At 29.9% G+C, this 539,066-nt stretch overlaps 19 protein-coding genes, 1 non-coding gene and 1 pseudogene across 21 annotated transcripts in view; 14 read left to right on the forward strand and 7 right to left on the reverse strand.

The window, feature by feature from the left end:
* The first annotated feature begins 7,094 nt into the window (after positions 1 to 7,094).
* Positions 7,095 to 8,954, forward strand: LOC135950860 (prestalk protein-like). The gene has a single exon (XM_065500384.1). It carries the CDS (start codon positions 7,095 to 7,097, stop codon positions 8,952 to 8,954), a length of 1,860 nt encoding a protein of 619 aa, XP_065356456.1.
* A 15,163-nt stretch (positions 8,955 to 24,117) lies between these two features.
* NimC3 (Nimrod C3) lies at positions 24,118 to 25,073 on the reverse strand. Its single transcript, XM_065501582.1, has one exon. It carries the CDS (start codon positions 24,990 to 24,992, stop codon positions 24,288 to 24,290), a length of 705 nt encoding a protein of 234 aa, XP_065357654.1. The 5' UTR covers positions 24,993 to 25,073; the 3' UTR covers positions 24,118 to 24,287.
* A 40,730-nt stretch (positions 25,074 to 65,803) lies between these two features.
* On the forward strand, positions 65,804 to 75,499 carry LOC135951189 (cell death abnormality protein 1-like). Its single transcript, XM_065500786.1, has 3 exons — positions 65,804 to 66,022; positions 73,451 to 75,272; positions 75,341 to 75,499. Exons 1-3 carry the CDS (start codon positions 65,822 to 65,824, stop codon positions 75,364 to 75,366), a joined length of 2,049 nt encoding a protein of 682 aa, XP_065356858.1. The 5' UTR covers positions 65,804 to 65,821; the 3' UTR covers positions 75,367 to 75,499.
* A 7,512-nt stretch (positions 75,500 to 83,011) lies between these two features.
* LOC135950861 (tenascin-like) lies at positions 83,012 to 88,770 on the forward strand. Its single transcript, XM_065500385.1, has 4 exons — positions 83,012 to 83,075; positions 86,147 to 86,310; positions 86,635 to 88,465; positions 88,534 to 88,770. Exons 1-4 carry the CDS (start codon positions 83,012 to 83,014, stop codon positions 88,557 to 88,559), a joined length of 2,085 nt encoding a protein of 694 aa, XP_065356457.1. The 3' UTR covers positions 88,560 to 88,770.
* Positions 88,771 to 111,021: 22,251 nt separating this feature from the next.
* LOC135950864 (uncharacterized) lies at positions 111,022 to 126,466 on the forward strand. The gene is made up of 3 exons (XM_065500387.1): positions 111,022 to 111,075; positions 124,100 to 126,371; positions 126,441 to 126,466. Exons 1-3 carry the CDS (start codon positions 111,022 to 111,024, stop codon positions 126,464 to 126,466), a joined length of 2,352 nt encoding a protein of 783 aa, XP_065356459.1.
* Positions 126,467 to 127,505: 1,039 nt separating this feature from the next.
* On the reverse strand, positions 127,506 to 141,907 carry LOC135950865 (uncharacterized). The gene is made up of 5 exons (XM_065500388.1): positions 141,633 to 141,907; positions 141,355 to 141,564; positions 128,380 to 128,847; positions 127,768 to 128,313; positions 127,506 to 127,704 (listed from the first exon to the last, which is right to left on the reverse strand). Exons 1-5 carry the CDS (start codon positions 141,788 to 141,790, stop codon positions 127,608 to 127,610), a joined length of 1,479 nt encoding a protein of 492 aa, XP_065356460.1. The 5' UTR covers positions 141,791 to 141,907; the 3' UTR covers positions 127,506 to 127,607.
* Positions 132,819 to 133,897, forward strand: LOC135951761 (uncharacterized). The gene is made up of 2 exons (XM_065501462.1): positions 132,819 to 133,345; positions 133,393 to 133,897. The coding sequence occupies exons 1-2, from the start codon at positions 132,903 to 132,905 to the stop codon at positions 133,844 to 133,846; spliced, it is 897 nt and encodes a 298-aa protein (XP_065357534.1). The 5' UTR covers positions 132,819 to 132,902; the 3' UTR covers positions 133,847 to 133,897.
* Positions 134,130 to 140,897, forward strand: NimB4 (Nimrod B4). Its single transcript, XM_065501460.1, has 4 exons — positions 134,130 to 134,381; positions 134,447 to 135,013; positions 135,071 to 135,268; positions 140,558 to 140,897. Exons 1-4 carry the CDS (start codon positions 134,182 to 134,184, stop codon positions 140,856 to 140,858), a joined length of 1,266 nt encoding a protein of 421 aa, XP_065357532.1. The 5' UTR covers positions 134,130 to 134,181; the 3' UTR covers positions 140,859 to 140,897.
* Positions 141,908 to 145,283: 3,376 nt separating the features above from the next.
* Positions 145,284 to 148,890, forward strand: LOC135951760 (epidermal growth factor-like protein). Its single transcript, XM_065501461.1, has 3 exons — positions 145,284 to 145,717; positions 147,857 to 148,393; positions 148,456 to 148,890. Exons 1-3 carry the CDS (start codon positions 145,356 to 145,358, stop codon positions 148,763 to 148,765), a joined length of 1,209 nt encoding a protein of 402 aa, XP_065357533.1. The 5' UTR covers positions 145,284 to 145,355; the 3' UTR covers positions 148,766 to 148,890.
* Positions 148,891 to 154,804: 5,914 nt separating this feature from the next.
* NimA (Nimrod A) lies at positions 154,805 to 191,352 on the reverse strand. The gene is made up of 10 exons (XM_065500389.1): positions 190,951 to 191,352; positions 164,089 to 164,263; positions 163,909 to 164,026; positions 162,953 to 163,842; positions 162,412 to 162,863; positions 156,328 to 156,367; positions 156,041 to 156,242; positions 155,410 to 155,973; positions 155,153 to 155,350; positions 154,805 to 155,098 (listed from the first exon to the last, which is right to left on the reverse strand). The coding sequence occupies exons 1-10, from the start codon at positions 191,338 to 191,340 to the stop codon at positions 154,843 to 154,845; spliced, it is 3,285 nt and encodes a 1,094-aa protein (XP_065356461.1). The 5' UTR covers positions 191,341 to 191,352; the 3' UTR covers positions 154,805 to 154,842.
* A 14,620-nt stretch (positions 191,353 to 205,972) lies between these two features.
* Positions 205,973 to 456,408, reverse strand: Ance-3. The gene is made up of 10 exons (XM_065501022.1): positions 456,251 to 456,408; positions 451,118 to 451,489; positions 450,458 to 451,030; positions 447,587 to 447,745; positions 447,284 to 447,524; positions 446,643 to 447,227; positions 446,339 to 446,582; positions 446,095 to 446,193; positions 206,539 to 206,679; positions 205,973 to 206,466 (listed from the first exon to the last, which is right to left on the reverse strand). Exons 2-10 carry the CDS (start codon positions 451,370 to 451,372, stop codon positions 206,148 to 206,150), a joined length of 2,616 nt encoding a protein of 871 aa, XP_065357094.1. The 5' UTR covers positions 451,373 to 451,489; positions 456,251 to 456,408; the 3' UTR covers positions 205,973 to 206,147.
* Positions 260,362 to 272,228, forward strand: Vajk3. 2 transcript variants are annotated; one of them, XM_065501751.1, is made up of 4 exons: positions 260,362 to 260,443; positions 260,593 to 260,664; positions 269,903 to 270,098; positions 270,162 to 272,228. In XM_065501751.1, the coding sequence occupies exons 2-4, from the start codon at positions 260,653 to 260,655 to the stop codon at positions 271,283 to 271,285; spliced, it is 1,332 nt and encodes a 443-aa protein (XP_065357823.1). In that variant the 5' UTR covers positions 260,362 to 260,443; positions 260,593 to 260,652; the 3' UTR covers positions 271,286 to 272,228. The 2 variants fall into 2 exon arrangements, with proteins under 2 accessions (XP_065357823.1, XP_065357822.1); XM_065501750.1 differs by having other exon boundaries at positions 269,903 to 272,228.
* Vajk2 lies at positions 332,753 to 344,076 on the forward strand. The gene is made up of 2 exons (XM_065501722.1): positions 332,753 to 332,890; positions 342,005 to 344,076. The coding sequence occupies exons 1-2, from the start codon at positions 332,879 to 332,881 to the stop codon at positions 343,307 to 343,309; spliced, it is 1,317 nt and encodes a 438-aa protein (XP_065357794.1). The 5' UTR covers positions 332,753 to 332,878; the 3' UTR covers positions 343,310 to 344,076.
* On the forward strand, positions 349,707 to 349,830 carry TRNAL-CAA (transfer RNA leucine (anticodon CAA)). Its single transcript has 2 exons — positions 349,707 to 349,744; positions 349,786 to 349,830. It is a non-coding gene; the product is annotated as a tRNA-Leu (tRNA).
* Positions 390,883 to 413,762, forward strand: LOC135952641 (uncharacterized). The gene is made up of 2 exons (XM_065502655.1): positions 390,883 to 390,999; positions 412,332 to 413,762. Exons 1-2 carry the CDS (start codon positions 390,883 to 390,885, stop codon positions 413,430 to 413,432), a joined length of 1,218 nt encoding a protein of 405 aa, XP_065358727.1. The 3' UTR covers positions 413,433 to 413,762.
* Positions 418,596 to 434,470, forward strand: LOC135952642 (uncharacterized; annotated as a pseudogene).
* A 17,863-nt stretch (positions 456,409 to 474,271) lies between the features above and the next one.
* On the reverse strand, positions 474,272 to 480,298 carry Ance-2. Its single transcript, XM_065500391.1, has 6 exons — positions 479,692 to 480,298; positions 475,550 to 475,931; positions 475,134 to 475,482; positions 474,723 to 475,075; positions 474,483 to 474,655; positions 474,272 to 474,285 (listed from the first exon to the last, which is right to left on the reverse strand). The coding sequence occupies exons 1-6, from the start codon at positions 480,296 to 480,298 to the stop codon at positions 474,272 to 474,274; spliced, it is 1,878 nt and encodes a 625-aa protein (XP_065356463.1).
* A 1,231-nt stretch (positions 480,299 to 481,529) lies between these two features.
* Positions 481,530 to 481,871, forward strand: LOC135950868 (uncharacterized). Its single transcript, XM_065500392.1, has one exon. The coding sequence runs from the start codon at positions 481,530 to 481,532 to the stop codon at positions 481,869 to 481,871; it is 342 nt and encodes a 113-aa protein (XP_065356464.1).
* Positions 481,872 to 490,907: 9,036 nt separating this feature from the next.
* On the reverse strand, positions 490,908 to 502,392 carry Ance (Angiotensin converting enzyme). The gene is made up of 8 exons (XM_065501488.1): positions 502,298 to 502,392; positions 495,014 to 495,067; positions 494,409 to 494,955; positions 492,189 to 492,552; positions 491,773 to 492,124; positions 491,352 to 491,707; positions 491,118 to 491,290; positions 490,908 to 491,049 (listed from the first exon to the last, which is right to left on the reverse strand). Exons 2-8 carry the CDS (start codon positions 495,050 to 495,052, stop codon positions 491,033 to 491,035), a joined length of 1,848 nt encoding a protein of 615 aa, XP_065357560.1. The 5' UTR covers positions 495,053 to 495,067; positions 502,298 to 502,392; the 3' UTR covers positions 490,908 to 491,032.
* A 6,090-nt stretch (positions 502,393 to 508,482) lies between these two features.
* Positions 508,483 to 513,619, reverse strand: Acer (Angiotensin-converting enzyme-related). The gene is made up of 6 exons (XM_065501489.1): positions 513,472 to 513,619; positions 512,837 to 513,401; positions 509,569 to 510,281; positions 509,152 to 509,507; positions 508,913 to 509,085; positions 508,483 to 508,849 (listed from the first exon to the last, which is right to left on the reverse strand). Exons 1-6 carry the CDS (start codon positions 513,526 to 513,528, stop codon positions 508,812 to 508,814), a joined length of 1,902 nt encoding a protein of 633 aa, XP_065357561.1. The 5' UTR covers positions 513,529 to 513,619; the 3' UTR covers positions 508,483 to 508,811.
* A 2,075-nt stretch (positions 513,620 to 515,694) lies between these two features.
* Positions 515,695 to 539,066, forward strand: part of CenG1A (Centaurin-gamma-1A) — a 357,592-nt gene continuing 334,220 nt past the window's right edge. Inside the window, exons 1-2 of the mRNA XM_065501544.1 lie at positions 515,695 to 516,196; positions 519,624 to 520,557. Coding sequence (XP_065357616.1) covers positions 519,975 to 520,557 — 583 coding nt within the window. The 5' untranslated portion in view covers positions 515,695 to 516,196; positions 519,624 to 519,974. The remainder of the gene's footprint in view (positions 516,197 to 519,623; positions 520,558 to 539,066) is intronic.

Consider the following 539,066-nt stretch of genomic DNA (forward strand, 5'->3'; position numbering starts at 1 on the left):
TTAACAGTTATGAATATGCAAAAAAAAACTAGTTAAATATCTTTATCTTCTTCTATATATACAAAAATTAAATGGTCCATGTATGTAATGACATCACGTGAGAACTAGTTTTTAATAAAAATTCTAGTTTTTGACTTTTGCACAACTTTTCGGTCCACCTGTATATTTATTCCAAGGAGATAACATTTTTTTATTGTTGATAATAGCGCTTCCATTTTTTCTATAATTTAGCTTTGACAATAGCCCAATATTTTTCAAAAGGCCGAAGTTGGGGTGGATTCATATGTTTTGGTATTACATCGACTTTGTTGCTTCGATACCAATCCAAGGCAGCTTTGAAATAGTAGCAGTAGGTCAAATCGGGCCAAAAATTTACTGAAGAATGGTGTTGGCTAATAAAGGGTAGCAAACGTTTTTGAAGACATTCTTTGATGTAAATATTCAAAGTCATAGTTGTAGAGGTTACAAATGGAGCACTCTTAAGACAGCAACTGCAAATAGCTTGCCACGACATTACCTTCTTACCAAATTTATCCAATTTTTTATATTTATATTTTTGATTGACATTCCCGCGGCTCTCTGCAACATTAGATTTATGTCCTGGTAGCTATTGAAGGTCCATTTTCACATACGTTTCATTATCCATGATAAGGCAGTTATTTATTTTCGTCTAAACTTGTTGGTAATGTAAACGAGACCATTTTACAGCAGTAATATTTTGCTTTTCTGTACTATTTGAATATTTAATTTTACGATATGACCGTAAACCAGCATCCAAGCGTATTCTTCATGATGCACTACGACTGGTTTTAATTTCGTTGTAAGGTCGGGGTCTCGTCTGCTAACTTTGTTGGTTCATTTTTTCTTACAATCCGTGCTTAACGTCTTATAATATCATTCACAGTACTTTTTGGAAGCTTCAGTTTATATACCCTTCACCTTCGTGAGAAGGGTATATATAAGTTTATCATTCCGTTTGTAATTTCTACATTTTTCATTTCCGACCCTATAAAGTATATATATTATGGATCCTTATAGATAGCGGAGTCGATTGAGCCATGTCCGTCTGTCTGTCTGTCCGTCTGTTAGTTGAAATCAATTTTCTGAAGTCTCCAGATATCTTCGGGATCCAAATCTTTAATAATTCTGTCAGACATCTTTTCGAGAAGTTTGCTATTTAAAATCAGCAAAATCCGTGTATAAATAACGGAGATATGAGCAAAAAACGGGGACAACCTCGATTTTTTACCTATTTTTGATCTATATTTGGATTACTAAGTCATTAATATAGACAATATGGATATCTAATGATAGATATTTCAAAGTCCATTGCAACGATGTAGATAAGGCTATAGTAAGTTGGACCTACAATGGGTCAAAATCGGGAAAAATATTTTTTGACCCGAATTTTTTTTTCATCCAAAAATTTTTTTGTCGTAAATTTTGTTTCAAAAAAAAAAATTTCAATAAAATATTTTTAAAAAAAATTTGAAAAAAACTTTTTTTAAAAAAAATTGGAAAAAAAAAATTTTGAAAAACAATTAAAAAAAATTTAATTTTGTTTACCTAAAAATATTTAAAAAAATTAATTTTAAAGTATAATTTGGTGAAGGGTATATAAGATTCGGCACAGCCGAATATAGCTCTCTTACTTGGTTTTTGGCTATCATTGCACCTGACCGTGTTGGATTTTTTAGAAAATTGTGCACAATTTTTTTTCTAGTTTGATGTTCCATTGCTCACCACGTGTTAAAAAATTAATATACTAATTTGAAATCTTGACAGAATAACGGTTGGTTTCTTTAGGAAGTCATGCCAAAAGAAAACTAAAATGTTGCTACTAGTCTTTTGTAAAAAGCTTCATCAGTGCGATCGGATTTTATGTCAACAATGCTTTATCATTATATAGAAATTATTTATTGACAATAAAATATTTTTTTGAAATTGCAGGGGGCGGGGTGGTCAATTATAGACCGATCATCATAAAAGTTGGTAGAAATATTTAGGTTCATATAAAACTTGTTTATGTACAATTTCATCACGATATTAGTTATTAAAAGACAACTATGAATGTTCAAGTCATTTTCTTAGGGGGTCCTGTGTGGGACTAGACCGATTTCTCCATATTTTTATATATAATTTCAGAGTCTTAAGAACTAATTTGTGCAAAATTTTATCAGGATTATTGCATAATCAAGATATTCATGCCCGCTGAAACAGCATTCCGAGGATACATTTGTATTGCCCATTTTCAATACCAAACAAACCTTATCAGCAGAGAGTAATTTCAGCCAGCTAACTCCTGTCGTTTGGACCATATTGTGTTTTCAACAGACAGACAGACAGACAGACAGACAGACAGACAGACGGACGGACATAGCTAGGTCGCCTTATAATCTGATGAGGACCCAGTTTTGGTTCTACGAGCAATATTTCGATATGTTACAAACGGAATGACAAAATCATTATATCCCCCATCTTTTTTGAGGGTGAGCTACGATTGTAGCTACACCATACACAAAAAATTTAAACATTTTTTTGAGGCCAAAATAATTTACTCTTTTATATATTTAGAAATATTGTTTTTAAAATGCATTTAAAAATATTACTAAGAATTACTTAGTCTTTGCGGTTTTCATAAAAATGAATACAAAGTTAAATATTTAATAAATTTTTATATTTTTTTACTACGATTCCAGTCAATTGAACAGTTTTCTTGGAATTTTGTATGCTATTTCAGAATGTTGTATTATGTTCAATATTGTTTTTATTTTCCAATGTTTTTAAGTGCAACAAATAATTTTTTCATTAAAACTGCGACAATTAGTTCTTAAGAGCAGTATTTGAAAATGAAAAAATATTTAACGGCATTTGTGATTGTGATAAGCAAAATTCTTTAAAACCTCACAAAGGCAGAGGAAACCGCAAATATGTAAGATGTTTGAAAAATACATGAAACATTCAAAACTTAATACCCTACACTTCGTAATACTTGTTTACTATGAATAGTGAATAGGTTTTAATCTTCATTTACAAATATATTTTTAAAAAAAGGGCCCATATTGGAAAAAAATTTCGATTTTGCATAAAAATTTAAAAAATTGTATTTCTTCAGTTACAAAATATTTATTTTAATAGATATCCGACTCTCATCCCACTAAGGGACCAAAATTATCTTAAAGGAATGGACCAAAGCTTTCTTTTGAACCAAAAAAAAAATCGATTTTGCCAAAAAAAGTCAAATATTTTATGTTTTGAGTTACAAAATATTTATTTGATAGATATCCCACTCGCATCCAACTAAGCGACCAAATAGGTCTTCAAGGATAATATTTAAGCTTTATTTTAAGAAAAAAGGGCCCATTTAAAAAAAGTCAAAGAAAAAAAAATATTAAAATTTTTATATATTTTTTTAATACTAGCTGACCCTACAGACGCGAGTGAATTTTGAGAGAAGCGGTTTGAAATGGGTAAAAATAGTTAAAAAGAAAAAAAAACGTATTATTGAATGATAATTTTTATTCATATAGGTGTGGGGTTTGTTTGATGTACAATGAATCTTATGGTCACAGAATAAAATATACATAGAAGCGTTACTGAGAGATAACGTACCTAAGTCAGTTGTCAAAAACCTAAGACTGAAATATGAGTGATCACAGATCGAGCACCTTTTCATGAATAAAAGCTTATTGGCCAAGTTATTAGCAAATTTAGATATTTTGAGTTTTTATATAAAAAATTCGATTTTTGTTCAGAAATATGAGTGATCACAGATCGAGCTGATTTTCTTAATTAAACGCTTATTGGCCATGTTATTAGCGTATTTAGAATGTAGACAACACTGAAATAAATACTTTTAATTAGATTTTTAAAGTTTAGGGAATCCCCATATATATTGTTACGTTTTAACCTTTTCAAAACGTTTGGTTTATTTCCTTTAAATAAACCGGATACTTTTGATTGCAAACAAAACCCGTTTAGTAGTTTAAAAATTGTAACAACTCCTTATTTATTTAAAATGCACAACAACAGAATTAAATAGTCACTCAATGTTTTTTTTTATACACGTTTATAAATTCTCAGAAATACAGACACTTTATAATGCAGTCATGCCCAAGCCCTATACTCTTGGTACTCTTTTGTTATTGTAATTGCTCTTAGCTATAGGCTGTGTGTTTTGTATACTCACTAGAGCACTCAGCATTAGCAATACAAAATACACAAACAACTTTGTCTTATTATTTTTTTTGTCGTTCTTCACTGAATACACGCATGTTGAAAGCAACAACACTTTCGTATGCTTGCTGGTAAGCATTGACGACTGCGATCATCCATGTAGATTTTGTTTTTGTTTATCGTATGATATTTTAAAAATGTGTGTGTTGAAAGTGAGTTTTTTTTTCTTTTTTCTTTGTATGAATTGGTTTTAGCAACAACAAATATTGAATAAAAAGTAGCTTTCATTGGTGTTTACTCTTCCATAAGGAACTTGTGGGCACCCCTGTTATAATGTATACGAATTCACTTGAAAAATACAGCACATTTTAGGGCACTCAGTTGATGTTTATTCTCTGATAAACTGACTAACGACTGCAACCTCTGCCACTATTTTTAACACTGCATTACCATCTAGAAAGTTCTATTTCTACAATGTTCCTTAACTGAATATTCGAATTCAAACAGCGTTGCCAACTTACGATCAATGGTCAACTGAAAGCCTTCACTTAATAATGCCCACAGACGTGTTACAGTTTGCTATTACAGCACTGTTATTTGACAGCATTATGCTACTTTTAAATCAGCTCTTAAAATCGTTATATTTGAATTCAAGTACAATTTCGTAACAATATAAATAATGTGTTTACATCATCTAAATAAATTTTTTTTGTATGACAACGAATGAGTAATTTCTTTAGCTATGTACAGGCGTTCTTAGATTTTAGATATATTGAAAAAAATAGGCGTGGTAAATTTTTCTTACGAATTTCACTACGAACATTTAAAAAAAAAATTAGCCAAATCGGTGCAGCCGTTTTCCGATTTTAGATAAATCGGAATAAATGTTCGTGGTCAATTTATCTTCCCGCAAAAACCTAAGTTGAAGCACGACGAAAATTGTGTCTGAGTTACTATCCAATAGAACTAACCTTGGTGCAAATTTCATTCCGATCGGAAGACATCGATTTCAAAACTTTTTTCACTTGACATAATATGCCCCATATATATTCTGGATCCTTATAGATAGTGGAGTCGATTAAGCCATGTCCTTCTGTTTGTTGAAATTAATTTTCTGAAGACCCCAGATATCTTTGCTATCCAAATCTTCAATAATTCAGACAGTCATGCTTTTGAGAAGTTTCCTATTTAAAATCAGCAAAATCGGTCCACAAATGGCTGAGATATGAGGAAAAAACCAGGACAACCTAGATTTTTGACCTACATCTGGATTACTAAGACATTAATATAGACAATATGGATATATAATGATAGATATTTGAAAGGCATTTGCAAAGACGTATATAAGACCATAGTAAGTTGGACCTACAATGGGAAAAAATATTTTTTAAACCGAATTTTTTTTTCTTCAAAAAAAAAATTAAAAAAAACAAGAGTGCTATATTCGGCTGTGCCGAATCTTAATACCCTTCACTAAATTATGCTTCAAAATTTTAAATATTTTTAGGTAAACAAAATTTAAATTTTTTTCCAGTTGTTTTTTTCATTTTTTGGAATTTTTCGATTGTTATTTTAAATTTTTTTTTTTAAATTTAAAATTTTTTTTTTTTAAATTTTAAATTTTTTTTATTTGTATTTTCAATTTTTATGGTGAAAAAAAAAATTCGGGTTAAAATTTTTTTTTCCGATTTTGATCCATTGTAGTTCCATCTTACTATGGTCTTATATACGTCGTTGCAAATGTCTTTGAAATATCTATCATTATATATCCATATTGTCTATATTAATGTCTTAGTAATCCAGATATAGGTCAAAAATTGAGGTTGTCTTAGTTTTTTCCTCATATCTCAGCCATTTGTGGACCGATTTTGCTGATTTTTAATAGCAAATCGACTCCGCTATCTATAAGGATCCAGAATATATATACTTTATAGGGTCGGAAATGAAAATGTAGAAATTACAAACGGAATGACAAACTTATATATACCCTTCTCACGAAGGTGAAGGGTATAAAAATTTTAAAATTTAAAAAAAAAAAAATTTAATTAAAAAAATTAAAAATAACAAATCGAAAAAATTTTTTTTCCAAAAAATTAAAAAAATAAATTTTTTTTACATAAAAATCTTTGAAATTTTTATTTTGAAGTATAATTTGATGAAGGGTATATACGACTCGTCACAGTCGAATATAGCTATCTTACTTGCTTTTATCTTGTATCAGTTTCGTTAAACGGTTGTTGTTCCAGCTAAGTAATGATCGATCTACTGTAGCTGGTCTAGGATAATGGGGATTCCAGAGACAACGCCCTCTATGTGTTTGGTGTAGTGGTGGGGAACCTTGATAATTCTTGGTTTCCTACCTTTTCTCCCAAGGGGTGGGTGACGTTCTGCCTGACCTCTACCATGATGTTATCCTCTTTTCCAGGGGGAGGATGGTCAGGGTCTTTTTGGATGGATTGTTTAGAGGTAGGTTAATTTAAAAAAAAAACACGAAAATCATGAACTTAATTATTCCAATAATAAAATGTTTGTAAACCACTATGCATGGTGGTCCAGGAGATAACTTAATATAGACGTTATTTCAAATATAAACAAAATGGAAACTGCCTTGTCTGGATTGTATTGCTTCAGTTTGGCCTCGTTCAATGTTAAAGAACTCCAGCAGCAAAAGAAAACATAAGTTTGCAAATATAGAAAATATCAGAGCACTCGATTAGTTAAACTAGCCACTTATATTGTGTAGGGTAACGAAACCACAATTTTTATCCAAAAACTATTCCGTCTGAGAGAAACGCATGTTAGTTTTAGGAATATTTCAAACAGTTCAGTTGCATTTAGAACGTCAAGGAAATAAGTTGTGCTAAAATTTAAAATTCATCATGTTATTTCAAAGATATTACCTATTTTTGGCATTACTAATGCTGGCTTTAAGCTTCAGTGTTACTAGAGCTTCAACTTGTGGTAAATTTGAGTGTCATGAAAATGCTAACTGTGGTGTGAACCACACTACTCTAGAGCAATATTGTGATTGTAAAACGGATTACACGAAAACTGAACTAGAAAATAATGTCTATTGTTGTTCGAAAGTGGAGGAAGATTGTGCTGTAAATCGTAAATGCAGCAGTAATTTGAAGTGCAAAGAAATCGGTGCAGAAGATTTAGAGGAAAGTAAAGAGCTGGATGTGTCTCTTAGTTGTCCAGAATCTGAGAAGTGTCCAGACAAATGCTGTGCTGTAAACGAAATATGCAGTGTGGCGGAAAAGAAGTGTGTTTCTAAAGATAATTCAGATGAGAATAATGAAATCGATTCGACTCCCATCTGTCCTGCAGCCCAAAAGTGTCAAGAGAAATGCTGTGCTGAAGACGAAGAATGTGATAATGAAACAAGTGAATGTGTTCCGAAAGAAAGTCAACATTTACCAGCTAAAGTGAATAATTCTAATGAGGATTCGGTTACTGTCTGCGATAAGTGTCCAGACAAATGCTGTGCTGAAAATGAAATATGCAGTAAGGCTGATAATAAGTGTGTTTCTAAAGATACTTTAGATGATAATGATCTTAGTGATATAGTTTTGACTCCAGTCTGTCCTGCAGCCCGAAAGTGTCTAGAGAAATGCTGTGCTGAAGACGAAGAATGTGATAATGAAGCAAGTGAATGTGTTTCCAAAGACACAACATATTTACAAGCTAAATTGGATACTCCTAATGATGATTCGGATATAGTCTGCGATAAGAACCAACAGTGTGCAGACAAATGCTGTGCTGAAAATGAAATATGCAGTAAGGCTGATAATAAGTGTGTTTCGAAAGTTAATTCAGATGAGAATGATCTTACTGATATCGTTTTGACTTCAGTCTGCCCTGCAGCCCGAAAGTGTCAAGAGAAATGCTGTGCTGAAGACGAAGAATGTGATAAAGAAGCAAATGAATGTGTTTCCAAAGACACAACACATTTACAAGCTAAAGTGGATACTCCTAATGATGATTCGGATATAGTCTGCAATGCGAACCAACAGTGCTCAGACAAATGCTGTGCTGAAAACGAAATATGCAGTGTGGCGGAAAACAAGTGTGTTCCTGCAGATAATTCAGATGAAAATGATTCAACTACCACCATTACTGAGCAAATCACTGAATCCACAATGCAACCTACTACAATTAACAATGTTTATATTACGAAAGAAACCACCACATCATATGTTCTCCCTATTAAAGATACTGAGGACACCACTGTTTCTTCGCTGCAATCTACTATAGCGGACAACAATGTTAAATTTACACAAACTGCATCCACAGATGAATCTACAGCAACTGAAGAAGTTACTACAGCTTCAATGAATTGTCCGCTAAAACAAAAGTGTCTCAACAAGTGTTGTTCCTCTCACGAGTTATGCAACGATCAGCAGAAATGTGTTAATAGCGATCCAGGAGATTTCTGGGATTTATTTGGTTTCTCCAATGAAGAAATTGCTAATGCTAAAACCACCAACAAACAGGCAAATAATGATATCAAACCAAAATTAACATGTCACAGCGATCAGCAACTCTGCCACGATCAATGCTGCAGTGCTCAACAAACATGCAATGACATGCAGCAGTGTATTGCAAAAACTAACGTTTGCAGTCCCGGGCAAATTTGTGCGGAGAATGCAAAAGTTAGCACTGAAAAGGCAGCCATGGCTTATACAATGATCGGATCCGGCATTCTAGTGGCAACATTGGCATTTGGTGCTTTTAAGTTGTATGATTTTAGGCGTTCAAAAAGGAATTTATATTAAGAAATAAAATATATAATATGTAAACTAAGAAGAAGTATTTTTTTTAGTAAGTATGTTTTGAGAAAGCATTAACAATTTTTGTTTGTTTTAAAATTCTTATCAGCATAAAACGCGCTGTGGTTTTAAAGGTTGTTTTCTGCGGTTCAAAGATAACGAAAGTAAAGTGTAAAATATTGAAACAATATACATAAATTAATTTGAAATAAGAAGTTTCTTGGTATTTCCATTGAATATTTCAATTGAGGTATAATGCTAAAAGAAATTTATCCCTCTAACCCGCAAGAGTGGCTCAAGGAGTACTTTACAAAATACTAATTATATATATTTATACCCTACACCACCATAGTGGGGAGGGTATTATGCGTTTGTGCAGATGTTTGTAACGTCCAAAAATATTAGTCTAGCACCCACCTTAAAGTATACCGATCGACTTAGAATCACTTTCTGAGTCGATTAAACGATGTCCGTCCGTCCGTCCGTCCGTCTGGTTGGCTGGCTGGCTGTCCATGTAAACCTTGTGCGCAAAGTACAGGTCGCAATTTTGAATATATTTCGATAAAATTTGGTACATATAATTTTTTCAGCCCAAGGACGAACCCTATTGAAACTGGCTGAAATCGGTCCATTATTTCATATAGCCCCCATACAAATGTCCTCCCGAAATTGGACTTTATCGGTCATAAATTTTTATTTATTAGGGTATTCATTCGACTAATGATCGTTCGATTAATCGAATAATTTCTTACGAATAATTATTCGAACAATTTAAAAATGGCCATTTTCGAATAACGAATAATTCGAACAATTTTATGTAGAATAATCGAATAAAACGAATAAATGTTCATATATATTTAAATTTATTAAATTGGCTAATATTTTTCATAATTTCAAATTTAAATAAGTAATAATAACTCACAAAAATTGTATTGTTTCTGAAATTCGACAATTAACTATAGACAAAGGGACTTTCGATCACTGTAGATGAGTGTTCCGATAGCTCCTTCTATAAATATATAAATATTACTGCAAGAAGTTACAATTCTAAAAACAAATCTTTCAAAATTTTTAACTTAGGACTTGAACCAAAGAAAATAAAAGGTACGGAATAAAATATTTGTTATTTGGCTGGCCAAATATTAATGGAATCGCAATTAGTAATCAAAAATTTTAACTTAGATTAAAGTGGAGTTGAATGTGATGGAGAATGTGATTTTGAAATGGTCGTCGAAAATTATATTGAGGATGACATTTATAATGATTACATTATCTAATCTTAAAATATATGTACAGTGGTGGACACCAATTTAAGACAAATACTTGAATTTTTTTCATCAACTGAATTTTAAGTGCGATAGAGCCAAAATAAAAGGACCTCTAAGGGTATGAAATTTATTATTAATGTTTGTAGTTTCTGAAAAATGTTTGGAAAAATCGGTAAAACATATATGGACAAAGATATGTGGAAATACGTTGACCCACCTCAGCGAACATCCGCTGTTAATAACATGATATGACCGAAACTAATGGAACTAAAAATACGAAATTTGGTCCGAATATTTTATAATAATAAAAATATAATGATATAAATGTGAGAAAATATGTTTATTTAAAAAAAAATTTTTTTGGTCAAGTTGTAGAACAATTTTATGTGTTCGTGGTGAATATGTATGAATTGACACAGTCGAATAAAACACACTTGTGTGTTAAAACAGTCCTCATGCATACATATTTGTGGAAATATTTGAAAAAATAATTGACAATCACGTGGAATTTAGAAAACAATTTTTGTCTTAAATTCGTGGCCACCACTGTATATAAAAAACAAGTAAGAAGGTATGGTCGGTCAAGCCCGACCATATAATACCCTACACTAAGTAAAACAGAAAAAACATTTTTCTTTCAAAATTTCAATAATTTATATTTTTGAGTGATTTTCGAAGGTGGGCCTAACATGGGAGCTATGGCCAATTATGGACCGATCACCATGAAATTAGTACGTGTGATTTATGTCCACATTCATTTTGTGTGTATACTATCATTTTTGAGAGATTTATGCACGTTAAAGTGATTTTCGGAAGCGGGTCTATATGGGAGCTATGACTAATTATGGACCGATCGTAACAAAATTTGGTGACATGAATTTTGTGTATACAAAACTTATTTGGAGCCGAATTTGTGTAGATACATATATAAATTAAACATTTATGACCGATAAAGTCCAATTTCGGAAGGACATTTGTATGGGGGCTAGGTGAAATAATGGTCCGATTTCAGCCAGTTTCAATAGGCTTGGTCCTTGGGCCGAAAAAATAATATGTACCAAATTTCATCGAAATATCTTCAAAATTGCGACCTGTACTCTGCGCACAAGGTTTACATGGACAGCCAGCCAGCCAGCCAGCCAGCCGACCAGACGGACGGACATCGTTTAATCGACTCAGAAAGTGATTCTAAGTCGATCGGTATACTTTAAGGTGGGTGTTAGACTAATATTTTTGGGCGTTACAAACATCTGCACAAACGCATAATACCCTCCCTACTATGGTGGTGTAGGGTATACAAATATACATATAATATATGATACCGCGTACGTAAGTGTTGCAAAATATTTAATAAATCGCATGATAAACACAAATATTGCAAACTAACGTTTTGTTGCAAGAAAAGCAGGAGTTCGTCTTATGTAATTCCCAAGACCAGTTTATTAAGCAAAGATTCGGCAACATTGATAGAGCTCGATGTAGAATACAATTTGTTATAAATAATTTAAAATAGTGAATAATTAATTTACTAAAGAATTAGTTACTCAATTTAAAACCCGAATTAATGAACGACATAAAAAGTTCTTAATACGTTTATATTGTATTTGAATTCAGGATCATGTCCAACTAGCTCAAATTTTTTAAAGCATATATCCAAAACGGAAACTAAACGGTTTGCTGGTCAATTGTTTTGTAGATTGTTCGGGAGTTATTCTGATCAGAATATTTCTCTTGAAAATTTAATGATGGACTTTGTTTTCGAATGTTTTTTTAACATTATCAATACTTGAATTGTTAACTGTAACGTTATTTTTTGTTTTTCTCTAACAATAAAATATTAAACAAGTAAGAAAGTATGGTCGGTCAAGCCCGACCATATAATACCCTACACCAAGTAAATGAGTAAAAATATTTTTCTTTTAAAATATCAATAATTTATATTTTTGAGTGATTTTTGGAAGTGGGCCTTATATGGGAGCTATGACCAATTATGGACCGATCACCACAAAATTAGGTCGTGTGATTTATGTCTATATTATTTCACCTAGCCCCCATACAAATGTCCCCTCGAAATTGGACTTTATCGGTCATAAATGTTTAATTTATCTATGTATCTACACAAATTTTGCTCCAAATAACTTTTATACATACGAAATTCATGTCACCAAATTTTATTACGATCGGTGCATAATTAGTCATAGCTCCCATATAAGACCCGCTTCCGAAAATCACTTTAACGTGCAAAAATCGCTTAAAAATGTTGGTATACACACAAAATTCAACATAGTTAACTTTAATATAGACATAAATCACACGACCTAATTTTATGGTGATCGGTCCATAATTGGTCATAGCTCCCATATAAGGCCCACTTCCAAAAATCACTCAAAAATATAAATTATTGATATTTTAAAAGAAAAATATTTTTACTCATTTACTTGGTGTAGGGTATTATATGGTCGGGCTTGACCGACCATACTTTCTTACTTGTTTTTTAATTTAACGGTGACTTTAGTTGCAGATTTGTTAACATTTCCCTCGAGGGTCGAAATGCATTCTGACTTTTAGTTTTTGTTTTGTGAGTGATGTCATAATTTTAGCACGATATATTTTGTGTGTGATTTCTTTTTTTTTAAATCAAAGTTTTTCTAACTTTTAGTCGCCCGATCGCTATTCGAAATATTTTTGTTTAAAGGTTAGATATTTTTCATTCAGTCTATGCATTTGTAAATGTTAAACAAAATGTGTGTTGAGAACGCAAAAACTAAGGGTTGACTCAGGGCAGTATTGCAGGTTGTGTTATATTTAATAGTTTTTTTATATTTTTTGTTATATTTTCTCTTATATAAAAAAATAAGTGAAGCCCGACCATATAATACCCTACACTAAGTAAAAGCGCAAAATAATTTTTCTTTTAAAATTTCAATAATTTATATTTTTGAGTGATTTTCGAAAGTGTGCCTTATATGGGAGCTATGACCAATTATGGACCGATCACCGTGAAATTAGGTCGTGTGATTTATGTCTATATTAAAGTTAACTATGTTGAATTTTGTGCGTATGCCAACATATTTAAGTGATTTATGCACGTTAAAGTGATTTTCGGAAGCGTACCTATATGGGAGCTATGACTACTTATGGACCGATCGTAACAAAATTTGGTGACATGAATTTTGTGTATATAAAACTTATTTGGAGCGGAATTTGTGGAGATACATGTATAAATTAAACATTTATGACCGATAAACTCCAATGTCGGAAGGACATTTGTATGGGGGCTAGGTGAAATAATGGCTTGGTCCTTGGGCCGAAAAAATAATATGTACCAAATTTGATCGAAATATCTTCAAAATTGCGACCTGTACTCTGCGCACAAGGTTTATATGGAAAGCCAGCCAGCCAGCCGACTAGACTAGACTAATATTTTTGGGCGTTACAAACATCTGCACAAACGCATTATACCCTCCCCACTATGGTGGTGTAGGGTATAAATATAGGAATAGCAGATAAGACCACATATGGATTAAATTATCTGCCTTGACTCATGATCTGTTGGTACTGCACATGAAGATCCACAGCCAAGTATTTCAAAAGTTGGCGAAAGAGCAAAACATCCAGTTAATGACGCACAGTGGTATGAGAATAAAAAAATAAATCTGTAACTTCTAAACCCTTATGCCGATTTGAATGAAATTTCACATGTGCAAGGAGGAAGTGTAGTCGAGTTTAAGTTTTGAATTTGGACCAGGGGTTCCCAAAGTAGGACACCTCGGGTATGTTCAATTTTTAAAATTATCCTACTTCTTCGTTTGTGTTCCTATTTAAAAAAAATTACTCATGCAGAATCTCCTCGTCGATCACTACATAAAACTTCGTCGTAGCTATCAATTATTAGGAGATATTCGCATTTGAAAATTTAATTTTCAACATTTTTACCCACCCTACACCAGTTTTTTGGTGACCGCGTTTCCAAATATTCTACGATTTTATAAATTTTTCTTTTATAGGATTAACAATAGATCTATATATCAAATAAAGAAAGAAGTGCTTAAAAATCATGACTGAGTCCAAAGTTACGTGCATTTGAATATAAAAAAATAAAAAAGCGATTTTTCGCAATTTTTTTAGGAAAAAAGTACTTTTATTCTTTTTAAGTTATCTAAAAATTTTCTAAGACGGTGTATAATGAGTTTGTACTTTTTGAAAAGCTAACTTTACGCCAAATATTTTAAATGAAAAAAACATTTATAATTTTTGATACCGACGGGATCAGGTCCATTCAAAAAATGCCTATTTTTTATGTAAAATTCAATTTTAGGGCAAAAATTCTGAAATCGCATACTCGACATCAAAAAATAGTAACCTATTTTAGATGGCCCAATAAGTTCTTAATTATCTTGTAAAGGGTTCCGATAACCCCGCCCCTATTATGGATATTATAGCCAAAAAACGAAAAAACCCATTTTTGGTATTTTTCAAGATTTTTTTGGGAATTGCGGGATACTTGATAACAAATTTCAAAATTTGTTTTTATTTTTCCATTTTAAATAGGAAAATCTACATAACTGTCAAATGTCATTGAAAAATATTCATAAATAAAAATTTTATTTCAATTTGAAAAATTTGTATCCCGAAAATCTCAAAATTTAAGTCGCAGGTACGGAACAACTGTAGGAGGTATGGACATCTTTTTTCAATACTTTTATTTCCTATTATATTTTCAATAAATCCCTGTGATTATCAACAAATTCTGAAATTTGTTTAAAAAAATTTGAAAATTTTGAAAATGGTGTTTTGAAACTGCCGTTAAAAAATTAAAATTTGTTTGGTCATACCTGCAAATAGTTTAACGTTATCGTACGATGACAAAAAATCATATTCAAGTACATATGTATATATTTTAAGTAAAAAATTGATTTTATCTTAATACTTGTTGACCGCCCGGCTTTGCCCGGTAGCATTTACTAATGTTAGTTCTTCAAGTTTCTCCAACCCACATACACCTGCCTGTTCTTATTTATTTGCAAATAAAATATCTAAATTTTTACTGCATACTTCAGGGAGCTTTTTTATTACAGTTGACTGGACTCAAAAAAAAAGAAAACCGATTTTTACAAACCATCTCCTGAAAATTTCGAATCGAATAAAAACAAGTAAGAGTACTATATTCGGCCGTGCCTAATCTTAAATACCCTCCACCTAAATATGATGGTATAACAACTGAAATAATGTACTTAACAATGGTTAGAAAGACTAGTCTACGCAGAAGATATTTTACTTCAAATGTACAACAAATTTTATCTAATTCAGCAATTTATAATTGAAATTCCTGCTAGAACAATTTATATACTTAATAATAAGTTAATACGTTTGGATTAACATTTTTCCTTTTTAACCTCAAGTGAAGAAACAGAGTATAACAAATGGTATACAAATATATTTAGACAAATTTCAAAATATTGGGTTGTTGGACTTATATGGGAATATTTTAACGTGATTTTTATGTATTTATATGGGAGCTGTGGCCAATTATGGATCGATATTCACAAAATTCAGTAGTATGATTTTTGAATACAAGTTACTGATCTGTGTACTATTTTGGTTATTATGGACCTATCATCGTAACATTTGGTACATCGATTTTTGTATATACTGAACAAATTTGTTTCGAATTTCAACCTGATAACCATATTTGTAAGAAATTTATGAGGATTTTAGTGATTTTCGGGTGTGGACCTTATCTGGGAGCTATGGTTAAATATGGACCGATATTCACAAAATCCAGTAGTATGATATCTGGATAAAAATTACTGATCTGTGCGTAATTTCATTTTAATATCAATTTGTTTTAAATATTTATTAAGATTAATATCTTTTTCGGAAATGGGCCTTATAGGGGAGCTATGACCAATTATCTGCCAATCTGCGTAGAATTTGGTACAGTGATTTCTATGTATATAAGTATTATTTGTGTCGAATTTTAGCATGATAAAGATATTTATAAGAGATTTTTGAGTACTTAACTGATTTTCGGAAGAGGACCTTATATGGAGCTATGATCAAATATGGACCGATATTCACCAAATCCTGTAGTATGATTTCTAAATATAAAATAGATATTTGTGTAAAATTTTGTTTTGATATTAATATTTTTTAGATATTTATGTAGGTTAATGTGTTTTTCGGAAATGGTCCTTATATGGGAGCTATAACCAATTATTGGCCGATCTTCATAGAATTATGTATAGCGATTTTGGTATATATGGGGACTATTTATGACGAATTTCAACTTAATAGTGACATTTATACGACATTTATCTTTATTTAAGTGATTTTCGGAAGCCGACCCACAAACAATTTCGTGTTGTGATTTTGTTAAGCACGAAACTTAGTTTTCCTGAATTTGGTAACGATACTGCAATTAAATAGGCATTTACAGACCATAGTACCATATTCCGGGATGATATTTGTATGGGGGCTAGGAGAAATTATGGACCGATTCTTATAATTTTTACCAGATGTAGTCCTTTCAACATAAAAATAACGTGTGTAAAATTTTATGGTATTATCTGCAATATATCTGCACAAATAACAAAAACTATTTAAAAATTGTCAAGTTTTTTTTTTAGGTTGTCTCACATTTTAGTACATAACTCTGGTTCCACTGAACCGATTTTGCTGATTTTCAATACCAAACCGCTTATGAGTACAATAAACATTTTTCTTGCAAGGTTACCAATTTTGTTTGTCTATTTTGGACGTGAGCGTGTCTGTCTGTCTGTCTGTCTGTCTGTCTGTCTGTCTGTCTGTCTGTCTGTCTGTCTGTCTGTCTGTCTGTCTGTCTGTCTGTCTGTCTGTCTGTCTGTCTGTCTGTCTGTCTGTCTGTCTGTCTGTCTGTCTGTCTGTCTGTCTGTCTGTCTGTCTGTCTGTCTGTCTGTCTGTCTGTCTGTCTGTCTGTCTGTCTGTCTGTCTGTCTGTCTGTCTGTCTGTCTGTCTGTCTGTCTGTCTGTCTGTCTGTCTGTCTGTCTGTCTGTCTGTCTGTCTGTCTGTCTGTCTGTCTGTCTGTCTGTCTGTCTGTCTGTCTGTCTGTCTGTCTGTCTGTCTGTCTGTCTGTCTGTCTGTCTGTCTGTCTGTCTGTCTGTCTGTCTGTCTGTCTGTCTGTCTGTCTGTCTGTCTGTCTGTCTGTCTGTCTGTCTGTCTGTCTGTCTGTCTGTCTGTCTGTCTGTCTGTCTGTCTGTCTGTCTGTCTGTCTGTCTGTCTGTCTGTCTGTCTGTCTGTCTGTCTGTCTGTCTGTCTGTCTGTCTGTCTGTCTGTCTGTCTGTCTGTCTGTCTGTCTGTCTGTCTGTCTGTCTGTCTGTCTGTCTGTCTGTCTGTCTGTCTGTCTGTCTGTCTGTCTGTCTGTCTGTCTGTCTGTCTGTCTGTCTGTCTGTCTGTCTGTCTGTCTGTCTGTCTGTCTGTCTGTCTGTCTGTCTGTCTGTCTGTCTGTCTGTCTGTCTGTCTGTCTGTCTGTCTGTCTGTCTGTCTGTCTGTCTGTCTGTCTGTCTGTCTGTCTGTCTGTCTGTCTGTCTGTCTGTCTGTCTGTCTGTCTGTCTGTCTGTCTGTCTGTCTGTCTGTCTGTCTGTCTGTCTGTCTGTCTGTCTGTCTGTCTGTCTGTCTGTCTGTCTGTCTGTCTGTCTGTCTGTCTGTCTGTCTGTCTGTCTGTCTGTCTGTCTGTCTGTCTGTCTGTCTGTCTGTCTGTCTGTCTGTCTGTCTGTCTGTCTGTCTGTCTGTCTGTCTGTCTGTCTGTCTGTCTGTCTGTCTGTCTGTCTGTCTGTCTGTCTGTCTGTCTGTCTGTCTGTCTGTCTGTCTGTCTGTCTGTCTGTCTGTCTGTCTGTCTGTCTGTCTGTCTGTCTGTCTGTCTGTCTGTCTGTATGTCTGTCTGTCTGACATGATGAATAGGCTGCGTACTTAGGACGAAAAAATTATATGTGCCAAATTTTATCGAAATGTATTCAAAATTGAGACCTGTACTCTGCGCACAAGGTTTACATGGACAACCAGCCAGCCATGATAAACTATGATACAAATTTTTGTTTCTGTCTGTCTGTCTGTCTGTCGAATCAATTTCTGTCTGTCTGTCTGTCTGTCTGTCTGTCTGTCTGTCTGTCTGTCTGTCTGTCTGTCTGTCTGTCTGTCTGTCTGTCTGTCTGTCTGTCTGTCTGTCTGTCTGTCTGTCTGTCTGTCTGTCTGTCTGTCTGTCTGTCTGTCTGTCTGTCTGTCTGTCTGTCTGTCTGTCTGTCTGTCTGTCTGTCTGTCTGTCTGTCTGTCTGTCTGTCTGTCTGTCTGTCTGTCTGTCTGTCTGTCTGTCTGTCTGTCTGTCTGTCTGTCTGTCTGTCTGTATGTCTGATGAATAGGCTGCGTACTTGGGACGAAAAAATTATATGTGCCAAATTTTATCGAAATGTATTCAAAATTGAGACCTGTACTCTGCGCACAAGGTTTACATGGACAACCAGCCAGCCATGATAAACTATGATACAAATTTTTGTTTCGAATAAATTTTTTTCAAATCGAATATTTTGGACTAAATTTTTGTGACCAAACAACCGAAATAGCAAAATAACACTGAATTCGATGAACAATAAACACCCTGTGAGTTTTTTTATTGATTGCCCGAAAGTCTCTTAACTCTTTGCGGTTGGGTGGTCACTTTACTAACCACATTTTCTATAGTCTTTAGAAGAAGAAGAAGAACATTAACTATTCAATTTTATGTACTTACTAGCTGTAACCCGGTGTGCTTCGCTACCCATACTGTAATGATTTACAATATATTTAGTCTATCTAAAATTAGTTTCTAATATAATAAAAAGTATATTATTTCTTTTTTTTAACCATAATATGAATTGTAATAAAATAGAAAAGTTTATATAAAATTTTTTATTAATTATTTGGTGTTTATTTGTTTTCCCACTCCCGAAAATGCAAATGAAAGCTGTCTATGTGAAAAACATGGATTTTCTAGATTTAGTCCACAAACTTGCAAAGACTGACCTTGAGCTTTATCAATTGTCACTGCAAATGCTAAGCAAATAGGAAACTGCAATCCACTAAAATCAAATAGCATTTCTGAAGTTATCATGGCAATACGTGGCAGCAAAACATCAGTCCATTTATACTTCCCAGTTATAATGAACACCTCGATTAGATTGTTCATAAATTTATTTACTGTAAGTCGAGTACCATTACAAATTGTGGTGTCTTAAAGTAATTCTTAGTTTAGCATCATATGAAGTACAAATATGCAAACAATCATACAAACAAATACACATTCACTTTTATATATATATAGAAGATTTTCAAATGTTTAAAAACATTAACATTTACTTAATATTATTGGTAGTCCACGTATTTCTGTCCTAAATATTAATATTGTTTGCTGATATTGCTTCCACTGTATATAATTTGTCACATCTACGGAAGGTGCCACGGCCTCTATTGCTAGTTTTTCCATTTTTGGCCTAAATAAGTAATTCATACAAAATTTTAAGGCTTTACGTATTATAGTATTTAATTTGCATATAGGGTGCACGCCCATTATTGATAGTCCGCCCATTCTTGTCCTACTGATGGTAGAATAACCGTACAAAATGTATGGACTCTATCTCTTATATGGGAAGTGCCACGACCTCTGTGGCTACTACTCTCATATTTTGCCTCAAATATTTATACAAACGGTGGAATTGCTCATGTAAAAAGACATACAGGAACATGTAAACATTTAAAACAGCCGTTTAGCGGTGAAAAAAAAAATAAACATACAAAACCATATTATTTTTTAAATATATAGATTTGTGATTCCATGTCGTCCAATAATGACCCGCCCATTCTTAGACAAATTACATACGTAAAATTATAAAACAAATTTCAGACAAAGTTTGAAGAATCTCGCAAATTTAGTTATCCAGTTATTCAAAATTGACAAAGTTTGAAGATTCTCGAAATTTTAGTTATCCAGTTATTCAAAATTTACCATGTGCTTTGTATAGGAGGGTCCTCACCCACAGTTCCGATTCCGACTACTTTTAGCTAAACTCCATACAAAGATAAGAAATTGGTTCATACAAAGTTTAAATACTTTTACCACTATAGTTCTCAAGAAATTAACTATTTACTTTGTATGGGAGGTGCCACACCCACTAATCCAATCTCGACCATTTTCAGCCAAAATATTTAAAATAATAAGAGTGTTATTCGGACAAAATTTGAATAATATCGAAATTATATTTCTCAAGATATTTAGAAATAACTGTTTACTTTGTATTGGAGGCGGCTCATTGCCTGTTCCGATCCCTCCCATTTTTTGGCTATAATTCATGCAGTGATACAAAATTGATTCATATAAAGTTTGAAGACCTTCAAAATTATAGTTCTCTAGATATTGGAAAATAACTATTTACTTTGTATGATATGCGCCACGCCCTCTAATACAATCCCGCCCATTTTCAGCCAAACTATGTATAGTGATAAGAAATTAATGCGTACAAAGTTTAAATACTTTTGCAATTATAGTTCAGATAATCGAAACAAACCATTTGCATTGTATGGTAGGTGCCACGTCCACTAATTAAATACCGCCCATTTTCAGGCAAACCATGTAAAATGCTAAGTCTGCTATTCGGACAAAGTTTGAAGATTTCTACAATTATAGTTCTCCAGATATTCGAAAATAACTATTTATTTTGTATGGGAGGGTCCACACCCCTGGAGATTTTCGAAAATTACTTTTTACTTGGTATGGGTGGTGCCACGCCCATTTTTAGAATTTCGTCCATTTTCAGCCTAGAAGCGCTCAATGGTACCAAAGAAAATTCCGCGAAGTTTTGCGGCTTTCACAATTATAGTCCACCAAATTTAACAGATTTTCCATAATAACTATTTACTTTTTATGGAAAGTGCCACGCCCACTTGAAATTTCAAAATAAAAAGAATCCAGTTGTTCCTTCCAGATATAGAGGAATATACAGTAAAAATTTCAAGAAGATTGGTCCAGTAGTTTTGCCTCCTATAAGGAACAGAATAACAAACAAATAAATAAACAAATAAATAAACACACATACATTCATTTTTATACCCTCCACCATCATAAGTGGTGAATGAGGGTATATATAAGTTTGTCATTCCGTGTGTAACATTGAGAAATACCAACAAAGTATATATATTATTGATCCTTATGAAATTCTAAGTCGATTGTCCGTCTGTCTGTCTGTGTAAAACACGCTCACGTCCAAAATAGGCAAACAAAATTAGTAGACTTGCAAAAAAAATGTGTATTGTTCTCCTAAGCAGTTTGGTATTGAAAATCAGCAAAATTGGTTCAGTGGAACCAGAGTTATGAACCAAAATGTGAGACAACCTAAAAAAAACTTTAACATAGTTTTCCTTATTTGTGCAAATATATTGCAGATAATACCATAAAATTGCACACATGTTATTTTTATGTTAAAGGGACTAACTCTGGCGAAAATTATAAGAATCGGTCCATGATTTCTCCTAGCCCCCATACAAATTTCTTCCCGAAATATGGTTATTAGGTCTGTAAATGCCTACAAAATTGCAGTATCCACACAAAATTCAGAAGAAATAAGTTTCGTGCTTAAAAAAATTACAACCCCAAATTTTTTGTGGATCGGCCCATATTTGACCGTAGCCCCCATATAAAGTTCATTCCCGAAAATCACTTAAATAAGCATAAATGTCTTACAGATATCGCTATTAAGTTGAAATTCGTCATAAATAGTCCCCATATATACCAAAATCGCTGTACCTAATTCTATGAAGATCGGCCGATAATTGGTTATAGCTCCCATATAAGGACCACTTCCGAAAAACACAATAATCTACATAAATATCTAAAAAATATCAATATCAAAACAAAATTTTACATAGATCCATAATTTATACTTAGAAATCATACTACAGGATTTTGTGAATATCGGTCCATATTTGACCATAGCTCCCATATAAGATCCACTTCCGAAAATCAGTTAAGTACTCATAAATCTCTTATAAATATCTTTATCATGCTAAAATTCGACAAAAATAATACTAATATACATAGAAATCACTGTACTAAATTGTATGCAGATTGGCCGATAAATGGTCATAGCTCCCCTATAAGGCCCATTTCCGAAAAAGATATTAACCTTAAAAAATATTTAAAACATATCGATATCAAAATGAAATAACGCACAGATCAGTAATTTGTATCCAGTAATCACACTTCTGAATTTTTTGAATATCGGTCCATATTTAGCCATAGCTCCCATATAAGGTCCACTCCCGAAAATCACTAAAATCCTCATAAATTTGTTACAAATATAGTTATCAGGTTGAAATTCGAAACAAATTTATTCAATATATACAAAAATCGATGTATCAAATTTTATGATGGTAGGCCCATTATTGCTCATAGCCTCAATATAAGAACTACTTCATGAAAACACATTAACCTGCACAAATATCCAAAAAAATCTGTACTGAACCAAAACTTTACACCGATCAGTAATTTGTATCCAAGAATCGAGCTAAAAGATTTTTTAAATATTGGTCCATAATTCGGCATAGCTCCCATATAAGGTCTACTTTTGTTAATAGCGTTGTTATATGAAATTCTACAAATATAGCCCTAAAATACTTAGGTCATAGCTTCATATATTGAACCAAAATAGTACATAGATCAGTGATTTGTATTCAAAAATCATAATACTGAATTTTGTGAATATCGGTACATAATTGGCCACATCACCCATATAAGTCCATAAAAATCACGTTAAAATATTTTATGACAATCAACTCATAATAGGTCATAGCTCCCATATAAGTCCCACAACCAAATATTTTGAAATTTGTCTAAATATATTTGTATACCCTTTTTTATACTCTGTTTCTTCACTTGATGTTAAAAGGGAAAAATGTTGATCCAAACTTATTAACTGATTATTAAATATATAAATTATTAAATTTCTAATAGGAATTTCAGTTACAAATTGCTGAATTAGATACAATTTTTTGTACATTTGAAATAAAATATCTTCTGCGTAAACTAGTCTTTCTAACAATTGTTATATTATTTCAGTTTTTATACCATCATATTTAGGTGGAGGGTATTTAAGATAGCACTCTTACTTGTTATATATATAGATATCAAACGAAAAACTAAAATTTTGTGAAATTTAGCGAATTCACTTAATTGTGAACAAATTCGTAAAGAAACAATCAATTTTTATTATCGATATCTCATTTGGTTGCTCCGAATCTACTAAGTAGATTAAAACGCAATATATAAACAGATTAAACGTTATGTAAATTGTATAAACTGTCAAAGTTGGTTAGTCCCTATTGGAAGACCATTTGAAAACAGCAACATCAGAGCATTAGAAAATGTCTCAAAATATATAAACAATTGTAGGTATAAGCACTTGTGATAACTGAATAGTTTTTAACATTTTACGGCTTTTGTGAACATTTAGTTAACAGTTATCCTAGTTTGAATTCCCATAGCAACGCCCATAGAGCATTTTAGTAACATAAACTCGAATACTCCTTGTCAATTTTCATACCGATCAGAACAGCCGTTTAGAAATCCAAGATTTATTTCCGAAAAATTTTGATTCTGCCCCACTGTTCACACCGATTGTGAATTGGACAATGTTTTATCTTACTCTTACATATAAGTATTTTTCATTTTTTATATTTAAAACTCAAGAGCCGATGTGTCACGGATTAGTGTTATTCAATCATTTCAATATCTTGCAGAACATATTTTCATAATGCAGGAAATAATTTTAGGATTTAAAACTTATTTTTGAAAGCAAATATTTGAAATAGTTTTAAATAGTGTATATTTTTTAACATTAACATTTTAACTTTTAAAATATATATAAAATTTATTTTTTCTTTGTTTGATTTTAATCATTTTTTTTACATTTATCACACATATATTACACTAACCTCACATATTCTATAATACTAACACTAACTTAATTAATACATACAAATTTTGAAAAAAAAACAACACAAAACTTAAAAATCAGTCTTCTCTAGAGCCCACAAAACGTGATGTCTCATTATCTTCCTCATTCTGATCCACATCCTCATCATAGTCCTGCATGGTGAAACCTTTGGTCAATTTCTGACCCACCTGCTGCATTAATTCCTCCAAATTCATATCGACTTTGATACATTTATGCTGCAGCACATCATACACCTGATCCATGGGACACTGGATGCGTTCACAGCGTAAACTATTAAACCAGCTGCTAGTATCCTTATAGCCGGCACGACAAACACACTTGTTATGGGCCACACACTGGCTATGATGGGGACAACCACCCGCACATATGGGGCGACATCTCAGTTGTCTGGGCTGTTTGCTGGTTATGGAGCGTACATGATGATTGTGTGATTCCTCGTAGCCACGTATACACTGGCATTTTTCCGGTTCACCACAATAACTATTGTTTGGACAGAGTTCCGAGCAGATGGGCTCACATAAACCAAAAATTATGGTACGATAGCCGGGACAACACATGCGCAATGAGTCAATGCGTACACGATCTTCAAATTCCACATAGTATTCGGTTAAGTGCGAGTCCAACTTGAGGCGAGTCTTGGTTATGGGCACTTGATATTTGACCGTAACATTGCGATAACAATGACCGGTGGTTACGGTTAAGGCGTAAAAGCAGCGTATTGATTTTATTATTAGAATAATGCAAATAATATTATAGTTCATATTTTGTTTTAATAGAAATTTTAGTTCTGTTTTCTTTTGTAATTTTAAGTTGGTTTTTTTTTTAGTTTTATGTTTTAACTTTAAGGTTTTATTTCTTTGTTTTTCTAGGGCCAATGTTTTTTATTGTAAATAAATTTTATGAATGAATGCCAGCATTTTTAGAATTTTCCATTTCAGCCTACAAATCAACGCCAGAGGCAGAACAAAAAACAAGCATCTTCCTACTGATAAATGAGCGTTTTATGATCGGTATAAGTGGGATTGGAGGTAACGCTACAGTAACAATTTATATAATTTACAGTTTAACATTAAAACAAGTAAGATAATATATACCCTTCACTAAAGTATGATTGAAGATAAAAAAATTATTTCGTAAAAAAAATTTTGGAAAAAAATTGAGGTAGTCGTGGTTTTTTGCTTATATCTCAGCCATTTGTGGGCCGATTTTCTTGATTTTTAACAGCAAATTTATGTTGGTCTATAGGGGATATACTGATGTATCAAAATATGAAAGTTCTTTGGGGGCTTTGGAAACTTGATTTCAACATACACGCAGATATGACTGTATCAACTCCGCAATCTATAACGATCCTGAATATATATTGTTTATGGGGTTGCAAATTGTCTATCAAATCTGACTAGAAAGACAACCACGAATGCCTATCAAATCTGACTGGAAAGAAAATCACGATTGTCTATCAAATCTGACTAGAGAGAACCACGATTGAGGATGTAATCTGACTAGAGAGAACAACGATTGAGGATGTAATCTGACTAGAGAGACAACCACGATTGTCTATCAAATCTGACTGGAAAGAAAATCACGATTGTCTATCAAATCTGACTAGAGAGAACCACGATTGAGGATGTAATCTGACTAGAGGGAAAACCACGATTGTTTATCAAAGCTGACTAGAGAGAATATCACGCTTGTTTAGCAAATCTGACTAGAGAGAAAATCACAATTGATTAGCAAATCTGACTAGAGAGAGAACAACGATTGTTTATCAAATCTGACTAGAGAGGGAACCACGATTGTTTATCAAATCTAACTAGAATGGATTAATTAGAAAAAATCTCACTAGAGAGAAAATCTCGATTGTTTAGCAAATCTTACTAAAGAGAGAACCACGATTGTTTTATAAAATTTAACTGGACAGAAAACCAAGATTTTTTTTATCAAATCTGACTGGAGAGAAAACAACCACATTTTTATCAAATGACCGAAGATCAAATCTGACTATAGAATGACCTACGATTAAAGCTTAAATTTTACTATACAAAGACCTACGATTGAAACTAAAATCTGACTAAAGAAAAACGATAGCTTGAGGATTAAATCGGCTATAGAAATTAAAACATATATGGAAAATCTGAAGAAAAATTGTGACTATATATATAGAAACCTTCAAAATTATAAGGAAAGTTTAAGGCAATAATCGTGGATTATTTAAGCTCCAGTCGTGGGTCTTTTATAAGGACAGTTCAAGACCAGAATCGTTAATTATTTAAGCTCCAGGCGTGGGTCTTTTATAAGGACAGTTCAAGACCAGAATCGTGGATTATTTAAGCACCAGTCGTGGGTCTTTTATAAGGACAGTTTAAGACAATAATCGTGGATTATTTAAGCTCCAGTCGTGGGTCTTTTATAAGGACAGTTTAATACAATAATCGTGAATTATTTAAGCTCCAGGCGTGGGTCTTTTATAAGGACAGTTCAAGACCAGAATCGTGGATTATTTAAGCACCAGTCGTGGGTTTTTTATAAGGACAGTTTAAGACAATAATCGTGGATTATTTAAGCTCCAGTCGTGGGTCTTTTATAAGGACAGTTTAATACAATAATCGTGAATTATTTAAGATCCAGGCGTGGGTCTTTTATAAGGACAGTTCAAGACCAGAATCGTGGATTATTTAAGCACCAGTCGTGGGTTTTTTATAAGGACAGTTTAAGACAATAATCGTGGATTATTTAAGCTCCAGTCGTGGGTCTTTTATAAGGACGGTTCAAGACCAGAATCGTGGATTATTTAAGCACCAGTCGTGGGTCTTTTATAAGGACAGTTTAAGACAATAAGCGTGGATTATTTAAGCTCCAGTCGTAGTACAGTTTAAGACAATAATCGTGGATTATTATGCTCCAGTCGTAGGACAGTTTAAGACAATAATCGTGGATTATTTAAGCTCCAGTCGTAGGACAGTTTAATACAATAATCGTGGATTATTTAAGCTCCAGTCGTAGGACAGTTTAATACAATAATCGTGGATTATTTAAGCTCCAGTCGTAGGACAGTTTAAGGCAATAATCGTGGATTATTTAAGCTCCAGTCGTAGAACAGTTTAAGACAATAATCGTGGATTATTTAAGCTCCAGTCGTAGGACAGTTTAAGACAATAATCGTGGATTATTTAAGCTCCAGTCGTAGGACAGTTTAAGACAATAATCGTGGATTATTTAAGCTCCAGTCGTAGGACAGTTTAAGACAATAATCGTGGATTATTTAAGCTCCAGTCGTAGGACAGTTTAAGACAATAATCGTGGATTATTTAAGCTCCAGTCGTAGGACAGTTTAAGACAATAATCGTGGATTATTTAAGCTCCAGTCGTAGGACAGTTTAAGACAATAATCGTGGATTATTTAAGCTCCAGTCGTAGGACAGTTTAAGACAATAATTGTGGATTATTTAAGGGTATAATTTTTAAAAAACTTTGATGTAAAAAGGAAAAATGAAGTAAAAAGACCATTTGATTTTGTTCTCTAATATGTTTATTTATAAAAAAAAGTAAGTTGTTTACGGTATTTCAGCTACTGAAACTAAAACTATTCTCTTATTAAATGTAGAGTATGCAGAGCAATAAAAAGAAAATAAATCATGATCCATTTGTTTCAGTTCTTATATCATCATCTCTATAATGTTTACACTTCTCATTTGTTATAAAACAACAAAAGTCTCGCACCACCACCAACAACAACAAACATATAAGGAACAAATGAAAATACATATTAATATTTTAATAATATTTAAATAAATTGAAATATAAATACAATTTTTATACTCGTAATCACACACATTTAATAGTCGCATTATAAGCTGACGACTGACTGATAATAAATCAAAATGCAAAAACTACACTGGTCTACAAAGATTTTACAATCAAATAATGGAGAATTTTTATTTGCTGATACTAGAAATTCCAAAAATTTTGTATAAAAATAAGGGAAATTTCAAAAAAATTAAATATTTTTTTATTCAAACTGAATTAAAATGAAACTGTTTAAAAGTGAAAATTTTTTTAAAAACCGAATAAAATAAGAAAATCTCTCTAAGGGAAATTTTTTTAATCAAGGGAAATTTTTCAAAAATTTTATTAAATTTATAAAAATTAAGCAAATTTAATTAAAAATCTTACAAATAAGTATGTATCCAATAAACAATAATTTTCATATAAGGGAATTTTTTCAAACAAGGAAATTTTTAACATTATTAAAGAATATTAATATTTTTACTAATAATAAATCTAAAAAATAATTTCATTAAAATGTGTTCTAAAAAAATTTTTCCCATAAGGGAAATTTTCTTAACCTAAGGGAATTTCCAACGTTTTACAAAAATTTTAAAGCTTTCAAAAATTTAATTATTCAATTAAATTTGCTAATTCTCAATTAGCTAAATTTTTTTAGTAATGGGAAATTTTTTAAGTTTTTCGAAGATTTCGAAATCTTAATTAAATGTATTTAATTGCTATACACATTTTACAAACACTTCTTAAAACAAAAATGTCCTGTTAAGAGAAATTTGCTTAGTCAATGGAAATTTTGAAAATTCTTGGAAAATTTGAATTTAATGTATTTAATCAAAGCGATCCGACCAATAGTTTAGTTTCTATTGAGATTTAAATGTGTTTAGTACGGGAACGTCTGAAAAGGTACCTTGTACTGAAATTTCAACAATAGTTTTTTAGACTTTTTTCATATAAATCTCAAAAAAAATTAATAATGTTAATGTTAAAACATTCATTATACATGTATAATTAGTAAATAATAATAATAAATCAAAACAAAAAAATGTTTAAAAAATGCGTTTTCATATAAAATTCCCTAATGGTCCCTGTGGACCTTGTACTTCGTATAAGGTACTAAACCGTCGCACAGTGGGGTCAAATGCCCCTTTTTTACGGATTTATTAATATCTCAACAACAATAATAGCTACGCTCGCAAAATTTTACGTGGGTAGCCCTTAGACCAATCCGCATATTGTAACAAAATTTTAGGGATATAGGAGGGGGAACTCAATTACCCACCATATAAAATAATTATTAACTGTGCTATATCTATAGAACTACAATAGTTATGCACACTAAATTTGCTGCGGGTAACTCTAAAACTACACGTTCCGCCAAAATCGGAATGGAATCGGGTTCCCCCCATACAAATGAATTATTAATTCTCCTATATCTATAGAACTATATCAGTGAGATACACTAAATTTATGCATGTTATTGATAAAAAACTACCATATTGTTTTAAGATGATATCATTATATTAACTAGTAATGGGAGGTTGAATAATAGAGATCTTTCCCAACTCCTGCCACTAAAAGACTTGCAAAGTTTAAATGCACTGCTTTGAAATTTATACAACACAATATTTGAAATGAGACAATATAAAAACTACAGAACTGAACGTGAGTGATAACTGGCTCCCGATATAACACTTTAAAATTCCCGCGATCGCGCTCACTAACATGATTTTTTTATTAAGCTAAATTGCTTGCTAACGGATGACTTCGTATTAACCACAAGAAAAAACTTCGAATTAATCACAAAAAAAAATTTAAACAAGCATATACAAGCGTGAGTGCATGAGAGTTAAATTGTTAAAATTCCGCGTGCTATTCATTAACGATTAGAAAATCAGTGGATGGAAAACTAAACTGAATTAAAGAAAAGTAATTGGTAAAAGTTTATTATTGTTTATTTCATTATAATACAAGAATATAGCCACGTCCAGGCCTGACCCACACGGGACTCTCGTATTATTAATCACAACACTTGCACATCTCGTATAAAAAAAAAAAACAATGACAATGACAATAACAACAACAACGACAGCAATAAAACGTTTATCAGAATCGCAAAGTGCTTTTTGATGGTAGACTTAAAGGGTGAAGCTTTTACTATTTTACATATAACTTATGAGGCGCAGCGATGCGCAACCTAATTTTTTTCTGAAACAACGCCTAACTGTCCAGGCTTCTAAATTATATTAAATTCTGTGCCCAGTTGAGCCCAGCTAATAACTTTATGTCCATTTGAACTGACAAAATCCATTTTTTTTTGCACTTCCAATATAAAAACTAATATCAAAGCCACTTCCATAAATAATTCAAATTTAGATTTAACCCAAAACATATCAATAAATACCTGAACTTGATGGTTGCATAATTAGATTTGTTAATTTTTTTAAATTACCTATCACAAATAGTATTTATTTGCGCAATTTTTTTTTATTTTTTAATAAATTTTTTAGGTTTTTTTCTCACAATATGTAATTTCAACACGTGACTATAAAAATACCTTTTAATATTTCACATTAATTTGTTGCCTGCTGATGTAGAATTTTGTGCTCTTTAAGCTGGCACTTTCAGTTTTCACGATACTTGAAATTTGTTTTTTCAATTAATCCGCAAAATTAGTATGTTTGGCCCCTCTGTGCGTCGTTGGAAAGGTATTTTAAATGTTTATTATTAGATATCTATATTGTCTATATTAATGACTTAATAATCCCGATATATATCCAAAAATAGCTCAAAAATCGCAGTCGTGCTTTTTGCTTATAACTCAGCCATTTGTAGGCCGATTTCCCCGAATTTAAATAGCGACCTAAGAGCGACTATTGCGGATATATTTATGTATCAATAATGTAAGTAAGTTATTTTGGGGCTTCGGAAAGTTGATTTCAACATGCATGCGAATAGAAGGGCACGGCTATATTGACATTACAAAAGGAATTACAAATTTATATAAAACTTTACCACTCATGGTAAATGGAAATATTTTTCACAATAATTAAAAAATTAATAAAATCTTCGTCGCCCAGTGTTATACACTGTACTTACTGCTGAACTAAATGCTGTTGTTAAACAAGCACAGACATTTGCGTGTAAGTATATTGGTTTTTATTTAAAATTTTATTTCATATATGTGTGACCCTCTTCGATCAAGTATGAGTGTAATTAAGTTCGAAAAACTTTATCACAGATAAGACCCTCTCAACAATAACAAAACTGGCGTGATGCCTGGCTGCCAGTTGAAAGTAGCACTACTAGATTTCTCCATAACCCAGTGAGCACTAGCAAAGAAAATTGTTGAAAACAGATGTCTAAAAATTTACATTACGTATTAAATAGCTAACAATATTTAAGATTCCCAAAGTACGCCACATCTGTCAGTTCCGATGTCAGTGGTTTTTTAACAAACAATTTATATTTGTTTGAAAACAATGTCCAGCAACTGATAAGTTGTGTGTGGTTTTGATAATTTATATATTGTATATATTCATTAAAATACTCATTGTGGGGGGTATAATTCGTTTGGTATTGTTATCATTGAAAAACCTAAAAATACATACAATTTTGATCAATTTCAGAAGTTCATTGTTTAAATTGTAACCTTAAATTGTGTTTATAAATAGAAGCAGATGTTGTTGGTATAATCAGGAATTTGAGAAACATTTCACAAGTCATACAATAAAGATCAAAACTTATGATACATGTGCCTTAATCTTCGGCAACTTTCTATTGAGTTTCCTAGTTCAGTTATAATCAACAGTATAAAGAGCTAAATTTCCGATATTTATTCCCTTAATCTCTAGTAACTTCCCATTGAATACCATTGAGGTTTGCACAATGGTGCAGAATCAAATTTTTTTGTAAATAAAATTGACATTTCTAAACGGCTATTCCGATCAGGATAAAATTTGACGTGGGCGTAGCCAAGGAGCATTCGAGTTTAAGTTATTAAAATGGGCCATACAAATACTCCAGGGGCGTCGATATGGGGGCTCAAATTAGGGTACCGTCGACATGTTAAATTTTTAAAGACGTGGCATTTTTTTGTTTCCCATCCGATTTTAAAGATTTTAATATTTTTGAAAAGCGCTCGGCCAGGTCTTGTAAAAAAAATATTGCACTTTTTCATACTAAAAAATTTGTATAAATTTTCTCAATATTTTATTCAACACAAGTTCTGGTTCTGACTCAGTCACATTAAGAAAATTTATACAAATTTTTTAGTATGAAAAAGTGCAATATTTTTGATAGACATAATTTTAAAGTGGCATATTTGTGAATCTAAATGAGATATTGACTTGAAATTTTTTTTGTAAGACCAAAAATTAACTTATCTAAACAAAAAACAAATAAGAAAGTATGGTTGGTCAAGCCCGACCATATAATACCCTACAATAAGTAAAAGAGCAAAAACATTTGTCTTTTAAAATTTCAATAATTTATATTTATGGGGGCTATGACTAATTATGGACCGATCACCATGAAATTAGGTCCCGTGATTTATGTCTATATGAAAGTTTACTATGTTGAATTTTGTGAGCATACCAACTATTTTAAGCGATTTATGCACGTTAAAGTGATTTTCGGACGCGGGTTTATTTCGGAGTCATGACTAATTATGGACCGATCGTAACCAAATTTGGTGACATGAATTTTGTATATATAAAACTTATTTGGAGCGCAATTTGTGGAGATACATTTATAAATTAAACATTTATGACCGATAAAGTCTAATTTCGGAAGGACATTTGTATGGGGACTAGGTGAAATAATGGACCAATTTTAGCCAGTTTCAATAGGCTTGGTCCTTGGACCGAAAAAATAATATGTACCAAATTTTATCGAAATATCTTCTGCGCACAAGGTTTACATGGACAGCCAGCCAGACGGACATCGTTTAATCGACTCAGAAAGTGATTTTAAGTGGGTGTTAGACTAATATTTTTGGGCGTTACACATCGACTTAGAATCACTTTCTGAGTCGATTAAAATTTAATTAAGTTTTCCTTAATTAATTTGCCACGTAAAAAACATAAGGTAGACATGTTATATATCAATGCATAGAGGATTTTGTCTACTTTTCAATAATGTACATAACTTTTGACAATTATTGAGTTTTTGCATAGATACAAATTTTTTAAATTATAATAACATTTTTATTTATGAATATTTTTTAATGAAATTTTAAACTTATATAGAGTTTTTTATTGAGAATAGAAAAGTAAAAACAAATTTTGAAGTTTGTAATCAGAATTCCCAAAAAAGTATTGAAAAATTCCAAAAGTGGGATATTTTTGTTTTTTGGCTATAATATCCACACCAGGGGCGGGGTTATCGGAACCCTTTACAAAATAATTAGGAACATATTGGGTCATCTAAAATGGGTTACTATATTTTGATATTGACTATGCGATTTGAGAATTTTTGCCCTAAAATAGAATTTTTCATAAAAAATAGGCGTTTTTTGAATCGACTTGGTCCCCTCCCTGGGTATCAAAAATTATAAATTTTTTGTGATTTAAAATATTAGAATATTAAAATATTAGAAATTTTTTAGATAACTGAAAAAGAATAAAAGTACTTTTTTCTCAAAAAAAAATATCGAAAAATCGCCTTTTTTAATTCAAATGCATGTAACTTTGGACTCAGTCATGGTTTTTAAACAATTCTTCCTTTATTTGATATATACATCTGTTGTTAATTCTATAAAAGAAAAATGGAGAAAATCGGTAAATATTTGGAACTGCGGTCATCAAAAACTGGAGTAGGGTGGGTAAAAATGTTGAAAATTTAATTTTCAAATTCGGATAAAATGGAGAAAATCGGTAAATATTTGGAACCGCGGTCATCAAAAACTGGAGTAGGGTGGGTAAAAATGTTGAAAATTTAATTTTCCAATTCGGATATCTCCTAAGTTATAAGAGATAATTGATAGCTACGACGAGGTTTTATGTAGTGCTCAATGAGAAGATTCCATATTTGCAACTTTTTTGAAATCGGAACACAAACGAAGAAATAGTATCATTTTTAAAATTGGCCATACCCAAGGTGTCCTAATGTGGGGACCCTTGGCCCAGCTCCTGGTGGGCTCATGAGGCCCAGATTTAAAACTTAAACTCGACAGCACTTCCCCTTTGAGCGTGTGAAATTTCATTCAAATCGAAGTAAGGGTTTAGAAGTTACAGATTTATTTCCCTCTTTTTTTCTCGTACCACTGTTCGATGTCCGTCCGTCTGGTTGGCTGGTTGACTGGCTGTCCATGTAAACCTTGTGCGCAGAGTACAGGTCGCACTTTTGAAGATATTTCGATCAAATTTGGTACACATTATTTTTTCGGCCCAAACTGGCTGAAATCGGTCCATTATTTCACCTAACCCCCATACAAATGTCCTTCCGAAATTGGACTTTATCGTTCATAAATGTTTAATTTATATATGTATCTCCACAAATTGCGCTCCAAATAAGTTTTATATACACAAAATTCATGTCACCAAAGTTTGTTACGATCGGTCCATAATTAACGTGCATAAATCGCTTAAAAATGTCGGTATATACACCAAATTCAACATAAAAAACTTTCATACAGACATAAATCACACGACCTAATTTCATTGTGATCGGTCCATAATTGGTCATAGCTCCCATATAAGGCCCATTTCGAAAATCACTCACAAATATAAATTATTGATATTTTAAAAGAAAAATCTTTTTGCTCATTTACTTCGTGTAGGGTATTGTACCGACCATACTTTCTTACTTGTTTAGTAGAAAAAGTGCAATATTTTTGATAGACTAAATTTTAAAGTGGCATATTTTTGAATCTAATTGAGATATTGACTTGAAATTTTTGTGGATCAAATTGTTCCTAATATTTGCAATGCTATTAAAGTTTTGATATAAATTTTAGTTTTAGAAACTCAATGAATATGTATTATGTAATAATATCTTTATTTATTAACGAAACTCAATGAAATTTTTAACGTTTTTTATGTTTGTCATTTACAATGTGTAAAAAACGTGTCAAAAGGTCAAAGGCAACCCCGAAATTCCTAAAAATTGGAGCAAAAATCCCAAAAATGGTATATTTTACAATTTTGCCTATAGGGTCCACATTTCCTACGGGGCTGGGAAAATACTTTGGCGATAAATAGGGAATACATCAAGGTTTCCAAAACTGCTTTTTGTTTTCTAATCCCAGCTTTTGGATTTTAGAACATGTGGCCCAAATTTGAATTTTTGATAAAACAGGTCAAATTCCGAAGGGCGTAGGGGCGACATATTCGAAGAATATGACATATTTTTTATATCAAAATGTTCTCCGTAAATATGTCTTTCAGATAAACATAAAATTGTTATATGTTCTTAAAGAAAGTTTTTTTTTAATAAAAAAAGAGTTAAGTCACCTTTTCGCCCAAAAAAATCATAAATCTACTATTTTTTAATATTTAAATTGAAAATCATTTATTTTTGGATCCATAATTGATATTGCTCTGAAATCTTTTGTATGTTATTCGTAATTTAGTTGTCTAACTAATAAATAAAAATTTGAGTCCCTATATTTTTAAAAAAGCGAACCAAGGTATGGCAAAATTTTTAAATTTCAATTTTGAAATGCCTATAACTCTGAAATTATAAGAGATAAATAGCACATGTAAGCAAGACCAAGCCGAGCATTTTCCCAAAATATAAAAATTTGTGAAATAGGATGGGAAACAAAAAAATGGGACGTGTTTAAAATTTTACATGTCGAATGTACCCTACTTTGAGCCCCCATAGTGCCGCCCCTGGAAAATGTGTAGGGTCCCCGGAAATGCCAGATTTATTTCCAAGAAATTTTGATTCTGCCCCACTTTGCCTCGTTGAAGTGGATGCTTGTGGTTCTAATGATCTTGTTTTCTTCGTAGGTTGTTCGTATTCATGTTCTGAGTCCGCATGATCATCCGAGTTAGACATAATATTCAAGGGCATGTTTTCTTCAGTGTATCCATCAATTTCAGTGTCATTTTCATCTTCGTTGCTTTCATCTTTAAACTGCATAATTTTAGAACTCCACCTTTGCCTTTGATTCGCTTTTCTATTGGCATGGTCAGCAGGTGGAACCTCTCTCCTTGTTCGTCCGATTCCTGAGGTAATTGCTAACCAATAAAAATCTCATTTTCTGTGTAAAAATAGATGTAATTTTAAGCGAAATTTTTATTTTCATGCAAGATAATGTTTATAAAGAAAAAAAACAGCATGCTTGTGGATATCTAATCCAGTTATTGAGCAAAAAAGGTGATAAATGGGGAAAAAATAAAAAAAATGGGAATTTTTTTTATTTTTAAGGCACTGGCTGTACTTTTTTCGGGTAGGTATGTTCCGCTTTTTTTATCCTATTCAATATCTACAACTTTTCTTCAGACACAAAAGAGATATTCCGGGCAATATATTATTCGAGTTACAAATCAGCTTCGTAGTTTGTATAGATCGTTAGTTTGTACGATCGTTTAAAAGCCATGGTAATGTTATCCTGTAATGCTTTGGACGAATATCATCAGCCAGATTCCTTAAACAAATAAATTAATTTTTTAGCTGTTATATAAAACTTCGTTTAATAAAATTATTTTCTAGACCCCAAACAAAAATTAAACACAGTTTTAATACATTTAATATAAAATAAATTTAATCACAATTTGCCACTAAATCATTTACAATTTAACACAACCAAATATAACCGTCATTATGAACAAAAATGCCAAAAACATACAGAGACATGCGAGTAAATTATAAAATTTGTCCACAGCATATTTACCAAAAATACTAGATTTTTTTTCCGCAATTTTTTCCACATAAACCGAAACTGTGGGCTCTATTGTTACAGCCGGTGTAGTTTCTACTTTAAATTGACTTAACGTAGAGCTGGTTCCTTCAATATCCTCTTTTGCTTCGCTGGTTTGGGGTTCATCTGTCATTTCATTTGTAGACATGGAGGTATCTGTCGTTTCTGATTCCTCACTGGTACTTTCGCTCACTACCATAAATAACATATCTTCTTCCTCAAATGTTTGTGGCCGAAAATGACGTTGTTGATTCGGAAATAGTGCTCTTAGTGGCATTTGTGGATAATTGTCATTAGTTTCCCAAAGTTGTTGCAAATCTCTTTGATATCGATAATCTCCCAATAGTTCACCATTATCATCCACTAAATCATTATTGCGATCTTCTTGAGTAGACAAAGAGATCACTGATGATTTTGTTGTTGTTTCCAATTGAGTAGTTTCTGCCTCTGTATCCTGTCTCTCACAATGTGGTAGACCATCTTCTTCTGATATTATGTTCGTATAGCCCTGTTTACATGCACAATGATCCTCTCCCGTACATTCGGCATTTAGAGGACATGAGAACTCACATTTAAAAGCCTGTGCATAAGAAATGTAGCAAATTGCCAAAACTAAGAACAATTTAAACATTTTGATTTTAATATTTTATTTTTCCAAGTTTAATTTTATGCGCAAATTATTAGCTTAAACGTTCCTAAGTTGCTACTAAAATAAAAACTGTTGAAATTTCGCAAAACAAAGTATTTTACTGAATAACAAGAAAGATTACAATGTTGTGGTATTAAAAACGAACATAAATATGTATCACCAGAATATGAAACCAAACATTTGATAAACATTTTAAAATATTTAGTTAATTTGAAAAGCCATAAATAAAGTAAGTTGAAATATTTGACTTTTTTGTAAACCTAATTATATATAAAATGAATCATTTCATATTTTAATAACAAATAATATGAAATATCTATTAAAGAAATTAATAATGTGAAAATTAAACTACATAATATAACATATGCGGAAAAAACTGCAACAAAACAGAAAACCCTAAGACTTGTATTTCTAAAAAATAATCTTTGATGTTTAAAAATTAAATTCCAAATTTGACCGACCCGACCCACAGAGGGATTTTGGTGTCAAAAAGTCAATTTTTCAAACACTCAATTTTAAAAATTAAATGATGCAGTTTTGTAGAGAAATGTTTAAAGATGAAATGTACATTTATAGTTTTAAGACAAATTTTATTTAATTTTTAAAAAATTGAAGTAAAGTCCATGCAAGGTTGTTAGTAAAAATTTACTTATATTTTCACGCAATTCAGTGGTTTCTATATGTATAATTTTCCTAATAATACCATTTACCTTTAACATATTTGAAAAATATAACATTTCTCCATAAATACAAAAAAAAATTATGGGGATATCATAAACCGTTAAGAAGATATGCCCAAATCTATAAGTCTCTAAAAATTATTTTATTTTTGATTTTCCATGGAGAAAAACAAATGTAGAACCACTTTCCCCCAAACTGTTTCTTCAATAAAATGAAAGTTGGGAGTGTCTTGTTTCGATTAAAAGAAAAAATAGTTTTCGGAAGTTTTCGGAACAGGATGAAAACTTAAAATTTTTTGTCGAATAATAAACGATATATCAAAAAAATTCTAATCTATGTATGGGTTTCGTGGGCGGTGGGCATGGCCGATTTTATTGAAACTCGGCATGCGTTCTTCTTTTGTTTCAAAAAATATATGTACCAAATTTCTAGACTTTTACTTGGATAGAAAAAATTTGGATTGCATGAGCAGTGGGCGTTGGGCGTGGTCGATTTTGATAAAAAAAAATTTTTTCTTAATTTAGTCCATATAATTCTCGGTGCCAAATTTCAATGCTCTACAGCCATTGATAATAATTTTTATACAAAAATGTATTGCATTTGGATTGCATGGGCGGTATGCGGTGGGCATGGCCGACTTTATTGAAACTCGGCATACGTTCTTGTTTTGTTTCAGAAAATATATGTACCAAATTTCTGGACTTTTACTTGAATAGGAAAAATTTTATGTGAAAAAATCCATTTGGACTGTATGGGCAGTTTGCGATGGGCGTGGTCGATTTTGATAAAATTTAATTTTTTTCTCAGTTTGGTCCATATAATACTCTGTGCCAAATTTCAGCGCTCTGCGACCACTCCTTATAATTTTTGCCAAAAAATGTGCTACCTCTTGAATTCTTTTATGTGTTGTAGAAACACGATGTGTAGCAGGGGGTGTGGCACCTCCCATAAGATGTTAATATTTATTTTCGAATATCTGGGGAACTATAACACCGTCCGACAAATAGAGAAAAAATTCGTTAGACACGAACCGGATGATATACGTCTGAAACTATAAATTTAATGGACTTCAAATTTCCAGAGGAGTACATTTTTAAAAAACTGTTTTAAAATACTTCTGATCATCCTACTATGTTAAATTTGGTGTAAAATGCTCAAGAAGAGTTGTAAAATATTTCTTACTATTTTTATTTTATCCTGTAAGGATCAGAAGATGCCAAAAATGTCCTGTAAAATGTTTATCCTTCAATATCCTTTAAGATTGCCAATAAATTCCTTTTAAAAACTAGTGCGTTAAAGACCCAAATATTCTATACTAAATGTCAAAATTCCAACCTTTATATATATAAAGGTCAAATTAAAATATAAAAAAAAAATGTATTATTATACAAAAAAGTTTTATTAAGAAAAGTGTTTAAACTACACGACCATAGTGAGGGAGGTATAATGGGTTAGGGCTGTTATTTGCAACATACAAAAATATTGTCCCAACACCCACCTTAAAGTATACCAATCTGCTCAGGATCACTTTCTGAGTCGACTAAGCGATGTCCGTCCGTCCGTCTGTCTGTCCATCCATGTAAACCTTGTAATCAAACTAAAGGTCGCAGGCTTAAAGATAATTCGACAAAATTTGGCACAAACCTTTATATTGCCCCAAGGACAAAGGCTATAGAATTTGGTTGGAATCAGCCCATTATTTATCCTAGCCCCCATACAATTGGCCTATTTGAAAATAGTTAATCTCTCATAAATATCTTAATTATAAACATATTCAAATCAAATTCAGCACAATTAAGTTTTATGTAGGCCGAACTCTCACGACCAAATTTCGTGACGATCGGTCAACAATATTCCATAGCTCCCATATAAGCAACATTCTCGAAAATGTCATTAATATACATAAATCTCTGAAATATGTCAGTATCCAAACAAAATTCAACACAAATATGTTTCATATATTCGCAATTTATCCCACCAAAGTTTGTGACGATTGGTCCATAATTAGTCATAGCTCCCATATAAGGCCCACTACGGAAAATGTCTGTATTCAAATAAGATTCAACACAAATAAGTTTCATATCAAAATAAAACTCTTTATAATCATATACCCGGTGTAAGGTATCATAAGGTCGGGCTTGCCCGACTATATAATTTTACTTGTTTATTAAAAAGTCTTCTTCGTTGCTTTTCACAACGGATTTTGTTATATTTTTTTCGAATGAAATATTAAAATAAAATATTAAAAATCAAATAATTCAAATTTAAAATATTTTTGAACACTTAAGTAGTTACACAGAAAAAAACTATATCTCAATTCAAACATTTATCACATATTGAACTGGTTTCAATTATTTCATAATTGAATCAAGTATTCATGTGCTCAAAAACAAAATTTTCTAATATTTTCTATTGAATTTTGAGTTTTGAATTTGATAACTTTGATATTTGAATATATAATTTTCGTTATTGGTTGAAATTCAAATACAAAAATTATTGAATAGATAATTTTCGTAATTGAAAATACAAAAAATTACAAAAATGTGTTTTCAATTACGAAAATTATCTATTCAATAATTTTTGTATTTAAAGTTCAACCAATAACGAAAATTTTATATTCAATTATCAAAATTATAAAATTCAAAACTCAAAATTCAATAGAAAATATCAGAAAATTTTGATTTTACGCACATAAATCTTGATTCAACCATGAAATAATTGAAACCAGTTCAATATGTGACAAATATTTTAATTGAAACGGTTTAAGAAATAGTTTTTTCTGTGTAAGATAGAAGGATGAAATTTTTTCATGTGGTATTGAATATTTGGATCTTTAACTCACTATTTTTTAAAAAAAAATTATTGTAAATCTAAAAGGATATTCAAGGATAAAAATTTGAAAGGACTTTTTTGACATCTTTTGATCCTTACAGGATAAAATAAAAATAATACGAAATATTTTACAACTCTTCTTGATCATTTGACACCAAATTTGACATAGCAGGATTATCAGAAGTATTTTAAAACATTTTTTTAAAAATGTACTCCTCTGAAAATTTGAAGTTTCTTTTAAAAGGAAACAGGATCACGAAATGAAAAACTGAAAACGCAGTTTTTCTCCATTTAATTTATTGTTTCAGACGTATATCATCCGGTTCGTGTCTAATATTGAGTGTCGTACGGTGTAATATCACCCTTATTATTATATATAGTTTGTATGAAATTGGGCGGTATTGTATTAGTGGGCGTGGCACCTCCCATACATATAGTAATTTCGAATATCTGGATAACTATAGTAGTGAAAGTCTTCACACTTTACACGATTCAATTTCTTATCTCAGCATGAAAATAAGTTATTTCTAAATATCTTGAAAACTATAATTCAAGATTGGCTTCTCCCATACAAAGTAAATTTGTAGTTTATTTCGTATAGCTGCAGGACTATAATTGTAAAGTATTTAAACTTTGTATGAATCAATTTCTTATCATTGTACGTCGTTTAGTTAAAAGTGGTCTGGATCGGAACAGTGGGTGTGGCACCTCCCATACAAAGTATATGGTCAATTTTGAATATATGGGTAACTAAAATTGCTACATTCTTTAAACATTTACGTAATTTGTCTGAAAATGGGCTAGTTACTATTAGTGAACATGGAACCTCATATACAAAATAAATAAATGCTATCAAACATCTTTAACATCTTTAAACTTTGTTGGATGTTATCAGATCATACAAAGTTAATTATTATTTTCGAATATCTAAAGAACTGTTATATCTAGAGACTTCTTTTTGATAAATTACTTTTTATCATTGTAAGAAGTTTGACTAAAAACAAGTTAGAAAATATGGTCGGTCAAGCACGACCATATAATACCCTACACTAAGTAAAAGAGCAAAAACATTTTTCTTTTAAAATTATAATAATTTATATTTTTGAGTGATTTTCGAAGGTGGGCCTTATATGGGAGCTATGACCAATTATGGACCGATCACCATGAAATTAGGTCGTGTGATTTATGTCTATATTAAAGTTAACTATGTTGAATTTTGTGTGTATACCAACATTTTTAAGCGATTTATGCACGTTAAAGTGATTTTCGGAAGCGGGTCTATATGGGAGCTATGACTAATTATTGACCGATCGTAACAAAATTTGGTAACATGAATTTTGTGTATATAAAACTTATTTGGAGCGAAATTTGTGGAGATACATATATAAATTAAACATTTCTGACCGATAAAGTGCAATTTCGGAAGGACATTTGTATGGGGGCTAGGTGAAATAATGGACCGATTTCAGCCAGTTTCAATAGGCTTGATCCTTGGGCCGAAGAACTGATACGTACCAAATTTTATGGAAATATCTTCAAAATTGCGACCTGTACTCTGCGCACAAGGTTTACATGGAAAGCCAGCCAGCCGACCAGACGGACGGACGGACGGACATCGCTTAATCGACTCAGAAAATTATTCTAAGTCGATCGGTATACTTTAAGGTGGGTGTTAGACTAATATTTTTGGGCGTTACAAACATCTGCACAAACGCATTATACCCTCCCCACTATGGTGGTATAGGGTATAATAAGCTCGATCGATTTTAAGCTTGATTTTCTAAAATTGCAGGAATATTTTTGTACCCTTCACCATGAGTGGCAGTAATTGCCGTTAATTCCGTCAGTAATTTCTACAAAATTTATGTATTTTCCTTCGCTAAATATCGATTTTATCTAAAGCGGATATGGACATGAAATGCACATTAATTCTGAGCTTTAAGCCAGTTTTAATTCATTTCGTCTACTTAGTTGCTAATTACAATTTACAATAAATTTCTATTATTTTGCGGATAAAATAATAAAAATAAACAAATAATTAAATAAATAAAATGAATATTTCACTATTTTGTTATTGTTTATTAATTGTTGCACAAGTATTGCACACAAAATGTCAATATTGTGTTAAAGTGCAAAAATTGCGAAAGACTCGACTGCATTATATACCTGGCAGTCGTTTAGTTACCAAATCCAGTTCATATGGTGTGAGATATATGTACGAAATGTATAATATAACTAAAGTACAGGTGGGTAAAAAAGAAGAGTGAAATAAAAAAATAAATTTTTAGAGGAAACTGTTGGTTGTTAGAATAAATTTATTTGACAAAATTATTATATGTCTGCCTCTAGGATGTTCACAATTTGTATTCTTTATGTCAAGGCCTACAACTATGACTCAGAGTGTAAATCCAAATTCCGAACTGTTTGCAAGATATCAGCCTGAGAAAATGATCACTTTTTTGCAAAAATGACACACAGGCCCTAAATCGTTGGGGGCCCATACAAAAATGCATAACTTTGGGCAAAACTAGGAGACACGGGTCTTTATACCCTACACGACCATAGTGGGGTTTGTAACGCCCAAAAATATTAGTCTAACACCCACCTTAAAGTATAACGTCGATTAAACGATGTCCGTCCGTCCGTCTGGTCGGCTGGCTGGCTGTCCATGTAAACCTTGCGCGCAGGGTACAGGTCGCAATTTTGAAGATATTTCGATGAAATTTGGTCCAAGCACCATGCCTATTGAAACTGGCTGAAATCGGTCCATTATTTCACCTAGCCCCATACAAATGTCCTTCCGAAATTATACTTTATCGGTCATAAATGTTTAATTTATAAATGTATCTCCACAAATTGCGCTCCAAACAAGTTTTGTATATACAAAATTCATGTCACCAAATTTTGTTACGATCGGTCCATAATTAGTCATAGCTCCCATATAGAACCGTTTCCGAAAATCACTTTAACGTGCATAAATCGCTTAAAAATGTTGGTATACTCACAAAATTCAACATAAATAACTTCCATATAGACATAAATCACACGACCTAATTTCATGGTGATCGGTCCATAATTGGTCATAGCCCCCATATAAGGTCCACTTCCGAAAATCACTCAAAAATATAAATTACTTAGTGTAGGGTATTATATGGTCGGGCTTGACCGACCATACTTTCTTACTTGTTTCTTTTTGGTCTTTTATAACGTAGTGGTGTCCGAATATATTTATATTTCCATGACTCAAAAACTTAGAACACATCGAATAATTTTTTATTATAAATTTAAAAATGTTATTCATTTGAATAAAAAGTAACTTTTTTCCGCGATTATTCGTATAAAAATTATTCGAATAACAACCTGCTCAAAATTTCGTATTGAATATTTAAAGTTTTTTTGCGATTTTGATCTTGCAGATGAAGTTTTTTGATTTTATATGTTCACAATTTTTGTTCTTTATGACAAGGGCTACAACTTTGCCTCAGAGAGTAAATCAAAATTCAGAACTGTTTGCATGGTATGAGCCTGAGAAAATTTGCCAAAAAGACACCGAGGCCCCAAATCTGTTTGGGAAAACTGCAAGACATGGGTCTTTTTTTTGGTCTTTAATCACGAAGAGGTGGCCATATATGTTTAAATTTCCATGACTGTATTAAAATACTAATAACAGAACAATATGAAATCCAACTTTCCATCGAGAATGTTTCCGTAAAGATTTAAAAGTGATGGAAGATAGATATCAAGATCGCTGGAATGAACATATGAAGGCAGATTCTTGTTGGAGTATCATACGGAATGTCATATGGAACGTAGTCGCATAAATGAGTAAATTTTATTAATCGTTAACTCGAATAATTGACAATCGTTTACAATAACCAGCCTGGTGTCTTGGTCAAAGTCTATACTTATAAAATTCGCTATAGAATTTCTTTAGTTGTATTTTTCTCTTCTTAGTTTAATGATTAATGTTTTACAATGTTTTTACTTCTTGTTTATATATCTCTCTTGTTAAAGAAATACTCAAAATAAGAAAATGATTCACCATATAAAAACAATCGGGGAAAACACCCAACTTTAAAAAAGTAGCAATCGTTTTAAATATGTTAATTATAAGTTATTTTTATAAAAATATACCATATACTGATATGTATATTAGGACAGTGGAGGATCCCTTGAGGGGCGGAATTTAATGGGTCAAAAGGCAATATTTCCAAAAAAAAACAAGTAAGAAAGCATGGTCGGTCAAGCCTGACCATACTTTCTTAATACCTTACACTAAGTAAAACAGCAAAAAAATTTTTCTTTTAAAATTTCAATAATTCATATTTTTGAGTGATTTTCGGAAGTGGACCTTATATGGGGGCTATGACCAATTATGGACCGATCACCATGAAATTAGGTCGAGTGATTTGTGTCTATATGAAAGTTTACTATGTTGAATTTTGTGAGTATACCAACATTTTTAAGAGATTTATGCACGTTAAAGTGATTTTCGGAAGCGGGTCTATATGGGAGCTATGACTAATTATGAACCGATCTTAACAAAATTTGGTAACATGAATTTTGTATATATACAACTTATTTGGAGCGTAATTTGTGGAGATACATATATAAATTAAACATTTATGACCGATAAAGTCCAATTTCGGATGGACATTTGTATTGGGGCTAAGTGAAATAATGGACCGATTTCAGCCAGTTTCAACAGGCTTGGTCCTTGGGCCGAAAAAATAATATCTACCAAATTTCATCGAAATATCTTCAAACCAGCCAGCCAGACGGACGGACATTGTTTAATCGACTCAGAAAGTGATTAGAAGTCGATCGGTATACTTTAAGGTGGGTGTTACATTAATATTTTTGGCGTTACAAACATTTGCACAAACGCATTATACCCTACCCACTATGGTGGTGTAGGGTATAATTAACCGTTCAGTACACCAATATTTTGTAAGTGCTTTAAAGGGTTAAATTCAGAGAAAATTTTATTTTAAAGCTGTCTATTGTTTTTTTTTTCTCCATTATCACTCATGGGAGCATTTGGCTTCCAAAGCATCTCCATCTTATACGATTTGTTTGCAGTTGTTTTTCGCATATTTCCCATGTAAGATTGCACTCCTTGTTATTGGAGTATCGTGAGTCTTCATGTACGATGTTGCCATTAGAACCAGACTGTTGTTATTTTTGTATCAGTTTCGTTAAATGGTTGATGTTCCTGCTAAGTAGGTGATTGTTCTGCTGTAGCGGCTCCAAGGATACATGTTGGATGTTGCCATAAGATCCAGCCTATTGTTTGCCTAGTGTCAGTTTCGTTAATCGGTTGTTGTTGCAACTAAGTAGATGATTGGTGTGCTGTAGCTGGTCTAGGATAATGGTGCTGCCATCAGTCGGTGTCTAGAAACAACACCCTCTGTCTATTTGGTGTAGTGGTGGTGGGGAACCTTTCTAATTTAATTCTTTGATTCCTACCTTTTTCCCAGGTGGTGACGGGATGCCTGACCTTTATCATCATGTTTTCCTTTTTTCCAGGGGGAGGGGTGGTTATGGGTCTTCTTGGATGGATTGTTTAGAGGGGGGTTAATTTTAAAAAACTCGAAAACCATGATGAAAATTGTTCGTCCTCAATCAGGGATCGAACCTGGGGTGCTTGGTTTTGTAGGCAAACACTTTAACCACTACACCATGCCGCCATGGTGTGGTGGTTATATACCCACCATACAAAAATGGGGTTTTATTGATTTTGTTATTCAGTTTATAATACATCAAAATATTCATCGCAGACCTTATGAAATTCTAAGACGAAAAAAACAGAGGGAAATAAACCTGTAATTTCTAGAGGCTTAGAAAAGAAAAAGAGTTGTCGAGTTTAAGTCTTGAGCTTGGACCTCATGGGCCTACCAGATGCGGGGCCAGGAGTCCCCAAAGTAGGACACTTCGGGTATGTTACAATTTTAAAACGATCATATTTCGGTTCCGATTTCATAAAAATAATCTCCTTGTATAGCACTATTATCACTACTATCAATTATCTCTTCTAGTTTAGGAGATATTCGCATTTTCAAAATTAAATATTCAACATTTTTACATACCCTACTCAGTTTTTTCATAACAGCGGGTCCAAATATTTCCCAATTTTCTCCATTTTTATTTTACTGGACTGGGATTATCCCATTTATGGAATTTTTCAACACTTTTTTGGGAATTGCGGGATCCTTGATTACAAATTTAAAAACTTGTTTTTATTTTTCCACTTTCAATAGAAAAATCTATATAACTGTAAAATTTCATTAAAAAATATTCATAAATAAAAATTTAATTTCAATTTGAAAAAATTGTATCTTCGCAAAAACTAAAAAAACATTTTTTGTCATTTTTAAAACAAAAAAAAAATTCCATGAATTTTTTAATTGTCAAAAGTTATACCTATTTTTTAATAATAAACAAAATCCCCTATCCATTGATATATAACATGTCTAGCTTATATTTTTTACGAGGCAAATAAGTTAGGGAATACTTAACAACTCGCAGAGAATTTACCTTTGTATCAACATTCCGATGCCCAACTCAGATTACTATTTAAAATCGGCGGATATATAGCAAAAAATCTTAGCTACCTCAATTATTTCATCATTTTTTTATACCCTTCACCTTCTGGAGACCCCAAATATCTTCGGAATCCAAATCTTCAATAATTCTGTCAGACATGCTTTCGAGAAGTTTGCTATTTAAAATCAGCAAAATCGGTCCATAAATAACGGAGATATGAGCAAGCAACCGGGACAACCTCGATTTTTGACCTATTTTTTATCTATATCTGGATTACTAAGTCATTAATATAGACAATATGGATATCTAATGATAGATATTTCAAAGTCCATTACAACGATGTAGATAAGGCTATAGTAAGTTGGACCTGCAATGGGTCAAAATCGGGAAAAATATTTTTTAACCCGAATTTTTTTTTCATCAAAAAATTTTTTTTGTCATACATTTTTCTTACAAAAAAAAAATTTTAAAAAAAATTTTTTAAAAAAATTTGGATAGAACTTTTTTTAAAAAAAAATTTAAAAACAATTTCAAAAAAAAAACTGAAAAACTATTAAAAAATTTTGATTTTTTTACCGATTTTTTTTGGGCATTTTTTTTCAACAAAAGTTTTTTTTGACCTACATTTTCGTTCACGAAATTTATTTGTTATACTTTTTCAAGCATTTTTAATAATTTAAAATGGGGTTAATAATGTTAATAAATCAACAATTCTTTCTTTGAACTGTGAAATTAATTATAAGAAAATAGGGAACCTATAAACATAAAAACTTGAAGCATAGATAAATATACATTTATTAAATTCGAAAAAAATACAAATATTTTGAAATTTCATTAAAATTTTTTAAATTTTCGTTTCGAATTTCTTTTAATTATATTTTTCTCCACTTAGTTTGATGATTAATATTTAACAATGTATTTACTTCTTGTTTATTTATATGTGCGTCTTGTTATAGATATACTCAAAATAAGAACATGATTCATATTAATTGTGTTAAAACACAATTAGGGAAAATACCCAACTTTAATAAATAAGAGTTTTGTATTTGGCTGTGCCGAATCTTATATAACCACCATGGATTTTTGTGTATTTTGTATAAAATATTCATGTCGTTGATCTCAATCTGTTTAGTTTTATATGTTCAACTAGATGCCAAGTAGTCTAGCAGTCTATGTCCATTATTACAGAAAATACAAAAAAGTACCATTAGAATATACATATAAAAAGGACCAAAAAGCCCCCTCTTGTGGTTTCCCACTCACTCGGCTTCATATAAGCTTAATTTCATGTCTTTAGGTTCATTGGTGAAGAAATTACAAACAGTACCATTCGAATAAAGAAAAAGTACCAAAAAGTCTACCCCTAGAATTCTCAATCACCATATATGCTTAATTTCATGTTTCTATGTTCATTGTTATAGAAAATTCAAAAAAGTACCAAAAAGTCTCCCACTAGAATTCTCCGTCATTTAGGACCATTCGAATAAAGAAAAAGCACCAAAAAGACTCCCCATAGAGTTCTCACTCACTTAGGACCATATATCTATGATTAATTTCATGTTTCTAATACCATTGTTATGGAAAATTCAAAAAAGTACCATTAGAATATAGAAAAAGTAGCAAAAAGCCCACACTAGTGGTTTCCCATTCACTCGGGTCCATATATGCTTAATTTCATGTCTTTGGGTTCATTGGTGAAGAAATTACAAAAAGTACCATTCGAATAAAGAAAAAGAAGCAAAAAGTGTTGCTCTAGAATTCTCAGTCGGTCCATTGTTATAGAAAATTCAAAAATTACCATTAGAAGAATACAAAAGTACCAGTTCTTACATTTTGTTACCCTATTAATAACACTAACTTCACTCAGATACATATCAGCTAACTTTAATGTCGATAAGTGAAATAATTTAATATATTGTTACGTTTTTACCTTTTTAAAACGCTGGTTTATTTCCTTTAAATAAACCGGATACTGTTGATTGCAAATAAAAGCCGTTTAGTAGTTTGAAAATTGTAACAACTCTTTATTTATTTAAAATGTACAACAACAGAATTAAATAGTCACTCAGTGTTTTTTATACACGTTTATAAATTCGCAGAAATAAAGACACACTTTATAATATACACGAATTCAATTGAAAAACACAGCACACTTTAAGGCACTCAGTTGATGTTTATTTCAATAGCGTCTCTGATTAACTCACTCACGACTGCAACCTCTGCCACTATTTATAACACTGCCATCTGCACTCTAGATTGTTCTTTAACTGTCAGAATTCGAATATTCTAGATCTTACTAATACATATGCCATCTGTGGTGTAGAGAGTACAATGTTCTTTAACTGAATATTCGAATTCGAATACAGCGTTGCCAACTTACGATCAAATCAACTGAAAGCTTTTATTTAATAATACCCACAGATATGTTACAGTTCGCCATCACAGCACTACTATTTGAAAGCATTATGCTACTTTTAAATCAGCCCTTAAAATCAAATTATCAAAATTGATTTAATAATTTCAAATAAAATGTATTTTCCCGATTTTATCCACTTTTTTGGTACCTTTTTTTATTTCCATTGCTATGGTAAAATTTTATTCAAATAAATTTCTGTATCGTGGTGGGAGCTCATAATAAAATATTCATATGTCTATGTCAAATTATAGAAAAACATATTTTATGAAAAAGTACCAAAAATAAACACAATTTAAGGGTTCGAATTTCCAAAAAGTACCAAATTATATTTTTTTATTTTTTGATAAGTAAAGAATACGATTTAAAATTTGTTTATATGTTTATTGGTTTAAAAGATACATAGGGTGCCAAAAAAGTACAAAATACAGTTCTCCCCTAAAAGGTTAGAATTTCGAAAAAGTACGAAACACCTGTCAGCTTATATTTTTTATTGAAGTAACATACAATTTTAAGTTTTTTTGTATCTTTATTAGTTTTGAAGTTATAAGGTTACCGAATTTACCCATTTTTACACTTTTTTACCCCCTAAACGTTCGAATTTACATCCCTTCTTATCGGATCGTTTTGGGGAGGGAGAAGCCCACAGTTAAAAATGATTCTAGCTTCAGTCGTTTGGGCTGTGCGATGATGAATCTGTCAGTCAGTCACGTTACTCTTTTATATATACACAGAAAAAACTATTTCTTAAACCGTTTCAATTCAAATATATATCACATATTTAACTGGTTTATTGGTTGAATTTTAAATACAAAAATTATCTATTCAATTGTCAAAATTATCAAATTCAAAACTCAAAATTCAATAGAAAATATCAGAAAATTTTGTTTTTGAGCACATGAATACTTGATTTAATTATGAAATAATTGAAACCAGTTCAATGTGGGATAAATATTTGAATTGAAATATTATTTTTTTTCTGTATATAGAGAACTAGAAAATATTAGTGGTAAATTTCACCTTCACGGCAGATTACTATTGGATTATCACACTTAGTTATTGAACATTATAGTGTAAACAGCAGCTTTTTTCTTTTTTATGCTTCGAAAAAGGAAAATTTTGTGTCAGCAATGCGTCAATTTCGGGAAGTTTTGCTTTACTTCTTTAATTTTAAAACAAGTGCCGCTGAAGCACACCGATTGCTCACCAAAGCTTATGGTGAATGTGATCTATCAGTTTCTACGTGCGAGAGATGGTTTGTTCGGTTCAGAAGTGGTGATTTTGAAGACCAAGAATTGGATTTTTCAAGATCTTGAAAAATCATTGAGACCTACTCAAGCAGCAATTTCAAAACATTTGTGAGCAGAAATATTCATCTAAAAGGAGTTAAATGGAAGCATACAAAATGAAGCTGAGATACCTTGATTGACGATTTTGCATGTTCATCATTTTAAAGCTTGAACGCTTTAAAAGAAAATCATGTTTGAACCGAATCATTACTTGCGATGAAAAATGAATATATTACGATAACCCGAAGCGTAATAGATCGTATTTGAAGACGGGTTAACCAGCCGAATTGACACGAAAGCCAATTATCCATGGAGATACGGTAATTATGTGTGTTTGGTGGGAGCAAAAGTATCCTATATATTATGGCTGCTGGAATCTCACCAGACCATCACAGGCAGCATTTGCCGAAAAACGCCCAGAATATGCGACCAGACATGATACCGTATAATTTCATCAATACAACGCTTGGCCACATGTTAAAATACCTCTTAAAAAGTATTTAGAATGAAGTGGTTGGTTAGTTTTGCATCACTTTTGTTTTTTATCAACAATGATAATTTGATGAAAATTTTAACCTTCTGGAGCATATCGTACCTTCAGCAGACAGGCGGATGGACGGACATAGCTAGATTTGTATAAGAACCCAAAACCTTTTGGTTCTTCCACCAATATTTCAATAAGTTACCAAAGGAATGAGAAACTTAATATACCCACCATGTTTGTGGTGCTTTTTATAAAAAAGTAGCTATCACTTTGAACACGATAAGTATGAGTTATTTTTTTTATAAATATAGACCATATAACTACTAGGGTATTCGAATTATTCGCGTTTTCTCTTGTTCGAATAAAACTAATAATTCGAATAAGAGATTTTAACTTGTTCGAATAATTCGATCACACGTTTAAAATTATTAGAATAATTTAATTTTTTTTAAAAAAGTAAAGAATGAAGTTTTGATGTAGATTTTTTTAATATTTTACCTTAAAGTTTACAATTCAAGTATTGATAATACATATTAAAAAACATTCGAAAACAAAGTCCATCATTAAATTTTCAACAGAAATATTCTGATCAGATTAACTCCCGAACAATCTATAAAACATACCCTTTAGTTTACGTTTTGGGGCTATTCTTTAAAAAAATTGAGCTAGTTGGACATGATCCTGAATTCAAATACAATATAAACGTATGTCGTTCATTAATTCGGGTTTGAAATTGAGTAACTAATTCTTTAGTAAATTAATTATTCACTATTTGTAAATTATTTATAACAAATTGTACATCAAGCTCTATAAACGTTGCCGAATCTTTGCTTAATAAAGTGGTCTTGGGGAATTACACAATAAAGGGAATCTGTCCATAGTTTGATATCATTGTCAGTGAACGTGGCTAATTTGAAGTCAGGCAGTGCATGATTGACGCATTTACAAATACGCAAAAAGTTGATTACCATGTTAGACAAAGATATTCAACAATGTTCAAAACCAAGTATAAGACGAACTCCATGCTTTTCTTGCATCAAAACGTTAGTTTGCAATATTTGTGTTTATCATTAGATTTTTTAAATATTTTGCAACACTTACGTACGCTGTTAATAACATCTCTTAATTACATATATTTTAAGATCATGGCCTTCATCTATTTTAATGTAATCATTATAAATGTCATCCTCAATATCACTTTCGACGACCGTTTCAAAATCACATTCTACATCACATTCAACTCCACTTTAATCTAAGTTAATATTTTGATTATTAATTGCGATTCTTCTAATATTTCGCCAGCTAAATAACAAATATTTTATTCGGAACCTTTTATTTTCATTGGTTCAAGTCCTAAGTTAAAAATTTTGAAAGATTTGTTTTTAAAATTGTAACTTCTTGCGGGAGCTATCGGAACATTCATCTACAGTGACCGAAAGTCCATTTGTCTTTAATTATTTGTCGAATTTCAGAAACAATGCAATTTGTGTGAGTCATTATTACTTATTTAAATTTGAAATTATGAAAAATTTTAAGCAATTTAATAAATTTAAATATATATGACCATTTATTCGTTTTATTCGATTATTCTACATAAAATTGTTCGAATTATTCGTTATTCGAAAATGGCCATTTTTAAATTGTTCGAATAATTATTCGTAAGAAATTATTCGATTAATCGAACGATCATTAGTCGAATGAATACCCTATTATTAATGCATCATCATAAACGTCAATATTTTTATATAATTTTCTGCCTTAACGACAAAAGTATTACAAAATACTAAATAGTTGTGATAAATGCAAAATTCCTTTAGTTGAAATAGATTTTCTCTTTCTTTTTTAGCAGTTTTTTATTTTTATTTGTTTGGCTATGCCGAATCTTATATACACTTCACCTTCGCTTTACCAAATGTTTTTTTATGTACATGGTTTACCAATACCCGTGTGGTACTGCACTTCTATAAATATATGCGACGAATGAAATTTTAAAAAATCGAAAAAACCTTTTAAATAGTTTAAAATGTTTCTATTAAATTCTATAGAACTATAAAAACGAAGTTGTCACCCGGGTGGGTATTGGTAAAGCGAATGTTAAATATATAATTGGCCCATTGCCAATCCAAACTGAGTTATAGTTCTTTGGAAATCCATTTGAAATGACTATCATTTTATTAATATTACATATTTCCTATCTCAGATATTTGTCAAAGATATTTTAAATTTAAAGCTAAATTTAAAGCTCACTTGAAAGTAGATATAGAGTTGAAGAGTCTCTTAGGGGTAAAATTTTCAACACGATAAGAAAAAAATATTTTTTTTTAACGAAAATGTTTAAGTAAAATTATAAATTTTGTTAGAAGTTTCTCCACATAATTTTTGTTATTGTAACAAAATGAAAACACATGTAAAATTTTCACTCAAAGCACACACTTGTAAGAACATAATTTTTTTTTTTTTAAAATGAGCGAATTCACTTAATTGTGAATAAATTCGAAAAAAAATCCATCGATTTTTATGATCGATATCTCATTTTGTTTCCATTACATGTGGCTTTGCGATCCAGTAGTAAAGCTGAAAAAGTTCTACCGTTTTCGATTTTTAATGTTTTTTTTAAAACCAAAAAAAAATTTATTTTCATGTAAAAAATATATTTTTTGCTTCGATTTTTTAATATAATTCCGAAACTACTGAGCCGATTGAAATGCAATATATACATGAAAATTTATACATAGCATGGGGAAAATGTTTTCAAAATTCAATCAATCGAAAAAAGAACACTAATTAAACAAAAAACTAAAATTTTGTGAAATTGAGCGAATTCACTTAATTGTGAATAAATTCGAAAACAATTCATGGATTTTTATGATCGATATCTCATTTTGTTCCCATTATGTGTGGCTTTGCGATCCAGTAGCAAATGTGAAAAATTTCTGCCGGTTTCTATTTTTTATGATTTTTTTAAAACAAAAAAAAAAATTGCAATTTTCATATGAAAAATATATTTTTTTGCTTTAATTTGTTACTATAATTCCAAAACTACTAAGCCGATTGAAATGCAATATATATATATATATGGAAATTTGTATATAGTATAGGGAAAATGTTTTTAAAATTCAATCAATCGAAAGAAGAACATTAACTACTCAATTTTATGTATATCAAACAAAAAATTAAAATTTTGTGAAATTGAGCGAATTCACTTAATTGTGAATAAATTTGAAAACAATACATAGATTTTTATGATCGACATCTCATTTTGTTTTTATTACATGTGGCTTTGCGATCAAGCAATAAACCTGATTAATTTCTGCCGCTTTAAATTTTCCATGATTTTTTTAAAACAAAAAAAAAATTCATGTAAAAAATATATTTTTTTGCTTCAGTTTGTTATTATAACTCCGAAACTACTGAGCCGATTGAAACACAATATATAAACGGATTAAAGGTTATATAAACCTAAAGTTGTTTAAGTTTATTATAGTTATATAGGGCTAACAGTTTTTGAGTTATCATTAATTATGTGGAGAAACGTCTAAAGAAATTCACAATTTTACTTAATTTTTTTTTTATTTAAAAACCTCTCCATAGAATTTAAAATTTGGACCATATTTGTACTACTGGAAGCACAATATGTACATTATAATTGTGTAATGGTATAAAAAGCCTTTAAAATTTTTTCAATTGTTTTGCCCTGCATTATAGGCATTTGCGAGTATCCTGAAGTTATTGTGTTGTATAAAGTTTTGGTGAAGAAATTGAGAAAGTCTTGAGGATTTTTGTTATATATCTCAGCCGATTTCAAAAATTTTTCTTACCAAAATTCTGAGCACTATATTATATAATGATAGCACAAGTGGTTTATCAAGTAATCAGGCGGCTTTGAAAAACCTATTTCAAACAACACACAAACATATGGATATCACTAAATCGGGTGCGCTAACTCCAAAGAACCTTAATATATATACTTTATGTAATTAACATTGTAGAAATTACAAACGGCATGACAAAACCATATATAGCCTTAAAACTTATGGTGAAGGGTGTAAAAACGGAAGCTAATTGCTTGAAAACAACATTTTTTTTATATAAAACTAGACTTCTTACAAACGCCATGGAAATGACTGACTGATGTCATTACTTTTGTTTTTTTTTATGAGCAAAAAAATATTATTATAAAAAAATACTCTTTATAAAATACATAACGATAAGTTAAGTTTTTCTTTCTCCTTTTCATGTGGCTGAAATTGAGCTGAAATATTTTCTTAAATTATTTTTTGTTCAAAAAATTCTATAATTTTTTTTATCACAGTTAGTTTCAGTTCAAATTAAGACTCATCTGGTTGTTGCTAATAAATTTTTAATACATTTAATTATTTAAAAAAATATGAAAATTTCTGTTAAAATATTTCTATTACAATTGTTGTGTAATAGTTTAACTTTAGTAACAGCTCAGTGGTGTTTTACGTATCGATCGGTTTCTAAAACTCGTGTTCAATGGAATAATGGTCAGCGTATGGTGTCGAAGAGAAATTTTTTTGGTGGCATCAAATATAAATATGAACCGTATGTCTATTCAACAGTGCAGGTAAAATATTTCAATGTAAAACTGATGGAAAAAAAACTGTGAAACTGAGAAAACTGTGTTTGATAATGACAAAGAAAAACTTTATTCAATTATAGCGACGACAAATATCTTGCCTATATAAAGGTAGTTATGTACTCTTGGCTGGGGTTCCAAAATTTGCAGATATAGTCAAACAATTTAATTTTTGTGAATTTGTGCACTTCATCAATCCTTTTTTTTTAGTAATTTCTGGATGGATTTTAAATTCTTAATTATAAAATATTATTGGATGTGTGACATAAAAATATGGGATTTACAATAGATGGCTTATCTTTTGAATGGGGGTTTTGTTTTTATATGTAATTTTAAATGTAACTTACTCTTACTCGAAAATGGCGAATGTTATACCAACAAAGCGTCATATGCGGGAAGTTTTGCTTTACTTCTTTAATTTGAAAAAAATAGTGTCGCTTAAGCAAACCCTTTGCTCACACAGATAAAACAGATTCGTGATAGCAACCGAATTTGTTGCCAATCGAATGATTCTTCCTTGGCAACCGAATTTTACAGTTGTGGCTACAAAATTTTAGAAGGGGTAAAAAAAGTTTGGTTGCTTCAACTGAAATTCTTCTTTATCAATTGATTTTCTCTTGATAGAACCGAAAAGTTCTATGTCTGCAATTGAATCATTCGATTGGCAACAAATTCGATTGCTATCACGAATCTGTTTTCTCTGTGCACCAAAGCTTATGGTGAATGTGTTCCATGGGTTTCAAATTTGCCAGAGATGGTTTGTTCGAATCAGAAGTGGTGATTTTGACACGGAAGACAAATATCGCCTAGGCCAGCTAAAAAATGTTGAAGACCCCCAATTTAATAAGAGCTACTCAGGCAGCAATTTAAAAACCTATGCAAGCAGCAGGATTCATTCTAAATTGAGGAGACATTACTCTATGAAGATTGATGTAAAATTTAACAAGAGCTTGCAAAATAATTGGGAGCTACTTAAGTCGCATTTTCAAAATGTTTGGGAGCAGGATTCATCAAAAAGCGTGAAAATGGAAACCATACAAATTGAAGCCGAGAGACTCTTGAGGGATGATAAAATAAAATCATTAAAATCATGCACCGAATCATACGTGAAACCGGGCCAACCAGCCGAATCGACACCAAAGCCAAATATCTATGGAGCTAAGGTAATTATATGTATTTGGTGGGAGCAAAAGGGTCCTATATATTATGAGCTGTTGAAATCTGCCCAGACCATCACATGGATCTTTTAGCGAGGCGAAAATTGGCAGAAAAACGCCCAGAATATCCGGCCAGACATAAAATCGTAATATTTCATCATGACAACACTCGGCTGCAATACCTGCTAAAAAATATTTAGAATGAAATGGTTACGAAGTTTTGCCCCACCCGCTTTATAGTCCAGACCTTGCCCCATCCGTCTGCTATTTGTTTCGATCGATGTAGAACGCTCTCTCTGAGATACGCTTCACTTTGGAACAATCAAGCCTACGATTAAAGCTAAAATTGGGCAACTGCAATACTTATGCACAGTGGGGCAGAATCAGAATGCTCCAGGTGCGCACATTGGTTGAAGTTCATACAACTGTCGGCTAAAAATAGAAGAAGTTGTCCAAGCACAATGAAACTTGGCACATAGGCGTTTTTTGTTTAAATCAAGAACAAATTTAAAAATCAAAATGATCCGCCCACTTTTACGACCACCACCCATACAAAGTGAAAATTAAATTTTGACCTACGGCGCATAGCATTTTTAAACACACAGAATCATTTGTGTGAAATTTAAAAAATATCCGCCCACTTTTACGCCCACTTCCCATACAACTTGTATTGAAAAAGTTTCATAACTCCCTTGATTTTTAATGCATCAACTCAATTTTCTCAAAAAATAAATGTTATAATTGTAGAATGCGCTCTTGAAAATATATACCTGATCCGCCCATTTTTACGCCCATCTCCCATAGAAAAAACATGAATAAGTAATTTAAGCATAGTCTTTTAATAATCGTTTGTTTTTCTTTGTCTCATTCTTTTACTTTCCTAATAACTCATGTTATCACTCAACTCTCACTTACTTCTTAAAATACCGTTAATACTGTATTATTTTATTGATTTATTTTGAAGCTTATGAACTGTCCACTGTTAATTTTGACCAAATTAAAAAGCGTCGTTTTTTTAAATAATAAAAAATAATACTAAAGAGGACAGATTAATACTTTTATAGTCCGATTTGTCTCTTTAAACAAATAAATGAAAAGTATTACCCAGCTTTGACGTTGATCGACTGGCTTGGGTTTACTTAATAATTTAAGTACAAAAAATAATAAAATAACAAAACACCCAGGAAAGGAGATAAATTTCTCCTTCCTACAACTAAAGAATTATGGCAACAACAACATGCATGCACGAAAATTCATGTTTTATTACTTTATCACTATATCACTTTATAGTTTTTACTGTTTTTTTTTTTTGGAAAGCAGCAGGTAGGAACTGCTGATTTCTTTTTAACTTTTAGCTGAGACTTCAAGCTGTAATTTGACATCTTTCGTTAAACAGCGCTCTACAGGGCTAAAAAGATGCAGTCCACTAAAGTTGATGAATATTGAAATTTTGATGTTGTTTATATTTTGTTCTACGAAATTTTTTATATGGCACTTTTTCTAATTTTTTTTAATGCCAATCTCATCTATGGCAATCGTAATTTACGAAAATATACAACAAAGTCAAATGATAAGTTTACTGTGATTGTACCAATAGATTGAATATACAGTAAATTTGCGTGCCATTTTAAACAAGCGAACATATATGAACTTCGATCGTGTCTGTCCAAACAAATAATAAATATATCAGCCTAATATTGCGGAATCATAATATTCTGATATCTGACAACAAATTACCAAAAAATTATACAAATCGGCGAACATGAAAAAAATGAATTTCGGCCACTCTTCAACCATTGTGGGGCGGTGCTATGGTGGCTCAAATTAGGGTACCTTCGACATGTAAAACTTTTAAACATGTGTCATTTTTTAGTATGAAAAAGTGCAATATTTTTAATGGACGGAGATTTAGAGTGACATATTTTTCAATCTAATGAAGATATTGACTTGAAATTTTTTTGTTAGACCAAAAATTAATTTATCTCAGCAAAAATGTGGATCAAATTGTTACTAATATTTTCATTCCTATTCAAATTTTGATACTAATTTTAGTTTTAGAATCTCAATAAATATGTAATAAAATCTTTGTTTAATAACAAAACTCAATGATCTTTTCAACATTTTTTAAATTTGTCATTCCAAATAATAAAGTGTAAAAAAAACTTGTCAAAATATTAAAGAGAATCCCGCAATTCCTAAAAATTTGGAGTGAAAATCCCAAAAATGGTATTTTTTTACAATTTTGCTCATAGGGTCCATATTTCCTTCTGGGCTGTATAACTACTTTGGGGATAAATAGAAAACACATCAGGGTTTCCAAGGATGCTTTTCGTTTTTTGATCACAGCTTTGGGATTTTGGAACATGTGGCCCAAATTTGAAATTTTTATAAATAAAGGTTAAATTCCAAAGGTCGTAGAGACGACATATTCAAAAAATGGTACATGTTTTTTAAACCAAAATATTCTGTGTAAAGATGCCTTACAGAAAGACTTAAAATTATTAAAAGTTCTTAAATAAATTGTTTTTAAATATAAAAAGAGTTAATTCACTTTTTCGTCCAAAAAACAGCAAAAATCTACTATTTTTTTATTTTTAAATTGAAAATAGTTTGTTTTTTGATCCATAATAGAGATTGATCTTTTTTTTTGTATATAATTGCTAATTTAGTTGTCTAACTAAGAAAGAAAACTTGAGTGCATTTGGTTCAAAAGTCCGACCTATAATTTTAAAAAAGCGTAAGGCAAACTTTTAAAATTTAATTTTGAAATGCATATAACTCGTTTATGTTTTTTCAAGACCTAGCCGAGCGCTTTCGAAAAATATAAAAATTACACGTGTTTAAATATTTTACATGTCGAAGGTAGCCTACTTTGAGCCCACATAGTGCCGCCCCTGTATAATTTGTAGGGCCCATTTTAATAACTTAAAATCGAAATGCCAGATTTATTTCCAAAAAATTTTAATTCTGCCCCACTGTGCATCATGACAGCACTCGGCTACTTGTCACAATACCTGCTAAAAATGATTTAGAATGAAGTGGTTGGGAAGTTTTGCCCCACAAGCTTTATAGTCCAGATCTTGCCCCGTCATTCTACTATTTGTTTCGATTGATGCAGAATGCTCTGTATGAGATACACTTCACTTTGGAACATTCAAGCCTATGATTGAAACTAAAATTGGGCAACTTACCTCAGATTTACTATTTCTATTTCAGCTGTCAAACTATTTTTCTTTTGGTAGATATCAGTTTTCAGCTCAAATGGCAAAAAATCTAAAATCTTGCACGAATTTTGGGACACCCTTCCGTATGTTGGATATTTGGATATCCAATATTTCAACCTAAAAATTAAAGTTCGCATGAAAATCTTAAAAAAAGAACTTTATATAGCGGTCATAAAAAACCTGATATGAGGAGTTTTATTTTTCCCGTCAGAAAAAAAACTCATTTGAAGAGTTTTATTTTCTCCGTCATAAAATAAAAGTCATTTGAAGAGTTTTATTTTTTCCGTCATAAATTAAAACACATTTTATGTATAAATTGATACCTAAAGCTTGCCACTGCACAATGGTCGGTGCTGTATGGAGTCGGCGGCCAAAAATACTTCCAGTGTAGGTATCAACTTGTAATTTCGGTCACGGCTTTATAAATATGTCAGAACTTTTTAATGATAAAATGGGAGTGGTTGATGACTCATACCCACCCCCTACCATACCTTAGCATCCAAATTCACCACAACGCTCAGTGCGAGGTTATAACATTCTAGTTAATCAAAATTCCATATCTCGGTAATAAATAATAGTACATTTATAATTTTTGGTACAATATATAATAAGGATATTACACAATTTTTTTTTCAAAAATGGGCGTAATTGTACAACTGCCACACCCACTCCCCATATAAGTGAAACTATAAACTTTTTAAAATTGATAAAAAACTAAAAAATCAATAAGAATTTTCACTAAAAAATTGCAAACTAAATCTGGGTGTGGTCCGCCCACTCATGTGAGTTTAATAAAATCGACTCCTTTTAGGCAAGCCAATCAGAATATGTATTTTGAACTTTTGTTTTTATAAGATTGCATTTTTGCCAAAATTTTGAATTTTTTTTTCAATTATAATTTAAGCGTGTTTCTAAATTACTTTCTTCAAATTTGTAGCCCTCATTTTTAATACAGTTTTCATTCACTTTTCGAGCTTTTTCAGCATTTTAAGCACCAAATATCAAAAATATGTGAGCGCGAAAGTTTGCAACTATAAGATGTGACTATTGCAAAAACAATTTATAATAAGGACCAAATTCATAAAGTAAAAATATTAAAAGTCCGTGGAAAAGAAAAAAACAAACACAATTCTTTACATGCATAACAATAACAAAGCAACGCGAACATAAACTAACAAAACACCTCACAAAAATTCAAAGTTGGACATCGAAAACAACGAAGGCCGCTTTGGTGTATGGAACATAAATCAAAGAGATGCAAAAGGATGCAGCTGAAATTTCCAATTTTAGAATCTTGGAATATTAACTAATAAACCAGAAAAAATCCCATTGGAGACATGAGGGGGAAACACAACTAAAACTCTAGTTGAAATTGAAATATATGGTCGAACGAACACTAAAAATTACACTGGGCAAATATTAATTTTATAAAAAATACACAAGAAGCTAAACACATTGTAATTATCTTAAAATTAAGTTAATACCTTCCAATTCAATATTCATTTTGATTTATTTCAAAAAAACATTTTTTTATATGGTTTTAATTAATTTAAAGTTGCGTTTAATTTTCCACTTTTTCACTCTGCAAAAACCAACTGTCAACATGCTCTCACTTTTGAAGCTATTCCTGAAGAGTACAGTTGGAATAAAACAAAGACAACTATAAATTTTAAAACCTTGTTTTTATAAGAAATAGTGATGACACATTTGGTGACAAACTTTTCACTTTGTTTTTTTATTTTTGGCCTATGGGATCGACCAGTGTGCACTGGTTAGATCATTACAATTCATAAAGCCCCTTGCATTGCAATTGAATAATTTTTCATTAAAATAAAATCATGTGGGATTTTAGTTTGTTATTGTTTGATTCCTATTGCCAAATTGTTGTTGGTTTTGGAAAAATAAAATTCATCAAATAACTTTTATTTTACGACGGAAAAAATAAATGTCCTCAAATGAGTTTTTTTTATGATGGCTATTTAAAACTCCTTTTTAAGTGTTTCATACAAACTTTTATTTTTACCTTGAAAAATAACTGTTAAATGTGGAGTTGGGATCACTTTTTTAATATCACCATTAGGGTGGCCCTTAATAAACGAAAGTTGGATTTTGGCCATTCTCACACTCCAGTTTGGTGAACATTAGTAAAAAAATCATCCTGAAAAAATTTTAGGTAAATCGGTTGGGGATAAGACGTGCCGCAAGCCCTCTGAAGTTTTGAGATGCATTTACAAAGGGAAAAAATGTATTTTTTCAGTTTTTGTAAAAATTTTGCCATTAAAAAATTGCTTTTGTAATTTAATTTAAAATAATCGAAATGTGTACGTAATTGTCGTTCTAATGAGACATAAAAAACAGCAATCGGTCAAAAAATGTTAAAGTTATTAAAAATTCGCCAGACCATTAACTTGTTTCAGGCCACTATAATAAGAAATGTAGGAACAAAATTAACATATTTTGAGAAATATTAAAATAAAAGCTCATTTTTACTTAAAATATGTCCATATTTACTTGTATATGAGTTTTTGTCTTCGTAGGATACCGATAATCTATTATTAGGTATGAACAAAAAAATAAAATTTTTTTAACGGCAGTTTCAAAACTCCATTTTCAAATTTTTAAAAATTTTGTTAAACTAATTTCAAAATTTTTTGATCATCTCATTGGGATTTATTACGAATATAATAGGGAATAAAATTGTGAAAAAATTATGAAAACATCTCTTATAGTTTTTCCGTACCTGCGATTTAAATTTTGAAATTTTCGAGAAAAACCAATTATTTGGCAATTTTTAGGCCAATGAGCTCTATTTCCTTACTCTTATGAATTTTAAGCCAAACTTATTCAGAATGTTATAGTCCAGATAATTATAAATATACTCTGAAACTACTACTAAAATCGGAAGACGCTAACCCTTAAATCGTGAAGGTCAAAGGTCAAATTTTTCAATATTTGGAATTTCTCTTGGAAAGATTTCGAAATGTTCGAAATGTTGTATATTTTTGGGCCGATTTAGATGAAATTTAACAAAAATATATCACAAAGCCTAGTATTTACAAAAACAGCAGAAAAATTAAAATTATCCCTATATAGCACTTGGTGTTAAAATGACCCCAAACATCTAAAACCATAAAAAAATTATGATTTTAAAAGTTGGGGGTAATTTTAACCCCAAGTGCCATTAAACGTTAATTTCCATTCTTGTGCTATTATTATAAACCCTAGAGTTTATGTTATATTTTTGTTAAATTTCATCAAAATCGACCCAAAAATATACATTTCGAACATTTCGGAATCTTTCCAAGAGAAATTCCAAATATTGAAAAATTTGATCTTTGACCTTCACGATTTAAGGGTTAGCATTTTCCGATTTTAGTAGAAGTTTCAGAGTATATTTAGAATTATCTGGACTATAATATTCTGAATAAGTTTGGCTTAAAATTCATAAGAGTAAGGAAATAGAGCTCATTGGCCCAAAAATTGACAAATAATTGGTTTTTCTCGAAAATTTCAAAATTTAAATCGCAGGTACGGAAAAACTATAAGAGATATTTTCATAATTTTTTTACATTTTTATTCCCTATTATATTCTTAATAAATCCCAATGAGATGATCAAAAACTTCTGAAATTTGAATAACAAAATTTTTAAAAATTTGAAAATGGAGTTTTGAAACTGCCGTTAAAAAAATTTTATTTTTTTGTTCATACCTAATAATAGATTATCGGTATCCTACGAAGATAAAAACTCATATACAAGTAAATATGAACATATTTTAAGTAAAAATGAGCTTTTATTTTAATATTTCTCAAAATATGTTAATTTTGTTCCTACATTTCTTGTTCTAGTGGCCTGAGACACGTTAATGGCCTGGCGAATTTTTAATAACTTGCACATTTTTTGACCAATTTCAGTTTTTTATGTCTCATTAGAACGACAATTACGTACACATTTCGATTCTTTTAAATTAAATTACAAAAGTAATTTTTTAATGGCAAAAGTTTTACAAAAACTGAAAAAAATGCATTTTTTCCCCTTGTAAATGCATCTCAAAACTTCAGAGGGCTTGCGGCACGTCTTAACCCCAACCGATTTACCTAAAATTTTTTCAGGATGATTTTTTTACTAATGTTCACCAAACTGGAGGGTGAGAATGGCCAAAATCCAACTTTCGTTTATTAAGGGCCACCCTAATCACCATAGATTCTGAAAGACACGTCAATATGAATCTATTGGTATATAACAGTATATGCCTCCATTGACTTTAATATAGAGATTGTTATACACTACACCATCATAGTGGGGAGGGTATTATGCGTTTATGCCCAAAAATATTAGTCTAACACCCACCTTAAAGTATACCGATCGATTTAGAATCACTTTCTGAGTCCATTAAACCGGTCCAGTTTTGAAGATATTTCGATAAAATTTGCTACATACAATTATTTCGGCCCAAGGACAAAGCCAATTGAAACTGGCTGAAATCCGTCCATTATTTCACCTAGCCCCCACACAAATGTCCCCCCGAAATTGGTCTTTATCCATCATAAATTAATAAAGGTGTCTACACAAATTTCTCCCCAAATTAGTTTTATATATAGGGAAATCATGTCACCTAATTTTATGATGATCGGTCAATAATTAGTCATTGCTCCCATATAAAGCTCATTTCCAAAAATCAATTTAACGAGCATAAATCTATTAAAAATGTTGGTATACACATAAAATTCAACATAAATAATTGCCAGACAAATATTTTATAGTCAGATATGGTGGGTATAAAAGATTCGTCACAGCGGAATATAATACTCTTATTTGTTTCAACTCAAATCCTCTATAAATATGTACATGTGGCTTTGATGATTCATTCAGATTTAATCTAATCTAGTTGAGTATATATTGTGAATAATCTATCAAACAAAAAATCTTCAACAACTATTACAAGTATTAAACATTGACTCGGCATTGCTTGTTTGCCTTTAAAGCTTTTTTAGTTTTATAATAAAATAATACTTACCCTTGATAACATACATCTATTATTTACAATTAAGTATTTAAAAAAATATGAAAATTATTGTAAACATTTTTCTATTACAATTGTTGTGTAATAGTTTAACTTTAATAACAGCTCAGTGGTGTATTATTTATCGACCGGTTAATAAAACTCGTGTTCAATGGAATAATGGTCAGCGTATGGTGTCGAAGAGAAATTTTTTTAGTGCCATCAAATATAAATATGAACCGTATGTGTATTCAACAGTGCAGGTAAAATATTTCAAGACAAATATTTTAATGTAAAACTGGTGTAAAATACTAAAAGTACGAGTAAATATCAATAGAAGAAAGAAAAATGTGTTGGAAAATGATTATAAACAAGTAAGAGAGCTATATTCGGCTGTGCCGAATCTTATATAACCTTCACCAAATTATACTGCAAAATACAAATTTTAAATATTTTTAGGTAAACAAAATTATTTTTTTTTTCCAAAGTTGTTTTTTTGATTTTATGGAAAAAAATTTTTTCGAATTGTTATTTAAATTTTTTTTTTTAGATTAAAAAAAAAAAATGTTTTTTAAAATTTTTTTTTGTGAAAAAAAATTCGGGTTAAAAAATATTTTTTTCCGATTTTGACCCATTGTAGGTCCAACTTACTATGGTCTTATATACGTCGTTGCAAGAACTTTGAAATATCTTTCATTAGATATCCATATTGTCTATATTAATGACTTAGAACCGATTTTGCTGATTTTAAATAGAAAAATTCTCGAAAGCATGTCTGACAGAATTATTGAAGATTTGGATCCCGAAGATATCTGGGGTCTTCAGAAACTTGATTTCAACAGACAGACGGACATGACTTAATCGACTCCGCTATCTATAAGGATCCAGAATATATATACTTTATAGGGTCGGAAAATTATATTGTGGAAATTACAAACGAAATGAAAAATCTATATATACCCTTTTCACGAAGGTGAAGGGTATAAAAATTGTCTTCAATTACGACGAAAAATTTCTTGTCTACACAAAGTAGGTCGTAGGTAGTCTTGGCTGGGTACCCAATTTACATTACAAAATATGGAGTTATAGTCAAAAAGTATAATTTGTGAGACTTCGTGTAATTAATCAATCCCCAAAGTTATTTCTGGATCGATTTTAATTTCGTAAATATAAAATATTATTTAAAAACTGTAAATGGAAAATCCATACAGCTTTTAAATAATATGAAGATATGTATGATTATTTGATAGCTAAATATAAGGACTGAGTTCGAAAAAATCGTTCGTGAGAAGGGTATATATAAGTTTGTCATTCCGTTTGTAATTTCTACATTTTTCATTTCCGACCCTATAAAGTATATATATTCTGGATCCTTATAGATAGCGGAGTCGATTAAGCCATGTCCGTCTGTCTGTCTGTTGAAATCAATTTTCTGAAGACCCCAGACAATTTTTTTTGTCATACATTTTTTTCCAAAAAAAAAAAATTTAAAAACTAAAAAAAAAAAATTTGGAAAAAAAAATTTTTTAAAAAAAATAAAAAACAATTTCCAAAAAAAAAAATTTGAAAAACAATTAAAAAAATTAAATTTTGTTTACCTAAAAAAAATAATTTTAAAGTATAATTTGGTGAAGGGTATATAAGATTCGGCACAGCCGAATATAGCTCTCATACTTGTTTTATATTCAATTGAAATTTTTATAGTTATAATCAATAGTAAAGAATTTATGAACCTTTTCCGGAAAACATTGCATTAATGTTTTTATTGAGCTTTCAGTCCTTTTTGTGCTCTACTATTCTCTTTTAACACGAGCTCAATATCTCTTCACTGGCCCTAGCTCCTGGCAGTTTGCAGGATTTACCTCTCTTGGTACCACTCAAGACCTTGCTTATCATAGTGATAGGATGCCAACTCAGGCTAAAAATACGTGGACACATTAAGAAGTCTTATTAATGGAAGCATCCTCTTTTGTAAACATTCCTCATTCATTATGCAGCAGGTATATTTTTTTTCTCCATTACCCCACTTGGGGGCATTTGGCTTTGACAAAGCATCTCCATCTTATACGAATTGTTGCAGTTGTTTTTTCGCGTATTTCCAATGTAGATTGCACTGTCCTAATTATTGGAGTATTGTGTGTCTCCATGCACGATGTTGCCATTAGATCCTTTGTTATTTTTTTGTATCAATTTAAACGGTTGTTTTCCAGCTAAGTAGATGATTGGTCTGCTGTAGCGGGTCCTCGGATACATGTATGATGTTGCCATAAGGATCCAATCTATTGTTATTATTGCCTTGTGTCAGTTTCGTTAATCGGTTGCTGTTCCAGCTAAGTAGATGATTGGTCTGCTGTAGCTGGTCTAGGATAATGGGGCTGCCATCTGTCGTTGCCTAGATACAACGCCCCCTCTGTGTATTTGGTGTAGCGGTGTGTATTTGGTGTAGCGGGAACCTTGCTGATCTTTGATTCCTACTTTTTTTCTCTCTGGAGGTGGCGGGCTTCCTGGCATTTTCCATGATGTTATTCTCTTTTCCAGGTGGAGGAGTGGTCAGGGGGCTTCTTTGATGGATTGTTTAGAGGGCACTGTGGTTCCAAATCAAAATCTAGGTGGATAAAATTGGTGTCTTCGATTTCAAAAAAAAATGTTTAAAAGATCAACATACAGTTTTTTTAAGTTACAGTAGGGTCTAGATATATAAAAATCATTAATAAAAAATACTAAAAAAATAGGTTTTCATGTGTTTCTGAAACTAAATTTTTAAAAAGATCTGTATTTACTATATATCAAGTTACAGGGTCTAGATATATAAAAATCAATAATAAAAAAAATATTTCTAAAAATTCCATTCTTAAAAATTAAAAAAAAGGATTTCGGCGGTTGCTGGCGTCTAAAAAAAAATATCAGTATATTTGAGACCCAAGTTTAAAGGACTATAACAGGAAAATGGAGCGGCCCATAAATATAAGATATACATCTAATAAAAGCCTATATCAATATTTATCTACGTAAATTTAAAATTTTTTTATGCATATGGGAGTTTATTTATGGTTGAGATATATGTAATTTAGTAAAGCAGTAAAATATTAAAAAATTTTAACGAAAATATGATTCAAAATTGTTTGAACTTATGACGCTTCTGTCGAGAAAACAAAATGTCCAATTGAAAAACCCATTTGTATTGGAGGAGAGCAGATTGTCAGCTTCCGAAGAAACTTTCATAATTTTGCCCACTTAGATTTTGATTTGGAACCACAGTGGAGCGAGATTAATTTTTAAAAACTCGAAAACCATGATTTAAATTTTTGTTCGTCCTCTGCCAGGGATCGAACCTGGGGTGTTTGCTTTTGTAGGCAAGCACTTTAACAGCAGGTAAATTTTTTGTATAAAATTTTACTTCAATTTTCGATGATACCCTAATTTGAGCCCCCATAGCGCCGACCCTGGAGCATTTTTAGGATAAATTTTAATAACTTAAACTTGAATACTCCTTGTCTACGCACAGATCGGTCCAGACGTTTCGAAATGAAATATTTATTTTCCAAAAAGTTTGATTCCACTGAGTGTTTTTAACTATATCCCATATTTCTGGCAAAATATGCATTCCGAAAATATGGATTTCCAAAAGAACTGCTCATCTTTTGAGGCTAATAACGAATCAAGAGAATACCGCAGAGACTGCGTTCTGCATCGATCGAAACAAATAGTAGTCGGACGGGGAAAGATCTCGACTATAAAGCGGCTGAGGCAAAACTTCCAAAATATTTCATTCTAAATACTTTTTAACAGGTATTGTAACATATAGCCGCTCGTTGCCATGATGAAATATTACGGTCTCATGTATGGCCATATATTCTAGTAATTTTTCGGTTAAAAATCGCTTCAAATGAATCAATTGCAATCGGTACAGCCTCCCTGGTTTGATGGTCTGTTCAGATTTTAGCAGCTCATAATATTTAGGACCCCTTTGCTCCCTCCAAATACAGATAATTACCCTAGCGCCATGGATATTTGGATTTGGTGTCAATTCAGCTAGTTGGCCGGGTATTGTAAAGAATCCAAATGATAGCTCTGTTATTTGTTTCTACTCAAATCCTCTATAAATATTTACATGTGGCCTAGATGATTCATTCAGATTTAATCTAATCTAATTGAATACATATTATTATAAAATGCAAAGTATGATGTGAATAAAAGAACAAAAGAAATATTAAACAAGTATTTAATACAAGTATTAAACATTGCTTGTTTGTCGTTGAAGCTTTTGAGTTTTAAAATAAATAAAATACTCTTGATAACATATATTATTTACAATTATTTAAAAAAAATATGAACATTTCTGTAAAAATTTGTCTATTACAATTGTTGTGTAATAGTTTAGCCCTAATAACATGTGAGTGGTGTGCTCACAATCGACCGGTTTCTAAAACTCGTATTCAATGGAATAATGGTGAGCGCGTGGTGTCGAAAGAACCTATTATTGGTGGAGTCAAATATACATATGAGCCGTATGTGTATTCAACAGTGCAGGTAAAATATTTTAAGAAATATATTAGTTTTGCAATCGAAAAAACTAAAAGTACGAGTATATATCAAAAGAAGAGAGAAAAGAAGTTTTCAGTTGCAGCGACAATTTTTTTTGTCTGCACAAAGGTGGTGATGAGTCTTGGCATTGAAAATTTGGAGATGTAGTCAAAAAATTAAATTTTTGTGACTTCTTGCACTTAACCAATCCTACTACAATAATTTCTGGATCAATTTTAAATTCGTAAATATAGAAAATTATTTAAAAACTGTAAAATAATGTGTGACAATAAAATACAGAAGAAGTGATACTCTTTTTCCCGCAGCTGTATCGAGTATAATAATATTAATAGATTTTTAGTTTCTCAGCGGATTTCGAAAGAAGAAACTTTGGCGTTTCAAGTGGTAGATATGCTATTTAAGTAATCTTCACAAATCTGTGTGTATCTCCAGAGATCATTTGTTTTTTAATTTTTTAACCATTTGCGGGATTTGGAGCTATTTTTTTTTTTATTTTAAAAATGCGGGATTTTTTCATGTTTTTATCTTAAATTGAAACATTTGTACAATATAAATTTATTCAATGTATTGGACATTGTTAGCTATGACCTTTTCTCATCATTCTGGCAACCTATGGATTCTCCTCAAACGAATCAGTTGGATTCGCTAGAGGTTCTCCGTGATGGCCGTTTCAGGTTTCAGCAGCTCATAATATTTAAGACCTTTTTATCCTCTCACCAAATGCTGGGAGAAAATGACTTTGGTGTCGATTGGTCTGGTTGGTCGATATCTTACGCTTCGGGTTAATGTAATGGATCCATTTTTCAGCGCAAGTAATGATTGGTTGCAAAAATAATTTCTTTATAGCTTTCAAGAATCATTTCGGACTATAAGCTTCAATTCGTTCCATCCGAATTGAAGACTATTTCCAATTTACCTGCTTTTGGATGAAGACAAGTTCCACTGGTCCTAATATCGCTTTTTCTGTGTTTTTAATTTTCTGTTTAATTGGTAACGCCAATATGTTGAAGATACTGATGGCGAGGTCCTTAACAATACTCAGTACATTTAGAACAGTTGCCTTCGCAACTAAAGCAACAATATTTGAAAATAAAGGCATATGATTGAAGCTACGATTGAACTTGTCATTGAAGCCAAAATTTACCTATATGAAGACCTATAACTGAAGCTAAAATTGGCCCACATAAAGACCTATGATGGAAGCTAAAATTGAACGTCATGAAGACCAATGATTGAAGCTAAAATCGAACTACAAAAGACTTATGATTGAAGCTAAACTCGAACTACCAAAGACTTATGACTGAATCATAAATTGAACTATATAAAGGCCAACAATTGAAGCTAAAATTGAACTACATAAAGACCTACGATTTAACTACATGAAGTGCTACAATTGAACCTAAACTTGAACTGCATAATGACCTATGATTGAAGCTAAAATTGAACATCATAAATACCAACGATTGGAGCTAAAACTGATTTTCATATCGTTTACCACAGTATGATTATTTTTCTAATCAAATCCTATATAAATATTAGCATCTGGCATTGATGAATCATCCAGATTTATTCTGATCTAATTGTGTATATATTTATAAAATGCGAAATATGATGTGAATAAAAGAACCTTCTATATTAAGCAACAAATATTACACAAGTAATACGTGTAATTTACTTGCAGTTCATCATAAACCTCAAAACATTGCCTCGGTATTGCTGGTTTGCTTTAGAAGCCTTTTAGTTTCAAAATGAATTAACACCCATCAGTTACATTTTTTTTATTAAACAATACCGATATGAATTTAAATAAAATGAAATATTTTATTAAATTTCTATTATTACAATTAGTTTTTAATAGTTTGAGTTTTGTAGCAGCTCAGTGGTGTGATCGTTTAGAAGAGGTTAATAAAACACGCTTGGAAATGAGGAAAGGTGAACGTGTGATGACTAGGAAAAATTTTTTTGGTTTAATAAGGAATCAAAATGTACCTTATGTTTACACAACAGTGCAGGTAAAATTGTGTGAAAGTTAGTTTAATATAAATATAAGTGAAGCTAAAGTTGAAGCTAAAATTTAACTACATTAAGACATGCAATTGAAGCTAAAATTTAATGGCTTAAAGACATACGACTGAAGCTAAAATTGAACTACATAAAGACCTATGATTAGATCTAAAACGTAACCACATAAACCCCTTCGACTAAGTGTAAAATTGAACTACATAAAGACGTAAGATTAAAGCTAAAATTGAACTACATCAAGACCTATGACTGAGTGTTAAAGAAAATAGTGTAGAGTAACTTCGGGTATTGTGGACTATGCGTCTAATGTGGACCAGTGTCTTTTTTCAGAAACTATTGAAGGTATGATAAAACTGATTTGTCGTACATTTTACAATTTGTTTGAAACGACAATTGCACATTTGCTTTCATGAGTTATTGATATGTTGACTTTTTATTCTTGTATTGAAATTAATGCGCCTGCTCAACATTTTTTTCGGCTCAAGTAAGAAACAAAATTCGGTACAGTTACTTGGTAGAATTTAATGTTTGGTTGTTTTATATAGTTAAAGTGGACACGTAGTTTTGCATATATTTGGTAAGAATTTAAGCACATTTAGATTATTAGGTAAAACTAACTTTTTACCACTGTAACCCAAGTTCGTGTAATGTGGACCACTTAAATTACTTGATAATGTACTACTGGTCCATATTACCCGACAATAACTATGTACTTTGTAAGCTATCTATCTAAGCCAAGAACGCGACTTTTTAGTTTGTATTAATAAAAATATATTGAAATTAAATTTTTTAATCATTCGTGATTAGCTGGTTCATGAATTTTATGTATTAAATACTAGTCCACATTACCCTCCAATTTTTTTAATGCTGATTTTTGGGTTCCTTACAATATTTTCACATAAATTTTTTATCCTTTAACGGAAAAAATTTTCAACTGCAAAAACCATTAGAGAATACATTAGCTAATTTATTGCTTCACAACTCTTTTAATATCCATATATATTGTAACCAAAATTTAGAAAAAACAAAACGGTAGTCCACATTACCCGAAGTTACTCTAGTATTAAATTATGTAATTTTTTCCAATCAAACCTTATCTATTCATATATTTTTTATCTTTCCAGTACTACAATGACTACGAACGAGTTAGTGTTTGCTGTGATGGTTATAATAAAGTTAGTGATACCAAATGTGAGCCCATCTGCAAACCATCATGTCCCACAAATAGCCACTGCATACGACCGAATATCTGTGAATGTGATGCGAAATATAGAGGCTACACTGCCGGACCTCACATTATACAATGTGAACCGATTTGTCTAGCAGGCTGTTCGAAAAATGCCCAATGTATAGCGCCAAATCAATGTGAATGTATCAGTGGTTACGAAGACACTGACAGCATTGGATGCCAGCCAATATGCAAAGAATGTCCCCTAAATTCAAGCTGTACAAAACCCAACGAATGTACGTGTAATGCCGGCTATTTAGATAATGGTTTGGGTGAATGTAAACCCGTATGCAGCAAACAGTGTCCGGAATTTAGTGAATGTACAAAACCAGAAACCTGTAGCTGTCAGGAAAACTATGAAATGAAAGACGATAAATGTTTGCCCATATGCGAAGAGAAATGTCCTGCAAATTCCCTGTGTATAAAACCCAATGAATGTGATTGTGAAGCAGGTTACGAGAAGACGGAACAAGTAAATAGCACTAGCTTTAAATGTTTGGCGAAATGCGATAACGATTGTCCTGCCCATAGCGAATGTGTCCAGCCTAATGTGTGTGAGTGCCAGCCGGGGTATAGCAGATCCCAAGATCTCCAATGTCAGCCCATATGTGAGAATGCCTGCCCCGAACATTCCAGCTGTAGCGAGCCCAGTAAATGCCTGTGTGAGGCTGGCTATCAGTTAAAGTTATCTTCTGTATATAATCTGTTTTGTGAGCCAGTATGCCAGTCAAACTGTTCCACATTTGGCAAATGTGTGCAGCCCAACAAATGCGAATGTCTGGAGGGCTATGAAATGGATGAGATGGAAGTGTGTCAACCCATTTGTAGCGGGGGCTGTAAGAATGGTTTGTGTTTTCAACCAGAAGTTTGTATCTGTAAGCCGGGCTATTTAATGGGCCCCCAAGAAGAGTGTGAACCTGTCTGTTCAATGACTTGCCAAAATGCATCTTGTATTGAGCCGGAAATATGCCAGTGTCATGAGGGCTATCGTTTTCAAGAAAACTCCATAAACATATGTGAGCCAGTGTGTGAGCCACAGTGTATAAATGGCATTTGTGTGGCAGCCAATGTATGCATTTGCAATGAAAATTTTGTGCCCACAGCAACTGAAGAGGGTCTTAATCACAGTCACTGTCAACTAATACAAACCAGCACCACAGATCCAACTAAGGAAACCACAACTGCTACAGAAGAGACTATAGAAAACGAACCAAAAACTACAACAGATTTAGAGATTACTTCCCTAACTGAAGCGGATATTTCCAGCACTTTACATTCCGATCAATTAAAACAAACTACTTCCAGCTCTTTACAATCAGCCGACATTTGCCATGAGAATTGTCAATGTTGGCAGGAAATTGATGAATATGGTCCCCTAGTTACAAAACAATGTTCACGCATATGTGTGGATGCCAATGACAAACCTTGTCTGGATTTAAAACATTGCCAATGTGATGTTGCCAAAAATCAGTTAGTCTGTCATATCTTCGAGGAATCAATGGAAGCTGATGATGATCCATTTTACTATATGTGTGCTTTACAACGTTCTAAAGCCACCACATTTAAGCCCATGGAGGAGGGCAAGAGCAATGAAATGATAAGTTTACCACCTGCCAAACCTACAGATTTTCCCTTGTGGGGGTCAGCCTCAGTGGGAGTATTGCTGGTAGCAAGTGCAATAGGTGGCCTGTTATATGTGCGTTTTAAGAAAGTAGAAGGTAAGTGGTTGCATAAAATACTATAGGTTTGTTTTTTATTACAGAATACGTTTTTTTCCTTTTTCTAGAACCCATTATGGAGTACGAGCTGTGAAATTAAATTACAATTATTTTAAAGTATACAATTTATGAAATTATATTTATCGAAAAACAATATTTTTTACTAATTTATATATTATAAGCATTGATTGAAATTAAGCATTGTGAAACATTTCATTAGAAAGTGTAACTGTGACCACTGTGCTTTAAGTAATTAAGTAAAGAATTAACTAAATAAAATTGGTGATGTTTACATCTCTATTAAGAATAATTTATAAATACTGCTAAAAAAAAGGGGGAGCCGACATACGACAGTCATACATATATCCATATGAAATTCAATATTAGTTTCAATCATATGTGTTTCTGAAGTTCAATTTTAGCTTCAATTGTAGGTCTTTATGCAGTTAAATTTTAGCTTCAATCGTTGGTCTTTGTGGAGTTCAATTTTAACTTCAACCATAGGTCTTTATAAAGTTCAATTTTAGCTTCAATAATTGGTCTTTATAGAGTTAAATTTTAGCTTCAATCGTAGGTCTGTATAGAGTTAAATTTTAGCTTCAATTATCGGCCTTATGTAGTTGAGTTTAATCTTCAATCGTAGGTCTGTATAGAGTTCAATTTTAGCTTCAGTAATAGGTCTTTATGTAGTTCAATTTTAGCTTCAATCATAGATCTTTATGGAGCTAAATTAAAGTTCCAATCGTAGGTCGTTATGTAGTTCAACTTTAGTTTCACTCGTATGCCTTTTTGTAGTCTATTTAATACCTCAATCGTATCTATTTATGTAGTTTAATTTTACCTTAAATCGTAAGGAGTTCAAATTAAGCTTCAATCATAGGTCTTTTTAGAGTTTAATTTAAGCTTCAATCATTCTTCTTTATAGAGTCTAAATTTAGCTTCAATAGTTGGTCTTTACGTAGTTAAATTTTAGCTTCAATCATAGGTTTTTATAGAGTTCAAGTTTAGCTTCAATCATTCGTCTATAGTCCGTATTTAGCTTCAATAATTGGTCTTTAAAGAGTTCAATATTAGCTTCAACAATTGGTCTTTATGTAGTTAAATTTTAGCTTCAATCTTAGGTCTTTATAGAGTTCAATTTTAGCTTCAATCATTAGTTTTTATGGAGTCCGATTTTAGCTTCAATAATTGGTCTTTATAGAGTTCAATTTTAGCTTCAATCATTCGTTTTTATGGAGTCCGATTTTAACTTCAATAATTGGTCTTTATAGAGTTCAATGTTAGCTTCAATAATTTGCCTTTATGTAGTTAAAATTTAGCTGGAGTCATAGTTCTTTAAAGAGTAAAATTTTAGCTTCAATCATTCGTCTTTATGGAGTCCGATTTTAGGTCTTTATAAAATTCAATTTTAGCTTCAATAATTGGTCTTTATGTAGTTAAATTTTACCTTAAATCGTAAGTCTTTATGGAGTTCAAATTAAGCTTCAATCATAGGACTTTTTAGAGTTCAATTTTAGCTTCAATCATTCTTCTTTATAGAGTCTAAATTTAGCTTCAATAGTTGGTCTTTACGTAGTTATATTTTAGCTTCAATCAGAAGTTTTTATAGAGTTCAATTTTAGCTTCAATCATTCGTCTATATGGAGTCCGATTTCAGCTTCAGTAATTGGTCTTTATGTAGTTAAATTTTATATTCAATCTTAGGTCTTTATAGAGTTCACTTTTAGCTTCAATCATAGGTCTTTATGGAGTCCGATTTTAACTTCAATAATTGGTCTTTATAGAGTTCAAGTTTAGCTTCAATAGTTTGTCTTTATGTAGTTAAATTTTAGCTTGAATCATAGGTCTTTAAAGAGTTCGATTTTAGCTTCAATCATTTGTCTTTATGTAGTTAAATTTTATCTTCCATCGTAGATCTTTATAGAGTTAAATTTTAGCTTCACTATTTGGTCTTTATGTAGTTAAATTTTATCTTCATTCGTAGGTCTTTATAGAGTTAAATTATAGCTTCAATCATTCGTCTTTATGGAGTCTGATTTTAGCTTAAATAATAGGTATTTATATGATTAAATTTTAGCTTCAATCCTATGTCTTATAGAGCTCAATTTTAACTTACGTAATAGGTCTTTATGTAGTTCAATTTAGCTTCAATCATGGGTCTGTATGCAGTTCAAATTTGTCTTTAAGTAGCTCAAATTAGCTTCAGTCGTAGGTCTTTATGTAGTTCAATTTTAGCTTCAATCATAGCTCATTGTTCTTCATTCTAAATAGTTTTCAACAGGTATTGCAATATGTGGCCAAGTGTTGTCATGATGGTCTATTACAGTTTCAAGTCTAGGCGCATATTCTAGGCATCTTTCGGTCAATCTTCGTCAAATCAGTTGTGTTCAGTACAGATTCCCTGTAATAGTCTGGTCATATTTTAGCAGCTCATAATAGATAAGAAGTTAGATGGAAATAATATTAAAAAACATAAAATTATTTTTTTTTATTTGATTGAAATTATTATTAAAACTTACAAAAAATTTAATTTTTATAGTTCTAATCAATAGTGCTGAATTAAGGTTTTTATAGTGCTTTCTGTCTGCCACGCTTTTGGACAATTTTTTTTTTTGGGTTCTGCAATTGTCTTTTAACAAGAGCCCAATATCTCTTCACTGGCCTTAGCTCCAGTTAGTTTGGAGGATAATCATGGTACAAATACCACATCATTGTTCTTGTACCTCGCAAGACCTTGTCAAATCAAGCCCAAAATAAGTGGACACATTAATAAGTCTTATGAATAGAAGCATCCTTTTTTGTAAATTTCCTTTGTAACAAATGTTTGTTTTTTTTTTTCTTGCCGAAACTGCATATTGCTTGCCATACCAAGTACATTTTTGGAAAATTTTTCTGCTTTTTTTCCTCAACTTTTCTACAACATTCAAACGTATATACATTAAAATATTGACCATGATCCTTGTATGTTTTAAATCTACATTGGCTTTAACTATTCGTACCAAATAGTCCGAATACTGATGACTTAACCGGGTTGCTTGCCTATCGGATGTGTTGGGTGCTCTTTTGAAAATTCTTTCTATTTATTGGCTTTAGATCAGTGTCGCTCAATATCACAATTCCCTAGCACGCGTGATAGGGCAAGCAAAGTCTGCTGACGTTACTTTGATACACATACACTATAAGCTTACTTGTGTGTTGTCTTATAATGATCATGTGTTTGTTGCTTTGTTTTCATCTCAGAGAACAAAATCAAATCAGTTGTGGTGTTGTTGTTATTATTCTCCACTGTTTTACCAACACAACCAAAGCTTTGATGGTATGTGTTTGAGCACCACTGCTTTAGATACATCATATTGACCATTCATACTACCTGAACCAGATTTTCTATCAACGGACAAGTTCTCCTGATTCTGTTTAATAACATTTGAAACAGTTTGACGGTTTGGCCAGCTTTTTGTAGAACCAAGTTGGGTTTTCTTGAAAATATTTAATAATTTTAGTACGCACTTTTATCTCGTCGTTCATTTTAATCGTATTGACAACAAATTAACATAATTGACATTAAAGATAATAACTGACATGCTTTACAAAGGTAATTTGATCAAAAATATTTGTATCTTCGCTGTTAGTTTTTATGTTAGTTAAATTTAATATTACTGTTTCTCAATATGAGAAAATGCAGAAGTACATACATATACTTGTTATAATTATTATATATTGATCATACGTACACTGGGTCAATGGTTTTTGTCTGTTTTGAGATGGACTTGCTTTCTTTTGGTATTTGCAAAGTAATGTACAATAACTATCTAAAAATAATATAATAGTATTTATTCTTAAACAAATTGAAATTTGTTCCATTTGTAGAGAGATATCCATACATAAGTATGGATTTGTGTATAATTAAAACATGAATCGTAATTGTGGTAATCAGCAAAAAATTAAAATCTTCATGTGAATCCCCATTATTTAATTTTTTTTTTTAAAAAAAACTACATATTTTGTCGATAATAACACTATGCAACAAATGAAGACTTTTGGAAAAACACAAGATCATGAAAGTATAGGTTCGACTCTACTACCAAAGGGTAGTAAAACCCTGTACTCAGTTTGCCCATTTTGGTGACCAATTTTTTTTTATGGGCCCCCAAAGTTTCTGAAAATCTGTGGGGCCTCAAAAAAAGGTGTCATTAGTTTTTGGTTAACAGCTAATTCAGACTTTGTGATACGGCTTAACTTTATATGACAATAATATAGCTAAGAGTCCGCCAAATAAATTTTGTTAAAATCTGTTTCCAAAAAATAGCTTTTTCGTGCACTTTTGTTGAAAAAATATAGGAAGAAAATTTTTTTTTTTACTTTTTTTAGAATAACTTTCGGAGACTCCTAATTTGTCAATAACAATATTTTGCAAAGTTGTAGCTACGGTAAATCTGAATAACTCTTGTAAACATATCAATGCCATCCGAACGTATCTAGGCATTCTAAATAGCTGTCAAAAATCACTTTTATAGATTAAAAATTTTAGTTTTTTACTATTTTTTGACTCTAAAACAAAAATTTTTTTGTTCAAAATGTATGTTCGAGTGTGCTGGAGCTCTATTGTGCTGGAATAACGAAGAATGGGCAAATCATCATCGGTATGATCCGGGCGCATCACTTTATCCAATCTTGATCACGCAAGACCGATTTGATGCAAGATATGAAAAAACACAAAAAAATTTTGAAAGTGGGCAAGGTTTGTGGAGCTTCTGAAGAGTAAGTATAAGCTTTTTATATAAGTTTTTGATATCGGTGGAAACCTTATGACTTGGAGATTGCCATTTTAGTAAAATGAATTAATTTTGTGTTTTTTCGGACGTATTTTACCTTAAAAACTAACAATATTATAAAATGGTGATTTTCCATTAAGAAAAATAAAAACTTTGAATTAATGTAAAATTTGAACAGTTACATATATCATAATAAAATTTGGAAGTAATATAGATTTAAATGTTTTTAAATCAATGGCATCACTAATGTTTCCATTCTTTGTTTTCAAACATCGAAATTCCTAAAACTGGGAAAATGTATTCCAAAAACTGTGTTTTTTTTAGAAAATAGCCCACTTTGACGTTATTTACATCATGATAGTAAAAACGTTTTGTATGTATATAAACAACATACAGGGCTATACAAATGTGATGAGTTTTTGAGGATCAGTGCTTTGCGTTTTTAGAATTTCTTACGCAAACCTAAAATTTTGTTTCAAAATTGGCCAAGTTTGGATAGGGCTGGGGGGTACAATGTCCGCTTAAGTTAGTCAAATTTTACTTTATACGTTTTTGCATTAAGTTCTCTTTTCAGATCATAAAAAAATGTATATAGCCACGAAGAAAATTAGTTTTTTATAAAAGAAAAAATATTTTTTTGGGAAAAAACTTAAAAAACACACGCATACAATGTTGAAATATATAAAAAGATGCTTCAACTTTGGATGCGTATAACTTTTTATAGGGACGAAATAATTGTTATCAGGTTTGTTTTAATTTCTTTAGAATTTTATCGCAAATATGCGTCATATATTAAAAACAAATTTCGACCTTTTGTAGGCCCATTATCTATATATAAATACAAAAAAAAGATCGACCAAAATTTAAAATAAAAATTAAACCTAAATATCTCTTGAACTAAAAGAGATAACCTACAGATATCATTCGGATCATAAATGGCTTTTTTAATCCGAATTAATTTTTCTCTAAAAAAAAATTGAAAAAATAAAAAAAAAATTAAAAACAAAAAAAATTTTAATTATAAAAGTTAAAATTTAAACTAACAATTCGAACAGTGTTTTTTTTTCAAAAAATTAAAAACATAAATTTTGTTTAATTAAAAATATTTGAAATTTTTATTTTGAAGAATAATTTGGTGAAGGGTATATAAGATTCGGCACAGCCGAATATAGCTCTCTTACTTGTTTTTACCTTGTATCAGTTTCGCTAATCGGTTGTTGTTCCAGCTAAGTAGATGATTGGTATGCTATAGCTGGTCTAGGATAATGGGGCTGCCATCTGTCGTTGCCCAGATACAATGCCCTCTGTGTATTTGGTGTAGTGGTGGGGAACCTTGCTAATCTTTGATTCCTACCTTTTTTCTCCCAGGGGGTGGCGGGCTTTATGACCTTTTCCATGATGTTATCCTCTCTTCCAGGTGGAGGAGTGGTCAGGGGGCTTCTTTGATGGATTGTTTAGAGGGAGGTTAATTTTTAAAAACTCGAAAACAATGATTTAAATTTTTTTCGTTCTATGGCAGGGATCGAACCTCGTGTGCTTGGTTTTGTAGACAAGCAGTTTAACAGCAGATATATTTTTTGTATATAATTTTACTTCAATTTCCTTCCTTGCTCTGTCTTTGGCCTCTAAATTTTTAGCAGAGTTCCTGTCAGTAACTTTTTGAGCCTTTTATGTTTTTAAACCTGCATTGGCTTTAACTTTTCGTACCAAATAGTCCGAGTACTGAGCTAATCGCACTGCTTTCATACCGGATGAGTTGGGAGCTCTTTTGAAAATGCTTTCCATTTTTGTTTGGCTTCAGAAACATCATGTGGACCACTCCTACTACCTAGACTAGGTTTTCTATCAACGAACAAGTTCTCCCGAATGTTTAATAACATTGGAATCAGTTTGAAGGCAGATCACTGATTGTTTGGCCAACTTTTTGTAGGACCAACTTGGGTATTGTTGAAAATATTTAATAATTTTAGTACGAATTTTTTTCATTATTTCATATTTTTGAAATCGAATGGGAAACAAAAAAATTGCACGTGTTTAACCGTTTTACATGTCGATGATACCCTAATTTGAGCCCCCATAGCGCCGTCCCTGCAGCATTTTTAGGATTCATTTTAATAACTTAAACTCGAATACTCATTGTCTACGCCCACGCACCGATCGGACCAGACGTTTGGAAAAAGTTTGATTCTGTCCCACTGAGCGTTGTTAGCTATGACCTTCTCCCATCTTTCTGGCAAAATATGGATTCTGAGCCAAAAGAACTACTCATCTTTTGAGGCTAAGAACGAATCAAGACAACAACCCAGAGAGAGCGTTCTGCATCAATCGAAACAAATAGTAGTCGGACGGGGAAAGGTCTGGACTATAAAGCGGATCAGGTTAAACATCCAAAATATTTCATTCTAAATACTTTTTAACAGGTATTGTAACATATGGCCGATCGTTGCCATAATGAAATATTACGGTTTCATGAATGGCCATATATTCTGGGCATTTTTCGGCTAAAAATCGCTTCAAACGAATCAGTTGCAATCGGTATGGCTTCCCTGGTTTGATGATCTGTTCAGATTTTAGCAGCTCATAATATCTAGGACTCTTTTGCTCCCACCAAATACAGATAATTACCCTAGCGCCATGGATATTTGGATTTGGTGTCAATTCAGCTAGTTGGCCGGGTTCGGGCTATTGTAAAGAATCCAAATGATAGCTCTATTATTTGATTCTACTCAAATCCTCTATAAATATTTACATGTGGCCTAGATGATTCATTCAGATTTAATCTAATCTAATTGAATATATATTATTATAAAATGCAAAGTATGATGTGAATAAAAGAACAAAAGAAATATTAAACAAGTATTTAATACAAGTATTAAACATTGCTTGTTTGTCGTTGAAGCTTATGAGTTTTAAAATAAATAAAATACTCTTGATAACATATATTATTTACAATTATTTACAAAAAATATGAAAATTTCTGTAAAAGTTTGTCTATTACAATTGTTGTGTAATAGTTTAAACCTAATAACAGGTGAGTGGTGTGCTCACAATCGACCGGTTTCTAAAACTCGTATTCAATGGAATAATGGTGAGCGCGTGGTGTCGAAAGAACCTATTATTGGTGGAGTCAAATATACATATGAGCCGTATGTGTATTCAACAGTGCAGGTAAAATATTTCAAGAAAAATATTAGTTTTGCAATCGAAAAAAACTAAAAGTACGAGTATATATCAAAAGAAGAGAGAAAATGTGTTTAAAAAGAAGTTTTCAGTTGCAGCGACAATTTTTTTGTCTGCACAAAGGTGGTGATGAGTCAAAAAATTAAATTTTTGTGAATTCTTGCACTTAACCAATCCTACTACAATAATTTCTGGATCAATTTTAAATTCGTAAATATAGAATATTATTTAAAAACCGTAAAATAATGTGTGACAATAAAATACAGAAGAAGTGATACTCTTTTTCCCGTAGCTGTATCGAGTATAATAATATTAATAGATTTTTAGTTTCTCAGCGGATTTCGAAAGAAGAAACTTTGGCGTTTCGAATGGTAGATATTTAAGTAATCTTCACAAATCTGTGTGTATCTCCAGAAATCATTTGTTTTTTAATTTTTTAACCATTTGCGGGATTTGGAGCTATTTTTTTTTTATTTTAAAAATGCGGGATTTTTTCATATTTTTATCTTAAATTGAAACATTTGTACAATATAAATTTATTCAATGTATTGGACATTGTTAGCTAAGACCATTTCCCATCATTCTGGCAACATATGGATTCTCCTCAAACGAATCAGTTGGATTCGCTTGAGATTCCTCGTAATGGCCGGTTCAGGTTTCAGCAGCTCATAATATTTAAGACCCTTTTTATCCTCTCACCAAATGCTGGGAGAAAATGACTTTGGTGTCGATTGGTCTGGTTGGTCGATATCTTACGCTTCGGGTTAATGTAATGGATCCATTTTTCAGCGCAACTAATGATTGGTTACAAAAACTATTTTCTTTATATCTTTCAAGAATCATTTCGGACTATAAGCTTCAATTCGTTCCATCCGAATTGAAGACTATTTCCAATTTCCCTGCTTTTGGATGAATCCTGCTGCTCTTAAAACTTTTTTGGCTGACTGGGCCATCTTTGTCTTAAGTGTCAAAATCTGAACCGCATAAACCATCTCTCGCACATTGAAACTGAAGGATCACATTCACCATAAGATTTGGTGAGCAATTAATATGCTTCAACAGTAGATTTCATATCGTTCTTCTGTATATAAGAGAAACTACGACGACCTTTTTTATTCCGCTTCTGGATATTTAAGGCAAAAGTTCCACTTGTCCTAATATCGGTTTTTTTGTGTTTTCAATTTTCTGCTTTAAATGCAACCAATTGTTAACGCCAATACGTTGAAGAGATCATTAACAATTCTCTGTACATTTAGAACAGTTGCCTTCGCAACTAAAGCAACAATATTTTAAAATAAAGGCTTATGATTGAAGCTAAAATTGAAATTCATTTTAAAATTAAACTACATGGAGACCTATGATTGTAGCAACGATTGAAGCTATGATTGTACCTAAAATTTATATTCATGAAGACCTATGATTGAAACTAAAATTGACCTAAACGAAGACTTTCGATTGAAGCTAAAACTAAACCTATGACTGAAGCTAAAATTGAACTACATGAAGTCCTACGATTGAACTGCATAAAGACCTATGATTGAAGCTACGATTGGACTTATGATTGAAGCTAAAATTGACTTGCATGAACACCTGCGAGTCAATTGAACCACATAAAGACCTACGATTGAAGCTTAAATGAACCCACACGAAGACCTACGATTGAAGCTTAAATTGAACTATATGAAGTCCATCGATTGAACCGAAAATTGAACTACATAAAGACCTATGATTGAAGCTACGATTGAACCTGTGTTTGAAGCTAAAATTGACCTACATAAAGACCTACGATTAAAGCTAATATTGAACCACACAAAGACCTACGATTGAAGCTAAAATTGAACTACATGAAGACCACGATTGAAGCTTAAATTGAACTACATGAAGTCCATCGATTGAACCTAAAATTGAACTATAAGAAGACCTATGACTGAAGCTACGATTGGACTTATGATTGAAGCTAAAATTGACTTGCATGAAGACCTGCGATTGATACTAAATTTGAACCACATAAAGACCTACTATTGAAGCTAAAATGAAACCACACGAACACCTATGATTGAAGCTAAAATTTAACTACATGAAGACCTATGACTGAAGTTAAAATTGAACTACATGAAGTCCTAAGATTGAACCAAAAATTGAATTATATAAAGACCTATGATTGAATATACGATTGGACTTATGATTGAAGCTAAAATTGACTTGCATGAAGACCTGCGAGTCAATTGAACCACATAAAGACCTACGATTGAAGCTTAAATGAACCCACATGAAGACATACGATTGAAGCTAAAATCGAACTACAAAAGACCTATAATTGAAGTTAAATTCGAACTACCAAACACTTATGATTGATGCTTAAATTGAAGCTTTAAATAAACTATATAAAGACCAACGATTGAAGCTAAAATTGAACATCATAAATACCAACGATTTTAGCTAAAATTGAGTTTCATATAGACCTCTATTTCAGCTGTCAAATTCCTTTTTTTTTTTTGTTGATATCACTTTTCTGCTCAAATGCATCTAAAATCCTGCATGTATTTTGGGACACCATTCATATCGTTTACCACATTATGATTATAGTTCTACTCAAATCCTATAAAAATATTTACATGTGGCCTTGATGAATCATCCAGATTTATTCTGATCTAATTGTGTATATATTTATAAAATGCGAAATATGATGTGAATAAAAGAACCTTCTATATTAAGCAATAAATATTACACAAGTAATACGTGTAATTTACTTGCAGTTCATTATAAACCTCAAAACATTGCCTCGGTATTGCTGGTTTGCTTTAGAAGCCTTTTAGTTTCAAAATGAATTAAGACCCATCAGTTACATTTTTTTATTAAACAATACCGAGATGAATTTAAATAAAATGAAATATTTTATTAAATTTCTATTATTACAATTAGTTTTTAATAGTTTGAGCTTTGTAACAGCTCAGTGGTGTGATCGTTTAGAAGAGGTTAATAAAACTCGCTTAGAAATGAGACAAGGTGAACGTGTGATGACTAGGAAAAATTTTTTTGGTTTAATCAGGAATCAAAATGTACCTTATGTTTACACAACAGTGCAGGTAAAATTGTGTGAAAGTTAGTTTAATATAAATATAAGTGAAGCTAAAGTTGAAGCTAAAATTTAACTACATTAAGACCTACAATTGAAGCTAAAATTGAACTGTTTAAAGACATACGGCTGAAGCTAAAATTGAACTAGATAAAGACCTATGATTAGATCTAAAACGTAACCAAATTGAACCACATAAAGACGTAAGATTAAAGCTAAAATTGAACTACATCAAGACCTATGACTGAGTGTTAAAGAAAATAGTGTAGTATTAAATTATGTAATTTTTTCCAATCAAACCTTGTCTATTCAAATATTTTTTTTATCTTTCCAGTACTACAATGACTACGAACGAGTTAGTGTTTGCTGTGATGGTTATAATAAAGTTAGTGATACCAAATGTGAGCCCATCTGCAAACCATCATGTCCCACAAATAGCCACTGCATACGACCGAATATCTGTGAATGTGATGTGAAATATAGAGGTTACACTGCCGGACCTCACATTATACAATGTGAACCGATTTGTCTACCAGACTGTTCGAAAAATGCCCAATGTATAGCGCCAAATCAATGTGAATGTATCAGTGGTTACGAAGACACTGACAGCATTGGATGCCAGCCAATATGCAAAGAATGTCCCCTAAATTCAAGCTGTACAAAGCCCAACGAATGTACATGTAATGCCGGCTATTTAGATAATGGTTTGGGTGAATGTAAACCCGTATGTAGCAAACAGTGTCCGAAATTTAGTGAATGTAAGAAACCAGAAACATGTAGCTGTCAGGAAAACTATGAAATGAAAGACGATAAATGTTTGCCCATATGCGAAGAGAAATGTCCTGCAAATTCCCTGTGTATAAAACCCAATGAATGTGATTGTGAAGCAGGTTACGAGAAGACGGAGCAAGTAAATAGCACTAGCTTTAAATGTTTGGCGAAATGTGATAACGATTGTCCTGCCCATAGCGAATGTGTCCAGCCTAATGTGTGTGAGTGCCAGTCGGGTTATAGCAGATCCCAAGATCTCCAATGTCAGCCCATATGTGAGAATGCCTGCCCCGAACATTCCAGCTGTATCGAGCCCAATAAATGCCTGTGTGAGGCTGGCTATCAGTTAAAGTTATCTTCTGTATATAATCTGTTTTGTGAGCCGGTATGGCAGTCAAACTGTTCTACATTTGGCAAATGTGTGCAACCCAACAAATGCGAATGTCTGGAGGGCTATGAAATGGATGAGATGGAAGTATGTCAACCCGTATGTAGCGGAGGTTGTAAGAATGGTTTGTGTTTTCAACCAGAAGTTTGTATCTGTAAGCCGGGCTATTTAATGGGCCCCCAAGAAGAGTGTGAACCTGTCTGTTCAATGACTTGCCAAAATGCATCTTGTATTGAGCCGGAAATATGTCAGTGTCATGATGGCTATCGTTTTCAAGAAAACTCCATCAACATATGTGAGCCAGTGTGTGAGCCACAGTGTATAAATGGCATTTGTGTGGCAGCCAATGTATGCATTTGCAATGAAAATTTTGTGCCCACAGCAACTGAAGAGGGTCTTAATCACAGTCACTGTCAACTAATACAAACCAGCACCACAGTCTCAGAAGATCCAACTAAGGAAACCACAACTGCTACAGAAGAGACTATAGAAAACGAATCAAAAACTACAACAGATTTAGAGATTACTTCCCCAACTGAAGCGGATATTTCCAGCACTTTACATTCCGATCAATTAAAACAAACTACTGCCAGCTCTTTACAATCAGCCGACATTTGCCATGAGAATTGTCAATGTTGGCAGGAAATTGATGAATATGGTCCCTTAGTTACAAAACAATGTTCACGCATATGTGTGGATGCCAATGACAAACCTTGTCTTGATTTAAAACACTGCCAATGTGATGTTGCCAAAAATCAGTTAGTCTGTCATATCTTCGAAGAATCAATGGAAGCTGATGATGATCCATTTTACTATATGTGTGCTTTACAACGTTCTAAAGCCACCACATTTAAGCCCCTGGAGGAGGGCAAGAGCAATGAAATGATAAGTTTACCACCTGCCAAACCTACAGATTTTCCCTTGTGGGGGTCAGCCTCAGTGGGAGTATTACTGGTAGCAAGTGCAATAGGTGGCCTGCTATATGTTCGTTTTAAGAAAGTAGAAGGTAAGTGGTTGCATAAAATACTATAGGTTTGTTTTTTATTACAGAATACTTTTTTTTCCTATTTCTAGAACCCATTATGGAGTACGAGCTGTGAAATTAAATTACAATTATTTTAAAGTATACAATTTATGAAATTATATTTATCGAAAAACAATATTTTTTACTAATTAATATATTATAAGCATTTAATTAAGCATTGTGAAACATTTCGTTAGAAAGTGTAACTGTGACCACTGTGCTTTAAATAATTAAGTAAAGAATTAACTAAATAAAATTGGTGATGTTTACATCTCTATTAAGAATAATTTATAAATACTGCTAAAAAAAAGGGGGAGCCGACATACGACAGTCATACATATATCCATATGAAATTCAATATTAGTTTAAATCATATGTGTTTCTGAAGTTCAATTTTAGCTTCAATCGCAGGTCTTTATGGTGTTCAATTTTAGCTTCAGTCATAGGTCTTTATGGAGTTCAATTTTAACTTCAACCATAGGTCTTTATAAAGTTCAATTTTAGCTTCAATAATTGGTCTTTATGTAGTTAAATTTTAGCTTCAATCGTAGGTCTTTATAGAGCTCAATTTTAGCTTCAATCATTGCTTTTTGTTTAGTTAGATTTTAGCTTCAATCATAGGTCTTTATAGAGTTGAATTTAATCTTCAATCGTAGGTCTGTATAGAGTTCAATTTTAGCTTCAATCATTGGCCTTATGTAGTTCAGTTTAAGCTTCAATCGTAGGTCTGTATATAGTTCAATTTTAGCTTCAATTGTCGGTCTTATGTAGTTGAGTTTAATCTTCAATCGTAGGTCTGTATATAGTTTAATTTTAGCTTCAATCATTGGCCTTATGTAGTTCAGTTTAAGCTTCAATCGTAGGTCTGTATATAGTTCAATTTTAGCTTCTATTATTGATATTATGTAGTTCAGTTTAAGCTTCAATCGTAGGTATTTATGCAGTTAAATTTTATCTTCAATCGTTGGTCTTTATGGAGTTCAATTTTAACTTTAACCATAGGTCTTTATAAAGTTCAATTTTAGCTTCAATAATTGGTCTTTATGTAGTTAAATTTTAGCTTCAATCGTAGTCCTTTATAGAGCTCAATTTTAGCTTCAATCATTGCTTTTTATTTAGTTAAATTTTAGCTTAAATCATAGGTCTTTATAGAGTTAAATTTTAGCTTCAATCGTAGGTCTGTATAGAGTTCAATTTTAGCTTTAATTATCGGTCTTATGTAGTTGAGTTTAATCTTCAATCGTAGGTCTGCATAGAGTTCAATTTTAGCTTCAGTAATAGGTCTTTATATAGTTCAATTTTAGCTTCAATCATAGGTCTTTATGGAGCTAAATTAAATTTCCAATCGTAGATCGTTATGTAGTTCATCTTTAGTTTCACTTGTATGCCTTTTTGTAGTCTATTTAATGCCTCAATCGTATCTATTTATGTAGTTTAATTTTACCTTAAATCGTAAGGAGTTCAATAAGCTTCAATCATAGGTCTTTTTAGAGTTCAATTTAAGCTTCAATCATTCTTCTTTATAGAGTCTAAATTTAGCTTCAATAGTTGGTCTTTACGTAGTTAAATTTTAGCTTCAATCATAGGTTTTTATAGATTTCAATTTTAGCTTCAATCATTCGTCTATAGTCCGTATTTAGCTTGAATAATTGGTCTTTATAGAGTTCAATATTAGCTTCAATAATTGGTATTTATGTAGTTAAATTTTAGCTTCAATCGTAGGTTTGTATAGAGTTCAATTTTAGCTTCAATCATTGGCCGTATGTATTTCAGTTTAATCTTCAATCGTAGGCCTGTATAGAGTTCAATTTTAGCTTCAATTATTAGTCTTATGTAGTTGAGTTTAATCTTCAATCGTAGGTCTTTATAGAGTTAAATTTTAGCTTCAATAATTGGTCTTTATGTAGTTAAATTTTATCTTCAATCGTAGGTCTTTATAGAGTTCAATTTTAACTTCAATCATTCGCTTTGTGGAGTCTGATTTAAGCTTAAATAATTGGTCTTTATGGTGTTCAATTTTAGCTTCAATCATAGGTCTTTATGGAGTTCAATTTAGCTTCAATAATTGTTCTTTTTGTAGTTAAATTTTAGCTTCAATCATAGGTAGAGTTCAATTTGATTTGCAGTCGTTGGTCTTTATGTAGCTAAATTTTAACTTCAATCGTAGTAGGTCTTTATAGAGTTCAATTTTATCTTCAATCATAGGTCTTTATAGAGTTCAATTTTAGGTTCAATCATAGGTCTTTATAGAGCTCAATTTTAGCTTCAATCATTCGCATTTATGGAGTCCGGTTTTAGCTTCAATAATTGGTCTTTATGTAGTTAAATTTAAGCTTCAATCGTATGTCTTATAGAGCTCAATTTTAACTTACGTAATAGGTCTTTATGTAGTTCAATTTAGCTCCAATCATGGGTCTGTATGCAGTTCAAATTTGTCTTTAAGTAGCTCAAATTAGCTTTAATCGTAGGTGTTTATGTAGTTCAATTTGAGCTTCAATCGTAGGTGTTTATGTAGTTCAATTTTAGCTTCAATCGTAAGTCTTTGTTTAGTTCAATTTTAGCTTGAGTCGTAGGTTTTATATACATAGTTTAAAATAATCTTCAATCGTATGTCTATGTGTAGGTTATGTATTTCAATTTTAGCTTCAATCATAGCTCGTTGTTCTTCATTCTAAATAGTTTTCAACAGGTATTGCAACATGTGGCCAAGTGTTGTCATGATGGTCTATTACAGTTTCAAGTCTAGGCGCATATTCTAATCAGTTGTGTTCAGTACAGATTCCCTGTAATGGTCTGGTCAGATTTTAGCAGCTCATAATAGATAAGAAGTTAGATGGAAATAATCTTGAAAAACATAAAATTATTTTTTTATTATTTGATTGAAATTATTATTAAAACTTACAAAAAATTTTATTTTGATAGTTCTAATCAATAGTGCTGAATTTATGAACCTTTTCCGGAAACCCTTTTATTAAGGTTTTTATAGTGCTTTCTGTCTGCCACGCTTTTGGACAATTTTTTTTTTGGGCTCTGCAATTGTCTTTTAATAAGAGCCCAATATCTCTTCACTGGCCTTAGATCCAGTCAGTTTGGAGGATAATCATGGTACAAATACCATATCATTGTTCTTGTACCTCGCAGGACCTGGCCAAATCAAGCCAAAAATAAGTGGACACATTAAGAAGTCTTATGAATAGAAGCATCCTTTTTTGTAAATTTCCTTTGTAAATTTCCTTTGTAAATTTCCTTTGCCAAAACTGCATATTGCTTGCCATACCAAATACATTTTTGGAAAATTTGTCTGCTTTTTTTCCTCAACTTTTCTACAACATTCAAACGTATATACATAAAAATATTGACCACGATCCTTGTATGTTTTAAACCTATATTGGCTTTAACTATTCGTACCAAATAGTCCGAATACTGACTTAACCGGGTTGCTTGCCTATCGGATGTGTGGGAGCTTGAAAATTCTTTCTATTTATTGGCTTTAGATCAGTGTCGCTCAATATCACAATTCCCTTGCACGCGTGATAGGGCAAGCAAATTCTGCTGACGTTACTTTGATACACATACACTATAAGCTTACTTGTGTGTTGTCTTATAATGATCATGTGTTTGTTGCTTTGTTTTCATCTCAGAGAACAAAATCAAATCAGTTGTGGTGTTGTTGTTATTATTCTCCACTGTTTTACCAACACAACCAAAGCTTTGATGGTATGTGTTTGAGCACCACTGCTTTAGATACATCATATTGACCATTCATACTACCTGAACCAGATTTTCTATCAACGGACAAGTTCTCCTGATTCTGTTTAATAACATTGGAAACAGTTTGACGGTAGACCTTTGATTGTTTGGCCATCTTTTTGTAGGACCAAGTTGGGTTTTCTTGAAAATATTTAATAATTTTAGTACGCACTTTTATCTCGTCGTTCATTTTAATTGTATTGACAACAAATTAACATAATTTACATACATCCTTTACAAAGGTAATTTGATCAAAAATATTTTTATATGTATTTCAATTTTATCTTCGCTGTTAGTTTTTATGTTAGTTAAATTTAATATTACTGTTTCTCAATATAAGAAAATGCAGAAGTACATAGTATACTTGTTATAATTATTATATATTGATCATACGTACACTGGGTCAATGACTTTTGTCTGTTTTGAGATGGACTTTCTTTCTTTTGGTATTTGTAAAGTAATGTACGATAAATATCTAAAAATAATATAATAGTATTTATTCTTAAGCAAATTGAATTTTTTCCATTTGTAGAGAGATATCCATACATAAGTATGGATTTGTGTATAATTAAAACATGAATCATAATTGTGGTAATCAGCAAAAAATTAAAATCTTCATGTGAATCCCCATTATTTAAATTTTTTTTTAAAAAAAAACTACATATTTTGTCGATAATAACACTATGCAACAAATGAAGACTTTTGGAAAAACACAAGATCATGACAGTATAGGTTCGACTCTACTACCAAAGGGTAGTAAACCCCTATACTCAGTTTGTCCATTTTGGTGACCGATTTTTTTTTTTATGGGCCCCCAAAGTTTCTGATAATCAGTGGGGCCTCTAAAAAGGTGTCATCAGTTTTTGGTTAACAGCTAATTCAGACTTTGTGATACGGCTTAACTTTATATGGCAATAATATAGCTAAGAGTCCGCCAAATAAATTTTGTTAAAATTTGTATCCAAAAAATAGCTTTTTCGTGCACTTTTGTTGAAAAAATATAGGAAGAAAAATTTTTTTTTTACTTTTTTTAGAATAACTTTCGGAGACTCCTAATTTGTCAATAACAATATTTTGCAAAGTTGTAGCTACAAAATGTATGTTCGAGTGTGCTGGAGCTCTATTGTGCTGGAATAACGAAGAATGGGCAAATCATTATCGGTATGATCCGGGCGCATCACTTTATCCAATCTTGATCACGCAAGAGCGGTTTGATGCAAGATATGAAAAAACACAAAAAAATTTTGAAAGTGGGCAAGGTTTTTGGAGCTTCTGAAGAGTAAGTATAAGCTTTTTATATAAGTTTTTGATATCGGTGGAAACCTTATTACTTGGAGATTGCCATATTAGTGAAATGAATTAATTTTGTGGTTTTTCGGACGTATTTTACCTTAAAAACTAACAATATTATAAAATGGTGATTTTCCATCAAGAAAAATAAAAACTTTGAATTAATGTAAAATTTGAACAGTTACAGATATCATAATAAAATTTGGAAGTAATATAGATCTAAATGCTTTTAAATCAATGGCATCACTAGTGTTTCCATTCTTTGTTTTCAAACATCGAAATTCCTAAAACGGGGAAAATGTATTCCAAAAACTGAGTATTTTTTAGAAAATAGCCCACTTTGACGTTATTTACAGCATGATAGTAAAAACGTTTTGTATGTATATAAACAACATACAGGGCTATACAAATGTTATGAGTTTTTGAGGATCGGTGCTTTGCGTTTTTAGAATTTCTTACGCAAACCTAAAATTTTGTTTCAAAATTGGCCAAGTTTGGATAGGGCTGGGGGGTACAATGTCCGCTTAAGTTAGTCAAATTTTACTTTATACGTTTTTGCATTAAGTTCTCTTTCTAGATCATAAAAAAATGTATAAAGTCACGAAGAAAATTAGTTTTTTATAAAAGAAAAAATATGGGGACTTTTTTGGGAAAAAAACTTAAAAAACACACGCATACAAAGTTGAAATATATAAAAAGATGCTTCAACTTTGGATGCGTGTAACTTTTTATAGGGACGAAATAATTAATATCAGGTTTGTTTTATTTTCTTTAGAATTTTATGGCAAATATGCGTCATATATAAAAAACAAATTTCGACCTTTTGTAGGCCCATCATATATAAAATACAAAAAAAAAGATCGAGCAAAATTTAAAATAAAAATTAAACCTAAATATCTCTTGAACAAAAAGAGATAACCTACAGATATCATTCGGATCATAAATGGCTTTTTTAACCAGGTGGAGGAGTGATCAGGTTGCTTCTTTGATGAATTGTTTAGAGGGAGGTTAATTTTTAAAAACTCGAAAACCATGATTTAAATTTTTTCGTTCTATGCCAGGGTCGAACCTCGGATGCTTGGTTTTGTAGGCAAACAGTTTAACAGCAGGTATATTTTATGTATAAAATTTTACTTCAATTTCCTTGCTCAGTCTTTGGCCTATAAATTTTTAGCTGAGTTCCTGTCAGGAACTTTTAGAGACCTGTATGTTTTTAAACTTGCATTGGCCAACCGGACTGCTTTCATACCGGATGATTTGGGAGCTCTTTCGAAAATGTTTTCTATTTATTGGCTTAAGAAACATCATGTCGACCACGCCTACCACCTAAACCAGGTTTTCTATCAACGCACAAGTTCTCCCGATACTGTTTAATAACATTGGAATCAGTTTGAAGGCAGATCAATGATTGTTTGGCCAACTTTTTGTAGGACCACCTTGGGTTTTGTTGAAAATATTTAATAACACTATGCAACAAATGAAGACTTTTGGAAAAACACAAGATCATGACAGTATAGGTTCGACTCTACTACCAAAGGGTAGTAAAGCCCTATACTCAGTTTGTCCATTTTGGTGACCGATTTTTTTTTATGGGCCCCCAAAGTTTCTGAAAATCAGTGGGGCCTCTAAATAAGGTATCATCAGTTTTTGGTTAACAGCTAATTCAGACTTTGTGATACGGCTTAACTTTATATGGCAATAATATAGCTAAGAGACCGCCAAATAAATTTTGTTAAAATTTGTTTACAAAAAATAGCTTTTTCGTGCACTTTTGTTGAAAAAATATAGGAAGAACAATTTTTTTTTTACTTTTTTTAGAATAACTACCTGGGACTCCTAATTTTTCAATAACAATATTTTGCAAAGTTGTAGCTACGGTAAATCTAAATAACTCTTGTGAACATATCAAAGCAATCCGAACATATCTACGTATTCTAAATAGCTGTCAAAATCACTTTGTAGCTTACAAATTTTAGTTTTTTACTATTTTTTGGCTCTAAAACAAACATTTTTTGTTAAAAATGTATGTTCAAATATATACTTCTCTATTGTGCTGGAATAACGAAGAATGGGCAAATCATTATCGGTATGATCCGGGCGCATCACTTTATCCAATCTTGATCACGCAAGACCGGCTTGATGTAAGATATGAAAACACATTAAAATGTTTGAAAGTGGGCAAGGTTTGTGGAGCTTCTGAAGAGTAAACATAAGCTTTTTATATAAGTTTTTGATATCGGTGGAAACCTTATGACTTGGAGATTGAGATTTTAGTAAAATTAATTAATTTTGTGTTTTTTCGGACTATTTTAGCTTAAAAACTAACAATATTATAAAATGGTGATTTTCCATCAAAAAAATTAAAAACTTTGAATTAATGTAAAATTTGAACAGTTACAGACATCACAGTCAATGGCATCACTAATGTTGCCATTCTTTGTTTTCAAACATCGAAATTCCTAAAACGGGGAAAATGTGTTCCAAAAACTGAGTTTTTTTTTAGAAAATAGCTCACTTTGAAGTTATTTACAGTATGATAGTAAAAACGTTTTGTATGTATATAAAAAATATATAGGGCTATACAAATATGATGAGTTTTTGTTGATCGGCGCTTTGTGTTTTTAGAATTTTTTACTCAAACCTAAAATTTTGTTTCAAAATTGGCCAAGTTTGGATAGGGCTGGTGGGTACAATGTCCGCTTAAGTTAGTCAAATTTTACTTTATACTTTTTTGCATTAAGTTCTCTTTCCAGATCATACAAAAATGTATATAGCCACGAAGAAAATTAGTTTTTTATAAAAGAAAAAATATGGGGACTTTTTTGGGAAAAAACTTAAAAAAAAGATGCTTCAACTTTGGATGCGTGTAACTTTTTATAGGGACGAAATAATTTGTTATCAGGTTGGTTTTATTTTCTTTAGAATTTTATCGCAAATATACGTCATATATAAAAAACAAATTACGACCTTTCGTAGGCCCATCATATATAAAATACAAAAAAAAGATCGAGCAAAATTAAAAAAAAAAAATTAAACCTAAATTACTCTTGAACTAAAACATATAACCTACAGATAAAAACATATTTTTGTAGACCTTCTCAAGAACTATCTATATTTTAAATTTCATTCGGATCATAAATGGCTTTTTGGCGATTTTTTTTTAAATGTGTGACATTGAGGGTCCACTCACTGATCCCCATTCCGAACACCTCAGCCGAGTAAATAATACAGCACAACATAGAAGTGTGGAGTTGATCATACTATTTTAACAAAAAATCTTTGTTTTAGCGTCGAAAAATAGTAAAAACGTAAATTGTTAAGGTACAAAGTGATCTTTATGTGCTATTTAAAGTGACTAGATACGTTCAGAATGCATTGATATGTTCTCAAGAGTTGTTCAACTTTTCCGTAGCTACAAATTTGCTAAATATTGTTAGTGAAAAATTAGGAGACCCTGGAAGTTATTCTAAAAAAAGTAAAAAAAAAATTTTTCTTCCTATATTTTTTCAACAAAAGTGCACGAAAAAGCAATTTTTTGGAAAAAAAATGTTAACAAAATTTATTTGGCGCACTCTTAGCTATATTATTGCCATATAAAGTAAAGCCGTATCACAAAGTCTGAATTAGTTGTTAACCAAAAACTGATGACACCTTTTTTAGAGGCCCCACTGATTTTCAGAAACTTTGGGGGCCCATAAAAAAAAATCGGTCACCAAAATGGACAAACTGAGTATAGGGTTTTACTACCCTTAGGTAGTAGAGTCGAACCTATATAGTCATGATCGTGTGTTTTTTTCACTGTTGCACTGTGTAATTTTAGTACGAATTTTTTTCATTATTCATTTTTTTAAAATCGAATGGGAAACAAAAAAATTGCACGTGTTTAACCGTTTTACATGTCGATGATACCCTAATTTGTGCCCCCATAGCGCCGTCCCTGCAGCATTCTTAGGATTCATTTTAATAACTTAAACTCGAATACTCATTGTCTACGCCCACGCACCGTTCGGACCAGACGTTTGGAAAAAGTTTGATTCTGTCTCACTCAGCGTTGTTAGCTATGACCTTCTCCCATCTTTCTGGCAAAATATGGATTCTGAGCCAAAAGAACTACTCATCTTTTGAGGCTAAGAACGAATCAAGACAACAACTCAGAGAGAGCGTTCTGCATCGATCGAAACAAATAGTAGGCGGACGGGGAAAGGTCTGGACTATAAAGCGGGTCAGGTTAAACATCCAAAATATTTCATTCTAAATACTTTTTAACAGGTATTGTAACATATGGCCGATCGTTGCCATGATGAAATATTACGGTTTCATGAATGGCCATATATTCTGGTCATTTTTCGGCTAAAAATCGCTTCAAACGAATCAGTTGCAATCGGTATAGCTTCCCTGGTTTGATGATCTGTTCAGATTTTAGCAGCTCATAATATCTAGGACTCTTTTGCTCCCACCAAATACAGATAATTACCCTAACACCATGGATATTTGGCTTTGGTGTCAATTCAGCTGGTTGGCCGGGTTCGGGCTATTGTAAAGAATCCATTTCACATAGCAAGTAATTCTTCGGTACAATAATGATAGCTCGCATACTTGTTCTTATTCAAATCCTCTATAAATATTTACATGTGACCTAGATCATTCATCCCAATTTAATCTAATCTAATTGAATATATATTATTATAAAATGCAAAGTATGATGTGAATAAAAGAACAAAAGAAATATTAAACAAGCAATGTTTAATACAAGTATTAAACATTGCTTGTTTGTCTTTGAAGCTTATGAGTTTTAAAATAAATAAAATACTCTTGATAACATATATTATTTACAATTATTTACAAAAATATGAAAATTTCTGTAAAAGTTTGTCTATTACAATTGTTGTGTAATAGTTTAACCCTAATAACAGGTGAGTGGTGTGCTCACAATCGATCGGTTTCTAAAACTCGTATTCAATGGAATGATGGTCGGCGCTTGGTGTCGAAAGAAGTTTTGATTGGTGCAGTCAAATATATATATGAGCCGTATGTGTATTCAACAGTGCAGGTAAAATATTTCAAGAAAAATATTAGTTTTGCAATCGAAAAAAACTAAAAGTACGAGTATATATCAAAAGAAGAGACAAAAATGTGTTTGAAAATGATTATGAAAAATTGTTTTCAGTTAAAGCGAAAAATTTCTTGTCTACACAAAGGTGGTAGGTAGTATTGGATGGGTACCCAATTACAACATATGGAGATATAGTCAAAAAATTTAATTTGTGTGACTTCGTGCACTTAATCAATCCTACTACAGTAGTTTCTGGATGGAATTTAAATTCGTAAATATAAAATATTTTAAAATCTGTAAATGGCAAATCTACACAGCTTTTACATAAAATGAAGATTTGTGTGTTTTGTTGGATAACTATAGATAAAACTGTGCGACGATAAAATATGTGCGACGATAAAATATCGATAAGTATAATAAGAATATTTTTTTGCAATTATCCAAATACCTCCATCATTTTAAGTCACGAGCAAAAGCCCGTTATACATTGCTCTTTTAGCAACTTAGCTAAATATTAGTTTCTCAGCGGATTTAGAAAGAATAAAGTATGGCCTTTCGAATGGTAGATATGATATTTAAGAAACATTGATAAATCTGACTATATCTCCTGAAAATACTTGTTTTTTAATATTTTAATCATTTTCCGGATGTGGAGTTTTTATACCCTACAACACCATGTAAACCTTGTGTGCAAAGTACAGGTCGTAATTTTGAAGATATTTCGATATAATTTGGTTAGAATCGGTCCATTATTTCTCCTATCCCCTATAGGAAATAGATAAATGCAAGCCATTTTTAACGTCAACACTTTGAAGAGACTGATGACGAGGTCCTTAACAATGCTTTGTACATTTAGAACAGTTGCCTTCGAAAATAAAGCAACAACATTAAAAAACAAGTAAGAAAGTATGGTCGGTAAAGCCCGACCATATAATACCCTACACTAAGTAAAAGAGCAAAAACATTTGTCTTTTAAAATTTCAATAATTTATATTTTTGAGTGATTTTCGGAAGTGGGCCTTATATGGGAGCTATGACCAATTATGGACCGATCACTATGAAATTAGGTCATGTGATTTATGTCTATATTAGAGTTAACTATGTTAAATTTTGTTTGTATACCAGCATTTTTAAGCGATTTATGCACGTTAAAGTGATTTTCGGAAGTGGCTCTATATGGGAGCTATGACTAATTATGGACCGATGGTAACAAAATTTGGTGACATGAATTTTGTATATATAAAACTTATTTGGAGCGGAATTTGTGGAGATACATATATAAATTAAACATTTATGACCGATAAAGTCCAATTTCCAGGGGACATTTGTATGGGGGATAGCTGAAATAATGAACCGATTTCAGCCAGTTTCAACAGGCTTGGTCCTTGGGCCGAAAAAATAATATGTGCCAAATTTGATCAAAATATCTTCAAAATTGCGCACGATATTTACATGGACAGCCATCCAGCCAGACGGACTGACGAACATCCTTTAATCGACTCAGAAAGTGATTCTGATCGGTATATTTTAAGGCGGGTGTTAGACTAATATTTTTAGGCGTTACAAGCATCTGTACAAACGCAGGGTAGGTAAAAAAAGGCTTACTATTGAAGCTAAAATTGAAATTCATAAATACCTACGATTGAAGCTAAATTGGAGCTACATAATGATCTACGATTGAAGCTAAAATTTAGCTGAATAAAGACATAAAGACCTACGATTGAATCTGAAATTAAACTACATAAAAACCAATGACTGAAGTTAAACTTAAACTTTCTAAAGCTAAAATTAAGCTTTATAAAGTTCCACGATTGAAACTAAAACTGAACCATAAAAAGAAAGATTGAAGCTCAAACTGCATGAAGTCCTACAATTGAGCCTAAAACTGAACTACATAAAGACCTATGACAGAGTTTAAAATTAAACTGCACAAAGAACCACGATTGAAGCTAAAATTAAACTTCATAAAGATCCACGATTAAACGTAAAACTACTACATAAAGACATATGATTGAAGCTCAAATAGAACTACATGAAGTCTTACGATTAAACCTAAAACTGAACTACATAACGAGCTATAATTGAAGCTGAAATTAAACTACATAAAGACCTATGACTGAAGTTAAAACTAATTTTAATAAATATCCAAGATTGAACCTAAGATTGAACTACATAAAGACCTATGACTAAAGCTACGATGGAACATATGATTGAAGATAAAATTTACCTACATGAAGACCTACGATTGAAGCTAAAATTGGACTGCAGGATGACCTACGAGTGAAGCTGAAATTGAACTACACAAAGAACTATGATTGAAGCTACAATTGAAGCTAAAATTGTACTAAATAAAGACTTACGATTGAAGATAAAATTGAACTTAATAAACAGCCGCAATTGAAGCTAGAATTGAATTACATAAAGTCCTACAATGGAACCTAAAATAAAACTACATAAAGACCTATGATTGAAACTAAAATTCAACTACATAACGACCGATAATGGAAACTACGATTGAACCTATGTAGAAGGAAAAATTGACCTACATGAAGACCAATGTTTGAAGCTAAAATTTAACTACCTACGATTGAAGCTAAAATTGAACTACATGAAGACCTATGACTGAAGCAAAAATTTAACTTCATAAAAACCTACGATTGAAGCAAAAATTGAACTACATAAATACATACGATTGAAGCTACATAAAGACCTACGATTGAAGCTAAAACTGAGTTACATAAAGACTTACGATTTAGGCTAAAACTGTATTACATAAAGACCTATTATACTATTTAATACCTACGATTGAACCTAAAACTGAACTACATGAAGACCTATGACTGAACTTAAAATTGACCTCAATGAAGACCTATGACTGAAGCTAAATTTAAACCACATGAAGACCTATGAATGAATCTAAAATTGAACTACGATTGACGTTAAAATTGAACTACTTGAAGACCTATGACTGAAACTACGATTGAACTTATGATTGAATATATAATTTATCTACATGAAGACCTATGACTGAAGCTAAAATTTAACTACATAAAGACCTATAACTGAAGCTAAATTTGGCCTACATAAATACCTACGATTAAAGCTAATATTAAACCACATGAAGACCAACGATTCAAGCTAAAATTGAACTACATGAAAACCTATGACTGAAGCTACGATTGAACTTATGATTGAAGCTAAAACTAAACCACATGAAGACCTATGACTGAAGCTAAAATTGAACTACACGAAGTCCTACGATTGAACCGAAAATTGAACTACATAAAGACCTATGATTGAAGCTACGATTGAACCTGTCATTGAAGCCAAAATTGACCTACATGAAGACCTATAACTGAAGCTAAAATTGGCCTACATAAAGACCAATGATGGAAGCTAAAATTGAACTTCATGAAGACAAATGATTGAAGCTAAAATCGAACTACAAAAGACTTATGATTGAAGCTAAAATCGAACTACCAAAGACTTATGACTGAAGCTTAAATTGAACTATATAAAGGCCAACGATTGAAGCTAAAATTGAACTACATAAAGACCTACGATTTAACTACATAAAGTCCTACCATTGAACCTAAAATCGAACTACAGAAAGTATGATTGAAGCTAAAACTGAACATCATAAATATCAATAACCAAACAATAATTCAACAATCGGAAGTGAAATACCTCGGAATACATCTCGATCGTCGCCTTACATGGAAAAGTCATATAGATGGAAAGTTGATTCAAATGCAATTGAAATTGTGGTATATTTATCAGAGATACCCTAAACGTACGTTCACTGAACGTACCTAGCTATAACTACTGATATGAATTACTTATACATCGTATAAATTACTTATAATATTAGTACCGAGTATTATGTATATCGATTACTTATATAAATTACAATGAAGCAGAATCACTGATTATTGAAATAAAGATTGAATTGAATACATCACAGTGGCGACGAGGAAAAATTTAAAATAAAATGAATGGTTTAATGGTGCCAAAATTTGATTATTTGTTAAATAAGTGGAGTGTGTTTAAATTTCAATTTAAAAACAGTCAGGCCAGTCTAAAATTGAAAGAAGGGACAACGCCAAGATTTTTTAGACCACGTCCGGTGCCACTAACAATTAGAGAAAAAGTGGAAACGGAAATTGATAAACTACTGTCTATGGGAGTACTTGAACCGGTGGATTACAGTGATTGGGGTACACCGATTGTGCCAATTTTAAAAAGGGATGGTGGTATTCGCATTTGCGGCGATTTTAAAGTTACCCTGAATAAATGTATACATGTTGAAAAATATCCTTTGCCTAGAATAGAGGAAATCTTTTCAAAACTTCATGGGGGAGAAGAGGTTACAAAACTTGATCTTAGTATGGCTTATCAACAAATAGAACCAGATCAAGATTCTCGCAAATATACAACTATTTCTACATCGAAAGGACTTTTCCAATATACCAGGTTAATATACGGTTTGGCTTCGGCGCCAGCAATTTTTCAAAAAATAATGGATTCTTTGTTAGCTGGATTGGATGGAGTGGTCGTGTTTATTGACGATATACTTATTAGTGCTCCAAATAGGGAATTGCACGTCGAGCGAGTAGAAAGAGTACTTCGGCTGTTGTCAGAAGTTGGTTTTAAATTGTCTGCTGAAAAGTGCGAATTTTTTTGCAAAAAAATTAAGTATCTAGGTCATATCATAGATAAGGATGGTTTGCATGTAGATCCAGAAAAAGTAAAGGTAATTAATAGAATTCCATACCCTAGTTCAGTAAAAGAACTTCAGGCTTTATTAGGCGTAGTTAATTTTTATAGGCGTTTTTTGCCAGATATATCGACACTACTCCATCCCCTGCATTGCTTGCTTAAAGCTAATACAGCATTTAACTGGTACATTACCTGCGCTAAAGCGGTAGATGAACTAAAGAAAATGTTAGCCTCAGACAGATGTTTGGCACACTTTAATTCCAATTTTAAAACAAAGTTAACAGTAGATGCTAGTCCAGTGGGTGTTGCGGCAGTTTTATCACAGATAAACCAAGAAGGTATTGAACAACCAATTGAGTTTGCTTCAAAAACACTGACCGAAACGGAAAAGAGATATTCTCAACTCGATCGCGAAGCCGTTGCTATTATTTTCGGAGTCAAAAGATTTCACCAATATTTGTACGGTCGGTCTTTTATTTTGGTAACAGACAACAAACCACTTCAACATATATTTGGTCCGAAAAAGGGTATTCCTACTATGGCGTCTAATAGATTGCAGCGTATTGCACTTACTTTGTCAGGATATCAGTTTGAAATTGAATATGTGAAATCTAGTGGCAATGTAGCGGATTATTTTTCTAGAGTTCCTAACGGAACCTGCAAAAATATTAGTAATTTCCCTAGCGATGTTTATATAAATTTTGTACGCCAAATTGCAAACGAAAATAAAATTTTGAATTTTAGTGCAATTCAATTAAAAACTAGAGAAGATAAAGTCTTGGGAGTGGTGATAGATATGGTTAGGAAAATGTACAGATACCAAATTAATGCCATTTTACCGAAGGAAGTTGGAGTTATCTGAAGAATCGGGATGTTTGTTTTGGGGATATAGAATAGTAATTCCTGAGATACTTCAAAGTGAGATGGTTGAATTTTTGCATCAAACACACATGGGAATCGTCAGAATGAAGGCGATGGCTAGGGAAAGCTGCTGGTGGCCAAATCAGAGTAAAGATTTGGAAAGAGTAGTAAAAGAATGTGCACCGTGTTTGGAAACACGCACTAACCCACCACATCAGGAACTAATACCATGGAAAAGGTCTAGTGATGTCTGGTCTAGAATTCATATTGATTTTTTTGGCCCTTTCGCAAATCGCTGGTGTCTAGTAGTAGTGGACAGCACTAGCAAATGGCTTGAATGTATTGACATGGCAAAAAATACAACTAGTCGTGCTGTCATTTCTGTTTTAAAAGAACTTTTTGCTCGTTTTGGCTTACCAAGACACATTGTGTCTGATAATGACAAATCTTTTGTATCCAAAGAGTTTAGAGAATTTGCTAACGACAATGGAATTGAGCTTATCACGACACCTGTGGGAAACCCTGCAACTAATGGGCAAGCAGAAAACGCAGTAAAAACAATAAAAACGGCTTTAAAGCGTAATTTATGTAATGCACCGTTGTCAGAATTTAACAACATTTTAAATAGATTTTTATTTGACTACAGAAACACTGTACACGCCTGCACAGGAGTTTCTCCAGCATTTTTAATATTCAATAAAAGGAAATTATTAACTGATTAGATTTATTAAACCCAAAAAGACAGGAAACTTATAAAAACGTTAAAGAAATTGAACAAACTGTTAAAAAAGTGCAAAATATTCAGAAAAATAATTATAAAGGAACTAAGAAAAGTGTTTTTAATGAAAATGATATTGTAATGGTAAAAGATTATTCTGTAGCTGGCAAAGTATCTTGGTTAAAAGCAAAAATTTTAAAGAAAATCGGCAAACAAACGTATATTGTTCACACAATTGATAACAAAGTTTGGAAGAGACACGCGAATCAAATTATTTTATGTACAAAAACCAGTGAGCAAATTATTCCAAGTATTCCAAGTATTCTTCTCGATCCATTACAAAAATTAAATATTAATAAAGATACTGATGTTATAGAAAGTGAACAGAATAATTCTTTGCCAATTAATTCTCATTGTATTGAATACAACCTAAGACCTAGAAAGAAAAAATAATTTGTTATAAATCACTTTATAAAAATATTTATAAAACACTAATTATGTATACAACACATTTATATATATATATTTTATAATGAATTTTGATTATATTTTTTATAATTGTTAAGAAAATATGAAGGGAGTATTGTGGTATATTTATCAGAGATACCCTAAACGTACGTTCACTGAACGTACCTAGCTATAACTACTGATATGAATTACTTATACATCGTATAAATTACTTATAATATTAGTACCCAGTATTATGTATATCGATTACTTATATAAATTACAATGAAGCAGAATCACTGATTATTGAAATAAAGATTGAGTTGAATACATCACAGAAATCATTTTCAAATTAATTGGCTTATTGGTAGAAACTCTACGCTTAGTTTAGATTGTAAACTTCTACTTTACAACATGATCATAAAACCGATATGGTGTTATGGCATACAGCTATGGGGCACGGCCTCAGCGTCAAATGTAGAAAAGATCAAAAGACGCCAAAACAAGTTTTTAAGAATGATCACAGTTGCCCCTGGTATATCAAAAACGCGAATATACACAAAGATCTAAACGTGCCCCTTGTAAAAACTGAGATCACGAAAAATGTAGAAAAATATTTAAAAAAAACTTGAAATTCACCCAAACCCACTGTCCCCCAACATATTAAATAACCGTGGCCACACTCGGTTAAGAAGGAGGGACACAGCAGACCTAATCCAAAGAATAGAAGGAAGAATGCCAATTTAATAAAAGCTAAATGAATAAACAATTTTTCGTCCGGCACTGGCTGGACTAATTAAATTATAATTATTAGATATAAGATTTGAAGTACTTGTTGTTAGTTCATGAATGAAGTGTACAATAAATAAAAAATAAAATTGAAAAAAAAAAAATAAATACCAACGATTGGAGCTGAATTTCATATAGACCTCAGATTTCTATTTCAACTGTCAAATTAAATTTTTTTTTTGCTGATATCACTTTTCTGCTAAAATGCTAAAAAAAATATAAAATCCTGCATGTATTTTGGGACACCCTTCATATCGTTTACCACATTATGATTCTTTTTCTAATCAAATCCTACAAAAATATTTACATGTGGCCTTGATGAATCATCCAGATTTATTCTGATCTAATTGTGTTTCTATTTATAAAATGCGAAATATGATGTGAATAAAAGAACCTTCTATATTAAGCAACAAATATTACACAAGTAATACGAGTAATTTACTTGCAGTTCATCATAAACCTCAAAACATTGCCTCGGTATTGCTGGTTTGCTTTAGAAGTCTTTTAGTTTCAAAATGAATTAAGACCCATCAGTTACATTTTTTTATTAAACAATACCGATATGAATTTAAATAAAATTAAATATTTTATTAAATTTCTATTATTACAATTAGTTTTTAATAGTTTGAGCTTTGTAACAGCTCAGTGGTGTGATCGTTTGGAAAAGGTTAATAAAACACGCTTAGAAATGAGGAAAGGTGAACGTGTGATGACTAGGAAAAATTTTTTTGGTTTAATCAGGAATCAAAATATACCTTATGTTTACACAACAGTGCAGGTAAAATTATGTGGAAATTAGTTTAATATAAATATAAGTGAAGCTGAAGTTGAAGCTAAAATTTAACAACATTAAGACCTGCAATTGAAGCTAAAATTTAATGGCTTAAAGACATACGACTGAAGCTAAAATTGAACTACATAAAGACCTAGGATTAGATCTAAAACGCAACCACATAAACCCCTTCGACTAAGTGTAAAAGTGAACTACATAAAGACGTAAAATTAAAGCTAAAATTTAACTACATCAAGACCTATGACTGAGTGTTAAAGAAAATAGTGTAGTATTTAATTATGTCGTTTTTTCCAATCAAACCTTGTTTATTTAAATATTTTTTTTATCTTTCCAGTACTACAATGACTACGAACGAGTTAGTGTTTGCTGTGATGGTTATAATAAAGTTAGTGATACCAAATGTGAGCCCATCTGCAAACCATCATGTCCCACAAATAGCCACTGCATACGGCCCAATATCTGTGAATGTGATGTGAAATATAGAGGTTACACTGCCGGACCTCACATTATACAATGTGAACCGATTTGTCTACCAGACTGTTCGAAAAATGCCCAATGTATAGCGCCAAATCAATGTGAATGTATCAGTGGTTACGAAGACACTGACAGCATTGGATGCCAGCCAATATGCAAAGAATGTCCCCTAAATTCAAGATGTACAAAGCCCAACGAATGTACATGTAATGCCGGCTATTTAGATAATGGTTTGGGTGAATGTAAACCCGTATGCAGCAAACAGTGTCCGGAATTTAGTGAATGTACAAAACCAGAAACCTGTAGCTGCCAAGAAAACTATGAAATGAAAGACAATAAATGTTTGCCTATATGCGAGGAGAAATGTTCTCCAAATTCACTGTGTATAAAACCCAATGAATGTGATTGTGAAGCAGGTTACGAGAAGACGGAGCAAGTAAATAGCACTAGCTTTAAATGTTTGGCGAAATGTGATAACGATTGTCCTGCCCATAGCGAATGTGTCCAGCCTAATGTGTGTGAGTGCCAGCCGGGTTATAGCAGATCCCAAGATCTCCAATGTCAGCCCATATGTGAGAATGCCTGCCCCGAACATTCCAGCTGTAGCGAGCCCAATAAATGCCTGTGTGAGGCTGGCTATCAGTTAAAGTTATCTTCTGTATATAATCTATTTTGTGAGCCAGTATGCCAGTCAAACTGTTCCACATTTGGCAAATGTGTACAACCCAACAAATGCGAATGTATGGAGGGCTATGAAATGGATGAGATGGAAGTGTGTCAACCCATATGTAGCGGGGTTTGTAAGAATGGTTTGTGTTTTCAACCCGAAGTTTGTATCTGTAAGCCGGGCTATTTAATGGGCCCCCAAGAAGAGTGTGAACCTGTCTGTTCAATGACTTGCCAAAATGCATCTTGTATTGAGCCGGAAATATGCCAGTGTCATGTGGGCTTTCGTTTTCAAGAAAACTCCATCAACATATGTGAGCCAGTGTGTGAGCCACAGTGTATAAATGGCATTTGTGTGGCAGCCAATGTATGTATTTGCATTGAAAACTTTGTGCCCGCAGCAACTGAAGAGGGTCTTAATCATAGTCACTGTCAACTAATACAAACCAGCACCACAGTCTCAGAAGATCCAACTAAGGAAACCACAACTGCTACAGAAGAGACTATAGAAAACGAACCAAAAACTACAACAGATTTAGAGATTACTTCCCCAACTGAAGCGGATATTTCCAGCACTTTACATCCCGATCAATTAAAACAAACTACTGCCAGCTCTTTACAATCAGCCGACATTTGCCATGAGAATTGTCAATGTTGGCAGGAAATTGATGAATATGGTCCCTTGGTTACAAAACAATGTTCACGCATATGTGTGGATGCCAATGACAAACCTTGTCTGGATTTAAAACACTGCCAATGTGATGTTGCCAAAAATCAGTTAGTCTGTCATATTTTCGAGGAATCAATGGAAGCTGATGATGATCCATTTTACTATATGTGTGCTTTACAACGTTCTAAAGCCACCACATTTAAGCCCCTGGAGGAGGGCAAGAGCAATGAAAAGATAAGTTTACCACCTGCCAAACCTACAGATTTTTCCTTGTGGGGGTCAGCCTCAGTGGGAGTATTGCTGGTAGCAAGTGCAATAGGTGGCCTGTTATATGTGCGTTTCAAGAAAGTAGAAGGTAAGTGCTTGCTTAAAATACTATAGGTTTGTTTTTTATTACAGAATATTTTTTTTTCCTTTTTCTAGAACCCAATATGGAGTACGAGCTGTGAAATTAAATAACAATTACTTTAAAGAAAACAATTTATGAAATTATATTTATCGAAAAAAAAATATTTTTTACTAAAAGAAATTATAATTAATAAAATACATTTAATATAAGCATTTAATTAAGTATTGTAAAGCATGTGCGTTAGTAATTGTAATTCTGACCACTGTGCTTTAAATAATGATGTAATGAATTAACAAAATAAAATTGTTGATTTTTACATCTCTATTAGTGTTTATAAAAAACCGAGTTTTTAAAAAACCGAAAATTTACCTTTTTTGGAAAAAAGATTTTCGGTTAAACGGCCTCGAAAAAAACGTTTAACCGACACTGAAAGGAATTATTACTAGAGTGCTCCAAGATTGTATGAGCGAAAAAAAATCCCCCTTCTAGAATTGTTCTATGTATTGTAGAAACACGTTGTGTAAAATATTAGGATGATAGGATAACGTTAACTGGTGGCGTAATGACGCTGAAGTTTTGAGGTGTATTTACAAGGGAAAAAAAATGCAATTTTTTCAGTTTTTGTAAAAATTTTGCCATTAAATAATGACTTTTACAATTTAATTTAAAAGAATCGAAATGTATACGTAATTGTCGTTATAATAAGATATAAAAGACAAAAAGTGGTTAAAAAATGTTAAAGTTATTAAAAAATCGCCAGGCCATTAACGTGTCTCAGGCCTCTAGAACAAGACATTTATGAACAAAATTAATATATTTTGGGAAATATTAAAATAAAAGCTTATTTTTATATAAAATATATCCATATTTACTGGTAAATGAGTTTTTGTCCTCATAGGATACTGTTAACCTATTCGCAGATATGACCAAAAAAATTAAAATTTTTAACGGCAGTTTCAAAACTCCAATTTCAAATTTTTAAAAATTTTGTTAAACAAATTTTAGAATTTTTTAATCATCACATGGGGCTTTATTGAGAACATAATAAGGAATAAAAATATGAAAAAGGTATGTCAATACCTCCTATAGTTTTTCCGTACCTGCGATTTAAATTTTGCGATTTTCAAGAAAAACTAATTTTTTGGCCATATTTTGGCGAATGAGCCCAATTTCCTTACTGTTATTAATTTTAAGTAAAATCTGTTCAGAATATAATAGTCCAGGTAATTTTAAATATAGTCTGAAAGTTTTCCTAAAATCGGAAAACGTTAACCTTTAAATCGTGAAGGTCAAAGGTCAAATTTTTCAATATTTGGAATTTCTAATGGAAAGATAGCGAAATGTTATGTATTTTTGTGCCGATTTTGATGAAACTTAAGAAAAATATAACATGAAGTCTAGTATTTATATTTTAATTAAAAAACATATTATTATATTATAATAATATGTTTTTTAATTACACTGACCAACAGCATTTTTGGAACAGAATAGCGAGCCATAATTCTGAAAGGTAATGTTTAGTAGATCATTTATAGTCCAGCAGGTCTAAACTTTTTTTTTATAGTTGGTCAAATTTTTAACTTTTTGATCGAAGGTAGCATTATAAAACTGAAAAATATGTTGTAAGTTAATATCTGAGAGAATTATTATTGTCAGAGTCATATTGTGGAATTTTATGGGGATCATTTTTGTGGAAAATCTTAACTCCACTCTTTAGGGTTCAATTTGACCCATTTTTTTTGAGATAATCAAAAAATATCCTTTCAAAAAGGACATTTAAGGATTTAAATATTCTTAGCGACTAAGGTAATGGATGTTTGGTTTTGGTGTCGATTCGGCTGGTTGGTGGGGCTTCACTTGCGGTCTCTTACGCTTCGGGTTATCGTAATGGATTCATTTTTCATCCCAAGTAATAATTCGTTGCAAAAACTATTTTCTTTTATGGCGTTCCGTATCAAAATGACCACTACTGAACCAATCAAATCATTCGCCACAAGCTTTAGTGAGCAATTGGTGTGCTTCAGCGGCACAATTTTTATACCCCTCACAATGAGTGGCAAATATATAAGTTTGTCATCCCTTATTTAATTTCTACATTTTTCATTTCCGACCCTATAAAGTAATATATTCTGGATTCTTATAGATAGCGGAGTCAATTAAGCCATGCCCGTCTGTCTGTCTGTCTGTCTGTCTGTCTGTCTGTCTGTCTGTTGAAATCAATTTTCTGAAGACCCTAATATCTTCGGAATCCAAATTTGCAATAATTCTGTCAGACATGCATGAGATATAAGGAAAAACCAGGACAACATCGATTTTTGACATATTTTTTAATATAGACAATATGGATATCTAATGATAGATATTTCAAAGACCTTTGCAACGACGTATATAAGACCATAGTAAGTTGGACCTACAATGGGTCAAAATCGGAAAAAATATTTTTTAATCCGAATTTTTTTTTTCACCAAAAAAAATTTAAAAAAAAAAAAAAAAAATTTTAAATTTAAAAAAAAAATTTGAATTTAAAATTTAAAAAAAAATTTTGAATTTAAAATTTAAAAAAAAAATTTAATTTAAAATTTAAAAAAAAAATTTTGAATTTTAAAAAAAAAAAAATTAAAAAAGCCACTCGAAAATTTTTTTTTCCAAAAAATTAAAAAAATATTTAAATTTTTTATTTTGTAGTATAATTTGGTGAAGGGTATATACGATTCTCTTACTTGTTTAAATTTAAGAAGTAGAGCAAAACTTTTACATTTTAGAAGCTAAAATCAACTTTGCTATTTACACTATAACACGGTCCGACAAATAGAGAAAAAATTTGTTAGACACGAATCGGATGATTTACGTCTGAAACTATAAATTTAATGGAGGAAAACTGTGTTTTCAGTTTTTCATTTCGTGATCCTGTGTCCTTTTTTAAGGACTTCAAAGTTTCAAAGAAGTATATTTTTCAAAAAATATTTCAAAATACTCCTGCTATTCCAGCAATGACAAATTGTATGTTAAAAGAACTAGAAGAGTTGTAAAATATTTTGTATTATCTTTATTTTATCCTGTAAGGATCAAAAATGTCCTTTAAAATGTTCATCCTTTAATATACTTAAAGATTGCCAATGAATTCCTTTTAAATAGTGCGTTCTATACTAAATGTCAAAATTTCATCCTTTAAATATATAAAGGTCAAATTGAAATATAAAAAACAAATTATTAGTATAAAAAAAGTTTTATTAAGAAAAGTGCATGTTTATAAACTACACCACCATAGTGGGAGAGATATAATGGGTTAGGGCTGCTGTTTGCAACATACAAAAATATAGTCCCAACAGCCACCTTAAAGTATACCAATCTGCTCAGGATCACTTTCTGAGTCGACTAAGCGATGTCCGCCCATCTGTCCGTCCATCCTTGTAAACTTTGTAATCAAACTACAGGTCACAGGTTTAAAGATAATTCGACAAAATTTGGCACAAACCTTTATATTGCCCCAAGGACAAAGGCTATTGAATTTGGTTAGAAGCAGCCCATTATTTATCCTAGCCCCCATACAATTGACCTACTTGAAAATAGTTAAGCTCTCATAAATATCTTAATTATAAACATATTCGAACCAAATTCAGCACAATTAAGTTTTATGTAAGCCAAACTCTCACGACCAAATTTCGTGACGACCGGTGGACAATATTCCATAGCTCCCATATAACCAAAATTCTCGAAAATGTCATTAATATGCATAAATCTCTGAAATATGTCAGTATCCAAACAAAATTCAACACAAATATGTTCAATATATTCGCAATTCATCCCAACCAAATTTTGTGACGATTGGTACATAATTAGTCACAGCTCCCATATAAGGCCCACCACCGAAAATGTGTGTATTCAAATAAGATTCAATACAAATAAGTTTCATATCAAAAGAAAACTCTTTATAATCATATACCCGGTGTAGGGTATCATAAGGTCGGGCTTGCCTGACTATACCTTTTTACTTGTTTATTAAAAAGTCTTCTTCGTTGCTTTTCACAACGGATTTTGTTATATTTTTTTCGAATGAAATATTAAAATAAAATATAAAAAATCAAATAATTCAAATTTAAAATATTTTTTACACTTAAGTAGTTAAGATAGAAGGATGAAATTTTGGCATGTGGTATTCAATATTTGGATCTATAACTCACTATTTTTTCAAACAAAAATTATTGGAAATCTAATTGAATATCCTTTAGGGATAAAAATTTGAAAGGACATTTTTGACATCTTTTGATCCCTACAGGATAAAATCAAAATAATACGAAATATTTTACAACTCTTCTTGATCATTTGACATGAAACTTGTCATAGTAGGATGATCAGAAGTATTTTAAAACATTTTTTTAAAAATGTACTCCTCTGAAAATTTGAAGTCCTTTTAAAATTAAACAGGATCACGAAATGAAAAACTGAAAAAGCAGTTTTTCTCCATTTAATTTATTGTTTCAGACATATATCATCCGGTTCGTGTCTAAAATTGAGTATCGTACGGTGTAATGTTCAATAACTAAGTGAGAATAAATGGCGGATATGTACCCTTCAAAATGACATATAAGTTATTAAAAACTAAAGCCGAGTTCAGCAGATGCGCCATCTAATGTAAATTTGTATCGTAAATATTTTTTATTTCCATGTTATCTTCGATGTTAGTTTTATGTAATTAAATTTAGTATTATGTACTTTTCCCCAATATGAGAAAATGCAGGAGTACATATACTTGTTATAATTATTATATATTGATCATACGTACACTGGGTCAATGTTTTTTGTCGGTTTTGAGATGGATTTTCTTTCTTTTGGTATTTGCAAAGTAATGTACGATAAATATCTAAAAATAATATAATAGTATTTATTCTTAAACAAATTGAAATTTGTTCCATTTGTAGAGAGATATCCATACATAAATATGGATTTGTGTATAATTAAAACATGAATCATAATTGTGGTAATCAGTAAAAATTAAAATCTTCATGTGAATACCCATTATTTAAATGTTTTTTGGAAAAAACAACTACATATTTTGTCGATAATAACTAGTGTATTAAATATAAACCATACTAAACCTCATATTCATAATAAAAAATAAAATTTATACAATGCACTATGTGTCCAAAGGCCAAAATTGCGGCAAAACTTATTTCCAAAGGAGCATCATAAAAGTTTGTGTTGCCAAATAAGCATTTTAAAAAATTGGCCATAACCCGCTCCCCCTCTAAATTGGTGAACTTGCAAGAAAAATGCTGTCCTAAGCAGTATTGTATTGAAAATCAGCAAAATCGGTTCAGTGGAACCAGAGTTATGAACCAAAATGTGAGACAACCTAAAAAAAACGTGATAATTTTAAAACAGTTTTTGTTATTTGTGCAAATATATTGCAGATAACACCGTACGACACTCAATATTAGACACGAACCGGATGATATACGTCTGAAACAATAAATTAAATGAAGAAAAACAGCGTTTTCAGTTTTTCATTTCGTGATCCTGTTTCCTTTTAAAAGAACTTCAAATTTTCAGAGGAGTACATTTTTAAAAAAATGTTTTAAAATACGTCTGATCATCCTACTATGTCAGCTTTGGTGTCAAGTGATCACGAAGAGTTATAAACTATTTCGTATTATTTTTATTTTATCCTGTAAAGATCAAAAGATGTCAAAAATATTCTTTCAAATTTTTATCCTTGAATATCCTTTTAGATTTCCAATAATTTTTTTTAAAAACATAGTGAGTTAAAGATCCAAATATTGAATACCACATGCCAACATTTCATCCTTCTATCTTATCTACTTATGTGTTAGAAAATATTTTAAATATGAATTATTTGATTTTTTATATTTTATTTTAATATTTCATTCGAAAAAAATATAACATAATCCGTTGTGAAAAGCAACGAAGAAGACTTTTTAATAAACAAGTAAAATGGTATAGTCGGGCAAACCCGACCTAATGATACCCTACACCGGGTATATGTTTATAAAGAGTTTTCTTTTGATATGAAACTTATTTGTGTTGAATCTTATTTGAATACACCCATTTTCGGTAGTGGGCCTTATATGGGAGCTATGACTAATTATGGACCAATCGTCACAAAATTTGGTGGGATGAATTGCGAATATATGAAACATATTTGTGTTGAATTTTGTTTGGATACTGACATATTTCAGAGATTTATGTATATTAATGACATTTTCGAGAATGTTGCTTATATGGAAGCTATGAAATATTGTTGACCGATCGTCACGAAATTCGGTCGTGAGAGTTCGACTTACATAAAACTTAATTGTGCTGAATTTGGTTTGAATATGTTTATAATTAAGATATTTATGAGAGCTTAACTATTTTCAAATAGGCCAATTGTATGGGGGCTAAGATAAATAATTGGCTGATTCTAAACAAATTCAATAGCCTTTGTCCTTGGGGCAATGTAAAGGTTTGAGCCAAATTTTTTCCAATTATCTTTAAACCTGCGACCTGTAGTTTGATTACAAGGTTTACATGGATGGACGGACAGACGGACAGACGGACAGACGGACAGACTGACAGACGGACAGACGGACAGACGGACGGACGGACGGACATGGTTTAGTCGACTCAGAAAGTGATCCTGAGCAGATTGGTTTACTTTAAGGTGGGTGTTGGGACAATATTTTTGTATGTTGCAAACAACAGCCCTTACCCATTATTCTCCCCACTATGGTGGTGTAGTTTATAAACATGCAATTTTCTTAATAAAACTTTTTTGTATACTAATACATTTTTTATATATATTTTAATTTGACCTTTATATATATAAAGGCTGAAATTTTGACATTTAGTATAGAATATTTGGATCTTTAACGCACTATTTTTTTAAAAGGAATTTATTGGCAATCTTAAAGGATATTAAAGGAAAAACATTTTAAAGGACATATTTGACATCTTTTGATCCTTACAGGATAAAATAAAAACAATACAAAATATTTTACAACTCTTCTTGTTCTTCTGACATACAATTTGTCATTGTTGTGGTAGCAGGAGTATTTTTAAATATTTTTTGAAAAATGTACTTCTTAGACAATTTGAATTCCTTAAAAAGGGACACAGGATCAGGAAATGAAAAACTGAAAACACAGTTTTTCTCCATTAAATTTATAGTTTCAGACGTATATCATCCGGTTCGTGTCTAACGATTTTTTTCTCTATTTGTCGGACGGTGTAATATGTCGTCCACCTTTTGTTTTTTATGAGGCAAATAATAAATAACAACTTTCAGAGAATTTACATTTGTATCAACTTTGCGATTCCCAACTCAGATTACTATTTAAAATCGGCAGATATATATATAAGCAAAAAACTTCGGCTACCTCAATTATTTCACCAGTTTTTTTTTTTAAATTTTTTATTTGGACAAAATTTTGGTTTTTTCATCAATTTTTTTTGAAAATTTTTTTCAACAAAAGTTTTTTTTTATACACATTTTCGTTCAGCAAATTTATTTGTTATACTTTTTCATAGTAATGGTTCAGAACAATCGAATTTCCAATTTTTAATAATTTAGAGTAGAGGTCTGCCTTGTACCATTTTTAGCCCAGCTAAAATGGGGTTAATAATGTCCTGGAAATTTAAAATTGTAAATCAACAGTTATTTCTTTGAACTGTGAAATTAATGATTAGAAAATGGGGTACCTATAGCCATAAAAACTTGCAGTTTTAATCCTCATTTGGTATTTGTTAAATTTGAAATTTCGTTATAAACTATATTTGAAATTTTTAATATTATCCAATCTTAATAAAATTCGTTTTCGAAATTCATTTAATTATATTTTTATCTACTTAGTTTGATGACTAATGTTTAACAATGTATTTACTTCTTGTTTATATTTGTATTTTGTTATAGATATACTCAAAATAAGAACATGATTCACATTCATTGTGTTAAAACAAAATTAGGGAAAATAATAGCCAACCTTAATAAATAAGAGTTTTGTGTCGAATCTTATATAACCCCTACCAATATAATACAGTCATGTATTGTTGTGAATTTTGTATACAATATTTATCTGAGTTGCTACTCCCTAATTCGATTCCAAGGGAAATCGTTTCAAATTACAATGTATTTATTACAAAATTTCGAACATTGACAAGATATTTTTCGTTTTATAATTTCTTTTACTATAAAATATTAATGGTAAATTTCATCTTGTAAGATCCATGCATTCAAATTTATTGCGATCAAATATATGATCAAAGCGATAAAGTAATAAACCTGAACAATTTCTGCCGTTTTCGATTTTTCATGATTTTTTTAAAACAAAAAAATTGTTATTTTCAAATAAAAAATTTATTTTTTTGCTTTAATTTGTTATTATAATTCCGATACTACTGAGCCGATTGTAACTTAATTTATATATAGCATAGGAGAAATGTTTTCAATATTCATTCGATCGAAAGATGAACACTAACTACTCAATTTTATGTATATTAAACAAAAAACTAAAATTTTGTGAAATTGAGCGAATTCACTTAATTGTGAACAAATTCGAAAACAATACATGGATTTTTATGTTCGATATCTCATTTTGTTCCCATTACATGTGGCTTTGCGATCCGGTAGCAAATCTGAACAATTTCTGCTGCTTTCGATTTTTCATGATTTTTTTAAAACAAAAACATTTTTATTTTCACATAAAAAATATATTTTTTGCTTAATTTTTTTATTATAACTCCGAAACTTCTGAGCCGATTGAAACGCAATATATATATGAAAATTTGTATATAGCATGGAGAAAATGTTTTCAAAATCCAATCAATCGAAAGAAGCACACTAACTACTCAATTCTATGTATATTAAACAAAAAACTAAAATTTTGTGAAATTGAGCGAATTCACTTAATTGTGAATAAATTCGAAAAGAATCCATCGATTTTTATAATCGATATCTTATTTTTCCCCACTGCATGTGGCTTTGCGATCAAGCAAAAAAAACTGATTAATTTCTGCCGCTTTCAATTTTTTATGATTTTTTTAAAACAAAAAAAAATTTCACATAAAAAATATATTTTTTTTCTTGAATTTGTTATTATAACTCCGAAACTACTGAGCCGATTGAAACACAATATATACAAAAATTTTTATATAGCATGAACAAAATGCCTTTAAAATTCAATCAATCAAAAGAAGAGCACTAACTACTCAATTATATGTATATTAAACAAAAATTTAAAATTTTGTGAAATTGAGCGAATTCACTTAATTGTAAATAAATACGAAAATTATCCATCGATTTGTATGGTCAATATCTCATTTTGTTCCCATTATATGTGGCTTTGCAATCAAGTAATAAACCTCATTAATTACTGACGTTTTAAATTTTTCATGATTTTTTTAAAACAAAAAAAAATTATATTTTCACATAAAAAATATATTTTTTTCTTCAAATTATTATTAGAACTCCGAAACTATTGAGCCGATTGAAATACAATATATATATGAAAATTTGTGCATAGTATGGAGAAAATGTTTTCAAAATTCAATCAATCAAAAGAAGAGCACTAACTACTCAATTTTATGTATATTGAACAAAAAACTAAAATTTTGTGAAATTGAGCGAATTCACTTAATTGTGAAAAAATTCGAAAAAAATACATGGATTTTTATGATCGATACCTCATTTTATTCCCATTACATGTGGCTTTGCGATCCGGTAGCAAATCTGAAAAATTTCTGCTGCTTTCGATTTTTCATGATTTTTTTAAAACAAAAATATTTTTATTTTCACATAAAAAATATATTTTTTGCTTAATTTTTTTATTATAACTCCGAAACTTCTGAGCCGATTGAAACGCAATATATATATGAAAATTTGTATATAGCATGGAGAAAATGTTTTCAAAATCCAATCAATCAAAAGAAGAGCACTAACTACTCAATTTTATGTATATTAAACAAAAAACTAAAATTTTGTGAAATTGAGCGAATTCACTTAATTGTGAACAAATTCGAAAACAATACATGGATTTTAATGATCGATATCTCATTTTGTTCCCATTACATGTGGCTTTGCGATCCGGTAGTAAATCTGAACAATTTCTGCTGCTTTCGATTTTTCATGATTTTTTTAAAACAAAAAAAATTTTTATTTTCACATAAAAAATATATTTTTTTCGTAATTTTTTTATTATAACTCCGAAACTTCTGAGCTGATTGAAACGCAATATATATATATATGAAAATTTGTTCATAGTATGGGGAAAATGTTTTCAAAATTCAAGTAATCGAAAGAAGTACACTAACTACTCAAGTGTATATATATTAAACAAAAAACTAAAAATTTTGTGAAATTGAGCGAATTCACTTAATTGTGCACAAATTCGAAAAAAATACATTGATTTTTACGATCAATATCTTATTTTGTTCGCATTACATGTGGCTTTGATCAAGCAAAAAACATGATTAATTTCTGCCGTTTTAAATTTTTCACGATTTTTTTAAAACAAAAAAAAATTTCACATAAAAAATATATTTTTTGCTCAATTTTTCTATTATAACTCCGAAACTTCTGAGCCGATTGAAACGCAATATATATATATGAAAATTTGTATATAGCATGGAGAAAATGTTTTCAAAATTCAATCAATCGAAAGCAGAACACTAACTACTCAATTTTATGTATATCAAACAAAAAACTAAAATTTTGTGAAATTGAGCGAATTTACTTAATTGTGAACAAATTCGAAAATAATCCATCGATTTTTAAAATCGATATCTCATTTTCTCCCCATTGCATGTGGCTTTGATCAAGCAAAAAACCTGATTAATTTCTGCCGTTTTCAATTTTTCATGATTTTTTTAAAACAAAAAAAAAATTTATTTTCACATAAAAAATATATTTTTTGCTTAATTTTTTTATTATAATTCCAAAACTACTGAGCCGATTGAAACGCGATATACATAGGAAAGTTTGCACATAGCATGGAGAAAATGTTTTTAAAATTAATTCCATCGAAAGAAGAGGACTAACTACTCAATTTTATGTATATTAAACAAAAAACTAAAATTTTGTGAAATTGAGCGAATTCACTTAATTGTGAACAAATTCGAAAATAATCCATGGATTTTTATAATCGATATCTCATTTTGTCCCCATTGCATGTAGCTTTGATCAAGCAAAAAATCTGATTAATTTCTGCCGCTTTCAATTTTTCATGATTTTTTTAAAACAAAAAAAAAATTCACATAAAAAATATATTTTTTTTCTTGAATTTGTTATTATAACTCCGAAACTACTGAGCGGATTGAAACACAATATATAAACGGATTAAAGGTTATTTAAATTTAAATTTTTCTAAGTTTACTTTAATTATATAGGACTAACAGTTTTTGAGTTATCTTTAATTATGTGGAGAGACGTCTAAAGAAATTCACAATTTTACTTATTTTTTTTTTAAAAAAAACCTCTCCATAGAATTTAAAATTTGATCCATATTTGTACTACTGGTATCACATTATGTACATCAAAATTGTGCAATGGTTTAAAAAGACTCTAAAATTTTTTTCGTTTTTTTTGCCCTGTATTTTAGGCATATTCTTCATAATATTTTTGAGTATCCTAAAGTTATTATGTTGTATAAAGTTTTGGTGAAGAAATTGAGAAAATCTTGAGGATGTTTGCACTATATAATATAATGATAGCACAAGTGGGTTATCAAGTAATCAGGCGGCTTTTAAAAACCTATTTCAAACAACACACAAACATATGGATATCACTAAATCGGGCCCGCTAACTCCAAAGAACATTAACATTGTAGAAATTACAAACGGCATGACAAAACCATATATAGCCTTAACACTTATGGTGAAGGGTGTAAAAACGGAAGCTAATTGCTTGAAAACTACATTTTTTTTTATATAAAACTAGACTTCTTACAAACGCCATGAAACCTACTGACTAATGTCATTACTTTTTTTTTTTTTCTTATGGGCAAAAAATATTATTATTAAAAAAAAATAATCTTTATGAAATACATAACGATAAGTTAAGTTTTTCTTTCTCCTTTTCATGTGGCTGAAATTGAGCTGAAATATTTTCTTAAATTATTTTTTGTTCAAAAAATTCTATAATTTTTTTAGTTTCAGTTCAAACCAGGATTCATCTGGTTGTTGCTAATAAATTTTAATACATTTAATTATTTAAAAAAAAATATGAAAATTTCTGTTAAAATATTTCTATTACAATTGTTGTGTAATAGTTTAACTTTAATAACAGCTCAGTGGTGTTTTACTTATCGATCGGTTTCTAAAACTCGTGTTCAATGGAATAATGGTCAGCGTATGGTGACGAGGAGAAATTTTTTTGGTTTCATCAAATATAAATATGAACCATATGCCTATTCAACAGTGCAGGTAAAATATTTCAATGTAAAACTGATGAAAAAAAAAAACTAAAAGTACGAGCATATAACAAAAGAAGAGAGAAAAATGTGTTTGATAATGACAAAGACAAATTTTATTCAGTCTAGCCAACACAAAGGCGGTAGCTAGGTAATCTTGGCTGTGGTTCCTTTTTTAGAAATATTGAAAATACATTACAAAATTTGGAGATATTGTCAGAAAATTTAATTTTTGTGACTTTGTGCACTTAATTAATCCTACTACAGTAATTTCTGGATGGATTTTAAATTCCTAATTATATAATATTATTGGGTATGAATTGAATTGCGGGATTTATATTAGATGGCTTATATTTTGAACTGGGGTTTTGTTTTTAATAACAAAACAAAGAATTGAATTGCATTGCTCCATGAATATTGTTGTCCAATTCAATAAGAGCTACTCAGGCAGCAATTTAAAAAGCTTTGCAAGCAGCAGGCTTCATCCAAAAGCAAGAAAATCGAGGAGGCATTACTCTACGAAGATTGTTGCCAAACTCAACAAGAGCTGGCAAAAAATTTTTCGGAGCAACGCAAGCAGCGATTTCAAAAAGTCTGCGACCAGCAGAATTCATCCAAAAGCGTTAAACTGGGAACTATACAAATTGAAGCTGAGAGACCTTTTAGGATGATTTTTCATGTCCAAGATTATGTTTGAACGTTATAAAAGAATATGAGTTTTGCAACGAATCATACGTGAAGCCGGGCCGGACACTAGAGCCAAATATACATGGCACTAAGGTAATTATAAGTTTTTGAAGGGAGCACAAGGGTTCTGAAATCTAGCCTTACCATCACATGGAACCTTTAGCGAGGCAAGCAATTGCTGAAAACCGCCCAGAATGTCCGAACAAACAAAAAATCGTAATAAAATGATTGGGAAGTTTTGCCTCACCCTCTTTATAGTCCAAACCTTGCCCCGTCTGCCTGCTATTTGTTTCGATCGATGCAGAACGCTCTTTCTGAGATACGCTTCACTTTGGAACATTCAAGTCTACGATTGAAGCTAAACTTGGGCAACTTAAATACCTTTGCACAGTGGGGCAGAATCGAAATTTTTTGGAAATAAATCTGTCATTTCTAAACGGCTGGTCCGATCGCAATAATATTTAAATTGGGCGTAGACAAGGAGTATTCTAGTTTAAATTATTAAAATGGGCCCTACTAATGCTCCAGGGGCGGCGCTATGGTGGATCAATGTAGGGTACCTTCGACATGTAAAACTTTTAAACACGTGCTATTTTTTTATAGAAGACAAATCATTTTTCTTTGCACTCCATTTTATGAATAATGCCATGCATTGCTTTACAGAATTAATGTATATTATCAACAAAAGGCAAATTTTTTGTGAATGCATTCAAAAGCACAAAATAGAGCATTCTATCCATTCTCTGGTCTGGACTATAAGGCGAGTGAGGAAAATCTTTACAACCACTTCATTCTAAATGGTTTTTGACAGATATTGCAACATGAGGCTGATCGTTGTCATGATGGAATATCACGGTTTAATTAAACGAATCAGTTGGATTCGGTAGAGCTTCCCCGTGATGGCCGGTTCTGATTTCAGCAGCTCATAATATTTATGACCGTTTTTCTCTCACCAAATGCATATTGGTGGGAGAAAATGACAAATGGCATTGATGTCGATTGGTCTATATTAAGCAACATGTTTTGTTTTCAATATTTCAAAACAATTTTAAGTTTTTTGAAATAAATTTATTTGCAAAAAAAAACTAGATTTTATATCCTTCTTCTGTATAAAAGAGAAACTACGACGACCTTTTTTATTCATCTTCTGAATAATTAAGGCAAACAATCCACTTGTCCTAACATCGCGTTTTTTATGTTTTACATGGCGAGGTCCTTAACAATGCTCTGTACATTTAGGACAGTTGCCTTCGCAAAAAAAGCAACAATATTTCAAAATAAAGGCATATGATTGAAGCTAAAATTGAAATTCGCAAAGACCTACGACTGAAGCTGAACCACATAAAAAACTAGGATTGAAGCTAAAATTTAACTATATATAGACCTACGATTGAAACTAAAATTAAACTACATGAAGTCCTACGATTGAACCTAAAATTGAACTACATAAAGACATATGATTGAAGCTACGATTAAACATATGATTGAAGGTAAAATTTACCCTTTTTTTCTTTAGTTGGTGTCTGTTAGACTACACGTCAGTCACAGAGGGTTAAGACCCATCAGTTACATTTTTTATTAAACAATACCGAGATGAATTTAAATAAAATTGAATATATTATTAAATTTCTATTATTACAATTAGTTTCTAATGGTTTGAGCTTTGTAACAGCTCAGTGATGTGATCGTTTAGAAGAGGTTAATAAAACTCGCTTAGAAATGAATAAAGGTGAACGTGCGATGACTAGGAAACTTTTTTTTGGTTTAATCAAGAATAAAAATGTACCTTATATTTACACAACAGTGCAGGAAGTTAATTTAATATAAATATAATTGAAGCTAAATTGAACTACATCAAGACCTATGACTGAAGCTAAAATTTAACTACTTCAAGACCTACAATTGAATAGCTACATGCTGTTTTATTCCAAAAAATTTTATCTTTCCAGTACTATACTGACTACGAACGAGTTAGTGTTTGCTGTGATGGTTATAATAAAGTTAGTGATACCACATGTGAGCCCATCTGCAATCCATCGTGTTCAAAAAATGCCGAATGTGTAGCGCCAAATCAATGTAATTGTGTCAGTGGTTACGAAGACACCTACAGCAGTGGATACGAGCCAATATGCAAGAGTACAGAAGATACTACAGAAGGGACTACAGAAGAGACTACAGAAGAGACTACAGAAGAATCTACAGAAGAGACTACTGAAGAGACAACAGAAGAGTCTACAGAAGAGTCTACAGAAGATACTACTGATGAGACAACAGAACAGTCTAAAGAAGACACAACAGAAGAGACTACAGAAGAGACTACAGAAGAATCTACAGAAGAGACTACTGAAGAGACAACAGAAGAGTCTACAGAAGAGTCTACAGAAGAGACTACTGAAGAGACAACAGAACAGTCTAAAGAAGACACAACAGAAGAGACTACAGAAGAGACTACTGAAGAGTCTACAGAAGAGACTACTGAAGAGACAACAGAAGAGTCTACAGAACAGTCTACAGAAGAGACAACAGAACAGTCTACAGAAGAGTCTACAGAAGAGACTACTGAAGAGACAACAGAAGAGTCTACAGAACAGTCTACAGAAGAGACTACTGAAGAGACAACAGAAGAGTCTACAGAACAGTCTACAGAACAGTCTACAGAACAGTCTACGGAAGAGTCTACAGAAGAGACTACTGAAGAGACAACAGAAGAGTCTACAGAACAGTCTACAGAAGAGACTACAGAAGAGACTACTGAAGAGACAACAGAAGAGTCTACAGAACAGTCTACAGAAGAGACTACTGAAGAGACAACAGAACAGTCTACAGAAGAGACAACAGAAGAGTCTACAGAACAGTCTACAGAAGAGACAACAGAAGAGACTACAGAAGAGACAACAGAAGAGTCTACAGAACAGTCTACAGAACAGTCTACAGAAGAGTCTACAGAAGAGACTACTGAAGAGACAACAGAAAAGTCTACAGAACAGTCTACAGAAGAGACTACAGATGAGACTACTAAAGAGACAACAGAAGTGACAACAGAAGAGTCTACAGAAGAGTCTACAGAAGAGACTACAGAAGAGTCTACAGAACAGTCTACAGAAGAGACAACAGAAGAGACTACAGAAGAGACAACAGAAGAGTCTACAGAACAGTCTACAGAAGAGTCTACAGAAGAGACTACTGAAGAGACAACAGAAGAGACTACAGAAGAGACAACAGAAGAGTCTACAGAACAGTCTACAGCAGAGTCTACAGAACAGTCTACAGAAGTGACAATAGAAGAGACTACAGAAGAGACAACAGTAGAGTCTACAGAAGAGACTACAGAAGTGTCTACAGAACAGTCTACAGAAGAGACAACAGAAGAGACAACAGAAGAGACTACAGAAGAGACAACAGAAGAGTCTACAGAACAGTCTACAGAAGAGTCTACAGAAGAGACTACTGAAGAGACAACAGAAGAGACTACAGAAGAGACAACAGTAGAGTCTACAGAAGAGACTACAGAAGTGTCTACAGAAGAGTCTACAGAAGAGACAACAGAAGAGTCCACAGAAGGGACTAGAGAAGAGACAACGGAAGAGTCTAAAGAAGAGTCTACAGAAAAGACTACTCTAGAGACTGCAGAAGAGACTACAGAAGAGACTACAGAGGAGTCCACAGAAGAGACTGCAGAAGAGACTACAGAAGAGACTACAGAAGACGCCACAGAAGAGACTACAGAAGAGACTACAGAAATTGAACCAAAAACTACAACAGATTTTGAGATTACTTCCCCAACTGAATTAAAACAAACTACTGCCAGCTCTTTGCAATCAGCCGATATTTGCCATGAAAATTGTCAATGTTGGCAGGAAATTGATGAATATGGTCCCTTAGTTACAAAACAATGTTCACGCATATGTGTGGATGCCAATGACAAACCTTGTCTGGATTTAAAACATTGCCAATGTGATGTTGCCAAAAATCAGTTAGTCTGTCATATCTTCGAGGAATCAATGGAAGCTGATGATGATCCATTTTACTACATGTGTGCTTTGCAACATTCTAAAGCCATCACATTTAAGACCCTGGAGGAGGGCAAGAGCAATGAAATGATAAGTTTACCACCTGCCAAACCTACAGATTTTCCCTTGTGGGGAACAGCCTTAGTGGGAGTATTGGTGGTAGTAAGTGCAATAGGTGGCATGTTATATGTGCGTTTCAAGAAAGTAGAAGGTGAGTAGTTGCATAAAATACTATAGGTTGATTTTTTATTATTGAATACTTATTTTTTTAATTTTCTAGAACCCATTATGGACTACGAGGTGTGAAATTAAATAACAATTACTTTAAAGAAAACAATTTATGAAATTATATTTATCGAAAAAAATATATTTTTTACTAAAAGAAATTATCTATATATGTATATAAAAATGAAATGGTCCATGTATGTAATGGCATCACGTGAGAACGGCTGGAGCGATTTCCTCCCAAACTTGTTTAATTCTTAGTTTCAGCTCTGTCACAGTGCTTTGATTCTAGGCATTATTTGCATAAACTTTACGGTCAATTTTAATATATTTGATACTGATCTGGCAAATCATCATGAAAAGACTGACGCTTGAACAACGCCAACAAATTATTAAACTTTTACTTTGGAAATCAATCATTGATTCGACTATTTATAGACGACTATTTTATCGAAATATTCTGTTCGGCGATGAGGTTAATTTTCATTTTTGGCATATGGAGTGAGACCAATCGACAACATACACTACATACTGCTTTACATACAAAAAAAAAATGCACCGTTTGGTGTGGTTTACACACTGGTGGCACATCGGACCTTATTACTTCAAAAATGATTATAGAGCTCGCTTTAGGTCAATGGAAATCGATATTGCACCATGATAAATGATTTTGTGTTTAGAAATATGGATGAGATTGATGTGGGCCAGATGTTGTTTCAACGGGATGAAGCTACGTGCCATAATGTGACTGCAACCAAAAATTTACTGAAATAAAAATTTGGCAATAACTTGGTTTCGAGTATTGTCATCCAAGGTCATGCGATTTGACACATCTCGATTATTTCCTGTAGGCCAACATAAAGTCACTGGTTTATGCTGATACACCAGCAACAACTGACACCTTGGAGGCCAAAATTGTTCATGTTATTCGTGGAATAAGACCAGCAATGTTCGATAAACTGGCCCAAAATTTGATGCCTAGAATGCGCTTTATGAAGAACAGCCGCGTTGGCCATATGCCCGAATTCATTTTCAAATGTTAATGCCATGTAGTGATTTTTCGAAACTAAAACTGATTTCCAGAGCAGGCAAGGTTTGTGAATCTCTTGAAGGTTAGATATAATTTAATCAATACAACTTTATTTTATTTTGTAAGAAAAAAAAAAAAACTAAATTTATATCACAATTAACTTGTAGTTATAATGTAAAAGAAACACTTCAATTATTTTGGAATACACTGGGTGGAACGTTCGTGATAGGTAAATCCAGGATTACAAATACATCTATTGGGACTATAACAAATACCATTGTCACATTTTCTAAAAAAAAATACAAAATCATCATCATTATCAATAAATTAAGGAAATACCTCACAAACTTACTGATAACAACTCGCCTGACAGACACCATCCTTTATGTCAAAACCCGGAATACAAAAGCAATCATTAGGTCTACGGCAAGTGCCACCACTGCCGCAGTCAGGCTGACACACTGGCTGGCAATCGTTGTCGGTTAGCAAATAACCCTTAATACAGCCGCAGACTTCGGGTTCGGTGCAATTGTGCAAACGATTTGTGCCACAGCCCCTGCTGCAAATGGGACGACAGAACTTACGTGATTCATCCAATTTAAAGCCGGGATCACATTGACAACTGCCATCTAAATAGCAGCGACCATTTAAACAGCCCATGGGGCAAGTGAACACACAGTCTCCATTGTCATTGGCCACATACTCATCATAGCACTCGCACATGCCGGGTGCAATGCAACGGCCATTTTTACAGTTGTCACACACCGGACGACACAAGGTCTTGCCGCGCCAACGCATGGCCTGATAACCCTTGCAGCAGATCTCTATGTACACTGAGCCAGCAATTTTGTTATCCTGCTTTTTCTCAGCATCCGGATATTTATCTAAAGCATCCATGCTACAAAATGAAACCTGGTAATGCAAAATTGATTCCTACCATATTCAAAAATAACTTTATACTTACGGCACCCATATGTGGCACTTGTGCTGCAACGTATGCCCATTATTTTCCATGGTAATGTTAGAATTTTGTTGCTCCTCCACAATGCTGGAGGAAATCCAGCCATTGGGATTATTTCTACCCAAATTACGATTATTTCGATTGTAATAAGTATTATCCATATTTTGTTGGTTTTGACTTTTCTCTCGTTCGCCTCTTCTGCGACCCGAGCCAGCAGCTGCATATTCATTTTGATAATTTTCCCCATAGCCATCTGACTGCTGGTAGTTATTCCCCAAACGTTGGCCATTTCTATTATTTGGTCCATTTCTGGCATCGAAACTATTTTGATACTCATTTTCCCCCATCATTATATCGCCATAAGGTTGATTATAATTTTTGGCACACAATAGCTGTAGTTGGGCCAATATCAAGCCCACAATTATGGCCATAATTGGCACCTTAATTATGTAACTATTTCCTAACATTTCACTTTATAAAATATAATAATAACTTGCTCTCTTTCAACACTTTAAAGTGTAACTAAATTGTTTGAAAAATATTATTTTTCACTAGAATTTAATTAGGGAAATTCTCACTCAATGTCTGATCTTGGCTGCTTATTTACTGATAATATTTGTTTTGTGTTTTGATTTTTTTTTTCAAAAACTTATTTTCAAGAGGAACTGTTTTGTTTCCATAATGAGCTTGAGCTTAACATTGATTTCTATATAGTGAAGGTTTTCGTAGAAACAAATGTACTCACACTCGCTTTAAGTTTACACTAACAACTTAGTTCGTTTATCAATTTGAAACTTATTAACTAAACTATAATAATTTATTTAAATTTAAATTAACAGGGCGATTCGCTGAAAAATAAATTAAACTAATTTAAGCCCAACCAAAGCTGGGCTTGAAATTAAACAACTTTTATTGAAATATATATTTAATAACAACAGAATTGGTACTGAGCTAGCACTGAATTAGAACCAAACTATATCATGAACCTGAACTTCAAATTGAACTAGAACATGAACGTGCGATTCTCAGCGAGTTGTTAAGTTTTCCCTAATTTATTTGACACGTAAAAAACATAAGGTAGACATGTTATATATCAATGGATAGAAGATTTTGTCTACTTTTCAAAAATGTATATAACTTTTGACAATTAAAAAATTCATGGAATACTTTTTTGAAAAATATGACAAAAAATGCTTTTTATTGAATTTTGCATAGATTTTTATTTATGAATATTTTTTAATGAAATTTCACAGTTATGTAGATTTTTCTATATAAAATGGAAAAATAAAAACAAATTTTAAAACTCGTAATCAAGTATCCCGCAATTCCCAAAAAAAATCTTGAAAAATCCCAAAAATGGGATTTTTTCGTTTTTTGGCTATAATATCCATAATAGGGGCGGGGTTATCGGAAACCTTTACAAAATAATTAAGAACTTATTGGGTCATCTAAAATAGGTTTTTATATTTTGATATCGAGTATGCGATTTGAGAATTTTTGCCCTAAAGTTGAATTTTACATGAAAAAATAGGCATTATTTGAATGGACCTGATCCCGTCGGTATCAAAAATTATAAATGTTTTTTTCATTTAAAATATTTGGCGTAAAGTTAGCTTTTCAAAAAGTACAAATTCATTATTTATTCTCTTAGAAAATTTTTAGATAACTTAAAAAGAATAAAAGTACTTTTTTTCCCAAAAAAATTGCGAAAAATCGCCTTTTTTAATTTTTTTATATTCAAATGTATGTAACTTTGGACTCAGTCATTCTTTCTTTATTTGATATATAGATCTATTGTTAATCCTATAAAAGAAAAATGGTTAAAATCGGGGAATATTTGTAACCGTGGTCACCAAAAAACTGGAGTAGGGTGCGTAAAAATGTTGAAAATTAAATTTTCAAATGCGAATATCTCCTAAGCTATGAGAGATAATTGATAGCTACGGTTTTGGTTTTATGTAGTGCTCGACGAGGATATTCTGTATGTGTAATTTTTCTTAAATCGGAACGAAGAAATAGTATCATTTTAAAAATTGAACATAACCGAGGTGTCCTACTTTGGCGTAAGGGTTTCGAAGTTACAGATTTATTTCCCTCTTTTTATACCCTTCACCATGAGTGGCAAGGGTATATATAAGTTTGTCATTCCGTTTGTAATTTCCACATTTTTCATTTGCGACCCCATAAAGTATATATATTCTGGATCGTTATAGATAGCGGAATCGATATAGCCATGTCCGTCTGTACGTCTGTGTGTTGAAATCAACTTTCCGAAGCCCCCAAATATCTTACATACACGATTCATACATCAATATCTCCGAAATTCTTCCGGCTCGGTCGCTATTTAAAATCGAGAAAATCGGTCCACAAATGGCTGAGATATATTTGGTGAAGGATATATAAGATTCGACACAGCCGAATATAGCTCTCTTACTTGTTGACAACTGAGTTAGGTCTTTGATAAGAGAGTTTCCGCTTTATTTGTATATGACATAAAAATGCGGGATTTTTTCCAATTTTTTGCTTTTATTTTGAAACAGAGAGAAAGTTTTGCATCGATCGAAGCAAATAGTATTCGGACGGGGTAACGTCTGGACTGTTTTATCGCAAAATAGTGTTTAGCGATGATTCTAATTTTTGACTTAACGGGTTTGTTAATAAACAAAACTGCCGCATAAGGAGTGAGTCTACCCGTAACATAACCCACAGACACCATTACGTCCAAAAACGTTCCTCGTTTGAAGCGCTTTACGCGCCGAAGGCATCAACGGACCTTATTTCTTTAAAAATGAAGCCTTAGCTCTCATTATGGTCAATGGCGATCGTTACCATGACCAATGATTTGTTTTTGAAAATATGGATACCATTGATCCGGGCGAGATGTGGTTTCAACAGGATGACGCTACGTGCCATACGGCGACCGCAACCATCGATATATTGAAACCAAAATATGACTATATGTGGATTTCGAGGAATGGATGTGTCAATTCGCCTCCAAAGTCTTTCGATTTGATACTGGTTTATGCTGATAAACCAGCAATTATTGACGCTTTGGAGCTCAACATTGTTCATGTCATTCGTGACATACGTTCAGCAATGCTAGAAAAACTGGACGTCCAGAATGCGCTATATAAAGACCTACGATTGAAGCTAAAATTGAACTACATAAAGACCTGCGACTGAAGCTAGAATTTAACTGGAAAAACCCCTACGATTGAAGCTTAAACTGATCTACATATAGCAATAGGCTTGAAATTAAAATTAAATTACAGAAAGACATACGATTGAAGCTAAAATTGAACTATATAAAGACCTACAATTGAAGTTCAAATTAAACTATATAAAGCCCTACTACTGAAGGTAAAATTTAACTGCATAAAGACCTACGATTGAAGCTAGAATTGAACTACATAAAGGCCTACGATTGAAGCTAAAATTAATTTACAGACAGACCTATGATTGAAGCTAAAATTAATCTATATAAAGCTCTACTATTGAAGATAAAAGTGAACTACAAAAAGGCCTAAGATTGAAGCTAAAATTGAGGTACATAAGGACCTACCATTGAGGCTAAAATTGAACTCCGTAAGGACCTACGACTGAACTACATAAGGGCCTACGATTGAAGCTAAAATTGAACTCCATAAGACCTACGATTGAAGCTAAAATTGGACTACATAAAGACCTACGATTGAAGCTAAACCTAATCTACATAAAGACCTACGAGTGAAGCTTAAATTGAACTACATAAATTCCTACTATTGAAGCTAAAATTGAACTAAGTAAAGGCCTACGATTGAACTATATAAGGGCCTACGATTGAAACCAAAATTGAACTACATAAGGACCTACGATTGAAGCTAAAATTTTACTACATAAAGACCTACTGTTGAAGCTAAAATTTAAATAAATAAAGGCCTTCGATTGAAGCCGAAATTGAACTACATAAAGACCTATGTTTGGAGTAAAAATTTAAGTACATAAACACCTACGATTGAACCTAAAATTTAACTTCATGAAGACCTACGACTTAAGCTGAAATTGAACTACATAAAGACCTATGATTAGAGCTAAAATTGAACTACATAAACACCTACGATTGAAGCTAAAATTTAATTTTATGATGACCTATGACTGAGCCTGTAGTATAACCTGAATCAGAACTATACCTGTCTTCCAATTCCTGTTCTGTACACAAAATGTCTTACATGAATTGAGTTTTTACCAGCTGATAAGTGTTATATTTTTGTTTGACTAATTAGTTGGCAATTTCTAATTAAGTGAGCGTTTAATCTGATTATTTAAAAATGTCTAATCAATGAAATACGTTTTAATCTTATTTAAAATAATTCTATTGCAAATCTAACATCACAATATTGACATTCCGAAGGCCAGTTATCAAGTACAAATTGAAAAATTTGCTAAAATATTAAATCATTTGAGCTAGCACAACAAAATTAATTAGTTGGATTGCAGTACTTTTAAAGAGAAGTTAAGCGGTAATTATAAAATTAAATCAAATACAAATGATTTGCAAATTAAATTTCTTGCAATGGACTACGAGCTGTTTAGTCTTACTGTGCTTAGTTAGCAAAGTTCAGCCGGAGCATGATTTCGATGATGATATCTCAGATACTTATATACTACAAAGGCCGCCTTACAAAATGGATCCACCTTATAGAAATCCTTATAAGCCGGTAAGAAAACATATACAAACTAAAAAGAAACCACAACAACACTTTGCCAGCACTACCGAGGCATTGTGTGTTAGAAATTTAAAAAAGAAAAAGGCTGAAGAGGAAAGAGAAAATCCTACCAAAAAAGTTGTGCCCAGTGGTAATCGTTGGCATGGTCCGGTACAATATGGCGAATATATGGGAACAACTAAACGACATAAAGGACGAAGTACTAGAATACGAGTTATTTCTCCGGTGGAAAGAAAATTGCATAAATGCTACAAATGGGTTAAGTAAGTGAGTTTAATTAGGAAACCTTATTTATATTAATTAATTTCAGTTCCCAGGAGCTTAAAAAATATACCTGGCCTGCTATTATCCAAACTATAGAAAGCAAAGACTTGTATCACATTGAAATATGCTGTCCCGATTTTGGACCTATACGTTATATGGGCAATACCTTGTGTCGTCCTTTTTGCTCTAGCTGCCGTAATGGCGACTGTATTGCTCCCGAAAAGTGCCGTTGTTTTGATGGCTTTGTTTTGACTGATAATGATGAGTGCGTCTTTACCTGTCCGATTTCCTGTTTAAATGGCCGTTGCAATTTATTGATGGGCAGTTGTTTGTGCAACAATGGCTACAAGTTGGATGAGACTAAACAATTTTGCCGACCTATCTGTAGTTCGGGCTGTGGCATGAATCCTTTGCACAATTGCACTGCTCCAGAGGTTTGTGGTTGTGTGAAGGGCTACTCGTTGACCGACAATGACTGTCAGCCAATTCCAAGAGGTTGAAAAGCTAGAAACAATAAACTTGTTAATGTTTGTAATAAAATAGATTAAATAAAGTTTGAAATAAAACTAACCTAAAAAATGTTCCAATTGCTTAAGTTTCCCATCATTTATTTCAAAAGAATATAGGTTTGTAACATTCTCTTTAGTGAAGGCCTCGATTCTCTTAATACATTTATTCTTATCTCTTTAAACATAAAGCTGCTTTTGAACAATACTTTGTTTGAGTAAATACAAGACACCGACGATTGATTCAGTTACTCGTTAGACCTTACACAATTAACAACACAAAACACACACAAAATCAGAGGAAATACAATTTCAGAATCTTAAGAATTATGAAAAATTTACGCGATTTTGCAATCAAAACAATCTTATCTCTTGTATTTTTATGCTCATTCATCCATACAATACAAACGGAACATCATACAACAAAATACACAACCACGACAACAACAAAACAACCAATAATACGAACGCCGGGACTGTCTCTGCCGCAAAGACATTCCAATCCTCCAAAGTGTACCAAAGAAGTGCCGTAAGTTAAAATCCAAAAACAGAATGGAAACAGAAATAAAATTATTTTTTTTTTACAATTTTCAGTGCCATTTTCTTTCAGTTTGAAAAAGATATCCAAGTAATAGGCAACAGTTCTCTAAATCCACACTTTAATTTAATTGAAGTCTGTTGCGAGGGCTTCAAACGTTATGACTTTGATTGGACCAAATGTGTACCGGATTGTGGACAAAAATGTCAACGTAATGGTTTCTGTCTAGAAGGAGGTGTATGTCAATGTTTCGATGATTTTGTATTAAATCATCGCAATGATTGTGTACCCACTTGTCCCTTGGGCTGTCCTAATGGCCAGTGTTATCTTAACGGTACCTGTGTTTGCAACAAGGGTTATGATCTGGATCCAACAAAGAAATACTGTGAACCAAACTGCACCCTGGGCTGTGTTCGCAATGAAGTATGTGATGCGCCCGATACATGCGTCTGTGCCGAGGGTTATGCCAAGGCCACACAAACGAATGTGGCCCAAATGGGTTGTCAGCCGGTGTGTATACCCGACTGTGGCTTTGGCCATTGTGTGGGACCTAATCAGTGTGAGTGTTTTCCGGGTTATCAACAGAGAGCCAATAGCTCGGTATGCGAGAGCAATTGTTATTTGTAAGTCAATTTCATAGAAGTTTTAATGTGAATAATATTAAGTATAAATTATTTCAGACGCTGTGAAAATGGTTTTTGTGCTAATCGTACTGGCTGCATTTGCCAGGATGGCTATAAATATGATGTAAATACTACCTCATGTTTGCCGGATTGTGGTGATGATTGTGAGAATGGGGTTTGTACGGCACCAGGCTTTTGCAGATGTTTCAATGGCTATCAGCGTAATGGATCCAAGTGTGAAGCCATATGTGAACAGTAAGTATATGTTCTAGAACAGAACTCTGTTCTAGTTCTGTTCTAGTTCTGTTCTAGTTCTGTTCTAGTTCTGTTCTAGTTCTGTTCTAGTTCTGTTCTAGTTCTGTTCTAGTTCTGTTCTAGTTCTGTTCTAGTTCTGTTCTAGTTCTGTTCTAGTTCTGTTCTAGTTCTGTTCTAGTTCTGTTCTAGTTCTGTTCTAGTTCTGTTCTAGTTCTGTTCTAGTTCTGTTCTAGTTCTGTTCTAGTTCTGTTCTAGTTCTGTTCTAGTTCTGTTCTAGTTCTGTTCTAGTTCTGTTCTAGTTCTGTTCTAGTTCTGTTCTAGTTCTGTTCTAGTTCTGTTCTAGTTCTGTTCTAGTTCTAGTTCTGTTCTAGTTCTGTTCTAGTTCTGTTCTAGTTCTAGTTCTGTTCTAGTTCTGTTCTAGTTCTAGTTCTGTTCTAGTTCTGTTCTAGTTCTGTTCTAGTTCTGTTCTAGTTCTGTTCTAGTTCTGTTCTAGTTCTGTTCTAGTTCTGTTCTAGTTCTGTTCTAGTTCTGTTCTAGTTCTGTTCTAGTTCTGTTCTAGTTCTGTTCTAGTTCTGTTCTAGTTCTGTTCTAGTTCTGTTCTAGTTCTGTTCTAGTTCTGTTCTAGTTCTGTTCTAGTTCTGTTCTAGTTCTGTTCTAGTTCTGTTCTAGTTCTGTTCTAGTTCTGTTCTAGTTCTGTTCTAGTTCTGTTCTAGTTCTGTTCTAGTTCTGTTCTAGTTCTGTTCTAGTTCTGTTCTAGTTCTGTTCTAGTTCTGTTCTAGTTCTGTTCTAGTTCTGTTCTAGTTCTGTTCTAGTTCTGTTCTAGTTCTGTTCTAGTTCTGTTCTAGTTCTGTTCTAGTTCTGTTCTAGTTCTGTTCTAGTTCTGTTCTAGTTCTGTTCTAGTTCTGTTCTAGTTCTGTTCTAGTTCTGTTCTAGTTCTGTTCTAGTTCTGTTCTAGTTCTGTTCTAGTTCTGTTCTAGTTCTGTTCTAGTTCTGTTCTGTTCTAGTTCTGTTCTGTTCTAGTTCTGTTCTAGTTCTGTTCTAGTTCTGTTCTAGTTCTAGTTCTAGTTCTGTTCTAGTTCTGTTCTAGTTCTGTTCTAGTTCTGTTCTAGTTCTGTTCTAGTTCTGTTCTAGTTCTGTTCTAGTTCTGTTCTAGTTCTGTTCTAGTTCTGTTCTAGTTCTGTTCTAGTTCTGTTCTAGTTCTGTTCTAGTTCTGTTCTAGTTCTGTTCTAGTTCTGTTCTAGTTCTGTTCTAGTTCTGTTCTAGTTCTGTTCTAGTTCTGTTCTAGTTCTGTTCTAGTTCTGTTCTAGTTCTGTTCTAGTTCTGTTCTAGTTCTGTTCTAGTTCTGTTCTAGTTCTGTTCTAGTTCTGTTCTAGTTCTGTTCTAGTTCTGTTCTAGTTCTGTTCTAGTTCTGTTCTAGTTCTGTTCTAGTTCTGTTCTAGTTCTGTTCTAGTTCTGTTCTAGTTCTGTTCTAGTTCTGTTCTAGTTCTGTTCTAGTTCTGTTCTAGTTCTGTTCTAGTTCTGTTCTAGTTCTGTTCTAGTTCTGTTCTAGTTCTGTTCTAGTTCTGTTCTAGTTCTGTTCTAGTTCTGTTCTAGTTCTGTTCTAGTTCTGTTCTAGTTCTGTTCTAGTTCTGTTCTAGTTCTGTTCTAGTTCTGTTCTAGTTCTGTTCTAGTTCTGTTCTAGTTCTGTTCTAGTTCTGTTCTAGTTCTGTTCTAGTTCTGTTCTAGTTCTGTTCTAGTTCTGTTCTAGTTCTGTTCTAGTTCTGTTCTAGTTCTGTTCTAGTTCTGTTCTAGTTCTGTTCTAGTTCTGTTCTAGTTCTGTTCTAGTTCTGTTCTAGTTCTGTTCTAGTTCTGTTCTAGTTCTGTTCTAGTTCTGTTCTAGTTCTGTTCTAGTTCTGTTCTAGTTCTGTTCTAGTTCTGTTCTAGTTCTGTTCTAGTTCTGTTCTAGTTCTGTTCTAGTTCTGTTCTAGTTCTGTTCTAGTTCTGTTCTAGTTCTGTTCTAGTTCTGTTCTAGTTCTGTTCTAGTTCTGTTCTAGTTCTGTTCTAGTTCTGTTCTAGTTCTGTTCTAGTTCTGTTCTAGTTCTGTTCTAGTTCTGTTCTAGTTCTGTTCTAGTTCTGTTCTAGTTCTGTTCTAGTTCTGTTCTAGTTCTGTTCTAGTTCTGTTCTAGTTCTGTTCTAGTTCTGTTCTAGTTCTGTTCTAGTTCTGTTCTAGTTCTGTTCTAGTTCTGTTCTAGTTCTGTTCTAGTTCTGTTCTAGTTCTGTTCTAGTTCTGTTCTAGTTCTGTTCTAGTTCTGTTCTAGTTCTGTTCTAGTTCTGTTCTAGTTCTGTTCTAGTTCTGTTCTAGTTCTGTTCTAGTTCTGTTCTAGTTCTGTTCTAGTTCTGTTCTAGTTCTGTTCTAGTTCTGTTCTAGTTCTGTTCTAGTTCTGTTCTAGTTCTGTTCTAGTTCTGTTCTAGTTCTGTTCTAGTTCTGTTCTAGTTCTGTTCTAGTTCTGTTCTAGTTCTGTTCTAGTTCTGTTCTAGTTCTGTTCTAGTTCTGTTCTAGTTCTGTTCTAGTTCTGTTCTAGTTCTGTTCTAGTTCTGTTCTAGTTCTGTTCTAGTTCTGTTCTAGTTCTGTTCTAGTTCTGTTCTAGTTCTGTTCTAGTTCTGTTCTAGTTCTGTTCTAGTTCTGTTCTAGTTCTGTTCTAGTTCTGTTCTAGTTCTGTTCTAGTTCTGTTCTAGTTCTGTTCTAGTTCTGTTCTAGTTCTGTTCTAGTTCTGTTCTAGTTCTGTTCTAGTTCTGTTCTAGTTCTGTTCTAGTTCTGTTCTAGTTCTGTTCTAGTTCTGTTCTAGTTCTGTTCTAGTTCTGTTCTAGTTCTGTTCTAGTTCTGTTCTAGTTCTGTTCTAGTTCTGTTCTAGTTCTGTTCTAGTTCTGTTCTAGTTCTGTTCTAGTTCTGTTCTAGTTCTGTTCTAGTTCTGTTCTAGTTCTGTTCTAGTTCTGTTCTAGTTCTGTTCTAGTTCTGTTCTAGTTCTGTTCTAGTTCTGTTCTAGTTCTGTTCTAGTTCTGTTCTAGTTCTGTTCTAGTTCTGTTCTAGTTCTGTTCTAGTTCTGTTCTAGTTCTGTTCTAGTTCTGTTCTAGTTCTGTTCTAGTTCTGTTCTAGTTCTGTTCTAGTTCTGTTCTAGTTCTGTTCTAGTTCTGTTCTAGTTCTGTTCTAGTTCTGTTCTAGTTCTGTTCTAGTTCTGTTCTAGTTCTGTTCTAGTTCTGTTCTAGTTCTGTTCTAGTTCTGTTCTAGTTCTGTTCTAGTTCTGTTCTAGTTCTGTTCTAGTTCTGTTCTAGTTCTGTTCTAGTTCTGTTCTAGTTCTGTTCTAGTTCTGTTCTAGTTCTGTTCTAGTTCTGTTCTAGTTCTGTTCTAGTTCTGTTCTAGTTCTGTTCTAGTTCTGTTCTAGTTCTGTTCTAGTTCTGTTCTAGTTCTGTTCTAGTTCTGTTCTAGTTCTGTTCTAGTTCTGTTCTAGTTCTGTTCTAGTTCTGTTCTAGTTCTGTTCTAGTTCTGTTCTAGTTCTGTTCTAGTTCTGTTCTAGTTCTGTTCTAGTTCTGTTCTAGTTCTGTTCTAGTTCTGTTCTAGTTCTGTTCTAGTTCTGTTCTAGTTCTGTTCTAGTTCTGTTCTAGTTCTGTTCTAGTTCTGTTCTAGTTCTGTTCTAGTTCTGTTCTAGTTCTGTTCTAGTTCTGTTCTAGTTCTGTTCTAGTTCTGTTCTAGTTCTGTTCTAGTTCTGTTCTAGTTCTGTTCTAGTTCTGTTCTAGTTCTGTTCTAGTTCTGTTCTAGTTCTGTTCTAGTTCTGTTCTAGTTCTGTTCTAGTTCTGTTCTAGTTCTGTTCTAGTTCTGTTCTAGTTCTGTTCTAGTTCTGTTCTAGTTCTGTTCTAGTTCTGTTCTAGTTCTGTTCTAGTTCTGTTCTAGTTCTGTTCTAGTTCTGTTCTAGTTCTGTTCTAGTTCTGTTCTAGTTCTGTTCTAGTTCTGTTCTAGTTCTGTTCTAGTTCTGTTCTAGTTCTGTTCTAGTTCTGTTCTAGTTCTGTTCTAGTTCTGTTCTAGTTCTGTTCTAGTTCTGTTCTAGTTCTGTTCTAGTTCTGTTCTAGTTCTGTTCTAGTTCTGTTCTAGTTCTGTTCTAGTTCTGTTCTAGTTCTGTTCTAGTTCTGTTCTAGTTCTGTTCTAGTTCTGTTCTAGTTCTGTTCTAGTTCTGTTCTAGTTCTGTTCTAGTTCTGTTCTAGTTCTGTTCTAGTTCTGTTCTAGTTCTGTTCTAGTTCTGTTCTAGTTCTGTTCTAGTTCTGTTCTAGTTCTGTTCTAGTTCTGTTCTAGTTCTGTTCTAGTTCTAGTTCTGTTCTAGTTCTGTTCTAGTTCTGTTCTAGTTCTGTTCTAGTTCTGTTCTAGTTCTGTTCTAGTTCTGTTCTAGTTCTAGTTCTAGTTCTAGTTCTAGTTCTGTTCTAGTTCTGTTCTAGTTCTGTTCTAGTTCTGTTCTAGTTCTGTTCTAGTTCTGTTCTAGTTCTGTTCTAGTTCTGTTCTAGTTCTGTTCTACTTCTGTTCTAGTTCTGTTCTAGTTCTGTTCTAGTTCTGTTCTAGTTCTGTTCTAGTTCTGTTCTAGTTCTGTTCTAGTTCTGTTCTAGTTCTGTTCTAGTTCTGTTCTAGTTCTGTTCTAGTTCTGTTCTAGTTCTGTTCTAGTTCTGTTCTAGTTCTGTTCTAGTTCTGTTCTAGTTCTGTTCTAGTTCTGTTCTAGTTCTGTTCTAGTTCTGTTCTAGTTCTGTTCTAGTTCTGTTCTAGTTCTGTTCTAGTTCTGTTCTAGTTCTGTTCTAGTTCTGTTCTAGTTCTGTTCTAGTTCTGTTCTAGTTCTGTTCTAGTTCTGTTCTAGTTCTGTTCTAGTTCTGTTCTAGTTCTGTTCTAGTTCTGTTCTAGTTCTGTTCTAGTTCTGTTCTAGTTCTGTTCTAGTTCTGTTCTAGTTCTGTTCTAGTTCTGTTCTAGTTCTGTTCTAGTTCTGTTCTAGTTCTGTTCTAGTTCTGTTCTAGTTCTGTTCTAGTTCTGTTCTAGTTCTGTTCTAGTTCTGTTCTAGTTCTGTTCTAGTTCTGTTCTAGTTCTGTTCTAGTTCTGTTCTAGTTCTGTTCTAGTTCTGTTCTAGTTCTGTTCTAGTTCTGTTCTAGTTCTGTTCTAGTTCTGTTCTAGTTCTGTTCTAGTTCTGTTCTAGTTCTGTTCTAGTTCTGTTCTAGTTCTGTTCTAGTTCTGTTCTAGTTCTGTTCTAGTTGTGTTCTAGTTCTAATCTTTATTTACATTTGCAGCGGTTGTGGTTTCTATGGAAAATGTATTGCTCCTGGTGTTTGTGGTTGTTCCATTGTCGATGGACCCTTCAAATCCTATCAGAAATGTGAGTTAGGCTATTGCACCTCCAAGGGACGTTGTCGTTGTCAAGTCGGCACAACGAGGTTTATAAATCAATGCTTTGCACCCGACAAAGTGACCACATACGCTTCGATGAAACACCAGAAACTAAATGAGGCCTTAATTGATGAGTTTAATTTGTTAATTGGAAGACATTTTACACTGGGTGAATTTTCACCTTTTGTGGGTCATTTCAAATAGATTCAAAATTTTAAAGGAATAAAAATTAATAAAAAAGCACTTGTATTTTATTATTGTATAAAAAATTTTGAATATTTAAAAATGTTCCAATATTTAAAAAACTGTTGTAAATATATTTGTGGAGATTACTAATAATTCTCTACAAACAAATGGAATAACTTTGCATTTTTTGAAATAAATGGTTGCATATTTTAGGGCTTTCGTAATAATTGTAGTTGATCTATTTTTTTAAATTTAGTTTTCAAAGCCAAGTGTAAGAATTTTTTCAAAGTAATTGTTTTTGTTTCATATTATGATTATCACACATGAACTTTTTCAATGCAATGCAACAAAACTATGTAATTAAATGAAAATTTAAATAGACAAACTAAAGCAATCAAAAACTGTGTCACCTAAATTAAAGTAAACTTAAATGGGGGCATCAAATACACTGTATTTAATAAAGAAACTAAAATTGAACAAATTTATTTATAGAAATTTATTTGTCTATATTATCTACTGATATATACTTTCACACCTTCCACCTTTTCGTTCGTAAGCAGGAAAACATTCACAAACATCTGGAGCCGAGCAAATGCCATTGCTACAATCTTCATTGCAAATGGGATCGCACTTCACCGAATGCGGTGACAAAGGATTGCGTTTATAGCCTTCACAACAAAAGGACACGGTACGTATGCGTAATTCAGGATCACTGGCTTTCGCTCTATTTGGAAAAACAAAGAACAAAATGTTTGTAATTAAATTTAATAATTTGTATCAAATTCAACCTACTGCACTTGTTTATAACAGATACCAGCTGACATGGTACTTTTCACATCCAAAATGAACATGTCTTTTGCACTCATTGTATTCATTTTCCAAAATTGTGGCTTGGATTGTATGCTGACGATGGAAGCAAAAATAAACAGCAATATCACACTTTTAAACATTTTATTTATTTAAATTTTAATTATTTTTAATCACAAGAAAAAACACTTTTCTAGTACTAGATGTCTTGAAAGACTGTGACACGCTTGTAGTTTTCAATAAAATAATCTTGCAGAGCCACTGAGTTTATACAAATTCACTCTTCTTATCAGCTGCGGATGGCGTTGAATGAAAGTAAATATTTAATGTCAAGAATAATTTCCTAGATATTTTATTTCTAAAGATCTTTTCTTTTTGTATATGGAATAAAGAGAATGTCATTGATATGGCATAGGCGATTTTTATATAAACTGAGAACTTTTTAAACTAAGAGAACATTAGAGCAGAACTGGAACAGAACTAGAACAGAACTAGAACAGAACTAGAACAGAACTAGAACAGAACTAGAACAGAACTAGAACAGAACTAGAACAGAACTAGAACAGAACTAGAACAGAACTAGAACAGAACTAGAACAGAACTAGAACAAAACTAGAACAGAACTAGAACAGAACTAGAACAGAACTAGAACAGAACTAGAACTAGAACAGAACTAGAACAGAACTAGAACAGAACTAGAACAGAACTAGAACAGAACTAGAACAGAACTAGAACAGAACTAGAACAGAACTAGAACAGAACTAGAACAGAACTAGAACAGAACTAGAACAGAACTAGAACAGAACTAGAACAGAACTAGAACAGAACTAGAACAGAACTAGAACAGAACTAGAACAGAACTAGAACAGAACTAGAACAGAACTAGAACAGAACTAGAACAGAACTAGAACAGAACTAGAACAGAGCTAGAACAGAACTAGAACAGAACTAGAACAGAACTAGAACAGAACTAGAACAGAACTAGAACAGAACTAGAACAGAACTAGAACAGAACTAGAACAGAACTAGAACAGAACTAGAACAGAACTAGAACAGAACTAGAACAGAACTAGAACAGAACTAGAACAGAACTAGAACAGAACTAGAACAGAACTAGAACAGAACTAGAACAGAACTAGAACAGAACTAGAACAGAACTAGAACAGAACTAGAACAGAACTAGAACAGAACTAGAACAGAACTAGAACAGAACTAGAACAGAACTAGAACAGAACTAGAACAGAACTAGAACAGAACTAGAACAGAACTAGAACAGAACTAGAACTAGAACAGAACTAGAACAGAACTAGAACAGAACTAGAACAGAACTAGAACAGAACTAGAACAGAACTAGAACAGAACTAGAACAGAACTAGAACAGAACTAGAACAGAACTAGAACAGAACTAGAACAGAACTAGAACAGAACTAGAACAGAACTAGAACAGAACTAGAACAGAACTAGAACAGAACTAGAACAGAACTAGAACAGAACTAGAACAGAACTAGAACAGAACTAGAACAGAACTAGAACAGAACTAGAACAGAACTAGAACAGAACTAGAACAGAACTAGAACAGAACTAGAACAGAACTAGAACAGAACTAGAACAGAACTAGAACAGAACTAGAACAGAACTAGAACAGAACTAGAACAGAACTAGAACAGAACTAGAACAGAACTAGAACAGAACTAGAACAGAACTAGAACAGAACTAGAACAGAACTAGAACAGAACTAGAACAGAACTAGAACTAGAACAGAACTAGAACAGAACTAGAACAGAACTAGAACAGAACTAGAACAGAACTAGAACAGAACTAGAACTAGAACAGAACTAGAACAGAACTAGAACAGAACTAGAACAGAACTAGAACAGAACTAGAACAGAACTAGAACAGAACTAGAACAGAACTAGAACAGAACTAGAACAGAACTAGAACAGAACTAGAACAGAACTAGAACAGAACTAGAACAGAACTAGAACAGAACTAGAACAGAACTAGAACAGAACTAGAACAGAACTAGAACAGAACTAGAACAGAACTAGAACAGAACTAGAACAGAACTAGAACAGAACTAGAACAGAACTAGAACAGAACTAGAACAGAACTAGAACAGAACTAGAACAGAACTAGAACAGAACTAGAACAGAACTAGAACAGAACTAGAACAGAACTAGAACAGAACTAGAACAGAACTAGAACAGAACTAGAACAGAACTAGAACAGAACTAGAACAGAACTAGAACAGAACTAGAACAGAACTAGAACAGAACTAGAACAGAACTAGAACAGAACTAGAACAGAACTAGAACAGAACTAGAACAGAACTAGAACAGAACTAGAACAGAACTAGAACGGAACTAGAACAGAACTAGAACAGAACTAGAACAGAACTAGAACAGAACTAGAACAGAACTAGAACAGAACTAGAACAGAACTAGAACAGAACTAGAACAGAACTAGAACAGAACTAGAACAGAACTAGAACAGAACTAGAACAGAACTAGAACAGAACTAGAACAGAACTAGAACAGAACTAGAACAGAACTAGAACAGAACTAGAACAGAACTAGAACAGAACTAGAACAGAACTAGAACAGAACTAGAACAGAACTAGAACAGAACTAGAACAGAACTAGAACAGAACTAGAACAGAACTAGAACAGAACTAGAACAGAACTAGAACAGAACTAGAACAGAACTAGAACAGAACTAGAACAGAACTAGAACGGAACTAGAACAGAACTAGAACAGAACTAGAACAGAACTAGAACAGAACTAGAACAGAACTAGAACAGAACTAGAACAGAACTAGAACAGAACTAGAACAGAACTAGAACAGAACTAGAACAGAACTAGAACAGAACTAGAACAGAACTAGAACAGAACTAGAACAGAACTAGAACAGAACTAGAACAGAACTAGAACAGAACTAGAACAGAACTAGAACAGAACTAGAACAGAACTAGAACAGAACTAGAACAGAACTAGAACAGAACTAGAACAGAACTAGAACAGAACTAGAACAGAACTAGAACAGAACTAGAACAGAAGTAGAACTGGAATTTTTTTCAGGAATTTTTATACAAATCTCGCATATCAGTTATAGAAATTTGTAGACTATATGAAAGAAGTAGGAGTTTTTAAAATTTTAATGTTAAATAAATAAGCATTGCTTTTTCTTAGACATTTCTATAAATTATTAACAACTGATAAATGTTTATAAATTCAAATGTTATTTTTATAGATTAAACTTGTTGTAAATAAACAAAATTTGACATCATAAATGACGTTATCTGGTATTCTGGGAAGCTGTGAGTATTTCTTTTAACAATTATTTTAAAACAATAAAAAAAAAATCTTTTAAAATCAAGCCACACATTAGCTGTCTACTGATCAAATAAATAATAAATAAATGATATGAAATCATTTAAAAATTGTAAACAAAAAGAGTTTTTTTTCACGAAATATATAAATGAGAGCTGTTTTTATAGAAAAGGAGAGTAAGAGAAAGAGAGCTGTTAAACTTAGCTTAAGATTATCTTGAATTCTGCTCACATTAATTCATAGCAAATATTTGAAATGCATTTTTTAATGCTTATAATGAAATAATTTAATTTCAACTCAGTTTTTGTTAGACTTTTAAAGAATTTAGACGTTTTTGTGTTTTAGCACAGAAAGTGAGCTCATTGAAGATATTTAATCATGAAATCATTTCTTGTTTTGGCAACAGCCTTAGTGTTGTTCTGTAGCTGCCAAGGCCAATATAAAAATACCGGCATTAAGACACGCTACCCAGCACCCAGTTCGGGCAATTTGATCTTGGGCAATGCCACCGAACATAATGAAACCAATCATTATGTCTATAGACAACAGCAGTTTGACGTTCCTCAGCCACAACATGACAGCTACGATCGTTATAATGGCAATTTTAAACCAGCTGAATATTATCATGGTGGTGCAGTGCCCACCGCGGTCAGACCCCCGATAATCTTAGATGCCACTGCAGAATTTATTAACAAAACCAGATCGTCCATGGCTTCGGGTATTTGTTTTAAAGAAGTGCCGTAAGTTAAAGTTTTATTTTCAATTGTTAAACCTTCAGTTAGTTGTAGATGGCATGTGTAAACAATGCTACTGAAATGAACTACTAACCTTCACATCCTCAATATTGGTGATAATATTTATTTACTTATTTAGTTGCTTTTCAAATGAAAAAATGTTTTTTTATTAAACTAGAGCAGTGTTTCGTTTTCATGAGAATGTAGATGTTTTGCTTTTTATTTAAAATAATTAAGTGTTCACTGGAAGCTGCAGTACTTAATCAAATTTTATTGAAATTTCTGAGAATTTGATAAAGTATTCGAACATGTAAAGAGGTTTTGTTGAAAAATAATGAAAAAATAATATATGAAAAAAAAATAAATCAAGATTGTTTTGCTTTGAAACTTTTGTCTCCTTATTATAGATTATCTCAGCCATCTATGAAAAAACCTTCTAAATAAGCTTTTAGTTCAGGTTCTAGTTAAGTTCTATTTCAGGTTATACATTAGGTTTTAGTTATTGTTCTAGTTCAGGTTCTAGTTCAGGTTTTAGTTCATTTCTAGTTCAGTTCTAGTTCATGTTCTAGTTCATGTTCTAGTTCAGGTTCTAGTTCAGGTTCTTGTTCATGTTCTAGTTCAGGTTCTAGTTCAAGTTCTTGTTCAGGATCTAGTTCAGGTTCTAGTTCAGGTTCTAGTTCAGGTTCTAGTTCATGTTCTAGTTCAGGTTCTAGTTCAGGTTCTAGTTCAGGTTCTAATTCAGGTTCTAGTTCATGTTCTAGTTCAGGTTCTAGTTCAGGTTCTAGTTCAGGTTCTAGTTCAGGTTCTAGTTCAGATTCTAGTTCAGGTTCTAGTTCAGGTTCTAGTTCAGGTTCTAGTTCAGGTTCTAGTTCAGGTTCTAGTTCAGGTTCTAGTTCAGGTTCTAGTTCAGGTTCTAGTTCAGGTTCTAGTTCAGGTTCTAGTTCAGGTTCTAGTTCAGGTTCTAGTTCAGGTTCTAGTTCAGATTCTAGTTCATGTTCTAGTTCAGGTTCTAGTTCAGGTTCTAGTTCAGGTTCTAGTTCAGGTTCTAGTTCAGGTTCTAGTTCAGGTTCTAGTTGAGGTTCTAGTTCAGGTTCTAGTTCAGGTTCTAGTTCAGGTTCTTGTTCAGGTTCTAGTTCAGGTTCTAGTTCAAGTTCTTGTTCAGGTTCTTGTTCAGGTTCTAGTTCAGGTTCTAGTTCAGGTTCTAGTTCAGGTTCTAGTTCAGGTTCTAGTTCAGGTTCTAGTTCAGGTTCTAGTTCAGGTTCTAGTTCAGGTTCTAGTTCAGGTTCTAGTTCAGGTTCTAGTTCAGGTTCTATTTCAGGTTCTAGTTCAGGTTCTAGTTCAGGTTCTAGTTCAGGTTCTAGTTCAGGTTCTTGTTCAGGTTCTTGTTCAGGTTCTAGTTCAGGTTCTAGTTCAGGTTCTAGTTCAGGTTCTAGTTCAGGTTCTAGTTCAGGTTCTAGTTCAGGTTCTAGTTCAGGTTCTAGTTCAGATTCTAGTTCATGTTCTAGTTCAGGTTCTAGTTCAGGTTCTAGTTCAGGTTCTAGTTCAGGTTCTAGTTCAGGTTCTAGTTCAGGTTCTAGTTGAGGTTCTAGTTCAGGTTCTAGTTCAGGTTCTAGTTCAGGTTCTTGTTCAGGTTCTAGTTCAGGTTCTAGTTCAAGTTCTTGTTCAGGTTCTTGTTCAGGTTCTAGTTCAGGTTCTAGTTCAGGTTCTAGTTCAGGTTCTAGTTCAGGTTCTAGTTCAGGTTCTAGTTCAGGTTCTAGTTCAGGTTCTAGTTCAGGTTCTAGTTCAGGTTCTAGTTCAGGTTCTAGTTCAGGTTCTATTTCAGGTTCTAGTTCAGGTTCTAGTTCAGGTTCTAGTTCAGGTTCTAGTTCAGGTTCTTGTTCAGGTTCTTGTTCAGGTTCTAGTTCAGGTTCTAGTTCAGGTTCTAGTTCAGGTTCAGGTTCTTGTTCAGGTTCTAGTTCAGGTTCTAGTTCAGCTTCTACTTCTGGTTCTACTTCAGGTTCTACTTCAGTTTCTAGTTCAGGTTATAGTTCAGGTTATAGTTTAGTTCTAGTTCTTTCATTCTTTAATAGGAAGTTTTTTTTAACTTGTCTAAGCATTAGTATTAAATACAAACATTGACTTTGAAATTAATTGAAATCTTTTTAGTACCGCCTCCTTAATTCACGGCTCTGGCGTAGTTCCCGTTGGTAATGGCACCAAAGCTGAAATGAGTCAAATACAAGTTTGCTGTGAAGGCTACGAACGCAATCCCCATGTCTTCAAACGTTGTGATCCCATCTGTGCCGACGATTGTCCCAATGGTATTTGCACTGCACCCAATACCTGTGTCTGCATGCCAGGTCATGTGCGCAATGATGAGGGTAAATGCATTACTACTTGCCCCATCGGCTGCGGTAATGGTGTGTGTGGTGATAACAACGAATGCAGATGTAAACCTGGTTATGCCTTGGAACCGGTGCAACAAAAATATTGTGTTCCCCTCTGTGAGCCCGGCTGTCAGTTTGGTAAATGTGTGGCTCCCAATAAGTGTGCCTGTCAAGAGGGTTATCGTCTAACTGCTACCGGAGTATGTGAGCCTCACTGTGATAACTGTGAAAATGGCAAATGTACCTCCCCCGGCTACTGTAGCTGTAATACGGGATATATTAAAGTAGGTGCCGTATGTGAGCCAGTGTGTGCTCGGTAAGTTTTCATAAAAATTAATAATATTTAAGGAATTTTTATTAAAGAATTTACTTTTACAGAGGCTGCGATAAAGGCCAATGCATTGCCCCTGACACTTGCTCATGCGGCCAAGGTTTTGAATTGGATCATTCAGGTACTAGGTGTGTACCCCACTGTGAGGTGCCCTGTTTGAATGGTGTTTGCGGTGGCAACAATCAATGCGTTTGCAATTCTGGTTATATAGCCGATGAACTACAACCCAATATGTGTAAACCTCATTGCCCTCTAGGCTGCCCCAATGGTTATTGTACCTCACCGGGTTTCTGTATTTGTAAACCCGGTTTTAAAAAGGCTGGTGTTAAGGGACGTCAGTCATGCACACCCGTTTAAGTTGTTAATTGTATGAAATTGTATGATTAGTTTGTTTTACTAGATTTTGTAAATTGTTGAAAATTAGTATACAAAATATATGTTTTAATACAGTGCTGTGCTGTTAAACCATTTGTAATCCAAAATTTAAAGTCTTTGACTGAATTTTATATTTATAAAGGAAACTTGTCCTTTAGGGCATATGTAGAAAAATTTTAATTTATGTCCACGAACTCTACTCCCTTTGTATTTCTTCCCATAACCTATTTTCCTGGTATCTACTAGAACAAGTGGGAGTGCTGTATTCGGCTACCTAACATTTAGGTTTCTGTTAAAACCGAACACGAAACTCCAGAAAAAATCTAGTTTTTATCCAATATATAAGTGATCTCAAAAATGTTCCTGAAAAAAATTCGAGTTAAAATGTTTTTTTCCGATTTTGACCCATTGTAGGTCTTATATACGTCATTGCAAAGGTCTTTGAAATATCTATCATTAGATATCCATATTGTCTATATTAATGACTTAGTAATCCAGAAATAGGTAAAAAAAATAGGTGACAAATCGAGCTTGTCCTGGTTTTTTCCTTATATTTCAGCCATTTGTGGACAGATTTTCTCGATTTTAAATAGACAGACAGACAGACAGACAGACAGACAGACAGACAGACAGACAGACAGACAGACAGACAGACAGACAGACAGACAGACAGACATACAGACAGACAGACAGACAGACAGACAGACAGACAGACAGACAGACAGACAGACAGACAGACAGACAGACAGACAGACAGACAGACAGACAGACAGACAGACAGACAGACAGACAGACAGACAGACAGACAGACAGACAGACAGACAGACAGACAGACAGACAGACAGACAGACAGACAGACAGACAGACAGACAGACAGACAGACAGACAGACAGACAGACAGACAGACAGACAGACAGACAGACAGACAGACAGACAGACAGACAGACAGACAGACAGACAGACAGACAGACAGACAGACAGACAGACAGACAGACAGACAGACAGACAGACAGACAGACAGACAGACAGACAGACAGACAGACAGACAGACAGACAGACAGACAGACAGACAGACAGACAGACAGACAGACAAGCAGACAGACAGACAGACAGACATACAGACAGACAGACAGACAGACAGACAGACAGACAGACAGACAGACAGACAGACAGACAGACAGACAGACAGACAGACAGACAGACAGACAGACAGACAGACAGACAGACAGACAGACAGACATACAGACAGACAGACAGACAGACAGACAGACAGACAGACAGACAGACAGACAGACAGACAGACATACAGACAGACAGACAGACAGACAGACAGACATACAGACAGACAGACAGACAGACAGACAGACAGACAGACAGACAGACAGACAGACAGACAGACAGACAGATAGATAGACAGACAGACAGACAGACATACAGACATACAGACAGACAGACAGACAGACAGACAGACAGACAGACAGACAGACAGACAGACAGACAGACAGACAGACAGACAGACAGACAGACAGACAGACAGACAGACAGACAGACAGACAGACAGACAGACAGACAGACAGACAGACAGACAGACAGACAGACAGACAGACAGACAGACAGACAGACAGACAGACAGACAGACAGACAGACAGACAGACAGACAGACAGACAGACAGACAGACAGACAGACAGACAGACAGACAGACAGACAGACAGACAGACAGACAGACAGACAGACAGACAGACAGACAGACAGACAGACAGACAGACAGACAGACAGACAGACAGACAGACAGACAGACAGACAGACAGACAGACAGACAGACAGACAGACAGACAGACAGACAGACAGACAGACAGACAGACAGACAGACAGACAGACAGACAGACAGACAGACAGACAGACAGACAGACAGACAGACAGACAGACAGACAGACAGACAGACAGACAGACAGACAGACAGACAGACAGACAGACAGACAGACAGACAGACAGACAGACAGACAGACAGACAGACAGACAGACATACAGACAGACAGACAGACAGACAGACAGACAGACAGACAGACAGACAGACAGACAGACAGACAGACAGACAGACAGACAGACAGACAGACAGACAGACAGACAGACAGACAGACAGACAGACAGACAGACAGACAGACAGACAGACAGACAGACAGACAGACAGACAGACAGACAGACAGACAGACAGACAGACAGACAGACAGACAGACAGACAGACAGACAGACAGACAGACAGACAGACAGACAGACAGACAGACAGACAGACAGACAGACAGACAGACAGACAGACAGACAGACAGACAGACAGACAGACAGACAGACAGACAGACAGACAGACAGACAGACAGACAGACAGACAGACACGAACTCCACGAACTCTACTCCCTTTGTATTTCTTCCCATAACCTATTTTCCTGGTATCTACTAGAACAAGTGGGAGTGCTGTATTCGGCTACCTAACATTTAGGTTTCTGTTAAAACCGAACACGAAACTCCAGAAAAAATCTAGTTTTTATCCAATATATAAGTGATCTCAAAAATGTTCCTGAAAAAAATTCGAGTTAAAATGTTTTTTTCCGATTTTGACCCATTGTAGGTCTTATATACGTCATTGCAAAGGTCTTTGAAATATCTATCATTAGATATCCATATTGTCTATATTAATGACTTAGTAATCCAGAAATAGGTAAAAAAAATAGGTGACAAATCGAGCTTGTCCTGGTTTTTTCCTTATATTTCAGCCATTTGTGGACAGATTTTCTCGATTTTAAATAGACAGACAGACAGACAGACAGACAGACAGACAGACAGACAGACAGACAGACAGACAGACAGACAGACAGACAGACAGACATACAGACAGACAGACAGACAGACAGACAGACAGACAGACAGACAGACAGACAGACAGACAGACAGACAGACAGACAGACAGACAGACAGACAGACAGACAGACAGACAGACAGACAGACAGACAGACAGACAGACAGACAGACAGACAGACAGACAGACAGACAGACAGACAGACAGACAGACAGACAGACAGACAGACAGACAGACAGACAGACAGACAGACAGACAGACAGACAGACAGACAGACAGACAGACAGACAGACAGACAGACAGACAGACAGACAGACAGACAGACAGACAGACAGACAGACAGACAGACAGACAGACAGACAGACAGACAGACAGACAGACAGACAGACAGACAGACAGACAGACAGACAGACAGACAGACAGACAGACAGACAGACAGACAGACAGACAGACAGACAGACAGACAGACAGACAGACAGACAGACAGACAGACAGACAGACAGACAGACAGACAGACAGACAGACAGACAGACAGACAGACAGACAGACAGACAGACAGACAGACAGACAGACAGACAGACAGACAGACAGACAGACAGACAGACAGACAGACAGACAGACAGACAGACAGACAGACAGACAGACAGACAGACAGACAGACAGACAGACAGACAGACAGACAGACAGACAGACAGACAGACAGACAGACAGACAGACAGACAGACAGACAGACAGACAGACAGACAGACAGACAGACAGACAGACAGACAGACAGACAGACAGACAGACAGACAGACAGACAGACAGACAGACAGACAGACAGACAGACAGACAGACAGACAGACAGACAGACAGACAGACAGACAGACAGACAGACAGACAGACAGACAGACAGACAGACAGACAGACAGACAGACAGACAGACAGACAGACAGACAGACAGACAGACAGACAGACAGACAGACAGACAGACAGACAGACAGACAGACAGACAGACAGACAGACAGACAGACAGACAGACAGACAGACAGACAGACAGACAGACAGACAGACAGACAGACAGACAGACAGACAGACAGACAGACAGACAGACAGACAGACAGACAGACAGACAGACAGACGGGCATGGCTTAATCGACTTCTCTATCTATAAGGATCCAGAATATATATACTTTATAATGTCGGAAAATTATATTATGGATATTACAAACGGAATGACCCTTCTCAAGAAGATTATAAAAATCGATTTTTAAGTTTTTTTTATAATAAAAACCGATTTTTGGTCAGAAACTGAGTGATCACATATTGAACTCCTTTTCTCGATTATGCAGATGTTTGTAACGCCCAAAAATATTAGTCTAACACCCACCTTAATGTATACCGATCGACTTAGAATCACTTTCTGAGTCGATTAATCGATATCCTTCCGTCCGTCTGGTCGGCTGGTTGGCTGTCCATGTAAATCGCTTAAAAATGTTGGTATAGTCACAAAATTCAACATAGTAAACTTTCATATAGACATAAATCAGAAGACCTAATTTCATGGTGATCGGTCTATAATTGGCCATAGCTCCCATATAAGGCCCACTTGCGAAAATCACTCAAACATATAAATTATTGAAATTTTAAAAGAAAAATGTTTTTGCTCTTTAACTTAGTGTAGGGTATTATATGGTCAGGCTTGACCAACCATACTTTCTTTCTTGTTTAATAAGGATTTTAGTTATTTATGTTTATCATATGAAAAATCGATTTTTGTTCAGAAATGTTAGTGATCTCAGATCGATCTCCTTTTCTCGATTAAACGCTTGTTTACAAAGTTTATAAGGATTTTAGATTTTTGAGTTTTTTTTATGAAAAATTGATTTTTTTTTATACGAAATATGAGTGATCACAGATCGAGCACCTATTCTTTATTAAACGCTTGTTTACAAAGTTAACAAGCAGTTTAGATTTGTGTTTTTTCTATGAAAAATCGATTTTGGTTAGAAATATGAGTGATTACAGATCGTGATTCTTTTTCGATTAATAACTTATTACAAAGTTAATAAGGATTTTGGATTTTTTATCGAAATATGAGTGATCATAGATCGAGCTAATTTTTTCGATTAAACGCTTATAAACAAAGTTAGTAAGGATTTTAGATTTTTCAGAATTATGAGAGATCTGAGATCGAGTTCCTTTGGATGAAAATTGTCAGTATAACTTTAGGTTAAATCATAACACAGAAAATTGCACTGGAGAAGAAAAAAACACAGGACAGATTGATCCAAAACTTTCAAGCCTGCAGGAAATCCATAGGTTATAATTGGGAATTGCTACAGATTACGGGGAACTGGATCTACAGATCAGTTGTGAGATCTATCAAATGTTGTGGTTATATTGCATAGTGGGGCAGAATACATTTTTTTTGGAAATAAATCTGGCATTTCTAAATGGCTGGTCCGATCGTATAAAATTAGAGCAAAAATCCCAAAAATTTTATTTTTTACAATTTTGCCTATAGCATCCACATTTCTTTCGGGGCTGGGAAAATACTTTGGGATTAAATAGGGAACACATTAAGGTTTCCAAAACAGCTTTCTGTTTTCTGATGTTGAAATTTTGTTAAAAAAAATAGGTGAAATTCCGGACATGTTTTATATACCAAAATGTTCTCCGTAAAGAGGCCTTACAGAAAAACACAAAATTGTTATATGTTTTTAAAGAAAGTTATTTTTAATAAAAAGAAAGTTAAGTCATCTTATAGTAGGTGCCACTACTTATTTTGCATGGGAGGTGCCACGCCTACTAATTCGATTTCATCCATTTTCACGATGCCTATATTTGTAACAGATGAAGAGGCCAAACAAGTAATTTTCTTTGGTAAAGTATGGCTAGCAATAGATTTTCAAATTAATAACTAAATTCTTTTAAAACGTACTTACTTAATTTTTCCTTAAAATCCCTTCTCAATTTAACCATTTTACTTTTGTATACATAATTCTAAAAATTTTATCAAAGTTTGTTTGGGTTTTTTTTGCGACCCAAACAAAGTTTTTTTTCAAATATATTTACTTACTGATAACATTTCACATGTTTATTGACCTTGGCCTTCATATATTTATTGTTTCAAATAAATTTCTCTCAACAAACATTTTTTTTTTTTCAAAGTGCAAAACACGAGTGTAAGTGCGATAACAAATTTTGCATAAAATGTTTGGTATTTATTTAAAATCTAAATAGTCTGCCAATCAAAGCATTAAATTCATAATTTAATTGTTTATTATAGAATTCACGCTGACTGTAACTGTAGATGGTATTGGTTAACGATGAAGCAAACACACATTGATCGATGAAATGAGTCATGCCTGCAGGACAGACACAGTGCCCAGAGGAATTGCACAAACCAGATAAACAAAGTTGCTGTCCCGGTCCACAGGCACATTTATTGGGTGCTATGCATTTGCCATAAAGCCCGCAGCCCCTAAGAGAACAAAAGATTAGGTTTTTTTTTGTTTTACAATATTTAAAATCTTACTTTTCACATATGGGCGTACAGGTATTGTCTTGAAGGTTATAGCCCTCAAAACATTTACATACCCCAGGAGCTATGCACACACCATGCTGGCATAAACCCTGGCAGTCGGGCACACATGAATAGGTTTGAGTATCATAAACAAATCCTATATGACACTGGCATTTATAGAGGGTTTCACAGAAACCATTATCACAGTTGCTAGAATACAGAAAACCTTTTATATGACTACAAATCAATGTCTTTTAACTCCCACTTACATATAACATTCGGCCTCGCAAATATTTCTCCCCGGCCTCTTAATAAATCCAGCAAAACATTCACATTTATCGGGAGCCACACAACGACCATGACCACAGTGGGGCAAACATATGGGTTGACACCCCAAACCCTCCATCCATTTGTAACCCTTGGCACAAGCACATTGCCCCGGGGCTATACACCTCTGATGCAGGCCACAGGGTATGTGATAGCAGTCGGGTATACAAAATTTCCTGCTCTCAAAATCTAATACAAAACCCGGTTGACATACACAAGTGCCATCCAATAAGCAACGACCATTTTCACAGGAAATCGGGCAAGTTTGTACACAAATACCCTCCAAATTCTTAACGAAACCCTCAAAACATTCACAGTGATGAGGTGAACGACAAAAGCCATGACGACAGTTATCAGGGGATACATTACTGCAGTCTGCTATACATTTGTGCCAGTCTTTTGGAGAACGTCTAAAGCCTTCACAGCACACCTCGAAGCGATGATAGAAGGGGCTGGAGCCATTGCCTGTTATGGGCAAGTACTCCTTGGTTTGAAAGTAAAAAGCTCTATTTTTTTAGGGAAACAAAGAATTCAATTTAATAACATCTTCAGATCCTCATAAATTCCACTTACGGTTTCTCCTCAAAACATTTATTTTCCGTATTATGTATGGTTTCATATAGTGTTAAATCCCAGCTGGTGGGAAATATATCTCCATAAATCTCTGAGTTAGCCAATGCTTTGCAAACACATGTTAAGATACAATAGAGAATAATTAAGCTATTTGAAAACATTATTTTGTGTATTTTGGTTTTTAAATGAAAATATGTAAACACTGTTTTGTTTTCTTAATTTATTTATTAAATTTAGTTTATATTTAGTTCAAGCTTATCTGTTATTGTCATTTCAAAAAAATACACAAGCTTTAAAACGTCTCTGATTTTGAATATTCCCAACAATCTGTGAGAATTTGTTATCAGTAAATGTATAGAGTATTATACATAGAGACGAGACACTTTGCTTTGTCAAACAAAAATAAATTTGGTTGACTCCAATTTATTTATTTTGTTATTTGTAGTTCAGAAAGGTCAATTGGTTACTTTATGCATCCCAAGTAATCGAGCATGAAGACAATTGCCACTGAAGTGTCTCTAAGTAATCTAGAGTGTAGCCACTGATTAATTGTGATTAATTGTGTACTACATCCAGTAACCCAGCACTTTAGCAAGTAGTCAATGTATCGCTTATAGACAGTAATCTTGATAGCTTGGATGACTCAAATTTATATGTTTTGAGTCATTTGACACGAATGTGCACTTTGTAGAGTATTGAGAAGTCAATTGTCACTTTAGAGACTCTAAGTAATCTAGAGTGTAGTTAGTTTAAATGTTTATTTTGTACTGCCCTGTGGAAAGAAGTTATTTTATCTACCAGAACACAGTCGGACAGAGTCAGAACTTTTTTGGAAATACACTAATACCCAGGTTTGCGTCGCTAATTGGGCCTGGATAAACGCGACGAAAACCAAAAAGACGCAGAACGAAGCACCATTTTCCAAACATTTGTATTGATTTTCATTTAATTGGTTCCTAGATTCATAATTTTTGCTGAAAAAACTTAAACAAAAACGATGCAAACAGAAGCACTAACGCCGCAACTTCGAAGCCATGCAACGCAAACTGGAACAAAATCAACGCAACTTCGAAATCACAGAAATTTTAAAAGACGCAACTTCGAAACCGACACAGAACGAAGCGGCGCAAACCGGGGTATTAGTATATATCTTGCATTTCTAAACGGCTGGTCGGATCGGGCTTAAATTTTAAGGCGAAGCCAAGGAGTATTCGAGTGCAATATTTTTGAAGAACGGAGTTTTAAAGTGACATATTTTTTAATCTTAATCGAAATAAATGTGGATCAAAATGTTCCAAATATTTGCAATCCTATTAAAATTTTGATAGAAATATGTAATAAAATATTTATTAACTAAACTCAAAGAAAATTTCAAAGTTTTTTTTAAATTTCTCATTCTAAATAACAAAGTGTAAAAAAAGGAAATTCCGATTGACCGATTTTATTAAAACTCGTCATGCGTTCTTCTTTTGTTTCAAAAATATAAGTACCAAATTTCTAGAATTTTTCTTGGATAGGAAAAATTTTATGAGAACAAATCGATTTGGATTGCATGGGCAGTGGGTGTTGGGCGTGGTCTATTTTTATAAAATTTTAATTTTTTCTTAGCTTGATTCATATAATTCTTGGTGCCAAATTTCAGCACTCTACAACCAATTTTTGCCAAAAAATGTATGAAGCCTCTGTGGGGCGTAGGGGCGACATTATGGTGGCCCTTAATAAACGAAAGTTGAATTTGGCTATTCTCACCCCCCAGTTTGGTGAACATTAGTAAAAAAATCAAGCCCTCTGAAATTTTGAGATGCATTTACAAGGGGAAAAAATGCATTTTTTCAGTTTTTGTAAAAATTTTGCCATTAAATAATTACTTTTGTATTAAAAGAATAGAAATGTGCACGTAATTGTCATTCTAATGAGACATAAAAAAGAGAAATTGGGCAAAAAATGTTAAAGTTATTAAAAATTCGCCAGGACATTACCGTGTCTCAGGCAACTAGAACAAGAAATGTAGGAACAAAAATAACATATTTTGATAAATATTAAAATAAAAGCTAATTTTTACTTAAAATACATCCATATTTACTTGTATATGAGTTTTTGTCTTCATAGGATACCGTTAACCTATTCGCAGGTATGAATAGTTTAACGGCAGTTTCAAAACTCCTTTTTCAAATTTTTAAAAATTTTGTTCAACAAATTTCAGAATTTTTTTATCATCTCATTGGGATTTATTGAGAATATAATAGGTAATAAAAATATGAAAAAATTATGAAAATATCTCTTATAGTTTTTCCGTACCTGCGATTTAAATTTTGAAATTTTCGAGAAAAGCCAATTATTTGGCCATTTTTGGCGAATGAGCTCTATTTCCTTTCTGTTATGAATTTTAAGTAAAACGTATTCAGAATATTATAGTCCGGATAACTCTAAATATACTCTGAAAGTGTCACTAAAATTGAAAAACGTTAAACCTTAATTCGTGAAGATCAAAAGTCAAATTTTTCAATATTTGGAATTTCTCTTCGAAAGATAGCGAAATGTTGTATATTTTTGGGCTGATTTTGATGAAACTTACCAAAAATATAACACAAGGCTTAGCACTACAAACAGTAGACAAATTAAAATTAACCCTATATAGCACTCGGGGTTAAAATTACCCCAAACTTCTAAAACCATAAAAAAATTAAAATTAAACCGTACAAATTATATGTACCAATTTTGATCGAAATATCTTCAAAATTGCGACCTGTACTCTGCGCACAAGGTTTATATGGACAGCCAGCCAGCCAACCAGACGGACGGATGGACATCGTTTAGTCGACTCAGAGAGTAATTCTATGTCGATCGGTATACTTTAAGGTGGGTGTTAGACTTATATTTTTGGTCGTTACAAACATCGTACAAACGCATTATACCCTCCCCAATATGCTGGTGTAGGGTATAATTAAGTGAATTCGCTTATTTTCAGAAAATTGTGTGTGCGTAAAAGCGTGTACTTTGAGTGTAAAATTTTAACATGAGTTTCATGGGTTTTTTAAAACACAAAAATTTGCTAATATATAAACAAATAAAAGTTATGTAAATTTGAACTTTTCTACGTTTACTGCAATAATATCGGACTAACAATTCTTGAGTTATCATAAATTATGTGAAGAAACATCTAAAAAAATTCTCAATTTTAAAAAATAAAATTTAATAAAAAACTTCCACATAGAATTTAAAATTTGTACCATATTTGTACTACTGGAACTACAGTACATCAAAATTGTGTAGTGGTTTAAAAAGCCTCAAAAATTTTATCGATTTTGTTGCCCTGTGTTATTTACATATCGCTGGCTTAACATGCAAAGGCTCTAAGTCCACTTTTTTTAGAAGTTGAGATTTTAATGCAGTAATGTACAATAACTAAAAATACATTGATTACAAAGAAAAAAATTGGAGTTATCTCGCATTTTGTTGGATTTTTGTAGTGATGAGCAAAAGCGCTTAGTCCAATTTATCACAATAAAAAGCTCTAAGTCCCTATATAAAGTACAGTTTAACCATTTCTGTCAAATTGTTCAATGACATGTATTAAAACAAGTAAGAGAGCTATATTCGGATGTGCCGAATCTTATATACCCTTCACCAAATTATACTTTAAAATAAATTTTTTTAAATATTTTTAGGTAAACAAAATTAATTTTTTTTTTTTAATTGCTTTTCAAAATTTTTTTTTTTGAAATTGTTTTTCAAAAAAAGTTTTTTCCAAATTTTTTTAAAAATTTTTTTTTTTAGTTTTTAATTTTTTTTTTGGAAAAAAATGTATGACAAAAAAAATTTTTCATGAAAAAAAATTCGGGTTAAAAAATATTTTTCCCGATTTTGACCCATTGTAGGTCCAACTTACTATAGCCTTATCTACATCGTTGCAATGGACTTTGAAATATCTATCATTAGATATCCATATTGTCTATATTAATGACTTAGTAATCCAGATATAGATCAAAAATAGGTCAAAAATCGAGATTGTCCTGGTTTTTTGCTCATATCTCCGTATGGACCGATTTTGCTGATTTTAAATAGCAAACTTCTCGAAAGCATGTCTGACAGAATTATTGAAGATTTGGATCCTGAAGATATCTGGGGTCTTCAGAAAATTGATTTCAACAGACAGACGGACAGACAGACGGACATGGCTTAATCGACTCCGCTATCTATAAGGATCCAGAATATATATACTTTATAGGGTCGGAAATGAAAAATGTAGAAATTACAAACGGAATGACAAACTTATATGTATATACCCTTCTCACGAAGGCGAAGGGTATAAAAAATGGTCGGTCAAATTATTTTTCTTTTAAAAATTCAATAATTTATTTTCGGAAGAGGGTCTTATTTGGGAGCTATGACTAATTATGGAGCGATCGGCATGAAATTAGGTGACATGATTTCCATAGTATAAAGTATTTTGGTAGTGCATTTGTATGGGAGCTAGAGGAAATAATATACCGATTTCAGCCAGTTTCATTAGGCTTTGGCCTTGGGCCTAAAAAAGTGTATGTACCACATTTTATCGAAATATCTTCAAAATTAATCGACTTATAAGGTCTATTGGTTATTTTTATACCCTTCACCTTCGTGAGAAGGGTATATATAAGTTTGTCATTCCGTTTGTAATTTCTACATTTTTCATTTCCGACCCTATAAAGTATATATATTCTGGATCCTTATAGATAGCGGAGTCGATTAAGCCATGTCCGTCTGTCTGTCTGTCTGTCTGTCTGTCTGTCTGTCTGTCTGTCTGTCTGTCTGTCTGTCTGTCTGTCTGTCTGTCTGTCTGTCTGTCTGTCTGTCTGTCTGTCTGTCTGTCTGTCTGTCTGTCTGTCTGTCTGTCTGTCTGTCTGTCTGTCTGTCTGTCTGTCTGTCTGTCTGTCTGTCTGTCTGTCTGTCTGTCTGTCTGTCTGTCTGTCTGTCTGTCTGTCTGTCTGTCTGTCTGTCTGTCTGTCTGTCTGTCTGTCTGTCTGTCCGTCTGTCTGTCTGTCTGTCTGTCTGTCTGTCTGTCTGTCTGTCTGTCTGTTGAAATCAGTTTTCTGAAGACCCCAGATATCTTCGGGATCCAAATCTTCAATAATTCGGTCAGACATGCTTTCGAGAATTTTGCTATTTAAAATCAGCAAAATCGGTCCACAAATGGCTGAGATATGAGGAAAAAACCAAGACAACCTCTATTTTTGACCTATTTTTTACCTATATCTGGATTACTAAGACATTAATATAGACAATATGGATATCTAATGATAGATATTTCAAAGACATTTGCAAAGACGTTTAATTTTGTGAAGGGTATATAAGATTCGGCACAGCCGAATATAGCACTCTTACTTGTTTTTTAATCAAATTAAAAATTTGTTTTTTTGTTTTTTTAAATTATTAGTGAAAAACAAGTAGGAGAGCTATATTTGGCAGTGCCGAATCTTATACACCATTTTTAAAAAATTTTTTTCCAAATTTTTAAAATTTTTTTTTTAGTTTTTAAAAAATTAAAAAATTAAAAAATTTTATTTTTCCCGATTTTGACCCATTGAAGATCCAACTTACTATAGCCCTTTATGGACTTTGAAATATCTATCATTAGGTACCAGATATAGATCAAAAATAGGCCAAAAATCGAGGTTGTCCTGGTATTTTCCTTGGTATTTTCCGATATATTGATGTATGAATCATGTATGTAAGTTATTTAGGGGCTACGGAAAGTTGATTTCATCATAGACACTAACAGACGGACATGGCTATATCGAAAAAGCTCTAAGTCCAAAAAAAACCTTTTATCTCGGCAAATACTTATTTTATCATTTAGCATTTACGCACATAGAAAACAAAGAAAAATACAAAAAAATTGCGTTTACAGAATTCAAAAATATTTACGCAAAAAAAAGTTTAAATGTTTTTTGTATCTCCTGTAAAATTTTAAAATATGGACTTAGAGCTTTTGCATGTTAATCCAGCGATATGTAATTGATTCAAATACTCTTGTGCTCCAAATGAAGTATGAAGTAAGATTTTTTACTGCAATTGAGAGCATAGGTTTTGAGTCGATTTTTGAACTCGAGGACTCATTATAAAGTCCATAGAACTCTTCAATCTTAAAATTCTTTCTTGTTTAATTTTTATTAAAAAAAAATTTTCAAAATATTTATACAGTAAACATTAAAAAAGATAGTACATACATATTAAATAAAAAAAAAACTCAAATTAAAATTAAAATAATAATGATTAAATGTAAAATAAAATACAATATTTTTGTAGCAGTATAAATATTATTTGTAGCATTTGTAAAATATCTTAGCTTAACTAAATAATAATTATAATAATAATTAAATATGAGCAACCTTATGCGAAGTATGAGAAATTTGTGGCACTTGTAAATATTTGGAATTTTGTGGTGGTATAATTAAGTGAGAGACATGATGGGTGGTATGATTCGAGGGATGTTGCTGTTGCTGCTGGTGATGATGATGTTGCTGCTGCTGTTGGTGGTGATGTTGATGATGGTGGTGATGTGGTGGCTGGTGTTGCTGATGTGATTGGTGTTGTTGGTGATGATGTTGCTGTTGGTGTCCATGATGTTGAAACACGTTATGGCTGTTGATATGTGGTTGCTGATGTAAGGCAGTGGGATAACGTATCTCATCGTATAAATGCGAGTCCATGCTGCCTTTACGAGATTTGGGTGTGACCACTGAATATAAAGATTCTTTGCGTGCATAGGCATAGGGGGTGGGTGTGGGCGTTTGCGAGGTTAACGAGGAGGTATTACTGGGTGAATCATACAAGTCGGGTCCTGTTTAAAACACAGAAAATATGAAAGAATAATGATTAATGAAACGTTTGTATAAATAAATATTTGGGATTAATTAGACACTTACATACCCTCGATTTTATTGCGTACCATTTGTGTAAAGGCTGGCAAATCGGGCAAAGGTTTCAGAAAACTTTTATTTAAAGTACCGGCACCACTTACTAAACCACTTCCACCCATTTCTTTTAAATGCTGCTCATTCGTGTGAGGTGGCAGAGGTGGAGGCGTTATTACTATGGGTGCATTTAATCCAGGAATTAAGCTGACATTGCGAGCTGCCAAAGCTGCCTCCACTTGTGCCTTTTGCAGATGATAACGCCTATAGACATATAGAAATCCTATACCTATGGCCACCATTATAATCAACAATATCACCAAGAGTGTGGTTAATAAACTATTTTCATGATCGGAATTATGATTTTCGGTGGACTTGGAACTTTCTTCCATATTCTTGCTGGTATGTATGCCAAAACCGGCCAAATTTATTTTGTCCTCTTGCGTCAAATTATGCTGAGGCTGTGTGCCGGCTGGCCAATTGGTTATGACGTGTATTACATCGGGAGTTTTGGCACCACTGTGTAGATTCTCCAATAAACCCTGGCCCTGTTGATGCACAATAATCTTGGGTGTATGAGGAGGCTCTTCCTGTTTTATCACTATAACTTCGGGTATCGTTTTGGCCGTGGTCAATTCTAATATTTGAGGTGGCAGAGCGAAATTTATGTTTTCTGTGGTGGTGGCTATGGTAACTATGTTCTTGGCTATACGATCTAAATTGTGCGTAATATTGACAATCGTTGAATTTAGTGTGGCAATCATGACATGTGTTGCATTGGGTGCCAAAGTGGGATCCATGGGATTGTCGCAAGCGCCTGTCTGAGGATGACACAGTTTAGAGTCACATTCACAGGCCTTGCGGCACATGACACCATGCGTGCCCATGGGACAGGGTTGTTCGCAGCTGCAATAAAAGACCCATTAAAAAGTTTGAAAGTTTTGTTTAAAGTTTTTTTCATTTTGTACTTACAATTCCCCCGTCCAGCCTATGGTGCAATGACATATGCCCGATTTATTATCACAAGCAGCACCATTATGACATAGACATTGATTTTTACACTCCAGACCCCAATGATCATGATCGCAGCCTGTAAAGATAAAATCTACACATAAAACTCTATACAATTGAATTTGCTAAACAGAAACTTACGTTGCGTACAATGTTTGCCCATATAACCAGGTTCACAGCTGCACTCATCGGGTTTCAAACAATAGCCACGACCACAACCACCTCGGCAAACCGGTTTACAAACCGTATCATTGATCGATATGTTGCCCTCATAGCCAGCGCAACAGAAACGTATGGTGCGTGTCTTGGTTAAATTCTGCAAAAAGTAACATAATCCAAATGTTAAATATAACAGATCTATTTAAACACTAAGCCTAAAGATAGGCTATAATAATAAATAAAAAAAATAAGCAAACAAAATACAGAGATTCATTCCATGGGAACTTTGATTTTTCTGTATTTATTTAAACAATTAAAACAACATGATGTTTGTTCATGTTTTGTGTTACAGTTCAAGTAGTATTTCATTTATTTAATATTTTTTATATTTTCTCCAGCCTAAAAGGCAGAGAGAGAATGCTGGTAGTCATCATCATCACTTCTTTGTCTGCCCGGCCTTTGTCATTAATGCTAAATCTCTGATAAATTATTATTTTGATCATTTTGATTATTAGTCTGTGCTGTTGATTTTCATTGTGGGTAATTGTTGCATAAATTAATAAGCAGGAAATTTCAATGAAGTTGCAATCATCTGATTTTATTTTCTGTACTAAATAAATTCTTTTGTAAATTACTTTTTTATGTGCTTGCGCTTTTTTTTTCTTTGCATCTTGTAACAAAAGGCAAAAAACAATGGAAAAATTAAATTGATAATACACGCATGTAATGTATTTGTACAATAGGTCAACGGCTCTTCATTTGAAGAGTTACATTCCAACGGAATTATAAGCGAAATTAGTTAGTGATCATTTAATTATTATTTTTGTTTAACAAAATCTTAAAAAATTTATTCAAAGTATTGGCCATTGTTAGTTATGACTAGGGGGCGGATTTATATGCAAATGCATGTTTTTTCTCGAACGTCCAAATACAATGTAGACTAATTATCTATCCGAATCGCACATTTTGCTGCAAAATGGCATCGATTTGTTAGTGCATATTTTTGCATATTTTATTGATAATGCATATTTTGTTATATTTTACTTCAAAATGCATATTTATATGCATATTATGCCAATTTTTAATAAAAATATAATTTTTTGTCGTTAATGGGTAATACATTGTTTCGACAAAATTTTTTTTGTCGAATTTGGTATAGAAATAGCAGTAAATTTTATCGACTAACTTCTTTTGACATCGAGAAACTGGCATTAAGTTCTTCATTTCTCTATCAGTAATTGAAATTTATTATTTCAAAACATTTTTCTTCAAAAAAGTTTAATTTTAGTATCAAAAATTCATTAAATGTGTCGAAAACATTCATACTTGTTTTCATTGCACATTCGATTTATAAGAGATTTCGTTATCGAACGATTTTGTAACTTCACCTACACAGTAATCGCTCCTGACAGTCATAGTCATTAGAGACAAATGCACTACACAATTAACGTTTAAAGTCCCTACACTATAGATTACATAATATGGAATTAAACATGTATTTATACCAAGATATTACAATTAATATAAATATCGATCGTTTTTTAGAAGAAAAGTTATGTTAAAAATAGTTTAGAACTTTTATTGTTTAATTCCTAGTATAATTTAAAGAGTTCTAACTGCTGGCAACAGTGTTGTGTATTTTTAAGACATTTCGAAATCCATATTTAATTATTTTATGTTTCTGCACGAAAATATAAGTGCATATTTTTTTAATTTTTAGGTCATATTTTGATTTTTTTGAAGCATTTTCCAATAATAAATGCATGAAAATCCGCCCCCTAGTTATGACATTTTCCCATCTTTAAGGCCAAGAATGAATCAAACCAATATCGGATACTCTGTTACAAAGTGAAGCATAGCCCAGAGAGAGCGTTCTGCTTCGATCGAAACAAATAGTAGTAGGACGAGGCAAGGTCTGGAATGTAAAGCGGGTGCGGCAAAACAAATCAACCACTTCATTCAGATGGACGAGCGTTGTCATGATGGAATATTACAGTTTCATATCTGTCCGCATATTCTGGGATTTTTTCGGCCAATTTGGTCCTACCAAATACAGAGCATTACCTTAGCGCCATGGATATTTGGTTTGGAGTCGATTCGACTGGTTGGACGAGCTTCACATACGATATCTTACACTTCGGGTTATTGTAATGGATACATTTTTTATCGCAAGTAATGATTCGGTGGAAAAATTAATTTCTTTAATAGCGTTCAAGCAGCATTTTAGATATAGAAAATCGTCTTTCAATGTCTCTCAGCTTCAATTCGTATGGTTTTGCAAACATTTTGAAATTGTTGCTTGAGTATCTCCCAATGATTTTTTAAGCTCTTGTTGAGTTTTACAAAAATCTTCATGGAGTAGTGCCCCAAATTCTTCAAACTTGTTTGACTGGCCTGGCCGATCTTTGTCTTCCGTGTCCAAATCACCACATCTGAGCCGCACAAACCATCTCTCGCACGTTGAAACCTATGGAACACATTCACCATAAGCTTTGGTGAGCTTCAGCGACAATTAAACAAGTAAGACAGCTATATTCGGCTATGCCGAATCTTATATGTATATCCTTCACCAAATTATACTTCAAAATGCAAATTTTAAATATTTTTAGGTAAACAAAATAAATTTTTTCCAAAGTTCTTTTTTTAATTTTTTTGGAAATTTTTTTTTTTGAATTGTTATTTTAAATTTTTTTTTTAAATTTAAAAAAAAAATTTTTGTTTTTTAAATTTTTTTTTTTTGGTGAAAAAAAAATTCGTGTTAAAAAATATTTTTTCCGATTTTTACCCATTGTAGGTCCAACTTACTATGGTCTTATATACGTCGTTGCAAAGGTCTTTGAAATATCTATCACTACACGCAGAGAAAAAACATGGTTGGACATGGTTACGACAACTATACTATGTTTTCTGTAGCAATATATTGTTGTCGTAAACATATAATTATTGTTTTAATTTAATTTCAACAATATTATAGTTACTGTAAACGTTTATATTTTCATCGCAATTATAAATATGAATATGGTTTTCGAACAACTAAATAATGATAATTAGGTAAACATATTATTTTTATGTACAACCATTAAATTTAAGTTTATATACGCGTAGTCATAATATGTTTAAGATGCAAACAAAATATGTTTACTTTTAATAGTCTGTTTTCCCACCATTTGTGAGTGTTTGTGTTTGTCTAAGCTATGTTATTTTTACAAGTAAAGTTTGAGTGCCTGTAATTCCCATTCGCTCTATAGTTTTATTTGTATACTATCTTTAACTTTCCTAGAGCGAATAACAATAAGTTTGATTTTATCAATATTATTTTAATTGTGAATTTCCAAAAATAAATTTTAATAATAATATGATTATTTTGGATCATAATACGATTGTTTTGAAACACAATATGATTGAATTGGGTCATAAATATGATGACTTTGGGTCATATTATGATTGATTTATATCATAATATGATTATTTCAAAACATATTATGATTGATTTTTATCATAATTTGATTATTTCAGAACATATTATGATATTTTATGATACTAATAATGATCATAATATGTTTTGGACTACAAGCAAAAATCTGATCATAATATGTTGCTCTTAGTTTATGGTTACATAAACTAAGTAGATTAGTTTATGTAACCATTAAAGTTACATAAAGTGTAGATATCCATGTTGTCTATATTAATGACTTAGTAATCCAGATATAGGTCAAAAATCGAAGTTGTCCTGGTTTTTTCCTCATATCTCAGCCATTTGTGGACCGATTTTGCTGATTTTAAATAGGAACCTTCTCGAAAGCATGTCTGACAGAATTATTGAAGATTTGGATCCCGAAGATATCTGGGGTCTCCAGAAAATTGATTTCAACAGACAGACGGACAGGCAGACTTACATGGCTTAATCTACTCCGCTATCTATAAGGATCCAGAATATATATATTTTATATAGGGTCGGAAAATTATATTGTTGAAATTACAAATGGAATGACAAACTTATATATACCCTTCTCACGAAGGTGAAGGATATAAAAAATAAAGCAATTCTTTCTGTATATGACGCTTTGTTGGCACAAAATTCGACATTTTCGAAGCACAAAAAACTTTATTGTTTACACAATGTTCAATAACTAAGTGAGAATAAATGATAGATATGTACCCTTCAAAATGACATACAAGTTTTTTAAAACGAAACCCACTCACAGAGGTATAGAAAAAAATAGAGGGAACAAATCTGTAACTTCTAAACGCTTAGTCCAGTTTCAATGAAATTTGACATATGCATAAAGGAAGTTTTTAGATTGGACCTCATGGACTTACAAGGCGAGTGTAGGGGTCCCCAAAGTAAGACACCTCGGGTATGTTACATTTTTAAAAAGATCCTATTTCTTCGTTTGGGTTCCGATTTCAAAAAACTTACATATAAGTCGAGCACTATAAAAAACCTCGTCATAGCTATGAATTATCTGTAATACCTTAGGTGATAGGAATATTTCCCGCTTTTCTCCATTTTTATTTTATTGGACTAACAACAAATGTATATGTTAAACAGAAAAATAATTGTTTAAAAATCATGACCGACTTCAAAGTTATATGAATTTTAAATTAAAAAATGCGATTTTTCGATAGTTTTTTTGGAAAAATAGTACTTTTCTTCTTTTTAAATTATCTAAAAAAAAATCTAAGAAGATGTATAAGGAATTTATATTTTCTGAAAAGCAAACTTTACATAAAATATTTTAAATGAAAACATTTTTGATACCGAAAGGACCAGGTCGATCCAAAAAACGGCTATTTTGTATATGAAATTTAACGCTAAGGGCTAGATATAACAATTTTATGTTTTTCTATAAGGTATCTTTATGGAGAATATTTTGGTATAAAAAACGTGTCCTATTTTAACCTTCGTGAGAAGGGTATATATAAGTTTGTCATTCCGTTTGTAGTTTCTACATTTTTCATTTCCGACCCTATAAAGTATATATATTCTGGATCCTTATAGATAGCGGAGTCGATTAAGCCATGTCCGTCTGTCTGTCTGTTGAAATCAATTTAAATTGCTATTTAAAATCAGCAAAATCGGTCAACAAATGGCTGAGATATGAAGAAAAAACCAAGACAACCTCGATTTTTGACCTATTTTTGACCTATATCTGGATTACTAAGACATTAATATAGACAATATGTATATCTAATGATAGATATTTCAAAGACATTTGCAACGACGTATATAAGACCATAGTAAGTTGGACCTACAATGGGTCAAAATCGGAAAAAAACCGAATTTTTTATATATATATAAAGGTCAAATTAAAATATAAAAAGAAAATTTTATCTTTATACAAAAAAGTTTTATTAAGAAAAGTGCATGTTTATAAACTACCCCACCATTGGGGGAGGTATAATGGGCTAGTGCTGCTGTTTGCAACATACAAAAATATTGTCCCATTTGTATTTGGCACAAACCTTTATATTGCCCCAAGGACAAAGGCTATTGAATTTGGTTAGAATCAGCCCATTATTTATCCTAGTCCACATACAATTGTCCTATTTGAAAATAGTTAAGCTCTCATAAATATCTTAATTATAAACATATTCAAACCAAATTCAGCACAATTAAGTTTTATGTGAGCCGAACTCTCACTACCAAATTTCGTGACGATCGGTCAACATTATTCCATAGCTCCCATATAAGCAACATTCTCGAAAATGTCATTAATATACATAAATCTCTGAAATATGTCAGTATCCAAACAAAATCCAACACAAATATGTTTCATATATTCGCAATTCATCCCACCAAATTTTGTGACGATTGGTTCATAATTAGTCATAGCTCCCATATAAGAAAACGTGTGTATTCAAATAAGATTCAACACAAATAAGTTTCATATCAAAAGAAAACCCTTCATAATCATATACCCGGTGTAGGGTATCATAAGGTCTATACCATTTTACTTGTTTATTAAAAAGTCTTCTTCGTTGCTTTTCACAACGGATTTTGTTATATTTCGAATGAAATATTAAAATAAAATATAAAAAATCAAATAATTAAAATTTATTTAAAATATTTTTTAACACTTAAGTCGTTAAGATAGAAGGATGAAATTTTGGTATGTGGTATTCAATATGTGGATCTTTAACTCACTATATTTTTAAAAAAAAAAATTATTGGAAATCTAAAAGGATATTCAAGTATAAAAATTTGAAAGGACATTTTTGACATCTTTTGATCATCTTTTACATTAAATTTGGCATGGTAGTATGATCAGAAGTATTTTAAAACAGGTTTTCAAAAATTTACTCCTCTGAAAATTTGAAGTCATTTTAAAATGAAACAGGATCACGAAATGAAAAACTGAAAACGCAGTTTTTCTCCATTTAATTTATAGTTGTAGAGGTATATCATCCGGTTCGTGTCTAATATTGAGTGTGGTACGGTGTAATATATATTATATTTTATAAAAACACTTTTAATATTTTATTTATATACACGAATATTTCATATGCATATAGCACTTTTTTACTAACAAAATAAATTTTGTGTTATATACAAATTAGATACAAAGCACAATACAAATTTTATGAAAAAAACCATTGGAAATGTTTTTTTTTATGACAGATGACAAATTAGTCAGAGAATACGTTGCTATAGAAACCACATTTTCGAGAAAATGTCGTATAGCACTATTTGAATATAAAACCACGATATACTTTGTGGGGTAGGAAATGAAAAATGTAGAAATTACAAACGGAATGACAAACTTATGTATAACCTTGTCACTGATGGTGAAGGGTATAATAATTTCACGATACTTAATTTTATAACGATCAGTTCATAATTGATCATAGGTCCCATATAAGAACCACTACCGAAAATTACTACAGAAAAATCATTGAAATTTTCAAATAAAAATTATTTGCTCATATACTCAGTGTAGGGTATTATGTGATCGGGCTTGACCTACAATACTTTCTTACTTGTTTTACTAACACACATGAGAGAAAAATGTTATGTAAAAAGTCTAAATTTGTTTATTGGCACAAAATCTGTGTCCTTGCCCAAGACAGCCAGAGGGCGGTTAGAGTATTGATGAAAAATCGTTTTGTTTCTAATATATTTATATAAGTTTTAAATTACTTAACATAGAGCAACTGCAGCATGTGTTATTTTGCTGGCATTACAATGTTTTCATGACGACCATTCACTTCACTATTTTCAATCTAATACATCTACTATTATATCATTCATTAATTGAACACCTATGGTTTTTCTCCCCCAATATTTTATATGGATTAAATTGTAATTGTAGCATAAGTTTTGTTTTTGTTTGCTCTTATCTACATCACTTAACTAAATATTTTTCACTTTTATGAGTTATTAACATTAACATTACATGATACACTCAGAGCCAATTCCATTCCAATCCAAAGTAATCCAATATATAACTTATATGTGTATTAATACTACGCCACCACTCTCAAATTACAATCAGTCTAAAAATCCAAAACTTACATAAGTCCATTAAAACATTATGTATCTAGTTCGAAATATATTGGCCCAGGTGCTCTAATATGCAAACATTTTTAGTTTTCATAGATTTTTTGTTAAGCATTGTATTACAGAAAAAAATGAATGAAAATGAAAACAACACATCCCCATGCCACAACAAAATTTTAAGCTGACATATAAAAAAAAACAAAACCAACAAACTACAAGAAAATATGAAAAATATTTTTTAATATAAGCTACTAAGTACCAAATACCACCAACTACCTCTTTACTGGTTACTGAATACACGAGTACATATTTGTTTACGCTGTCTGTGCATTCACTTTTTATTCCTCGTGATATACGCAGCCTAAAACAAATCACACAAAACTCTGTTGAATTTTACTCGAATGAATGAATGACTGAATGAATGTACTTTTTATACATCGCATCACATCACATAACTACAACATATGTGATGTGTTTTTAGACATTTCTATGATGGATACAAAATCAAACACACTCCGGCCAACAAACATATTTACTATATTTGTTTTCTATGACTGACACCGTGACATAATTTTTTTATAATTTATTTTTCTTTTTTTTTTGCCGGTTTTTGTTTCAGCAAATAGAAAAAAAGAAGGTTTATTAGAGACGAGTGAAATAAAGAGCAAAACAACATCGTTATTAACGCATTTTTTGTTTGTTGATTACAGCATATGAAAATTTAAATTAACATAGTTTTTTGTTTAAGGAACCAGTTGAATCCTATTTAAGTTTTAAGTAATGGGCGTCAAATGAATTTACAATGTTTTTGATAAATGAAAAATGGGGAAGTATAGCCAAGGGGAATATATAATAAGTAAGAGCTGAGCAGAATCTTGTATACCCAACATCTTTAACAATAAAATATTTTTCTGGTATTGGGGTTATATGGGGGGTTAGGTTCAATTATGAACCGATCCTCACAAATGTATGTAGAAAGATTTAGGTTCATATCAATCATGGTTATGTCCAATTTGATATTGATATTTATTATAAGACAATTATGAATGTTCAAGTAATTTTCTGAGGGGGACCTTGTGTGCGGACTAGGGACAAATGTTGCCCGATTTTCGCCATACTTTACGGTAAAATTTCAAAGTAATTTGTGCAAAATTGTATCAGGATTGCTACATAATCCATATATTTATGACTGCTCAAACAGTTTTCTAAGGAGGGTGCAAATTTTCAATACCAAACAAACCTTATCAACAGAGAGTATTTGTGGTTTGGGCTCTATCGTGATTTCAACATACAGACAGATGGACGGACATAGCCAGATCGTCTTAGAATCTTGTTAGGACCCAGAACATGTGTACTTGTATAGGACTTTATTCCTAAGCTTGAGAATCCTGAATATTACAATGGTCTCAGGTATTTCTGATCTCGATATCCCTGTACAATGTGCCTTATATGTATATTGGAGACACATTACACTGGCTTCAGAACCAGAGAACGTAAAAACGCCTAGAGCACAACCATTGAAATTCAGCTCTTTTGGCAAAGAGATTTATAATAGAAGAGCCCAAAACTGAGGCGATCCGTGTATAGCAGCAGATTCATAAACCGAAAAAGATTTGTCAAAAATGCATTCTTGCACATGAAGATCAGTCATAGTTGTCCTGTTTTGTCATGAAATTGATTACATTACTTCTAGATGGAAGGAAACTGACACAGAACTAGTTACGTGATTAGTTCCTCAGTTTTATTTCTAACACATGATATGAAAGCAACACTTTAACACATTGGCAGGCAAAAAGAGGCATTTAATTTGTGTGCTCTTTTGGATAAAGAATAAAATATCCACAACAACATCAAGAAACTGAATGAAATGTGTGTACTTTTACGCTCTATTACGGTCTTTTGTTCACATTCGGGTTGTTTGACGAAAATCATCGTAACCTGAACAATATGAACGCCTACTATGGCTTTAACATGTCATTAACAACAAAGTTTTTTTTTGTTTCGAAAAATCTTGAATTTTGAACCAAAAAAACATAATATGCGGAAAGTTTTAATTTACTTCTTTAATTTGAAAACATGAAATATAATACCCTACACTAAGTAAAAGAACAAAAACATTTTTCTTTTAAAATTTCAATAATTTATATTGTTGAGTGATTTTCGGAAGTGGGCCTTATATGGGGGCTATGACCAATTATGGACCAATCACCAGGAAATTAGGTCGTGTGATTTATGTCTATATGAAAGTTTACTATGTAGAATTTTGTGAGTATACCAACATTTTTAAGCGATTTTAGCACGTTAAAGTGATTTTCGGAAGCGGGTCTATATGGGAGCTATGACTAATTATGGACCGATCGTAACAAAATTTGGTGACATGAATTTTGTATATATAAAACTTATTTGGAGCGCAATTTGTGGAGATACATTTATAAATTGAACATTTATGACCGATAAAGTCCAATTTCGGAAGGACATTTGTATGGGGGCTAGGAATATCTCGAAATTGATCGAAATATCTTCAAAATATTTTTGGGCGTTATAAACATCTGCACAAACGTATAATACCCTCCCCACTATGGTGGTGTAGGGTATAAAAAGTGCCGCTTAAGAACACCGCATAGTGGTTTAGAAACTTTTTTTTTGGAAATAATTTAGTATCTCGGGAACTATTTGATATATTATTACGAAATTTCACCCTCAATGTTGGTCACCTCTGTTCTCAAATTTCCAAAAAAAAAATCGACAAAAATCCATTTATGAACTGAATGAGCTGAAACTTAATATATAAATAGTCCTTGAGAAGATCTACAAAAGTACGCCTACATGTGTAGTTTATTTCTATTAGTTGAAGAGATATTTAGATTTATAGATTTATTTTTTTTTATTTTCTCGATCTTTTTTTGGTTTTTTAGATATGGCGGCCCTACGGAAGTTGCAAATTTATTTTTAAAATATCAGCTGTACTGGCTATAAAATTCTGAATATAATAAATAAAACTTGCTAACAGTTATCTGGTCTCTATAAAAAGTAATAAGCATCCAAAGTTGTAACTTGTAAAAAGGGCCGTATTTTTTAAGTTTTTTTCCCAAAAAAAGCCCATATATTTTTTGTTTTGTAGAAAAAAATGTTCTTCGGGACTATATAGAATTTGTATATCCGGAAAGATAACTTAATGCAAAAGTGTGTAAAGAAAAATTTTGCTCACTTAAGCGGACATAACACCCTCCAGACCTATCCAAACTTGGCAAATATTTAAAAAAAAATTTCGGTTTGAATAAAAAATTCTAAAAATTCGAAGAACGGATCCACGTAAAACCTCCCTATTTGTATAACCCCATATGTTTGTTAAATACTTACAAAGTACTTTTACTATCACACGGTAAATAACGTCACAGTAGGCAATTTTCTAAAAAAAACTAAGTTTTTGGAACACATTTTCCCCGTTTTAGGAATTTCGGTATTTAGAAATAAAAAATTTCAAAAATTCTAATTCCATTGATTTAAGGACATTTGAGTCTATATTGGTTCTAAATTTTTTTATGATATCTTTAATTGTTAAAATTTTACATTAATTCAAATTATATATTTTTATTCGTGGAAAATCACAATATGAATTTTTTTTTAGTTTTTAAGGTAAATAAAGTCCCAAAATTTTATAAAATTATTTAATTTTACAAGAATATCAATCCTGAAGTCATAGTGTTTTCAACAGTATTAAATACTTATATAAAAAGCCTTTATTTACTTCTCAGAAGTTCCACAAACCTTGCCCCCTTTGACAAAATTTGTACGTTTTTCCATATAATGCGTACAATATGGTACTAACATATCAAATGTAAATTTTGAATTCAAACACATACTGACTTAACAGAAATTTTAGTGTAACAGATTTTTTCAAAGGGGGCCATGAACTAGAAACTAAATATATTTGGGGATATCTTTAATTTTGTTTGGGGATAGCTATAAAAAGTACCTGGCATCCCTGGTTCCATCGGTTTCAACGTGCGAGAGATGGTTTGTGCTGTTCAGAAGTAGTTATTCTGACACGGAAAACAAAGATCGCCCAGGTCAGCCAAACAAATGTGAAGACGAAGAATTGAAAGAATTGTTCCATGAAGATTGTTGTCAAACTCAACAAAAGCTTGCAAAATCATTGGGAGCTATTCAATTTCAAAACGTTTGCGAGCAGCAGGAATCATCTAAAAACAAGGAAATTAGGTACCATACGAATTGAAGCCGAGAGACCTTTAAAGGCGATTTTGATTTTATAAAAGAAAATAATTTTTGAACAGGATCATTACTTGCAATGAAAAATTGTTCTATTATGATAACCCGAAGCGTAAGATATCGTACGTGAAGCCCTGCCAAACAGCCGAATAGACACCAAAGCCAAACATCCAGGGAGATAAGGTAATACTCTGTATATGGTGGGACCAAAATACAGAGTATTATGGGCTGTTGAAATCTGGTCAGACCGTCACAGGGCACCTGTGCCGAACACAACTGAAATTTTAATTTTCCATCATGACAATACTCGGCCACATATTGCAATACCTGTTAACCGTCCGACTACTATTTGCTTGGATCAAAGCAGAACGCTCTCTCTGGGATACTCTTCACTTTAGAACAAAGTATGCGATGAGTATGTAGATGAGCAGTTCTTTTTGATGGGAATCCATATGTTGCCAGAAAGATGGGAAAATGGTGTAGCTAACAATTGCCGATACTCTGAATAAATTTATATTGTACAAACTTTTCAAAATAAAAATTTTAAAAAATCTCGTATTTTTAAAAGTTTTTTGTAACTCAATCAGTTTAAAATATCATAAAGTTATCCAATTGACTTCCTTTGTGGATCTATTTGTCGACATGGCTCGAACACGATTGGTTATTTACGTGTATTTATGAACAATTGCTTGACTATTATTCAATGCTTGAATTGCACTTGCCTTCAACTTGAATTTCAGTAAAAATGCTTATTGGGAATGGTCTCTTAATGCCGATCGCTGCTCCAAATGATTCCAAATATAACATTCTTTACATTGAACTAGTGCACTTTCTTCTGTTTTATAACCTCCAGAATCTTTCTTTGTTCTTTAAATAATTTCTCTAGTAAACCCTGCCTTTCTTGGTGATACTTCCCTTATTACTACTTGTTATTTCACTTACATTTAATTTTTTGTCTGTAAAAACTAACAAATATTTTTTAAATTATATAAAAAAAAAAGTTATGGGATTTTCTTTTGCAAAAAGGTAAACAAATTAAAATGATTTCTCAAACAAGTTTCCAAACAATTATTTATATATTTTCATTTAAACAGAAAGAAGAAAATATTTAAAATTTAATTAAATGAACAACAATTTCGCAATTTTAATTAATTTCATTTCTTCATTAAATAATATACTTTTTGAGCACATAACGATTTGATTACTTATTTTAGTTACTCTTTGTTGTTTCTTTTTTTTTTGTATAATTTGTAACAAAATTACTAAATCTTAAGGCTCTAGTTTCTTAAAACAAAAAAAAAACAAATACTATTTATTTCAATCGAATTGGGTAATAGCTGGTAATTAATATTAGTTTGGTACAATTTCAGTTAGTTGCAGTTTCTTCATTTGCAAAACAATTGCCAACATAAGACGGCAAATAAGCAAAACTATAATATTTACTTAGCAGTTTACTATATGGAAGATTCAGATAATTCAAACTGCGGCAATAAATATGTTTAGTATATAATATTACCAAAAGGCTACCGCAACCGTACTTATTTTGTATTTTACAATCTTTATATTTATGCGTAACTCATATGGTTTGTTGGGGAGTTTTGTAAATTCATGTAATTTAAGATGTTTCCTCATATCTAAGGTTTAGTTAGCTAGCTGCATACAACTACTCACTTACTTAGATACTAAAATTATTAGATAATAGTCTATCTATCTGTCTGTCTAGGTATCTAAAGGTTTGACTATAGGGTAGTTAGTTTTATACATTTTATTTATGCTGGTAATTAACAATTGTAACCATATTATGAATTTTAGCAAATTCTGAGAAATTTAGTTTGCCTCTCTAAAATAAAATAATTCAAATGGTTTAAAAAAACTCAAATATTTGTTAAATTTAAAATAAATATAAGAATTACATACTAGAATTACTAGAATATGTTGGTACATTGAAATAGTTTTTGCAAAAACTTTATACAAAATATCATGATTGCTAATGTGATTGCCAAGACTTGAAATGGTCTTCCGAAGTAGGGCAAAGTTCCCATAGATCTGGTGCACAAATCAGGCTATATTTATGTTGGCTGTGATTTGTGGCCTATTCAAATATACCTGCTAGACTTAAGAAAAACCCCACAATAAAAAGTACAACGGGATCAAATCGTACGATCTCTGTGGCCAGTTTCCATCACCTCAACGTGATATGACCATGCCCTCAAATACCTCTTGCAGAATTTCCAATGTGGCATGAGCTGTGTGTCACGTAACTCCGTCCTATTGAAACCACATGTCTTTAGAGGACATATTATCCAATTTAGGCCGAAAGAAGTTGGTAATCATCGACCTACAGCGGTCGCTGTAATGACCTGGCCTAAATCGTTCTCAAAGAAATATGAACCGATGACACTGACAGCTCAAAATCCACACCAAACAGTGACTTTTACAGCAAGCACGTTCATGGGTCTCATATGAATTGGTATCGTTCTAAATTCGACACTTTTGTATGATATTGTAGAACAGATTGGGACATACAAAACTGGTCTTAATTTTTTGAAAGCAGCTATGCGATTTTAGAATATGTTGTCTAAAGTTGAAATTTACATAAAAAATAGGTCTACTTCTGAAGGCTCTGGACCACGCAATAATACGAATTTTTGTATTATTTTGCTTTTATAATATTTCCCGAAATGTTATCTTTCAGAAAAATATAAACACATTATTTATTACCAAAAATACTCCATTTTTAACGCGTCAAAAGAAAGTTTTAATAATATGTAAAAAGTTTTTTAATATGTAAATAAAATGTTTTAAATGTAAAAACAAGTTGTACACTTTCTTTAGACGCTGACTGTATATCTGGATTACTAAGTCATTAATATAGACAATATGGATATCTAATGATAGATATTTCAAAGTCCATTGCAATGATGTAGATAAGTTGGACCTACAATGGGTCAAAATCGGGAAAAATATTTTTTAACCCGAATTTTTTTTTTTATCAAAAATTTTTTTTTGTCATACATTTTTTTTCCAAAAAAAAAAAAAAATTTTAAAAATTTGGAAAAAACTTTTTTTAAAAAAAATTAAAAAAATAATTTCAAAAAAAAAAATAATTAAAAAATAATTAAATTTTGTTTACCTAAAAATATTTAAAAACAAGTAAGGAAGTATGGTCGGTCAAGCCCGACCATATAATACCCTACACTAAGTAAAAGAGCAAAAACATTTTTCTTTTAAAATTTCAACAATTTATATTTTTGAGTGAGGGGGGCCTTATATGGGGGCTATGACCAATTATAGACTGATCACCATGAAATTAGGTCATGTCATTTATGTCTATATGAAAGTTTACTATGTTAAATTTTGTGAGTATACCGAAATTTTTAAGCGTTTTATGCACGTTAAAGTGATTTTCGGAAGCGGGTCTATATGGGAGCTATGACTAATTATGGACCGATCGTAACAAAATTTTGTCACATGAATTTTGTTCATATAAAACTTATTTGGAGCGCAATATGTGGAGATATATTTATAAATTAAATATTTATGACCGATAAAGTCCAATTTCGGAAGGACATTTGTATGGGGGATAGGTGAAATAATGGACCGATTTCAACCAGTTTCAATAGACTCGGTCCTTGGGCCGAAATTTGATCAAAATATCTTCAAAATTGCGACCTGTACTCTGCGCACAAGGTTTACATGGACAGCCAGCCGACCAGCCAGCCAGACGGACGGATGGCCGGACATCGTTTAATCGACTCAAAGTGATTCTAAGTCGATCGGTATACTTTAAGGTGGGTGTTAGACCAATATTTTTGGGCGTTACACACATCTGCACAAACGCATAATACCCTCCCCACTATGGTGGTGTAGGGTATAAATAGGCCAAAAATCGAGGTTGTCCCGGTATTTTCCTTATATCTCAGCCATTTGTGTGCCGACTTCACTATCTATAGCGATCCAGAATATATATACGTTGTCGCAAATAAAAAATATAGAAATTACAAACGGGATGACAAACTTGGCAATCATGGTGAATTATATACAAAAAAAATATAAAGCTTTTGGTAGTAAAGGCAAATTTTAAATGAAATCCCTTAAACTAATACTTATTACAAAAGAGACAGGAAAATATGTCGCGTTATTAATATCTCATGTTTAATCATAAGAAAGATTTTATAAAAAGGATGCATATAATTGAACATGTCAATATCAGAAAGCCATTGATTACATTACAAACGCAAAAGTGTTCTAATTTTTGTCACGTTCTTCATCTGATGTTTACAGCTAATATACAGAAAACAACACTTAACATAGTACTACTAAAATGATATCGAATAATTTAAAAGAAAATTTTTCACATTTCTTTATTTTTTACTTTTAAGTCTTACGAATGTCACGTTCTTGATTATGAAAACGTAGCCTATTAAAAGTTAATTATAGACAATTGTCTCAATATTAGAAAACCTTGGTTGTGTAAAGTATAGAATTAATTTCTTTTAGTATGGAAAGACCTGTAGTTAAAATGCTATTGGGTAAGTAGTAAAGATTCCGAATAATAGAATTTTAATTCATTACTTAATACTAAAAGTTTTTCTGGCTAATAATTTTTAATTACATTTTTAAGGAAGAAATATTCTAGTATCAAATCTGCTTTTGAACGGGTTGATGGCAAATCGTTTAAGAATGAAATTAAAATCATTGTAAACGAAACATTTTAACTGACAGACTCGCATTCTTATAGTTTGTATAAAAGTAGGAGTAATATCAAAAACGTACCTTTAAATGTTTTTTTTTTTCAAAAAATATTGATAATAAAAATTAAATAAAGTACATAGTTTTTACTTAATTCAAAATATAATATCTTGAAATTTTTCTCATACTCCCTACATTCAGCATTATTAGAACATCATAAATTCAAATAGAAATTCAACTCTCTATTCAACAACTATTTTTGTTTATGAAATATAATCAAAAATATATATTTTCAATGATTTCATAAAATAATATTGGACATCTACTCATAAATATTAACACATGAGCTGATTTTGTGAAAAATAAAATATATTTAGATCATAGATAAATACACATAGATCGGAAACTCTCCTGTCAAAGACCTAACTCAGTTGTCAAAAACCTAAATGATGAGAATGTATTAGTAAAAAAAAACAATGTAAAAACATAACTCGCTCTTTGTCTTTCATATCAAATTATGGAACTTCAAAAGCATTTTTCTGTAAAAAAAAATTTAGCTCTACAAAAATTACTATTCACAACCTATAGTTTTATGAAATAACATTTGATTTTTTTCCTATATAATTCAGCCCGTTTAACAAGACAATTAAATTTAATATACCTGTGTTATAGACAATGCTCCAGTTTATCGAAAATTGCAATATAAATTGACACTGTAACTTGAAATAATAAATAGCTTTTCTTTATATTACCTAAAAAGAAAACATTTCTTTTTATATCATATTTGGCATTGCAACATTTCTTTTTTTTTATATGACAACAAAACGTTAAAATATGCATCATACATTTACAGACATTTCATATTTATTTATCTATTTATTCCTCTTAAATTCAAGTGTAATTAGAGATGCTGAATGGCAAAGTTTTGTAATATATTGTATGAAATTTAATGCAAAACGTGTAAAATGTATTTAATATTTCAATAGTTTTCTGGTGCAAAAAAGCGAAATGGTAACGGAAGTAACAAGTGCATAAAAAAATGCAAGATGATTCAAAAAGGAAGCAAACGCAAATAAGGTGTTTGTTTGTGGCATAATATAAGGTTTCAAAGAGTTGTAATGTAAGTTATTTGAAACAATATTTTAGTTAAGTAAAGTTAAGGTTAAGGTTGGAGAGAGAAAATGAAAATACATTTCAAAGAAAATTGTGGTTGCATTTTCTTTTGGCAGGCCTCTTTCAAAGAGAAATTTCTTGCAAAAACAATTTCATATTTCAAATGAACGAAAAACAAATTTATATTATTTAAAGAGAAATATCTCATTTAATGAGAAATTTTCTATTAAGAAAATATCTCATTTAATGAGAAATTTTCTATTAAGAAAGTATCTCATTTAATGAGAAATTTTCTATTAAGACAATATCTCATTTAATGAGAAATTTTCTATTAAGAAAATATCTCATTTAATGAGAAATTTTCTATTAAGAAAATATCTCATTTAATGAGAAATTTTCTATTAAGAAAATATCTCATTTAATGAGAAAGTTTCTATTAAGGAAATCTCTCATTTAATGAGAAATTTTCTATTAAGGAAATCTCTCATTTAATGAGAAATTTTCTATTAAGGAAATCTCTCATTTAATGAGAAATTTTCTATTAAGGAAATCTCTCATTTAATGAGAAATTTTCTATTAAGAAAATATCTCATTTAATGAGAAATTTTCTATTAAGAAAATATCTCATTTAAATGAGAATGAAAAATATCTCATTAATTAACAAAATATCTAATTTAATAGGAAATTTTATTTGAAGAAAATATGTTAATAGTATGAAAATGAATATAAAATTTAACATGAGTGAAAATGCTACATTTCCATGATCAAGAACGCGATCTTCGTATGCCTTAGAAGTAAAAATTAAGATATCTTAACAATTTTGCTTTTTCATTTTACGATATTAATTAAGTAGTAATAGAACTAAATGTTGTTTGCTGTATATTAGCTATATATGTATACCGGATGAAGAACGTGACCACCAATGGAACACTTTTTCGTTTGTCATGTTGTCATGTTAAAATATTTGCATTCTTTTGTTTAAACCTTTCGTCTGATTAAACATGCTATATTCATAACTCGACATATGTTCCCATATCGTTTGTAATAAGGATTAGTTCAAGTGTGTTCAACCCAAAATTGCTTCTACTACCAGAAGCTTTATATTTATTTTTTATTTGTTACTTCGACACACATAGGTTTTAAAGTTCTTCAATGACTTTAACTCTTCAACTTAGTCCACAACTAATGCATTTTTGCTATCTTTACGGCTTTTCGAAAATATCGTATTTTCTTTGGCTTCACCTTCGTGAGAAGGGTATATTTTAGTTTGTCATTCCGTTTGTAATTTCCACAATATAAATTTCCGACCTTATAAAGTATATATATTCTGGATCCTTATAGATAGCGAAGTCGATTAAGCCATGCCCGTCCGTCTTTCCGTCTGTCTGTTGAAATCAATTTTCTGAAGACCCCAGATATCTTCGGGATCCAAATATTCAATAATTCTGTGAGACTTTCGAAAAGTCGCCTATTTAAATTCAGCAAAATCGGTCCACAAATGGCTGAGATATGAGGAAAAAACCAAGACAACCTCGATTTTTGACCTATATCTGGATTACTAAGTCATTATTATAGACAATATGGATATCTAATGATAGATATTTCAAAGACCTTTGCAACGACGTATATAAGACCATAGTAAGGTTGACCCACAATGGGTCAAAATCGTTTTTAACCCGAATTTATTTTTCACCAAAAAAAAAAAATTAAAAAACAAAAAAAAAATTTTAAATTTAAAAAAAAAATAAAATAACAATTCGAAAAAAAAATTTCCAAAAAATTAAAAAAAAAACAACTTTGGAAAAAAAAAATTTGTTTTTCTAAAAATATTTAAAATTTGTACTTTGAAGTATAATTTGGTGAAGGGTATATAAGATTCGGCACAGCCGTATACGGCTCTCTTACTTGGTTTTATTGTATGACATTTTAATATTTAAATGTTTAAAGTTTATAGGTTTCTAACTTTAAAATTCTTTTTTTTTTAAACAACTTTCATAAATTTAAATAAATTTATTCTTTTGATGCCCGGTTTGCCATCACTCATTACTATTTTTGGCTATTTATCGCTTTTTAAATGTTCAGTATATTGTTTGGTTTATTGTTTGCTTTAATTTAGTTAATTCAAATTTGGAGTGAAGTCATTAAAAACTAAAATAATTTATTTGTTTAATAAAAGTTTTGCTAGTTTTATGGTTTTATGCAAATATATAGTTGTCAGCGTTGTTTGACAAGTCTGGCACCATGCCACTTTGACACTATTTCATCAACAGTCATAAAAACTATATTAACTTATTAAAATAGCTTGATTTATGGCTGAGAGATCGGCGTTGATGGTTCTGCAGCAGTGGTCGGCTTAAGGGGATTTTGGTAATATGATCTATTGATTGTGATTTTTTTTGTTCTTAATTAATAATTTTTATAAACTTCTTTGGTATTCGTGTTGTTTACAAGAAAATTGTCGATGTTTGTTTTCTGTTGTTAATGAGTGCCGATCACTGGTTTTGAGTTTTGAAGGGCTTTAAAGGGCTTATTTTTAAAAAATAAAGCTATACATGAGAGATTTTTATCAATGTTTATATAAAGTTTGTTAAATTTTTGTCTTTCCATTACTTACTTTCAAATCGATTTGATTTTTTCTGCCCTATTCTGTTAGCAAAAGTAGGTCTTTAAAACACTACCCACCCATGGTTACTAAGCCATTTAAACATCTGATTGCTGCTATTAAAAGTTGACTCACATTCCCCATAACATGGCACTAGAGTACGGTTTCACCTACAATTCCACTTACTGAACCAATCTTAAACAAAAAAATAAACGGGTCATTATACTTTGAGTTGAAAAGGAGTTTATGGACATACAAATGCAAAAGCCAGCCAGAAACAAGTTGAAACAACATCATGTAGGACAAAAGACAAGCAAATATCTGTAAAATAATTTTGGTATTTGTTTTCAAAACCTCCATACAATACAATTTTCTGTGTTTTTTTTTCTAGTAATTTTGAAAAATATGTTAGACATCCTGCCTCAGCTAATCATGAAAAACTGGCTATGAAATGTTTTCAACATTTATAAACTTTGAGCCACTTTTAGGAAAAAAAATATAAAAAAAAACATTTAAACTAGTAAAAAGAAAAACAAACTTGCAAAATGTTATAATAAACTATTGACTGTTTAATGTTAGGTTTTTGGCGGTAAACTTGTTTCAAATTGAAAAATTTAACAAAAAAAAAAACAAACTATATTGAAAAGTAGAAACAAAAAACCGCTTAAATACCCGGAAATGCATAAAAGTCTAGTCGCCCAGTTTATTTTATTTGCAACTTTAAAAAAATACATAAAATATTGGAAAAAAAATCGAAATAAAAATGTGTAATTGTAGAGCAAGTTTGTGATGTGTTTTATATATTTTTTTGCCTACTTTTTATTGAAATTGTTTTTAAAAAAAATTATATCAATAAAATTTTAATTAATGTCATTATTTTTGTGTTTTAATTATTTCCATTTTATCTAATTAATGTTGGCTTAGTTGTTAAATTTGTTTAGTGTTTTTTTTTTAAACAATTATTTTGGGTTTAAAATTTTTCTAAATAAAGAAATTCTTTTTCAACACTTGTTTTATAAGTGAAACAAAAAACAAAGACAATCATTAGGAAAATGGTCAAAGACAAACTAGACTTTAAGAAGATACTACAAAACTCCAACAAATTTACAAGAATAAATCAACAGAAATCAAATAAAGTGAAAGAAGTTAGAGCCGTGATCAAGATCGGTTATTTACCTCAAAACAATACGAATGTAAGTGAATAACTTGTTATTATAATCAGAGTTCCAAGATATCTTTAAGCCCACCACTGCTCTACTGAATTAGACAAACTCATAGACCAAGCCCTCTTACTTGATCATCCTACCATCTAAGCACCACCACTACCCTCCGTAGGGTATCTAAACACCAAAAAACAAAACCAAACATCATTATACATTTTAGGATGTATTTGGTGTTGAACCAGTTTATTTCGTCTGAAAAAAGATCTGATTGGGACATTTGGATTTTTATGTTTATTTAAGGCAGGTGGTTTATTATATAATTTTTTTTGTTTACTTAAAATTTGTGGCTGTTTTTCTGCTTAATTTATTAGATCTTTTTGTTAAAGTCTTTATTTCTATTCATTTCATTTAATTTAACATTTTGATACGTTTTTAATGGTTATTTTTAATATATCTATTTTTTTTTTGTTGCTCGCAAAATTTAGTGCTAAATGTTTTAACTGAATATGGTCAATGCAATATTAATTAATGGCTATAAGTGATAAGAAATTAAAAGAATTTAAAATTCCCAAAAAGGTTAAAAATATTTAACAAACAATACAATGTATAATTATTTTATTAGCAAACAATTGAAACAAACAATTGTCTATAAATAATAAAAATATAAAATATTTCTGCAATAAATTCAAGCAACAATTGAAAATTTCTCATTAAAAAGACTAAAAATTAAATTAAAAAAAAGTACAATTTGAGGCTTTGGTTGTCACGTTCTTCATCTGATGTATATAGCTAATATACAGAAAACAACATTTAGTTCTAGTTCTAAATTAATATCGAAAAACTAAAAAGTAAATTTTTAAGATTTCTTAATCATTTACATTGAAGTCGGACGTATGTCCCGTTCTTGATCAGGGAAATGTAACCTTTTCAACTGTGTTAAAGTTTACATAAATTTGTATACTATTAACTCATTTTCTTCAAGGAAAATTTCTCATTTAATAAGATTTAGTAGATGTCACATAAATTGAGATATTTGCTATAAAAGAAATTTTGATATTAAATGTGAAACCAACTCAAAATTTCTCTTTCAAAGAAAAACTTGCTCAATATAAAAATACTATTTAATGAGAAGCATTGTTAATAAAAACTCCTTATTAAACCAGAACTTCAAGGACTCATTTAGTGTCCTTAAAGGTTAATGTATATAATGATCACACTAAAGATTTAATTCAGAAAACGTCTTTTAAGCTAATATTATTATTTTGACATAAATATTTACAAGGGTGTCAAAGTAAGAAGAAAACAACAATGCTGTACTTTTAACAAATTCCTAGCAAATCTGCTAAAGTATAAAGTATATTGCGATAAATCAGCTAAAAAATAGTCCGTGAAGAAACAAATCGAATACTGAGACCGAAAAAGTTTCACGATAGGAATAAAAATTATGCTAAATAAAAAGTGATATTTTAGTCTTAGTTGCAGGCAAAGATAGACTTGCCAACCGTCCCGTTTAAAGAGTCGAATGTCCCGTGTCCCGGCGATACTCTAAACGGGACGCCATTTGTCCAGTTTAAAAAAAAAAAAAAAAAACTTTTTCATTAATTACCACAAAAAATATAAAAAAATCAAAAATTGGAAATTGGAAATACCGATAACAAGGATGCTTTATTTTCTGAAATATAGTATTTTCTAAAAACTGAATATCACTATTTAACAATATACATAGGTACTTAGTGCATTAACTTCTATGAGTTTCAATAAACTCATTAGTAAACATTATTTAACTTTCATGAAAAATAAATGGCACGATACTCGCTCTAGGATGCTTGTACCTTTAGTTAAAGGTGAGTTGTTGGTCCATTGAAATGGACTGAGTTTGTCGAATTTATTACTTCAAATAATAATAAAAAAGCTGATAAAAGCGATTAAAAATATAAATTTTAAATTATGGACTGAAATAGGTAAACTTTATTAAATAACCCGCTGCGCTTCGTTACTCCTACGTAGTAAAATAAAAAAATTTTAAAGATTTTATAAACTATTTTTTTAATGAGGTGAAACAAATTAGGTAAAATTATAAAAAATAAATTTTCAGACAAAGTTTGAAGAATCTCGCAATTTTAATTATCCAGATATTCAAAATTTACTATGTACTTTGAATGGAAAGTTTCACACCCACTGTTCCGATCTAGACCATTTTAGATAAACTCTGTACAGTGATAAGAATTTGATTCATACAAAGTTTAAATACATTACAATTACTCCACATATTTGAAATTAACTATATACTTTGTATGGGAGGTGTCACTCCCACTAAACAATCCCGACCATTTTACAGCCAAACTATGTAAAATGATAGGTGAGCTATCGGACAAGTTTGAGGAATTTCGCAATTATAGTTTTGAAAATATTTATTTTCCTTTGTGTGGTAGGTGACTTAAACCTTGTTCCGATTCTTCCCAATTTGGTTAAACTTCATGTCGTGATATGAAATTGATTCATATAAAGTTTGAAGAATTTCACAATTATAGTACTCCAGATATTTAAAAATAACTATTTACTTTAAAAAATTCAGTCTCGCCCATTTTCAGCCAATCTCCGTATAGTGACAAGAATTTGATTCATACAAAGTTTAAATACTTTACAATTATAGTACTCCAGATATTCGAAAATAACTATTTACTCCTGTATAAAGTTCGAAGACTTTCACAATAATAGTTCTCCAGATTGTACACAATTAAAATTAATGTGTTATTGTTAATTTTAATAAATAAAATAGGATAATAACACTGCTTCAAAATAACACTTTTTGTCAGAACTTGAAAAGCGTCCTAATGGAGGTTGTATGCCTAGGTGAGGACATGCTAAAACCGTTTTCAAAGATTTTGAACACCCTCAAAATTTTTAGTTATTTTGAAACAAGTGTTTTAGGGTAGGTAGTACTTCAATACCTCTAATTCAGACATTTTAAACCCGATTTCAAAATTTTAAAAAATAATCTAAGAAATTGTTTAAGTTATTAAAAAAGTTAAATTTTTTTTTTTATTTTTTTCGTAATTTTTCAAATTCAACAATAGTGATTTTAATTTTTTTCTATGAAAACCAATTTTTTTTGCACAGTGCTTTAAAGACAATTTTATATAGACAAAATAAACCGATACTTATTAAAATCGGTTTATATTTGCAAAAGTTATTAAACTTTTTCGAAAAAAGTTCGAAAATATTTACCCTGTTTTTTTTACATTTATATGCGCTGGGGGAGAAAATACTCAAAAAGGTATTAATGAAAAGTTGAATAACTTTTACAGTTTTCATCCGATTTGAATAATTAAAACCATGTTTTATTAAGAACTTTTCTTTATACATTGATATAAATTTTTATAAGCTTTCATATCAAAATAAACAATGAAAAGCGACTCAAATCAAAAAAGATTGTAACAAAAGCAATACTTATAACTTACAAATGTATCCATAAATGCATGTAATTTTGAAGCGTAATAAGATTTCTTTCCCAACACGTTAAAAAAAATAAAAATTGAACAAAAACTGACTGAGTTACAGATCGATAAGTTGAAAAACATCACCGTAAACGGTTTTTTCAGAATAACTTCTGAATTTGAAGGTGTTTCTGAAATTTTTTGACACAATTTGTAATGTACTCAGAAAGTCCTATAACCCACGCTAGGTCATTTTCCATCGTTCTCTGATCATTTAGTGGTGTCCCGTTTTGGAAATTTCAAAAGGTGGCAATTTCTAGGCAAAGATAGCAAAAATGCTTTACCAGTGGAATAAGTTGAAGAGTTAAAGACATTAAAGAACCTTAAAACCTACGTATGTCGAAGTAACAAATAAAAAATAAATATAAAGCTTCTGGTAGTAGAAGCAATTTTGGGTTGAAAACACTTGTACTAATCCTTATTACCAACGATATGGGAACATATGTCGCGTTATGAATATCGCGTGATTAATCAGACGAAAGGTTTAAACAAAAGATTGCAAATATTTTAACATGACAACATCAGAAAGCCATTTATTACATTACAAACGAAAAAGTGTTTCAGATGTGTCACGTTCTTCAACCGATGTATATATCTAATATACAGAAAACAACATTTAGTTCTAGTACTACTAAATTAATATCAAAAAATAAAAAAGTAAATTTTTAAGATTTCTTAATCTTTTACTTCTAAGCCATATGAATGTCGCGTTATTCTTCAGGGAAATCTAACCATTTCACTCATGACAAAGCTTGTATAAATTTTCATACTGCTAACACTCATTTTCATACTCTTAACATTAAATGAGATATTTTCTTAATAGAAAATTTCTCATTAAATGAGATATTTTCTTAATAGAAAATTTCTCATTAAATGAGATATTTTCTTAATAGAAAATTTCTCATTAAATGAGATATTTTCTTAATAGAAAATTTCTCATTAAATGAGATATTTTCTTAATAGAAAATTTCTCATTAAATGAGATATTTTCTTAATAGAAAATTTCTCATTAAATGAGATATTTTCTTAATAGAAAATTTCTCATTAAATGAGATATTTTCTTAATAGAAAATTTCTCATTAAATGAGATATTTTCTTAATAGAAAATTTCTCATTAAATGAGATATTTTCTTAATAGAAAATTTCTCATTAAATGAGATATTTTCTTAATAGAAAATTTCTCATTAAATGAGATATTTTCTTAATAGAAAATTTCTCATTAAATGAGATATTTTCTTAATAGAAAATTTCTCATTAAATGAGATATTTTCTTAATAGAAAATTTCTCATTAAATGAGATATTTTCTTAATAGAAAATTTCTCATTAAATGAGATATTTTCTTAATAGAAAATTTCTCATTAAATGAGATATTTTCTTAATAGAAAATTTCTCATTAAATGAGATATTTTCTTAATAGAAAATTTCTCATTAAATGAGATATTTTCTTAATAGAAAATTTCTCATTAAATGAGATATTTTCTTAATAGAAAATTTCTCATTAAATGAGATATTTTCTCAATAGAAAATTTCTCATTAAATGTGATATTTTCTTAATAGAAAATTTCTCATTAAATGAGATATTGACAAATTTTCTTAATAGAATATTTCTCATTAAATGACAAATTTTCTTAATAGAAAATTTCTCATTAAATGACAAATTTTCTTAGTAGAAAATTTCTCATTAAATGACAAATTTTCTTAATAGAAAATTTCTCATTAAATGACAAATTTTCTTAATAGAAAATTTCTCATTAAATGACAAATTTTCTTAATAGAAAATTTCTCATTAAATGACAAATTTTATTAATAGAAAATTTCTCGTTAAATGACAAATTTTCTTAATAGAAAATTTCTCATTAAATGACAAATTTTCTTAATAGAAAATTTCTCAATAAATGAGCATTTTTCTTAATAGAAAATTTCTTATTATTATTTAGAGGAAATATTTTTCTTAGAGAAATTTTATCGATAGCTTCTTTTCTTAGGAGAAAATTTATGGAAAACTCAATTTCTTTACTGCTTATTGGAGAAATTGATTTACCCACCTGGACTTTAACCACTTCTCTCATTTCCGTTTTATAATTCGAACATCTTGGTGGAAATTCCAAGCACCATGTGGCCGTTCTTATCTTCACTGGCTGCATAGAAGGCGTACGCATTTCCTCCATATATTCCTCTTCTCTCGTGCAAATATGATTATTCTCCAAAGGAGTATTGGAAAGCACTGCAATACTCTCGGAATTATTTTGTACAGGCGTGTTAAGAGACTCAACAAAATTCTGATTATTATTACTACTGGCCGAATTCAAGGAATCACTTATAATGCCCGCCGTTAGATCGGTATTGATTTTTAAGCCATCATTAGCTTTTGAAAGATTAAGCAGTATTAGATTTAAAAATATTAAAATTTTTAAATATTTTTTAAAAATCGACATTTTGTTAAGAATTTTTTTAAGTTATTTATTTTGAATTTTTTTTAATTCTTTTTTGGAGATTTTTTTAATTAAGTAATTTTATTTTTATATTAAATTCTTTAATAAAATAATCATTTTTTTAAAACACTTTCACTTATTAGTTTAAATTTCTTAGAAGTTTTCTTCCGTTATCAAAAAATTTCACTTTCAATGCGTCTGATACGTTTAAACTTAATCGCTGTATTCTATAAACTGATCTCTAGAACAGTATTTTTACAATTTTACGATGTGAAATAAAATTCATGTCGCAACTACAACAACAAAGTTTATTACATGTTGATTGTTCTAAAAAAAATTAAATAAAATTTACAAAAAAAATATAATAAACTACTTACTCTCTAAAATGTCTCCAAATTGAACAAAAAAAAATACAACTAAAAAGTTGAACAGCGCTGCCGTTTATGCGTTTAATCTGTGCGTCGCACTGTCTACAATACAATAACAAAAGCAAATACAACAACAAAAACAACATTAACAATAAAATCACATTTGATTACATTCAATTAAAAATTGTACACAGATCATCATCATTATCAGCAACAACATGTGGAAGATCATAATGATCATGTTCATCAAACAAGTATTGTTTACGAGAAACACTTTTGTTATATTTGAATGAATGACGTTTTGTATGATAGTGAAAACAACAATAATAACAACATCAGCAGAGATGCAACATAAAATGACAGAACCGAACAACAAATTTTAAATTTCTTCAATGAAAATAAGTTATGGACAAATTTTCTGCAAGCAAAGAGTTCTTGATAAATTTTCTAAAAAATTTTCTCTAGAGAAATCAAATTATCGATAAATTTTCTCTAAAAGAAAAGTTATCGATAAATTTTCTATAGAAAAATAAGTTCTCGATAAATTTTCTAAAAAAAACGACAGTTGACGATAATTTTTCTCTAGAAAATAAAAGTTATCGATAAATTTTCATCAGAAAATTTCTTATTTTTCTTAAAAGAAATTTTTTGAAAACTTTTCTTAATAGAAAATTTCTCATTAAATGAGAATTATTCTTCATAGAAAATTTCCCATGAGAATACATAAGTTATCGGTAAATTTACTCTAAAAAAATAAAGTTATCGATTAATTGTCTCTACAAAAATTAAGTTATCGACACATTTTTCTAAAGAAATGCTGTTATTTTCTCTACAAAAAAAAGTAATTGTTAATTTTCATGTATAGACAAATTGTCGATTACTTCTTTTTTCTAGAGAAAATAACAGAATTTCTTTAGAAAAATGTATCGATAACTTATTTGAATATGAAAAAGTGCAATATTTTTGAAGGACTGAGTTTTAATGTGTCATATTTTTTAATCTAATTTGAGATATTGAATTGAAATTTCTTTTATAAGACCAAAAATTAACTTATCAAAAAAAAAATTTGTTCGGAATAAATTGTTCCTATTATTTGCAATCCTATTAAAATTTTGATACAAATTTATTTTAGAAACTCAGTAAATATGTAATAAAATCTTTATTAATTAACAAAACTCAATGAAATTTTTAACGTTTTTAAAAATTGCAATACTAAATAACAAAATGTAAAAACACTTGTCAAAAATTTAAAGTGCAATTCCTAAAAATTGGAGCAAAAATCCCAAAAATATTATTTTTTATTATTTTGCCCATAGGGTTCACATTTCCTTCGGGGCTGGGAAAATACCAAGGTTTTCAAGGCTGCTTTCCGTTTTCCGATGCCAGCTTCTGGTTAAAAAATAAGTAAAATTCCGTAGGTCAGGGGCAACATATTCCAAAAATATGACATGTTTTTTATACCAAAATGTTTTTCGTAAAGATACCTTACAGAAAAAAATTCGCCCAAAAAATAGCAAAAAAAATTAAAATTTTTTTAATTTTTAAATTGAAAATCCTTTATTTTTGGATCCACAATTGATATTGCTCTGAAATCTTTTGTATATTATTGGTAATTTAGTTTCATAATTTTAAAAAAGCGGACCACGGTATGGCGAAATTTTAAAATTTCAATTTTAAAATGACTATAACTTGGAAATTCTAAGAGATCTTAAGAGTCTTTTCAAGACCTAGCCGAGCGCTTTCCCAAAATGTAAAAGTCTTTGAAATCAGATGGGACACAAACAAGTAAGAAAGTATGGTCGGTCAAGCCCGACCATATAATACCCTACACCAAGTAAATGAGCAAATGATTTTTCTTTTAAAATATCAATAATTTATATTCGTGAGTGATTTTCGAAATGGGCCTTCTATGGGAGCTGTGACCAATTATAGACCGATCACCATGAAATTAGGTCGTAAGATTTATGTCTATATGAAAGTTTACTATGTTGAATTTTGTGAGTATACCAACATTTTTGAGTGATTTATGCACGTTAAAGTGATTTTCGGAAGGGAGCTATGACTAATTATGGACCGATCGTAACAAAATTTGGTGACATGAATTTTGTATATATAAAATCTATTTGGAGGAAAATTTGTGGAGATGCATATATAAATTTAACATTTATGACCGATAAAGTCAAATTTCGAGAGGACATTTGTATGGGGGCTAGGTGAAATAATGGACCGATTTCAGCCAGTTTCAATGGGCTTGGTCCTCGGGCCAAATTTGATCGAAATATCTTAAAAATTGCGACCTGTACTTTGCGCACAAGGTTTACATGGACAACCAGACGGACGGACGCACATCGTTTAATCGACTCAGAAAGTGATTCTAAGTCGATCGGGCATTACAAACATCTGCCCACTATGGTGGTGTAGGGTATAAAAATGGCACATGTTTAAAAATTGTAATGTACTTTGAGCCCCCATAGCGTCGCCCCTGGAAAATTTGTAGGGCCCATTTCAATAACTTAAACTTGAATACTCCCAGGCTATGTTCGTGTCAAATTTTATAACGACCGGACCAGCGGTTTAGAAATGCTAGATTTATTTCCAAAATATTATAATTATGATTCTGGTGCCATTGTCAGATGCATAAACAATGTTTTGTGATAATGGGCGAATTCACTTAAATGTGAATAAATTCGAAAAAAATCAATTGATTATTATCGCCGATATCTCATTTTGTTCCCATTACATATGGCTTTACGACAAAGCTAAAAATCTGGACAATTTCTGCCGTTTTCGATTTTTCATGATTTTTTTAAAACAAAAAAAATAACTATTTTCACGTAAAAAATATATCTTTTGCTTTAATTTGTTATTATAACTCCGAAACTGCCGATTGAAACGCTATAATAAAAGGATTAAAAGTTATATAAACATAGCCATTTCGCTGATTGTTTCATGTAAAGTGCTTAAAATGGTGATTTTTTGAAATTTTTGTATATGGGTGGGTCGGCCCTCCAAAATTAGTGGGAGTCGGTCATACATTTAGATACGATTGGGGCACTTAAAATGGGTCAAAGTAAAATTTTTCAAAATTTTATCTTTGGGTCAAATTAATTTTAGAGGTGTGGTTCCTTGGGCAAAGTTTCTTATTTTGATCCCTAGAAAATGATTTTCCTTGTCACTTGGGCGTTTTTATACCCTACACCACCATAGTGGGGAGGGTATTATGCGTTTGTGCAGATGTTTTTAACGAAAAAAAATATTAGTCTAACACCTTAAAGTATACCGATCGACTTAGAATCACTTTCTGAGTCGATTAAACGCTGTCCGTCCGTCCGTCCGTCCGTCTGGTCGGCTGGCTGTCCATGTAAACTTTGTACGCAGAGTACAGGTCGCAATTTTGAAGATATTTCGATCAAATTTGGTACATATTATTTTTTCGGCCCAAGGACCAAGGGTATTGAAACTGGCTGAAATCGGTCCATTATTTCACCTAGCCCCTCCCGAAATTGGACTTTATCGGTCATAAATGTTTAATTTATATATGTATCTCCACTAATTCCGCTCCAAATAAGTTTTATATACACAAAATTCATGTCACCAAATTTTGTTACGATCGGTCCATAATTAGTCATAGCTCCCATATAGACCCGCTTCCGAAAATCACATTAACGTGCATAAATCGCTTAAAAATGTTGGTATACACACAAAATTCAACATAGTTAACTTTAATATAGACATAAATCACACGACCTAATTTCATGGTGATCGGTCCATAATTGGTCATAGCCCCCATATAAGGCCCACTTCCGAAAATCACTCAAAAATATAAATTATTGAAATTTTAAAAGAAAAATGATTTTGCTCTTTTACTTAGTGTAGGGTATTATATGGTCGGGCTTGCCGACCATACTTCCTTAATTGTTTTTTTTGCGTCCCTACAAATCGACCCGCCCTAATAAACATCGCACAGCTGGCAATAAAAAGTGTCTGACAATGGCAACTTTATGTGTTTACACGATTGTCAGATGTCTGCCAATATTATTGTCTTACAATGTACTGACAAAGCTCTTTCTGACATCCTGACAACATCAAAATAAAATCACAAGGTTATTAGACATTTTCTGACAATATTGTAAGATGTGACAACCGTCTGACAAAAGGCTCTAGTATTTTTGGCTGGGCGATCATTGTTTTCGATGCAATATATTCAGCGTAAGCTTTGGTGAGCAATCGATGTTAAAGAAGTAAAACAAAACTTCCCGAAGCAAAAAAAAATTTTTGTTTACATTATAAAGTCCAAAAGATACGCAAACTATTGTAATATTTTTTATATATTTTAGCTGGTCACATTGCTTACTTATGCAAAATTTTCTTAACTTACTTTTGCTTTCATAATTTTTTTATGATTTTTTTTACATATGTTCCCCATTATCATGTATTTTACTCATGTCAATCTCATTTTACAATTTACTTACTCAATTTAATCATAATGTTTATTTTGTTGTCCATATCATATAAATTAAAAAAGGGTAAAGGGTGGTGACCACATGATTTTCAGAAAACAAAACCTAACTGTCTTGATAATTTGTTTAAAGCTTAAATTACAGAACTAAAGATTCTTGTCACATTTTCCAAAAAAACAAATTGTTGTTGCTGTTAATGCTTTCAACTCACTTAAAACAAATAAATAAAAATAAACATTATTTGAAAAACAAATTTAATTGAATTAAAACTAGCCACAACTTACAAATATAGTAGTCGTAGTCGTAAATGCAAAACATAAATAAACTGATAGTAGAACACAACTATCCCAAGATCACTTAAGAGATTAATGAACCATAATGAGATGGCTGTACTACTACACTTTAAATATAATGTTGGAATAGATACAATACATATGTTGGGGATTTACACCCACATTAACTTAACTACTTACTATATAGTTAGTTAGTTGTACAATTGGAAATAGTCACTAGAGTAAGTGCAAAAATAAATAATATGTTTAAGTTTATTTTCTTCTAAATAGTCATAAGATTAGTTGCAGCTAAAACGTTTTAATACTCATAAATTATTTGCACCATAAATGAAATTAAGGTGGGTGATGTTTTATTTGCGGAACTATAAAATTATTAGCAATTGTTAGAGGATGATGTTATACAATGAAACTTAGATAAGTAGTTTGAATTTAGTTGCTACACCAATTGTTTACTATAAAAGCATTGTAAAATTGTATTTTAAAACAGAAGATTAAGTTTTTTTTCGGAAACTACAGAAACTGGATTATCGTCAAATTTTCTACAAACAAAATTTTAATTCGAAAAATTTTCTTTACTGGAAATGTTTTATCGCAAATTTTCTATATATAGATGGATTCAAATTGTGTAAATTCATGTTGATAAATATTTCAATATCGATTTGAAATCAATGTAATCTGGGTTGCAATATGATGTTTAACTCACCGCAGCTTATGGTGAATGTGTTCCATAGGTTTCAATGAGCGAGTGATGGTTTATGCGGTTCAGAAGTGGCGATTTTGACACGGAACACAAAGATCGCACAGGCCAGCCAAAAAGGTTTGAGTATTGGAGGCATTACTCCATGAAGATTGTTGTCAAACTCAACAAGGGCTTGCAAAATCATTGGGAGCTAATCAAGCAGCTTTGCTGAAAACCATAGAAAGGGTGATTGACGTACACTTGAGAATAACTATTTCCATGGAACTCACCTCTAAATCCCAACATGTATAGACTAAGAGCAGATCTGTGGAAACAGCTCTTCACTCGTTAGTGGGCTCCATTGAAGAATCGTTACCAAGGAGTATTCACTTGTATTAATATCTGGTAAAATTCTAGATACAATATCTAGTTGTATGGAATAGACATTAAGTATACTGGGTGAGTGGAGAGTTTCAAGTGGACTTAGTGTTAACCTCCAAAAGACTGAACTGGTTCTCTTTACTTGGAGTTACAAGATCGATCACCTAAACTGAATGAAATTAGCGTTGAGATCAGGGATAATGCAAAGTACCTTGGCATCATTATAGATACATGATTATGCTGGAATCTGAACATTCAGAACAGGATTAATTTGGACTATGTGGCCTACTACTCTTGCATAAGGGCAATTGGTACTAACAGGGGTATTATGCCGAATAGTATCAACTGAATCTTCAAAGCTGTTGTTAAACCCATCTTGTGTTATGGAGTACTGGTGTGGTATAACGACTTGGAGACTGATACTCACCGGAAGGCCGTTGAGCGAATTCTAAGGACTATCGCGATAGTGATTACAGGCGCTATATAGTCTATCTCTTCTAAGGCACGTTTTACTAATTTTAACTGGTTACCAGTTGATTTGATGGTGATATAAATGGCCATCTAGGTTAGAGATGGATATCTAGGTTAACCGATGAATGCCAGGTATACCTAAAAGAGATACCGAGACATTCTTGGATAACGCTTATATGGATCCTACGACATGATGGAAATCAGGGTAATTGTATAGCAGATACATTGGCCAAAAGGGGTGCGATGTTAAATGAGATGCCCTTGTTAAATGGTTGTACAGCAGAAACTATATGAGACTGCACAAAACATTTAGACCAATGAACAATCCTGAATCTAAGTCGAATTTACTCTTTCATCAGAGAATCTAGTTGGTTCACCTCGGAGACGTATTTTAAATACCCTGCTGTTTTACCTTTGGATATCACAATGGGATCAATTTTGAATGAACTCAAGTGAGCTGCTGGACGAGTGTCTACCCATGGAATCTAACATAACCTACTCAAGCATCAATGTCAAAATGGTTGCGAGCAGCAGGTTTCATCCAAAAGCAGAGAAATTTGGTACCATACGAATTGAAGCCGAGAGACTTTTAGAAACGATTTTGCATGTACGAAATGCAGCTAGAACGCTATAAAAGAAAATAAGTTTTGCACCGAATCATTACTTGCGATGAAAAAGGAATCCATTTCGATAAACCGATGCGCGAGAGATCGTCCCGTCCAACCAGCCGAATCGATATGTAAGCCAGATATCCATGACGCTAAGGTAATTCTATTGCAGGAACCTGTACTGAACACAATTGATTCGTTTGAAGTGAGCATTGGTCGAAAAACGCCTAGAATATGCGGCCAGAAATGAAACTGTAATATTCAAACATGTTGCAATATCTATTAAAAAGTCTTTAGAATGAAGTGGTTGGGAAGTCTTGCCTTACCCGCTTTATAGTCCAGACTGTGCCTAATCCGACTACTATTTGTTTCGAACAATGCAAAACGATCACTCTGGGATACGCTTCACTTTGGAACACATTATCCGGTATTGGCTTGATTCTTTCATGGCCTCAAAAGATGAGCAGTTCTTTTGGCTCAGAATCCATATGTTGGCAGAAAGATGGGAAAAGTTCATAGCTAGTAATGACCAAAACTTTGAATATATTTATTCCGCATTTTTAAGACATACCCAATAATATGATAATTTTATAAAAAAGTACTATGAACTCTTCTAGAAAAAGTACTTTGATACTATTCTAAAATAAGTGCTCTGTACCGCAATTCTGTAACTTTTTAACGACAAAATTTTGTCGTTAAGTAATCAAAATTCGTTAGTTAACAATATTTATCGTTAAGAGATATTCCGAATTAAATTTTACCGATTATTTTCGTTAAAAATAGTCGGTAGATAACGAAATTTGTCGGTACGTTAACGACAAATAAAATGTTCTAGTTAAGCCATAACGATAATTGTTTAGGAGTTAGTTTTGTAACATAAATATTCGAAATAAGTTGTTTTTTGAAAGTACGGTTTGGTCAACGTTTTTAATATAAAAATTAACATGCTTTAATTATCTTTTTAAGATAAATTTGGACATATATTTGGTCAATTCACAAGGTCTCTTATCAGTCATATTGTCATAATGTCCTAACATATCTCGTCTCGGCGGCTCGGCTTAACCGACTCTTAGGCATTCGGCGCAGGTCTCTGCTGGCTGGTTACGATAACACAATAAACATAGCATACATAGTAGTATTATTTTAGGACTTTTTTTAACGTGAAAAACAATAAAAACCACTGTGAAATATTAGTACATTATGAGACCTTGTGAATTGACCAATTATATTTATTTTGAAAAGCAATACAAACCACTGTGAAATTTTAGGACAATATGACATGATAAGATACGTTGTGAATTGACCAATTATATTTATTTTAGAAAATAATATTCGAATTTTATGAGGAACTTTTATTTGGGGCATAATATCCATAATTAACACATTTCTGGAGTGTATAATGTTTATCCCTATATTCATTTTCCATTTTTGGCGATGTGATACGATTATAAACTTATATAAAAGTTATAAAATCGATTTTAAGACAGTATTCTAAGAAGGAAATTCATCTGAATTTGTCGACTGTCCTTATAACAACACATGTTTGGGTGAGCTGATGCTTGATTTTTATATATAAATGCGATTACTTATTCACACGACTACGAATTTATCTGCAAACACGAAAAAATAGTAAATATTTTTATAATTTTTTAATTTTAAAAATATTGACATTTATATTTTTAACTATATTCGTCGTTAAAATTTATTACCGAGAGATATCGTTAACTTCAAATAGTGAATATTAAATTCGTTAAAGCAACCGATAGTTTTCGTTACTTAACGACATCGGTAGGAAAGTATAAAAAGTTACAGAATTGCGGTACTGGTATGTATTTTTAGAAAAAATATTAATGCGTATTTTCTAAAACAAGTCTTTTGCAAATTTGTAAAAAGAACTTTGTCATTTTTTCTAAAAAAAAAGTTATATCCGTACTTAAAAAAAGGAAAGTACTTTTTTATAAGTTCTAAGTGTTTTTATAAAAAACATCAATTTGGAAGGCTTTAGTTTAGATTAACTATTTTTAAGCAACTCTTAAAAATATTTTTGAAAATGATCTTTGTTAAAATTTAGATCGAGATAATTGTCAAAGTTTGTGCAATTTTATTAAATTACACTGTGTGTAATTTTTTTAGTCATGAAAATATAACCATATACGGGCACCACTATGTGATAAAAATCCAAAAAAATACCCTTGTCTCCCAGTTTTTCCCAAAGTCATGCATTTTGTATTGGCCCCCAAAGATTAGGGTCCTCGATGTCATTTTTGCAAAAAATTGATTATTTTCGCAGGCTCATATCTTGCAAAAAGTTCGGAATTTGGATTTTCTCTCTGAGACAAAGTTATGGCCCTTGTCATAAAGAACAAAAATTGTGAATATATAAAATCAACAAAATTAAAAATAAATTTAGAAATTATGTTTTTTAAAGCTACCTAAATGTATGCTTTAGTTTATAATAATTTAATAGTTTATGGCCCAAAACACTTAATTCCTTTAGTTTTTTCTTACTAACTTATATTCACCTACCCTAAGATAAGGTAAGGCTTCCAGGCAGCCGCGAAGTGAAGAAAAGAAGAGCAGCTCACGTGGGTCCAAAGCTGTAGGTCTCTTTGTGTTACCTGAAAATATAAAGTCAGAAAAAGAGGGACAGATTGAAGTGAAACAGTTGAAACAGTTAATAGGAAGATGTCCGAAGAAAGAGGGAGGGGAGATATATTGCGTACCGAAGAGTTTTCGGTTATTAGGTCGCTCTAAAGAAGTCCCTATGTGTGATCTTTTTAACCAATTACTGCATTAATGCCCAATAAAGGCATTAATGCCCTCTAGCCTCATATTCGAGAGCTCTGAAAGACTATTTAGGGAATCCCAGAAACTTTAAGCGTAGATCTCCTAATACCGGACAGTGACAAAGAAGATGAAATATGATCTCATCATCCTCCTCGTTTTGACAACTTCTACAGAAGTCGTTGTAGGGCAAGCCAAGTCTATTCGCATGGTTGCCAAAAGTGCAGTGTCCGGTTATGACCACCACTACACCACTCAATTGTGAGCGTGTCAAGCCAAGAAGATATATTGTTCGTCTACGATTCAGTCGGGGCCATATCATTCTGGTAATAGTGCATGTGGGTTCACAACCCCATCTTGTCTGAGCTAGATCATAGTGGAACTTACTAATTTGTAGCTTACATTTGGATAACAGAATCCCACTTATGAAATCTATGTCTCCGTCAGGTAGCAAAATCATCAGCAACGCAGTTGCCTGTAGTATCTCCGTGTCCCCGTACCCACTTGAGTACGACTGTTGAATGTCTCGTCATCCATTTTTCCTTGAATTTTGAACGGTTTGCTACGTGAATTTTTTATATTGGTTATGGCTATTTTTTCGTGTTGCTCTGTTTTGGAAAAGGTATTTTTGCATTTTTCTAGAAAACACACAAAATTTTGGTTCTATTGTGGAATGAGTACTTTTTTCAAAATATTACTTTTCTTTAGAAAAATAGGACTTTTTTAGAGTATATTGGGTATAAAAAACCTATTTTTGTGAATAAACTGATGAAAAGAAACATTATTTGAAAGTTTTACAGTTGTACAACTCCGAAAAGAGCTTTGTCCTTTAAATTGCTTTTTTACTCGACAATTGGGAGTTGTTATATAATATTCCACCGTCCGACAAATAGAGAAAAAATTTGTTAGACATGAACCGGATGATATACGTCTTAAACCATAAATTTAATGGAGAAAATTTTTGTTTTCAGTTTTTCATTTCGTGATCCTGCGTCCTTTTTTAAGGACTTCAAAGTTTCATAGAAGTACATTTTTCAAAAAATATTTAAAAATACTCCTGCTATTCCAACAATGACAAATTGTATGACAAAAGAACGAGAAGAGTTGTGAAATATTTTGTATTATCTTTACTTTATCCTGTAAAGATCAGGAGATGTCAAAAATGTCCTTTAAAATGTTTATCCTTCAATATACTTTAAGATTGTCAATAAATTCCTTTTAAAAAAATAGTGCGTTAAAGACCCAAATATTCTATACTAAATGTCAAAATTTCATCCTTTATATATATAAAGGTCAAATTAAAATATAAAAAAAAATGTATTAGTATACAAAAAAGTTTTATTAAGAAAAGAGCATGTTTATAATCTACACCACCGTAGTGGGAGAGGTATAATGGGTTAGCGCTGTTGTTTGCAACATACAAAAATATTGTCCCAACAGCCACCTTAAAGTATACCAATCTGCTCAGGATCACTTTCTGAGTTGACTAAGCGATGTCCATCCGTCCGTCTGTCCGTCCATCCATGTAAACCTTGTAATAAAACTACAGGTCGCAGGTATATAGATAATTCGACAAAATTTGGCACAAAACTTTATATTGCCCCAAGGACAGAGGCTGTTGAATTTGGTTAGAATCAGCACATTATTTATCCTAGCCCACATACAATTGGCCTATTTGAAAATAAGTAAGCTCTCATAAATATCTTAATTATAAACATATTCAAACCAAATCCAGCACAATTAAATTTTATGTAAGCCGAACTCTGACGACCAAATTTCGTGACGATCGGTCAACAATATTCCATAGCTCCCATATAAGCAACATTCTCGAAAATGTCATTAATATACATAAATCTCTGAAATATGTCAGTATCCAAACAACATTCAACACAAATATGTTTCATATATTCGCAATTCATTCCACCAAACTTTGTGACGATTGGTCCATAATTAGTCATAGCTCCCATATAAGGCCCACTACCGAAAATGTGTGTATTCAAATAAGATTCAATACAAATCCGGTGTAGGGTATCATAAGGTCGGGCTTGCCCAACTATACCATTTTACTTGTTTATTAAAAAGTCTTCTTCGTTGCTATTCACAACGGATTTTGTTATATTTTTTCAAATGAAATATTAAAATAAAATATAAAAAATCAAATCATTCAAATTTAAAATATTTTTTAACACTTAAGTAGTTAAGATAGAAGGATGAAATTTTGGCATGCGGTATTCAATAATTGGATCTTTAACTCACTATTTTTTTGAAAAAAAATTATTGGAAATCTAAAAGGATATTAAAGGATAACAATTTTAAAGCACATTTTGTTCATCTTTTGATCCTTACATGATAAAATAAAAATAATACGAAATACTTTACAACCCTTCTTGATCATTTGACATCAAATTTGGCATAGTAGGATGATCAGAAGTATTTTAAAACATGTTTTCAAAAATTTACTCCTCTAAAAATTTGAAGATCTTTTAAAAGGAAACAGGATCACGAAATTAAAAACTGAAAACGCAGTTTTTCTCCATTTAGTTTATAGTTTTAGAGGTATATCATCCGGTTCGTGTCTAATATTGAGTGTGGTACGAATATTTCATATGCATATTAGGGTGGCCCTTAATAAACGAAAGTTGGATTTTGGCCATTCTCACCCCCTAGTTTGGTGAACATTGGTAAAAAAATTATCCTGAAAAAGTTTTAGGTAAATCGGTTGGTGCCGCAAGCCCTTTGAAGTTTTGAGATGCGTTTACTGGGGGAAAAAATGCATTTTTTTCAGTTTATGTAAAAATTTTGCCATTAAAAAATTACGTTTGCAATTTAATATAAAATAATTGAAATGTGTACGTAATTGTCGTTCTAATGAGACATAAAAAACACAAATTGGTTAAAAAATGTTAAAGTTATTAAAAATTCGCCAGGCCATTAACGTGTCTCAGGCAACTAGAACAAGAAATGTACGAACAAAATTAACATATTTTGGTAAATATTAAAATAAAAGCTCATTTTTACTTAAAATATATCCAGATTTACTTGTATATGAGTTTTTGTCTTCGTAGGATACCGTTAACATATTCGCAGGTATGACCAAAAAAAAATAAAAATTTTTAATGGCAGTTTCAAAACTCCATTTTCAAATTTTTAAAAATTTTGTTAAACAAATTTCAGAATTTTTTGATCATCTCATTGGGATTTATTGAGAATATAATAGGGAATAAAAATGTGAAAAAATTATGAAAATATCTCTTATAGTTTTTCCGTACCTGCGATTTAAATTTTGAAATTTTCGAGAAAAACCAATTATTTGGGGAATGGGCTCTATTTCCTTAGTCTGAATTTTAAGCAAAACTTATTCAGAATATTATAGTTCAGATAATTTTAAATATACTCTGAAACTTTTAATAAAATCGGAAAATGTTAACCCTTAAATAGTGAAGGTCAAAAGTTACATTTTTCAATATTTGTGCTACAGCACATTAATATTTTTCTTTTGATTGGACAATAACATTCTCAGTTCTCGAATACTCATGTTATTTTACAGAAGTTTTAACATTTTCCTAGACTGTTACCAAATAAATAATTTTTGTTTTGCTCCAAATGTGACAAATGGCGCTTTTAAATTTATTGTATTTAAAATTGTATTTCAACAATTGCCGGATATATTTCTAAAATATTTGAAAAAAGGTGTACAAATAAAAAACAAATAAATAAATGAATGATTATATAGATATAAATCGCATGAAAACCACAAAATGCCAAATCCTCTGTGGTTGGCATTTAAAAAATTTACATACGCACTCAATGTGTAGCTGCACCTTAGGAAAAAAGTGCAGTTTTTTTTTTGCACAATTTTGAAACCAGACAAAAGTCTAGTAAAATTTTTTTTTATAATTTTTTTTTTTTTTGTAAATGTTTTTTATTTTGTAGTAGACACATGGAGAGCTCAGTTACAGCAGCAATGACCTGCCTGACATACAAATTGATATATTTTTTTTAATTTTTTGAGATTTTTCGCAAACATTTGCGTTTTAGTGGAGATTTTTTTCCTGTTTTTTTTTTCAATATTTTTTGTTTCAAGTGTAGAGTTTTATAATGTAGTGTTTGTGTTTTAGGGTGTTGTTTGTGTAAAATGATTATACCTTTTTGTTGTTGCTGAGGCAAGTATTGAAATTATATAGCAAGTGCGTTTTGTTGTTGATATTTTAGTAGCATTGACATTGATTGTTGCATTTAGAACGTAAATTTATGGCAATTTGTCAAATAGTTTTTCAACACACAAACTTAGACAGCAAGCAGCAGCATTAGTTGCTTTAGAAAAACTTCATAAATAAAAACGTTAATTGAAATTTAAAGCAGGTTTGGGCGTTTTATTACAAAACTCATATATTATAGAATTTTTTTTTTGTTTTCTATTTTTTTTATTTTGTATGAAAATAAAAAATTAGCTAGCTAAATTGTTTAAGACAAACAGCTATTAGCTAAAATCTAAAACGGAAGTAAATTTCCTAGACTAGAAGTAAATTTAGCAACAACAAAAAAAAAACTAATAGTTGAACAATAAAAAAAAACACAAACAAACTTAAGTAATTCGATTTTATTTGATTTTTTATTATTAATTTAATTTAATGAAAACAATTTTTATAATGACTTTATTGTATGAAGTGTTTTAGTATTTTTTTGCAACTAAAATGACTGGTTAAGTGTTAGATAAAACTAAAAAAATAAAAAATATGGTGCCTTATAATTTAAACATTAAACAATTATAAATTTAAATAAAATACAATTAAATATGATAACATTATTATGAATAGCAAACTATGATTTATTTGCCTATCCTTAGATGATTGATTGTAATAGCCACCAAACACTTGCAGATTAGCAGTCTCAATGCTGCGTTTACAGTAATCACCATCATAATTCCAGCCAACATATTCATTTGTGCGCAAATTTTCCAAACGTAACCATTCCTCCAGCGGAGCAAAATACTCACGTAAGGCCGAACCATCTAGCCGGCCTTCACCCAAAGTCTCCTGCAATACCTCTTGCCAGGGCTGAGAGGCGCCTTTAGACATAATTTGTCTGGAAACAAACAAAGCATACAAAAATATTAAAAATTAAATTTAAAAAAAATGAAAACTATTTTCCACTCACTTTAATAAATTGCCCGCTTCGGGATGACGATAGACATCACATTTGTGCAAAGGTTTACGTGGATCATTGGGATCATATTGGCCAGCAGCACGACACATGCCACGATAGATTTGAAACTGCAAAACAGTGGACACAAAATATCTAAAATGAGAAAATAACAAAAACAAAAATTGTAAAATAAATTTGAATTATGACCTTTTTTTAGTTTTTGCTCCAAAAGAATTCATGTGTAAACAATTGATTGTTTAACAAATTTTCCCAAAAAAAAAATTATATTTAAAAAACCCTGACCTATTGCCATATCAAGCTTAATGCAAAAAAAAACCAATTTAAGTAATAACTTCCACAAAAATTTGTTTTTTTTTATAAAAAAACCTTAGTATTGATTTGGTTTCTATATTCAAATTTATATTACTTATTGTTTAGTTGGTTAGAGAATCAATAACCATAAAACTTAATAACAATTGCATGTGTAGTAAGAGTTAAAATCAATTTTTCATTTATTTAAATATTGATTTATAAGGTAACTTCTTTAAGGCTTCTCGCTTTTTAAAGAATTCCCAGCAGTAAGCAAATAGTCAATGTCTACCTTATAGACAGTAATTCGTACAAACTTTCAATTAGTTTTTTATGAGTAAATTTGTGTTGATATAATTCTCGTACAGTTTATTTTCTTTTTGCTTAAGTATACAGGCATCCCACTTAACCCAGAGTAAAGGCAATTGTCACTTTAGTGTCTCTTAGTAATCTATAGTGTAGTGTCACTTTAAACCTTTATTTTGTACTGCACTTCAGACAATAGTTATTTTGCCCACCACTGGTAATCTATTGGAGAATTGTCGCAAGACGTTTTGTTTGCTCTTTGTAGTGCATAGAGAAATCAATTGGTTACCTTATACATCCTAGGTAATCTAGCATGAAGTCAATTGTCATTTAAGTGACTCTAGGTAATCTAAAGTGTAATTAATTTAAACGTTTTTTGTATGAGTAATTCGTACAAACTGGTTTTATACAAATTGAGTTTATTTTCTTTTTGCTTAAGTATACTGACATCCCATGTAAGCTAGCGTGAAGTCAATTGTCACTTTATTGTCTCTAAGTAATCTATAGTGTAGTTACTTTAAACGTTTATTTTGTACTGAACTTCAGACAGTAGTTATTTTACCCACCATTGGGAGAGTTGTCGTAGGAAGTTTTGTCTACAAGAAATCGGTTAATGGATTGTCTATGAAATGTTTGTTAACAGACTATTTGAGATCAATTAGCTTTAGCTTGTACATGTTAAAATAACTAGTTATGTAGCTGATCAAGTAACAGTATGTGAATCCACTACGTCGAAACTTTGGACCTGCTATTAGACAATCTCATTATAATCCAAAAGGGTCAATAGACCCCCTGATTAGGAAAAATATAAAATAACTAGTCATGTAGTAGTTCTCACCCTAAATTATGGGTAAAATCACTAGTTTGGGATAGTCTCCTAGAACTGCTGGGTTTTAGTCAACAGCAAATCACTGGGGGTTTAAAAATGAATTGTTTTACAAAGCTAATACAAATTTTTTCAGCTTAAAACACAACAGGTAGTTTTATTACTAAATCAAGTATTATTTTGGTTTGTTTTAAAAAAATACAAAATTTATTTCTTAAATAATTGTTTAGTTTTTGGAAACAATTTGATTTTGAGTGGCAGCTCCCACACCTGGTGAACAGTAAAAATTCTGTTTAAATACCATGTTAGACATAGACAACAGATAAAGTAACAATTTAAAGAATTTTAATAAAAAAAAATGCAAAAACGGTTTTAGGTTTTTCATTTTTAAAAAAAATTAAAAAATTTTAAATTATTACTGAAAAGAAATTTTTTTTGGTAAGAAAAAATCGGGTTAACAAATATTTTTCCCGATTTTGACCCATTGTGAGTCAAACATACTATGACCTTTTAATCGTTGTTACAAAGGACTTTGAAATATCTATCATTAGATATCCATATTGTATGAATTGGTAATTCTGATATAGAACCTAAATATGCCAAAAATCTAGGTTGTTCTGGTTTTTTCCTTATATCTCAGCCATTTGTGGGCCGATTTTCTTGATTTTAAATAGCAACTGAACCGGGTCTATAGCAGTTGTATTGATGTATTTTGGGGATACGGAAAGTTTCAGCTTACAGACGGTCAGACGGACTTGGCTATATCGACTGCGCTTTCTATAACTATCCAGAATATATATTCTAGATTGTAATTCAGACACAATTTTTCAACAAGATCGGTCGAGAACTCTCTGAGTTAAAAATTTTGACATCGTCTCCGTTATCTATAACTATCCAGAATATACATATATTCTGGATTGTAATTCAGACACAATTTTTCAACAAGATCGGTCGAGAAGTATCTGAGTTAGAGGGGTCTAGATTTGACATTTTGGCCAAGAAAGTATTTTTTCTCGTCCATGTAACTTATTAATTATTGTTCTTAGCAAAATGTCTCCCAAATAGTTTAGAAAGATATTTCTTCAATCTTTCGAAAATAAAATTTAAAAAAAAAATCAAAATGGTCCTTTTTTTCTCAAAACAAAGCTTAGATATTTTCCTTGAAGACCTATTTGGTCGTTTTATGGGATGCGAGTTGGATATCCATCAAAATAAATGTTTTGTAACTGATAATATAAAATTTTTGACTTCTTTTGCAGAATCAAAAACTTTGTGGACTTTTTTTGTCAAAATGGAAACTTTTTATAGCCTACACCACCATAGTGGGGATACCAACCTTAAAGTATACCGATCGACTTAGAATCACTTTATGAGTCGATTAAACGATGTCCGTCCGTCTGGCTGTCCATGTAAACCTTGAGCGCATATAACACATTTTTCGGCCCAAGGCCTATTGAAACTGGCTGAAATTGGTCCATTATTTCACCTAGCCCCCATACAAATGTGAAAATGGATTTTATCGGTCACAAATGTTTTATTTATACATGTAACTACACAAATTTCGCTCCAAATAAGTTTCATATATGGGGCATTTCATGTCAAGTGAAGCAACCAACTTTTGAAATCGATGTCTTCCGATCGAGATGAAATTAGCATCAAGGTTAGTTCTATTGGATAGTAACTCAGACACAATTTTTCAACATGATCGGAACTCTCTGAGTTAGAGGGGGTGAAAATTTTACATTTTGGCCAAGCAGGTGTTTTTTCTTATTACCTATTATTCTTAGCAAAATGTGTCCCAAATAGCTTAGAAAGCTATTTCTCCAATATTAAAAAAAAAAATAAAAAAAATTTAATATTTTTTTTCCCGAAATCAAAAACTTTTTTGACTTTTTTTAAATGGGCCTTTTTTCTCTTAAAATATAAATTAGATATTTTCCTTTAAGACCTATTTATTCGCTTAGTGGGATGCGATTGGAATATCTATTAAAATAAATATTTTTTAACTTAAAACATACAATTTTTGACTTTTTTTGCAAAATCAAAAACTTTGTGGACGTTTTTTTCGAATTGGACACTTTTTTTAATGTTTTTTTGCTCAGAAAAAAGCTTAGATATTTTCCTTGAAGACCTATTTGGTCTCGTAGTGGCTTGCGAGTTCGATATCCGTAAAAATAAATGTTTTGTAACTCAAAACATGCAATTTTTGCTTTTTTTTTATAAAACTATTTTTTTTTTCCAAAATCGGCCCTATTTTAAATTTTTTTGCTCAAAAGAAAGCTTGGGTCTATTCCTATAAGACCTATTTGGTCGCTTAGTGGGATACGATTGGGATATATAGCAAAATAAATGTTTTGTAACTCAAGATATACATTTTTGGTTTTTTTTTTGGCAAAATCGAATTTTTTTCCAAAGGGGGCACTTTTTAATTTTTTTTTTGCTCAAAAGAAAGCTTAAGTCTATTCCTTTAAGAGATTTTTGGTCTCTTAGTGGACCCAAGTGGACTTTTGGTTTAAACGTCCGAGAGAAACTGATGAAATGGTGATTTTGACACGAAAGACAAAGATCGTCCAGTCCAACCAAAAAAGTTTGAATACCAAGAATTGGAAACATGCTAAACCATTGGGAGCTCAATAAGCAATTTCAAAACATTTGCAAGCAGCGGGATTCATTCAAAAGGATAACATACGAATTTAAGCTGAGATAATTTGAAAGACGATTTTCTATGTCTGAAATTCGGCTTAAGCGCTACAAAAGAAAATATATTTTGCGCCGTATTACGATAACCCGAAGCGTAAGTGATCGAATGTGAAACCTGACAAAACAGCTGCATCAACACCAAAACCAAATATTCATGGCGCCAAGGTATTTGGTGGGAGCAAACCATCATAGGGAACCTGTATCGAATGCAACTTCTTCATTTGAAACCAGAAAGCCAGAAATGAAACCGTAGTACTCCATCATGACAACGCTAGTCACATGTTGCAAAACCTGTTAGAAACTATTTAGAAAGAAGTGGTTGGGAGGTTTTGCCTCATCCGCCTAATATTTGCTTCGATCAATGCAGAACGCTCTCGCTGAAATACGCTTCACTTTAGAACAGAGTATCCGAAATTGACTTGATGAGCATTGAAAGATGAGCAGTTCTTTTGGCGCTGAATCCATATGTTGCCAGAATGATGGGAAAAGGTGAAAGCTAACAAAGACCAATACTTTGAATAAATTTATATTGTACAAATGTCTCAAAATAAAGGCTAAAAAATCTAAAAAAAACTCGCGTTTTTTTGACACCAATTTATTTAAACTATTATTAGTTTTTAATAATAAAAAATGTTTTTTTACCAAAACAAACAAAATGTTAAACCAAACTTTGTGGAAGGGACTCATAAATTTAAACAATATAGCTCATTTCTATATAGATTTCCGAAGATTGTAAAAATAGGGGTTTTATTTAATCGTAATCTTGATACATGAAAATGTTGTCGCTGAATTGAAAACTTTGGAGATTTTTTAACTTTCGTCTATGTTATAATAATTTGAGAGATCTGTACCGCAATTCTGTAACTTTTTAACGACAAAATTTTGTCGTTAAGTAATCAAAATTCGTTAGTTAACAATATTTATCGTTAAGAGATATTCTTAAAATACTCGGTAGATAACGAAATTTGTCGGTAGGTTAACGACAAATAAAACGTTCTAGTTAAGCCATAACGATGTGTTTAGGAGTTAGTTTTGTAACATAAATATTCGAAATAAGTTGTTTTTTGAAAGTACGGTTGGTCAACTTTTTTGTGTTTGTTAGATACGGACTGATTTTGGGTTTTAATATAAGAATTAACATGCTTTAATTATCTTTTTAAGATAAATTTGGATATATATTTGGTCAATTCACAAGGTCTCTTATCAGTCATATTGTCATAATGTCCTAACATATCTCGTCTCGGCGGATCGGCTTAACCGACTCTTAGGCATTCGGCACAGGGCTCTGCTGGCTGGTTACGATAACACAATAAACATAGCATACATACATAGTAGTATTATTTTAGGACTTTATAGCTTGAAAAGCAATAAAAACCACTGTGAAATATTAGGACATTATGAGACCTTGTGAACTGACCAATAATATTTATTTTGAAAAGCAATAAAAACCACTGTGAAATATTAGGACAATATGACATGATAAGATACGTTGTGAATTGACCAATTATATTAATTTTAGAAAAGAATATTCGAATTTTAAGAGCAACTTTTATTTGGGGCATAATATCCATAATTAACACATTTCTGGAGTGTATAATGTTTATCCCTATATTCAATTTCCATTTTTGGCGATGTGATACGATTATATCGTTATAAAAGTTATAAAATAAAATCGTTTTTAAGACAGTATTCTAAGAAGGAAATTCATCTGAATTTGTCGACTGTCCTTATAACAACACATATCTAAATTCTGAATTAATGATCACTTGTGGTGGCATAGACATATGTATTACACTGGGTTACTTTTATTTTTAGAAAAAAACTCTTGTTCTTTTGTTTTCAGTAAGTTTCGCGAACATATTTGGGTGAGCTAATGCTTGATTTTTATATATAAATGCGATTATTTATTCGCACGACTACGAATTTATCTGCAAACACGAAAAAATAGTAAATATTTTTATGATTTTTTAATTTTAAAAATATTGACATTTATATTTTTAACTATATTCGTCGTTAAAATTTATTACCGAGAGATATCGTTAACTTCAAATAGTGAATATTAAATTCGTTAAAGCAAGCGATAGTTTTCGTTACTTAACAACATCGGTAGGAAAGTATAAAAAGTTACAGAATTGCGGTACTGGTTTCTTAAAGGGCTTAAAAATTAAAGAGTCCTTAGTAAAATTCTGTAGCTATTTTCAGCTATAACTTTTTCATTGGAGTTCATATGATTTAACTGACTCTATTTTAAGCGCTTCTTGAAAAGTTTAAATTTAGAAACCACCTTCGTAATTGACCTACAAAATAAAGGTTAATTTAAAATATGTAAATAATTATTTACACTCAATTTAATTAATAGTTTTACACTACTACATCATGTTGAAAATAAAAACAACTATACATCTGCTTGCAGTTACAGTGGATTAAAGCTAAAGCTTCAGACAAAATACAAACTCTATAGATATTAATAAATACAAATTCCAAACAGCTTAATACATTAACAAAATTAATATCTTATAAAGTGAATTTGTCATTTGAAGACATATTTCACTGTTTACATTAAGTTTATATAATATTTTTTAGCAAATATTTGTTTTATTTATTATAATAATATCTATAAACAAATATACAATGTTGTTTTAATTTCATTTTTAATTTAAGTTTTATTTTTCTAAAAAAAAAAATTCTCCAGCCGGTTTTCTTATGTTTACAAAATTTTGCGCAAACAAAAACTATATATTTATATAAAAAATTAAAAAAAAAAAAACATTGCAAAAAAAAGTGCTAGAAAAACAAGTTAATAATTGCTTTTTAAAAATAACACATACGACAAAACCACTAACAAAAAAAAAACTCACCTAAACTGCTCTATTACATTTAGTTTTATTGAAATATATGCATAAAAAAGGAAGTTGTGCAAATTTATCAATCTGTGATTATATGCTGAACTAAAAATCTAGTTTCTTTATTTATAAAATAGCAAACGAATACAAAAAAAAAAGAGTGTATGTAAATACTAATATAAACTGGTTTAAATTAAACTATGATTCAATATAGAATGTTAAGCAAAAAATATGGAAAAAAAGCTAATCTAATGTATTACAAACGTAAAAACTAGTAAATAAATAAAATAAAAAAAAAAAACAAAAGACTTAAAGATACAAACCCAAATTTGGTAAACGAAGGCAAACTCATGGGAAAATCGATAAAAATTAAATTACTGTGGTTGCATATGCATAACTGAATTTGGAATTAAATGTCAAGAGAATTCAAAACGTAATGATTGGCAAATTAATAGAACTGGATTGGGAAAATATAAAAATGTGTGTGGATAAGTTTGTGGGCTGTCTTTAACACATTTTTGTTTAAAACCATAAGAGAAAAATTAACCACATTTTATTTAAGTCATGAAAATTAATCTAGTTAAACTTTAGTTTCCAGTTTAAGTTCAGCTCATTTCTAGTTCAGTTCTAGTTCAGTTCTAGTTCAGTTCTAGTTCAGTTCTAGTTCAGTTCTAGTTCAGTTCTAGTTCAGTTCTAGTTCAGTTCTAGTTCAGTTCTAGTTCAGTTCTAGTTCAGTTCTAGTTCAGTTCTAGTTCAGTTCTAGTTCAGTTCTAGTTCAGTTCTAGTTCAGTTCTAGTTCAGTTCTAGTTCAGTTCTAGTTCAGTTCTAGTTCAGTTCTAGTTCAGTTCTAGTTCAGTTCTAGTTCAGTTCTAGTTCAGTTCTAGTTCAGTTCTAGTTCAGTTCTAGTTCAGTTCTAGTTCAGTTCTAGTTCAGTTCTAGTTCAGTTCTAGTTCAGTTCTAGTTCAGTTCTAGTTCAGTTCTAGTTCAGTTCTAGTTCAGTTCTAGTTCAGTTCTAGTTCAGTTCTAGTTCAGTTCTAGTTCAGTTCTAGTTCAGTTCTAGTTCAGTTCTAGTTCAGTTCTAGTTCAGTTCTAGTTCAGTTCTAGTTCAGTTCTAGTTCAGTTCTAGTTCAGTTCTAGTTCAGTTCTAGTTCAGTTCTAGTTCAGTTCTAGTTCAGTTCTAGTTCAGTTCTAGTTCAGTTCTAGTTCAGTTCTAGTTCAGTTCTAGTTCAGTTCTAGTTCAGTTCTAGTTCAGTTCTAGTTCAGTTCTAGTTCAGTTCTAGTTCAGTTCTAGTTCAGTTCTAGTTCAGTTCTAGTTCAGTTCTAGTTCAGTTCTAGTTCAGTTCTAGTTCAGTTCTAGTTCAGTTCTAGTTCAGTTCTAGTTCAGTTCTAGTTCAGTTCTAGTTCAGTTCTAGTTCAGTTCTAGTTCAGTTCTAGTTCAGTTCTAGTTCAGTTCTAGTTCAGTTCTAGTTCAGTTCTAGTTCAGTTCTAGTTCAGTTCTAGTTCAGTTCTAGTTCAGTTCTAGTTCAGTTCTAGTTCAGTTCTAGTTCAGTTCTAGTTCAGTTCTAGTTCAGTTCTAGTTCAGTTCTAGTTCAGTTCTAGTTCAGTTCTAGTTCAGTTCTAGTTCAGTTCTAGTTCAGTTCTAGTTCAGTTCTAGTTCAGTTCTAGTTCAGTTCTAGTTCAGTTCTAGTTCAGTTCTAGTTCAGTTCTAGTTCAGTTCTAGTTCAGTTCTAGTTCAGTTCTAGTTCAGTTCTAGTTCAGTTCTAGTTCAGTTCTAGTTCAGTTCTAGTTCAGTTCTAGTTCAGTTCTAGTTCAGTTCTAGTTCAGTTCTAGTTCAGTTCTAGTTCAGTTCTAGTTCAGTTCTAGTTCAGTTCAAGTTCAGTTTTAGTTCAGATTCTAGTTCAGATTCTAGTTCAGATTCTAGATCAGATTCTAGTTCAGATTCTAGTTCAGTTGTAGTAAAACATATTTGTAAAAATTTTTATTTAGTGAAAATGTGTACTTAGAAAATATATCGATAAAATTTATTACAATAATAAATCTGGAAAACTTATTTATTGTTATAACCCCACACTCAATATTTTAATGTTTCTGTTGCATAAGTCTTTCATTTCAATTAATTACTTTAATTGCTTGCAATTACTTACAGAATTTGTGTTTCTTTGAAAGCTCATTCATTAATTAATGTTTTTGCTTAAGTCTTTCGTTGTTGCTCCTGTTTTGTGTCTTAGAGCATGTCACCCAATATTTGATTAATACAACACTCTACTTTGCAATTAAGCTGCATTTATAATTTGCACATTTGGGAATACAAATATTTTGTTAATAACAATTATTTAATAAAAAAAAAATTAAAAGAAAATCAACAACTAAATGACAACTATTAAAATTAATAGGGCGTAAAATATTAAAACATTTCGTTCAAATTTTAAAATTAACTGTTTATTAAATCGCTGGAAAGCAAGCAACAAAAGAAACAAGAATAACTATAACTATAACTCCCAACTTAAGTAAACTTAATAAGTGTGACTAAGTGTTGGAAATATGCCACATAAGTAAACGCCAACGTTATTTACCATAAACGTAATGACGTATGGAAAATGTGACCAGAGGAAAAAAACAACAAGGAGGTTTGTTAAGTTAAGTTAAACAACTTTAGCGACAAGAGAGTTAGAAAAAAGTAAAATGAATATGCAAAGGTAAGCAGCAACAACAATCAAACAAATAAATCTGGCACGAAATGCATGTATAACCTACCAACATAGTGGCCTGCTTTGATGTTGGTTGGTACCATTGCAAGTGACTTTAAGTGGCCGTTTGAAAGACAGCAATGAATTTAGCAAAAAAAAAAACGAAAGGCAAACAACCTTTTTTTTTCTACCAGCAATTGAAAAATTGTTTTACACTGCCTAAGCAACTAGTTATTGGGTCTTACAATATCATACTAGATATTGCTTTACATATTCTTTAAATCCTTTTACATAATCCCCACAAACTCTATATTACACAAACTCATACCTTCACAATCCGCAGACCATAGAGGTCTTATTTAAAGTGGTCTAAAATATATTTAGAAAAAACAAATCGTGATTTACTACCATTCATGGCTGAGATCGTAAACTATTTATAGACATGCAAAACTTTTGTTAGAAAAAAAACACAAACAGCAAAAATCTTTTTAAATAAACCCGGTTATTTTTTATTTAATTTTTTTCATTTGTAACGTTACTGCTAGTAACTCTATTACAACTCATAACTTAGGGGGTCTGTTTTCTGTATTTTACTGTTTTATTTATATGACTGCATTTATATCAGAGTCTAGAAGGCGTAAATGTGAGAAATTTTATGGTGACAATTTTACAACAATGGTTAATTTTTAAGCCACAGTATTGTTCAATTTAATAATAAATCAAAAATTATTATGAAAAGAAGTTAAGCGAGAAAGATAATAAATTGATCTTTGTTTAAAAGATAACAAGGTAATGGGAAAAAATACCTTTTTCTAAGGCGTATTTCTGCTAACTTAAGTAAAACTTTTAATTTGGAGTTGAAATATGACCTTACTAACAATCGGTATAACAAAATTCAAGTCTCTAACCTTAACAAACAATATCGGACAAAATAAAGAAACAAAAAATTTAAATTTAGAGCCACAATTAACCGCTTATTCAATAAGGGATATTTCCTAAGACTTTCATCGATTACAGAATGCACAATCGGCCAATGGTATTAAATATGAACTAGAACCTGAACTAGAACTAGAACTGAACTAAAACTGAACTAAAACTGAACTAGAACTGAACTAGAACTGAACTAGAACTGAACTAGAACTGAACTAGAACTGAACTAGAACTGAACTAGAACTGAACTAGAACTGAACTAGAACTGAACTAGAACTGAACTAGAACTGAACTAGAACTGAACTAGAACTGAACTAGAACTGAACTAGAACTGAACTAGAACTGAACTAGAACTGAACTAGAACTGAACTAGAACTGAACTAGAACTGAACTAGAACTGAACTAGAACTGAACTAGAACTGAACTAGAACTGAACTAGAACTGAACTAGAACTGAACTAGAACTGAACTAGAACTGAACTAGAACTGAACTAGAACTGAACTAGAACTGAACTAGAACTGAACTAGAACTGAACTAGAACTGAACTAGAACTGAACTAGAACTGAACTAGAACTGAACTAGAACTGAACTAGAACTGAACTAGAACTGAACTAGAACTGAACTAGAACTGAACTAGAACTGAACTAGAACTGAACTAGAACTGAACTAGAACTGAACTAGAACTGAACTAGAACTGAACTAGAACTGAACTAGAACTGAACTAGAACTGAACTAGAACTGAACTAGAACTGAACTAGAACTGAACTAGAACTGAACTAGAACTGAACTAGAACTGAACTAGAACTGAACTAGAACTGAACTAGAACTGAACTAGAACTGAACTAGAACTGAACTAGAACTGAACTAGAACTGAACTAGAACTGAACTAGAACTGAACTAGAACTGAACTAGAACTGAACTAGAACTGAACTAGAACTGAACTAGAACTGAACTAGAACTGAACTAGAACTGAACTAGAACTGAACTAGAACTGAACTAGAACTGAACTAGAACTGAACTAGAACTGAACTAGAACTGAACTAGAACTGAACTAGAACTGAACTAGAACTGAACTAGAACTGAACTAGAACTGAACTAGAACTGAACTAGAACTGAACTAGAACTGAACTAGAACTGAACTAGAACTGAACTAGAACTGAACTAGAACTGAACTAGAACTGATCTAGAATCTGAACTAGAACTGAACTAGAATCTCAACTAGAATCTCAACTAGAATCTCAACTAGAATCTGAACTAGAATCTAAACTAGAATCTGAACTAGAATCTGAACTAGAATCTGAACTAGAATCTGAACTAGGATATGAACTGGAATCTGAATTAGAATCTGAACTTGAATCTGAACTTGAATCTGAACTTGAATCTGAACTAGAATCTGAATTAGAATCTGAACTGAAATCTGAACTAGAACCTGAACTACAACCAGAACTAGAACCTGAACTACGACCTGAAGTAGAACCTATACTAGAACCTGAACTTGAACCTGAACTAGAACCAGAACTAGAAGCTGAACTAGAACCTGAATTAGAACTTGAGCCAGATATTGAATAAGAACTTAACTTGGGGGTGCACAATGCTTATTCATTAAAATAAAACCTTTTTAAGAATTTTTTTTTTAATTTTGCATAGCACACTTGTAAATGATTTTAGTATGTTTTTGTTTTACATCAAATGCTTTTGAGAGCACACATAAAATTCCTAACAAATATTGCATAACACCTCTTGTCGTTAATTAATTTATTTCACCAATTTACAAGAACCATTGCCATATACAATAAATTAGTTGAAAAAGAAGCCAAATTGGATTGCACTAATTGCCCAAAATCTCAATAAAGTTTAATTTATTTTACAAGCACTTAATGACCAAAATTCTTTAATTATTTTTCGTACTGGTTTTACGTAAATCAACCAAAATAAAAGCAAAATTGCCATAATTTCAAACGCTTAAATATTGCAAAAAAAAACCAACAATATTTCAGATGTTTTTAATAATACGCCAGCATTCACTTGTAATTCTGTAAGAAAACAGCATATTCTATCCACACACTCCCATGTGGTCTAACAAATTTGCGAATTTTTCATAATAAAAATTAAAAACGAATCATGTTTGTTCATACATACTCGTATAGAAATAGATAAATGCAACAATTTAATGAAAGACCAATATGTTCAAGACATCTGATAGATAATAGCCATCTATATATTTTTTAAAGATTTTTTTCTATATAATTCTTTTTTAAAACTAGAGCAGCAGCACATTTGTTCAGATGCTTTTCTAAAATGTTTATAATCGTTAGTTCAGCATGTTAACAATTTTAGTATTTTTCATAATATGATATAGAGAAAAAACAAAATTAAAGATACTTGTTAGTGGCCTGTGTTGCAAATGCTTGAAAATTCATTCATTCATTGAATAAGTTTGTTTTAGTTTTATTATTATTATTATTGAACTGCCTGCAGTCATAGTTTTCGAGTCTGTCATCTATCAATGTTGGGTTATTAAACAGAAAGATTGAAAATAGAAACAGCAAAAATATAAAAAATCTTAAAATCGCCAACAGTTGCTTAGAAATTTATGCTCGTGCACATGTGTGATTGTGGCTGCTGCTGTTATAACGCGTCATATAAAGCCCGCTCAACTGGCATCCGTCTACAATTGTTATAGATTTTTTGTTTTTAGTTTTTTTTGTATGTTTAGCTAGATTTTTGTTTCGAGTTTAGTTTTCATATGACTTGACCATTCAACATGAAAAATCCGTTTCAAATTGTTTATAATGTTGTAATAATTAAAATGAAAATTTATTGTTTTTTGTCTCCAGCAAATTCTTATGAAATGATTTTGAAAGTAATAGTTGCCTAGACTTCAGAAACTAAAAAAAAGCTGTAAAAATTGCGTAAAATGTTTTGGTTTTAATTGTAAAACTAAAAAAATATAAAAAGTTATATGCAATATATGTATATTTAAGCAATATCCTGGATATTCTTTTAGAATGTTCGATCTAGTACATAGATAAAAATATATTGTTTTAACGCCCAAAAATGTTAGTCTAGCACCCATCATACAGTACACCGATCGACTCAAAATCACTTTCAGAGTGTTGGCTATGACCTCTTTTCATCTTTCTGCCAGGTTATGGATTCCAACCCAAATAACTTCATATCTTTTGAGGCCAATTTGAAGGGAATCAAGCCAATATCGGATACTCTGTTCCAAAGTGAAACGAATACAAGACAGAGCGTTCAACATTGCTCCAGACAAAAAGTTGGCGGCCGGTCACGGTCTGCACTATAAAGAGCGTGAGGCAAAACTTTCCAACAACTTCATTCTAAATACTTTTTAACAGGTATTGCAACATGTGGCCGACAGTTATCATGATGGAATTTTACGGTTTCACATCTGGCCGCATATTCTGGGCGATTTTCGGCCAATGACCGCAAAGGTAGCACTCTCTTGGTCCCACCAAATACAGAGCATTACCTTAGCGCCATGGATATTTGTCTTTGGCTTCATTCAGCTGGTTGCCCAGGCTTCAAATACGATCTCTAACGCTTCGGGTTATCGTAAAGGATCCATTTTTCATCGCAATTAATGATTGGAATAGGAGGCATTATTCAAATAACTAATGAGTCTTATGAAAAAAGTAGATATAATCTTGAAAATACTCAAGTAGCAAAGATTTTGTATAAAAAGTATTACATGACGTATGATTAATATTAATTATGATGTAATTTTAATTAAACTCTAATAACTTTTACATCCTCAAAAATAAAGCCACAAATCAAAAAGCTTTTAGTAGAAAATAAATTTACCTGAACAATATATAAAGTAGCTAACTATATTTTTCAGAAAATTTAAGTCAAAATCGAAAATTGTAGTAGCGAAAGTGTTTTGGTGCTTTGTCTAAGCTTTGATACTTTTACAAGTAAAACTTGATTATATGTAATTCTCATTCGCTCTACACAGAGAAAACAGATTCGTAATAGCAACCAAATTTGTTGCCAATCGAATGATTCGGTTGCACACATCGAATTTTTCGGTACTATTAACAGAAAGTCAGTTGATAAAGAAGAATCTCGGTTGGAGCAATCAAACTTTTACCCCTTCCAAAATTTTGTAGCCACAACTGTAAAATTCGGTCAATAAGGTAGAATCATTCGATTGGCAACGAATTCGGTTGCTATCACGAATCTGTTTTCTCTGTGTATAGTTTTATTTGTTTAATATCTTTAGTTCACCTAGAGCCTTCGGGAAAAGGTTTCCTGATGATATTTTCAAATTGAAGTTTAGAAATGTTCTGAGTTTGCTGAACAAATATTTGACAATTTCAAATAGGATTGCTTTAAATTTCTATATAATAAATTACTATTGTATAAACTAGGATAATCCTGGATAGACAAAAATTAGCTGCCATTAATTCATAATGAATCTTATGAAGTAATCACACTCTTCTTAAGATTATTGTGTGTCTATTATCCTACCTCAGCCATTTATGGACTGATTTTGCTGATTTTCAATTGTAACCTAATCGTGATCATTCGATGTCTTCAACTAGATCGGTCAAGAACTCTCTGAGATAGAAGGGGTCAATATTTCTAAAAAAAAAACTAAAAATCAAAAATAAAAAAAATGTTGACATTTTATTTCCAAAATCAAAAACTTTTTGGACTTTTTTTAAAAAAAAGAAAGCTTATGTCTCTCCCTTGACGCTGAGTGGGACAATTTTGAGTGGGAATTTTTATACCCTACACCACCATAGTGGGGAGGGTATAATGCGTTTGTGCAGATGTTTGTAACGCCCAAAAATATTAGTCTAACACCCACCTTAAAGTATACCGATCGACTTAGAATCACTTTCTGAGTCGATTAAACGATGTCCGTCCGTCCGTCCGTCCGTCTGGTGGTACATGTCGCAATTTTGAAGATATTTCGATCAAATTTGGTACATATTATTTTTTCGGCCTTAGGACGAAGCCTATTGAAACTGGCTGGAATCGGTCCATTATTTCACCTAGCTCCCATATAAATGTCCTTCTGAAATTGGACTTTATCGGTCATAAATGTTTAATATATATATGTATCTCCACAAATTCCGCTCTAAATAAGTTTTATATATACAAAATTCATGTCACCAAATTTTGTTACGATCGGCCCATAATTTGTCACAGCTCCCATATAGACCCGCTTCCGAAAATCACGTTAACGTGCATAAATCGCTTAAAAATTTTGGTATACACACAAAATTCAACATAGTTAACTCTAATATTGACGTAAATCACATGACCTAATTTCATGGTGATCGGTCTTTAATGGGTCATAGCTCCCATATAAGGCCCACTTCCGAAAATCACTCAAAAATATAAATTATTGAAATTTTAAAAGAAAAATGTTTTTGCTCTTTTACTTAGTGTAGGGTATTATATGGTCGGGCTTGACCGATCATACTTTCTTACATGTTATTTTTTTTTGTTTGGCAAAATCAGAACTTTTTTTTGACTGGACTATAATATTCTGTATAAGTTTTGCTTAAAATTCATCAGAGTAAGGAAATAGAGCTCATTCGCCTAAAAATTGCCAAATAATTGGTTTTTCTCGAAAATTTCAAAATTTAAATCGCAGGTACGGAAAAACTATAAGAGATATTTTCATAATTTTTTCACATTTTTATTCCCTATTATATTCTTAATAAATCACAATGAGATGATCAAAAAATTCTGAAATTTGTTTAACAAAATTTTTAAAAATTTGAAAATGGAGTTTTGAAACTGCCGTTAAAATTTTTTTTTTTTTGTTCATACTTAAGAATAGGTTAGCGGTATCCTACGAAGACAAAAACTCATATACAAGTAAATATGAACATATTGGAAAATGGGCTTTAATTTTAATATTTATCAAAATATGTTAATTTTGTTCCTACCTTTCTTATTCTAGTTGCCTGAGACACTTAATAGCCTGGCGAATTTTTAATAACTTTAAAATTTTTTACCAATTTCTGTTTTTTATGTCTCATTAGAACGACAATTACGTACACATTTCAATTCTTTTAAATTAAATTGCAAAAGTAATTTTTTAATGGCAAAATTTTTACAAAAACTGAAAAAAATGCATTTTTCCCCTTGTAAATGCATCTCAAAAATTTTTTCAGGATGATTTTTTACTAATGTTCATCAAACTGGAGGGTGAGAATGGCCAAAATCCAACTTTCGTTTATTAAGGGCCACCCTAATATACATATATACCTTTATCACTATGGGGAAAGAAAGCACTAGGAAATATTTAATAACATTTTTATTATATTAAAAATAATAAATAATTTAACAAGACTTGACTTCTGCTGTCAACTAAAATTTATTATTAATATATTTTATTTTCAAATTTATATTATTACTTTATTTGGCCATGTCAAACTCAAGTATTTTGTTCTAGAAACAAAAATCCCCCCTGCAAATATTCTAATTTTAGAAACTTTTGTTTTATTATTTTATAATTTCAATCTTCTTTTAAAACCAAAATTATTTTTATTTTTTAATATTTTTATAGAATTCAAGGCTATTTGTTTAATGTACATAATTTTGAAGATTTCACAAAATTGTTTGCGATCTAACCAAACAACCCCGCTTCTTGATTTTGATTGTTAAATAAAATTTATTTTGAGACATTATTGTTATTTGTTAATATGAATCTTCTTTTGATTATTGTTATTATTATTAATGTTTATTGGGGGGTTTTGTATAACAAAATATATAATTATAATTCATTCATATATAAAAGTGGTTTGTTTAAATGTTTTGTTAATCTATATATATATAAAAAATTAACGTTACTGAGTGACTGACTGATTTAATATCGCACAGCCCAAAGGTAGAGACACGTAATTTGAACTACAGGATCATAGAAGATATAGATTTGTTCGTCCGTCTGTTGAAAACACGATAGATCCCAATGAAAAGAACTAGCTTGCCTCTAATGTTTTTTAACGATCATCGAAATTTTTCTCAATAAATTGTTAAATATTTTCGAAAATTGTCTCTCAAAATGCTTAATAATATCATCGAAAATGTTCTGTAAAAAATTTAAGGTCATTAAAAATTGTATATAAAAATGATACGATCAGTGATAATACTAAAATGTTACAATCATTGAGACTTTCTATAAGAATGTTATGATCACTGAAAATTTTCTATAAAAATGTTACTAAAGCTGAAAATTTTACGATCATTGAATATTTTCTATAAAGAAAAAGCGATCATGAAACATTTTCTTTGACAATTTAACAACCAATGACAATTTTCTATAAAATATTACGATCATTGATAACACCGTCCGAAAAATAGAAAAAAAATTCGTTAGACACGAACCGGATGACATACGTCTGAAACTATAAATTTAATGGAGAAAAACTGTGTTTTCAGTTTTTCATTTCGTGATCCTGTGTCCTTTTTTAAGGACTTCAAAGTTTCAAAGAAGTAAATTTTTCAAAAAATATTTAAAAATACTCCTTCTATTCCAACAATGACAAATTGTATGTCAAAAGAACAAGAAGAGTTGTAAAATATTTTGTATTATCTTTATTTTATCCTGTAAGGATCAGAAGATGTCAAAAATGTACTTTAAAATGTTTATCCTTTTAATATCCTTTAAGATTGCCAATAAATTCCTTTTAAAAAAATAGTGCGTTAAATACCCAAATATTCTATACTAAATGTCAATATTTCATCATTTATATATATAAAGGTCAAATTAAAATATAAAAAAAAATGTATTAAAAAGTTTTATTAAGAAAAGTGCATGTTTATAAACTACACCACCATAGTGGGGGAGGTATAATGGGTTAGGGCTGTTGTTTGCAACATATAAAAATATTGTCCCAACACCCACCTTAAAGTATACCAATCTGCTCAGGATCACTTTCTGAGTCGACTAAGCGATGTCTGTCCGTCCTTCGATGTAAACCTTGTAATCAAACTACAGGTCGCAGGTTTAAAGATAATTCGACAAAATTTGGCACAAACCTTTATATTGCCTCAAGGACATAGACTATTGAATTTGCTTAGAATCAGCCCATTATTTATCCTAGCACCCATACAATTGGCCTATTTGAAAATAGTTAAGCTCTCATAAATATCTTAATTATAAACATATTCAAACCAAATTCAGCACAATTAAGTTTTATGTAAGCCGAACTCTCGGTCAACAAGATTCCATAGCTCCCATATAAGCAACATTCTCGAAAATGTCATTAATATACATAAATCTCTGAAATATGTCAGTATCCAAACAAAATTCAACACAAATATGTTTCATATATTCGCAATTCTTCTCAGCAAATTTTGTGACGATTGGTCCATAATTTGTCATAGCTCCCATATAAGGCCAACTACCGAAAATGTGTGAATTCAAATAAGATTCAACACAAATAAGTTTCATATCAAAAGAAAACTCTTTATAATCATATACCCGGTGCAGGGTATCATAATGTCGGGCTTGCCCGACTATACCATTTTACTTGTTTATTAAAAAGTCTTCTTCGTTGCTTTTCACAACGGATTTTGTTATATTTTTTTCGAATGAAATATTAAAATAAAATATAAAAAATCAAATAATTGAAATTTAAAATATTTTTTAACACTTAAGTAGTTAAGAAAGAAGCATGAAATTTTGGCATATGGTAGTCAATATCTGGAACTTTAACTCACTATTTTTTAAAAAAAAATTATTGGAAATCTAAAAGAATATTCAAGGATAAAAATTTTAAAGGACATTTTTGACATATTTTGATCCTTACAGGATAAAATAAAAATAATACGAAATATTTTACAACTCTTCTTGATCATTTGACACTAAATTTGACATAGTAGGCTGATCAGAAGTATTTTAAAACATTTTTTTAAAAATGTACTCCTCTGAAAATTTTAAGTCCTTTTAAAAGGAAACAGGATCACGAAATGAAAAACTGAAAACGCAGTTTTTTTTCAATTAATTTATTGTTTCAGACGTATATCATCCGGTTCGTGTCTAATATTGAGTGTCGTACGGTGTAATATTTGATAATTTTCTAAAAACATTGTTATGATCATTGAAATTTGTTTATAAAAATGTTACGATCATTGAAAATTGTCTATACGATTGCTGTAATGTTTACGATTACAAAACTTCTATAAACATTATAGGATCAGTAAAAATTTACTATAAAAATGTAGCTATTTTTGAAAATTTTATTTCTCTGTTGATATGATTTGTTTGGTATTGTAAATAGGTCATGATTTCGCCTAGTACCCATACAAATGTCCCCCCGGCATACTGTTTTAGCAGTCATATATATGTTGATTATGCGGCAATCCTGATAAAATTTAGCATAAACTAGTTGACCGCCCCGGCTCACAAAAATTAATTTTTGGATAATTTTTTGGTAATTTGTTGTCAGATATCAGAATATTATGATTCCGTAATATTAGGCTGATATATTTATTATTTGTTTGGACAGACACGATCGAAGTTCATATATGTTCGCTTGTTTAAAATGGCATGCATATTTACTGTATATTTAATCTTTTGGTACAATCACAGTAAACTTACCATTTGACTTTGTTGTATATTTTCGTAAATGACAATTGCCATAGATGAGATTGGCATTAAAAAAAGTTGGAAAAAGTGCCATATAAAAAAACTCCGTAGAACAAAATATAAACAACATAAAAATTTCAATGTTCATCAACTTCAGTGGACTGCATCTTTTTAGCGCTGTGGAGCACTGTTTAACGAAATATGTCAAATTACAGCTTGAAGTCTCAGCTAAAAGTTAAAAAAAAATTCAGCTGCTCCTATTTGCTCCTTTCCAAAAAAAACAGTAAAAACTATAAAATGATATAGTGATAAATTAACAAAATATAAATTTTCGTTCATGCATGTTGTTGTTGCCATAATTCTTTAGTTGTAGGAATTTATCTTCTTTCCTGGGTGTTTTGTTATTTTATTAGTCGATCAACGTCAAAGCTGGATAATACTTTTTATTTATTTAATTGTTTAAAGGGACAAATCGGACTATAAAAGTCTTAATCAGTCCTCTTTAGTATTATTTTTTATTATTTAAAAAAACGCCGCTTTTTAATTTGTAACCAGTGGACAGTTCATAAGCGAATGAATTTTATTTCCAAAAATATTTATAGCTAAGCTTCAAAATAAATCAATAAAATAATACAGGATTAACGGTATTTTAAGTAGTAAATGAGAATTGAGTGATAACATGAGTTATTACGAAAGTAAAAGAATGAAATAATGAAAATTTAGTTGATGCATTAAAAATCAAGGGAGTTATGAAACTTTTGCAATACATTTTGTATGGGAAGTGGGCGTAAAAGTGGGTGGATTAGGTATATATTTTCAGGAGCCCATTCTACAATTATAATATTTAGTTTTTGAGAAAATTGAGTTGATGCATTAAAAATCAAGGGAGTTATGAAACTTTTTTAATACAAGTTGTATGGGAAGTGGCCGTAAAAGTGGGCGGATATTTTTAAAATTTCTCACAAATGATTCTGAGTGTTTAAAAATGCTATGCGCAAAAAATCAATGCCGTAGGTCAAAATTTAATTTTCACTTTGTATGGGAGGTGGGCGTAAAAGTGGGCGGATCATTTTGATTTTTCAATTTTTTCTTGATTCGAACAAAAAATCCCTATGTGCCCAGTTTCATTGTTCTTGGACAACTTCTTCTATTTTTAGCCGCTCGTTGTATGAACTTCAACCAATGTGCGGCTTCGCCCGGTAGCTATTTACTAATGCGAGTTCTTCAAGTTTCCCCAATCCACAAAATTTGTACTGCATACTTTAGGGGGCTTTTTTATTACAGTTGACTGGACTCAAAAAAAAATCGAGTTTTACCCGGAATTTTTTAATTTTTTTTTACAAACCATCTCCTAAAAATTTCGAATCGAATAAATCGAATAAAAAAATCAGCCAAATCGCTCCAGCCGTTCTCACTTGATGCAATTACATACATGGACCATTTCATTTGTATATATATAGATTAGTTCTAAGTACTCTGAAACTGTAAGGTATGGCGAAAATCGTACAACATTTGATGCTAGTCCCCATACAAGGGGTAGATTTTTTTTTGATCGTAGATTTTATTTTTCCATTTGGACTACTTTTTACCGATATATAGACAGGTTTTATTTGTTAGTTCATTTTCGTATGAAAAAATCGATTTATTGTTGAAAATATAAGTGTTCACAGATGATCGTCCTTTTTCCATTTGGAGCACTTTTTGCGGACTTATAGCCTTATGTATGTTTCAGTTAATTTTAATTTTAATTTTACTACACAGAGAAAACAGATTCGTTGAGGAAACCAAATTTGTTGCCAATGGAATGATTCGGTTGCATATATCAAATTATTCGGTTCTAGCAACAGAAAATCAGTTAATAGGGAAGATTTTCGGTTGTTATCCCTTTTAAAATTTTGTAGATACAACTATAAAATTCGGTCATGAAGGCAACAAATTCGGTTCCTACTACGAATCTGTTTTCTCTGTGTATGAATGGTTGGAGAAGCGCACCGGGTAAACTAGCTCCCTACATTGAAGAATTTGCGGTATTAAAGAGTTAACATTGAGTTGATAAGTGTTTAACAAGAAGTTTTTTTGTATTTGTAAAAACAGAAAAATTAAAAGATTTTTTAAAAAGAATTTGTACAATTGTTCTTCAGTTTTTGAGCAAGAATTTTTTTTTCTATGATAAAATCTTTATTATTATTATTTTCCCCTTGGGACATCTAAATAATGAGATGATCTAATTTTTAAAAAGATGTCATTTAAAACCTTGTCAAATGTCTTGTCTCTTGATAAAAATCCATCAAATTTTAAGACAGTTTAAATATTATATCAAAACTCTATTGAAATTACCAAATTTGGTTGTGGAATTTTGTCATAGCTTAAATCTTTAATTAAAAACTTCACTAAATGTGATATGTTGACCTCATTGAGCAGATCGCCACAGATCTGCCAAAACGATATAAATCATGTTTAACATAAAAAAATATTTCTTATTCGAACATGTAGAGTACTTTCAAAACGTTTCATTACAATTGTAATAAAAAAAAAAAAAACTAAAATTTTGTTTTAATTTAATGTTCCACTTCAGTGCTTTAAAACTACGTAGAGGTAGAGACAACACGACTGACTGGCTAAAAGAAAAACCAAACAAAATTCCCAAGCTCTGTATTTAATATTAAGCAATATTTGCAATATTTAATTGAAATTAAACTCATGTGTAAATTATCACAAAACATGCTATAAAATCTAAAACTCTATTAAAAAAAAAATAACTAAAACTAAAACAAGACATTAACAAAATGTATTTATTTATTTATACAAAAAAAGCTAAAAACCCATAAACAATGCATTTATTGTTTTATGTCCTCCAAGAGGTTTTTTTCTGTTTAAAAAAAAACATATATTTTATATTACATATTAGTTTTTTTTTTAGTTTTTTTGCTCTGTAATTTTTCTGTTAACTATTTAAAGGTCATTTAAATGTATTTGAGTATAAATCATATGGTTAATGCTCTTGTTTTCTTAAAGGTTCTTTTGCTATTTTTATGGGGTATTTCGGTTGTAGTTTTTTTTCTTTTCGATTTTGCTGTCTAAGCGACATTAATTTATACGTAAAGTGTATCACATGTGGAATTTCTGTTAGATTTGTGCAATATCCTCTAGTTGTAGACATTAGTGCAATAAATCACCTTGAGGTGATGTCTTATTCAATGGAGTTTTGTGTTTTTTTTTCGTGTGGATAAATTTCAAAAAAGAAAAACTTTAAAAGAAATATAAACCTTATTAGAAGAAGGTAATTTATGGTCGATTGCAATCGCTAATAGCTGGTTTATTATCTAGGATGTTTGAGAATTAAAACTAATGTGGACAGAGCAGACGGATTTGTCATCTCCGATTTTAACGAAATTAACAACAGACTTTTTGAGTCGAGACTAGAGTTAACAAATATTCGTCATATATAAAAAACCGGTTTTCGAATACTTCGAAAAATCGTAATTTTTAAAAAACGCACAATGGGGCAGAATCAAATTTTTGTGGTAATAAATCTGGTATATCTAAATGGTTGGTACGATCGAGATAAAAATTGACGTGGGCGTAGCCCATTAGAATTTGATTTTAAGTTATTAAAATTGATCCTACAAATTATCCAGGGACGGATAATTAAAATTTAAAATTTATACAAAATTTTTATACCCTACACCACCATAGTGGGGAGGGTATATGCGTTTGTGCAGATGTTTGTAACGCCCAAAAATATTAGTCTAACACCCACCTTAAAGTATACCGAATCACTTATTGAGTCGATTAAACGATGCCCGTCCGTCCGTCTGGCTGGCTGTCCATGTAAACCTTGTACGCAGAGTACAGGTCGCAATTTTGAAGATATTTCGATCAAATTTGGTACATATTATTTCTTCGGCTCAAGGACGAAGCCTATTGAAACTGGCTAAAATTGGTCCATTATTTCACCTAGCCCCCATACAAATGTCCTTCCGAAATTGGACTTTATCAGTCATAAATATTTAATTTATAAATGTATCTCCACAAATTGCGCTCCAAATAAGTTTTATATATATAAAATTCATGTCACCAAATTTTGTTACGATCGGTCCATAATAAGTCATATCTCCCATATAGACCCGCTTCCGAAAATCACTTTAACCCTCTAATGCCCAAGCATACCCAAGGCACTCATCGCAAAAATGTCAATAAATGCAAATATAACTGATTTTGCATTTCAAAAACTCATGTAACAGTTGCTAAAGAATGTACTTAAGTTATTTTATAAAGCTTTAAAAGTTTTTGAAATGGAATATCAGTTATATTTGTATTTATTGGCATTTTGCGATGAGTGCATAAATAGAGTGTATAAATCGCTTAAAAATGTTTGTATACACACAAAATTCAACATAGTTAACTTTAATATAGACATAAATCACACGACCTAATTTCATGGTGATCGGTCCATAATTGGTCATAGCTCCCATATAAGGGAAAATCCCTCAAAAATAAAAATTATTGAAATTTTAAAAGAAAAATATTTTTGGTCTTTTACTTAGTGTAGGGTATTATATGGTCGGGCTTGACCGACCATACTTTCTTACTTGTTTATAATGAAAATGTCCAATATTTTTGAAGGACAAAGTTTTAAGGTGGCATATTTTTTAATCTAATTGAGATATTGTGTTGAAATTTTTTTCTAAGAACAAAAAATAACTAATCTAAACAAAATTAGTTTGAAATAAATGTGGATCATATTCTTCCTAATATTTGCAATCTTATTAAAATTTTGATACAAATTTTAGTTTTAGAGACTGAATAAATATGTAATATGGAATAAAATCTTTGTTTATTAACAAAGCTTAATGGAATTTATAAAGCTTTTTTAAATTTGTCATTCTAAATAACAGACTTTAAAAAAAAACTAAAAATTCCTAAAAATTGCTGCGAAAATCCCAAAAATGTTATGTTTTACAAATTTCCTAATAGGATCCACATTATCTTCGGCGTTAAGAAAATACTTTGAGGATAAATAGGGAACACATTAAGGTTTCCAAAGCTGCTTTCCGTTTTCTGATACCATTTTATAACATGTGGCCCAAATTTAAATTTTGATAAAAAAATAGGTCAAATTCCAAAAGGAATTTTATACCAAAATCTTCTCCTTAAAGATACCTTGCAGAAAGAGATAAAATTGTTATATATTCTTAAAGAAAGTTTTTTTTAATAAACAGCAAACAGCAAAATCTACTATTTTTTTAATTTTTAAATTGAAAATCGTTTATTTTTGAATTCATAATAGATATTGCTCTGATATCTTTTGTATATTATGTGTAATTTAATTGTCTAACTAACAAACAAAATCAAGTCCATTCGGTGCAAAAGTACGACCTATTTATTTAAATAGCGGACCAAGGTATGGCCAAACTTTAAAATGTCAATTCTGAAATGCCTATAAATCGGAATTAATAAAGGATAAATAGCATACAAAAGACAAGGCGAATCACTAGCAAGGCGCATCTCAAAAATATAAAATTCTTTTAAATCGGATGGGAAACAAAAAAATGGCAAATTTTACATGTCGAAGGTACCCTAATTTGGGTGACTATTGCGCCGCCCCTGGAGAATTTGTAGGATCCATTTCAATAACTTAAACTCGAATACTCCTTGTCGATTTTATTAATTTATACCGATCAAACCAGCCGTTCAGAAATGCCAGATTTATTTCCAAAAAATTTGGATTCTGCCCCATTGTGCATTGTCAGTTCACATATTTCTGGCAACATTTAGATTTCGTGCCAAAAGACCTGCTCATCTTTTGAGGCCTAGAACGTATCAAATATCGGATACTCTGTTCCAAAGTGAAGCGTATTGAAGAGAGAGCATTCTGCTTCTATCGAAAATAGTAGTCGGACGGTGTTAGGTCTGGACTATAAAGCGGGTGAGAAAAAACTTCCTAACCACTTCATTCTAAATAGTTTTAAACAGGTATATCAATATGTGGCCGATCGTTGTCTTGATGGCATATTTTCATGTCTGGGAACCTTTTGCTCCCACCAAATAAAGAGTATTTTTTATGTTGGTATATAATTGAATCGTTTATTTCGACAACCAGTCAAGTAACAAAAAATCCAAAATTGAGTTATTGGACGATTACTGTTTTGTAAAGGTAAATGCAAACAAAATAATTATTACCCCCTATTATGGTAATGCCGATAAATCCGTGTTTATTGCAGAAAGAAATCAAGGGACAGCGTTCGATCGGTTTTATATTATGTAATACTAGGTCTCAATGTGAAAAAGAGCTTTATTTTCAACTTTGGTATCTTTATGGCAAATCAAAAAAAGTCCTTTTTTAAAGGACTTTTTTTGATTTTCTCGAAAAAAGGTCAAATTGACCCCTAAAGTGGTTAAGTTCTTCCACAAAAATTATCCAAATAAAATTTTACGATACAACTCTGACAATAAGAATCTCTCAGACATTAACTTACAACTTTTTTTTCAGTTAGTATAATGCACCCTTCGTTCAAAAAATTAAAACTTTCACCCACTGTAAAAAAAAATTCAGAAGAGCTGGACTATAAGTTTATTCTACAAAAATGATCTAATGCCCTTTTAAAATTATAGGGTAGCTATTCTGTTCCAATCAAAAAGTCTCAATTTGTTGGACAGAGAAATTTCTTAAACGTGTATTTTGAAGTCTCTCAGCGGGAGCTAGGTTTTGATTTTAGACCCTTGTGGAAATTTTCTTAGAATCTTTCGTAGATTACGTTTTTGCTATAAGCCTGTTGACCAAAAAAATTGATCCACCCTAATGTATATGGGTAATTTCTATAGGAACAAGTATCAATTTTTAGGTCGATAGGAAGATTTCTTTGATTTACTTAAAATCATTAATTTGTTGCTTGACTGGTTTTTGAAATAAACGATTCAATAATAATAGGTTATCAATGAAAATTTTTATATTTTGTAGTTAAATTTCTGTGGTTAAATTCAATACAAAAACTGTTTTTAAATTTTAAAGATTTTTTAGAAAATATTTTGACCTTTGACCTTAAAATCGAAACTTTAGAAATCAAATGTGCATCACATTTGGTTTTTAAAAGACAGACAACAATTTAAGTTCTTGGGACCAACGAAAATCCAAAAAGTCCAAAATAAAAGCACATTACTTTATTAAATTAGAAAAATAATTTAAAGAGAAAATAACCAGATATTTATCACTTTGCCAAGGACATTTCATTCCAATACTAAATACCTGCCCATGAAATTGAAAGTATGATATTAATCAAATAATTGATTTTTAATTTGTTTAATTTAAAATCTTAATTAAAATCTCCCTTTTTCTTAAAAGAACTAATTAAGAAATTACTAATTGTTTGTTACCTTTTCAATTTGTTGTCTTACAAAAAAAAAATTATTTAATTTTCTAAAATCTATTAATAAACTTTGTTACTATATCACTTTTTTCTTTAACATTGTTGATTGCATTACGTGTATTTGCTACCAAAACATACGTAAGTATAATAAATCTAAATCTATCTTTATTTTATTGTTACAATTTAATCATTATATAAACATTTATTAACTTGGCTTATTAACTTATTTAAAACGATAGTAATTTTAATTTAGATCCGCAATTGATTGTAAATAATATAAGTATTGCTGTAATTATAAATCATTTACAAAAATACTCGAATACAAAATAAAAGATTGCCGCTCAGCAATGAAAAAACACCTCAAACTTCAATAGCTTTGAAATCTGGTTTTATGAAAATAAGTAAATCGAATGATTTTTAAGAAAATATATTGTATCAATTGATTTTTTGGTTTTGTTATTTGAAACATTGTTGATTGAGTTGTTAAGCCAATGTACTTTAGAGTAATTTTAGTAGAGATGTGGTAATTTTGAAATTTCAATGCAATAATTGTGTATGAAAATTAGAGCAGTGGTAATTTTGCATTGAAGCTTGGTGAGGTTAAATATTTGTATACAAAAGTATATACTAAACTTGCTTAACCGGTGTGCTTTGCTACCAAAATCGTAGTAAAATAAAAACGATGATTGAATTTTATCAAAAAAATTATTTTACCATTGAAGTTTAAAAGTTCTCACTTCAAAAGTGCTTGATTTCATATTCATATGTTCATTAACAGGATAATTTTAAAACCATTTGGATTCATACTCTCATTAAAAATCATGCGAATTTAATCATTTTAGACACAGTTTGCTGATTCTTACTTTTTCCATTAAATAAGGAGCCGCAGAACAAAAGGTACTTTTTTGAAAATTAAAAAATTTTGGAAAATTTATTTTTTCTAGAAGATTTCAAATATTATAAAAATACCAAAAAAATCAATTTGAAAAAAAAATTCGAAGAAGTACCTTTTGTTCTGCAGAAATTCATTATTCAAAAAGTACCATTGGAAATAAAGAAAAAGGGCCAAGAAATGAGACTATCGCAAATTGACTACAATTTATGGCGTATCTTTTGAATGCGGTTTCTGTTTTTAATAAAATATATGTCATTTTGAAGGCTACATCTTCAACTTAGTTATTGGACTTTGCACAGTGGGTCTGTGCAACTTTTTTTGGAAATAAATCTGGCATTTTTAAACGGCTAGCCCCATCCGGATAAAAATTGACGTGGGTGTAGCCAAGGAGCAAGTTATTAAAATGGGTCCTACAAATGTTACAGGGGCGGCGCTATGGGGGCTCAAATTAGGGTACCTTCGAAATGTCAAATTTTTAAACACATTTTCACCGATTTCAAAGATTTTTTTATTTTTGGAAAGCGCTCAGCTATGTGTTGAAAAAATATGCTTGCGTGTTCTATTTATCTCTTACAATTTCCGAGTATTTCAAAATTTAAATTTTAAAATTTTTTCATACTTTGGTGAGCTTTTTTAAAAACATAGGGTGTACTTTTGGATCGAATGGACTCTTATTTGTTAGTTAGAGAACTAAATTACACATAATATACAAAAGATTTCAGAGAAATATGGAATATGGATCCCAAAAAAAACGATTTTTAATTTAATAATTCAAATAATTGTAAATTTTTGCTGTTTTTTTTTTTGCCCAAACTGGTCCGCTTTTTTAAAAATATAGGGCGTACATTTGCACCGAATGGACTTTTATATATAAATTACCAATTACATACAAAACATTTTAGATCAATATCGATTATGGATCCAAAAATAAACGATTTTCAATTTAAAAACAAGTAAGAAATTATGGTCGGTCAAGCCCAACCATACTCTACACTTAATAAATGAGCAAAAAACATTTTTCTTTTAAAATATCAATAATTTATCAAAAAGTTATACGGGAATACAAACTTTATATTCCTGAGTGATTTTCGGAAGTGGGCCTTATATGGGAGCTAAGAACAATTATGGACCGACCACCATGAAATTAGGTCGTGTGATTTATGTCTATATGAAAGTTATTTATGTTGCATTTTGTATCGATACCAACATTTTTAAGAGATTTATGCACGTTAAAGTGATTTTCGGAAGCCGGTCTATATGGGAGCTATGGACCGATCGTAACAAATTTTGGTGACATGAATTTCGTATATATAATACTTATTTGGATCGAAATTTGTGTAGATACCTATATAAATTAAACATTTATGACCGATAAAGTCCAATTTCGGGAGGACATTTGTATGGATGCTAGGTGAATATCTAGCATCCATACAAATATGGATATCAGCCAGTTTCAATTATGAAATTATATGTACCAAATTTTATCCAAATATCTTCAAAATTGCGACCTGTACTTTGCGCACAAGGTTTACATGGACAGCCAGCCAGACGGACGGACATCGTCAGAAAGTGATTATAAGTCGATCGGTATACATTAAGGTGGGTGTTAGATTAATATTGGGGCGAAAAGATGACTTGACTCTTTTTTTATTAAAAAAAAACTTTCTTCAAGAACATATAACAATTTTATAGTTTTCTGTAAGATATCTTTACAGAGAGCATTTTGGTATAAAAAAAATGTTCTATTTTTCGAACATATCGCCCCTTCGCCCTTAGGAATTTGACCTATTTTTTATCAAAATTTCAAATTTGGGCCATATGTTTTAAAATCCCAAAGCTGGGATCAAAAAACGGAAAACCGGCTTGGAAACCTTAATGTGTTCCCTATTTGTCGCCAAAGTATTTTCCAAGACCCTAAGGAAATGTGAAAACTATGTGCAAAACTATAAAAAAAATAATTTTTGGGATTTTCACTTCAATTTTTAGGAATTGCGGGATTACTTTTGACCTTTTAACAAGTATTTTTTTATATTTAGCTATTTAGAATAATAAATTTAAAAAACGGTGACAATTTCATTGAGTTTTGTTAATAAATAAAGATTTTATTATACATTACATAGTAATAGAGTTTCTAAAATTAAAATTTGTATCAACATTTTAATAGGATTGCATATATTAAGAACAATTTGATTCACATTTATTCTGAACTAATTTTTTTTTTTGATTAGATAAGTCAATTTTTGGTCTTACAAAAAAAATTTCAAGTCAATATCTCAATTAGATTCAAAAATATGGTACTTCAAATCTCAGTCCTTTAAAAAATATTGCACTTTTTATACCCTTCACCTTCGTTCCCTTTGTAATTTCCACATTTTTCATTTCCGACCCTATAAAGTATATATATTCTGGATCCTTATAGATAGCGGATTCGATTAAGCTCTGTTGAAATCAACTTTCCAAAGCCCCCAAATACACGATTCATACATCAATATATCCGGAATTTATCCGGCTCGGTTGCTATTTAAAATCGAGGAAATAGCTAAGATATAAGGAAAAAACCAGGACAATCTCGATTTCTGACCTATTTTTCTACATGTATCTGGATTACTAAGTCATTAATATAGACAATATGGATATATAATGATAGATATTTCAAAGACCTATGCAATGACGGTTCTAAGACCATAGTTGGACATACAATGCACGGTGGTAAATTCCGGCCAAAAATCCTTTACTTCTTTATTTCTTCATAAAAATGTTTGAAATTTGGTATTTGTATTAAGAATAACATAACGGATCGATCGATAAATATTTCGATGTTCAACTACAGGGTTTGGCCAAACAATCATGGACGTTTTAAAAGTATCGACAAAATTAGGTTATTCATGTAAATGCCTGAAATTTAGTCCAAAAATGAAGAATAGCATAAGTGATTGAAAAAATGGTCGTACAAATTTCGTAATACATATACAGGGTTTGGCCAAACAAACGTGGACATTTTGAAATTATCGAAAAAGTTAGGTTATTCATGTAAATGCCTGAAATTGTATGTACATTTAAGAACAACATACTTGATCCATCGCAAAAAATATTATAAATTGCAAACAGGAGTTGGCCAAATAAATATTGACGTTATAAAAGTATCGAAAAAGTTATGTAATTTTTGTAAATGGCTTCAATTAGGTTTATAATTAAAAATAACATAAATGATCCATTCAAAAAATTTCGACATACAAATACATGGTTTGGCCAAATCAGCATAGACGGAAATAACTCTCAAACTTACATAATTTTTGAAATTGACCAAAAAAAATACCAAAAAAATGTGCAAAATTTGAAGGCACTAAAATCGTTATGGTTATTGCAATTGAAATTTATAGTACTTGCTCTTGATACTTTACAGTATTAAATGTAATTTACACTTAACCTCTAATAGCCCCATTTAATTTGTTCTGGTTTTTCAAACTTTTTTTTTAATTTAGTTTCGATAGATTACTAGTTCCTAATCACTTCACTTTTATATAAAAAGAACACGCAAAAACTCCGTAATAACTACGTGGAATGGTTAACTGCTAACTGTGTTATAAAAACATGTGCTAATTTGTAAAAAAAAAACTTTAAAGAAAAAATCACAGGCTACTTCGATTCAAAAGTAAAAAAATCACATTTTTCTAATATTAAAATGACAAGAAAAAACCTTGGACTTTACATCACTATAAATAACCATATAGTTACTTTATCGCCAAAATAATAATGATACTGTATATTCTGCAGTGTTAAGAAAAATTTACCATCAAAATTTTATAAAAATTAAAAAAAAACAAAAAAAAAAAACATTTTTGGCCGGAATTTACCACCGTGCAATGGGTCAAAATCGGCAAAAATATTTTTTAACCCGATTTTTTTTTCACCAAATGTTTTTTTCGCTAAATATTAAAAAATTTAAAAAACAAAAACAAAAATTATTAAGTAAACAATTTTTTAAAATTTAAAAAATTTAAAAAAACTATTTATGTATTAAAAATTTTTTTTTTTACACAAAATGAAAAACAACTTTGGAAAAAAAATAATATTTAAAATTTTTATTTTGAAGTACAATTTGGTGAAGGTTATATAAGATTATAGCGCTCTAACTTGTTCTTACTAAAAAATTTTTAATATATTTTCTTAATATTTTATTCAACAACAAGTCCATGTTTCTGACTAGTCACATTAAAATATGCAAAAGAGCCTTAATACTCATCCCCTGTAAAGAAATACTTTTGCGGTGGTTCCTCAGGGAATATGGACTAGAGTTTCGAGGTTATTTTTGCATGTTCATGTCCCGCACTCCTAACATCAGGGGGCCAGAGTCTTTCGATAATTTTTTCTTCGTTAAACAAATATAAATAGACAATAGTAGAATTAACCTTAGAATACAATATAAAATTAAACAAATTAATATTAATTTGAAGCATTCTATGCATTTATCTTACTTTGTAGGTCATTTGGAATTCTACTTGTTTTTTGGACAAAACTTGTTTTTAGAACATTTTGTATATTCCCCTAAATAATTAATGTTCTTTTTGTTTAAAACTAGATTTTAAAACTAAAAAGTTTAAACAATTTATTTAAATTTAGTTTCAAACTAGTTTCCGACAAGAAATAATCCAAAAAAAATAAAAAATTCCTCTAAGACTTGGTCTAGTCAAATTGATATATGGGTGATAGATTTGTTGACAAAAGCAAGTTTGTGATGCAAGTGGAAGTTTAGTTTTATTATTTCACAAACAAAACTTAATTATACTGTCATTAAGAAACTAATGATTGCTAAAATCAAGGCATTAATGCACTAATTCTAAACTAATTTAAATAATTTAATAAAAATCTCATTAAAATTGTTTCAAACTTCTTAGCAAATATGAATAATTAATATATGGAAATGTTTTTGAGTTTAGTGCTCTATATGTTTAAAAAACAAACCGATTTAATTTTCAATAATTTTTGTTAATTAGGTTTTTTCCAGACTGATAATTAAAATTTCAAATTTTGACATTTTTTAAATGCAAATTAATGTTTGTTATCCTTAATGTCATTTATATGAAAATCTGTTTTGAACTTTTGTAAATATTTGGACTTATTTATGGCCATATGGAATTTTAATTAAACAAATCTGTTTATTGAATGTAAAAAAGTTAAATTATTGTTGATATTTATTAATATTAAGAAATTTTAGTTGAAATCCTGTTTAGGCAAATTATCGGTAGCTAAATAATAAATTTTAGGCGCAATTAACATGTAATAAATTGAAATTAAAAAAAAAATTCCATAAAGAAGTCGTACGTAAATTTGTTAACAACATTCACATTAACCAAATTGTTTCAAAACATTTAAGAATTTTTTAAACAAATATTTGTTCTGAAAAAACAACCTAGCAATAATTATTCACTGACTACATATTGTTTAGATTACATATAAGTTGTTTAATAATGTCTTATTTAGTAGTTGTTACATCACTTTTCATTTCATGGCATATGGCCAACAATGCTTTTACAATTTAAAGTTCTATGGGGTTAAAAACATACCCTCAGCATAAAATATTCTAAAAGCTTATCTCAAAATCTTCTCTAACATCGTTCCAACTTTGGTTCAGATCAGAAACCCTTCGTTTATTTCTTTGCTGCCGCCATCTAAATTTCCCTTTAGGCATTTTCTCAACCAATTGCCCCCCTTTTGAAAAGCAAATATTCCAAATATTTTGCTTGTCTTGTAACATTTGCAGACAATAAAATCTATAACTGCCAAAAATTATTGAATTTTTATTTGCCAGTATCTGCTGGCTAATTTTTTTATGGTTGATTTGTCTTTGTGTTATGTTATGTTAGTCGTCGACAACGTCCTCATTGTTTTTTTTTTTTTTAAGACTACACATTTGACTGTCTAAAACTCTAACTATCTTCAAATGGTTTAACTTTATAATGCAAGGCATAAGTTAAGATGCCGCTACAAACTATTATAGATGTTGTTATATATTTTTCTTGGTTTTTTTTTGTCGTCTTATTTTTTTTATATATTTGTACATATCGTGTGGCATATCTAAACACATGCTATTGTGTGTTTTTTTGTGTTGTTGTGTATATTTTATTTTATATGTATTATTGCAATTGCATTTTTATTATTGCAACATACAAGCAACAAATGCAGCAGCAACATTTTATATTGTTGAAGTTGTTAGCATGTTACAAGTATTCCCTGATATATAAACAATAGGGTGGCACTTATTTTAAACTTTTTTCAATGCTTCCAAGGTCTAAACTTGTTCTAAGTCATCTAAAATTTGGTTTAAAAAAATCATAACCTAGTGCAACAGTGCACAGTGGGGCAGAATTAAAAGTGTTTGGAAATAAGTCTGGCATATCTAAACGGCTAGTCCGATCGCGACAAAATTTGATGTGAACGTAGCCAAGTTGTACGTTATTAAAATGGGCCCTACAAATGATTCAGGGGCGGCGTTATACGGGCTCAAAGTAGGGTACCTTCGACATGTAAAATTTTGAGAAATTAGTTTATTTCCCATCCGATTTCAAAGATTTTTATATTTTTAGAAAGCGCTTGGCTAGGATATTTATCTCTTATAACACCGTCCTACAAATAGAGAAAAAACTCGTTAGACACGAACCGGATGATAAACGCCTGAAACTATAAATTTAATGGAGAAAAACTGTGTTTTCAGTTTTTCATTTCGTGATCCTGTGTCCTTTTTTAAGGACTTCAAAGTTTCAAAGAAGTAAATTTTTCAAAGAATATTTAAAAATACTCCTGCTACTCCAAAAATGACAAATTGTATGTCAAAAGAACAAGAAGATTTGTAAAATATTTTATATTATCTTTATCATATCCTGTAAGGATCAAAAGATGTCAAAAATGTCCTTTAAAATGTTTATCCTTTAAGGTTGCCAATAAATATTGCCCAAATATTCTATACTAAATGTCAAAATTTCATCCTTTATATATATAAAGGTCAAATTAAAATATAAAAAAAAATTTATTAGTATACAAAAAAGTTTTATTAAGAAAAGTGCATGTTTATAAACTACACCACCATAGTTGGGGAGGTATAATGGGTTAGGGCTGTTGTTTTAACATACAAAAATATTGTCCCAATACCTTAAAGTATACCAATCTGCTCAGGATCACTTTCTGACTCGACTAAGCGATGTCCGTCCATCTGTCCGTCCATCCATGTAAAACTTGTAATCAAACTACAGGTCGCAGGTTTAAAGATAATTCGACAAAATTTGGCACAAACCTTCATATTGCCCCAAGGACAAAGGCTGTTGAATTTGGTTAGAATCAGCCCATTATTTATCCTTGCCCCCATACAATTGGCCTATTTGAAAATAGTTAAGCTCTCATAAATATCTTAATTATAAACATATTCAAACCAAATTCAGCACAATTAAGTTTTATGTAAGCCGAACTCTCACGACCAAATTTCGTGACGATCGGTCAACAATATTCCATAGCTCCCATATAAGCAACATTCTCGAAAATGTCATTAATATACATAAATCTCTGAAATATGTCAGTATCCAAACAAAATTCAACACAAATATGTTTCATATATTAGCAATACATCCCACCAAATTTTGTGATGATTGGTTCATAAGTAGTCATAGATCCCATATAAGGCCCACTACCGAAAATGTGTTTATTCAAATAAGATGCAACACAAATAAGTTTCATATCAAAAGAAAACTCTTTGTAGACCCTTTGATACCCGGTGTAGGGTATCATAATGTCGGGCTTGCCCGACTATACCATTTTACTTGTTTATTAAAAAGTCTTCTTCGTTGCTTTTCACAACGGATTTTGTTATATTTTTTTCGAATGAAATATTAAAATAAAATATAAAAAATCAAATAATTCAAATTTAAAATATTTTTTAACACTTAAGTAGTTAAGATAGAAGGATGAAATTTTGGCATGCGGTATTCAATATCTGGATCTTTAACTCACTATTTTTTAAAAAAAAAATTTTTGGAAATCTAAAAGGATATTCAAGGATAAAAATTTTAAAGGACATTTTTGACATCTTTTGATCCTTACAAGATAAAATAAAAATAATACAAAATATTTTACAACTCTTCTTGATCATTTGACACCAAACTTGACATAGTAGGATGATCAGAAGTATTTTAAAATATTTTTTTAAAAATGTACTCCTCTGAAAATTTGAAGTCCTTTTAAAAGGAATCAGGACCACGAAATGAAAAACAGAAAACGCAGTTTTTCTCCATTTAATTTATTGTTTCAGATGTATATCATCCGTTTCGTGTCTAATATTGATTGTCGTATGGTGTAATTTAAAAATTTAAATTTTAAAATTTTGCCATACCTTGGTCCGCTTTTTTAAAAATGTAGGCCGTACTTATGCCCCGAATGGACTAAATTTTTTTTTAAGTTAGATAACTAAATTATCAATAATATACAAAAGATATCACAGCAATATCAATTATGAATCTAAAAATAAAAGATTTTCAATTTAAAAACTCAAAAAAATAGTAGATTTTTGCTGTTTTTTGGGTGAAAAGATGACGTAATTCTTTTCTTATTAATAAAAAAACTTTCTTTAAGAACACATAACACTTTTATGTTTTTCCAAAAGGTATCTTCACGGAGAACAATTTGGTATAAAAAACATATTTTATTTTTTGAATATGTCGCCCCTACTCCATTTGGAATTTGACCTATTTTTTTATAAAAATTTCAAATTTGGGCCACATGTTCAAAAATTCCAAAGCTGGGATTAGAAAACGGAAAGCAGCTTTGGAAACCTTGGTGTGTTTCCTATATATCCCCAAAGTATTTTTCCCAGTTCAGAAGGAAATGTGTGGGTTCTATAAGCAAATTTGTTAAAAATACCATTTTTGGGATTTTCGCTCCTAGTTTTAGGAATTGCGGGATTCACTTTGGCATTTTAAAAAGTTTTTTTTACAATTTGCTATTTAGAATAAAAAATTTTAAAAACTTTGAAAATTTCATTGAGTTTTGTTAATAAATAAAGATTTTATTGTATATTACATATCTATTGAGTTTCTAAAACTAAAATTTATATCAAAATTTTAATAGGATTGCAAATATTGGGAACAATTTGTTTTACATTTAATCCTTACTATTTTTTTTTTTTTTTGTTTAGATAAGTTAATTTTTGGTCTTACAAACAAAATTTTAAGTCAATATCCCAATTTGATTCAAAAATAAGCCACTTTAAATCTCCGTCCTTAAAAAATTTTACATGTCGAAGGTACCCGACTTAGAGCACCCATAGCACCGCCCCTGTATCAATTGTAGATTCCATTTTAACAAATTAAACTCGAATACTCCTTGTCTACGACCATTTCAAATTTTATTTCAATTGGAACAGCCGTTTAGAAATGCCAGATATATTTACATAAAAAAATTTATTCTGCCCCACTGTGCAATGGTTTAACGATTTCGGAAAATATGTATATTTAAACAGCTATTGGTGAATAAAATACAAAAATTATTTTTTTAAATAAAATGTGCATTAAACGTCATCAGATCTTGTTTAAATTTTCAGCATTTGGTTTTAAGGTTACGGAGATCATTTTGAAATCTTAGGGATCTCCCTACTACCCACACATCTAACATAATAGAAAATATAGTAGACAAGAAAAAAAATGCCAACAACATTTACCAGACTTGTAGTTGACAGAATCGTAACAATTAATATTATTTACAACATCTATTTAAAGAGAGTTGCTAACGGGCCACGGTATGTTGGATTATATTTTAGATTTTATTTTTATTTTTTTTTGTTTGGATGCTAGTTTGTTTATTTTATTGTTTTTTAAAAAAAAAACAAAAAAAAACTAAAGTACAGAAATATTTCTGTTGATTTTTGTTTCTCTTGTGTCCATACCTAATTTGGCAAATTAATATAGAAAAATCTTAAGAAAAATGCACAAATATTGAAAACAGTTTTAAAAAACATTTTCTTATCTGGTTTTGTTTTTTGGCAAATAACTTTTAGAATTGTTTACATTTTGAGACAAATTTTTTTAGCCATAAAAGAAAAATGTGACAAATTTCTGAAATTTTTGTATGTTTTTAAAGTTGGGAAATAATTATCATTTGAAATCACCATTAATTGAGACCTTTTTTGGCTTACAACAAGATTGGTTAACACTTAAATACAGTGAATTTATATTATTTTTAAAATTTGCAAATATTTTGCTAAAATTAAATAATAATTACTATTTTAGCTACAAAAGAATTAGGCCATTTTTAAGAGTTATTTATTTGAAATATTACTGAAAATTTTAAACATTTAATAAGTCTATCAAATATATAAACTGATTCAAATTAAACAAAACCCCAGCTTACACTTTCCAGCAGTTAAGCAAGTAGTCAATGTATCCCTTGAAAAGACAGTAATTGTCACTAATATCTACTTGACTGACTTCAGTTTATACATTTTGGGTCATTTTACCCAGAAAGACATCAATTGGTTACTTTATATATCCCAGGTCTAGCACGAATGCAATTGTCACTTAAATGTCTCTAAGTAAACAGTTGGCTGTATGACATAATAATACGGGATTTAGAATAGATTTTGTAATTTTGAAAGGTATATTTCTGTCATTTGTCAGGGGGTCAATTGACCCCCTGCTTAGGTTATAGACATATTAAAATAACTAGTCATGTAGCTAGTTATATAACTAGTTGTCATAGGTAAAATCACTTGTTCGAGACAGTTTCCTAGAACTGCTGGGGGTACGTCGTCATGATTGGCCTGCCAACACCAAAACAAAAGAGTTAAGCTACAAGCACTTATTTATTTAATTGGCTGCTTATGGTAAAAAAAAACATTCATACAAAGTTTCTTATATTTCTGTTTCTTTCTTATTATCCCGAAAATATCTAAAAAAAATCACCATTTCATTTAAAAATCTTTTACGTTTAATCTAACAATTAGATTAAAATCTGTTTGGCTGAATTTTTTTTTTTACCTCTCTGCTTTGTTTTCTATAACAAAATTTATGCGCATATTAAAACAATAATTTTATGTATGTATCTGGGAGCTGCCGGAAAACTAGAAAATCTATTTGGTGATATATACGTGCTACAAAGTTTTTTCCATACATTTTCCTTCCATTTTTTTTTCTATTATAAAAATATACATAAATTTGGCCTACATTTACCAGCCAGCAGCCAACAGCCACCTATTTCAATAAATGGAGTGAATGGCCACAGTTTTTTTTGCCTCATACGTGAGCAATTGTTATTTTTTTTTTCTTATTCCCCCTCTGTAACAAGTGTTATGATCTTTAAAAGCATACAATTGTGACACTTTAAAAAAGATTTAAAACCTAAAAATCATACCAGCTGGATGTGTGTTGTCATGTGCAGGTATTTATTTATTTATAACCGCAGGTTTGCAGACCCCATATTAAAAAAAAAATCACTTAATAATGGTGGTGTATTTCTTATGGACTTAAATGGAATTAATAATAGGTGATTCTGGAGTTAACAACACTATCATTTCAAACAGAGAATGTCTGTTTTACTTTCAGTCATTTATATGTTTTAAAATAACTAAATAAATCTATCTGATCTTAACTTGTAATGGCAACATAATTTAATAAAGATATTTATTTTGTTAAGCTAATATCCACAAAAAGTAGCATATGTTATTAAGTTAATGATTTATTATAACATAACTAATGATTGTCTAATGGTTAAATTACATAAATATGAAAGTGCAAGTTAGAATAAAATGCGCAATAAATTGTTGGAATTTATCAATACCGCATTTTTTTGTGAAAACTCGGTTTTATACTTTTGGTATAAAAATTAATGTTTATGGATTTCCCCTTATACTTAGTTATGCCTCTTATGAAACAATTTGCCTGCTAATGATTTTTTTTTAGAAAAATCTCAAATGAAGGCCTACTAGGAGTCTGTCCGAAGTTATCAACGTATTAATATTAAAATCCTTCCTGTAATCCGAAATAATAAACAAGTAAGAAAGTATGGTCGGTCAAGCCCGACAATATAATACCCTACACTAAGTAAAAGAGCAAAAACATTTTTCTTTAAAAATTTCAATAATTTATATTTTTGAGCGATTTTCGGAAGTAAGGCCCACTTCCGAAAATCGGGAGCTATGACCAATTATGGACCGATCACCATGAAATTAGGTCGTGTGATTTATGTCTATATGAAAGTTTACTATGTTGAATATTGTGAGTATACCAACATTTTTAAGCGATTTATGCACATTAAAGTGATTTTCGGAAGCGGGTCTATATGGGAGCTATGACTAATTATGGCCCGATCGTAACAAAATTTGGTGACGTAAATTCCGTATATATAAAACTTATTTGGAGCGGAATTTGTAGAGATACAGATATAAATTAAATATTTATGACCGATAAAGTCCAATTTTGGGAGGACATTTGTATGGGGGCTAGTTGAAATAATGGACTGATTTCAGCCAGTTTCAATAGGCTTCGTCCTTGAGCCGTAAAAATAATATGTACCAAATTTGATCGAAATATCTTCAAAATTGCGACCTGTACTCTGCGCACAAGGTTTACATGGACAGCCAGCCAGACGGACGGACGGACATCGTTTAATCGTCCCAGAAAGTGATTCTAAGTCGATCGGTATACTTTAAGGTGTGTGTTAGACTAATATTTTTGGGCGTTACAAACAACTGCACAAACGCATTATACGCTCCCCACTATGGTGGTGTAGGGTATAAAAACGTAAAAAGTGTAAATCAAAAATTTTAATTTTAAAATTCCAATATCTCACAAACTTTAGGTTTTTTTTGTAGATCCCGAAATCTGAAAATTTAAACAGAAACAAATAATGTTTGAACAGTTCTTGAGCCAGAATAAACTAACTCTCTCATATACAATTATAAGTTCAAATGTCACTACTATACAAATAAGCAATATTAAAAAGGGCACATCGTGCAAAAAATCGTTCCTTTCGAAATTGAAATCATAGGCTACTAACCTTTAAAGTTATGTTCATTTAAAAGTTGAAAATTCAAAACTATGCTTTGAAACTTTGCAAGAGTTTTTTTCATTAATTTGATATCTGTTCTCACAGTTTTTAATTTATAAATTCCATTCAACATAAATTAAAGTAACTAAACTTTGGATATTATTGTAGCCTTTAAATAAACGATATTTAACTTTAGGCGGAAAATTATAAACGATCATTATACAAATGAATCCAAAATTTACCAATTTTTAAAATTTGTCCGCTTCGTGGTCGTGGTAATACATATATTGTAAAAATAAATTCCTTTCCCCCAAAAAGATGAGGGAAAAATTGATTTTGTCATTCCGTTTATAACACATCGAAATATTCAATGTAGACCCACAAAACTAAATATATTCTGTTTACGACGAATGAAATTTTCCTCAAAAATTCATTGGTGATCAGAAATGTTTAGTGTTGAAAATGGGCTTGATTTTTCAAGCAGAACCTGTGTTATGGATCAAAGTGTGAGCTAGCCTATAAAAAGTTGATATTTTTTAAATCTATTTTACTATTTTCTTTAAAAATATTGCAGATAATATAAACATTTTTTAACCTCAAAAAAATATTCTTGAATATTTTACATTAAGGGTACTCATTTAAACGCTTAAGTTTTCCATTTGTTCAATTGTGCAAATTTGCGCGACGTGTTTCATGAACCCACCTCTTAAATGTTGTCCAAGTTTATACATTAAATTTATCTCTATTTGATAAAAATGTCAAATAAAAATAAATTCAACAAAAGCTTTAAAAAAAGTTTTTCAAATTGTATAATTTTAAATTCTAGAAATGTTGAATGAAAATTAAATCTTTGGAACAAATGGTGGTATATATAGTTTGGAAGATTTTGTTTATATTCTAGCTGTTAGTTAATATTTTCATACACAATGCCATTTAATACAATCATTCTGTTCCAAAGTTACACAATTTTCACATGCACAAAATTTTTATATTTTATTTGATTTTTATTTCTTATAAATAAAAGTAAACAAAAGCAGCTGATTCATCAAATGCACAATAAATTCAAGTTTGCGAGTCTAAATTGTCGCGCAAACTTATCGGAGTTGTGCAAACGATTTTCCATACATTTTTTGACAGTTCATTTGCGAGAGTGTACAGGTTGCACAGCTTGCGAGGCATTTAAGCGTTTACATGAGGACCCTTATTATATTTCGAATTTAAAAGTACTGAATACTACTGCGTCCTGCATAAATTAACCGAAATATAATTTTTAGAAATTTTTTTTAATTATTATGTTGCGTACTCTCCTTTATTTATTTGTCAAATTTCGACACAAATTTAAATCGTTTGTGCCAAAGAATAATAAGAAGGGAATGCATCACTACAACAAATACAACAATACAAAAAAAACAGGTACTTTGTTTTTGTTAAAAAGTAGGTGAACTGTCAAAGCTGCCTGTTGTTGTTTTTGCTTTTGGGTTTGTTGTATTTTTATTATATAAGTTAAGGCCGTACTTAAAGTACTAGTCTTATTTCTATGAACTTATTTACTCTCCATTAAGCGATCTCTTTTTCGTTATGCAAATAGTATTTAGTTCAGTATTATTTTGTCTACCGTTTAATAAGCAATCCTCATAGAAAAGGAAAGCGACATTTATAATTTAAGATTTGTGAAGAAATGAATTGAAATGTAATAAAATTTAAAATAAGTTTTTTAATTAAAATTTAAAGTGGTTTTATTTAACTAAGAAAAAATAAAATTAATTGGCGCCCAACGTGGGCTGGGGCTAAAGTAAAATATTGAAACTTTAAAAAATAAAATATAATATAATAAAATAGAATCAATTTAATAACACCCAAAATATTTGACTTTATAAAATTAAAAAAATAAATCTATGTATTTAAGTGATGTTCATTAAAAAAAACTAAAGAAAATCATATAATATATCTTATAAATGAAATTACAATAATTCAACTACATTAACGTAAATTAAAATAAAATAATCAAAAAGTTAAAGTTAAAATTTTAATTTAAAATATTGAAAATGACAAAATAAATGAATAAACAATGATACATGAAATCTAAGCGAATGTTAAAAAATTATTAAACGAAGAACAAAAAATATTTAATAGAAAGCAAAAATAAACTTTTAAATGACAAAAATTTAAGTTAATAAAAATAACGGTACTAAAATTCTTTATAAAAATCTGTGACAATAATTCAAAATAACATAAGAATCAAAGCAAAATTAATAATAAATAAATTCAGTAGCAGAGAAATAAGATTAAATAAAAGCAAATAATAAAAAATTGGAGACTTAAAGATATGCTTGTTTAGGAGTACTCATTAAGAAGACGTAATTACTAAGAGTACTGCTGCGAAATAATAAAGAGATCCTAAAAATAACTGCCTATAAACACGAATTAATTAGCATGGACAAATCTACGAGAGGACGTAATTATTAAGAGAACTGCTGTTGACAAAAGTTGCTGATAAATAATATATAAAAAGAGTATCTATGATTAATAAATAATTTAAGTATTAAATTGTATAATTAATTATATATTATTTAAGTCTTCTTGAAAATAAATAAATATTTGCTATAATTAATTAAGAGATTTAGAAATATGAACTATCTACTTAAGAGTAACTTAATATCAATAATTTTATAAAATAATTTATTTTCTCTACAATTACCTAACTAATCGTATATTTACTTAAATTTATTGGTCTATATATTATCTTAAATAATTTTGCTACTAATTTTAATTGGCTATTATAAAATTATTATTAACTTTCCTTATTTAAAATTTGTTTGTCTTTATTGTAAGTATATTTAGATTTATGATTAAAGTTGTTAACGAAGAGATACTTATTAAAATATTTAATAAATAATAACTTCTATCCTTATGAACATCGATGATTTAATATCGGATATAAAAAACATTAAAATTAGCTCAGAAAATACTTCCTTAAATCCTAAAAATATGGACGCCAGTACCGTCCAAGCTTTACTAAATACTGCTTTAGTTCAGGCAACTGAGCAAGCGCGGCAAGGTTTTCAGAACACTATTGATGATCTAACTAAAAGATTATCCATCTTAGAAAATCCAGTTCAAGTTGAAGAATATAAGCCTATAGCTATCAGGGTAGGTGTGAGATGCAGTGAATCTCTAGATATAGTGAAATCTATTCCAGAGTTCAGTGGTGATGCGAGCAAGTATATGTCGTGGCGTCAGGCCGCAATAACTGCCCACAAATTATATGAATCCTATGAGGGCAGCTCAACATATTATCAGGCTGTAGGAATTATTAGAAATAAAGTTGTAGGGGCTGCTGACACAGTACTCAGTTCGTATAATACAGTATTGAATTTCAAAGCAATTTTATCTAGATTAGATTTTTCATTTGGAGATAAAAGATCCATATTTACACTTGAGCAGGAGTTGTCGACATTGAAGCAAGGTCCCCAGGGAATTATTGAGTTTTATGATGCAGTCGAGAAGAAATTGGCACTGATTTTGAACAAAGTAATAATGACCAATGAAGGAAATTCGGCATTAATTGAAGCTCTTAGTCAGAAATACAGGGAAAATGCATTACGTGTATTTATTTCTGGGTTAAGACGTCCAATGTCGGATGTATTGTTTTCGTGTAAACCTCCAGACATGCCTTCTGCTCTCGCTCTAGCCCAGGAACTTGAGACTAACCAGGCGAGGTATAATTTTGCAACAACCTTTTGGAATAATTCGCCACAAGGCATTACTTACAATTCACCACATTATCAACCTGTTCGACAACCTTATTTTCATAATAGACCAACACAACAAGGTTTTATTCCTAGAAATCAATTTAACAATAGATTTCAAACAGCACACAATCAATTCTTAAATATTAACGAAAATAGCAACAACTTCGCCACTCCTTTTTCCCATCCACATCAGAACGCTACATTTAATAGAAATAGTAATAGAATGCAATTTTATGATGGCAATCTTAGACAAAATGCCGAGCCAATGGATGTTGACATTAGTAATCGTTTCACTCAGCATCATCAAAAACGACCAGCTGGCAGTTTAAATCAAAATATGTCAAAAATACAAGGAGTTAATCATTTGAATCAACATTATCCTACAGAAAACTATTTTAATTCCGATTATAATGAGCCACCTGAATCTAGTTTCGAATTTGTTCCACCTGAGCCTCAGCCTACTTATGTCCCACAAGTTCAAAATCCTGAACTCGATATACAAGACGAAATTAATTTTTTAGAACAAGATCCCTCCTGCCGTTCATAGTTAGATCGTTAGGAGGTAGGACGTTAAGAATATTAATTGACACCGGTACATCCAAAAATTATATTAAAAATCTTAGTTCTTTGAAATCAGTTAAACCGCTCGATAAACCCTTTTTTGTAAAATCAGTAAATGGAAATTCAAAAATCTTTTCAAAATGTGTAGCATATTTATTGGGAACAACTGCTAACTTTTTCGTTTTACCGGATTTGACTACTTTTGATGTAATAGTTGGCTTTGACTTTCTGACTCAAATAAAAGCGCAAATTGACTGCAAAGAAGGAATACTAAAATATAATGATGGAGAAGAAAAATTGTCATTTATTTACTGTAATGCTGTTAATAATATGATCAGCCCTGAAGCTTGTGATGTACCTACTTACTTAGTTAAGAAACTCGAAAATATTCTGGAAGCTAACAAAGGAGCCTTTGCTGATCCTATAGAATCCCTTCCTTTTGTCACCAAGGTTGTAGCTACTATTAGAACTGAAGACCAAGAGCCAGTATACTCGAAGTCATATCCGTACCCTTTAGCTTTGAATGATTTTGTTAATAATGAAATAACTAATTTATTGAAAAATGGCATAATAAAACCTTCTCGCTCTCCATATAATAATCCTATATGGATAGTTGATAAGAAAGGTTTCGATGAGTCAGGGAAACCGAAAAAAAGACTTGTTATTGACTTTCGGAAACTAAATTCAAAAACTACAAGCGATCGGTACCCAATACCCGATACATCGACCATTTTATCAAATTTAGGAAAATCTACTTATTTCACTACATTAGATTTAAAATCAGGATTCCATCAAATCAGCCTAGCAGAGAATGACAGGGAAAAAACTGCTTTTAGTGTCAATAATGGGAAATTTGAATTTTGTCGACTTCCGTTTGGATTGAAAAATGCACCCAGTATTTTTCAGCGTGCAATAGATGACGTTTTACGCGAAGAAATTGGAAAAACCTGTCACGTGTATATCGATGATATTATCATCTTCTCATCATCGGCTGAAAAGCATATCTCTGACATTGATAGAATCCTCCAAAAATTGTACAAGGCGAACATGCGAGTTTCAAGTGAGAAGTCAAGATTTTTTAAAAGTTCTGTGGAGTTTTTAGGATTTGTTATTTCAGAAGATGGTATAAAGACCTGTCCTGAAAAAGTCAATGATATTATAAACTATCAGGTCCCTGAAACATTGCGTAGTCTGAGGTCATTTTTAGGGTTGGCGGGGTATTACCGCAGATTTGTCAAAGACTACGCACTCATAACAAAACCACTCACAAAATATCTCCGAGGAGAAAATGGCAACGTGTCTGCAAAGTGCTCTCGAAATGTAAAGGTATGTCTTGATAGGGAAGCACTGGTCGCCTTTCAAAGGATAAAAAATATATTGGCATCAGAAGACGTATTGTTGCTTCATCCAGACTTTAATGAACCCTTTGAACTTACTACCGATGCATCGTCTAGTGCAATAGGTGCTGTATTGACACAACATGGTAGACCTATAACCATGATTTCAAGGACTTTATCTACGACGGAAGAAAATTATTCCACAAATGAGCGTGAACTTCTGGCTATAGTGTGGTCGCTTCAAAAGTTAAGAAATTATCTGTATGGCGCAAAAAATGTAAACATTTACACAGATCACCAGCCGATCTCATTTTCTCTTTCGGAAAAAAATCCCAATACAAAAATAAGGAGGTGGAGGGCATTTATAGAAGAATTTTCACCAAAGTTTCACTACAAACCCGGCAAAGATAATATAGTGGCAGACGCTTTGTCCCGTCAATATATGCACTACGCGGAAATTGACTCAATGAGCATGGATGCCACAATTGGCTCTGAAACTATGTCTGCAACTGAAGGATCTATAGGTTCTGACACTTTAACTGCGTCAGAAACATCGACCATTGCAACAATACATAGTGAAGAATCTTCCACAGAAGTGATCAAGTCAGTTGCAAACCCAATTAACTGCTTTAAAAACCAACTTGTTCTAATTGAGGCATCAAAATCTGCTTTGATTTCAGAAACCGTATTTGTCAATCAAGTAAGACATCTAATAAATTACAATAAGGTGCCGGACATCATGAAGTTCGTGAGGGATGCTGTGAATCCAAGTGTTGTGAACTGCATATATTGTGATCATCACACGTTAGGGCAAATTCAGAATGATCTTATAAAAAATTTTCCGTCGGTAAGATTTGTCATTAGCAAAAAAATGGTAATGGATATTCACAATCCTGATGATCAGCTTGAAATTCTATTAAATGAACACAACAGGGCACATCGTAATATTCGAGAAAATCTTAATCAAATCCTTAGAGAATACTATTTTCCAAGCATTCGAAAGAAACTTCAAGAGATAGTTTCAACTTGCAAAACCTGTAAAGAATCGAAGTACGTCAGGCATCCTAAAAAAACTAGAATAGGCAAAACACCTATCCCTGAAAATCCTGGTGAACTGCTACATATAGACGTTTTTTCAACTGATAACACCCATTTTCTTACCTGTGTCGACAAGTTTAGCAAATTCGCACTCGTTTTCCCAATCGCATCTCGGTCAATTGTAGATATAAAAATTCCATTATTAGCAATATTGAATTTTTTTCCAAAGGCCAAGACTGTAGTGTGCGACAATGAAAAAGCTTTCAATTCTGAAACAATTAAATCTATTCTCGCAAATCAATTTGGTGTGGACATTTTTACAGTTCCACCGGCACATAGCACAAGTAATGGTCAAGTAGAACGTTTTCATAGCACTTTGGCCGAAATCGCAAGGTGTTTGAAAGCAGAAAAAGGGTATGTCGACACAACGGAGTTAGTTCTGATTTCTGTTTCTAAATATAATCAAACGATACATTCTGTTACTGGACTCAAACCCATTGACGTCCTTCACCGTATTTCTGACAAGCTAAGAATATCATTGATGAAGAAACTGGATATAGCTCAGGACAAGGATTTGACTTATCATAACACACATAGGATAGTGAGAAACTTCTCCCAGGGAGACAAGGTATTTTTGAGGGTTAACAGGAGATTAGGGAATAAATTTAGTAAACGCTTTGTAGAAAAAGTAGTTCAAAAGGATATGGGTAGTTATGTGCTGATAGATAATCGACCTGTTCATAAGGATAATATACAATAGAATTTTGAATTTTGTTATTTTTAACCGAATTATAACCAAATTATTTTGAAATAAGACAAAAATTTATTTTTATGGAATTATTGTGTAATACTTAAAAAAATAATAAAATATAGATACGTTAAGAAATAATGCAACAGTCGAGGACGACTGGTTTTAAAGAGGGAGGGTAGTTAAGGCCGTACTTAAAGTACTAGTCTTATTTCTATGAACTTATTTACTCTCCATTAAGCGATCTCTTTTTCGTTATGCAAATAGTATTTAGTTCAGTATTATTTTGTCTACCGTTTAATAAGCAATCCTCATAGAAAAGGAAAGCGACATTTATAATTTAAGATTTGTGAAGAAATGAATTGAAATGTAATAAAATTTAAAATAAGTTTTTTAATTAAAATTTAAAGTGGTTTTATTTAACTAAGAAAAAATAAAATTAATTTATACTTAAAAATACAAATTACAAATATTTTTAGGTAAACAAAATTATTTTTTTTTCCAAAGTTATTTTTTTAATTTTTTGTTAAAAATGTTTTTTTGAATTGTTATTTTAAAATTTTTTTTTTTAAATTTTAAAAAAAAAATTGTATTTTTAAAATTTTTTTTTTTTTTGGTGAAAAAAAAAATCGTGTTAAAAAATATTTTTCCGATTTTGACCCATTGTAGGTCCAACTTACTATTGTCTTATATACGACGTTGCAAAGGTCTTTGAAATATCTATCATTAGATATCCATATTGTGTATATTAATGACTTAGTAATCCAGATATAAGTCAAAAATCGAGGATGTCCTGGTTTTTTTCTCATATCTCAGCCATTTGTGGACCGATTTTGCTGATTTTAAATAGAAAATACAAAGCATGTCTGACAGAATTATTGAAGATTTGGATCCCGAAGATATCTGGGTTTTCAGAAAATTGATTTCAACAGACAGACCGACAGACGGACATGGCTTAATCGACTCCGCTATCTATAAGGATCCGGACTTTATAGTGTCGGAAATGAAAAATGTAGAAATTACAAACGGAATGACAAACTTATATATACCCTTCTCACGAAGGTGAAGGGTATAATTAAAATAAATTTCTTTATTTCTGAAATTATGGAATAAAAAGTAGAAGTTTGAAATTTAATCAAATTTTGCTATAATTTCTAAGGTCGCTTTTTTACAACTATATGTGTTTGAGGAGTGTTGTGAAAGTGGTTTGAACACCAGTTAATATAAAAAAATGTTTCCAATCCACTCTTAGAGTTAGGTTTTTTATGACAGCGTTTCACTTCTTGTTATTAATCTTTGGTTTGTAGAATTTAAATTTGTGTGAAAAAAAATTTTGCTATCAATTCACAATGAAAAACAGAGTACCAATGACAATTTTTAATCAAATTTCCCAGCAATTGCATTGATAATTTTTTTATATGGATTTATTTTGGCATATTTTTTCTTCCGCTTTATGAAGAAAAATGATCATCAACAATATGATTTAAACGATTGTAACTATTTAACCAATATCGATATTACTTCATTTCTTTAGCAGAATAAAAATAAATTAAAGGTAATATAATTTATTTTTAAGAATTTTTGGAAATTTTTAACTTTTAACCAACACATAGTGGCGTCTGTAGAACAAGTCAGGTTGCAAAAATCAAAAATTTGATGTGCCCCTAAAAAATATTTCAAACATGCTACTCTTATTTTTGATTCAAAGTTGACTGATTTTCAGTGTTCAAAAAACAGACCATTTTTAGGTAATTTGGTCCATTTTCAGATACAGTATCTCGAAAACTAGGTAACTGTATCTGAAAGTATACCAAATTACCTAAAAATGGATCATAAGTTTTTTTTTTGATTATGTTGATGGATCTATTTATTAAGAAATAGTTTTATTTATTATTAAATATTTACCAACTATCCATTTGTTCAATATTTCTCAACTTTGATGGAAAATAGAAAAAAAAACATAAATTTATATATTTGCCATATTTTCAAAATAAGTTTGCCCCATTTTTAGCTAGAGGTAAAATTTTGCATGTATTTTTTGGCAATTAATGAGATATAACTAGGGTTTTTATTCCCGGAATTCCCGGTTTTTTCACTACCCGATTCCCGGGATTTTTAGTCGGGAATCCCGGGAATTAAAAACTGACAAAAATACATAGAAAACAAGTTAGAACTCTATTTTTCACCAAAAAACAGTGAAAAGTATTTTACAGTTTTTTGCTTATATCTCGGTAATAATAGACCGCTTATTATTTTTTATTTGGGGTTTTTCGTATGAAAATTTAAAAAGAGAATTCATTATTTATAGAATTTATTTCTTATTGAATCATTCTAATTTCTTTAAATTTCTTCTTCAAATCCATAACAAAATAGCATACAAATTTATTAAATGATTAAATTCTTCTTAAATTCAAATCTAGTACAAAAAAGCTTAGACAATTTTTTCATTTAATTTTGTAAATGATTTGATTTAACAAAATTTTAATCATTAAAAGTTTGAATAAATTCTATTATTAACTTTAAAATTAATTCAGTTTAAACAAAGGCTTTGGAATGTATCTAAAAAATTCAATATTAGGAATGGATTTATGGACTGAAAGGCTGACATTCTTTAATTACGGATTAAGATTTTAGTGAATTAAGCACAAATTTTATTAATTAATTCGAATCTCTGATATTTAATAATTATAAAACTAAGTTTTTATATGAAATTTGGTTATAATATTCCTAATTTACAGTATCATTATATATTTCGGGAATAGACGGGTACCCGGGAATGTATAAAAAAAATTCCCGGGAATCAAAAAAGGTCGGGAAATTAAAAACCCTAGATATAACCGTGAAAACCCATCATTGTATATTTTGCAAAAAAATTAAAAATAAATTTTAAAAAAAATTTGTTTAAATCCTTTCTGGAATAACTTATAGCTTTTATGAGCCTTTAAAAAGGAACATAAAAAATCAAAAATTTTAAAAAAATAATCTATTTTACTTTCCATAAAATTGATTTTTCCACAAATTTCAAGTTTACACAGACATCCAGTCAGACGGACTGACAATGTTTAATCGACTCAGAAATAGATTCTAAGTATACTTTAAGGTGTGTGTTAAACTAATATTTTTTGGCGTTACAAACATCAGCACAAACACACAGTACCCTCCCCACTATGGTGCTGCAGGGTTTAAATATACTATTGTTTAGAAATTGGAGTGATTACATAATGGAGACCTTTGTCGATTTAGTTTATTATTTGGCGATTTTAGATTTGTATTCAAAATTAAAAGGATTTTTGACAGAAATAAAAACAGAGTAGATAGGGCATACTTTTCTCATTTTAAGAGGTTTCAGACTATTGGTTCATACTTTAATGAAAGAAGCAATAATTTTTTGCAGAATATATTTAGAAATTTAAGACTCAAATATAAATTTAGAACTAATATAATTCGAATAATTCAAAACAAAATCTATAACACTTTTAATGACTATAAACAAAATACTTAAAATACCAACCTTGTTTGACATAATGTAGAGCATTTATTATTTAATTTATTTACAAATTCCCTTGAGATTCAAATCAAATTCAAACACCTCTGAAACTTTAATTTAAATCAAATGGTTTCTTATATTTGCTTCTTTGAAGCATATGTTTCACAAAACACCTTGTTGACTTGCTTTAGATTATTTTTGTTAGCTTGGAATTTATTTTTTAACCATAAATAAAAAACATTTTATTACATTTTATTTAAAATAAGGCAATTTTATCACTTTAATTTTGTATTTTTTTTAAAGATATATATTTTTTTTTTAATTTGTTTGGTTATTTTCAAAGTAATTTAGTATTTTTCTGTTAGAAAATTATATGTTCACATGTACAAACGTATGTCGTCACTGTGTTAACCTACTTTTAAGAGGCTGTCGCTACTGTGCAAGAAAACAAAATACTAAGATTTTTCCATTTTTTTTACAAAATGTAAAAATTTTTTCTTTGAAATGAGTGGTTGTATGGTTTTTTGTAATTTTTTTATGGTGGAAAATTAATTTAAGGAAAAATCATGATATTTTAATGGTAACACTACTAACACAATAACCAAATTGTTGTTTAACTAAAGCAAACATTTAAATTTTCAAAAAGGAATGAAATACTAATACTAGTTTAAAAATTTATTTGAAAACTTATCAAAGTATGGGTAAAAACAAACAAATTTCAAAGTATTGGTAGAGGGAAATGAGAGTGTGTGGGTTTGGAAGACAAAAATGAAGAATTTTAATATTGAAATTCCAATACTACGATATTTTGCTATGAAAATGTATGGGTGGTAGTTAGTTTTGAAACTGCTTTAATGTGGGTAAGGAAAACTGAAAAAAATCAATTTTAGTTTACTTTAAATTTAATTATTTGTTAAAAAATGTTAAACCTAGTTGTTTGGTTTAGTATTAGTGATAAAGCTCTCTCATTTTTGATTTCAAACCCCTTGTGTTTAAAAAAAAAGCTTTTAATTTTGAGTTTGTTTTTGCATGCTTTGTTTTGTTTACCTTTTCAGCTTTACTCTCACTTTCAATTGAAAACATCTTCAATGGCTCTTTGCTAAACCAAAACCACTCTTTGTACAAATTTTAATGCATTTCAAAGCTTTGTTTTTATATAGATTTAATTTAACATTTATGGTTTAATAAAACACAATTTCAATTTCAAACAAAACAAAGCAAAAAAGTAATAATAAATATACTATAAACATTCAACTTAAACAAATTTTGAGCTCTCGCTCTTTGTTTTTATTGAGTTTGGTTTTGAATCAAAATTAAAATTGTTATATGGCAGAGGGGCAAAATCAAAATAAAATTCAAACTCAAAACGTTTTAGTGTGTTTTAATCGTAATAAATGTGTGGAGTATATAAGCCACTAACTGACCAAAGACAGCATCCAGTTAAAGGTTTGGAATCGTAGCGGGTTCTACAATCCTTTATTTGTAGTGTTACATAAAGAAATAATTTACTGTTTTTTTTAAGAAAAAGGTGCAGTTTTATTTTATTTTTATAAAAAAAAATGTTTAAAAATTTATATTTTTTTGTAAAGTGATTAATTTTTAAAATCAAAGCATTAAACTACCGTTAAATTAATTTTTTTTAAATAAATTTCAATTTTTTTTTATTTATAATTTTAGTGAACTGCTGCTGACTGTATTTGCTAAAAGTGGGTGTGTTTATTCTATAATAAAATCATCATGAAATTATTTGTAAGTATAAACAACATGTTTTAGTTTGAAATATTAAAAAAAGTGTTAAAGTGAAAAGTGCCTAATTGAAACAAGAAATTCTTAGAAATTTATAAAATTTTTGGTTGTTAAGAAAAAGTTCTAAATTTTCCAATAATATTTTCCAAATTGTTAAGTAATTTCAATAATTAAAGAAACGTCTTAAGTTTTTTTTCTACAAACTTCAAATTAGAACTTATTAAATAAAATAAATCAAATAAAAATTTGAAATTTTTCAATTTTTTTTTCAAAACTTTTTTCTCAATATTCCAATGCTCCTTTTATATTTGAAATCAATTGCATATACTGGATATTTAATAATTTTCTATAAATCCTATAAACTTTAAAATGAACTCATACATGTAGTTTCTGCCAAACATTTCATTTAATGTATTAATTCATAGAATTTTGAGAGAAATTAAAATATGAAGTATTCTTTTTATAATTTTCGATCCTCTTAATCTGAAATTTCAAAACTTTTTTGAGCTACCCCAAAAAATATTTAAAAATTATAAGAAATTGAAAAATTTAACAAATTAGTTTGAAAATTTTGAAAAAATTTTTAAACATTATTTTTATAAAATACTTCAAAATTAAAACACCAATAAAAATAAACTTTTTCTACATGAATGTTGTATTAGCTTTACTTTGAAATAAATTAAATACTTCTACGAAAAACTTAAATACAGCAGTTGTTTACAATTTAAATTGAAAACTATTCAATTCTTATTTTTCAATGATTCAATATCTACACTTTCTAATAGACTTTTTCAAATATATTAGCTAGAAAATAATTGAAACCTTTTTCATAAAAATTTCTTTTAGTTTGTGAAACTTTTCAATTCTTTTGATTTAAGCTAATATACAAATCAGAATTGTTTGATTTGTAATATCAAATAATTTTTAAATTTCTCTCCAAAAAATATCAAATCTAAGAAACAATAAATACAATATTTCAAAATTAAACATTTGGAACAAAAAGATATGATAAATAAGTTTGTGTATTAATTAATCTTTTAATATTTCAATTAGTTCATCTTCCTGATATTCCCTAGTTTTATAACAAATTCAATATTAAATTGCTAAATTTAAATATTCATTTAAAATAAATTCAATAACTTCTAAAATACTAAGTAAAATTTGTTTAAAGCAATTTCACGTTTAACAAATAATTTAAATTCTAAAAATTCTAAGCGAATTTTCTAAATTCCAAATATTTTATTTCAAAATTTTTTTAAATTTTTGTTTTTCAAAATTTGTTTAAAGTTTTGTTTTTCAAAATTTTCAATATTAAGAAATTACTCATAATGAAATAATGTACAGCATTTTAATAGCAAAATAATTAATAATTTAAGTAGTTTTTCCAAATATTTCATTTCAAAATTTTTTTAAATTTTTGTTTGTCAAAATTTTCAATATTAAGAAATTATTCATACTGAAATAATGTACAGCATTTTAATAGCAAAATAATTAATTTTTTTAAGTAGTTTTTCACAAAATTTTGAAAAATATTTTCAATATTTAGTTTCCTTACGGAATCTGACACTTTAAATCATTTATTCCATTAAAAGTTTTCTACAGAGCAAACAGACTTATAGTGGAAATCAAATTTGTTGTCAATCGAATGATCCATATTATATTTCAGTTTTGGCAATAGAAAATCAATTAAAAAGGAACAATTTCGGTTGAAGAAACCAAACTTTGTTTACCCCTTCTAATATATTGTAGCCACAACTTAAAATTCGGTCACCATGACAGAATCATTCGATTGACAACCAATTCGGTTGCTACTACGAATCTGTTATCTCTGTGTATGACTAAAAATAAGTAGTTCTTTGAAATTTTGAACAAGTATTTAAAAAAGAAGGTACTTTTATTAAAAAGGCACCATTGTTGAAAAAGTACATTTGTCGAAAAGTGTATTTTGGTTGAAAATAGAATTTTTGTAGTAAAAGGTACTTTTCTTGAAAAGGCTTTTGTGTTGCAAAAAATTAAATTTTTTGACAAAAACATTAATATATTTTAAAATATTATTTTCGAAATTTTAAATTTTCTTCTCTTAAAAGTCTTTTAACAACTAATTGCGATTGTATATTTCTGATTTAAAATTATAAATTTTTTTAAAAAAGTTATTAAGAAAAAGATATGTATGGTTTTAAGTACTATTTGGAAAAAGTACAATTTTTAAAATTATTCTTTTCTAAAAAATATTTCAAAAATATTAAAAATTAATTAAAAGTACTATTCTGAATGAAGATACTTTTTAAAAAAAGTACTTTTCTGTTAAAATTATATTGTTTTTATCAAAAAGTACCAACTACATATTTTTAAAAACCAAAATTTTTTTTAAAAAAAGTACTATTTTGAAAAAGGTACTTTTTTATAATCGTACTATTTTTAAAATTATTCTTTTCTAAAAAATATTTCAAACACAATAAAAATTAATTTAAAGTACTATTCTGAATAAAGATACTTTTTAAAAAAAGTACTTTTCTGAAAAAATTATTTTGTTTTATCAAAAAGTACCCACTACATATTTTGAAAAATCAAATTTTTTTTTAAAAAAGTACTATTTTGAAACAGCTACTATTTTTATAAAAAAAGTACTATTTTAAAATAAGTACTTTAAAAAAATTGAAAGCGAAATGTTTCATTTTGAAAACCGAAATTGTTGCTAATAGACTTATTTTTTTATAATGATTAAATTCTTAATTTGTTGCTGGCAAATCTCATGATTATTTAAAAGTATTTTTCTTAATTGCTATTGTAGATTCCTGATTTAAAATTTTAAGTTTATTGATGAGAATCTTATTTAAAGACAGTTCTTTAGAAAAAGGTATGGTTTTAATTTGATAATATTTGAAAAAATACACTATTTGGAAAAAGTACTATTTTGAAAATTGTACTTTCCAAAAATAAAATTCAAAAACTTTAAAAATTGTTAAAATACTGTGCCGAAAAAGATACATTTTGAAAAAAAGTACTATTCTTTACCAAAAAGTATTGTTTTGAAATAGCAAAATTGTTTTATCAAAAAGTAATATTTCGAAAGATAAAAATAGTTTAAAGTACTATTCTGAAAAAGATACTTTTTGAAAAAAGTACTATTCTATAAAAAATATACTGTTTTATCAAAAAATACTATTTTGAAAGAGCAACATTTTTTTTAAAGGAAAGAACTATTTGGAAAGAAGTACTATTTTGAAAAAGGTACTTTTTATAAAAAAGTACTATTTTCAAAAAAGTAGTTTTTATAAAAAATTACTATTTTGAAAAAGGTACATCTTTTTAAAAAAAAGTACTATTTGAAAAGGGTATTTATTTTTTGAACTAGTAGCTAAATTTTTCAAAAATAATTTTATTTTGAAAATCCCTTGATATTAATGAAAAACAAATCAAATTTATTTTGCTTTAAAAACGATCGAAAGCATTCATTTGGCATAAAGCAACAGCCTGTTAGGCGCTGAAGTGAATGATCAATGGTATTATATTCAAGATTCTCTCAAAACCATTGCCTTAAAGGTTTAACTTTAATATTAAAGTCTTTTGATTCACAACTAATTGCCAGTTTTATGACAACATATTACTGTAAAACCTTGTAATTCAATGGTATTGTTAGATCTTCTGCAAAACTGATCTTCATGGCTCATGATTTCATGTTGGTGAATTATTGCTACAAATTCCAAAGTAAGCTTTTAATAAAGTGATCTACAATGGCATGTTTAAGTTATTTGGTTCAAAGTATTCTTTTAAATATGTAGCTAAAAGCAATTAGTCTAAAGTCTGCTGTATTTAGCAAGATTAATGTTAAAGAACAATTTGTGGTAAACTACTAATTAAAACAAACAATTTAAAAATAAATAATTTTAGATTTCAATGGAAAAATTCTAAAAATTCTCAGCATTTTCCAGAGCTTTAAGCTCTTAAAATTAGAAAAATAGAAAATTTAAATTTTTATTAAAATGAAAGCTAATCATATGACAATATTATGGTTAGCAAATTCAAATTATGGAAAATTTTCTCCCGGCAAAACTGAATTTTTAAATTTATTCGTCATTTATTTCCCTATTTTCATTCAATGTTCTCAAAACATAAATTATAATAAATTCAATTGTTTTTGTCACCATTTTTGCCTTCAATACATTGGTCTTTTTCATACCATTGACAACCTTGCCCATATTAATTGACACCTGTAATTATTACAGCATTTAATTACTTTTTTTTGTTTAATCAATTATCTAATCATATTGCCTTCTATAAAAATAGCAACAACTAATAAATTTAGCTATTAAGTAATCGCTAAAGCGAAAGCATACAAATACAAAACCAAAACGCATTCATATGTCGCAAAATATAGTAAAATAAACGCAACAATAAGTAACAGGCAGTCAGAGGCACATGGCTAAAATAAAATCAAAAATACCTAAAACAAAAACTAAAGAGTCACCAAACACAAACAAATGAAAAAAAAATTCAAACAAATTTAAAACAAGTGAAATTTTAAATAATGTAACCAAGCCATACTAAGAAAACATGACTGGCATGACAAAAAGACAGTTATAAGAAACTAAAAGAAATAATAAAATAATAAATAAATAATATAGAAGAAAATATAAAAATATTTCAATAATTATGAGTTGCTAAAGTCACAAACACTTATTCTAGAATGATTTCAACATTTCAAGAATTTGAATCAAATTCTTCCCTACAATCTTACAAAACAAAAGACTTCAGACACAAACTTGTGTTAACTTTTATTTAAAAACAAAAACATTTGCTGGGCTTTTTTACCACAATTCAAACAAAATTCACTTGCCACAATTGTTAATGAATTACTATTAATTTTATTTTCATATCAATAATATTTTCATTGTTTTTTCTTCTTTCTTTCTTCATAAGTGAGTAATTTGTTTAACGTTATCAAATAATTGCTTAAAAAAAAAACTTAAATTATTAGCCTGCTCTATGCATTTTAATATGCTCACGCTCTGCTCATGCATAAATACAAACAAAAATTTACCAATAATTTGTAATATTTTGGTTTTTTGTTTTTGTAATATCATATTACCATGTTATATTTCCGTCAACAAATCCAGCCCAACATGCTGGCTAACACACCCCACTAACAAACCAGAAAGTAAACACAAGAAATTATAAAGTTTTGTTTGTTTTTGTTTAGTTTCAAAGCCGGTCGGTTGGTTGGTCTATGATGAGTAAGAAATAGACTTTGAAATGTGAGTAAGATCAAGTACAAGCTACAATGAAGACGACCAGCGTAAAAGCGAAATATGTATATACAATATAAAATTTTGAAAATTATATACATAACCGTTAACTCCCCTAAACATTTTAAGAGATTGAATTTTTTAATAAATTTTAGCTTAAAAGTGGAAATACAGAGCAAAATTAAAAACAAAATCTAAAATATTAAACGAATAATCGTAAAACCGGTTCACGAATAATCGATTATTCGGTGGCATTAATTTAAACTTTTAAAATTAAATGTTTTTGACTTAATTATTTCTAAAACAAGCCGAAATATTAATCGATTAATCGAATAACTGGCAAATGTTTAATCGATTATTCGGTGACATTTTTATAAATTTAAACTTTTCAAACAAAATGTTTTTGAATTAATTGTTTCTAAAAACCCATCAAAAAGAAAAAAAATCTAAAATATTAATCGAATAATCGAAAAACTGGTAAACGATTAATCGAATATTCGGCGACTTTTTCATAAATTTAAACTTAATTTAACAATAAAACAAATATAAAATTAAAGTTTTCCAAATAAGTTGTTTTTGACTTAATTGTTTATAAAACCCCATCAAAAAGAAAAAAAATCTAAAAAATTAAACGAATAATCGAAAATCTTGCAAACGATTAATCGATTATTCGGTGACTATTTTATACATTTAAACTTAATTTAACAATAACGCAAATATTGAATAAAAATTTTCCAAATATAATGTTTTTGCCTTAATTGTTTCTAAAACTCGATTATTCGATTATTTGCTAACCAATATCTCCCCTAGTCATATTGAAAAACTAGAATTTTTAATAAATCTTTGCTTAAAATTGGAAGTATATACCAAAATGACAAAAGAATCTAAAATATTAAACAAATAATCGTAAAACTGTTTAAAAGATTAATCGAATATTCGGTGACTTTTTCATAAATTTAAACTTTTCAAAGTAATTGTTTTTCAATTAATTGTTTCTAAAAACCGATCAAACCCAAAAAAAACCTAAAATATTAATCGAATAATCGAAAAACTGGTAAACGATTAATCGAATATTCGGTGACTTTTTCATAAATTTAAACTTAATTTAACAATAAAGCAAATATTGAATAAAAATTTTCCAAATAAAATGTTTTTGACTTAATTGTTTCTAAAAACTCGATTATTCGATATTTCAATATCTCCCCCAGTCATATTGAAACTAGAATTTTTAATAAATTTTTGCTTAAAAGTGGAAGTACATACCAAAATGAATAAAAGAATCTAAAATATTAAGCGAATAATCGAAAAACTGTTTAAACGATTAATCGAATATTTTGGGACTTTTTCATTAATTTAAACTTAATTTAACAATAAAACAAACATCAAATTGTAATTTTCCAAATAAAATTATATTGACAAAATTTTTTCGAAAAACCGATTATTCGATTATTTGCCAACCGAATAAATTTTAAAAAAAAAACATTTTTATCAAATTTTTAAATAAAATACAATATAAAAACATAACTATTACTTGAAATTATGAAATAAATTGATTATTCGATTAAAGAATTAACCGGTTATTCGCTTAAACGATAACTCGATTATTTGTTAACCGAATAAATTTTCCAAAAAACATTTGTATCAAATATTTAAATAAAATACATTATAAAAACATAATTTTTATTAAGAATTATGGAAAAAATCGTTTATTCGATTAAATAATTGACCGATTATTCGCTTACATAATTATTCCGTAACACATTTTGAGCTAAAATTTTGTTATAATGTTAAACATTTTTAAATACAAAACATTTTACTTAATTATTTTCCATAACCGATTAATCGATTATTTGAGAACCGAATACAGTTTTCTAAAAACCATTGGAATTATATTTTTTAGTTAACTCCATTAAAAATAATAATTTTTCTTTGGAAATTATGAAATAAATCAATTATTCGATTAAATAATTAACCGGTTATTCGGTCAAACTTTTTTTATTAAAGCTTAATTTTAGCAGCAATATAAATATTTCTTTATAATTTTTAAACAAAATTGTTCTTAATTAATATTGCTTTATAACCGATTATTCGGTTATTCATTTATTTGGGAATCGAATTGGTTTCTTCGAAAACCATTTGAATCAAATTTTCAAACTAACTGCCATAAATCAAATATAATTTATAAAATTGATAAATTATTCGATTAAATAATTGCCGATTATTCGTTTACACGATTATTCGGTTACACATTTTAAAATTAAAGCAAATTTTTTTTCTAAAATTTTAACATTATACTAAAAATTCCTAAATATAATCGTTTTTATTTAATTATTTTCCAAAAACGATTAATCGATTATTTGGGAACCGAATAAATTTTTGTAAAAACTAATGGATTCACATTTGGAAGTCACTTGCATTAAAAATAAATAATTTTTTCTTAAATTTGTAAAATTAATCGATTATTCGATTAAACATTTAAACCTTTATTCGATAGAAAAATTATTCGATTACTCTTTTTCAAATTAATGTTCCATTCAACACAAATTTATATACTTTTTTATAATTTTCCAATAAATTTTGAATTTAATCGATTAATTTATTAATAATTACCCGGTTATTCGCTTATACGATTATTCGGTTTCAATATATTTTCTACTCTTTTTCAATTTAAATTTTGTTTTAAAATGAATGTGAAAACTTCCTTAAAGCCTTTTGAAAGGTTTACTCGATTATTTGTTAATCGATTATTCGTTAATACAATTTTATAAATAGGCCAATTTATTTAGATTTTGAGATGAAATTCCATTTAAATGTAAATAAAAATAATTATTTTCAAATTCAATAATTAACCATTCAATCGATTAATTTTTTATTTGGTTATTCGCTTTTATTTATTTTTTTAAATTTCTTTAATTTAACAAATTTTATAGCAAGTTATTCGGTTACTTGCTTATTCGGTTACACGATTATTTGGTTACTTTTTTAACTATGGTTTTATTAAGTCAAATTCTTACAGTTAATATAACTAACTGCTCTATAGATCAGTTAGCTAGCTGTTTATTCGTTTCCACAACTATTCGGTTACCCGATTATTGTCTTATTTTTTATTTAGTTACACCCTTTTAAGTGTAAATAAATGTAATTTATGCTTTTAATTCATTATTCGATTAATTGCTAGACAACTTAATCGGTTTCAAATGCCGCTTAACGCCTCAATTCCATTATAACTACCAACCAGTAGCTGCTTTTTATTTCTATATAAAACATTGTTATTTTTTCTTTCTATTTTTATTTCCAACTTATTTCAAGTGAATAAACTTTTATCTCTACTTCAAGCTGGTTTATTTTATGGAAATTTTATTAAGGTTTTTTTTCATGTTTTCATTCATGTTTCTGATCGTACCCCTCTCTGGTACAATCTTCAGCTCTGATTATTTCATATGAAATTTAAATTTTTGATAGCAGACACATAAATATTTAGTTTGCTTAAGAAAAAAACAAGTCAAATTTGCATAATATTTGCACGGTTTGCTTTATAGGTCTTTAGAGTATTGTTATTTTTATATATTTTTTGGCAAGGTTGTTGTTTTGATCATAACGATCATCGTCAGCTGTCTATCGAAATATTAAGGCGGGTGCTAGTTTGGCTTAAAGACAAATGGTTTATAAATTGTTAGAAACAAAGGCATTAAAAGTATTAAAAGCTAATTAATGATATTATGCATAAAGAAACAAAAGATTTTACATTTTAAAATAACTGAAATTATTTAAGAAAAACAAAGAAACCAATTTGAAAATAATTAAAACAGAAGACTGTTTTATTTGCTTCCAAAGCATTTGGCACTCAATTAAAACGTAATTTAATTTAAGCAACAAACAAAAAATTTGGAATTAAAAATATCGTTTAGCTTAAAATTAAAAACTAATTTAATCTTAATGATTGATTCAAACTAATTTTAAAACTTCCTTTCTTCCCCTTTCCCCTTTTCTTACAGATCTGTCTCGCCACACTATTGGTGGCTTCTGCTTGCGCCGAAACAGCCAAAAAGTCAGAAGAAAAGGTTCCTTTAGAGAAGAAACTCGACAAACGTGGTCTTCTCGATTTGGGTTACGGTTATGGTCACTCCGGTTTGGATGTCGGTTATTTGGGACACGGTTCCATTTCGCATGGTCATGGTTACGGACATAGTGGTAATGCCATTATTGCTCATTCTGCACCCGCAGTAGCTTATTATGGTCATTCTGGTTTTGCAGGTCATGGTGGTGGTCACGGCGGCGGTGGTTATGGCGGTTATGGTGGTGGTGTTGTCATCAGCGGTGGACATAGCGCACCTCAGGAATTCTTAATCAGCAAAATGGCCGATGTACACAAGACTATTACCATCACCAAGGGTATTCCCGTGCCACATGTAGTCGATCGTCCCTACCCCGTGGAACACATTAAACACGTGCCCGTCCATGTTAAGGTACCCGTGCCACAGCCCTATGAAGTGATCAGAAAGGTTGCTGTGCCCGTCAAGGAATACGTTAAAGTGCCCGTGCATGTACCCCAACCCTACGAAGTTATCAAGAAGGTGCAAGTGCCCGTTCAAGTGCCCGTCGATCGTCCCTATCCCGTTAAGGTGCCCGTGCCCCAACCCTACGAAGTGATCAAGCACGTGCAAGTGCCCGTTAAAGTACCCGTACCCCAACCCTACGAAGTCATCAAGCATGTGCAAGTGCCCGTTAAAGTACCAGTGCCAGTACCCCAGCCCTACGAAGTCATCAAGCATGTTCAAGTGCCCGTCCATGTGCCCGTCGATCGTCCAGTGCAAGTTAATGTACCCAAGCCCTACCAAGTCACCGTAGAGAAACCCTACCCCGTTGTTGTGGAAAGAAAGGTACCCGTACAAGTGCCCGTTCGTGTAGATCGTCCCTATCCCGTGCCCGTAGATCGTCCCTATGAAGTCAAAGTACCCGTAGAAGTACCTCAACCCTACACCGTTGAAAAGCGTGTACCCTATGCCGTCGATCGTCCCGTACCCTACCCCGTTAAGGTGCCCGTCGATCGTCCCGTTCCTGTTGCAGTTACCAGACATGTACCCGTAACAGTTGAAAGACCAGTGCCCGTACCCGTAGGTGTACCCGTTGTAGCCGGCCACTCAGTAGTACAACATGGTGGCGGTATTGCCCTCGGTCATGGCGGTGGCGGCATTGCCTATGGTGGTGGCGGTATTGCCTATGGTCATGGTGGTGGCGGTATTGCCATTGGCCATGGTGGCGGTCATGGTTTCTCCTCTGGCGGCCATGGTTTCTCATCAAGTGGTTATGGTTTCTCGTCCAGTGGTCATGGTGGCTCCGTTATTTCCGACGGTCACGGTTACCACAAAAAGAAATAAGTCTTCTGTCCGCTCTAGACTTCATTTCATCTAAAAATCCCAAAAAAACAAAGTGTAAATGATTTCTTTTTGTTGTTCAACAAAAAAAACAACAATATAACATAACAAAAAACTAGTTATAATTATTCTAACCTCCCCCCTCCCCACATGCCTCAACTCCTGTCCCTCTTTTTATTTTCTATTGTGAAAATTCTTTATTCAAAAAGAAACTTTGCCACTAGGTATGCTGATCTTTTTCTGCTGGCCTCATGAAATTAGTTCTGCCGTAAAGCAAAAGTTAAATGTTTGGGAAAGAACAAACACCAACACTGCCACTTAGAATTTAAGAAAAATCCAATCATCAAAATATCTTAATTTCTAAAACGGAATTTCAAGACTTTAAAAATATTATTTCCCCACCCCCCAACTCTTTACAAAACTATGTTTTTATAATAAACCAATTATTATAAAATTGTTTAGTTCCAGTAATTCTTAATTAATTGCATGAATTTCTTCCTAAAATGTTAAACAAAAATTGTGATAAATTCGTTAAATTTGTTTCATTTTGAAAGGAAGACCAGCTTGTAATAAATAACATACGTTAAACACGTACATAACATGGTTATAATATTTTCTATTTAAAAAAATCTTTGTTTTTTAATAATTTTTTTCAAAAATTATTTTTTTCTATTTATTTTTTATTAAGTTTTTATTTCCCTTAAATTTTTCTTGGCTTATTGTGGTGATTAAATTTGTTTGTTACCAGCAGAAATATCTTTAATTGTTTGTATATTTTTTTTGTGTATAAATTAATTTTTTTTCTTATGTTATTATTATGAAATATATAATTTTTTTTTATTATAAAAATTGTAAATAAGTTTATTAAGGAGAAACAATGTTTTTAAAAATGATGACAAAAAAATTTAAATAAATGTATAAAATAAAATATTTAAAAAATATAAAATTTTGTGTGTAATTCTTTTTCTTTTTATTTAAATTGAAGTGGGAGAACATTTAAAAAAAACAATGTTTAAAATACTTAGAACATGATAAATTCAAATATAGATTTAAAATATTATTAGCTTTTAAAATAAGAAAAGAATTCAGTGGATAGAGCACACTAACGTTGTTATTCCGTTTCAAAATTCTTATAAACAAATACTCAAAATTTTCGTGATTAACTAGTGAGCATCTTTCTATAACTTAAAAGGATATTATATTTCAATTCCGAGGCCCTATGTGCCTTATAGGAACTAATGGAATTAATAATAATATTTCAATTCCAACCTATTATATGAGGGCGTGACAATATGAATGAAAAACAGGTATTTGGATAAAAAATAATTTTATTATTCAACGTAGTCTTTTTTGAGCTCTATACAACGTTTCTCCAACTTTTTATCACTTCCAAAAAATAAGTTTTGCCGAGGTCATCAAAATAGATAATGGTTTGTGAGATAATTTCATAATTGGAGTCAAATCTCGTTCCGCCGAGCAATTTCTTTAGGTTTTGAAACAAAAAGTAGTCCGGAGAATACGATGGATGAGGGAACAATTCGTAGCCTAATTCTTGAATTTATGTTATGGAAATTGCACATTTGCATTGTCTTGGTGAAAAATAAATTTGTTCATGGCCTCATACATTGTACATATCGCTTTAGTATACAGAAGTTCATGCTGGAGCGATCATTGGCTAGAGCTTTGACTTGGATCCACGACTTAATGCAGCCTTCGACTTTTCTTCTAACTATCCTCACCCAAGAGTTTCGTGGGCGGCCAGACTGGCGGTGACTTTGCGGATTCCAATCGAGAGCATCTCTGCTGATTTCATTACATTTCCTACATAGAATATGACCAATCCAAGACCACGGTTCACATTTGGCCATGTACAAAAGATGTTCATTAGTCACCCAATGTGGAAAGAAATTCCGCATATATTTGCAACTTTCTGAATATGGTTTGCGTTGTGCTCCATGCAGTGCAGCTGTAGAGTAGGACGGATTTTACACTGTAGTTAAATATTTTAATTTTTGTAGATATAGAGATATTGTTCGCTCGTCACACTTTATTTATCAAGTGAAATGCGACTCAGGCTTTGTTATGTTAGGTCAGTTATATCAATAACAGAACCGTCATCCTTCGAAATAGCATAAGAGTCAACGTTCCCAATTATGGATCCATGTAGTGAAAGAGGTGTTGAGTTGGTGGTACTAATCCACAAATGTTTGCGGTCAGTTATATCCTTCCAAATGCGACTACCGAAATAGCAAACAAAAAAGACAACGTCTTCAATTATGGTTCCATATAGTGAAAGAGGAGTTGAGTTGATGGTGCCAATCCGCATCTGCTTGGTTTTATTTACGTTTATCTAACTTCCCTTCTTTTCTTATCAAGGCAAATAAGCTTTTGTCGTATATCATGGAATCGGTGGGCAAACAAACGCTTAAATTCCAGCGTATTCCATGTGGAGTATCGATGTTTGCTTGTTCCATTACCCCATATAGGAGGATAAGGAATACTGTGAGAATAATTGTATTCGAATGAGATGCCTATGGCTTCCACAATCTCTCACAATTTGAATCTCTGATCGGCCAACACCCAAAAGGGTGTTGAGATCTCAACTGGGCATCCAGAACGTTCTGCACCTTCCGAGCTTGTAGATTCCATATAAGGTTAACTTCCGAAAATCACAAAAATACCTCTGTGTTATCCTAGAGCAAGTGGTACAGTGACACAGGTTACATCTAAATCATCCTCTTTCTCCAAGAACATTATTATAGTGACATCGGGTTAATCCATCTCTCTTTAATAAAGAAAAATTAACAATTGCTCTATTTTTACTACAATAATATAGTTTGCATATCAGAGAACTAACTATCTGCATTATTCGCATACATGATAACTATACATTGGTAGATGGGTTCATTGTCCTATCTTTTTCTGAGAAACGCAATATAGCTCACGCTAAATCGTCAGTTTATATTGTATGATTAAAATATCTATCAAGAGGTCGAACATCCGTAATCTTACTATTAAATCCGCTTACCACATTTGCAACAGAGTTATCCAAATCAAGTTCATCATTAAATATCACGTTAAAGCTGCTTGGTGCCCTTCTAAATCCCTGAAGGGAACATTGAACTCTTACCTCTCCACATAGAAATCTCACCAACCCTACTCATCATCTTCGAGCTAGCGATGTATAACGTTATAAATATATATATATACCTCGGGCGACATATACGTAGTCTCTTCTAGTTGAATGCCACTTGCCTAAGAATAATTTTACCTGTCTGTCAAATTTATAATTGAATCGCAACTCACATGAAAATCCAAAGATCTACGATACACCTTTCTCTTCATATCGTCCCCTATTCTAACAATGTAGAGCAGTATGGGTGTAATAACAATTTCGCAGATTCAACGAAGATCAGAGTAGCGATCAAGCTTCAGTTTCGAAAAATGACCGCTAAATCACACCGATTTCTCACCAATGCTGAATGTGTTCCATCGGTTTCAATGCGCTAGAGAGGTTTTGTGCGGTTCTGAACTGGTGATTTTGAAACGGAAGACAAAGATCGTCCAGGCCAGCCAAATTAGTTTTAAGACCAAGAATTATAAAAATTACTTCATGAAGATTGGATCTTGCAAAATCATTGGGAGCTACTCAAGCAGCAATTTCGAAACATTTGCGAGCAGCAAGATTCATCCAAAATCAGGGTAATTGAGTACTATACGAATTGAAACCGAGATACCTTGAAAGTCAATATTGTATGACCGAAATGATGCTTGAACATTTTAAAGGAAAATTATTTTTGCAGCGAACCATTACTTGCCATGAAAAATGGATCCATTACGATATCCCGAAATGTAAGAGATCGTATGTGAAGCCAGGCCAAACTGCCAAATATCCATGGCGCTAAGTTAATTATCTGTATTTGTTGGGAGCAAAACGGTTCTATCTACTATGAGCTGCTGTAATCTAACCAGATCATTACAGAAAACCTGCATCGAACGAAACATCGAACATTGGCCAAAAAAAAGCCCAGAATATGAGGCCAGACATGAAGCCGTAATATTCTATCATGACAACGATCGGCCACATCTTGTAATACCTGTTAAAAAGTATTTAGAATGAAGTGGATGGGAAGTTTTGCCTTACCCGCTTTATAGTCCAGAACTTCCGACTACTATTTATGTCGATCGACGACTGATAACACAAAAACCCTTGAAACTTTTTTTCAAGATGATTTGAATAGAAGAAAATAATAAAATGTTACAATGTGAAAGTATTTAGGTCATATTACAACATTTTAAAGACAAAAGTAATAGTTAAAACTGATTATATTTAATTTTTAATGTTTTAGGTATGTTTTAGGCTAAAATTTCGGCGAAAACTATGCTCCCAATTAGCTTGTAATATGAAATGAATTTGACTCTGATTGTTTTTTTGCTATTGTCAAATTGTTTATTGTAACCAAATGTATATTTTCTATTCACTTTTTTAGTTTTTGTATATATATATTAACAGAATACATATTGTTTTATTATAAGAGAACAATCTGTCACGTAAGGTATGTCACGTACGATATTAAATTTTATTTATTATAAAATCATCCAAAGATAGTTTTTATTTAAATATGACGGATTGTAAAGGAAAAATATTTCGTTAAGTGTAAGAAATTAAAAGGAAACATAACATTTTCGCATATTTCTACATGTAGCTCAAAATGAGTTCCGTTTTATGTCACGTACGTATACCCTTATTTCGCTCAATATTTTGCACAAAAATATTTCGACAGAACTTTTTATTATTTTAAAATATAGTGCCCTCTGAATGGAACATAAAGACCAAATTATTTTTCAGATACTCTTATTTTTGTAAAATCTATTCCACTCTATAGGCGTACAAATGTCACGTACGATGATATGGAATTGCCCATATGTATCTGTAAGTAAAATTACCTTTTCTATAAAAGCTGCAACAATTTTTGTAAAAGTATTAAAGATATTTGAAGCCAAATAAAAAGAAAAGCCTTAAGAAATAAACTTAATTTGTTTCACCGTTTAACATCAATTTATTTCTTTAACAGGAAATTTACACTTATTTTCTTGTAACAATTCATTAAAATACTTTCCAACATAACAAAAAGCCTTAAACTTCATATTTTTATCTATTGTAGCATTAAAATGCAAAATATGTTTTCATTATTTTATTTAATTAAACAATATTTAAGCCATGAACTTGCGGTAAAATTAACTTTGCAACAGGAAAACTAACAGCATTTTTTTCTCTCTGGAATATTTTGTTGTTAATAATAGCCAGTTCATTAGTAAAATACTTAAGACCTAAACTACTAACTTACTCCTAGTATTATTTTTATAAATTTTAAAAATTTGTCTTTAATTTAAAACAAAATATTTGTGTCATGAAATGTTTTTTTTTTTAATTAAATATTTACCCATGTCTACATGTAATTTACCACCCATATTAGGAATACAGCTGGTGATTTTGTTTTGGCTGAGTGGGAAGTACAAGCGGAATATTTAATTTGTAATTAAATGTAGTTTAGTTGGTCATAAACATGATAAATCGGGTTTGGTCTTTATATAGACAGTAGCAGTAGTTACTAGTTTTTTTGCATAATTTTTAGATTAAAACTTAAAAAGGCCGTGGTAGAGAGATTGAGAGATAGTGTCAATGAGAGAGAGATGTAATTAATAAGATATCATTAATATGCATGGGATGAGTTGTTGCCGCAACCTTGAAATACTGCCCTTAAAAAGAGAATCTAACTAATGGGAAGGCATCAGCCAAGATTAAATGATTTGGAAAATATTTTTAGTGTAAAAAATGTGTATAAAGATTCAAAACTTACTGTGTTAAAAAAGACAACAATTTCAAAAACACTTACCTGAAAAGAATGAACAAAAAAAATAAATTAGCAAAAGAATTTTATTAATAATTTTAAGTTAATTTCTATGCTTAAAAATAATTACAGGCAAAAATTATACTGATAATGATAATAATTTAAAATTAAAGACAGACAAGAAAAAACTTGCCCATTTGTCTGTCCCTCAAGTTTTCTGAAAACAATTTTATGACCTCTCGCTACTAATAACCTAATAACCTCTAGTGACTCTGCCATTAAACGCAGTTAACAATTCATTAAACCATACAATTTTTGTTTATTTTATTTTAATTTATTTTTTTTTTACAATTGTAATAAAAACTATGACCATAAAATTGTTGAGATGTTTTGTAAATAAATGTTGGCTAGAGATGAACTTGACCCCAAGTAATAAAATCAAATAATTAACCAAAACCAAAACATACAAAAATTTTAAAAATAAACTCAAACAAGCAACGCCCCAACATATCTTTTTATAGTTTTTGGGGGAAAAAACATTTTTTTTTAAATTTGTTACAAACACAAACATTTATTTTTAATACGGTCAGTGGCTAAAGAGTTGAATGACCTTCGAAAATATGTCAAATGAAATTAAAAGGGAAAGAAAATTATTGAAATTTTGAAAGGCAGTTAAAAGAAAAGGAACTATTTTTAGTTATGTTGGCAGCAGTTGCCAAAAAAATTGATTTAAAGTGGATCCATTTATAGGCCTATTTTGTCGATTTTGTATCAAAAATTTCGTCCGATTTTTCTCCATTAAATAAATTTATATTATCTTGTCTTTAGTCTGAAATATTCTTAAGCTTTTAACAAAAAATTCAAGAATCTGTTTATGACATCAATACATGCCAGTCATTTAAGCAAATATTTTGTTAAACAAGTCAAACTTATGCAAAAACACAGGGCAACAAAATCGAAAAAATCTTAGAGGCTTTTTATTGTGGTTACAGTAGTACAAATAGGATCCAAATTTTAAATTCTATATATAACCTATAATCCGCTTATATATTGCATTTCAATCGGCTCAGTAGTTTTGGAGTTATAATAATAAATTGCAGAAAAAATAAATTTTTTAAGCGAAAATAAAAAATTTGTTTGTTTTAAAAAATTCATGAAAAATCGAAAACATCAGAAATTGTTCAGATTTATTACTTTAATACAAAGCCACGTATAATGGCAACAAAACGACATATCGATCATAAAAACTGGTTGATTCTTTTGGAACTTATTCACAATTAAGTGAATTCGCTCATTTTCATAAAATTTTAGTTTTTTGTTTGATATACATAAAATTAAGCAGTTAGTATTCTTCTTTCGATTGATTGAATTTTGAAAACATTTTCCCCATGCTATGTATAAATTTTCATATATATAGTGCGTTTTAATCGGCTCAGTAGATTCGGAGTTTTATTAACAAACTGCAGCAAAAAATAAATTTATTAAGTGAAAATTAATTTTTTTTTTTTTAAAAAAATCATGAAAAATCTAAATCATAAGAAATTGTTCAGATTTATTACTTTAGTACAAAGCCACGTATAGTGGCATCAAAATGACATATCGGTCATAAAAATCCGTTGATTCTATTCGAATTTATTAACAATTAAGTGAATTCGCTCATTTTCACAAATTTTAGTTTTTTGTTTGATATACATAAAATTAAATAGTTAGTGTCAAGCAAAAAAATATATATTTTTAAGTGAAAATAACTAATTTTTTTGTTTTAAAAAATTCATGAAAAATCAAAATCGGCAGAAATTGTTTAGATTTATTACTTTATAGCAAAGCCAAATGTAATAGCAACAAAACGAGATATCGATCATAAAAATCGATGGATTCTTTTCGATTTTATTCACAATTAAGTGAATTCGCTCATTTTCACAAAATTTTAGTATTTTGTTTGATATACATATAATTGAGTAGTTAGTGTTCATCTTTCGATTGATTGAATTTTGAAAACATTTTCTCCATGCTATATACAAATTTTCATATATATATTGCTTTTCAATCGGCTCAGTAGTTTCGGAGTTATAATAACAAATTTAAGCAAAAAAATATATTTTTTATGTGAAATTAGAAATTTTTTTTGTTTTAAAAAATTCATGAAAAATCGAAAGCGGCAGAATTCATTCAAATTTATTACTTTACCGTAAAGCCACATGTAATAGCAACAAAACGAGATATCGATCATAAAAATGGATGGATTCTTTTCGAATTTATTCACAATTAAGTGAATTCGCTTATTTTCACAATGTACTTTGAGTGAAAATTTTACATGTGACAAATCTTGTTCAGTCAAGCATTTTTTTGCTGTTAACCTGTGTAATTTATCACTAATATCACATTTGTTTAAATATAAAATAAACACATTAAATAACATAAAATAAATTTTAAAAAAATCCCATAAACTTTCTTTTATTTACCTTGCTCAAGGTCATGGTATTATTGTTTTGATCTTAGAATAAACAAATAAAAAATTCTTTACTCTAGGTTGTTTAACTTTCATAAATATTCTCGTTCTAGGATTTTAACTTGTTCCGGTTTTTTCTCTCTGTAGTTTATTTAAATAATTTTTTTTTCTTCTATTATTTTCTTTTTTCTGCATAAATTTCAAAACTACATACAATATAATGGAGGAGAATTCTTTTGAAACGTGATTTGTGGCAATTATTTGTTGTTACTTGTATAATAATTAAATTTATAAATTTATTTATTATTTTATTATTTTATTAGACCGAACGCCAAAGTAATTTAGTCAATGGTATTGTAAAGCGAAAAAAAAATTCTATGTTCAAGGTTGTTAACTGGTTACAAACAACCCGTTGACCGACTATATTAACTCGTGTACAAGTCTTTGGGAATTTGTTTGTTTTAGTTTAGTTTAAGTTTTATTTTTAATATAATACAGAAAATGCATTATTTAAGTTGCAATAGTTTTGTAATGATGCAAGTAGAACTTTGAGCACTCTTTTTAAATTGCTTCATAGCTAATTATTAGTTAAAGTATGAAAATTTGGCATTTTTAATAAAGTACCAAAAAAGTACTTTTTATAATTATGTTTGTCACAAAAAAATATTTATGATATTAAAAATATATGTTTTAAGTAATTTAAACTAAAGTACTCAAAATGTACTCTTTTTAGAAAAGTACCAAAAAATTACTTTTTGTGTAAATTCCAGAAACTATAATATAGAACGTTTACAATAAATTTTTTAATTAAAACACCAAATTTTAAATTTTTTTTAAAAGTACCCTAAAAGTACTTTTCCTTTAAATATATTAAAAGTACCAGTTAAAGTAAATTTTTTACTTAAAATACCAAATTTTAACCTTTTTTAAAAAAGTAACCAAAAAGTACTTTCCTTCATATATACCAAAAGTACAAGTTAAATTAATATTTAGTTCAAAAAACTAAATTTTAAATTTGTAATAAAGTATTGAAAAGTACTTTTGCGGTTTTTTTAGCATTTTAGCAATAATGTGAAATATAGTCCTAAAGTCCACCCTCTTTTAAAAAAGTACCATAAAAAAGTACTATTTACTTAAATTGCAGAAACTTTAATATAAAAGATTTATAATAAATTTTTGACTTTTTTTAAAAAGTACACAAAAAAGTAATTTTCCCTTATATATACTAAAAGTACAAGTTAAAGTAATATTTAGTTCAAAAAACAAAATTTTAAATTTGTAATAAAGTACTGAAAAGTTCTTTTGTTGTTACTTTTTTTGTACCAAAAAAGTACTTTTAAAATAAATTGCTTAAACTTCTACGTCCTAAAGTTCACTCTCTTTTAAAAAAGTGCCCAAAAAAAAGTACTATTTACGTAAATTGCGGAAACTTTACCTTTAAAATAAATTTTTAAGTGAAAATACCAAAATTTTCCTTTTTTTAAAAAGTACACAAAAAGTACTTTTCCCTTATATGTACTAAAAGTACAAGTTAAAGTAATATTTAGTTCAAAAAACAAAATTTTAAATTTGTAATAAAGTACCTGAAAAGTACTTTTGTGTTTTTTAGCATTTTTTTTACCCTTTTTTAAAAAAGTACCAAAAATGTACTTTTTAATTCAACTGTTTAAATTTCAAGAAAAATACTACTGAAAATATATTTTCACATTTATCAGGACTTTTTGAATTAAAATACGAACTCTTATCCTTTTAAATAAAGTACCAAAAAAGAACTTTTCCATTATATTCTTAAAATTTCACAAATCACGCTCACATTATACATTCAATTTGGGAAAGAAATATACCATTCTAAAGGGATTTATTCACAGAAGTGCAGAATATATATTTTATTGAAATCGGTTCAGTTTTTTAGGAGTTATAAGCGTTTAAAGATGTAACTAACACATATGCAAAAACGTGTACATGTGAACCTTAAGCTAAAAAGTAAACAAAGCAATGCGTGTTTGTCCAATTTGTTGTTGTAAATAAGAGAAACAATTAAACAGTATTGATTTCGCTCTGTTTTAAGTGAGAGTTGTTATAGAAAACAATTAAGAAGAAGATTTTAAGATTTTTTGAAGGTTTTTTTTTATTTTTTAATTTTATAATTAATTTTTTATATAATTTTTTTATTTAATAATATCTGCAGAACCATAATTGTGACGGTCTTTAAACTTTATACGAATCAATTTCTTATCACTGCATGAAGTTTAAGCAAAAATGGGACGGATCGGAACAGGTGGCGAGTCACCTCCCATATAAAGTAAATAGTTATTTTTAAATAACTATTTTGTGAGCTATAATTCCATGATTATTCAAACTTTGTATAAATGGCTCTTTTATCATTTTGCATAGTTTCGCTGAAAATTTTCGGGATGGAATAGTGGGCGTGGCACACCCTATACAAAGTAAATATTTAATTTTGAATATCTGGAGAATTATTACAATTATAAAAGTGTTAAAACTTTTTACGAATTAATTTCTTACTACTGTGCGGAGTTAGCTGAATATAGGCGAAGTTAGATTAGAGGGCGTAGTACCTCCCATACAAAGTAAATATTTATTTCGAAAGTCTGGGGAACCAAAATGGAGGGTCGGTAAAGGAGGTGAGTCACCTCCCATACAAAGTAATAATAACAAGATTCTTCAAACTTTGTCCGCATAGATCTATTACCATTTTAAAGAGATTGGATGAAGATTAGTGGTCGTGGCAATTCCCATACAAAGTAAATAATTAATTTCGAATATCTGGAGAACTATAATTCTAAAAGTGATACACATTTTGTATCATTCAATTTATTACCATTCTACGGAGGTTAGCTAAAACCGAATTTTTTCCAGATCCTTTTTACAAAGTTTAGCTAAATGTGGTCGGATTAGTAGGAATGATCCCTCCCATAAAAAGGAAAGTTAAAGTGAAGCTTGATATGAGTTATTTTTTTTACATAAAATACATAAAAATGGGTGGGATCAGTGGTATCTCCCATACCAAATTAGTTATTGTTTGAATATCAAGTAAACTGTAATTGAGAGATTCTCAATATATTTCATGTGTTATTTTCATATTATTGTACGTAGTTAGGTTGTATCAGAAATCCATTCATATTTCTTAATTTTACTAGAATAGGGGTAGCGAAGTGCACCGGGATATGCTAGTATTACATAAATGAAACTAACACTATTATTTTAAAACAAAGTACTAAACTTTCTCTATTAAAATAAACCTTTTTAAAAGAACCAAAAAAGTACTTTCCATTATAATAATTTGAATAGTCCAACGATTTTTAATTAATTTGTTGTTAAAGTATTTTAAATAAATCGCTTAAACTTCAAGAAAAATATTCCTGAAACTATAATTTCACATTTATCAGCAATTTTTTAATTCAATTAACAAATCTCATTACATATTTCAAAAAATTACGTTTCCATCCCCCCATTAATGAAACTAAAACTACAATTTAAACACAAAGTACTAAGATTTGCCAATTATATAATAAAGTACCAAAAGAAATTGTAACAAATTTTACACTTTTTAAAAGTACCAATAAAGTACTTTCCATTATATTTTTAAATTTTTACAAAGATAATATTAATAAAACTAAAAGTATCTCCAAAATTTACTCTCTTTAGAAAAGTACTTTTTATTTAAATTGCTTGATTTTCAAGAGAAATATACTAAAACTATAATTTAATGACTATAAACTACTTTTTAGTGAAATTACCAAATTTCAGCCTTTTCGACAAAGAACCAAAAAATACTTTTCCAATAAAAATAAATAAAACCTAATGTACTATTGTTATGTAACTTTTAGTTGAACAGCAATATTTACCCTTTGTAATAAAGTACCAAAAAGTACTGTTTTGTTTTAAGTAATAAAATTGAAAGTACCAAAGACAGTACTTTTCCGTTATATTGTTAAATTTTCACAAACAATTTATAAATAAATCTAAAGTTCAACTTTAAGTAATTTTTAGAACAGCATCATAATTTACACTTTGCAATAAAGTGCTAAAAAGTAATGTTTTGTTATTTAAAATTTCAGTTTTCTTTTAATTTTATTAATAAGCATTTTTTTGAAGTACTAAAATTTGAGTTAAATTACAAAAATTTACACTTTTTAATAAAGTACCGAAAAAGTACTTTTTCGTTATATAGTTAAATTTCCACAAAAAAAAATATTAATGCAACTAAAAGTATCATTTAAATAATATTTTGTTCAAAACCCAAAATTTTCCATTTGTTGTTTGGTACCAAAAAAGTACTTTTTTGTTTTTTTATTATTTTATAGCATTAAATGTGAACTAAGCAATGATTTATAATTAATTTTTTTTAAAGCACTAAAATTTTAGTTAAAGTACCAAATTCACATACCTTTTTAATAAAGTACCAAAAAAGTACTTTTTGCTTTTTTGCTTATTTTCACAAAAAATTTATTAATGAAACTAAAAGCACCATTTAAAATAATGTTTTAATTCAAAAGCCAATATATAGCTAATTTTAATAAAGTACCAAAAAAGTACCTTTTAATAAAAAAAGTTATAATCTGCCTAAAATATAAAGTTTGTCATACTTTTCCGCCTAAAATTTTATTTTATATATTAAAAAAACTATGAAATCATTAGCTTTATAATTTGAACAATGTTATCTAGTAATATTATACCTCAATAAAGTTTGACTCGATTGCCTACAGCTTCCGAGGATTTAGCTCACAACCACAGATAAATACACATTGATCGGAAACTCTCCTGTTAAAGACCTAACTCAGTTATCAAAAACCTAAGTGTAAAAAAAAACTATGTGAAAACAAAAACAAACACTCGTATTTTGAGAAATTTTTTTGTTTGAGTTTAATATAAAAAGGCCCTAACTCGTGTTTTTTTTTTTTTTTTCTAAGTCCAGATTTTCACTTATTTCGATAAATGGTTCGATAATATGTTACAATTAGCCAAAAAATCTCGACTTATGCTCGAACTATGACATTGTTGTGTAAGACAGACACAGCATAATAAATAAGTTCTATGCACTTCTCTCCAACAACAGCCATGATCGTCACTTCATCATGTTCATTTTAATCCTCATCCTTAATAGAAGTTGGTACACGAGAAATACTTACAATTGCAGATAGGATGTCCAAACATTTAGATCGAATTTAAAAGAATATTTCTGAGCTGATCAAAAGTTGAAAAGTCGTGACATTTTCTACATTTTTACAATGTTAGACTATATTTAATTTCCCTAAAGTTATTTGAAATCTTTGAAATCTGATGACTTTCTCATTTGATATCAAATATAATTTCCAATCTTTTAGCAAATCTTTATTAAAATTTTAGTAAAAACTATACTAATTGATGAGAAAGTCATAATTTTCAAATTCTTTCAAAAATTATCAAACATTTACAATGGATTTGATTTCAAATCAGTCTCAAATTGGCATCAAACCTCCTAGTTCGCTATGTTGTTAAAAGTTTGAAAAACTGTTGGCTCTTTTCATTTGATATCAACTATAATATCAAACCTCAAACTTTTATATTTGAGAAGGGCTTTACATTTAAATTATTCTCAAATTGAGATTAAATGCTTGAAAACGGTGGCATTTTCATTTGATGAAAAATGTAATTTAAAACCTCTTAGCAAATAATCGGGAACACTTCAGTCAAAACAGTCCTAGTTGTTGAGAAAGGTATTATTTTCAAATGCTATCAAAAAATTCTCAAACGTTAACATTGGATTTGATTACAAATCAATATCAAATTGGCACCAAACCTCCTAGTTTGCTAAGTAGTTAAGAGTTTGAAAAGCTGATGGCTTTTAATTTTATATCAATTGTAATTTAATACCTCAAACTTTTACAAGGGCTTTTAATTTAAATAATTCACAAATTGAGATGAAGTTTGTTTACTGTTTGCTCTAATTTTAAACCATTCATAAAATCTTTAGGAAAATTTAAGTAAAAACAATCCAAAATATTGAGCAAGCCTTTATCTTCAAATGCTATCAAAAAATTCTCAAACGTTTACATTGAATTTGATTCAAATTTTTTACAAATTGACATCAATTGTAAAAAATTTGCTGGTTAGTTAAAAGTTTGAAAAATTGATGGCCTTTTTCATTTGACATCAAACCTCAAACGTTTACATTGGAGAAGGGCTTTGAATTTAAATCATTCTCAAATTGTGATCAAACTTCTTTGGTTTTTTCATTTGATATATGATGTAATTTCAAGCCCCTCTTCAAATCTTTAAGAATTTTTGAGAAAAATACCCCAAATTGTTTTCAAATGCTATCAAAGTTTAATATTGAAATAAGCCTGGATTTAAAATAAATCTTAAATTGAGAACAAACGTAGCATTTGCTGGGTAGTTAAATCATTGAATTTACAAATCTCTCATCAAATCCTGAATAGTATTTGAGAAATTGTTGAGAAAGCTTTTAATTTCAAATACTATCAAAGAATTCTCAAATGTTTACAGTTGAGAAAGGCCCCTATTTCAAATAATTCTCCAATTGTGATGAAACCTATGTGTCTGTTGCTTGTAGCAAACATTTGTTAAAAACTTAAACTATCTATAAATTAGTAGTGGCCTGTGTAAGAATATTTTTTGTTTTGCTGAAAACAAAGAACTTGTTAAAATGGTTATTATTATTATATTTTTTTATTATTACGGATATGATTAGTCTGTTCGCGTAAGTGCTCAGTTCATTAGTTAGCTTATGATTTTCATAAATTAGTTGTAAAGCCTTTAATATAATTATGGGGTAATTACAGAGAATTATATTATATTATTAAAGCTATAATATAAACAAATTTAATTTAATTAAAAAAAAAAACTAAAACATGCTAGAATTTAAAGAAATATTTAATGAAAACATCGCTAAGAATTTACTAGATTTTAAATAGTATTAAAAAGAAAATTTATAAGTATCTAGTTTCTAGATTTAAAGGATTTTTCTATATGAATTTGGAAGTTAGAAATTGCAGTTACAAGCCTTAAGAATAATTTTGAGGCTTAACTATTTCTTTAACGAGGTATTTTGATTTAAAAGATTTTTCTACATGAATTTGGAAGGCAAAAATTGCAGTTACAAGCCTTAAGGCGAATTTTGAGGCTTAAATATTTCTTTCATGAAAGCGGATTTATAGATTTATTTGTGTTTTTTTTAGGTAAGTAAATAAATCTTAATCTAACCATAAGTTATGTAGAATTCTTAGAACAACTGTCTATTAGATTTCTATTGTTTGAAATTTTTTTTCTAAACTTTCATATTGTGTCAACATTGTGCGAGTGAATGACTGAATGTGGGACTAAACAAATGATGGAGACTTATAGAAAATAAAACAAGTTTGTATTTCAAATCTTTCGTTTTTTTTCTTTTCACACAATAAAGTCGTTGTTTTTTGTTGCAGCCATTAACTAGTTCTTAAGGAAATACCACAATTTGTGTTATAATATAAAACAAATTTAGAATGTTTCAATTAAATAACAATACATATTTTATAATATGACAATAATACAAAAAAAAAAACATAATGAATGAATGAATTTAATTTGTATTTAAATAATAAAATTTAAAATGATGTATTTAAAACAAATATGACATTAAACTGCATTCATACTTCTTAAAACCTTTCAAAAATTTTGATTTTAATTAAACACAAATATAATTTAACTTAAATGCGTTATTAACCTGAAGTTTAAACAGTTTTTGTGTTATAAATCATATTAAGTTTTAAGGTTGCGTCCTTTAATCATATTGCCAAAGCTGACATACTTTAATTTTAACTGAATTTACATACAGTTTTTATTTGCAAATGCAGTCATTCATCATTTTTTTCTACTTTTTTATATTTTTTATAAACTTGAAATCATGTGAATAATGTTTTAGTTACAATTAAAAACATAGTTAATTGATATTAAATTAAAGACATGAGTTATAATTCAAAACATTAAGTTAAACCAATAGCAGAAACCAAAATTTAAATACTAAAATATACTTGTGTTGAATAAGATCAAACAGAGGATGCATATGTTTTAGTTCAGGCTTAAGTGTCATAATAAATGACATTACAAGGTCGTGGTTATTAAGTACTTTTTTGCGGCAGCTGTGTTGAGGGCTTAAGAAAGTTGTTAAAGATGTTGTGTGATGGCTTTTGAAAGCAGATTTTATTTATTTAGACCAATTGCATGATTTAGGTTAAATTGTTAAGGTAATTAGTGAAAATCAAGGTTATATTTGAATGATTAAGCAGAAATTTAAATAATTAAAAAGATGTATAACAAAATAGTAGCAAATTTTATAATATATGGCTGTGTAAAACCTTTTCTCATCATAAATATCAAACAAAAATTAATTAATTTTACTAGTTTCATAGATAGTAGAAATTAGCTCAATCGCTTGCACATAACAAAAGTTATAAATCAAACTGCAAGACAACCTGCAAAAAGTCAAATAATTTTAAGTTGGTGTAATGATTGAAAATTTAATTTCCAAAAAAGCTTGTTATTCATTTATGGTCTTATGAATATTTAACTTGGTTAAGTTATGTGCTTTCATATGTGTGTGCAAAACACTCTCCTATCCTGAATACTAAATGAAAATAAATAATATTCACTTAGAATATCTATCGTTTTCCTAGTATCATTGGTATTGAAAATGATCGAAATCGTTTAAGAACAAAAAAAGTTATGAACCAAAATATAAGACAACCTCAAAAGAAAACGATTTCCAACATTTATACCAGTATTATTGCTTAGATTGTTGTTGTAATTTAATTATCAGACAAAACGTGTTGCTGTAATCTTGATTGTTGTTGTAAATTCATATGACATTCTAAAATGATTTTATTGTGACCTTTTATCAGTGTGTGTAAAACACTCTCACCTCCTAAATACAAAACCAAAATTAATAAAATTTTCCTAGAATATTTAACATTCCCCTAGTATCATTGGTAATGAAAATTAACTTAAGCGCTTCATTATTAAAAGAGTTATGAACCAAAATGTAAGGCAACCCCAAAAATTGGTACGTTCTTCCAAAACTACTGAAATATAACATGACTTTTATTCGCTATTCCTCCTAGTCAGTATTTCGCCTTACTTTAGTGCATTTTGTTCACCATTTTTGGAAGCTTAATAATGTGAGGAGCTATATTGAAAGCTGTAAGGAATCAAACTAAATACAACTACTTTCAAATTCAAAACACCAAGAATCTTCCAATAAGGACTTCCGAACTTTGTCAGTTGATAGCGGCCATATTTTTGAGGCTATATCTATCGAATTGGCTGTCATATATTCAGTTTGTTTTGCTAAATCACCATTAACGGACATGGCGTTCAGCAACACATACAAATGATAACATTGTTTTGATAAAATGTGAGTTCTGTTCGGGAAACCTACTGCACTCTTCTTACATTTTAAGTGATCAGACTTATTTCTGGGTGAATGCGTACGTCAACAAAAAAAATTTTCGTATTTGGAGAAATACCCATAAATATGAGATCGAACAGCGTTCAGTGCATACCGAAAATGTCACTATTTCTGTGAGAACGACGTCACCGTCAACAGCTAGCACTATAGGTTGATGACTGCTATAGGTTGATGGCGTTAGTGTAAGATAATACCGCTACATAGAAGAAAACGATTCATGGTACACATACTAATACCAGTTATGATTTGAATTTTGGACCTATAAGATTAATAAGAAACAAATGCACCACTAAGAAGTTAAAAGTCAAATATGCGTTTATTATAGATCAACCAAAACAAGGATCAGGCAATAAGAATGATGGAACACAGTAAGAAAGTTCTTTTCAAAACCCGAAAGTGCAGGTGTTGATATAAATCTTATTTCAAGATTTAAAACAAATATAGACGTTATTGTGTCACTGATCAAATTGATGCTAAAAAATTTGGTGATTATGCGAAGGCAAGTGCACGAATATATACAACCAAATATCAATGTAAAATTATGTCTGCGACAGTTAACAAAAATCTTTATCATGGAGAAGATGCAATTAACATCATTTAGTAGCACTTGGAGATCTATCAGAGGAAGTCCAGGAAAAAAAGGAATAAAGAGAACAGATTTAATAGTGATCACAATACCAGAAAAATATCACGAATATCTACAAATGGAGATCTATTCAAATATTACATCAGATCCATTCATCTCTAGCATTCGAAATCAATGGAAAGTAGAACATCGGAACTTGTATAAAGAAGAAAAGTGGCTGGTAGAAGATTGAAATAAATATAAATATATAAAAAACAATTAAGAAAGTGTGGTCGGTCAAGCCCGTCCATATAATACCCTACACTAAGTAAAAGAGCAAAAACATTTTTCTTTTAAAATTTCAAGAATTTATATTTTTGAGTGATTTTCGGAAGTGGGCCTTATATGGGGGCTATGACCAATTATGGACCCATCACCACGAAATTAGGTCGTGTGATTTATGTCTCTATAAAAGTTTACTATGTTGAATTTTGTGAGTATACCAACATTTTTAAGCGATTTATGCACGTTAAAGTGATTTTCGGAAGCGGGTCTATATGGGAGCTATGACTAATTATGGACTGATCGTAACAGAATTTGGTGACATGAATTTTGTATATATAAAACTTATTTGGAGCGCAATTTGTGGAGATAAATTTATAAATTAAACACATATGACCGATAAAGTCCAATTTTGGAAGGACATTTGTATGGGGGCTAAGTCAAATGATGGACTGATTTCAACAATTTTCAATAGGTTTGGTCCTTGGGCCGAAAAAATAATATGTACCAAATTTGATCGAAATATCTTCAAAATTGCGAGCTGTACTCTGCGCACAAGGATTATATGGACAGCCAGCCAGCCAACCAGACGGACGTACGGACATCGTTTAATCGACTCAGAAAGTGATGGTGGGTGTTAGACTAATATTTTTGGGCGCTACAAACATCTGCTAAAACGCATAATACCTTCCCTTCTATGGGGGTGTAGGGTATAATAAATTTTTGCCCAAAAACAACCGATTCTACTGGAAACCGTTCTTTAAGAACCGGTTCTAGTGGAACCTTTTCTATAATTTATAAAGTAGGAACTGAAAGTGAGTAGAAAATGATTTTTTATCTGCTTATAATTTTTTTTATAAGTAAAGCCGATTCAAAAAACAAAAAAATCGTATTTTCATACTAAATGCTATAAAAAAATTAATAGTTCAACTTTAGCCTAAAATTTCTCAACAAAATATCTCTATAGCTTCAAAAGTAACAAAGTTTTGGCCGATGAAGAACGAATCTGAGCCACTGTCCGCCATGCAGTTTCACCAGGACGGCGATAAGTCAGTCCCACACAACTCATGCCACGTTGGACATTCTGCACGATCGATTTGAGAACATGGTCATCCCAAGTGGAGGAGCTGTGAACTGTGAACCGCAAATCAATATAACCCAATCCATCATCAACCTTTGCATAATGTTATTGGGTATAAAATGCAGGATTTTTTCAAATTTTTAGCTTTTATTTTGAAACATTTGTACAATATAAATTAATTCAAAGTATTTGCCATTGCTGGCTATAACCTTTTCACATCTTTATGGTAACATATGAATTCCGCGTCAAAATAGCTGGTCATCTTTTGAGGCCAAGAATGAATCAAGCCAACATCGGATACCCTGTTTCAAAGTGAAGCGTATCCCAGAGAGAGCGTTCTGCATCGATCGAAACAAATAGTATTCGGACGGGACAAGTTCTGGACTATAAGATGGATTAGGCAAAACTTCCCAATCACTTCATTATACCCTACACCACCATAGTGGGGAGGGTATAAGGCGTTTGTGCAGATGTTTGTAACGACCAAAAATATTAGTCTAGCACCTTAAAGTATACCGATCGACTTAGAATCACTTTCTGAGTCGATTAAACGATGTCCGTCCGTCCGTCTGGTTGGCTATCCATGTAAACCTTGTGCGCAGAGTACAGGTCGCAATTTTAAAGATATTTCGATCAAATTTGGTACATATTATTTTTTCGGTCCAAGGACCAAGCCGATTGAAACTGGCTGAAATCGGTCTATTATTTCACCTAGCCCCCATACAAATGTCTTACCGAAATTGGACTTTATCGGTCATAAATGTTTAATTTATAAATGTATCTCCACAAATTCCGCTCCAAATAAATTTTATACATACAAAATTCATGTCACCGAAGTTTGTTACGGTCGGTCCATATTTAGCTCCCATATAGACCCGCTCCCGAAAATCACTTTAACATGCATAAATCTCTTAAATATGTTGATATACACACAAAATTCAACATAAATAACTTCCGTATAGACATAAATCACATGACCTAATTTTGTGGTGTTCGGTCCATAATTGATCATAGCTCCCATACAAGGTCCACTTCCGAAATTTTTTTTGCTAATTTACTAAGTTTAGGGTATTATATGGTCGGGCTTGACCACCATACTTTCTTACTTGTTTTTCATTGCATTGAATGATTCTTTTATAGCGTTCAAGCATCATTTCTCTCGGCTTCTATTCGTATGATATCCAATTTTCCGGATTTTGGATGAATACTGCTGCTCGCAATAATTTTTAAATTGCTTCTTGAGTAGCTCCCAATGATTTTGCAAGCTCTTGTTGAGTTTGACAATAATCTTCATGGAGGAATGCCACCAATACTTGGCCTTCATACTTTTTTGAATGTCCTGGGCGATGTTTGTCTTCCGTATCAAAATCAGCACTTCTGAATAGCACAAACTTTCACACGCATGCTGATATTGGACACTAAAGTGTCCAGTGGTAGGTTACCTGGGATATCTAAGGTAATCTCTTTACTATTTTAACCATTCATACTTGTTACTTGCCTGCAAAATTTTAGTCCACATATAAAATAACAAAGTATTTATGAAAAGAAAGACAAGAAACTTAATAAAATATTAAAATCGAATGCAAAACAATACATTTAGATTTCAAATCGATTGGGTTTCAAAATAGATTTCTATTACAAATAAAAACTCACAAATCTTTAAAATCTATTTTCAAAATTAATTGCATTTTACTTAAATCTGTTTCTGTAATTTTCATTCAAATTCAATTTTTTTTTTAAATAATTTAACGCCAACTAAGTATCATTTTACACAAGGTCGTTTGTCCAAAAAATAAATAACGCCAAATTAACAAGACTCTTGATAATAATAAAAAAAGACACAAATTTGACCCAAATTTAAATACAATTTTTATTATTATACGTATTGTATTATTTATTTTTTTTCCAAAAAAAACTTAACGTTTTTCGTGCTTCAAATGTCTTTTATAAAACCTAAAGACATTTGTCATTTGTTGGTTGTTGTTAGTTTTTGTAGCTGGCAAATTCTTTTAAAGAAAACTTTATAGCAAAAACCTTCAAGTACTTGTTTATATGTTTTAAATATGAGTTATTAATTTAATGCTAAATTTACTTTTTATTATATTTAATTTCTTTAAATTTTTCAACAATATAATTGCAATATTAGTTTTGGACAAATGTTAGTTTTGTTTTGTCTTATTTTGTTTTTTTACTTTTTGCCATCAACCATCAAAAGGTCAGTTTTAATCTAAGTAATTATTGGCAAATTATAGCATGAGAAAAATTTGTGGAGGGCGAAATAATTGGCGCCTAAATTGACGCTTTTAATTTTAAACATTGTAATTTAAAGCTTAATAATGATTATTAAAAAAGCTTAATATGAAATCGAGGTATTCAATGTTTATGGATGATGTTAGTTTAAATGGAAAATAGTTAGAAATGGTTATGGAAAAGTAAGTGATAATCAGATATTTGAATTAATTAATTCAGTTTGATTTTAATTCCTTAAAATCTTAATTCGGAATAATTGGGTTCAATAAAACTTGACAAAATTCGAAGATAAAGTATATGGAGGTCTGAAGACTTTTTTTGGATTTAGTACGATTCGATGGACCATAAATAAATTATCTAACAAAATATTCATATTATAAAGCATTCCATACTTTTAAGAGAGAGCTTCAGGGCTTTAGTTTCTGTGTTTAGTAAGATGCGAAGGACCATAATTAAATTTAGTTGGTGTGGACATTAAAATTTCATGATTTCTGAAGGAAAATAATACAGAAGAGTGAAGACTGTTAACTTATGAACTCTCAAAATATGTAAGATTCGAAGGACCTTACACACAGTGTTGACTAGAAAATCAGCATATGTTAAAAAGCTTTCCAAATATTGAAGGGAAAGCATTGAGAGCTGGACAACCGTTCACAAAATTTATTGGTTTCTGGATTTAGTATGATTCGAAGGACCATAAATAAATGAAGGTAGTGGCTTTTTATCTAACAAAGTGTGAAATAAGAAGAGAAAATATTCATATTATAAAGCTTTCCATACTTTTAAGAGAGAGCTTTAGTTTCTGTGTTTAGTATGATGCGAAGGACCATAATTAAATTTAGTTAGTGTGGACATTAAAATGTGAAAACATTGAAACAAAAGGAGATTCAATAAACCATTTCATGATATCTGAGGGGAAATAATATAGAAGAGTGAAGACTGTTAACTTATGAACTCTCAAAATATGTAAGATTCGAAGGACCATACATAAATTTTGTCAGTGCTGACTAGAAAATCAGCAAATGTTAAAAATCTTTTCAAATATTGAAGGGAAGGCATTGAGAGCTTGACATCCGTTCGCAAACTTTCATGGTTTCTGGATTTAGTATGATTCGAAGGACCATAAATAAATGAATATAGTGGCACTTTAACTAACAAAGTTGGAAATACAAAGAGAAAATATTCATATTATAAAGCTTTCCATACTTTTAATAAAAAGTATCAGAGCTTTAGTGTCTGGGTTTAGTATGATGTGAAGGACCTTAATTAAATGTAGAAAACATTGAAACAAAAGGAGACTAAATAAAACATTTCATGGTTTGTAGGGAAATAATATAGAAGCGTGAGGACTGTCAACTTATGAATTCTCAAAGTATGTAAGATTAAAAGGACCATACATGGTCTTATCTGATTTCATCAGCTCATAATATATAGAACCCTTTTGCTTCCCACCAAATACAGAGCAATATCTTAGCACCATGGATATTTAGTTTTGGTGTCGATTCCGCGGGTTTCACCTATGATCTCTTACGCTTCAGGTCATAGCAATGAATCCAGTTTTTACAGCAAATTATGATTCGCTGCAAAAAATTATTTTCTTTTTTAGCGTTCAAGCAGCAGTTCAAACATACAAAATCGTATTTAAAGGTCTCTCAGCTTCAATTCGTTTTGGATAAATCCTGCTGCTAGCAAACATTTTTTGTAAGATCTTGTTGAGTTTGACAACAATCTTCATAGAGCAGTGGCTTCAATTCTTGTTCATCAAACATTTTTGGATGACCCGAGCGATCTCCGTCTTCCGTGTCAAAATCACGACTTCTGAACCGAACAAACCGAGATGGAACGTTGAAACCAATGGAACACATTCACCATAAGCATTGGTGAGCAATCCGTGTATTCAGCGGCACTTTTTTCAAATTATTTGACTCTTTGTTGATACAAAATTCAACATTTTCGAAGCAATTAAAACTCGGTAACTCCTTATTAATGTTAGTTCTTCAAGTTTCTCCAAAACATGTCTCTTATTAAGAAAAATGAGAAAATTTTCGAATTTTTGATTTTTATACCCTACACCACCATAGTGGGGAGGGTATAATGCGATTGTGCAGATGTTTGTAACGCCCAAAAATATTAGTCTATGCCGATCAACTTAGAATCACTTTCTGAGTCGATTAAACGATGTCCGTCCGTCCGTCTGGCTGTGTGCGCAGAGTACAGGTCGCAATTTTGAAGATATTTCGATCAATTTTGGTACATATTATTTTTTCAACCCAAGGACCAAGCCTATTGAAACTTGCTGAAATCGGTCCATTATTTCACATAGCCCCCATACAAATGTCCTTCCGAAATTGGACTTTATCGGTCATAAATGTTTAATTTATATATGTATGTCCACAAATTCCGCTCAAAATAAGTTCTATATATACAAAATTCATGTCAACAAATTTTGTTACGATCGGTCCATAATTAGTCATAGCTCCCATATAGACCCATTTCCGAAAATCACTTTAACGTGCATAAATCGCTTAAAAATGTTGGTATTCACACAAAATTCAACATAGTTAACCTTAATATAGACATAAATCATGATGATCGATCCATAATTGGTCATAGATTCCATATAAGGCCCACTTCCGAAAATCACTCAAAAATATAAATTATTGAAATTTTAAAAGAAAAATGTTTTTGCTCTTTTACTTAGTGGTCGGGCATATAATAGGTCGGGCTTGACCGACCATACTTTCTTACTTGTTTTTCTTTACAAACAATTTCCTGAACATTTTTAATCGAATAAAATCAGCCAAATTGCTCCAGCCGTTCTCACGTGATGCCTTTACATACATGGACCTAAACAAAAATGTATTTAAATGTCTATAAGATTCACCTAGAGTATCTATCATTTTCCCATTCTTATTCGTATTGAAAATTATATAAATCGATTCAGATTCTATAGCTAAAATCGATTCATTTTCAATTTTGTTTGAATTATCAAATCTAGATAAGCGTTGCTAATAAACGGTTTTAGAATCAGTTTTAAATCAATAATTTTTGTTTAAAATATTTACGCTTGGAATTTTTTCTATGGAAGAATTCCTTTATTAGTTACAATCGGATAAATTTCAAAATTTAAATGAATTCTTGAAAATCCAAATTCACAGTTTTTGGATGATAATTTGATTAAATCGTAATATAAATATTAGTTTCCTAATGAGTATTTCTTAAAATATTTGGATAATTAGTTTTTTTAAAATGTTTGTTCTTTTCTTTACTTTTTAAAATGATTTAAATTTATGCTCAATATTCTACATATTAAAACAAGTAAGAAAGTATGGTCGGTCAAGCCCGACCATATAATACCCTACACCAAGTAAATGAGTAAAAATATTTTTCTTTTAAAATATCAATAATTTATATTCATGAGTGATTTTCAGAAGTGGGCCTTATATGGGAGCTATGACCAATTATGGACCGATCACCTTGAAATTAGGTCGTGTGATTTATGTCTATATTAAATTTAACTATGTTGAATTTTGTGTGTATACCAACATTTTTAAGCGATTTATGCACGTTAAAGTGATTTTCGGAAGCGGATCTATATGGGAGCTATGACTAATTATGGACCGATCGTAACAAAATTTGGTGATATGAATTCTGTATATATAAAACTTATTTGGAGTGAAATTTGTGTAGATACATAGTTAAATTAAACATTTATGACCGATAAAGTCCAATTTCGAGGGGACTTTGTATGGGGGCTAGGTGAAATAATGGACCGATTTCAGCCAGTTTCAATAGGCTTGGTCCTTGGGCCGAAAAAGTAATATGTACCAAATTTGATCGAAATATCTTCAAAATTGCGACCTGTACTCTGCGCACAAGGTTTACATGGACAGCCAGCCAGCCAGCCAGCCAGCCAGCCAGCCAACCAGACGGACGGACGGACGGACGGACGGACATCGTTTAATCGACTCAGAAAGTGATTCTAAGTCGATCGGTATACTTTAAGGTGGGTGTTAGACTAATATTTTTGGGCGTTACAAACATCTGCACAAACGCATAATACCCTCCCCACTATGGTGGTGTAGGGTATAAAAATCTTTAATAGTTTCTAGTTATTTAAAAAACCGCTTCAAAATCTAAAATCATTTGTTCTAAATAAGTAAACAACTAATATTTAACAAAGAATCAAAGTCTTTTGTTTAATCTGAACATCAAAACAACCGCTTTTTGCATAATATGCAAAAGAACAAACCAATTGACATTTAATCAAAAATTTGTTTAAATGGAAATTTTAAAATTAAACTAGTTTTTATTTTTGGAAATTATTAAAAATAGAATACTATATTAAATATTAATCCCATTAATTTAAGTAAAAACGAGTAAGAAAGTATGGTCGGTCAAGCCCGACCATATAATACCCTACACCAAGTAAATGAGTAAAAATATTTTTCTTTTAAAATATCAATAATTTATATTTTTGAGTGATTTTTCGAAGGGGCCTTATATGGGAGCTATGATCAATTATGGACCGATCACCACAAAATTAGGTCGTGTGATTTATGTCTATATGAAAGTTATTTATGTTGAATTTTGTGTGTATACCAACATTTTTAAGTGATTTATGCACGTTAAAGTGATTTTCGGAAGCGGGTCTATATGGGAGCTATGACTAATTATGGACCGATCGTAACAAAATTTGGTGACATGAATTTTGTATATATAAAACTTATTTGGAGCGAAATTTGTGTAGATACATAGATAAATTAAACATTTATGACCGATAAAGTCCAATTTCGTGGGGACATTTGTATGGGGGCTAGGTGAAATAATGGACCGATTTCAGCCAGTTTCAATAGGCTTGGTCCTTGGGCCGAAAAAGTAATATGTACCAAATTTGATCGAAATATCTTCAAAATTGCGACCTGTACTCTGCGCACAAGGTTTACATGGACAGCCAGCCAGCCAGCCAGCCAGCCAGCCAACCAGACGGACGGACGGACGGACGGACGGACGGACATCGTTTAATCGACTCAGAAAGTGATTCTAAGTCGATCGGTATACTTTAAGGTGGGTGTTAGACCAATATTTTTGGGCGTTACAAACATCTGCACAAACGCATAATACCCTCCCCATTATGGTGGTGTAGGGTATAATAAATATTTTGATAAATATTCCCAGTAGAATTTTAAAAATAAAAATTTCTGCATTGTTTTGTTAAGAAAACTAAAGATGAAGTCACAATTTTTATATTTAAGATTGACTACAAAGTCTAGGAATGCATCAACAAGTTTTTTGTTTAAAATTTTTTAAAACCTCACAGTGTTTCTTATGATTTTGGTGTAACAAATAAAGAAAGCATGATCAGTGATCGACACAAAGAGAATTTGACATATTCGCAACATTACTGCATAATTGCATCAATTGTTATTTGTGCATCAAATAACAAATTTGTTTCCCTTCTAATAACTTGAATATTTTTCTCAAATTCGAATTGTGTACATTCGAATAGTCGATAGTATTCGGCCCTCCCGGCTATGAGTGGCGATCACTGTATGGTTCACAAAGATGTAAATTTAACAGTCTATGATCGCCAAATCTGCTAATATTATTAGGGAGATTGTATTAAATTTTCAATATATGCTATCAAAACCATAGTCATTTTTTTGGAACACTTTACTATGAGTGGCTTGTCAATTCATTTGGAATGCGAATCGATTAAACAACCTCAACATTACTATCTGTTGTATTAATTTCCCAAAAACCCTAATAAAACTTATAGACATGACTGATAACACAGGTGTAAAAAATTTGAAAGGCTTTTTAACTCACTACACAATTTTTATGTATTGTGGTTCCAGTAGTACAAATATGGTCCACATTTTAAATTCTACGAAAAGGTATTTTTTTTAAAAAAAAATTTTATTATAATTGTAAATTTTTTTTGGACGTTTCTCCACATAATTTATGATAACTCAAAAACGATTAGTCGGATATTATTAAACTAAATTTAGAAAAATTCGAATTTACATAACCTTTAATCCGTTTATATATTGCATCTTAATCTGCTCAGTAGTTTCGGAATTATAATAACAAATAACAATAATCATAAAAATCTATTGATTCTTTACAAATGTATTCAATATTGTGAAAATGAGCGAATTCACTTAATTGTGAATAAATTCGAAAAGAATCCATCGATTTTTATGATCGATATCTCATTGTGTTCCTATTACCTGTGGCTTTGTGATAAGGTTATAAACCTGAACAATTTCTGCCGTTTTCGATATTTCATGATTTTTTTTAAAGACTAAACAATTTTTTGTGAAAATGATCGAATTCACTTAATTGTGAATAAATTCGAAAAAAATCAACAGATTTTTATGACCAATACCTCAGTATGTTCCCATTATATGTGGTTTTGCGATAAAGCAATAAATCTAAACAATTTCTGCCGTTTTCGATTTTTCATGATTTTTTTAAACAAAAAAAATTTGCTATTTTCACATAAAAAATATGTTTTTTGCTTCAATTTGTTATTATAACTACGAAACTACTGAACCTATTGAAACGCAAACTTTATGTGAAAATTTGTACATAGAATGGAAAATGCTTTCAAAATATTCAATCAATCGATAGTAGAACATTAACTACTTAATTTTATGTACATTAAACAAAAAACTAAAATATTGTGAAATTGAGCGAATTCACTTAGTTGTGAATAAATTCAAAAATAATCAATCGATTTTTATCAGCGATATCTCATTTTGTTCCCATGGCATATGGCTTTGCGATCATTGAAAAAACCTGATTAATTTCAGCCGTTTACAATTTTTCATAATTTTTTTTAAACAATAAAAATTGCTATTTTCATGTAAAAAATATGTTTTTTGCGTCAATTTGTCATTATAACACCGAAACTACTGAGCCTATTGAAACGCAATATATATGAAAATTTGTACATAGCATGGGAAAAATGTTTTCAAAATTCAGTCATTCGAAAGAAGAACATTAACTATTAAATTTTATGTATATCAAACAAAAATCTAACATTTTGTGAAAATGAGCACATTCACTAAATTATGAATAAATTCGAAAAAAAAATACCTCGATTTTTATGATCGATAGCTATTTTGTTGCTATTATGTGTGGCTTTCCGATAAAATATTAAATCTTTAAAATTTCTGCCGTTTTCGATTTTTCATGATTTTTTTAAACAAAACCATTTTGCTATTTTCACATAAAAAATATGTTTTTTGCTTCAATTTGTTATTATAACTCTGAAACTATTTTCAGATTTAAAATTTGGACCATATTTGTACTACTGGAACCACAATACATCAAAATTGTGTAATGGTTTAAAAAGCCTCTAAAAAATTTTTCGATATAATTCAATAAATCGATTAAGCTTACAAATTTTTTTTTTGTTATCCACATTTTGAAGAATTTCACTACAAATAGCTACATTTTGAAGCCACATTTATACTATATATGGCAACATTTTTAGGACTTTTGCTATAAATAGCATCACTTTAAAGATTTTTGCTATTTTTGTAACTTTTTATAGACTTTCACAATTAATAGCTAAATCTCGAAGACACTTATTTACCTTAAATATCATAATTTTGAAAACTGCCACTAAAAAACAGCACTATTTTTATGCATTTCACTATAAATAGCATCATTTTGAAAAACTTTCATAAAAATAGCATAATTTTAAAGGCTTTAAAAATAAGTAGCTACATTTTGAGAATATCACAATATTTTAAAAACTTTTACTAAAAAAAGAAACATTTCTTAAATATTCACTATAAATTGCTTAATTTTAAAGACTTTTACTACGAGTATAAAAAACCACATTTTGAATACTTTTTTTAAGTCATACTTTTTTTAAGTCATGGAAATATAACCATATACGGACACCAGTACGAGATAAAATACCAAACAAAATTACCAATGTCTCCCAGTTTTGCCCAAAGTCATGCACTTTTTTAGAAAGAGGACATAAGGGAAGCAGTGCCACCATTAGGGATGCTATTTGAAATTTCATATACAGGAACTTCGACAATTGACAAGAATGTTTTGCCACATTTAAACATGGAATCTTTTATATGTACATATTTTATATTTAGGTATTTATTCCACTATGCGACAAATAGTAGGGAAATGTTAGATCGGCAAAAAAAAGTTATACGTGTCGATTTGAAATTAGTATATATCGTATATAGGGTTTTTTATTTCCCGACCTTTTTCGATTCCCGGGAATAGGTAAAATTTGTCTCTACATTCCCGGATACCCGGCTAAACTATGCATAACAGAATTTATTCAAACTTTGAATGATTAAATTTTTGTTGATTCAAATCTACTTCAAATTGAGTTAAAATGTTTTTTTTTCATTCAGTTTTATTTAGCTTTTAATCATTTTAAAAATGAATTGAAAATAATTCTTAAGACTTTTAGTAAAAGCAATGAATTCAATACATTAAACTGAATAGTTAAGAGATAAAATTTATGTTGATCTCGAAAATTTCCAAATTATTGGATTCAAAGGTGAATTTTTATAATACAACATCTGCAAAACCCACTCATGTTACCATGGACTGTTGCTGTGTTTCCTTTCAAGACCAAATTCAATTTTATACTTGGAAATACCAAATGGTGTGCCGCCATCAAAAGTAGGGGCCATTGTTCTACTAGTGTTTTCTGGAATAATTCGCACCGGTCAATCTTGGCATTGAAGATTATTCATTTTTATTTCTAGATTGTGCTGTTTTCATATGCTTTTTTAAATGTTTTTTAAATCTATTATTTCCGAGATATAAACGAAAAATTTAAAAAAAAAAATGTTTACTTTTTTTAAAAAAAAAAATAGAGTTCTAATTTGTTTTCTTTGTAGTTTCGTCAATTTTTAATTCCCGGGAATCCCGGCCAAAAATCCCGGGAATCGGGTAGTGAAAAATTGGTAAAATTTCCCGGGATAAAAACCGTAATCGTATAGGAAAAATTGTATTTTTTTTACGATTAGGGTTGAGCTTAACAACTTTACTAAACACAACTTTGCAATATTCGAACATTTAGATGGTCAAAATGCAGGCAAAAAACAAAAAAATTAAAATTTTTCATATACGATACATAATAATTTCAAATCGATATATCTCGATTCCTATACCTGACCCAGCGAAACGCCGGGACATCTTATTGTACAATACAATATACAATACAATATTATTCTTATTGTATTTAAAAATAAATGTAAAAAATAAAGAAATTATTAGTTATTTTACCAAATCTTGCACGAACAGTATCAAATCGACAACGTATGGTATCAAATTGACAAAGGTGTCAAATCGTACACGAACGGTGTCAAATCGACAACGGATGGTGCCAATTCAGCAACGGAATGGTTCATTTTTTCGTTGTAAAATTGACACCGTTCGTGTACAATTTGTACACATACGGGGTTGATACACTATTGACACCGAATTAAAAAAACTTCATCTTCAAAATCTAAATCCAAAACTTTACATTATGTATTTATAGAGATTTTTTTATAAATAGCATAATTTTAAAGATATTTAGTATAAATATTTTTTATTATTTTAGATGCCATTGTGTTGCCTGTTTAAGTTTGTTTAACAATATTTCATGACATTTTTAATCGCTGTGCTGATTACTAGTAGTAGTAGTAGTCTCAAAAATCTCTATCTAATACAATTTATTTGATCATCCGCCCCACTGTGCACCACAATATCACTAAGCTACCAATTAAAATTATTGCGCAAATTTTTTATTTTTATGATACAATAATCAAAAATGACTTTAAACCAGTTAAGAAAATAAATAGTTAATTAATTAAAAACACAAATTAATAGAGATGGTATTGATTGACATTTGATGGAAATCAGTTTATTAAAAATGCATTTTTTTCTACAAACCAAAATAAATTTGTTTATATTAGCAAGAACATAAGAATAATTTAAGACAATGAAACAAAAATTCACAAAAAAAAGTGATAGTTGCTTAATAAAAGCTAAACAATAAACATAAATAACAAAATTTAAATTTATTTTATTAATGTATTTAAAACAGCAACAAATAAAAAATAAAAAAACTCCAAAGTCGCTATGAAAATCACATAAAATTAGCCATCATAATCATTAAATTTATGAAGTGTTTAAATCAGAGAGCAAAAAAACCAACCAACATAAAGGAAAATATATTAACTGTTAGTTTTAAACTTAATCACGTAATATTAAACATTTTTAAGCGTTTTTTTCCATCTTGTTAATGTTTTGATTTTATAAACACTAATTTGATGTTGCATTGTTAAAAAAAAAGTTAAATTGTTTCTTCTTATATTTGCAATGAAGGCGGTTTTCAGCTAAACAGTCAATATTTTCAAACTTAAACAAAAACTTTAGCACTTGCTGTAAGTCTTAATAGCTTCGTACTTTGTTAAAGCTTAAGAGAGAGAAAAAAAAAAGATCAAATAGGGCAGTCACGTTTAACTACTTAAATTTAAAATTACTTAACTTTAAACATATTTTAGCTATCTTCAGCAAAAATTTCTTTAAAACTTTAAATCAATTGGGAAAATCCTAAAAAATTCAAATAATTTGAAACATTTCTTCCCTCTCCTCCCCCCTTTCAATAACAATTTACTGTAAATTATTTCTTAAAACATTTCTTTATAAATCTATTACCTCATCTGTTAACAAAAACATATAAGCCATGTTAAATAAAAGTAAAATTATAACCATTCTGTGTTGCAATTGCCTCAATATGTTGCTCTAGTTTTACAATTTTTTTTTGCAAATGCTGTTAAAAGATGACTCGTTGCTAAAAATACTGTTGTCGTTGTTCAAAACATGAAAAAAAAAAACCATAAAGCATCAAACATGCATTTCGACAGGCCGACGAGCAATTGAATTAAAACCCCAAAAAACAAATAAAAAGGCAACATAACAAACAAACAAATGAATGAACCAGCCAACAAACGATCGCACCAACCTCAAGCTGTAGCAGTAGCAGCAAAATATTAGCAAAAAAATTAAAGCAAACTATAGTGCATTTGGCTGACAAGAGATGCGTGTTTGCTATCGATTTTTATGGCTTTATTTGAAAAGACATGTCTAAACAGTGTTTGCAAGTTGCAGTTTTTTTTTTTTTTTCATTTTAAAACTCGGCTTAGATTACAGCTCTAAAGCAACAGATGTTTTAAACATAGACACACAAAAAAAATTAAATTGTAATTAAATAAATGAGCAAGAAACAAAAAAAAATCGAAAAAGAAACCAACAAATATTTCAACACCACATAGATGTAATAGCAGAATAGGAGTCAAACATAACAGTCAGACAGTCAAATAGATAGAGTGATAGTTAGATGAAATATCTTGTTAAATAATTTATAGAATAAATCATAGTTATAATAATGTTGCTAATGTCAGAAAATGGTGTTTTTGAATTAGAATATATCAGGACGTTAGAATATATCATGATGTTTGTTTATTACAAATAAAGTATCCTTTTTGGTTATATACCTTATTGGGTGTATGACTTAAAAATGCAGGACTTTGTTTAGTTTTTACTTTGCAACATTTGTACAATATAAATTTATTAAAATTATTGTTAGCTATGACCTTCTACCATCTTTCTGACAACATATGGATTTCGCCGCGTATTCAGGGCGTTTTTCGGCCAATGCTCGCTTCAAACGAATCAGTTGTGTTAGGTTCAGGTTTCTGTGATGGTATGGTCAGATTTGAGCAGTTTTTGCTCCCACTAAATACTGAGAATTACCTTAGCGCCATGGTTACTTGGCTCTGGTGTCGATTCGGCAAGTTAGCTTTCACTTGCCAAATCGACACCAGATTCGTTTAAAAAAAAAGAATTTTCTTTTATAACGTTGGTATCCAATTTCTTCTGCTCGCAAACATTTTCGAAGCAAAAAAAAACTTTGTTGTTTACACTATAATTTTCAATAATTAAGTGAGAATAAATGGCATATATGTACCTTTAAAATGACAAATAAGTAATTAAAAACAAGTAAGAAAGTAATACCCTACACCAAGTAAATGAGTAAATACATTTTTCTTTTAAAATATCAATAATTTATATTCGTGAGTGATTTTCGGAAGTGGGCCTTATATGGGGGCTATGACCAATTATTGACCGATCACAATGAAATTAGGTAGTGTGATTTATGTCTATATGAAAGTTTACTATGTTGAATTTTGTGTGTATACCAACATTTTTAAGCGATTTATGCACGTTAAAGTGATTTTCGGAAGCGGGTCTATATGGGAGCTATGACTAATTATGGACCGATCGTAACAAAATTTGGTGGCATGAATTTTGTGTATATAAAACTTATTTGGAGCGGAATTTGTGGAGATACATATGGGGCATTTCATGTCAAGTGAACCAACTTTTGAAATCGATGTCTTCCGATCGGGATGAAATTTGCACCAAGGTTAGCTCTATTGGATAGTAACTCAGACACAATTTTTCAACAACATCGGTCGAGAACTCTCTGAGTTATAGGGGGTAAAATTTTGACAATTTGGTCAAACAGGGGTTTTTTCTTATCCATGTAACTTATTACCTATTGTTCTTAGCAAAATGTGTCCCAAAAAGTATAGATAGCTATTTCTTCGATCTTTCGAAAAAAAATATTTAAAAAAAAAAATAAAAAATTTTTAATATTTTTTTTCCGAAATCAAAAACTTTTTTGACTTTTTTTTAAAATACGCTATTTTTTTTTATTTTTTTTTTTTTCTTAAAATAAAGTTTAGATATTTTCCTTGAACACCTACTTGGTCGCTTAGTGGGATGCGAGTGGGATATCTATCAAAATAAATATTTTGTAACTCAAAACATAAAATTTTTGACTTTTTTTGCAAAATCAAAAACTTTGTTGACTTTTTTTTTTCAAAATGGACCCTTTTTTAATCTTTTTTTTTAGGTCAAACAAAAGCTTAGATATTATCCTTGAAGACCCTTTTGGTCGCTTAGTGGGATGCGAGTGGGATATCTATCAAAATAAATATTTTTTAACTCAAGACTTACAATTTTTGACTTTTTTTTTTGCAAATACTGCAATAAAAAAATATTGATTTTGCGTTACAAAATATTTATTTCGATAGATATCCCACTCGTATCCCACTAAGGGACCTAAAATATCTTAAAGGAATGGACCTAAGCTTTCTTTTGACTAAAAAAAAATTTTTAAAAAAGGGCCCATTTTGAAAAAAAATTCGAATTTGAAAAAAAAAAGTCAATAATTGAATGTCTTGAGTTACAACATTTTTATTTTAATAGATATCCTACTCACATCTTCCTAAGTGGCAAAATAGGTCTTAAAGGAAAAGACCTAAGCTTTCTTTTGAGCAAAAAAAAATTTTTAAAAAAAAGTCCCATATTGGAAAAAAATTTCGATTTTGCAAAAAAAAAATTAAAAAATTGTTACAAAATATTTATTTTGATAGATATCCCACTCGCATCCCACTAAGGGACTAAAAATATCTTAAAGGAATGGACCTAAGCTTTCTTTTGACTACAAAAAAAATTTTAAAAAAAGGGCCCATTTGGAAAAAAAATCGTATTTGCAAAAAAAAAAGTCAAAAATTGTAAGTCTTGAGTTAAAAAATTTTTATTTTGATAGATATCCCACTCGCATCCCACTAAGCGACCAAAAGGGTCTTCAAGGATAATATCTAAGCTTTTGTTTGACCTAAAAAAAAAGATTAAAAAAGGGTCCATTTTGAAAAAAAAAAGTCAACAAAGTTTTTGATTTTGCAAAAAAAGTCAAAAATTTTATGTTTTGAGTTACAAAATATTTATTTTGATAGATATCCCACTCGCATCCCACTAAGCGACCAAGTAGGTGTTCAAGGAAAATATCTAAACTTTATTTTAAGAAAAAAAAGGACCCATTTTAAAAAAAAGTCAAAAAAGTTTTTGATTTCGGAAAAAAAATATTAAAAATTTTTTATTTTTTTTTTTAAATATTTTTTTTCGAAAGATCGAAGAAATAGCTATCTATACTATTTGGGACACATTTTGCTAAGAACAATAGGTAATAAGTTACATGGATAAGAAAAAACCCCTGTTTGACCAAATTGTCAAAATTTTACCCCCTATAACTCAGAGAGTTCTCGACCGATGTTGTTGAAAAATTGTGTCTGAGTTACTATCCAATAGAGCTAACCTTGGTGCAAATTTCATCCTGATCGGAAGACATCGATTTCAAAAGTTGGTTCACTTGACATGAAATGCCCCATATATAAATTAAACATTTATGACCGATAAAGTCCAATTTCGAGAGGACATTTGTATGGGGGCTAGGTGAAATAATAGACAGATTTCAGCCAGTTTCAATAGGCTTCGTCCTTGGGCCGAAAAAATTATATGTAGCAAATTTTATCAAAATTTCTTCAAAATTGCGACCTGTACTCTGCGCAGAAGGTTTACATGGACAGCCAGCGAACCAGCCAGACGGACGGACGGACGGACATCGTTTAATCGACTATACTTTAAGGTGGGTGTTAGACAAATATTTTTGGGCGTTACACACATCTGCACAAACTTATATATACCCTTCACACGAAGGTGAAGGGTATAAAAATCGGACAACTAAATACAAAGATATGTATGTCTAAAAATATTTTTGAAGTTTCTTGATGATTCTTCGAAATATAAAGAATTTTTACAAAATGGTTATTATCTCGTAATTCCCTCATGGTTCCACTGTGAATTTGTTATGTATTGTTATATAAAGTATATATATTCTGGATCCTTATAGATAGCGGAGTCAAATAAGCCATGTCAGTCTGTCTGTCTGTTGAAATCAATTTTCTGAAGATCCCAGATATCTTCGGGATCCAAATCTTAAATAATTCTGTCAGACATGCTTTCTAGAAGATTTCCTATTTAAAACCAGCTAAATCGGTCCACAAATGGCTGAGATATGAGAAAAAAACCAGGACAACCTCGAGTTTTGACCTATATCTGGATTACTAAGTCATTAATATAGACAATATGGATATCTAATGATAGATATTTCAAAGACCTTTGCAAAGACGTATGTATATAAGACCATAGTAAGTTGGACCTACAAAGAATCAAAATCGGAAAAAATATTACTTTTTTTTTAAAAAAAGTAGTATTTCTACTCCTTTTTTTAAAAAAAAGTAGTATTTCTACTCCTATTTCAAAAAAAAGGTAGTATTTTTACTCCCTTTTTAAAAAATGTAGTATTTCTATTCCTTTTTTTAAAAAAAAAGTAGTATTTCTACTCCTTTTTTTAAAAAAAGTAGTATTTCTATTCCATTTTTTAAAAAAAAGTAGTATTTCTATTCCATTTTTTAAAAAAAAGTAGTATTTCTACTCCTTTTTTTTAAAAAAAAGTAGTATATCTATTCTTTTTTTAAAAAAAGTAGTATTTCTATTCCCTTTTTTAAAAAAGTAGTATTTCTATTCCTTTTTCAAAAAAAGTAGTATTTTAATTCCTTTTTTTAAAAAAAAGTAGTATTTCTACTCCTTTTTTTTAAAAAATGTAGTATTTCTACTTCTTTTTTTTAAGAAAAAAAGTATTTCTACTCCTTTTTTTAAAAAAAGTAGTATTTCTACTCTTTTTTCAAAAAAGGTAGTATTTGAACTCCTTTTTTAAAAAAGTAGTATATTAAAAAAAAGTAGTATTTCTACTACTTTTTTTTAAGAAAAGAGTATTTCTACTGCTTTTTCAAAAAAAAGTAGTATTTCTACTCCTTTTTTAAAAAAAGTAGTATTTCTAGTCCTTTTTTAAAAAAAGTAGTATTTCTAATCCTTTTTTAAAAAACCGTTTTTCTACTCCTTTTTTAAAAAGCAGTATTTCTACTCCTTTTTTAAAAAGCAGTATTTCTACTCCTTTTTAAAAAAAAGTAGTATTTGTACTCTTTTTTTTAAAAAAGTAGTATTTCTACTCCTTTTTTAAAAAAAGTAGTATTTCTACTCCTTTTTTTATTTACCACTATTCTATAAACATTTATATATAATAGAACCATATTCCTGGAAGATATCATGGACCGATTCTTACCATTTTGAACACAAATTGTAGGAAATAAGTGTTGAAATCATTTTCTGAGGGGGACCTTGTATGCACAGAGAAAACTGATTCGTAGTAGGAACCGAATTTGATGCCAATCGAGTGATTCTACCTTAGTGACCGAATTTTATAGTTGTAGCTACACAATTTTAGAAGGGATAACAAATATTTGATTGCTTTAATCGAAATTCTTCTTTATCAACTGATTTTCTGTTGATAGAACCGAATAGTCCTATGTGGGCAACCAAACTATTCGATTGCAACTACGAATCCCCCCCAATTTTTTATGGGGGGTATAATAAAGTTTGCAAAAAAATAAGAAGTGTATTTTTCGAAACGATTTCTTTTAATACCGCATGATTTCAATAATATTTTTTGAAATGTATTAATTAATACACAGTTGGGGTATTCACACGGTCTACTATTTGGTCGTATTGTCACAATCTTGTAATATATTATGATAGTTTAATCTAATTTTTGTTGTGTTTCAAACAAAAAAGTTCTAAACTGATAAGACTATATTTGAACAATGTTTATTGTTTTTTCATAAAATAATATTTTTTTTTGTTCAAAACACAACAACAACTATTATAATATGTATATTAGGACATTATGACAATATGACTAATAGCAGACCGTGTGAATACCCCAAGTATTTTAATAATATCGTATTATTTGAAATGTCTATATAGATTTTTATTAATATTTTTTATCAAAATGGAAATATTCTTCTTCGCTTAATTCGTTGCCTTTCCATAATTGTTTAAAATTTTGAAATCGGTCTAATAATGTGTGAGTTAGTGGTACTAAAGTACTACGACCTACCCTAAAAAAGTTTTTCCAAATAACTGAAAATTTTGAAGGTGTTTCAAAATCCTTTAAAACGGACTGCAACCCCCATTAGGTCACTTTTCAATTTCTGACAAAAAGTGTTATTTTGTAGCTGTGTGAAATTAAATTTATTTGATTTTTTTTTAATTTTCAATACAAAAATTTACAACTTTTTAGATTTAAAAATTTATGAAATAATGTGTAACAATTACTTTTTTAGTTTAAATTTGAAAAAAAGATTCAAAGTTTTTGTTTTATGTGAGTAAAGAGTAATTTTGTTCCTATAAAAAAAATTAGAGCCTTCCCTTCTTGTTATTAATTAGGAAGTTTGCTTTTACACATAATCACTCAATTATTTATTTTCTTTCGTCATAGATAATTACACATAGATCGGAAACTCTAACTCATTTGTCAAAAACCTAAGTGGTGAGAATGTTTGATTTTTTAAACAATTTGTTTTGTTTTTTTATTTTCCGCTGTGTATTTCTCTCTGGCTATTATTCTTTGTCCAATTTTTGACATAAAATTCCCTGAATTTTAATTAAAACAAAATACTCTCTGTTTCTAATGGCTTTTTAACAACCTCAAAAATTCTCTAATAAATTAAATAAAAATTTCAAATAAAAACAAACCTAACGAATATTTGTTTTCACCAAAAAAAAAAAATTCGTTGCAAATTCTTTTAAACATATTTCATTTAAAATTTAAGTCATGAATTGTTACACTTCTTACATTCAATTATTTTGATTTTTTTTTGAGTTTTTGTTTAGGAAAACTGCTTTAATTCAAGTGTTGCAATTGCTTAATTTAATAGATTTTTCCTATGGCGATTCTTGAGTTTTTTCCAAACATAGTTTTTGGTAACTAATCGTGTTTGGATTTTTTTGGTTACAAAAAGTGACCTCCAAAAATTCGTATTTTCTAAAATAAAAAAAAAAATAGAAAAACAAAAGAAGCAAAACAAGCAGATATATTTGGCCATAATTTGGTACTCTTTGGATTTTTTTTGTCAAGTTTTGTCTAAAGGTGATTTTTCCTTCATTAGAGCAGTTTTTTTATTTATTTTTTCTTCTAGATATTTCATTCAATGAAGACAAAGCTTTAGCGTATTTTTTCAGACTATTAGAGGTGACTTTGTTTGGTGGTTGTTGTAATTTTGTCTATAAGAAGTTTTGTTGTTGTTTTTGCTATTGTTGTTGCTGTTGTCGTCTTTGTTGTTATACATTTGTAGAGGATATTGCACAACTGTGACTATTTTACTGTGACTTTGTATTTGGTCGTTTGGTCTTTTAGTTTTTTTGCTGTCTCTAATTTTTTGCTTATAGTTGTTGTTGCTGCATATATCTATTATTGTTGTTGTTGGTGCTGCTGTTATGTTTAAATGTTACGAAGCTGACAACAAGTGCCTCATCTGGCAGTAATTAATGTGCATGCATTATGGTTTCTCTACTTTATAAAAGTTGAATAGTTGAGAATTGAACCAAAGTAAACTGCAAAAATCCAAATAAAAATAAAAAGAATGCAATTGACTGGCTCAAAGTAGACCTTCTGCCATACAATAAACATGTCTAAACAATAATAATATTTTTTTTTTTGTTTTCTTTCAGCAGAGTCAGTGACAGACTTACTTACTTACAGTGGCATGTTATAATTTCTTAGTAAACAAGCAACAACGAGAAAAACTACATAGAAATAAATTAATAATTATAGTTTAAAAGGTTGTTTAACAAAAACAAATAACAACATATATGTGATACAGATTAGCAAACTAAATAATTATTGTTAAATGAAACACATAACTTCCCCTTTTTCTTTTCCCCTTCCATCCAACTAATATTGCAGTTTTAGTTTAGCTGCATTTTTCACGTCTATTTGTTGCATAATATTTTTGCCTCATCATCATCATCATTGTCGGTTAAATTGGTCTTTGTTAACGTTTGAAAATTATGTGTGAATTTTACTATTAAAACTATGAGGTTGTTGTTTTTTTCTATCCTCTTGCACAAACTACGGTAATTTTTGTTCGAATTTTGCTAAAGACACAAGTCTGCCAGTAAGTCAGTGTGTCACCAAGTTAATGGTAAAAGATTTTCTTTTGATAACCTCAAACTGGTATATTGAACTAAAATAATCGAGTAATGTGTTTGTATTTATGCTGCTTAAGTCTTTTGTTTTGGAAATTCATTGAAAGAGGTAAAATTGATTGATAAAAAAACAAAAAATTTTCCAACAAATATAGTAGAGAGCTGATAGATTGAAAAGAAAATATTGTTTTTGTCTAAAGTTATTTTGTACAAGATTGACTTTATCTTCGACTTTAGTATATGATAATAAAAATGTTAGAAGCTTCTAAAATATTCCTTTGTTTCCCTATAAAGTACATAAATTCTGGATCGTTATAGAATGGGGAGTTAATATAATGAAGTCAATTTTTAGTAACAGTTCTATAGAAAAGTAAAGTTATCGATAACTTTTCTATAGAAAAGTAAAGTTATCGATAACTTTTCTATAGAAAAGTAAAGTTATCGATAACTTTTCTATAGAAAAGTAAAGTTATCGATAACTTTTCTATAGAAAAGTAAAGTTATCGATAACTTTTCTATAGAAAAGTAAAGTTATCGATAACTTTTCTATAGAAAAGTAAAGTTATCGATAACTTTTCTATAGAAAAGTAAAGTTATCGATAACTTTTCTATAGAAAAGTAAAGTTATCGATAACTTTTCTATAGAAAAGTAAAGTTATCGATAACTTTTCTATAGAAAAGTAAAGTTATCGATAACTTTTCTATAGAAAAGTAAAGTTATCGATAACTTTTCTATAGAAAAGTAAAGTTATCGATAACTTTTCTATAGAAAAGTAAAGTTATCGATAACTTTTCTATAGAAAAGTAAAGTTATCGATAACTTTTCTATAGAAAAGTAAAGTTATCGATAACTTTTCTATAGAAAAGTAAAGTTATCGATAACTTTTCTATAGAAAAGTAAAGTTATCGATAACTTTTCTATAGAAAAGTAAAGTTATCGATAACTTTTCTATAGAAAAGTAAAGTTATCGATAACTTTTCTATAGAAAAGTAAAGTTATCGATAACTTTTCTATAGAAAAGTAAAGTTATCGATAACTTTTCTATAGAAAAGTAAAGTTATCGCTAACTTTTCTATAGAAAAGTAAAGTTATCGCTAACTTTTCTATAGAAAAGTAAAGTTATCGCTAACTTTTCTATAGAAAAGTAAAGTTATCGCTAACTTTTCTATAGAAAAGTAAAGTTATCGCTAACTTTTCTATAGAAAAGTAAAGTTATCGCTAACTTTTCTATAGAAAAGTAAAGTTATCGCTAACTTTTCTATAGAAAAGTAAAGTTATCGCTAACTTTTCTATAGAAAAGTAAAGTTATCGATAACTTTTCTATAGAAAAGTAAAGTTATCGATAACTTTTCTATAGAAAAGTAAAGTTATCGATAACTTTTCTATAGAAAAGTAAAGTTATCGATAACTTTTCTATAGAAAAGTAAAGTTATCGATAACTTTTCTATAGAAAAGTAAAGTTATCGATAACTTTTCTATAGAAAAGTAAAGTTATTGATAACTTTTCTATAGAAAAGTAAAGTTATCGATAACTTTTCTATAGAAAAGTAAAGTTATCGATAACTTTTCTATAGAAAAGTAAAGTTATCGATAACTTTTCTATAGAAAAGTAAAGTTATCGATAACTTTTCTATAGAAAAGTAAAGTTATCGATAACTTTTCTATAGAAAAGTAAAGTTATCGATAACTTTTCTATAGAAAAGCAAAGTTATCGACAACTTTTCTATAGAAAAGTAAAGTTATCGACAACTTTTCTATAGAAAAGTAAAGTTATCGATAACTTTTCTATAGAAAAGTAAAGTTATCGATAACTTTTCTATAGAAAAGTAAAGTTATCGATAACTTTTCTATAGAAAAGTAAAGTTATCGATAACTTTTCTATAGAAAAGTAAAGTTATCGATAACTTTTCTATAGAAAAGTAAAGTTATCGATAACTTTTCTATAGAAAAGTAAAGTTATCGATAACTTTTCTATAGAAAAGTAAAGTTATCGATAACTTTTCTATAGAAAAGTAAAGTTATCGATAACTTTTCTATAGAAAAGTAAAGTTATCGATAACTTTTCTATAGAAAAGTAAAGTTATCGATAACTTTTCTATAGAAAAGTAAAGTTATCGATAACTTTTCTATAGAAAAGTAAAGTTATAGATAACTTTTCTATAGAAAAGTAAAGTTATCGATAACTTTTCTATAGAAAAGTAAAGTTATCGATAACTTTTCTATAGAAAAGTAAAGTTATCGATAACTTTTCTATAGAAAAGTAAAGTTATCGATAACTTTTCTATAGAAAAGTAAAGTTATCGATAACTTTTCTATAGAAAAGTAAAGTTATCGATAACTTTTCTATAGAAAAGTAAAGTTATCGATAACTTTTCTATAGAAAAGTAAAGTTATCGATAACTTTTCTATAGAAAAGTAAAGTTATCGATAACTTTTCTATAGAAAAGTAAAGTTATCGATAACTTTTCTATAGAAAAGTAAAGTTATCGATAACTTTTCTATAGAAAAGTAAAGTTATCGATAACTTTTCTATAGAAAAGTAAAGTTATCGATAACTTTTCTATAGAAAAGTAAAGTTATCGAGAACTTTTCTATAGAAAAGTAAAGCTATCGAGAACTTTTCTAAAGTAGAGTAAAGTTATCGATAACTTTTCTCTCAAAGTTATCAATAATTATGTTATCTAGAACTTTTCTATGGAATATTAAACTTACGGAGAACTTGTTTCCGAAAATGAAACACAACAATTGAAGCCTTATGATTCTGCACAGATCAAGAATTGGTTGCGGATGTTTGGCACAAAATTATATTAAGTGATGAAGCACATTTTCATTTGAAGACGTGTTAATTATTAAAATTTGCTGCATTTGGCAATCAGAAAACCAATGTATCCACTCCACAATCTTTGATGAAGATTTTGGACTGGAGGTATATTGGAGGTTAAGCAGTGGCAATTACTAGTGATCCATATTTCCCCTTCTAAGTAGATCGTGTGAGTTAATCTCATTAGATTTAGTTTTATGAGATAATTTGAATTCAAAGGTCTATGCCAGCAAGAACGCAGCAAACTTCCGCTAAATTTATGCAAACTGGTCATAGAAAGATTCGACAAAAGAAAGCTTATGTAACAGCATAAACATGGAGACCATTTATATGGAGCTATTCGAGACGTAACATATTTTTTGAACTTTGTGAATTTTGAAAGTCTCTTTATATCTCTGATAAGTAGTTATAATTTAAAATTTATGTTAAAAAACTTGATCATTTTTAAACAATTTTTGAAAATTCGTAATAGGCTTTTGTTATTGAACAAATCTTGCTTGTTTTTTCGTTTATTTATTTCAAAATAATATTCTTTAAATACGTTTTAAAGTCCTTTATTATGTTTCTCATTAATCTTAGTTAATCATGTTATTTGTTCATGTTATTTATTTAACAACCCCAGAACTAACATTTAACTAAATTAAACATTTGACATTCATGTAATAGAAACATTAAACATAAAATGTGTCATTTTCAAGCAATTTAAATACAACACCTTGAAATTTTAGCTCCAAACTAGTTTTATAATTTAAGAACTCTGGGCATAAAGAAATATAATTAGAAGCGAAACTCTGCTGTCAAAGAACCTAACTCAGTTGAGAATATATTATTCAAAAAAACCATATGGAAATAAAAACATTACTCATGTGTATTTATGTAATTAGTTTGAGTTTTTTTTAGTTCTCACTCTAAGTATTTTACTCTATGACTCTAGTTACAAGCAATACGGAACTTGGCCAACTAAATTTAGTAAAACAAATTGAAGGCGTATTCTTATTAACGCCTTTTCATGACAATTATCTGCTAAACAAAAGCATCAAAAGTGACTGGCTTAAAATGACAAACCCAAAAATGAAATTAAAACTAACAGAAAATGCTACAAACTAAATAAAAAATAAATCATTCTAGTTAGTTAACCAAAAAAACAACTAAAAAACAGCCAACACGTTTGCATTATTAGTATTATTACTAATATTAGAAGCGTTCATTGCTGTACTAAAACCCCGCAGCACCTTCTTTTTTTTGGTAATTTTGCTGTAGATTTTAACAATTAAATTAAAATCACAATTTGCAAAAAGAAAACCAGAAAAATACACCAAAAAACATAAAAAAAACAAACTAAAACAAGAAAAACTTTATTTTAAATAATGTTTGTGCTGACTCTCTTGGGAATTATGTCGTGTAGTCGAGATTTTGTAATAAAAATCATAATATTGTGCAAGTTCTATTATTTTTTTTGGTTTGTTTGTCTACCTCTTCTTGTATTTTACACCCTCTTAGATGTTAAATGTTGTTTGTGTATGTCGTTTTGAATTTTATTGTTTAAAGAAACGAAAATATTATTGTTATATTTCTCACATCTGTTGGAATATTTAATCATATATCTTTTCTTGTTAGTTTTTTTTTTGCTAACAAATTAACGTGCGAATTATTATATTTGCTATTTATATGACTTGTATTGTGGATTTTTGCTTATTACTTGCTGGCATATATCATGTTGGCTTTTATCTTTCATATGAATTGAGTAATTTTTATGTTTCTTGAGGAATAAAATGAAAGCAAAACTATTTCTAACAAAAATGTTACAATTGCACATGTAATAGCAAAACGAAAGAGTTAAGACGGAAGCGCTATTTACTAAACTACAAAGATATTTCTATAAAATTGTAATTTGTTGCAAGTCTTATTGAAATCTTTTAAAAATCATTTACTTCCCCTTGTCAGTAACAAAATTTAAAATCTTCTTCTCAAAACCTTCAATATCAATTCACATTTCTTGTGACCCTCTTAGCCGTGCCAGTTGTTCAAATGATACAGTAGACTTCTTATACAAAATTTAACTTTAAACAATAAGTTTCAAACACAATATGCATTTATTAGCAAAACATTACCAATTTCACTCTGACACAATCAAAACAAAAGATTTAAGCCATAATCTTATAAAGAAACAAAACAAATGACCAAGCAAATTATGAATTTTATATTAAATGATAATTTGTCAAAATTTTATAACCGCATTTTGTCTAAAAGAACACAATAGTTTTATGCAAAATTCATTAAATTTGAAACAAAACAAAATTTTTTCAAAATTAATATTTTCTTTTGTAAAAAAATTCAATATTTTTTGGCAAAACAATAACACAACCGAAAAATATGAATTGTAAAATCAATGATTTTTCAAATGCGGAAGTTTGAGCAGCAAAACAGTTGTTTCTTAGAGCATTTGCATAAAACGGTAAATTGTAAAAACTGTCGAAGTTTACTTTAAATTAAGACTGTATGAAGGCTTATTTAAAAACAGTAAGTAGCCAATATTAAAGAATAACAGAAGGTTTCTTAATAATAGTAGATTTGACCATTCTATAGAAAATATATCTTTAACTTTACCTCTTTTTAGAAAACCTATTTTTTCTATAGAAAAATATTAATAACTTTTCCTAAAATTTAGTTCTCTAGAAAAGTTATCAATGACTTTAGTTCTCCATAGAAAAGTAATCAATAACTTTAGTTCTCCATAGAAGAGTTATAGATAACTTTAGTTTTCAATAGAGATAAATTTACTTTTCTATAGAACTTTTGTTTTCTATAAAGAAGTTATCGATAACTTTACTTTTCTTTAAAAAAGTTATCGAAAAGTTATCGATAGTTTTACGTTTCTATAGAAAAATTATCGATATCTTTACTTTTCCATATTTTCGATAAATTTGTTTATCGATAACTTTTGTTTTCTATAGAAAAGTTATCGATAACTTTTGTTTTCTATAGAAAAGTTATCGATAACTTTTGTTTTCTATAGAAAAGTTATCGATAACTTTTGTTTTCTATAGAAAAGTTATCGATAACTTTTGTTTTCTATAGAAAAGTTATCGATAACTTTAGTTTTCTATAGAAAAGTTATCGATTACTTTAGTTTTCTATAGAAAAGTTATCGATTACTTTAGTTTTCTATAGAAAACTTATCGATTACTTTAGTTTTCTATAGAAAGTTATCGATAACTTTTATTTTCTATAGAAAATTTATCGATAACTTTTGTTTTCTATAGAAAAGATATCGATAACTTTTGTTTTCTATAGAAAAGATATCGATAACTTTTGTTTTCTATATAAAAATTATTGATAACTTTACTTTTCAATAGAAAAGTTATCTATAACTTTTGTGTTCTATAAAAAAGTTATCGATAACTTTTGTCTTCTATAGAAAGATATCGATAACTTTATTTTTCTATAGAAAAGTTATCGGTAACTTTATTTTTCTATAGAAAAGTTATCGATAACTTTTGTTTTCTATAGAAAAGATATCGATAACTTTATTTTTCTATAGAAAAGTTATCGATAACTATATTTTTCTATAAAAAATTATCGATAACTTTATTTTTCTATAAAAAAGTTATCGATAACTTTATTTTTCTATAAAAAAGTTATCGATAACTTTACTTTTCTATTGAAAATTTATCGATAACTTTACTTTTCTATAGAAAAGTTATCGATAACTTTACTTTTCCATAAAAAAGTTACGATAACTTTACTTTTCTATAGATAAGTTATCGATAACTTTACTTTTCCATAGAAAAGTTATCGATAACTTTACGTTTCTATAGAAAAGTTATCGATAACTTTACGTTTCTATAGAAAAGTTATCGATAACTTTACGTTTCTATAGAAAAGTTATCGATAACTTTACGTTTCTATTTAAAAGTTATCGATAACTTTACGTTTCTATGGAAAAGTTATCGATAACTTTACGTTTCTATGGAAAAGTTATCGATAAGTTTGCTTTTCCATAGAAAACTTATCGATAACTTTAATTTTCCATTGAAAAATCATCGATATATTTACCATTCCTTAGATAAATTATGAATAACTTTATTTTTATAAAGAAAGGTTTAATTTGTATGGTTGTGAAGACATTCTTTTAATTTGCATATAAAACACATTTGCTCTTGTTATATGTGATGATCTTTTATTTTCCATTTTAATTCTATAGCACTCCTCCTTTTATTACAATTTCATTCTAAAATTACCTGAGTTGTTTTACAAACAATTCTTGACCCAATTTAAAAGAGTCTTTAACCACACGATTCACCTTGAATGCAAACGAATGAAGCATCAAACAAAAAAATCTCATTATAAAAGCTTATGATAATTAAATTAAACTAATGAAATTAAAACAATTCAAAGATACAATCATGAATCTTTTGTTACCCCTTTTTTCTAAACAAAAACAATGTAGTACAAGTGAGAAAAAAACCAAAAACAACGATTAACACTAGAAACAAGGTTACCAACATGTATAATGAAAACCAACTGCCTAGAAAGACGTAAGTAACTACAGGCAGCTATAAAATGCCCAAAATTTTGTTATCAAAAAAAATACTCTTCTTGCTTAAAGTCAAACAAACAAAAGAGAAAGTAAAATATGAGAAAACAAAATAAAACTTTATTTTATTCCAAAAAAAAAAAAAAAAAACACAAGCAGTTACAAACAAAAATTTCAAGTTCAAGATCATCTTTATCTTGTTCATTGTGGTTTATTTAATATTCAGTTTTTTTTTTTGTTTTTCTGTTAAACTTGTTGTAGTTGTGGCAAACTGAATTTCATTATAAAAATCACACCTTTCTGTTGATTTTAGTTAGCAGCATCTTTAATGACGTTTATTCACCAAAAATAAACAAAAATATTAAAATAAATTGAAACAAATTTATCGTGATCATTAAAAAACAGCTTTGTATTGTTCAAGATAATAACTGCACATAAATAATAATAATCTAAATAAAAATTAGTTTTATAATAAACCCAATCGATAAAAATAGACAAAAATAAAAATGTTTAATAGACCCTTTTTGTTAACAACTTAGAGGTGGTTTTATTTTGATTTGTTTCTTTTTTGTGCTGTTATTGTAACCATTTAACGCTCGATAATTATGCTAATCATGGTTGTTTTGTCTGCAAAGACCATTGATGTCTATTTGATCAATGTCTAGTTAGTTTTAGTGGAGTAGCAAATATAGAAAAAGCCGCCTTTAACTCACTGATGACTAATGAGTGTTTTGTTAGGCTGTTGGTAGTTAAGGGGGGAAATACGCTTTGTTGGCCATTAATACAAATTATTTGGAAATCTTTTTTTTTTGCTAAGATGTTAAAATTCCAAATTGTTTTGCATTCAATTTAGAAAATTTATTTTAAAAAGTAATTTATATTTAAATGCAAATATTGCTTGATTAAATTTAATAGGAAATTATGAAGGCTATAAAAACAGTTTTATGCTTAAAATTAATTAGAATTTTAATAAGGAAGTTTAATGGAAATAACTGATATACTTAAGTTAAACTTCATAATTTATTCCAAAAAAATCAAATAAGTGATATCTTGTCTTAAGTTATCAATAACTTTGCCATATAATAGCAACGGACAACTTTTCTATAGAATAGTAAAGATAACTGTAGGTTTCTTTAGAAAAGTTATCGATAACTTTACTTTTTTAGTGAAAATTTATGGATAACTTTACTTTTCTATAGAAAACTTATCGATAACTTTACTTTTCTATAGAAAACTTATCGATAACTTTACTTTTCTATAGAAAACTTATCGATAACTTAACTTTTCTATAGAAAAGTTATCGATAACTTAACTTTTCTATAGAAAACTTATCGATAACTTTACTTTTCTATAGAAAACTTATCATAACTTAACTTTTCTATAGAAAAGTTATCGATAACTTAACTTTTCTATAGAAAAGTTATCGATAACTTAACTTTTCTATAGAAAAGTAATCGATAACTTAACTTTTCTATAGAAAAGTTATCGATAACTTAACTTTTCTATAGAAAAGTTATCGATAACTTTACTTTTCTATAGAAAAGTTATCGATAACTTAACTTTTCTATAGAAAAGTTATCGATAACTTTACTTTTCTATAGAAAAGTTATCGATAACTTAACTTTTCTATAGAAAAGTTATCGATAACTTTACTTTTCTATAGAAAAGTTATCGATAACTTAACTTTTCTATAGAAAAGTTATCGATAACTTAACTTTTCTATAGAAAAGTTATCGATAACTTAACTTTTCTATAGAAAAGTTATCGATAAATTTACTTTTCTATAGAAAAGTTATCGATAAATTTACTTTTCTATAGAAAAGTTATCGATAACTTTACTTTTCTATAGAAAAGTTATCGATAACTTTACTTTTCTATAGAAAAGTTATCGATAACTTTACTTTTCTATAGAAAAGTTATCGATAACTTTACTTTTCTATAGAAAAGTTATCGATAACTTTACTTTTCTATAGAAAAGTTATCGATAACTTTACTTTTCTATAGAAAAGTTATCGATAACTTTACTTTTCTATAGAAAAGTTATCGATAACTTTACTTTTCTATAGAAAAGTTATCGATAACTTTACTTTTCTATAGAAAAGTTATCGATAACTTTACTTTTCTATAGAAAAGTTATCGATAACTTTACTTTTCTATAGAAAAGTTATCGATAACTTTACTTTTCTATAGAAAAGTTATCGATAACTTTACTTTTCTATAGAAAAGTTATCGATAACTTTACTTTTCTATAGAAAAGTTATCGATAACTTTACTTTTCTATAGAAAAGTTATCGATAACTTTACTTTTCTATAGAAAAGTTATCGATAACTTTACTTTTCTATAGAAAAGTTATCGATAACTTTACTTTTCTATAGAAAAGTTATCGATAACTTTACTTTTCTATAGAAAAGTTATCGATAACTTTACTTTTCTATAGAAAAGTTATCGATAACTTTACTTTTCTATAGAAAAGTTATCGATAACTTTACTTTTCTATAGAAAAGTTATCGATAACTTTACCTTTCTATAGAAAGCGTTAATTTTGTATGTACTGCAGTTTTTTGTGATTAATTCGTACAAACTTCTTCATGTAATGCTATTTAAATGCAGATTTTTCAGTTTTATTTTCGAAACATTATTAAAGTGTCTTAGTAGGATTAAATTTTTTCATAGTAGGATCTAAATTTAGGTTTCCCCGAGTTCAGTATTTCGTTATCGATATTTTATATTACAGTTTCAAGAAATATTATTTAAATTTTTTAACAAAAACTTAATAAAAATAAATTATTTTTTTTTAATATAAATATTCATGTAGGGGTGTTAAGTAGCTGTCTTCCTATTATTTCCAGTTTGGTTTTCATAATTTAATAATTAATTAAAAATTTCGATTTTTTTCTCGCCTAATTTCAATGCAAATTAATTTCTTTGGAGACAATAAGGAATATTTTTTTAGCAGCAACCAGTTCCGTTTAAATTGGGGTATTTCACATATGAATAAAACATGATAAAACAATATCAGGAATTATCAACAGGTTTTGAGTTTTTTTAATAAATAAAATTCTAAAAAAAATCATAATTTGTATGAGCAAATTTAGGAGAGAATATATTCAATGCAAACAAATTAATTAAAGTTAATGAGGTGCATATAAAGATGACGTTAGGACAAACAGTTTGACATTTCAGACACTATAAATTCAGAACATTAAGAACAAAAGAATAGAATTTTGAAATTGAAAAACCAGTCTTGTTTTTTTTTTTTTTGAAATATAACAAAAAAATAAAGGAAGTTTGAATTGTTTAAATTTTTATAAACGTAATAGATGATAAATAAATAAAGTGAAAGGATGCCTTTATATGAGTTTATGAGATTTTAAGATGTTAAGCATTGAATTGCATTTAATATTGATTCGGTATTTAAACATGGCTGGGCACACCCCAAAAGCGTTAAACTCCTTATAAGCTGTTACAAGAAAATTAGTGTTTAAATTTAAGCCATATGAGAATATTGTTGCAACAAATATAGCAAAAAATTAAATAAAATTTTATATAAAAGCCACACTTTATATTACACAATACTTAAACATATTGTAGAAAAATATAGCCTTTCTTAATTTGTAACAAAAAAATTGCATACAATTTGTTAAACAAAAAATAATGTTTTCAAACATTTTGAAAGTGTAGCATACACAATAGAAGTCAAATTGTTGCAGATAAAAATGGAAAATGGCCTGTAAATGATTAAATAACCAAACGAAAAGTATGTTAGTAGTGCAATGGCTGCCAAAAAAAAAAAGAAAAACTCACACAAAATTAGACCGATTTTCAGCTTACATAATTTTATAAAGAAATAAACAATAAGTGAAAGAAAAACCCCCCATTATTTTATAATACTGACATCTAAAAGCTTTTGATTAGAGTAATTTTTTTTTTTTGGATTTAGAGCCTTACATTTATAGTAAAAGTAGTAAATCATCTTGTTATTTAATTAATGAGTATGTGTTTGTAAAATAGGAAAACAAACTGAAGCAAACCAATTCAATTCAATCCAATAGCTGCCTGAACTCACTCCCCAGATGCAATTAAAATGCCAAAATATTTAATACATAATCCTCAATTTTTAATCAGTCATCTAATATGCAAACAACATATTCACTTATGTCTACAACATAAATAAAGCCTACAGACACATTTCTGTATATCTATTACCAGTAGCTGGTGTTAATATGTAATCGTTCACGTTTAATCATTCATTTGGCTATTACTTCAAGATAAAGATGAAGATGTTAAAAAAAAGATGAAAGAAAACGAAGCTGCAATAGAAGCTGTTTTCAAGCAGCACGTAAACAACACTTTGACATGCTAATTGTATGTTAAATAAGCGATAAAATTGAAGATGTTTTAAAAAAAACACGTGCTATTGTATTTATAGAAAAAAAAACTAATGAATTATAAATTTTAAACTAAAAAAAATATAAAAATATTTATGACATTTTTTATTAATTTAGGCTAATAACTAAATATATTACTATGACAATACAAAACAATATTACTTCCTCAAAACAAAAAATCGTAGAAAAATATAACCTAACTCAGTTGTCAAAACCCTAACCACAATTTTTTTGCTGCAGCAAAAAAATTTGTCACCTGATCGTGTTTACCATAGATAAATACACATAGAGTAGAAACTCGCCTGTTAAAGACCTAACTCAATTGTCAAAAACCCACGTATTAGTAAAAAAAAGTATGTGAACACAAAAACATCACTTGTCTGTTTGATTATTTTGAGTAATTTGTTTGTTTTAGTTTTTTTTCTAGTTTCCAATCTATGTGGTTAGGTTTTTGACAACTGAGTTAGGTCTTTTACAGGAGATTTTCTACTCTGTGCTGATGTACCAAAAAAAAATTGTCACCCGATCCTGTTTGGCACAGATAAATACACATAGAGTAGAAACTCGCCTGTTAAAGACCTAACTCAATTGTCAAAAACCCACGTATTAGCAAAAAAAAAGTATGTGAACACAAAAACATCACTTGTCTGTTTGTTTATTTTCAGTAATTTGTTTGTTTTAGTTTTTTTTCTAGTTTCCAATCTATGTGGTTAGGTTTTTGACAACTGAGTTAGGTCTTTTACAGGAGATTTTCTACTCTGTGTGTATTTATCTATGCCAAACTGGATCATGTGACAAATTTTTTGCTGCAGGAAAAAAAATGGTATTTAGGTTTTTGACAACGGAGTTAGGTTTCGACAGAACAGTTTTCTATCTAATTTTATTTTTTGAGTTTTTTTTCTAGTTTTCGAACAATATAATTAGATGGGAAACTCTTCTGTTAAATACCTAACTCAATTGTCAAAAACCTAAGTGGTGGGAATACATTATTAAAAAAAAGAATGTGAACACAAAAACAACACTTGTCTGTTTAATTATTTTGAGTAATTTTTTTGTTTTAGTTTTTTTTCTAGTTTCCAATCTATATGGTTAAGTTTTTGCCAACTGAGTTAGGTTTTCGACAGAACTGTTTTCTGTTTAATTTTATTGTTTGAGTTTTTTTTTCAAGTTTCCGAACAATAAAATTAGATGGGAAACTCTTCTGTTAAATACCTAACTCAATTGTCAAAAACATAAGTGGTGGGAATATATTAGTAAAAAAAAAGAATTTGAAAACAAAAACAACACTAGTCTGCTTGATTATTTTCAGTAATTCTTTGTTTAAGTTTTTTATAGTTTCCGATTTATGTGATTAAATCATTGACAACTGAGTTAGGTTTTCGACAGGACAGTTTTCTATCTAATTTTAGTGGTAGAGCTTTTTTTTAGTTTCCGAACAATAAAATTAGATGGGAAACTCTTCAGTTAAAAACCTAACTCAATTGTCAAAAACCTAAGTGGTTGCAATATATTAGTAAAAAAAAAGAATGTGAACACAAAAACAACACTTGTCTGTTTCATTATTTTGAGTAATTTTTTTGTTTTATTTTTTTTATCTAGTTTCCAATCTATGTGGTTAAGTTTTTGCCAACTGAGTTAGGTTTTCGACAGGACAGTTTTCTATCTAATTTAATGTTTGAGATTTTTTTTCTAGTTTCCAAACAATAAAATTAGATGGGAAACTCTTCTGTTAAAGACCTAACTCAATTGTCAAAAACCTAAGGGGTGGATATGTATTAGTAAAAAATGTATGTGAACACAAAAACAACACTCTTCTGTGTGATTATTTTGAGTAATTTTTTTGTTTTAGTTTTTTTCTAGTTTCCGATCTGGTTAGATTTCTGACAACTGAGTTAGGTCATTGACAGGAAAGTTGCTGATGTAGTATGTGTATTTATATATGGCAAAAATCCCCTAAATAACTTACATACATGATTCACACATCAATATATCCGCTATAGACCCGGTTCGGTTGGTATTAAAAATCGAGAAAATCGAATTTCAAATAGCTGAGATATAAGGAAAAACCAGAACAACCTCCTTTTTTACCTTTTTTTGATCTATATCTGGATAACTAAGTCATTAATATGGATATTTAATTATAGATAAGTACTTTGCAACGACGTATTTAAGGCCATAGTTGTAGGTCTAATGGGTCAAAATCGAGAAAAATAATTTTAAGCCCGATTTATTTTTTCACTAAATTTTTTTTTGTTAGACATTGTTTTTCACTAATAAAATTAAAGAATAAAATTTTAAAAATTTTGTTCATTAAAAATATTTAAAAATTTTTTTTAAATATAATTTGGTGCAGAGTAGTCTTAGCACAGCCGAATTTAGCTCTCTTTCTTGTTTTGTTTGAGTTTTTTTCTAGTTTCCTATCAAGTGGTTAGGTTTTTGCAACCGAGTTAGGTCTTTTACAAGAGAGTTTACGATCTACTTATGCTAAAAAATATCAGGGCCCTGTTCCACAAAACAACTTTTTATTCAGAATCTCAATCTGAATTTATGACTTGTTATATTGCTGTTCGATGTCTATTTTTTTTAATTAACCTAAAGTTATACTAACAATTTTCATACAAATATTATTTTAACAGACAGTATAAAAATTTAATTAAAAAATTACTAGACATAGTGGAAGTGGGGCTTATTATCTTAAACTCATGCAGTTGAATCAATAAATAATGCTGCAGTAAGTACTTTTTTCCATTTTCAGAATTTGTTCGATATAAATATTCTGCTCATAACGTTGGCACGTTGTCACACTAGCATTAGCACTGATACTAGAGCTGTTTAATTCATCTGCAAAGATAATTTTTAATTCAAACAATCGATAATTTGAAGTGTCACTTTGTAGCTCTCCATCCCCTTTCTACAATAAAATAAGCAATTGATTGATTTTGTGATGACAGTATCTTTTTGCATAAACGGTAGACGATTGTTTTCTGTTCACGTTCTGAATGTGAAACTTAATAGGCTGGATGTGAAAATATTGAATTTTTTAAATTCTAAGTTTATTATTAAAAAAAGTTTCACATCTAGCTTTTAATTTAATTTAACAAGTTATAATAAAAAAAATTATTTGAATAAATCTATCTGTAGCAAACCCACCCCATAAAAACTAGGACAGGATAGCAGATTTCCTAAAAAATATTTCAAATTTTCTATAGCGGGCTTCACAACAAATGATATATCTTTTTGTCAAATTTTGTGCCAACAAAGCATCATATGCGGGAAGTTTTGCTTTACTTATTTAATTTGCCGCTGAAACACACCGATTGCTTACTGAAGTTTACGGTGAATGTGTTTCATCGATTTCAATGTGATGTTCAGAAGCGGGGATTATGACACGGAAGACAGAGATCGGCCAGGTCAGAAAAAATATCCAGCTGCCCTTCCTTGTCCCATTTTTGCTAGAGGTAAAATTTTAAAAAAAGACATGGTTTCAAAAATGTGCAATTTATGACATATAACCGTGAAAATTCATTAGATATACCTTCTTTTACAGATTGTGAGTAATATTTAAAAAAAAAATTAAAAATAAATTTAAAAAAAAATTTAAATTTTTTCTGGAAAATTTTACAAAAATTTTTTAAATAAATCTTTTCTGGAATAATTTTTAATCATAAAAGCCTTTAAAAAGAAACATAAAACACCAAAAATTTTAAAAAAATATTTTATTTTACTTGCCATAAAATTGATTTTTACACAAATTTAAGCTTTGCTAATCCATAAGTAGGCACCTAAAAGGCGTAAAACCATTTCAAACAGTCATTTCATAGGTCAAAAAGCAGATGATTGGTCAATTATCTATCATCTGCTTTTTAAATTGTTTGATTATCTTATTTTGTTTAAAAGTTATGATTTTTGCAACGAAACAACTCAAATGGCGCCACTGCACAGTGGTCGGTGCTGTATGGAGTCGGCGACCAAAAATACTTCCAGTGTAGGTATCAACTTGTAATTTCGGTCACGGCTTTATACATATGTCAGAACTGTTTAATGATAAAATGGGAGTGTTTGATGACTCATACCCACCCCCTACCATACCTTAGCATCCAAATTCACCACAACGCTCAGTGCGAGGTTATGACATTCTAGTTAATCAAAATTACATATCTCGGTAATGAATAATAGTACATTTATAATTTTTGATACAGTATGTAATAAGGATATTACACAAATTTTTTTCAAAAATGGGCGTTATTGTACAACTGCCACACCCACTCCCCATATAAGTAAAACTATAAACTTTTTAAAATTGATAAAAAATTAAAAATCAATAAGAATTCTTACTAAAAAAATTGCAAACTAAATCTGGGTGTGGTCCGCCCGCTCATGTGAGTTTAATAAAATCGACTCCTTTTAGGCAAGCCAATCAGAATATGTATTTTGAACTTTTGTTTTTATACGATTGCATTTTTGCCAAAATTTTGAAATTTTTTTGCAATTATAATTTAAGCGTGTTTCTAAATTACTTTCTTCAGATGTGTAGCCCTCATTTTTAATATAGTTTTTCAAGACATCCTTCACTTTTCCAGCATTTTAAGCACCAAATATCAAAAATATATGAGCGCGAAAGTTTGCAATTATAAGATGTGACTATTGCAAAAACAATTTATAATAAGGACCAAATTCATAAAGTAAAATTGTTAAAAGTCCATGGAAAAGAAAAAAGCAAACACAATTCTTTACATGCATAACAATAACATAAACAAACAAAACACCTCACAAAAATTCAAAGTTGGACATCGAAAACAACGAGGCCGCTTTGGTGTATGGGACATAAATCAAAGAGATACAAAAGGATGCAGCTGAAATTTCCAATTTTAGAATCTTGGAATATTAACTAATAAACCAGAAAAAATCCCATTGGAGACATCAGGGGGAAACACAACTAAAACTCTAGTTGAAATTGAAATATATGGTCGAACGAACACTAAAAATGACACTGGGCAAATATTAATTTTATAAAAAATACACAAGAAGCTGAACACATTGTAATTATCTTAAAATTAAGTTAATGCCTTCCAATTCAATATTCATTTTGTTTTATTTCAAAAAAACATTTTTTATATGGTTTTAATTAATTTAAAGTTGCGCTTAATTTTCCACTTTTTCACTCTGCAAAAACCAACTTTCAACATGCTCTCACTTTTGAAGCTATTCCTGAAGAGTATAGTTGGAATAAAACAAAGACAACTATAAATTTTAAAACCTTGTTTTTATAAGAAATAGTGCTGACACATTTGGTGACAAACTTTTCACTTTGTTTTTTTATTTTTGGCCTATGGGATCGACCAGTGTGCACTGTAAGTCGTTTCAAAGGAATTTGAATTACACAGGTCACCACTATATAGATTTGATGCATCATGGCTACCTATGTACAAATATGGCTCAAATTTTAAATTCTATGCGGAGGTTTTAAAAAAAAAATTTGAGTAGTTGTGAATTTTTTAAGACGTTTCTCCTCATAATTAATGATAACTCAAAAGCGGTTAGTCCGATATGCTTTAAATAAACTTGGAAATTGAAATTTACATAAACTTTAATCTGTGTATCTATTACGTTTTATATCGGCTCAATAGTTTCGGAGTTATAATAACAAATTGAAACAAAAAATAATTTTTTTAAGTGGAAATAGCTAATTTTTTTGTTTTAAAAAATTCATGAAAAATTGAAAACGGTAGAAATTGATCAGACTTATTACTTTATCGGGAGGCCACATATAATAGCAATCAAATGAGATATCGATCATAAACATCGATTGATTCTTTTCAAATTTATTCACTATTAAGTGAATTCGCTCATTATCACAAAATTTAACATTTTTGTTTGATATAAATAAAATTTAATAGTTAATATTCTTCTTTCGATTGATTGAATTTTGAAAACATTTTCCCCATGCTATGTACAAATTTTCACATGTATATTACGTTTCAATCGGCTCAGTAGTTTCGGAGTTATAATTACAAATTTAAGCAAAAAATATATTTTTTATGTGAAAATAGCAAATTTTTTGATTTAAAAAAATCACGAAAAAATTAAAACGACAGAAATTGTTCAGATTTATTACTTTATCACAAAGCCACGTATAATAGCAACAAAATCGGATATCGATCATAAAAATCGAAGGATTCTTTTCGAATTTATTTGCATTTAAGTGAATTAGCTCATTTTCTCAACATTTTATGGTTATGTAAATTTCAATCTTTCTAAGTTTATTTTAGAAATATCGGACTAACCGTTTTTGATTTATCATTATTTATGTGTAGAAAAGTCTCAAAAAAATTCAAAATTTTAACATCAATTTTTACATCAAAATTGTGTTGTGGCTTAAAAAGCCTCTAAAATTTTGTTTGTTATCTATCTTTAGATATCCATATTGTCTATTTTAATGACTTAGTAATCCAGATATAGATAAAAAATAGCAGAACCGGGTCTATAGCGGATGTATTCGAGCCCTTAACGCCAAATTATCGTAAGCGACAAAACACAAATTTTACAGGAGAAAGTTTTTTCGATTATTTTGAAATTTATTCATAGAATTAAAAATGTTATGATGCGATATAATATAATTTCGTTCAAGCTATTTGTCTATTTTTCGGTTACAATATTTTGATATCGAATATGCGATTTGAGAATTTTTGCCCAAAATTTTAATTTTACATAAAAAAATATGTGTTTTTTGAATGGTCCTGGTCCCCTCGGTAAGAACGACTTTTAATTTTTTTTCAATTAGAATATTTTATGAAAAATTAGCTTTCCGAAAGTATAAATTCCTTATACATCCTTTTAGAATTTTTTTGCGATAACTTAAAAAGAAAAAAAGTTTTTTTTCCCAAAAAAATAGCGAAAAATCGGTTTTTTTAAAATTTTTTAAATTAAAATGCATATAACTTTGGACATAGGCATTATTTTAAACACTTTTGACACACACATATGTTGTTAGTCTAATGAAGGAAAACCGGAGAAAATCGGAAAATATTTGGATACGCTGTTATCAAAAAACTGGAGTAAGCTGGGTAAAACTGTTGAAAATTTAATTTTCAAATGCGAATATCTCCTAAGCTATAAGAGGTAATTGATAGCTACCACTAGGTCTTTTGTAGCGCTCTATAAAAAGATTTTATATGTGTAATTTTTTTGAAATCGGAACACAAACGAAGAAATAGTATTGTTTTAAAAATGTAACATACCCGAGGTGTCCTAATTTGAGGTCCCGTGGTCGCGCCCCTGGTGGGTCCATGAGGTCCACACTCAGAACTTAAACTCAACAGCACTTCTTCTTTGCGCATGTGAAATTTCAAACCAATTTAACCATTTAGAAGTTACAGATTTATTTCCCTCTTTTTTTTCTATACCACTATGTGTCGCTTACGATAAAATTCGTTTACTGTAAAATGTAAACATTAACTTACGATAAAATCTTACCCCCTATAATTTTGAAGTTATTACCAATTTTGATATTCTGAGAATATCGCTTACGATAATTTGGCTCTAAGGGCTCGTAATGATGAATTAATCATATATGTAAGTTATTTGGGGGGTTAGGGAAATTTGATTTCAATATAAAGACGGACATGGCTTAATCGACCCCGCTATCTATAACGATCCACAATATACATACATTGTATGGTCATAGGAACTTCAATTTGTTTTTTCTAAAAATTACAATCGCGAATAAGATCGCGAGTTTTTCGCAATTAAAAAAAAAGATAGAAATAGAAACATCCAAATGATTCTAAAGGGTATGTGTTCACCGAATATGATCAAAATCGGAAGACCCAAGGTCAATTTGTTTGTAATGTCTTATAAAATGCATGCTTTAAAGAAATATGAATTTGTATGTATCCTTTTTAAACTATTAATATGATGGATATGAAGCTATCAGTTTCCATCAACTTCCAATTTAATATTAAATTCTCTAACAAACTTCTTTACTTATTTATTTGTTATGTATTTTAATTACAGCTAGTCTATTTTACCATTTTTATTTTTTCGTTTTGAAATAATTTAAAATAATTGTACATGTATTATATAATCATTCCTTTAAAACCACCTTAAACAAAAAAAGAAACAACGCAACCAAAAAAAAAAAATGTTTCTTATTAGACCAATAAACAAATAAACAACCACCTATACAGGGAAAAAACACACCGATTTGTTTATTTAAAACACATGTATTCACAGACACTGTACATGTGAGGCTCTCTTGTATACATATACGAATTGAAAGCTTTTTTTCTGCTAAAAGACTCTCACTTTCAGTTTGAAAATTAATCTTACAGTTTATTGTTTTTGCAGCAAACTAACAAAAAAAGCTTTTAATTAAAATGTGTTTGCTTAAGTTACTCTTTTAAGGCTACTGCTGCTGCTGTTTAAATCAAAAGATTTGTTTTTAGTTGCAATTTTGTGTTTGTTTTTGTTTTTATTTTGACTCTCAAAGATTTTGAGTTTGTTTTTGAATTTCTGCTATAGTTTAGCTTAAACTTTGTATTAAAAGAAAAATTTTGTGTTGTTTTATTGAGTTTTTAATTACACAAAATAACTCTAAAGCCTCTTCTGGTGGCTGGCAGAAATGAAAAAAAAAACAAAAAAAGACATTTCAAATGCAAAAGACAACAAAAAAAAGTATTGAAATCTAAAGCAATGAGATGCTTTAGATTTCTGTCAGCTTAATTTTGTGAGCGTTGGTATATAAAGCTTGTGTACACTGGTCAAAATTATTCAGTTTACTGTTGTGGGTTCGTCCAAAAACAACCCTTGGTTTTTTTTCAATTAAAACACCAGGACGAAGAGCATATTTGTATAAGTGTGTGAGCGTGTTTGTGCGGTTTAATTTGTAATACAAACAGAACAAAAATGAAATCTATGGTAGGTTTTTTCATTCAAAAAAAAAGAAAAAATTAAATAAAAAAAACTTTTAAATAACAAAATAATTTAAAGTATAGTGTTAAATAATAAACAATAATTTATAATCTAAAGAATTATAAAGAATTTTAAGCAAAAACAGTTGAAAAATAAAATTCTAGCTTTACAAAACAAAAGAGTTAAGAGACATGAGTTAAATTGTGGATTTTGAAGAATAAAAGCTAAAGAACAAAGTTTAAGCTTTAAAGTGTGTTTTTTCTTGCTAATTATAAATAATTATCAAATGAAATAGCAGTTTTTGTTTCTTGTGCTTAAAAAAACAAAAGAGTTAATTGCCTGTAATTTGCTATAAAAAGCTTGAATTGCTAATAAAAATGTCTTGTAAATGATTAAAGTATAAACCAAAATCCTTTGCACAATAATATAGTAATTATATTTTCACATAAAGCCAGCTGTATGGTTTTAAAAACGTTTAATTGGATTAATGAGTTATTTTTATCATATAATTGATCTCAATATTAAATAAAAGTGATTTTCCTTTCAAAACTGAGAAATAATTCTTCATTTAATATAAAAGAAACTCAAAACAATATGGTTTTCAAACCAGAATTTGCAGTTACAGTTAAATCACTTTCTTTACAAAAATTCAAAATTCCCAAAATAATGATTTAATTAATAAATGTTTAATAATTTTAAATTAATCTCTTGCAACTTTAAAGGCTTAATTTTTTAATTTTTTATAAAAAATTTTAAGCTATTTAAAGAATCTATTACTAAAAACTGCCTTCCAATTAAAATAATATTTTAATTACATCAAAATAAACACAGTAATCTAATCAATCTAACAATGTCTTGCAACTATAGAGATTTATTTCAAGCATTCATCAGAATTCAAACTTCTTGCCCTTAATAGGGTAAACTGAGATTCAATTAAACACTGTATTAAAGATATTTTTCAATTAAATACTTGCAAGATTTTATGTTATTACTTACAACATTGCAGACAGCTCCATTACAGTTATAAGCAATAAACTTTTTTTCCAAATAATTCAATTTAAAATTTAAGCAGTTACTGTGTAAACATTCATTTCAATAGCTGACCAAAGAAACACTCTAGCTGAATTCTAAAATATTCCAAAACAGGAAATGCCACACCCTCTTCTCTGTGATTACATTAGTCTCAGACATCTCTTCAGATAATTTAAATAATAAAATTAAATAAAATTATAGTTAACTTTTCCGTGAATAAATATTTATTTAATTCAAAAAAGATATTAATACCAAATTTAAACAGTGTGAACGTATCTTAAGACATTTTCAAACTCCTAACTCTTTAAACTGAAGCTGATCATACAAAAGTTTTGGTTTAACTTATGTTAGTTCACATTGTTCAAATATTAAATTCATTATTTACAACTAAATTATAGTTTATCTAAAAGTACATTACTTAGTTCAAAATCTAACATTATAAACACATAAAATAAATAGCAATTGCCCAATTCACAATTGGTGTCGTAGCGTTGTATCGCTGTATGTCGTAATTATTTTTATTAATGTTTTGTTTTTGTTTCGAAAAATTTTTTTGAAAAATATTTATGACATACAATGCTACAATTGTGAATTGGGCAAATATTTCACATTCCTTTCAACAAATATTTGTATGATTCAGAATTGTTTATTACCTTTTTCAATAGTATGAACATACCTTTAGGCAAATATGTAAAAAATATCTTAAATATTTGATTTTTTCCTATTAAACGATTCATAGATACGTTATAATATTACACCCAGCATTTTTTCGATATTTATTTTTCAAATTTCTTTACTAAATCTATAATCCTGTAAAATTGAAATCAATAGAACTTGAAAATCGTTTTCAACACGTCACAAATTTTAAAATAAATATGATTTATAAAATTTTATATTGAAATTAATTTCAAAAGCAAAATACAAATACAAGAAATTAAAAAAAAAAATAATTCTAAATTTTGAAAAATTTTCAGAATTTAAAAAACTTAAATTCTTTTAGTAAATTTATAAAAATTTAAACAAAATTTCAAAACAGTTATTTGTAAATAATTTTCAAATTTTGAAAAAAATCAAAATTCAATTCAAAAGATATTTTAAAATTGATATGAAAATTTTTCAAATTGAAAAAAATTCAAATTTGAAAATGAAAAAAGATTTAAAAAACTTGTATTGATAACAAATTTCGAAACTGTAAAAAATAGAAATTAAAAAAGAAAACAAAATTTTGTAAAATTTCCAGAATTAAAATTTTCACTTCACGACAATGTTATAAAAACATGTTTTTAAAAAATTCCCAGAATTAAGAAAAATAAATTTTTTTCGTAAATAAAGAAAATTTCTACAAAATAATTTTAAAATTTTTAAGAAAAATATAAATGAAATTTTTAAAATAGAAAGAATAGAGAATTTTCAAAATTGTTATGAAAATTTTTCAAATTGAAAATTATTGAAATTTTAAAATGTAAAAAGATTCATATTGATAAAAAATTTTATTTTTCAAATTGAAAATATTGAAATTTTAAAATGAAAAAAAAATCATAGTGATAAAAAATTTTATTTAAAAAATTTCGAAACTGTAAAAAAATTTTAATTAAACAAAATATTGAAAATTATAAATAAAAGAATTCCAAATTTTAAAAAAAATATTTTGAAATTTTGAAATTTTCGTATTTTGATAAAAGTTTTATTTCAACAAATTTTATAATTAATAAAATACCTATTTCTAACAAAATATTGAAAGCTTTACATGAAAAGTTTTCAAATTGAAAATTATTGAAATTTTAATATCAAATTTTAAAATGTAAAAAGATTCATATTGATAAAAAATTTTATTTTTCAAATTGAAAATTATTGAAATTTTAATATAAAATTTTAAAATGAAAAAAAAAATTCATACTCATCGAAACTGTAAAAAAATTGAAATTAAAAAAAATATTGAAAATTATAAATAAAAGAATTCCAAATTTTAATAAACCAAATTTTACAAAAAAATATTTTGAAATTTTCAAATTTTTGAAAAATTTTATTTGCATTTTTGTTAATTTCTAATTTTTTGAAATTAAAAAACTTTAAATTTCCAATAAAATTTTTTTAAATTTTAAATAAAAATCTCAAAATTTTATTTAAAAACATTTTTTTATTAAAAATTGTTTTGAAATTTACAATCAATATATAAAATTTCCAATAAAAATATAAAAATTTCCAATAAAAATATAAAAATTTTAAATAAAAATCTCCAAATTTTTTTTATTAAAAATTGTTTCGAAATTTTCATATTTACAATCAAATAAATTTTAAAAATGTATTTAGATAAAAGTTTTATTTAAAAAAAAAGAGTATTTCGATAAAAGTTTTATTTCAACTAATTTTAAAGTTAATAAAATACCTATTTCTAACAAAATATTGAAAGCTTTAAACAAAAATATTCAAAATTTAAAATTTAAAATAAATTTTTTTTTTAAATATGAAAAAAATTGATTTAAAATTTAAAAAAATATATAAAATCTTTTTTTAAAATGATTTATGGAAATTTAGAATTTCCATTAAAATAAAAGTTTTAGCCTCCATTTCTACCAAGAATTTATAGCAAAAAGTTAGCACCAATCAAAATACGTTTTATTGACTATATATGTTGCTCTAGTATCTGGCAATTAAAAGTTCAGCAGCTGGAAAGACTTCTCTTTTCAGATTGACAAAACCCTCAAAACAAAAATCGTAATCTTCAATTATCCTTTAACTTAATTCTTTGACTTGAGAAGCAGTATCAAACATTTTCTTAAAAAGTATACAAATATACCTTTAACTTAGAATCAAAGTAGCCTAGATTCTTTGACTTGAGAAGCAGTATCAAACATTTTCTTAAAAAGTATACAAATATACCTTTAACTTAGAATCAAAGTAGCCTAGAGCTTAATCAAATCAATCAATCTTCTAGTCTGAGAATATTATTTTATACAACCTTATATTCCATTCTTTCCTTCGATTTTAAACTAAAATCAATTAACAATTTTTCATGGAAACAAAATGCAAATAATCGAGTATATCTGACCAAGAGAGAATTAAATAAGGAATTGATTATCGCTTAATATGAAATTTTAAATAGGCAGAGTTTTAACAAAAATATCAGTTTTCATCTGTAATAGTTTTTGAATCTTTAATAATGCCTTAAAACATACAGAATCATACGATTTTATTAAGATATTAATTTTGTAACTGAAATTGTTTTCGTTTCTTCACTTTCTGTGTATGAATTTTTCCCCCCTAACCAAAACTGCATTTCTTGTTTGCAACATTAAATAGGCCGCATTACCTTATTTATTCTCAAATAAAAAAAAATCAGCAAAACAAAATAACAAATGTAACTACAAAAATTGTTAACAGCATTTAACCTTATTTAGCTACAGATATAAAAACATAACATTTGTATTGACAACTTAATAAACAAACCAAAATAAACATAAAAATATTATATAATATTTAACAAAAAGTAGACCAATTTCCTTAAACAATGAATGAATGGTTTAAAACAAAATGACCTTTAAAACCCAAAAGACTCAAATCAAATCAAAACAAACAAAAAAGTTGGGTAAAAACTTCCGTTAACCATAAATTTACCACTAACATAACAGCAAAAACGTTACTGTTACCTAAAAAGGAAACCGTTGCTAGTTACGGCAAAACACCTAAAACAAAAAACAAAAAACTATTACTTGTGTTTAATGTGTGAAATGCATTAAGGGGGCCTTTTAAAGGTTTCATTGACAAGTTTATGGTTAAATGTAATAAAGCCAAGTACGTGTTGTTTTAATAAATGAAATTATATAATAAATATAATTAAATAGCTTGAAATTATATAATAATCATATTTGGCTTTGTTATCAATCAATAACCTTTATTGAGTTTAAGCCATTGAGTGTAAAAACACATAGAAAATGTGGCAAAAAAATTGAAAACAAAAGTGACTTGAAGCCGGCTTTTATTATTATGTTATAACAAGTTTGTTATTGTTGACATGAGAGGTTTTAACAAACATAGAGGCAGGTTGAGTTTATTATGAAATAGAGACATCTTTAAACATTAAAAAGAGAGTAAAGAGAGCATGAATAAAATATTACTACAACATACTACTTTCATTACCTAGAAGTAGTTTAGTAATGTCTCAATTATAAAATGTTATAAAGAAAATAGTGTAAATAAAATATTATTGAACCCAAACATATGACTTTACAACATACTATTTCCATTACTTGGAAGTAGTTTAGTAATGTCTCTATTATAAACTGTTATATCTATAAATTACACATATTTTTGAGTGTATTTGATTCTCAATATTTATTTGATTCATTATTACTTGATAGTTTAAGTTTTTTTCTGAGCACTAATTAAATTTCAGTTGCAATTTTTGGATTTCTGAATAATTTTCTTTCCAAATAAAGCATTCCTCAATTCGTGGTTGCTGTTTACTCAAGCATTTTATTTATTTCTTGTTTTCTTTTCATTTACTGCTGCTTCATGGGCTTTAAGCCAAGTTCATTGCAAAATTTTACAAAAAATGTAAGGTTTTTATTTAGTTATATTTAACTTGAATGACTGCACATTTCACTTTTTTGTTTTTTCTTAGCATTAAGCCATAATAATGTGTATGCGTGCTGTTTGCAGCTAAACATCATGCTTTGACTTTTTGCCTAAACTTGGCAATGACAAATTGAAAAGCAAATTTAAATAAATGTCAAACATTTTAATATAAAAAATCCATAAAAAATGTTTAATGAAACATGTTTAAGGTGTTAAGTAATAATTTTAAAACAATTAATTAAAAAAATAGGGAGGAGCTAATTAGGAAATACCCAACAAAGGAACATGTTTTGGCTTACAGAAATTTTAGCAAACACAAATTAAAGGAAATAAAGCTTAATATTTATTTATTACAATAACTTGTCTGATTTGCTTTGATTTTTCTAATTCCTTAAAGGTTTTAAAACAAAACTTTAGGATTTTAAAGCTTAAAATAAATTTAGTTTATTCCTAGGCGTATGATTGATATTAATTCATATATTTTTTATAATTTTCCATAAATACTCAAGATTCTTTCTTATATATTATGATTTTTGAATTTCTAGCAAATTTTAGAATATTTCAGGATAATTTGAGGCCCCTAAAGACATTTTGAATAAAATTTTTGCTTTACATGGCATATGATTAATATCAATTTCGAAAATAATTTAAAATTCAAACAAAAATCACTCTACTTTTTTAGGAAATGCGCTTTTCTTTATAAAATAGAAAACTTTTGCCTTCTGTTTCATCAAATATGTAATAAAATTGATCACTTTAAATAAACTTTGTTTATACCCAGACGTATGATTGATATTAATTCAATATTTGTATAATTATCTCAATATTTAAAGACCCTTTACTATCTTTAGCAACTTTAGAGATATTTTCACCCTGTTTTGTTGTCCTTTAAAGAGTTGTAATAAGATTTAAACACTTCTAAGCTTTAAATCAAATATTTGCCTAACAGAGCGTATGATTAATATCAGTTTCGAAAATAATTATAAATTCAGCCAAAAAGAAGTCTACTTTTTTAAGCAATAAAATTTTCTTTATAAAATAGAAAACTTTAGCCTTCTGTTTCATCAACTATGTAACAAAATTTATTATTTTAAATATAATTTTTTACCCAGACGTATGATTGATATTAATTCAATATTTTTATAATTTGCTCAATCTTTAAATATCCTTAGCAACTTTAGCGATATTTTCACCCTGTTTTGTTGTCCTTTAAAGTGTTATAATAAAATGTTAACACTTTTAAGCATTCAATAAAATGTTTTTCTAACTGGGCTAATCATACGCCTAGTTAGAAAAACATTAATTTAATTAATTTAAAATTCAAACAAAAATAACTCTACTTTTTTTAAGAAATACACTATTCTTTATAAAATTAACAACAACTATCTATTTTTTCAACCCTTATGAAGCAAACTTCATCACTTTAAATAAACTTTGTTTATAACCAGACGTATGATTGATATTAATTCAATATTTTTATAATTAGCTCAATCTTGAAAGCTCCTTTAATATCCTTAGCAAGGATACACTTTAAAGTGTTGTTAGACGATTTAAATCATTTTAAGCATTAAATAAAATGTTTGCGTAGCCGAGCGTATGATTAATATCAATTTCGGAAATAATTTAAATTTCAGCCAAAAATCACTTTACTTTTTTTGGGAAAAAAACACCTTTCTGTATAAAATGGACCACTACAATCTTCTTTATTCAACCAATATGAAGCTTTAAAGCATAAAAAAATGTGTGCCCACAGCCAGACGTATGATTAATATCAATTTCGCAATTATTTTAAAATTAAGATAAAAAATGTCTACATAGTTTCAAGAAATAAACTTTTTTGTTGATTCTGCCAACTATTTCTCGCAACTATTTCTTTGTTCAATCCATATAAAGCCAACTTTATCATCGGAAATCTTCAAATACAATGTTTGGCTATTGGGACGTATGATTAATATAAATTTCCGAATTGTTTTAAAATTAAGCTAAAATCAACTCTGCCCTTTAAATAAATATAATTTTCTAATATTCTGACAATTACTGTTCCCTCTTGCATCTAATTTAAAGCAAACATAATCACTTTACATGAATTTATGACCACCGCAAAGTTTCAAATACAATGTTTGTCTATTGGGACGTATGATTAATATAAATTTTCGAATTGTTTTAAAATTAAGCTAAAATCCACTCTGCCTTTTTAAAAGATAGACTTTTTTGGAATTATTGTTCCCCTTTTCATCTTATTTAAAACAAACTTAATCACTATAAAGCTTTAAATAAAATTTAAGCCCACCGCCAGACGTATGATTAATATTAATTAATGGAATTAAAGCTTAAAATTAAGCTCAAATTACTGTACGTTTTTAAGCAACAAACTGTTGTTTTATTTGGGCAACTACTGTCTCCTCTTTTGTACCATTAGAAACAAAACTTAACACTTGAAAGTTTAAAACTAATTTTTTGTCTAACCTGGCCTATGAGTAATATTAATTTCAGAATTATTTAAAAATTAAGCTGAAATTACTATATATTTTGAAGAAACAAACTGTTGTTTTGTTTCAGCAACTATTGTCTCCTCTTTTATCTTATTTGAAACAAAACTTAACACTTTACAGTTTAAAACAAATTTTTTTCTAACCCGGCGTATGATTAATATTAAATTCAGAATCACTTTAAGCTCAAATTGCTATATATTTTTAAGCAACAAACTGTTGTTTTATTTGGGCAACTACTGCCCCCTCTTTTATTTTATTTGAAACAATCTTTTTTACTTTAAAGTTTAAAAGAAACTTTTTGTCTAACCTGGCGTATGATTAATATTAATTTTCGGTTTTTGTTTAATTAAGTTAAAAATCACAAACATTTTTATGACATAAAACGTTGCTTTAATTTGACAAAAACTGTCTCTTTATTATCCGATTTAAAATAACCTTTATCACTTTCAAACTTTAAATAAAATTTGTGGCTAACCAGGCATATGATTAATATTAATTTCAATATTTTAATAAAGATTTATTTTCAAAATGTTAACTACTGCTCCATTTTTCATCTAATTTAACAAAATTTATCCATTTTAAGCTTTAAATAAGAAATCTGTATAATCTGACGTATGATTAATATTAATTTGCCAACTATTTTAAAATAATGCTAAAGATCACTCAAACTTTTTAAGAAATTAAATATTGTTTTAAAAAAGACAACTTACTAGCTCTTGTTTGTTAAATTTGTAACTTTTATTTTTAAAAAAGTAACTACTGTCTCCTTTTTATAGCATTCGAAACAACTTTAAATATTAGCACAGACATTCTCCGACATAATAATTAGAAAATCCTATTCTTTAACTGCCCGTTAATTAGTTTGAAAATTTAATATTTTCTTTTGAACTTTGTTCCACAACTGAAACTATAATTCAACAATTTAAAAGACTTAAAAAATTCTATTAATCTTTTTTTGTATTAATGTTCTATGACACACTTTACTCATAATTTTTCTCTTTTTTTCCTCCCTTTACTTTAGCTTATTTTTGGGCTTCTAGCCCTGTGCGTTCTCGCCCAAGCCGAGGATGCCAAGAAGGAAGTAGAAGCTAAAGCAATTGAACCTCAACCCGCCGCCTCAGATGCTAAAGCTGCTGAAAGCACCGTTGAGAAGAAACAAGAGAAACGTGGTATTATCCATGGTGTCGGACACGGTTATGCTCCCTCCGGTTATGGCCATTCGGGTCATGGTGGCCTCCTCGTAGGCGGTGGTCATGGTGGCGGTCATGGTGGTGGCGCTATTCTTGTTAGTGGCGGCCATGGTGGCGCTTATGGAGGCGGTTATGGTGGCGGCTATGGCGGTGGTTATGGTGGTGGTGGTGTTATTGTTAGCGGCGGTGGTGGTGGTGGCGGTTTTGGCGCTACCGGTGGTGCCGCTATTCCCACTAATGTGCAAGTCAACACTGTTGTACGCAATGTTGCTGTACCCTATCAAGTGGATCGTCATGTACCATATCCCGTTGAAAGAACTGTTACCTATCCCGTCAAGGTACCCGTACCCCAACCCTACCCCGTTGAAAAGATTGTCAGCTATCCCGTCAAGGAAATCGTTAAAGTACCCGTTCATGTACCACAACCCTACCCCGTTGAAAGAACTGTTCATGTTCAAGTGCCCGTTCACGTTGACCGCCCTGTGCCCGTCAAGGTACCCGTCCCAGCTCCTTACCCAGTCGAAAAGGTTGTACATGTGCCCGTCAAAGTACCCGTACCCCAACCCTACCCAGTAGAAAAGATTGTCCAGGTACCCGTTAAAGTGCCCGTCCATGTACCCCAACCCTACCCCGTTGAAAAGATTGTACAAGTACCCTATAAGGTGGCTGTAGATCGTCCTTATCCCGTTCATGTTATCAAGCCCTATCCAGTGCACGTTGAAAAGCCAGTGCCCTATCAAGTAGAAAAGAAGGTTGCCGTGCCTGTCCAAGTACCCGTTGATCATCCAGTGCCTTATCCAGTTGACCGTCCAGTAGCTGTGCACGTCAAGGTCGCAGTACCCCGGCCATACCCCGTTGTTAAGGAAATTCCTTATCCCGTAGAACGCCAGGTACCCTACCCCGTTAAGGTACCCGTCGATCGTCCCTACGCCGTGCCAGTAGAACACAATGTTCCTGTAGCTGTTGAAAGACAAGTACCCTACAAGGTTCCCGTTGCTGTGCCCGTACATCTCGAAAGTCATGTAGGCGGTGGTGGTCATGGTGGCATCATCGTTGGTGGTGGTCATGGAGGTTATGGCGGTTATGGCCATGGTGGTTACGGTCACGGCCATGGTTATTTACACAAAAAGAAATAGATAATTTCCCAAAAAAAAAAACCAACAAATTTTAAGAAAATACCAAGAAAAATCTCTTTTAACAAGAAAACCATCCAGGCGTATTTAGAATCTAAAACGGCCTGATTTCTTTTAAAACAAAAATTATTATAATTTCTTCTTAAACTTAAATCTATGTAATTTTTTGTAAAATATTATTTTTTTTTAGTTTTAGTGTGTGATAACGAAATGAAATTTACGAAAGAAAAAATTTTTTTACTACAAACAAAAATATTTAAATCAAATTTATGACATCCATTGCAAATATTAAAAAAAAGTAGGATATCAAAAAGATATGTTGCTTTCAATACCACAAATAGTTTGAGGTAAAAAAACCTAAGTTTATTTTTAAAGCTGCTTATTAGATGAAGTAGAAACAAACGCTACACTGCCAATATTTACTTTTAATTATTAAATTCTTATAAAACAATTTTTCTTAATCAACAGCTAGACTTGCCCTTTCTTAGGTTTATTTTTCTCTTCTATAAAGAAAACTAGAATGTACCTTAAATACTCTTTGTTTTGTTGGCAACATTTGTTTTGATTTTCTTTAGTTTTTCTATATTTGTTAATATATTTATGTGAACAAAAAAAAACAATATTGAAACTTTATAACAAAAATGTGTTTTGTTTTATTATTATTATAATTAATTTGATTGTTTCTTTTATTTTGTATATATTTAATGTATGTGTAAATAATAAATAAAGACGACCAAGTATGGAAAATATAAAAAAAATATATATAAAAATTTGTTTTATTTTACAATAATCTACTAAGAAATCTATAAAAAATTAATCATATAATTAATATTAACGCATGATTAATTTGTTGGCTTTTATTATTTAAATTAAAATTTAAAATCCGCCTATAAATGTTAAAGTTATGGCAAGAAATATAAATTTATCTCTAAATTAATATTAATCATACGCACCCAGTAACTGTTTATAGGGTAAATGTTGAAATGGCCAAATTTTATTAAATACTGGATCAATCGCAGCCAAACTTTTAGGATCAATAAAGGAATAGTTAAGCTTTTGAAATATTGTTCTTAAAATTATTAAATATATTCCAACAATGTCAAAAGTTTTTATCGTACACACAATTTCAATTAAATGAAAACTTGCTAATACCATAGATAATAGATATGTTTGCACTTAATTTATATAGAAGTTATTGACCGGGAATACTAGTGTTTGATATCGTCGGAAAGGTAATTTAATTTATAATACAGTAAGGATACTAAACATTGCAATATCAAGCTGTCAGAGTAATTTTATTGGACTGAAAGTTTAGCTTAAAATGGGGTTTTTAAACAAATTTAAAATATTCAAATATAGTTCGATCATGCAATTCTAAATAAAATATTTTAAATTTTGAAGAAAAAAATTCAATAATATTCCAAAAAAAATTAAAAAATTCCAAAAATTTAAATTTTAAAATATTAAGTAGAAATTTGAAACCGATTATGGCCAATAATCTTGGTTATTGAAAATAATAAATAAAATAAAAATATTTGCCTATTGGAGCCATATTTGGTCTGGGGTTGATACAAGACTGAAATACCATTTTCAAAATATACTTGCGTGTATAAAACTGTATTCCGTAGGGGTTTCACTGCTTTGGTACTTTAAAACAAATTGGGTAAATTCTAAATTTCAACATAAAATTTGGAAAATTTTATAAATTCGAAAACAATTTAAGCTGAAATAATCTCTGTAATAATATTATTAAGAAAATAATAAAACTATTGTACATTTGTAATTATTTCTATTCCATGGGATAAGATTTGTATGTGGGATTTTAACTAAAAGTCGATCAATTTCAAAATTTCTGTAAAATACAACTTCAATTTACCTTTGGAGGAAATTGTCTCCGATATATCAAAAACGCTGAATATTTATACATAGATTGGGAATTTGAAGAATTCATAAAAATTAAATGCCCTATAAAAAGTTTGTTCGTTATCACATCGCAATAAAATATTGGGTTTATGACCTAAAAATGTGAGGTTTACAATAGATGGCGTATCTCTTGAACGAGGATTTTATTTTTATAACCCACACCATTATAGTGGCGAAGGTATAACGCGTTTGTGCAGATGCTTGTAACGCCCAAAAATATTAGTCTAACACCCACCTTAAAGTATACCGATCGACTTAGAATCACTTTCTGAATCGATTAAACGATGTTCGTCCGTCCGTCTGGCTGGCTGTCCATGTAAACCTTGTGCGCAGAGTACAGGTCGCAATTTTGAAGATATTTCCATAAAATTTTTCCACATAATTTTATTTCATCTCATGGACCAAGCCTATTGAAACTGGCTGAAATCGGTTCATTATTTCACCTAGCTCCCATACAAATGCCCTCCCGAAATTAGACTTTATCGGTCATAAATGTTTAATTTATAAATGTATCTCCACAAATTCCGCTCTAAATAAGTTTTATATATACAAAATTCATTTCACCAAATTCTGTTACGAACGGTGCATAATTAGTCATAGCTCCCATATAGACCCGCTTCCGAAAATCACTTTAATGTGCATAAAACGCTTAAAAATGTTGGTATACACACAAAATTCAACATAGTTAACTTTTATATAGACATAAATCACACGACCTAATTTCATGATGATCGGTCCATAATTGGTCATAGCTCCCATATAAAGCCCACTTGTGAAAATCACTCAAAAATATAAATTATTGAAATTTTAAAAGAAAAAGGCTTTTGCTCTTTTACTTAGTGTAGGGTATTATATGGCCGGGATTGACCGACCATACTTTCTTACTTATTAATAAATTGTATGTCTTTTTCGAAGGTTACATATTTGTCATTTATTCTCACTTACTTACAGAGTGCAACACGAACAATATAACCATATACGGACACCACTACGTGATAAAAGACAAAAAAAGACCCGTGTCTCCCCAGTTTTGACCAAAGTCATGCACTTTTTTTATGGACCCCAAAGACTTGGGGCATCGGTGTAATTTTTGCAAAAAAGCGATAATTTTCTCAGGCTCATATCTTGCAAACAGTTAGGATTTTTTATTTAATTTCTGAGGCAAAGTTGTAGACCTTGTCATAAAAAACAAAAATTGTGAACATATAAAATCAAAAAAACTTCATCTTCAAAATCAAAATCCAATTCTTGGACAAATTTCGCCCAAGAATTGGAGGCAACACTTCATGAATATTGCTGTCAAACTCAAGAACTTGCAAAATCATTAATATGGGTACCATAGCTGAGGGATCTTGAATCCCAACCAACCAGCAGAATCAACACCAAAGCTAAATATCCATGGCGCTGATGTGATTTTCTGTATATGCTGATGTCTGACCATAGGAATCCTGTACCGAATGCAACTGATTCTTTTGAAGTGAGCGTTGGCCAAAAAAACGCCCAGAATATCCGGCCAGACATGAAACCATTATATTCCATCATGACAACTCCCGGGTACATATTGCAATACCTGTTAAAAAGTATTTAGGAAGTTCTGCCACATCCGCCTAACAGTCAAGACCTTGCCCCGTCTGACTACTATTTGTTTCGATCGATGCAAAACGTTCTCTCTGGAATACGCTTCACTTCTGAACAGAGTATCCGAAATTGGCTTGATTAGTTCTTGGCCTCAAAAGACGAGAACTTCTTTTGGCTCAAAATTAGAGTGTCCAAAAAACCGGCAAATTTAAAAAACCGGTTTCCGGTTTAACCGAAAAAGTGTCTTTTGGAAAGAAACCGGTTTGATTATTGTCTTTTTAAAAAAACGGTTAAACGGTTTAGGTTTTTGTCTTCAAAAAAAAAACAGTTTATATTAAATTTGTATTTAATTTTATTTTCGGTTTTGGATACTCTACTCGAAATCCATATGTTGTCATAAAGATGGGAAAAGGTCATAGGTAACAATGGCCAATACTTTGAATAAATGTCTATGGTACAAATGTTTAAAAAATTTCGCATTTTTAAGTCATACGCCCAATAATTTAGGAAAAGTAAATCCATCAATTACCAAAAAATTAAATAAAAAATTCCGAGATTTGGTCCGTGTTTTAGCTTCAATCGTAGATGTTTATGTAGTTCAGTATTGTATTTAATTGTCTTGGCTTTAAAAGTCTTTATGTAGTTCTGTTTATGCTTCAATCGTAGGATTTTATGTAATTCAGTTTTAGCTTCAATCGTAAGTCTTTATTACCCAAATCAGCTTTCCGTAACTATTTCATTACTTATTACTTATGTAAATCAATACTTACAAACCATTTTGAAACTTACCTGTAAAGAGAAAAGAAAATATGTTAGTTAAGTTTGTATAAAAAAAAACGTTAAAATTCCAAGTTTCAAATAGTTACTTAAAATATTTGTATTAACGATAAGAATAAACTTATTTACTAAATGACTTTCAGAAATTTGGCATATAAATTTTTTAAAGTTTTGAAAATTAAATATTTCAATAATAATTTATTTGTTAGAATATGGCAATATTTTGCAAGTGGTTTAGAAAATACTATTTACTAAAACAACTCAGGCTTCAAATAAACCCAGATGCTTTGAAAAATTATTTTCTAAAAAATAAACATTCCAAAAAAATAAACACTAAAAACATTTCACAGTATAAACCTCAATGACTCAAATATGTATCAACTTTAAGTAGTCTCCACAAATACTATTTTCAATTATATATACTACAGAATTAGATGGTATATAAAATAAAACAAATAATTTTTTAGTGCTTTAATTAAATTTTTTACTAGCCTGCTTTAAACAAAAATACTACATATAATGAAAAATAATTCATTCAAATAATAAATAAAAAATTCACTATTTGAATTTAACTTGTGTTTTTAGCAGCAGCCATAAAGTACGCAATAATTATTGACGTTTTACAGCATAACTGTACTATTTGCCATGACATCCCCAAAGTATGCTACAAAATTATACAAAAACACTGGAAACTATAAATAAAATTTCTAATTTCAGTACTTTAGTACTGTATAAACTAAGGTAAATTTAAATGTGTATCTATTTATAGCAATAACAACACTACACCGCGGCTGGCATCAGCAAAACCATTTTATATGAAGTTTTTACGATTTAGATTTGGTTGGTCTATGAGCCAATCAATCCCATAAGAATTACACAGGCATGAGCATGTGAGCTGCTGGTGTCAACCGTGTGAGCCGGAGCAGGAGTATAAAGTTGTCAGATTGATAGTGTTTTATTATCTCTAGTTTTTTGTAACGTTTTAACATTTAAAAAAAACTTCCAGGAAAAACATAATTTTTAAAAATGCTACCCACAAAAAACAAATAAATTTAATTCAATATTTTAATCTATTATCGAACCCGATTTTAAAAATTTAAAAAAGCTTCAGTAGTGATTTTGGAAAGATAGTTTCCAAAATGAAAAGATATCTCTAGTTTTTTGTAACGTTGTTAACTCCATTTTAAAAAAAGTTCGTGCAAAACATCATTTTGGAAGTGCTTCTCGTAATAAACTAAAAAAAAATTAATATTTTAATCTATTTAAAATGTTAAAAAAGCTTCAGTAGTTTCCAAAATGGAAAGATATTTAATGGGATATCTCTAGTTTTTTGTAACAACTACATACTCCATTTTAAAACAAGTAAGAGAGCTATATTCGGCGGTGCCGAATCTTAGATACCCTTCACCAAATTATACTTAAAAATATTTTCTTTTTAAATATTTTTAAGTAAACAAAATTAAAATTTTTTTTAAAAAAGTTTTTTTTAATTTTTTTCTTTTCGAAATTGTTTTTTAATATTTTTTTAAAAAGTTTTTTCCAAATTTTTTTTAAAAATTTTTTTTTTTTTTTTGAAAAATAATTATTGAAAAATAATAAAAATTTTTTATGAAAAAAAAATCGTGTTAAAAAAAAACATTTTGACCCAGGTTCAGCTTACTATAACTTTATATACATCGTTGCAATGGACTTTAAAATATCTATCATTCCATATCCATATTGTCTATATTAATGACTTAGTAATCGAGATATAGATAAAAAATATGCCAAAAATTAAAGTTTTTTCCTTATATCTCATTAATTTGTCGATTTTTAATAGCAACCGAGCCGGAAGAATTCCCGGAAAGTTGATTTCAACATACAGACGGACATGGCTATATCGACTTCGCTATCTATTACGATCCAGAATATATATGTATAAACTTTGTGGGGTTGCAAATGAAAAATGTAGAAATTACAAACGGAATGACAAACATTCATGGCGAAGGGTATAAAAAGTTCGAGAAAAACGTAATAAAAACTATGATTTTATCAGTGAAGTAATGAAAATATATAATGTGGATATTATTTTAAACAAAGTTGTTCATGTACAAAACATTTTCGTGACAACGAACATTCACATGTCAGGATGGCCGAGCGGTCTAAGGCGCCAGACTCAAGTGTAATGACTTGCTTTGTTTCAACAAAGTGTTTCTCGAGCGTTCTGGTCCTCTCTGAGGGCGTGGGTTCGAATCCCACTTCTGACAAGAAATTTTTTTGTACATTTTTTTACTTTAATTTAAATTTTTTAATTATAAAAAGATAATTTAAATGACTGAAAATAATTTATATCACACCAGTGATTTTTTTAAGATTATGAAAATCATTAAATCTTTTTTTTAGAACCGAATCTATTATATATTGGTACCTTTTATTCTAAAACAATCTGACTGAATTATTTACGTTAAGGTTGCCCCATTTTAAGTTCCCAACTAAAATGATAGCTTATTTTGTTGAGAGGAGTAGTATAAAGTAGGAGTAGGATAAAGTAGTCTTTTTTAAAGGTTTTTATTAATTTTTTCATATTTCTTGTAAAGGAAACATATCAAATATTGATACCATTTTTGCCTAAATTGGAAGATATTAATATGAACGAATTGTGGTTTCAACAAGACGGTGTCAACCCCAGCCATTAGAAGATATTATGTCAGCATATTATCAAGTCACAGAAGAAACACTGGGGTGTAGTGCAACCACAAATAAAATCGTAGATATCTGGCGATACTTGGAACATAATTTCTCAAAGAAGGGAACTTAAGCTGCAGCTAAACAACAACTGCTGGCTAAAAAAGTAAAGAAAACTGCAAAAAGAGACAAAAAAACTTCACCAAACGATCGATTGTCGCAGATCGCAGTGGTGAACTATGAAGAAATTAGTAACGTCATCATCAGGGAAACCGGAAATATGCTCTAAAAAAGCGTTTTAAGCGCTTTAAATATGCAGTAAAAACTTTAAAATATGCTCTTAAAATTTAAAAAAATATGCTCTTAAAAAAACAAACTTTTACATAATTTTTAACCAAAAAATATACTTTTATTAAAAAAAATCAATACAATTCATTTCTAAATAGTAAATAGTAAAGTAACATAAAATAAACAAAAATAACATAAACTAATACAAGTATAACAAAGAATAAATACAACATAAAAACAATAAGCTATGAAAAGGCCTCGAGAGGTATTTTTTGATGATATTTTATATAAATTTAAAGTCACTTCTTCAATTAAGGTTATTATTGCAATAAATTACAAAATATTGACTTAAATTTTCAAATAAAAATCGTTGTCTATTGGATCTGAAAACATTTGTATACATAGAAAATGTTCTTTCGGCATCAACTGATGTTATAGGAGCAAATTTAAAAGACAATATTTCATTAACACTTAGAACTGTTAAGTTTGAATTAGACTTAACAGATAGATTGCTTATTTTAAATTAAAAAAAGCAATCTATTTTTCAATTTTGAATTTTAAACAAAGGAAGTAAAAACCTGTAACGCAACAGCGAAAAATAAGTAACACAAAATTTGTTTTTGATAAAGTCAAAATATGCTATTAAACAGTAAAATATGACATAAATATGCTCTTAAAACAAATATATGCAAAAAATGCATTTAAGGGTAAAATATGCACTAACAAATCGATGCCAAAATTCTTAAATAGTTCTGAAACGTGTAAATATCTTATCCATGTGCTCATTAGACTCACCAGAAAAAATATGCATTTGCATATTTTGGTTTCCCTGGTCATCATTAAAGTTTTTCTTTTCCCTCACTTTTTCATTTCCCGGGAAATCGGATTGATTTTGAAATTTCCCGGGATCCCGAGAATTCCCGCCTAGAACAAATTATTCAATTTTAAGAATGTAGACTTCGTTAAAATCAAAAAAAATGTCTTTGGGTTTAAATGTAATTGGATACAAATAATCAAATTTAATTTAAAGATATAAGCTGACACGATTTCTAATTTTGGTTGTATACAAACCTGACTCCATTTGAATGGTTTTAATTTTAATTAGATTTTCTTCTACCTAAAATTCCAATTAATTCTCTTAATTCGCAAAAAATAAACATTTAAATTTTTTGAGAATTTTGAATTGGAAATGTTTTGCTTATTAAATCAAAAATTAAGTAAAGATGTTAATTAAAACTTGAAGAAAACTCAATAATGGTGGTGGTTTTATTCCAAAAATTTTTGTTGTACTTTTTGTGAAAAAACTAAATACTAAAATAATTCCACTTTCGATAGAATAGATTCTTTGTTATTGTATGAAACTTCTGCAATTGTTTTGGAGCTTTAAGCTGCTTTTAGAGAGAGTCAAGTTCAAAAAAATCAAATAAAACTAATGAAAATAATTCCCGGGAAATTGTGCGAGAATTCCCGGGATTTCGGTCCAGAAATCCAAAAGTTTGTATTTTTCTTAATCATGTATAATACAGGGTAAAGTCCAAAATGTATATTTTGTTGCTTGGTTATACAGTGACGGACAATACAATAGAATCACTACATATGAATTCGATTAAAGCGGTAAAACTACACAATTTGATTTCAAAATTTAAAATTTGTTTATTATATATTAATGCTCATAAGGTAAACAATAAATAGAAAAAAATAATATAAAAAAATAACTCATTCTTATGTTAAAACCGATGTCAAATCTAAAAGACTAAATAAAATATGCGACATTCAAATAGAATCAATCAGTCTTAAAATGATTAAAAATAAAAACTCATCATAAGAATTCGTTGTTTTCTTAATATTTTGTTGCATATCAATTATTTCTAATAACAGCATCAAATCTTTTGGGGATTGAATTTAACAAACTTTCGCATGTAGATCGGGAAATTGCATACCATATTTCCTGAATTTTCTGCCAAAGTTCTTCCTTGTTTTTAAATTTTTCAGGTCCGAGTTTGTCTTTTACTATTTTCCATAGAATTTAAGTCTGGTTATTGAGACGGCCATTCCATAACATGAATTTTGTTATATAAAAACCATTTTTTGGCAAGACCTGACGTGTGCTTTGGGTCATTATCTTGCTGGAAGAGCCATTTTAAGGGCATATTCCATTCTGCATTTGGCTTTATAACATTCTCCAAAATATTTACATACAAGTGCTTATCCATATTTTCTTTAATCCAATAAATTGGACCAACGCAATACCAAGAAAAACATCCCCATATAATAATATTTCCCCAACCATGTTTAAACGTTTTTGGTTTTTGCCATTTTTTGGATGTCTTATCATCACTACCAATGATTGCTCCTGGCTTTAAATGAAATATTAGTAGTGATTCTATTGTAATGTCCGTCACTGCATATGGCAGTACCCATATACTTAAGAAAATAAAACAAATTTAAAATTTAATGAATTAATTATATTTAAATATATATAAATTAAAACAAATATAAATTAAAACACTAAGTAAAAGAGCAAAAAAAATTTTTCTTTTAAAATTTCAATAATTTATATATTTGAGTGATTTTCGGAAGGGGGGTTATATGGGGGCTATGACCAATTATGGACCGATCATCATGAAATTAGGTCGTGTGATTTATGTCTATATAAAAGTTAACTATGTTGAATTTTGTGTGTTTACCAACATTTTTAAGCGATTTATGCACGTTAAAGTGATTTTCGGAAGCGGGTCTATATGGGAGCTATGACTAATTATGGACCGATCGTAACAAAATTTGGTGACATGAATTTTGTGTATATAAAACTTATTTGGAGCGGAATTTGTGGAGATACATATATAAATTAAACATTTATGACCGATAAAGTCCAATTTCGAGAGGACATTTGTATGGGGGCTAGGTGAAATAGTGGACCGATTTCAGCCAGTTTCAATAGGCTTGGTCCTTGGGCCGAAAAAATAATATGTACCAAATTTGACCGAAATATCTTCAAAATTGCGACCTGTACTCTGCGCACAAGGTTTACATGGACAGCCAGCCAGCCAGCCAGCCAGCCAGCCGACCAGACGGACGGACATCGCTTAATCGACTCAGAATGTGATTCTAAGTCGATCGGTATACTTTAAGGTGGGTGTTAGACTAATATTTTTGGGCGTTACAAACATCTGCACAAACGCATAATACCCTCCCCACTATGGTGGTGTAGGGTATAAAAAAAAAATCATTCACAATTTTTTATGTTTTTAAAGTTATTAACAATGCGCCGCTAGATTGGGAATTTCGGCCACTGTGAACCGGAGAGGATTTAATCTGTTTAAAAAGATATACAAGATTGGCAGCTATAGTACAGGGAAGAATCCAAAACAAAATTGAGAACAATCTGCGAGATGAACAGGCAGGTTTCCGGCCAAATAGAAGCTGCTTATATCTGGTCAATACTCTATGCTTTACAATAAAGCAACCTATAGATTGGCGTACCCTATTGCAGCTACTGTTCATAGACTTCAAGTAAACTTTCGATACCATCAGGTACTCCAGAAAATATTTCGAATCATCAGAGTATATGTACGATGCAGAACTCATAGTTCTTCACAACGAGAACATCACTCAACCATTCCATACTAAGGCTGCAGTAAAACAAAGTTGCACTTTATCACCTCAACTATTCACCATCAGAGACAAGAGGAATTACATGAAGTCTCATTCACCAACCCAAGGATTTGGATTATGCAGATGATATTTGTTTACTCTCGCACAAAATCTGCAACATGCAAACTCATTCGCCAACCCGATGATTTGGATTAAGCTGATGATATTTGTTTACTCTCGCACAAAGATCTGGAAAGACTAGTGCGTAATGTTGAACTAAAGATTAATATCAAAAAAACCAAAGCCATGAGAATTAACAATGTTAGCACAGAGAACATCATGCTATAATGCCAGGCGCAGATCCAAAACCGAAAAGTTTTAGTATAAACAAGTAAGAAAGCTATATTCGGCTATGCCGAATCTTATATACCCTTCACCAAATTATACTTCAAAATACAAATTTTAAATATGTTTAGGTAAACAAAATTTATTTTTTTCTCCAAAGTTGTTTTTTTCATTTTTTGGAAAAAAAAAATTCGAATTGATATTTTAAATTTTTAAGTTTAAATTTAAAAAAAAAATTTTTGGTTTTAAATTTTTTTTTGGTGAAATTTTTTTTTTGGTGAAAAAAATTTGGGTTAAAAAATATTTTGACCCGTTGTAGGTCGAACTTACTTATAAAGGTCTTTGAAATATCTATCATTAGATATCCATATTGTCTATATTAATGACTTAGTAATCCAGATATAGGTCAAAAATAGTTTAAAAATCGAGGTTGTCCTGGTTATTTCCTCATATTTCAGCTATTTGTGGACCGATTTTGCTGATTTTAAGTAGGAAACTTCTCGAAAGTATGTCTGATAGAATTATTGAATATTTGGATCCCGAAGATATTGGGGTCTTCAGAACATAGATTTCAACAGACAGAAAGACGGACATGGCATAATCGACTCCGCTATCTATAAGGAGCCAGAATATATATACTTTATAAGGTCGGAAAATTATATTGTGGAAATTACGGAATGACAAACTTATATATACCCATCTCACGAAGGTGAAGGGTATAAAATGGAGAAAAAAAGGATAATGTTTTGGAAAATGTTTAATAACGACATATGGCGGCGCAGAAACAGAAGCAAGCAACAGGCTCAACAGAGCGAGAGCGGCATTCGGGCAACTTCATTCAGTATGGAGACACTCGCAAATATTCAGTCGAAACATGCTCAGAAAATTCAATGCATATGTAAATTCTAATCTGTTGTATGGAAGTGAACCCTGGTTAATAACGAGTACAATCACTCAAAAATTACAGGTATGAATTAATAAGTGTCTCAGTCAAATGCAGGATATTCTGGCCCAACACGGATCTCTGGAACTTAACCAATCAGGAATCCATACTGAAACAAATCAAAAATGGAGGTAGATCGGCCATACTATCCGGAAGATGTCAGATGGTATTACAAGGTTGGAGCTAGAGTGAACTCGTCAAGGTTCAAGAAGCCGTGGTCGACCCAAAAACAGCTGGAAACATACGATTCTCCAAGAACTAAGAAAATACAATTTTACTTGGGAAAGCGCGAAAATAACATTAGTAAACCGAGTAAGATGGTGATGCTTCGTGGAAGCCATACACTCCCAAGAGGGGTAATGGAGATAAAAAAATGGTTTTGTTTAATAGAACCATGGTTTTTTCTCTTCGAGCACACGCTCGATTCGGTGAGTAAATTTTTGATACTTAGATACTGAAAAAATAGATTTTTTTTATTTTCTTTGAAGAGTTAACATTCAAAACAAATCCAAAGTAGGACAGAATTTAATCCACAATGAGGAACCCATACTGAAACAAATCAAATAAAGAAAATGGAGGTGGATCGGCCATACTAGCAGGAAGATGTCAGATGGTATCACAAGGATGGAGCTACAGTGGAATCCTAAAGGCTCAAAAAGCCGTAGTCGCCTCAAGAACACCTGGAAAAGCACGATTTTCCAAGAACTAAGACAATGCAATTTTACTTGAGAAAGCGCGATAACAACTGCAGCAATCCGAGTAAGATGGAGATGCTTTGTGGAAGCCATATGCTTTCAAGAGGGGTAATGTAGAGAAACAAAATTATTATGTTTAACACAACCATGTTTTTTCTCTTCGTGCGAGTTCTCTCTCGGTTCAGTGAGTAAAATTGGCGACCAAAGTAGATCGTGTAGCAATAATAACCAAGTAAGATGGGGATGCTTTGTGGAAGTCATTACTCACAAGAGGGATAATGGAGAGAGAGAAACAACCAAGTTTCTTCTCTTCGTGGGTGTTCTCTGTTGATTCGGTGAGCAAAATTGGAGCCTGTAGGTATAAATTTTTAGAAAAATTAGATTTTATTCCTTTTGTTTGGAGAGTTAGCATTCAAAACAAGGTCAAAGTTAGTAGTTAATCACCATAATATGAAATATACGAAAAATTCTTGACATTGACTTTACTTCAGTCAAATTATATTAACCACTACAACATTTTTGTCATTATGCAACTTCATTATTTATAGTTTTTCCTTTTACTTTATATAATTCTAGATTATTTTCAACAATTTAAAACTAGTTTCCATTTTAACCTTCCTGTTTATCATTTAAAATGTTTATTTTTCTGTTACTTTTATTTTTTTTTTGTTTGTATATCTTTAACGAAAAACACACACAATTTTTGTTAAAGTTTCTTGTGTTGTTTTTTTTTATTTTTTGTATTTTTATTAATACTTTGGCAAAAAATAAAAAGTGCAACACTAAACAACCCAACCCTGATCTTGTACTACAAGAGCATAAATAAAACTGCAAAAATATTACGTTGGTTTTTTTTTGTTGATTTTTAGGTGGCACAACAAACTAACTGACTACCTTGTCTGATCACATAATAAATTTATCTGAAAACAAACAATTTAAGAGCGAAAAACTAAAAAAAAATACATAAAATTGTTTCCTTTCAAACACAGCATGAATGAATACGCATGGGCAAATTCATTCATGTGCACACACACGATCACTTGCAACGAACGCACCTGTTGCAACTTGCATGTGTAACAAATCATGTTTAAGTTTTAAGATTAAATAAACAAATCTCAACAAAAAAAATAAAAAACGAAACAGTTTAATATACTTGAATTTTTAAAATGTTTTTAGTTTTATTTGTTTTGCTATCTTTTTTTCTTTGGAGGGAGCTAAGTTTATATAAAAAAAATCATAAAGATTACGTCACTAACTAGTAAAACCACAAACATATTTTTCGTGTAAATGTATGCTGTTAATACAAATTATAATTATTTATGAATTTAAAGAAAGAAAAAAAAACTGCACAAGAAAATAATATAATAATAATAATACTACTTACTTTAAAAAATGTGCAATAAATTGTGTACAATTACTATGTTAAATCATACATGCTTCAATATTTATTCAAACTTATACTTACATATGGGTGTTTTAGTCTGAAATTGTGTTTAATACTTATTTACTCATATGTGTTCATAATAATAGAGAGTTTGGTGTTGGTATTTGTGGGATTTGAAGTACCCTATAGGCAGCAGCAAGAAAATATTCCAAGAAACTTTAATTATTTCAAGAAAATTATATTATTGAGGTAAACTTAGAAAAGTGCAAATTTACATAGCCTTTAATCTGTTAATATATTTCATTTTAATCGGCTCAGTAGTTTTGGAGTTATAATAACAAATTGAAGCAAATAATATATTTTTTACGTGAAAATAGTCAAATTTTTCTGATTTAAAAAATTCATAAAAATTCGAACACTAAAGAACTTGTTCAGGTTTATCACTTTTCGCAAAGCCGTATATTATAGCAACAAAATGAGATATCGCTAATACAGATTTTTTTTCGAATTTATTCACAATTAAGTGAATTTATTATTATGAAATTATTTTCACAAAATTTTTATTTTTTGTTTGATATACATAAAATTTAGTAGTTAGTGTTCTTCTTTCGATATTGAAAACATTTTCCCCAAGCTATGTACAAATTATCACATATATATTGCGTTTCAGTCGGCTCAGTAGTTTCGGAGTTATAACAACAAATTCAAGCAAAAAAATATATTTTTACGTGAAAATATGAAATTTTTTTTATCTTAAAAAAATCATGAAAAATCGAAAACGGCAGAAATTGTTTAAATGTATTGCTTTATTACAAAGCCACATGTAATAGGAACAAAATGAGATATCGATCATAAAAATCGATGGATTACTTTCGAATTTATTCACAATGATTTTCGGGAATGCTATTTGATCAATGTAGAACGATCAAATCAGAACGTTTATCAGCAACACCAACCAATGCGATCTCTGACTGGTTGCCTCTAAAATTCGACCTTTAATATAATCAATATGTACATATCATTAGGAGATAACTTTGTTCGTGGTCAAAAGATTCGTTATTTGTATTTGAAATGCTTTATTTTAAATTATTCTTTCAGAATTGGCTCCCATGGAGAAGATTTAAAAAATTAAGGATTAAAACCAATCCGATTTTAATAAAACAAATATTGAAAGCAATCTAAGATGAATTAATAGATTATTGATAAATTTGTCAATAAAAAAAACTGAGATTGATTTTAATCCGACATTGGTTTCAAACTAAATTGGAGTTTAATATAAAATTGATTTAAGGTCACGATTGTATGATTTTAACCAATAATTTATTTTAATATTGATTGATTAAATCTAGGATAGATTTAAACCTACGATTTATTGAAATCCAAGATTTATTTCAATACAAGATGCATTTGATTCTAAAATTTTATTTTAATGCAGGATTTATTTGAATCTAAGTTTCATTATAATCTACTATTCATTTGAGTGTAAAATTTATCAGAACACAGGATTCAATTGATTCTAAAATGGATTTACAATTCAATTCTTACATAAAGATTGATTTGAATCTACGATTGATTTGAATCTACGATTCATTTGAATCTAAGAATCATTCAAATCTAAGAATCATTTGCTTCGAAAAGTGATTTAAAACTATGATTCATTTGAATTCCAGATCGATTTAAACTGCGAATCATTTGAATATAAGATTGATTTGTATTCGCGATTCATTTGAATCTATGATTGATTTGAAACTACTATTCATTTGAATCTATGATTGATTTGAATAAGGGATTGATTTGAATCTATGATTCATTTGAGTCTAAAATTAATTTGAATCTAAGATTGATTTAAAACTTCGATTCATTTGAATCTAAGATTGATTCAAATCCAAGATTGATTTAAATCTACGATTAATTTAAATTTACGATTCCTTTGAACCTGGGAATGATTTAAATCTATGGTTCATTTGAATCTAAGATTTTATTAAAATCTACAATTCATTTGAATCGAAGATTGATTTAAAAATAAGACTTTTTTTAATTTAAGATTGAATTAAATCTAGGATTGATTATAATATACTATTTATTTGAGTTTTAGATTTTTTAATACAGGATTCATTTGTGAATCTAATTGATTCTAATATTTATTTAACACTAAGATTCATTTGAATCTAAGATTCATTCGAATCGAATATTGATTTAACACTACGATTCATTTGAATCTTAGTACGATTCATTTGAATATAAGATTAATTTAAATCGACTAACTAACTAAACTAAGGCTTATTTTTAATATAAGATAGATTTAAATCTAGGATTTATTTTAATACAGAATTCATTTGAACCTAAAATTGATTTGAATCTACAATTCATTTGAATCTAAGATTGATTCAGATCTACGATTCATTTACATCTAAGCTTTATTTAAATCTACGATTAATGAAAATATGAACAAGAATTAAATTAAATTGATTGACTTAAATATATCTTAATCAGTGTTAGAAAACATGACTGTTATAAATCTACGATTGCTAGATTTAATTCTTATCTATTTTGGATTTGAATCTGAGACAGAATTGTATCTAATATGGACTTGAATGTATGATTAAAGGAAATCTTAAATTGATTTAACATTCAGTCGATTCTCAAATTCATTGAAATTTAAAACTTATTTCAATTTCAAATTAGTAATAAAATAAATCTATGATTCCTTTATACCAAAGTGTGATCTGATTTAAATCTGCAACTGATTTCAATGCGAAATTGGTTCGAATACAAAATTAATATAAAACTACAATCTATTTGAATCTAAGATTGTTTGATTAAATCACGATTTATTAGATTTTTATATATCGATGGCTTAACATGCAAAGGCGCTAAGTCCACTTTTTTTAGAAATTGAGATTTTAATGTAGTAATGTACAATAAGTAAAAATACATTGATTACAAAGAAAAAAATTGGAGTTATCTCGCTTTTTGTTGTTGTTTTGTAGTGATGAGCAAAGTCCAATTTATCACAAGAAAAAGCTCTAAGTCCTTATAAAAAGTACAGTTTAACCATTTCTGTCAAATTGTTCAATGACATGTATTAAAACAAGTAAGAAAAAATGGTCGGTCAAGCCCAACTATTTAATACCCTACACTAAGTAAATGAGCAAAATTATTTTTCTTTTAAAATTTAAAAAAGTTATTTTCGGAAGAGGGTCTTATTTGGGAGCTATGACTAATTATAGACCGATCGCCATCAAAGTTATTTGCATTGAATTTTATGTGTATATCAAAATTTTTAAGAGATTTATACTCGTTAAAGTGATTTTGGAAAGCGGCCCGCTATATGGGAGCTATGACTAATTATAAACCGATCGGCATGAAATTAGGTGGCATGATTTCCATAGTATAAAGTATATCGGGAGGACATTTCTATGGGAGCTAGGGGAAATAATGGACCGATTTCAGCTAGTTTCAATAGGCTTCGTCCTTGGGCCTAAAAAAGTGTATAGTGTATACCACATTTTATCGAAATGTCTTCAAAATCAATCGACTCATAAAGTGATTCTGAGTCTACAATATAATTATTGGTGTTAGACTATTATTTTTGGGCGTTTCAAACATCCATCGTGCCGAATCTTATACACCCTTCACCAAATTGTACTTTAAAATACAAATTTTAAATATTTTTGGGTATACAAAATTAAAAAAAAAATCAAAATTGTTTTTTTAAATTTTTTTAAAATTATTAGTGAAAAACAAGTATGAGAGGTATATTTGGCTGTGCCGAATCTTATATACCCTTTTTGAAAGTTTTTTCCAATTTTTTTTAAAATTTTTTTTTTAATTTTTAAAAAATTAAAAAAAGAATTTATGACAAAAAAAATTTTTTATTAAAAAAAAAATCGGTTTAAAATATATTTTTCCTGATTTTGACCCATTGTAGGTCCAACTTACCATAGCCTTATATACATCGTTGCAATGGAGTTTGAAATTTCTATCATTAGATACCCATATTGTCTATATTAATGACATACATAGTAATCCAGATATTAAAGCTAGTAAATAAGAAATGAAAGACAAGTTCTAAGATAAAGACCTAAGTCCATAAAAAATACAAACTAAGCAATAGAAAAAGCTCTAAGTCCAAAAAACCTTTTATCTCGGCAAATACTTATTTTATTATTTTGCTTTTACGCACATAGAAAACAAAGAAAAATACAAAAAAAATTGCGTTTACAGAATTCAAAAATATTTACCCAAAAAAAAGTTTGAATGTTTTTTGTCTCTCCTGTAAAATTTTAAAATATGGACTTAGAGCCTTTGCATGTTAAAATGGGCGCTAAAACTGCTCCAGGAGCGGCGCCATGTATGGTACCTTCGATATGTAAAATTTTTAAACACTTGCCATTTTATTGTTTCCCATCCGATTTCAAAGATTTTTATATTTTTGGATAGCGCTCGTCTTGAAAAAATATGCTTTCGTGTGCTATTTTCTCTTATAATTTCCGAGTTATTTTAAAATTTTGCCATACCTTGGTCCGCTTTTTTAAAAATATAGGCCGTACTTTTGGACCGAATGAATTCGATTTTTTTTTTGTTAGTTAGACAATTAAATTTCTAACAATTATGGATACAAAAATAAACGATTTTCAATTTAAAAATTCAAAAAATGGTAGATTTTTGCTGTTTTTTGTGCGAAAAGGTGATCTAACTCTTTTTTTATTAAAAAATAACTTTCTTTAAGAACATATAACAGTTTTATATTTTTCTGTAATGGTATAAGCAACATGTCCTATTTTTTGAATATATCGCCCATACGCCCTTTTGAATTTAACCTATTTTTCTATCAAAATTGTAACATGTTCTAAAATCCCAAAGCTGGGATCAGAAAATGAAAAGCAGCTTTGGAAACCTTGATGTGTTTCCTATTTATCCCCAAAGTATTTTCCCAGCCCAGAAGGAAATGTGGACACAATGGACAAAATTGTAAAAATACCATTTTTAGTAAATCTCCTGAGAATAATAATTATGGTTTGTTGTCGAAAGGAAGGGAGGCTAACTTCAGATTGATTCAGGTTCGTAAAGTTGAAAATTTTGGTCAAAGTGAGTCTCGGATCGTACCGGGGCGAAATAGAAATTTCATATTTATGGCCTTTTGTTACCACTGTGTCTTTATTTAAGTACGGAATTTCCAATTCGTTATTGCTGTTGCATTTCTTTTTATTTATCATGTCTACCTTTTTTTCTGTGTATTATATTGTACATGATTTGTAATTTTTCACGTTTTTCCATCAATAGTGAATGTGTGAATATTTTGTTTTATTTTTTTTCCTTTTATAACTTTATAATCTTTCAAAATATTTATTTAAACGTATATGTTAACCAAGTTTTGTTTAGGCAATACCAGTCTAAACAAATTAATAAAAAAGGATTTATAAATGAGTGATAAAAAAAAAGTAAACAGCCAAAAACTCATATTGATTTTAATTAATTATATTGTCAAAAACACTTAAATTTTAAAAATCTATAAAATTTTGTTTAAAATAATCAGTTTGGCTTAAAAACTAAAATGAATTGCTTAAGGAAGTAAAACAGATTTAAATTTGTTTATTGAATTTGAAAGTAGGTTTTGTTTTTCAACACTATTCCTTATTTAAACATATGTAGCAGCCACAATTTGACCCAACAATTTAAAAAGTACCAAATAATATATTATTTTTTAAACAGATTTGTGTGAAAACTGCCGCCATTAAATTGAAAAAAAATAACACAAATAATTGAAAACTTAAAATTGTGTTTTTTTTTATTACAATTGATGTAATAATGTATATTTCTTTTTCAAGTGTTGTTAGGTATTTTGGCATAGATTGTAGTCATGGTTGGTTTATTGGTAGATACCAGTTAGTAACTATGCAAGTACATGCTGTATTGTATTGTTTATTCGCCTAATTTTTATTTTGTATTTATTTTTTTGGTGTTAAATCATAGTTTTAGTACAACATTTGAGCTGCTCACAACATGCACAGGCGAACATAAAAATTTTGTACAACTCATAAAAATTTTCATTTTATTATGATTTAACCAATTACAAAATTTATAAATTAAACATACCAAAATACAAGAAAAATTTCAAAAAGTTTCGTAAGAAAATTTGGAAATAAAATAAATACAGCCAATGAATATAATAGTAAAGTTAGAAAAAAGAAGTGAGAGTTTTGTAAGGAGTATTTATTTCTATCATTTAAGGACTTGCTGTAAAACCTGATTATTAAGCTGTTAAAAAGTTTGCAACATTAATTGTGATGAAAATAAAACTTGAAAACAACAGGCCGAATCAGAGAATTCAGGCAAATTCAATCATTCACTTTTAAGAATGTCTTGTGAATGTAAAACTCCATATTTAGAAAAGGAATAAATTAGCTAGAATTATCCACTGCCACAACATTTTGATATTGAGCTATTGCCATAGAAGGAGCTTAATTTTATGTCAAGCAGGGACTGTAAATAATGGTTATCCAGAAAGATTGAAATCAAAAATCTATATGTTAGAGACAACTGAGACCTATACTGATATATACCAATAGGTTAGTATGGACGTATCAACGTAAAAATAAGAGTTCGCATGAAACATTTGAAAACTTTTGATTTTTCCATCAGAAAAAAAAACTTATTTGAGGAGTTTTATTTTTCCCGTCAAAAAATAAAACTCTTTTCGTTTATTTTCTACATTTTATAGACATGTTATTGTCAGACATGCTTTCAAGAAGTTTGCTATTTAAAATCAGCAAAATCGGACCTCAAATGGCTGAGATATGAGGAAAAAACCAAGACAACCTCGATTTTTGACCTATTTTTGATCTATATCTGGATTACTAAGTCATTACTATAGACAATATGGATATCTAATGATAGATATTTCAAAGGCCTTTGCAACGGCGTATATGAAACCGAATTTTTTTATTCACAAAAAAAATTATAAAATTAAAAAAAAAAAATTTAAAAAAACAATTCGAAACATTTTTTTTACCAAAAAAAAAAATTTTAAATTTAAAAAATTTTAAAAAAATAATCGAAAAATTTTTTTTTCCAAAAAAAAAAAATTTGTTCACCTAAAAATATTTAAAATTTTTATTTTGATGTATAATTTGGTGAAGGGTAAATAAGATTCGGCACAGCCGAATATAGCTCTCTTACTTGTTTTCAGTATCTTTCTTTATTGAGTCTATCTGATATAATGCTTCTAGTAATTAATTTGTTTATGAAAAAAAACAACAACAATTTGATAATAGGAATCAAACAATAACAAATTAAAATCCCACTTGGTTTGATTTTAATGAAAAATTATTTAATTGCAATGCAAGGAGCTTTACAAATTGTAATGATCTGACCAGCGGCAAGCTTTAGGTGACAATGTACATAAAATGAGTTGTATTTTCTGACGGGAAAAATAAAACTCTTCGAATGACTTTTATTTTATGAAGGAAAAAATAAAAGTCCTCAAATGAGTTTCTTTTTTTTGCGAAGAGTTTTAATGCGAACTTTTATTTTTACGTTGAAAAAAAAATGTTTTAGATGCATTTTTATTTTTAAAGTCACAAAATAACTTTTTATACCCTACACCACCATAGTTGGGAGGTTATAATGCGTTTGTAGATGTTTGTAATAGACTCATCTGCTGAGTCTATTAAACGATGTCCGTCCGGCTGGCTGGCTGTCCATGTAAACTTTGTGCGCAGAGTACAGGTCGCAATTTTGAAGATATATCGATCAAATTTTGTGCATATTATTTTTTCGGCCCAAGGACTAATCCTATTGAAACTATCTAAAATCGGTCCATTATCTCACCTAGCCCCCATACAAATGTCCTTCCAAAATTGGACTTTATCGGTCATAAATGTTTAATTTATAAATTTATCTCCACAAATTCCGCTCCAAATAATTTTTATATATACAAAATTCATGTCATCAAATTTTGTTACGATCGGACAATAATTAGTCATAGCTCCCATATAGACCCGCTTCCGAAAATCACTTTAACGTGCATAAATCGCTTAAAAATGTTGGTATTCACACAAAATTCAACATAGTTAACTTTAATATGGACATAAATCACATGACCTAATTTCATGGTGATCGGTCCATAATTGGTCATAGCTCCCATATAAGGTCCACTTCCGAAAATCACTCAAAATATAAATTATTGAAATTTTAAAAGAAAAATGTTTTTGCTCTTTTACTTAGTGTAGATTATTATATGGTCGGGCATGACCGACCATACTTTCTTACTGGTTTGATATCACTTACAACCGTTACGGTCCCTGATGTCAAGTATTAAAGGAAAGCTGATGGTACTTGGGCATGCAGCCAGAGGATATAGCCCAAATATATGCAGACCACTTAAGTAAAGTATTGGTTATATGACTTAAAAATTACGATTTTTTCAGTTGTTTAGCTTTTTTTTAAACAGTTTATTCTGTCTGTCTGTTGAAATCAATTTGCTTAGAGTTGGGCATAATCGTTCTTTTTACTGATTGGTCGTTTTTGTTCAGAACAAATAAATGAACAAGTTCGTTCTTTTTGTTCAGTTGTTCACTTCTATTCTGTGGTGTTTGACTGAACTAAGTGAATGAACAATTGCTCTCTTAATGTTTTTGCAGTGAACAAAACGAACAGGTCACTTCTGCTTTTGGAAAAAGAATTTGATTTTAATAATAAAGAAAAGAAGAAGGAATTATATAAAATTCAAACAACATAAATCCCATTTAAAAGCGTATTCAAAATATAAGTTTCATATAATGACAGATGACCAAAACAAATAATGTGAATAAAAAGAACAATAAAAAACACATTGTTCATTTGACGGAATTGTTCAATTGAACTTGTTAGTTCAAGAACAACCCAACTCTAAATTTTCTGAAGACCCAGATATCTTCGGGATCCAAATCTTCAATATTTTTTTTTATTCGCCAAAAAAAAAATAATAAACAAAAATTTTTTTTTAAATTTAAAAAAAAAAATTAAAATAATAATTCGAAAAAAAAAATTTTACAAAAAATTAAAAACAAAACTTCCGAAAAAAAATTAATTTTGTTTACTTAAAAATATTTAAAATTTGTATTTTGAAGTATAATTTCGTGAAGGGTATATAAGATTCGGAACAGCAGAATACAGCTTGTTTATTTTCAAATACTGGAATTCCTATAACGGGGAAAATGTGTTCCAAAAACTGAGTTTTTTTTAGAAAAGAGCCTACTGTGAAGTTATTTACCGTGTGATAGTAAAAAAAATGTTTTTTGGTATTTAAGAAACATATAGGATTATACAAATGTGGAGCTTTTTCGAGAATTGCTGCTTTGATTTTTTAGAATTTTTTACTCAAATCGAAATTTTTTTAAAAATTGTTCAAGTTTGGATAAGTCTGGGAGGTGTTATATCCACTTAAATGAGCCAAATTTTACTTTACATGCTTTTGCATTAAGTTCTCTTTCCGTATCATATAAAAATTTTATATAGTCCCGAAGAAAACTTTTTTCTACAAAAGAAATAAACTTCATCTCCAACCATTTGAAATTTCGTAATAATATCTCAAATAGTTCACGAGATACCGAATTATTTCCTCCCCTTTGCAGACATTTGTGCTACTTTGCAGACAGCCCCTGGTCCTTTGTATGGTCTTCGTTGATCAGGCGCAGATCCAGAGTGGGTGAAATAGGAATTTTCCCAAAACCGAAAAGTTTTCATATAAAAAAGTAAAAAAAATATATATATGTAGAACAAATTGCAGTAGTTTCTCCATCATTTGAAGGAAATATGACCTGATGCAGATTGGTCTGTAGGAAATTGGATGTTATTCAGCCTTCAGCCTTCTCACTCCAAGCTTCTGGTATATGACTGACCACGTTGTCTGTATTTGACAATTCTTGACAGTTGTAGGACAATTATATTACAATACTGTTGCAGAAAGCAAGGCTAAATACCATCCGCAGCAGGAGATTTAAATGGATCACACGATTAATTTTCTCCCGAAATTCTGCATATTAAAAGTGAAAATAATAGATTTGACCTATACAGTGTATAAAATCGAAGTCGAGCAAGGACGAATCTACCTATTGAATTCCGTCGTGAGTAAATAAAGCTAATTGTTACTTTTATTAAAAGACACTGAATAATTGGAACACATGCTAGAAGAATGAGGAGGATACTGTCCCCAATTCCCGGCTCCAACAAACTTGGAACCCCCTTAATCTCGTGTTTAGATGAGTTATCAACGATGAATCAGAGACTCATCCATTCAATCATCAAAGAATATGGGATCAGTTATGAATGAACCCAAGTGAGCTGCCGATGAAACATAACCTATACGTTTTAACAATTTGTTAAATTTTGTCTTCAACACCCATTATAAACAAATATAAATCTTAGTTTAATTAAACATTTAAACACGACACTTGTCATTGCAACACAACTACTGTCACTTTAGCCTATTACATCAATTTAATTAACAAATACAACATTTATTCGCACAAATCCAACAATAGTCAATCTTTTACTAAAAAACAGATATAAATTTTTTTTATGTTCCTAAACCAATTAAAAAACTTTTTTCCAAACATCCTCCTCTAAACATAATTTTATAATATCCTGCCATGAATGAGGAAATTTCTTCATAAACATTTCTTAAAACACTCGACTACTGACTGACTGAATTAAATTATTGTTCAATAATTTAGCGGCTAATAAAACAAGTTTTTTTTTTAATTTTCTTTTAGCCGCAAATGACTTTTTTTTGTCTCGAAACCACAGCAACAGGCTGGTCTCCATACAGTAAGTCAATCGGTCAATAGTTTTTTTACATTTTTGCTTTGCCATAGACATGAAGCCATAAATACGGAATTATTGATTAAACGACTTATGTTGGTTTTTTTTTTTATTTGGTTGGTAAAATGAAAATATATGTTAGATACTTAAAGCTTTTGCTTAAAATACATGTTTTTTTTTGCTGAAATAAATTTTGAAAAAAAAAATCTTGAAATTCACCTTTAGTAACAACTTCCTTATTGAGCATGATTTTAAAAAGACAGCAGATGTGGAAAAAGATTAATTGTTTTCAAGAAAAGAAATTTCAGTTTTTTTTTATTTTGAGATTTACAGTAAATGGCGGGAAATTATACAAACAAAATAAACATTTATTAATGTTAAATGAAAAACTCATAAAATTAAAATTCAAATTAAGAGACAGGGATTGTCTCTCTAGCCGAAATCAATTGGACATAATGTCAGCCACTAAAAACATTCGAATAATTTAATAAAATTTTCACATTAAAATCACCTAGACTTTTTAAAAGCCTCATTATATATTTATGGCCACATTTATTGCATTCCATTTGTAATCGATTATTATGTGGTTTTTAGAAATTACATAAAGAAATATTTCAAGAAAGTTTGTTATACTTCCCTGTTAAGACTGGTTAAATGGGAAATTGAGATCTTAAATAGGTTTTTCTCCTAATTCTGTTTAAAAAATATTGTGTGTATGACTTAAAAATGCAGGATTTTTTTAAAGTTTTACTTATAATTTTTAAACATTTGTAGAATACAAATATATTCAAAGTATTGGCTACAGTTAGCTATGACCTTTTCTCATTTTTATGGCAACATATGGATTCCGAGCCAGAAAGAACTACTATTCATTTGAGACCAAGAACAAATCAAGCCGATTTCGGATATTCCGTTCCGAAATAAAGAGTATCTCAGAGAGAGCGTTCTGCATCGATCGAAAAAAAGTGGTAGGGCGGGTGAGGGAAAACTTCCCAAACACTCCATTCTAAAAATTTTGAACAGGTATTGCAACATGTGGTCGAGCATTGTCATGATTGAATGTTACGGTTTCAATGTTGCATTCGCTGTAGATTTCCTGTGATGTTCTGGTCAGATTTCAGCAGCTCATTATTGATATGACCCTTTCGCTCCCACCAAATACAGAGAATTACCTTAGCGTCATGGATATTAGGCTTTGGTGTGGATTCGACTGGTTGCTCAGGCTTCACATACGATCCCTTATGCTTCGGGTTATGGTAATGCATCCATTTTTCATCTCAAGTCATGATTCGGTGCAAAAATGATTTTCTTTTATAGCGTTCAAGCATCATTTCGTACATGCAAAATCGTCTTTCAAGGTCTCTCGAATGGTGCCCAATTTTCCCGTTTTTGTATGAATCATGTTGCTTGCAAACGTTTTGAAATTGCTGCTTGAGTAGCTACCAATGATTTGGCAAGCTCTTGTTGAGTTTTACAACAATCTTAATGAGTAATGTCACCAATTCTTGGTCTGCAAACTTTTTTGGCTGGCCTGGGCGATCTTTGGCAAAATCACAACTTTTGAACTAAACAAATCATCTCTTGTACTTTGAAACCAATGGAAAACATTCACCATACGCATTGGTGAGCAATCGGTGTGCTTCAGCGGGACTTTTTTTCAAACAGACCTACGATTGAACCTAATATTGAACTATATAGAGACCTAGGATTGAAGCTAAAATCTAACTACATAAAGGCTTACTATTGAAATTAAAATTGAAGTACACAAAGAACTACGAGGGAAGCTAAAAGACTTAAGACTGAAGCTAAAATTTAACTACATAAAGACCTATGATTGAATCTAAAAATCCTAAGACTGAAGCTAAATATAAAGACCTAAGACTGAAGCTAAAATTGAACTACATAAAGACCTACGATTGAAGCTAAAATTCAACTACCTAAAGACCTATGACTGAAGCTAAAAGACCTAAGACTGAAGCTAAAATTAAAGTATATACAGACCTATGATTGAAGCTAAAACTGAACTACATAAAGACCTATGATTGAAGCTAAAAGACCTAATACTGAAGCTAAAACAGAACTATATAAAAACCTATGATTGAAGCTAAAAGACCTAAGACTGAAACTAAAATTGAACTACATAAAGACCTATGATTGAAGCTAAAAGTCCTAAGAGTGAAGTTAAAATTGAACTATATAAAGACCTATGATTGAAGCTAAAATTAAACTATATAAAGACTTATGATTGAAGCTAAAAGTCATAAGACTGAAGCTAAAATTGAACTATATACACACCAATGATTGAAGCTGAAATTTAATTACATAAAGACCTATGATTGAAGCTAAAAGACCTAAGACTGAAGCTAAAATTGAACTATATAAAAACCTATGGTTGATGCTAGAAGACCTAAGACTGAAGCTAAATATAAATATAAAGACCTAAGACTGAAGCTAAAATTGAACTACATAAAGACCTACGATTGAAGCTAAAATTGAAATACATAAAACCTATTATTGAAGATAAAAGACCTAAGACAGAAGCTAAAATTGAACTATATAATGACCTATAATTGGAGCTAAAATTGAACTACATAAAGACCTATGATTGAAGCTAAAAGTCCTAAGACTGAAGCTAAAATTGAAATATATAAAGATCTATGATCGAAACTAAAATTGAACTACATAAAGACCTATGATTGAAGCTAAAAGACCTAAGACTGAAGCTAAATATAAAGACCTAAGACTGAAGCTAAAATTGAATTACATAAAGACATACGATTGAAGCTAAAATTGAAATACATAAAACCTATTATTGAAGATAAAAAACCTAAGACCTATGATTGAAGCTAAAAGACCTAAGACTGAAGTTATAATTGAACTACATTAACATCTATGATTGAAGCTAAAATTTAACTACATAAAGACCTGTGATTGAAGCTAAAAGACCTAAGACTGAAGCTAAAATTGAACTACATAAAGACCTACGATTGAAGCTAAAAGACCTAAGACTGAAGCTAAATATAAAAACCTAAGGCTGAAGCTAAAATTGAACTACATAAAGACCTATGATTAAAGCTAAAAGACCTAAGACTGTAGCTAAAATTGAACTACATACTGACATACGATTGAAGCTAAACTACCAATGACTGAAGCTAAATATAAAAACCTAAGACTGAAGCTAAAATTCAACTACATTAAGACCTATGATTGCAGCTAAAAGACCTAAGACTGAAGCTAACATTGAACTATATAAAGACATATGATTGAAGCTAAAATACCTAAGATTGAAGCTAAATATGAAGACCTAAGACTGAAGCTAAACTTAAACTACATAAAGACTTACGATTGAGGCTATAAAAATACCTATAATTGAAGTAAAACTTGAACCACATAAGGACCTACTACTGATGGTAAAGTTGAACTATATAAAGGTCTAGGATTGAAGCTAAAATTGAACTACATAAACCCCAACGATTGATACTAAAATTTATCTATATAAAGACCTATGATTGAAGCTAAAATTTAACTACATAAGGACCAACGCTTGATGCTAAAATCGAACTATAAAAAGACCTATGATTGAAGCTAAAATTTAACTACATAAGGACCAACGCTTGATGCTAAAATCGAACTATAAAAAGACCTATGATTGAAGCTAAAGTTGAACTACATAAAAGTCTAGAATTGAAGCTAAAACTGAACTACATAAATACTAAAGTCGAACTACTTAAAGACCTACGATTGAAACTAAAATTGAACTTTAAAAGGCCTATGATTAAAGCAAATGTTGAACTACATAAAGACCAACCATTGATGCTGAAATTGAAATAGAAATGAAGCTAAAATTGAAGTACATAAAGACTATGATTGAAGCTAACATTTAACTAAAAAGAGATATATGATTGAAGCTAAAAATTAACTACATAAAGACCAATGATTGAAGCTAAATTTAAAGTACATAAAGACCAATGATTGAAGCTAAAATTTAACTACATAAGCACCAAAGATTGGTGCTAAATTCGAACTATAAAAAGTCCTTACTATTGAAGTTAATATTGAAAGACCTACATTGGAAGCCACAATTGACTACATACACCCCTTCGCTTGGAGCTCAAACCTACAATTGAAGCTAATACTGAACTATATAAAGACCTAAAGTACAAAATATTGTCGATAAGTATGAGGAAGTCTCTCTTTTTCTTTAGACTGTTTATGTGGGTTTTGAAAAGCCATGTTAATTTTCCTTGTAAATCCGACTTAAATCCATTCTACTATCATCAATGGTTAATTGTTTTACCCCTCACATAACAATTAAAATTAACTTAATTTAACACTAATTTACTTTAAAAGCCACAACATAAGACCCCATTATTAAAATAACTTAAAAACACAAATTCGATTACAAAAACTGTATGTTTCTTAACTCTTTTGTTTTAAGCTAGACAAACTTAACAATATTGCTTAATACTGATTTTTCACAGTTTTTTTTTCTTCTGTGTTTTCCATTATTTATTTGGCAAATCATTCATCTATAAACATCTCCTCTCGAAATTGCCAACAAAATTCCCACCATATTTTAGCAAAATTAAAGTGACATTTTTCCATACGAAATAAAAAAAAAACAAAACACCAAATACGGTACATTATTATTGACCAAACTAAACAAAAATTACATAATTTTTATGTTAAATTAAAAAAAAAGAAAAAACAAAGCAAACCAATGTATAAAACTAAAACAAACAGCAGAAAATTTTAAACAAAAACCCCAGAAAATATAAAACAGAATCTATATTAAACAAAACACAAGGTTGTCGTCATTTAAATGGAGACTGCAGCTGCAGTTTAGGTCTTTTATGCTTTAAATGCTTGATTTTTCTGTGTGTGACCATTGTTTCTGCCTCATTTACCTAAAGCGACCACAAACTAAGCTGAGACCAGCGGTTTTTTTTTAAATGACATTTTATTTTCTTAATACAAATTTAAATAAAAATAATAAATTTAATAGTCTGAAACACAATATATGCTTTATTGAATCTTATGATTGGTTTTTTTTGGTTTTAATTCAAATTAAATATTATTAAGTGAATTGGGAAAACTAAACAGCAAATAGTTTTGTTAAACACTCTACTTTATTAAGAATAGATAAAAACTGCTTCATCAGATTTCCGGAATACATAATGCATATCGTCTCCATTTATATACAGTTAGTTTCAATTTGGACCAGATCTAGGCACATACACATACAATATATTTTGCGCTGCCAGGGCCGAACATAATCGGTAGACCTTTAAACAACATAATGGCAACGAAGCTTGATTTCATTTTCCTGACTTTGGATCGTCTCCAAACTACAAATCTCAAGTCTTAAGTCTTGAAAATTCACAACTTTTTAAATTCGTTTTTGCCTTTTTGTCCAGGTTTTCCGGTTAAATGCTCCTTAGTGGGACGTAGAAAGTTCAAGATTATTCAAGTTTTACAATCTGTACCAGCCCACTTTGAAACCAATGGAACACAATCACCATAAGCTTTGGTGAGCTTCAGCGGGACTTTTTTCAAACAGACCTACGATTGAACCTAATATTGAACTATATAAAGACCAAGGATTGAAGCTAAACTTGACCACATAAACCCTATGATTGAAGCTAAAATATAACTACATAAAGACCTATGATTGAAGCTAAAAGTCCTAAGACTGAAGCTAAAATTGAACTATATAAAGATCTATGATTGAAGCTAAAATTGAACTACATAAAGACCTATTATTGAAGCTAAAAGACCTAAGACTGAAGCTGAAAGACCTAAGACTGAAGCTAAAATTGAACTATGTAAAAACCTATGATTTATGCTAAAAGACCTAAGACTGAACCGAAATGTAAAGACCTAAGACTGAAGCTAAAATTGAAGTATATAAAGACCTATGATTGAAGCTAAAATTGAACTACATAAAAACCTATGATTGAAGCTAAAAGAACTAAGACTGAAGCTAAAACTGAACTATATAGAAACCTATGATTGAAGCTGAAAGACCTAAGACTGAAGCTAAAATTGAACTACATAAAGACCTATGATTGAAGCTAAAATTCCTAAGAGTGAAGCTAAAATTAAACTATATAAAGTCCTATGATTGAAGCTAAAATTAAACTATATAAAGACTTATGATTGAGGCTAAAATACCTATGACTGAAGCTAAAATTGAACTAACTATACAAACATCTATGATTGAAGCTAAAATTGAACTACATAAACACCTATGATTGAAGCCAAAAGACTTAAGACTGAAGCTAAAATTGAACTATATAAAAACCTATGATTGATGCTAGAAGACCTAAGACTGAACCGAAATGTAAACACCTAAGACTGAAGCTAAAATTTAACTACATAAAGACCTACGATTGAAGCTAAAATTGAACTACATAAAGACCTATGATTGAAACTAAAAGACCTAAGACTGAGACTAAAATTGAACTATATAAAACCTTATGATTGAAGCTAAAAGACCCAAGACTGAAGCTAAATATAAATACCTAAGACTGAAGCTAAAATTGAGCTACATAAAGACCTACGATTGAAACTAAAATTTAACTATAAACAGCCCTATGATTGAAGCTAAAATTGAACTACATAAACCCCTACAATTGATACTAAAATTGATCTATAAAAAGACCTATGATACATAGAGACCTACGATTGAAGCTAAAATTTAACTAGCTTCAATCGTAATATATTTTGCGCTGCTTAGAAGTCAATCGTAATATATTTTGCGCTGCAAGAAGTGGAATCGTCTCCAAACTACAAATCTCAACTTAAGTCTTGATAATTCACAACTTTTTAAATTCATTTCTGGCTTTTTGTCCAGGTTTTCTGATTAAATGCTCCTTAGTGGGACGTAGAAAGTTCAATATTATTCAAGTTTTACAATCTGTACAAGCCCACAGTGGTTTAAAACTTTTTTTTTTGGAAATAATTCGTTATCTTGGGAACTATTGGATATATTGTTATGAAATTTTACATGGTTTGAACTGAGGTGTTTCCAAGCTGATTTGCGTCTGTACAGCTTCCTAGCGCTACTGGGGGCAAGTACGTAGACCCTCAAATTTGGTCACCCCTGGTCTCAATTTTTTTTTAAAATCGCCAAAAATCCATTTATGATCCGAATGAGCTGAAATTTTAAAAATAAATTTCGAACCTCCGTAGGCCCGCCATACCTAAAAAACCATAAAAGGATCGAGCAAATTTAAAAAAAGTAAATCAATAAACCTGAATATCTCTTCAACTAATAGAGATAACCTACACTTGTAAGTGTAGATCTTCTCAAGGACCATTTATATCCACAATTTCAGCTCATTCGGATCATAAATGGATTTTTGTCGATTTTTTTAAAAAATTTGAGACCCGAGGTGACCAACTTTGAGGGGCTATGTACTTACCTCCATTAGCTTTAGGAAGCTTAACAAAAGCAAATCAACTCGAAAACACCTCAGCTCAATCCATGTGAAATTTCGTAACAATATCTCCAATAGTTCCCAAGATAATGAATTATTTCCAAAAAAAAGTTTTTAAACCACTGTGCAGCCTAAATCTACCATTTCATTCGATTGGCGACAAATTCGGTTGTGAACCCGAATCTGTTTTATCTGTGTTTAGTTAAAAAATCACACTTATCATAACCATATTACGCATTATATCTTTGATGACAAAGTAGCTCAATTAATTATTTGTTTAAACAAAATGCATTCAAATTGATATTAGATGCGGAATATTTATTATGTTTTTTTTAAGATTTTGTTAAGATGACTGTTATAAAAAAAATTAATATAAAATATTTAAATGATTTTTTATGATCTTATTCATTAAAAAACACAATATTAATAAACAACAGCTTTCAATTTATTTATAAATTATGACCTAATTTGATTACACATTAGTTAAGATTAGTTTGTTTGATTTTTTTAATTTTTCCTCCAAAAACTAAACTTTTTATTTGAATTTAGGTGTAATTAACATGCAAGGTCAAGGCGTTACTTGGTTTTTTCTTGTTTTTTTTTATTTTAATTTAAAAGTATTTAAAATTTAAGTAGCAGTTTTCTTAAATGTTTATTATTATATTTTTAAATAAAGTTGTTTTGAACACAGCCTGTCTATCTGCCCTACATGACGTTAATTTTTAGTTTTTACTTGTAAAGATTAACAGTTTTTTTCTTAATGTTTTTCAGTTGTTTTAATGATTATTTATGGTTAAATGAAATTAACAAATATTTGGTAAAAACAAATCAATGGAAATCTTTAAAAGTGCGTTTACTTGCTAATTAAGTGTTTAAAGGTCTTAAAATGTTTACAACTTAATGAGTCATTTGGTTTGTAAATTAATGAATGAAGTTATCATAAAAATTAATTAAGGAATTTAGCTAACACAACATAAAAAAAACTTGTAATTGCTAACAATTCAACAAAATTTACAAAATCAACTTAAACTTTGATGTAATAAAATTGTTTTTTAATTTAAAGGTGGCATAAATGCATTTAAAAAATTTTATTTAAGTCTTTAAAAGGTGAATGTGATAGATTTGAAAATGTTAATATGTTTCAAATTAGACAGGTCTAGATACCATTAGTTTTGTATTAAATTTGTTCCTGTTGATTTTAATCGTTCATTAGTTAGTGTAAATCACTCTAACTTATAAAATACTTATCAAAACTTCATAAACCTTATTTTGAATGTTTACTAATTGTCCTAAGTAGTTTGCTATTGAATTTTACAAAAATCGCTTCAGTTCAAAAAAAGTTATGAAGCAAAATGTGAGACCACCAAGAACAAATTTAATATTTTACACATTTCATTAAAACATTAATAGTGCAAACTGTTATTTAAGATACTAATAATGTTGAATTCAACATTAAGAGTGTTTATAGCTCCAATATTGTGAAATATTAAATAAAATATTAATTTATTCCAAGGTGGTCTGCCATTTTGGTGCATAACTTTTTTTCTAATAAATCAATTTGGCTGAATTTCAATAACAAAGAAACTAGTACAATTCTTAATATGCTCAATAAATCTCATTGATTTTGTATTGGTATTTTACACGACAGTATGATTTACACACACAAGATCTAGCATGTACATCCCAGCAGTTCTAGGAGACTGTCCAGAGGCTTTACCCATCATTTAGGCTACGTAACTAGTTATTATAGCCTACACCACCATAGTGGGGAAGGTATAATGCGTTTGTGCAGATGTTTGTAACGTCCAAAGATGTCCGTCCTTCTGGCTGTCCATGTAAACCTTGTGCGCAGAGTACAGGTCGCAATTTTGAAGATATTTCGATCAAATTCGGTACATATTATATTTTCGGCCCAAGCACCAAGTCTGTTGAAACTGGCTGAAATCGGTCCATTATTTTACCTAGCCCCCATACAAATGTCCTTCCGAAATTGGACTTTATCGGTCATAAATGTTTAATTTATATATTTATATCCACAAAGTCCGCTCCAAATAAGTTTTATATATACAAAATTGATGTCACCAAATTTTGTTACGATCGGTCCATAATTAGTCATAGCTCCCATATTGACCCGCTTCCGAAAATCATTTTAACGTGCATAATCGCTTAAAAATGTTGGTATACACAAAAAAATTCAACATAGTTAACTTAAATAAAGACATAAATCACACGACCTAATCTCATGGTAATCGGTCTATAATTGGTCATAGCTCCCATATAAGGCCCACTTCCGAAAATCACTCAAAAATATAAATTATTGAAATTTTAAAAGAAAAATGTTTTTTCTCTTTTACTTAGTGTAGGGTATTATATGGTAGGGCTTGACCGACCATACTTTCTTACTTGTTTTAATACGTTTATGTTGTATGCAATTTTTCCTTTAGGATTACAATGAGACTGTCTGAGAGACCTGTCTTTTGCCCAAAGTCATGCACTTTTTTTATGGGCCCCCAAAAATTTGCAGCCTTGGTGTAATTTTTGCAAAAAAGTCATTATTTTCTCAGGCTAATATCTTGGAAAAAGTTCGGAATTTGTAGCCCCTGTCATAAAGAACAAACATTGTGAAGATATAAAATCAAAAAAACTTTATCTTCAAGATCAAAATCGCAAAAAACTTAAAAAAAATCGATTTTTTTACCTTTTTTCCACTGTTCAGGTCCATAGGTATCAAACCGTTCAAAATTCAAAAAAACAATCAACTACAAAAATGTACCTAAGATCTCAATAAACAACTTTCTAGAATAAATGAACTTCCTAGGAATGAGTCTTAACACCGTTTAGGTAGGTCAATATAAGTTAGTAAGAAAAACCTAAAGAAATTAAGTATTTTGGGCCATAAACTAAAGCATACTTTTAGGCAGCTTAAAAAAAAATTTCTAAATTTATTTCGAATTGCTTAAGGTTTTTTGCGATTTTGATCTTGAAGATGAAGTTTTTTTGATTTTATATGTTCACAATTTTTGTTCTTTATGACATGAGCTACAATTATGCCTCAGAGAGTAAATCAAAATTCCGAACTGTTTGCAAGATATGAGCCTTAGAAAATTATCACTTTTTTGCAAAAATTACAACGAGGCCCCAAATCTTTGGGGGCCCATAAAAAAAGAAAGCATGGCTTTGGTCTTTTATCACGTGGTGGTGTCCCTATATGGTTATTTTTTTTGTGTTGCACTGTGTAATGCATTTACCTTTACAAAACTGTAATCGCCCAATTGCTTAATTTTGGAAATTTTGTTGCTTAACTGGTTTCTGAATATACTGAAGCAAAAATAAAATAAACTGTAGGAGAATTATATCAACACAATTTGTACAAAAGCTGTTTTTACGAATTTTTCATAAAACGTTTAAATTGACTACATTCTACATTACTTGGAGACAATTAAGTGACAATTGGCTTTATGCTAGATTACCGGGGATGAATAGAGTAACCAAGTGACTCTACACTGCAAAGAGCACATTTGTGTCAAATAACAAAAAAATATATCAATTGGAGCTAGCCAAGTGATCAGAAATTAGTGACAATTAATGTCTATAAGGGAGACTTTTACTATTTGCTTAACTGCTGGGATACTTCGTGAAGTTTTAAATAAATATTTCTAAGCAACAACAATTTTGTATATAAAAAATATTAAAATTAAAATACTCAAGTATAAATAACAGAAATTTTCTAGAAAAATAGAAAATATAAAACGAAAGGTTTTATTTTCAAACAGGAAGCTAATATGATACTCTCTTTATTAAAGCATACAAGATCTGTTTCCACAGCTTAAACACATAAATTGCACACTTTGATGATTTAATGTTATTTCAATAATTTTCTTTATTTTTTCATTACTTCTATTTAAAAATCCAGTTGCTGTTTAAACACATAGCAGTTATTTAAAATATTTATTGTCATTTAATTGTCAATAAAATATTTTTCATTTCTCCCAGTTTTTTTTTTCTCAATATTAATGTGATTTTTCTATGGTTTTGTGTTATTTTTTTCAGGTAATTTGTTAGAAAACTCTATATTTGCCTTTTGGCTAAATAATTACAATTACAATTCCATATAATTGCTGAATGAAGAAAAATTTTGATTTAACAAAAATAGCAACAACGCGTGATTACATAGAAAATTGCGTAAACTTTAAGTAATTTATAAAATAAAATATTAAGAAAAAAAAACTCCAATAATATAAACTTAAAATGTTTAAAACATTTTCTGTTAATAATTTTCAAATATTTGGTAATAAACTAAAAAATTAAAAACGAAATTAATTGAATAAGTGGTCTACATATTTAATAAATTAATGAGAAAATGTATGGAATAATAGATAATTATTAGCAGCACTCAAGCAGAAACTTAAATAAAATTAGATTTTATATAAAACATTATTTGAAAATGTTTCTCTCAAGAAAAAACATTTTTCAATTAATTTAAATTTTTCTTAAACAAAGCCTAATTTTATATAAATGAAATTGTTCAAATTCAAAAATTTTCAAATAGATTTTTTGAAAGCCAACTAATTAAGATATAAATTTTAAAATATTTCAAAATTAAGTTTTAAAAAATTGTTTCAATTCAAATTAGGTCAAACTTTTTGTTTAAACTAATTTATCATTATTTGTTTTGTTTTCATTATGTTTACCTAATTCAACTATTTATTCACAAAAAATGTAAAAGTATTTATGTACTTTTTTTATTTTAATGCTGTATTTCTTAACTTGTAATTAACTAAACGTTTTATTTTATAATTTTAATGTTTTTCACTTAAATTAGCTAGTGTTATTTTAAGTTTATAAATACTTTCAATAAATCACAAATTGATAGACAATTTGTCAACGTTTTTCCTCAAATCATGTGATTTATTAATTATTTTTTCATAAATTAAATGAGTGTTTGAAATACTGTGACAAATTGTTGAAACAAAGAAGTGATAAAAACAAGTAAGAGAGCTATATTCAGCTGTGCCAAATCCTCACCAAAGTATACTTTATGATAGATTGCAAATATTAAAAAAATTTAATGAAAAAATTTTATAATAAAAAATAACTCAGATATCCATATTAGTATTCCAGATATATATAACAAATTGATCAAAAATCGAGGTAGTTTTTTCCATATATCTGAGCCATTTGTTGGTCGATTTTCTCGAGTTTAAATAGCAACCAAACCGATACTATAGCTGATATATTGATGTATGAATCATGTATCGATAACTTTTGTATAGAACAGTAAAGTTATCGATAACTTTTCTATAGAACAGTAAAGTTATCGATAACTTTTCTATAGAACAGTAAAGTTATCGATAACTTTTCTATAGAACAGTAAAGTTATCGATAACTTTTCTATAGAACAGTAAAGTTATCGATAACTTTTCTATAGAACAGTAAAGTTATCGATAACTTTTCTATAGAACAGTAAAGTTATCGATAACTTTTCTATAGAACAGTAAAGTTATCGATAACTTTTCTATAGAACAGTAAAGTTATCGATAACTTTTCTCTAGAACAGTAAAGTTATCGATAACTTTTCTCTAGAACAGTAAAGTTATCGATAACTTTTCTCTAGAACAGTAAAGTTATCGATAACTTTTCTATAGAACAGTAAAGTTATCGATAACTTTTCTATAGAACAGTAAAGTTATCGATAACTTTTCTATAGAACAGTAAAGTTATCGATAACTTTTCTATAGAACAGTAAAGTTATCGATAACTTTTCTATAGAACAGTAAAGTTATCGATAACTTTTCTATAGAAAAGTAAAGTTATCGATAACTTTTCTATAGAAAAGTAAAGTTATCGATAACTTTTCTATAGAAAAGTAATGTTATCGATAACTTTTCTATAGAAAAGTAATGTTATCGATAACTTTTCTATAGAAAAGTAAAGTTATCGATAACTTTTCTATAGAAAAGTAAAGTTATCGATAACTTTTCTATAGAAAAGTAAAGTTATCGATAACTTTTCTATAGAAAAGTAAAGTTATCGATAACTTTTCTATAGAAAAGTAAAGTTATCGATAACTTTTCTATAGAAAAGTAAAGTTATCGATAACTTTTCTATAGAAAAGTAAAGTTATCGATAACTTTTCTATAGAAAAGTAAAGTTATCGATAACTTTTCTATAGAAAAGTAAAGTTATCGATAACTTTTCTATAGAAAAGTAAAGTTATCGATAACTTTTCTATAGAAAAGTAAAGTTATCGATAACTTTTCTATAGAAAAGTAAAGTTATCGATAACTTTTCTATAGAAAAGTAAAGTTATCGATAACTTTTCTATAGAAAAGTAAAGTTATCGATAACTTTTCTATAGAAAAGTAAAGTTATCGATAACTTTTCTATAGAAAAGTAAAGTTATCGATAACTTTTCTATAGAAAAGTAAAGTTATCGATAACTTTTCTATAGAAAAGTAAAGTTATCGATAACTTTTCTATAGAAAAGTAAAGTTATCGATAACTTTTCTATAGAAAAGTAAAGTTATCGATAACTTTTCTATAGAAAAGTAAAGTTATCGATAACTTTTCTATAGAAAAGTAAAGTTATCGATAACTTTTCTATAGAAAAGTAAAGTTATCGATAACTTTTCTATAGAAAAGTAAAGTTATCGATAACTTTTCTTTAGAAAAGTAAAGTTATCGATAACTTTTCTTTAGAAAAGCAAATATTCTAAAATTTTCAAAAAATTTCGCTACAACCTTAGTATCACTGTAAAGTTTTGCTTTTTAAAAAAAAAACAAAAAAGGGCAATAAAAGTGCAAAAAAATGCAACATTTTGTAGAGTAAAATAAGCATAATTTGAAAAACAAGTTTTATGTTTTTTATTTTAAAACCCATATCCAAGTAATATAGGATTACAGCCTTCGCATTACTATAATAAAGTCTTATGTGCTGTTTTTCTATAACGAATGATTGTTTTGAGTGGACGTTTTACATGTAATTTGTTTTTGTTACAATAACAAAACACATGTTAAATTTTCACTCAAAGTACTCTTTCGCTATAGAAAAACTGCACATTAATAAAAAGTTGGTTCAAATAATAACATAAATTGTGCCAAACTGTAGTGCAACATTTTTATTTACCATTTGTATTTATCTTATCTATTATCTATTACAATTTTATTAATGTTATCCTTTTTTTAACGGAAAATGTTACAAAAAGGGACAGTTGGCAAAAAGGGCAACATTTTTTGCAACAAAAAATTCTAGTTTTGAAAAATTTGTTTTAAAAACCCATTTCCAATTAAAGCATAGTTTACAACAACTTTTACTACCGCCTTCGCATCACTGTAAAGTCTTAATGAAATATTGTTTCACATGTTAATAAAACAGTAAATTTTGCAAAACTATAGTTTTGTTTTCTTTACAATAAATTTGTTTTTCAACTCCTGCATTTATTAACAAATTTAAATATAAAAAGATATTAGAAAAAGGTATAAATGGAAAATTGATTTAATTAAACTTTTTATATTTCAGCAACAAAAGTTTTTGTTTAACATTAGACATTTTAGTTTAAAGTAAACAAATTATTAATATAAATATAAGCGAAGACATGAAATGTGAAGACTGACTAAGTTAAAGTTTCAAATTAAATAGATGAAGTAAATTTTAGTGTTAATGATTAATCGAGTTTTTTTAAAAGCTAAAAAACAAACATAAAAGATCAAAAATGATAGATAGATAAAAGATACAAAAGAATTTCATATATTTTCAATAGAAAATAGCCTAAATTATTAATTTTTTATATTTATTTTTAATATTTCTAGCTAATTAAACGATTAATTGCCACTTCTATTAACCGATTTAACAATTAATCGCTTCAATTTCTAAAACACTTTTTCTCAAATCATACTGCTGAGTGTTCAATATTAAATAAATCAGAAAAAAAACTTAACACAACTCTATTGAGGCATTTAAGCTAATAATAACATGCAACAGATTAAGTAAGTAAAAGTATTGCAACATTTGCGAAGGCAAAAAAAGCAAAACCGAGGTGAAAAAATTTTAACTGCCTGCCTCAATTCAATTCATATGAATGCAAAATACCAGTAATTGTAAAGCTAAAAAAACAAACTAATAAATAAAATAAACTAGTTTTATTTAATTTTTTTTTACAATTTAATCGAAAGAAGAAAGAAATATAAAATCAAAAACTAAGAAAATAAAAACTTCCTCATTGTTATATACATATGTAGATGTTTGTTGGGGTATAACATTTAAGAAAATCTGTGGAAATTTGTTAGATGAAAATTTATTGAACAAAATAATTTTGTTATAATTAAACCTTATGTGGAGTTCAAAAAATGGCACTTCATGACACACAAAAAACGCTGGATATTTTGCAACCAACCAACAAACAAATTAAGAAATTTGTAAGATACAAAAAAAAGCAAACAAACATTGTTTAAAACAAAAGACTTTTACGACACAATCTCAGTTCAATAAATTATAAAAAAAAATGTTGAAAATTTTGTCATGATTTTTATTTAGTAGGAAATAATAGCGCTTTATTATGAAATAGATCTAATTGTTCAATAAATGTTTAAAGCAAACAAATATTTCAATACTGTATTTTCTTCTTTAAAGAAAAAGTGGTTTATGAAACTATTTATAGGTGATTAATTATAGCAAATTGTCAATTAAACCAAACACTTAAACAATCATTTTAATAAACATCAAACAATTAAATAATCATTACAAATTTTCCACAATAAATTGAAAACTGTCGGAATGAACTAAACAAACAAACATTTAACTTTACGCGATAACTTTTTTATAGACAACAAGTGTTATCTATAACTTTTGAATATAAATTTAATCTGTCGATAAATTTTTATAGAACTTTAAAGTTATCGATAAATTTTAAATAGAAATTTAAGTTTATTAATAACTTTTCAATAGAAAGCTGAAGTTATCGATAACTTTTGTATGGAGAAATAATGTGAAATAAAAAAGTAAAGTTATCGATAACTTTTCTATGGAAAAGTAAAGTTATCGATAACTTTTCTATGGAAAAGTAAAGTTATCGATAACTTTTCTATGGAAAAGTAAAGTTATCGATAACTTTTCTATGGAAAAGTAAAGTTATCGATAACTTTTCTATGGAAAAGTAAAGTTATCGATAAGTTTTCTATGGAAAAGTAAAGTTATCGATAAGTTTTCTATGGAAAAGTAAAGTTATCGATAACTTTTCTATGGAAAAGTAAAGTTATCGATAACTTTTCTATGAAAAAGTAAAGTTATCGATAACTTTTCTATGGAAAAGTAAAGTTATCGATAACTTTTCTATGGAGAACTAAAGTTATCGATAAGTTTTCTATGGAAAAGTAAAGTTATCGATAAGTTTTCTATGGAAAAGTAAAGTTATCGATAAGTTTTCTATGGAAAAGTAAAGTTATCGATGAGTTTTCTATGGAAAAGTAAAGTTATCGATAACTTTTCTATGGAAAAGTAAAGTTATCGATAACTTTTCTATGGAAAAGTAAAGTTATCGATAACTTTTCTATTGAAAAGTAAAGTTATCGATAACTTTTCTATGGAAAAGTAAAGTTATCGATAAAATAAAATTGTTTTCTTCAAAATGATAAATTTTTTTTTTTTAAATTTATTAGTGAAAAAAATTTATTTGATGAAAAAAAAATTCCGGTTAAGAAATATGTTTCCCGATTTTGACCCATTGTAGGTCCAATTGACTATAGACTTATATACATCGTTGCAAAGGACTTTGAAATATCTATCATTAGATATCCATATTGTCTATATGGATAACTTAGTAATCCAGATATAGATAAAAAATGGGCGTTATATCTCAGCCATTTGTGGGCCTGTTTTATCGATTTTAAATAACAACCGAGGCGGAAGAATTCCCGATATATTGGTGTATCAATCAAGTTTTTAAGTTATTTAAGGGCTACGGAAAATTGTTCACCAAAGCTTATGAATTTTTTCCATCGGTTTCTAAATACAAGCAATGGTTTGTGGAATTCAGAAGTTGTGATTTTGACAAATATCGCCCATTCCAGCCAAAACGATATTTGATTTTGACGACCATGAATTGAAGGCATTTCTCCATTAATATTGTTGTCATATAAAACAAGAGGTTGCAAAATTATTGGAGCTACTCAAGCAGCAATTTCAAATATTTTGCGAGAAATTGGCTACCAAACGAATTGAAGCCGAGGGACCTTGAAAGACGATTTTGCATGTTCAAAATGTTGCTTGAATGCTCAAAAAGAAAATAATTTTTGTACCGAATCATTACTAGAAATGAAAAATGGATCCATTACGATAACCTGAAGCAAAAGAGATCGTATGTGAAGCTCGGCCAAATACCTGAATCCACACCAAAGCCAAATATCCATGGCGCAGATAATTCTATCTATCATGAGCTGCTGAAGTCTCACCAGACCATCACAGGGAAAATTTTTCCTTAAAATTTTGAAAACTTTACTTCAATTGTGGATCTTTTCATCGATCGTGGATCTTTTTATGTTCAAAATTTTACTTCAATCGTGGATCTTTTTATATTCAAAATTTTACTTCAATCGTGGATATTTTTATATTCAAAATTTTACTTAAAAATTTGAAAACTTTACTTCAATCGTGGATATTTTTATGTTCAAAATTTTACTTCAATCGTGGATCTTTTTATATTCAAAATTTTACTTCAATCGTGGATATTTTTATATTCAACATTTTACTTAAAAATTTTAAAACTTTACTTCAATCGTGGATATTTTTATATTAAAAATTTTTCAACAATCGTAGATCTTTTTATATTCAAAATTTTACTTCAATCGTGGATCTTTTTATATTAAAATTTTACTTCAAAATTTATATCTTTTTATATTAAAAATTTTACTTTAATCGTGGATCTTTTTATATTAAAAATTTTACTTTAATCGTGGATCTTTATATATCCAAAATTTTCAAAATTTTACTTCAAACGTGGATCCTTTTACATTCAAAATTTTACTTTAATCGTGGATCTTTATATATTCAAAATTTTCAAAATTTCACTTCAAACGTGGATCCTTTTACATTCAAAATTTTACTTCAAAATTTTTATATTTAAGATTTTCAAAATTTTACTTCAATCGTGGATCCTTTTACATTCAAAATTTTTAAAATTTTACTTCAATCGTGGATCTTTTTATATTAAAAATTTTACTTCAATCGTGGATATTTTTATATTCAAAATTTTACTTCAATCGTGGATCTTTTTATATTCAAAATGTTATTTCAATCGTTGATCTTTTTATATTAAAAATTTTACTTCAATCGTGGATCCTTTTACATTCAAAATTTTCAAAATTTTACTTCAATCGCGGATCTTTTTATATTAAAAATTTTACTTCAATCGTGGATCTTTTTATATTCAAAATTTTACTTCAATCGTGGATCTTTTTATATTCAAAATTTTACTTCAATCGTGGATCTTTTTATATTAAAATTTTACTTCAATCGTGGATCTTTTTGTATTAAAATTTTACTTCAAAATTTATATCTTTTTATATTAAAAATTTTACTAATCGTGGATCTTTTTATATTCAAAATTTTACTTTAATCGTGGATCTTTATATATTCAAAATTTTACTTCAAACGTGGATCCTTTTACATTCAAAATTTTACATCAAAATTTTTTTATTCAAAATTTTCAAAATTTTACTTCAATCGTGGATCCTTTTACATTCAAAATTTTACTTCAGAATGTTCAAAATTTTACTTCGATCGTGGATCTTTTTATATTCAAAATTTTACTTCAATCGTGGATCTTTTTATATTAAAAATTGTTCATCAATCGTGGTTCATTTTATATTCAAAATTTTACTTCAATCGTGGTTCATTTTATATTCAATATTTTATTTCAATCGTGGATCTCTTTATATGAAAAATTTTTCATCAATCGTGGATCTTTTTCTATTCAAAATTTTACTTCAATCGTGGATCGTGAGCCAAAAAATCCTAAATTTAATCTCTAATTTGTGTAAAACTTAATAATAACCTTGAGTTTGTAATTAATCTTTACATACTTGGCCAAATCCTAAACATAATTTAGCAACAATAACAATTTTTTATTGTATTTAATTTAATAAACAAATTCCATACATTTAACCATTTATTAACAACAATATGGAAATTATTTAACAGCATTTAATATGAAATTTTGTTAATGGTCATTGTAAAATACAATAATTATTGTGTTTATTATGTTTGTAATGTTTTATAGTGTATTGTTTGTTACAAACAAACTAAAACGAAACAATAGTTTTTTGGTTTTTTGTATTTGTTTCAATTTCAATTTAATAAACATTGAATATGACAGCAGATTTTGCAACATAAATCTACATGTCAGTTGCGGTAGTTTGTTATTGAAGGTATGAATGAGTATGAGTTTGAGTATGTCAGCAAAGCTGTCTGTCAGTTTGCCTCTTTGTATGTCAGTTTGTCATATATTTATATTGTCATTATTATGGATCGTCTGTCTTATTGCCCCTGTACAATAATATCCAGATATTACTTAATGTAAGGCATATCATATTTTCATTTTATTACCAGTTTTGTTTGATTTAGTTTAAGCCAACTGATGTACAAATATGATTGTAGCTAACTTTGAATTTGTGTGTTATTTTTTCTTTCTTTAATTTTTTTTTTGGCTATGGTTGACAAGTTAATGGTCTTTATGGTTTTTCTAAACTGTAGAGCAGTGTGTGTTGTTGTTTTTTATCTAGATGAAGACAAGTCAATGTTTGTGCACTGAAGCACATCTGCCAAATTAAAGTCGGCAAAGAATGAATGAATGAATTACGTAGTGGCATTAATACTAATTGATTTTGAATAATTTCATATACTGGTTGCGAGTGTTAAAAAGTATTGCAAAAAATATATAAAAAAAAATTCATATATTTTGTAATTTTGTTTTAATTTGAATGAAATTAAATATAAAATTTTGTATTATGTGTAACAAAATTTTATTTCTTTTGATTTATTACATTTATGTGTAACGAATATTAAGCTTTTTTAAGCAGTAAATAAATTTACTGCTATGTTTTTTTTGGATATATAACTAAGGATTTAAAAAATTGTTGTTATTGAATATATTGAATTTTGCAGCTAAAGAATGAAACAAATCTTTGTTTTATTAGAAATAAATGTGAAGTATATTGAACTCTATTGTTTGTAACTCTATTTAGTTAATTATTAAATCTCAATTTACTCTAACCAATAGGGCGGTCCTTATTTTGCAATTTCTGGGTTTTCTATGCTCCCAAAACTTTACATCAACCGAGGATCGTTTAATACTCAAAATTATATATCAATCGTGATTGTTTTTATACTCAAAATTAGTAGTGGCTCGTTGATCTATTTTTACTCAAAGTTTTACATCGATCATGTATCTTTTTATATGTAAAATTTTACATTAATCGTGGATCGTTTTATACTCAACATATTACATCGATCATGGATCTTTTCATACCAAAAATTTGGCATCGATCGTGGATCTTTTTATACTTAACATTTTACATGGATCTTGGATCTTTTTTTACTAAAAATTTTACATCGATAGTGGATCTTTTTATACTAGAAATTTTGCATCGATCGTGAATCCTTTTATTCTCAAAATTTTACATCAATCTTTTTATACTCAAAATTGACATCGATCGTCGATCTATTTATACTCCAAATTTTGCATCGATCGTGGATCCTTTTATTCTCAAATTTTTACTTCAATCGTGGATTTTTTCTACTCAAAATTGACATCGTGGATCTTTGTATACTTTACATTTTACATAGATCGCGGATCTTTTTATACTCAACATTTTATATTAATCGTGGATCTTTTTATACTAAAAATTTTACTTCGATCGTGGATCTTTTTATGTTCAAAATTTTGCATCGATCGTAGACCATTTTATACTCAAAATTTTGCATCGATCGTGGATCTTTTTATACTCAAAATTTTGCATCGATCGTGGATCTCTTTATACTTATCCTTTTAGATTGATCGCACATCTTTTTATACTCAAAATTTTGAATCGATCGTGAATCCTTTTATTCTCAAAATTTTACATCAATCGTGGATCTTTTATACTTAAAATTGACATCGATCGTGGATCTTTTTATACTCTACATTTTACATAGATCGCGGATCTTTTTATACTCAACATTTTACATCAATCGTTGATCTTTTTATACTAAAAATTTTACTTCGATCGTGGATCTTTTTATATTCAAAATTTTGCATCGATCGTTGATCTTTTTATACTCAAAATTTTGCATCGATCGTGAATCTTTTTATACTCAAAATTTTGAATAGATCGTATATCATTTTATACTCAAAATTTTGCATTGATCGTGGATCTTTTTATACTCAAAATTTTACATCGGTCATGGATAATATCCGATTTTGCTCAAATTTTTTTTGCAAGAATTTTGGACATTGTGATCATCCAAATTCCAAATAAACTAAACATATTTATTGACAAACACACAAACACAAACATTTCTCTCACCTACACACGTTCGCAGCCTAAATCTTTTGTTTTAGCCTCTAGTTTTACAAACAAAAATACATTAAAACAATGGGAAATATGTATTTCATTAGATTGCATTACATTTCCTTAACTTGCAACTGTATCATTTAACTAACATCAGTGATGCTGAAATTTCCTCTTAATATTCATTTCAGTTGACAACCTGAAGTTATTGTTTAAAATATTTATACCCACAGTCACAGCAAACAATTTAAGGATCAAATTATATGACGTGTGTGTTATCTGGGTTTTAAATAAATTTCCTTATACGGCTCTTTGTTACAGATGTATTAAATAGTTTTCCTACTAGGTTACTGGCTGGCCTATTAAAGTAAATTTAAAAAAAACTTTAAATGAAAAGGAAAAGGAAAAAAGTCATAAAATTACTTTTTAAATATAAGAAAAGCCAGCAAGAGTCTAGTGACCAATATTTAAGATATAGTGCAAGTTACATATGTACAAAGAGTATAAAAATAGTTTATGGTTTATTTATTTCTTGCATATAATAAACGCTGCTTAGTATAACACAATAACATACATAATCAACAGCAACCATATGGATGGATATATTGGATTGGTTTGCCTTTCACAGCACAGCAGCAACAGCAGCAACAGCAGCAGCATTAGTAGCAAATGAAACCTCAATAACAGCAACAAAAAAACCTGACGAAGAAGTGGTGGTTACATTTTTTTTCTTTTTGTTTTCGTTGCTAAACTTAAGAAAGTGCAATGAACGTTTACTCTTACGTATGTTTCTTTATTTTTATTTTTTTTCTACTTTTTTTGCTGCTTCTTTTAAATAGCAAAACCACATTTGTTTGTAAATATGTATGTACCGAGTTGTTGTTAATTTTTTTATATTTTGTTTATATGAAAATTGTATTTGATTATTGTACAATAGTTACAGCCAAGTGTACACTAGTGTGTAGCATAGTGTAGTGTAATGTAATGAAATGTATGAGTGAGTGAGTGTTAGACTGACTAGTATGTGAACCATAACGAGACGTTACCAACAACTTCAATATTGTACGTACACGAAAATTTCTTCATAAACAATAGTATCAAACATATTAGTACTAATAGTTACTATACATATAATATTAGTACTTGTAGGAATATGTCTGACGACTTCTACTTAATATTTCTATAGCTATTTTCTTCACCACTATTTTTGTTTTTGTTGTTGTTGTTGTTGTATTACAAACTTTTCATTTCAATGCAACTTGTAAAAAAAAATATGTTATGGCATGGTTAAGAAAACAAACATTAGCAGTTTGTTTGCGTCTTTTTTTCTGTTTTTGCGTGTTATATTGTGATTGTTTGCACTGTGGGTCAAAGATTCTTTTCGTATTTGCTTGTAGTTTAAAATGACCTAAGAACTTTTACTTTTATTTTATAAAAACTAATCAAATTTAAGATGATAAAATTAAAGGGACAAAAGCATCATAAACTATCAACAGTATTTTACCCACCATTTAAAAAAAACTAAAACTACGAAAAAAAAGCTTTTTAATGAAAAAGAAATTTTTTTATGAAAAACCATTTTTTCTATAAAAAAAAACTTTTTCTATGAAAAAAAAATTTTTTTACGAAAAATATTTTTTTTATGAAAAAAATATTTATTTTATGTAACAAATATTTTTTTTATGAAAAAAACTTTTTCTATTAAAAAATCATTTGTTCTATGAAAAAAACACTTACGAAAAAACATTTTTCTATGAAAAAAAAAACTTTTTCATGAAAAAAAATTTTTTATAAAAAATTTTTTTTTGAAAAAGCTTTTCTATGAAAACATTTTTTCTATTAAAAACATTTTTCTATGAAAAACACATACTTTCTATGAAAAAACATTTTTCTATATCTAACGATGTGAAATGTTGAATATAAAAAGATCCACGATCGATGTAAAATTTAGAGTATAACATGATCCACGATTAATGTAAAATTTTGAAAATACAGTATAAAAAGTATAAAAACATATACAATTAATGTAAAATTGTGAGTATAAAAAGAACCACGATCGATATAAAATTTTGAGTATTAAAAGATCCGCGATTAATGTAAAATTTTGAGTACAAAAACATCCAGGATCAACATAAAATTTAGAGTATAAAAAAATCCGCGATTAATGTACAATTTTGAATATAAAAACATCCACGATCCACGTAAAAGTTAGAGTATAAAAAGATCCACGATCGATGTAAAATTTTATATATAGAAAGATCCACGTACGATGTAAAATTTTGAGTATAAAAAGATCCATGATCGATGTAAAATTTGGAGTATAAAAAGATACATGATCGATGTAAAATTTTATATATAGAAAGATCCACGTACGATGTAAAATTTTGAGTATAAAAAGATCCATGATCGATGTAAAATTTGGAGTTAAAAAAGATCCACGATCGCTGTAAAATGCTGAGTATAAAAAGATCCATGATCGATGTAAAATTTTGAGTATAAAAAGATCCGCGATCGATGTAAAATTTTGATTATAAAAAGATCCACGATCGATGTAAAATTTTTAATATAAAAAGATCCACGATTAATGTAAAATTTTGAATAAAATGTTCGATTGATGTAAAATGTTGAGTATAAAAAGCTCCGCGATCTATGTAAAATGTAGAGTATAAAAAGCTCCACGATCGATGTCAATTTTAAGTATAAAAGATCCACGATTGATGTAAAATTTTGAGAATAAAAGGATCCACGATCGATGCAAAATTTGGAGTATAAAAAGATCTACGATCGATGTCAATTTTGAGTATAAAAGATCCACGATCGATGTAAAATTTTTAATATAAAAAGATCCACCAAATATCGATGTAAAATTCTGATTTTAACGTGATCCATGATTAATAAAAAAATTTTAAAATGCAATAATCCACAATCGATGTAAAATTTTGAGTATATAAAGATCCACGATCGATGTAAAATTTGGAGTATAAAATGTAAAATTTTTAATATAGAAAGATCCACAATCGATGTAAAATTTTGAGTATAAAAAGATCCACGATGGTTGTAAAATTTTGATTATAAAGTGATCCATGATTAATGAAAAATTTTTAAAATAGATCCACGATCGATATAAAATTTTGAGTATTAAACAAGTAAGAAAGTATGGTCGGGGGGGTTCATCAAAACGGGGTCCCTTCGACTCTACTTGATTGTTCGCACGTAGTGAACTACCACGTAAACCATGGTCGGTCAAGCCCGACCATATAATACCCTACACTAAGTAAAAGAGCAAAACATTTTTCTTTTAAAATTTCAATAATTTATATTTTTGAGTGATTTTCGGAAGTGGGCCTTATATGGGAGCTATGACCAATTATGGACCGATCACCATAAAATTAGGTCGTGTGATTTATGTCTATATGAAAGTTATTTATGTTGAATTTTGTGTATATACCAACATTTTTAAGTGATTTAAGCACGTTAAAGTGATTTTCGGAAGCGGTCTATATGGGAGCTATGACTAATTATGGACCGATCGTAACAAAATTTGGTGACATGAATTTTGTATATAACTTATTTGGAGCGCAATTTGTGGAGATACATGTATAAATTATACATTTATGACCGATAAAGTCCAATTTCGGAAGGACATTTGTATGGGGGCTAGGTGAAATAATAAACCGATTTCAGACAGTTTCAATAAGCTTGGTCCTTGGGCCGAAAAAATAATATGTACCAAATTTGATCGAAATATCTCAAAAATTGCGACCTGTACTCTGCGCACAAGGTTAACATGGACAGCCAGCCAACCAACCAGACGGACGGACGGACATCGTTTAATCGACTCAGAAAGTGAGTCGATCGGTATACTTTAAGGTGGGTGTTAGACTAATATTTTTGGGCGTTACAAATATCTGCACAAACGCATAATACCCTCCCCACTATGGTGGTGTAGGGTATAAAGATCCACGATCTATGAAACACCTTTTTTCTATGACAGACATATTTTTATTCAATAAAACTGATATTTTATTTCACAAAAAAAATAATTTAAAAAAATTTTTCAAAAGTAAATTTAAAAAAAAAATATCTTGCAACAAATTCGATAAATATTTTTTCCACAAATCTTATCTTAAACTTAATAATCAAATAATTTTGTTAATAAAATATTTTCTACCAAACGTTTCTCCTAAAACCAAACATTTTCCAACCCACAATGCAATATGCAACAATTATAATCAAAGCAACCATAAATATTTTCATTTCTTTTGTATAATTTCGCACCTATTAATTGTATATAGGTATGTATGAATGTGGTAGCTGTTCAGTTATGAACAAGTCTAGTTAGACAACTAATAATAAAAGATGACAACTCTAGTTATCTTCCTCGTTATTATGTCAATAGGTCTTTGGCATCATCTCACCATAAATATCAGCAATATCAACATCACTGACACATAACATAATTACCACTAACAATCATAATGATCATCACTACCACAATAACGACAAGTAATAATCATCACACTCATCTTGATCAGCTAACTGGAGTTTAATTGTTAAGCTGGCTGCTTCTGTTGTTGCAAACCACCGCCACCACACGATCACCAACCACAACAAGAAGGATGAGGAAATTTCTCTGTTTACATATTTCTTCTTTCTTTTTCTGTTTTTTTTCCTCTAAAACCGTTTAATTTGTTGTAAGACCTTCTATGGACATAGTTACAAGCCTGGTTGGTTGTTTGTTTGATTTGGTTTTTTTTCTAGCTTGTAACACTTTTGCTCTTAACTGAGGCCAATGAGTAAATATTCCTAGGCAGCTACATTGTAGCACAGACCAAGTGACTGGTAAGACAAAACAACTACAACAACAATAACAATAACATTGTATTGTTTATGTTGTTGTTTTAGTTGTTAATCTGGTTGTAAAACAGCTGATTATGTCATTGCAAAAATATAAGCCACTGTATCATGTACAATAGTTGTACAATTTGCTATTTTTTTTTTTGCAAATTTCATTTCGTTTCTTTCTTTCTCCTCGTAGTCAGAGTGTTTATTACATTTTATGTGCTTTTGGCTTGAATTTAGTGATTGTATGTCATTTTTATGTTTTAATATGGCTGGTTGTAAATTAATAGTAACAATTGTTTAACCATAAAATAACCAGATTAATCTGTATTAAATGAATTTGTGGTTAATTATAGTTGCAAATAAAATATACAACTTCCTTTATAGGTTGGTGAAAAAATTTGTTTGTAATAGATTATGAAAACAATGCATATATACTTGGGAAAAGAATGTATTTTATTATGGTGTAACAAAAATTAGGTGAGATAAAAAAAAAACAACTAAAGAAATCTTTTTTTATAAAAAAAAAATAATTTTTTATAAAAAAAACTTTTTTCTTTGAAACCAATTTTTCCTAAAAACCGGTTTTTCTATGAAAAAAGCTTTTCTATGAAAAAAGCTTTTCTATGAAAATCTTTTTTTCCATGAAAAAAGCTTTTCTATGAAAATCTTTTTTCCATGAAAAAAGCTTTTCTATGAAAATCTTTTTTTCCATGAAAAAAGCTTTTCTATGAAAATCTTTTTTTCTATGAAAAAAGCTTTTCTATGAAAATCTTTTTTTCTATGAAAAAAGCTTTTCTATGAAAAAAGCTTTTCTATGAAAAAAGCTTTTCTATGAAAATCTTTTTTCTATGAAAAAAGCTTTTCTATGAAAATATTTTTTTCTATGAAAATCTTTTTTTCTATGAAAATCTTTTTTTCTATGAAAAAAGCATTTCTATGAAAAAAGCTTTTCTATGAAAATCTTTTTTTCTATGAAAATCTTTTTTTCTATGAAAAAAGCTTTTCTATGAAAAAAGCTTTTCTATGAAAAAAGCTTTTCTATGAAAAAAGCTTTTCTATGAAAATCTTTTTTTCTATGAAAAAAGCTTTTCTATAAAAAAAGCTTTTCTATGAAAATATTATTTTTCTATGAAAAAAAACTTTTCTAAAAAAAGATTTTTTTTCTATGAAAAAAGCTTTTCTATGATAATCTTTTTTTCTATGAAAAAAGCTTTTCAATAAAAATCTTTTTTTCGATGAAAAAAGCTAATCTATAAAAAAGCTTTTCTATGAAAATATTTTTTTCTATGAAAAAAAACTTTTCTATGAAAAACCATTTTTTCTATGAAAAAAGCTATTCTTTGAAAAAAAAAAATTTTCTGTGAATTTTTTATGAAATAAGCTTTTCTATGAAAACCAGTTTTTTCTATGAAAACCATTTTTTCTATGAAAAAAGCTTTTCTATGAAAAAAGCTTTTCTATGAAAAAAGCTTTTCCATGAAAAACATTTTTTCTAAAGCTTTTCCATGAAAACCATTTTTTCTATGAAAAAAGCTTTTCCATGAAAACCATTTTTTCTATGAAAAAAGCTTTTCCATGAAAACCATTTTTTCTATGAAAAAAGCTTTTCCATGAAAACCATTTTTTCTATGAAAAAAGCTTTTCCATGAAAACCATTTTTTCTATGAAAAAAGCTTTTCCATGAAAACCATTTTTTCTATGAAAACCATTTTTTCTATGAAAAAAGCTTTTCTATGAAAACCATTTTTTCTATGAAAATAGCTTTTCTATGAAAACCATTTTTTCTATGAAAAAAGCTTTTCTATGAAAACCATTTTTTCTATGAAAAAAGCTTTTCTATGAAAACCATTTTTTCTATGAAAAAAGCTTTTCTATGAAAACCATTTTTTCTATGAAAAAAGCTTTTCTATGAAAACCATTTTTTCTATGAAAAAAGCTTTTCTATGAAAACCATTTTTTCTATGAAAAAAGCTTTTCTATGAAAACCATTTTTTCTATGAAAAATGCTTTTCACCGAAAACAATTTTTTCTATGAAAAAAGCTTTTCACCGAAAACCATTTTTTTGTATGAAAAAAGCTTTTCACCGAAAACCATTTTTTTGTATGAAAAAAGCTTTTCTATGAAAACCATTTTTTCTATGAAAAAAGCTTTTTTCTATGAAAACCATTTTTTCTATGAAAAAAGCTTTTCTATGAAAACCATTTTTTCTATGAAAAAAGCTTTTCTATGAAAAAAACTTTTCCATGAAAACCATTTTTTCTATGAAAAAAGCTTTTCACCGAAAACAATTTTTTCTATGAAAAAAGCTTTTCACCGAAAACCATTTTTTTGTATGAAAAAAGCTTTTCACCGAAAACCAATTTTTTTATGAAAAAAGCTTTTCACCGAAAACCATTTTTTTGTATGAAAAAAGCAAATCGTTCAATTTCGTCTCTGGAAGATAATCTTGAGCAGTTTATATAGAAAACATTTTTCATAGAGAAAATGTTTCTCATAGAAAAGTTTTTTCATCGAAAAAATGGTTTTCATCAAAAAAGTGGAAGATAATCTTGAGCAGTTTATATAGAAAACATTTTTTCATAGAAAACATTTTTCATAGAGAAAATGTTTCTCATAGAAAAGTTTTTTCATCGAAAAAATGGTTTTCATCAAAAAAGTGGTTTTCACCGAAAACCATTTTTTCTATAAAAAAAGCTTTTTACCGAAAACCATTTTTTCTATGAAAAATGCTTTTCCCTGAAAACCACTTTTTTGATGAAAACCATTTTTTCGATGAAAAAACTTTTCTATGAGAAACATTTTCTCTATGAAAAATGTTTTCTATGAAAAAATGTTTTCTATATAAACTGCTCAAGATTATCTTCCAGAGACGAAATTGAACGATTTGACGGTGTATCAATCAAAGCTAAGGGATTGCGCAATATATATGACAACAAGGACAATAAGGAAAAATACTTTCATCTTCTGTTGAATATGTCGAACACTCGAATTTAATAGTGTTGCTCACTGCTACTTTGAAATGCCATAATTTGTTAAATAGAGGTACATTACTAAGGAACCTGTTTTGTCACAGTCCGTTCCTTGTGGATCAAACATTTATAAGACTAGGCAGATTTTCTTTTCATAATCTAGAAGATCTAGCGGTGATTCATCAGAATGATCAATAACATCGTTGTGCATTCGAATACAATTCAAATATTTTCAAAATCATAGATACAAAATCTTGGCTTAGAAAAAACCAAAGACTTAAAATGCAAATATAGAGAACTATAAAAATATCAAAAGAAAAAAAAAACTTTATTAAAGTTCTTTAAGACCAGTTTTTCTAAAGAATCACATTGAAACCAAATACTGCAAACAAAAAAATCAAACTAAGAATTACATTTTATGCTGACTGTTCTTTTTTAGCGCTCAACTTTGATATTTAATATTCTAAGAGGCCATAGAAAAAGCCAAAGAATAAATGAAAGAACATTAGTTAACAACAATATACATTACGATCAATGACTTAACAACACCTTCCCCGCCTCCTTAATGAAAACAAAATAAACCAAGTTTTGTAATAAACAAAAATATTGTCCCAATATACATATTTTGACCCATATATCATAATTACACTGATTACCTTATTACACCAAAAAATGCTCTAATTATGTATTTATTACCAAATTTTTTATTTTCCATTTTCCACTCAAACCCCAACTGATCTTAAATACCGAGGTCATTACTCTTGCAGCCAAAAAAAAAAATACCTCTGTTTGTTGTAACACAGCGTGACTAATTTGCTCAAATTACAATTTTACAATAAAAGAAAAATATTGTAAAAATCTAAATTACTTTGATTGTATAGCCCCACAAACCTAATTCTCATTTTAAACACTTTAACGATAGCGAACAAATCAAAAAAAAAAAAGATCCAAATACCAACAATAAAAACTTACAAAGTTGTAACACAAAACAAAAATTTGTTCCAAATTATAACAAATATTTAGACTACGTGTTGGGAAACATAATTGATGGCGCGCAGACGCACATACAAATAGCGTTGAGACAACATCAAACTATTTGCGGCGAAATTAACCCGCTGTGGAAAAAATTTAGGAGATTTTCATGGATATATATAAAATTTTCTTTTAATTTGGAAGAGCTCTTATAAGTTTTTAAAACTAAATATTTATATATTTATCAAAGGATATCAATACAATATCAAAGTTTCTATAGATTGTAGTTGTCACTAATTAAAAATGGTTTATTAGCAAACGAAAGTCTTGATTTCTATGTAATATGTCAAGTTTGGATTTAGTAGCTTTTTTCTTTAGTATCCTCGCATTTTGGCAATTAAATTAATCCTTTCTAAATATATGAACTAATTAAATTTTATTCCTTTTTTCGATAACATTGTATTTTTTACATTTAAATTTTTGGTACAAGAAACATTTTAAATTGTATTCATATTCATAAATTGGTGATAAAGTCAAACCTATAAAGAATCAGCTAGATTTCCTATTGGATGTCCAATCCAAGTTCATGCACTTTTAAGAAAGTATATAAACAGCTTGCTTACTTCCCTGACCTTAAGGCCAGCTTCGTATTTAGTCACATGCTCTTCATGTGGAGATTTTTTGTCGTTATTATTCCAAAGGCTGTTATCCGATGAGTTTTCTCTACACTTGATGGTATATGGATAGGAAAATTTTAAATCGACTGAACTAATTTTTAACTTGATATAATTCGTACACAAAGGTTCAAAGGTAGGACTTTTTGCGACTCTAAGGATATTTTGTAGAACTTGGAAAATCTGTCATTTTGCATCACTTTTAGTTTCATTGATAAACAATTTGTTCTGTTATAGACACAGGATATTTGAATCGGAGTGAATATTTCATACTATTTAGCAAATCAAGTGTATTTCCCGAGAATATAAGAGCTTGCAAAATCATTGGGAGCTACTAGCAATTTCAAAACGATTGCGAGCAGCAGGATTCATCCAAATACGAATAGAAGCTAAGAGACCATGAAAGACGATTTTACATGACCGAAATGATAAAAGAAAATCCCTTTGCACCGAATCATTACTTGCGATGCAAAATTGATCCATTACGATAAGAGATCGTATGTAATGCCCGGCCAACTAACCGAATCGACACCAAAACCAAATATCAATGGCGTTGTATTTACTGGAACCAAAAGTGCAATATTTTTGAAGGACAGAGTTTTAAATGTGGGATATTAACAAAAAACTAATTGAAATTTTCAATGTCTTTTAAATTTGTCATTCTAAATAACAAAGTGTAAAAAAGCTTGTCAAAGGGAATCCCGCAATTCCTAAAAATTGGAGCAAAAATCCCAAAAATTTTATTTTTTACAATTTCGCTCAAAGGGTCCACATTTCCTGAGGGGCTGGGAAAATATTTTGGGGATAAAAAGGGAACACATCAAGGTTTCCAAACCTGCTTTCCATTTTCTGAACCCAGCTTTGGAATTTTATAACATGTGGCCCAAATTTGAAATTTTGATAAAAAATAGGTCAAATTCCGAAGGGTGTAGGGGCGACATATCCCAAAAATAGGACCAAAATTTTTTCCGTAGAGAAACCTTACAGAAAATATAAAATTGTTATATGTTCTTGCAGAAAGTTTAATTTTAATAAAAAACAAGTAAGAAAGTATGGTCGGTCAAGCCCATTTAATACCCTACACTAAGTAAAAGAGCAAAAACATATTTCTTTTAAAATTTCAGTAATTCATATTTTTGGGTGATTTTCGGAAATGGGCCTTATATGGGGACTATGACCAATTATGGACCGATCACCAATTAGGTCATGTGATCTATGTCGATATGAAAGTTTACTATGTTGAATTTTGTGTGTATACCAACATTTCTAAGAGATTTATGCACGTTAAAGTGATGTGGGGGATTTCACGTCAAGTGAACCAACTTTTAAAATCGATGTCTTCCGACTAAGCAACCAAGGAATAGACCCAAACTTTCTTTTGAGCGAAAAAAAAATTAAAAAAGGGCCCATTTTAAAAAAAAGTTAGTTTTTGCAAAAAAAATCAAAAATTGCATAATTTGAGTTACAAAACATTTATTTTGATATCCCACTCACATCCCACTAAGCGACTAAATACGTCTTCAAGGAAAATATTTGAGCTTTCTGTTGAGCAAAAAAAAAAATTAAAAAGAGGGCCCATTTCAAAAAAAAAGTCAACAAAGTTTTTGATTTTGAAAAAAAAAGTCAAAAATTTTATGTTTTGAGTTACAAAACATCTTTTTTATAGATATCGAACTCGCATCCCACTAAGCGACTAAATAGGTCTACAAGGAAAATATCTAAGCTTTATTTTAAGAAAAAAGGGCCCATTTTGAAAAAAAAAAAAGTGAAAAAAGTTTTTGATTTTGGAAAAAAATATTAAAAAATTTTTATTTTATTTTTAAATCTTTTTTCGAAAGAATGAAGAAATAGCTATCTAAACTATTTGGGACACATTTTGCTAAGAACAATAGGTAAAAAGTTACATGGATGAGAAAAATCAGATGTATGGCCAAAATATCAAATTTGTCAAATGAGAGTTATTGACCGATCTTGTTGAAAAATTGTGTCTGAATTAGTATCCAATAATATCGTGATTTTTTTTTAAATTCTATCGGGTGTAGAGACCTCAACTGGGCGTCCAGAACTTTCGGCATTTTTCGTGATTGTAAGGCCACAACAAAGTTTCCATAGTATTTAGCTTAGCCTTTATTTGATTAATGCATTTTTGCCGCAAAAATCAAATGCTTAATGATATCGCGAAGTAATCTGATATCAATGGTTGTCAACACACAAACTAACTAGCGCAGCTTGTTAAAATTTTGACAGGAGCTAACTGTTAGATGTTTGTTGACAGGAGCAGTATTGACCTTTCAGTTAAGAGCCGGGAAATTCCTCTGTTAGGAATATGTCCCTCAAACCTTGGTGCAAATTTCATTCCGATCGGAAGACATCGATTTTAAAAGTTGGTTCACTTGACTTGAAATCCTCCATATATAAAACTTATTTGGAGCGCAATTTGTGGAGATACATATATAAATAAAACATTTATGACCGATAAAGTCCAATTTCGGAAGGACATTTGTATGGGGGCTAGGTGAAATAATGGACCGATTTCAGCCAGTTTCAGTTTTCGACTCAGAAAGTGATTCTAAGTCGATCGGTATACTTTAAGGTGGATGTTATTTTTGGTCGTTACAAACATCTGCATAATTTTTTAAATTTTAAATTGAAGATGTTTTTTTTTTGGATCCATAATTGATATAGCTCTTTATATTATTGGTAATTTAGTGGCTTAGCTAACAAAAAAATTTGAGTCCATTCAGTCCAAAATTATGCCCTATATTTTTACAAAATGACCAAGGTATGCCAAAAATTTTAAATTTAAATTTTCAAATGCCTATAACTCGGAAATCAGAAGAGATAAATAGCACACGCAAGCATGTTCAGACCAAAAATATAAAAATCTTTGAAATCAGATGAAAACAAAAAAATGTCTTTAAAAATTTTACATGTCGCCGCCCCTGGAGAATTTGTAGAGTCCATTTTAATAACTTAAATTCGAATACCTTGTCTACACTCACGTCAAATTTTATCCCGATTGGACGTTGCATTTCTTCCAGATTTATTTCCAAAAAAGTTTGATTCTGTCTCACTGTGCATGGTGATTTAGCAAAATAAAGTTAATAACTGACAGCCAAACATACGAGAGTGGTTGAAAAAAACTGTGGTTTTTTTGAATGAAAGACGGGTTTTTGGATAAAAAATAATTTTATTTTTCAACATAGTCTCCTTTGAGCTCTATGAACTTTGTCCAATGTTTCTCTAATTTCTTTATCTCTTCCAAAAAATAAGATTTGTCGATGTCATCAAAATAGCTATTTTTGTGAGTCAATTCTCTTTCCGCCGAGACATTTGTTCAGTTTTGGAAACAAGAAATAGTCACTCGATGCTAAATCCAAAGAATATGAACTTTTTTCATGCCATGCACGCAGAGAAAAAATATAGTTGGGCATGGTTACTGTAACCATTTCAATATTGTTACAAGTTTTTTCACTATATTATAGTCACAGTAACCATTTACATGATTGTGGTAACCATAATATGGTTAATTTACGATTCACATGATTGTAGCAACCATATATATGGTTACAGTAAACAAATATATGTTTGTGACAACCATTCATATGATGAAGGACTTATCATATTATTTTGCTCTCGACTTAAGGCTTATCATCTGAGAACAACATATTATGATAAAATTATTCATCATAAATATGGTTGCCACAAACATATATTTGTTTACTGTAACCATATATGTATATGGTTGATACAATCATGTGAATCATAAATGAACCATATTATGGTTACCACAATCATGTAAATAGTTACTGTGACTATAATATTGTTAAAAATCTTGTAACACTATTTAAATGGTTACAGTAACCATGCCCAATTATATTTTTTCTCTGCGTGTGGAAACTGCACATGTGTGTACCCTTTTGTGCACCCGATTGTGAGCAAACGAAAACTTTCTCATACACAAGTGATCATTTAAAATTGAAACCACTGAGCCATGTGAGATATCTTTGGCTTCCACAATCTCTCGCACTTTCAATCTCTAATCGGACAACACAATATCGTGATTTTTTTTAAATTAGTAGAGACCTCAACTGGGCGTCCAGAACGTTCGGCATTTTTCGTGATTGTACGGCCACAACAATGTTTCCATAGTATTTATCAAGTTTAGCTTTTATTTGATTAATGATTTTTTGGCGCAAAAATCAAATGCTTAATAAGCAGACGAAATTCACTTTTTTCAATTTCTCCTCAAGTCACGAAGTTGTCTGATATCAATGGCTGTCAAACACAAACTAAATAACGCAGCTTATTCAAATTATGTCAGGTGTCAACTGTCAGATTTTTGTTGACAGGAGCAGTGTTGACCTTTCAGTTAAGAGCCGGATAATTAAAAATTGTTAATACTAAGTACACACCAGATAAGTACTTTTCAATCTCTATTACAACTATGTTCCTCAAGCGATTAAAACCCCCCTAAAACTGTAACAAATTTAACAACCTTTCCACCAACAAAATAAACTAAAATCTCCTTAAAATATCAAAAACAAAAGACTGCAATCATAGTCATCATCATAATTCAATAAAAATACCTAAATAACAAAAAAAAAAACAAAAACTTAAAAAACATTTGAAATAAACTAAAATTGTAATAATTCATTGTTGCCACAAATTATATCGACCATTAAAAATGTTGCACTTACATATGTATCTACGTTGGAGATTACGTTAGAAATGTAATTCTTAATTCAATTACAGTAACAAAAACAACAACAATAACAATAACGGCAGCGATATGCAATAATGAAAGCAAAAGTGTTAGTTAAGTTTTTTTCGCACTTCTTAGTTAAAGTTTGTGTGTCGGTCTGTCTGTCTGTCTTTTTCAAATGCGCAATAAACTGCAGCAACAACAATTAGAGCATTTTTAATATAGTTTTTTTTATATAAATTCGAATATTATGCTTTGATTTAGTTTTAAATTACCAACAAATGCCTGCAACGTGCTTTATGATTATAATAATTATGATATTGATCGTAATGATGATGATGATCGTTGTAATAATGATGATGATTATAGTGTCGATGTGTTTGAGAGCTGGAGGTTTACGGCCTGATGCCGAAATTGTAATATTAAAGCATTAACTATTAAAACCTGCTATAAGTTGGGTAGATGGTTGCTTTTATTTTTTGTTTAGCTGGTTTTATTAGTATAATAATTTTTGGTACTGTAAGGTAGAAGAAGGCCTGGCTGTATGAATGGTCTGTGTATAACTCTGTCCCTCCGTCCGTCTGTCTTACTTGCATTTTCAATTTCTTAACATTTTGTTTAGCAGTAGTTTTGTATTGGATTTTTGTTTTGTTTTCATTTTGTTTAAGCTTGTTTTCAGTTTTACATACATTTTTCTACACATTCATATTAAGTATAGAAATACAGTTTTCTGTTTTTCCATTTAGTGTAAAAATTTTAGCTGTTTGGCTGGCTGTCAGTGTGTTTAATTTTTCTAGAGTTTTGTCAGTGTGTTTGGGATTTGTGTTATGCTTTTTTTTATTATTTTTTTTAATTTTTCAATGAACCAACCTGAGCTGTTGCTTTTGTTTGGCTTGTAGTGTGTACGGTTATTTTTTTCAATTTTTTTGTTTGATTGTTCGTTTCAGTTTCTGTATCAGGTAGTTGGTATAAAAGTAACTGTTCGTTATTGAGTTGGTATCATTTAACCGTTAACTGTGCAGCTATACACCACATAGCCACTTAAGCACAGCTTTTCCTTTTAATTAAACGTGTGCGTTTCCTTGCGTTTACGTGCGGCTCGGACATAAAAAGTAAAAAAATTTAACATAAAGTGTTTTTTTTAAATCTTGTTTCCTAAATCTTTTGTTTTTTTTCTTATTTTTCTCTATTATTTATTTTCATGTGTTGTTGTGTGTGTTTTACAAAAACAAAAAAACCAGCCTGTACCAAATTTTAAAAAGGATATTGTGGATTACTTTTAAAACAACCAGCAGCTCTTGCTTTTAGTTCAAAGGATTATATATTTAAATAAAGTTTAAAGAACAAATCAACACCATGAAGTTGATGGTGAGTAAAAAAATATGAAGAAAAGTGTTTAAAAGAGGACTTTTAAAAGAAAGAACAATTTGAAAAAAGCATTAAGAAAAACATTAAGTGCATTAATCAGTTCTAATTGAAGTAAATTATAAACATTTAAAAAAGAAATTAAAAAAAATTAGAAATAAAATCTACATTTTCCATGAACAATGTTAATAAATTGGTTCTAAGCTAAATTGAAAAATTCATATTTTATAACAAATTTGAACAATTTTAGTTAAAAAACAATAATAATTTGCAGTGTAAATATTGGCATAAAAAAGAACTAGAAATCGATTTTGAAAACGAAACGTTTTGAAACTGGAAAAATATGTGATGAATTTGTTACTTTCATTTTGTTTAGTGTTAAATTGATAATTTTTCCAAATTTTTAACACATTTGTTAACTAAATTATTTTATATTGTTGCAGTTAAAACCTCCTACTTAAAATTGAACGAAACTCATCACACTCTTTCAAATTGATCGTTTTGAAAATGATCGGTTCCCTCACATTACTTGTAGATTTAAATTTAAACAATTTTGTAAAGAAATACAAATATGTAATGGAAATCGAAAAAGTTTGTGATGAAGTTATTACTTTCGAAAATAAATTCATCAGACTCTTTCAAAACGATCATTTTGAAAATGATCGGTTTTCATCACATTACTTTTATGTTTAAATTTATACTACTTGTATAAACAAATACAGAAATGTAATGGAAATCGATTTTGAAACCAAAAAGATTGTGATGAAGTTATTACTTTCGTTTTGTATAATGACAAAAATACTTTTTCACACATATTTATCACATTTCTTAACTAAATTATTTTAAATTACTTTATATTTGGAATCAAATAACTATCCGCTAGTTAAATATTCATACTTGAGATCAACAAAAATTCATCATAATTTCAAACTGATAGTTTTGAAAATTATCGGTTTTCTCACATTACTTGTAGGTTTAAACTTAAACTATTTTAAACAGATGTGTAATGAAAATCGATATTGAAAACGAAACGTTTTGAAACCCAAAAAGTTTTTGATGAAAATATTACTTTTGTTTTCTATAAAATTGTTGACTAAATTATTTAAAATTATTTTATATTTGTCATCGAGGCAATAGTTTGAAACTCGTACTTAAGATCAAAAGAAATTCATCACACTCTTGAAAATCGATCGTTTTGAAAACTATCGATTTTTTGACTAATTACTTTATAATTTTTTGACTAAATTACTTTATAATTGGGCAGTATTTTGGAAGCATATGACTAATCGCTAGATAAAAGTTTATAGTTGATATTGAACGAAATTCATCACTCTCTTTCAAATCGATCGTTTTAAAAAACGATCGATATTCATCACATTACTTGTAGGTTTAAATGTAAATTATTTTATAAAGAAATACAGATATGTGATTGTTATTGAAAACGAAACGTTTTGAAACCGAAAAAGTATATGATGAAAATATTAACGAAATGTCTTCCAAATATCGAAATAAAATTTTAGGGCAAGTTTTACATGTACAGCCAGACAGTCGGACGGACTGACGGACATGATTAAATTGATTCAGAATTTGATTCTGAGTCGATGAGTATATTTTATGACGGCACTAATATTTTGGTGCGTTACAAACATCAGCTTAAACGCCATCCTCACTATGGTGGTGTAGGGTGTTATTATAATTTCCAAATTACAAAATTAAATGCTAATTGCTTAGTATATGTAGGTCAAATAACAACTAAATCTGATTAGAATTATAAAAAGGGTAAGACTCGACACATTAAAGAATTGAAAAAAACAGGTCTCATATTATGTTGCTATAAGTTCCTCTCTGCTGAAAAATCATAGTCGAAAATAATTTTAAAATGTGTTTAAACTGAGTGTTTATTATGCAATTTTTTTCTATATATTTTACAAAAATTCCTAAAATTAACCTTAAAAATTAAAGTTTTTCATAACATTAAAACTATTATCAGAAAAAAATTGCTTTTAATATTTAAAAAAAATAAAAATTTTTTCAAACCCAACTTTAATAACTAGCCGTTAAATCAAATTATATAACTATTAGATAATTCAAATTTAATTTTTTAAAAGCTAGTTGTTTATTATTTACATATTTTTAACTAACACATTTTATATTAGCAGACATTACTAATTTAATTGACAGCCATAAAAAACAATTACAAAATCTGTTAATGCAATTAACCAGTCATATAATTTCCACACCTTTAAATTGCACATAAAATTTCTCAAAAGTTTCAAATGTTTATTTATGATAGCAGTTAATTTTGTTTTCAAAATATGATGATTTATAATTCAAAACTCGAATTCAAATTCTTATCTCTTTACTAAATGCTGCCTTGGAAGCCTAATAATATAGATGACAGCTACATAGGTAACTGTTAGCCAAAAACCTATGTCTGTTGTCACAAACCTAATTCATGAGAATATATTGTCATATATTTTGTTATTGTATGTGTGAAAAGAGAGTAATTTTTTCCATTGATATTTTTCTCTCCTGCCACTCTATGCATATATCTCAATGCCTAATAAGTAGTTTAAAGAAAGTTTAAACTTGTGGCTTTATTAATCTGTAAACATTTAAATCATGTTTAAAATAAGCTTTAAAAAAAGCTTCTTTCTTTACTTCTACTTGTTTCAGCATGTTAACTTTAACAGCATGATGATGTAAATATAGGGGCTGACACAAAGAGATTATTAAACCACTTTAGATTTCCTGTTTCGAATATAAAGTCAATTTCAAAAGTCACACCACTGCTTTATCAAATGCTGATTCAAAATATCACAGTTTAGCTTAGATCTCACTCTAGTTTAAAAAAAGTTTAAACTTGCATAATTATTAATCGCACAGTTAAACAATTGGGCATTTATATATTAGTGGCATATTAATTGCAAAATACTGAGCATAATACAAACAGTGCTCGGCAAAATGGGAACTTTACACATTTTATTGACTTGTTATCAATAAAGAGATATATATGTGAATATATTGAGGTGTTTGGACTTCATAAATCTTGAATTTATATAAATCAGTGCCCGGCACACGATGCACTCGCATGAACTGGTTTGCTCTGTAAAAACCATCCGTTTGTACAGTTTTTATTTTGACTTGTTCGCACTTTAAAAACCATTTGCTTTGATTTAAAAAAAAAACAAAAACAGTGCCCAGCTCAAAGAAAACACATTAGGGAATATACATGCACTTCAAAAAGCATCAGTTTTTTATTAAACAATGTTCGGAAAATATATTGATTTGTTTACACTGCAAAAATCATCTCTTTTGTATAAAAATAGAACAGTGGTCGGCAGAAAGCCACCTTAGACATTTGAGAATATAACTTCAGGTTGTATAAAACTATGTTCGGCTTAAAGAGAACAACTGTGTTCGGCTTAACCCGAAATATTTGCGAATCTATTAACTATATTGCAGATCAAAAAGTATCAGTTTTTTTTTCAAAACAGTGGCACAAAGAGAATATGATTATGTCGAATGGAGTGCTTGCATTGATAGAAAATGTTGCTTACATATTTTCATATATTATATGTTAACTTGATCTGAGTACTCATCTGACTATAATAGTGTTAAAAACAATGTATAATTTATCATATTCCACTTGACCTTACATTAGTGTATTTTATTTCAATTTAGTTTTCATTGACATACATGTAAACGAGTTCCTCCGCCAGCATTGACGTAATTCAGTTGATTCCTTAATCAATGGGAAATTAACTTTGTTTTTATGGTTAAATGAAAATAAGAGAGATCAACTACACCTTCCTTGAAGTGTTTGAGATATTAATCTTTAGAAGTAATTTACATCCACAATACAGTTTTAAAGCGTGGGTGCTTACATGAGTATAGTAATAATGATTCTAAGCATGTTTTTCTTATACACTTCACCATATACTTATATATAAGTTTGTTATTCCGTTTGTAATTTCTATATTTATACCCTACACCACCATAGTGGGGAGGGTATTATGCGTTTGTGCAGATGTTTGTAACGCCCAAAAATATTAGTCTAACACCCACCTTAAAGTATACCGATCGACTTAGAATCACTTTCTGAGTCGATTAAGCGATGTCCGTCCGTCCGTCCGTCCGTCCGTCCGTCTGGTTGGCTGGCTGGCTGGCTGTCCATGTAAACCTTGTGCGCAGAGTACAGGTCGCAATTTTGAAGATATTTCGATCAAATTTGGTACATATTATTTTTTCGGCTCAAGGACCAAGCCTATTGAAACTGGCTGAAATCGGTCCACTATTTCACCTAGCCCCCATACAAATGTCCTCCCGAAATTGGACTTTATCGGTCATAAATGTTTAATTTATATATGTATCTCCACAAATTCCGCTCCAAATAAGTTTTATATACACAAAATTCATGTCACCAAATTTTGTTACGATCGGTCCATAATTAGTCATAGCTCCCATATAGACCCGCTTCCGAAAATCACTTCAACGTGCATAAATCGCTTAAAAATTTTGGTAAACACACAAAATTCAACATAGTTAACTTTAATATAGACATAAATCACACGACCTAATTTCATGGTGATCGGTCCATAATTGGTCATAGCCCCCATATAACCCCACTTCCGAAAATCACTCAAAAATATAAATTATTGAAATTTTAAAAGAAAAATTTGTTTTGCTCTTTTACTTAGTGTAGGGTATTATATGGTCGGGCTTGACCGACCATACTTTCTTACTTGTTTTCATTTGCGACCTGTCCGTCTGTATGTTGAAATCAAATTTTCGTAGCCCTCAAATAACTTACATACATCGATATATCAGCTATATTTTTTATTATTTAAAATCCACAAATATCTGAGATATAAGCAAAAAACCGAGACTACCTCAATGTTTGTTTTATATATGGATAATGTAAACATTATGGATATCTAATGATAGATATTTCAAAGACCTATGCAATGACGTACATAATGACATAGTAATTTGGACGAAGAATGTATCAAAATCGGGAAAAATATTATTATAAAACGATTTTTTTTTATAAAAAAAAAAAATAAAATATTTTTGCAACATAAAAAAATTTCACACAACATTTATTTTTGTTTAAAAATTTTCAATCTTCATGATAAAATATACTTTGGTGAAGGGTTTATAAGATCGAATCGAATTTATTAACAATGAAAAGCAATAGTAGTAAAAAATTGTGTAAACCTCTTTTACTTGATTGCATTTCGAAAAAAAAATTGTAATTATACTATGTTCACACCTTGATCATTGAAAAATGCATTGAGTTTGGAAATGAAATAAAGCCCCCAATAAACTCAGCAATGAACATCTCCGTTTAATGTTAAATTTGTTTACATTTGAACCACAGCTAATCGATTAGTTAACAATATATTAAACTTAAACATTCGAACAGTAGTGGAAATGCATCTGTTTCCTTTTTATAACAAGTTAATTTTTCGTAATGTGAACACAGTAATTGGTTTTGGTACTCTTAGCAATAAATGTACAGTAAAGTTTACATTGGAGAAATATTTCAACACTTTCAAGGTTTCAAATTAATGACATGTATATTTTTATCACATAAATAGTTGTTTGAAAAAATAAATATTTATAAGTCAGGACTATTTCTTGAGTACAAAACACTTATGTATATTAAGTTTACCTAGTCATTGATCTTAAAATATTTCCCACAAGGTTTTTCAACCTACAGTTCTATAAAATTTAATTGCTAACCCTCTTTATAATATTTTATCATTCTACTTTTAACTCAACCCTGCCTTTATATTGCGATTGTAATATAAATAGGCAATTTATAAAATTGCCAAGGTTGGACCAAGTTCAATAAATTTGTAAACTATTTGCCTAAGTTACTTATAACACTCTCATATATCCATTATACAGGTCTTTACTGCTAATGAACTAGAAAAATAAAGCACAAGTTTAAAATAGAAGTTTTACAGAAAATCATTCGAATTTGTATGCATTATACATGGAAATTCGAAATTATTGAACAAATTCAAGAGAATTGTAACACAATAGTACTCATTAGTTTATGGAGAATAGAGAAAAACAAATAAAAATATCATAGTACGTAGCTCAGAGCAGAGCAGAAGTATAGATATAAAAGAGACTTTTTTCTATAAGTAAAATCACTTCGTTTGTAGTTCACAAAAGATAGAAAAATATTAAAAACATGAGCGAGAGTAAAATATAATTCAAGAAAATAGAAACAGAAGAGACTAAACTACGGTAACAGAGAGAATATTCGTATAGCAAATAGAGAAATAAAAGTCGAATTTTCATATATATGCCCGGAGAATGCGCCAGTGCATGAGAGACCTGTCATATATGAGAAATAGCTGTGTCTAAAAGTAAAACTAAATTCTCTTAAAAATTTATTTCATTTTTGCAAAACAAATTCATCTTTATTCAAATGCACAATATTTTAATACAAACATTTTCTCTTTTCTTGCTCTCTTCCTTATACACACAAAAACAGCGAACAGCATATCTGCTCGCTGTGGTCCTACTCGTAGCCACAACTTATGCTCGCGCCGAAGAAGAAAAGCAAGCTGCCGGAGCTGAAGAAAAGAAAGTCGAACCCAAACCAGCTGAAGCTGAGAAATCAGCCGATGCCAACGATGAGACTACCAAGACCAAACGTGGCCTTCATCACTACGAAGACTATCATCATCATCACTATCCCATACATGAGGAGAAAACTTTAACAATCATTAAGAAAGTACCCGAACCCTATCCGGTTGTGAAACATGTCCATGTGCCTGTCGAGAAACAGGTGCATGTACCCTATAAGGTGAAAGTGCCCAAACCATATCCCGTGGTCAAGCATGTACCTTATGAGGTGAAGGAAATTGTTAAAGTACCCCATGAAGTGCCAGCTCCCTATCCAGTTGAAAAGAAAATCCCCTATCCAGTACATGTGCCCTATGATCGTCCAGTGCCCGTTAAGGTTTACGTACCAGCACCATATCCAGTTGAAAAGAAAGTTCATGTACCCGTTAAAGTACATGTGCCAGCTCCTTATCCAGTCGAAAAGAAGGTACATTATCCCGTTAAAGTGCATGTGCATGTTGACAAGCCATATCCAGTGGAGAAGATTGAACACTATCCCGTTAAGGTGCACTATGACAAGCCAGTGCCCTATAATGTGGACAAACCAGTGCCCTATCATGTTGAGAAACCGGTACCAGTACCAGTTATTAAGAAAGTACCCGTTCCCGTGCATGTGCCTTATGATCGTCCAGTGCCTGTACATGTTGAGAAACCAGTGCCCTATGAAGTTAAGGTTCATGTACCCGCACCCTATCCCGTTATCAAGGAAATCCCAGTTAAGGTGGAAAAACATGTGCCCTATCCCGTTAAGGTGGCCGTAGAGAAACCCGTAGCCGTACACATTGAAAAGCATGTACCCGAATACCATGAGAAACACATCAGCTACAAGGAGCCCGAATTCCACTACAAGAAAATCGAAGAGCATCATCACGAGCCCATTTCCCATCATCATGAGGAATATCAACATCAAGGACATGAGGTGGATCATAGCCATGATTTTTCGCATTTCTATCATGGTCATTATTAAGTATTTTAAAACTAATGTAAATTTTTTCTCTTTTTTTTACTCCCGTTACAGCATCACTAAAGAGTCGTCTGATATCTCCCATTTGCAAAAATATATTAAAAACATAAAGAAACAAATAGAGAACTTCAGAGAGCGTCATATGTGATTTTGTGATTGGTAAAGAGAGACTGAGAGAGAGAAAGAGAGTATGAGAGAGAGACGGACAAATTAGAAAGTGAGTGAGATGGCGAAAAGAGAGAGAGACTAGTAACGAATGAAATTGATAAATGCTTACGTTTAATGGATTAACGATGTGATTGAATTGATAAATGGAATTAAATTAATTTAAAACTAAGTGATAATGGCCTCAAATTTAACGTAAACTGAAATTATATGTATATACTAAAAAACGAAAAACCAGACACATGGCTTCCACTCACCCAAAAAAAGAAAAAATAATGTTAATAACACTACTACTGACACATGAATTCCTCTCCTTTTCGTTAAAACTTGCAACCTTTAGCATCAAAATAATAGTTCATTTTATTGAAACCCTAAAACAAACATTTCGACCGAAACCAATATCAAGCAACAAGTTTATAGTTTATATAAGTTGAATTATGAATTTAGTAATTTTTATATTTGTTATAAATAACATCATTTTCATATACATAACTCTAGATATTAAGCCATAATTATTTTTTTTATATATCAAATGTTGTATATTTCTTATGTATATTTACTTATATTGAAAAACAAAACAAAAAAAAAATCTAAAAAAACAAATGTCAACAATTTGACACAACCAACTGGCACTTATTTGGCAGATCAGCAACGTGAAAAAATTACAACTTCTTCTCTTTTTTAAGGCAAATTACAACAGGCCTCTAACAGCTCCTCCTCTTCCTCCGCGTGTTAATAAAAAAGATTTGAAATGGTTCTTTTTGACGTAGTTTATCTCCTCAGTGCCGTCCAGTGATCTTAAAAGTAGTATTTTTTCAAATACTTTCAAAAAACAAACCAACATACTAATTTGTAAGAAGACTTGTGTATATTTTTTTATAATTTTAATGAGATTCATTAATTGTTTTTCCTTACCTCGGGGAAATTCAATTGAAATAATTTTTGTTTTTATTATTTTTTTGTTAAATATATTTTTAGCATAGTTTAGCTATTTATTAGCTTAATAATTATTTTTATATGTTTAATGTTTTATGTATAGTTTTTCTAATGTAATTATTGATCATCATCATTTAATGAAAATCGTATTGTATTAATTTTAATTATATTTTACGAGTTTTATAACGAACAGACAGACCAACCAGCAGAAGAAAAACCAAGAAAAGGAAACTGTACAGAAACACTTGATATATAAAATTTCTATTTTACCAAATATTTTTTAGTTGTGAAAACAAAATGAAACGAAGAAGATAAAGAAGAAGAATGTATAATATTGAAATAAATGATTCAAGAAATTGAGATTTAAAAAACACAAACAAACATGTTGTTAAAACTGAGTTTTATTTGGTTAGTTATGAATAAGAGAAACAATATTTATTAACTGTTAAAAGAGCATTGATAAGAGTCTTTGAAAATAAAAGCAAAAATACTCTTGTGTGAACTGCTTCAAAGGAAGTACTGATCTTGAACCATAGAGTAGACATAGAGCGGAAACTCTCCTGTCAAAGACCTATCTCAGTTGTCAGAAACCTAAGTGGTGAGAATGTATTAGTAGAAAAAACTATGTGAAAACAAAAACAACACTCGTATGTGCGATTATTTTGAGTAATTTTTTTTTGTTTGAGTTTTTTCTAGTTTCCGCTCTAGTTTCTCTATGTCTTGAACTACATTTATATCATTTACCCTCTTTTAACTTTTAATACACCATTTTGTTGTTACGAATTTGCTCTATCAATTTGAATTTAACGGTCTGTAATGACTTCTTGCAACATTCATCATGTTTATAAACATTTTCATCAGTAGAAACTTCTGTTTATCAGCAATGTTGATAAGTATGACAACATTAACTGTTAAAGCTGCTAAAAGCTCTAGAAATAAAACATTCTAGTTTTGTTCGTTAAATAATTCATGAAACTACTGGAAGATGGCACTGTGTATATCCATAGTAACAGCAAGATGCAGAGAGTCAATAATAAACATCAACTGCATTATCAGTATATTTTTGTACATTAGAAAGTGTGTGTATTAAAAGAGAGTAACTATTTAAATTGTTGTGTAAATTTAAATAAATAAAGAGTTGTTACAATTGTTAAACTACTGATCGCTTTTATTTGCAATTAAATGAATTACGTTTATTTAACTTTTCAGCCACGCTTTTTTGTGTATAAGTTTAAAATCAAAACAATTGCATTTTTACTTTAATCAAAAATTAAAAATCAAAACATGAATAAACCACCCCATTCCAAGGTTTTTTGTGGAGTGAAGTGGTTAGTTTACTAACCGCCTTAGAGGTTGGCATTAAAAATAACTGTTATAAAAATTTTTGTTTCGTATAAATTTTTTTGAAATCGAATATTTTTGACTAAATTTTCTGACCAAACAACCGAAATATCAAAGTAACACTGAATTCGGTGAACAATAAACACTTTATACTTTTTTTATTGAATGTGTGAAAGTCTCTTAAAATAACTGATTGTTACAACATTTTCAAATTAATATATTTATCTAACTAGATCACCCTGATGGCAAAGTTTTGCAAAAAATCATAAACGATGACTTCAAAAAATATAATTGTTTAGCAAAATGGCAATAGATGCCAATAAACTATATTTTAAAGACTATAGAAAATGTGGTTAGTAAACTGACCACCCAACCGCAGAGTTAAAGGAAATAAACCCACCGTTTTTAAAAGGTAAAATCGTAACAGTATTTTATCTATACTTTAATAATTGACTGAGCAGGGATGGATTAGTTGATACGATCATACTTTTTATACCCTTCATCATGAGTGTTAAGTTTTGTCATTACGTTTCTGAATTCTACATTTTTCATTTGCGACCCCATAAAGTACATACATTTTGGATCGTTATAGATAACGAACCATCTGTATGTTGAAATCAATTTTTCGAATCCCCTAAATAACTTACATACATGATTGAAATATAAGCAAAAAAAACCTAAAGACTACATTTGACATATTTTTGATCTGATATGAAGATAATTAAAATTTTAAATTTGAATACTCTGAAAAAATAATCTTTCAATATTATTTTAATATCTTAATAACTTTAAATTTAATTTTCCATCCCTGTGTTTGAGTTACTATTTATTCAGACCTATTAAACAACTAACTTAAGGCTTCAAAAAATTAAAATTTAGAAAACAATCATATTCTCTTTATCGCTTAATGCATTAAACACATTCAAGACAGCAGGCTACCAACTTCAAATGCACACGTTTATTGAACCATATTGAAATAAATTAATAACAGGTACATAATTAATTATAACCATATATCTATTTTTACTCAAAATAATTGTTTCAATCTTAATAAGTTTGTAATTTTGTACGGTTATTTTTTATTAAAGTGGCACCACTGAATTATAAATCAGCTGTTTACTTTGTAGCTGTCGTCTTTAAAATAATTCAGTAGCTGCCACACGACTACAACTGCAACCAGCAGAATTTGTTGTCTGGAATGTGTTTAATGCATAATACAAAACATATTGAACACTCTGAGAGTATAGCATCAATATATTAGATATAGCATATATATATTTGGTCTTCACTAAATCACGACTAACAAGTAAGAGAGCTATATTCGGCTGTGCCGAATCTTATATACTCTTCACCAAATTATACTTCAAAATACAAATTTCAAATATTTTTAGGTAAACAAAATTTATTTTTTTTTTCCAAAGTTGTTTTTTTAATTTTTTGGAAAAAAAATTTTCGAAGTGTTATTTAAAATTTTTTTTTTAAATTTAAAATTTTTTTTTAATTTTAAAAATTTGTTTTTGTTTCTACAATTTTTTTTTTGTGAAAAAAAAATTTCGCGTTAAAAATTATTTTTTCCGATTTTGACCCATTTTAGGTCTTATATACGTCGTTGCAAAGGTCTTTGAAATATCTATCATTAGATATCCATATTGATATATTAATGTCTTAGTAATCCAGATATAGGTCAAAAATATGTAAAAGATCGATGTTGTCCTGGTTTTTTTCTTCATATCTCAGCCATTTGTGGACCGATTTTGCTGATTTTAAATAGGAAACTTCTCGAATGTTTGACAGAATTATTGAAGATTTGGATCCCGAAGATATCTGGGGTCTTCAGAAAATTGATTTCAACAAACAGACGGACAGACAGACAGACGGACATGGCTTAATCGACTCCGCTATCTATAAGGATCCAGAATATATATACTTTACAGGGTCGGAAAATTATATTGTGGAAATTACAAACGGAATGACAAACTTACATATATATACCCTTCTCACGATGGTGAAGGGTATAAAAAAGAGAGATTTATATCATGGCTAGACACACAGACACAATCTTAATTTGTGCTTGTATGAGCATGAGAGAAAAACTTATATTTCAGTGTAAAAGCAGGCAACAAGTGAAAACGCAATCTCGTCCTATGAGCATTCTAGACGTACGAGAGCTATTGAAAACTTCCGAAGCATATGTATATAGGAAGTGAGAGCAAAATAAATCAATGCCAATGTTTAGCGTATCTCTGAAATTAGAAAACTGAGTCTTTTTCAACTTAATTTGTGGCATATCTGAAATGAATTTCTACATAAACTGTATGAATTAAAATTTATTTACAAAATTGTTTATAAAATTTGTTTCAAACTTTTTTCAATATGAGAAAGACGCAATAGATTTAATGTAAATGTACGAGTATATAATTACATGTATGATTCATGTCTGAAATCGTAACAAATTTTATTTCTGCACAGACAAAAGTTTCGACATAAATAGTATGACTTGATTTCATTCGATTCAATTCATAACATTTATTAATGATTTCTTAAATAACTAGTATGATTTTTTACACATATTTTCATTTCATCAAAAAGTCGTGTAAAAAAATTATGAAATTTTCACAAACAAAATCGGATACAATAAATCATGGAAAAAAGAAATATAATAAAGATTAAGGACATATACTCGTACCACGAAATGATCGTAAGCTGGCTGTTCTTGTTCACACAATGCCTATAACGCTTCTAGATGATACTTCAGAAACCTTAAGTCCTTCCAGACAGGTATGGAATGGGAATAATGTGATATGTTGGCGATTAGAGCTACATAAAAGGACCACATGTCAGAAAAATTTTAAAATTGTCAGAGTCCAAGGCGAATTTATTATAAGTGTTGGTGTCGACAACATAGCTGTCTTTACGCTTGTAAATATTTTTTTTTGAAGGGTATACAAGACTCTTTTACTTGCTTTCTTCTTTACTTTTTCAGATTTTTGAGCTGTCTGATAGAAATATGATAGAAATAAACATAGAATGGAAACTCTCCTGTCAAAGACCTAACCACTGATAAATACACATAGATCGGAATCCCTTTGACTCAGTTCACAAAGACCTAAGTGGCGAAAATGCATTAGAAAAAAAACTATGTGAAAACAAAAAAAAATAAACTCGTATGTGTAATTGTTTGCTTTGAGTTTCCATTCTAATTACCTAACTCAGTTGTCAAAAACCTAAGTAGTGAGAATTTATTAGTAAACAATTTTGTGATATAGAAACTAGTAGAAAATGTTTGTCTCTTGATGCCTTTGAGTATATTAAAGTTGAATTTTAAATTCGTTAAATTAAATCTGGTCTTTCTTCCAAGTCCAGCCTTATAAAAGGTGGTTTTTTAGAGGCGGAGAAATTTAAATTAGCAATACAGTTTTCTATGATTGCTGATTTGACAATTTTCAATTGTTTAGAGGTTAGTTTGGTTTAGCAATTTATCATGAATAGACTGATGCCAGAGCAACATTTGTAAATTTATTTTGAAAAACATGGTGTAATTCGACAAACTCATCGGGCATTACGTGCATTTTCAGGAGCTCATAATAGTCCATCATAGTGATTAACTGGAGAAACTATGGATTGTTTAGCAATATGTTTAATCTTAACGATTATACATCCCGACAGACGCTGTACAGAGCGCACAGAACAAGCGATTGATGGTTAGCACCGCACAGTGGGGCAGAATCAACATTTTTTGGAAATAAATATGGCATTTCTAAACGGTTAGTCCGATCGGGATAGACAAGAAGTGTAGGCGTAGACAAGGAGTATTCGAGTTTAAGTTATTAAAATGGGACCCAAAAATGCTCCGGTAGCGGTGCTATGGAAGTTCAAAGTAGGGTACCTTAGACATGTAAAATTTTTAAACACTTGCCATTTTTTGTTTCACATCCGATTTCAAAGATTTTTATATTTTTGGAAAGCGCTAGGTCGTGAAAAACATGCATTATAATTTCCGAGTAATAAACATTTAAAAATTAAAATTTTGCCCTACCTTTTTCCACCGAATGGACTCGAATTTCATTTGTTAGTTAGACAACTAAATTACCAATAATATACAAAAGATTTCAGAGCAATATCGATTATGCTCCAAAAATAAACGATTTTCAATTTAAAAATTCAAAAAATATTAGATTTTTGCTGTGTTTTCGCGAACTCTTTTTTTATTAAAAAAAAACTTTCTTTAAGAACATATAAAAATTTTCTGTTTTTCTGTAAGGTATTTTTACGGAGAATATTTTGGAAAAAAACAATTTTTAATATGTCGCCCCTACGCCCTTCGGAATTTGACCTATTTTTTTTATCAAAATTTCAACTTTGGGTCACATGTTCTGAAATCCGAAAGCTGGGATCGGAAAACGGAAAACATCTTTGGAAACCTTGATGTGTTTCCTATTTATCTCTAAAGTATTTTCCCAGCCCCGATGTGATCCTATGGGCAAAATTGTAAAAAATATAATTTTTGGGATTTTCGTTCCAATTTTTTAGGAATTGCGGGATTTTCTTTTGACCTTTTTTAGAAGTTTCTTAACACTTTGGTATTCAGAATGACAAATTTAAAAATGGTTGACTCAATTTCATTGAGTTTTGTTAATAAATAAAGATTATATTACGTAATATTGAGTTTCTAAAACTAAAACTTTTATCACGATCGGACCAGTTTATTTTTGATGATGAACTGTGTCTATTTGTCATCGCGTTCAAGAATTAAACTTTCACGTGCACTTGGTTTGAGGCTTATAAGATTCAACTCTTATAGGAATTGAATTGAATCGATACAATCAATTTAGTGAAAGAAACATTTGGCAAACGAATAATTTCAAGAAATGGATCTGTTAACTGACCACCTCATGTTCATGTGAATATTTAAAGCCCTACGAAACGATCGAGCACTTGGATGCGAATATTCCACACTTTATCACCGAATACAGCCTGATTTACTGTGAAGAATGGATATTAAAAACATTAAAAGCTCTCCCCTAAACAATTTTTTTTAAATATTTAAAAGACTCAACTTTGGCAGTGATTCATTGTCTAAGGAGTAGTTTATAAAAATAAAATTTGAATGGAATTATAAAACATCAAAATATTTATCAATTGGAATTAGTTTCAGGGCAGAGCTCTAGCTATTCATTGTATTGAACTGACAATAACCTAAAACAATATCAGCTATTAGGTTAAACTGTCATTGTATTAGCTACAGGGTCATTTATTAACTGCGTAGTGGGGTTTTTTTTTAAAATAAAAGAGATCGGTAGACATTTATGATGTTTATTTAATAAAACTTGAAAATGTGAAGATTAACTTAAGTTGGCTAACACAGGGCAACACGAACGTTTATTGTGATTTTGATCTTGAAGATAAAGTTTTTTGATTTTATATGTTCACAAGTTTTGTTCTCTATGACAAGAGCTACCTCAGATAGTAAATCAAAATTCCGAACTGTTTGCAAGATATGAGCCTGAGAAAATTATCACTTTTTTGCAAAAATTACACCGTGGCTCCAAATCTTTAAGGGCCCATAAAAAAAAGTGAATGACTTTGAGCAAAACTAGGAGACAGGGGTCTTTTATCACGTAGTGCTGTCCGTATATGGTTATATTTCCATGGCTCCATTCCCTTACACAAACTGTCCAGTCTAAACAAACTGGAGATCAATTATTGAAAAATGTAAGAAAATGATACTTTTATAAAGGAGTTGTATAGAGACATGCTCTAGTTTCTGTAATAATTCCGATCATAATGTTCTTTCCATCTGGGTGATCTTCTACCATCTGTATACCGTTTTATCACAGTGCAGTTCGCAATTATTGATATAATTTATTGCTTATGCATTGATAAATGTATAAGGACCAAACTATATTATAAATTCAATCAATCGATCCCAGATTCTCTTAAATAAACTAATAAAAACAGTTTAAACTGATGATAACTTCAGCATTTTATAGCGTCTCAAATAACCGATTAAACTATTTCCGCCTGTATCAATTACAACCCAACTTCCCCACATATTCTCAATAACAAACTATCACAATTTAGTAAAACAACTCTGTGGAAATATTGAAGAAATACTAAACAGATCATTAAAATATTTCTCTGGCATTAAGTAAAAGTGAAACAAAAAAAATGAGTATAACACAAACTGTCTTTCTTTTAAAGGCAATAAATAATGTAACAACTAACAATTATGAATACAACTAAAAATCTTTCAACTTTCCGCAAAAAAAAATAAAAATAAACAAACCGCCAAACAGCTTCTCTCAACTGTAAGATCAGTCTGCTCCAATAAGACTACACAGCAATGGGTTTGATCTTACAAACACTGAATGAAGGCTAAAAAGCTAAAATATCTCGATTGCGCTCAATACAAAAGAAGGTGGTTTTAATTGTGCCAAAACTATAATTTATCATTACAAAGGAAATTGTGGCAGTAATATAATTCAGATTTTTTGTTTTGTTAGTTTCAATGGAGAATATTTAAATGCATATTAGTTAGTTGGTTTATTTATTTACTACAAGCTTTTATATTCATATTTTTATTTAATTTAAAACTAACAACATAAATTAAATGAATCAAACAATAGTTGTCTTCTTATAAATGTTTCAAATTAACATACTTATTTATTTTATTGTGTATTATTTATATTATTCGTTTTATTATTGTATGAAAAAAAAACTAGAGAAGATGTTGTAATTTGTCAATAAAATTAAAGATTAAAACTAAAAATAAAATAAATATATTACTTCTTGCAGGTTAACAGCAACATAAAATATGAATTAACATATTTTTAATTTAAATGTCATGTAAACAACTTGTAGTAAAAAAAAATGGATGATAAAAAGTTGTTCAAATAAAGATTTGCTTAAAGAATTGAAGGTGGTAATTTAAAATTTTTCCAGAAACTAGTTGGCTTAGCAGGGTCAAAAGGTCAAACTTTTACTATTTCAATATAAATCCTTTCAATCAATCGAAATTGGCCATCAATTGAAAGTTCAACAAAAATCGTAATAAATAACAAGACCTGTTGCTTTCTGTGCTAAATTATAAAACGTTTAGAACAGAAAACGGCATCCAAAAATTGCAGAATTTTTTAAAAATTTTAACTTTTATTTTCAAACATTTGTACAATATAAATTTATTCAAAGTATTGGCCATTGTATGCTATAACCTTTTCCCATCTTTCTGGCAACATATGGATTCCGAGCTAAAAGAACTGCTCATCTTTTGAGGCCAAGAAGGAATCAAGAAAATATCGAAAATATATCAAAAGAATTTGTCGCTCAACTTGTCATTTTATATAAAACTTCATTGAAAATATATTCGTCTCTCTGTATCGATCGATATAAAAGAGACAAATCGAGAACATTACCTTGTCCTGAGAGAATTCTTTACCAAAAGCTCTAACCAAAGAATATAAAGTATATATTATTTATATTCTTTGCTCTAACTTTTAGATGGAAGGGTAGTTGTAATGTAACGAACTTAGATATAGGTTGAGATTTCTAACCTAATAAGTAATTGTAAGTAATTTGTTTTAGTTTTGTATTTGAATAATGAAATACATCCGTATAATCGATCTTAGATAAACATAATCGCATTACGATTGAGTTTGCTGAAAAATTCGAATAAAATTATCCAAATAATTGTAAAATGTTTAAGAATAATCGTTAAAAATTAATTTATTTTCGATTTTGGAAAACATTATAATGTGAAGCTTGAATGTTGGCAAAATTCGAATAAATGTTAATGAATAATCCGATCAATTTAACGATTAATCGAATAAACGTATATTAATTAGGATTTTTTTAAACAATTAAATCCACATAACCTTATTAAGCTTGAATGTGCAAAAATATTCGAATAAAATTATTCAAATATTGGGATAATTTTGAATGAGAATCGAATAAAATTCGAAATTAATCAATTAAATAATTCTATTTTTTAGAAAATCTATTAAATATTCGAATAATTAAAAATTTGTAAGAATAATCGAATAAAATTAATTTATTGTTAATATGATAATATATCTATTTGAAAAAAATTATTAAAATTATTTAGGAATAATCGAATACAACTACAAAGTAAAGTAATTTAATTTTATGCAGACTTTTTATCAAAACCATTAAATATTCGAATAGAATTAATCGAAAAATTATTTTGTATACCCTGCACCACCATAGTGGGTAGGGTATTATGCGTTTGTGCAGATGTTTGTAACGCCCAAAAATATTAGTCTAACACCCACCTTAAAGTATACCAATCGACTTAGACTGAGTCGATTAAACGATGTCCGTCCGTCTGGTCGGCTGGCTGGCTGTCCATGTAAACCTTGTGCGCAGAGTACAGGTCGCAATTTTGAAGATATTTCGATAAAATTTGGTACATATTATTTTTTTCGGCCCAAGGACCAAGCCTATTGAAACTGGCTGAAATCGGTCCATTATTTCACCTAGCCCCCATACAAATGTCCTTCCGAAATTGGACTTTATCGGTCATAAATGTTTAATTTATAAATGTATCTCCACAAATTGCGCTCCAAATAAGTTTTATATATACAAAATTCACGTCACTAAATTTTGTTACGATCGATCCATAATTAGTCATAGCTCCCATATAGACCCGCCTCCGAAAATCACTTTAACGTGCATAAATCGCTTAAAAATGTTGGTATACTCACAAAATTCAACATAGTAAACTTTCATATAGACATAAATCACACGACCTAGTTTCATGGTGATCGGTCCATAATTGGTTATAGCTCCCATATAAGGCCCACTTCCGAAAGTCACTCAAAAGTATAAATTATTGAAATTTTAAAAGAAAAATATTTTTGCTCTTTTACTTAGTGTAGGGTATTATATGGACGGGCTTGACCGACCATACTTTCTTACTTGTTTTTTAAATGTAATCGAATAAAATTAGTTTCTTATTAGTTTCGAAAAAAATATGATCAAGCTTGAACTTGCAAAAAGATTCGAATAAAATTATTCGAACAATTAAACAATTAAATTAATTTTAAAGATTCCTGACAAAAATTATTCGAATAATCCGATAATGTTAACGATTATTTGCATAAAATACCACAAAATATATTTCATTCCAAAACTAAATCATAGTAGGAAATTTCTTTTTTTAAGCTTGATTCTGTTAAAAGATACGAATAAAATTATTCGAATAATTAAAAAAATGTTAAGCGAATAAAATTTAATGATTCTTGACTTTTTAAAAACAAAAATTAAAGCAAAAATTATTCGAATAATCAGATAATGGTAACGATTAAATATGAGTAATTCTTAAATTAAATCCAAGTTAGACATTTCCTTTTATTAAGTTTGATTCTGTTAAAAGATTCGAATAAAATTATTCGAATAATTAAAAAAAATATTACTTAAACGAATATATTTTAATGATTCTTGATTATGGAAAAACAAAACGATTAATCGCATAAACTATCAAAAAAAATATGAAAAAATCTATAATTAAATTTAAGTAAGAAAAGTTAAAAGTTTCGAATAAAATTATTTGAATAATTTAATTAATTCTTAACGAATAATCGAATAAATTTAAATTTAATGATTCATAACATAAATAAAACGTACAAAAGATTCGAATATAATTCGAATAATTGAATAATTATAAACGAATAATCGAATAAAATTTCATTATTCTTGATTTTTGGAAAAATAAAACCAAAACATTCGAAAAAAATATTCGAATAATCGGATATCTTTAATGATTACCACAATAAAATACCACAAAATATGAATAATTCGAAAATTAAATCAAAGTAAGAAATGTCATTGTATTAAGCATTATTGTGATTAAACGAATAAATGTTAAAGATTCTTGATTTTGGAAGAACAGAACTGAATAAAATTTTTCGATTAAACAAATAAATTTTAATGATTCTTGATTTAGGAAAAACAAAATCAAAAGATTCAAAAAATATATTTTCGAATAATCGGATATTAATGATTAATCACATTAAATACCACCAAATATGAATATTTCTTTAATTATGACATAATAATTGTATTAAGCTTGACTGTATGAAAAGATTCGAATAAAATTATTCGAAAACTTAATTAATTTTTAAAGAAAAAAAATTTAATTACTGTTGTTTTTGGAAAACCATAATCATACTAACTTTGAATGTTCGTTCAAAATTGTTTAAGTAATCGGATAAATTTAACGAATAATCGAATAAAACCTCATAAATATTTTTTTTGAGAAATTAAACTAATTCAAGCTTTTTCTTTGTATAAGGCATGAATTTGATAAAAGATTCGAAAATAATTATTCGAATAATCGAATAACATTTAAGCGAATAATAAAATTAATTTAATGTTGAATTTGGAAAAATATATGCTAATGTTTTGCTTGAGTAAGGTAAAAGTTTCGAAACAAATTATTCGATTAATCGATTAGTAAAATAAAATTCAACGAATAAGAAAAAAAAACATACAAATTATAATTTTTTTTTAAGATTAATCATATTAAGTATCTTTGTTTGTACTAAACATGAGTGATTTAAAATAAACTAATAAAATTATTCGAACAATTGAAATAATTTTTAACGAATAATCGAATAAAATGTAATAATTGTTAATTTTGGAAAAACATAACCATATTAGCTTGGAATGTTTTTTTGAATAATCGAATAAATCAATATAAATTATGATTTTTTCCTCAACTACATCAATGTAAGTAATTTTATTCAAAATTTTTAGCAAAAACCAGCAAAAATTCGAATAAAATTATTCGAATAATTGAAAAATATTTAAGAATAATCGAATGAAATTAATATATTGTAGGTATCTGAACAAGAACACCTAATTTGGCTATGAATGTCGAATAATCGGATAAATTTAACAAATAATCGAATAAATCAATATAAATAATGATTTTTTACTCAACTATATTATTGCGAGAAATTTTATTCAGATTTTATAGCAAAACCAGGAAAAATTCGAATAATATTATTCGATTAAAATTATTCGAATAATTGAAAAATATTAAGGAATAATCAACTGTTTGTTTCGGAAAAACAAAACTTTATAAGTCTTGAATATTCAAAAATATACGAATAATCGGATAATTTTATTGAATAATCGAATAAATTATATATAAATTATGATTTTTTCCACGACTAAATCAATTTTATTTAGATATTTTAGCAAAACCAGCAAAAAATCGAATAAAATTATTCGATTAAAATTATTCGAACAATTGAAAAATATTTCAGAATAATCGAATGAAATTAATATACGGTTGGTTTTGGAAAAGTAAAAGATTATAAGTCTTGAATATTAAAAAAATATTCGAATAATCGGATAATTTTATTGAATAGTCGAATAAAATTTAGTTAATTATTATTCGAACTGTGTTTAATCATCTATTTTGTGGGGATCAAAATGTCATCTGGATTTTTCTGGGATAAATAATAATTGATATTGTATTGTACTGACAAAAACAATCGAATAATCGGATAATTTTATTAAATAATCGAATAAAACAAAATGATTTTTGCTGAAAATGAACCAAAGTAAATTATTTAATTTGAACTCTGCTTTACCACCTACTTTGTAGGGTTGTAAAGGTCATTCGCCTTTTACTGTCATACATAATAATTGAAATTGTATTATTGAAGAAATATTTCAGATCTTCCTTAATTATATCTTAAGTCTACCAAATACTCAGAACAACTTTCTAAATTATTTTCAACACATTTTCATCACCATCATTAAAGACGCACAATTAAAAAAAATTAAATACTTTGTTGAAAGAAACTGCTTGATTATGATGTCTTGCTAGAAATTATGACTTTAACAATTTGCAATTTATTTGTTTTTTTCCTAGAAAATTACCTTATTTTCTGCAACTACAACAAATTATGCAAAAAAAAAACAACCACCACCACCACACCATCATCGAGGAAATGAAAATGCAAAAGTCATTGTCGAAAAGCCTCTTGCAATAACACAAAAACCAGTCACTATCACACCAAGATTTTGTAACAGCCAACAAAAGACATAACAACTACTCAAGTTACAACACCACCACCACACCATACCACACAACCAACAGCTCATCGCAGCTCAAATTTACAAGAACTTAGAAATATGTAATTTGCTACAATAATGAAACTCTTCTCGAAATCGAAAACAAACAAAGTAAAACAGATCGTAACAAAAGTAACCCAAGGAAAAGAAAAACTATACCCCACAATAAAGCAGCCAGCAAATGAAAAATAAAAAAACTGTTTTATAATAATCATGGAAAACTTAAAAAAGAAACCAACTGACGACCAACGGAAGTATAAAATTCAAATCAAGTAAAATTCAAACCCAACCAAAACCCACCAAAAAAACAAACTACTCTAAATAAGAGAATGTACATGAAGATTTACATGGGCCACAATAAAACACATATGCTTGAGAGGAGCTATTGAATAAGAGTGAGGGTTTAATACTTAATAACTATTTATACACTCGTCGTAACCAACACAATAATTTGAGAGATATTTTGGTGGAAAATATGTTTTACAAAATGCAAAAATGTCTGCTGTTTTTCGTTATGGTTTGTGTGAGTGTGTGTTGATTTCTGTTTCATTGAAAGCAACTTGAGCTGCTTTACTTTCGTCTTACATTTCATGGTTTTGGATTTTGGTGCTGGCTGTTTATTTTAGTTTTATGTTCGATGGTATAAAAGTAACTGGTCGCTGTGGAGTTGATATCATTAAATAGTTTATTGTGCAGCTATACACAGCATAGCAAAGCAAAGCGCATAGTTTTATTTTCCTACACACTACGTGTGCGTTCCTTAGTGTTTGCGTGCGGCTCGGACGTAAAAAGTAATTGAAAAAAGCCTTAAAAATCAGTTAAATTCAAAAAAAAGAAAAATAAAAAAATTTAAAAAAAAGTTTGTTTTCTAACACTTTTGTTTTGTTTCTATCTATTTTCATGTGTGTTACTACTTACTGTGTTTGCCTTCTAACAGCCTGTACCATATTATAAAAGGATATTGTGGATTACCTTACATATATATTTCAACAACACCTGGATTAAATAAAACAGATTTCTTTTGAAAAAATATAATAAATAAATCAACGCCATGCAGTTGATGGTGAGTAAAGTCCTAAAGGACTTTAAAAGTGTTCAATGCAAAAATGTCCCACAAAAGGACATTAAAGTTATGGACAAAGTGCTAAAAAACAAAAAAATTTAATTAAAAAAAAATCCCTAAAAAATAAGACATTGAAAGGATCAAAACTAAAATACAAAATTAAATGAGAGGCTCAGTTAAAAGAAAAATTGTCAAAAAAAAAATTAAAAATTATCAAGGCCTGCTTTTGCAAATATCCAGCTTAAAGGAGTTATCAGTGCTACAAAGAAAATTCCTCTACAAATCAACAACTTTTAACTTGAAATCTTTATAAAGTTAAATTCGATTAATCGAATAATTTAACAGATTTTGCTAAAACAAAATAGCAATAATTAAATTCGTAATTTATGCAATTCTAATCGATTATTCGTTAAAATTATTCAAATATTTTTTTCACCTTCAAGCTACTCATACTTTAAATCAAAATCCACAAAAAAATAATTTTATTCGATTATTCGTTAATAAAATTTTAGTATATCGAATAATTTTAATTTTTTTAAAAAAATGAAAATCATTTTAGAAAAAAATCATAATTTATGCTATTTTAACGCTATCATTTTAAAAAAAATCGTAATTTATGCAATTTTAATCGATTATTCGTTAAAATTATTCGATTAATTTTATTCGAATATTTTTTTCACCTTCAAGCTACTCAAATCAAAATCCATAAAAAAATGTTTTTATTCGATTATTCGTTAATTTTTTTTAAAAAAATGAAAATCATTTTAGAAAAAAATCGTAATTTATGCTATTTTAATCGTTTATTCGTTAAAAGAATTCGGTTATTCGAATAATTTTATTCGAATATATTTTCGCATTCAAGCTTTAGTAATAATAGTTTAATTTAAAAACCATAGAAAAGGTAATTTTATTCGATTATTCGTTAAAAATATTTTAACTAATCGAATAAATGTAGTCGATTCTTAAAACAAAACAAAACATACTTGAATTTTTTTAATTTGAAATTAAAATTTCTATAGTTTCTTTTCGATTAATATTTTAAATTATTCGATTATTCGTTGAAATTCAATTAATAGTTTTCTTCAAATATTTTAACACATTCAAGCTTAAATAATTCAATACAAAATCCTTAAAAAAAATAATTTTATTCGATTATTCGTTATAAAATTTTATATTAATCGATTAATTTTATTCGATTAAAACAGAAAAAATACATAATTTGAAATTATAATTTCCATTTTCGAATAATCGTTAAAATTATTCGATTATTCGTTTAAATTGTCCAATAATCGAATAATTTTATCCGAATATTTTTTTACATTCATGTTTTGATACTTCTAGTTTAATTCAAAATCCAAAAAAAAAAATAATTTTATTCGATTATTCGTTAACATAAAATGTAATTAATCCAATAATTTTATTCGATTAAAACAAAAAAATTCTTAATTTGATTTAATTTGAAATTATTATTTCATGTGTTTCTTTTCGTTTAATCGTTAAAATTAAACGATTATTCGTTATAATTTCCATAGTTTCTTTTCAATTAATCGTTAAAATTATTCGATTATTCGTTTAAATTATCCAATAATCGAATAATTTTATTCGAATATTTTTTTACATTCAAGTTTTGATACTTCTAGTTTAAATCAAAATCCTTTAGAAAAAAATTTATTCGATTATTCGTTAACAAAAAATGTAATTAATCCAATAATTTTATTCGACTAAAACAGAAAAAATACATTTAACTTTAGTACTTCCAGTTTAATTCAAAATCCTTAAAATGAAATAATTTTATTCGATTATTCGATATAAAATTGTATAGTAATCGATTAATTTTATTCGATTAAAACAAAAAAATCCTTAATTTGATTTAATCTGAAATTATTATTTAATTAGTTTCTTTTCGTTTAATCGTTAAAATTAAACGATTATTCGTTAAAATTATCCGATTAATCAGATATGTAATTGTATTCGAATATTTATTCACATTCAAGCTTTAAATTCAAAATCCATAAAAAAATAATTTTATTCGATTATTCGTTCAAAAAAAATATAATTTTATTCGAATTTTTAATACAAGCAAGCTTAAAACAAACAAAAAGCCACTTAAATTGATTTTATTTGAAATTATAATTTCTATAGTTTCTTTTCGATTAATCGTTAAAATTATTCGATTATTCGTTAAAATTATCCAATTAATAGTTTTATTCAAATATTCTAACACATTCAAGCTGTAATACTGCTAGTTTAATTCAAAATTCATAAAAAATAATTTTTAACCGATTATTCGTTAAAACAATTTAATTAATCGAATAATTGGTTTCGACTCTTTTAAAACACGCAAGCTTAAAACAAACAAAACCCTTCTTCATTTGATTTAATTTGAAATTATTTTGGATTAATTGTTGAAATTATCCGAAATGATTCGATTAATCGAAAAAGTTTATTCGAAACTTTTATCTTATTCAAGCTTAAAATTATCATATACAAATCTATATCCAAATTCATTATAAAATTAATTTTATTCGATTATTCGCTAAAATGTTATTTGATTATTCGAATAATTTTATTCGAATCTTTTATCAAATTCATACCTAATAAAAAGAAATAGCTTGAATTAATTTAATTTACAAAACAAAATAATTTTAGAAGTTTTATTCGATTATTCGTTAAAATTGTCCGATTATTCGAATAAATTAATAATCGCTAATAATTAATTCCAAATTAATATGGTTATGTTTTTTCAAAATTAACTATAATTCATTTTTATTCGATTATTTGTTAAAATTATTCGATTATTCGCATAGTTTTATTCGAATATTTTACCACTTTTATCCCTGGGATGATGATGTCAATTCAAACTAAATAATGAATTTATTTATTTCGATTATTCATACAAATAATCGATTAAATTTATTCGATTATAATGTAAAACTTTCAAAATATTTAAAAAAGAGCAAATTATTCATAAGAAAATAATATTAAGGGATCCACCACACTCCAACTGGGTTTCTCAGTTTAATAACTCAAGGTTTAAAACAAGAAATATCCAATTAACATTATAGCATGCTTATTCTGAAAGCAGATCTAGATAGCCTCTGCTCTCCTTTTATTCTACTCAACTTTTCCACTTTTAGGAGAACACTTAAATTCAGTTCAAAGATCTGAGCATTCAATGAAGATCATTTAAAATATCTATGATTTATTTTATAATAATCTCCTTTCTCTTTATCTTACTCTCTCTCTCTGTAGCGAACCGCATACCTGCTCGCAGTGGTACTCCTGGTAGCCACCACATATGCGCGCGCTGAAGATGAAAAGAAATCTGCCGGAGCTGAAGAGAAAAAAGTAGAACCCGAAGTAAAAGAAGCGGAAAAATCCGCAGATGCCAAAGAGTCAGATGACTCGGCCAAGCCCAAGCGTGGTCTACATTTTGGTGACTATCATCATAAATACGATGCCGTACACCATCATCACTATCCACAGCATCATGAGAAAGTTATAACAATCATTAAGAATGTACCAGCTCCATATCCCGTAGAGAAATATGTGCATGTGCCGGTGGAGAAAGAGGTACATGTGCCTTATGAGGTGAAAGTACCCAAACCATATCCGGTTATTAAGCATATTCCCTATGAGGTAAAGGAGATTATTAAAGTTCCATATGAAGTGCCAGCACCATATCCAGTTGAAAAGAAGGTACCCTATCCCGTACATGTTCATTATGATCGTCCAGTGCCCGTTAAGGTCAACGTACCAGCACCATATCCAGTTGAGAAGAAAGTACATTATCCCGTTAAAGTACATGTACCTGCTCCTTATCCAGTTGAGAAGAAAGTACATTATCCCGTTAAAGTGCATGTTAATGTTGACAAGCCATATCCAGTGGAGAAGATTGAACACTATCCTGTCAAAGTGCACTATGATAAGCCAGTGCCCTATAATGTGGACAAGCCAGTGCCCTATCATGTTGAGAAGCCGGTGCCAGTACCAGTTATTAAGAAGATTCCCTATCCCGTACATGTTCCTTATGATCGTCCTTATCCAGTGCATGTTGAAAAACCAGTACCCTATGAAGTTAAGGTTAAGGTACCCGCACCCTATCCCGTTATCAAGGAAGTGCCAGTTAAAATTGAGAAACATGTGCCCTATCCCGTGAAAGTACCTTATGACAAACCAGTGCCCGTACACATTGAGAAACATGTACCCGAATACCATGAGAAACATATCAGCTACAAAGAACCCGAATTCCATTACAAGAAAATCGAACATGAGGAACATCATCCAGAGCATCATGAAGAGCAGCACGAACAGGAATATCAACATGAAGAAGCCTATCAGCACGAAGAGCAGGAACACAAACAGATAGAGGAATATCAACATGAAGCAGCAGAGGAATACAAGCCACAAGAAGAATACAAACAGGAAGAATACAACCATGAAGAGTACCAACCACAAGAGGAATACCAACATGAAGGCCATGAGGAATTATCAGAGGTGGATCATAGCCATGATTTGTCACAATATTATAATTACCATGGTCATTATTAAGTATCTGAAATGCTAATATATGAATTTTCTCTTTTTTTTCTACTCCCATTACAGCATCACTAAAGAAACGTACGTCTGATAAGTGTCTCCCAAACAGAGAAAACCTCAGAGAGCATTATTTGTGATTTTGTGATAGGTGTTATTGAGAGATTTAGAAAGAGAGTGAGAGTGGTGATAGCAAATAGGTAAGAAAGCGAAAAGAATGAGAAAAATGCTACTCTGGCGTTTAATGCTAGAATTTTTGAACAATGCTAACGTTTAAAGGATTAACGATGTGATTAAAACTGAAACGATTAAAAATAATTAATTAATTAAATATAAAACTAAGTGATATTAACCACAAACTAATAATGGAATTAAGTAATCTAACCATAAATAGTTAAAAATAGTTAAAAATTAATAACAAACATTACAAACCTACTACCCGGCTAATTAACAAACTCTTCTTTTCGTTCCTAAAAACCCATAAACTATGACACTTTCATTACAAACAATTCCTCTAATAGTATTCTTTAAGAAAATATTCAATTCCTTAAACTAAAAAAATAATAATTTTAAATTAATTTAAGTTAGTCAAATACAAGTACTTACTATCTATGGCTTAATGTAAATAGCAAATGTAATACTTTAAACAAATTAAAAAATAATGTCAACCTAAAATTAAACAACCAACCAAAACCAAAAACCCTGGCAGTTTGAAGCAAGCAATTAACAATGGAAATCTAACAACCTTCTTCTCTTTGTAAAAGGCATCTTAACAACGGCCTGCAGCTCCTCCTCCTCCTCCTACAAAGATCGTGTTGAAATGGTTGATTTTGATGTAGTTAACCTCTTGCTTATGTCCAGTAATCAAATGCGTAATCAAATAATTATAATCTAAGACTTGTTAATGTATTTTTAAAAAAAAAATGAGATTAAACTAATTGCAATTCTTAATTTCCAAGAATTTCAATTAGTTCCTTAGTTTAGTTTAGCTAATATTTAAATTTCATATGTTATTTTAAGCATCTAAAGTATAGTTTTACTTTTATTGAAAAACTGAAAACCCCCTAATGTATTATAATAGTTTTTTAAGCCAAAAAAATAATAGAAAACTATACTTAAGATCTGCTTAACATATGAGAACTTCTATTTTACCAAATAATGCTTGTTTTGTGTGCGAGAAAAAGTAGCAAAATAAGAATAAATATTGAAAAAAAGAAGGATGTTTGAAAAATAAAAATGATTCCAGAAAATGGGATTTGAAAAAAACAAACTTAAATCGAAATTGTGTTAAAGAGTTTTATTTATAAATGGGGGTAGAGGGTATTCAAATAAATAGCAGAGAAATTTATTAAATGAAGAATTTGCAACTGATCTGTAATTCAGTGACTTAAAATAATTAAAAGTAAATCAATTAGAGACTGGCAATACCATACAGCTGTTATTTCTCTGGTACATGAAAGAGCAATAATATTAAATAGATAGAAAGAAAGAGAAAAGAAATTCAAACACTTCTAGCTATAACAACAAGAGAGTTTGCATTAATGAATGCATGACTGGCATTGCAATAAAACAATGTTTTTCTCTCTATTTACAATGTATTGCACAGATCGTAAACAGCTGAGTTCCTACTTTTCTCTTATCAGTTCTATAACCGCTGATTACATTGTAGTTTAAACTCCCAATTTTTATTGATTATTAAAGTGTGTATTTAATTGTTAATAAAATTACTAATTTAAACCCTATAAAGCTTTTGCAATGATGGATTAGTGTAATGAATGCCTTATTAAAATTGACAAATTGCTCTTCTTATGGAAAACTATTACGAAAGTGATCGATGTGATGAAATTCAACAAGCTTCACTTTTCTGTGGACAATATCAATAAAATTCTTCACAAAGCCTTTTTATTGTTGAACAATATTTCAAAAATAAACAAAGCTCATTTTCACCATGACTTTGGCTATGATAACCATCAAATTTACTGCATTTGGGAATCAGAGAACCCACAAATCATTGTCGATGAAATGCAACTGAAGTTACAAAAGCCATCAACAAAGCTAAGCCTTCAAAGGCAATAGAACCTGTCGGGATATCCATGCTGATGCAAAACAACACATGTCAGTAAGGAGCTTTACAATACCCGATGGCTGGAAAATGTGTCGTGTGATCACATTGCTAAAACCTGGGAAAATCGCATGCGAGGTACAAAAAAAAAAAGTATCTTAGATTAACATGAGCTCCTGCCGCTTAGGCTTAATCTCATGGTGGTCTAAACACCGGATAGAAACATGCGTCTATCACCGCCATTGAACGTCTCGCCAAAGAACGCTCAATTTGCAAATTCTCATACAAAGATTGCACGGATCATTGCATAAACCCCTTGCTCGAGAGCTCGGGCTATCTAATCCCTGCCATTCATAGCTAATCAAGCCCTGGACAATTATCAGAACAGCAACCTCCGTCCTGGTAATCCAGTCCAATGTATGATCTCTGGCTTCAAAAGCTCCCGACCGATAAAAGTCAGTGTGTGCCACAATAATGCACACTACAGACCTCGATCAAGAGCCAAGCCCAACGATCGTTACATCACGGATGCTACTATCCCAACACATTTCCTGAGCACAAACGCTAGTTGTTATCTGCTATTTTCAATGGCTCTGTTGTCCTCGGCAACAGCACCCAGAACATTCATTTGGTGCACCGAAATTCGCCACTAGCCCGAACATCAGTACTTTAACCAACGATCTTCTTCCCGCGATTTTGGGTTTAAACCACAACCAGCTCGACATCATCCTAAGTGACCAACACCAACGGTCCTACAGGACCGAAGTCCTGGGGCAAAGGACCCCCGAGCTACTAGATAAGACTCTAGTCACCTGCGAATATAAAAGAATTAAATTCTCACCAGGAATGAGACCCGTGCGTCTCGGAGCCCCGGTTTCGCTCCATATATTCCCTCGAAGCACAACACCAAGGTCTGGAGCTAACCAAGATGCTTATCCGTGCCCCGAGGGGAAATCATGCGAGGTACAATGGCACCTGTAGCGAAGGCACTCCTCCTCTAGCTGACCCGTCAACTACCTGCAGCTCGTCGCCAGCATGGATTCCGTAAGATGTACAGTACCACCACAGCATTATCCGCCATAGTCACTCAGATCTCGCAGAGCTTAAATCAGCAGAGGCCTTGTGAACGGACTATCATAGTGGCACTTGACCTGTCGAAAGCCTTCGACACTGTCAGTCACGCCACACTCTTCCAGGACATCCTGCAGTCCACAATGCTCAACAACACGTAGAGATGTATAGTGAACTATCTGAGTGACAGGCAGTCGTTCGAGGAGTTTAGAGACAAATGCTCAAAACCCCGTAGAGTTAAACAAGGAGTCCCTCAGGGCGGGGTCCTGCCGCCTCTTCAATTTAACGTCTACTTCTCTAAACTCCCAGTGTCTCTACAGGTATCGCATATGCGGACGACTGCACAATATTGGCAGCAGGTCACAAAGTTGATGAGCTTTGCGGTATGGTGAATGATTATCTCAATGAAATCCATAATTTCGTACAGTGACGTAACCTGAAATTATCACCAAAGAAGTCATCGGCAACACTCTTCACCACCTGGACGAAGGATGTACAACTGAACTTAGGCGTCATGATCGACGGCATACAAATTCCGACAGTGAACCACCCGAAAATCTAGGGTGTCACTTTTGATAGCCTTCTTACCTCCTCAGCACACGGCACTGCAATTACGAATAAACTGCGAAATAGAAACAAGGTCCTCAAGGCACTAGCCGGCAGTACTTGCGGTATGGACAAAGAAACCTTGCTAGTTACCCACAACTAGCAAGTGTGGTCGCCTTCGTTGAGTAATAATATTCAAAGCTGTCAAAACCGTCAAAGACTGCCTTCAAATTACCTCCGAACACCACCCTCACGAAGAGACCAATGATCTACCGGTCAAAAAACACAACGTCATGTTGACGTAACAGCTGGGATGTCACCGGAGGAGTCATCCAAACTTCAACATCACACAGTTGAAATCTCTCCCGAGGCATGTCAGACAGAACCTACGGAAATACGAGGAGAGCATACAGAGGTATGTGCAGGATCCATTTGTTCGCAGCACGAATATGACAGCGGTAGCAGGATACCGTATGAATGTTGTACTTGGTCGGCCACCACCGATAGCAGTAGCTGAGAAGATTCTGCCGCGTAAAACGAGAGTCGTTGTGGATGGAGAGAAATTTACTGGTTGTGCACTCCATCGATTCGGAAATCATAGCCTCCTAGAACGTGTAATTTAACACCATTGATTGATTATTTTTATGGAGTTATTTTAAAAACCAAGGACTATACCAACAAGCCTACAACTAGCCATACATTGAAGAAGGAAATTCAACGCAGAATCAACGAAAATCAGCAAAATATTTGGAAAATGTTCATAACAAATTTCAACAGAAGAGAGCGAATGTGCCAGCAATGCCGTGAAGGCTACTTGACCGATGTGCTATTCCATCCATAATCCTATCAAGTGCAATTTATGATTCAATAAAAATAACAAATCTACATAAAAATATATCAGTTTTGTCTATTTAATTCACATCTTGCGTAAATTTCTTCTCAGATCTAAACAATTAGTGTCTGATTTATCAACAGTGACTGGTCCCATTTTTATCTAACTGATACGCAGCGTATCAATCATGAAGAGCTTTATATCTACTTAAAGTAAGGAAATAGAGCACTCCGGAGGTCACTGTGTCTAGAGAACGATATAGAACCATGATCAATAGATCAACCATAAACTGATAAATTGAGACTTGTGGATTTGAGGCAAACAACAGAAATATAATTTCTTTAAACAGTCAAGCCAGTTTCTAGCAAATGAGGGTCATCGAAATTCTGATATCCTGCGAGAATTAATCAGAGACTGCAAGTATTCCTTCTCTTAGACCAAGGAATATGACAAAGACTATGACCAAAACATGTCAAAAACTATACTTGGACTAGAACAAGACTAGACTAAAACTAGACCAAGATTATGTTCATGACTAGACTGAGAATATCTTAAAAATGCGGGATTTACAAAATATGGCGTATCTTTTGAGCACAATTTTTGTTTTTAATAACTTATATGTCAGTTTTATACTAACAAAATGTTATATGCGGTAAGATTTGCTTTACTTCTTTAATTTGAAAAAATATGCCGCTTAATCACCACGAATGCTCACCAAAGCTTATTGTGAATGTATTCTATCGATTTCAACGTGCGAGAGAAGTGGTGATTTTAACATGGCCAGCCAAAGAAGTTTAATGACCATGAATTGTAGGCATTACTTCATAGAGATTGTTGTCAAACTCAACAAGAGCTTGCAAAATCATTGGAAGATACTCAATCAGCTATTTCAAAATGTTTGCAAGCAGCAAAAGCAGGGAAATTGGGTACCATACGGATTTATGCTAAGAGACCTTGAATGACTTGCGATGATCCATTACGATAAGCCGAAGCGTAAGAGATCGTTGTGAAGCCCGGTCAACCAAAGCCAAATATCCATGGCGCAAAGGTAATGCTCTGTTTTCGGTGGGACCAAAAGGGTCATATCTATTATGAGCTGCATAAACTTGAAAAATCACAACTGATTCATTTGAAACGATCATTGGCCGAAAAACGGCAAGAATATGGTGCCAGACATGAAACCATAATATTCCAACATCACAACTCTTGGCCACATGTTGCAGTACCTGTTGAAATGAATTTACAATGATGTGGTTGGGAAGTTTTACCTCACCCGTTTTATAGTCCACACCATGTCCCATCCGACCACTATATAATCGATGCAGAATACTCTCTCTGGGATACGCTTCACTTTGGAATAGGGTATCAGAAATTGGCTTGATTCGTTCTTGGTGTCAAAATATGAGAAGTTCTTTTGGCTCGGAATCCATATGATGCCAGAAAAATGGGAAAAGGTCATAGCTAACAATTGCCAATACTTTGAATAAACTTATACTTAAAAACTATTTTGAATAGTTTAAAAAAATTTTGATTAAATTTAAAAAAATTTTTATCCGAATTAAATAACCAAAAAAAATAATAATCGAATAAAATCTTTAACCAAAAATTTCCAGCTTGATATCTGTCTTATTTAAATTTATGTTCTATTTTCAATTTTCTTTGGAAACTATTAAAAATTATCTTTCAATGCCTATCAGTTTTCCATTAAAAGTGTCAACAATATTTATTACTTCAGTATGTCATTTGAAATTGCAAAATTCAACTTTTATTTAAACCACAAACTATGAAAATTCCTTATGTCCCCTTGTAAATACAAGTATTTCTTTTATCATTTTTGCAATTTATAGTAAAACTTGTAGCTCTAACACGCCTTAAAACTGTTATTGACTGAAACAAAACTAATAAGTGATTAGTTTCAAATCAAAACAAAAGAAAAGAATTCATTCAAATCATCTTCATAGTAATGCCAACAAACAAAATAAAACCGCCAAGATATGCAGATATTGTGTCGCCATAAACAAAAATGTTTGCCTATAGTCGCGCAGACATTTTTCAGTTAATGAAGCAAGACAAAATAAATGCAAAATTAGCATAAAACTGCAATAATTTATTTGATGAAAACAATAGAAATTAACAAAAAAAAATAAAAAATAAACTTTATTTATAATGTGACACTTGAAATGTAGTAAAAAATAGATATTTATCTATAAATAAAATGACTATAGTTAGTGGAAGAAAAACAAAAAAGAGCTATAATATTAGTATAGTATTAGCTAAATGGTATTTATGCCTTTTATAAACGTATTTATGACCTTATATGTTGTAGCATATAAAGTTTGGTAAACACTACTAATTGTATTTAATTGGAAATTTAAAAGAAAATTGTATTGATTGTTAATGCATTTGTTTTCAATATAAAAAAAACAATTAGCTATCGAATTTGGTGGAAAATAATTTGTGTTTAAATTTTATTGAAATTTTGCAACATTATACAAATAAAATTACAGTGAAAGAAAAATGAAACATGCAAACAAAATATCGCTAAAAAATACCCAAGGATCATATTGAATTAAGAGCATATTTTATATTTTCAACAACACGTTACATTGTATCATCATAGTAGACTACTTTGAGAGTAAACACGTTTTTAAAGCACAAGAATTCCTTACAATTTTGTACAAGTACTTTTCCCATATACTGTCTGCATGCACTTAGTGGCACATAAATCACACACAAGATATCAAATATCGGTTACTGGTTTAAATGCTGTGTTTAAAATTGTATTAAATATTTAAAATGTTATCACATTTTAAGCCTTAAGTCATACAATACAAAATGTTTTAAACAGTTTATACGAATTTCAAACACATTTCACCAAAAAAAATTTAATAAAGGAACTTTCGAACCACAAACCAAGACTAGAAAAAGACTAAAACAAGACTAGACCAAGAATAGACCAAGACTAACCAAGACTAGACCAAGACTAGACCAAGACTAGACCAAGACTAAACCAAGACTAGAACAAGAGTAGAACAAGAGTAGAACAAGACTAGAACAAGACTAGAACAAGACTAGAACAAAACTAGAACAAGACTAGAACAAGACTAGAACAAGACTAGAACAAGACTAGAACAAGACTAGAACAAGACTAGAACAAGACTAGAACAAGACTAGAACAAGACTAGAACAAGACTAGAACAAGACTAGAACAAGACTAGACAAAGACTAAACCAAGACTAGAACAAGAGTAGACCAAGACTAGAACAAGACTAGAACAAGACTAGAACAAGACTAGACCAAGACTAGAACAAGACTAGACCAAGACTAGACCAAGACTAGACCAAGACTAGACCAAGACTAGACCAAGACTAGACCAAGACTAGACCAAGACTAGACCAAGACTAGACCAACACTAGACCAAGACTAGACCAAGACTAGACCAAGACTTGACCAAGACTAGACCAAGACTAGACCAAGACTAGACCAAGACTAGACCAAGACTAGACCAACACTAGACCAAGACTAGACCAAGACTAGACCAAGACTAGACCAAGACTAGACCAAGACTAGACCAAGACTAGACCAAGACTAGACCAAGACTAGACCAAGACTAGACCAAGACTAGACCAAGACTAGACCAAGACTAGACCAAGACTAGACCAAGACTAGACCAAGACTAGACCAAGACTAGACCAAGACTAGACCAAGACTAGTCCAAGACTAGACCAAGACTAGAACAAGACTAGAACAAGACTAGAACAAGACTAGAACAAGACTAGAACAAGACTAGAACAAGACTAGAACAAGACTAGAATAGGACTAGAACAAGACAAGAACAAGACTAGAACAAGACTAGAACAAGACTAGAACAAGACTAGAACAAGACTAGAATAAGGCTAGAATAAACTACAATAAACTATAATAATACTAGAACAGGATTAGAACAAGACTAGACCAAGATTAGAACAAAGCTAAAACAAGTCTAGAACAAGACTAGAACAAGACTAGAACAAGACTAGAACAAGACTAGAACAAGACTAGAACAAGACTAGAACAAGACTAGAACAAGACTAGAACAAGACTAGAACAACACTAAAACAATACTAGAACAAGACTAGAACAGGACTAGAACAAGACCAGAACAAGACTAGAACAAGACTAGACCAAGAATAGACCAAGACTAGAACAAGACTAGAACAGGACTAGAACAAGACCAGAACAAGACTAGACCAAGACTAGACAAAGACTAGACCAAGACTAGACCAAGACTAGACCAAGACTAGACCAAGACTAGACCAAGACTAGACCAAGACTAGAACAAGACTAGACCAAGACTAGACCAAGACTAGACCAAGACTAGAACAAGACTAGAACAAGACTAGAACAAGACTAGAACAAGACTAGAACAGGACTAGAACAAGACCAGAACAAGACTAGAACAGGACTAGAACAAGACCAGAACAAGACTAGACCAAGACTAGAACAAGACTAGAACAAGACTAGAACAGGACTAGAACAAGACCAGAACAAGACTAGACCAAGACTAGACAAAGACTAGACCAAGACTAGACCAAGACTAGACCAAGACTAGACCAAGACTAGACCAAGACTAGACCAAGACTAGAACAAGACTAGACCAAGACTAGACCAAGACTAGACCAAGACTAGAACAAGACTAGAACAAGACTAGAACAGGACTAGAACAAGACCAGAACAAGACTAGACCAAGCCTAGACCAAGACTAGACCAAGCCTAGACCAAGACTAGACCAAGATTAGAACAAGACTAGACCAAGACTAGACCAAGACTAGAACAGGACTAGAACAAGACCAGAACAAGACTAGAACAAGACTAGAACAGGACTAGAGCAAGACCAGAACAAGACTAGAACAAGACTAGAACAGGACTAGAACAAGACTAGAACAAGACTAGAACAAGACAAGAACAAGACTAGAACAAGACTAGAACCGGACTAGAACAAGACTAGAACAAGTAGAACAAGACTAGAACAAGACTAGAATAAGGCTAGAATAAACTACAATAAACTATAATAATACTAGAACAATATTAGAACAAGACTAGAACAGGACTAGATCAAGACTATAACAAGACTAGAACAAGGCTAGAACAAGACTAGAACAAGACTATAACAAGACTAGAACGAGACTAGAACAAGACTAGAATAAGGCTAGAATAAACTACAATAAACTAGAACAATATTAGATCCATACTAGAACAGGACTAGAACAAAACAAAAAAGAGAGCTATATTCGGCTGTACCGAATCTTATATAAACTTCAACAAATTATACTTTAAAACACAAAATTTAAAAAAAATAAAAAAATTCAAATGTTTTTTTTCGAAATTTTTTTTTTAATTTTATTATTGAAAATAAAATTATGAGAAAAAAATTTTTTTTTGGTAAAAACATTCGGGTTAAAAAATATTTTTCCCGGTTTTGACCCATTCTATTTCAAAATTACTATAACCTTATATACATCGTTGCAATGGACTTTGAAATATCTATCCATATTGTCTATATTAATGACTTAGTAATCTAGATATAGGGCAAAAATCGAGGTTGTCCCGGTTTTTTCTTTATATCTCAGCCATTTGTGGGCCGATTTCCTCATTTTAAATAGCATGGGAGCCGGAAGAATTCTCGATATATTGATGTACGAATCATGTATGTTAGTTCTTTCGGAAATTTGATTTCAACATACAGACAGATATGAACTAGACTATAAACAATACTATGACTTATAATATGACTAAACACATGGCAAATATTTGACGATAAATACGTAACCACTAAATAAAATATATTTGAATCCTTTTATTTATATCAAAAACGTATCTTACTTAGGATGATTCAAAATAAATTTTTAGTTTTATTTTATTTGATGCTAAAAGAAGTAGTTACGCTTTTTTGAGTACCGTACCTACCTTAAGACTATGATCAAAACTGTGACCAATGCTATAAACAAGAGTGTAACCAAGACTATAAAATAGACTATGACTATGAACTAGACTATGGACAGGAATATGACAAGGACTATGAACTAGGCTATAGACAGAACTGAGATCATGACTATCAATATGATCAAGAATCTGACCAAAGCTTTGAACAAAGCTACAAAATGACTGTGAACAAGATTATTACAAAGACTATGACCAAAATTATGAATAATACTATGGCGAATAATATGACCAAGATGACCAAAGCTATGAAAAAGACTGTGATCAAGACTATGACCAAGAATAGGACGATGACAATAAAGAACACTATGACCAAGACTATGATCATGAATCTGACCAAAGTTATGATCAAGACTATAACCAAGACTATAATCTAGGCTATGAACAATACCAAGTCTATGAAAACACTATGACCAAAGCTAAGAAATATGACCAAGACTATTATGAAGGCGATTACCAAGACAAAGAAAAATCAAATGTCGTTCGTTGGTAATTGCATTAGTAGAGAATGGCCGGATCGATTTAGACAAATTTTTTTTTTTTTAAATGTTGGTCATAGCCAACTTAGGTTTTTATGGAATGAAAAATTGACCACCCCCACTTTTACGCCCATTTTTTCGATTTATTTCAAATCAGAAGACGGCTACACCGATTTGGCTAATTTTTTGTTTAAATGATCATAGTAATCCAATTTAAGTTTTTAGTGAAAGAAAATTTGACCACGCCAATTTTTTTCGATATATCTCAAATAGCAGGACGCCTGGATCGATTTTTTTATATAAAAACTCAAAAGATCTAAATTCGCTAATAAGCAGCTCGATCTGTGATCAATCATATTTCTGAACAAAAAATGAACAAAATATATAAAAACCCACAATAACTAAATACGCTAATAACTTGGCCAATAAGCGTTTAATCAAGAAAAGGAGCTCGATCTGTGATCACTCATATTTCTGAACAAAAATCAATTTTTTATATAAAAACTCAAACTATCTAAATTCGCTAATAATTGGCCAATAAGCGTTTAATCAAGAAAAGGAGCCCGATCTGTGATCACTCATATAAAAAACCGATTTTTTATATAAAAACTCAAAATATCTAAAATCGCTAATAACAAGAAAGGCAAATCGATCTGTGATCACTCAAATTTCTGACCAAAAATCGATTTTTCCTAAAAAAAACTCAAAATATCTAAAATCGCTAATAACTTTGCCAATAAGCGTTTAATCAAGAAAAGGAGCTCGATCTGTGATCACTCATGTTTCTAGCCCAAAATCGATTTTTTATATAAAAACTCAAAATATCTAAAATCGCTAATAACTTAGCCAATAAGCGTTTAATAAAGAAAAGGAGCTCGATCGGTGATCACTCATATTTCCAACCAAAATTCGATTACTTATATAAAAACTCAAAATATATACATTGATTTACGTGTATTATGTTGTTGTAAGTTTTTGACAACAATATATATTTTATTCTATGTTCTATGTCATTCAATAATAGGTTTTTTTTTTTGTCTTTTTAACTATTTTCAACCTTTTCAAACCGCTTCTCACAAATTCACAAATCGAACACAAGCACTTTTTTAACTAGGACAGGACAACACCTGTCGGGTCAGCTAGTTTAAAATAAAATCTGAATTAAATATTAACATGATGCAAACACTATCTCCTACTTAAACGTCCTACCAAATCAGCAGTTTCGGAATTGTATTAAACATTAGCTTAACCATTGCCAGCCAGTCTTTTGTGTAAATATAAACAATAGATAAGACTGGAAAAACTAAATAAACTAAATACTTTCCACATAATTTTCCTGGAATTTTTAACAGTAACACATAAATTTCCTATAAAGTGGGAAAAAAATCACATACTTGCAACTGATGGCAAACAAAGTATGGCTTTCTACAGGAAATGAATTGATATATAAGTACAACTTAATTTAATTGTATTAATAATTTACTTTTTAGTGATAAATTTTAAAATAATAAAACTTGACTTAAATAAAAGTGTCGTAAAATAGTACTCACTTTATGTATGGTACATTGGCTGGGACATGATATTTTGCACCAGGATCGAAATCTTTTTCGGAGCGCAAAACAGGAGGTTTAATGCCGCTGTACTTTTCTCTGCAAAAATATAAATAAATTAAGTTAGGCTTTAGAATCTTTTCTTTATAAAGGAATTTTAGATGACAAATTGCAGACAAAAGATGCAGTAAAACCTTTTAGTAAACCCATCATTTAAAGAGTTTAAACTTCTTGTTCTTATTACCTTAAATTCCAATAATGACAATTCATACGATGCTTATTCGCCGCTCCACTAAAGACATCATAACGCCAATTATCCAAAGACAAAGCAAAGGGCAAAAAGGCCACTTTATCTATGGCCATGGTAAATAAATAATTGATATCATAACTGCTCTCATCTACAGAACGTTGCAGTAAACCCAAAGTTTGGAAATGTTTGGAAGTGCCCACAGATAAACCTATAGCATCTCCTACGGCTTGATGGAAAGCTAAAAACAGAAGAGTAATCAATAAAATACTTCCTTTTCCTTTGAGAATTAAAAACTCACCAGGATTTGCTCCATTTCTAAACACCTTAGGCAAATGTCTATACTGCAAAAAGTACTGAATGTGGGCCATTTCATGATGCACACTTATCAAACTCTTTTGATTTATATCCGTACACAATTTGACACGGAAATCATGTCTATTACAGAAGTCCCAGGCAGAGGGTTCACACAGCACCCTGCGGTTTAAAGGTTGTTCTATAATGGAATTTTGATAGAATTCCGGACCCACAGCAGACATGTTAATGGAAGTAAAGAATTCTTCAGCCAATTGAAACATTAATAAAGGCGTATAACCTTGCTCCAACATGCGTGGCGTAACATCTATCAATTTCTTGCCCGGATAAGGTATAACAATATCTAAAACATTGGACCATGATTGGGCATACATATTACCCAAAATGTGTGAGGGTATGGGAGCAATACGATTAATTCTTTCGGGACCATAATATTCACGTAAACGCCGGCGCACATAGGCATGTAAACCCTCATACAAGGGTCGTATTTGCTCCCAAACAATATCGACATCTTGGCGAAAATTGCCAGACTCATAAGCCAAATACCAATATTCACCGCCATTAGTAACATCTGCAAATTATTGTAATTAGTAAGAAGTCTTTGTTTTTTCTATACATTACACTTACTATTAGAAAACGCCACTTCATTCATAACATCCACCAACTGCTCATAACCATCTCTCATTTCTCTGCCCGCCTTGCGATGATATTCCACCCAAGTATGCTGTAATTCATCCCAATCTCTTGACCTGGACATGATTTCTTTAAGATCGGGTATATAGCGTAAGTTGCAAAGGAAGGGCTGCTGGTAGGCACAGATGCTGGCGCCATTGTAAATGTTTAACATTTCATTGATTAAACGATTGTACTGGAACATAAAGTATTTAATATGAGATATAATTCTTTGACACAACTAGTGTTCCAACTTACTCTATCTAAAGACTCAAGAGGTAAAGCATTTGGTCCCACTTCTGATTGCAGCATAAGTTGTCGATATAATCTACGATCGAATATTAGTTCTTTGTTAACAAGTCGTGATTGTTGTGATACGAGGCGTTGAAACTCTACATAACGTTGCTGGGCATTAAGCTGTAAATAATGAAAATTAAAGGGATTTTTAGTATAATCGGTGGAATAAAACTTTTGGTTTAGTCTTGTTCTTGTCTTATTCTAGACTTGTTCAAGTCTTATTCTAGTCTTATTCAAGTCTTATTCAAGTTTTATTCAAGTCTTGTGTAGTCTTGTTCTAGTCTTATTATAGTCTTGTTCTAGTCTTGGTTAGTCTTGTTCCAGTCTTGGTCTAGTCTTGTTCTAGTCTTATTCTAGCCTTGTTCTAGTCTTGTTCTAGTCTTGGTTAGTCTTGTTCCAGTCTTGGTCTAGTCTTGTTCTAGTCTTATTCTAGCCTTGTTCTAGTCTTGTTCAAGTCTTATTCTAGTCTTGTTCAAGTCTTATTCAAGTTTTATTCAAGTCTTGTGTAGTCTTGTTCTAGTCTTATTATAGTCTTGTTCTAGTCTTGGTTAGTCTTGTTCCAGTCTTGGTCTAGTCTTGTTCTAGTCTTATTCTAGCCTTGTTCTAGTCTTGTTCTAGTCTTGTTCTAGCCTTGTTCCAGTCTTGGTCTAGCCTTGTTCTAGCCTTGTTCTAGTCTTGTTCTAGTCTTGTTCTAGTCTTGTTCTAGTCTTGTTCTAGTCTTGTTCAATTCTTATTTAAGTCTTATTCTAGTCTTGTTCTAGTCTTGTTCTAGTCTTGTTCTAGTCTTGTTCTAGTCTTATTATAGTCTTGTTCTAGTCTTGGTCTAGTCTCGGCTAGTCTTGGTCTAGTCTTGTTCCAGTCTTGGTCTAGTCTTGTTCCAGTCTTGGTCTAGTCTTGTTCTAGTCTTATTCTAGCCTTGTTCTAGTCTTGTTCTAGTCTTGTTCTAGTCTTGTTCTAGTCTTGTTCTAGTCTTGTTTTAGTCTTGTTCTAGTCTTGTTCTAGTCTTGTCCTAGTCTTGTTCCAGTCTTGTTCTAGTCTTGTTCTAGTCTTGTTCTAGTCTTGTTCTAGTCTTGTTCTAGTCTTGTTCTAGTCTTGTTCAAGTCTTGTTCTAGTCTTGTTCTAGTCTTGTTCTAGTCTTGTTTTAGTCTTGTTCTAGTCTTGTTCTAGTCTTGTCCTAGTCTTGTTCCAGTCTTGTTCTAGTCTTGTTCTAGTCTTGTTCTAGTCTTGTTCTAGTCTTGTTCTAGTCTTGTTCAAGTCCTATTTAAGTCTTATTCTAGTCTTGTTCAAGTCCTATTCAAGTCTTATTCTAGTCTTGTTCAATTCTTATTTAAGTCTTATTCTAGTCTTGTTCAAGTTTTATTCAAGTCTTATTCTAGTCTTTGTCTAGTCTTTGTCTAGTCTTTGTCTAGTCTTTGTCTAGTCTTTGTCTAGTCTTTGTCTAGTCTTTGTCTAGTCTTTGTCTAGTCTTTGTCTAGTCTTTGTCTAGTCTTTGTCTAGTCTTTGTCTAGTCTTTGTCTAGTCTTTGTCTAGTCTTTGTCTAGTCTTTGTCTAGTCTTTGTCTAGTCTTTGTCTAGTCTTTGTCTAGTCTTTGTCTAGTCTTTGTCTAGTCTTTGTCTAGTCTTTGTCTAGTCTTTGTCTAGTCTTTGTCTAGTCTTTGTCTAGTCTTTGTCTAGTCTTTGTCTAGTCTTTGTCTAGTCTTTGTCTAGTCTTTGTCTAGTCTTTGTCTAGTCTTTGTCTAGTCTTTGTCTAGTCTTTGTCTAGTCTTTGTCTAGTCTTTGTCTAGTCTTTGTCTAGTCTTTGTCTAGTCTTTGTCTAGTCTTTGTCTAGTCTTTGTCTAGTCTTTGTCTAGCCTTTGTCTAGCCTTTGTCTAGTCTTGTTCTAGTCTTGCTTTAGTCTTGCTTTAGTCTTGGTCTAGTATTGTTCTAGTCTTATTCTAGACTTGTTCTAGTCCTGTTCTAGTCTTGTTCTAGTCTTGTTCTAGTCTTGTTCTAGTCTTGTTCTAGTCTTGTTCTAGTCTTATTCTAGACTTGTTCCAGTCTTGGTCTAGTCTTCGTCTAGTCTAGGTCTAGTTTTTGTCTAGTCTTGATCTAGTATTGGTCTGGTCTAGTACTAGTATTGATCTAGGCTTGGTGTAGTCTGTTCATAGTCACAGTCTAGTCATATATATAACAAAAACTTTTAGAATTATGTTTTTATTTGAATATAAATTTTACTATTTTTGTTTAATAATTTTCTTTGATATCTAAGTTTGTATTTAACACTTTTATATTCCCCCCTCCTGACAAGGTCAATGTATTCACATGTCTTTACAAATAGAGGCTAGAATGTTTCGTGTATATTGTAGTTTTGACATTGCTGAGATCATAAAATATCTAAGAATACTCAAATTACAACGTCCATTACAATTTGACATCAACCCCCTAAATTAAATTAAATCTAACCTTCAGACTTGGGAACCTGAGAGAAAAAGTAACAAATCAAAGACAACATACGAATACATGTGACTTTTCAAAATAATTATGGGAATAATTCGAAACAAAACAAATTTAAATTGATCTCTAGACATGCAAGCAGAAAGACCGACAGTCAAACAAAAAAAATACTAAATGAATCATTTATTTTAAAATTATTAAAAAAAAAACTTTTACTTGTCTTTCACTACAATCTAAAAACAATAAATTGTAAATAAAATTATTTATGATTAATAGGAAATTGAAATTCAAAACTTTTATAGACTTAAACCCCACCCTCTGTAATTGTCTAAGCACGAGTAAGGCATCATTAATGAGCATCATCTAATTATTAACTTATGTATCTTGCAAAATGACTCACCGCTTCTGTTTGTGTAAATTCATTAACATTCGTCTCAAAATTCCACTGAGCTGCTACATTGGCCGTACACTCCTGTGCACCCTTTTGATCGGTTTCCACCAATAAATTACGCAATTTCTCTAATTCTATTTGATAGCGACGATCCTGCTGGAAACGCTGACGATCGTTATAACGTTGATTCAGATTGAAACGATCTTGATTGCCTTCGAAGGGATTTTGAAAACGATTACGATCGTCGGGAAAGAAATTATTTTGATTATTGTTGGGATTATTTGTTGGTGGTGTGGGAGTGCCATCATTTAGTACGTTATTGGGATAACTATACAGATTACTATTGATCGTGGGGGGTTGGGATAAAGGGCGCTGCTGCTGCGGTAATTGGGGTTGCTGCTGTTGATTGTAATTATTGCCATAACGATCACTGTAGGTGTTTTGATTTAGTTGTTGTTGATTGTGATTATTGTAGAGATTCTTATCACTGAAGGGGGAATCTAGGCCAAAGCTGTTATTGTATTGTTGATAAGGTAGGGAGCGTAGACCATAACGCATGCGTTCATCATAAGTTTGACCATTCTGAAAATGAGAATAAAGGAAATTTTAATATGTGTAATTTGTGCATTCATCACAGATTTTTAATCATAAAATATTATCTGTACTCACCCTAAAATCATCTGATCCATCGTCGGTATTTTGGTCCTCCGAATATGGCGGTCCAAATCGTTGAGATCTATCAGTATCAGCCAATGCTTGTGGCTGTGTTGTTACTGTATAAGCATTATAATAGATCTGTTGTTGAGGGGAGGGATTTGTCAGTGGTGGCAAATCTAATTGAGCTTTGGCTTGAGCTTTTGCCTTGGCCGGATTATAGAGGCACCACAATATGCACAGCAATGTTTTTAAATGTTTATGATACATTTTGTTATTTTATATTTATATTATTATACTTTTTTTAATATTAATTGACTTGTTTGGTTTCAAAGACTTTTTCTTTTAATTGATTAGATTTTCAACGAATATTTTAAAGCGATTTATCTAAATTTTGAAAAAAGTTTAAAATATGGTCAAAATAAATACAATAAAACTTCAGTGATTATTCAATTAAATGAAACAAGACGTAATATTAATATGATTTCTGGTGGATATTTCCCTTTTATAAAAGAAATTTTACACGTCTTTGACTAATGTCAAGTCGGCATAAATTTCCAACTTCATCAAACGTACAAAGTCCGATACAAAAATAAAGATTGAAAGGGTATTAGTTACATTTTGACGAGAAAAAAAAAAGAAAAACATGATTTTGAAAACGACTCTTCCAAATGTTATGAATTTGTACCTTTTTTATTTTTAATTTGTTTATGTTTTTCTGTTAACGCGGTTATTCGATAGCAGACATTTTTAATATGAAAACTTATTAATTCATTAATATAACTTAAACTTTTATTTGAGATTAAATAGAAAATAAATCTACGAATAATCGGTTAAGCGATTATTGGGTTACGATAATTTTAATCTAATTTTAATTGTAAAATCAGACCCAAATATTTCATTATTTTTGCGGTATTTTCATTTCCCTGTCTAAAACCGGAACCGAATAATCGGATAAACGATTAATTGATTAAACGGTTTTTCGACTATTCATTTAATTATTTCTTTAATTTGTTGATTTAATTGCAATTGAGTTCGAATAAACGGTTAATAATGTTTTTATTTTAACCGGTTATACGTTTATTCGGTGGCAGAAAATTTTAATATGAACATTTATTAATTAAACAAAGATTATATTTGAAGTTCAAATAAACAAATAAAAATACGAATAATCGGTTAATCGATTAATCGGTTATTCGTTCTGGTGTTTTTATTCTAATTTAAAAATTAGACTCAAATCTTTAGTATTTTTGCGATCTTTTAATTTTCTTGTAAAAAAAAACCGATTATTCGTTTAACCCATTAAGCGATTAACCGGTTTTTCGATTATTCTTTTTCGATTATTCTTTTAATTTTTTTGGTTTAATCTTTATTTCTAGCTTGTGCTAATTGCAATTGAGTACTTTAACTCTATCGAATAAACGCTTGATAATGTTTTTCTTTTAATCGTTTACACGATTATTCGGTAGCAGAAAATTTTAATAATAACATTTATTAATTAAACAAAGATTATATTTGAAGTTTATGTTTTTATTTAAAATTAGACTCAAATCGTTTTTACTTTTGCGCTATTTTCATTTTCCAGTCCAAAACAAGAACCGAATAATCGATTAAACGGTTTTTCGATTATTCGTTTAATTTTTTTTTAATTTGTTTTTCTAGCTTGTTCTACTTGCAATTGAGTTCCTTAACACTATACGAATAATCGGTCAATCGATAATTCGGTTATTCATTTTCATGTTTTTATTCTAATTTTACATTTAGACCAGCGAAATGCAAACTCACACCACTACAGTTTTTAGATATTGTAGTTGTATGAGTTGAGAATTATTCTCTGGCAAAAACAAAAACAACTAGCTGAAATAATGAAATAAACAAGCATAAAAGCGTAACACAACCTGCTTCTATCAATGCTCATGCGAGACTGACTGTTTTTATACAATGTGTGTGCTTGCGTACATGTGAAAATAAAAACAAGAGAGCTCATTTGAGAGCTCATTGCATTTCGCTGATTTAGACTCAAATCTTTTGTATTTATGGTATATTTTCATTTCCCAGTCAAAATCAAGAACCGATTATTCGTTTAACTTATTAATAGTTTATTCGTGTTCATGTTTGTAATCTAATTTCAAAATTAGAATCAAAATTTTTTTAGTTTTTGCGCTTTTTTCATTTCCCAGTCAAAAACAGGAACCGAATATTCGTTTAACGCATTAATCGATTAATCGGTTTTTCGATTATTCATTTAATTATTTTTTTAATTTGTTGATTTAATCTTCATTTCTAATTGAAAGTTTCAAAATATCTAAATTCGCTAATAACTTGGCCAATAAGCGTTTAATTAAGAAAAGGGGCTCGATCTGTGATCACTCATATTTCAGACTAAAAATCGATTTTTTATATAAAAACTCAAAATATCTAAATTCGCTAATAACTTGGCCAATTAGCGTTTAATTAAGAAAAGCAGCTCGATCTGTGATCACTCATATTTCAGACCAAAAATCAAACTTGGCCAATAAGCATTTAATCAAGAAAAGGAGCTCGATCTGTGATCACTCATATTTCTGAACAAAAATCGATTTTTTATATAAAAACTCAAACTATCTAAATTCGCTAATAACTTGGCCAATAAGCGTTTAATCAAGAAGAGGAGCTCGATCTGTGATCACTCATATTTCTGAACAAAAATAGATTTTTTACATAAAAACTCAAAATATCTAAATTTGCTGATAACTTGGCCAATAAGCGTTTAATCAAGAAAAGGAGCTCGATCTGTGATCACTCATATTTCAGAAAAAAAATCAATTTTTTTATATAAAAACTCAAAATATCTAAATTCGCTAATAACTTGGCCAAAAAGCGTTTAATCATGAAAAAGAGCTCGATCTGTGATCACTCATATTTCAGAAAAAAAATCGATTTTTTTATATAAAAACTCAAAATATATAAATTTGCTAGTAACTTGGCCAATAAGCGTTTAATCAAGAAAAGGAGCTCGATCTGTGATCACTCATATTTCTTGCCAAAAAAAGATTTTTTTTATATAAAAACTCAAACTATCTAAATTCGCTAATAACTTGGCCAATAAGCGTTTAATCAAGAAAAGCAGCTCGACCTGTGATCACATATATTTCTGACAAAAAAGCGATTTTTATTTAAAGACTCAAACTATCTAAATTCGCTAATAACTTGGCCAATAAGCGTTTAATCAAGAAAAGTAGCTCGATCTGTGATCACTCATATTTCAGAACAAAAATCGATTTTTATATAAAAACTCAAAATATCTAAATTCGCTAACAGCTTTGCCAATAAGGGTATACTCAAGAAAAAGAGCTCGATCTGTGATCACTTATATTTCAGACAAAAAATTTAATTTTTTATATAAAAACTCTATCAAGAAAAAAAAACTTAATCAAGAAAAGCAACTCGATCTGTGATCACTCATATTTCAGACCAAAAATCGATTTTTTATATAAAAACTCAAAATATCTAAATTCGCTAATAACTTGGCCAATAAGCGTTTAATTAAGAAAAGCAGCTCGATCTGTGACTCACTTATATTTCAGACAAAAAATCGATTTTTTTATATAAAAACTTAAAATATCTAAATTTGCTAGTAACTTGGCCAATAAGCGTTTAATGAAGAAAAGGAGCTCGATCTGTGATCTCTCATATTTCAGACAAAAAATCGATTTTTTATATGAAAACCCAAAATATCTAAATTTGGTAATATCATGGCCAATAAGCGTTTAATCAATAAAAGGAGCTCGATATGTGTCTCTCATATTTCAGACAAAAAATCGATTTTTTATATAAAAACCTAAAATATCTAAATTCGCTAATAACTTGGCCAATAACCGTTTAATCAAGAAAAAGGGCTCGATCTGTGATCACTCATATTTCTGACAAGATATCAATTTTTTATGTAAAAATCTCACAATATCTAAATTCTATAATAACATGGCCAATAAGCGTTTATTCAAGACTCAAACCCAATAACGGATTAATCGGTTATTCCTTTTCATGTTTTTAATCTAATTTTAAAATTAGACTCAAATATTTTTAATTTTTGCGATATTTTCATTTCCTAGTCATAAAAAAGAACCGATTAACCGAATATTCGTTTAACAAATGAGTCCATTAATCGGTTTTTCGATTAATCGTTAAATTTTTGTTTAAATTTTTAGATTTAAATTCGATTTCTAGTTTGATTTAATGGATAAAATAGCTCTTTGTCATTAACCAATGAGTTTTTCGATTTTTCGTTTCTAAATCGAAACATGGTTTCACAGCAAAAGTCACAATTTCAAGTGGAGTTAGGGTAAGTATTCATCAAAATGTGTTATTGGAACCTATGAATGGTTTTGTGCTATGACAAATTTCAATTTTGTTTATTTTTAATGAAATCATTAAATTTTTATTTGTTTATGTGCATTCGCCAGTTTATTAAACAATTTTTTTATTTGTTTATATAATTTTCGTAAACCTTCAATTCTATGAAATTAAAATCTTTTTCTTAGTTTTTTTTTCTAATAAAAAATTATATGTCTTTAATTATTTTTCTTTTTTTTTCTATTCGTCTGAAAACCATAAAATTTTCTCAACAATGATGCATTTATAACCTTCACAGTTTAACAAACACACACTAATTTCATAGATATTTTCACAAGTTTTTTTTCAATTTTTATTTTTTATAGAAAAATATTTGGTTAAACAAAGGATTTTGTTGTTAGATCATTCTTTGGTATTTCGAGTTAAACAAAAACTTTCGATGACACAGTTTTTTTTAAGAAAGTACATTCTTTTAAATGATTTTTTAAGTATTTATTTAATGATTTATTTGTTTAAATAATAAATTTTATTTTAAGATTTCAGTAGAACTTTCAAAATTTTGAAAAAAATAGAAAGTTTTAAAGAAATTTTAGGACAATTGAATATTTTTAAAAAGGAATTTGAAAAAAATATTGAAATATTTCATAGTTATAGGAACTAGTTTAAAACCTTTTGATTTTTTAAAATTTTTTATTTTTAATATTTTAATTAATCAATTGATTTGCAATACATTTTTCCTTTAGTTTTTATTAAAACGCTTGTTTTGTTAAATATTATTAACTTGTTTCCAAGTTCAAGTTTAAATTTTTTTCATACTTTTTTTTCAATACTCAGTAGCACAATGTTCTCACGATATTTTTCCTTAATCTTTATTAATAAATTTATGAAAAAAATCTATTCTAAAGCATTTAATGTTATTTATTTTTATTTTCGAACTCAAAAAAAAAAACTTCAAAACCGTAACGTATTGTAACGCGTCGAAAACACTACTAACTACTTACGATATTTTCAAAACATTTCTATAAGAATAATTTCTGTATTTCATTGTTCAGAAACTTAACAAACAACAACAACAACTATGAGTACATTAACAAAATCAAAATAATCACACAAAAACAAAAAAAAACAAAAACAGATTCAAATTTGTAACGTCTATTTAGAAGTACATAAAAAATAGTAAAATTGAAAACACAATAAGTACTAAATAGTTTTACTTACTTTGTGTGACTTTACTTTTAAGTCACACACATGAAAATTACAAATATTTCTCTAGAGTTATTCGAATATAGTGTGTGCAAGTATGTGTCTATATGAGATAATCAAAATTAGCACTATGCTGATAGTAGAAATAGTCATACAAAAAAATAAAACATACAATCAGTCAGTAAGTCAGCTATTGTAGGGAGATAGGTTTTACCAACATGCATGTACTAAACAATGGGAAAATGTTAAGCTTATTTTTAGAGTAAAAGGCACTCAATGGTAATTTAACTCAAAACTAGAAGTACAGCTATAGAAACGAATAATCGAATAACTTATTGGATATTGAAAAAGAGTAAAGTTATTCAATAAATCAAGCTAGAAATTGAATTTAAATCTAAAAATTAAAAAAAAAAATAACGAATAATCGTAAAACCGATTAATCGATTAATGTGTTTAACGAATATTCGGTTAATCGGTTCTTTTTAATGACTGGAAAATGAAAATAGCGCAAAAATTCAAAAATATTTGAGTCTAATTTTAAAATTAGAATAAAAACATGAAAACGAATAACCGATTAATCGATTAAAATGTTAATCGAATATTCGGTTAATCATTTCTTGGAAATCAAAATAGCACAAAAATTCATAAGATTTCAGTATAATTTAAAATTAGGTAAAAAACATGAAAACGAATAACCGATTAATCGATTAATGGGTTAAACGAATATTCGGTTAATCGGTACTTGGAAATGAAAATATCACAAAAATTCATAAGATTTGAGTATAATTTAAAATTAGATATGGGTTAAACGAATATTCGGTTAATCGGTTTTTGTTTTTGACTGGGAAATGAAAATAGGGTAGAAATTCAAAAATATTTTATTATAATTTCAAAATTAGATTAAAAACTTGAAAACGAATTACCGATTAATCGATTAATGTGTTAAACGAATATTCGGTTAATCGCTTCTTGTTTTTGAATGGGAAATGAAAATAGCTTAAAAATTCAAAAACATTTAAGTCTAATTTTATAATTAGAATAAAAACATGAAAACGAATAACCGATTAATAAGTTAAACGAATATTCGGTTAATCGGGTCTTGGTTATGACTGGGAAATAAAAGTAGCTAAAAAATTCAAAAATATTTGAGTCTAATTTTAAAATTAGATTAAAAACGTTAAAACGAATAACCGATTAATCGATTAATAAGTTAAACGAATATTCGGTTTAAGGGGTTTTTGATTTTGACTGGAAAATTTAAACAGCATAAAAATACAAAATGTTTGGATTTAATTTTAAAATTAGATTAAAAACATGAAAACGAATAACCGATTAATGAGTTAAACGAATATTCGGTTTTGTTTTTGACTGGGAAATGAAAATAGCTTAAAAATTCAAAAACATTTTAGTCTAATTTCAAAATTGAAATAAAAACATGAAAACGAATAACCGATTAATCGATTAATAAGTTAAACGAATATTCGGTTTTGGTTTTACAGGGAAATGAAAATAGCGTAAAAATTCAAAAATATTTGAGTCTAATTTTAAAATTAGATTTAAAACGTGAATACGAATAACCGATTAATCCATTAATAAGTTAAACGAATATTCGGTTAATCGGTTTATGATTTTGACTGGGATATTTAAACAGCTTAAAAATACAAAATATTTGGATTTAATTTCCAAATTAGATTAAAATCTTGAACGAATATTCGGTTAATCGGTTCTTTGTTTTGACTAAGAAATGAAAACAGCGCAAAAATTTTTGAAATATTTGAGTCTAATTTTAACATTAGATTGAAAACGTGAAAACGAATAACTGATTAATCGATTAATAAGTTAAACGAATATTCGGTTAATCGGTTTTTGATTTTGACTGGGAAATTTAAACAGCTTAAAAATACAAAATATTTGGATTTAATTTTAAAACTATATTAAAAACAAGAAAACAAATAACCGATTAATGGGTTAAACTAATATTCGGTTAATCGGTTCTTATTTTTGTCTAGGAAATAGAAATAGCTAAAAAATTCATAAAATATTTGAGTCTAATTTTAAAATTAGATTAAAAACATGAAAACGAATAACCGATTAATCGACTGGCCGATTATTCGTAATTTTATTTGTTTATTTGATCAAATATAATTTTAGTTTAATTAATAAATTTTCATATTAAAATTTTCTGCTACCGAATAATCGTGTAACCGGTTAAAATATTAAACATTATTAACCGTTTATTCGAACAGTGGAACTCAATTGCAAAAATTAAAAAAAAAAAATATTGAAAGATTGAGTTAAATGAATATTCGGTTAATCGGTTCATGTTTTGGACTGCGAAATGAATAATAGCGAACAATTTACAAAATATTTGAGTCTAATTTTGAAATTTGATTTAAAACATGAAAACGAATAACCGATTAATCGATTAATGAGTTAAAAGAATATTCGGTTAATCGGTTCTTGTTTTTTTTTAATTCAAAAATATTTGAGTCCAATTATGAAATTCGATTAAAATCATGAAAACGAATAACCGAATAATCGATTGACCGATTATTCGTATTATTATTTGTTTGTTAAATCTTCAAATATAACTTTAGTTTAATTAATAAATTTTCATATACAAATTTTCTGTTAGCGAGTAATCGTGTAACCGGTTAAAAGAAAAACATTAGTAACCGTTTATTCGAATAGAGTTACGGTACTCAATTGCAATTAGCACAAGCTAGAAATAATCACTAAATCAACAAATTAAAAAAATAAAAAAATAATTAAACGAATAATTGAAAAACGATTATTCAGTTAATCGGTTCTTGTTTTGGACTGGGAAAATAAAATAGCTTAAAAATTCAAAATATTTGAGTATAATTTTAAAATTAGATTAAAAACGTGAAAACGAATCAGCGATTGGCCGATTAATCGTATTTGTTTATTTGATCAAATATAATTTTACTTAATTATTAAATTTTCATATTAAAATTTTCTGCTACCGAATAATAGTGTAATCGGTTAAAAGAAAAATATCAGGAGCCGATTATTCGAATAGAGTTAAGGAACTCAATTGCAAATAACTCAAGCTACAAATTAAGACTAAAGCAACAAACTAAAATAATAATTAAATGAATAATCGAAAAATCGGTTAATCGTTTATCCGATTATTCGGTTAATCGGTTCTTGTTTTTGACTGGGAGTTACAAATAGCGTAAAAGTTAAAAAAAAAATTAGTATAATTTTAAAATTGGACTAAAAATGTAAAAACGAATAATCGATTGACCGATTATTCGTTTTTTTATTTGTTTTTTTAATCTTCAAATATAATTTTAGTATAACTAATAAATTTTCATATTGAAATTTTCTGCTACCGATTAATCGTGTAACCGTTTAAATGAAAAACATTATTAACCGTTTATTCGATTAGAATTAAGGAACTCAATTGTAATTAGCTCATCTAGAAATAAAGATTAAACCAACAAATGAAAAAAATAATTAAATAAATAATCGAAAAACCGATTAATCGATTAATGGATCAAACGAATATTCGGTTAATCGGTTTTTGTTTTTGACAAAATTTTGTATAATTTTAAAATTCGATTAAAAACATGAAAACGAATAACCAATTGATTAATCGATTGACCAACTATTCGTCATTCCGTTTGTAATTTCTAGATTTTTCATTAGCGACTTCACGAAGTAGATATAGCCATGTCCGTCTGTATGTTGAAATCAACTTTCCGTAGGCCCCAAATAACTTACATACATGATTCATACATCAATATATCGGCTCGGTTGCTATTTAAAAAAATAAACCGGGATGACCTCGATTTTTGGCCTATTTTTTATATATGTATATCTGGATTAGTAAGTCATTAATATGGACTGGATGGATATCTAATGATAGATATTTCAACGATGTATATAAGGCTATAGTAAGTTGGACCTGCAATCGGTCAAAATCGGGAAAAATATTTTTTAACCAAAATTTTTTTTACCCAAAAAAATTTTTTATTCAAAATTTTTTTTTTATCAAAAATTTAGAAAAAACTTTTTTAAAATAAATTAAAAAACAATATTATGTAATCATGTAACCGATTAAAATAAAAAAATTATTAGCCGTTTATGCGAATATAGTTAAAGAACTCAATTGCAATTAGCTAAGCTATAAATAAAGATTAAATCAACAAATTAGAAAAAAACAATTTAACGAATAATCGAAAAACTCCATTAAATGAATATTCGGTTAATCGGTTTTTTTTTGGACTAGGAAATGAAAATATTTGAGTCTAATTTTAAATATTTGCCGAGTGTTATGTTAAAAATCAATTTCTGTCGTCGATTAAACGCTTATGACCGAATAAACTATTAATCGTATAAAAATATTTACTGTTTTAGTAATTTTACAAGCAGCTTAAATTATAATTAGTACTCGTATTATAATGTCCAGTCCGAACGTAACCAATAAAAAAAATTATTTTAACTTTAATTTTTTAGTTATTTTTCCTTAAAGAAAATTGCTCAATAAACAAGAATTTTTCTTGAATGTTTAGAGTTATAAAAAATTATACATAAATTGGAAACTAGAAAAAAAACAAAAAATTACTCAAAATAATCAATACATTCTCATCACTTGGGTTTTGACAACTGAGTTAGGTTTTTGAATGGAGAGTTTCCGATCTATTTATTTATGTTTACAGCATATTTCTATATATAGTATATTGTTTACAAAAAAAAAAAAAAACAAAGTAAATATTTGAAGTAGTTAACAACAAATATGCAAAACAACCCCGTATAAAAAATTTACATTGTAGTATCATACAAATTGCAAGTAAATATTTAAACCAAATGTCTTAATTATTTTTCCCACAATAACAAATTGTTGTAATCACTTAAAGCTAAAGTTAAAATATATAATAATGACTCTATGTAAATATGTATTATACTATACATATTTATTACTTATTTATTTTAAACGTCTGAATTAATTAAACATATGTAAACAATATGTTGGGGTTTTCCCTTTTAAACTCATGTAAACAATTGGGGGACCCTCATAATCCAACAAAACAAAAAACTTAGTTTAAATTTAATTGGGTCATTATCTTGACTTAACAATACTAACAATTCGGATATTTGGCTCAGAAAGTCTTAAACTTAAGCAGATGTGAAATATTTGAATCCGATGCCATGCATCACGCACTTTTTTTGTTGTTAATGCTTTAATATGCCAATTTTCTGTCATTCCATCATCATACATATGTACGTTCAATCGATCGGATGGCTGGCTTGAGACATAAAGCCCGCATTTTATTTTAAAAAGCTGGTGTAGAAAATGTGTCTCTTAAAATAAAAGCGTTAATAAGTAAGTTGAGGTTTAATGTCTCTGGCTGTGACTCGGTGTGTGTTTTATTGCATGTGTAAATTTAATGATAACATTGTTTTTGTTGGAATTTTGTTGCTGGCAGGTTTGTTGTAGTTTTATTTTTGTTTTTGTTCACACAAGCCTAGGTCAACAAAGTTGTTAAAATGTGTGTAGAGGTAGGTACTTAAAAATAAACTTTTCATTTCATCGCAAAAGTCAAGCATGAATTTATTATACCCTACACCACCATAGTGGGGAGGGTATTATGCGTTTGTGCAGATGTTTGTAACGCCCAAAAATATTAGTCTAACACCCACCTTAAAGTATACCGATCGACTTAGAATCACTTTCTGAGTCGATTAAGCGATGTCCGTCCGTCCGTCCGTCCGTCCGTCTGGTTGGCTGGCTGGCTGGCTGGCTGGCTGGCTGTCCATGTAAACCTTGTGCGCAGAGTACAGGTCGCAATTTTGAAGATATTTCGATCAAATTTGGTACATATTACTTTTTCGGCCCAAGGACCAAGCCTATTGAAACTGGCTGAAATCGGTTCATTATTTCACCTAGCCCCCATACAAAGTCCCCTCGAAATTGAACTTTATCGGTCATAAATGTTTAATTTATCTATGTATCTCCACAAATTCCGCTCCAAATAAGTTTTATATACACAAAATTCATGTCACCAAATTTTGTTACGATCGGTCCATAATTAGTCATAGCTCCCATATAGACCCGCTTCCGAAAATCACTTTAACGTGCATAAATCGCTTAAAAATGTTGGTAAACAAACAAAATTCAACATAGTTAACTTTAATATAGACATAAATCACATGACCTAATTTCATGGTGATCGGTCCATAATTGATCGTAGCCCCCATATAACCCCACTTCCGAAAATCACTCAAAAATATAAATGATTGAAATTTTAAAAGAAAATTTTTTTTTGCTCTTTTACTTAGTGTAGGGTATTATATGGTCGGGCTTGACCGATCATACTTTCTTACTTGTTTATTGTTATGGTTGTTAAAATTGTAGAAAAATAAAAATAAAATCATAGTTGTACGATGTTAACAATTGCAGCTGATGAACATTATTAGCACTTTAATTAACTCAAACATATTAGCATTTTAAATTATGAGTAACCAATGGTGTTTAATAAAGGAAATTTATGGAAATTTTATAAAAAAAAATATTAAAAAACAAAAATTTCCTTTAACATAAACAAAATAATGAATAATATGAAATAATTTATTCAAAATTAAGAATTTTTATAAAAAAAATAATCGGTTACTTTTGCTTTAGGTAACCGGTATTTATGAAATTCTTCAATATCAGATTCTAAGTCGATCTTTATACTTTAAGGTGGGTTTATACCAATATTTTGGGCGTTGCCACTATGGTGGTGTAGGGTATAATTAACGATTAATCGAAAAACCGATTATTCGATTAATGGGCAATCGGTTTTGGTTTTTGACTAGGAAATAAAAATAGCTAAAAAATAAAAAAATATTTCAGTCTAATTTCAAAATTAAATAAAAAACATGAAAACGAATAATCGATTAATAGGTTAAACGAATATTCGATTAATCGGTTCTTATTTTTGACTGGGAAATGAAAATAGCACAAAAATACAATAGATTTGAGTTTAATTTAAGGACTGGATTAACGAATAACCGATTAATCGATTAACCGACTATTCGATTATTCGTATTTTAATTTGTTTATTTAACCTTCAAATATAATTTTAGATTAATTAAAAATTTTCATATTAAAATTTTCTGCTACCGAATAATCGGGTAACCGGTTAAAAGAAAACCATTATAAACCTTTTATTCCAATACAGTTAAGGAACTCAATTACAATTAAACGAATAATCGCAAAAACCGATTAATGGGTTAAACGAATATTCGATTAATCGGTTCTTGTTTTTGACTTAGAAATGAAAATAGCGCAAAAATACAATTGATTTGAGTATAATTTTTAGAATTCGATTAAAAACATGGAATAGAATACACGATTAATCGATTGACCGATTAATCGTACTTTTATTTGTTTATTTAACCTTCAAATATAATTTTAGATTAATTAATAAATTTTCATATTAAAATTTTTTGCTACCGAATAATCGGGTAACCGGTTAAAAGAAAATCATTATTAACCTTTTATTTCAATACAGTTAAGGAACTCAATTGCAATTAAACGAATAATCGAAAAACCGATTAATGGGTTAAACGAATATTCGATTAATCGGTTCTTGTTTTTGACTGGGAAATGAAAATAGCGCAAAAATACAATTGATTTGAGTTTAATTTTTAAAATTTGATTAAAAATATGGAAAAGTATAACCTATTAACCGACTATTCGATTATTCGTATTTTTAATTGTTTATTTAACCTTCGAATACAATTCTAATTAATTATTAAATTTTCATATTACAATTTTCTGCTACCGAATAATCGGTTAAAAGAAAATCATTATTAACCATTTATTCCAATACAATTAAGGAACTCAATTACAATTAAACGAGTAATCGAAAAACCGATTAATAAGTTAAACGAATATTCGGTTAATCGGTTCTTATTTTTGACTGGGAAATGACAATAGCTCAAAAATACAATTGATTTGAGTTTAATTTTTAAAATTTGATTACAAATATGGAAAACAATAACCCATTAATCGATTGACCGACTATTCGATTATTCGTATTTTGATTTGCTTATTTAACCTTCAAATATAATTTTAGATTAATTAATAAATTTTCATATTAAAATTATCTGCTACCGAATAATCGGGTAATCGGTTAAAAGAAAATCATTATAAACCTTTTATTCCAATACAGTTAAGGAACTCAATTGCAATTGAACGAGTAATCGAAAAACCGATTAATAGGTTAAACGAATATTCGATTAATCGGTTCTTGTTTTTGACTGGGAAATGAAAATAGCGCAAAAATACAATTGAAAAATACAACCTTCAAATATAATTTTAGATTAATTAAAAATGTTCATATTAAAATGTTCAGCTACCGAATAATCGGGTAACCGGTTAAAAGAAAATCATTATTAACCTTTTATTCCAATACAGTTAAGGAACTCAATAGCAATTAAACGAATAATCGAAAAACCGATTATTGGGTTAAACGAATAATCGATTAATCGGTTCTTGTTTTTGACTGAGAAATGAAAATAGCGCAAAAATACAATTGATTTGAGTTTGATTTTTAAAATTTGAATAAAAATATGGAAAAGAATAACCGATTAATCGATTAACCGACTATTCGATTATTCGTATTTTGATTTGTTTATTTAACCTTCAAATATAATTTTAGATTAATTAATAAATTTTCATATTAAAACTTTCTGCTACCGAATAATCGGATAACCGGTTAAAAGAAAATCATTATTAACCTCTTATTCCAATACAGTTAAGGAACTCAATTGCAATTTAACGAATAATCGCAAAAACGATTAATGAGTTAAACGAATAATCGATTAATCGGTTCTTGTTTTTGACTTAGAAATGAAAATAGCGCAAAAATACAATAGATTTGAGTTTAATTTTTAAAATTTTATTAAAAATATGGAAAAGAATAACCGATTAATCGATTAACCGACTATTCGATTATTCGTATTTTAATATGCTACCGAATAATCGGGTAACCGGTTAAAAAAAATCATTATTAACCTTTCATTCCAATGCAGTTAAGGAACTCAATTACAATTAAACGAGTAATCGAAAAACCGATTAATAAGTTAAACGACCGACTATTCGATTATTCGTATTTTTAATTGTTTATTTAACCTTCAAATATAATTTTAGATTAATTAAAAATTTTCATATTAAAATTTTCTGCTACCGAATAATCGGGTAATCGGTTAAAAGCAAATCATTATTAACCTTTTATTCCAATACAATTAAGAAACTTAATTGCAATTAAACGAATAATCGCTAAAACGATTAATGAGTTAAACGAATATTCGATTAATCGGTTCTTGTTTTTGACTGGGAAATTAAAATATCACAAAAATTCGGGTTAACGAAATGGATCCATTTTATATCGCAAGTAATGATTCGGTGCAAAAATGATTCTCTTTTATAGCGTTAATTCATCATTTCGGACATGTAAAATCGTATTTTAAGGTATCTTGGCTTCAATTCGTATTTCCCTGCTTTTGCACTTGTTAAGTTTGAAATAAACTTCATGGAGTAATGCCTCTAATTTATGGCCTTCAAACTTTTTTGACTGGTGTGGGCGATCTTTGTCTTCCGTGTCCAAATCACCACTTCTGAACCGCACAAACCATCTCTCTCGCACGTTGAAACCGATGGGAACACATTCACCTTAAGCTTTGGCGAGCAATCCGTGTGTTTCAGCGGCACTTATTTTCAAATTAAAGAAATAAAGCAAAACTTCCCGCATATGACGCTTTGTTGGCACAAAATTCGACAATTTCGAAGCTTAAAAAAAACTTTGTTGTTTACACTATAGTCTTCAATAACTAAGTTAGAATTAGTGGCAGATATGTACCCTTCAAAATGCCATATACGTTATTAAAAACAAAAACCGAGTTCAAAAGATACGCCATCTATTGTAAATCGTATACACCCAATAAATCCGACCACAACTTGACTAGATAAGAATACATAAGCTTTCACACTTTTTCGAATTTTATCTCTTTTTAAAAATCGAAATTGGCGAATAAAATCGCGAGTTTTTCAAAATTTTAAATTATAAATGGCTTCATAACGTATATGTGTGAAAAAATTAAAAAAAAACTGAAGACCCAAAGTAAATTATTGGGTGATGTGAAGTGGAGTGAATGATAGAGTATAAATTTAAAATAATACAATCGGAAATAAGAATAATCCGAATTATATTGGAAAATTTTATTTAAATAATCGATTAAATAGACATTAATCTATTCACTGGTTACTTGATTTTGACATAACATTTATAACAATAAAATTTCATAAATATTTGTTTCATTTAAAATTTCGTTTAACCGGTGACTTTTTGTAAAAACAGATTTGAAAATCTCTGATAACTCTGTTAGTTTAATATATGATTACTGCTATTTCTGACAAGATCAATTGTTTAAAGAAAATGTCAAGAAATCTCAAACTATTAACAATGTTCAAAAAAAGGGATCATTTAATGATCACCCTTTTTCTGACTGCTTTGTTTGTAATAAATATTAACACTTTTTTAAGCTTCAACTAAATAATAACTAATAAAAACCGAAATTGGCTTAAGGTCTTAGCTTTCAGTTAATTTAATGAATTTAGCAAAAAGATTTTTTAAAATAAATTTCAAAAATATTTTTCTAAATTATCGCATAATTAATAATAATCATACGCACCATATGCCAAAAATATAATTCATGAGATTAATTGTTTATTAAAATCGATAGCTTATAATAAATTAAAACTTTTATATTGAGTAACCGGTTACTTTAAGATCGATTAACCGATTACTTTATCGATTAAATCTATAATTGCAGCTTCCCAAAGTTAAATTTAAAACCCTTTTTCTAAATCTTTAATTCATAATTTGTTGAAATATTTGTAAAGCATATGTATTTTTATCCAGTCATCTTAAATTAATTAAAATCACACATCTTCTAGCTCAGTCTATAACAAACATGGGAAACATTATTAGAATCCTCCCTTTAAATCATTACAGGTGTTTAAAATTTTGTTAAATATTCAATTTAAACCACTTAGAATTCATTACATCAAGTGATATAACTACAAAAACAATCATTGCTAAATGAAATATTTATAACAAAATGTATTTAAAATAAAAATATTCCTTTATAGGGGTGTGTCACGTCTCGAAAAAAAAAAAACAAAATAATAAGTATGTAAAATATTTTTAAATAATTTGTTATAAAATTAGTTGAATGGGAGGCAAAATTATGAAACAATAGTATTAGGGGGAAACAAATTTTAAAAAGAAATAAGAGTGCTATATTCGTAAGTGCCATATCTTATATACCCTTCAGCAAAGTATACTTTAAGAAAAATATTAAAATCACTTTTTGGTGAAAAAAAAAAAATTTGGTTAAAAAAAAGTTTGTGAAAAATACTTTTTGTTGAAAAAAAATTTGGGTGAGAAATAGGTAAAAAAAATATTTATTTGTAGTATAATTCTTGAAGCTGTTGGAACTAGTTCCCCAGTAAACTTTTAAAAGCATAAAATTCCAATTAACTAATAAATTTATCCACCCTAATTTGCAGGTATGTATTTGATTTTAATACTAAAAATTAAATATTGCCCAGCTTAATAAAATTCTATAAAATGAATTAACTTGAATAACAAACTGACAGATAAAAACATATAAATGAAAAGTATAATTAAATGCTTAGATAAATAGCGAATCTTAAAAAAAAATTCAGTTTAAAAAAAATTATCATCATTAAGAAAACAATTGTACAGACATCGAGAATTAAGGGTTTAAATTAGAATGACACATTACACTGACTTAATTCAATGTTTTATTTAGATTCTACTACTGCACAGGCACTTAATTACACATGTATGTAGAGTTTATGTAAAAAACAAAATAAAACTAGTGAATGAATGAATAATTTTGTAAAATAACAATATAATAATTAAAGTGAAGTGTTACTAGAATATGAAAACAAAATCGGTATGATAATGTTATAGGAAATGGCAGACTTTTGGTTACACTACACTTTTGTATAAGAGATATTTTGAACTTTCACATGAAACAATTTTTTTCTTTATTTTCTATAATTTTTTAAATAATGGCTTGAGTTTTGTGAAACCTGGAACTATAGTAGCCCAGGTATGAGGCTTTCAGAGCATATATGTCGGAGATTTTTGTATCCAGGATCTGCTATAGAGCTCTAAATATGTCTGCCTAAATAGATACTATTTAGGGAGTTAATAACTCTGAAAATTACCGTCCTGCAATTTGTTATAGAGAGTATGGTAAACTAACATCTGGTTAAATATTTGGAGTTCAACAATTTACTTATCGACCGCCAGTATGGTTTTCGTAGAGAGTGCTCTACGGGAGACTTGCTAGCCTTCCTATCGGAAAAATTATGTCGTTCCATTAACTGTTTTGGCGAATGCTTTCGCTAGAGTGTGACATGGTGCACTAACGAGTTGTTATATTTGGGATCTCATTTAAGATAAATTCAGGGGTACCTCAAGGCTACGTTCTTTCTCCTACTCTATTCCTTATTTTTCTAAACGACCTTCAACGTCAAACTTCCAACCCTATCAATTGTTTTGCAGATAATATCAACATTTGCCATTCATATTCATTCATATTCATTCATATTCATTCATATTCATTCATATTCATTCATATTCATTCATATTCATTCATATTCATTCATATTCATTCATATTCATTCATATTCATTCATATTTATTCATATTTATTCATATTCATTCATATTCATTCATATTCATTCATATTCATTCATATTCATTCATATTCATTCATATTCATTCATATTCATTCATATTCATTCATATTCATTCATATTCATTCATATTCATTCATATTCATTCATATTCATTCATATTCATTCATATTCATTCATATTCATTCATATTCATTCATATTCATTCATATTCATTCATGAACGTTAATGATTTCTTAATCAGGTCCATGTGACAATCTCTGAGTGGGGTCGTGCGAATAGGGTCGCTTTCAGAGCTCGCATGACTCAGTTTTTTGGAATTAGTTGCCCTTGATGATCAGGGCATGAGAATTAAGTATCGAAAGAAGCATTCAATTGTGATGGTTTTCTGCAACGGTGTAGGAATTTCTTCACTCCACCTCCTCACTATTTACATCACCTATATCCGACCGAAAATGGAATACAACTTCCATGTATGGGCTGGTGCTTCAAAATCTATTTTGGAGCTTGTCGGCTTCATACAAGAGGGTTTCCAACTCTATTGATTCGCTGGATCACCGACGAAATTGTGGCTTCGTTTCACTATTCTATCGGTACTATTTATAATGCAATTGAATTTTACTAGTTCCAACACAATGCTTTGCATGAGTAGAGCTCACCCCCTGAGTGATGCTCCAACAAGAAAAATATATTCAAAATGTTCCCTAAAGCCCACAAAACTTAACATACTTCCCTTTTTTAAATCCCAACTAATCAAAACATCACGATTTATTTTTATTGTTAAAACACAAAACAACAAGATACCAAAATTATTAACAATATATACAAACTTACTACTTAATAAAAGTATAAAGATAATGTGAATAAACAACGAAGTAATAAAATTTAATTTTAAATTGACTTATAACAAATGAGTTAAAAAAAAAACTAAAGAAAACTGAATCATTAAGTGAGTCAAAAAGCAAAATGCAGTAGAATTATTTTGTTAATAAAAAGCCAAAAGTAATTAGAAAAAAATGGTATGCATTTTGCTGGAAATAATTGAATTGACAAAACAAAAAGAAGTTAATAAAAATTCAAGGTCTAGGTTAAGAGGAAATAAAATAACTTTTTTTAAAGAAACAAACATACAAATATTTTATTTGTTTGGTTTTGCATTCACAACACAATTAATTACATTTTGTTACAATTAATCGAAAATTTGTTTACCTCCATTTAAATTAGTTTAATAAAAATCTAAAATCTTGATCATATTAAAATGTGTTTTATTTCAATTTAAAAGACTTAAATAAAAACCGAAAATAGCTTATGGTCATAGCTTTTAACTGGATTAATGAAATTATCAAAATGTGTTGCATAAATATATTTTATAAATTTTCATCCTATTTATCATGAATTAATATTAATCATACGCACTAGATATTAAAAATATGCCATTTTAACTTTGATTTACATAATTTTAAAAGACTCGAATAAAAGACTCGAAATTAGCTTAGGGTCTTAGCTTGTAATTGGAGTAATAAAATTATAAAAAAGTTGTCACTAAAAGTATTTTCAAAAATTGGTATCATTAATTAATATTAATCATACGTTCCAACTACTAAAAAATCTTTAAACTTTAATTTAAATGTATTTAATAAAAACCGAAATTAGCTTAAGGCCTTAGCTTTTTATTGGATTAATAAAAATATCAAAATGTATTGGATAAAAGTATGTCATAAATTTGTATCTTATTTATCATAAATTAATATCAATCATACGCCCTAGATATTAAAAACATACCCTTTAATCTGAAATTTAAAAGTGTTTAATTAAAACCGAAATTAGCTTAAGGTCTTCGCTTTTAATTGGCTTAAAGAAACCATCAACATGTTTTCCATAAAAGTATTGTAAAAATTTGTATCTTAATTATCATGAATCAATATCAATCATACGCATTAGATATTAAAAAAATACCTTTTAAGCTTTAATTTAAATGTATTTAATAAAAACCGAAATTAGCTTAAGGTCTTAGCTTTTGATTGAATGAATAAAAATATCAAAATGTGTTGGATAAAAATATTTTATAAATTTTTATCTTAATTATCATGAATTAATATTAATCATACGCCCTAGATATTAAAAACATACCCTTTAACCTTCGCTTTACCAAAGGTTTTTTATGTACATGGTTTACCAATACCCACCCGGGTATAAATATATGCTACGAACAAATTTTTAAAAAATTGAAAAAACCTTATAAAAAGTTTAAAATGGTTCTATTAAATTCTATAGAACTCTTGAATTTGTTCAGTGAGTACAAATTTCATTTAAATCGAAACAAAATTAAAAAAAATATTAAACCAATAAAATCGATGTGGTCACCCGGGTGGGTATTGGTAAAGCGAATAATGAAATTATCAAAATGTGTCTCAGAAAAGTATTTTATAAATGTTTATCTTAATTATCATGAATTAATAGTAATCATACGCACTAGATATTAAAAAATACCCTTTTAATTTTAATTTAATTGTGTTTGATAAAAACCGAAATTAGCTTAAGGCTTTAGCTTTTAATTGGATTAATAAAAATATAAAATATTTGTTAAAATATTAAAATATTTTATAAATTTGTATCTTAATGATCATTAAATAATATTAATCATATGCACTTGATATTAAAAAAATACCTTTTAAACTTTAATTCAATGTGTTTAATTAAAACCGAAATTAACTTAAGGTCTTAGCTATTAATTGGATTAATAAAAATATCAAAAAGTAGAAACCTAAAGTATATTAAAAATTTTGTATCTTAATTATCATGAATTAATATTAATCATAGGCACTAGATATCAATTTAAAAGACTTGAATAAAAACCGAAATTATCTTAAAGTTGTTGCTTTTAATTGGCTTAATGAAATCATCAAAAAGTTTTGGCTATTTTTCACTAAAAGTATTTTATTTAATATTAATCATACGCACCAGATATAAAAAATACCTTTCTAACTTTAATTTAAATGAGTTTAATAAAAACCGAAATTAGCTTAAGGTTTTGGCTTTTGAATAAATTAATTAAATTAGCAAAAAGTTTTGCATATAAATATTTTAGAAATAAGTTTTCTTAATTATCCATAAATTTATATTAATCATACGCACTAGATATAAAAAATATATTTATGCAATTTTTAAACCAAAAAGTGCACTTATATATTACTATTGAATAAAAATCGATGCTCAATAATTGCATTAAATGGAAAATAATGTAAATCATTGAATGTTTTAATAAAAAAAATTTTTCCTTCAGTTTTTAGTAAAAAATATATTCCAAAAACTGATTTTTCATTTGAAAATATTAAAAAAAAATTGTTAGCATTTATAATATCAAATTATATTTTAATTATTTTGCACTAATTTGCTTATTTCAGATCTAAAAATTAATAATTTTTTTTATTCAATTTAAAATCACGATTTATTTGTGCGATGTATAAATATATTTTAATTTCAATTTATTAATTTAAAAATAAAAACTAAAATTAGCTTAAGGTCTATGCTTTCGATTGATTTGTTGGAATTAACAAAAAGTTTTTGGTAAAAATATTGGAAAATTATTTGTTCATAATTACCTATTAATTAATATTAATCATACGCTCGATATATTTCAAATATAATTTTTGTAGTAAAAAATGCACTTATTCATTATTTTTGAAATAAAAACGATGGCCAATAGTTTGAAAAACATGCGTTAAGAGAAAAAATTTAATCAAATCAAGAATTTTTTTGATAAAAAATAAATTTTCTTTCATATTTTTTACCAAATATGTACTTATTTTTTTAAACAAAACTTAAAAATAGCTTTTCGTCAATTATATCTTATATTTCTCACTAATTGATAAATTCTGCTCATTAAAATTATTAAGTTATTATTTTTGTTACCTTAAATTTATAATCAAATTTTATTTGTAAGACAAATTTATAACTTTTCAAGTATAGTTTTAAAGTTTCTAATAAAAACCGAAATTAGCCTAAAGTCTTGGCTTTTCATTGTGTTAATAAAATTATTTTAAAAATTGTGATAAAAATATTTTAGAAATATTTATTCTTAATATCCCATTAATTAATATTAATCATACGCTCTAGATATTAAAAATATATTATTTAATTTTTCAATAAAAAATTATTTAATTGATTATTTTTTAACTAAAATTAATGGTCAATAATTGTTCAAACATACGCTAAAGAGAAAAGTGATAAAAAAATAGTTTTCTTTCATTTCATACGACTCCTAGATCTGCGATCCATACATAGGATCTTTTGTGCAGCCCTTAGCTACATATGAAGCCTGTTAGAAGAAAGAACAAAAACATCACCAGGAAATCAAACCGTAAAACCTCATCATTTTAAGCAAAAATCATTGACAAATACTTCAATTTCCCTTAAAATTTGCTTAATTCTTTATAATTATAAAAAAGTTAAATTTATTTGAAAAAATATTAAAGAATTTGTTATTAATATCAATCGCTTGTAATCACACAAATTTTTCGTACGATCAGTCCCACCATGCATCAGCAACTTTGTAAATAAGTTTTAAATTGAGTTTAATCCATGATCACTTTTTATTTTGAGACAAAATCATTTAAAAATAAAATTAGATTTTCTTTTAAAATTTGCTCAAATAGTTGTTTCTGTCTTTTAATTGTAAATTCAACTTTCTTTTATTCCAAAAAAATATTAAAAAATCATGTTTTTATAACAATATCAATTTATTTGAATCATGCTGTTGTTAACAGTCATATTTAATTTATAAAGCCTAAAAGTATGCAATAGTTTTTTCTTTTGATTTTTATATACAAATGTTTAATGAAATAAATTTAGGGCAGAAAACAAGATCTGCAGCGAAACCTTCATGACTGGCATTCTGAAAAATAAAAAAAGAAATTATAAAAAACAAAAACTAATAAATAAACAAAGACAGTAAAATCTATCAAAGACGAATTGTAAATAAAATAAACATTACACTTTAAAAAGCAAAAATAAATTTTATACCGATCCTCAGAAGGGAATTCTTAATGGAAATATCACTGTAATTATTCTGTATATATATGAAAAACTTACTTTCCGATCTCTGCCAGCCAATTTCATTATTCTCCTTTTCATTGACCTCCTTCAACCACTCAAACAAGGGCCTATAGTACTCCAACAAGCCATTGATATTCAATTCCTCTGAGTCCACTAAAACCTTAAGAACCTCCTTAAAGCCCACCGAAGAACCCAAAGACATGGCTTTGCTATTTAAATAAAAGAAAATTTACAAAATTATTTCAATTTTTATATTAAAATAAAAGAAAAACTTACTAAATCTTTTCCCCCACTATATGATGACCCGTTAAATCGCACATATCCAAAGGTTTCTCGGGATCGCCCTTAACATATTCCCCTGTGATGGAGCAAAAATGCTCCAACAATTGATACTGCAAGACAATGCTATAAATTTGTGTGGTATATTGATCATCCACCTCCATGAGTAACTTGGCGGGAGCATCAAAATCAGCATTTGATCTAGAGACGGGAGGCTCGGCCCCAGTATAATCTTCGGTTAAACGCCAATAAGCACAGTTATCATTGATGTCTATATGTTTGTCAATAACATCCAAACGATAACGTTCCAAAATATAAAACACCGGTATCAAAAATATATTACGAAGACCCTGGTAAATGAATCAAAATTTAGATATCGGTTCCCTTTAATATATTTAGGACACTTACATGCACATATAATCTATTAATCCTGGCTTCTTTAGAGCTATACGAAGCATCCACTAACTTCAATCTCTCCAAATATTTTGGCGAAGAGGCAGCCAAAGAGAAAAATTTACCCAAAGCATCACTTAAATTTGGTATAGGTTCCTCCTGATAAAGAGTAGTTAAATTTTCATAGGCCCGATAATAATAAACATCCGAGACAGCCTCAAACATATTGAAAAATGTAGGCTCACTGATCAAAGGACAATAGGAAAAGTTCACATGATGTAAGCCATAAAATGACCAAGCCTTATGCCAGCAATGATCACCTTCCAAATCGGCCTTGGCCTCACAACTCTCCTGCCAAAAGTTTCTGAAATAAAAACAATACAATTATAAGCAATACAATTTCTTTGAAATATTTTCATCCTCTCACTTACTCTTCCAATTGCGGCATGCCTAAGGACCTAAAGAACTCCTTGGCATTCCAAAAATTAATCTGGGCATTTGTTACGCCTCTCTTCAACAAACTATCGGTTATATTGGGTAATTTAGTCATATTAAAGGGTACATCCATAGACCAACCCGGTTCGCCCAAATGAAATGCATTGCCTATGAAAATTTCCGCTAACTGCTGGGGAAATGGCTTATGGAGTTCGATCAGTTCTGGGCCATATTTTAAACGCAATTGGCCTCTAACATAAGCATGGAATTGTACGAATAAGGGTCTCAAATTCGACATAAACTTCTCTAAATGTGTGGATATGGTGGAACTGCTTTCGCCGATATCTTTGTGCCAGAAATCAGAGGGTTTTGAAAAGCCTAAAATAATGAAATAACATTTTTAATTTGATATTAAAAAAATAAATAAAAGTAACCGGTTATTTAAGTGGTTACCCACTTTAAATTTGTTGGTAACTAGCTAATCATTTAAAGTTTAACATGCAAATACATATATAGATTTTTTTTACAATTCCATATAAAATTAAGATAAGTAACCGGTTATTTATAAAACGAATAACCACTTTAGTTTTAATTAAACTGGTAAAATAATCTAATTAAAATCATTTTAATATGAAATAATTAATAAAATCATGTAATTTTTTTATTTTTCAATTCAACATAAAACTAAGAAAAGTAACCGGTTATTTCTGCAACGAGTAACCACATTCATTTTAATAAAAACTATAAATTAAACTAATTAATACCAGTTTGAAATACTATTATTTTTCATTTCAACATAAAACTAAGAAAAGTACCCGGTTATTTTTGCAACGAGTAACCGCTTTCATTTTAATAAAAACTATAAAATAAACTAATTAAGACCAGTTTAAAATAATTTAAATCATTTCTTTTTAAGATACAGAGTAAAACTTAAAAAAGAAACCGGTTATTTTTATAAGTAACCACTTAAGATTTCTTGATAAATAACTACTAAAATACTTAAAATTATGATAAATAATTATAAAAATAATGCAAACATTTTAAGAATTGTTTAAGGAAAATAAAAACCAACTACTTGAAAAAGTAACAACTAAAAAATCATAAAATTTATGGAAATCTAGACAAATTATATAATTTAGTATACATACAATTAAATTGTGTTAAAATATATTTGACTTAATCTAAAAAGTAACCGATTTTTTTAATGGGTAACCAACTTAAAAGCCTGAAAGTAATAAATTTAAAGCCTGAAAGTAATAAATAACAAATGAAATTATGTTAATTTCTTTGTTCTTATGCCATATAATACTAATCGGTTTTTTTGTAAAACGAGTAACCGCTTTCGTTTTTAAAACAAATTATAAAGTAATCTAAATTATTTTATTTTGCAATAATATAGGCTAAATAAACAAAAAATTACATAATTTTTCAATTCAGCATAAAACTAATAAAAGTAACCGATTATTTTTTGAACGAGTAACCGCTTTGGTTATAATAAAAAACAATAAAATAATATATTTTATAACACTTTAAAATAATATAGACCAAATAAAAAATAAAATTAGGTAAATTTTTAATGCAATACAAATTTATGAAAAGTAACCGCTTTTTAAACAGCTTTGCTTAAAAAAGAACTAAAAGTAAACTAAATTATATCATTTTACAATAATCTAGACTTAATAACAAATAAAATTACATAATTTTTCAATTCAAAATAAAACTAATAAAAGTAATCGATTATTTTTTGAACGAGTAACCGTTTTGTTTATAATAAAAAATATTAAAGTAATCTATTTGATAACATTTTGAAATAATATAGACCCTATAACTAATAAAATTAGTCATTTTGAAAAGTAACCGGTTTTTTTTTAAAAGAGTAACCGCTTTTATTTCAAACAAAAAAAAAGTATAAAGTAATCTAAATTAGCATTTTACAGTAATCTAGACTCAATAACAAATAAAATTCCATAATTTTTCAAATCAAGATAAAACTAAAAAAAGTAACCGATTATTTTTTGAACGAGTAACCGCTTTGTTTACAATAAAATACAATAACATTATCTATTTTACAACACTTTGAAATAATATAGACCAAATAACAAATAATATTATGTACATTTTTGATACAATTAAAGTCAATGAAAAGTAACCAGTTATTTTAAAACCGCTTTCGTTAAAAAAAAAACTATAAAGTAATCTAATTTATATCATTTTACAATAATGTAGACTAAAACAATCAAAATGACAAAATGACATGATTTTTCTATTCAGCATAAAACGAATAAAAGTAACCAATTATTTTTTGAGCGAGTAACCACTTTGGTTATAATAAAAAACAATAAAATAATCTATTTTATAATACTTTGAAATAATATAGACCAAATAACAAATAAAATTAGATATTTGGAAAAATAACCGGATATTTTTAAAACGAGTAACCACTTGCGTTTCAAAAATAAAACTATAAAGTAATCTAAATTATATTATTTTACAATAATCTAAACTAAATAACAAATAAAATTAAATCATTTTTCAATTCAACATAAAACTAATAAAAGTAACCGATTATTTTTTGAACGAGTAACCGCTTTCTTTATAATAAAAAACATTAAAATAATTTATTTTATAACACTTTGAAATAATATAGACCAAATAACACATCAAATCATGTAATTTTGTAATACAATACAAAACTATAAAAAGTAACCGATTACTTTTTGATCAAGTAACCACTTTAATTTTCATAAAAACTATAAAATAATGCAATTTTGTATTAATATAGATAATTTTATAAATTTCTCTATACAATTTAACAAAACCGGTTATTTTAATTTCTTGATATACATATAACCAAAACATTCTAAAAATACACAACAACTATAATAAAACAATTGAAAATAATAAAAACCTTTTTCGCATTGTTTTATGAAAAAAATAAGCAACTTTTTGAACGAGTAATCATTTGTATTTATTTAATATTAATTACCAAATAGACTACTTCCGACCATTTTGAATAAGACCAAAGTAATAATTATTTATATTTCATACTTAGAATTAACATCTTACAATATTTATTAAAAAGTAACCGTACATACCGAGTACCCGCATATGAAAAGTAATCATTTAGAAATAAAATTATTAAAATTTCATTAACAAATTTTCTTTTTCTAACATGAAAACAGTATAAAATGAAATTTCTTATATAAAAATTCCAAAAGTAACCATTTTTTTAAACGGGTACCCATTTTAGAAACCCCTCTGTTACGACTCTATTCTTTAATATCAATACAGAAACTTATGATTTACATTCTTTTTTAATAATATTAAATACAAATATCAAAAGTAACCATTTTTTAACACGAGTACCCACTTTGAAAAAGTTTATATATTGAGTATCCAGTTTAAAATTGGTAAGACTTCATTAGAATTGCACTTTTTTATTAAATTCATAAGAAAACAACAAAAGTAAACATTTAGTCCAATGAGTACCCAATTATAAAAAGTTTCTACAATGGGTACCCACATTAAACGAATTTTTTAAAACGACCATACGCTTCAATTGTTAATAAAAATTGCAGTTTTTGTATTAAATTCATAAGAAAACAACAAAAGTAACCGTTTATTATAATGGGTACCCATTAACAAAAAGTTTCTGAAATAAGTATAATGAGTCAAATTTGTCAAAACCACTTAATAATATTAAATTTTCTAGTTATTCAAACAGAATAGCAAAAGTAACCATTTATTAAAACGGGTAACCATTTTGAAGAAAGTTCTATAAAGAGTACCCACATCAAAATCGCTATAACCACTTAAAAATTTTACATTTCCAATTAAATTTTAAAAAAATATTCATAAAACAACAAAAGTAACCAATTATTACAATGGGTACCCATTTACAAAAATTTCTGAAACGATTATATACATAAAAATTGTCAAAACCTTTTAATAACATTAAATTTTCTATTTATTTAAACCTAATAGCAAAAGTAACCTTTTATTAAAACGGATAACCATTTTGAAAAAGTTTCTGTAAACAGTAACCACTTAAAAATGTTATATTTCCAATTAAATTTAAAAAAGCAACCACGTAATAATTTCGTTAAATTATTCTTTAATTTAAATAAACTTCACTCACCATTCATTTTCGCCGTTTTACGATACAACTCCACAAACTTCTGAAAATCATCCCGAGCCGCTACGCCCGTCTTACGGCGCCACTCCAACCAATAGTACTCGATCTCATTGACATCTTCCGTCGAATGTAGAATATTTTGTACCTCTGGTATCAATCTCAAATCACAACGATCTTGCTCCTTATACGCACACAATTTAACATTCTTATAAATATCACTCATATTAGTGGTGACCGCATACAGCAGTTCCAAATCTTCTACCGGCAACATTTCATAGCCCACTTCGGGTATTAGCGATAACTGTCTCTTAAGATCTTTATTCTCCAAAGGAATTCTCTTAAATTTCGCCACTTTTGTGGATATACTGTGTATAAAACGCATAATTTGCTGGGTGGCTATTTCAGACTGCAGCATCGCTATTAGATCATTGGGACCCTTAATCTCATTTTGCCAATTGGCCATGACTTCTTTGTTGTAGAGAGCGGCCAGACGATGATTGACGGCTAACAAGAAGTTGGACACCTCTAAATCATTTTGCTCGACATCAGCTTGAGTACTCACCACCAATAGGGCTACTAAGGACCACAATAGTAGATAGCGTTGGTCCATGTTGGTAAATTAACTAGAATTGAGGTATTTTTATTAGTTTTTTAATGTTATTTTTAAGTTAGAATTCTATATTTTGAAAATTCATAACTTCCAAGACGTTCAAGACAACAAAGAGGTGTTATTTTCTTTTAGAAAAAAATTAACTAAACTTGGTAAAATGTATATAATTGGTTGGGTAAATATTTATTTTATAAGTTTAGTGAAGCATAAACTATACAAATGAAATCAAATTGTTGTTTCTACTTAAGCGTAATAATAAAGAAAAGTTTATAAATTTAAACACCTGCAGATTATTTAAACAGTCTTAAATAATTGCAAAATTTATGAAAAAATTTAAATCTGTTCTTAAATTGGTTAAAATTGTTATCATTTAATGAATTTTTACTTGATTTTGTCTATTTAACTTTTAAACAAAATAAAAATATTGTTTCTTTAATTTAATTGACTGATCAGTTCTGAAATGATTGGAAAAATCAGAGATTTCTCAAAAGAAGTAAAGGCAATTTGTCTATATTTATTAAAAATAGGTTTTAATTTATAACTTTTAAACAAAATACAAATACTGTTTCTTTAAATAACATATTACTCGTACTTCAACAAAGTTATTATTGACTGATTGATTGATTGATCAGTTGTGAAATTATTGGAAAAACCAAAGATTTATCAAAAGAGGTGACCACAATACCAGACACTTTGTTTATGAATAGATTTTTTTCTTGTTTTATTTAAAAATCTATTGAATCGAATTTAATTACAAAAGTATTTGGCAACTAAATTTTCAACAAATTCTTCCGGAAACAACAAAATAAAGGGTTTTTCAACAGGGACGCTAAAAAAATAGACCGATAGTGACAGTAAGGTTTGCCATTTCATGATGGAAATATATACGAGCCAACAACGAGTCGACATTATTAAAATTTACTACTGAAATTCGGAGTCAGTGGCCTCAACGTTAAGAGCGGATTTTCATCGAAAAATCATCTTCAGCGATGAGGCTCATTTCTGGCTGAATGGCTTCGTCAATAAGCAAAATATGCGTTATTGGTCATACAGCAATCAACACGTACTCCATGTGTCATCATTGCATCCCGAAAAATTAGGGTTTGTTACGGTTTATGGGTCGGCGGCGTCATTGGGGCGTAATTCTTCCGTGATGATCAAGACCAGCACGTTACTGTAAATGGGAATCGCTACCGTTCAATGATAACAGAATATTTTTGGCCCCAATTGGATGATATGGACTTGGAGGACAAGCCACATAGCGAATGTCATAATCAATTTATTGGAAACCAAGTTTGGAGAACGTGTTATCTCACGAAATGGTCCAGTCGATTGGACGCCTCAGTCGTGCGATTTGACGCCGTTAGATTATTTCCAGTGGGGCTACGTCAAGTCTATGGTCTATGCGAACAAGCCAGCGATGATTGATGAACTTCGTACGAATATCGAACGTGAAATTGCAGTAGTATCGGCCGATTTATGCTTGAAAACCGTCGAAAATTGGGTTCAGCGTCTGGGCTTCTGCAAGCGTGCACGTGGTGGCCATGCAAAAGAAATCGAGTTCCATACATAATGGCATCGAATGTACTTTCACAGGAATAAAGAATTTCATTGATATTCAAAACCGTTTTTGTTTTATTTAAAAAAACTTTTGTAGCGCTCTTATTGAAAAGCCCGATATTTAATTCTAAACAGAAAAATTTACTTCTGATCTCGAAAATAATGATAATGATAGATACTTTAATCAAATGATTTTTTTACATGTAGCCTGAATGGTTACAATACATTTTAACGTCTCATGCAAGTAGGTAAATAAACATGAAAATTTACTAAAGCATGACTGCATTGTGGATACAGTGATTAAATCCAAGTTCACTGCCCGCCTGAATCTATATGAGCCTAACTCTCATATACTCCGGCCGACCATCAGATCAACCAAAAATGAGTGGGGGTGGGCATTCTCTTATCGAATGAAAACCACACTCCGACATGATTCTAACAGATCTGTGCACTTGTGTGCACTGCGACTTCAACGCCCAAGTAGGCCCTGTAAATACTGGACTTGAGAGAGCAATGGGGCGACAAGTTCTTTGTAGAATGACCGAAAATGGCGAGCTATTCCTGGAAACATGCATGAATATGGAAATTTAGTCCCATCTCAAAAAGACCAGTTGGATGTATGGATAGAGCACTACAACTCGATGTTATCAAAAAATAAAACACATCAATAAAAGGCTATCAGTCGCTCTCGATCCGCTTCTCCGCAATGAGCAATATGTTGAGTGGAGGACACCGCTCTACTTGATATTCATCGATTTTGAGAAAGCATTCGATACGCTTTCCTATCCAGCCATATGGAGTACCCTAGCATGCAAAGGCACCCCAACAACCATAATTGATATTGTTAAAGCCCTATATCACAACGCAGACTGTCGAATTCTTCATGATGGCTGTATTAGTGACTCATTCAGAATTAAAACTGGAATGAGACAAGGTTGTTTTCTGTCGCCCCTACTTTTTATACCCTTCACCTTCGTGAGAAGGGTATATACATATAAGTTTGTCATTCCGTTTGTAATTTCTACATTTTTCATTTCCGACCCTATAAAGTATATATATTCTGGATCCTTATAGATAGCGATGTCGATTAAGCCATGTCCGTCTGTCCGTCTGTTAGTTGAAATCAATTTTCTGAAGACCCCAGATATCTTCGGTATCCAAATCTTCAATAATTCTGTCAGACATGCTTTCGAGAAGTTTGCTATTTAAAATCAGCAAAATCCGTCCATAAATAACGGAGATATGAGCAAAAAACCGGGACAACCTCGATTTTTTACCTATTTTTTGATCTACATATATATGGATTACTAAGTCATTAATATAGACAATATGGATATCTAATGATAGATATTTCGAAGTCCATTGCAACGATGTAGATAAGGCTATAGTAAGTTGGACCTACAATGGGTCAAAATCGGAAAAAATATTTTTTGACCCGAATTTTTTTTTAATCAAAAAATTTTTTTCCAAAAAAAAAAAAATTAAAAAATTTTTTTTAAAAACATTTTAAAACAATTTCAAAAAAAAAAATATTTTTGAAAAACAATTAAAAACAAAAATTAAATTTTGTTTACCTAAAAATATTTAAAAAAAATTATTTTAATGTATAATTTGGTGAAGGGTATATAAGATTCGGCACAGTCGAATATAGCTCTCTTACTTGTTTAATATCGCCTTGACACTTAACAAGAAAAGCCTCGTGTGAATAGAGGGGAGTAACTTGGGGATTCAACAGAAAGCTAGCAGATCTCGACTATGCCGACGATATTGTCTACTATCCTACAACTTTAACGATATGCAGGCTAAGATCAATGCAGTAAAACTGAAGGTTAGCTGTTTCAGCTGCTGGTCTAAAAATAAATATTGCCAAAACTAAAGCAATGCAGACGACGCATCGAGAGGTAAGGTAAGGTTTCCAGGCAGCCGCGAAGTGAAGAAAGGAAGAGCAGCTCACGTGGGTAGAAAGCAAGAGGTCGAGAGGTAAGAAACCGAATAAAAGCTGGTAAACATTCGTTTGGTATCTTAAACCGCATATGGTGATCAGCACATATTTTGAAAAGAACGGTGCAGTGAAATAAGGCCATAGGTAATAAGGCCATATGGCCTTATTGCACATTGCGTTGAGAAATAAGACCATATGGCTTTATTACCACCGAGGGAGTGAAATAAAGTCATATTGAATTAATGGTCAAAGTGGAAATAAAGCCATATCAGTGTAAAATAGTTTGTTATAATTACAAACATATGTATAGTTATTTTCTCGTGACAGGCGACAAAAAAAATATTTTATAATCATTTGCAGGAAAGACTTCATTTAGCGAAGCCGCCTGCCGCGTTCCATGTAGGAAAAAGCCCCTAAGAGCGGCCACAGGCCGCCAATAAAAAAAACCTTTTCCTGCGAAACCGAATAGTTGCAAGCCATACTACTGAGTGCAAAAACACTTGTCTTCGCAAATAAAGTTCTTCTGCATGGCGGCCTGCGGCCGCTCTTAGGGACTTTCTCCTCCATGGAACGCGGCAGGCGGCTTCGCTAAATAAAGCCTTTCTTGTAAATAAATTATTAAAAAATACTTTTTTTTTTGGAGTGGATGTTCCTTAATTTTTGATTGAACTTTCTTTTTTTGTCAAATTAAATAAATCATTTAAGCAAACAAAAAATTTTCTAAGATGCAATAATGCCATAATGGCTTTATTTCACTACCTCGGTGGTAATAAAGCCATATGGTCTTATTTCTCAACGCAATGTGCAATAAGGCCATATGGCCTTATTACCTATGGCCTTATTTCACGGCACCGAAAAGAACCAAGCTAAACATACATATTTAATTCATGCATAAAATCATCTCTTCTTTATGGATTCTTTATAATTAACAGCATACGGAGAATTTTAAAAATGTTATGGCCAGTTACGATATCTAATGAAAGGTTCCAAAACCCCGTAAATGTCGGGATCCGAAAAAGAAAATGGTGCTGGCTAGGTAATACTCTACGAAAGCCCGTTGACGATGTCGCAAGACAAGCAATCGATATAAGCCGTAGAAAAGGAAGACCGTCACACACCTATCGTAATTGAAGCGGCCACCCAACACTTGTATCGGCCAAATTAGAATGGAATAAATTTGTTATGGCCTTAGGAACTACGGGATATATATTTTATTTTAGCTTCAATCATAGGACTTTATGAAGTTCAATTTCACCTTGAGTCGTAGGTGTCCAATTTCAGCTTTATATAGTTGAGGTCTTTATATAGTTGAAATTTGGCTTCAATTATAGTTTATGTAGTTCAATATTAGGCCTTTATGTAGTTCGATGTTAGCTTCAAACGTAGGTCTTTATGTAGTTGAAATTTAGCTTCAATTTTAGGTCTTTATGTCGTTGAAATTTAGCTTCAATCTTAGGTCTTTATGTAGTTGAAATTTAGCTTCAGCCTTAGGTCTTTATGTAGTTGAAATTTAGCTTCAATCTTAGGTCTTTATGTAGTCGAAATTTAGCTTCAATGGTAGGTCTTTATGTAGTAGAAATTTTGCATCAATCTTATATCTTTATGTAGTTGAAATTTAGCTTCAATCATAGTTCTTTATGTAGTCGAAATTTAGCTTCAATCGTAGGTCTTTATGTATTGGAAATTTAGCTTCAATCGTAGGTCTTTATGTTGTTCAATTTCAGCATCACTCCTAGGTCTTTTTGAAGTTCAATTTTAGCTTCAATCGTAGGTCTCTGTGTTGTCCAATTTCAGCTTCAATCGCAGGTCTTTATATAGTTGAAATTTAGCTTCAATCTTGGATCTTTATGAAGTTTAATTTTAATTTCAGTCATAAGTTTTTATGTAGTTTATTTTCAACTTCAATCTAGGTCTTTATGAAGTTCAATTTTAGCTTTATGTAGTTCTATTTTAGCTTCAATCGTAGGTCTCTGTGTTGTCCAATTTCAGCTTCAATCGTAGGTCTTTATGTTGTCCAATTTTAGCTTCAATCTTACGTCTTTATAAAGTTCAATTTTAGCTTCAATCGTGGGTCTCTATGTTGTTCAATTTAAGCTTCAATCTTAGGTCATTATGTTGTCCAATTTAAGCTTCAATCGTGGGTCTCTATGTTGTCCAATTTAAGCTTCAATCTTAGGTCTTTATGTCGTTAAATTTTAGCTTCAATCGTAGCCATTTACGTTGTCCAATTTTAGCTTCAATCCTAGGTCTTTATATAGTTGAAATTTAGCTTCAATCTCAGGTCTTTATGTTGTTAAATTGAAGCTTCAATCTTAGGTCTTTTTGTATTCAGTTCAATTTCAGCTTCAATCGTGAGTCTCTATATTGTGCAATTTAAGCTTCAATCTTAGGTCTTTTTGTATTCAGTTCAATTTCAGCTTCAATCGTGAGTCTCTATATTGTGCAATTTAAGCTTCAACCGTTGGTATTTCTGTAGTTCGATTTTCGTTTCAGCTTTTGTTTCCAATGATATAAAACTTATGTAACATTTTCATTTTCTCACGACAAATTAGTGGACTCTAAAATAATGTCATATGTTTAATAGTAATTTGTGAAACTCTAGATTTTCCCACAAGAACTTGTATTACTTTTTCGCAATATGCAAAGGAAATCCTTCATTGATACAACGAAACCGCAGTTTAGACAAGAAACCTCAAAGTTTCTATTTACATGCAAATAACCACAATTAAAGACACAACTTTAATGTTTTCATCATAAATTAAATGAAATTCAAGAAAAATATTGAAATAAAAAAACTAATTATTACAAAGCCTAACTAAATACACCTGTTGGTAAAATACAAATTGTGTTAAATCGTAAAAACCAGTTGAAATAAAATAAAAACACATAAATGTATAAATATAGTTGGTTACGAACAAATTATGCCATAATTCATTAATTATTATTATTGTTTTTTTTTAGTTTTTGACCAACAGCTCTTTTTTTTGATTTTGTTTTGTTTTTAAATTTGAAATTTACATTTCAAAGCTTTGTGTTTAAAGTGTAACAATGTTATGCAGAAATCAGCTAAAATGAAATGAAACACAGCAAAATATCATTAACACAAATTTTAGTTTAAACTAATGCGAAATCATCTAAGTCCACCGAATTTTTAATGATGAACATAAAACTGAATTTAAATTCTTGTTTTTTTCAATAACAAAATTTCAACATATTTTTCTTTATTCAAATTATGTACTAAATCACTTTCGTTTGCACATTCAAGACACTTGTAAAGTTGTTGATGAGAAAATTCACTTTAATGGTTAAAAAACAACAATTGTAGTAGCTTGTTGGTTTTTTTAACTGGGTACATAGTTTTCTAGGCCAATGGTTAAAATATTCTCTAGCAAATATTCAAACGTGACTAGAAGTTGTTAGTTGTTGTTAATAATATCTTTATGTTTATTTTACCGAGAGCTTAGAGTATTTATTTTTTTCTAAATTTTTTTTTCAAATATTTAACAATTACCTCGCTTAAGCGTTTCTAAACCAAGACTAAAATTGTATATCAACGTTTTAACAAATAACAGCCAGCCAAAGTCATTCATTTGTACGTTTTCGTTGGTTTAAGCGTAGAAAACCATTAATTTATTTTAATGATGGTTGGTTGCATCCATCCATAATCTACTTGTTTGTCTTTGCGTACTCGCTTTTTTCAGAAATCTTGGCTTTATGTTTTGATTTTCTCTTTTTAAGCCGGCATTTTAACAATACAAGTATATTTGAGATAACGTTTTTTTTGTAAATATTGGCTTATTAAATAAATGAGTATTTGCTAGAGATTTTCAAAAGTAGCTCTTAAATTTGATTAAGAGTCAATATTTAAATTAAAATTGTCTCTTAAAAATATTATTAAAAGAGGCCGAATGCTTAATAAACTTAATAAAGTTCATATTTATTCAAGAAAATAGTAAAAAATAAACCTTTAAAGAAATAGTAGTAAAAAGTACTATTTTGAAAACATTATTAAAATGTAAATTTTTGTAATAAAACACGTCTAGAATTAATTTGTACATCAAAAAAATAGTTTTAGAATTTTTTTAAAAAAGTAGTATTTCTGCTACTATTTTAATATTAGTCCAAAATAGTATTTTTAAGGCAACTATGAACTAAACAAGAAATTATAATCAAAAATATAAAATTTAAAATTTAAAAAATAGTACTAAATAAGTACTTTTCAAAAATGTATTTTTTAAAATGATCTAAATATGAAATTATATTGAAAAATATAACATTTTTTCGAGTTTTAAAAATAGTAATTTTTTCGATAAACCAATAAGAAATACATAGTAGTAAAAAGTACTATTTTAAAAACATTATTAACAAGTAAATTTAAAAAAAATACGTCTAATATTAATTTCTACATCAAAAAACTATTTTTAGAGGTTTTTTAAAAAAGTACTAAAAAAGTAGTATTTATTTTAGTAAAAAGTACTATTTTAAAAACATTATTAACAAGTAAATTTTTAAAAAAAAACTCGTGTAGTATTAATTTCTACATCAAAAAAACTAGTTTTAGAGGTTTTTTAAAAAAGTACTAAAAAAGTAGTATTTCTGCTACTATTTTTTATATTAGTCCAAAACAGTATTTTTATAACAAATATGAACTAAACAAAAAATTATAATCAAAAATATAAAATTTAAAAAATAGTACCAAAAAAAGTACTTTTTAGTACTATTCGAAAAATTTATTTTTAAAAATTATCTAAATATGATATTATATTGAAAAATATAAAAAATTTTCGAGTTTTAAAAATAGTTTTTTTTTGCTACTTTTATTAATATTAAAATTTGTTTAAAAAAACTCTCAAATTAATTTGTACACGAAAAGTGAGTTTTAGCTTATTTTTGCTACTATCATTCCAAATAGTCTTTCTAAGGCAAATTTGATCTTATCATGAAATTATATTAAAAAATTATAATTATGATGCTTAAAAAAATAGTACTTTTTAATACTATTTTAAAATTCTAAATTTAATGAAAGTACTTTTTTGAAAGAAAATTATTCTAATATGAAATTATATTAACAAATAAAGTTTTAAGAAGTACTAAAAAAAGTAATATTTTTGCTACCATTTTAATTTGTATTTTTATGGCAAATACATATGAACTAAACAAGAAATTATAATCAAAAATATAAAATTTAAAAAATACTACTGAAAAAAAGTACTTTTTAATACTATTTGAAAATGTAAAAATTTGTCAAAAATAATGGTACTATTCCAAGAATGTATTTCTAAAAATGATCTAAACATGAAATTATATTAAAAATATAACATTTTTCGAGTTTTAAAAATAGTAGTAAAATAGTACTTTTTTGCTACTCTTATTAATATTAAAATTTTTGTAAGAAAAACACTCCCATTATTAATTTGTACACGAAAAGTGAGTTTTTGCGTATTTTTAAAAAAGTACTTAAAAACGAGTATAAAACAATACCTACTTAAAAAGTAGTTGAATTCCAAATAGAATTTTTGTGGCAAATTTTATCTTATCATTACTTGTATTAAAAAATATAATTATTTTGAAAATAAGTACTTTTTAATACTATTTAATGGAAAAAGTACTATTTAAAAAGAAATTAATCTAACATGAAAATATATTACCAAATATTAAATTTTTTTAGTTTTAAAAATAGTAGTAAAATAGTACATTTTTTGCTACTCTTATTAATATTAAAATGTTTGTAAGAAAAACACAATATTAATTTGCACACGAAAAGTGAGTTTTAACTTATTTTTAAAAAAAAGTACTTAAAAAGTAGTATACATATTTGATACTATCATTCAAAAGAGTATTTTTGAAGCAAATTTTATCTTATCATGGTATTGTATTAAAAAATATAATTATGTTTAAAAAAATAGTAGTAATATAAGTACTCTTTAATACTTCAAAAAATTCTAAATTGGATGAAAAAAGTACTTTTTTGAATGGAAATTAATCTAACATAAAATTATGTTAACAAATATTTAATTAATTGAGTTTCAAAAATAGTAGTAAAATAGTAGTTTTTGTGATATTATTTTAAAAATCATAAAATTATATTAAAAAATATTAAAATTTTGGTGTTTAAAAAAATTGTAGCAAAATTTGTTATTATATTAAAAATATAAAATTTTGTAAGTTTCAAAAATAGTAGTAAAATATTTTACATTATGACAATACGACCTAATAGCAGACCGTTTGAATCCCCCAATTATTTTTCAAGCAAAAATTATATACAACTGAAATTGTAATAAAAAATATAAAATTTTTCTTGTTTCAAAATTAGTAGTATTTTTATGCTACAATTTTAAATTGTAAGAAAAATAACAGATATGATCTAATCAAGAAATTGTAATAAAAAATTTATAAAATGTTTGAAATTTAAAAATAGTAGTAAAAAAGTACTTTTGCTACTATTTTAAAATTTAGGTTTTTATAAAAAAACAATATTAATTTCCAAAAAAAAAGTATTTTTGAATTTTTCCAAAAAAAATACTAAAACGTAGTAATTTTTAGTACTATGTATTTTAATATTAAACAATGTTTTGGTACTATTTTGAAAATCTACATTTTTGTAAAAAAATACGCTAAGTGTTAATTTTAACATGAACCAATTAATTTTAGAGTATTTCCGAAAATTCTAAAAAAGTAGTATTTTTGCTACTATTTTAGTACTATACTAAAATAATATTTTTAAGGAAAGTATTATTTAAAAAATAAATTATGTCAAATTTTTCAGAGTTTTAAAATAGTATGTACTTAAAAAGTACTTTTCTACTACTATTTTAAAAATGTAAATTCTTGAAGAAAAAAATTTCCAATATTAATTTGTACACCAAAAATGTAGTTTTAGGGGAATTAAAAAAAGTAGTAAAGGTGTAGAAAAAAGGAGTAAAAGAGTACTATGATGGGAATATGTTAAATATGTATTTTTAAAAAAAAAAAAAAACTATAATGGATATCTCGCATTTACAAATTTACTAAACTTATTGGAAGATTTGGTAATGTCGAATCTGCTATAGAGAAAAGTAATTTAGATCCTCTTCAAGATTTCTTTAATAATTTAATAAAAACAACAAGTTTTTTTTAATTTTTTATTTTAATACTGTTTATTTTTTTCAATACAAAAAATGTTTTTTAAGTGCTTAATAAAATCTTTAAATAGTTTAAAAGAGTTTGCTAGGAATTACTCCCCTAAATGGAATTTATGCTGAAACGCATTCTGCAAAAAGAAAATACAAAAAATTAGTTACCATTTTTCATTTTCAGAAAGAAACAAATAAAACTTACTATCCGATTTGGTCCAGCCAATATGAACATTGTTCTTCTTGTTCTCGGCTTCCAACCATACACGCAAAGGTTCAAAATATTCAGCAATAGCCTTGCCGGTCATAGTACGTTCACCATTGAAGGCTTCCAATGCATCGGGCCAGGGTTTGGAGGCACCCATGGACAACATTTTTCTAAAAAAAAGAGAGAATTTTATAATAATTTTCTTAAATTGTTGAGAAAATTTAAACTCACTCGAAAGATTCACCAGCAGCCAAGCTACCATAGATATCACAGTTATCCAAAGGCAATTCAGGATTGGTGGGATCGTATTGACCGGCTTTAATGCAAGCAGACTTGTAGAATTGGAATTGAATGATGAAGGAGACCAAATATCTCAAATATTCAACATCGGCAGAGACATGGTATTTGGCAGGGGCATCGAAATCCTTTTCAGTACGAACTACTGGAGGTTCAATACCAGAGTATTCTTCACGCAACTTCCAGAAAGCACAATTCCAGTCGGACTTGTCGACTTGGCCGCGGAACAAAGCCCAACGGTATTTGTCCATGGTGAAGGCAAAAGGCAAGAAAACGATTTTGTCCAAGGCCTAATAAAAATAACATTAATTTAGTAGAGAATTTAAACAGTTGTAAGATTTTTTCTCAAACTTACAGTCAAGAACAATTGGTTAATGCGAGCCTCATCGTCACGCACATAGTCCTTCAACAAACCAACACGTTCCAAATGTTTGGGGGTGGAGACAGACAAAGACAAAACATCACCAACAGCTTCATGGAAACCGGGATTGGCACCAGTACGATAGACGAAAGGTTGATGTTGATATTGCAAGAAATATTGAATATGACCCAATTCGTGGTGGACAGTGAAGAACTGATCTTGGGTAACACGGGTACATTGCTTAATGCGTACATCATCGACCAAATAGAAATCCCAGGCGGAAGCATGGCAAACCAAATCACGGCCATCGGTGGGTTTCTCCAAGATACTCTTATCCCAGAAATCTCTATAAAACACAAAAAAATAGGTTCAAAATACTGAATAACTTAATTTCTTCCAAACAAACTTACTGTGTCAATTTCTTCAAACCCATGGAGGTAAAGAAATCATCACCCATTTCGAACATTTTCAAGGGAGTGTAACCCTGTTTAGCCATTTCGCTGCTGACATCAATCAAAGGTTTGCTGGGGAAAGGTGAGACAATATCGGCAATATCAGACCATTGTTGGGCCCACATGTTACCAAGCAAGTGCATGGGGAGAGGACCGGTTTCGGAGACAACATCATCACCATAGTGTTGACGCAAACGATAACGCACATAACCATGAACTTGGTGGTACAAAGGCTTAATGTCTTCGAAGATATCTTCCAATTGTTGTTCGATGGTGGAGTCCTCGTATTCATCCAACCACATCTCAGCACCGGATTCGTATTCTGGAAAAGATAAAAATAGTAAAGAAGTTAAAAAGAGATTGGATTTAATATAATTTAGAACTGGATTAGAACCGGAACTAAAAGCTCAACTAGAACCTGAACTAGAACTTGAACTAGAACCTGCACTAGAACCTGAACTAGAGCCTGAACTAGAAGCTGAACTGGAACCTGGACTTGAACTAGAATCTGAACTAGAACCTGAACTAGAACCTAAACTAGAGCCTGAACTAGAGCCTGAACTAGAACTGAACTAGAACTGAACTAGAACTGAACTAGAACTGAACTAGAACTGAACTAGAACTGAACTAGAACCTGAATTAGAACCTGAACTAAGACCTGAACTAGAACCTGCCTGAACTAGAAGCTGAACTGGAACCTGGACTTGAACTAGAATCTGAACTAGAACCTGAACTAGAACCTAAAGTAGAGCCTGAACTAGAGCCTGAACTAGAACTGAACTAGAACTGAACTAGAACTGAACTAGAACTGAACTAGAACTGAACTAGAACTGAACTAGAACTGAACTAGAACTGAACTAGAACTGAACTAGAACTGAACTAGAACTGAACTAGAACTGAACTAGAACTGAACTTGAACTAGAACTGAACTAGAACTGAACTAGAACTGAACTAGAACTGAACTAGAACTGAACTAGAACTGAACTAGAACTGAACTACACCATTTCCAATTGTATTTCAGAAATTTCTAATTGTATTTCAGAAATTTCTAATTATATTTCAGAAAATTCCAATTGAAGTTCAGAAATTTCCAATTATATTTCAGAATTTTCCATTTATATTTCAGAATTTTCCAATTATATTTCAGAAATTTCCAATTATATTTCAGAATTTTCCATTTATATTTCAGAATTTTCCAATTATATTTCAGAAATTTCCATTTATATTTCAGAAATTTCTAATTGTATTTCAGAAATTTCCAATTGTATTTCAGAATTTTCCAATTGTATTTCAGAAATTTCCATTTGTATTTCAGAATTTTTAATTTATACTTAAAAAGTTTCTAATTGTATTTCAGAATTTTCCAATTGTATTTCAGAAATTTCCATTTGTATTTCAGAAAATTCTAATAGCAATACAAAAGAAAATTTCTGAAATACAAATAGAAATTTCTGAAATACAATTAGAAACTTTTTAAGTATAAATTAAAAATTCTGAAATACAAATGGAAATTTCTGAAATACAATTGGAAAATTCTGAAATACAATTGGAAATTTCTGAAATACAATTAGAAATTTCTGAAATATAAATGGAAATTTCTGAAATATAATTGGAAAATTCTGAAATATAAATGGAAATTTCTGAAATATAATTGGAAAATTCTGAAATATAATTGGAAATTTCTGAAATTCAATTGGAATTTTCTGAAATATAATTAGAAATTTCTGAAATACAATTGGAAATGGTGTAGAACCTGAACTAGAAGCTGAACTGTAACCTGAACTAAAAGCTGAACTGGAACCTGAACTAGAACCTGAACTAGAACCTGAACTAGAAGCTGAACTGGAACCTGAACTTGAACTAGAACCTGAACTAGAACCTGAACTAGAACCTGAACTAGAAACTGAACTAGAACCTGAACTAGAACCTGAACTAGAACCTGAACTAGAACTGAACTAGAACTGAATCTTCAAAATGTAAACGGTTTGTAAAACTCATTTAGACAAGTTTTAATTCAGCTAGACTTTGAATTCAAATAATCTTTAGGATACCTTTGACCCTAAACATCGCAAATCACCAATAACTTTCTTAATTTCTTCTCAATCTTTCCAAATTTAAGTTTATATATCTTAGACACTGAGACTCCTTTGACCCAATCTTTCCCTTTCTTACACTCACCATTCAATTTAGCAGCCTTGGTGTTCAACTCAATATATCTCTCGAAAGCAGTACGTGTGGGAGTACCAGCCTTATCGTAGAACTCACGCCAGTAGTATTTCAACTCCTCGGGATCGCGGCTCTTGGTAATGACCTCCTCAATTTCAGGATCCAAAGACAAATCGCATTTATCCTTGTTCTTATAATCGCAAACGCGTACCTTGGCAAAGTTCGATTCCATCGAAGACAAAGTGTCCAAAAGTTCAGCATAATCCTGTTCAGGTAAAGCGGCATAACCCAATTTCGACAACATTCTGAATTGACGTCTCAAATCTTCCGATTGGTATGTGCGCCAATTGAACTTTTGAATGTCCTGGGAGACCTCTTTCATGTATTTGGCCACCTCAGCGGAAATTTCATTCTTCTTGCGTTCATTCTCATCGGTAATGTTGGAGCCATAAGCCCATGATGCCTCGGTTTCCAAGTTGGTGCGCTTTGCAATTTCGAGATTGAGATTTTTCAAGTACTCGGCAGCGGAGATTTCCTCTTTGACGGCACAGTGGCAGAGCTGGGGTAAGAAAAGGAATTAGTTGTTTGGAATTGTAGATTAAGGAGAGAAAACTTACCGCAAAGCTGGCCAATAGTGTGACAACTAACAATTTCATATTGACTTAAAGACTCTGTAATAAAAAGAAAATAAATATTTGTTTATTAATTAAGTGAATTTGACATTATATTGTTGTTATAAAGTAAAGTGTTGTACAACGTTTGTCTTTTAATTATAACGATTTGGTGTTATTATCTAATGCATTTCTATTATCTTAAACTTTAATTAAATTTAAGTGGAACATTTTGACAGTGTGGGAAATTTTACATTGTTATCAGATGAATATCAAATATTTAATAAATTCTTAAAGTTTCGAAACTTTTTCATCGGAATCTGGTTGAATATCTCAACTAGTACTGAACTAGAACTGAACTAGAACTGAACTAGAACTGAACTAGAACTGAACTAGAACTGAACTAGAACTGAACTAGAACTGAACTAGAACTGAACTAGAACTGAACTAGAACTGAACTAGAACTGAACTAGAACTGAACTAGAACTGAACTAGAACTGAACTAGAACTGAACTAGAACTGAACTAGAACTGAACTAGAACTGAACTAGAACTGAACTAGAACTGAACTAGAACTGAACTAGAACTGAACTAGAACTGAACTAGAACTGAACTAGAACTGAACTAGAACTGAACTAGAACTGAACTAGAACTGAACTAGAACTGAACTAGAACTGAACTAGAACTGAACTAGAACTGAACTAGAACTGAACTAGAACTGAACTAGAACTGAACTAGAACTGAACTAGAACTGAACTAGAACTGAACTAGAACTGAACTAGAACTGAACTAGAACTGAACTAGAACTGAACTAGAACTGAACTAGAACTGAACTAGAACTGAACTAGAACTGAACTAGAACTGAACTAGAACTGAACTAGAACTGAACTAGAACTGAACTAGAACTGAACTAGAACTGAACTAGAACTGAACTAGAACTGAACTAGAACTGAACTAGAACTGAACTAGAACTGAACTAGAACTGAACTAGAACTGAACTAGAACTGAACTAGAACTGAACTAGAACTGAACTAGAACTGAACTAGAACTGAACTAGAACTGAACTAGAACTGAACTAGAACTGAACTAGAACTGAACTAGAACTGAACTAGAACTGAACTAGAACTGAACTAGAACTGAACTAGAACTGAACTAGAACTGAACTAGAACTGAACTAGAACTGAACTAGAACTGAACTAGAACTGAACTAGAACTGAACTAGAACTGAACTAGAACTGAATTAGAACTAGAACTGAACTGAACTGAACTAGAACTAGAACTGAACTAGAACTGAACTAGAACTGAACTAGAACTGAACTAGAACTAAACTAGAACTGAACTAGAACTGAACTAGAACTGAACTAGAACTGAACTAGAACTGAACTAGAACTGAACTAGAACTGAACTAGAACTGAACTAGAACTGAACTAGAACTGAACTAGAACTGAACTAGAACTGAACTAGAACTGAACTAGAACTGAACTAGAACTGAACTAGAACTAGAACTGAACTAGAACTGAAACAGTATGAAATAGTTGCTTTACTTTCAAAAAACTCGAATATTTAACTGCACTAATTTTAAGTATAAATTATTTATTGTTGCAAAAGAATTGAAGTCAATGTTTTTGTTTTTTACGAAACCAAAACAAAGCCACAATAAAACAAATACAAACAAAAGTTTATTAAACTTAAAAAAAAAGAACTGAATACAAACAAAATAAAAGTTTTGTTAAACCAAGTTTAGAACAGAATTTAATATTGAATTTCAATGTCATTTTAGACCTCAATTTTTTTCAGTTGTTCAATTGAATTTTTCGTTCTTTTTTGCAGAATAAACAAAAACTTGTATAAAACGAATTAAGAATTTAAAGCACGTGAATATTTTGTTTAAATATATTGAAATAAAAATGGTCAAGCTTGAATTGAATACCAATTATGGCAGCACAAATGAAAACAATTCAAATTTAAACGTAAATCTATACAAATAAGTAATAACCATAGAGTAATACACATAGAATGGAAACTAGAAAAACACTTAAACAAAAGAATAACTCAAAATCATAATTTTGTTTTCACATAGTTATTTTTTCACTAATATTTTCTCACCAATTAGGTTTTTGACAATTGAGTTAGGTCTTTGTGAGCAGGCTTCCGTTCTATGTATATTTCTCTATGGTAATAACTTTTTTTACTTAAATCATTATAAAATTAACAAATTATATTTAATTTATTAATAAGTTAATATGAAAATGTTTTTTGAATAATCTATAATTCCAATGATTACTTGTATTAAACAAAAGTTATTCCCCTTGCACAAAATTAATATGAATTTCATACAAAGATTTAATTAAATTTCTTCCATCATATTTTAATCATATTACTATATAATAACTTAAATTAAATTCAATATTATCTTTTTATGAGCTTGATTTAAAATACTGCATTATTATAGATTAAATTTCCTGTCCACTTTCTTTCTATTTGAAACAATCGTATTTTGTTCTTTTAATTTTCAATTCATTAAGATTTCTTTTTATTTTATTTCATTTGAAATTGATAAGATTGTTGCTACTAGTCTTAAATAAATGTTTCTTTTGCTTTTTTAATTTAAAGATAATAAATAGTTTCTTATTAATTTATGATCATTTTCAGGCGCTAAGGCGTGTGTTAAATTTCTTTCAAATCTTATCAATCTTTGAAATATCATAAATCTTTAAAGAGCTATTGTAAATATTGGCAATTAGTTCTTTTCTTTTTCAATAGAAAAACTTGATATTTCTGGAATATTTTTAATAATTTTTGCCAAAAAAATAGTTCAAAATCTAACATCAAGTGAAGATATTAAAGTGATAAGGAGTTTTTGGTACTTTACAAAGTCCAAGTTTCTTAACTTTGGTATTTTTCCACGCCCTGAATATAAAATTCTTATATAGATAGATAAGGATGTGAAAGAGGGAATCACAACAAAACAAATAAAAGAAAATGTTTAAATCATAGAGAAAATACACTCGGATTTGTCAAACAAAAATACAACAACAAAATACATTGACTAGCATGTATTTTGTTGTTGCTAGAGTTAGGTTTTTGACAATTACGTCTCGTCTCCATGTTACCCTATTGTTTAAATGGTTGTGGCTTGGAAAGAGGGACAAATATTGAAAATTTTAGTTTTTCTCTCGCTCTGCAATTCACATTACATTATAGTGTAAACGTTTTTTCGAAAATGTAGAATTTTGTGCCAACAAAGCATCATATGCGAGAAATTTTGCTTTGCTTCTTCTGGTTTGTTCAGTAATTTTGACACTGAAGACAAAGATCGTTCAGGCCAGCAAAAAAAGTTTAAAGACCAAGAATTGAAGAGATTACTCCATGAAGATTGTTGTAAAATTCAGCAAGAGCTTGCAAAATCATTGGCAGCTACTCAAGCAGCTATTTCAAAACGTCTGCAAGCAGCAGGATTCATCCAAAAACAGGAAAATTTGATACCATGCGAATTGAAGCCGAGAGACCTTGAAAAACGATTTTTGCACCAAATCATCACTTGTGATGAAAAATGAATCCATTACGATAACCCGAAGCTTAAGACATCGTATGTGAAGCCCGGTAAACCAGCCGAATAGACATCAAAGCCTAATATCCATGTCGCTAAGATAATGCTCTGTATTGGGTGGGACCAAAAATATTCTATCTATTATGAGCTGCTGAAATCTAGTCAGACCATCACAGGGAACCTGTAACGAACGCAATTGATTCATTTGAAGCAAAAAACTCCCATAAATCGGCCAGTCATGTAACGCTCGGTTCCATCATGACAACGCTCGGCCAAATGTTGCAAAATCTTTTAAAAACTATTTAGAAAGAAGTGGTTGGGAAGATTTGCCAGAACCGCCTTATAGTCCATACCTTGCCCCCCGTCCGTTTACTATTTGTTTCAATCGATGCATAATGATCTCACTACAGAACATAGTATCCGAAATTGGCTTGATTCGTTCTTAGCCTCAAAAGATGAACAGTTCTTTTGGCGCGGAATTTACGATTGAGAATCTCCATTTGGATTGGCCGATGGTATGTTTGGTTACGTAGCTCCGTGTTGAAGATTGTGATTGCCCAAAATAGTGAATGGATCGCGTTCCATTGGATCCATTCAGAGTGAGAGTATAGTTTGAGGACTCCGTGGTTAACGCGGATACAGGACCATTGGTCATGGACTGAACAGATCGACATAACAGAACGGAGCAACATTTTAAATTAAGCTTTTTCAGGTCACCCAATGTCTCGATTTTTAGTAGTCCTAGTCAAACAATTTGACAATGAACCAGACTTCTTTCTTCAAGGATTCTTAAAGTTTATGACCTATTTGAACAAGCCACAGACTTGTAACGAACCATATCTTAGTCGAGCCCTATCTCCTAGAAGAATGTGCTACTTTATACTCCAGCCGTGCTCAGGGATCTTTTATCTTCTTAGAGACAAGACAGTTCATTACTTTAAAAATAAATATACAACCCCTAGAAACGACTACAAAAATATAAATTATAGAGACAGGAAAGAAAAATCTAAGATAATAGGGAGTGTAAGTGAGTTTTGTTTTTGGAATAGATATTAGATGGTGTTTGTCCTATTCCAGTCTTAACCCTCCCATGACCTTTACTATTCAGTGTACATTTTTCGAATAGCCTGGAAGCTCTCAAAGAGAATATTCGACCAAAATTTGATAAAATAAAGCAGTTCTCCCATTAAGCACTTTTACTGGAGTTCAAGTTGAAAGCAAGTGTAATTCAAGCCTTGAATTATAGTCAAACAATTGAATTACAGTTGTATTACACTTTATTTTAATAGCATTCTCCAGTAAAAAGGAAACATAAATTCAAGCCATATGTTTTTTGTGTGAAAAATATTTAATTTTTCAAGTTTAAAACATAATTACATTTGCATTCAAGTCAAATTCCAACAAAATGTTCAAGTACTTATTGGGCTTAATCTTAAGGATATTACTATGAAAACCCTTAGTAAATCTATTCATCACTTCTAATCTAAGTACAATAATGCTCTGTGGGATCGATTTGAATCTGTTAACATACATTTTTAACCTATAACCCATCAATTGATTTTGGATTCTGAGCTCGAAGAATATTCGGCAACTCTTGAAACTGCGATTATTACTAATGAACCCTTTGAAGTTTGAGCATATAACTAACTAATGACTACTTCAAAATATTTTAAATCTCTACAAGAAATTTCTTCAAAATCTTAGAAATTTATACATTTTAGAATGTACGGGAATATCTTTAGAATTTATGTTATGTTAAAATCTTGATCAATATGGATGTTGCTCAATCAATTTGTTGCCGTATTTATCCCCTTTAAAGGACTTAAGCTCAATCAATGGATATGTGTAAGGTTTTTACATTTCTCTTATTTTTTTAATTAGTAAAAGATAATTTAATCAGGAGTTTAGATATTATAGAACACAACCATAAAATTTATGTTTTATTAAATCACAAGTCTGCAATATATCTTAAGATTACACGATTGCTAGCTTACACCTCTTGATATATCAGAAAGGTAAAGAATTAAGTGAAAAATCTCAAAAACTATATCCCAATCCTTCTTCCAAGAGATAAATCAATTGAAGAGTAAGACAATAGGAGTTCAGATTTTTAAAGAAATTCCTATTGAAAAGAAATCTTTACAATGGAAATATTCAGAACTAACTTCTACTTTAGATTGAATTGAGAGATTTATGACATTTTGAAAAACCAAAATTTCAACCTATTGAAACTTTCAACTGCTTCTTCTTATGTTGCCATTAATCAAAACTATTTTTGAACTTGTTGGGGTTTGAACGTACATAAAATTATCACCACAACTTATCGAACTTTGTGTCATGACTTGGGCTGCACCCGTAAAAAATTCAACTTACCCAGAAGGTAACAAACGTAGACCAGGGGCCGAATTACCGCACTCGTGATCGAATGAACTATCGTATCGAAAAATAATTTCGATATCGTAATTAAAACAAAATGTACTAAATTGCATGCTCGATATCGAATGCCGTAGTCTCAAATAAGAAAATTACGATCGAATTTACTCGATATCGAATGCTGTAATTCGGCTCCAGAACGTGTGTTCGCTGAATGGGCAATGGAGAAGTTGGAAACTGACCAAAATTTTCATAAAAAAATCATCTTCAGCGATGAGACCCATTTCTGGATGAATGGGTACAAAATTGGTACGATACCGATCCACATGAGATCCAATAGCATCCATTGAATCCCGAAAAAGTCACTGTTTTGTGTGGATTTTGGGCTGGCAGCATCATCGGTCCATAGTTTTTTTGACAACGACGTTAGCCAGGCCATCACCGCCAACGGCAAGCGCTATAGATCGATGATTACCAACTTATTTTGATTTATCTTAAAGAATAATTCCCAGTATCATGACTACGTGACTTATAATTTCCATTAAGGAAAGTCAAAAGGATTACTATTCCAGGCTTGTCAGAAGGTTTATAAGTTACTTTTTTGAAAAGGAAACCTCTGTCTTTTTAACCAGCAGAAACTCAAATTCACAACTCATTTCCAACTTTTAACCATCGATAAATACACATAGATCGAAAATTATCCTGACAAAGACCTAACTCAGTTGTCAAAAAGTGGTGAGAATGTATTTTATTTTTATTTTTTTTATAGTGTCCACTCTATGTGTATCTCTCTATGCTTTAATCAAGCTCTCAATGTTTACTACATTTTCATCACCTTAAGAGAAAGTTTGACAATTTCCATATTCACTTCCTTTTACAAACTTCATCAGCCAAAAATTTTAAATTTTTTTCTATGTACTTTAACAATTTCAATCTGTGATCTGCCTAACTCTCACTACAACAATGTTTTAACATGATTATTTATTTGTTTTCAAAAAAATATGCGGCAATTTTCATTCCAAAATGAAGTCGACAGCATTTTGTTTTTTTATTATTATCAACAATCTTTAAACAATTAAAAATAAAAAACGTAGAGGAACTTTGGCAAATTTCTATTTAAATGCATTTCACATGTACATAAATGTATTTTTCATTTCAAACAATTAAAGAAATTAAAATGTAATTAGATCAAGAACAATTCCACACACAATTTAAATAAAAGCTTAAACTTAACATTCAGTTACATTAAATTAAAGAATTATTTTTAAACGAGAAATTTTAGCACTTTTTTTCACTTTTAAGATTGATTTGAACTTAATATGGTTCACACAATTATTTAATATTTTTTTTATAATAATTAACACTTACAGTCGTCAGTCTTAAACGCTATGGTTAATGACACTGAGGAAACGAATAAAGTGCGCCCACTGATCAACGCACTGAAACTGAATTTTTCTAAACAATCGATGGGTTATTTATACAAATACTCGTACAAATGTCAATCACAAATGATCGCACACTCAAGCAGCATATAATAACATGTACAAATATCACTGGGAGAGTTATCTCAAATTTAATTATCTTTTTTTACTCTTTTTATGCTCTTGCTTGTTTGTTTCTTGAATTGAGTAGGGTAAAAACAACAAGTACTTCTTATTGCTTATTATCAATGGAAAATCTATATAGAAAATATTAATTTAGTATTTCTAATAATCAGAGATAGTTAGATTGTTAGCGAGTGTTTGTATGTTGTTGGCAAGAAAGAGCGGGAAAGAGAGCAAGGGGTTTTAATGATAGTTAGATCTTCCCCCTGTCTTTACCTGGCTACCTGTATCGTATTGGTTTTCTAATAGAGTATATTTTCTTGTTCTATTATTTGACATGTTGTAAATATTAAACAAGTTAAAGATAGATATATTTTTTTAATATTTATGCTTCACTTTCAACAGGTAAAATTCATGACAATTTAATCCACAGGAAGAATGCCATGACAATGCTATAAATATTATTAAAGGGATGCACGTAATGTTTTAATGAACCTATTTTTGATTCTATATTCTTAATAACTTTTGCTATCAACTCAGAAACATTAAACGCCAACAATTATTGGATCGAAGTTGAATATTCTTATAATTCTTCAGCGAATATTTTCGGACCGAGCTGTGGTTCCGAACAATGGTTCTTGAACAGTGTCCAAAATCCTTGTATTCTTTATGGTTTGGAATGGAATGTTTGGAAATTTCTCGCATCTGAATTATGTGAAAGAATGGTTAAAGAAATATATAAGACTCTTACTTGCTGAAGATGGATTGTGATATAGTTTTTGAGGGTTTTCATTATATTCGGAGTTGTCATAGAATCCAATTAATGTCGGAATCGGTTTTGAAAACGATTTCACGAGACCAATGTACTTTTTCTGTTGATTTCAAAACCGATTCCGACAACGATTGGATTCTATGACAACCCCAATAGTTTATACCTTTCTGAGATTTAAAATAGATTAGCTAGCAATCGTGTACTCTATATATATATTGCAAATATAAATTCTTATGTTTGAGTTCTATAATATCCAAATTATACGATCCTCATCATCGACCTCTTCCTCTACATGAAATTTACAATACTTCATATTATAACAGCTGCAACATCAGCTGCATTGACTAAACTCAACTCAACTTAATAACTGTAACGATCTCCAGAATTGATCTATTCCTGGATATCTTTTAAGACGATGAATGAGGCAAAATAACGTCTAAAACTTTGGTTAATGAAGCAGTGTTTAAGAAAACAGTTTAATCGAGATGTGATTAACTGTGCGTCACATTTGCAATGTGATTTATCTCGAAGAAATAACGGGTCTTCCAATAGCGACTTCCAAACTTTGACAGTTGATAGCGGCCATATTGCTGAAGTTACATCTGTCGAATTGACTGTCATTTATTCAGTTTGTTTTGCCAAAGCACAACACGTGCAAATAATAAAATTGATTTATCATTGTACCTTTCGCTTCGTTCATTTTACGGTCACCATAATCGTCCGACTAAGAGGACTATTCGCAGACCTGCACCCGTACAAAATTCAACTGACCCAGGAGTTGAAGTTAAACGACCATAGACAAAGACGTGTGATCGCTGATTGGGCTATGGAGCAGTTGGAAACTGAACCTAATTTTCATCAAACAATCCTCTTTAGCGATGAAGCCCATTTCTGGATACAAAATTATCGAATCCACATGAGATTCAATAGCGTCCAATGTATCCCGAAAATTCAATGTTTGGGGTGTATTTTGTACTGGCGGCATCATCGGTCCATATTTCCTTGAGAACGACGTTGGCCAGGTCATAACCCTACAGCGAAGAAAAAAAATTTCATCGGGACTATATACAATTTTCATATGATCCGGAAAGAGAACTTAATGCGAAAGATTGTAAAGTAATATTTGGTTAACTTAAGCGAACATAGTACCCCCAGACCTATCCAAACTTGTCAAATTTTACAACGCAAAGCACCAATCACATGGTAAATAACGTAACAGTAAAAATTTTATCTCATTGGGGTCATAAATGATGTTTTGGGGATTTTTTTAAAAAAAATTTCAAACCCGAGGAGACCAACCTTGAGGAGCCACGTACTAGGAAGCTGAAAAACTATAAAAACATCTCGAATCATGTGAAATTTAGTATCCTCATGTCACATTGGACATTCTGCACGAGCGACTTGAGGTCATGGTCATCTCAAGTGGAGGTGCTGTGAACTGGCAAATGAGTAAACACCTCAAATTATATATTCGATTTCTATCTATTAAAATTTAAAGATTTCGGTTTGTTCGAGATTGGGCTGAATAATAGATTCGGTTCTGAAAAAAAGATTACAGTCGGACAAAAATCACAAAATTCACTGGTGTTTACTCACTTTTAAGGCTGTGGGTACTTTGTTTTATTTCCTGAAGATAGGAAGTGCTTAATGGAATAAGAATGTCCTGTATACTCCCAAATGAATGTATCATTCTTCAGGCCGAGGTATCGGTCATTAGAAGAGCGTCCAACTGGCTCAGATATTACAGTGTATTTGGTAGAGATATCCGTATATATACTGACAGTAAAGCCGTAATCAAATCCCTGATAGGTGTTTATACAACATCGAATATGGTCCAGCAATGCCGCACATCCTTAAATGAGATGGCGAGACATTCGATAGTTGTACCCACGTGGACACAGGGACAATGAAGGCAATTACATTGCTGATTACATGGCGGGACTAGGAGTCTTGATGTCGGAAGACGAACTGGAATTCCGTTGTCAACTTGCAAAGAAAAGCATACATGACGCATATTACGAACTTGCCCAAACAAGGTGGGCTAATGAATCCACCTGTGTCATTATGAGAATGATATGGCCTGACTGTAAAAGCATGTCGTATCTACTTCGACTACAACGAATACGTCTTAGCAATATGGTGGCGATGATCACCGGGCATTGCACTTTCGATTTTCATGCTGCGAGACTTGGATTACCTTATCACGATTTCTGCAGAAGTTGTCAGAATGAGGAAGTGACCATCCCACACTTTAGCAATTGTCCGGCACTGGGTGGCAGGCTTTTAGGATTAGGCGATCCTTTAGTATCCTCTCCGGGTTATCTGTGAAGGAACTAATGTACATAGACGCCTTTATAAGGGAAAGCAGGTGGTTGATAAGACCGAACATGCAAATTGCACCTCATTGTGACCGATCAACTGTCCCATGATGGTCTGCGTTAGTTGAGTTCTTAACCTCTTCTCCTCCCATATCTACCTATACTCATAATGGCATAATCCATGCCATCGGTCACATTCTGCCTGATTTATGAGCAAGAGTCATGTAAAATTTACCAATTCAGATGTGTATACGCTTAATGATATACCTTCTATTAAAAGCAGCAAGAAACTGTATTTCGATAATCTCTTTAAATCTATTTACATCAGAGTTTAAGTTCTTAATGCAGTAAATCGGAGAGACCACAAAGGAGACTACAATAGGTAGTGAGGCAATGTAGTCTAAAGTTTGAAATTTAAAATTAAAACGTAGTATTTGTTTTGATAATCAGCATTAGGAAATAAATCTTTAGACTTTTATTTGATCATTGTAATTATGGGTGTCAATTCATTGAAATCACTACTCTTCGAACAACTTTCCACGTTTCGAAGTCATACAATAAGAACTTTCTGAAGAGTTAATATAATTTCGAAGATAAACTTTAAATATCATAAAGAATGCGTAAAAATAAATGGTGGAGATTTCTATCAGATCTGAATGTTACAAAAATCATAAATATCAGACGATCTCTTAGCCCCTTTTACAATGCAGAAATTAAAAGGCAGACATACGAAGTTTGTAGGCGAGGTGTTGAAGAGGTAGAGTAGTACACGACTATCTCTATTTTTTTTGATTCTCTTTTCCACTTTTCGCAGTTTTCATCTTGTTGCTTCATATAATTTTTCTCACATCACACACTGCGAAAAAGAACGAAAAATATCTGTCTGTGTGTCTATTAATTTCGCGATTTCGAGAATGAGAAAAATGTCTGCCATTCAATTTCTGCATTGTAAAAGGGGACTTACGTATCATGTGAAGATAAACGCCAATATAACAGTGCCCACATAAAAGTCTATTAATAATATTGATGTCAATTGGATACCAACTAACAACCCTATGCCAAGGTCTCACAGGTATTTCAGTGAAAAGAGAGAAGAAAAAGCATCCAGACACTCTTGATTTGGTCCTGTAGAAATCCAACCACTCTTGATTAAGAGTATTCCTTATCCTCACAAGTGCATCCCCATATGGAAGTCTTACCTCCAAGGGAGCCCTAAGTCAAACGGCCGTTTAGTTATGTAATCTACCCTCTCAATGAACCAAAGAAAATTAACTATAGAATTAACAATATCCGATACTATAAAATTCCTCGAACTAGCACGTCCCAAAAAAAATTTGTGATTATCATCAGACAGTGATGAAAGTCTTTTAGGTGAACCGTACAAAAAGAAACCCGATAATGGAAAATGACATACCCAGTGCCATTTTCCATTATCGAGGAGTCGGTAGTAAACAAAGTAAAATTCCTCATTTTATAGAAATCAACGATAGTTAGCTTCAAAGACCTACTTCGCCACACCTCTCAATAATAATAATAATAATACTTATCTTGTCACTAGTGCCGGAATCATGTCCAAAATATTCTTGTACTCCCGTACACAAATCCATAAGAGACGGGTTATAACATGCAACCTTTAAAAGCTCCTTAGTCGAAAGATAGACCGATCTAAGATGAGGTGGCAGTTCATTGGCCAAAACATGAATGGCCTGTATCGGCATGGAAGGATACAGTCATAGACAATGTCTTAGGCTGAAAAGTCTGAATCTTCCTGTTAACTTACATGGGGGTATGAGCAGAAGAAGATCTCGCATACTCGATCTTACTCCTTTTAAAAACACGATAAAATTTCAAAACAATCTGAGGTCTTATACCTCCCCCAATGCCGGATAACTGAAGAAGATTCCCTCAAAACACGATCATACAACAAAAAAATTATAAACAAACAATTGGTAAATGGGTTCTAATGTGAACCCAATAAAATTAACATATTGAAAAAACTTTATGAAGAATGTGTTTGGTTAAAAAAAATGTTTATTGAAAACAAGTAAGAGTGTTATATTCGGCGGTGCGGAATTTTAAATACCCACCATCATCTTATATCGATCAATTATGGACCGATCATTATAAAAGTTGGTTATAGCATGACTATATTAAATATTTAAAGACAATTGTGAAAGGTGGAATCATGGACAGATATGTCCTATTTTCAATACCAAAAAACCTTATCAACAAAGAGTATTTTCAGCTAGCTCCTTTCGTTTGGGCTCTATCGTGTCTTCAACAGACAGACAGATAGAGAGTCAGCAGACAGAAAAGACTGAATGACAGACCGACCGACAGACAGACTTCTGAAAGTTGATTTCAACATACAGACGGACATGACTATATCGACTCCGCAAATGTATACTACCCCTGCCACTCATGGTGATTGCCATACAAATGATAGAGGTTCCTTCCTCATTTATTTATACTCTGCGTTTGCGTGTGGGTTTTTGTTTACATTTTACACAGTTGTGTGTGCATACTGATCGCCTTAATGTGAAACTAATTAGTCCGACTGTCTCGCTGACAGACTGATTATTGAGCTTAAAAACAACAGAAGTAAATGAACTGATAAACGAAGATTAAAAAAAAAAACAATAATTTGCATTTAAATTTCAAATGAATGAATGAACGATCGGTTTGATCGTGCAATGAAAGTAAACAGAAAACAAATGAGATTTATGTTATTGAATCTGGAACGAGAGAGGATTATATGGACAGTATTTTTTAATTAAGGCAAAAGAAAATAGAAACATATATAAGGAGAAAGAGAAAGTTTGTTTAAAAAAAATAAGGTGATTATATGTATAGTCGTGTATGCTGAGTAACCAGATGAAATGGATCGATAATTGTTTAAAGGTAAATAGTAAAAGCAGCTTTTTATTAATATGATTCAAATGCTTTTATCTGGATTATTAAATTTTTTTTTGATATTTTCTTTTAAAGGTCAGTTCAGTTAATAAAGAATAAATTGTCTGGCATCAAATTCAAGTACATACTTACAATTTAATTACATTTTTCTTAAGAAACATTTTTATTCTGATTTAATTTCTTTTGTAACGAAACCGGTTTGTAAGTTTACGAGTATTTTATAAAACAATTTCATTAATAATTTCATTCAATTAAAATAATTACACCCCCAAAATGTAGCAGGTTTTTTAAGTTCACAAAATATTTATGAGATTCTGTTTTAAATAACTTTTAATTCAGGTGCTTAATGGAGTCGAACAGGAATGAGGCACTTCTGTAAATATGAAAATAAGAATTTAAATTTTAATATCAGTTTATATTTTAAACAAATGCTTACTTTCTGTCATGCCCCAGCCAATAAATACTCTTTGTTTGCGATTCTCTTCCTTAAGCCATTCACGCAACGGCTCAAAATATTCCAACAAAGCAGAAGGATCCATTTTTTTGTCTCCCGTAAATTCATTTAAGACCTCGGTCCAGTGGCGGCTGGCACCGGCCATAAGGAAGTGTCTAAATTAATCACAAATAGTTTAAATAAATTATTCTATAAATAATTATAGAATTATTCCACCCCACCTGAAAGCCTCTCCTGCTTCCTTGCTCTTATAGATATCACAATTATCCAAAGTCTTGTGATTATCGCCCTTAACATATTGTCCCGCCTTAGAGCACATGGCCTTATGGAATTGAAATTGGAATATATGAGCAGCAAAATACCGCAAATATTCAACATCAGCATCAATATGATACTTGGCAGGGGGATCAAAATCTTTATCAGTTCTGGCTACTGGTGGCTCAATACCCGAATACTCAGATCTCATTTGCCAGAAAGCACAATTCCAGGCGGATTTATCGATTTCATTTCTAAACACAGCATAACGATATTTATCCATGGTATAGGCAAAGGGCAGGAAAACTATTTTCTTCAAAGCCTAAAACCAAAATAAAATATTATTAAAAATCTCCTTACAAACTCCCCCTCTCATAACCAACCATCTTAAACAACTCATTTATGCGACTTTCATCATCCAATTCTGCCACGGCAGACAAACCTATAGCATGCAAATGTCTTGTAGAAGACACCGACAAAGCGATAACATCTCCCACAGCCTCATGAAAACCGGGATTTGGTGCTCCTCTAAATGGTGTCGGCTGATCTTCATATAACAAATAGTATTGTATATGACCCAATTCATGATGCACCACATACAAGTAATGAGTGTCCACCTCAGTGCACATTTTAATGCGTACATCACTGTTCTCAAACAAATCCCAGGCCGAAGCATGACACACAATTGTACGATCCTCTGGCTTCTCTAAAATACTTAAATTCCAAAATGTAGCCGGCAGAGCACGCATACCCAAGGACTTGAAAAACTCATCACCCAATTCAAACATTTTCTTCACCGTAAAGTCTTGCTTTTTCATTTCGGCCGTTACATCCACAAACGATATGTTGGGATAGGGCTTGAGCAGTTCAATGACTTCATCCCAATTTTGAGCCCACATGTTTCCCAACAAATGAATGGGTATATTGCCCTTTTCGGGCACAACATCAGAGCCATAATGCTGAGACAAACGATGACGTACATAGCCATGAATTTCACGATAGAGCGGTAGAATGGCTTGGAAAACTTCATCTAAATGTTTTTCGAAATCGGCGTCTTCATAGAAATGGATCCAGTAGTCGGCGTAGGAGGTAAAGTCTAAAAGTAATTGAAAAAAAGATAAATATCTTAATGATAGTAGAATTTCTAGAGAAAATGTTTGATAATCGTAACATTCTTACAAAAAAATTTCACTGATCGCAACATTTTTATAGAATATGTTCAATGATCCTAAAGTTTTTAGAGAAAACTTTTGTAATTGTAAAATTTTCAATGATCGTATCACTATTATAGAACATTTTCAATGATGGTACAATTTTGATACAAAAATTTCAATGATCGTAAAATTTCTACAGAAAATTATAAGTGATCGCAACATTTTTATAGAAAATTTTCAATGAAAGTAAAATTTTTAAAGCTTTTTAAAGATTTCTGCGATCGTAAAATTTTCAGTGATCACCTCATTTTTACAGAAATTTTTTAATGATCTCAACATTTGTATAGAAAATGTTCAATGATCGTAAAATTGTCAATTAAGGTATCCATTTTATAGAACATTTTCAGTGATCGCAACATTTTTATAAAAAATGTTCTATGATCGTGAAATTTGTATAGAAAAGTTTTGTAATCAACGATCGTAAAATTGTCATAAAAATGTTTCGTAATCGTAAAATGTTCAGCGAACGTAACTGTTTTATAGAACATTTTCAGTGATCGTGACATTTTTAGAGAAAATGTTCAATGATCGTATAATTGACATATTAAAGATTCGTAATCGTAAAATGTTCAGCGAACGTAACCGTTTTATAGAACATTTTCAGTGATCGCAACATTTTTATAGAAAATTTTCAATGATCGTTACATTTTTAGAGAAAATATTCAAGATTGTGAAATTTTTAGAGACAAGTTTTGTAATCGTTAAATTTTCATCGCAACATTTTTACAGACATTTTTCAATGATCTCAACATTTTTATAGAAAACGTTCAATGATCGTAAAATTGTCATATAAAAGTTTCGTAATAGTAAAAAGTTCAGCGAACGTAATAGAACATTTTCAGTGATCTCAAAATTTTTACAAAAAGTTATCAGTGATCGCAACATTTTTGTAAAAAAAAATTGTATACAAAAGTTTTATAATCGTAAATTTTACAGCGTAGTACCAGTTTTATAGAACATTTTCAATGATCGTAACATTTTTACAGACAATTTTCAATTATCACAAAATTTTTGCAGACATTTTTCAATGATCGCAACACTTTTATTGAAAATGTTTAATGATCGTAAAATTGTCATAGAAAAGGTTTGTAATCGTAAAATTTTCAGCGATCGTAACAATTTTATAGAACATTTTCAATGATTGTAACATTTTTATAAACAAATTTCAATGATCGTAAAATTTTCAATCATAGCAACATTTTTATAGAAAATGTATACTGATCGTATAATGTTTATAGAAAAGTTTTGTAATCGTAAATATCTCAAAAATCGTAGACAATTTTCAATGATCGTAACATTTTTATAGACAATTTTTGTTGGTTGTTAAATTGTTACTGAAAATTTTTATCTTTTTCTCGATAGAAAATATTCAAAGATCGTAAAATTTTAAGAAACTATTTTCGTTTTATAGAAAATTTTTCATGATCGTAATATTTGATTATAACATTATAAAATTATCACTCATCCTCACATTTTTATATACATTTTCGATGATCAAACATTTCTAGAGACAATTTTCGAAGATGGTTAGAGAAAAATTTCGAAGATCGTTAAAAAATATTAGAGACAATTTAATAGTTATTATAGAACAACATTATCGATAATCGTTAAATGTTTCTATAATAAATTTTCGAGGATCGTTAACAATTTCTGGAAAAAATTTTCAGTGATCGTGGAAAATTCCTACAGACAGTTTTTGAAAATGTTAGAGACAGTTTCTAATAATTTTGCAAGCTTCTATACAAAATTTTCGATGATCGTTGAAAATGTTTATAGAAAATTTTCGAATATCGTTAAAAGTTCCTATAAAAAAATTTCGAAGATCGATGAAAATGTTAGATACAATTTTTAATAATCTCAAAAGTATCTAGAAAAAATGTTCGATGATCATTGACAATTTTTATAGAAAATTTTCGAAGATCGTTAAAAGTTTGTATAAAAAAATTTCGAAGATCGATGAAAGTCTTAGATACAATTTTTAATAATCTTAAAAAAATTTCGATGATCGTTGAAAATTTTTATAAAAAAAACATTTTATAGAAAATGTTCGATGATCGTAAAAAATATCTGGAGACTATTCGATGATTATTAAACAATTTGTAGAGAAAAAATTCGTAGATCGTAAAATGTTTATAAAAAATGATCACTGATCGAAAAATCTTAAAAGATTGTAGTCTTTTTTTATGAAAGATTTTGAATATCGTATAATTCTTATAAAAAATTTTCTCAGCTCGTAAAATTTAAAAAAAAATGATCACTGTTCATAATATTTGCAATAATTGTAAAAAAATTTTAATAGTCTTAAAATTTCAATTTATAGAAATTTCAATTTAAGGAAAATGATCGTAATTTTTAGAGAAATTTTTCAATGATAATAAAATTTTTATAGATTGTCACAAAAATTCTATATGAAATTTTAGTAAATATTCTTGCTTACTATTCATTTTCGCAGCCTTTTCACTTAATTCCACATATTTAGCAAAATTCTCCTTCATCGGTGTTCCAGCCTTATCGTGCCACTCACGCCAATAGTGAGCCAATTCTTTGGCATCACGACTGTTCGACAAACGCTCCTGTATATGAGGTTCCAATGACAAAGAACAATCTTTAGGATCTGTGTAAGAACAAACTTTAGTGCTGGCATAATTCGATTGCATGCTACTGATGGCATTCTGTAGGGCCAGGAAATCTTCCTCGCCCAAGATATCAAAACCAGGATCAGCTAAAATTTTCGCCTGTCTTTGTATGCAGGGATCATCTAAGTGGTCATAGCGTAAATTACGTATAGCCTCAGATAATTTCTTATTATCTAGGGCATTTTTTGCTGATACAGCGATCATTTCAAGACGATTGTGCTCCGTAACATTTGTATTGTACTCATAGGCTGACAAAAATTCGACACGTTTACGTTGTCTCAACAATTCATTTTGTCGTTCGAAAAATTGTCGGGCTTCGGGGTTATTGGCCGAACAGGTGTCAGCAGCTTGGGTGTTAGGGCTCAGCTGGAAATGGGAAAGGTGTTTAAATATTCAGTTATTAATTACAATACATATATATTTTTGTTTAATTTACCTCTAAGCAGATAAGCAGGGTTATAAAACCTGTCCATAGTTTGAATTTCAGCCGCATTTCACTGTATCTGGCACATCCACCTCTTTGAAAGTTTTGTTGAGAACTGTTTGTTGTTTTGCTAAAAATTAAATTAAAATATTTTGTTTTGTGTTATCTTCTGTTCGTTTTATTGTTTGTTTTTCTGCTAAGATGAGCTCTTTCGTTATCAGTTGAGTTGCTTGAAAAAGCCGATCGATTAGTGAGTGCACTTTTGTCTAATCTATTGATGATTGTGTGGAATTTAAATACATATTTGAAGAAAGAGGAAAACTATATGTTTGAGATGTTTTGTTTATTAACCTATTTAATTGCATCTTTAGATTAATTCTTATAAATAACTTAAATTTACGTTTATTATTCAAATTATTTTTACCACTTTTGGTTTAAAATTCTTTTCAAATTTAACTGTTATTAGAATGATTGCTTTTAGTCGATACAACAGTTTTTGAAGGATAATACTGTGGGCATTAATTACAAATATATAAGCGACCTCTACCGTTCGCTAGTATCTTTACAAAGAATTCGGTAAATAGAAATTTTACACAATTTCCAATTGGAGATAAAGCTTTTTTAGCTTATCTGAGTTATAAGAGAAAATTTTACTGAAAACTAAAAATATAGAAAATTTATATTTTATTTTAATACATGCTAAAACCCGCTAAAAAAATATATTTAAAATCAGAGAGTTATTCGGAGAAAGTTTGAATAATCCTCGTAATTAGAGTTCTCAAGATATTTAGAAATAACTGTTTACCTTGAAATTGATTCATATTAAGTTTGAATATTTTCACAGTTATAGTTCTTAAGATATTGGAAAAAACCTATTTTTTTATATGATAGGTGTCACGCCCACTAATAAAAACCGCCCATTTTCTGGCAAAATTTTAAGACTTCCACAACTAAGTTCGCTAAATATTCGCTGATAACTATTTACTTTGTATGGAAGCGTCCCCTGTTCTGATCTGTCCCATTTTTGGTTAAACTTTATGCACTGATAAGAAATTGATTCGTACAAAGTTTGATGAATCTTACAATTCTAGTTCGGCAGATATTCGAAAATAAGTATTTACTTGGTATTGGCGGTACCACGCCCATTTTTCAATTCCGCTCATTTTAATCCAAGAAGCGCTCAATGGTATCGAATTAATTCATATAAAGTTTCAATTATACAGATAGATATACATTTTAATATTTAGTTTGTATGGTAATTGCCACGCCCACTATTGAACTTCCACCATTTGCTCATGTAAATTTTTGAGGATTTGTCACAGACAAATAAATAAATAAACATATAATATATGGATATCGTTACCGAAATAATAGCGAATTCCGTTAAGATCCCGTTACCGAAATAACTGCAACCTTGATAATATCTTTTATAATATTATTATTAACGCAAATTTTCCTGCCATAAAAATTTTATTTTTAAATCTGTTTATCGAGGGAAAACTGTCAGCCGGCAAAAACTCTGTCCAACGATGAACATAAAAATATCTCAAAACAAACATTAACAATATTGAACTCTATTAATAATTATATCACTTACTTTACATCAAAGGTCTCACAATATTTAAGAATTTAAATTATATTCCTTAGTATTTTCACGAAAATAATTAAATTTCCTCCGCAAATTTTCACTTTTCCTTTATTTACTTTTACACTCTAGTTCATACAACTCTGTTTTTACTATCATCATTAATATAACAATACAACCCTGTGGCACTGCCTTATCTACTTGATACATTTTCTTATTGCAAAACGTCAGCACAAAACAAAATCGCCAACTAAAAAACCACAACGAATTTGTAAAACATAATAAAGAAAACAATAAACTACATGATAATGAAAGAATTGAATAAGACAAAAAATCCCAATTTGATGAAAATTCCATTTAGTACATTTTGACAATTAGTCGTGGAATGTTGTCGGTTCGAATTTGCGGGCGTTGTTTCAGTGAAGAAGTTTTTAAGAAAAATGCGCGTAGAATTTCTTTTAGTGTGTGTGAATGTGTTTAAGTGCGTTTAATTTATAAATTGTGTAAAATTCTAATAAGGTTTTGCAACAAATAAATTGTCCAGGTTTTTTAAATGTTTTAACAGCATCACAATTGTGGCAAAATTAATTTAATTAACAACCAACAACAAGTTAAAGTTGTCAAAAAATTATTACTAATATTAAAAGAAAATAGCAGAAAACAAAAAAATAAATGTAAATTTTTGTTTGCCAGAAAGTGCTGCAGCAAAAAAAAATATTAAAAAAAAGAAGTTTTTGTTGTATAGTTGTGTGAGTTTTTCGGTCGTTTCGTTTGCCGTGTGTGCGTGTATGTCAGTCAGTCAGTCGATTTGTGTGTAAACAACAAAAACAAACATATTTTGATGAAATTTACAAAACAACAACAAAAAATCTTTACAAAACAACAAAAAAATATACATAATTTTGCTGCCTTTTTTTTAATATTGTTTGTGTAATTTTACTTCGTGTCTGTGTGTTTTGTTGTTTTTACGAAAGTGTTATTTTTTTTGTTGGTTGTTGTTGGCGTGTTGTTGCTGTTTTTCCTCTTCTTCTCATGTAACTGACCAGATTTCTACGTCACTCTCTGTGTCTTTTATGGAAATTGCATTACAACAACAATTATTTAGCAGCAACATTAATAATTCATTCAATTCAATTAGATGGGAAACAAAATGTAATTATAACTTTTGATTTTTTTGTTATTAAATTAATTTAGTCTTTTTTGTTGTTTATAATTGTTGCTACTAGTCTAATGGTCAGCTTGTTTGTGTTATTATTGTTATTAATAGTTTTTGTTTTTTTATTTATTAGTTTTTAATGCAAATTTCATTCTTCTTTATTGACATTCAATTAAATTCCATTAGAAAAGTCATTTTATTGAAAAGTGTCATGGTCACAGTGGGCCCGAAAGTCATAAAAAATAGAATTAATCAAGCGGAAATGGTAATTTCTTTTTTTAATTTACTTGAAATGACATATAGTTAATAAATCTTATAAATTAAACATAATTTAATAAAAAATAAACGAAAAAATTTAAAATAAATGTGAAACATACAAAAATAAATTTGTTAAATGCAATAAATATTAAACGGCTCCACAATTGGTTCGATATACAAACATTTTGAGTAGAAATAGAAGGGCCACTTAAGTTTTTTCAATTAATTTATTGTAGAGATGACTAATTTTAACATTTGAAAGCCTTTATTTAAACTGAATTAATTTTAAAGTTATTTAATAACAGAATTTATTCAAACTTTGAATGATTAAATTTTTGTTAAATCAAATCATTTACAAAATTAATTTAAGAAATTGTCTTAAACCTTTTTATACTAGATTTTAATTGAAGAAAAATTTAATCATTTAATAATTTTTTGAAGCTATTTTGTTATGGATTTGAAGAAGAAATTTAAAGAAATTAGAATGATTCAATAAGAAATAAATTCTATAAATAATGAATTCTCAAATTTTCATTCCAAAAACCCCAGATAAATAATAATAATAATAAGCGGTCTATTATTGCCAAGATATATGCAAAAAACTTTTCACAGTTTTTTGTTAAAAAAAAGAGTTCTAACTTGTTTTCTATGTATTTTCGTCTGTTTTTAATTCCCGGAATTCCCGACTAAAAATCCCGGGAATCGGGTAGTGAAAAATTGGCAAAATTCCCGGGAAATTTGTACCGGGAATTCCCTGGATTAAAACCCTATATTCAAATTCTGTTAAAAAACTATAAATGGAAAAAACTCCCGGGGAATTTTTTTTCATAATTGGGCTGAATATTCCTTCATGACAACGCTAGACCGCAATACCGATAAAAAGTATTTAGTATGAAGTGGTTGGGAAGTTATACTTCATTTACTATTTGTTGCTATCGATATTGAATGCTCTCTCTGGGATACGCTTGACATTGGAAAAGAGTATCCGATATAGGCTTGATTCCTTCTTGTCCTCAAAATATGATCAGAAAGATGCGAAAAGTCCAATACTTTGAATTAATTTATATTGTACAAATGTTTCAAAATAAAAGCTAAAAATTACATTCTCACCACTTAGGTTTCTGACAATTGAGTTAGGTCTTTGACATGAGAGTTTCCGCTCTATTTATATTCTCTATGATGTTGTTTTTATTCAAGTTTCTATAGAATATGTTGTCACAATATTATTTGGAATCACGGGTATATATTAAAATTTTTGGTAGAATGATGTTGGGACTCAAGATTCTATAAAAAGTATTTTAGGAATTTTGATGAAACTAAGTTTAGTTTAGTTTGGAAGGGCTGTGCACTCACACTTGGAGACCATAATATAGATTTATATAGAAAATGTACCAATATTGTTGTTAGTGTTATTTCTTTATAATAATATTATTGAGATTTAAGTTAATTTTAAATTTTTTTCCCAACATTATCGAAACCCAACATTATATAGAAAATTTTGCTCAATTCTGTCTCAAGTTTCTGTAGAAAATTTAGTTTTCAAATTTTTTGGAACTAAAGTTTCCATAGAAAATCTTTTCTAGACAAAATTGTTTCCAAATATAGTTTAGATTCAATATTAAATAGAAAATGCTGTTCTAATATTGTGTTATGCTTATAAATATAAACGTTTTTGGCATAGTATTTGGGGAGTCAAACTTTTATACAACATTTTGTTCCAATTTAAACAAAATTTTATAAACTCTACTTTATATAAAAAATGTTATCCCAATATTCGACTCAATAGACAATTTTGTCCTGGAACTCAAGTCGCTATAGAAAATTTAGTACGATAGTTATTGTGACTCACGTTTCTAAATTAATTTTTGTGCAAATCTTATTGGAACTCAAGTTTCTAGAGAAAATTTTGAGACAATTTTGTTTGTCACTGAATTTTCTATAAAAATTTTTTTCCCTTGTTGTTTGGAATCAGGTTTCTTTTGAAAATTGTGTCTCAATCTAGGAAGAGTCAAATCTTATCCCAATTTTGATAGAATTCAAGTTTCCATAAGAAAAATTGTGCCATTCTTGTAAAGATTCAATAGAATATGTTATCCCAATCATGTGGAAGTCAAGATTCTAAAGAAAATGTGATCCAAATGTTGTGGAGATTCAAATTTCTATAGGAAAAATCTTATTGGAACTCAAGTTTCTTGAGAAAATTTTGTGACAATTTTGTTTGTCACTGAATTTTCTATAACAATTTTTTTTCCATTGTTGTTTGGAATCAGGTTTCTTTTGAAAATTGTGTCTCAATCTAGGAAGAGTCAAAATTCTATAGAAAATCTTATCCCAATTTTGATAGAATTTAAGTTTCCATAAGAAAAATTGTTCCATTCTTGTAAAGATTCAACAGAATATGTTAAACCAATCATGTGGAAGTCAAGATTCTAAAGAAAATGTGATTCTAATGTTGTGGAGATTCAAATTTCTATAGGAAAAGTTGTGCCAATCTTGAGGGGGTAAAATTTATATAGAAAATTTTAGCTAAATATTGCGAGAGTCAATGTTATATAGAAGATGTCTTAATACTGTTAAGAGTCACGATTCTTCACTTCTGGATTAAATTTAGATAGGACTCAAGTTTCTAGGGACAATTTTGTGCAAAAATTATGTCCCATTCCGAACAACATCAATATTAAAAATAAAATGTAGTCGATATTGAAAATTCTATAGAAAATATTTTCCCAATCTTATTAGAATTCATGTTGCTATAGACAAAATTGTGTCAATCTTGTAAAGATTCTATAAAAAATGTTATCCCAATCATGTGGAAACCAAGTTGAGCCTCAAGTTTCAATAGAAAATTGTTTCCAAATCATGTTGGTACTCAAATTTCTATAGGAAAAGTTATCCAAATCTTGAGGGAGTCAAATTTATATAGAACATTTTAGCTTAATCTTGTGAGAGTCAAGTTTATAGAGAATATTTTGGCTCAGTATTGTGACAGTTCAGAATATTTTGTTGCAATTTAGTTTGAACTCAAATATTTTTATCCCACTCATGTGGTAGTCAGTTTGTTTAGATTTGTTTTTCCAAAGTAGTTTGAATTTTAATAATTTTCTTATTTATATTTATTCTAAACGTAGTTTAATTAACTTTTTATTTTATTGCTTCTGTTTTCAGGTCTTTTTATGTGAAATTCGTGGGTGTTTATAGAATTTTTAAAGCAAGTGTTTAAGAAAAAAAGTGGTTTATGTCTAAAAAACACAAAAATTTAATATTAAATGAGTAATTGTCCAAAAATAATTAGAAAAAAGCAAGAAAATCGTTAAAAAAGAAAATAAAAAAGTTAAAATAATAAAAAAATTACAATGAAAAAGATTTGAAAGCTTTACAGAAATAAAAATCAAAAGGCCATTAAAAATAAAAACGAAAAATTATAAGAAAATAAAATATAATTAAAAAAAAGAGAAATAAAAAAGTCTTAAAAATCCAACAAAAAGTGTTTCTGCAAAAAAACAATCATTAACAAACATGAATAATTATCAAAATCAAACACCACCACCGGTGTTGAGAAATCATCATCAACACCAGCAGCTGCAGCAGCAACAACAACAGCAGCAGTTGCATCACAACAATCATCATTTCTCATCAACAGCAATAGCAGCCGCCACAGTGGCAATACCCTCAACAATACAATTGACACCTTCGCATCAACTGCATCAACATCATCATGGGCATCATCTGCAACAGCCAACAAATCATGCTATGATGCAGCAACATCATCAGCAGCAGCAACAGCATCATTTTACAACACCTGCTGCACCATTGCCACCGCTACCACCAACACCACAATCACTAACCGCTGTGGCTGCCAACGCAACGACAACAACATCAGCTGCATTGTCATCATCAGCAGCAGCTCAAACAAAACTAGCAACACCTCAGCAACAACCGCAACCTCTAATCAGCAATTCGTTGGCCATACGTCAAGAAATACAACGTTTCGAAAGTGTTCATCCATCGATTTATGCCATCTATGATTTAATCGATTTACTACCCATAACGGATGCTCAAATCGCTCAACAAATAAGAGATCATGTTGTCTGTATTGAAGGTGAGTTTTAGAAAATTTCTTTTTTCCATATTTTTCTATGATATTTTTTCATATTTCTTCATTGTGATTTGAGGTTTTCTTTATTGCATTTCCATTTTGTATTTGCTTATCAAATTTCAATTATGCTACTGTAAGCTCAAAATATAAAAAAAACAAACATTAAATGATGTTTTAATAATATTTCAATATTTATTACTTTTACTCTTTGCCATCCAGTGAAAGTCTTTTAAATTTCATTTAAAAAACACATAGTTTTTTTTTCTTTCATTACAAATCTTGATTTATTTTTATAGTCTTCCTTTTAATGACCTTGCATTTTTTAGTTTTTTTTTCTCTTTTGCTTTTTCTCATTCAAGACCGGAAAAATTCATATATTTTCTGCTGTTTTGCATTATCGCAAAAATATTTTCAAAGCAAACACACCCTACAATTCAATGGCATTATAAAACATGATATATATGTAAATTAAAGAGCCAAACAAAATTGGAATAAAATTTTCTATAGAAAATTGAGACTGAACAAAATTGTCACAAATTTTCTATAGAAAATTGAGAGCCAAAACAAAATATCACAAAATTTTCTATAGAAAATTGAGAGTCACGAAGATTGGCTCAAAACTTTCTATAGAAAATTTCAAAATTGGAACATTTTCCTTAAAATAATTTTACTAAAAAATTGGTCAAATTTTTTCTAAATAAATTTAGTACGAAATTTGGTATCAATTTTTTACTAACAAAAATTTAGTACGAAATTGGGTACCAAATATTTACTAAAGAAATTTAGTACGAAAGTTGGTACCAAATTTTTTCTATAGAAATTTAGTACCAAATTTTTACAAAAGAAATTTAGTAACAAATTTTTACTAAAGGAATTTAGTACGAAATTTGGTACCAAATTTTTACTAAATAAATTTAGTACGAAATTTGGTACCAAATTTTTACTAAATAAATTTAGTACGAAATTTGGTACCAAATTTTTACTAAATAAATTTAGTATGAAATTTGGTACCAAATTTTTTCTAAATAAATTTAGTATGAAATTTGGTACCAAATTTTTTCTAAAGAAATTTAGTTCGAAATTTGGTACCAAATTTTTACTAGAGAAAATTAGTACGAATTTTGGTACCAAATTTTTACTAGAGAAAATTAGTACGAATTTTGGTACCAAATTTTTACTAGAGAAATTTAGTACGAATTTTGGTACCAAATTTTTACTAGAGAAATTTAGTACGAAATTTGGTACCAAATTTTTACTATAGAAAATTAGTACGAATTTTGGTACCAAATTTTTACTAGAGAAATTTAGTACGAAATTTGGTACCAAATTTTTACTAAAGAAATTTAGTACGAGATTTGGTACCAAATTTTTACTAAAGAAATTTAGTACGAAATTTGGTACCAAATTTTTACTAAAGAAATTTAGTACGAAATTTGGTACCAAATTTTTACTAAAGAAATTTAGTACGAAATTTGGTACCAAATTTTTACTAATTTAGTACGAAATTTGGTACCAAATTTTTAGTAAATAAATTTAGTACGAAATTTGATACCAAATTTTTACTAAAAAAATTTAGTACGAAATTTGGTACCAAATTTTTACTAAAGAAATTTAGTACGAAATTTGGTACCAAATTTTTACTAAAGAAATTTAGTACGAAATTTGGTACCAAATATTTACTAAAGAAATTTAGTACGAAATTTGGTACCAAATTTTTAGAAATATAGTTAATGTAGAACTAAATTTTTCATAAATAATTTTGGTACCAAAATTTTACTAAAGAAATTTAGTACGAAATTTGGTACCAAAATTTTACTAAAGAAATTTAGTACGAAATTTGGTACCAAATATTTACTAGAGAAATTTGGTACGAAATTTGGTACCAACTTTTTACTAAAGAAATTTAGTACGAAATTTTGTTCCAAATTTTTACTAAAGAAATTTAGTACGAAATTTGGTACCAAATTTTTACAAAAGAAATTTAGTACGAAATTTGGTACCAAATTTTTACTAAAGAAATTTAGTACGAGATTTGGTACCAAATTTTTACTAATTTAGTACGAAATTTGGTACCAAATTTTTACTAAATAAATATAGTACGAAATTTGGTACCAAATTTTTAGTAAATAAATTTAGTACGAAATTTGATACCAAATTTTTACTAAAAAAATTTGGTACCAAATTTTTACTAAAGAAATTTAGTACGAAATTTGGTACCAAATTTTTACTAAAGAAATTTAGTACGAAATTTGGTACCAAATATTTACTAAAGAAATTTAGTACGAAATTTGGTACCAAATTTTTAGAAATATAGTTAATGTAGAACTAAATTTTTCATAAATAATTTTGGTACCAAAATTTTACTAAAGAAATTTAGTACGACATTTGGTACCAAAATTTTACTAAAGAAATTTAGTACGAAATTTGGTACCAAATATTTACTAGAGAAATTTAGTACGAAATTTGGTACCAACTTTTTACTAAAGAAATTTAGTACGAAATTTTGTTCCAAATTTTTACTAAAGAAATTTAGTACGAAATTTGGTACCAAATTTTTACAAAAGAAATTTAGTACGAAATTTGGTACTAAATTTTTGTAAAATAAATTTAGTACCAAATTTTTACTAAAGAAATTTAGTACCAAATGTGTACGAAAGAAAATTCGAACTAAATATCATTAGTAAAACTGTTGCACAAAAATTCCTATTAAATTTTGGTAGCATATTTTTGTTTAAATGAAATCATTATTAAATTTTGTTAGCAAATTTGTTACAAAATTTTTTTAAATCAATTCAATGTGTAGGGTGTTTCAAAAAACATTGCCCAGTACTATTATTACTTTCATATTTAATTCTTTTGAATTCCAGTTTATTATTTATTATTTTTCTTGTTGGTATTTTAAAATACATTCTTGTTGAACATTAATAGTTTTATTTTTTGCTCCCTAATACTGGCACTTGCTGATAAATGAAATTACTTACATAGTAAAACATATGAGAAGAAAAAAATTGCAGACAGCGCCATTTAATAATACAAAGATTATAGTTTTGCAAGCGTCACAAATTCCATAAAAAAGAACTGAACTGAACAAAGATTATGATGTGAGTTTCAACAAAATGTTTCAATACGTTAAATAAATTTTGGCCACAATCAATAAAACATTTCTCTCTATATTTCCTGTGTCAATCCATGAAACTAACAAAAAAATATGACTAAATATTTCATAAAAACTATTAACCAAAGAGGTTTATTTCTCTTTCTTTGCCAATTTATTTGTCTTTAGCTGAAAAGCAATTTAAAAACAACAACCCACAAAAACTGCCCCTGTCAGCCATCCCCCATGGAAACTATAACAGACAAAAAAACCACTTGAGCACATAGACGACACACACTTGGAGTCATTGACATCAATAATGCATGAAATTGCTATAGGCCTCGGAGGTATTGAAACTAATACGCACAAACAAACAACATACAACCAATAGTCATGGAAAGAAACGTAAAAGAAACAACATAAAAAAGAGCAAAACTAAACTAAAAAAAACCAACGAGACAAAGCAAAAATGGGAAAAAAGTGACAATAAAACACTTTACTGGTGGCTCTTAAAACAATACAACAAAACAGCAGCAACAGCAAACGTTTAGACAATCAGTCAGGTGTTGCACATAAACCATATGACAACGTTGGGGCATGGTGCTGCAAACGTACGTTGAGTGAGGTGCATGGCACTCATATAATTTCTTGATGGGTTTTTTCTACTCGATTCTTTCTATCTTGTTGTTCATTCATTTAATGATGATTGTCTACTTTGAAATGCAAAGCACAGGTCGAAATTTGTTTTCTTTAATTTTTTTTATTTGGTTTAAAAGGAATATCCCAAAAAGTATCGTAAAAAAAAACTAAAATTACACATGACATGTTAAGGTTGTTAAAGAATCAGGCAGCCTTAGATGTTATATTTAACCAACGGAAGTTTAACTTCCATTAACTACACCTTAAATACTGTCGTGTTTGTTTTACTAGATTGATATGAAAACAACTCCTCCCTCATACACACATTAGGACACCATGGAGTAAAGAAATTTACATAAAATTGGGTACAAAACTGTCTTTAAAGAAATTAAGGGATAAATTTGGTACCAAAGTTTTACTAAGCAAGAACTTAGAAACACACAAAAATTTGGTACCAAATTTCATTTGGACAAATTTTGTCCAAAATTTCGTACTAAATTTCTTTATTAAAAATTTGGTACTAAATTTCTTTAGTAAAATTTTGGTACCAAATTTCGTTCTAAATTTCTTTAGTAAAATTTTGGTACCAAATTTCGTACTAAATTTCTTTAGAAAAATGTTGGTACCAATTTTGGCACCCAATTTCTTTGGTACCAAATTTCTTTAGAAAATTGTTCCTATCCAATTTCTTTATTCAAATTTTGGTACCAAATTTCTTTAGTAAAATTTGGCACAAAATTTCTTTAGTCAAATTTTGGTACCAAATTTCTTTAGTAAAAAAATTTTGGTACCAAATTTGGCACTAAATTTCTTTAGTCAAATTTTAGTACCAAATTTCTTTAGCCAAATTTTGGTACCAAATTTCCTACTAAATTTCTTTAGTAAAAATTTGGTACTAAATTTCTTTAGTAAAAATTTGGTAGCAAATTTCTTACTAAATTTCTTTAGTAACATTTTGGTAACAAATTTCGTTCTAAATTTCTTTAGTAAAATTTTGGTACCAAATTTCGTACTAAATTTCTTTAGAAAAATGTTGGTACCAATTTTGGCACCCAATTTCTTTGGTACCAAATTTCTTTAGAAAATTGTTCCTATCCAATTTCTTTATTCAAATTTTGGTACCAAATTTCTTTAGTAAAATTTGGCACAAAATTTCTTTAGTCAAATTTTGGTACCAAATTTCTTTAGTAAAAAAATTTTGGTACCAAATATGGCACTAAATTTCTTTAGTCAAATTTTAGTACCAAATTTCTTTAGCCAAATTTTGGTACCAAATTTCCTACTAAATTTCTTTAGTAAAAATTTGGTAGCAAATTTCTTACTAAATTTCTTTAGTAAAATTTTGGTACCAAATTTCGTACTAAATTTTTTTAGTAAAAATTTGGTACCAAATTTCGTACTAAATTTCTTTAGTAAAAATTTGGTACCAAATTTCGTACTAAATTTCTTTAGTAAAAATTTGGTACCAAATTTCGTACTAAATTTCTTTAGTAAAAATTTGGTACCAAATTTCTTTAGTAAAAATTTGGTACTAAATTTCTTTAGTAAAATTTTGGTACCAAAATTTTGTACAAAATTTCTTTAATAAAATTTTGGTACGAAAATTTGTTTAAAATTTGGACCAAAAAAATGCTCTGTGTATAGAGATCAGTTTTGAATGATTTTCCTTTTGGCTACAGTGTTTCTTTTTTTTCGATTAAAACTATCTGGTATCGTATGGTACAACATTATGAACATCCAGCGATGGTAGCTGTGGCTCAGTCTATCTATTCATTGACTGTCATTCATTATCAATGTCAAACTGTTTATTTTATTTATTTTAGAATTTTTCTCTTTGTCTATAAAAACCAGAGGCGAAAAAACTCTTCTATATGTAACCCGGTACGTGCAAGTAATCGTTCGTTCGTTTGTTCTATAGCCATATTTATCAGTGCAAAATATGAAGAATGAACTGAACATACAATATCATACATGTATAAAACAATAATCTGTCATATTAAGTTTTTTGAATACATGATAAATTGTTTCAAACTAAAAATGGTTTTAGAATTTGAGAGTGAAAAAAAACCGATAAACATGACATTGATCAATATTGAACAATTTGTTTTTTCGACTCGTAACTCGTTCAAAACAATTTATTATAGACTACTACTACGGAATAATTCTAACAAAAAGACCATTAAACGTTTAGTAAACAATTTTACCCAAAAATAAAAAAACCATCATACACCCAACATCCACAACACAGATATTCGTTCATTCAAATCTATATCACATCATCAATTGTGTTTAGCTGAAACAATAATGAAAACAACACTCTCAAACCTCAATGTTTCCCCTCCCTGTTTCCCCCCCGATCACAACAATTGTAAACACAGTCATAAACGCCTCTTTAAAAATGTTTAAAAGCTACAAAAAAAACAATAAATCGAAGAAAACATTAAAAAGAAAACATTCATCTAAACATTAGAAAAGATATTGTACAATTGTTAGAAGAAGTTAAAAATAATAAAAACAAAACTATCGACAAACCGAGCAGAATTAGACAGCTAAACATTTTTCAATTTATTTTTAATTTTGTTGTAGTTTTTTTTTATTTATTTTTAGAAAATTGCACATGTTGCTTTGAGTAGTAGTTGTATGTTTGACTGTCTGTCTGTCCTGCCATTCCGTCTGTCTGTTTGCCGGTTTGTTGTTTCTATTTCTATTCCAACATTTGAAGCCCCCTGTCAATTCGTTAAAAATGTGTGAATGAATGAATTCTGTGATGTCTGTCTGTCTGTTGCGTGCCACAGCAGAGTATCTGTGTTTCTGTATTTAAGTTTTGTACTTTAGCTTGTTAATTGATTGATTGGTTTTCTATGTTATAAAATGGGGAGCATACAACTCACATTTAAAATGATAAAAATCATTAACTTTAATTGATAAAAGTAATAAAAAAACTAAATTTACAATTTTAAACAAATTAAATTGTTCAAAAAAACGCTACAAAAATAAAATTGGTAGGCATTTAAAGACAAATTTAATAAAAGTTTGGTACCGATTTTAAAATTATTAAAATTCTTTGGTAAAAGTTTTGGGTATCAAATTTCGTACTAAATTTCTTAAAAAAAAATTGGTACTAAATTTCTTTATTAAAAAATTGGTACCAAATTTGGTATTAAATTTCTTTAGTTAAATTTTGGTAGCAAATTTTGTACTAAATTTCTTTAGTAAAAATTTGGTAACAAATTTCTTTAGGTGGTTAAATCTTGACATCAATCGTAGGTCTTTAGGGATTTAAATTTTGACATCAATCGTAGGTCTTTAGGGAGTTAAATTTTGACATCAATCGTAGTTCTTTAGGGAGTTAAATCTTTAAATTAAAAATTTGGTACCAAAATTCGTACTAAATTTCTTTACAAAAAATTTGGTACCAAAATTCGTACTAAATTTCTTTACAAAAAATTTGGTACCAAATTTCTTTACAAAAAAATTGGTACTAAATTTCGTATTTTTTGAAATTTGGTACCAAATTTCGTACTAAATTTATTTACAAAAAATTTCGTGCCAAATTTCGTACTAAATTTCTTTACAAAAAATTTGGTACCAAAATTCGTACTAAATTTCTTTACAAAATCTTTGGTACCAAAATTCGTACCAAATTTCTTTACATAGAATTTGGTACCAAATATCGTACTAAATTTCTTTACAAAAAATTTTGTACTAAATTTTTTTACAAAAAATTTGGTACCAAATTTCGTACTAAATTTCTTTACAAAAAATTTGTTACCAAATTTCGTACTAAATTTCTTTACAAAAAATTTGGTACCAAATTTCGTACTAAATTTCCTTACAAACAATTTGGTACCAAATTTTTCTTTACAAAAACTTTGGCACCAAAATTCGTACTAAATTTCTTTACAATAAATTTGGTACCAAAATTCGTACTAAATTTCTTTACAAAAAATTTGGTACCAAAATTCCAACTAAATTTCATTACAAAAAATTTGGTACCAAAATTCGTACTAAATTTCTTTACAAAAAATTTAGTACCAAAATTCGTACTAAATTTCTTTTCAAAAAATTTGGCACCAAAATTCGTACTAAATTTCTTTTCAAAAAATTTGGTACCAAAATTCGTACTAAATTTCTTTACAAACAATTTGGTGCCAAATTTCGTACTAAATTTCTTTACAAAAAATTTGGTACCAAATATCGTACTAAATTTCTTTACAAAAAATTTGGTACCAAAATTCGTACTAAATTTCTTTAGAAAAAATTTGGTACCAAAATTCGTACTAAATTTCTTTACAATAAATTTGGTACCAAAATTCGTACTAAATTTCTTTACAAAAAATTTGGTACCAAAATTCCAACTAAATTTCATTACAAAAAATTTGGTACCAAAATTCGTACTAAATTTCTTTACAAAAAATTTTGTACCAAAATTCGTACTAAATTTCTTTACAAAAAATTTGGTACCAAATTTCGTTCTAAATTTCTTTACAAAAAATTTGGTACCAAATTTCGTTCTAAATTTCTTTACAAAAAATTTGGCACGAAATTTCGTACTAAATTTCTTTACAAAAAATTTGGTACGAAATATCGTACTAAATTTCTTTACCAAAAATTTGGTACCAAATCTCGTACTAAATTTCTTTAGTAAAAATTTGGTACCAAATTTCGTACTAAATTTCTTTAATAAAAATTTGGTACTAAATTCAATACTAGATTTCTTTACAAACAATTTGGTGCCAAATTTCGTACTAAATTTCTTTACAAAAAATTTGGTACCAAATATCGTACTAAATTTCTTTACAAAAAATTTGGTACCAAAATTCGTACTAAATTTCTTTAGAAAAAATTTGGTACCAAAATTCGTACTAAATTTCTTTACAATAAATTTGGTACCAAAATTCGTACTAAATTTCTTTACAAAAAATTTGGTACCAAAATTCCAACTAAATTTCATTACAAAAAATTTGGTACAAAATTCGTACTAAATTTCTTTACAAAAAATTTTGTATCAAAATTCGTACTAAATTTCTTTACAAAAAATTTGGTACCAAATTTCGTTCTAAATTTCTTTACAAAAAATTTGGCACGAAATTTCGTACTAAATTTCTTTACAAAAAATTTGGTACGAAATATCGTACTAAATTTCTTTACAAAAAATTTGGTACCAAATCTCGTACTAAATTTCTTTACAAAAAATTTGGTACCAAATTTCGTACTAAATTTCTTTACAAAAAATTTGGTACCCAATTTCGTACTAAATTTGGTACTAAATATCTTTAATTAAAAAAATTCCTTTAGTAAAAATTTGTTTAGTTTCAAATTTCGTACGAAATTTCTTTAGTAAGTTCGAAATTGGCTAAAAATTGTATTAAAGAAATTTAGTATCCATTTGTCTCTATATAGAAAATTGTACTCGAGATTTAATCTTATTCTTGTCCATGAATCTCATTAAATTAAACTGATTTATTCATGCGACCATCTTTTGTTTATTTTGAAAATTAGTGTTGAACTTTCGTTTATTAATTGGCTGACATTGTTTTGTGTGTATCTGATTATACACTTATTTTTAGCCAGAGTGTATCTAGAACATTATTTATTTTGTAATTCAATAAAACCACCAACAACCCCTTTAACAAATTCCTGAAATTAAACCCCTGCTTTAGCACTCACTCTCATCACTCATATACTTGGCCTGGCATTAAATTACTTTAGCAAAATAAGAAATAAAGTGGAAGTTGTCTACTCGAACAAAATAAAAGCTAATGACCATTACTACTCTAACAAATTGCTATTGCTCGTAGTGATGTTGCTGCTGCAGCTTTGAATAAATATAAATAAAATCCGCAAAAAAAAAGTAAAGATTTGCTGACAAATATAAATTGCATTTGCAACTGCAACTGCAGTAGTTAGTTAACTGAGGAAATGAGACACTGAATGCGAAATGAAGGTTGAGCAAGCTGAGCGGAGCAGGATGATGATGATTTCAATATTTGTTGTTGTTGCTGGTATGTTGCAAATAGAATCAGACACATACGTTTTTCAGCCACGAAAAATCACAACAATTTCATTTTTTGAACTTTAGGGAGAGAAACAATGTACTTATTTACAACGTATTATTTCCTCTTGGTTTTTTTGTTTGTATTTCGTATTGTTCGGTTGACATGGTGATGAGGATGACACCAGTATAGAAATACTTACTACAACGGGTTTGATTATACACCGAAACTGAAAATAAACCAGAATGAATGAAATTTCATAAATACCCGCACACAAACTGAAATGCTTTATTTTTTTTGTTTTGTTTAAAGGTACATAGATAGAGTTACTCTGCGTTGTGATACACAGGAGCAAGGATAATTGAACTCAGACGGAAAGGATGGACAGACCGACAGACAGCCAGAAATCCGAACAAGCAGACATACCGACATATAGACAAATAATACAGCCACAAGACAATATAAATCGGAAGGAACAAAATCAAAATAAAACCAACTTAACTGCATGTTAAAATGCAACCAAAAAAAAAACCAAATCCATCGAAGTGTAGTTGGAATAAGGCAAAGGATAATCATGTACCATAGAGCAGGAGAGCTTGCTTGTTATTTGGTTTCAGCGTTTTTATTTTTTCCACATTTTACCATTTTTTGTTTATATTTTCCTGCATTACGACGAAATTTTTTTCCCATTTCACTGAGATGAAGTGTTAATGTTGCAAGTGATGTTAACGATGCTACACATGAACATGTTTTACTACTCACCAAAAAGGGATGTTTTATCCTGATGGTAGATTTTCAACTTGAAGCCATTCTGTACTTATTTTCTTCTTTTCCAGGGCATGGGGTGTTCACATGAGACATGCAATCTTCCTTACTGCAGGGGCAATTAAAAGTGATTTATTATAATGTTTAGTTAAAATTTAACAGTTACTTTTGGAATGTAGACTTATAGTTTCACAATAAAGATGAGAAATTATTAAATATTTAAAAGTTATTAAAACTAAATTTAAAACCTTTCGCATGCATACATTTTTAATGAAAATTACCATTAAATTAAAAGACAATTTTCATAGAAAATTTGCATCAAATTTGAAGACAATTTTCATAGAAAATTTCCATCAAATTTGAAGACAATTTTCATAGAAAATTTCCATCAAATTTGAAGACAATTTTCATAGAAAATTTCCATCAAATTTCAAGACGATTTTCATAGAAAATTTCCATCAAATTTGAAGACGATTTTCATAGAAAATTTCCATCAAATTTGAAGACGATTTTCATAGAAAATTTCCATCAAATTTGAAGACGATTTTCATAGAAAATTTCCATCAAATTTGAAGACGATTTTCATAGAAAATTTACATAAAATTTGAAGACGATTTTCGTAGAAAATTTCCATCAAATTTGAAGACGATTTTCATAGAAAATTTCCATCAAATTTGAAGACGATTTTCATAGAAAATTTCCATCAAATTTGAAGACGATTTTCATAGAAAATTTCCATCAAATTTTAAGACGATTTTCATAGAAAAGTTCCATCAAATTTTAAGATAGAAAATTTCCATCAAATTTGTGACGATTTTCATAGAAAATTTCCATCAAATTTGAAGACGATTTTCATAGAAAATTTCCATCAAATTTGAAGACGATTTTCATAGAAAATTTCCATCAAATTTGAAGACGATTTTCATAGAAAATTTCCATCAAATTTAAAAATCAAAAGTTATTGATAGTAACCCATCTTTAAAGAACAAAATTTATCGATAACTTTTCTATAGAAAATAATTTTTGATAAAATTTTATAACTTTTCTATAGAAAACAAAAGTTATCGATGCTTTTCTATAGAAAACAAAAGTTATCGATAACTTCTGTATTGAAAACAAGTTATCGATAAATTTTCTATAGAAATTGAAAGTTATCGATAACTTTTCTATAGAAATTGAAAGTTATCGATAACTTTTCTATAGAAATTAAAAGTTATCGATAACTTTTCTATAGAAATTGAAAGTTATCGATAACTTTTCTATAGAATTTGAAAGTTATCTATAACTTTTCTATAGAAATTGAAAGTTATCGATAACTTTTCTATAGAAATTGAAAGTTATCGATAACTTTTCTATAGAAATTGAAAGTTATCGATAACTTTTCTATAGAAATTAAAAGTTATCGATAACTTTTCTATAGAAATTAAAAGTTATCGATAACTTTTCTATAGAAATTAAAAGTTATCGATAACTTTTCTATAGAAATTAAAAGTCATCGATAACTTTTCTATAGAAATTAAAAGTTATCGATAACTTTTCTATAGAAAACAAAAGTTATCGATAATTTTTCTATAGAAAACAAAAGTTATCGATAACTTTTCTATAGAAATTAAAAGTTATCGATAATTTTTCTATAGAAAACAAAAGTTATCGATAACTTTTCTATAGAAATTAAAAGTTATCGATAACTTCTGTGTTGAAAACTAAAGTTATCAGTAACTTCTCCATGGAAAATTAAAGTTTTCAATAACTTTCTATCGAAAACTAAAGTTATCGATAACTTTTCTATGGAAAACTAAAGTTATCGATAACATTTTTGTAGAAATTGAAAATTATCGATAAATTGTCATGGATATTGAAAGTTATCGATTACATTTCTATAAGAATTGAAAACTTTAAATTTCTATACAAAGTTTTCGATAACTTTTCTATAAAAATTTAAAGTTATCGATAAATTTAGAAATTTAAATTTATCGATAACTTTTTTTTAGAAATTTAATGTTATCGATATGTTTTCTATAGAAAACAAAAGCTATCGATAACTTTCTATTGAAGACAAAAGTTTTCGATAACTTTTCTATAGATACGAAAGTTATCAATAACTTTTCTATAGATATCGATAACTTTTCTATAGAAAACAAAAGTTATAGATGTTTTTACGAATTGAATGTTTTCGATAACTTTTTTGAGAAATATAAAGTTATCGATAACTTTTAAAAAGATTTTGCACTTTTCTATGGAAAACAACTTTTCTATGGAAAACAAAATCTATCGATTACTATTTAAGGAATTGAAAGTTATCAATGCCTATATTTGAGAATTGATAAATTTTCTGTAGAAATTGAGTTTTCTGTGGAAATTGAGAGTTATCGATAACCTTTCTATAAAAGTTTAATATTATTGATAACTTTTCTAGAGAAAATAAAATTTATCGATAAGGTTCCTTTAGAAATATAGTGTTATCGATTACATTTCTTTAAAAATTTAATATTTTAAAAAGCTTTTGTAAAGAAAACATTAATTTTCTGGATAAGCTTTCATTAGAACATTAAAGTTTCATCACTTTTTGAAAACCCTTTTACTTCCAACACAAAAAAGAAACTGAAACAAATCTTTAAAATTCATTGACTTTAGCCAACACGTACGACCTTTTTGGGCAATACCACTTAAAACCCCCCTGAGTTTTTTCTTTTCTTTTTTGTTTTTTTTTGTTGAAAAAATCTAAATTTTTCTACATACAATTTGATGATTGCTTTTTATCAATTCGGCAGTTTTTTCATTTGAATTTTTTTCTGTGAGACTCCCTGACACAGGAAATCATAGCTGTATTTCTATTTCCATTTTTAGATTTAGTTGCTGTTTTTATTGTGTAATGGCACACACAACTCCTCCATATCATCCACAACATGTCTATGACCATTACGATGATCATCGAAAGGAGAACGAACGTTCACATAAAAAAAGAACTGAAAAAGCAAGGTTTCATTTAATCAAGTTTGCTGCATCGCTCTTAAGGGTTGTTTGGTTGGGCCCGTCTGCCCAAATTGGGGGGTTGGTTGGTTGGTTTAAATCTATTGGAAAACATTTAAAACAAACGCGTAAAAATTGCATTCTATTTTTGTTGTTGTTGTCTATTTCATGAGGGGAATTTTAGTAGTTTGTTTTCCTTATTGTAACATTGATTGGTTTGTTGCTTCAATGGTCAAATATGGTTTTGAATGGTAATGACGATGATGATGACGATTGCGTTTTTTGTTGAATTCTCTCCCTTGAAGTATTGTTAACGATTGATTTAATGTTTGAATGGGGAATTTTTTTTTTACAATTGTACAGATTTCTCGTTAGTTTTTTTGCTGCATTTTCCAAGAGTGTTAAGTGGTATTTGTTATAGAATTTTTTCCCCTGCCATGTAGAATTTTTGGCAGGTCATGGCAATATTTAAACTTCAAAAATCCTCTAAAATAGATTAACAGCTTAAATTTAAAATTCTTTTAAATTTGAAATGAAAATGTTACTTTTTTACCCTTATTTTGTTGTTGTGCTACATTCTAAATAATTTAAATAAATAAAAATCAATATTATGAACATCCTGGCAAACACAAAAAAACCTTAAAGCTTTAATGGGTGGTTAAATGTTTTAGTTACATTCCTTTAAATTGTATTTACCCCTGTACCAATCAACCACCCTTAAAAATGTTTTAACAGTAAACTGATTTGCTTCAAAAAATTGTGTTGCCAAAAATACATTCGGAAAAGCCTCATAATGAAGAAAGACATCAGGCCTTTAATGAGGGACCAAATGTAGAAAATAAACGAAATTCTAGTCTCAGGAGAGCATTTTTTGCTTTTGGCACATTTAGAGAAACGTACTATGATGATAATAACATGTATTTGTTTTTGGAGTTTCCGTTTTCAAATGTACAATAAATAATTGACAGCTGAGTCCTATTTTTATTTTTCTAAAGAAATTTGGAATATATGTGATTGATGCTTAAAGCTTAAACATACGAGTTTTGTTTGTAAATTGAAGTTAAACAAAAATTGAAGGTAAAAGAAAGTTTAATTTTAAAGCAAATATTTACCAAAAACTTTTACAACCAGAGACAAGAGTAGCATTCATTTTCTATTAAAACAAATATTTATGACAAATTTATTTTCTTTTCATTTCGAAAACTTTGTTTTCAATGCAGTAATTGAAGACATCTTTAAGTTTTATAGATATTTTTTTTTAATAACATGAATTTTATACTAAGATTTTAAAAATATTTTGAATGTTTTATAAAAAATGTATCAATAATTTTATTTTCCACAGAATTTTTATATAAAAAAGTTATCGATATTATTTGTTTCTCTAGAAAAGTTATCGATAACAGAATTTTTCTTATCAATAGCGTGGTAATTTACTTTTTGTTTTCTAAAGAAAAGCTATCAATAACTTCAAAGTTCTAAAAAAAGTTATCGATAACCTTAAATTTGTATGGAAAATTTATCGAAAACTTTAAATTTCTATAGACAATTTATTGTCTATTAATTTCTATAGAAAAGTTATCGATAAGTTTTACTTTCTATAGAAAAGTTAATTTCTAAAAAAGTCATCGATAACTTTCAATTCTCTAAAATATGCATCGATAACTTTCAATTCCTTAAGTAGTAACCGATAGCTTTTGTTTTATATAGAAAAGATATCGATAGCTTTTGTTTTCCATAGAAAAGTTATCGATAACTTTCAAAATCTTTTAAACATTTATCGATAATTTTACTTTTCTATAGAAAAGTTATCGATAACTTTTCTATAGAAAAGTTATCGATAACTTTACTTTTCTATAGAAAAGTTATCGATAACTTTACTTTTCTATAGAAAAGTTATCGATAACTATAGAAAAGTTATCGATAACTTTACTTTTCTATAGAAAAGTTATCGATAACTTTACTTTTCTATAGAAAAGTTATCGATAACTTTACTTTTCTATAGAAAAGTTATCGATAACTTTACTTTTCTATAGAAAAGTTATCGATAACTTTACTTTTCTATAGAAAAGTTATCGATAACTTTACTTTTCTATAGAAAAGTTATCGATAACTTTACTTTTCTATAGAAAAGTTATCGATAACTTTACTTTTCTATAGAAAAGTTATCGATAACTTTACTTTTCTATAGAAAAGTTATCGATAACTTTACTTTTCTATAGAAAAGTTATCGATAACTTTACTTTTCTATAGAAAAGTTATCGATAACTTTACTTTTCTATAGAAAAGTTATCGATAACTTTACTTTTCTATAGAAAAGTTATCGATAACTTTACTTTTCTATAGAAAAGTTATCGATAACTTTACTTTTCTATAGAAAAGTTATCGATAACTTTACTTTTCTATAGAAAAGTTATCGATAACTTTACTTTTCTATAGAAAAGTTATCGATAACTTTACTTTTCTATAGAAAAGTTATCGATAACTTTACTTTTCTATAGAAAAGTTATCGATAACTTTACTTTTCTATAGAAAAGTTATCGATAACTTTACTTTTCTATAGAAAAGTTATCGATAACTTTACTTTTCTATAGAAAAGTTATCGATAACTTTACTTTTCTATAGAAAAGTTATCGATAACTTTACTTTTCTATAGAAAAGTTATCGATAACTTTACTTTTCTATAGAAAAGTTATCGATAACTTTACTTTTCTATAGAAAAGTTATCGATAACTTTACTTTTCTATAGAAAAGTTATCGATAACTTTACTTTTCTATAGAAAAGTTATCGATAACTTTACTTTTCTATAGAAAAGTTATCGATAACTTTACTTTTCTATAGAAAAGTTATCGATAACTTTACTTTTCTATAGAAAAGTTATCGATAACTTTACTTTTCTATAGAAAAGTTATCGATAACTTTACTTTTCTATAGAAAAGTTATCGATAACTTTACTTTTCTATAGAAAAGTTATCGATAACTTTACTTTTCTATAGAAAAGTTATCGATAACTTTACTTTTCTATAGAAAAGTTATCGATAACTTTACTTTTCTATAGAAAAGTTATCGATAACTTTACTTTTCTATAGAAAAGTTATCGATAACTTTACTTTTCTATAGAAAAGTTATCGATAACTTTACTTTTCTATAGAAAAGTTATCGATAACTTTACTTTTCTATAGAAAAGTTATCGATAACTTTACTTTTCTATAGAAAAGTTATCGATAACTTTACTTTTCTATAGAAAACTTAACTTTTCTATAGAAAAGTTATCGATAACTTTACTTTTCAATTTCCAAATTTTGAATTTTTGTCGAAGCATTATTCAATTTTTAAATTTTTTTATTGTTCATTTTCTTGAGACAAGCATGTTTGGTTTTGTTTTTTTACCAGACTACTATTTGTTCCCATCATTAATTATACGATACTCTAATTTCTGTCAGCTTATTTTCCAAAAAACTCAACTTTTCAATGAGTTTTAAATTGAAATGTTGATTTTACCTATTTGTCCTTTTTCTTGCACTATTCCTGCGTTAACCACAGAATCTTTAAGTAATCCTGCTAAACTAAAGTTCGTTTTCTTACAAGCTCTTAAAAATTGTGACATACTTTGGTGGCTTTTTAGAAAGATCCTATTTTTTATATTCCTAACAAGATCAACAAAAAAAGCTTTTTGCCTAAACAAATATGTCTGTCAACTTAACAAAAAGCTGCTTAATAAAAGATGAATTGAAGGTATTTTTTTTATTATAATAAGAAACAAAAAGACCGGAAGGAAAGGAACTCTTTTGTTAAATTTGTTTAGCTACTGTTTCAATTTCAACAGGAACAGTACTTTATAATAAATTCATTACAATGACATTTGAAAATATTTAAAGAATTCATCACCTCAAGTTCTTTTATGTCGCTTTGATAGTTTTAAAAGTACATATTATTAGTTTTTTGGGTGAGTGAATATAAAAGGAGGTCGGTCGGTTGGTTGCTTGGGTGTTTTATAAGGAAATTAACAATTATAAGAAAATTGCATTGTTTGAATGAAAGGATTGCTATTTTTTGCCTTGAAAAATGAGGTATGTGCAAAAGTTTATGTGTTATTTAGCGGTTAAGGTTGTGATCAAGATAACACTTTCACATATAATACAATGTATGTTTTATTAAAGGGGGTAAACGAAATAATTTTGTTTAAATTGAAGTTTGAGAAATAAAATATTTTATTCTTGGTGGAGTTTATGAAAATTTTAGCAAATTTTCATTTCAAATAATTGTTTTTGAGAGATTTACATAATAACTTCTAAAGTTTTTTATAACTTAAAGTAGTTTTCATACAAATTATGCCGGGTTTTGTCTTTGTAAATCAAATTTGTATCATAATGAACACAATAAAAACGAAAATCCTCACAAAAAAAAAAACCAAATAAAAACGTTCCTATAGTGAAAAACTGGTTTGGAAAAAATCGTGTGTAAAGAAATCCCAATGTTTGACTAAATTTCAATGTGTTGTTGTAGTTGAGGCCTTAGCTGTTGTTGTTTTTTATAGTATCTTAGCGAAATTTGAGCTCATTTTAGCTGTTTGATGTGTGTGTGAGTGTCAGTCTGACCGTCTGATGTTTATTTTTTTTTGTTTGTGAAAGAACTGAGAGTTTAGCTACAGCAGCGGCAGTCTGTCATTCAGTCAGCCGCTATTCAGTTTTGAATTCTGATTTTTGAGGAAATTACAATAAAACTGGTTTCGTCGTTTTTTTTTTTCTTTTTAGATAAATTATATTTTGGTTGGCTTCTATGTACCGCTTCAGTTAGAGGCTGTACTTACCAAATCTAAATTTATATTATAAACAAAACAACAAATAAACAATCTAAAGTAAACAACTTCTAGATATAAGTAAAATAAAGGATTTTGTTAAACAAAATTTGTGCGCCAGTTTAAATATTTATTTTTCCAATTAAACAGATTTTTTTTGGAACTTTTTTGAGGGACAAAAGTTTGAACATTTCAAATAATAGTTAAAATTACGAGGGTTATAATCGTAAGTTTTTAGGGAGTTAAATTTTG

This window comes from Calliphora vicina, chromosome 2, assembly GCF_958450345.1.
Source record: "Calliphora vicina chromosome 2, idCalVici1.1, whole genome shotgun sequence".
NCBI classification, from domain to species: domain Eukaryota; kingdom Metazoa; phylum Arthropoda; class Insecta; order Diptera; family Calliphoridae; genus Calliphora; species Calliphora vicina.

Excerpts from the sequence above, each read along its gene's own strand:
- LOC135950860 (XM_065500384.1), top strand. The coding sequence starts at position 7,095 with ATGCTGGCTTTAAGCTTCAGTGTTACTAGAGCTTCAACTTGTGGTAAA.
- NimC3 (XM_065501582.1), bottom strand. The coding sequence starts at position 24,992 with ATGAACTATAATATTATTTGCATTATTCTAATAATAAAATCAATACGC.
- LOC135951189 (XM_065500786.1), top strand. The coding sequence starts at position 65,822 with ATGAAAATTATTGTAAACATTTTTCTATTACAATTGTTGTGTAATAGT. Across the intron at positions 66,023-73,450 it reads ATGTGTATTCAACAGTGCAG|TACTACAATGACTACGAACG; the intron begins GTAAAATATTTC and ends TTATCTTTCCAG. Across the intron at positions 75,273-75,340 it reads GCGTTTTAAGAAAGTAGAAG|AACCCATTATGGAGTACGAG; the intron begins GTAAGTGGTTGC and ends TCCTTTTTCTAG.
- LOC135950861 (XM_065500385.1), top strand. The coding sequence starts at position 83,012 with ATGAAAATTTCTGTAAAAGTTTGTCTATTACAATTGTTGTGTAATAGT. Across the intron at positions 86,311-86,634 it reads ATGTTTACACAACAGTGCAG|TACTACAATGACTACGAACG; the intron begins GTAAAATTGTGT and ends TTATCTTTCCAG. Across the intron at positions 88,466-88,533 it reads TCGTTTTAAGAAAGTAGAAG|AACCCATTATGGAGTACGAG; the intron begins GTAAGTGGTTGC and ends TCCTATTTCTAG.
- LOC135950864 (XM_065500387.1), top strand. The coding sequence starts at position 111,022 with ATGACCACTACTGAACCAATCAAATCATTCGCCACAAGCTTTAGTGAG. Across the intron at positions 111,076-124,099 it reads CAAGCTTTAGTGAGCAATTG|TACTATACTGACTACGAACG; the intron begins GTGTGCTTCAGC and ends TTATCTTTCCAG. Across the intron at positions 126,372-126,440 it reads GCGTTTCAAGAAAGTAGAAG|AACCCATTATGGACTACGAG; the intron begins GTGAGTAGTTGC and ends TTAATTTTCTAG.
- LOC135951761 (XM_065501462.1), top strand. The coding sequence starts at position 132,903 with ATGATTTGCAAATTAAATTTCTTGCAATGGACTACGAGCTGTTTAGTC. Across the intron at positions 133,346-133,392 it reads AAATGCTACAAATGGGTTAA|TTCCCAGGAGCTTAAAAAAT; the intron begins GTAAGTGAGTTT and ends AATTAATTTCAG.
- NimB4 (XM_065501460.1), top strand. The coding sequence starts at position 134,182 with ATGAAAAATTTACGCGATTTTGCAATCAAAACAATCTTATCTCTTGTA. Across the intron at positions 134,382-134,446 it reads AAGTGTACCAAAGAAGTGCC|TGCCATTTTCTTTCAGTTTG; the intron begins GTAAGTTAAAAT and ends TACAATTTTCAG. Across the intron at positions 135,014-135,070 it reads TGCGAGAGCAATTGTTATTT|ACGCTGTGAAAATGGTTTTT; the intron begins GTAAGTCAATTT and ends AAATTATTTCAG.
- LOC135950865 (XM_065500388.1), bottom strand. The coding sequence starts at position 141,790 with ATGTTTAAAAGTGTGATATTGCTGTTTATTTTTGCTTCCATCGTCAGC. Across the intron at positions 141,565-141,632 it reads ATCTGTTATAAACAAGTGCA|AGCGAAAGCCAGTGATCCTG; the intron begins GTAGGTTGAATT and ends TTTTCCAAATAG. Across the intron at positions 127,705-127,767 it reads TGTCAGGCGAGTTGTTATCA|AAAATGTGACAATGGTATTT; the intron begins GTAAGTTTGTGA and ends ATTTTTTTTTAG.
- LOC135951760 (XM_065501461.1), top strand. The coding sequence starts at position 145,356 with ATGAAATCATTTCTTGTTTTGGCAACAGCCTTAGTGTTGTTCTGTAGC. Across the intron at positions 145,718-147,856 it reads ATTTGTTTTAAAGAAGTGCC|TACCGCCTCCTTAATTCACG; the intron begins GTAAGTTAAAGT and ends AAATCTTTTTAG. Across the intron at positions 148,394-148,455 it reads TGTGAGCCAGTGTGTGCTCG|AGGCTGCGATAAAGGCCAAT; the intron begins GTAAGTTTTCAT and ends TTACTTTTACAG.
- NimA (XM_065500389.1), bottom strand. The coding sequence starts at position 191,340 with ATGTCGATTTTTAAAAAATATTTAAAAATTTTAATATTTTTAAATCTA. Across the intron at positions 164,027-164,088 it reads GGGCAAACATTGTACGCAAC|GCTGCGATCATGATCATTGG; the intron begins GTAAGTTTCTGT and ends TTATCTTTACAG. Across the intron at positions 155,974-156,040 it reads AAATGTTTTGAGGAGAAACC|AGCTTTTTACTTTCAAACCA; the intron begins GTAAGTGGAATT and ends CTAAAAAAATAG.
- LOC135952641 (XM_065502655.1), top strand. The coding sequence starts at position 390,883 with ATGGATATATTGGATTGGTTTGCCTTTCACAGCACAGCAGCAACAGCA. Across the intron at positions 391,000-412,331 it reads AAAAACCTGACGAAGAAGTG|CGAACAGCATATCTGCTCGC; the intron begins GTGGTTACATTT and ends ACACAAAAACAG.
- Ance-3 (XM_065501022.1), bottom strand. The coding sequence starts at position 451,372 with ATGTATCATAAACATTTAAAAACATTGCTGTGCATATTGTGGTGCCTC. Across the intron at positions 451,031-451,117 it reads ATGGATCAGATGATTTTAGG|AATGGTCAAACTTATGATGA; the intron begins GTGAGTACAGAT and ends TCTCATTTTCAG. Across the intron at positions 446,194-446,338 it reads TGTCATTATTGGAATTTAAG|AGAAAAGTACAGCGGCATTA; the intron begins GTAATAAGAACA and ends ATATTTTTGCAG.
- Ance-2 (XM_065500391.1), bottom strand. The coding sequence starts at position 480,298 with ATGGACCAACGCTATCTACTATTGTGGTCCTTAGTAGCCCTATTGGTG. Across the intron at positions 475,076-475,133 it reads TTAATAGATTATATGTGCAT|GGTCTTCGTAATATATTTTT; the intron begins GTAAGTGTCCTA and ends TTCATTTACCAG. Across the intron at positions 474,656-474,722 it reads ATAGTGGGGGAAAAGATTTA|CAAAGCCATGTCTTTGGGTT; the intron begins GTAAGTTTTTCT and ends TTATTTAAATAG.
- LOC135950868 (XM_065500392.1), top strand. The coding sequence starts at position 481,530 with ATGATATGGACTTGGAGGACAAGCCACATAGCGAATGTCATAATCAAT.
- Ance (XM_065501488.1), bottom strand. The coding sequence starts at position 495,052 with ATGAAATTGTTAGTTGTCACACTATTGGCCAGCTTTGCG. Across the intron at positions 491,708-491,772 it reads TTAACCAATTGTTCTTGACT|GCCTTGGACAAAATCGTTTT; the intron begins GTAAGTTTGAGA and ends TATTTTTATTAG. Across the intron at positions 491,291-491,351 it reads GCTGCTGGTGAATCTTTCGA|AAAAATGTTGTCCATGGGTG; the intron begins GTGAGTTTAAAT and ends TCTTTTTTTTAG.
- Acer (XM_065501489.1), bottom strand. The coding sequence starts at position 513,528 with ATGCGGCTGAAATTCAAACTATGGACAGGTTTTATAACCCTGCTTATC. Across the intron at positions 510,282-512,836 it reads AAAGGCTGCGAAAATGAATA|ACTTTACCTCCTACGCCGAC; the intron begins GTAAGCAAGAAT and ends AATTACTTTTAG. Across the intron at positions 508,850-508,912 it reads TGGCTGGGGCATGACAGAAA|AAGTGCCTCATTCCTGTTCG; the intron begins GTAAGCATTTGT and ends TCATATTTACAG.